General features: G+C 41.5%; 37 protein-coding genes, 2 long non-coding RNA genes and 1 gene segment (V, D, J or C); 20 read left to right on the top strand and 20 right to left on the bottom strand.

Annotated features, from left to right (window-relative positions):
• Positions 1-5,630: 5,630 nt before the first annotated feature.
• aftpha (aftiphilin a) lies at positions 5,631-19,516 on the bottom strand. 2 transcript variants are annotated; one of them, XM_067497004.1, is made up of 10 exons: positions 19,360-19,516; positions 15,868-17,511; positions 12,350-12,513; positions 12,020-12,149; positions 10,606-10,662; positions 10,390-10,512; positions 10,087-10,147; positions 8,674-8,757; positions 7,156-7,279; positions 5,631-7,077 (listed from the first exon to the last, which is right to left on the bottom strand). In XM_067497004.1, the coding sequence occupies exons 2-10, from the start codon at positions 17,473-17,475 to the stop codon at positions 6,936-6,938; spliced, it is 2,493 nt and encodes an 830-aa protein (XP_067353105.1). In that variant the 5' UTR covers positions 17,476-17,511; positions 19,360-19,516; the 3' UTR covers positions 5,631-6,935. The 2 variants fall into 2 exon arrangements, with proteins under 2 accessions (XP_067353105.1, XP_067353106.1); XM_067497005.1 differs by lacking the exon at positions 8,674-8,757.
• Positions 19,517-20,752: 1,236 nt separating this feature from the next.
• Positions 20,753-34,839, bottom strand: LOC137123357 (NLR family CARD domain-containing protein 3-like). The gene is made up of 10 exons (XM_067496953.1): positions 34,237-34,839; positions 30,742-31,024; positions 29,663-29,777; positions 27,449-27,524; positions 27,138-27,366; positions 23,428-25,213; positions 22,993-23,166; positions 22,600-22,773; positions 21,996-22,039; positions 20,753-21,831 (listed from the first exon to the last, which is right to left on the bottom strand). The coding sequence occupies exons 2-10, from the start codon at positions 31,013-31,015 to the stop codon at positions 21,335-21,337; spliced, it is 3,369 nt and encodes a 1,122-aa protein (XP_067353054.1). The 5' UTR covers positions 31,016-31,024; positions 34,237-34,839; the 3' UTR covers positions 20,753-21,334.
• Positions 34,840-35,822: 983 nt separating this feature from the next.
• LOC137123359 (NLR family CARD domain-containing protein 3-like) lies at positions 35,823-50,906 on the bottom strand. The gene is made up of 9 exons (XM_067496960.1): positions 50,190-50,906; positions 49,497-49,659; positions 49,052-49,334; positions 47,882-47,956; positions 45,793-47,632; positions 45,237-45,410; positions 44,246-44,419; positions 38,922-38,968; positions 35,823-38,781 (listed from the first exon to the last, which is right to left on the bottom strand). Exons 3-9 carry the CDS (start codon positions 49,323-49,325, stop codon positions 38,243-38,245), a joined length of 3,123 nt encoding a protein of 1,040 aa, XP_067353061.1. The 5' UTR covers positions 49,326-49,334; positions 49,497-49,659; positions 50,190-50,906; the 3' UTR covers positions 35,823-38,242.
• A 636-nt stretch (positions 50,907-51,542) lies between these two features.
• LOC137123393 (immunoglobulin lambda-1 light chain-like) lies at positions 51,543-56,685 on the top strand. The gene is made up of 4 exons (XM_067497048.1): positions 51,543-51,713; positions 51,794-52,117; positions 55,487-55,519; positions 56,162-56,685. Exons 1-4 carry the CDS (start codon positions 51,674-51,676, stop codon positions 56,485-56,487), a joined length of 723 nt encoding a protein of 240 aa, XP_067353149.1. The 5' UTR covers positions 51,543-51,673; the 3' UTR covers positions 56,488-56,685.
• A 914-nt stretch (positions 56,686-57,599) lies between these two features.
• LOC137123392 (immunoglobulin lambda-1 light chain-like) lies at positions 57,600-63,306 on the bottom strand. 2 transcript variants are annotated; one of them, XM_067497046.1, is made up of 4 exons: positions 63,163-63,306; positions 62,761-63,082; positions 58,769-58,803; positions 57,600-58,105 (listed from the first exon to the last, which is right to left on the bottom strand). In XM_067497046.1, exons 1-4 carry the CDS (start codon positions 63,200-63,202, stop codon positions 57,777-57,779), a joined length of 726 nt encoding a protein of 241 aa, XP_067353147.1. In that variant the 5' UTR covers positions 63,203-63,306; the 3' UTR covers positions 57,600-57,776. The 2 variants fall into 2 exon arrangements, 1 of the variants encoding a protein (XP_067353147.1); XR_010913838.1 differs by lacking the exons at positions 62,761-63,082; positions 63,163-63,306 and adding an exon at positions 59,140-59,638 and having other exon boundaries at positions 57,991-58,105; positions 58,769-59,026.
• A 1,024-nt stretch (positions 63,307-64,330) lies between these two features.
• On the bottom strand, positions 64,331-70,822 carry LOC137124551 (Ig kappa chain V-III region VH-like). The segment is given in 3 exon segments: positions 64,331-64,623; positions 69,358-69,648; positions 69,729-70,822. Coding segments are annotated over 3 exon segments (624 nt in total).
• Positions 70,823-71,421: 599 nt separating this feature from the next.
• Positions 71,422-81,191, top strand: LOC137123362 (NLR family CARD domain-containing protein 3-like). The gene is made up of 7 exons (XM_067496970.1): positions 71,422-71,534; positions 72,952-73,234; positions 76,919-78,764; positions 79,073-79,246; positions 79,583-79,756; positions 80,204-80,250; positions 80,489-81,191. Exons 2-7 carry the CDS (start codon positions 72,958-72,960, stop codon positions 81,013-81,015), a joined length of 3,045 nt encoding a protein of 1,014 aa, XP_067353071.1. The 5' UTR covers positions 71,422-71,534; positions 72,952-72,957; the 3' UTR covers positions 81,016-81,191.
• Positions 81,192-81,285: 94 nt separating this feature from the next.
• Positions 81,286-87,885, bottom strand: LOC137123403 (uncharacterized). Its single transcript, XR_010913840.1, has 4 exons — positions 87,178-87,885; positions 86,590-86,673; positions 83,945-84,117; positions 81,286-82,220 (listed from the first exon to the last, which is right to left on the bottom strand). It is a non-coding gene; the product is annotated as an uncharacterized lncRNA (long non-coding RNA).
• Positions 81,767-83,955, top strand: LOC137123404 (uncharacterized). Of its 2 annotated transcripts, XR_010913842.1 has the most exons (4): positions 81,767-81,873; positions 82,041-82,214; positions 82,288-82,365; positions 83,830-83,955. It is a non-coding gene; the product is annotated as an uncharacterized lncRNA (long non-coding RNA). The 2 variants fall into 2 exon arrangements; XR_010913841.1 differs by lacking the exon at positions 82,288-82,365 and having other exon boundaries at positions 83,830-83,948.
• Positions 83,984-109,621, top strand: LOC137123360 (sodium/calcium exchanger 1-like). Of its 9 annotated transcripts, none has more exons than XM_067496961.1 (11): positions 83,984-84,111; positions 94,785-96,609; positions 100,585-100,691; positions 104,354-104,374; positions 104,564-104,581; positions 104,681-104,695; positions 105,554-105,622; positions 105,972-106,102; positions 107,080-107,179; positions 107,366-107,644; positions 107,897-109,621. In XM_067496961.1, exons 1-11 carry the CDS (start codon positions 83,997-83,999, stop codon positions 108,271-108,273), a joined length of 3,057 nt encoding a protein of 1,018 aa, XP_067353062.1. In that variant the 5' UTR covers positions 83,984-83,996; the 3' UTR covers positions 108,274-109,621. The 9 variants fall into 9 exon arrangements, with proteins under 9 accessions (XP_067353062.1, XP_067353064.1, XP_067353063.1 ...); XM_067496968.1 differs by lacking the exon at positions 83,984-84,111 and adding an exon at positions 91,837-91,992; XM_067496966.1 differs by lacking the exon at positions 83,984-84,111 and adding an exon at positions 92,132-92,234.
• An 806-nt stretch (positions 109,622-110,427) lies between these two features.
• Positions 110,428-120,440, bottom strand: LOC137123364 (NLR family CARD domain-containing protein 3-like). Of its 6 annotated transcripts, none has more exons than XM_067496974.1 (9): positions 120,301-120,440; positions 119,802-119,948; positions 118,789-119,024; positions 116,821-118,606; positions 116,190-116,363; positions 114,157-114,330; positions 112,423-112,596; positions 111,602-111,775; positions 110,428-110,993 (listed from the first exon to the last, which is right to left on the bottom strand). In XM_067496974.1, the coding sequence occupies exons 2-9, from the start codon at positions 119,930-119,932 to the stop codon at positions 110,972-110,974; spliced, it is 2,871 nt and encodes a 956-aa protein (XP_067353075.1). In that variant the 5' UTR covers positions 119,933-119,948; positions 120,301-120,440; the 3' UTR covers positions 110,428-110,971. The 6 variants fall into 6 exon arrangements, with proteins under 6 accessions (XP_067353075.1, XP_067353077.1, XP_067353076.1 ...); XM_067496976.1 differs by having other exon boundaries at positions 116,821-118,603; XM_067496975.1 differs by having other exon boundaries at positions 119,802-119,943; positions 120,301-120,389.
• A 10,934-nt stretch (positions 120,441-131,374) lies between these two features.
• Positions 131,375-144,784, bottom strand: LOC137123368 (phosphofurin acidic cluster sorting protein 2-like). 7 transcript variants are annotated; one of them, XM_067496998.1, is made up of 24 exons: positions 144,363-144,774; positions 142,173-142,260; positions 141,739-141,828; positions 141,442-141,567; positions 140,555-140,717; positions 140,332-140,423; positions 139,905-139,964; positions 139,774-139,833; positions 139,470-139,621; positions 138,840-138,930; positions 138,221-138,298; positions 138,040-138,128; positions 137,436-137,568; positions 137,216-137,320; positions 137,037-137,137; positions 136,798-136,952; positions 136,601-136,717; positions 133,957-134,065; positions 133,687-133,729; positions 133,204-133,249; positions 132,988-133,081; positions 132,718-132,905; positions 132,251-132,361; positions 131,375-131,948 (listed from the first exon to the last, which is right to left on the bottom strand). In XM_067496998.1, the coding sequence occupies exons 1-24, from the start codon at positions 144,536-144,538 to the stop codon at positions 131,836-131,838; spliced, it is 2,580 nt and encodes an 859-aa protein (XP_067353099.1). In that variant the 5' UTR covers positions 144,539-144,774; the 3' UTR covers positions 131,375-131,835. The 7 variants fall into 7 exon arrangements, 6 of the variants coding, with proteins under 6 accessions (XP_067353099.1, XP_067353100.1, XP_067353101.1 ...); XM_067496999.1 differs by having other exon boundaries at positions 139,774-139,830; XM_067497000.1 differs by having other exon boundaries at positions 133,957-134,059; positions 144,363-144,773.
• Positions 144,785-152,717: 7,933 nt separating this feature from the next.
• On the bottom strand, positions 152,718-167,166 carry LOC137123355 (NACHT, LRR and PYD domains-containing protein 12-like). The gene is made up of 13 exons (XM_067496949.1): positions 167,013-167,166; positions 165,012-165,287; positions 164,015-164,305; positions 160,467-162,306; positions 159,839-160,012; positions 159,583-159,756; positions 158,720-158,893; positions 158,376-158,549; positions 157,512-157,685; positions 156,986-157,159; positions 156,243-156,416; positions 155,894-155,940; positions 152,718-155,036 (listed from the first exon to the last, which is right to left on the bottom strand). Exons 2-13 carry the CDS (start codon positions 165,280-165,282, stop codon positions 154,504-154,506), a joined length of 4,200 nt encoding a protein of 1,399 aa, XP_067353050.1. The 5' UTR covers positions 165,283-165,287; positions 167,013-167,166; the 3' UTR covers positions 152,718-154,503.
• A 4,878-nt stretch (positions 167,167-172,044) lies between these two features.
• Positions 172,045-180,944, bottom strand: LOC137123379 (uncharacterized). Of its 2 annotated transcripts, none has more exons than XM_067497023.1 (14): positions 180,787-180,944; positions 180,159-180,441; positions 179,846-179,929; positions 179,239-179,298; positions 177,243-177,345; positions 177,021-177,170; positions 176,797-176,946; positions 176,570-176,722; positions 176,343-176,495; positions 176,117-176,269; positions 175,891-176,043; positions 175,644-175,817; positions 173,404-173,450; positions 172,045-173,278 (listed from the first exon to the last, which is right to left on the bottom strand). In XM_067497023.1, the coding sequence occupies exons 2-14, from the start codon at positions 180,430-180,432 to the stop codon at positions 173,124-173,126; spliced, it is 1,809 nt and encodes a 602-aa protein (XP_067353124.1). In that variant the 5' UTR covers positions 180,433-180,441; positions 180,787-180,944; the 3' UTR covers positions 172,045-173,123. The 2 variants fall into 2 exon arrangements, with proteins under 2 accessions (XP_067353124.1, XP_067353125.1); XM_067497024.1 differs by having other exon boundaries at positions 180,159-180,465; positions 180,787-180,943.
• A 3,028-nt stretch (positions 180,945-183,972) lies between these two features.
• On the bottom strand, positions 183,973-202,486 carry LOC137123358 (NLR family CARD domain-containing protein 3-like). 6 transcript variants are annotated; one of them, XM_067496954.1, is made up of 8 exons: positions 202,037-202,476; positions 199,701-199,983; positions 194,105-194,188; positions 189,780-191,625; positions 189,238-189,411; positions 188,504-188,677; positions 188,073-188,119; positions 183,973-187,653 (listed from the first exon to the last, which is right to left on the bottom strand). In XM_067496954.1, exons 2-8 carry the CDS (start codon positions 199,975-199,977, stop codon positions 187,037-187,039), a joined length of 3,219 nt encoding a protein of 1,072 aa, XP_067353055.1. In that variant the 5' UTR covers positions 199,978-199,983; positions 202,037-202,476; the 3' UTR covers positions 183,973-187,036. The 6 variants fall into 6 exon arrangements, 5 of the variants coding, with proteins under 5 accessions (XP_067353055.1, XP_067353056.1, XP_067353058.1 ...); XM_067496955.1 differs by lacking the exon at positions 202,037-202,476 and adding an exon at positions 200,564-200,585; XR_010913834.1 differs by having other exon boundaries at positions 187,521-187,653; positions 187,964-188,119; positions 202,037-202,486.
• Positions 202,487-202,962: 476 nt separating this feature from the next.
• On the top strand, positions 202,963-208,206 carry psen2 (presenilin 2). 2 transcript variants are annotated; one of them, XM_067497040.1, is made up of 11 exons: positions 202,963-203,095; positions 203,766-203,918; positions 204,034-204,233; positions 204,309-204,450; positions 204,538-204,605; positions 204,885-205,105; positions 205,665-205,763; positions 206,024-206,089; positions 206,197-206,283; positions 206,401-206,516; positions 206,761-208,206. In XM_067497040.1, the coding sequence occupies exons 2-11, from the start codon at positions 203,787-203,789 to the stop codon at positions 206,914-206,916; spliced, it is 1,287 nt and encodes a 428-aa protein (XP_067353141.1). In that variant the 5' UTR covers positions 202,963-203,095; positions 203,766-203,786; the 3' UTR covers positions 206,917-208,206. The 2 variants fall into 2 exon arrangements, with proteins under 2 accessions (XP_067353141.1, XP_067353142.1); XM_067497041.1 differs by having other exon boundaries at positions 202,977-203,095; positions 203,769-203,918.
• A 642-nt stretch (positions 208,207-208,848) lies between these two features.
• On the bottom strand, positions 208,849-212,602 carry dpy30 (dpy-30 histone methyltransferase complex regulatory subunit). The gene is made up of 5 exons (XM_067497056.1): positions 212,525-212,602; positions 211,211-211,251; positions 210,418-210,465; positions 210,185-210,327; positions 208,849-209,028 (listed from the first exon to the last, which is right to left on the bottom strand). Exons 1-5 carry the CDS (start codon positions 212,532-212,534, stop codon positions 208,956-208,958), a joined length of 315 nt encoding a protein of 104 aa, XP_067353157.1. The 5' UTR covers positions 212,535-212,602; the 3' UTR covers positions 208,849-208,955.
• Positions 212,603-212,675: 73 nt separating this feature from the next.
• On the bottom strand, positions 212,676-217,842 carry srd5a2a (steroid-5-alpha-reductase, alpha polypeptide 2a). Its single transcript, XM_067497045.1, has 5 exons — positions 217,476-217,842; positions 216,275-216,438; positions 214,544-214,645; positions 214,184-214,334; positions 212,676-213,510 (listed from the first exon to the last, which is right to left on the bottom strand). The coding sequence occupies exons 1-5, from the start codon at positions 217,751-217,753 to the stop codon at positions 213,444-213,446; spliced, it is 762 nt and encodes a 253-aa protein (XP_067353146.1). The 5' UTR covers positions 217,754-217,842; the 3' UTR covers positions 212,676-213,443.
• Positions 217,843-224,802: 6,960 nt separating this feature from the next.
• On the top strand, positions 224,803-231,804 carry LOC137123397 (ribonuclease inhibitor-like). 5 transcript variants are annotated; one of them, XM_067497053.1, is made up of 7 exons: positions 224,813-225,372; positions 225,542-225,680; positions 226,023-226,142; positions 226,863-227,036; positions 228,239-228,407; positions 229,015-229,065; positions 229,363-231,804. In XM_067497053.1, exons 3-6 carry the CDS (start codon positions 226,075-226,077, stop codon positions 229,063-229,065), a joined length of 462 nt encoding a protein of 153 aa, XP_067353154.1. In that variant the 5' UTR covers positions 224,813-225,372; positions 225,542-225,680; positions 226,023-226,074; the 3' UTR covers positions 229,363-231,804. The 5 variants fall into 5 exon arrangements, 4 of the variants coding, with proteins under 4 accessions (XP_067353153.1, XP_067353154.1, XP_067353155.1 ...); XM_067497052.1 differs by lacking the exon at positions 229,363-231,804 and having other exon boundaries at positions 224,803-225,372; positions 229,015-229,091; XR_010913839.1 differs by lacking the exon at positions 229,015-229,065 and having other exon boundaries at positions 224,821-225,372; positions 228,239-228,501.
• A 397-nt stretch (positions 231,805-232,201) lies between these two features.
• On the top strand, positions 232,202-252,726 carry LOC137123367 (CSC1-like protein 2). Of its 10 annotated transcripts, none has more exons than XM_067496994.1 (24): positions 232,202-232,340; positions 238,356-238,574; positions 239,412-239,491; positions 239,839-239,883; positions 240,993-241,083; positions 241,768-241,805; positions 241,894-242,036; positions 243,057-243,108; positions 243,358-243,466; positions 243,563-243,633; positions 243,766-243,846; positions 244,181-244,304; positions 244,718-244,851; positions 245,011-245,148; positions 245,231-245,384; positions 245,476-245,582; positions 245,762-245,848; positions 245,929-245,994; positions 246,149-246,311; positions 246,560-246,665; positions 247,154-247,321; positions 247,431-247,546; positions 247,639-247,722; positions 248,020-252,726. In XM_067496994.1, exons 2-24 carry the CDS (start codon positions 238,383-238,385, stop codon positions 248,218-248,220), a joined length of 2,550 nt encoding a protein of 849 aa, XP_067353095.1. In that variant the 5' UTR covers positions 232,202-232,340; positions 238,356-238,382; the 3' UTR covers positions 248,221-252,726. The 10 variants fall into 10 exon arrangements, with proteins under 10 accessions (XP_067353095.1, XP_067353094.1, XP_067353091.1 ...); XM_067496993.1 differs by having other exon boundaries at positions 232,258-232,397; XM_067496990.1 differs by lacking the exon at positions 232,202-232,340 and adding an exon at positions 232,662-233,669 and having other exon boundaries at positions 248,029-252,726.
• A 441-nt stretch (positions 252,727-253,167) lies between these two features.
• rrbp1b (ribosome binding protein 1b) lies at positions 253,168-261,993 on the bottom strand. 2 transcript variants are annotated; one of them, XM_067497009.1, is made up of 22 exons: positions 261,900-261,991; positions 260,069-260,691; positions 259,631-259,773; positions 258,998-259,120; positions 258,534-258,686; positions 258,164-258,282; positions 257,863-258,016; positions 257,631-257,668; positions 257,434-257,529; positions 257,192-257,237; positions 257,059-257,099; positions 256,514-256,580; positions 256,027-256,098; positions 255,853-255,945; positions 255,575-255,646; positions 254,718-254,804; positions 254,537-254,629; positions 254,257-254,328; positions 254,086-254,178; positions 253,870-253,953; positions 253,708-253,776; positions 253,168-253,471 (listed from the first exon to the last, which is right to left on the bottom strand). In XM_067497009.1, the coding sequence occupies exons 2-22, from the start codon at positions 260,664-260,666 to the stop codon at positions 253,433-253,435; spliced, it is 2,352 nt and encodes a 783-aa protein (XP_067353110.1). In that variant the 5' UTR covers positions 260,667-260,691; positions 261,900-261,991; the 3' UTR covers positions 253,168-253,432. The 2 variants fall into 2 exon arrangements, with proteins under 2 accessions (XP_067353110.1, XP_067353111.1); XM_067497010.1 differs by lacking the exons at positions 253,168-253,471; positions 253,708-253,776; positions 253,870-253,953 and having other exon boundaries at positions 254,083-254,178; positions 254,479-254,629; positions 261,900-261,993.
• A 1,182-nt stretch (positions 261,994-263,175) lies between these two features.
• Positions 263,176-264,040, top strand: pet117 (protein PET117 homolog, mitochondrial). Its single transcript, XM_067497057.1, has 2 exons — positions 263,176-263,365; positions 263,888-264,040. The coding sequence occupies exons 1-2, from the start codon at positions 263,270-263,272 to the stop codon at positions 264,038-264,040; spliced, it is 249 nt and encodes an 82-aa protein (XP_067353158.1). The 5' UTR covers positions 263,176-263,269.
• Positions 264,041-264,153: 113 nt separating this feature from the next.
• Positions 264,154-272,389, top strand: kat14 (lysine acetyltransferase 14). The gene is made up of 10 exons (XM_067497006.1): positions 264,154-264,412; positions 264,718-264,839; positions 268,779-268,900; positions 269,180-269,352; positions 269,429-269,863; positions 269,956-270,551; positions 270,784-270,917; positions 271,012-271,187; positions 271,276-271,466; positions 271,738-272,389. Exons 1-10 carry the CDS (start codon positions 264,154-264,156, stop codon positions 271,909-271,911), a joined length of 2,382 nt encoding a protein of 793 aa, XP_067353107.1. The 3' UTR covers positions 271,912-272,389.
• A 166-nt stretch (positions 272,390-272,555) lies between these two features.
• dzank1 (double zinc ribbon and ankyrin repeat domains 1) lies at positions 272,556-282,997 on the bottom strand. Of its 3 annotated transcripts, none has more exons than XM_067497011.1 (21): positions 282,911-282,997; positions 282,130-282,254; positions 281,227-281,374; positions 280,696-280,783; positions 280,492-280,555; positions 277,826-277,941; positions 277,668-277,738; positions 276,920-277,037; positions 276,487-276,600; positions 276,205-276,288; positions 275,965-276,087; positions 275,016-275,177; positions 274,688-274,922; positions 274,490-274,593; positions 274,220-274,303; positions 273,990-274,110; positions 273,638-273,699; positions 273,424-273,501; positions 273,220-273,347; positions 273,062-273,136; positions 272,556-272,886 (listed from the first exon to the last, which is right to left on the bottom strand). In XM_067497011.1, the coding sequence occupies exons 2-21, from the start codon at positions 282,236-282,238 to the stop codon at positions 272,724-272,726; spliced, it is 2,247 nt and encodes a 748-aa protein (XP_067353112.1). In that variant the 5' UTR covers positions 282,239-282,254; positions 282,911-282,997; the 3' UTR covers positions 272,556-272,723. The 3 variants fall into 3 exon arrangements, with proteins under 3 accessions (XP_067353112.1, XP_067353113.1, XP_067353115.1); XM_067497012.1 differs by having other exon boundaries at positions 277,826-277,905; XM_067497014.1 differs by lacking the exon at positions 276,205-276,288.
• Positions 282,998-283,376: 379 nt separating this feature from the next.
• polr3f (polymerase (RNA) III (DNA directed) polypeptide F) lies at positions 283,377-286,936 on the top strand. 2 transcript variants are annotated; one of them, XM_067497043.1, is made up of 10 exons: positions 283,377-283,563; positions 283,815-283,886; positions 284,195-284,312; positions 284,403-284,470; positions 284,544-284,611; positions 284,684-284,796; positions 284,888-285,031; positions 286,249-286,356; positions 286,473-286,664; positions 286,750-286,936. In XM_067497043.1, the coding sequence occupies exons 1-10, from the start codon at positions 283,502-283,504 to the stop codon at positions 286,825-286,827; spliced, it is 1,023 nt and encodes a 340-aa protein (XP_067353144.1). In that variant the 5' UTR covers positions 283,377-283,501; the 3' UTR covers positions 286,828-286,936. The 2 variants fall into 2 exon arrangements, with proteins under 2 accessions (XP_067353144.1, XP_067353145.1); XM_067497044.1 differs by lacking the exon at positions 283,815-283,886 and having other exon boundaries at positions 283,379-283,563.
• A 1,521-nt stretch (positions 286,937-288,457) lies between these two features.
• On the top strand, positions 288,458-326,452 carry LOC137123352 (spectrin beta chain, non-erythrocytic 1). Of its 3 annotated transcripts, none has more exons than XM_067496941.1 (36): positions 288,458-288,615; positions 296,117-296,337; positions 304,542-304,693; positions 304,823-304,996; positions 306,089-306,180; positions 306,401-306,481; positions 306,583-306,698; positions 307,047-307,159; positions 307,239-307,426; positions 307,798-307,915; positions 308,216-308,374; positions 308,964-309,266; positions 309,373-309,526; positions 309,693-310,563; positions 310,645-310,782; positions 310,903-311,659; positions 311,986-312,188; positions 312,486-312,576; positions 312,729-312,875; positions 316,593-316,856; positions 317,589-317,813; positions 318,174-318,263; positions 318,518-318,796; positions 318,890-319,020; positions 319,212-319,416; positions 319,493-319,867; positions 319,953-320,197; positions 320,279-320,417; positions 320,704-320,788; positions 321,680-321,876; positions 322,195-322,301; positions 322,378-322,426; positions 323,182-323,393; positions 323,478-323,651; positions 323,883-323,925; positions 324,039-326,452. In XM_067496941.1, the coding sequence occupies exons 2-36, from the start codon at positions 296,181-296,183 to the stop codon at positions 324,255-324,257; spliced, it is 7,053 nt and encodes a 2,350-aa protein (XP_067353042.1). In that variant the 5' UTR covers positions 288,458-288,615; positions 296,117-296,180; the 3' UTR covers positions 324,258-326,452. The 3 variants fall into 3 exon arrangements, with proteins under 3 accessions (XP_067353042.1, XP_067353041.1, XP_067353043.1); XM_067496940.1 differs by having other exon boundaries at positions 288,458-288,619; XM_067496942.1 differs by lacking the exons at positions 288,458-288,615; positions 296,117-296,337 and adding an exon at positions 299,321-300,013.
• A 1,197-nt stretch (positions 326,453-327,649) lies between these two features.
• Positions 327,650-353,394, top strand: LOC137123353 (echinoderm microtubule-associated protein-like 6). 10 transcript variants are annotated; one of them, XR_010913830.1, is made up of 43 exons: positions 327,650-329,776; positions 331,526-331,685; positions 332,520-332,618; positions 333,008-333,076; positions 333,454-333,639; positions 334,554-334,689; positions 334,797-334,998; positions 335,086-335,223; positions 335,605-335,861; positions 337,377-337,586; positions 338,410-338,577; positions 339,017-339,123; positions 339,202-339,302; positions 339,566-339,752; positions 339,825-339,930; positions 340,148-340,241; positions 340,387-340,487; positions 340,997-341,199; positions 341,391-341,502; positions 341,619-341,746; positions 342,017-342,158; positions 342,257-342,409; positions 342,489-342,620; positions 343,140-343,228; positions 343,319-343,486; positions 343,596-343,797; positions 343,910-344,036; positions 344,161-344,239; positions 344,327-344,456; positions 344,542-344,640; positions 345,174-345,194; positions 345,313-345,327; positions 347,534-347,707; positions 348,019-348,227; positions 348,324-348,481; positions 348,701-348,815; positions 349,085-349,273; positions 349,424-349,596; positions 349,680-349,842; positions 350,070-350,173; positions 352,048-352,201; positions 352,314-352,474; positions 352,696-353,394. XR_010913830.1 is itself a non-coding variant. In XM_067496946.1 (43 exons), the coding sequence occupies exons 1-43, from the start codon at positions 329,574-329,576 to the stop codon at positions 352,718-352,720; spliced, it is 5,853 nt and encodes a 1,950-aa protein (XP_067353047.1). In that variant the 5' UTR covers positions 327,650-329,573; the 3' UTR covers positions 352,721-353,394. The 10 variants fall into 10 exon arrangements, 6 of the variants coding, with proteins under 6 accessions (XP_067353047.1, XP_067353044.1, XP_067353045.1 ...); XM_067496946.1 differs by having other exon boundaries at positions 342,293-342,409; positions 352,314-352,414; XM_067496943.1 differs by having other exon boundaries at positions 352,314-352,414.
• A 1,192-nt stretch (positions 353,395-354,586) lies between these two features.
• Positions 354,587-363,918, top strand: mtif2 (mitochondrial translational initiation factor 2). The gene is made up of 14 exons (XM_067497020.1): positions 354,587-354,740; positions 355,335-355,495; positions 355,661-355,772; positions 355,865-356,036; positions 356,151-356,311; positions 356,791-356,967; positions 357,050-357,189; positions 358,541-358,665; positions 358,798-359,002; positions 359,587-359,839; positions 359,923-360,063; positions 360,439-360,603; positions 361,202-361,342; positions 361,986-363,918. The coding sequence occupies exons 2-14, from the start codon at positions 355,337-355,339 to the stop codon at positions 362,153-362,155; spliced, it is 2,121 nt and encodes a 706-aa protein (XP_067353121.1). The 5' UTR covers positions 354,587-354,740; positions 355,335-355,336; the 3' UTR covers positions 362,156-363,918.
• Positions 362,318-367,166, bottom strand: sde2 (SDE2 telomere maintenance homolog (S. pombe)). Of its 2 annotated transcripts, none has more exons than XM_067497030.1 (8): positions 367,024-367,166; positions 366,291-366,408; positions 366,089-366,200; positions 365,518-365,687; positions 365,172-365,310; positions 364,753-364,884; positions 363,994-364,525; positions 362,318-363,043 (listed from the first exon to the last, which is right to left on the bottom strand). In XM_067497030.1, the coding sequence occupies exons 1-8, from the start codon at positions 367,123-367,125 to the stop codon at positions 362,819-362,821; spliced, it is 1,530 nt and encodes a 509-aa protein (XP_067353131.1). In that variant the 5' UTR covers positions 367,126-367,166; the 3' UTR covers positions 362,318-362,818. The 2 variants fall into 2 exon arrangements, with proteins under 2 accessions (XP_067353131.1, XP_067353132.1); XM_067497031.1 differs by having other exon boundaries at positions 362,318-363,040.
• An 809-nt stretch (positions 367,167-367,975) lies between these two features.
• On the top strand, positions 367,976-368,786 carry mrps28 (mitochondrial ribosomal protein S28). The gene has a single exon (XM_067497051.1). The coding sequence runs from the start codon at positions 368,007-368,009 to the stop codon at positions 368,544-368,546; it is 540 nt and encodes a 179-aa protein (XP_067353152.1). The 5' UTR covers positions 367,976-368,006; the 3' UTR covers positions 368,547-368,786.
• Positions 368,787-369,828: 1,042 nt separating this feature from the next.
• LOC137123374 (calpain-1 catalytic subunit-like) lies at positions 369,829-400,987 on the bottom strand. Of its 5 annotated transcripts, XM_067497017.1 has the most exons (23): positions 381,469-381,639; positions 379,840-379,869; positions 379,025-379,265; positions 378,704-378,773; positions 376,835-376,953; positions 376,271-376,404; positions 375,829-375,997; positions 375,564-375,647; positions 375,165-375,250; positions 374,978-375,052; positions 374,742-374,902; positions 374,282-374,451; positions 374,041-374,052; positions 373,745-373,956; positions 373,616-373,655; positions 373,334-373,399; positions 373,127-373,184; positions 372,326-372,390; positions 371,949-372,017; positions 371,750-371,828; positions 371,560-371,673; positions 371,399-371,457; positions 369,829-371,301 (listed from the first exon to the last, which is right to left on the bottom strand). In XM_067497017.1, exons 3-23 carry the CDS (start codon positions 379,262-379,264, stop codon positions 371,275-371,277), a joined length of 2,109 nt encoding a protein of 702 aa, XP_067353118.1. In that variant the 5' UTR covers position 379,265; positions 379,840-379,869; positions 381,469-381,639; the 3' UTR covers positions 369,829-371,274. The 5 variants fall into 5 exon arrangements, with proteins under 5 accessions (XP_067353118.1, XP_067353116.1, XP_067353117.1 ...); XM_067497015.1 differs by having other exon boundaries at positions 373,745-374,052; positions 381,469-381,640; XM_067497018.1 differs by lacking the exons at positions 369,829-371,301; positions 371,399-371,457; positions 371,560-371,673; ... (18 more) ...; positions 379,840-379,869; positions 381,469-381,639 and adding exons at positions 382,849-383,010; positions 383,202-383,260; positions 384,134-384,250; ... (16 more) ...; positions 398,016-398,085; positions 400,609-400,938.
• Positions 400,988-402,476: 1,489 nt separating this feature from the next.
• LOC137123378 (calpain-2 catalytic subunit-like) lies at positions 402,477-416,404 on the top strand. The gene is made up of 21 exons (XM_067497022.1): positions 402,477-403,150; positions 404,212-404,281; positions 404,493-404,611; positions 406,280-406,413; positions 409,067-409,235; positions 409,723-409,806; positions 409,908-409,993; positions 410,795-410,869; positions 411,023-411,183; positions 411,400-411,569; positions 411,762-411,773; positions 412,090-412,301; positions 412,532-412,568; positions 413,793-413,858; positions 413,943-414,000; positions 414,416-414,480; positions 414,831-414,899; positions 415,151-415,229; positions 415,357-415,473; positions 415,625-415,683; positions 416,188-416,404. The coding sequence occupies exons 1-21, from the start codon at positions 402,911-402,913 to the stop codon at positions 416,209-416,211; spliced, it is 2,106 nt and encodes a 701-aa protein (XP_067353123.1). The 5' UTR covers positions 402,477-402,910; the 3' UTR covers positions 416,212-416,404.
• Positions 416,405-416,824: 420 nt separating this feature from the next.
• LOC137123401 (calpain-2 catalytic subunit-like) lies at positions 416,825-426,498 on the top strand. Its single transcript, XM_067497059.1, has 14 exons — positions 416,825-416,966; positions 417,522-417,754; positions 418,436-418,505; positions 418,600-418,718; positions 418,821-418,954; positions 419,219-419,381; positions 419,828-419,917; positions 420,009-420,070; positions 420,403-420,477; positions 420,623-420,783; positions 421,109-421,269; positions 421,420-421,431; positions 424,209-425,951; positions 426,369-426,498. Exons 2-13 carry the CDS (start codon positions 417,548-417,550, stop codon positions 424,428-424,430), a joined length of 1,476 nt encoding a protein of 491 aa, XP_067353160.1. The 5' UTR covers positions 416,825-416,966; positions 417,522-417,547; the 3' UTR covers positions 424,431-425,951; positions 426,369-426,498.
• LOC137123376 (calpain-2 catalytic subunit-like) lies at positions 426,384-443,545 on the top strand. Its single transcript, XM_067497021.1, has 21 exons — positions 426,384-426,763; positions 428,420-428,489; positions 428,940-429,061; positions 429,555-429,688; positions 430,797-430,965; positions 431,700-431,783; positions 432,010-432,095; positions 432,640-432,714; positions 432,796-432,956; positions 433,070-433,239; positions 433,474-433,485; positions 433,626-433,837; positions 435,123-435,159; positions 435,685-435,750; positions 435,827-435,884; positions 435,972-436,036; positions 436,310-436,378; positions 442,282-442,360; positions 442,476-442,592; positions 442,675-442,733; positions 443,303-443,545. The coding sequence occupies exons 1-21, from the start codon at positions 426,527-426,529 to the stop codon at positions 443,324-443,326; spliced, it is 2,106 nt and encodes a 701-aa protein (XP_067353122.1). The 5' UTR covers positions 426,384-426,526; the 3' UTR covers positions 443,327-443,545.
• Positions 443,546-448,879: 5,334 nt separating this feature from the next.
• On the top strand, positions 448,880-463,343 carry LOC137123384 (calpain-2 catalytic subunit-like). 3 transcript variants are annotated; one of them, XM_067497034.1, is made up of 13 exons: positions 448,880-449,062; positions 449,357-449,611; positions 451,202-451,271; positions 451,410-451,528; positions 451,628-451,761; positions 452,113-452,275; positions 452,952-453,041; positions 453,134-453,219; positions 453,523-453,597; positions 454,323-454,483; positions 460,419-460,579; positions 460,841-460,919; positions 462,071-462,208. In XM_067497034.1, the coding sequence occupies exons 2-13, from the start codon at positions 449,402-449,404 to the stop codon at positions 462,073-462,075; spliced, it is 1,353 nt and encodes a 450-aa protein (XP_067353135.1). In that variant the 5' UTR covers positions 448,880-449,062; positions 449,357-449,401; the 3' UTR covers positions 462,076-462,208. The 3 variants fall into 3 exon arrangements, with proteins under 3 accessions (XP_067353135.1, XP_067353133.1, XP_067353134.1); XM_067497032.1 differs by having other exon boundaries at positions 448,882-449,062; positions 460,841-460,852; positions 462,071-463,343; XM_067497033.1 differs by lacking the exon at positions 460,841-460,919 and having other exon boundaries at positions 448,882-449,062; positions 462,071-463,343.
• Positions 463,344-471,070: 7,727 nt separating this feature from the next.
• Positions 471,071-488,813, bottom strand: aars2 (alanyl-tRNA synthetase 2, mitochondrial (putative)). 4 transcript variants are annotated; one of them, XR_010913835.1, is made up of 24 exons: positions 488,595-488,813; positions 486,324-486,512; positions 486,097-486,242; positions 484,373-484,564; positions 484,095-484,239; positions 483,840-483,985; positions 483,643-483,751; positions 483,385-483,423; positions 483,066-483,180; positions 482,615-482,742; positions 482,194-482,332; positions 481,945-482,114; positions 481,758-481,871; positions 481,504-481,644; positions 480,093-480,230; positions 479,917-480,020; positions 479,188-479,296; positions 478,809-478,934; positions 478,609-478,719; positions 477,917-478,000; positions 477,722-477,835; positions 477,408-477,535; positions 473,733-473,844; positions 471,072-473,021 (listed from the first exon to the last, which is right to left on the bottom strand). XR_010913835.1 is itself a non-coding variant. In XM_067496972.1 (23 exons), the coding sequence occupies exons 1-23, from the start codon at positions 488,811-488,813 to the stop codon at positions 473,820-473,822; spliced, it is 2,931 nt and encodes a 976-aa protein (XP_067353073.1). In that variant the 3' UTR covers positions 471,071-473,819. The 4 variants fall into 4 exon arrangements, 2 of the variants coding, with proteins under 2 accessions (XP_067353073.1, XP_067353072.1); XR_010913836.1 differs by having other exon boundaries at positions 471,072-472,934; XM_067496972.1 differs by having other exon boundaries at positions 471,071-473,844.
• alg13 (ALG13 UDP-N-acetylglucosaminyltransferase subunit) lies at positions 488,691-508,259 on the top strand. Of its 6 annotated transcripts, none has more exons than XM_067496983.1 (26): positions 490,338-490,570; positions 490,831-490,975; positions 493,017-493,100; positions 494,087-494,137; positions 494,216-494,262; positions 494,385-494,457; positions 494,542-494,623; positions 494,724-494,889; positions 496,053-496,116; positions 496,286-496,403; positions 497,580-497,644; positions 497,766-497,866; positions 497,987-498,072; positions 498,177-498,444; positions 498,781-498,888; positions 501,387-501,534; positions 502,437-502,608; positions 502,733-502,768; positions 503,371-503,426; positions 503,812-503,877; positions 504,149-504,275; positions 504,954-505,073; positions 505,160-505,200; positions 506,157-506,271; positions 506,817-506,918; positions 507,280-508,259. In XM_067496983.1, the coding sequence occupies exons 3-26, from the start codon at positions 493,071-493,073 to the stop codon at positions 507,651-507,653; spliced, it is 2,616 nt and encodes an 871-aa protein (XP_067353084.1). In that variant the 5' UTR covers positions 490,338-490,570; positions 490,831-490,975; positions 493,017-493,070; the 3' UTR covers positions 507,654-508,259. The 6 variants fall into 6 exon arrangements, with proteins under 6 accessions (XP_067353086.1, XP_067353082.1, XP_067353081.1 ...); XM_067496984.1 differs by lacking the exon at positions 490,338-490,570 and adding an exon at positions 490,609-490,707; XM_067496985.1 differs by lacking the exons at positions 490,338-490,570; positions 490,831-490,975 and adding an exon at positions 488,691-488,830.
• On the bottom strand, positions 507,877-509,733 carry zgc:110222 (uncharacterized protein LOC550336 homolog). Its single transcript, XM_067497049.1, has 3 exons — positions 509,535-509,733; positions 508,822-509,082; positions 507,877-508,747 (listed from the first exon to the last, which is right to left on the bottom strand). Exons 1-3 carry the CDS (start codon positions 509,716-509,718, stop codon positions 508,539-508,541), a joined length of 654 nt encoding a protein of 217 aa, XP_067353150.1. The 5' UTR covers positions 509,719-509,733; the 3' UTR covers positions 507,877-508,538.
• A 218-nt stretch (positions 509,734-509,951) lies between these two features.
• LOC137123386 (actin-binding protein WASF3-like) lies at positions 509,952-519,154 on the bottom strand. 3 transcript variants are annotated; one of them, XM_067497036.1, is made up of 12 exons: positions 518,970-519,109; positions 518,708-518,867; positions 515,765-515,904; positions 515,547-515,681; positions 514,901-515,054; positions 514,645-514,762; positions 514,525-514,569; positions 514,323-514,447; positions 513,892-514,167; positions 513,578-513,708; positions 513,275-513,493; positions 509,952-512,947 (listed from the first exon to the last, which is right to left on the bottom strand). In XM_067497036.1, exons 3-12 carry the CDS (start codon positions 515,895-515,897, stop codon positions 512,784-512,786), a joined length of 1,500 nt encoding a protein of 499 aa, XP_067353137.1. In that variant the 5' UTR covers positions 515,898-515,904; positions 518,708-518,867; positions 518,970-519,109; the 3' UTR covers positions 509,952-512,783. The 3 variants fall into 3 exon arrangements, with proteins under 3 accessions (XP_067353137.1, XP_067353138.1, XP_067353136.1); XM_067497037.1 differs by lacking the exon at positions 515,765-515,904 and having other exon boundaries at positions 509,953-512,947; XM_067497035.1 differs by lacking the exons at positions 515,765-515,904; positions 518,708-518,867 and having other exon boundaries at positions 509,953-512,947; positions 518,970-519,154.
• A 13,103-nt stretch (positions 519,155-532,257) lies between these two features.
• LOC137123356 (NACHT, LRR and PYD domains-containing protein 3-like) lies at positions 532,258-560,460 on the top strand. 2 transcript variants are annotated; one of them, XM_067496951.1, is made up of 9 exons: positions 532,258-532,349; positions 532,982-533,279; positions 541,817-543,662; positions 546,511-546,684; positions 547,962-548,135; positions 548,243-548,416; positions 556,942-557,115; positions 558,099-558,145; positions 559,352-560,460. In XM_067496951.1, the coding sequence occupies exons 2-9, from the start codon at positions 532,991-532,993 to the stop codon at positions 559,879-559,881; spliced, it is 3,408 nt and encodes a 1,135-aa protein (XP_067353052.1). In that variant the 5' UTR covers positions 532,258-532,349; positions 532,982-532,990; the 3' UTR covers positions 559,882-560,460. The 2 variants fall into 2 exon arrangements, with proteins under 2 accessions (XP_067353052.1, XP_067353053.1); XM_067496952.1 differs by lacking the exon at positions 556,942-557,115.
• The last annotated feature ends 720 nt before the right edge of the window (positions 560,461-561,180 follow it).

Raw genomic sequence — 561,180 nt, 5'->3', positions numbered from 1 at the left:
AAAAATAATCTGTGGAAATCATAGTTTACTTAACATATTACAGTGTGTGTGAAGGGCCATTACTTTTAATAGTTCTTGTTTGTCCATAAAGGGGACGTGTAAAATGAGAGAAATGGCCCCAAAGATGTGCAAGAAGGCAGCAAAGTGAGCTCATAAACTTGTAGTAAGATGACTATAAATTAACCTAATGGACCTAAACAAACACGAGGAACCAAAAAGCCAACTTAAAGACTGCAAAGGGACAGAAATGATCACACAGGGACCCAAAACATTTCTCTTTCAGTCTGTAGGTGGGTTTGTCTCATCATCTGTCCATGATGGATCAGGTGACATGAAAATAAAACTCACCTGCAGACCCCCACGGTCTGCAGCGTGAGCCCAACCACCACAATCTTTTCCGACTTCCACATGGAGACCTACAGTACACCTGCCACACTTAAACACAGGTGGAGGTGGGTGGGGAAGCTTTTTCTCAGTAAATGTCTTTATTATTACTGCTGCTTTTATAGTTTAAGTACTTACACAAGTGCGAACTAAAACTGCACCAAATATTTTGAAGTGATGATGTTAGAAAGGCTCCAGTTTGAATGGGACAATATGAATAGACAAATTAAAATCTGTACAAATTTGAGTATTTTATAATTATTTTATAGTCCTTTGTAATCAATGTTTCAACTGCACATTGAAGTCCACCTGCATCACAGTACGTTGTGAAAAGGCGCCACCTACTGGTAGGGAGCGGTCAGTAATCTTCACGGGAACTAGAGGGTTAACGGGCCAGTCTGCGTTCTTAACTTGTAAGTATTGGTAGCTGATGGTTTTATCTTTGGTTCCACAATGTTTAGAGGTTCTTGTTTTACTACAATCACAGTGTGATATAGTTGGTAAACTGAGCATTTTATCAGGAAGTGCTTCGTCATTGTCGAGCAGCTGCAATGTTTGACAGAGCCACAGGGCGTCACTGTTTCCCGGAAGTGGTTATTTAGGTGAAGTTTGTTTGAAAGAAAATGTATTAGGACATATTTGAAATGTGGTCTTATTTGCTTACTATATTTTAATATCATTTGGTCATAGTAGTCTTCATAACAATAGCTGATGTATTGGTAATATCATTATGTTAAACTACCAGTGATTTCAGTTAGTACTTTATATTCATGGTTTTACTTTCTATTTGCATCTGTAGAACCTCACTTGTATACAAACACCACACATCCTCCTCTTCATCATCAACCTCCAATAAAGTGCATTCAAGTCTACACTTTCTGTCCTGACCGACACCCAGCAGCGAGCGTCAATATTAAGCCGCTTATAAAGTTTAGTCCTCACCTACTTCGACATGTACTTAATGTGCCGTTTTATTGCCTCTGATGTGGTTATATATCCAGTTACACCCTCCCACCAGCAGAGGTCTGTGCTGGTCCTGGGTGTAGGGAGTGAACCCTGAACCAAGAGTCTCCAGGTGGTGCCTGTACCTTCTGTAAGACAGTCCACTTCAGCATTTACCAGGGTTGTCTTCAGTATTTAATGTTTGAGATCAAAGCAGGAAATCCAATTTCAGAAATTAACTGTTGGTATCTTAAATTTTCCTTCAAGTCAAAATGCAGTTTCACATATCTGAAATATAACTGGGTGGTCTTAAACCAGGGTCCATAAATGCTTTTATCAGAAACACAGAACTTCTTTCTAGTTATTTTAAGGAATTTTCATTGGTATTGTTTCACTTCAGGGTGACTAAAACTGATGATCTACAGATCTTAGTTTAATATCTGGGCTGGAATTTGTGAGACTGATCGCAGGAGTTTCTAGACTGTTAGTTCTCCATAATCTCCTCCCATCTGAAAACCAAGAGGCCAGACACACTGTGGGACATCCAGTTCTAGACAGACAGGAAGTGAACATTCCAGCAGTAGAGAAGGAGCAGAAGGAGGCGGTGGTGAAAGGTGGATAAGATGCTCCAACTACATCACAGTGAAGAAGAGAACAGTGCTAGGAAGAACTAAGATCCTGCTCAGAACCCTCATACTCCCAGGTCTCTGCTTGAGCAAGGATTCCTGACCCAGGTCCTCAAGGACCTGTGTTCTTTCATTCTTCACCTGTGATTACCTGGTGGAGCTGGAAGATACCATTTTAGGTGAGGGTAGGGTGGGGTGGGGCAGTGGGTTGGCGTCTTCCAGCTACTTACTGATCGATGTAATCAGCAGGGGGCAGTGAGAGGAGGACGAACCAGCTGCAGGACCCAAAGACAAATGTTAAATCAGAGGAATGTGGTTATTTATTGCTAAATGCATATTAAAATATTATACTAAATACTTGATTAAATAATGTACAAAAATGTTCTACATTTATTTGTGAAGAGGCTTTTTCGTGTTTGACTTCTGCTTTCTGTGGCGAGGACCACGGGAAGTGCAGTGACTCCGGTTCCGCTCCTCCGCCTCGTCTTTCTGAGCGTGCGGAGCGCGGACCGCAGCGGGAGAACCGGCTGGCTGCTGCCCTGTGGCGGCGTCCTCCTCTTCACCGGCAGAGGAGACCGTGCGCCGCGCTACAGGAGGTAAGTGTGGAGGCTGTGGCCGCGCACAGGCGGACGTGGAGAACAGCTGCTGCTGTGACAGCGTCAAACTGGGTTCAGTGGGTCAGAACACTGCTGCGAGTCCGGTTGGTTATTAATTAATTCATAATAATAATATTATTAAGAATTAAAGCTGCACATTTTCTTAATTCACAGCGCTTAAGTCTTTCCACGTTTTATGTCACAACTTTATTCCAAAATGCATCAAATTCCTTTTTCTCCTCAAACTCGTAAACAAATACTTCAAACTGACACCACTCGGTTTGGTTTCTTTCTGAAAGTGCAGTGAAAGATAAAACAGATGCTTTGTGTTGTCAGAGTCATGGAGGTCACATGTTCAAACCCCCATCACAACAAACATCCACGTGCTTGAAACACACACACACACACACACACACACACACACACACACACACACACACACACACACACACACTCAGCTGGAAACCCTGTAGTTTCTGCTCCTTCTCTTTGCTGCAAATAATCAGAAACTGAACATATGATCACATCATTTACTGATCCTGGAACGACTGAACAAAGTCCAGTTTAATATCCCGATCTTCAGAGAGTTTGGAGGCGCACGGCTGATTTATAAAACACATACGTTTTTCTTTGCTTTTTCTCTTTTGTATTATGAAAAATGTGTTTTAAAATGAGCAAACTAGACACAAATTTGCTTTACCTGTAATAACATTTTATGAATATTGACTTATTTCAAAAATTAGAATTTAAAATAAAAACAAATTCAGAGCCAGATTAAAACCTAATAATATGATAAAACATATACACACAACTGAAACTAATCCACTTGATGAACGTTACAATGTTACAACTTCAGGAAAGGGACTTATCACCATAATCATGGGATGAGAAGCTCATTTCACTTCCCGCAGCCTTGTCCTCTAAGATTTACCCTTAAAATCAGGGGGGTTTCAAACTGTGAACTCCAGATGACCTCAGTCACACGCTGTCGTCTCTCACATCCTTTTGCCTGTTCTCCGATTGATGCAGATACATTTCTATTCAGCTGGGTTCCAGGAGTCTGATACCCCACAGAACTTTTCATGTGAACCTGGAAACAATCCGAAACCTTTGAGGATCCAGAACGTCTTGTTCTGAAGTAAAATGGAGGAGCTGTGTCTTTGTCGGATTCAAATTCCTCCGTGTTTGTAAAATTGATATTTACACACTACAGTCTTTGAAGACTGAACGGGTACGTCTCCTATCCACAGATCCATGTTGGGTAACAGGGTGAAGCGGAAACTGGATGAGGATGAAGACTGTCTTGGAGGAAGACAGGAGCATGTTGAAGTCATCTCAAGCCTAGGCCGTCCTTACCATGTCTCTGATGAAGCTGCATGGTCCCCGGACTGGCCCCCGGACTGTCCCCCGACTCGCCCTGCAGCACCGGTTCCTCATCAGTAACGTCATCCACGCCACCTTCAGGCAGGAAGGGGTCAACGCTCTCTTCTTCTGTGCAAACTACCTACAGCCACCTCCCTCCTCCTTCAGCATCTTCTCATCACCGCTGTCTGTGCTGGACTCCTGTCTGACTCCTGACTCCTGGCTGGAGCAGGACCTGCCCACGTTCTTCACCCGAGGCCACTGGAAGAGATGGAAGAACTGCTCCCTTTGTCCTCCGACACACCATCACCTCCTCCCGCTCTTCTCCTTTTTGATGTGTTAATGACAGAGCGGTGCCCTCCTCCTCATCCCCTCTTCTTGGCATCCTCCCCTCCATCCTGTCTGACAAATCTTTCTCTGGAGGACATCTTTTGTACAGACATTAACATGTCCATGTATGACCTTCATCCCTTCTTGTCTAACACGACTAAGCTGCAGTGATGGATGACCCAATCTTCTCGAGGTCTGGGTACAGGGCAGTGAGGGCTCAGGTCCAGTCTTTTTTCAGCCCTGGCTGATCTGGACCACATCACAGAGGTTCTCGTGGGCAACCGAGAGAACATCACACCTGAGTGTCCTGAGTGTGTGTGGACCTGTTGTGGAGCAGCTTCCTCCACCGCTCCCTCACGATGGTGCAATTTCACTAAAACAATGATCGGGTCTTTAGTGAGAGACATTCAGGTTTGAGTCCTAACATTTCTAAAACCAATCCAGGGCCTTTTAGAATGTGGGGTCTAAATTTACACGTTGTGGCACAGTATTTTCTATTTGATACAAAATATACAAAAATACAATTTATTCAATTTCTGTAAGAAACCGATAAACATGTAAGGCACTTTGCTAAAGAATATTTTGTAATAAAATGAGAATTTTTATGAATTTTTAAAATGATGTGTAAAACATGGGTCAGTTAAATCACGTCCGGGTGGTAATTTTAAAAGTAAGAATTTATTTTGAGTAATTCAGTTGTAACAACTTGTTGCTGAGCTTAATTCTGTATCTGAAGTAATTTTGCAGTGTACATTTTATTAAGAATGAGGGGTTTTAAAAAAATACTGTGTTCTTTGTAGGTTTTAAAATAAAATTGCAAGAACGAGATCCAGTGATTTTGATTTCTTCTTATTGTTAATGTCATGAAAAGACAGAAAGCAACTACGTGTTTGTCAGATCTGGTAAGAAGAAACATCAAGAACATCACCAGACTTGCAGTTTGGCAGTTGTTTCTCTGGAGAATTGGTTTAATAATTAGTGTGAAATCAATCTTTAATATTTACAACAAATATAAGTAGTAAAATTCAAGTTAACATTTAAGGAAAATGATTTTATCCTGTGCAAGAAATTCAGATGCCACAGCAAAAAAAACAAAACAAAAAAAAAAACCCAAACTCAGAATATAGTGAAATGTAGAAAAGGCTCATTTATACATAAGGTAGTCAGGTATGTGTTCAGACTGTAGTGAAAAAAAATGCATTCCTGAGATTCAAAAGTAAATTTAAATTGTGTAATGTTTTTTTAAATGTGTGAATTTCATCGAGTTTGTTTTGTGAACCAAATTGTCTAATCTGTCGCAATTTATTTTGCCAAGTCAAAGGAAACAATGAATTAACTTGAACTTAACATGTTTGTACCAGATGTCTTAACAGAAACAAGCAGAAATAAATCCTCTTAAATTATTTTAATTCCTCATGTACACTAAAAGTAAAATTTACACACTTAGTCTGAAAAGAACCCGGGCATGCACAATAACCTTTTGAGAGGCTCTTCAAGTGATTCAGTTTTTTTTCCATAGGAATTTTCCCATACATTTTACAGTCCATAGTTTAACTGTACACAGTCTAAAGCCACAGTGAACTATGATTACATCCATTTCATCTTTACAATGTGCAAAATCCTCCTGGGAGAAAGGGCTGACAGTAGTATGAGCAAAAAAAAAAAAACAGAATAAGAGCCATGACAACAAGAAAAGCACTGAATGTCAGGAACACTGAACAAAACTCAACATATAGAAGCAGAAATTGGTCCCTTGAATTCCCTTCTGATGTGAGTCGGTCGTCAGCTGAGAAACGTTCAGAGTTCCAGTGGTTTTAACCAAAACATCAAGTTTTAACCCCCCCAACAAAAAAAATAAACACATCACAAATTAACAGAATTGACGAACATGGAGGGAAAGTGTTTAACCAGCAGCAGGAACATCTGTCAATGTCTAAAAATATCAAATGAACGAAAATAAAATGACTGGAAGTTTCCCCAAACTAAAGAGTAAAGCTAAGTGTGGACCACAGCAACAGTAAGGGGAGGGGGCATCGTTTCTGGTAAAACGCTACGTTACATTAGAAAAAGAATGAACACTGCATGTTAAAAAAACCTACTGTGACTGAGGATTAAAACTAAGGCCTTAAACACAAACATTCAGCTGGATTTTGCAGGCAGTGTGGTTTCAAGTCGATAAATATGTTTTTTTTCTATATATAAATGTATTAATTTATACTCGTCATTTTATGTGTACATATATTTATATTCCACTTCAGTTTGATTCAAAGAGCTTCAGTGTTTCCTTCACAGACATGAACCCACCACACGTAAAATCATCCTGCAAAAATCTAAATTTAAAAAAGAAAGAAGGGAAAAGAAACATTAAATCCCTGAATATGTACACAATTCTTCTAGATATGAACAGCACTCACTCACTCACTCACACACATACACACACTTCTACAAGTCCCTCTATAAATTAATGATGTGACCTATTAATTGTTAATGTGCAGGTTGCCAGCTCTTTCCCCGATGACGCTTTGCTTTTATTGTGGAAAATAAGGGATACAAAAGCGCAACTTTAAAAAAATAAAATAAAAAAATAGCGAAAAAACGAGAAAGAAAAACAGACCACAAGTTGATTTAAAAAAACCAAAACAAATGGACCTTGCCGGTGGGCGGGACCAAATGAAAACATGGGCGGGGTGTGGTTTCAGTACGTGGCAGCCTGGGAGCCGAGCGGCATCAGCGTGGTGGGAAACATCAGAACCTTCGCCTGCATAAAGGAAAGGTCGGGCAGACCTGCGATCACTTTGGCTGCCTCCTCGCTCAGATTCTCATCTTTCTTCGGCTTTCTGTAAAAAATAAAAACATTTATTGCGGATGACATTTAATCACACTGCAGTTTCTATAAGATTCTTCATTTCCCTCACCTAGTGGAGGTGCTGGTCTTCTCCATGGTGGACATCAGGCGGGCGAAGGCGTCGGCCACACGGCTGCCGGAGCTGCCAGGGTCAAGCTTGGCCGTCGTCAGCTCGTACAGCTCAGGGTCCACACCTGAAACAAAGACAGGTCAGGCCAACTATGCACAGGGAAGCCGTCACCTAGTTTCTGACAGTTTAACAGAAAACTCAGAAGAACTCTGACAACATGATCAACAAATAATCAAATATATCATAGTTTATCATAGACTAAAGTACTGGAGAAGCCTGGTTCTGAGAGCTGGTTCGGTTTGATTTTATTTGAGTTTTTTATAAGCAGGAAACATTCAAGTTATGGTAGATAGCTGATTTTTTGGATGACAGGGTTACCAGCTGCCACGTCAAAGGTTTATACATTCCTCTCCAAAAGTATGGGAACAGTGAGGCCATTTTGCTGCAGACTGAAAACATTTGCATTTGACATCAAAAGATGAATGAGACAAGATCAACATTTCAGCTTTTACTTGCAGGTATTTACATCTGGATCACATACACAGTTTAGAAGAGGGCGCGTTCTCTTTGAACCTACCCTTTTTTCGTGCGAGCAAAAGTTTTGGAACAGATGGATTCTAAATAGAATAAAGTGAATAAGACTTAAGATTTAGCTGATAATCCTTTACTTGCAATAACTGCATGAAGCCTGTGACCCACTGACGTCACCAAACGTTCTTTTATGATGCTTTTCCAGGCTTTAACTGTCATCTTCAGATGTAGTTTGTTTTAGGGGGTTACTCCCTTCAGTCTCTCTTAAGCAGGTAAAATGCTGTTTGGGTTGAAGTCCTTTGTTGTTTTGGCTTATTATGGTGCTGCATGATGAAGGATCAGTTTGTTTGTACTGGCTGTGACCAATCTTTGTGCAATGGCTCTGATTGATTTTCCATCTTCTCTCAGCTTCATAATTGCTTGTTTCTCACCCACAGACAGCTCTCTGGTTTTCATGTTGGTTACACGTCTTAACTATAGGCTGAACAGGCAAAACCCAAATCTGAAACCGAACGGAGACATTCAGTGCCATTTATTGTTTGAATAATAAATGTCATGGGAAACACCTGGGCAACAAAACACACTTGTCAGTTAAAATGGGTGCTATCTTCTAAACTGTGTATCTGATCCAGATGTAAATACCTGGAAATAAAAGTTGAAATGTGAATCATTGTCTCATATTCATCTTTTGAGGTCAAACCCAAGTTTTCAGTCTGCAGCAAAAATAAAAGAATTTAAACATAGATTACATCAGTTTGTACATTTGATAAATTGTTAACAAATTACTAGTTTCTAATTATTAAAATCTGTATCTGGACAAAGGAAACTGCTTCATATTTGCACAGACAGGCTCATTCTCACAGTGATGAACAGTATGATCCCACAGAAAAGTGTTGAGAGTGAGAAGCAGAGATAGATATTAGTTTAAAGATGAAGAAGAATCAGAATACGAAGAGGTGGTGGATGGAGTGGTGAGCAGCTGCTGACCTGGGATGGAGGGGGAGCTGGTGGAGCTTGAATCCTCCACAGGACCAAAGAAATCCAGGTTTAATAGAGACGAGCCTCCGCTGGCTGCAGAGCCGGGCGGGCGAGGTTAACGACCACGGACAGAAAGAGAGAGAGCAGATATGTGCAGCGGTGAGTCGAGTCAATGGGAAATGTTAGACTGGTTAGTTTCGACCACGCACACAGAATAAAATATAAAGGAAAAATCCACCAACATCTTACAGACAATAACTTGATTAATCTGATACATTTAAACTGGTTTCAAACAGCCAAACTGTTAGTTCTTTTATTAAAAGGATGTTTATATTAGTCCTGAAACTCAACTGCACTAAGACATCCCACAAAGGACTATGGCTGGGTATCAAACTTAATACTTTTTAGGTACCAACTGAACCGCTTTTGTTAAAATTGATTTTCTAAAACATATCATAATGAGAAATGTTACGGAGTCAAGCATCCATAGTGCAGTTTTTACAAATACCGACAGAGTTATTAAACTTTATTGATTTGAATCAAATGTGTTACAATTATTTTACTGCTGATTAAGCTGAAAGACATCAGTGTTGCTGATTCTCATGTGTCCATCACATGTTGAAAAGAAGCAACTTTTAGTTTGTCCGAGCTAAAAGTACTTGATTAGAAAAAAAAACTTTTCTGTGAATTAACAGTCAAGTATAAATGATTTGATGACTTAAACTGAAATTGTGTTTAAAAGTAGAAAAGCAAAAATTACAAATGATCTGGATTTTCCTTCTCAGTAATTCTCTCAGGGTGAGTGTTTAGTGGATTTTTCCTTTAATAAAGATTTTTAGGAAAACTGTTAATAAACAAACGCTCCCATGCACAGTCAGTGAGGAAACCACCAGATATGTTGACAGTGACAAGAAGCTTAACCTCGCACAGACCTCAGATCAGTTTACTACACCCAAATCTGCAGGTAAAGGGACGTCATCACAAATTAACAGTGTGCAAGTCGTGTGATTTTTGCAGTCTGTTCTGTAATAACTCAAAGGTGCATTTTCAAAATAAACTATTTTAAATTATTTGTGATAAATTTGATGACATTAATCTGGGACGATATCAACAGTGATACAGCTGTAGTGTTGGAGAAGTAAAAACCACCCTGTTCTCACTGAAAGGTGTTGGAGCAGCAGAAGTATTGAGTATTGAATGAGATGAAATCAGTTCCACACTGACCGACCTTTAGAAAACAACCACGTGTATGCATGCACACAGTTTTAGCCCTTTTCATCTGGTCCCTGGAGTTTTTCCTACTCCTAGCATGAGAGACTGGTGGGTTTTACAATAAAGCATCTACAGAGTTTCAGGAAACACTACAAGGGTTATTTGGGAGTAAAAGAAGAGAAAAAGTGGCGGTGGGGTGGGGTCACCTACCGTCCAGAGGATTGGTGAGGCCACTGCTGCTCCAGTCGAACTGGATGGGTGGGAGCGCTTCCTGTCAGTGACACATCAGTTTTAAACACACGTACAAAAACGCATTTGTTCTGATGTTCTCAGCAGTTTCCTCTAAAACAATTACTGAAGTAACTTAACATTCAAATACTCTTTGGAGCTGAGAGACAGACAGTAGATTCACAAAGTGTGGAGAGGATTGAGGTGGGACTTGTTGATAACAAAAATACAGGATACATTAGTTCAGGACGCCTTAGGTCCAGTGTTTTAGCTGAAGACTCTAACCTGGACTGTGTCTGTTGGACAGGAGTTGCTCTCTGGAACCACTGGAGGCGTCTGGGCTATAGAAGCGATCATCTCAGCTGCAGATACAGGCTTTACAGGCTCTTTGGTCGGTTCCAGCATCCCCTGCGCGCGCACACACACACACACACACACTTTAAGACCTGCACATGAGCAGCAGTAACAGAAAAAAGTAAAGTTTGCTGGCAGACGACTCACCAGACCAGCGGCGTACATGGGCACGATGACCGGCTGCTTCTTCTGTCCTGTGAACAGCTGCGCAGATTTAAACAGGTTAGAAAAGTCAGAGCTATGAAATACACATTTCAAAAATAATGAGGAATTTGTGAATTTTCTTAACACAGTGCATCCAGAAAGTATTCACAGCGCTTTGTTATGTTATGGCCTTATTCCAAAATGGATCAAGTTCATTATTTTCCTCAAAATTCTACAAACAATACCCCAATAATGACAACATTAAAGAGGTCTGTTTGAAATCTCTGCAAATTAAAAAAAAAAGAGAAACACATATACACGCCTGTTGCCATGACACTTCGAATTGAGCTCTTGTGCATCCTGTTTCCACCGATCATCCTTGAGATGTTTCTACCACTTGATTAGTGTCCATCAGTGGGAAATTCAGTGGATTGGAGATAAAGACATACACCTGTCTAGATAAGGTCCCGCAGTTACCAGTGCATGTCAGAGGACAAACCAAGTCTTGAAGTCCAAGGAATTGTCTGTAGACCTCAGAGACAGGATTGTATTGAGGCACAGATCATTTCTGTAGCACTGAAGGTCCCAGTGAGCACATTGGCCTCCATCATCCATAAATGGAATTTGTTTGGAACCACCAGGACTCTTCCTAGAGCAGGCCAGCTGGCCAAACTGAGCGAGAGAGAAGGGCCTTAGTCAAGGAGGTGACAACCATCTCTGCAGCACACCAATCATCAACACCAATCATCAGGCTGTGGGGATGTTTTTCAGCAGCAGGAACTGGGAGACTAGTCAGAATCGAGTAAAAGATGAATGCAGCAATGTACAGAGACGTCCTTGATGAAAACCTGTTCCAGAGGACTCTGGACCTCAGACTGGGATGATGGTTCATCTTTCAACAGGACAATGACCCTAAGCACACAGCCAAGATAACAAAGTAGTGGCTACAGGACTATTCTGTGAATGTCCTAGAGTGGCCCAGCCAGAGCCCAGACTTGAACCCGACTGATAATCTCTGGAGAGATGTGAAAATGGCTGTGCACAGACGCTCCCCATCCAAGCTGATGGAGCTTGAGAGGTACTGCAAAGAAGAATGTTAGAAACTGCCCAGAAATCGGTGTGTTAGCTTGTAGCATCATACTCAAAAAGACTTGAGGCTGTAATTGGTGCTAAAGGTGCTTCAACAAAGTATTAAGCAAAGGCTGTTTATTTTTATTAAATACATTTGCAGAGATTTTAAACTTCTTTCATCATGTCATTATGGGGTATTGTTTGAATTTTGAGGAAAATAATGAATTTGATCCATTCTGGAATAAGACTTTGTGAACACTTTCTGGATGCACTGTAAATAACAAGTAGACTCAGATGAACTTAATGTGGGTTGGTAGGAACTGTTAATGAAGACAGTAAAACTCACAATGTTGCGGGTGTCGATGCCCAGGCAGCAAAGCAGTGCTTTATTGCAGTAAGAGCCTCCCCACTGGTACCTGAGGCCCAGAGCCTCGTGGATGTCCTGAAACCGTTTCCACACATCCTCACGCCTAGATCTGCACAGACCAATGAAACACAGCAGAGTCAGAAAACCAGAAAGTGACGGGATCAACAAATAACAGAAAGAAAAATTCACTGAGCTTCGGGAAAACACAACCACAGACTTGTCTCTAAGCAACAGATAAAGTTACAGTTCTCATTATGAAACAAACTATCCCAGTTACTGAGTTTAAAGAAAGGAGGTTTTCACTCTCACCTGCTGCATGTCAAGCTTGTCTCCCCCTCAGTTCTGGGCTGTAGTTCCTCCTCTGGGGGCTCCAACAGGATCTGCAGAGAAACCACCTCTTCCTCCACTAGGGGGGCAGTGGTCTGAGGGAAGCTTGTCAGGAACAGCTTCTCCATACGACTCAACAGTGCCACCTGCAGAAAACACAGCATCTGGTCGCTCATCATAGCTGGTTACTGCAGTGCAAGGAAACATTCAGACTGGAAGCTGCGGGTGGATGCAGCTTTTGGAGAAATCACCAGTTTAAAAGACGATTAATCAGCTGTGACAGTAGGGCTGTGTCAAAACAGTAGTGGGGACACACCTGAAGACTACACCAATCACAAGTGTGTGAAAAAGCAAAGAAAGATCCCCGATTATGCTACTGGTTGGGGTCATTAAGGCTACACTAACATCCCAGACCTCAACGGTCTGATCTGATGTTTTTGTGTTGATGGATGGATGGATTTCACGTATGTAGTTCAGGTGTAACCTGTGTTCTCAGCTGTGATGTAAACAAAGATCAAGTTTGTTGTTAGACTGAATTTTAAATGAGAACAGGTGTCTACCGTTCAAATGTTTCATTTCCTCTTTCTCAGAAATTCTAACCCAGTTTCCAGCTGGCCACTAGACTGGTTATACTGGCCTCGGGTCACTGGTTAGGGTGGTCCCAGTGTGACTGCAGTAGCTGAGAATGATAAATCACTCAGACGCAGAGTTAATCAAAGAGGAATGTGCTTCAGGTCAAATACCTGAGCAGGTAACATTCCTGAGGGCAGAGCCTGGTGCATCACTGATCCTCCACACATATCTGCACTGAAAGCAGATGTCAGTGAAAATCTGAGGACAGCATTTCTGTTTTCTGATCCCTTTTAGGGAAATCAGGCGTATTAGGGCCCAAACATGCAAATAATAGTGTTTAAATTGTTCACTAGCCCCGCTCATGTCATGCTGTTCTCTCTGACACTGTGGACGATTGGAAGGAGGTGGAGAAGGAAGTTCATGGGTTTGGGTTCCGTCCAACCAGTGAGCGAATGTTTAACAAGGAAGAGAGCAGTAGCGTAACACCGCGCCCACTTGGGGCCCTTGTGCTGGCTAGGATAACGGAACTGTGTGGTGTGTGGAGTTTTTGAGACACTTTCCGCAGCAACCATGAATCTACTTAAAGGGGTTGTGATTGTAGCATCCAAATGATTCTCCCCCTACTCTTCCCTTCCTCTATTGTCCAGCTAACAAGCCTATTCATGTCAGGTGAGAAACAAAAAAGTCCACTTGACACAGCTCAGCTTCCAGGTTCTGTCTGTAGAGTTTATCATCTGTTCTTCACCTTCTCACTTACAGGTCGGTTAATGTTTAATCGAAAACAGGGAATATTTAACAGCTGACACTCAGCTACATATGAACAAACACAGCATGCATCTGATTTAAAAGTCAGGCTCTGAAAACAACTTCCTCTTTTAGACAGCAGCAGGTGTGACGCATACATTTTCAATATTAGAATATTGTGTAACTTAACTGTGGATGAGAAGCAGAAAACCAGATTCATTAAGTCATTTTCTCAGACCTGAGATTTATATTAACTATACAGGCATGAAAATGTTACACAAATATGAAATTGCAGCAAACAAAAAAATCGGATGTGTTCTAAATCTGATCAGTATAGCTATAGTTAGCCAAGTCTACTACGACTGGATCCAAATATTTGGCTATTAAATTGTTTTCGCATTTGAATATTCTTTTTTTTTCCCCTTTAGCGCTCGCACACCACATATGACCTGCATTCTGTACTGTCCCTGAACTCACCTCAAACAGAGTGTCAGCTAGACACACAGAAACGGTGGAAAATGGTTTAGAACTCGATGTTCATAAATATTATAAAAGACAGACTCTACACTAGGGGGACCTGAGGAAAATTGAAACTGACCCGAACAGACCAATTAGACCCAATCCAAAATGTGATGAGCCAGACCAGAAACATTTGGAGGCAGTTTACAATCTATAAGCTTGTTAGATCAAAATGACTATTTATTATGTAAATCAGCCTCATTCTGTAACACACCTTAGATTGTGAAAGGTTGAAAGGTAATGTCTCCTAAAATAAGCTGGTCCTCAGATCCTTCGTTTGAAAATTCACTGTTGTCTATTTGTTCTGTATTTGGATCCAGTGGTAGTAGACTTAGCTAACTACAGATATACTGATCAGATTTCAAACACATCCGATTTTTTTGTTTGCAGCTCACCCCAACCGGTCGAGGCAGATGGTCGCCCACCCTGAGCCTGGTTCTGCTGGAGGTTTCTTCCGTTAAAGGGAGTTTTTCCTCTCCACTATTGCCTATGGCTTGCTCCAGGGGGACTTGTTGGGTTCTCTTTATATATCTTTATAATCTTGACTTTATTCTGTAAAGTGCCCTGAGATGACTTTGTTGTGAATTGCCGTTATATAAATAAAGTTGAATTGAATTGAATTAATCTCTCCTGGACTGAAGCACATCTGATGCTATACATGCTCAGGTCCATTCACATTAGAACTGACATTACTCAACTGAGCAAAATTTTCATCTAACCCAACTCAAATCTCAGGTCCTTAAGTGGGTCTCAAATATTCTCTATATAAGCTTTGAAGCCAAAAAAGCGTATTTGTAGCAGCTCAGGATTTTATTATAAATGCGACCATGACATTTTACAGCTTTAACTCCGTAAAGCAGACAGATCTTCACTATATCTTGGAACTTCCTGTAGTTTAATGACTCGCTCGCCAACATTTATGCTAATTCTGATATAATGAATGAAACCCAGTACAGCAGCATCAACAAGTGACTTTATGAAGTTCAGAATGTTCCTGTTTTTGATGAAAAGTATTATCAGCTGTACCTAACAAAAGTTACAGTGTAACTGTAATAAGCTAAAATCAGTTGCACATTTATTTATACCTCCTGTTGCTTTTTTACAGCAACCTAATGCAACATTTAAATGTTTAAAACACAAGTCAAATATCTAAGGAGTAACCAGTTCATCTTCATGCTGAGAGTTTAGGTTCCAATCTCAAATTTCAGCCTCCACCCTTCAAACAGGAACTGCAGTGGCGCTTGGTCGGTTTTTATTGGAACTACTGTTTCCTTAAGACACCACCACCCAGCCAAAAAAATGCCTCTACTTATCTACAAAGCTCTTTACAACCCACCTTCCACCCTTTAAAGAGGCTTGTAAATTCATCTATCCAGCCTTGATCTGTCCTGTAGTTTATTTACAGTTAAATTATGCTGTTCATTGCTTTATTGTAGCTGTTTGGTTTGAAAGTGTTAAATAAATAAACATATAATTACTTTTTGTATTATTTTTAACAACAAATAGATTCACAATTTTCAGAAACCGCCAAAATAAACCAGTGCTTTTATTCTAAACTCTTGTTATGCTCTTTGTTATAAAGTTCTAAATCAACTCGGAATGTAATGCAACTTTGTGGATGTTTAGCTTTGACCAGTTTAAGGCCTGTTTCACACAGTTCTTACCGACTGACTTGCTGTCTGGCCTGTTTCCTCGTTAACTGCAAGAGCTTCACTTTGGTGCCACTCTTCCACCTCCTCCTCCTCTTCTACTTCTCTGTCGTCTGCGGGAAGTGCAACACTCTGCTCCATGCTGAACGCTGCCCAGGACTCCCCCTCCACCTGCTGCTGCTCTCCAAAGGCATTCCACCCCGCATCCACTTCCCCGTCTTCAACAGCTGAGCTAAAATTCCCAAAACTTTCGCTGACTGGGAAGTCTGCAAACTTTCCCTCCTCCCCAATGTTGTGGAACTTGGGGGAGTTGAAGTCACCAAACTCATCTTCCTTCTCTGTGTTTAATGCTTCCTGTGCAGGAACAAAGCTCTGCAAACTACTCTGCTCCTGCTGGACCTCCTGCTGAACCTCCTGCTGAACCTCCGGCTGCTCAAAATCAGCAAAGCCCTGACCTCCGAATGATGCTGCGTCTCCAAAGTCCCCAAAGTCCCCAAAGTCCTCATCGTCCTCTGCCAGCTGGCTGTGATCGGCTGGCGTGGCTGTCTCCCCCTGGAGGGGTGGAGAGGGCACAGAGCCTGTGGTGCTCATTTCTCCGTACTCCTCCAGAGCGTCTGTGGACAACGGCCTGCCAAACGACGTCTCTGTCTCAGTCTCATTTCCAGAGCCCTTTTCATCCAACAGTCCCGCGTCACTATCTGCGATGCCGTCAGGTGAGAGGTCATTTTCACTGCACCCCACCGGGTCTTTGGAATCTTCCTTGTGGGCTACTCTGACCCCGTTCAGGGTGACGGGTCTGTTAGTGCAAACTGCCTCTAAGATGGAGGGCTCCTGTGCAAAGGGTATGTCCCTTTGTTGAGAGTTTGTGCAAAGGCCCCAGTCTGTGTTGCACGAGCTGCCCAGGAACTCATCAGTAACAGATACTAAATCAGTACTGGAAGTGCTCAATCCAGTTCTTTTTGTGTCCCTGACATTGTCCTCTGAAGTGGTTCCCTGCTCTGTATTACAGTGCTCATCAAGGCAGGAAGCTTCCGCTAGACAGCTTCCCTCTATGGGATTGTCCAAGTCCTCATCTGCCATCTGGCTGAGGTTTCCTTCAGCATTGGAAAAAGCAGCAAAGTCTGCAAAATCGTCCTCTGTGGGCGTTTCTTTTATATAAGAGTGGACAGAATTCTGGGAGGTAGGGCTTCCCTGAATGTCAAACCCGTTTGTTAGCACCTCTATGGTTCCACCATTGCAATCCGTGGGCTCACTGCCAGATATGCTGCTCACCAAGATATCCAGGGAGCTAGTCAAAACCTTTTTTATGTCAGTTCTTTCTGAGGGACCACCACCCAGGTGTCCATTAGCCTTGGACAACTCGTTATTAGGGCTGTGGGTGCCATTAGAGGAGCTGTGACTGAAGCCCGTCACTGCTCTGTTGTTGATGAGCTCAGGCGGAGAGGTGGCGGTCAGAGCTTGGGTCTGGTTGAAGGTAGTCGGGGTCTCGAACTCCATGAAGCTGATGCTGTTTGGAACACCGGAGAAGGTGCCAAAGTCCCCAAACTCATCATCTTCTTCCTCTGCACCATCCTCCATTGGTGGCGGGGAGGAGGAGTATATGCGGATAACATCTGGCTCCATGGTTCTCCTGCAATAGACAAATTCCGCTGGCTACACCTGAGACAGAGAAAAGACATCATCAGAAACAATGCGTCACAGAAGAGGCATGAATAAAAATACAGGTGATTGAGACACAGTCATTAACAGAAGTCGTAAACTAGATCAGCTGGGTGTTTGGACTGAGGCGAAGTGGAAACTGAATTAATGAAGCCCTCACCGAGGACAGACTGGTGTTGAACTGACAGTAATAAAGTTGTAATGAGAAACTTGCGCTGTAATATATCAAATTAACACTGAGCTGTAATAAACCACTCACACAGTCTGCATTGCTTGAGACAAAATGTTCCACAATGTGATGTACACACAAAAACACAACCTGAAGGCAACACATAGAACAGAAAACACAAGCTAAAAATTAGCAGTTAACATTTTTGTAGTTTTTTAAAAAAAATAATTTTTATCATCCCTGATCTGTCAAAACATGTGAATGTGTGTGAATGCTGTAAACATCTTCCTCTGTTTAGGTGGTGGATGAGCTGCAAATGCCTAGTAGTTGTGTTCCGCTTCAGGTCAGGTGAGAAACAAAACCACACTGGAGGCTAAATCTTCCTACCAGCTTTCCTCAGACTGAATATGCTGTTTGGGTGAACAGACTCTACAGCGCTTAGGTCCTCTGGGCAATGGTCTTGGGTCTACACTGAAGCTTTAAGGGCATTGTACATACAGAGTAATGGGTCCTAAACTGTGGAACAACCTACCTCTTCATTTTAGAGCTGCCACATCATCAAAAAAAATGCAGTTTTTCACCCTGGTGGAAATATATTCAATTTCCTCTTTACTGTTAACGGTTTCCAAGATTATGCACTTGCGACTTGACTAACTTGAGTAAAGTGACTATAACTGGGTTCCTTGGGTTCAGTTACAGTATGTAAAAGCAGTGCTTAGCTGATTCCAAACACCAGCCAGGAGCAGTGGGTGGCGTCTCTATTTGCTCTGTCGGCCTTATCTCAGAGAGAATACCTGAGGCCAGGTAGTTTCCACCCAGGCAGTGCTGACCCTGAAAGTCCAGAAAGACGAGCTAATGGCACAGGAACGTTTCTGGCTTTAGTTCGTCCGTATTGTGTTGCCCTGTAATGACTCCATTAAAGCAGTTAATGTGTCTGCTGGAGAGAAAGCTGCTGCTTTGAACCAGCGCTTTCACATAAAGGAGTTAAATTATTAACAACTGTGTTTCCAATCAACAACAGCTGTCACGTTCATGACAATGACAGCCTCTTCAGAAACCGGAACATTCATTTAATAATCGATACGGTGACACTCGGGGCTCTACTTATTAACTAATTTTCTTCACCTGTCTGACGCTGGTCGAAAAGAAAGCTAACAAGCTAATGTAGCTAATTCGCTGAGCATCTGTAGCCAGCATTAGCTCAGTAGTAATCTGACAGCTAACTAAACAGAGTCAGAAAATTGAACCAATGGTGCTGAAGTGATATACAACTACCAAACAGGCAAATACTAACTACAAAGCACCAAAAGTTAACTTATTAAAGGTCGAGACACTTTGCTCAGACGCGAGACAACGATAGCATGCTAACTTAGCTTGTTTAGCCCGTGTGAAAAATCCTAAAGCCAAGCCAAGGGTTAGCCAGTGTTAGCCGTTAGCGTCTCTTCGGCTCGTCTGTTGTTGTTGTTGTTGTTGTTGTTAAATAACAACACGCTCATTTCAGATATATCCCACGTCACATGGGAGTGAAAGGTGAACTGCCTCAGCTAACTGCGCAGCTAGGAAAACACCAGCAACTAGTATCTGCCCTGAACCGTCAGCTAGCTTTAGCGTTAGCTTCTCACCTCCGGCTCGGTTTGACAGCAGCTGTCTGAGTTACCGAAACAAACCGTTGAACTCACCGTCAGATGTTGTCCGAGGATGTCCATGACTCGAGTTAACGACAGTGCAGTCCACGGGGTGTCAGGTGGATTCCACCGGACAGTGCGGGACGGCAGAAAGTGAAGGTTGAGTCAGCCCCGGGTGCTTCTGCTGCTACTACCCTGCCCCGATATCACCCAGCATGCACCGCTGTGGCAGGTCGCCTAGTTCTCCACAAACTTTCCATGAACAGGTAGCGACGGAGAGTAGCGAAGTACATTTACTCAAGTACTTATTTGAGTGAAGTACTTGTTGACTCTTTCTGTTTACTTTTATCCTCCGCTACATCTCAGAGAAGAAACATTCCACACATTCCCCTCAGGAGGCTTTCTGTGCAATTTGGTGCCTAAAATTTGAGCAATTTTACAATACTTACATTTTATAATACTTGTAATACAACTGCACTATTACACAGTCAGCCATCTTTATTCTTTTTAAGCCCATTTTGTGTTCATGTTTTTGTATCTACCAACAGGTTTAGATTATAACGTTAACTCGTCTACTAGCCAATAAATATATTTTAGCCTAAAATGATAAGGTCAGTTTTATACATTAAACTTCTATTAGAAAAACTGTAACCAACAATGAATTTGTTGCTACATACTCAAGGGTCACTGTTCAGAAACAATCAGTGAGTCACACCTGAACTGGGTTTCTTCCTCCCATTTGTAATATTAGCAAACATGTACAAAGCGCTATATACAGTATTTGGCCATTTACATATCATCAATATTGTGTTAATTTCAGAGAGAATAATTATTCATAATTTCTTTAAATGTCTCGCATTGAGGACACAACTATGCACTTACTGTATTGTCTGTGTACTGATTGAGTCTCAAAAACATGGATCATTTTATTGCAAATATCAGCTAGTTACTCATGTCAATCTATGACCACATGAACCTCAAGGTCAGAAAAGCAAATAACTGCAGAATAAGCCCCCAGCAGAAAGTCCTTACACTGCAACTTGCCTCTGGTGTTTGCTGCAGAGCTTTTAACAATGGAAGAGACGATTACTAATAGTCGACAAAGCGTAATCAGCTGATGATGTTTTACTATACAGTGGTGTTTGAACCTTTAGAATTTCTCTGTTTCTGTATGAAAATAATCCGATTAAACATGTTTAGATTTTCATGGAAGACCAAAAACTAAACGGAGAGAAACCGATTAAATTATACCAGGCCAAAAAAACAAATAAATAAAATAAAATAAAGATCCTGGTCCTCCTGGATACGTGTCAAAGTGTCTATGGCCAAGACATTGAACCCCAAAGTCGCTGTGTGTAAAAGCATCTGCTAAATGACTAACCGTAATTGTAAATAAGCCCTCAGAATCAGGAAAATTAACACGATACACTCTCACTTTAACTACAAGCTAAACACTTTATTTGTCAGATGTAGGAGTGAACAGCAAAGCATTAAATTGTATCAAATGGCAAAAATTGAGAAATACAGAAATAATCAAAAAGATATTTACATTCTTCTAGGGGCCTTGTGGCTCAGTGGTAGAGTAGAGAATCCCACCCCTACAAGGTGTGACCTCGCACCCAAGCGTGAATATAATGGAAGGGTTGCAGCGTAAAAACTCGGGTCAAATGAGTTGCGCTGGGGCGACCCCTGAAGGGACAAGCCGAAAGCTGTTGATCTTTGACCTATTCTGGCTAATGATCAACTCACAACCTGATGAGGGTTAATATTTTCAATTCTAATCTGTCTGCTGTCATCTCAGGTCCTAGAGAAACAGCTCGGTTAGTCGATGAGTATCTCAGGTTGTCCTGTAGTTGAATTTATTGTAATTCCTCTTGGGTGGGTTTTGGTCAAGGCTGATTCTAATTTGGACCTTTAATTTAGGAGGGATGTCTTTAGACCTAGTTTGTTTTCTGTTGTAGGATATGTGGAAACAGTGTGTGTCTTGGTCAGTAGGCAGTATTTCTCCTCACAGGAGGAAACTTTTCAGCTACAGTGAACACAGAGACACAGAGGAACCAGACGACCCAAACCCAAATCCAGCATACAGAAGTCCAGTGAATGTTGTGTTGAAGCTGTGGAGGTGGATCAGTTTGTCAGATGAGACTCTGTAGAAGGACAGAATGCCAGCAGGACAGTCCACATACACTGCTACTCTGTTATAGACAGAGGAGGATGAGAAGCAAGGGATGAATGATTCTGTGGTATTGTGACAGACGTAGTAACCATCATAAGAGCAGGTCAGACTCCAGGTCTGATGATGAAGATAATGTGTTACAGATACAAAAACATCTCCTTTCCACTCGAACTCCCAGTAACAGCGACCAGTCAGACCATTGGTACAAGTCAGTTCACACCAGTCATCAAATATGACTGGATGATCCAGATCTGCATGGGCCCCTGCCACTGCTGTCACCATTCTGTTGTTGTTGGACAGTCTAAGGAATTCATTTTCTGAGTTTGAGTCCAGAGTGAGTTTACAGGCCCCTGAAAGGACAACACACAACAAAACACACCTGATGGTTTTTGGTTCCACATTAACTAACTGAATGGTGTAAAAAATTAAAAGATTAATATTTTTTAATGGTTCAAAAACACAGGGTTTTGATTTAAACCCCTTCAATCATGAATCCAAGTGGATACACACTTACACTTCCTTAGCTCAGGTTTCAGTGTCTTCGCTTCATTATTCATCCTTGAAGAAAGGCAAAGTTAGATTAAACCTTCAGAAGCTTCCTTATAAATGATTTTTATAAAAATTCCCTCAGATCAACCCTGATGACAAATGAGCCATGCTTATAAAACCCATTATTAGACAGACTTTAATTTTATGTTAAATATTCACAATTAAACACTAAATATAAAACAAAAGGTCAGACATAAATAATCATTCCCAAGTGGAATATATGATCAATTTCTATGGTCTGGAATGAAGCTGAATTAAAATTGTTTTTTTAACTAAACCTCCACCTGCCATTCAAGGTCATGTATTGTGAACAAAAGCTTCAGAACAGCTACAAAATTCATCCTGACGTGGGACAGTTTTTTTAGCTGCCTGAGGTCAGAAAAGAAGTTGGAATGTCTCTATACTTTTGCATAATTAAACATAAATTAACACTATAATTCAGCATTACTATGAAAAGTAACACTATTACATAACATGTTGCCAAAGTAACGTTCATCCCCAACAGTGTCAGTTACTGTCACTGCTGTTATCAGTTGTTCTCTGTGTGAGCTTTTGTCAACTGTTGATACCTGACAATGTCCAATCTGAAGTGTGACTGCTCCAGTCCAGCAGACAGCAGCTTCACCTCAGACTCTACTTGATGATTGTCGCTCAGGTCCACCCCCTTTAAATGGGAGGGGTTGGATTGCAGAGCTGGAGCCAAAGAAGCACAGCCTTCCTCTGCGATTAGACAGTTTGACAGTCTGCAAACAAACACATACACTTTGAATATGGGTAATTTCTACACATTACAAGACATTTTATTTAGAACTACATTACTACGTTATAAATTTACAAACAGAAAAGTGGATGGAGAAGTGTTTAATTAAACATAATAGAAATATTCACTTATTTATGTGAAAACAGTAGGAAAAGCTGTGACACAGGTTTTAAAATCCATAGCAACATCTCTTGATCATAACCTGAGTGTCTCTGGTCTGCAGTCTGGACTCTCTAGTTCAGCAGACGGTAGCTTCATTTCTGAATCCTGTAGGTTGTTATTGCTCAGGTGCAGTTCTTTCAGAGTAGAGGGCTGGGAGCTGACATCCGAATGCAAAGCTTCACAGCTTTTCCCTGGCAGATTACAGCCACTAATCCTGAAGTAAAGTTGATGATTAAGAAAGACATTTACACCTGAGGTATGCATAGAATTAAACTGATGTATTCACTAAAAGCCCTTTATTAATAAATTACACAATGACATTTGTAAACATGCTTTGCTCTTTAGCAAGGGCTAGATTTTAAGAGATCTTTCTCTATGGAAATATTAATGTGGAGCTCTGCAAGACAACAGATATTTTTTTCTGTTAATCCAACCATTTTACAAAATCAGTATCTGCACTTATCTGTACACCTACAGAGCTTTGTTGGAGGTTTTAACCACTGGCAGCAGACTCAGAAGAGCCTCCTCTGAAGCAAAGTATCTCTTCACTCCAAACACATTCATATCTTTTTTTGATGACATTAAGATGAAGACCAGAGCTGACTGCTGAGCAGGAGTCAGTTCATCTGTGGAGAGATTTCTCAGGTACTGTTGAACCTCATCCAACAGGGAACAGTCATTTAGTTCATTCAGACAGTGGAACAGATTGATGCTTCTCTCTGGAGACAGCTTCCCGTTGATCTTCTTTTTGATGTAGTCAACTATTTCCCGATTGGTCTTTGAGCTATTCACTTTGTGTGACACCAGCCCTTGTAGGAGAGTCTGATTGGTCTGCCAAAAAAGGCCCATAAAGAAGCGGAGGAACAAGTCCAGGTGTCCATTTGGACTCTGTAAGGCCTTATCCACAGCAGTCTCATAGAAATATGTTGCTTCAGATGTGTTTTTGAACAGTTTAGACAAAATGGATGGGTTTTTTTCAGATAGGAGATTGACACCAGAGTTCATGTATGTCAAATGGACATGAAGAGCAGCCAGAAACTCCTGAACACTCTCATGGATGAAGGAGAACATTTTGTCTTGGTACAGTCCTCTCTCCTCTATAAAGATCTGTGTCAACACTCCTGAGTACACTGAGCTTGTCCTAAAATCAATGCCACACTCTGTCAGGTCTGATTCATAGAAGATGACATTTCTTTTCTGCAGCTGCTCAAAAGCCAGTTTTCCTAGAGACTCAATCATCTTCCTGCTCTCTAGACTCCAGTGTGAATCTGTCTCAGGTCCTCCATCATACTTGATGTTCTTTAGTTTGGACTGAACCACTAGGAAGTGAATGTACATCTCAGTCAGGGTCTTGGGCAGCTCTCCTCCCTCTCTGGTTTTCAACAATTTCTCCAAAACTGTACCAGTGATCCAGCAGAAGACTGGAATATTGCACATGATGTAGAGGCTTCGTGATGTCTCGATGTGGGAGATGATTCTGCTGGCTTTTTTCTTTCTGAATCTTTTCCTGAAGTACTCCTCCTTATTTGTGTCACTGAACCCTCTGACCTCTGTCACCATGTCAATACACTCAGGAGGGATCTGATTGGCTGCTGCAGGTTGTGTGGTTATCCAGAGGCGAGCAGAGGGAAACAGGTTCCCCCTGATGAGGTTTGTCAGCAGCACATCCACTGAGGTGGACTCTGTAACATCAGTCAGGATCTCATTGTTGTGAAAGTCCAGAGGAAGTTGACACTCATCCAGACCATCAAAGATGAACACAACCTGAAAATCTTCAAACCTGCTGATTTCTTTGGTTTCAGTAAAGAAGTGATGGATAAGTCCCAAAAAGCTGAACCGTTTCTTTTTCAGCATATTAAGCTCCCTGAAAGTGAATGGAAATATGAACTGTATGTCCTGGTTGGTTTTGTCTTCAGCCCAGTCCAGAGTGAACTTCTGTGTCAAGACTGTTTTCCCAACCCCAGCTACTCCTTTTGTCATTACTGTTCTGATTTTTTGCTTTCTTCCAAGTGAGGCTTTAATGATGTCTTCACATCTGATTGTCATTTTTGTTGTGTCTGGTTTCCTGGATGCTGCTTCCATCTGCCTGACATCATGTTCACCACTGACCTCTACAGTCCCTCCGACTGTGATATAAAGTTCTGTGTAGAACTGATTTAGAGTGGTTGGTTTTCTTGTTTTAGAAATCCCCCAACACACATACTGAAACTTCTTTTTTATTTTAGATTTGAGTTGATGTCGACAAACTGGAGCAACTATTTCTAAATGAAGAGAAAACAAATCAAATGGTTATGATAAATCTGTACATTTCCATTTTATGATGACACTTAGCTATATTTATCTATGAAACCAGACGAGACAAAACAATCAGTCACGTCAAGCGTGTGTAACAGGTTTGGATAAGGGTTTTAAAATCTTAGTATTGGTCAGTGGCACTGTGTTATTTATTGGATGTGTTTGACTTTTCTTTTCTTTGTTTGCGTGTCTTTTTTTATAGCTTGTATTTATTTTTATGGTTTTATTCATGCTTTTATTGTGTATTTATACAACTGCAGTAATTGACTTTGGATTGCAAACACCTGTGAAGAAAGGGGATCCACCCCTTCTGATTGAATTACACCTGGAAGACACTATTTTTAAGTGCCGAAGTACTGGGGAGTAGGAGGACAAGATGTAAAGTTGTAGAGTTGAAAGACAACGGGGAGATAAGTCCAGAGAAAAAGCAAACTAGAGGGCAGATGTAATGAGATCATGAAGTGGGGAGCATAGGGAACATAATATGGTCAAAACAGCTGTGATGTGCATGTGGGAGACCATGTATCTGATGATGGATTGATGGTGACGGGTTGGGAAACGAGCAACTGATGCAGCGGACCAGGGGGTCTCATTTGCATGACAGTGGGCAGTTTAGGTTTAGCTGGTATTGTAAAGAACACTCCCCCCCCCCCAACACTTTACAGTCACTGGTCTCTTTCAGATTACAACGTCTGCACAAGACGTCGTCCACCTGAGAGTCACCCTATGTTCCTGCCTCTTCTGGAAGAAAGTGTTCACTACAGCCATTTCCATCCTCTTTGCAAAGTCTACCACCATCTGTCCTTCTGTGTTCCTGTCCTGAAGACCAAACCTGCCCATCACATTCTCATCACCTCTGTTCCCTTCACCTACATGTCCATTGAAATCTGCACCAATCACCACTCTCTCACCTCTGGAGATGCTCTGCATCACTTCATTTAACTCACTCCAGAATTTTTCCTTCTCTTCTAACTCACATCCTACCTGTGGGGCATAACCACTAACAACATTGAACATCACGTCTTCAATTTCCAGCTTCAGACTTATCAACCTGTCTGATACTCTTTTCACCTCTAGAACATTCCTCACAAACTCCTCTTTCAGTATAACTCCTACTCCATTTCTCTTCCTATCTGACATGGTAGAACAACTTGAACCCTGGTCCTAAGCTTCTAGCCTTGCTACCTTTCCACCTGGTCTCCTGGACACACAGTATGTCCAACTTCCTTCTCTGCATCATGTCAATCAACTCTCTATCCTTCCCTGTCATAGTCCCAACATTCTACTGTTAGTCCTACATTCTTAGCTTTCCTCTTCGCTCTCTGCCTACGAACACACCTTCCTCCTCTCCTTCTTTGAGCAACAGTAACCCAATGTCCACCGCCTCCCTGTAGGTCAACAGTACCATTGGCAGTTGTTGTTAACCCGGGCACCGACAGATCCATTATGGAAATCCGATTCTTTGTGGAAGTCATGATTTGCATGTTTAATTTGTCATGGGTTTTACATCGGATGCCCTTCCTGACACAACCCTCTGCACTTAACCAGACTTGGGACTGGCTTAAGAGGACACATATGTCTCCTCCTCTTCTTCTTCTTTCCTTTTGGCTGTTCTCTTTCAGGGGTTGCCACAGCAAATTATGTGCCTCCATCAAACCCTGTCCTCTGCATCCTCTTCTCTCACACCAACTAACTTCATGTCCTCTCTCACTACATCCATAATTCTCCTCTTTGGTCTTCCTTAAGAAGACACATATGTATATACATATATATATACATACATATATATATACATATATATACATATATATATATATATATATATATATATATATATATATATATATATATAGTGAAAACTTCAGAAATGTATTCAGAATATCCTCTTACTGCTCTGAAGATGGTAAGCCAGCTCCTCCTGCTTCATTTTCCTCAGGAAGCACAGTGTGATCTTCAGAAATGCATCTCTGCTGGTCTTCCTCTGCTCCTCTTCCTCAGCATCAATGACCCCATTATCATCACTACGCATTTTTGAGGATTCTGGATAATCTGCTTTCAGAACGCTTTGGATCCTTCTCAACTCGGTCTTCATAAAAAGGTCAATGGTCTCCTCAAGATACTGGAAAATCATAAGACCTAAAATATTAATTTATGTGTTTAATTATATTGGAGTCAATTAAAACTAGTCGAAACTTACGTACCATAAATATAGAGTCCATGTCTGTTGGATGCTGCTGGATAGGCTGATCACTTTGAACCTTTGGTTGTTGCTGAACTCTGGTGAGAAAACTGAAGGTGTAATGTCAAATCACACATTGACACATATTACTTTTCATGGACTGGTCAATGGTATTAAAGATGCCATCACCATGCATACATTTCTTTAATGGAAAAAATAAACGTGATCACAACATTTACAAATTTGGCAATTCAAAAAAATGCACCAGTGTAAGCAGCAATGACTTGAGTCTATCACAACCTTCCATCTGTAGAGTGATCACTGCTTTTCACAGCCTTGTATTGTGACATTTGTTCCACTGAATGTTTGCACCGTGCAGGCTCAGAAAAGGACATTAACGAACATTCTGGATTTGCCCAGTTTAGTGGGCATCATTGATAGGACACATCGGCATCATCACACCATCAGACAATGAAGATATTTATGCCAACAGAGGTTCTACAGCATCAATATTAAAATTGTTTTCAGTGCAGACTACATGTTTTTGAATGTGTTTGCAAAATTGCCATGTCATGCCAACATCCTGAGACTGTTCTATTACTGTATGCGCAAGACAGTTACCACTTGTTCGAGCACAGAAGTTATCAATGCAAACCATGGCTTGTCACTTACCTCCCTTCAGACCAGGACCCACACGTAAATTACAACAGTTAGCCTACTCGTGAAGGGTAACAAATTTGTTGTGGTAATTTGACCATTTGCTTTGAATAACCTACACTGTTCAAGATTACTTGCATTATCGTCAGTTGCGTTGACTTACATTTAATTCAAATATCTGCACGAACGTCCACAAGAACACGTGGATGGTAGTTTAGCCAACTTAAAAAATGGTGCGGCTGCATCACTGCAAAGTGATGACAGCCTGTAGGGTCCTTCACAACATACACAAAGTCAGTGTAATGACATGACATGTAGCTGTGTTGAACCAAAACACAGCACTGCAGGTGTAACCAACATCAGAGAGATGTATAAAGACACAAATGCATTCAGCTTCTCTTTGTCATTCGTTTTATTTTTTAAAAGTTCAATTTTTAGTTTGTAGTACTCCTCCTTTAAACAGAGGATTTTTTTTTGTGCTGTCTCAGGACGTCCATCTTGGTCTCCAGTTTTCTGTCCAGCAGGGAGGGCGTGACACCAGCAAAGCGTGACAGACCTGTCCTACCTGTCTGTGTGTTCTATTAGATCACTGATGCTCATTTCTGACAGTCCAAGGATGTTAAACACAGTCTCTTCTACTTGATACATGTGTTTAGCAGGTGCTCCCCCTCCTAACAAACAGTCCAGCATGTGGGCACATATAATTTTAGATTTAAGTGAACTTTGCCACTAGTTGTAAGCAGTTTAGCACTCACCTGAAGAATGCGTGAAGAATCCTGTTTATGTTCTGCAATCTCCTCACAGACTGCAACACACCACTGCTTTTCACACTCCTCACTGGTTCGCACAACCAGAGGGAATGAGGCGGTAATGTGCTGTGCTACGTTCTCCAACGCTGAATCTTCCGTTCTTTCATGCTCATTGAATAATTTAACTAATAGTTGAATTGTCCCTGTGTCCAAACAATGCCGCAATTTAAATAGACTGGTCAGTGATCACATTCATTGATGAAAGGTGTGCAGTTTTCTCCTTATTGTCAAACAGATTCAGTGTTTTAAAATGAATTAACACAGGCGAACGACAGAAATCAGTGTGTGTAAGCCTGTGTTTTATGCATAATGTATGGCTCATTGTACACTCACTGCCATTTATTAGGTACAACTGTACAATCTAATGAAACCCTGAAGTGCATTTTAGTGACAGGTGGTTCTAATGTTTACAAGATAGGACAGGAGATATACTCAACTAGTAAGTACTGTTTGAAATGTGTTTGTTGGTTTCAGAGGTAGCTGAGTTTCTGTCATTTTTCTTGAGTCTACTGATTTAGTCTGTTTCTTTTTAATAGTTAAAAACTGTAGGTAGAAAGTTTTGCTCTTCAGTGGTGATGCTGCCACCCACTCGCTACGTTTTAAGCTACAAGCCTGTTAACAGTGTGATATGCTCAGAAAGTGGAAAACTGTGTTCTTTAAAACGGCCGACATGTGAGAAATGTTCCTCAAAAACAACACTGTAAAAACGTATACAGAACATGATGCAGTGTTAGAGGAGGTTTCCTACAGCTGGAACCATGTTGACTTACTGATCCTCTGAAGGAAGTTGTCTAATCTCTAAAGATGGTTCGTTGGACTGGAGACTCGTACCAGACACACAGGTCCGGGGTTCAGGTACGGGAGAGTCTGGTCTCTGCCGCAGTTCTGAGAAAAAATAGTATGAGCATTTCAGAGGAAGTAGCTTGTGATGTTGCTGAGCTGTACTTTACTATACTGGTGTTTCTATTATTTTGTCCACCTCATTTGGGGATTTTCTCTGTTTCCTGTGAAATAACTTTCACACTGATTAGTAACAGAGCAGTAAGCAACACAACCCTGGTTTTCTGTGAAATACCGCACAAACCTGTAGAACCCTATGCTGCTGTAGACCAACAACCATGACTCCTCTCACACATTCACACCAAGGTTTGAGTGAAAGAGAAAGAGAAAACAAAAAGAAAGGTATGAAGACGTGGCATTTTTCCTAAAGGTATAAATATGATGTGCATCAACATCAAGAACAATAAAAATTCAAAGAAGGAGAAAACAGCAGAGCACTGACCTGATTATCAGTTAACATCTGTGGAGCCTTTGCAGGCTCGAGCAGTGAAGCCCGACATTTAAAAGATTAAAGTTAATAATCAAAGTAAAAGCCAAAAAGCCTGAAATTATTCAATTTCGCTGTCAATTTTAAGGAGTTCTCTATTTTATTTCTCTGATTTATACACTATCCCTCCGACCAACAAATGGGATAATATAAGTTTGAATTACTACACGAACAAACACCCTTTAGAGTATGAGAGCAAAAAGTCACTACACCAAAATGTTTTCATACTCTCCTCTAATCGTGACAACTAACCATTACTGTTACAAACTCAAGACCAGCTTTGTGCCCTATAGAAAGTTGAGTTGCTTATTAACACTGTGAGAACTCTCCAAGGACAGCGTAACACAAAACCCAGGAGTCATGAACAGAAAACCTGGGTAACTGAAGTCAGGACAGTGAAGCCCAACAGGTGCAGAGCTGATTTAATGGCTGCGTGATTATACAGCTCCAGTAAACCTAGAAGCAAAAAGCAGCTTGTTTGTCCTCTCAGATCGACTAACTGCTCTTCTTCCTGTTACTTACCTTCTGATCCTGACCGGTCGTCACACAGACTCCGCACCAAATTATCCCTGTTCATTATCTTTAAAATCTTCACAGCCACCTCCACAGCACCAGGGAGTGTGTACATGTCCACCATCATATCGACGGTGTCCCTCCTTTTAGCATCCTTCAGCTTCTCCTCTGGGATGACTGCAAAGCCTTCCATGGTGTCATCCTGCTGCAGGTGCCATTTAAAGTCGAGGAAATCATCTTTCCTCAAATCTCTGAGCATGCTCATAACATCCTCTGAAGACATAGTGACTCCCTGTAAAAATCAGAGAAAACTGTCAGCCTGAAAGCACTAATGGATTAGAAAGAGCCAGAAAGTCTGAGGACTCAAGTTCTTCTTCTTTTCCTTTCAGTTGTTCCGTTTCAGGGGTCGCCACAGCGAATCATCAACCAACAGTAGCCCAATTTTTTTATTTTTTATTTTATTCACCACAATAAAATAACAACAAAAAACTGTTCAAATCAAACAATACAAAACCTAACAGCATAACAACAGTGTGAGATACGACAAAAAGACAAGGCGTGTTACTTATGTACAGTGTATGTTTGCTTGTGATGGTGCATCGGCATTAGAGGATTGAGGACGGGTAGTGAGGATGAGCAGAAAGGGTTGAATCATAAGAGAAACAGTTGGGATGGCGATGGGAAAGTAGTATACATACTAAGGATACAGACATGTTCTAATCATATATAGTATAATAATTATTTATGATAACATGAGAAAACTGATATTACATTCACATAAATACCACCACTAATAAGAATAAGAATTACTATAATCCTAATCAATTACAACTGCTAATAATAATAATGATGGATATTAATAGGAGTGATGGTATTTATTCAGGAAAAAAAAGGATAAAAAGAAAAATGATCATGACTAATCTAATTTTTTGTTCTACAAATAGGTTCCAAGCTTCATTGAAGTTTGCTGTATTGTTTTTGTATGTAGATGATGTTTTCTCTGTGGTTATGTTTTGTGTGACAAGATTTGTCCAGTAACTGATATGTCGTGATCTTTTAGATTTCCAGTTTTAGGAAATTATTTTCTTGGTGATTGTTAAAGAGATGAGTACTGGGTTTTTATATTTAACTTGAAGATGATCAATTCTGAGATGATTCCAAGTAAACAGAGGGATGGAGATGAGTGTCTCTGTCACCGCTACCCAGAAAGAATTCACAGGGTTACAGACCCAAGTGGTGTGGAAGTAATAGTCTGTGCTACCTGAGGTGCATTGTGAGCAGGTATCTGTGTTGGTTTTAAACAGTTTGCCCATTTTCACATTTTCTTTGAGCGATGTGAGTTCTGTGAATGGTCTTGTATTTTATAAGTTGTACATTTGTGTTGCTAGTCACGGAGAAGGTGTTGTTACAGATTTCCATCCAAAAGTCAGAGTAGGATATTTTTTGCATTTTTCTTTTGGGACTGTTATTATATAGTCTTTGTTTGATATAATGTTATAGAGTTTAGACAACAGTTTCTTTGACCTTGTGATTTTTATTATGACGTCAGTTGGTGTAGTAATTATAGTAGTTATATTTATTCTTGGTTTAATTATGAGTTTTAATTTAACTCTTTTTCCCCAACTCCATACTTTTCCATTAATGTCTCAAATGATAGAAAGTGGTTATTCTCAAATAGGTGGTGAGGGTGAATGATTCCTTTGTGCTGCCATGCTGGAAAGTAAATTGAAAGTCTGGGTTGTGCCATATTGGGGTATGTTTACAGGGTGCTAGTGTTGATCTTGTGAGCTTTCAACCAGGCTGTCACAATTGAAGAGATGGTTATTGTCTTAAAATTATTCGGTTTTTTGACTGATTGTGGCATAAAACCAAGATCTGAAACTGACATGGGTTTACATTGATTCTGTTCTAGGTCTATCCATGAGTTGTTGTAATTATCCTTTTGAATCCATTTGACTAGGTATTGCAGTTGTGTTGCTAGGAAGTAGTGTTGGAAATTAGGTGCTTCAAGGCTGTTGACAGTGAGATTCTAGGTTTCTTGTTTTTCCAGTAAAAGTGAGATGTTAGTGAGTCAAGTGATTGGAACTGGTTATCTGTGGGAGCTGTAGGAAGCTTTGAGAACAAATAGTTGATTTGTAGTAAGATTTTCATTTTACTGTAGCGATTGGTCCAATGAATGAAAGTTGAAGGTTCGCCAGCATCTGAGATTGTCTTTTTTCTTTTTTAAAATGTAGTTAAGTTAAAATGTATTATCACTGTAACATTAGCTGGAGCTTGGACAGGGGAGTCTGTTCGTGTCAAAGTCTGACATGTCGACTGATGGAGACAATGAAGGCTTTAGCAGCAGACACATGGTCTGATGGATGTGGGACAGATATTTGAAGGGTTCATGCTGTGGTGCCTTATTTAAAGTGACGTGAGTCAGTGTTTGGTCTGACAGCGGCATGTGGGCTGCCACACAGTGACTTGGGTTCAGAGGAATAGAATGAGACTGTTTGCAAGCACAGCCACAATGTCAAATTTCTCTCCAAAGAACTGGTTCTAATGTTTGGGCCTTCACATTCACTTCTGCAAGTTGTTTTGTTTTGTCTTTGTAAAAGTATTAAATAAAGTTTAATCTCACACATGTGGATCAATTCTAAACCTTTCAGTGCATTCAGAAAGTATTCACACCGCCACTGTACTTTTCAGCTTTCCCCTAAAATGGACCAGTCTCCAAATCTTTGCTTCCGAATAACACCCCTGCATGCTGCCACCCCCCTGCTTACTGTAGGGACGTATCGGGCAGGTGATGAGTGGTGCCTGGTTTCCTCCAGACATGTTTAAAACTAAATAAACACCAAAGGGTCTTTGTTTTATTAGACCAGATAATATAGTTCCTCACATACTGATAGTCCTTCTGGTAGTTTTTTGTAAACTCCAAGCGGGCTTTTGTGTGTTTCGTAGGGGAGGCTTCTGTCTAGATACTCTGCCATAAAGCCCAAATCCGTGGAGGGCGGCAGTGGGAGGCCACTGTCTGTGATCTGTGCTTTGCAATAATCTTGTTTTTGAGCTTCTTTTGACCTCTTGGCTTTCTCTCTGATAAAACCGTGAGGTCTTCTATAGAAAGGTATGTGTCTCTCCAAATTTGTCCATCAGTTTATTTACCACAGCTGGACTCCAGTCAAGGTGTTGAAACAACTGAACAACTATTAAGAGAAATGCGAGGTACCTGAGCTACATTTTAAGTGTTTTCGCAAGGGTCTGAATGTACAAGTGATATTTAAAGTTTTCCTTTTTCATTCAATTGGAAGTATTCAGTTTTCATTTTGTAATTATGGGGTACTGACAGTAGATTAATGAAGAAAAAATTAATTTAAACAATGGTAGTATCATGCTGCAACATAACAAAACTGAAAAAAGTGAAGGGGGTCTGAAAACTTTCCTATGCATTGTAGAATAAAATCCTTTTGAGTAGCAGTCAGTTTGATGATTAAAATAAGGTATGAAGTTTCAAACACTCACACAGAAGCAGGAGCTGCCTTCTCCCTCTCTGAAGTCTTGCTGAGTGTTGATTCTCCTTCAGAATGCGACAGTTGAAGCTGCGGCGTCTTTATGAGCTGCTGTGCAGGACAACGAGCTGAGAAAAACCACATGTGGAGAATGGAAACCTCCCCTGCATTCAAACAGGAAATTTTAGGTTTGAGCTCAGGTTTCCACATCCTGTTACTTTAATTCAGCTCACAGACTCTAAACCCATCAAGTCCACTGCACTGAATCAGGGGAACTCATCTCGAAAAGAGCAGAAAAAAAACGAAAGCTGGACAAATAAAGCTAAAACTGACTGGACAGAGACTATGAGATAAAAATTAGATTTTTAAAAACTGGTTGAACTGATTATTTACTCAAGCGAGACACAACCACCTGGTGGTGTTATTGTTGTTGTGGAGAGGAGTCTGGGGGTACATACAACTGAAACATGAACTGATTTTGACATTTTTTCTGCAGTCAGGAACCCAGTCAATCAAAAAGTCTGGATCAGGACTAGAAAATATTGATTGACAGACAATTTTTCCTTGTCTTCTCTTCCCTGTTGCAGTTGTGCCACTCCTTTATGTTAAATAGACAGTATTTAAGATACGCAATGGGAGAATGGCAAAGCTGTTTGTTCCTGAGTAGAGACCCTCAACTAGAATGATGTCCTCAAACACCTTGGCACTAATGAAAAGAAGAGAACTCAGCACACAAGGGCAGGTTATTTCTTATAACCTGTCCATGATCACTGTTATTAACATGGGTTCAGTGCTGGTGAAGTTAAAACGTATTATCTCTGTAGCATTAGCTGGAACATGGACAGCACAGTCTGCATCAACATCCAACATGCCGGCTGAGAGGAACAGCCTGATGGAGATGATCAAAGTCTCAGCTCAGGCAGACATGTGGTCTGATAGGTAACAAAATGTGGGACAAATATTTAGAGCGATCATGCTGTGGTGGCCTAATTAAAGTGAGGTGAACCAGTGTTTGTTCTGACAGAGGGATGTGGGCTGCCACACAGAGAGTGAGACTGTTTGCAGATACAGCAACACTGTTTGCTAAGATACAATGTTTCAAGTCAGTGTGTTACCTTTAATAATTTATAACATTTCTCTAATCTGTGAAAGAATCTTAACTTTTTTTTGTCTTTAAAGCTTTTAGTTTGATTTCATAGCGTGAGCTGAAGCCCTGATGGACATGAGTGCATGTGGATTAATGAGAGCGAGCTTTGTTGTTACAAACATGTAAATCATGGAAATAATTTAAAGCTGAGATCATTTTACTAAAATCAATGATTATCATATCAACAATGTCAGAAGCCATTACAGTATGTTTCCTGTTGTGTTTCCACCCATGACATATACTTATATTTTGTGAACCCAGATTTTTTATTGCTAAATTACAGCTAAAATACCCTTAAACAGAATTTCACTACTTCAACCATAAATGGTAATAGACATAAATGGTTGAAGCTGCTTTATAGTCTGATGCTTTTTTCCTTTTTTATTTCTAACATCCTCATGTTGGACCATCACATGATGACAGTAACAGTCTAACTAACAGCTCTGTCATTTCAACAATAAAACACTGATACAGCCACTGAGAAAATGTCCAGCTGGATATAAGATGAGGACACACAGAATTAAAGAGCCACAAAAATGCAGTGAGGGACGTCCAGAGACGGCTGTCAGTAAAGATCAAAGAGGGGAAGGAGGCTTACAGGAGGAAGCTTGAACAGAGGCTCCAACAGAAGGACACCAGAGCAGTTTGAATTGACATGAAAAGCATCACTGGATATAACCAGCAGCCAGAGGACAGAGGGGAGTGTGGATAGAGCTAATGATTTTAACACCATTTTCAATAGATTTGATGTGACTCATATCCACCTCCCAGGGGGCTTCAGCACAGGTGCCCACGATTTCACCCCTGCAGGACTCGAACACCACTCCTGTCTCTGCAGCAATGACCATCTTAGTAGAGCAGGTGAGGAGAGAGCTATGCAGGCTTCACCCCACAAAGGCTGCAGGACCTGATGGAGTCAGCCCCAGGGTACTGAAAGCCTGTGCCCCACAGCTATGTGGCTTCCTTCAGCAAACCTGAGCCTGCAGCTGGAGAGGGGTCCTTTAGGATGGAAAACATTAGGCCTGGTGCCAGTACTGAAAGCAACCCACCCCTGTGTCCCCAGTGACTACAGACTTGTAGCCCTAACCTCCCACATCATGAAAGTGTTGGTCCTGGACTTCCTCCCAACCCTTGCAAAACCATGTCTTGACCCTATGTTTATTTTTTACATTTATTTATGTTTCTGGCTTTGCTCTGCTTTACATCTCCCCCTTGACTCCCCGACATCACTTCCTCTTTTATTGTCAACATTCCCCTTTCGGGAATGTTTTGAGCCCCCTGCTGTATACCGAGTTTGTCAAGTTTGCAGACGATACAGAAGTGATGAGAATATGGGTGAGAAGTGGACCAACTGGAGTCATGGTGCAGAGCTAACAACCACTGCTTGAGTATAAAGAAAACAAAGAAAATGATCGTCGACTTGAGGAAAGTTCACAGCCTAAACTACACAGAGACACACAAACACTATCAGCTTGAAAAAAAGGGGCTAGCAGTGGCTGTTGTCGTGGGGTTTTATTTTCTTGCAAGAGAACAGTGCACCAAGAGAGTTTCAAGCCTCCATCCAGTGCACTTCTAAAGTCTTAACATGTCAAACAGGATCTTACATCGTCCTGTTGCTGGGCAGATGCTCTTTACCCCCCAGGCTGTTACCTCCAGATTTCTCATTTTATGGTAACTTTTACAACATATGTTAAGCACATATGGTGTAATGAATATGGTGTAACCTGGAGACATCTCCGCGTGAGCAGTCAACCATATTGCTGATGTCACTTCTACAGACACTTCTTAGAACGAAAACATGTATCAAACCAAGTGTCACAACATCCCATAAAACATCCTGCACAAGCACAATGAGCACATTCCATCAGTACAACTAGACTAAACTGCTGCCAGTATCACAAGAGGCTCTCTGCTCGTGAACTGTTTGCCTCCCCGCACTCAGGAAATGGGCTGTGCGACAACCAGGCTTCAGTAAAAACAGGTTAACAAACTCTTCTCGTGTGCAGCAACATCAACTACACACTACAGACTCTTACAAAATATAACTACAGATTTTCATGTACAATAATATTTGAATATTTATACATTTATTATTTCTCATGCACTTGTTTCTTTGCATTTTTTTCTATTCCCGGTTAATATTATTTTTAACATTTATTTCCTTTTTTGGTGCAGTTAGATTGTACTGTTCCGTTTATTGCTGCTGTTAAAGGGCCTCAGTATTTATGACTTGTTCCCTCTCATGTACTTCATATTTTAGAACAATATACTTTATTGAACTTAAAAAGTCCAACTGCTGAGACTAAGGGAGCAGGACTTATGACCTATAATCCAACTGTGGCCTGAGAGGACATGTTGTCCATATTTATCTGTGGACAATGTGTGAGTCAGATAAATTTTTCATTTATCAATACAAGCTCTTTATCAGAGTTTCTGATTGAATTATTTTATTTATTTGTCATCAGGAAGATTAGGAGCGGAAATTACTTCCAAACACAGTCTAAACAGGAGTGAATAAGGGTCGTGATTCAGTTCAGAAGAAATTAGAGTTTTGGATTTTTAATACATTAGCAAATCTGTTTTGATGGTAAGTAGCCCCTCTACTCTGGTTTACAGACTAGCTACTGTACCAAAAACTGTTGGGAATGTGATGAGGACTATGACAGACTGGTGCCAGAACACACAGCATCACAGCTTGCTGCATGAGGCTGTGCAGCTGCAGACCAGTCAAAGTGAACATGTTGGTTTCCGTGTTGCGGTAGATTGTGGTGCAGAAACTTTACTTTTCTAACCGTACCATGACATGAAAAGATTGCAGCACATAAACATGAACTCTAATTGAAGTGTCTGTCTCCACACAAGACAGTTACAGTTAACACAGAAACACAAAAGAACCAGCCAAACAAAAACCAAACCCAGCATACAGAGGTTCAGTGAATGTGGTGTTGAAGGTGTGGAGGTGGATCAGTTTTTCAGAGGAGACTCTGTAGAAGGACAGAATGCCAGCAGGACAGTCCACATACACAGCTACTGTGTCAGGGACTGAGAAAGAAGAAGAGGGTTGGGGGGAGGGGAGGACTTTATTTCTGTTATTGTGCCTGACAGAGTAACCATCTTCGGAGCAGAGAAGACTCCAAGACTGATTATTCCATCCAAACCAGCAGTCAGCAGTCTTTCCCTTTCTTCTGATTCCTCTGTATGTCACAGATATATAAAGCTTTCCACCCCACACAACCTCCCAGTAGCAGCGACCAGTCAGAGCATTTCTACACATCAGTTGGCAGGCATCAAATCTGCCAGGATGATCAGGATATGGCTGCTCCTCCCTCCCTGCTCTCACTCTATTGTTGTTATAGGACAGTGTGAGTTTCCTGTTTACTGTGTTTGTGTCGACGCTGAGTTTACAGAAATCTGATGGAAAAAAACAGTCAGCATTAGTCAGCATTTGGATTTTCTCTGAAGTGATTCATTAAAGCAGATAGAACCTTTTGTTATAAATACTTTAACATGTGCTGCCTTGTTTTAATGAATGAAAATGAACAAATACTTACACTTATTCACACCAGGTTTTAGCCTCTGTTCTCCACAATGTTCCACCCTGAAAGAAGAAATAAATTTGGGATGATTGAATGGAATTTCTGTCATTTTTAATCAATACACACAAAAAATGTGATAGCCTTTAGCTACTGTATCAAGCTCCTCTCCTGTGGAACCAGCTCCCAGTTCAGATTCGGGAAACAGACACCCTCTCTACTTTTAAGTAGAACCTTCCTCTTTAATAAAGCATATAGTTAGTTATAGTTATGCTGCCATAGGCTTAGACTGCTGGGGGACCCACCCGCCGATGCACTGAGCTCCTTTCGTCCTCTTGAACCTCTCTCTTCTCCTCTCACTCCACAATTGTCAGCACTGTATGTCATTAACTCTGTGTGTTCTCTCCCGTAGTTGTCTTTGTCCTTCTGTGTCTCCCTCTCTCTGTCCCTTTCTGCAGGTGTCCCCCGGCTTTGAAGCTGTGTGTTTTCCAGTGTGCAGCTACTTGTCCTACCAACCTGCCTGATGTCTTGTTGTTGCTTTTTGTTGCTCTGTTCTTTTCTCTCTTCACTTTCCACTCACCCCAACCGGTCAAGGCAGATGGTCGTCCACCCTGAGCCTGGTTCTGCTGGAGGTTCCCTCTGTTAAAGGGAGTTTTTCCTCTCCACTTTTGCCTATGGCTTGTTCAAGGGGGAATTGTTGGGTTTTCTCTATACATCTTTATAATCTTGACTAAATTTTGTAAAGTGCCCTGAGATGATTTTGTTGTGAATTGGCGCTATATAAATAAAGTTGAATTGAATTGAATTGAACTTTGAGACAGGATGCTCCTAATTTTTGCAATGTTCCGTAGGTGGAAGAAGCCTGTTCTAGAGATTTGTTTTATACGTGACTTAAAGGACAAATCCTGATCAAAATAACTCCAAGGTTCCTTGCAGTAGTACTGGAGGCCAGACTTATGCCATCTAGAGTAACATTATGGTTGGACATCATGTCTCTGAGATTTTTGGGCCCAAATACTATCACTTCAGTTTTGTCTGAGTTTAGAAGTAAAAAATTGTGGGACATCCAGGCCTTTATGTCTTGTAGGCTTAAAGCTTGATTAACTGATTATTTTCATCTGGTTCCATAGACAAATATAGCTGAGTATCATCAGCATAGCAGTGGAAATTTATGGAGTGTTTTCTAATAATGTTGCCTAAAGGAGACGTTTATAAAGTATAAAGTATTGGTGCTAACACAGAGCTTTGTGGAACTCCATAGCTAACCTTTGTGTGCATGGAGGATTCATCATTAACATGAACAAATTGAAAGATTTAAACCAACCTAGTATAGTTCCTCTAATCCCAATTTCATGTTCTAGTCTCTGTAATAAAATGTATCAATGGTATCGAATGCAGCACTAAGATCTAACAGAACAAGTATACTCAAAACTCTAAAGCGTTTTGAGTGCCAATAGGTAGAAAAGCGCTATATAAGTACAGACCATTTATCATAAATCCTGACTGAAAGTTTTCATACAAATTATTCCTATGAAGGTGATCACATAATTGTTTTGCAACTACTTTTTCAAGGATTTTAGAAATAAAGCGGACATTAGATATTGGTCTGTAATTGGCTAAAACACCTGGGTCAAGAAGGGTTTTTTGTAAGTAGTGGTTTAATTACAGCTACCTTATAAGCCTGTGATACATAGCTTGTTTCCAAAGATAGATTGATGATATCTAATACGAACATATTTATTGAGAGTAAAGCTTCCTTGAGCATTTTAGTTGGAATAGGGTCTAACAGAAGGGATTGTTGCACATTTCAGCACTAAGTTGGACAAAATCCGCTCCTCACTGTCTGTCTCCAACCCTCTACCCTCAGACCTGCCCACTTCAAGGCCAGAAGGCTGTCAAAGTTTTTAGTCACTACAGTGAAAGAAGTTGAGGTTATCATACAGAGGATGAGACCCTGAATGTGCACATTGGACCCTCTCCCCACTCCCTTGGTAACAGTAATGTCTCAGACATGAGCCTCCTCATCACCAGCATCATTAATTACTCCCTCCAGAGAGGCAAAGTCCCAACATCATTGAAAACTGCAATAGTTACACAACATCTAAAAACCCTTCCTGGATTCCAGAAGTTGTGGCAAACTATCGTCAAATCTCCAACCTTCCATTCCTGTCAAAGATCTTGGAAAAAGCTGTCTTAGCCCAGCTTCAGAATCACCTCAAAAGATACAGTCTGTTTGAAAAATTTCAATCTGGCTTCCACTCCTCCCACAGCACAGAGACATCCCTGGTCTGGGTCACCAATGACCTCCTAAGGGCTGCTGACCAGGGCTTCCCATCACTTCTTATTTTTCTGGATCTCACTGCTGCATTTGATACAGTTGACCACAAAGTTCTCCTTCATCGTCTACAGCATATTGCTGGATTTTCTGGCACTGCTCTGTGGCGGTATCTCACAAATAAAGCTGAGTATGTGGCCCAGGGAGAGGCCAAATCTCAGCCACCTTCGGACATCTGTTGGGTGCCACAGGGGTCGGTTCTTGGGCCAACCCTTTTCAACGTCTATATGCTCCCACTAAGCCACGTCATTGGCAAGCATGGAGTCTCCTTCCACTGCTATGCTGATGATACTCAGCTCTACGTGGCTCTCTGGCAGCCTTCAAAAGCTCCAATACATTCAAAGCAGTGGTGCCAGGATCCTTATGAGGGTGCGGAAACATGAGCACATTTCTCCTGTTCTACGGACACTTCGCTGGCTCCCCATCCACCTTCACATTGGATACAAACTCTGTCTTCTTACCCACCAGTGGATCCATGGAAATGCCCCACGTTATCTTAAAGAACGCCTCACACCGGAATCTACAACAAGACACCTTCGTTTCACCAACACTTATCTCCACTACCATTCCAGAACCAAACTCCACACAATGGGGGATCGAGCTTTCTCTGGGTGAGAACCTGAGGTCACTACAGACTCTGGTGTGGACTGTTTCAGAAAATATTTAAAGACTTTTCTGTTCTGAAAAGTGATCATTACCGTTTTTAGGTTATGTTATTTATGTTTTATTCTTGCTTTTAATCTGCTTGTGTAGCACTTTCAGATTTGCTCACAAACGTAAAGTGCTTTATAAATAAAAAAATTATTATTATTATTATTATTATTATTATTATTATTATTATTATTATTATTATTATTATTATTATTATTATTATTATTATTATTATTATCATTAAGTGAGGTAATAAACGAAGTTAGCTCACAGAGATTTATGGGTGAAAAGCAGTCTAACAGGGATTGGGGCTTAATTGATGATTCCAGCACTGCTGTACATGAAGATCTATCTGTAATATTTGGGGGGAGGATCTGGTGAATTCTTTCTCTAATAGCTACAATTTTATTCATAAAGAAAGTCATGAAGTCATTGCTGCTCAGAGTTAAGGGAAAACTAGGCTCAACAGAACTATGGCTCTTAGTCAGCCTGGCTACAGTGCTGAACAGAAACCGGGGGTTGTTCTTGTTTTCTTCTATTAATGATGAAGAATATGCTGTTCTGGTATCACAAAGAGCTTTTTTGTACATTTTTGATGAAATGAAGAATGATGAAAATGATGAAAGAATAATTTCTTTCATTTTGTTGACAGCTTTTTCACTTAAGCATCTGCTATAGTGGAATTTTCCCCTAACTGCTGTATAGTCTATTATTGTAAATTTAAATGTTATTAGAAAATGAGCAAACAGAAGGGAAATTTAAAATATTAATACATTTTCCGTTTCAATTCCATACGTTAGGACGAGGTCTAAGATGTGTGACTAAAACAGTGAGTGGGTTCATTTACATTGTGGGAAAAACCAATTGAATCTAATATTGAATGAAACACATTGTTGAAGCAGTTAATGTCAACATGAATGTTAAAGTCACCCACTATAATGAGTTTATCTGTACTAAGCACTAAATCAGATAGAAAATCTGAAAATTAAATCAAAAACTCTGAATAAGGGACTGGAGGACGGTACACGATAACAAATAATAGTGGTTTTTGAGTTTTCCAGTTTGGGTGTGAAAAGCTAAGATTAAGTCTCTCAAATGAGTTATAACTATGTTTAGGTCTAGGAATTATTGATAAGATAGAATGGAAGATTGCTGCAACTCCTCCTCCAGCTGTACTTCTAGGAACATGATCAATAATATGACTTGGGGGGGTTGACTCATTTAGACTGACATAAGACAAAAGACAAAATAAATAAGACAAAATAAATCTAATTGATGATCACTTATTAAGTCATTTACTAACAGAGATTTAGAAGAGAGAGATCTGATATTTAATAATCCACATTTAATAATTTTGGGGTTTTGTTCTGTAAAAGGAGTAGTCTTAACTTTTATTAGGTTATTATGATTAACTCCTCTTGTTGTCGTTTGTAATTTAGTTGGTTGGGAAACATACACAGTCTTTATAGGTATGTGGGAGTTGTGGGGGGGTGACGGTTGTAAGGACACTGCAGAGAGGCGTGTAGGACTGGATCTCTGCATCCTAGGCTCAACTCTGGATTGTCATACTTTTGATTGTCTAATAAAACCAGCCATATTTCTGGATAAGAAAGCTGCACCATCTAAAGTAGGATGGATGCCATCTCTCCTAATCAGCCTAGGTTTTCCCCAAAAACGTTTCCAATTGTCTATGTAGCCCACATCGTTTGCTGGACACCACCTAGACAGCCAGCGGTTGAATGACGACATGCGGGTTTACATGTCGTCACTGGTCCAGAGAAAACTATAGAGTCCGACATTGTTTTGGCAAAGTTACACACTGATTCAACCTCCTATTTGCGTAATCTGGTGTCATTAACTCTCGTGTGAATAATAATCTTACTGTATTTATGTATTTACAATGTATTAAGCCAGGAGTTTCAAATATGATTCAATGTTGTATCGACATGTGGGAAAATAACTCAACGCAAGTTGGTCTAAACACCCTATATATCAAGATCTTTTATAAAAACAACTATCACAGATCTGGTTACCACAGATGGAAAGATGGGGAAACAAGAATCAGCAGAAACAGCACAGCATTGATAAGTCCAGACATTGCACAAAAAGGTCGACTCTATGGCCACAAGAGAATCCAGAACTTCATTAGCATTTTCCTGTCTGTGGATTATACAGATCCTCTAGCTGGACATGATCAGTAGCTCCTGAGGGAAGAAAAGGTGCTGGCCCACAATTTTGGCAAAGAAACCCCAAAGCTGACCTGAAAAAAATGGTACACCTGGTACCAGACTGTAAACCAAAAGGCCTCACATTCTCAATGTCAACAACAACAAAAAAAAGTCTTGTTTGGTCAAACCGGAGAATGGCCAGCTTGTAATGTGGATCCTTCCATATAGCATACAGCAGCTTTACTCCTGAGTCTCCTGGATGATTGTAGCTCAGCTCAAGCTCTATCAGGTGAGAAGGGTTGGAGTTTAGAGCTGAGGCCAGAAAAGCACAGCCTTCCTCTGTGATCAGACAACCAGACAACCTAGAGAGAGAGACAGGGCATCTTTTTCAACAAGGTTGGCAGTATTTTAAGTGGATTGACGATTCTCCACCCGCTAAGCCAGGACAAACATATACTTTTATTAATTAAGCAGACACTTTTATCTAAAGAAACTTACAAGTGAGGTACAAAGCAGCAAAATATCTTAGCCAAAGAAGAAGAAATTACAGCAAAGTGCTATGTGAAGAAATGTTTCCATTTCATGAGATGCAAGTGGAAGATACGACAGAGGAAACGTTTTTTTGTAAGTTTGTTTAGTGTAAGTGCATTTGCGTAAGTGTTCTCTTTGAATATTGGGAGTGAGGCTGCTAAGAAAAAGAGCATTCACATGCAGAAAAAGAGCCAAGAGTTATTATGCAGTTAAAATCTGTGCGCCAGGCTTGTGAATTAAGTCTGAGGTGGAGGATAAAGCAGGTGCATTTAAACGCATGTAAACGCAGCCCATGTTTGCTGACAAAGCACAGTGGGTGAAAAGGTAACAATATGAAGAGGTGCATTCATTTCTTTGCACAACAAGCTAAAAATTGCCAATATGCAGTATTAAGTTGATCTTGGAAACATCTAGGCAGACAACGACCTCTTCTGCAGTGGCCTTCAAAAATTAGCACAGTGGAGACAAATGACAAAAAGTCACTGTCTATAGCAATAATGGGTCCTAAAGTTTGTTTTGCTCCCCGAGAAAAAAAGGATTTTTTATTATTCAAGGTAGAAAGCCGACATTTGTTTGTTTGGAAAAATGCATTTGATATGAGAGTCATTTAAAAGGTTCTGTAAAACAGGAGCTGGTTTCTTACTGTACCTCAGAGTCTCCACTCTACAATTTGGACTCTTCAATCCAGCAGAGAGCAGCTTCACTCCTGAATCCTGCAGGTCGTTGTTGCTCAGGTCCAGTTCTCTCAGACTACAAGACTGTGAACTGAGAACTGAAGACAAAGCTTCACAGCTTTTCTCGGACAGATTACAGCCACTCATCCTGAAGTGATGAAGACAAATATTCCAATAGTTATTAAAATTACAAATTATTTGCAAGGTAAAATTACTTTTACAGCTGCCTTCTCTTGATTGACGAATTTGTATTTGTTCGTTTTGATCGTGTGCATCTAACAAAAGCAAACATTTTTTTGTTTGTTCTATTAAGAGAAATAATAATCAATAGCTATATTTATCACACTTTTCTTGCATCATAATTTAGGACCAGGCTGTTAATTTTGTATGTTAACATTTAAATAAACAGAATTATTTGCACATTGAAAAATGAATGTCATATTTATAGGTTCAATATCAAAATGTTATGATTAAAATACAGTTGTTACATATGTGGTACAGTAAATTTCCTCCTTTGGCTGTGCACCTACAGAGCTTTGTTGGAGGCCTTGACCACTGGCAGCAGCCTCAGAAGAGCCTCCTCTGAAGCAGAAAATTTCTTCAGGTAAAACACATCCAGATCTTTTTCTGATGTCAGTAAGACGAAGACCAGAGCTGACCACTGAGCAGGAGACAGTTCTTCTGTGGAGAGACTTCCTGAACTCAGGTACTGTTGGATCTCCTCCACTAGAGAACGATCATTCAGTTCATTCAGACAGTGGAACAGGTTGATGCTTCTCTCTGGGGACAAATTCTTACTGATTTTTTTCTTGATGTACTGGACTGTTTCCTGATTGGTCTCTGAGTTATTGTTTGTCTTTTTCAGCAGGTTCTTTAGTTTTTCCTGATTAGTCTGCAGCGAAAGACCCAGGAGGAAGCGAAGGAACATGTCCAGGTGTCCATTTGGACTTTGTAAGGCTTTGTCAATGGACATTTGATGGATCTTTGTTGAAGATGGTTTGCTTAATAGCAAATTCTGTAGTGACCGTCTGGACAAATGCATCACATTTTTGTTTCTGTTGATAAATGACATTCTCACATAAACAGCAGCCAGAAACTCCTGAACACTCAGATGCACAAAGCTGAACATCTTGTCTTTCTTCCTCCCACGTTCTTCTTTAAAGATCTCTGTGAACACTCCTGAACACACTGAAGCTCCACTGACATCAAGGCCACTCTCTTCCAGATCTTTCTCATAGAAGATCAAGTTTCCTTTTTCCAGCTGCTGAAAAGCCAGTTTTGCTAATGATTTAATGTACTGATTGCACTTCTCTGGGCCGTACTTCTCTTTTGTCCGATCAATCTGAAACACCAGGAACTCTGTGTACATCTCAGTCAGGGTCTTGGGCAGCTCTCCTCCCTCTCTGGTTTTCAACACATCCTCCAGAACTGTAGCAGTGATCCAGCAGAAGACTGGGATGTGGCACATGATGTGGAGGCTTTGTGAGGTCTTGATGTGGGAGATGATTCTGCTGGCCTGCTCCTCATCTCTGAACCTCTTCCTGAAGTACTCCTCCTTCTGTGGGTCAATGAACCCTCTGACCTCTGTTATGCTGTCAACAAACTTTCGAGGGACCTGATTGGCTGCTGCAGGTCGTGTGGTTATCCAGAGGCGAGCAGAGCGTAGCAGTTTGCCATTGATGAGTTTCCTCAGCAGCACATCTACTGTGGTGGACTCTGTTACATCTACAGAACCAATGTCATCAGCATTAAGGTCCAGATGAAGGCGACTCTCATCCAGTCCATCAAACACAAACAGAAGCTTGAATTTGCTCTTGTCATAGTTAGTGTTTCCTGATGACTGTAAAGTTAGAAAGATGTAGTTAAGAGCTTCCTCTTTGATATCTGCAGTTTCTGGGATACATTCATGAACAAGCTTTGCCAAACTAAACTTTTCTCCAGTCAGTGGATTCAGCTGACGGAAGGTGAAGGGGAAAATGAGGTCCACATCTTCATTTGTCATTTTTTCAGCCCAGTCCAACACAAACTTGTGCACAAGGTACGTTTTTCCAATTCCTGCAATTCCATTGGTCAATACTGTTTTTATGGGTCTGTATTCTCCAGAGGGGTGTTTGAACATGTCACTGGGTTTTACTAGTTTCTCTGGTTCTACTTGGTTTGGGGTCTTCTCAATCTGTCTGATCTCGTGCTGTGTGTTGATATGTACATCACCCCCTGCTGTGATGTACAGCTCAGTGTAGATATCAACCAGACATTGTTTATCTTCTGCCCATCCTTCATGAGCACACATGAACTTGTCCTGGAAGTTTGACTGAAGCAGCTGTTGGTAATATTTGATGGGCTGTGGCTCTGGTACTGGAACCATCACATCTGATATAATGAAGAAGAAGGATACAAGATATGAGATGTATGTCTAAAGGACAGTCTAAAGTATACAGTTTGTCCTAAACATGTTCTAAAGCAAATAGCTTGGAGATGTTTGTTGCATTTAGGTAATGAGGAGTTAACAAGGTTTTTATGAACAAGATGAGTCTAAAGTTATTAACAGCTGGACGGTTTTTAAAGAAAACATGTAAAAAGTTGTTTTTTTATTCAGAGCAGAGGATGCAACAGTTTTACCTTCGGTCTGAGCTTGAGTCTGAGAGGAGGAAGGTTCTGTTTTTTCTGTAGTCTCCCCAAGATCAGGGACATCCACTGAGACACAGAGAGAGTTTTTTTATATTCTGCATTTATCACTGTTAATTCATTTATTAATTAGAATAGAATAGTGAGGGGCTTACAGGTACTTCTATTAAAGCTAACTAAAACCTGCTGCAGGATAATTCACTCACTATTTTAACTATGAATAACTTTCTCCAGACTGTCTTTAAACAAAAAAATATTTTTCATATTTGAATAGACAGATTTAGATTCAAAACTTTATTGTCATTTATGCGACAAGTACACATATGAACAAGATTTCAATACATTTCTCGAACTCTCAAACTCATGATTGAGATTCTTGTTAGATTGTCTATACTGAGTATCAGGATTCTCATGACCTAAGGAACTGACAGACGTTTTGACATTTTAATCTGCTCAAACTTCTATTTATCATCCACCTAATCAAACAAGCTCCAACATCCAGGCATCAATCCTTACTCCGCCATCTCTTCTTCGCCTGCAGCCAGTCAAAACATGCATTTCTGATGGACAAGAGACTGAGTGATACGATTCAAGCTCTGAGACTAAGAGAGCTATCAGTATTTAATTAGATTATATTTACTATTATGTGGCTTAATTTTGAACAGATTATGAACTATACAAACTTATCAGTCATTATTTACATCTAACTTCAGTAAGACTACAATCACTTGATTAAAATCCACCTTTTGTGAGGGGTTAAGTTGTTTAAATCGTTTCTACTCTCCACCAGGGCTACAATTGGTTTACGTAACTGGGAGATCATATGTGTCCGCCACAGCTCAGTGAAATTTGTCTTAAATACACTCAACCTTTGGAAGACACAGACTCAGTGACACTGTTGAAGTTTTAAATGAGTCTTAGCTGAACAGAGAGAGGGCTGTTTTGGGTTCTTGTGTAATTCATTGAAGTCACATGATATTAATTAGAGTAACCAGCAAATGCTGTAACATACAGGAAAGAATCTCAACACTGTATTAAGAGAAGCTTCAAAAATTCTGAGCTATTCCTTTAAACCTTCTTAAGGTGTTTGTCATTGTCATTAACTACAGGACTTTTATGGGAGTTGTCTGTGACTTTAAACTGTACAGTGAAATCATGACTCACCTTGTGGTCGGAAGCTGCTGTCAGACAAACTCTGCACCAGGTCGTTCCTGTTGATCCTCTCTAAAACCTTCCTGGTCACCTCCACAGCCACAGGAAGTCTGTATGTCTGCACCATCAGATCCACCGTGTCCCACCTGGTTGTTGTCTGCAGTTGGCCCTTTTTAATGGTTGGGAAGCCCTGGAGTATGTCTGACTGCTGCAGGAACCACTTGAATTTATTGAATTCCTCATCTCCTAAGTCCTCCAGAGTGTTTAACAGGTCCTCTGATGTCATCACAGCTCCCTGATATAGTCAAAACATAAGAAGAAGTGAATTCTGATGATTCTGTATGGGTTTTTTTCAAAATTAGAATTTGTCCCATATTTTGGTTTCTGTGTATTTCTTCACTAAAAGTTAAAATGAGCGTAAATTTACAATGATTTGTGTTTGTCAGTTGGTGCCAACCTGTTTGACCCGATGGATGCTGGTGATACCGACCAGGTCAACAACTCCCTGGAACCCTCAGCAGTTCATTGCGTGACTGAACAACAGGTAGAAATGTGTTAAATGCTCAAGCAGAAACAGGAGCTGTCATCTCCGCTCTGATGTCTTGGTGCAGACTGATGAGCTGAGAGAAACAAAAAGTGATGAAAAAATTTACACCTTCACAAAGAGGAAACTCATGTTGACATTTCCCTGTGCAACAGCAGATATTCAGTTCAGTTTAACAGTGATCTGGTTTCTACGTCTGTTACTGAAACACTGAAATTATTCAAATTTTAGTCTTTATTCTTTTATTATGGTCTAATATAAAAACCACCAGAGTGCTATTTTATTGTTCATGTTTTAACACTTGACACTTGACTTAGATTTTTGCTGCCTTGTATCTCACTTGTAAGTCACTTTGGATAAAAGCGTCTGCTAAATGACTAAATGTAAATGTAAAAATCCACTGTGAATTTCATGTTTTCCTTATTTTATTTCTGACATGGATTAGTTTTAAGTTATTTCTCTGTCTTTAAAGCTCCGGAGTCAGTAAATGATAAAATACGTTTAATTGTTTTATGGAAGGATTTGTACTTGGATCACAGAACAGAAAGACACACAGGAAGATTCAGCAGTTAAATAGAACGTTTACTAAAATTGACACACACTTACACAGAAGTCAGCAGGATGTGGGTCAGACGGTCAAGTCCAGGTAACGATCACAGTCCAAACAGGAGAAATCAACAGTAAGGCAAAGACATAGGAAGTCCAAAGTCCATAATGTGCAGGGCAGTCCTGGGGAAACTCAAACAGATCAGTTAGAGTTAAGGGTTTAGGACGAGGTAGTAGAGAGAAGGAGGGGACAGACATAAACCTGGAGAAAGAGGCAATAACCCAGAAAAAGCACTGTAACAAAATTTGTACACTGACAGTTCTGTGAAGCAAGAGCAGAAGTGTAAGAACAGGAACTTGGGTCAACAAGTTGGTCCATCTTCTGCTGAGATTAACAACCTCTTGCTAGGATTTGCTGCTTCCTGCTGGGGGACTGTGGTACTCTGCTTCTCTTTGCTTCCTGTAATGTGCTGTAGTCTCCACACAGAAGTGCTGCAGAACCACATGCGGATTTTGTTAGAAACTGCAACGCTCACATTTAGACCTGTGAAACGAAGCTGAAAGAAGTGGTAAAAATAAGAGGAACGATGAACAGACATTTGCACAGTGTCGTACACACATTCACAGGCAGGAAGACTGTGTGTGGATATAGTGATAAATAATCCAAGACTTTCATTTTGAGAGAAGTGTTTGCTCGGAACAGCCTTAAAGTCTCTGCCCTCCTCAGTCCAGGTGTGTTACAGATTCAGTAATCACTCATCACTGGCTACAGAACCACTCTTAGTTCCGTTTAGTTCCTCTGCGCATGTTTCAACTCACCTGACAGCTAAAAGTTTGAAAACCACATAAAAGAAGATGAGTTACAAATATTCACACACAATTTATAGAATTAAACTGAGTTTTTGAGGTGGTTCCATTACAGATTAAAGCTCATCTATGCTTTTAATAAGTTTGCGAGTAAACAAATTACTGCCATTGAGTCATAATCAGTTTTTCCTCTGAAGGTTTCTCAGGAAGTCATAGAAAGGTCTATGAGTTTGAGTCTGTACATGACTGAACTGTTTTAACCCTGCTTCCAGCAGCAGGAGACATTTTGTTGCTGGATAAGAAGAGCAGAGTTTGAAATATAAGTGCTCATGTTTTACACAACATCAAAAGAAAAGATGCACAGAGGTCAGAATTTCTTCACATGGTTTGAGTTTGAGTACAGTAAGTAAAGAGGCAGTAAACTGAGATTTCCTGCTCAGTCAGTGAAGCATCACCTCTCTCCTCCTCCGACTTCCTTCCCAGGATGCACCTGCAGGCCTCGTCTGCTTATTTAGAGCTGCATGTAAATGAAGAGGTCGAGTTTCAGCTCTCTGCAGAATCAGACCCCTCCCCACTGCAGATTCCCCCCAGAGCTCCTCCTCCCATCGGTCCCTCTCACTTTCAGGGTTGGATTAAATTGCTCCTCCAGCTCCTCCTCTCCTCCAAAGCCTCTGGTCTGTCAGCACTAAGGTCACTTTCCAGGATCCGAGTCCATTCTCAGTCAGTCCACTGAAAACATGCTGGGGACCCTCTGCACTCTCATCACTGCTCTAACATGTAAGGAGGCTGACTGACCTCAGCTTGGATTCATCACTCTGCCTCTTTCTCTTCACTCCATGTCCTCTTGTTGTTTACAGGTGTGACTGCTGTGACGCTGGTCACTCAGAGGCCTCCTGTTGTCACGGTGAGAACGGGACAGACAGTCTCCATGGACTGTAACCTGGGGACTAAATATGATAAAGCAGTCTGGTACAAACAGGTTCCTGGAGGAGTTCCTCAGTTTGTACTCAGATTCTTTCACAATCTTCAGTCTCCAATCTATGGTTCAGGTTTCTCTGCTCCTAAGTTCACATCTACTCATCAGTCACAGTCCGATTATCGTTTGATTATCAACAATGTGGAGGAAGGAGACTCAGCAGTTTATTACTGTCATACATGGGATAACTCTGCTGCTGAGGAGGCACCACAGTGATTTACACTGTGACAAAAACCTAGTCACTCAACACTTCTGCTTTTTGAGCCTCTGACACACTGATTGATTACAAAGCCATCAGAGGTTCTGTGTTTAACACCACTGTGCAGTTTATGATTTTTCTTTCAAAGTATTGAAACCTATTATCTCCTAAAACATACAGTTAGGATTACAGAACAATACTAAGTTTAACACCCCCACACACTGTAAAAGCCCTTCAATGGTGGAGTACAAACTACCTACATTAAGTATTTAAAAATAAACAATTTTTTTTACTTGTTTCTTTCTTTATTCATTTAGAGTTGCCAGTAATTACTATTTATACTTTGTTACAGATATTCATTATTTCCCTGTGTTGAAGTTGTGTTTTTAAACTTGCCACGAAGATGAAAACATAAAACTCCATAAAAGAGCTTAAATCAATTGGTTTTTAATAAACAGTAAAAAAAAAAAAAAAAAACAGTTCGAACATCTTGTTGGGTTGGTAGAGTTGGTTTTGTGACTCCAGATTTAACAGAGTCTTCAAGGAATTATATTTCACAGTTGCAGGCAATATTTTGTTCTACTTTAGTCCAAGTTGTAGCAGCACCACTGTAGTAAAGCTGCAGGTTGGACAGAAACTGCAGAGACCACACCGGTACAAACTAGCAGCTCTGTGTGTAAATTCATACAATTTTTTCATATTAAAATATAACTGACTGGTTTAGGGTTTACTGTGGTTTGCAGAAGGTAAATACATGAGTACGTTTGTAACATTGTACTAATTCTGTGCAATTTGTAAAGTTTATGAAGCTAATTAGCATGTTAGCATGCCAACACATTAGCATAGCTTTGGTGTTGTTATTTAATGGCTAAAGCTAAAACTAGCTTGGTGTGATACTGTCTGTGAGCATTTAGTTGACAGACGTGACTGAGGACAGGGACATTTGTACTCACTAGACAGAGAGAAGCAGACAGCTACAGTCCAACGAGCCTGTTTGTAGAAAATCATTTTTATTTCAGTTGCAGTTTTTCACTGTTCATTCTCACACTTTTGCTGCTTTATTTAGTTTGACAGTGACTTCACAGATCCTGACCTGTTTCCACACTGCATGTTAAAGTGCTGCTCCATGCTCCGTCTGATATTTAAGACAGAGACGCTTCCTGTCGTCTCTGAGTGCAGAGAGGACACAAGAAAAAAGTTCTCTGGTCACTCAGGCAGTTTTCACCAGTAATGTTTTCTGGATACAACAGCAACAAAACTGTCAGGTCATTTCAGTTTTTAACATCGAGAAACTAAAGGTTCTGGTAAAATAATTACAATATCTTCACAAATTTGATTTATTTCACTAATTCCATTCAAGAAGTGAAACTTGTATAATGAATACATTCATTCAACATAGACTGATATATTTCAAGTGTTATTTCTTTTAATTGTGATGATTATAACTGACAACTAATGAAAACCAGAAATTCAGTATCTCAGAAAATGAGAATATTACTTAAGATCAATACAAAGAAAGGATTTTTCCACACTCTAATCAGCTAATTAACTCAAAACACCTGCAAAGGCCTTTAAATGGTCTCTCAGTCTAGTTCTGTAGGCTACACAATCAAGGTGCAGACTGCTGATTTGACAGTTGTCCAAAAGACGACCATTGACACTTTGCACAAGGAGGGCAAGACACAGAAGGTCATTGCAAAAGAGGCTGGCTGTTCCCAGAGCTCTGTGTCCAAGCAAACAATAATCGAGAGGCGAAGGGCAGGAAAAGATGTAGTAGAAAAAAGTGTACAAGCAATAGGAAAAACTGCTCCCTGGAGAGAATTGTGAAACGAAACCTGTTCAACACTGTGGGGGAGATTCACAAAGAGTGGACTGCTGCTGGAGTCGGTGCTTCAAGAACCACTACACACAGACGTATGCAAGACCTGGGTTTCAGCTGTCGCCTTCCTTGTGTCAAGCCACCATTAAACAACAGACAGTGTCAGAAGCGTCTCACCTGGGCTAAAGACAAAAAGGACAAGACTGCTGCTAAGTGGTCCAAAGTTATGTTCTCTGATGAAAGTAAACTTTGCATTTCCTTTGGAAATCAGGGTCCCAGAGTCTGGAGGAAGAGATGAGAGACACAAAATCGACGTTGCTTGAGGTCCAGTGTAAAGTTTGCACAGTCAGTGATGGTTTGGTGCCATGTCATCTGCTGGTGATGCTCCACTGTGTTTTCTGAGGTCCAAGGTTAACGCAGCTGTTCAGTTCATGCTTCCTGCTGCTGACCAGCTTTATGGAGATGCAGATTTCATTTTCCAACAGGACTTGGCACCTGCACATAGTGCCAAATCTACCAGTACCTGGTTTAAGGACCATGGCATCCGTGTTCTTAATATAATACTTACTTCAGCATGTGTTAAAATTAATAAGTTACAAAGTTACTATGTACGATGAGAACTATTTATTTTTGCATTACTCTTGTGTAACAAATTTTTATCTTTTAAATGAACTCATGAGATCAAGAGCTGGATGGGAGCAAACCAAACTCAGAGGAGCAGCAGTGGGTCAGAATAACAAGAGAACTTAATCAAATAATTCAGGTGAGGGCTTAGTATCCATATGAAAAAATCTTTCAATAACTAATTGCTCTTCATTGAAGCAGCAAGTTAGGTTTTTCTTTGGTTTTTCATTCTGTAGCTGATCACTTTTTAAGATTCGATTACTGTAGGAACAATAAGCTCCTGTCGGAATTCATCACCTAACCTCTCTCGAATTTTATATTTATGCTCCCTCAAAAGTGTAACCACAAATTTACAATAAGTGTTTTATAGGAAACACCAGTGAGTAACATTCATGGGAATCATCAAAAACTCAATGAGTAGCATCATCAGTGGAACCTCAGTGCTGACTGGACAGTGTGGTGAGTCGATGCTACAATTGACTCAGAGTGATGTAAATCCTCAATTTCACATCTGACAATTAATTACAGTCTAAGTGTCTCTGTGAGACAGTCAAACACTATAGAGTCTTTTAAAAACCTTTGTGTATGCTGCCACTTACAGCTAGAGACAGGTTGTCTCCTTCACTGTATGATTTATTTTTTCTGATGGATGTGCTTGTTCATTACGTACTTTTATATTTTATCTATTATTTTAAATGTTATTGTCTGTTATAAGTTTTATTAGTGATGGACAGTGTTTGCTTCTGACTTTGAGACTCTTGTACATAAATGCTGCTATAGAAATAAATCTTATTATTTTTAAGGAGACTGAGGACGCGAAGGACATGTTGACAGTCAAAGTTGGTCTGAACAGGATGTTTCAGTTCCACTTTCTCGTTAGTGAGAGTTGGGAGGTTTTTGTACGGACATGTGTCCAAACTGAATCACTGTGGTGTTCGGACCAGGCACCAAGCTGATTGTGACAAGTAAGTACTTTTTACTGCTGGTACTACAGGACACTTGTTCTTTTTCTCATGACTCATTTACTTCTGTAAACTTCATCAACACATTTTAGTTCTGATTAATTATTTGTTTGACACCTCCTCTGATACGGGAGCTAAAGTAATTGGACACATGTACAGTGGGTTAGTCTGAAAATTATTCTGAACAACTCTGTTTTTAATATTTTTGAGTAGATAACATATCTAACAAAGTGCCAATAATTAACAGATTTACCACTTTTTTTTATTGACCTTTCAAAGTAATAAAAAAAAATCATTTTTTATTCAGTGGATCATTCATGACTAAAAGTGAAGTGATATGTGCTGTAAGTCAACACAATAACTGATGATATTTCTCACGTTTAGTTACTTTTGTTGGACAGATGTTACTGGAGTTTGATCATTCTGAATATTTCATCAGTAACTGTTAAATAAAAAATGTTACAAATGTTGATTTGTATGGACTTTGGAAATTATTGTTCAGTATATTTATTTTCTATAAAATCTTTGTTCACCTCTGATCATAATTCATATTGTCCTGATCCACTGCTGTGTCTTGTTGTTCTCTGGGACTTTTCTGTGTTTCTCTTAAACTGCATTTACCAAAGGTCCTGTGTGTGTTTTCAGGCTCCAGCTCCCGTCCTCCTGTCCTCAAGGTTTTCCCTCCGTCCAGAGCTGAGCTCCAGTCCAACACAGCCACTTTGGTCTGTCTGTCCAGTCAGTCTGGGCCTTATGCAGATGTGAGCTGGTCTGTTGGTGGGAGTCCAGTGAGCAGCGGGATATTGACCAGCATTGCTCTTCAGCAAGCAGACCAGACTTTCCAAATCAGCAGCTACCTGTCTGTGAAGACGTCAGACTGGAACATGGACAAGGTTTACACATGTAAAGTTTCTTTGGGCTCCCAGAGCTCAGAGAAAAGCATCAACAAGTCTGACTGTCCCACTGAAGAATAGCAGAGGAGCAGAACGACCATTTAGCATTTGCTTCTTTACTCTTTGTGCTGTTTGCTCATTTCAAGCTTGGCATGTTAGAAAAGATGAGTCTGCATGCTTCTAATCAATGCTGAGACACTTTGGTGCACATGTTGGATCAGCTTTGTACTGACAACATTTACAAAAAGCCCTTCAATAAAAAAGCATCGTGTTCAAAAAGACTTTGTGCAGATTTTTTTCGAAGGTCAATTTATGTTGTAACTGCAGCATTTGTCCACCCAGCAGACTCTGTTGTGGCTGTAATGTCTTGATGTAACTGTACACAGGTTTCTACAGTGCTAACACTTTCTCCATCTGAGCTTTTATAATGGTTAAAGGAAAGTTTGTCAGGAAATTCTGATGAATTGTTGAGTGTTTCTTCACATGGTTTGAGTTTGGTGCAGCAGTAAAGAGGTTGTGAGAATCAGCTAAAATGAGCAGTAAATGAAACCGATGTCTTGCTCAGTCAGTGAAGCATCATTCACTCCGACTTCCTTCCCAGGATGCACCTGCAGGCCTCGTCTGCTTATTTAGAGCTACATGTAAATGAAGAGGTCCAGTTTCAGCTCTCTGCAAAATCAATGCAAGTCAACCGTGACTGGAAATACCCAACTGATTTTACTATTATTGAATGTAATCATGGTTTAATTTTGAACATGCAGTTTTCAGTTTTCCAAACCTTTATTTGTGTTGACAGGCAGGAATCCTAGTCTCAAGGTGGCACTGAATTCAGCATTAAGTGATGAAGTTTTGTTTTTGTACATGTGTGAGCTCTCAGCAGGTATTTTAGAGATGGAGACATTGTGAACATAGAAACAGAATGAAAGTTGTTCAGTGCATGTGAAAAATGTGATTTCAACTTTCATCAGTATTTTCCAAAAGGATGTGAAAATCTTTGTGCCTGACAAAACATCCACACCAGTACATTTGCATTTTCCCTAATAGAAGAACCAGCTGGGTGGTTTACACCAACTTATCAGAAACTCTGTTCAAGTTTTAATCAATGTTAAAAGTTCATGCATCATGGATGAAAAACTGTATTTATCCGGCCTTCAATTATATCTTTTCTCACTTCCACAAAACTTAAACAGCTCTTTTTTTTTTTAATCAACGCTTTTATTAAAACAACCAAAGCAAATCTGAGCAAAGCAAATAACAGTCGTTCCACTGAGCGTAAGAATATTCAGTGGGACACAGATTACAGTAGGTTTAAACATCAAAATGATTTAAAAAGGCACAACACAAGCAGCAAAGATGAAGATCACCCTCTTTTAGATGTGACAGTCAGACATGAACAAGCTTTTCTCTGAGCTCTGGGAGCCAAAAGACACTTTACATGTGTAGACCTTTTCCATGTTCCAGTCTGATGTCTTCACGGACAGGTAGCTGCTGATTTGGAAAGTCTGGTCTGGTTGCTGAGCAGCGGTGCTGGTCGAGATCCCGCTGCTCACTGGACTCCCACCAACAGACCAGCTCACATCTGCAAAACCCTTAGAATCACTGGGTAAACTGGACAGACAGACCAGAGTGGTTGTGTTGTGCTGGAGCTCAGTTCTGGACGGAGGGAAGACTGTGAGGACAGGAGGTGGGAGACTGTGACCTGCCACACACACAAACACACACAAAAAGATGAATGTACAAAGTATTACACAGTACAGCAAGACCAAATCCTCCTTTATGTATCGTGTTGTTGATTTCACCAATAACAAAAATAATCAGAAAGTCACTGTGTCAGAAAGTGCAGCAATTTTCTCATTTGTAAACACTATGCAACATAGAAACAACCATTCAAAACCAATAAACTGAGTTAATGTTGTGGTGGTGCAGGATATAATCAGATGAAGCAAATTACTAAACACATTTAGTAAAATGCATCAGTTAAGAATCTGTTCATCACAAGCCAAGAAACAAACTTTAAACAACTGAATTTAAAGTAAGTTTGATATGAAACACAGGTGGCAGATTATCTAACAAAGCTAGAATGTTCATTAAATATGTCACATAAATCACAACAATCTTAAATCTGGATTAAAACTTTCTTGGGCTTCAAAATCCTGTATCATTCAGTAAAAACCATTTGAACCCCTGAGATCATCAGGTCTTTATGTCTAAGACACAAAGATCTGCTTTGTCTGCTCACAAAGCTGAGCAAAATATCAGTTCTTCACTGAACAACATTTTTACAACAAGAATAAACTTAGGACATGACAATTGTGAGAAATAGAACAAGTGTCCTCTAGTACCAACAGTAAAAAGTACTTACTTGTCACAATCAGCTTGGTGCCTTTTCCGAACACCACAGTGATTCAGTTTGGACACACGTCTGTACAAAAACCTCCCGACTCTCACTAATGAGGAAGTGGAACTGAAACATCTTGTTGAGACCAACTATGACTGTCAACATGTCCTTCTCTCCCTCAATCTTCATGATGATGATGAAGATATTTGATGATGAAGATAAATTTCTATAGCACCTTTCATGTAGAAGTGTCTCAAAGTCACAAGCAAACACTGTCCATCACTAATAAAACATTTAAAATGATAAAAAATATATATATATTTCAGAATATAAAATGTACATAATGAACAAGCAAATTATATCAGAACAAAGCATAGGACTGTAAAGCCAAAGACCTGAGTTTGCTTCCTGATTCCCATTTCTGGTTTAGTTAAGACAAGAAAACTACTGATGTTACTGTTCCAGAAAGATTGTGGATGTGTTTAAAAGCAATAAAACAGGCTGTGTGTAAAACGACCATTACATCAGGCCTTGATCTTCCTCTGACCCTAATCAGTTCCTGTACCTGCCTAATCATAACCTAAAATGCATTAATGATGCTGTCATCACACAAACTGCACATTGTGCTGCAGGATCACATATTGCAGCAGAAAACCAAACCAGATATTTTACTGCAAGATCAGATATTTTGCTGGACAAAAATACGTTGTCTGGTAACACTTCATTGATATGTTCAGTATCAACATACAGTATTTGCAAATCGACATTTACGTTACATGTCACCATATTCTCACTATGTTCACAGGAAACTTAATGTGGTTTAAATGACCTTTCTCAGGAGAATGTAATCATGTTTGGAAACAGGGTTGGCTGAACATATACATCTTGGTCTTATCAAGGTTTTAAAGGAGAACAGAAGGGGACAACAAGTAAATGCTTATATCAGTATATTATTAAATTTACTAGTGAGGTTCTTTTTTTTTTTTGGCAACTACATGACTTCACTGTAAGTTAAGACAGTTAACAGGTCAAAAAGCAGAAGTGTTTTTGACTATAATATGATGTACCTCCATGATATTGTTCACACTTAATATTTAATAAGCCAGATTTTTTTTTTAAATGACACATTTAAGATGAAATACAAAACAAACAAAAAAAAAAACAATGACAAAGAGCAATTGGTTGAATGGAGCCAAATAGGCTTTTTTAGGGAACCACTTCTCTCCTAAGTGAACCTAATTTGCAGCACTTAAAATGGAATAAAATGTGTCTGTATGACTTCATAGTCTCTTAACCAAATGTTAAGAAACTATGATGAGCTTAAGCTGTTTTCACTGTATGATCTGATGCTTTTCAGTTTTAATTTTCATCACAGTGACAGTAACATTCTCTCTAACATTTCTGTCATTTCAAGAATAAAACACTGATACAACCACTGAGGAAATGTCCAGAGAGCTGGACATAAGGTGAGGACACACAGAATTAGAGAGCCACAGAAATAAATGAAGTGTAAAGCTCTGTGCTTCTCTTTGAGCCTTGGTTTGTTCATTGCACCTGATTTAATCCAAGTAAACAGAGTGTTTGGTCACTAGTGCATGTGGCTGCTTCCTTCAGAAGGAGGAGGACAAAACATGTATTCAGTCCATCAATCATATGAATGTGTGAATCAGCAGGGACCAGCTCTGTCCCAGTTCTTGGCACAGTAACAATTCAACTCTGTTTCCACTGCTTTATGATATCTAAACCTCTGCGTCTGTGCACATGGCCCAGAGAAGAGCAGGAAACGTTTGGAGGCTGCTCATTTTACTCTTTTACTTTGACATGACAGAGTGAATTGGACACCGCAATCAATGATCCCCATTTGAAGACACATTTTACCATGAATTCAGCAGCTTCATGTCTGAAAATAGACCACTAGTCTGAGGGTTTCACTTGTGTGGGCTCCTGTGCAGTGCATGTGGATCTTGGCGCAGGCAGGTCAAACTCAGACCAACACTAGCATCATATGAGAAGTTTCTGTTGACAGGATACTTTAAAAAAAAAAGGACAAGTATGGCTACTATGTCAAACAGCTATTTGAAAAAGGACCATGGAAGAAGGAACTGAGACTATGTCTGAGCCTGGTTTAGTGAATAGATTCATGTTTCACTAGGATTTGTTTTCATTAAAAAATAAAATGTAAAATATTGGGATTGTTACGTATAAAGGACTTGTAGTTTTACTAAAAAGTCTAAAGATTTGCTCTTAGATGTAGTAGAGTAAAGGTGTCTTGATAATCTAAACTAGCATAGCAGATTAGCATCATGCTATTCATGCTATAATAGCCCACAGACTGCCAGTGCCTCCAAACATTTCAAAGAAAACCAGCAAACCTTCTCCTGCTTTCTCCTGCTTTCTCCAGCTTATCACCAGCATCCAGTGACAATCCATCAAACAAGAAACCTGGTCTCCTCTGTGACCTCTTGTTATCCAACACCTGGTCCAAACACAGAGCTAGTCTTCATGCTATGCTAGCTAAGGTGCTACTTGAGCCACCAAAACATTTATCATGTGGACACCAAGCCAATCTAACTTTGTTACCACATTTTAACACTGAGAAACTTAGCTGTCTTTGCTCCCGTCTCACCGTCCCTCTTCTCAACAGTCTTTGACTAGGGCAGCCTGCAGTTGGCCATTTCATTACTTGTCCTTAGGATCTGCCCTTTTATATCTAATTCAGTCAACAGCAGAAAAATTTATTTTCTGACAAAACCCCTACGGTCGACCTGCACTGGGTCAAGTTCAGCATTAAACCAAGGAACTGTCAGCTTCACTAAATACACAACCCACTGTGATTTAAGAGTCAAGATTCAAACAGCTTTATTGATCCCATTGCGTTCCCTTGCTACAGCTGCTCTCCAGATGAAAAGTAAAAAAGAAAGGAAAAAACTTCCAAATAATAAACAAGTACAAGTACAAACTACTGATCAATAAGTAAGAAAAACCCAGCTAGAGCAGTAAACGTAAATGAAATAAAAATAATAAATGAAATGAAAATACTACTATTTGTCCATTTTGATTATTTTGTCTCCCTCCTTTTTATGGAAGGGGGATGAGTTGAACACAGCTGACCACAGCTTGACTCTAATCCTTTCTGATTCCATGTACTACAACTGTCTCTAAATAAATGGGACCTCTCTGTCAGTAGTGTGTGACAGCATCATCTGCAGTCTAGCTTCTGTTAGAAGGGTTATAGGGGGTTCAAATGGTGTAAGAACGTTTCTATAGACAGCAGCCAGGAGCCTCTGTGAGCTTCAGCTACACTTCAATCAATGCACTAAAATACTAATAATTAATAAATAATTTGCTTAACTCGATGTATTTTGTTTGTCACTTCCATTTGGCCTTTTCTTAGAAGAATTAATAGTGGATCTTACTGAAAATCAATTTTTCTAAATAGTGCATATATGTGATTTTATTGAGAAACAAACGAAGAATGTCTGGATCTGGATTCACGCACAGCAAACTGTGTTTAAGAGGCTCGTTACTGTAGCTTTTAATGTCCACTTTGTTTAAGACTTTCAGGAGTTGGTTTGATTTTACTGTTGTCTTATATACTGGCGACTGTGGCGCAGGGAGGTAGAGCGGTTGTCCACCAATCTCACAGTTGTTGGTTCAATCCCCGGCTCCTCCAGTCACATGTCAAACTGTCCTTGAGCAAGACACTGAACCCCAACTTAGTTGCTCCCGGTGAGTGTTGGCCAGCTGCATAGCAGCTCCCCCATTGGTGTATGAATGTGTGTGTGATTGTGAGTGTGAATGGGTAAATAAGAAGCAGTGTAAAGTGCTTTGAGTGCCAATAGGTAGAAAAGCGCTATATAAGTGCAGAACATTTACCATTTATATTCACTTTATATGCAGAGTACAAAAATATCTACTTGTTAATAATCGTAGAACAGAAGACAATTAAAGAGAGTTCAAAAAGCAGAAGTGTTTAGTGAGGAGATTTTTGTCACAGTCTAAATCACTGTGATACCCACTCATTAACAGTGTGGTCCCATGTACTACAGTAATAAACTGCTGAGTCTCCTTCCTCCACATTGTTGATGGTCAAACGATAATCTGACTGTGACTGATGAGAAGATGTGAACTTAGGAGCAGAGAAACCTGAACCATAGTTTGGAGTGTTCCAGTTATGCCAAGCACTCAGAACATACTGAGGAACTCCTCCAGAAAGCTGTTTGTACCAGCGAGCAGCATTAGCAACAGTTCCCAGGTTACAGTCCATGGAGACTGTCTGTCCCGTTCTCACCGTGACAACAGGAGGCCTCTGAGTGACCAGCGTCACAGCAGTCACACCTGTAAACAACAAGAGGACATGGAGTGAAGAGAAAGAGGCAGAGTGATGAATCCAAGCTGAGGTCAGTCAGCCTCCTTACATGTTAGAGCAGTGATGAGAGTGCAGAGGGTCCCCAGCATGTTGTCAGTGTGCGCTGAGAATGGACTCGGATCCTGGAAAATGACCTTAGTGCTGACAGACCAGAGGCTTTGGAGGACGAGGAGAGGAGGAGCTGGAGGAGCAATTTAATCCAACCCTGAAAGTGAGAGCTCTGGGGGAATCTGCAGGGGGGAGGGGTCTGATTCTTCAGAGAGCTGAAACTCGACCTCTTCATTTACATGCAGCTCTAAATAAGCAGACGAGGCCTGCAGGTGCATCCTGGGAAGGAAGTCGGAGGAGGAGAGAGGTGATGCTTCACTGACTGAGCAGGAAATCACTGTTTCCTTTACTGCTCATTTTATCTGATTCTCATAAACTCTTTACTGCTGCACCAAATGAAGTAATTTCCTTAATATCTAAACCATTTCTATAACTCTTAATTTGTTCATGTTAATAATCAATCTTCTATGACACGAGTTATGGAGTTCCACAAAGCTCTGTGTTAGAACCATTACTTTTCACTTTACACATGCAACATTTTCAGAAAACACACCACAAACCTGCTATGCAGATAGATAGAACTTTTTTCATCCCAACAGGAAATTCACAAACATCCATATTAATAGGATAGATGGTAATCAGATGACACCCAGTTATATTTATGCATGAAACCAGATGAAACAAATCAATTGGTCCAACTTCAATCCTGTCTAAATGACATAAAGGCCTGGATGTCCTGTAATTTCCTGCTTCTAAGTTCATTTAGGTCTAAGTTACCAGAGATATGAAGTCTAACCATATAGTTAGTAAGTAACCAAATGAACAAAATAAAAGCTCAGATGGAGAAAGTCTGAGTACTGTAGAAACCTGTGTACAGTTCTATCAAGACATTACAGCCACAACAGAGTCTGCTGGGTGGACAAATGCTGGAGATACAACATGAATTGACCTTTCAAAAAAATCTGCACAAAGTCTTTTTGAACACGATGCTTTTTTATTGAAGAGCTTTTTGTAAATGTTGTCAGTAGCAAAGCTGATCCAACATGTGCACCAGAGTGTCTCAGCATTGATTAGAAGCATGCAGACTCATCTTTTCCAACATGCCAAGCCTGAAATGAGCAAACAGCACAGTAAAGAAGCAAATGCTAAATGGTCGTTCTGCTCCTCTGCTATTCTTCAGTGGGACAGTCAGACTTGTTTATGCTGATTTGGAAAGTCTTGTCTGCTTGCTGAATAGCGGTGCTGATCGAGGTCCCGCTGCTCACTGAACTCCCACCAACAGACCAGCTCACATCTGCATAAGGCCCAGTCTGACTGGACAGCCAGACCAGAGTGGCTGTGTTGGACTTGGAGGGACAGGAGGACTCAGGAGCAGGAGCCTGAAAATTGTTGTCAAGGATTACTATAAACTGACCTTCAACCTTCACAGAAACATATAGCTGATTATCATCAGCATAACAATGAAAATCACCCCATACCTCCCAATAATCTGACCAATAGGAGATATATAAGGGGACTAAGCCTATGGATCCATTACAATGTCTTTTTGCAAGCCATGCCATTCAATCAGTGCCAGGTGGTCCACCTGCAAGTCCCCCGTGCGGTTACCTCCACAGAGTCTCCCTATAAGTTCTCCATGGCCTCTCTAAATGTATGTATGAGCTCCTGTTGGTGCATCAACAAACGCTACACTATGTCTGTAACCTAGTTTGCGCAGAGCATGTCGATAAGGCTGCCACTCATCACTGATGATGATGGACCCTCTTTTGGTATGATGAGCTATGAGTGGAATTAATTCTCATCACTGTTCACTGTTTAACCAAACAGAGAACAGGTATGGCAGTTGGGTTTTCTTGCTATTTAACCACCAGCATACCAAACACTTCCCCCTTTTCCATCTGCCATTAATCTTTCCTCGTCCATACTGTAAATTTTCCGGTGTAAAAAACTCATGAAGTCTATAATAGGTATTTAATGCATTAATATAAATTATTAAAGGACATCATCTACCTGTAGTCTACATGTGGCTATACTTTTTGTGCAAAGGCAATATAAATAGATATTTGCCTGAGTGATTTACCAATATGTTATCGTCTTTTTTTTTTTTTTATTAGAAAATAAGGTAGAAAAGGTAGGAAATCTATGTTCTTGATAAATATTTAAATGGGTTAACAGTAACTTAAAAGTAAAGTTATGCACTTATAAATGAAAGCTTGACTGTCACACACTTTTCTAAGTGTATATGTAATAGTATCAGGACCCAAAAAGAGGAGACGGCGAGGGGACGTTTGAAATGTGAAAAAAGGGGGTTTATTAACAAAAAGGGTAAACAACTCAAAATCACTCCTAAGTAGGGCAGGAATAACACATGAAGTAATAACTAAAGTAAAACATGAACTCAAACACACTGGGGGGAAAGATAAACTAAATAACTAACTCAGTAACTAAGGGCAGGCAGACACAAACAAACTGAACATAAAGCACTGACAGACTGAAGGAGACAAATGAACACTCAAACAGAGCTGGGTATAAGTACAAGGGGGCACAGGTGAAAACAATTAAGGTGACTGAGAAACAAGAAGCTAAAGAAACTAACTGGGAAGTGGTGCTGAGGGTTAACAAAATAAAAGGCAGGAGCAGGAAGTAAAACTGAAGTCAAAAAACAGGGACTGGCACATTACCTTTCTTACTGATAGGTAAAAACCAAGAGCATTGCACTTTACAGAATGTGTTATAGATATTCCGCCCTATTTAAAATGAGTGAGGTGACCAAAACATTGGAGCCACCTCTTCTTATACTACAACACGACTCCACCACCCACTATGACCTCAATAACAAACAGAAAGTAGAATTATCACCTTTCTAAGAGTTTCAACTAAAAAACAGAGAAATTCTAACATTGTAAAAGTAGAATTTATGGCAGAGCTGCTGTACTGGATTATATTCAATTATAGAGGTCTACCTAAAAGATTTTATATAGTTTGTGGTTATGTTAAGGTAACATAATATTATGTGCTTACATCTCCAACAGCTGTTGGAGGAAGTGTCGCACACAGCTTGGTAAAGCAAAGAAAAAAGATCTTCATTGATGAAGTCAGGGCTGGGCGGCTGTAGCTCAGTTGGTGAGGCACTTGACCATGGACCACAGGGTCAGTGGTTTGATCCCCATTCCCAGCTACATGTCAAAGCTTCCTGAACCCCAAGTTGCTCCCGGTGGGTCAGGTGAGCACCTAGCATGGCAGCCACCGCCATCGGTGTGTGTGTGAATGGGTGAATGGGAATCAACATTGTAAAGTGCTTTGTATAAAAGCCCTATATAAGCGACTATTTATTATTCTTTATTAAGTCATACTGTAACTGTTTGATGGTCTTGTGTCACAGGATTGTAAGTCTACAATCCTTCCTGCCCGCTGCGGTCTGCCAACGAACGACGTCTGGTGGTCCCAGCACCGCACAGAACACACCAAGCAAAACTCTTCACCGCAATGATCCCACGATTGTGGAACGAGCTACCAAACTCTGCATGCTCAGCAGACTCAATCCCAATATTCAAAAAACTGCTGATTACAGAACTCTTTCAAATCTTCCTATGCACTTAAATCTATTAATAAAAAACCAAAACTTTTCTGCTTTTCTCGCACTTGCATCTCATTTTTCTGATAGGACTTTGCTTTGATGTTTTCTCCTTGACTTAGATTTTTGCTGCCTTGTACCTCACTTGTAAGTCGCTTTGGATAAAAGCGTCTGCTAAATGACTAAATGTAAATGTAAATATACATTATTGTTATTCTCTCTCGCTGTATTAGACAAGAAGGAAAGCGATGCTGGGAAAGCTGAAGCAGTTTTAAATACGTCAGAGTTATCAGACTCATCTGAGTCTTACGAGCTAGTCTCATCTTCTTCCTCAGCATCATGTTCCATGTCTTTATCCTCTTCATTTTCTGAGGTTTCCTTATCATGCTCTGATAATGAGGAAGTTAATGAGCACATCAGTGACAAGAAAAGAAAGAAGAAAGGAAAGAAGGAGAGATCCTTTGTAAAGAGAGGTAAGTAGTCTGCATATTTATTCTTAGGACCTCTAAATGCACAAAACATTGGCAACAAGACATTGTTCTTCACCACACATAGGGTTTTCTGTTTCTCCACATATTTGTCTATTAAGCCATTTGCCTTTTCTACTTTTCTTCCATCAGATTTTTTATTATGTACCCAATTTTTTGTCAAACCAATTGGATTCGATATCTATTTGATTTTTGTTCATTTGTGCCTCATTATTTTCCTCACTTGCATGGTAACGTCTCATATTTATGACACTCCACCTCCATCTAAATGCAAACAATCAAATCTGAGCCATATGTGAGCTCTTTTGTGCATAGACTAAAGTTGAAAAGATACAACTTCACAAGTAACATTTAGTAGTCAAGTGTCCTGCACCGTAAACTTTGTCTTGAAGTTGATTATGACAGTAAATCCACAGCAGGTCGTGAAAATATAAGAAAAGTAAGAAAGTAAGAAATATAAGAAAATCTTATGAGTTCAGGAGACTGAAGAACTTGAAATCTTCCTACAAGGCTGTTGGTGTAGACAGAAATACAATGGCTTCCAGTGCTGCGATTGCAGAGCCATTGTGTCCCAAACAAACTTCTCCTCCACGGCTACTCCAGAGGGCAGAAGCTGAAGACTTTTGTCAGGACATGTCATGATGTGTTCAGATGCATTAAGCAGTGACCCTGTACTTTTGTCAGAGGTTGATAACTTTCGAATGAATGGCTTCTCCCCATAATTAAAAGAGTTAGAAACTTGTAATGGTGGGTTGTTGGAGGGTGACATACTGGTATAAACTGGTAAAAGGCCACTTATATAACGTTTTTACAAGGACTAAACAAAGATCCTGAGAAATAACCAAAAACACTGGAAAAACTAAACATTTATGAAATCCTCAACTAAAACCAGGCACACTAGAAAAACAAGTTATACCCTCAACCGACAAAACATACACACACAACATACACAAACATACATCCCTGGCTCCGGGTCAGCCGAGGTCTGGCCTGGTTATGATCCTGATCCAGTTCCTGTTCTTGCCCCAGGGCCAGGTGACTTCCGGTCTGGCTCTGGTCCTGTTCCTGATCCGGTCCCTGCCTCTGGGCCAGCTGACGTCCGGTCTGGTCCTGATCCTGTTCCTGATCCTGCTCCTGACCCTGGGTCGGCTGACATCTCACCTGTTGCTGGGCCCGAGATGGTTGCCACCTCTCTCCTGGAGCTGGCCATCGCATCCCCTCTGGTCCAACTGACCGGCACAGCAATGGTTCCTGTTCGTGGGTCAGCCGACGCGCCTTCAGGTCCAGCTCCTGGTCCTCCATTACTGGGTTCCAACCATCAACGCCAGCCTCCTGCCCGGCCCCCGGAGGACTTCAGCCGTCGTCGCCGGCCTCCTGTCCAGCCCCTGGAGGACTTCAGCCGCCGTCGTCGACCTCCTACCCGGCCTCCTGCTCAACTAAATATGGACCAGCTGTCCCAGGCAGGGACAGCTCTCCCAGCTCTCCCCTTGGTTCACTGTCAGTTTCTAAGATTTGATTTGGTGTATGTTTTGTCGGTTGAGGGTATAACTTGTTTTTCTAGTGTGCCTGGTTTTATTTGAGGATTTCATAAATGTTTAGTTTTTCCAGTGTTTTCAGTTATTTCTCGGGATCTTTGTTTAGTCCTTGTTTAGTTCATTTTATATCCACTCCCCTGGTTTATGTTTAGGTTTCTGTGTTTTTGTTTAACAGTTTATGATTGTTAGTGTCACTATCTCTAGTTTTTTGTTATCTCCAAAGACAAGACAGATGTATGCGTTTCAAAATTATGTCCAATCCTGAATTTCGCACAGGTGAACTCCAATCAGGTTGTAGAAACCTCTCAAGAATCATTAGTGGAAACAGGATGAACCAGTGCTCAATTCTGAGTGTCATGGCAGAGACTGTGAATACTTTTGTATATGTGATTTTTTTTTTTTTTTAAATAAACTTTGTCATTGTGTCTGTCAACATTGTCATTATGGGGAATTGTTTGTAGAACTTTGAGGAAAATAATGAATTTAATCCATTTTAAAATAAGGCTGTAACGTTACAAAATATGTATTTTGTGAAGAGGTTTTTGTCACAGTCTAAATCACTGTGATAAGTACTCATTAACAGAAGTGTCCAATGTATGACAGTAATGCTGAGTCTCCTTCCTCCACATTGTTGATGATCAAACGATAATCTGACTGTGACTGATGAGTAGATGTGAACCTAGGAGCAGAGAAACCTGGACCATATAGTACAGAGCTCCAAGTGAGACGAAACCTTAGAACATGCTGAGGAACTCCACCAGGAACCTGTTTATACCACCAAGCACCAATGTCAGTAACAGTCCCCAGGTTACAGTCCATGGAGACTGTCTGTCCCGTTCTCACCGTGACAACAGGAGGCCTCTGAGTGACCAGCGTCACAGCAGTCACACCTGTAAACAACAAGAGGACATGGAGTGAAGAGAAAGAGGCAGAGTGATGAATCCAAGCTGAGGTCAGTCAGCCTCCTTACATGTTAGAGCAGTGATGAGAGTGCAGAGGGTCCCCAGCATGTTGTCAGTGTGCGCTGAGAATGGACTCGGATCCTGGAAAGTGACCTTAGTGCTGACAGACCAGAGGCTTTGGAGGACGAGGAGAGGAGGAGCTGGAGGAGCAATTTAATCCAACCCTGAAAGTGAGAGAGACTGACAGCCTGAGGGGAATCTGCAGGGGGGAGGGGTCTGATTCTGCAGAGAGCTGAAACTGGACCTCTTCATTTACATGCAGCTCTAAATAAGCAGACGAGGACTGCAGGTGCATCCTGCTTGTTTACCAAGATGAAGTCAGTGTAAATGATCTGAGAAATCTAAAATTGTCCTTATTGTTTAAAATATTCTGTCAGTCTGGTTTAAGAAAGCTAAAAAATCACTGCTGTACCTGTAAAAGTACATTTACTATAAATGAAATTAAAGTAGAGCTCTGCCCATCTTCAAGATTTCCCTGCATGCAACATTAGTCTTTCTGAGTGTTATTGAACATGTTTTTATGATTCTGTTATTATAGGACATGTAGCTGATTAACAATAACTGCCCCCTCTACTGGGTCCTGATGGTAGAAGTGAGTGACACATGGGTCAGCATTAAAGGAAAAGTTCGGGATTTTTCAGCCGGTCTGTGAATGTTTCCACCCAGAACGTGACTGCACTGTAAGAAATGAGGAAGAGATGTTCACAGCTGTCTATCGAAAACACGCACATCTAAAAATGTTTGACAATTATCTTGTTACATTTAATTTATTAACTAGTGTTGTGTGTGGTGTCTTCAGACAGGTTATCATGTGCAGTTTGGTTATCATTATGATTTTCCTGTCTGACTGGTGGTCTCTTATTTTGAAGACAAGTGAAACACAGAAACTGTGGAGATGCAGAAAAAGTTAGGAGACAGCAGGTTGGTCTAACTGGATTTCAAACAAGTTCACTGGAAAAACCTTACATTCCACATTAAAGGAACAAATACCAAGATACCAAGACAAAAGCTATTATTATCCTACATTCATTATTTGGTAAATTAACTGCTACTTTCCGTCTTTTCAGGCTAAATTTTATTATGAAAATCCTGTCAGCAGCACCCAGACCACAGGCCGCTGAGCTTCAGAATCTCAGGTGAACTGTGCTTTTTGCCAAAGTTTTGGGGGTTTTGCAAATTTGGGGGTTCAACACTGAGTTTCATGGAGTTTCCTGATATTTATAACTTTCAAAATAAAAACTGGGGATTAGCAGCAAACCGATATACGCAGGTTGTGGAAGTAGCACGGATGACGCACTGCAGCCAGTTCTACCTGCTCATCAGTCTGGAGGAGGTGGTAAGGAGCTCTATCTAGTGACTGATGGTAGAACTACATCCACTACATGCCTCTCACTGGGATTTCACTGCAAACTGACCAGAGATGGTCAACTTGTGTGTATTTAATATTTGGTGCAAACTTAGCTTCAGCAGGCTTCATCGGTTCAGAGCCTGTCCACTGTGATTGTCCTGCCTAAGAGGACAGATAATCAATCAATCACCGTGATTGTTACATAAGGCAGCTGATAAGTTTTCTGTTTGACTCAATCCTTCCTATGTGTCCACATGCATTGGACCACACATGCTTTCACATCTTGAAGGTGAAGCAACACAAACTACTGCTCAAATTTGAACTGTTCCTGTTCTGCTTCTGCACGAGGAAGTGTGGAATTTTTTAAAGTTGTTTCTCTCATCCTCTCTTCATCCTCTGTCTCAGTCTGCAGGAGAATCAGCCTACACCAAGACGTCAGAGACGAGACGACATTTGCTGCTTCTCTGTGAGTCTTTAACATATTTGCACCTGTTGTTCAGTCACAGGATGAGCTGCTGTGTCAGTGCTCACTTGGTTAAAGTTGACCAACCTCTTGACATTTCGTGGTGCACAGTTGTAGGTCCTGTATAAGACCTGTTAGACCTGTTAGAGGTCTTCAAACACTACAAAAAGTCCTGTAGCATGAAAACGTTTCAGCGGAGTCCATCGCGTCAGAGGGACAGTGGCTCAGTCCAAACATCTAGACTTAAGTAAAACTGAGTAGACAGTAAATATTCCTGCAGGTTCACATTTCATGACTTAAACAGTAGCTTTGTGAGTATTTAGTTGAGACTTGGTACCTTATCATCCAAGACATCAGACGTGAACCCCTCTTCTACGAAATGAAAACAGCTGCACACATAGTCAAATTACAGTAAGTGCTGAATTTCTAAAACCCTGCAGCCATCAGCTGTGCAATGATAGATTTCCCCCAACACTGCAGCAGAGATACTGTTCTCCTCAGTTACACAACTCTTGTTTCCCCTTTTTACTCATTACACACACATCAACTTCTGATTTTACAAAAACATTTAACCAGTGAGGGAAAGAACATTGAGTATCTTACATTTAGGTAACTGTTACTAGTTACTAAAAATATATAAATTAAAAACATTTTTTTACAATGTCCTTCTGTTTCCTGAATTCTTCTTAAATGTTTAAATGCTCACATACACTTCTACAAACTGTGTGCAACAACTGATGAACAAAGCATGTTTACAGACTATGTTACTGCATATGACAATTCCAGTTTACCACGCTGCTTTTCAGTCTGAATGCACCACTTGTTAGAACTCACATCGTGACCTGTTGCAGTTGGTTGCAATCTTTTTAAATTTATGTTATACAGTCACATGTGCATTAACCATAAAAATGTTCTTCTTTTTAAATCAAACCTATACTAAACAGTAACAATACTGGAGGTCTGATCTAAGCATAAAATAAGTTTCAAAAAACTGGTTCTGTGGTATGATGAGACCAAACTGATGTTTCAGGGCATCGGATTAAAAGCTATGACTGGTAAAGACAGTTTCTACATGTATGGTCTCATCTGCATACTACAAAGGAGAGACAGTTGGCAATTTTTCTATATTCATCCTCTGAGGTGTTAATTTTAAAGTATTCTTTTGTGTTCATAGTTCACCTTCCAGATACTGGTGTATTTACTGTACAGTGCTTTAAACACACTCACTGCACTCAGCTGATCCCCATTTTGCACCAGCATATATTTAAGTAAGTTACTCTAAAGGAGGTGAACACTTTGACAATTTGTTAATTATGTTACAGTAGATTACCGTGATTCAGTGTTGTGAAAAAATAAAAGGTAAACCTCCAAAGATACTATGATCTCTGTAACTGCTGACATTATGCTGTGACTCCATCAGGGAACCATGTTAACAGCAGAGGAGCTGTTAAACACTCTGGAGGACTTAGGCGATGAAGAATTCAATAAATTCAAGTGGTTCCTGCAGCAGCCAGACATCCTCCAGGGATTCCCAACCATTAAAAAGGGCCGACTGCAGACGACAACCAGGTGGGACACGGTGGATCTGATGGTGCAGACATACAGACTTCCTGTGGCTGTGGAGGTGACCAGGAAGATTTTAGAGAGGATCAACAGGAACGACCTGGTGCAGAGTTTGTGTGACAGCAGCTCACGACCACAAGGTGAGTTATGGGTCTAACTTAAGTCTGAAAGCTGCTTTCCAGTGAAACTGGAAACAGGACCTTCCTCCTCTCAGATTAAGTCTTTAGAACAACAGAAAACATTTTAAGTACTTGTACTTTGTTACTTACTCTACACCACTATATCTCATCTTCTGTTATGTTGTGAGTTCAACTTTTTTGTGTCAAAAAGAAAAATTCAGCAGCAAGGATCAATTGAGGTATTTGCTTCTGGATTGCTGTTTTCTTGCTGCACAAAAGCAAGTCTTTAGATCTACAACAAATCAGCTTACAGCTAATATAAGTGCTCTAGAGGCAATTTTCATGACTCAGCTAAAATGTTCACATTTGCTGATGACACTGCTGTCTTTGTGGTTACAAGTAAATTAAATAAATTGTGCAAAAGAAGGAGTACTTCTATGTGAACTCGTGTAATTATCATAATATTGAGCTAAATGCTGGAAAATACAGGCATAATAGATTTCAGAAAGGAAACAGCCTCATGAAATAACAAGTTTAAGATGAGCAAAATATTTCTTTTCAAAATTTGTTGATATTATAATTTCTGCAAACCTTAAATGGGAAATTAGTTTAGACACTAAACACTATAAATCAGAAACATTTGCATTACAGAAAACAGTTCCACTATAGCAGATGCTTAAGTAAAAAAGCTGTCAAAAAATTTAAAGAAATTATTCTTTCATCATTTGCTTCACCATTTGTCAATACAATGAAAAGTAGCCACCTTAATGTTACTCCTGCACAAGTACATTATCTATCTTATTCACAAACACGCAAGTTAAAACAGGCAACACGAAAGTTAGAAAGGAAGTGCCGTTTCAGAAATTTAGAAGAATCTGATTTAGCCTGGAAAAATAGTTTAAAAATTTACAAAAAAAGCTCTGTGATGCCAGAACAACATATTATTCATCAATAATAGAAGAAAACAAGAACAACCCCCAGTTTCTGTTCAGCACTGTAGCCAGGCTGACTAAGAGCCATAGTTCTGCTGAGCCTAGTTTTCCCTTAACTCTGAGCAGCAATGACTTCATGACCTTCTTTAAGAATAAAATTGTAGCTATTAGAGAACGAATTCACCAGATCCTCCCCCCAAAAATTACAGATAGATCTTCATGTTCAACAGTGCTAGAGTCATCGATAAGGCCCCACTCCCTGTTAGACTGCTTTTTACCCATAGATCTCTCTGAGCTAACTTCAATTATTACCTCATCTAAACCAACAACCTGTCTGCTAGACCCTATTCCAACTAATCTGCTCAAGGAAGCTTTACCCTTAATAGATACATTCATATTAGATATCATCAATCTATCTTTAGAAACAGCCTATGTACCACAGGCTTATAAGGTAGCTGTAATTAAACCACTACTTAAAAAACCCTGTCTTGATCCAGGTGTTTTAGCCAATTACAGACCAATATCTAATCTCCCCTTTATTTCTAAAATAATTGAAAAAGTAGTTGCAAAACAATTATGTGATCACCTTCATAGGAATAATTTGTATGAAGACTTTCAGTCAGGATTTAGAGTTCATCATAGTACAGAAACAGCACTGGTAAAAGTCACCAACGATCTTCTCATGGTCTCAGATACTGGACTCATCTCTATACTTGTTCTGTTAGACATTAGTGCTGCATTTGATACCATTGATCATAACATTTTATTACAGAGACTGGAACATGAAATTGGAATTACAGGAACTGCACTAGGTTGGTTTAAATCCTATCTATCTGATAGATTTCAATTTGTTCATGTTAATGATGAATCCTCCATGCACACAAAGGTTAGCTATGGAGTTCCACAAGGCTCTGTGTTAGGACCAATACTTTTTACTTTATATACGTCTCCTTTAGGCAACATTATTAGAAAACACTCCATAAATTTCCACTGCTATGCTGATGATACCCAGCTATATTTATCTATGGAACCAGATGAAAATAATCAGTTAATCAAGCTTCAAGCCGACAAGACAAAAAGGCCTGGATGTCCCACAATTTTTTACTTCTAAACTCAGACAAAACTGAAGTCATAGTATTTGGGCCCAAAGTCTCTGAAATAATATGTCCAACCATATTGTTACTCTAGATGGCATAAGTCTGGCCTCCAGTACTACTGCAAGGAACCTTGGAGTTATTTTTGACCAGGATCTGTCCTTTAACTCACATATAAAACAAATCTCTAGAACAGCCTTCTTCCACCTACGGAACATTGCCAAAATTAGGAGCATACTGTCTCAAAGTGATGGCGAAAAACTGGTGCATGCATTTGTTCCTTTTAGGTTGGACTACTGTAATTCCCGACTTTCAGGATGCCCCAGTAACTAAAGAGCCTGCAATTAATCCAAAATGCTGCAGCAAGAGTGCTGACTGGAACTAGCAAGAGAGATCATATTTCACCTTCACTAGCTTCTCTCCATTGGCTTCACATTAAATCTAGAATAGAATTTAAAACCCTGCTTCTTACATATAAAGCTCTGAATGGTCAGGCTCCATCATATATAGAAGATCTCATAGCACCATATCATCCCAGTAGACCACTTCAATCTCAGAATGCAGACCTACTTGTGGTTCCCAGAATTTCCAAAGGTAGAATGGGAGGTAGAGTAAATGGTCTGCACTTATATAGCGCTTTACACTGCTTCTCATTCACACTCACAATCACACACACATTCATACACCAATGGAGGAGCTGCTATGCGGCTGGCCAACACTCACCAGGAGCAACTAAGTTGGGGTTCAGTGTCTTGCTCAAGGACACTTCGACATGTGACTAGAGGAGCCGCGGACTGAACTAAAATCTTTGAGATTGGTGGACAACTGCTCTACCTTCCTGTGCCACAGTCGCAGAGTTGCAGAGCCTTTAGTTATTAACCCTAACCCTAAGTGCAGGATTAAAACCTTCCTCTTTAATAAAGCATATAGTTAGTAATAGTTACGCTGCTATAGGCTTAGACTGCTGGGGGACCCACCCCCCGATGCACTGAGCTCCTTTCCTCCTCTTGACCCTCTCTCTTCTCCTCTCACCCCGCAATTGTCACCACTGTATGTCATTAACTCTGTGTGTTCTCTCCCGTAGTTGTCTTTGTCCTTCTCTGTCCCCCTCTCTGTCCCTTTCTGCAGGTGTCCCCGGCTTTGAAGCTGTGTGATTTCCAGCGTGCAGCTACTGGTCCTACCAACCTGCCCGATGTTTTGTCGTTGCTTTTTGTTTTGTTGAATCACTGATCAGTCCTGGTCAGTTTGTCGTCACCAGTTCGTCACACTTCCTGAAGATAATCCAGTATTAAATGAGAATGAATGAGCATTTTAATTTACCTAAACTAATCGTGCATTTCATTGATTGCATATTAAGTAAATGTATTTTTATCTTATGTTTTAGTCTTATAAAACCTGAGGATTTTGGAATGTTCTTATGTATCTGTATCTCTGTCCTGTTGTACTGTAAGCACATGATGACAAATCCTAACAACTGATGTACTGACTATAAAGTTACATTTACATTTAGTTTTGCCATTTGCTTCATAGCACACAGGTCTGAACGTCGCCTCTGTATATGACACATAGTCTCTTAACATACACAAGCAACAAAACCCTAGCATCTAAACAAGCAAGAAAAAAGGCATCTGTGTATGTAACCCTCCTATTTTGTCTTTTTCACTTCTTGTTGGACATAGATTTCATTGTTCCAGTACCAGAGCCACAGCCCATCAAATATTACCAACAGCTCCTTCAATCAAACTTCCAGGACAAGTTCATGTATGCTCATGAAGGATGGGCAGAGGATAAACAATGTCTGGTTGATATCTACACTGAGCTGTACATCACAGCAGGGATTGACGTACATATCAACACACAGCACGAGATCAGACAGATTGAGAAGACACCAAACCCAGCAGAACCAGAGAAACTAGTAAAACCCAGTGACATGTTCAAACACCCCTCTGGAGAATACAGACCCATAAAAACAGTATTGACCAATGGAATTGCAGGAATTGGAAAAACGTACCTTGTGCACAAGTTTGTGTTGGACTGGGCTGAAAAAATGACAAATGAAGATGTGGACCTCATTTTCCCCTTCACCTTCCGTCAGCTGAATCCACTGACTGGAGAAAAGTTTAGTTTGGCAAAGCTTGTTCATGAATGTATCCCAGAAACTGCAGATATCAAAGAGGAAGCTCTTAACTACATCTTTCTAACTTTACAGTCATCAGGAAACACCAACTATGACAAGAGCAAATTCAAGCTTCTGTTTGTGTTTGATGGACTGGATGAGAGTCGCCTTCATCTGGACCTTAATTCTGATGACATTGGTTCTATAGATGTAACAGAGTCCACCAAAGTAGATGTGCTGCTGAGGAAACTCATCAATGGCAAACTGCTACGCTCTGCTCGCCTCTGGATAACCTCACGACCTGCAGCAGCCAATCAGGTCCCTCGAAAATTTGTTGACAGCATAACAGAGGTCAGAGGGTTCATTGACCCACAGAAGGAGGAGTACTTCAGGAAGAGGTTCAGAAATGAGGAGCAGGCCAGCAGAATCATCTCCCACATCAAGACATCACGAAGTCTCCACATCATGTGCCACATCCCAGTCTTCTGCTGGATCACTGCTACAGTTCTGGAGGATGTGTTGAAAACCAGAGAGGGAGGAGAGCTGCCCAAGACCCTGACTGAGATGTACACAGAGTTCCTGGTGTTTCAGATTGATCGGACAAAAGAGAAGTACGGCCCAGAGAAGTGCAATCAGTACATTAAATCATTAGCAAAACTGGCTTTTCAGCAGCTGGAAAAAGGAAACTTGATCTTCTATGAGAAAGATCTGGAAGAGAGTGGCCTTGATGTCAGTGGAGCTTCAGTGTGTTCAGGAGTGTTCACAGAGATCTTTAAAGAAGAACGTGGGAGGAAGAAAGACAAGATGTTCAGCTTTGTGCATCTGAGTGTTCAGGAGTTTCTGGCTGCTGTTTATGTGAGAATGTCACTTATCAACAGAAACAAAAATGTGATTTCTTTCCCCCGACTGTCGTTATCAAACCTTTGGCTACTTTTGAGCAGAACATCATCTATGAAGATTCACAGGATGTCCATTGACAAGGCCTTACAAAGTCCAAATGGACACCTGGACTTGTTCCTTCGCTTCCTCCTGGGTCTTTCGCTGCAGACCAATCAGGAAAAACTAAGGGACTTGCTGAAAAAGACAGACAATAACTCACAGACCAATCAGGAAACAGTCCAGTACATCAAGAAAAAAATCAGTGAGAATTTGTCCCCAGAGAGAAGCATCAACCTCTTCCACTGTCTGAATGAATTGAATGATCGTTCTCTAGTGGAGGAGATCCAACAGTACATGAGACCAGGAAGTCTCTCCACAGATAAACTGTCTCCTGCTCAGTGGTCAGCTCTGGTCTTCATCTTACTGTCATCAGAAAAAGATCTGGACGTGTTTGACCTAAAGAAATACTCTGCTTCAGAGGAGGCTCTTCTGAGGCTGCTGCCAGTGGTCAAGGCCTCCAACAAAGCTCTGTATGTGCACAGATAAGTTATAAATGCATCACATGTATGGAGTTGATGTCATAATCAGTTGATATGAAAACTGTAATAAATTATGATTATACAAAAAAATAAAATGATTTTCTTATAGTGTGGTCCTTACTAATGACCAAAACATATTTGTCTAAATTACTGTGATCCAATAAATAAAACTCTAATCTTTTAAGACTATACAACTTATGATGAAATCAAAACCAACCTATAGAAATATTATGGAGGCAAAGCTATCAAAAAAATAAAAATTGTATCTGTATTTGTCTTTATTACTGATTTTTCTACAGGCTGAGTGACTGTAATCTGTCAGAGAGAAGCTGTGAAGCTCTGTCCTATGTTCTTAACTCTCAGTCCTCAAGTCTGACAGAACTGGACCTGAGTAACAACGACCTGCAGAATTCAGGAGTAAAGCTGCTGTCTGCTGGATTAGAGAGTCCAAACTGTAGACTGGAGATACTCAGGTCAGGATATGACTTGTCTTTAACAGTTAACCTTTTTAGGTCTTTAATAGCTTTTGTAGAGGAAGGCCTACTCGTGTCTGGTGGTCCAACAATTATCTATTCCAGAGGTAGTTGTACGGTTATACACTCAATATTTATTGAATTCTATGTTCCACTATTGAGCTGATAAAATAGTCCCACAGAACACGGTAAGTAACCCAGTATCTCCATTTTTTTCCCCACTACCCCCTTTCCGCACACTTTTTCAGACATAGTCTCCCCAATGATTGAAAGATATTTTTCATCACAATTAAAGAATAGATGAAAACAATAAATCATAATTTTGTGTTTGTCTAGCTTGTCAGGTTGTCTGATCACAGAGGAAGGCTGTGCTTCTTTGGCCTCAGCTCTGAGATCCAACCCCTTCCATCTGAGAGAGCTGGACCTGAGCTACAATCATCTAGGAGACTCAGGAGAAAAGTTGCTGTCTGCTGGACTGAAGGATCCACACTGGAGGCTGGAAAATCTCAGGTGGGAAAGGAAAGCGGATCTCCTAGCTGATCTTTTTCATCATTTCATGTCGCATCAGTGTCATTTATAACACTGATGCGACTGATTTATCACACGTAACAATGATGATGATGATAAATTACTGACTTTAAACATACTTTAAAAAGAAGACATGTCACAGTTAAAAGCACTGAGGCGTAAAAAACATTGCAAATGAAAAACAAATGAAAAGGTCCTTCACTCTAACAATGATTGAAAATGAAGCCTTAAAATGTGTATTTAATTGATTTAAAGGTGAGAATTCAGGAATACTGATTGTTCTAACATCAGGTTTTGTCTCATCTTATTTTGAATTTCCTCCTGATCACTGAAGTATTCTTCAGGCAGTAAGTGTAAAAAGCTCATATATGTGAGAACTGTGCCTTACTGTGGCTGAGGAAGCTTTTAAAGGTTTTTTTTTCCATCCAGGTTGGAACATGGGGGTGAGAAGAGACTGAGACCTGGTCTGAGGAAGTGTAAGTGTGTTCGCTACAAAAGCCGTCACGTTTCATCAACAGTCTTCCATCTGTTATTGTTGTTGGAGGGAGCACTTGTTAAAGTTATTTAAAAGGACATTTTATTTTGAGTTTCATATATTTATTTCAGGGCTTTAATATGCAGAAAACTAACTTCTGCTGCACATGTTTTTACCTCCTGTCTGAAATGCTCTGTCCTTCCCCTGGTGATAAAATCTGTCCATATTCTCTCCATCAGATGCCTGTGAACTCACACTGGACACAAACACAATGAACAGAAAACTTAAACTATCAGACAACAGCAGGAAGGTGACAGCAGTGACAGAGGAGCAGCCGTATCCTGATCATCCTGACCGATGTCACTTCTGGCTTCAGCTGTTGTGTGAAAATGCTCTGACTGGTCGCTGTTACTGGGAGGTGGAGTGGAGAGGAGAGGTCCATTTATCAGTGATCTACAGAGGAATCATAAGAGGAGACAGGTCTGACTGCAGGTTTGGAGTCAACAATCAGTCCTGGAGTCTGAGGTGCTCTGACATTGATGGTTACTGGGTCTGTCACAATAATAAAAGAACAGCCCTTCCCACCTCTGTCTCCAACAGGGTAGCAGTGTATGTGGACTGTCCTGCTGGCACTCTGTCCTTCTATAGAGTCTCTTCTGACAAACTCATCCACCTCCACACCTTCACCATAACATTCACTGAACCTCTTTATCCTGGGTTCTGGTTGTTGTCATATGGTTCATCAGTGTCTCTGTGTCCGGTGTAGAAGGGAGGTCTTTGACCTGTACCTGAAGAGCAGGCCGTTATATCTTTTATATCATGGACAGCTGGTGAAGGTTATGAGCTTTTCAAAAGCAGCTTTCTATTCGAAAACTGAAAACAATAAGTGTAAGTATTCTAAGTGATTAACCATTAAACCTCCCTCTTTGAACTCAAAGTTTTGGTCACGTTGATTAAATATTGGGCTCTGGGTGCTTTGGAAACGCAGCTACAGTGTCCATGCTCCACCTAACAGATACAGCTGGGTCCCCCTTCACAAGAACAGAGGAAATACCAGATTCTCAAGAAAGTTATAGTGAATTTGTGGCTGTGGGGGAATAATTACTATTAGTATGCAGGAGACGTCCAAAAGAATGAGATGAAAACATACACAGATTATGAAGATTATAATTCAGTATTTATTCCTAGTTTTACTGGACCACCAGTCCATGAAAGTCTAACATTCCGATAACACTTTTACACGAGTTCTAACTTTGATTTAGGTGGAAAACTACAACAGTTTACTCAAATGAAATGAAAGAGAAGTTTAACAAATACGATTAACACAAACACGGCAAATATGTGTTTTGGTTTTTGTCTTTAGTATATTTTCTGTAACAGGAATTGGGAAACTTCACAGGACAAATGCTGACGTAAGAAAATCAACAGAGAGCAGTGGTGTCAATCACATTTTGTGGGTTTAATGACACAACACAGTGTCTGTTTTTGCCAAACCATCACACCTCTGAAGAAATATTATACTTTTCACTCCTGCCCATAAAGACGAAACACGTTAAACTCTGTCTCAGTCTGCAGACAAATCACCAGGACTTCAGGGAGTGGAAATGATGGATTCTGTTTCTATGTGAGTGTTTAATACATTTTTCGCTTTTGTTAATTAACAGAATGAACTGCTGATTGTTTCTGGGATGCTCGAGCTGGATAAAGTTAACAGGTCAAACTGTTGCATTCAAATGTCTGGACATAATTGATTTAATTTGGTTTTTACAAAACACAACTCTTCTCATCAAGGTGAAAAATCTGCCTACAGCAGGTCGTCCTCAAAAACTGAATGACTGCATAAGCAGGACAGTAGTTAGAGAGGCCACAGAGACTCTTCTGAATCGTCTGAAGGAGTCATAAGCTTCAGCAGCCGAGATGGGAGAGACTGGACAGACAACTACAGTCACCTTGGTTCTTCATCAGGTGAAACTTTTTGGGACAGCAGCGAAGAGAGAAAAAAAAAAGCTTATATTAACTTTTGGATATGGTTTGTCAGATGGCAGTGAGAGACTCTCAGGTCTGGAAGAAGGTTTTATAGGACAGTCAGACACATCAACAGGACGGCAGGTGACAGGTAACGATAGAAAGATGTTGTCATTTGTGCAGTTTTAAGCTTAAAATACAATTCAGGGAAAAATTGCTACTTTTAAAAAACCTTTTATAAAATGAGGATGGACATCAGAGAAGGTAGCGAGACACTGTTACCATTAACACACTAATACACAACCTGTATGTAAACATTAGTGTCTTTCAGCATCACCTAAGGGTTAAGATGCTGATATTAAACCTCAGTATCCTGAGTGTGATTAAAGTCCTTTGTTGGCTCTCTCTCCTCCTGTCATCTTATTGCTGTAGCCCGAACGCAAAAATGGCCAAATGTACTATGAAATCAGCTCATGAAATACACGTCCTGTCACAGCTGTTTAGAGGAAGTGGTTTGTTTCATAAGTTGGGCCTCATGCTCCAACACTCTATTTCCGAACTTAGTCATATACACAAACACACCTATTGAAAGTTTGTGAACCCTAGATTTCTTTTCTCTTTGCATCAACATGGTTTTAATGTAATTTTTCTAAGGAATTGACAGACAAACGAGACAATGGAAAATACACTTGTTCATTCATAAGGAAAATTATCCCATTGTATCCCATTTGGGTGAAGCTCTGGAATTCACTAGACTTGTTTCAAGCAAAAGTCTGACAAAGAGGTGTGGGTCCAGGAGGACCTTTTTTCAAATAAGATAAATTTGAGTCTTCATTATTAAAGGTCAATCTAGACAACACAAGTATGTAGAACCACCTTTAACCACCTCCTGTAGCCTACTTTTCCACAGACTGGAGAAGAAATATGTCCAGGATGCCTGAGACTTCAGTGGCTCCAACAAAGGAGATTTCAGTTTGGACTCAGACACCTATCAGGCAGCTCGTGTAAACCAAGAACGATATGTTGAATAATCCATGAGGTCACAAGAAACCTTAGGGTAACATTTAGGAAAATATACAGCCTCTGTTAAGTGGCTGATGATTCATGAGTCCAGTGAACAACAATGGTGAACATGGCAGAGCTGCAGGAGGAAGCTGCCTCTAGGTTTGTTCACCACCTGGATGAATCAGAAGACTGTCGCTAGAAAGATCTTTGGATAGATTTGATCAAAGTAAAGTGTTACACTTTTTGATGACTCTGCATTGTCCTTTGGACCTACTTTGATGCCTTGGAAAGAAGACAGCTTGACATTGCAAGCAAATTCTACACCAGATGTAAGAAAACCACCCAACAAGTTGAAGATGCTTTGCATCGAGAAATAGGCTAAAATCCCTAAACAGGTTCCTTGAAATGTTACTTGGAGTCACTCCTGCAGGTGGGGGGGGGGGGGTCAAAATAGTTACTTCTTCCCATAGACAAACAATTGGTAACTTTCCACAATGAGAGAAAGAATGAAATTTGTGTCTTTTTTTGTTTAATTGGGTTCCCTAGAAAACATTTCAAAGGCTTCACAAATTAATGACAAGTGCTAACAATATGCTGTGATTGTATCAAGGAGCTGTGATGACACCAGAGGAGCTGTTAAACACTCTGGAGGACTTAGGAGATGAGTAATTCAATACATTCAAATGGTTCCTGCAGCAGTCAGACATCCTCCTGGGCTTCCTTACCATCAAAAAGGGCCAACTGCAGACGACTACCAGGTGGGACACGGTGGATCTGATGGTGCAGACATACAGACTTCCTGTGGCTGTGGAGGTGACCAGGAAGGTTTTAGAGAGGATCAACAGGAACGACCTGGTGCAGAGTTTGTCTGACAGCAGCTCACGACCACAAGGTGAATCTGTCACAGAAACACATACACATTTTAACATTAAAAAACAAAGTATAGTTGCAGTACATTTGCAGTCACACACAGCTTTAATGACTCCACTGGACAAAAACCGAACACTTATTTCTGTATAATCATAATTTATTACAGTTTTCATATCAACTGATTATGACATCAACTCCATACATGTGATGCATTTATAACTTATCTGTGCACCTACAGAGCTTTGTTGGAGGCCTTGACCACTGGCAGCAGCCTCATAAGAGCCTCCTCTGTAGCAGAGTATTTCTTCAGGTCAAACACGTCCAGATCTTTTTCTGATGACAGTAAGATGAAGACCAGAGGTGACCACTGAGCAGGAGACAGTTTATCTGTGGAGACACGTCCTGATCTCACGATCATTCAGTTCATTCAGACAGTGGAACGGGTTGATGCTTCTCTCTGGGGACAAATTCTCAGATTTTTTTCTTGATGTACTGGATAGTTTCCTGATTGGTCTGTGAGTTATTGTCTGTCTTTTTCAGCAGGTCCCTTAGTTTTTCCTGATTGGTCTGCAGCAAAAGACCCAGGAGGAAGCGAAGGAACAAGTCCAGGTGTTCATTTGGACTTTGTAAGGCCTTGTCAATGGACATCCTGTGAATCTTGTGTGTTCAGGAGTGTTCACAGAGATCTTTAAAGATGAACGTGGCAGGAAGACAGACAAGATGTTCAGCTTTGTCCATCTGAGCATTCAGGAGTTTATGGCTGCTGTTTGTGAGAATGTCACTTATCAACAACAACAAAAATGTGATTTCTTTCCACCAACTGTCGTTTTTGAACCTTTGGCTGCTTTTGAGCAGAAGATCATCTATGAAGATTCACAGGATGTCTATTAACAAGGCCTTACAAAGTCCAAATGGACACTTGGCCTGGTTCCTGCGCTTCCTTCTTGGTCTTTCACTGCAGACCAATCAGGAAAAACTACAAAGCCTTCTCAGACCAACAGTCCAATACATTAAGGAAAATAAATTGTGAGAATTCATCCCCAGAGAGAAGCATCAACCTTTTCCATTGTCTGAATGAACTCCAACAGTACCTGAGTACAGGAAGTCTCTCCACAGAAAAACTGTCTCTCGCTCAGTGGTCAGACTCCAGATAAAGATCTGGACGTTTTTTTATCTGAAGAAATGTTCTGCTTCAGAGGAGGCTCTTCTTAGGCTGCTGCCAGTGGTCAAGGCCTCCAACAAAGCTCTGTAGGTGACAACTGCAAATCTACAAATACCTCATGAATTAAGTTTTCAACTATAACATTCATGATATTTGTAACTATCATCCATTTTTGGACCAACCACTGAACAAATAGTAACTGTTATGCCCCTGGTCTAGGGGAACCTAGACATAACCTGATGTGCGCCAAGACTGCTTCCATTCCCAATTAAAACCAGACCAAGTGTTGTAAAAAGTAGCTATTTTATTCGCTTCACATGTGTCAAGGCCCAAAACAACAACCAAAAACTCTAACACCATCCGTGTCTTACCTAAACAACCAAAAGACAGGGTGCCTGGTGGGGTTGAGCCACTCGTGGTTGGCACGGATTGGTCCATTCAAACTCATTGTCGCCACCTGATTGGACAGGATGGAGCATCCTTCTCCATTTATACCAAGATGACAGCAGCCCCAGCTGCTCCACCTCTGCCACTCCCAACCAACCCAGCATTCTGTGAGCTCCGCACTTTTTTTTTATGCCTAAGTGGCCGGACATGTTGTGATCATGTGCTAGACTAAGAACTTGGAGACGAAAAGGCTGAGGAGTCATTTGTGGAACCAAAGCTCGGAGACCAGCGGCGCATTAGAACACCATCATCTAGCAAGAAAGACAAACTTTTCACATGTGAGATAACGTTGGATCCGATTGCTGCGCTCTAATTAACTGATCTCTGTCTACTGAGAGAGACAGCATCTTATCATCAGGCTGTAAATCAATACAAACAGATTCATTAGAGTTTTTACACGCTGATGACAAACTTGTAGGATCAGAAGTGCTCATGAACGAGTCACTAAGATCCACCAAGTTTCCAAACGTTCGTGCTTGCGCACGGGTTACAGCGCAAACGGGAAACACAGGGGGCGAGTTTAGCGCAGCGGGATCAGACTCACACACATCAGTGCTCGGAATTTCAGTAACTTCCAGAGATGGAAAAACTTTTCCACCCGCCAAATCATTTCCGAGTATAAGATCTATTCGTGCAATCGGTAACTGATCTGCACAGCAATTTTACACGTGCCCTTCACGAAATCGGAAGACAGCTGAACAAAATGCAAAGGCGCACGCATTACTGACATTTTCACTCCCCACGCCAAAATATCTGACCCGCAGTAAGACTGAGATGAGAAGGGCAACACATCCCCACGAATCAGGGACTGTTTTGCACCGGACTCTTTTCTTGTTAGGATGCGACAGACAGCTATGAGGTGTCTCTGCTCATGACAATAATAACACTCACGTGTTTCAGAAGCATCTATGCGGGAACGATGAACGCTTGTCGGAGATTTTCTTTTTCTTTCCGAAGAGACCAAATCACGACGAACTGGGGAAGTGAAAACATTTTTATGGGTTAACGCAAACTCGTCTGCTAAGACAGCAGCGCAGAAAGAGAAGTGACCTTTTGTTCATTTAGATAAACCACAATTTTGTCAGGTAGCCGATTTTTAAACTCTTCTAACAAAATGAGTTCACGCAGATCATCCAAGGTTGTAACCTCACTAACCTGACACCATTTGTCAAACAGAACACAAACTCTACGTATGTCTGTGTGGAAGTTTTTTCACATTTTGTAAATCTCTGTCTGTAGGACTGTAACCAGTTAATATGCACGTAGAACAGTAGCTTTTACTTTGTCATAGTCTAAACTGTCTTCAATAGACAAAGTAGTACATACTTCCTGGGCTTTGCCCACAGATTTACACTGAAGCAGCAGAGGCCACACAGTCTTTGGCCACTTTAACGTAGCCGCTATACGTTCAAATGCATTGAGATATGAATCAACCTCTGATTCTCTAAACGGTGGAACCAGTGCGATCTGCCTACTCACGTCAAATCCGTCTTCACGGCCAGATGAGGGGGACAGAGGTGCAGGACTGGCAGGTACAGCGGCTCCCCGCTCTGTCTCCAGAGCCTTCAGCTTTAACAGCATCAACCTCCACCTCCACCTCCCGGTTTCTCACCTCCACCTCCCTTATCCGCAGGGTTCATTTTAATTCCTCCACGGTCATAGCAGGATGAAGTGGCAGGTCTTGGAGCGGGGCAGGAGCACCAGCTAAGTCACCCAGCACAACTTCCCCAAAGGGCATCGGCTTAACAAAAATCCCCTTTCCATGAGCTTTGCTATGAGGAGCTGTTTCAGTTCCTCTTTTTTAGCATTTAAAGGCACACGCACATAAAGAAAAATCAGCTATTAGAGCCAAATCAGCTTTCCGACATCTGTCCAACTTGTCTCTAGTCGGGTTAGTTGTGAACTCCTCCAATTTAAACTCCATGCTGCCACAACCACAAAAGAAAAAAATTCCAAACAGACAAAAAAACTACCGAGCCAAAAATGAAACGAAGTGACTTAAATTAGGACGGATGAGCCCCCAAATCATGTTATGCCCCTGGTCTATGGGAACCTAGACACATGATGTGCGCCAGTGAATTATATTTACAATTTTTACAGAAATATCCAAATTACAAAAACAAAGTGCGGCGTTCACAGAATGCTGGATTGGTTGGGAGCAGCAGAGGTCGGGCCGCTGGGCTGCTGTCATCTTGGTATAAATGGAGAAGGACGCTCCATCCTATCCAATCAGGTGGCGACAATGAGTTTGAATGAACCAATCCGTGCTGACCACCTGTGGCTCAACCCCACGCCCTCAGACACACCCACATAAAAACACACCCAAACAAAAACACAGGAGGAGGAGAAAAAGACAACATAACAATAACACACGTAATGACTCGGGTCATAACATAACTCATCCACCAAAAGAACATAATGTCACGTTGTGTATAAGGACGGACCCAAGTGAAGAGACAGCGAGAAGGAGTAAACTAATAAAAGTAAACTAATGTTTATGAATTGCAAAAACTAAGGACTAACATAAATTCACTCCTGAGAAGAAGACACAAAAAACACTGCAGGTAACAGAAATATTGAACCAAAATGTGAAACATTCAGGCCAGACCATGGGTGGAGACAGACCTGGTGATTGGTGATAAAGCCCTCGGGAGGCCGGTGTATATGGCAGAAGCCCTCCAGGGGCCTGGCAGGGCAGCTGGAACCGACCAATGGAGGATCGGTTGCTAGAACTGAGGGGATATCGGCTGACCCAGGAACAGGGACTGAACAGGGGTTGGCCGCTTCTGGAAGAGGTTTGGCAACTAGCTCGGGACCAGGAAAACTGTTGGCCAGCTTGATAACGACAGGCCAAATGTCAGCCGACCCAGATCCAGGAACAGGAACAGAGTCAGAACCGGACCTGGCATCGACCAGTGCGGAAGCGGGAGCAAAACCAGGCCAGGCGTCGACCGACCTGGAGACATGAACAGGAACAAGAGCAGGCTGAGCATTGGCCGACCCGGACACAGGAACAGGAGGAGAACTGGTGGCGACGACCAACCTGGAGGCCAGGATCATGACGTCAGAAAGGTGTCCAATTACAGTCATATCAACACACAAAGGAGTTTTTAAAACGTGAAAACCACTAATTACATGTGTGAAATTCATCGATCACACACAGTGAATTGACAAATGCAGAGCTGAGTCAGTAACACACTCCACCACAAGGTGGCGACAACAACAACACACTGACACCCACAGTCAGTTTATCCCGTGAATAAACAGAGATGAAAAAGTGAAGCATAAAGATTAAACTTCAAAACAGCATTCTAACACAAATATACATACAACAACATTAGGACTACTGCAGTAATACTACATTTTGAGCATGGTAATAATAAATGTTCTGCACTTTTATACCTATTGGCAATCAAAGCACTTTACACTGCTTCTTATTCACCCATTCACACTCACAATAACACACACACCGATGGGGGAGCTGCTATGCAGCTGGCCAACACTCACCAGGAGCAACTAAGTTTGGGGCTCAGTGTTTCAAGGACACTTTGACATGTGACTGGAGGAGCCGGGGATTGAACCACTGTGAGATTGGTGGACAACTGCTCTACCTTCCTGCGCCACAGTCGCATGGAACATGGAACATGGAACATGGAACATGAGGAAAGATAAATTTCCCCATCTCAGAAGCTGCTGCTGTCAGAGAGTTTATCTGTGCTCACTGATTATCACTGTGAACATTCCTGCAAGGGTGTGTGTGAGTGTGTGCTTGTTTGTGTGAGAGAGAGTGTGTGTGTGTGTGTGTTTGTGTGAGTGAGACAGTGTGTGTGTGTGTTTCTAGCCTGCAGGTTCCTTCCCCCACCTGCACCTGGATTAAAAATTTCTTAACAAACAGACCACAGTCTGTCAGATTCGGCTCCTACCTTTCCACCACGCTCACACTGAGCACTGGTTCTCCTCTGGGTTGTGTGCTGAGCCCCCTGCTGTATGCTGTGTGTACCTATGTCTGCACTCCTTCCTACGCAACAGTGGTTGGGCTCATCTCTGGTGGAGATGAGACGGCATACAGGGCTGAGGTGGAGAACCTGTCCGTGTTTTGTTCACGGGACAATCTGACACTGAATGTCCATAAAAGCAAAGAACTAATTATGGACTTCAGGAGACAAAGACCAGGCCCCACTCTTTATCAACAGGGAACGTGTTGATACGTGACCCACATTTTGGATGACCTCCTCTGGTCTCCCCACATCAAGGCCTCAGTGAAGAAAGCTCAGCAGCAGGTCCTCAGGAAAATAACTGGACAAGAAGCTGCAGCTGGCTTTTTATCACACCTCTGTGGAGAACACACTGGGTCTACAGCTGAGGACAAGAAAACTGTGCAGAGGGTGTTAAAAATCATGGGCTGCCCTCTGCCCTCCCTGATGGATATATCCAGCTCTCGGTGCCTTAGTAAAATCAAGGCCAACAGGAGATCCTTCACATCCTGTGCACCACTTGTTTGACCTGTTGGCATCTGCACGACATTTAAGGTCAATGAATATATAGAATTCATACACCGTAATTACTACTGTGATCACTGTGTGGACGACTCTAAGGTGCAATTTGATTTCTTCTTTTTTTCTTTTTAAACCTGTTTATTGATTATTGTATTATATTTTAGTGCATAGTTGTTTTGAGAAGAGCACCCACAGTTTTGTTGTACTTTTTATGTGCGATGAGAATAAAACCTATTATACTATAATATTATATTATAATTATATATTATAATCTACTCTACTATACTCTATTCTACTATATTCTATTCTATTCTGTTCTATTCCTGTTCAGGAAATGAGCCCATGTGACTGATGTTTTAAAAAGAAAGTGAAAAGTGAAACTGTCCTTTAATCTAATGGCTCCACACCCTGGTCCTCAGGGTCCCCCTGTCCTGATTGTTTTCCCTGTGTCCCTACCCAACTAGTTCCAAGCCCACTGATAATAACATGGATCAGGTGTGTTAGATGAGTGTGGGGTGAGGAAAGACAACGCACACTGGTTTTGTAAAACAGATACACAGGTCCCTTCTCTTCAGAGGCAGATAGAAATAATGGCAGCTTCAGTAAATGTCTTCACCTGCTGCAACCACTCCTTCCACATGATAACACTAACTGATCAACTCACAGAGGTTTTGTCCTTCTGTCGGACAAACAACCAAATGGTGTTCGCAGCTTTTGAGACCCCTAAAAGACAATGGGTAACGAATAGCTCATATAAAATATGAGCAAATGAACTAGATAAAGTGTGATATAAACAGTGTGTTATACAGTGAGAAAAGAGTAGAGAGTCCGAACACGCTGACATCTTGGTTCTTACACAGAAGTTCCTGTATTCTTCTGTGGTCACTGTAATGTCAACATTACAAAGACGCTGAACATGAGCAGAGACAAGTCATTGTGTTCTGAGAAGGAATTAGATGCTTAATTGTCGATTCACGAAGTCACCAGGACGTGCACAAGTGGTTAAAGTTTGTCTGTGGGTTGTGTAAACCTGCTCACAAACACGCCACAGAAGGTTTTTAAAGGAGGACGGCCTCAGCTCCGCAGAGTTTGTGATTTGGTTTCTCATTTCTAAATCCAGTCATGGGGGCGGCTGTAGCTGGTAAAGATCCACGGACATCCACGGACTACAGGGTCAGTTGCTGTCATCAGAAAGTCCTTTACACTGCTTCTTATTCACCAATTCACACTCACACTCATAAACCAGTGGGGGAGCTGCTATGCAGCTGGTCAACACTCACCGGGAGCAACTAAGTTGGGGTTCAGTGTCTTGCTCAAGGACACTTTGCCATGTGACCGGAGGAGGTATCGAACCAGCAACCGGAGGGGGTGATTGGTGGACGACCACTCTACCTCCTGCGCCACAGCTGGCCACGTGAGATGTGAGTTCCCTGGTTACTTTGCTGGTTCTGTGGATGTAACCTCAGCCTGGAAAATCTGCTCTGAAGGTTGCACAGATGTCATGTGTGTGCTTTTTTCATCCAGCATTCCTGCCTGTTGTGGCCCGTCAGCGTCACCAGGCTGCCGTTAGCCGTTATCTCCCCACGTGTCGGCGGGGACGAGGAGCTGCTGGACAGCCCCGGGCCCCGCACGGCCTTGTATGGCCATGGCCTGCTGGGAGAGGGACGATAAGCAGCACATAAGCAGCTTTGCGTCCATGTTTAGAACAATGTCTGTTTCTGTTAAATTTAGAGCAGTTATCGGACACAGCTCTCCTTCCTCAACGCACTCTCTTCTGCTGCTGCCGCCGTGTCAGGAGGTGAGTACGGGCTCTGAGAAGACGTCCACAATTTAAAGACATTTTCAATAAGATGACAGGGTCCAGCTGCGGAGGAGACGAAGCTCTGTGATGCTGCTGTTACTGAACTCAGGGAGCTGCTGGTGCAGGACTGTAGTAATACTGTTGTGTTCATGTGCTACTACTGTAGTAATGTGGATATAATTTTTGTCAGTTAAAGTCCAAGTTTGAGTCGTGACATCAGATGGAGAAGTGTTACAAGGGTGAGGACGTTCACCTGTAGGTGAAACCACAAGTGAAGACTTCGTTATGTTTTGACTGTGTGATCATGTGATACTGGTTTTACTACACTTGTAGGAAGGTTGGACTTTTTATTGGTGGACATGCTGTAGTAACGTGGTGATGAGGTCGTGTGTTAATGCTGCAGTGTGAGCTGTGTAAAGTTGTACTTTACTAGTAGTAATGTTGTGATAATGTAGATTATCTGCAGTGATGTGAAGCTCAGAGTTTTTGTAACGAGTAAAACTGTAGTAATTTTACAGGTTAATGGTACTGTGGGGGTAGTAGTAGTAGTAATAGTAGTAGTAACACTACTGTTATGAGCTGCTGCATTAGTTCATTAACCCTGAGGGGGCACTGCAGTGTGTCCGATCCTCAGACCAGATCTGTGTGACTCTGTCCTCAGACTGAATTGAGGTGAAGCAGGTTTCACCTAAAACCACGAGGAACCGACTCAGGTTACAGGTTATTTCACATGAAGCCACGTCAACAGTTGTTCAGTTCACATTCCTAAAACTGTCCTACAGTGTCCATGTCGCAGAAGTGGAGAACTCTTTATGCTTTTCAAATGTGTAATGAGGACACGTCCACAGCTGTTTTGTGTTTGGACATGAACAGGACTTTTATTGTTGTAACTTTGTCATCACTCATTTTAAAAGTCAGTCTGACAGAAAAGCTATTGCTGTGTGACGTGAAAGAATCAAACTGTGTCAGTGGGACGTTTCCATGGTGATGATGATGACCAGACATTGTTGCTCTTCATCCTTCTGTCAAACATTTATATTTCATAAAATAGAAGGTGTGTGTGAACACTGGGATCCACCAGCTCCCCCTCAGTCTGACCCAGGACCAATGACACACAGAGAGGTGGCTGATGGGTAATTTAGTGGAAGTGAACCTGCACACAGTTTGTTTTACTTCACAGTCTTAATAAGGAAGTGAACGTCACAACAAGTGGACAACAACCACGTGCAAAAAGAAAGGAAGCATGTAGATGTATTTCTAATGTCTCCATGAGTTACCCAGGGCCTTTACTTTGTGATGTCATTGTTTGCTGACACTCACCAGACTGACATGAGCAGTTTATAGAACTCGGTTTGTTGAATCTGCCTCCTGACAAAGAAGCTGAAAATTTTGCAGCATGAGGCCGATTGTGTCTTTTACACAATGAGCTGTGAAGCAGGTTTGTTTCTTTGTTCTGTGGAGGAGGGAAAGTGTTAACACAGAGATCCAGAGGGAGGGGGGAGACGTGAAGAAGGTGGCAGAGCAGCGTGGAGCTTCTGCTTCTCGTCTCCACATCATCTGACAGTTCACTGTTGGTTTGCTCAGAGTTTCAGGATGAAAAATCTGCTCGTGTTTTTCTGGGGAGTTTCTGATTAAAAAAAGACGCAGTTTCCTTCTCGTTTTTGTGACGGTAGGTTTCTAACTTTCTACTGATGCTTCGAGATCTGGTGGTGTTTGGGGCTTTGGATACTGTATGATAATGTATTTTAATGTAGTACTGCTTAGTGGTAAGTTTTGGATAACAACACTGTGTCAGAGTAAATGAAATTTTAAATCAATACAATGACAAATTCACAGCAGATAATATTAACAGATAATAAATGTATAGAGTAAATAGAATTGATAACCTCAAATAAAACAACAGTAATGCAAATTACTGTGAATTAATGTCAAAGAGATGAAAAACATGTTTCTTAGGAACAAACAATGACTGCATGGTAAAAACATTAACACACAAGATTAACAGAAACTCAAACCTAATGTGAACAGATTAACACCAGAAAGAATTCAACTTCAGAAAAGTGTCTGTAATGAAGCTACATCAGACTAATTATCAATGACATTAAATTTGTGAAAAGGTTAAAAAGCCTAATTAAGAACATGTTTTGTTACAAATGTGTCCTGGAGAAGGATTCACAGTACGAGAAAAAGACAGAACGTTTGCTTCATGGAGAATTGTTCCTCACTGGTTCCTGCCATTTAACGATTTTAGAAATGTTCATATCATTACAATTTTCTCCAAACTGTCACATGAGTCATTTACAGAGTACGAAGCAATAGTCAGAGTCCCGGAGAAGGAGAGATTTACAGTAGAGTTCCCACTCTCAGCAGATGACTGCTGCTGAGAGTGGGATGTAATAAAATAAGTGAATTATAAAACCTTATAGGTTTAGGTGAGGTACAGCCTCCCAGACTCACACCCAATGTCTTTATTGATTCAAACACCATTAAATAAAGTTTTAACTAATCTCTTTAGGTTTAGGACGTGGGTGATAATCAGACCATGTTTTATGTCGTTGAGCCCCTGTACAGATGTTGCAAAGAGAGAAACTGTGATACCAGTGTTATGCTACAGTTAGAAACAGCATCAGCAGCATCTAAAGGTTAACAGGTCTACGGAGTCTTTTAAGAAAACTTCTGTAACAAAGCCTTGTAGAATTGTGGATATTCAGGATTCCTCTCTTGTTTTTGTGGTCCAAACATGATCAGACTGAAACCAAAGTACTGAAGTCTCCCTCTGTGTCTTACAGGGTTAAGACGCTCAACCATCACCATGGGCCAATCTGGGATCTCATCACTGTTCACCAATCAGCTGTTTCTCTTGTTGACCATCTTCTCAGCTGAACTTCCATATTCAGCAGCAGGAAAACCCTCTCTTACCCTCAAATCCAACATCACACTCAGCAACCACACCAAATGTGGTGGAAGCACTGACTGCTTAGATGGTGTAATCCTGCCGGTGTGGAAACCAGACAACCCGGCCTTCACCGACCGTCTCGCCAGAGCCACTATTTACTTTGTGGGGCTTGCCTACATGTTCCTGGGTGTCTCTATCATCGCTGACCGCTTCATGGCATCCATTGAGGTCATCACCTCCCAAGAGAGACAGATCACCATCAAGAAACCGAACGGTGAGAAGATCACCACAACCGTGCGCATCTGGAACGAGACTGTGTCTAACCTGACCCTTATGGCTCTGGGTTCCTCCGCCCCAGAAATCCTCCTGTCAGTCGTCGAGGTTTGTGGTCACAACTTTAACGCTGGTGAACTCGGGCCCAACACCATAGTGGGAAGTGCAGCCTTCAACATGTTTGTCATCATTGGTTTTTGTGTGTCTGTCATCCCTGAAGGAGAAACCAGAAAAGTGAAGCACCTGCGTGTGTTCTTCGTCACCGCTGCCTGGAGTGTCTTTGCCTACACCTGGCTTTACCTGATCCTCGCTGTCATCTCTCCAGGTGTGGTTGAGATTTGGGAGGGGCTACTCACTCTATTCTTCTTCCCCATTTGTGTTGTGTTTGCATATGTGGCCGACCGCAGACTTCTTTTCTACAAATACATGTACAAACGATACCGAGCAGGGAAGCAGAAAGGAATGATCATCGAAACGGAAGGAGAACCGGATCTTCCCTCAAAGGTCAATGTTGAAATGGATGGCAAGATGCTCAATTCCCATGGAGAAGAGTTGATGGACGGAGAGATGGGTTTTGACATGAAGGAACTGGACCAGGAGGAGGGTCGCAGAGAGGTTGCCAGGATACTGAAGGAACTGAAACAGAAACATCCAGAGAAGGAGATGGAGCAGCTGATGGAGCTGGCTAATTATCAAGTTTTAACCCAGCAACAGAAGAGCCGGGCTTTCTACCGCTGTCAGGCAACCAGGATCATGACAGGAGCAGGCAACATCTTGAAGAAGCACGCTGCTGACCAAGCCAAGAGAGCCACCCACCATGACATCTGCTCTGAGGCTTCAGTCAATGACTCTTCCTCCAAGGTTTTCTTCGACCCTGGTACCTACCAGTGTCTAGAGAACTGCAGCAGCGTAGCGCTGAATGTGGTGCGTCGTGGTGGAGACCTAACGAACACAGTGTCTGTGGATTACCGGACTGAAGACGGCACTGCAAACGCCGGCTCAGACTACCAGTTCACTGAAGGAACCATTGTGTTCAAACCAGGAGAGACTGAGAAGGAGATCCGCATTGACATCATCGATGATGATATCTTTGAGGAGGATGAGCATTTTTTGGTTCACCTGAGCAATGTAAAGGCCATTTCAGACGGTGCTGGCACAGAACAGTGTGAAGAAAACCACGTTGATGCCCTCGCAGGGTTGGGTCTGCCGTGCACGGCCACCGTCACCATCTTCGATGACGACCACGCAGGGATCTTTATGTTCGAGGAGCCGGTGGTGACCGTGAGCGAGAGCATTGGTGTGATGGAGGTGAAGGTGATCCGAACGTCTGGAGCTCGAGGCGTTGTCATGGTGCCATACAAAACCATTGCGGGGACGGCTAAAGGAGGTGGGGAGGACTTTGAGGACACACATGGGGTCCTGGAGTTTGAGAATGATGAGATCTTGTAAGTAGAAATCACAAAAACTAAATTAGTAAAGTGCAAAGTAAAGTGTTGACTGGATGTTTTCCATCTGAACACACACTTTCTGTCTGAAATGAGGCCGCATTGGACAAATTATCAAGCCAGATTTGTAGTTTGATGATCCTGGTGGTTACTGGCAATACAAAGTGTTCTCTCTGTCCATGTTTGAACATTTTCCACTGTCTCCTGCAGCTTCCGGTGTAGATGTTCACCATGCTTCACAGGACATTGGTCATAAACCAACATACCAGTTACATGTGATCTATGATTCTTGTATCAGTTTATATGGATTTTACATCCGTACATTTTAGTGCATGATAGGGTTCGAACGAGAGTAAAACATTTTTAGACTCTTTATTTTTTTACAAACCTCTTTTATTCTTTAAAGGGCGACTCAAGTTATTTAAAACTTGCTTCCTATGGTTCTAGTTTGGGGGAAAACATTTTTTCAGTTAAACCTAAAATGGTTCGATCTAAGAAAAAGTAAAACAAACCGACCTGATGTTTGACACACTTGTTGGCCTTAAAGAGTCTTATTTAAAGAAAATTCTTCCTTTTCCTGATCCACCTCGGTCATGTGACTGCTACCCTCCGGTTTACATGCCTCTCATTGTTCTTTACAGACTCTTTCCATTCCTGCGGGCACAGGAATGTAATGACAACACATTTCTTTCCACAGCATAAACATGGCCACTGGCTATGAAGGAAGGAGATGGCGTCTTGAAATGGAAAAGACGCCACAATCATTCTTTGTTTCTGTTTATTAATGAGGACACTGCCCTACATTCACACTGCGAGAGCCTTATATAGACCGATGCACCCGTCAGCTGGACTCGAGTTAGTGGACAATTTTACTGATTGATATCAGCTTATTAACAGTAACATCCCCTACTGTAAATTTAAGAACAGAGACCAGAATCCCAGCACAGCCAGCTGAGGCCTGCAGGCAGAGACACCATCTGCTGCTCCAACACTCAAACCATTTGGGTTAAACTGAGAACTGATCAGTCCATCACAGACACAAAGACAGAATACAATCACAGTCCAGTTCATTTGGAACACTGAGTCTGTCTAGCAGTCATCCAGTCAGTTTGTGTCAGCGACAAGCTTATCGTATACTCAGTAGTGCGCTGAGAAGCTGGATCAACAACCACAATAAACAAAATCCTGGTTTCTTTATTACCACAGATCTTCCTACCAAATTCAATGCAAGTGGACTTATGGATCTTGGATTTTGTGATTATTTGCATGATCTTTCTATCTTTGTCTTTCACTTGCACATGATGTCTGGAGTGTGTGAGACAACGTTTAGTATTTAGCTCAAAGGACCACGGTGTGTGAAAGTACAGCCACACAGAGCTGCCAGGATGTCTGGGGACTGTTAGCCTTGATTTTTATATTCTCTGAAATCCCTGAAACAAGTCTTCCCTGACCAGGCATGTTTCCAGGAGGTCTTTAAAGGAAGAATTCATCCATTTCCTACAGTTTATGTAGCTCACTTACCTGTTAGAACATCTCCATCTGCTGATTAGATTTGGATCTCTGCATTTTTTAACTGTTTGTTGTTACGTTTTATCAAATCCATGCTTAATAACTGCAGTCCGTTTCACTCTGGTGTTAGTCGTCCCTCTCTTGCATTCATATGCTTCCAAATGCTGCAGCTCGTCTCTTGACAAATACAAGAAAATTCGAACGTACAGACTTTGTTCTGGCTTCTCTTCACTGGCTTCTAGTCTATTTTCTAATTGGTTTCTAATTTAGGTTGTTGATTTTTGTTATTAAGGCTTTGAATGGACTGGTACCATCCTGCACTAATGAACTACTCCACTGGCACAAACCAGCAGATCCTTCATGTCATGAAGTCAGTTTATATTAGAGGCCCAGGTACAAACTGGGGGGATTGTGGTTTTGTTGTGTCAGCCCCTAAATTCTGGGTTTGGCAGCTTTTAATTAATGCTTAATACTTTTAAATTATAGTTTCACGTCTTTTCTTTGTTATATTTAGTTTGGTTTTAACCCATCTAATGATCCTACTTTACTCCTATTTATTGGGAAATGTACTTTTGTGTAGTACTTTAGTCAACAGGATGTTTTTCTAAGTGCTTTATAAATAAATGTGATTTGATTAAGTCCAGAGAGACTAGATTAGTGGAGCACTCCTTTGATTTGTTTTTAGTCTGCATGTCTTTATAGTTTCCAGTATATCTGACAGTGAAGTGGCTGTTGGATGTCTCTGCTGTGTGGATTTCAGAAGTCTCTGTCGTGCTGTTAGTCCAGACTGGTGCAGCTCCTGGTGTGTTGGGCAGATAAACATCATGCAGTTCTCTTCCTTATTAGGGCAGCCAGTGTTCGGCAGCAGCGGGATCCTGCTCATTGTCGCAGCATCAACCCATAAAACAGAGAGATGACTGCAGCCTGTTCTGTCCGAGCCAACGACAGGGGAGGTCGCTGCTGGCTCACGGCCACATCTCCAACCTCAGCACTTTCTTTATCTCAACTTGTGTCTGTTCCCCCTGCGCACAAAACTAATCGTACTCTTGTAAAAATGCAGAGATAAAACCAGACGTGGTGTCGGCCTGTACCTACTGCTCATCACAGATTTTATATCAGATCAAAGTCCTCTGTGCACCAGCGTCTCTGCAGCTGTTGGTTTTCTGGCTCTTTTCCTTGTTCAGTGTTTGCAGCAGCAGAAGAACAGTCCATGAGCTGTTGAGCAGCAAACAGACACAAAACAGCTGGTAAACATAGTGACGCATTATTTGGATTATTAATAACTTGTTTATTTTGTAGAACTCAGATACGAGCAGGTTTTCTGCATTTAAACCGAAAACATGTTTCTTCTGTGAATCACAGCTGAAACCCCCAAACCATTAATCTGCTGATATTAAATAAACATGTAAATGGAAGAAGGCAAAGTTCTGTTTCCACGCTGGGGGCACACACACATATGCACACACAGTGAGCCCTGCTGCAGCCTGCAGCTCAGTGATGACTCCTACACTTCAGAGCAGATATGGACATTAGGGGCTATGATTGCATCGGCTGTAGTGTCTGAGATCTAGTCCATGTCCATAAGTGGTCCTGGATCTGTTTCATATCTGAATCATGGCTCTACGACGGCTGTCAGAGCGCTCAGATCAGAATCACGTGGTATTTTAATGTCCCACTTCTCTGCGTTTCTTTTATATGTGCAGTCAGTGAAGTGACAATGTGTTATTCTACAGTAAAATACTGATTTATGTAAAAATCATTCAGCTCTTAAAGATAAAATATCATCATACTTTATTCATCGCAACTGTGAATTCACAAGGTCAGTGTGGATTGAATGACAACATATGGTTACTGGGTGACAATTGTACATACAAGTGAGACATCCATGAAGGTCTTTGGTTGTTTGAAGGAGTTTTGGAGGTGACAGTAACTGTTTGGGCAAGACGCAGACTGCACCAACACAAAAATGGCTTCAGTACTGACCTGTGTTCATTAGCAACTGAAATACATTGAGGCTTGTGAACGCAGCTGATCTGATTAGTGTTTTGTGTCTCAGGTCTGGTCAGAACGTCTCAAGGCGCTTGTCTTGTTGCTTGTGGAAAGACACCTGTCTCCACGTGTATATCACAAAACCGAGTGATGTCTGAGACTGGTGGAGTTTTTGCTGCTCCGTGTGGTCCTGCAGTATACTGCACATCTTTACACTCAAACGAAAAGCTAATGTGCTTTGAACATAGAATAGTAACACAATGAACAAGAATAAATCATCTCACATGTGTCAAACATGTGTCTCTTTGCTGTCTCTTAATCACAGACAGTTCATTTTTGAAGTCTAACAATGAGTTTTTCACATGCAGTTTGTCTTTGATATCACGTCCTTCTGATCACCTTGTTTTCTTTCCTCCATCACACCTCATGGGCTCACTCCTCCTTCTGCGAACTCTCTTTTCTCTGTTTCTGTTTCAGTAAAACTATTCAGATCAATATAATCGATGACGAGGAATATGAGAAAAACAAGAACTTCTTCCTAGAGATCGGGGAGCCTCAGCTTCTAGAGATGAGTGAAAAGAAAGGTGGGAGTATCCCATCGCTGTGCTGTAACCATGACTCCATCACTAACGACCTTTGACCTCTGTGAATCTAAACTCACCCCAAGACCTCATTAATTCAAATGGTTGATTTGTCCTCTGATAGTTAAAGGCAAAAATATCCCCAGAAGATTCAGAAACGAAACAGACAATCACTGAACTGAGTTTTTACAGTGAATACTGAAATATCTTAATAAGATTAAGTGCAGTGCTGCACTTGACTCTTATGTTTTTGTTGATTATTCTATTAATTATTTTTTTTAATTAATCAGTGAATCTATATATTATTTTCCCATTAAGCTCTTTTTTCAATTAATATAACAAATAATTTACTAAAAATAAATAAACTAAAAATACATTTTTAATTTAATTATTTATATTTCAATATTTTCTTCAATCATCTTCTCTTCAGACAAACAAATATAACAAAGTTGGCTCTGCAGGACTTTATTCCCCAAACAATAACTAGTCCAGTCTTTACTGCTGATCTGTGTTTTATAGACCAGCTCCATTCAATTAAAGGAATGTGATTCAATTTACATTTAGCAATTCAACAGCAAAATAAGTAAATAACATATAAATATATAAATAACAACTGTCAGAGCTCCCAGATTACCATGTTGTTTGTCTCATTTTACGGACATTTTATTTAAACGCATGTACGCACGATTTATCCTGATGCATCTTCTCACCCACAGGTTGGACAGACCAATCCTCTTTCTAAATTTGTTGTTGAGAAAAACTGGTAAAAGTAAAATGATCCTACATTCTTTGAGCATCACACATTAAAAGTTGAGTGACACATAAAGCCAGAAACAAGCAATGTAAAAAAAACACATGAACCCAGGTTGAAGTCAAACTTTCAAGTGACAGAAAGTAAAGCAGTCCAGCTACTAATGAGCCTCCAGCTCCGTGCAGGATGGCTTTGATCTGCAAATCCAGGGCATTATTTAAACCCTCTGATTGACATTCTGTATTCAAAATTTGTTGATGAAGGTGACGAATAAGGAGCAAACAAATGGCGACTCTCTGGTGTAAATTTATGGTGCATTTTAAGGCCGGTACCAGGACGAGCACTGATGTTGTCCGGTCGATTTTGACTTTACTTGAGCTGTCTATTCCATCTCTGCTGTAGACACTTGGCTGAGCTCCGTCCGTGCTCAGACTCAGAGAGAAGAAGCTGCTCCACAAGTTTATTTTCTTTTTCCCTAATCACAGTGGGGTCTTGAAGAATTAATGTACAATGATGTCAAGGAACAAAGTTTTATTTCTTTGAGCTCTAGTTAACCTTTAACAACTAAATCCGTGCACTGTGAGCTAATTTTCTTTATTGTCCCAAAATTGTCCCGGATCCTGAATCTTTGTTTCCCAGGTGCAATTTTTACTCTCCCTGGGACAACAGGACAGTGCTAATTTGGAGCGCTGCTTATGAGGCATTGAAACGACGTTTGTACATCGACACGTCACCCCACCCCTAATTTCTGAGCACATCATCATCTGAAATCTCTTTCCAGAAAACCTCCATAGCTCCACTTAGAATCCAGAGAATAGAGGCTGCAGAACTTCATTCAGATTTTTTATGTTTGTAGTTTTTCTTCAGTATCACAGTAAAACTATGAGGGCTGCACTGCAAACAGGAGCTGATCGCAGAGAATTCAGCTCTAAATGTGACCACAGGGATAAAACCTGCATTAATTCAGAAATCAAGGGAACAATAAACTTCCTCCTCAGATCCCCCAGAGCATTATCAGAATTGTAGATAACTTAAACTCAGAGCAAGATTGTCAACAATATTATGACTTAAAAACCGGTGAATGAAGTCTGAACTTTTTCATGTCTTACTACGGCAGAGAAAGGTTTTTGGAACTGCAACATGGAAATAATTATCATGGAATCAGGTTTCACTTTCCCCACCAAAACCTTTGGTGGGAAAACTTTGCATTTCTTCCACAAATACCTCAGAAATGAAAACCAAAATATGTGCAATTAGAAAATGTAATAGTAAAAGTTTTTCTTTTGCTAATTCAGGTGTAATAACCCTTTAATTCGTATTTATATTGCTTAATCTAAATCGTAGCTGAGGTGAGACTCTGGTATTCATTTCATTATGACTTTAACCTAAGATGGACAGATCAGGTGAGGTCATCCTCTCATTACTATAGGTACCTTAACCCGTATGAGTGTATTTCAATGTGTGTGAACTAAAGCATGACCCCTGAGCTCTGACCCCTCCCCCCCTTGTTTTTGTCTGCACTCTTTCTGCAGGAAGACCATAGCAGTTAGAATAATTGACCATGAGGAGTACGATAAGCAGGCCAGCTTCTACATAGAGCTGCAAGAGCCAAGTTGGAACAGGAGGAGATGGACAGGTGTCTCATGACCTTTAACCTCTGCCTCATCTACCTCACTGGGCTCTGCTGGTTTTTATGTTTCGTTTACTTTCTTGCTGCTGTTTCTACGTTGCCTCCTCTTTTAAAGCTCCATCAGCTGAACGTTTTATTGGTTATTGGTGCAGGATTGGTGCACTGATTTTAGGATCAATGGTGACTGGTTAAGACTGGATTAGACTGGTTAAGATTGACAGTGTAAGTAAGAAGAGAGGTTAGTTAAGATGCTTTACACCAGACACCAGATTAAGGACGGTCCTGGACATGCTGAGACAAGTGTGGACTGATCGGGTGAGATACCAGTACCACTTGGTTGGCAAGTTGAACAGATTAGCCCTGGTTAGGACAGGATAGGACAGTTTTGGTCAAGCTGGGAGCGGTTTGGATGGAATGGAGCAGGATACAACTGGGCAGGCCAACAGGTACCAGTTAGGGACCAGTTGCAAAAGCCTGTGGAAATTTTCAGTTATCCAGTTTATACTATTTGGTTACTTGCTCAAGGTTCCTGAAAAGGTTCCTGAAAACCTTAGAACTTGAGGTTTCTACAGTTCCGTATCACTGGTCTGGTGTTCCAGCTTTACCTCTGTGGAGTTGTTCATACCTTCAAATTCTGAGTTTCATGAAATCAGTCATCAGTACCTATGATCTGTAGAGGCCTTCCAGAGGTAAAAGTCTTCAAGATCTCGAACAAATCCACCAAGTGGCATTTTTGGGACAGGTATCTGAGGCCTGTCTCAGTCAGCACAAGTTATTAGCATGAAAGGAGTGGTTCAGACATGTTGGCATGGTAAGGACAGATGCACTTTAGGAATGTGTAGAACTGGTTTAACTAGTTCTGGCTTGTTTTGGACAAGTTGAGACTGGTTGAAACAGGTTACAGGAGGTAAAAGCAGAGTTAGAAATTAGGCTTGGGACAGTTTGGAACATGGTATGGATGATTAGTGCAGGACTGGACATATTTGAGGAAATGTGGTTAGGACTAGTTAGGACAGGTGCACTGTCCTGTTTAACCCTGTCCTATTAAACCTGTGTCTGTCTGTGTTTGTCTCGCAGAGTTTTGGTTTGAGTTTGCATGAAACACTAAACATCATCCTAAGAAATATCATACTTTAGATTAAGCAGAAGATGGTGACGATTAGTTTAAATCAAAACATGCAGGTTATTAGAAGTTAATTTTTCAGCTGCTGAGAGCTTCTGTTTCTTTATCTGCTTTTATTTTATTTTACTCTCATTTCTTTCTCGTCTGTTTCTGCTCTTCAGCTGTGTTGCTTCAGGAAGCCGGTAAGCCGGTTAAATCTTCTCATTTTCTGTCCTGCTGGGTGTTTGTCATCATGTCTCACGCATTTAATATGTCTTGTCTCAGCCGTGAAGCATAAGTATGATCGTGCATTATGACATCTTTCTGTAATATGTAACTGACAATCCGCACAATGAATCTAACATCTTGTTTTATATTTTCCTGCCTTTTAGGTGGATTTGTCAAAACAGGTAGGTGAAACTCCAACACAGTGTCTTCCTATTTAATGATGTGATATACAAACGTTCAGTGTTGAGTTAATTCATGCTTTTTCTGCGACTTCCTAATAGACAAACAGCTGTATGGTAAGACGCCTCGCAGTCGTGTAAATGTTTGCTTTAAAGTGTCCTGACATTTAAAGCAACCACACATACGATAACGGAGATGCAGCACTTGAATGTCACTGTAAATCTTTCCAGCTGGTTTTTATTTAGCACAGTGTGGGAAAAGATAGAAGATCTCTCTTCAGTGGAAACCACCTGCACCAAAATTGTACCTGTAAAGTTATTTATCAAGTAAAAAATGTATAATTTCTAATTAAATATGAAGTAAAATTTTAGTGATATACCATAACTCACTGTTTAACAGTCAAACAAGAATAACTTAGTGGTTAACAGGCTGTGACTAATTTCACTCTGCTACTGCATGTACAAAATTCACTTTCACTCTTTTTAGTATGTATGTAACTGTAGCATTTCAACTATTACCATTACTGTAGTATTTTAGTATTGTATTGTATTACTTATACTCACAGCCTGTAATAAGTTGAATTAGTGACTGCTTGCATTAACAGGACACACCCACCACTGCTGATTTCATCGACTCTGTACTGTGATTATCCGCTTTTCTTCACTAACTGACCTTTGATCTTCTCCACTGCTGAGGCTGATAGGAAATCATCTTTTGTGCAGTCGTGTCTCACTGAGCATGCGTTGTCTGACAACATGAGACTTATTTTATAGTTTCAGACATTATTGTTGACCTGACCAACAGGACGTTTCTCCACAGCTTCACCTTCACCTTTACAGAAATTGTCTTCACTGAGTGGATTATTAGTGTTGTCAGGCTGAGGACAGTTTCAGGACTTTCTCTGCATCTAGTGCAGTTTTTGTTTACGGTAACAGAAGTCGTCTGGTTTCAGCAAAATCTCTTCACCTGTTTAGGTGGAGACATCTACAGGAAGGTCCAGGGACGAGACCACCCTGCCCCCTCCACTGTCATCAACATCAAAGGTGACACCCAAGTGTCCATCAACCATTGGTCTGTCCACCATGAGTCTACCTAGTTGATCAGTTCAGTTGTCTATGTTAGCAGGTCTAACCACCCATTAGACTCTTTCATCCTTCCATCTACTCTTCCAGCTGGTCATCCATTTGCCTTTCAGTTCTTAAGTTTTTGTCCATGCATCCAGACTTTCTCAAGTTATTCCATTACTGAGTTTGTTCCACCATCATTCGGCTCATCTGTCTGTTCAACAATCAGTCAATAATTTTTCTACCCGACCATCCATCCATTTGTCTATCCGTATGTTAGCTTAACCAGGCAGGAGTTGTACCATTAAACACTCTCTCTCTGTGTCAGAGGATGATGGTGATGAGGAGGCTTTGACCAAGAAAGAGGAGGAAGAGAGGCGGATTGCAGAGATGGGCAGACCGATGCTGGGTGAACACGTCAAACTGGAGGTCATCATCGAGGAGTCGTATGAGTTCAAGGTGGAATGAGTTTCTGTTTGTCACCAGGATAATAATATCAAAAACAGTCAAATCTGAAGAAGTCAGAAATTATATTTTACCATTATGCAAGTAATAATCAACATCCTCAGATAGAAGGTATCAAAGAACGAATCAGTCCTGTAGAGGAATTTTAGAAATGCTTTTTGTCTTGGTTTGGTCTGCTTCCCCTTTCAAAATGTCTACATTTGGGCTGATTTTAAGTTATCAATGCAAAAGTTCAACATTAGAGAAAATGCTGCTTCTTTGTTTAGACTAACACCATCTCAGCTAATGGTTAGCTTAGCATTTAGATTTGAAAATAAATGGCAAAAAGAAAACCACTTGTTAGCACTATGCAAAGCTCATGGTAAGATTCTGTTTTATGAAGCTGTCTAAAACTAGTGTAACAACAACTATCTTTCATTTTACACCGATTATGTGCTGCATTTCTGGGCTCTTAGCAGTGGCCCTACATGACATCACCTAAAGTGGCCAAATATTCTTTGATACACCTCTTTACAGATCCTGGTTGTTATGCTGAGCTAAGTTGCAGGATGAACAATGTTTTATTAATCTGTCCTTTGAAGTATCTGCATGCAATAAACAAGGCAGCTGTGCTTCAGGAGGTAGACTGATCATCCACACAGTGAGATTCTTGGTTCCTCCAATCCACATGTTAAACTTTCCATTGGAAATTCACTAAACCTGAGTTACTCAGTGTGTGTGTGCTCCTCAATTTGGGTCAAAAACATCTTGACAATAACTAAATGCACATGTAAAAGCAAAGTAGAGATTTCGCAAACCTTTTTCCCACTTGCAACTCTGATCCTGGCAGTTCCCTAAAAACTGCTTATGAGAAAAAGGAATACTTTTTCTCTAAAGGTTGTCTAATTGCTTGTCAGCTCTTCAGGTGTCTGATTTTAAAAAGAGCAAACACTGATTGATTGAGTGGTTTTCTGTTCCCCGATATCTTTCAGAGCACTGTGGATAAACTCATCAAGAAGACCAACCTGGCCCTGCTGGTTGGGACAAACAGCTGGAGAGAGCAGTTTGTGGAAGCCATCACAGTCAACTCTGGTACAATCATGAGCCGTCCTGAAACAAGCTCAAGTCTTTTTTACTTTGAAAGAGTTTCTGAATTCTGAACTTTTGAGGGTAGTGTAAGAAGTGGCAAAGGGTCCGAAATGGTCCGAAGGGTTCAGAGATAAACCTATTGAAGCCTCAATACTAAATCAATTACTCCTTCCTCACTCTCCTCTTCAGGTAATGATGATGATGATGATGATGAATGTGGTGAGGAAAAGCTGCCCTCCTGCTTTGACTACGTCATGCATTTCCTCACTGTCTTCTGGAAGCTTCTATTTGCCTTTGTTCCCCCCACTGACTACTGGAATGGCTGGGCCTGCTTCGTCATCTGCATCTGCGTCATTGGCCTCTTAACAGCAGTGATTGGTGACCTTGCATCACACTTTGGTTGCACCATTGGCCTCAAAGACTCCGTCACTGCTGTGGTGTTTGTGGCTCTGGGCACTTCTGTTCCAGGTCTGAAACAAACCTGGATAAAAATACATTAATTGCCTAGATTATTGCTTTAGCCACAGTTATAGTCAGATTCTGAATAGTTGCCTAAATCCATCACAGCCAACTTATGTTATAATCTGTAGGAACTCCTATGAAATTAGTGGTTAGCTTCAGGTGGATCAGTTCATCTGTTCTGTTTTAACACTAAATAATACAGCAGGTAAACTGAAACAGTTAACATTTTGAAGAATCTTCACCTTTTCTCTCCATCAGACACATTTGCAAGTAAAGTGGCAGCCATCCAGGACCAATACGCTGACGCCTCCATTGGCAACGTGACAGGGAGTAATGCTGTCAACGTCTTCCTGGGTATTGGGGTGGCCTGGTCCATCGCTGCCATCTACCACTACTCTAAAGGTCAGGAGTTTAGGGTCGACCCCGGCACACTAGCCTTCTCCGTCACACTCTTCACCATCTTTGCCTTCATCTGTATCGCCGTCCTCATTTACCGTCGCCGACCTGAGATTGGCGGGGAGCTCGGTGGACCCCGAATCCCTAAGATCCTGACCACCAGTTTGTTCTTCAGCTTGTGGTTATTGTACATTGTCTTCTCTTCACTGGAAGCCTACTGTCATGTAAAGGGATTCTAAGAGTTTTTCTGAATTCTGATGGGTTTCAAGAGGTTCAACAGGTTCATGATGAACAGTTCTTATACGTTCCTGTATAAGTGGACAGGTCCCTATAGAGATGTAACAGATTCCTGTTGATGGATTCCAAAAAGGTTCTAAAGAACATGACTTTGTGGCAGGTTTCTGAAGTTTTGAAAGAACTAATAGTTGCAGTAGGATTATTTGCTGACTTCACAGGCTGATAAATATGTATTTGGATAGTTTTTATGGGATTTAATGGTGTTACACAGGCCTAAAAGATTATACGGGTTTTATATATAATAGGCAATAGGTTCTTGTCAATTGTCTAAGGCTTTCGATGAGTTTGAGAAGGTTCGGCTAGTTTCCTGAATGTTCTGACTGGTTCCTTTTATTTGTTATTTGTAAGAGTTTGGAGACTTCTCTAGTGGTTGTAACAGCTGCCTGACAATGTAAGGATTTCTGCACACTCTGACAGGTTCCTGTGCATCTTTTTGGTTGATCATTCTGATGGACATGTAATTTTCTGTTTTTCTGGTTGAACATTTTGATGAGCATCTAATACCTGTACAGATTCACTATATCTGTGATGGATCTCTATGGTCCCAAAGATTCCAGAAGGACACGTTTTTGACAGTCTTGGTGGATTTGAGATTCTTGTTTTTGACATACTCTGGTGTCCATATTGGACTGTTTTCTGACTGCTCAGTGCTGGTGACCTCCAGGACTATTTTCATTACCACATACCTCCTTCTTATTTAAAAACACATATCTGTATCATAAACCCTTCTCCTTGTATAACCTAAACTGTTTTATTTTGTTGTGCATGAACCACAACCACTCCGATGAAGGCAGCTGATGCTGTAGTTTTCTGAGAAGCTGCAGGACTTTTGATGGTAAAGCTTTGATGGTACTGTTGCACCTACATGAATCTCTGTACTAAGTTTGAGATATAATTATTATTTAAAACTAAAGAGCGTTGGATAATCCTGGGTTTAGTGTTAACAATGTCAAAGGCCTTTGCTGTACAGGGACCATGAACTCTTGAGACTCTACACTCTGTCAAGCTGAACCTGAGCTGCTGTATCAGTAAAGTCAAATATTTCATTATGTGTACGTTTGTGTGAGTGTGTGTGTGTGTGTGTGTCTGTGTGTGTGTGCATACATAACCTCAAAGAACACTGAGAAGCAGAGAGCAATCACTTCTGTAATGTGACTGGTTACATGAGAACTGCCAAATGGAAGCTGTAATGAAAGGAACACAGGAGCAGTTCCTTTTCATTGGATTTCAGAATGTGATGGAATGTGATGGCTTTCCTTCACACATTAAAGTACAATGAGTGATGTGTCATCCTGTTTCAAATTTTTTTAAATTTTACTTCTCTGCTATTGGTCTACAGTAACCACTGACTACACCTAATAACACATTTCTTTTTCGCTATGATGAACTGAAAAAAATGTAATTGAACATGGAGGATATTAAGATGCCTAATATACAGCTATGACTTAATGTCAAGTTACAATTCTTTTGCTCAATATGCATATCTTTAACCCTTTAAATCCTATGGTGCTTGTAGAGGGCCCAGCAGTACAGTCACTATAAATAACTTTATGAAAAGTTCATAAAATGCTGTCCATTACTTTTTTCCCTAATATTTCTAAAAGTCTAGGGCTTAATGGTATCAAAACACACTCTAAATGTATGTTGTACCATCAATGTTTGTTTGGCAATAATTTGAATGTCTGTAGAGATGAGCAACACCTCCCAACACCCAAGGGCTTATCAGGTCTGACTTAGTCTTTCATTTTCCTTTTTCCTGTTCTGTCCACTCTGGACAGTCTGAACTAACTGACAAGAAAGAGGGCTTCCTAATTTCTATTTTACAAATAAGACATGAGATTTGAGACTACAATTATGTGATAGTCACCATGTCCCTATTGTGTGTCGGGTTTTTGTGCTGATAGACAAACAAGCAGTAGCACCCAGTCCCCAGCAGTTGGCTGTAAAGCTCCTCACAGCCACTGAATGCAGACAGTATGACTGCTGTTTGTCTGTTTCTGTCAATCCTGATTGACAGATTTGTGGACCAGCACTTGTCCTCTTAGTGCCAAATGACAAACAGTTGATAAACATTATAAGCTTGATTAAGTCCTTTGTTTTACTTTCACACTAGCACTGATATTTCAGAATTAATACATTTCCCGTCACATTGTTAAACACTATGAGACTGTTTCTTTTAATTGAAACAAATGTGGTAAATCAATTTACAGAAACTCCTCTTAGTAGAACATAACTCAAACACATTATATGACAGCCAATGATCATTCAGTTGAATCTGCACATGTTGCGATCTTTTTGAAGTAGATTAGTTTCAGCTATTCAGCAATTGTTTTTTTGATGATATAAAAAAATACAGAGCGACTGCAGAGTCACTTTTGCTTAAGAAGATCTGAAGGAATCAAAAAAAACAAAGTGAAATCCAGGTGGAGGTGGAGGGTGGAGGAGTCTTAGTGTAGAAGGACAGAGCAGCAGCAGAGCAGCAGCAGAGTAGACCAGATCCACTGCTGATCCTCTGTCAGATCCAGAGGATCACACAGGGATGATGGTGGACATGACATTGTGTCTGACAGTGGAGCTGTTCTCAGAGCAGATATATGCTTTACATACATGTACAGTCCTGATCCTTTAGAAATCACCACTTCATTTTAGACTTGGCTTCCACCTGTAGAGAGAATGAGAGAGAAGAGAGGAGATCAGTGAGTGTTTGCAGAGACTCACTTCATCAGCATCAGAAGAAAGAGCAGCAGGGACTTCAGTCCTGTTCAGAGCACAAGTGGAGCAGCTGTGTAGCGTAGTCAGCTTCCTTTCAGCTCTCATGTTAACGTATTGGAGTGAACACACAGAGCTGGAAGCTCACAGACCTGCAGACACTTTTAGCATCAAATCTGTTTCCTCTGCACATTTCACTCCAGTTCACAGTGGAAATAAAGTGCTGAGAGTCCTGAAGGCTTCATTACTACACAAACACTTTAGTGATGGATTTGCTGTTGTTCCATTTAAACACACAGTCAATGTGTGTTCATGAACATGTTCTCTGCTTTTTAAATATCAGCTGACAAATCAACATGGAGGCTGTCACTGAAAACATATGGAGCAAACTAATGACAGAAAGACAGAGACACATTTGAGGACTGGACTTCAGCTGGGGTTCTGGTCTGTACAAAGGAACTTGGAGCTTTACAGGAAAAACTGGATGTTTGCTTTGATACTAACTGGGTTTAGTACAATACTGCTGAAAGCAGCATGGACTGACTCCAACCCTCTACTGACCTCAGAGTCTCCAGTCTACACTGTGGACTCTCCACAAGATCAGACAGAAGCTTCACTCCTGACTCCTTAAGCTTGTTCCAACTCAGGTCCAGATATCTCAGATGGGAGGGGTTGGACTTCAGAGCTGAGACCAGAGAATCACAGCTGATCTCTGACAAACTGCATTCATTCAATCTGAATAAAGAATCAAAGATGTGGATCAAATCATTAGTAATCAATCAGATATGTCCTAATCAATGGTGTTAGAGTGACTTGTCCTTGTGTTATTGTGGATCATCAGAATGTCAGACTTCTACAGACATCATCCAAATGTCAGCACAACATTCATACACCTATTCATGTCAGCACTGATTCAGAACATACTGCTCACCTCACTCACCTCTGGAATTATCAGACAAACATCAAATCACATATGACAGACTAAAATCTTCCTACAATACTTTGACTCATCAGTGACATGAATCAAACTTTAAAGAACCAGAAAAAAGAAAGTAATTTTTGGGGACATATTAGAGAATCTTCTTATGTTTAAGATGACATGAAATGAGACTTTAATAGTCCCCAAGGGGGAAAGTCATTGATATCAAATTATTAAACATTTTAAATACAAAAATATTCAGAGAATATAAACTACAAATAGTAAAATAATAATTTGCATCTTTTTGTGAAGGTCGACTAAATGAACCAAACTGACTTTTATCACAATCTGAAATGTCAGGACAGAGACCTGGCTGGTCCCCCTGAAGAAAGACCACATCACACAGTCACAAGTTGTTCATGAAACACAGAAAATCTCCAACAGTAACAATCAGTGAACTGACCTCAGAGTCTCCAGTCTACAGTGTGAATTCCCCAGAAAACCACACAGCAGCTTCACTGCTGAATCCTGCAGGTTGTTGTTACTCAGCTCCAGGTGTCTCAGATGGGAGGGGTTGGACTTCAGAGCTGAGACCAGAGAATCACAGCTGATCTCTGACAAACTGCAGTGACCCAATCTGAAAAAAGAATAAAACATGTAACTCTGTGAAAACAAACGTCCCGTTTTAAACAATCAAAAAGAGCTAAGATCAAATAATTTTTGTTGCTTAAGTGCTGTGGAACAAGGTTACACATGGAAGGCCAAGTAAACTTTTTCCACTATGAGTCCTACTACTAGTCTTTTGTTGAATTTATCAGTAGTTGGAGTTTGTTCATTTGTGGGTTAAAGAGTAGAGTGTGGAGTCTCAGAAACCCAATCATGATATCACACATAGTGAAGCCTAGCTTCATCTTTTTGTCAACAATGAAGCTACAGACACCTTGTTTGAATAAACTTTATGAATGTTTTAAGGAAGCACTCCAAGAGACAGACGGTCTTTTTGTCTCCTGTGTGTTTAATGTTTATGATAACCTACAGCGAGTTGATATGCTACATCTCAAGCTGTCTGTGATCTCTGTGTGTTGGCGAAAAAATGGGCTACAACACTGTTTGCGGAGCCAAAGATTGTCTTTTAATGGTGAGAGGTATCACTCAGATAATTCTGAATTTTCTGAAATTAGCTCTTGTTAAATAACTAATAAGATGTCACCAGGCTGTTGATGTGTAAACAAAATCAAACACCATAAAGTCAATCTTTTATCTTCTTATGCTATTCATGGACTTAAAGTACAGTACATATTTGAAATACTTATACTGGTAGTACAAGAAGTTGGCCACCGGCAATATGATGGCACTTGTGGTAAAAGGTTGCCTTGTAACCTGCAAGACAAATACCTTCTAAAAGTACAGGGAAATTTTCTCACATGAAAAAATATCCATAAAGTGGTTCAAGGTCAGTTGTAGAATAAAACCTTTACCAGTTCTTAGAGAAGCTTAAACTCTCTGCCAAGACCTCTGGTTAACATGCATTTCATTCTGGGATACCCAACTAAAGCAAGTAGCCTAAGTCATCTAACATCCATCATCATCAACAACAACAACAACAGCATCGTTGAAAGAACAGGTGGACCAAAAACACTTCTGTTTATTTGATCGGTACTTGGCTTGATGCAAACTTTGAACTGGACCTGTATTTGAGCTTTGAATGATGACATTTAATAAGTTCCATTTCACTACACCAGTGGCTGGAGTAAAAATGGTTGCACCAGTTGGTTTTGGCCTAAATGTTGCCTGGATACAACCTGTCAATCACTTCCTAGCTGCCCAATACACATTAAGACCAACCCTCATAAAGACAGGGTCAGCTTAGGAAGGAAAAAGAGAGAAATGTAAAAAACCTTGATTGTAAATGTTAAATGTTATTCTACCTCCTGTGCCACAGTGTACTAAAAACAAAGGGGGGAGAAATGTGAAAGCAGTTCTGCAAAGTTATCTGGAATTCTTCTTTTCCATTGAATTACACAGTTTTAAATTAACATTTATGTTAAATAATATATCTAAAGATGTTTATTTTACACTTGCCATTTTAATGTGACGGTGAACTGACCTCAGAAACATGAACCTGTCTGTAGTTTAGTGTCAAAACAACTTTAACATCATATTAATGTCAGCACACAACTAAAACATGGTTTCTGACCTCAGAGTCTCCAGTCTACAGTGTGGACTCTCCAGAAAACCACACAGCAGCTTCACTCCTGAATCCTGCAGCTTGTTTCCTCTCAGGTCCAGTTGTCTCAGATGGGAGGGGTTGGACTTCAGGGCTGAGACCAGAGAATCACAGCTTTTCTCTGAGAAACCGCAGTACATCAATCTGAATAAAGAATCAAAGATGTGGATCAAATCATTAGTAACAATCAGATATGTCCTAATCAATGGTGTTAGAGGGACTTTGTCCTTGTGTTATTGTGGGTCATCAGAATGTCAGACTTCTACAGACATCATCCAAATGTCAGCACAACATTCATAAACCTATTCATGTCAGCAATGACTTATTTAGTTTTCTCCTTGAATACGAGGCCACTAAGTGCCAGGCAAGCTGTGACTCAAATAGCAAATAATTAATCCTCCATATGCCTTTATTTGGCACTCACAACATCATAGCTTTTATATTTTTGTTTACATTTTATAGTTTTGTTTTTATTTTATAATTGTTAAAGTAAAAAAGCAGCAGTCTGCTACCACATTTTTAACCATGACAGCAGTGCAACTAAGACTGTCACTGTTAATAGACTAGTTCAGTTACTGCATTGGTAATTTAGGTATAGGTCTTTCTTTTCCTTTCGGCTGTTCCCTTTCAGGGGTCACCACAGTGAATCATGTGCCTCCATCTAACCCTGTCCTCTGCATCCTCTTCTCTCACACCAACTAACTTCATGTCCTCCCTCACTACATCCATAAATCTCCTCTTTGGTCTTCCTCTAGACCTCCTGCCTGGCAGCTCCAACCTCAGCATCCTTTTACCGATATATTCACAGTTTCTCCTCTGAACATGTCCAAACCCCCTCAATCTGGCCTCTGTGACTTTATCTCCAACACATCTAACATGAGCTGTCCCTCTGATGTCCTCATTCCTGATCCTGTCCATCCTCGTCACTCCCAAAGAGAACTTCAACATCTTAAGCTCTGCTACCTCCAGCTCTCCCTCCTGTCTTTCCTTCAGTGCCACTGTCTCTAAGCCGAACAACATCTCTGGTCTCACCACCGTCTTGAACACCTTTCCTTTCATTCTTGCTTATACTCTTTTATCACACAACACACCTGACACTTTTTAATAATATTATAGGTATATATCATATATTATATATAAGTTATGATAAGTATTATAAGTAAAATAAGTAAACTAAACTCTGCTTCTCAAGTCCCAACACTAACAGGCACTAAAATTTGTTTAACTGTAGCAATCTCTCTAAAGTCTGCAGTTAGCAGGTATCATACAGTCATATCATCCACAGGCTATCAGCCTAATTAGTAACAAGCTAACAAGCCTACTGCCAGCATAACAGGCCGCAGTTCAGTTGGCCTATGCACTCAAAGTGTTGAGGGACAATTAGTCTGCACAACAACTTTTCTTAGCATTATCTCAGTTGTGTTTGTAATGGATGTAATGTTTTAGTGTAAGTACTTGGGCTGCAACCAGCACTATCTCAGCCACATTTATAATACCTGTCATTAACATGCTAAAAGGGGGAAGCCAGCAGAAAACAGCTATGGTAAACCCTGAGGGGAAAACATGTCAACTGTTTCCTACTGCAATTTTTATAACGATTTCATACAGTGTTCAAATGGTTAAGAGTTCCTAATTTCTATGGGTGAGTTATTTTGGTAAAATATAAAACACAAGTAAACAGAAGAAGGTGAAATTTTTTGTTCAAATCAGAGCTTTGGCTGCAACATAGGGGTATTTTCTAGAGTCAGTACGTGCACTTGATTCGTATCAAAAATAGTAGTACACAATATGATTTGAAATTTGAGAGCAGCATTACACATGCAAATTGACATCAATGTCTGAAAAGAAATGTGTCAATTAATTTCTGCCAATTAATTTCTGCAGTTTTCTTACAAACCTGAGTCTCTTTTCATTGTAGAATAAAGTGAAGGAATTTGAACTTATGTGCTAAAAAACTGGTTTGAAAGTTGTGTATTTAAGATCTATATGAGAAAACCACTGACCTTAGAGTCTGTAGTCTACAGTGGGGACTCTGGAGTCCAGCAGACATCAGTTTCACTCCTGATTCCTGCAGGTTGTTGTAGCTCAGGTCCAGTTCGCTCAGATGGGAGGGGTTGGACTTCAGAGCTGAAGCAACAACTACATAGTAGTTCTCTGACAGTCCACAGTCGGAAAGTCTGTGATGAAAAAAAATAAAGTAAAATATAATAAAAACTGGACTGTTCATCACAAATGTTCTCAGTTATCAGTTAGTTAGACATTAATTTCAAGCTTGTTGTATGAAACTTGACCACCTCTTGTTCACACGTCAAAGTGTCCTTGAGCAATATAATAGTAGATGAATAAAGCACAAGCATCACAAGCATTCTCCTCAGCATTCTCCAACAGAAAGCTACCTGGAGAAACTTGGCTTCCCTAATTACTTACACTTTCACATGACATGCTCTCTTGAAAAAGCTGACTGTAACCTTAAGTTACTTAAGTCCATGTAAATGCACTAAATGTGTTACAGTTCAGTTTTACAGTATATTCTATATGTATGTGTAAGGCATAAATCTTTAATACAGAGGCTTCATCTTTATGTTAATTTAATAATTTAATCTAAATTTAATATCAGATAAAATTTAATCTTACTGAGCCTTTCTGCAGTTCCTCACAACTGGGATCAGCCTCAGTCGTCCCTCCCTTGATGTGTTGTACTTGTTCACATCCAACTCATCCAGAACCTCCTCTGACATCTGCAGCATGTAAGCCAGAGCTGAGCAGTGGATCTCAGAGAGTTTCTTTGATCTGTTGTCTGACTTCAGGAACTGTTGGATCTCCTGATGTACTGAGTGGTCCTTCATCTCCATCAGACAGTGGAAGATGTTGATGCTTCTGTCAGGAGAGATTTTATCACTGTTCATCTTCTTCAGGTTGTAGATGGCTCTCTGAATAATTTCTGGACTGTTCTCTGTCTGACCCAGCAGACCTCCTAATAGTCTCTGGTTGGAGTCCAGAGAGAGGCCATGAAGGAAGCGAACAAACAGGTCCAGGTGACCATTTTTACTTTCAAGGGACTTTTCCACAACTCTGCTAAGGAGGTTGAGGGATGAGAAAGTGAAGTTTTTCCCCAGGAAACCCTCCAGTACCTGTCTCTCCCTGTTGGTGTAACAGTGGAAGAAGTAAACTGCAGCCAGAAACTCCTGGATGCTCAGATGAACAAAGCAGTAGACTGTTTTCTGGAAGATCACACTCTCTCTTTTGAAGATCTCTGTACAAACTCCTGAGTACACCAAGGCCTCTGTGACATCAAGACCACACTGCTCCAGGTCTTCTTGGTAGAACATGATGTTTCCTTTCTCCAGATGTTCAAACGCCAGCCTCCCCAGCTTCACAAGAACTTCCCTGTCAGCCTTCGTCAGCTCCTGTGGACTGGTCTCTTGTTCCTCATCATACTTGTTCTTCTTCCTCTTAGTCTGAACCATCAGGAAGTGTGAGTACATGTCAGTCAGGGTCTTGGGCAGCTCTCCTCTCTGCTCTGTAGTCAACATGTGCTCCAGAACTGTAGCAGTGATCCAGCAGAAGACTGGGATTTGACACATGATGTGGAGGCTCCTGGATGTCTTGATGTGGGAGATGATTCTGCTGGACAGCTCTTCATCACTGAACCTCCTCCTGAAGTACTCCTCCTTCTGGGCGTCAGTGAAGCCTCGCACTTCTGTTACCCTGTCGACACACGTAGGAGGGATGTGATTGGCTGCTGCAGGTCTGGAAGTTATCCAGACCAGAGCCGAGGGAAGTAGATTCCCCTTGATGAGGTTTTTCAACAGCACATCGACTGATGACGTCTGTGTGACATCAGACACAACCTCACTGTTGTTGAAATCCAGTGAACGTCTGCTTTCATCCAGGCCGTCAAAGATGAACAAAAGTTTACAGACAGCCAGCTGCTCTGCTGTGACCTTCTGTAATGTTGGATGGAAAACATGGAGCAGCGTGAGAAGACTGTACTGCTCATCTTTGATCAAGTTCAGCTCCCTGAACGAAAGCACAACCAGCACACTGACATCTTGGTTTTCCAAGTCCTCTGCCCAGTCCAGACTGAACTTCTGCACCGAGAAGGTTTTTCCAACCCCAGCGACACCGTTGGTCAGAACCACTCTGATGTATCTCTGTTGGTCAGGTAAGACTTTAAAGATGTCGTGGACCTTGATTGGAGTGTCATGGAGGGTCTTCTTCCTGGAAGCTGTCTCAAGCTGCCTCACCTCATGTTGGGTATTAACCTCTTCACTCTGTCCCTCTGTGATGTAGAGCTCAGTGTAGATCCTGTTGAGGAGGGTTCCACTTCCTGTTTCATCACTTCCCTCAGTCACACGTTCACATCTCCTCCTCAGACTGATCTTATGTTCATCTAAAACCTCCTGCAGACCAACATCTGCTGAAAGACAAGAAACTATGTGAGACTGAAGAAAGAGATGTTTAAGAGTATATTATGATTATAATTACTGACAAAAAAAATATAATCTTAAATGCTAATGCTGTATGTTATAACAAAAGAAATTTCTGTATTTAAATAAGTCCTGTTTTTAGAAACATCACCAGACAGATGTTCAGTCTTACTTTGGACAGAGCTGCTCTGACTGACTGTCTGCAGTCCAGCTTTGGTTCGGGATCGTTTTCCACACTGGGGACAGGAGGAGTCTCCTGATGAACCAGACTGGTCCCAGTATGATCTGATGCACTGTCTGCAGAACCCGTGTCCACAGCTGGTAGAGACTGGATCCTTTAGGACGTCCTGACACAAAGCACAGCAGGACAGCTGCTCCTCTATAGAAGCATGAGTCCTCTTCTTCTCTCTGTGAAAACATTTGTTTAGAAGTAAAATAATTTGCTGGTTGTGGATGAAAAAGCTCCACATGTGTCCAACACTGTGTAGAAGCTCAGATGGTCACAGAAACAGTAAAAGTGCAGCTACTTTTCTGTTTGAGTTCAGCATCAGTCTGGAATCCAAAGGATGTTTCTCCTGCTTCAGAAACACTAATGAACTGCTTTTCCTGTCTGACTGTCTTATAAACCTTTAGTGATCTGACTGTAGTTTGTTATTAATACAAACTCACTTCCTGCAGCTCCTTCACAGTAAAAGCCTTCAATTAAAGAGAGTTGATTGTGTCCTTTACTGTTTTACAGTCACTGTGAGCAGCTCCAGTCCAAATGTTTCCTGTTCTGTTTTTTGTCTCTGTCTCTGTCAAAATGTCTGTCTATTTTTTGTCCACATAGACCTTTTTCATTGTATCTGTTATTGGCCTTTGGGGACTATGTGGGTGGAGAGAATCTAAACTCAAAGGTTCAGTGTTTGCAGGTAAAATTCTTCACAGTGACTGCAACATCATGACAAAAATATTTTTTTTTGTATTGTAAATTCTGACAGGACATGACCACGTTTCATTTTGAAACATGTGGTCAACTTAAATATTGTCCAAAGTATTTGAATAACCATCACTCCACCGGAGATTTCGCACATGCACAGTTGATCAGCTGCAGTACAAGTAAAAGCAAACTGAAAATGGCTTCTACACACTTATATACTGTACAGTAAGTTTAGTTGAGTTGTGTTGAGTTAGTAGTTCTCTTACTTTGTGTCTGAGGGTCCAGGTTCCTTACTGAGGTGCAAAGGCCAATCTTTGGACCGGTCACTCTTCAGAGACAGACAACTGGATCCTGCAGACTTTGCTCTGTCCTTATCTTCTTTCACACAAACACTCATTGTTTAAACTTCTAAGCTGAGTGATAAACCAGGATAAACAAGAATCAGGACAAACATGTTCATGAGTCACACAAAACTGAAAGAACAGATAGTTATAACACAGATTAGCTCAGAGTAATAAAGCCAGGCATGATATGTCTACTGTCAGTTGTAGGTTTAATGTTGTTATTCAATGATTTTATTCAATTATATTTAAAAAATTTTTCACACATATATAAAACTGAGGGAACAGGAAGTAACACAGTTTTATTGTCCTCCTTTTCTCTCAGTGTCTTTGGACACAAGTAGACAGTGTGTGTCATTCCCTCTATATTCAAAAGGGAAAAACCTGACTCAGAGACTTTGACACTAAAATTATAATCACTCACCCCGTTTCTGTCTGCATTTGTCCTCCTGCTGTTACTTTGTCCACTCTAAATGGAGTCTGGAGTAATTGCGCACTGTTTGTTTTTCTTTCAGTTTCACTGGCTCCTCCCCCTTTAAATTTACATGAAATTGTGTGTCTGTCTCACAAGGAGGTGTGGTGTATCTTATTGTAGAGCTGCACTGTGTTGTGGCAAAAGAAGAATCAGCAGATGTTGTCTTTTCTGCCACCTGGTTATAATATTCACAAAGAAAAATAATCAGCAACTGTTTGTATGTGTGGCAACAGGCCTTTGTATCTAGGTAATGTCCTACATTTCGACCACAAAGCTACAAAATAAATTGCAGATGCTGCTTGACTAATATTCTAAATTTAGAAAAGAGATTAGAAATATGTAAAAAATGAAGTTTGGTTGATAGTTGAACCTTTCTATTCTAAGTACTTAATTTTAAATCCGATTTATCTCATATAGCATAATAATTACAACAAAACTACCATAAAACTAACAATAATTATACAAGTCAGAAAATAATCAGGAGCCTGTCTCTCTCTTCAAATTTCTGAATACATTTAATAACACAGACAAACAAGCCCATAGCAGATTAGAGTGTTCAGGGACTTTTCCCCAAAATCATGGAGAAACGCACGAACTCCACTCCTACATTTGATATCAATAAAACACCTGTGACACTGGGGTCAAACTTCAACAAACCTCTCACTGAATAAAAAAAAACCGCCATACGGAAAACCGCCGTTAAATATTGTTCACATCACGAAACCAACTTTTACTTTCATTTTGCATTGACACACCCAGCGCTGCTTACCAAGAACACTTTGGCCCCGCGGGGCCGGGCACGCGCTTACGTTGCTATCCCAACAACGTCCCCGTGCGTGCACTCGCTGCACATGCACAGCTCTGTTTGAGGTCAACACCATCTGGAGAGATGTTTGCATTTTTTTTATTTCTGTACTAATTAGAGTCTGAGCTCTGTTTAAGTTGGAGACTTTCGTGTCTGCATAACGTTTCCCTCTAAATACAGAGACTGACATTAAACACATCACACACACACACGCATTTCAATAATGTTTGTGAACTGGACTTTTTCTCTCTAAATGTACAGTTTAAAACCTGAAATGAAGCCGCTGTGATAAAGTAATATTTATGACAATTCAGTCAGCAACAGTTTACATTGTAAACGGTTTTGAAATCAGAGGCACATTTCAGTGTCTGAGGAACCAGACAGCGGAGTTTGATCGTAAGTTATTTAACTTGCTTAACACACATGACTATTAATTCTACTTCATTCTTGAGATTAATTAGATAATTTAACTATTTAATGCCCTGATTAGAAGAGAGAAAAATTATTTTTTTCTCTTTTCTTGTCTGTAGGATCAGGTCCCTTTATGTAGCCTTGTATGTTAATACAACAGAATATTCCTGCCAGTTATGAAAGACAATGTTTAACCGTGCTATTTTTAGAAATGTTTTTTTAAAATGAATTATAATAAAAGTAAGTTTAATGCTCTCCTAATTTATGAGGACAGAAAACTTTAATTTACCGGTCCAAGCCCGGTAGAAATAGAGTAGGGTTGCGTCAGGAAGAGCATCCGGCGTAAAAACTGGGCCAAATCAACATGCGGACAATGATCCGCTGTGGCGACACTGAACTCACGGGATAAGCTGAAAGGACAAAGACAAAAAAAACAAAAAACAAAGTCTAATATATCAGATTCAAACTTAAACAACCCATGAATTCAATTTATTTTCACTTATGTGTGGAACAGCACAAAACCATACATGCATCCAATTCCAGTCGCACGAGGCTACGAAGGAGCAGACAGGAGAAATGTGCACTTCAGTTGTGTTCATACAAAAGTCCTTCCTGCAGGGGTGTGTGTGTAACGATCAGAAAAGGCCGTTTGATTTCTCTGATTTGGGTTTTTGTTCTTTCTTCGTTCACTCACTATGTCACTCTACCGCTGCTCTCGCTCTATAGGGGAGGAGGGGACAATTAAATGGTGAATTTAAGGACAACAGTGGACAAATCATACAGCGTTTAGTAATATCGTAACATCACTAGCTATAAAATATTGTAACGGCCCAGCAAGTGGGTTTGTGTTAGTAGGGAATTATGGGTAAATGTGTTCTGAATAGTTCTGTGCTTTAATTGCTTAAATGTTAAATGTTGTTAAATGATTATGTTACAGTTAGTGTTATTAGGTGGGTTCGCATGTTTAGGTTTGTCATGTAAAGTGTATGTGTTAGCCGGCACCGTGAGTGAAGGTGATGGGTGTATGAATGGCCCTCACGGTGATCGGCTACTTGTGTTCAAAACTAAAGCTCAGCTATCCCTGTTGTGAGAGGTAGCTGTAAAAAGGCAAGAGTTGTGTTGTTATTGCTTATGTCAAACAGCTCGAGGCACTTGGGGTCGTGCGGTGTATGGGGCGCAAGTGTTCTCCCTTCCACCTGCCGTTTTGAACTGTTCGTTGATGTTAGCTTGCTAGCACCCAAGCTAGCCGATTAGGTTAGCTAAGTCAGTTAGGGTTAGCGTTAGCTTTAGCTTCACCGCCTCCCACAGTTAGCTCCCATAAACCGTGGGTTGCTACATTGGTGTCAGCAAGTGGGATTTATCGTCTAGTAGACGCCATAATGGAGCGAAGCATAGGCGAGTTAGAGTGTGCAGTCTTAGAGAGCAGCGTGCTGCTGGAGCACCTCAAGCTGGGGGCACGGCGAAAGGCTAGCGAGTCACGCCGACCCGACGGCACCAGTGTAGGAGGTCTACACACTGCAACCCTGACCACGGGAGACGCGGACCGTTACCCATAACGCCAGTAAAGCTACCCATGTTACAGTGGGCTGACTCCACTGGAACCCTACCTCGCCCAGGTCAAGTTGGCTGCCCTCCATGGGGGATGGAGCGGTGAGGAAACTGCTACTCAACTTGCAGGTGCTTGCTGACCTACTTCCAGAGGATCGTCGGGAGCTCCAAGCCATCACTGCCGCTCTCCAATGGCGCTTTGGGCAGAGAACCTCCGTCGAGCAGAGCAGAGAGCAGCTAGCCAGCTGCTACAGACATGACGGAGAGAGCTTGGGGGCTTTCGTGGCTGATGTACAGCTCTTCACCCAACGCGGCTACCCCACCTTTCCGGTTGCAGCCCGAGAGGAACTGAGCCTCCACTCCTTTCTGCGGGGGCTAGCACCAGAGCGACTTCGCCAACATGTCCGCCTGTCCACACCCCGCTCACTGGAAGAGGCCCTGAGAGAAGCCGAGTGTGCAGAGGAGGTGTTGGGGGCTGGTTCAGCACCGGGCCGATCCCCAGCCTGGCACAGGCCAGTCAGGGCGGCCAGCCGGGAGGCCGCCGGGGAGTGCCTAGAGGGAGAGGTAACCAGCCGGGCCTAGCCAGCTGTTACACGACGACGACCGAGGGACGATCGCTGCCACCGCTGTGGGGAGCCAGGGCATTTCGCCAGGGACTGCCTAGCTGCTAAGTCACTGACGGGAAACGGATACGGGATGAGGCAGTGAGGGACCCCTCATCCCGCTTCCAACCACTCCTCCAAATATACTGCCCCACAGTGTGGTGCTGGGCAGCTTTGCAGGGCGCTAGTGGATACCGGATCCACCATCTGCCTGTTACGACAGGGGGTACTGCCGGGGACCGCTGGTCCTCTCCCCGCAGACTGGACTCCCACCACCACTGAACTGCTTACGGTGACGGGAGAAAAGACAGTTATGCCAGGCAAGAAACTGTTCCTTGTGGTGGTGGGGGCGCAACAGATAAGCCATGAGTTTTGGCTTGCAGACATTAGAGACGACTGCATTGTGGGTCTGGATCTGCTGGCCCGCTGGGGAGCTTGTGTCGACGTGCCGGGGTCTGCTATCTGTCTCGGTGCAGAGACCACACCCCTCCGGTCAGGCCGGAGTGCTGCTGGAGAATCCCAGAGACGTCGTGGGAGCTGCACAGCCAGGGCCAGCGCACCCCAGCCGCCTCATCGAGACCATCGCTTTCCAGCCCAAGCCGGGCAGGAGAGGCAACGGAGACGCCGTGGGAGCCGCACAGCCAGGGCCAGCACACCCCAGCAGCCTCATCGAGACCATCGCTCTCCAGCCCAGGCCGGGCAAGATAGGCAACGGAGACGCCGCGGGAGCTGCACCACCAGGGCCAGCGCACCCCAGCAACCTCATCGAGACCATCGCTCTCCAGCCCAGGCCGGGCAAGAGAGGCAACGGAGACGCCGCGGGAGCCACATCACCAGGGCCAGCGCACCCCAGCCGCCTCATCGAGACCATCGCTCTCCAGCCCAGGCCGGGCAGGAGAGGCAACGGAGACGCCGTGGGAGCCGCACAGCCAGGGCCAGCGCACCCCAGCAGCCTCATCGAGACCATTGCTCTCCAGCCCAGGCCGGGAAAGATAGGCAATGGAGACGCCGCGGGAGCTGCACCACCAGGGCCAGCGCACCCCAGCAACCTCATCGAGACCATCGCTCTCCAGCCCAGGCCGGGCAAGAGAGGCAACGGAGCTTTAGCTTCACCGCCTCCCACAGTTAGCTCCCATAAACCGTGGGTTGCTACATTGGTGTCAGCAAGTGGGATTTATCGTCTAGTAGACGCCATAATGGAGCGAAGCATAGGCGAGTTAGAGTGTGCAGTCTTAGAGAGCAGCGTGCTGCTGGAGCACCTCAAGCTGGGGGCACGGCGAAAGGCTAGCGAGTCACGCCGACCCGACGGCACCAGTGTAGGAGGTCTACACACTGCAACCCTGACCACGGGAGACGCGGACCGTTACCCATAACGCCAGTAAAGCTACCCATGTTACAGTGGGCTGACTCCACTGGAACCCTACCTCGCCCAGGTCAAGTTGGCTGCCCTCCATGGGGGATGGAGCGGTGAGGAAACTGCTACTCACCTGGCCCTGGAAGGTCCTGCCTTGCAGGTGCTTGCTGACCTACTTCCAGAGGATCGTCGGGAGCTCCAAGCCATCACTGCCGCTCTCCAATGGCGCTTCGGGCAGAGAACCTCCGTCGAGCAGAGCAGAGAGCAGCTAGCCAGCCGCTACAGACATGACGGAGAGAGCTTGGGGGCTTTCGTGGCTGATGTACAGCTCTTCACCCAACGCGGCTACCCCACCTTTCCGGTTGCAGCCCGAGAGGAACTGAGCCTCCACTCCTTTCTGCGGGGGCTAGCACCAGAGCGACTTCGCCAACATGTCCGCCTGTCCACACCCCGCTCACTGGAAGAGGCCCTGAGAGAAGCCGAGTGTGCAGAGGAGGTGTTGGGGGCTGGTTCAGCACCGGGCCGATCCCCAGCCTGGCACAAGCCAGTCAGGGCGGCCAGCCGGGAGGCCGCCGGGGAGTGCCTAGAGGGAGAGGTAACCAGCCGGGCCTAGCCAGCTGTTACACGACGACGACCGAGGGACGATCGCTGCCACCGCTGTGGGGAGCCAGGGCATTTCGCCAGGGACTGCCTAGCTGCTGACTCACTGACGGGAAACGGATACGGGATGAGGCAGTGAGGGACCCCTCATCCCGCTTCCAACCACTCCTCCAAATATACTGCCCCACAGTGTGGTGCTGGGCAGCTTTGCAGGGCGCTAGTGGATACCGGATCCACCATCTGCCTGTTACGACAGGGGGTACTGCCGGGGACCGCTGGTCCTCTCCCCGCAGACTGGACTCCCACCACCACTGAACTGCTTACGGTGACGGGAGAAAAGACAGTTATGCCAGGCAAGAAACTGTTCCTTGTGGTGGTGGGGGCGCAACAGATAAGCCATGAGTTTTGGCTTGCAGACATTAGAGACGACTGCATTGTGGGTCTGGATCTGCTGGCCCGCTGGGGAGCTTGTGTCGACGTGCCGGGGTCTGCTATCTGTCTCGGTGCAGAGACCACACCCCTCCGGTCAGGCCGGAGTGCTGCTGGAGAATCCCAGAGACGTCGTGGGAGCTGCACAGCCAGGGCCAGCGCACCCCAGCCGCCTCATCGAGACTATCGCTTTCCAGCCCAAGCCGGGCAGGAGAGGCAACGGAGACGCCGTGGGAGCCGCACAGCCAGGGCCAGCACACCCCAGCAGCCTCATCGAGACCATCGCTCTCCAGCCCAGGCCGGGCAAGATAGGCAACGGAGACGCCGCGGGAGCTGCACCACCAGGGCCAGCGCACCCCAGCAACCTCATCGAGACCATCGCTCTCCAGCCCAGGCCGGGCAAGAGAGGCAACGGAGACGCCGCGGGAGCCACATCACCAGGGCCAGCGCACCCCAGCCGCCTCATCGAGACCATCGCTCTCCAGCCCAGGCCGGGCAGGAGAGGCAACGGAGACGCCGTGGGAGCCGCACAGCCAGGGCCAGCGCACCCCAGCAGCCTCATCGAGACCATTGCTCTCCAGCCCAGGCCGGGAAAGATAGGCAATGGAGACGCCGCGGGAGCTGCACCACCAGGGCCAGCGCACCCCAGCAACCTCATCGAGACCATCGCTCTCCAGCCCAGGCCGGGCAAGAGAGGCAACGGAGACGCCGCGGGAGCCACATCACCAGGGCCAGCGTACCCCAACAGCCACCCCCCCGTGCCTATGATCCTCCCTCTGATGAGACTGCTTTAGTGGACACCTTGACACAGCGCAGCGGCAGCAGCTGAACAGGCTGCTGCAGGACTTCGTAGACATTTTTGCTGCCAGGGACGAGGACTGCACTAGGACGGGCCTGGTGCAGCACCACATTGACACTGGCGATGCGCCTCCCATTCGCTTGCGGCCCCATAGACTGCCGTTGGTGAAACGCCAAGCCGCACAGGAACTGATCGAGAGCATGGTGGCCAATGACATCATCGAGCCCGGGGACAGCCCGTGGGCTGCACCAATGGTGATGGTGTGGGAAAAAATGGGAAAATGGCGCCCCTGTGTGGATTACAGGCGTTTAAACGCAATAACTAAGAAAGACTCTTACCCGCTGCCCCGCATCGACGATGCCCTGGACTATGTTGCTGGATCCTGTTGGTTCAGCTCTTTGGACTTGCGTAGCGGGTACTGGCAAGTAGAGCTGGCACCAGAGGCCCGCTCAAAGACTGCTTTCACCATCGGGCAAGGACTGTGGCAGTTTAAAGTAATGCCTTTTGGACTTTGCAATGCCCCTGCCACCTTTGAACGGTTGATGGAGCGTGTTCTTAAGGACATTCCACGGAGCCGCTGTGTTGTCTACCTGGACGACCTGCTGGTGCACGCCAAGGGCTTCGAGGACGCCATCAATAACCTTGCAGGCGTGTTCATGGCCATTCGTCAGGCTGGACTGCGGCTTAACCCAGCGAAATGCCACTTGCTGGCGAGAGAGACTCAGTTTCTGGGTCACGTGGTCAACGAGCATGGGGTGACCACGGACCGGGCCAAGGTGGCTGCAATTAAAGAGTGGCCCCAGCCAACCACCACCAGTGAGCTGAGGAGTTTCCTTGGCCTAGCCTCCTATTACCGGAGGTTTGTAAAAGACTTTGCCACCATTGCCAGTACCCTCCACCGAGTGACTGAGAAGGGCCGGCGGTTCGAGTGGTCTGAGGCCTGCTCAAGGGCTTTCCAACGTTTGAAGGTGGACCTCTCGGAGGCTCCTGTCTTGGCGTACCCCGACCCCCGGCAGCCGTTCATTGTGGATACAGATGCCAGTGGAGTGGGAATTGGAGCGGTACTCTCTCAAGGGGGGGAGACAGGAGAACGAGTGGTGGCCTACTACAGCTGCAGTCTGAGCCGCCCTGAACGCAACTATTGTGTGACTAGGCGAGAATGTTGGCGGTGGTCCTGGCTGTAAGACACTTTAGACCATATCTCCTTGGCACCAGGTTCACTTTGAGGACCGACCACGCCTCTCTCACCTGGCTGCTCAACTTCAAGCAGCCCGAGGGCCAGGTGGCAAGGTGGCTGGAGATCCTCCAGGAGTATGACTTTGATATCCAGCACCGGCCAGGGCGACAGCATGGCAATGCTGATGCCCTCTCACGATGCCCCTGTCTTCTGGACGAGTGCCGCTACTGTCGCCGCCATGAGGAACGAGAGCTGGGGCCATCAGCAGCTGCAGTCACCACCGGGGAGGGAGAGCCGTTCAGCAGAGAACAGCTGCAGCAGCATCAGGAGATGGATCCGGTGCTGGCTGAGGTTCGGAGCTGGCTAGAGACTCAACAACGACCGGAATGGCCGGCCATTTCAGCCAGAGGGCCAGAGATCAAACTGCTTCACTCACAGTGGGGCAGCCTGGAGCTCTGTGACGGTATCCTCTACCGGCGGTGGCGGGCACCAGGTGGGGGGGCTGACCGCCTGCAACTCTTGGTCCCCAGTGCTCTTCGGGCGGAGGTACTCCGGTGGGCCCATGGATCTCCAAGACGGTGCGCCGTTTGCGACAGCGTTTCTACTGGCCAGGCTGAGCTGATGACTGTACAGCTCAAAAAGGACCCACCCAACGCTCCCGAGGGCGCCTATGGAGAGGGTCGGCGTGGATATCCTGGGCCCTTTTCCCACTACCGAGGCTGGCAATCGCTACATCCTGGTCGCAATGGACTACTTCACCAAGTGGCCTGAAGCATATGCAGTTCCGGACCAGACTGCCACTACAGCTGCCCAGCGACTGGTGGAGGACATGTTCTCCCGGTTTGGGGTACCGGAGGAACTGCACAGCGACCAGGGACGGAACTTTGAGAGCCGGCTGTTTGCTGAGGTGTGCCAGCGGCTCGGGGTGAGAAAGACTCGGACCACACCACTCCACCCTCAGAGCGATGGACTGGTGGAGCGGTTTAATCGCACCCTCGCAACTCAGCTTGCCATTCTAACCAGCCAGCATCAGAAGGACTGGGACCAGCACCTACCCCTGGTCCTGTGGGCTTACCGGACTGCTGTCCAGGAGTCCAGCCAATGTACCCCAGCCACACTGATGTTTGGGAGGGAGCTCCGGACACCAGTTGACTTGGTTTTTGGGCCACCCCCGGAGCCTGAAATTACGGGGGGCCCAGAGTTGGATTACCTCAGGCGGCTCAAGGAGCCCCTTAGTGTGGTCCATCAGCTGGCTCGGGAATCCCAAGGGGATGCTGGGGCTCGACAAAAGCGGGCATATGATGGACGGTGCCATGGACAACCTTTTGCAGTTGGGGACAATGTCTGGGTGTACTGCCCTGTGAGGAAGCGGGGGCTCTCGCCAAAACTCACCAGCCACTGGCAGGGGCCCGGAGAGATCCTGGACCGGATCTCTGAGGTGGTGTATCGGGTTCGCATGCCGAGAAAGGGGCGGAGGGTGGTGCTGCACAGGGATCGGCTGGCGCCATATCATCCTCTGGCTCCGAATCCGGTGACAGAAACCGGAGGACAGTCTTTTGTCGGCCACTCCCAGTGCCAGCATGAACAATGGTGGACTTGGGGCTGAGCCTGGTACGGTGAGTGGGCCGCTGCAAAGACCGGCGCGTTCTCGACATCTGCCGGGACAGTTGAGAGACTTTGTTGTGGGACTGGGGGTTGTGGGGACACTGAACCCTCTTGGGGGGGGCAGTGTAACGGCCCAGCAAGTGTTAAATGATTACGTTACAGTTAGTGTTATTAGGTGGGTTCACATGTTTAGGTTTGTCATGTAAAGTGTATGTGTTAGCTGGCACCGTGAGTGAAGGTGATGGGTGTATGAATGGCCCTCACGGTGATCGGCTACTTGTGGGTGTGTTCAAAAATAAAGCTCAGCTATCTCTATTGTGAGAGGTAGCTGTAAAAAGGCAAGAGTTGTGTTGTGATTGCTTATGTCAAACAGCTCGAGGCACTTGGGGTCGTGCGGTGTATGGGGCGCAAGTGTTCTCCCTTCCGCCTGCCATTTTGAACTGTTCGTTGACATTAGCTTGCTAGCACCCAAGCTAGCCAATTAGGTTAGCTAAGTCAGTTAGGGTTAGCCTTAGCTTTAGCTTCACCGCCTCCCACAGTTAGCTCCCATAAACCGTGGGTTGCTACAATATTTTTTGCCTGTAGTGTAGGCATGACACCATGCTTGTACCACTGTAGGGGAAACAGGGGAAAGGGTTACTTAAAAAAACCCTAAGGTTTTAGGTCCTCTATTGTGTTTTCCCTGTGATATTGAAAATATATTTTAATAAACAATATTTTTCAAGGTTTTCCAGTCAAAATCCTCTAGGAAGCAGTACAAAAAATGAACGATAGAGGAGCGGTAAAGAAAGAGAAAGGTCTAGATGAAGAAGCACAAGAAAAACACATAAGCAAAAAAGAGCAATCGTAAATAAGGTATAACACTAAGATGTAGCCTCCATAGATGGGTTTTGTGGAGGGTCCACACACTGTGTGAAATGTGAAATGAACTGCTCTCTTAAAGTAAAGAAAACTCACAGTAGTTTTAAGGGGGTCGGGGGGCTCAATGGGTAGATCATTGGGTTGGATTGCAGAAGACCATATGACTCCACCAGGTGTGGCCCTGCCCAACCATCAAGAGCCAGCTTGGTGCCAGTCTCAAGCCCGGATAAAAAAGTGGAGGGTTGTGGCAGGAAGTGCATCCAGTGTAAAAACTAATTCTGCTGTGGGGACCCCTGTGAAGGGACGAGCCGAGAGCCATTGAGCGTGTTGTCAGTTTTCTCGCAATCATAGCATTACTATGGGGAAAATCTGACACCAAATTAATTATATGTGGTCCACATGTGGATTTGGCTCTAGGTTTTATGCTGGATGCTCTTCGTGATTTCCCCCAGGTACTCCCCGTTTTCTCCCACAGTCCAAAGACATGCATGTTAGGTCCATCTGTGTATGTCTCTCTGTGTTGGCACTGAGACAGACTGGAGACCTGTGCAGGGTTGACTCAACCTCTCACCCAATGACCACTGGGATAGACTCCAGCCCCCTATGACTGTGACCACTATATATGGAGTTTGTCCAATAGCAGCTGCTAAGTGTAATTTGATTTAAATGCTATATTACACACTGACAAATTTACCAGTAAACACATCCCATGAACAGTTTCATTATAATTTCTGCCTATTTCCATGAGAGTACGTACTTAAAGTCTTACCTCTCTTTTCTATCTCTGGCGTTTTATGATATAAAGCAATAAAACTGAAACTGTGAACATAGACACTTGGTTTCCAGATCTGTTTATTGTTTCCAGTTTTCCACAGATTTTACAAAAGTGCTAAATGTAGGTTTAAAGGGTTAAACTGCAGCAATGTGCAGCTGTGAGAGGAAGTAATGCAAACACAAGATCATCTAGTTCCTGGTCAAATGTTGAGTTTAGACTCAAATACATTTGACAGGAGGTCTGAGGTACAAGTACACTCAAACCAGTTTTCCAGTCCACATCAACTTTGAACTTTGATGTTCTGAAAGAGCTGATGTTTGAGCTGCTCCTTATACACAGGGACACACTGTCTGTCTCTGTGTAGATGCTTTGTGTCTCTTTGCAGTTATGTTATGAATCTCATTGGTCCTTGCATGGATGTCACATCTGTTACATCTACAAACAGAGGCCATCACGTTGTATCCATTTGTAGATGTATAGTGTGTGGTGAGTTGAAAGGACAATATCAGGTTGGAGCTTCAGGGTTTGTTGTATCCAAAGATACCAACAGGAAAGTGTTTGACGTGTGTCGGCCACTGAGCAGCGAGCTGGAAAAACTTGACATCGTTCCACTCAACGCCGTCTATACACACTGAGACACAGAGAGGCATCATGTTACCTTCTCACATCACTCAGCTCATCAGCTATTAAAGTAGCTTCACATCAATGAGAAGAATTCAGCTCAGAAATAAATGTTCACAGTCAACTTCACATGTTTACACACTACTTCTTTTTAAGTCTTTCAGTATTTATTAGTAATAAAAACTGATTGAACACTTAAGTAGTGTTGAGCAGTAATGCAGTGCTGCACTAGTGATTACCTGACGTTTGTCACACACAAATAAACAGTAAACCACCTTTAGCTACAGAGTGTGTGTGTTTGTGTGTGTTTACCTCTGAGCGTGTGCTGGTGTTTAGACGTACAGATCAACCTGCTGATTCCTTCAATCAGCTGACTCCTAGACTCCGCCTCCTTTTCCTTTGTCTTCTTACTGAGGAACATGACTGACACACATATCATCATCAGCAGCACTAGAGATAGGGTTTGTTGAAGCATTTATTCTAAACTTGCTATGCTGAGGAGACACAACTCCTCCTGTCCTTTTCATCAGATGACTCCACTGTCTCATCGTCTCTGCCTGCCACTTTGCAGAGAGACATCCTTCACTCAGTCTTTAAGAGTCCTGCTCTGTTCTTATCTGAACAACATCAGCATCAACTAAAGATCTTCAGTGATTGTCCCTACACAGACTACTTGAAATCTCCGGGTTTTGATTTTTGAATTCATTGGCAATAAACTGAGATTTACCGACCACATGTCCTCCGTCTCTCACATTGGTCCTCTATAACACTGTCCTCACCTTTCTTGTTCTTCTCCTTGGTCACCACTGTCATGCTCATCAGTTCTCCTCCACTGAGTCTCGACACCTGCAGACAGCGGAAGTTACTCTTCAGGGTGTTCTTCATCCCCACGTCCTTCCTCCGCTCTCCTCCTCCTGCCTGACTGCTCCAATAGTCCACCTGCAGACCCATCACCTCTCCTGGACAACTGAACAGAGACAAGGGGGAGACAAAGACAAAGGCTAAGATTTTGTCCTCCATCTTGAAAAACATCTGTAGACAGGAAATACCTGATGGAGGGGGAGGGTGGAGGTGTGGAGGTGATGCTGGTTGGTCCCCCCGATTGGGTAGGAGGGGATCCCAGTGTGATGTCATCGGAGTCCACTGTGGACAGAGAAGCCCGACATCCAGCCAATAACAGAATAATTGGATAATTTGAAACAAAATCAGAACTAAGACTGAATGCAAAGGTTGAGAAGGGACTGAGACAGGAGAATCTGGTCTACCTGAGGTCGTCATGAAGTTCTGCTCCACAATGCCAACCTTGACCAGCTGAGACACAAAAAACACAGAAGGTAAGTTTGAACTAGATCTTCTGAGCCAAGTGAAACAAAAACTCTAAAAATACAGTTTAAAATGTGATGTGGTATTTTATAAATCTCAATTCTTCCTGAACCTTTAGAAACATAAAAACCCCCAACCACAGAGTTTGTCCGGGGGTAAAACTTCTGTCTGTGAACTCAAGTTTGAGCCTGCCTCCTCTGGTGAAAACACAGGTAGAGGAACTACAGTAGATTCCTCAAACAGATCCAGTTCTCTGGGAAAAGGTTCTGTGGTGAAAACATGGTTGACATGGTGCATTTCATATGTCAACTTTTTTTTTAAACTTTTTGTTTATTAAATGTATGTTTTAGCTTCTAATTAACAACATTTCCCATGAGCCCGAGAGGTTTGTTGCAGTAATAATAATGACTGAAAGTACTTCTTACCCCGATAAAAGGAACAAACTTCTGACAGGAGTCGTCTTCATGGCTACAGAAGAAAAATCAAACAACTAGTGAAACAGACAGCACAGAGACACAACAACCAGCAGCATCAGAACCAGATCCATGTGGTGGTTAAAGAATTCTCCAGGAAGGGTCAAAATATGTGAGAAGCAGGACAAAGGTCAAATGAAGAGGACACATCAGATTGAGGTTTAAGATGCATCAGTATAATTTAGAAACAAAAGACAAAAGAGGTTACAACACGACACATACCTCTTGTATTTGCAGGTGAGCATGGCCTCTGAGATGGGAAACAGGTGAGAAACAGCAGCTCCAGACAAATATTGAGACACTCGACCTGCTACACCGACAGCATCTGATGCTCAGAAACAAAAAAACATTTTATTGATGAAAAGATGTATTTGAAATAGAAACTGCAGAATCCCTTCATCAATGTGTAAAATACTACTTTGTTTTGGAGGAAGTGAATGTAAATAGGTAGCAACATTCAGTGGTTAACAGGAAAAAATGTACAATGTTAATAATTATATAAATACATTTGTATGTGTCAATTCAACTACAAGGGGACACAAGACAGTGTCTTCTTGTGCCAGTCCCAAGTCTGGATAAATGCAGAGGGTTGTGTCAGGAAGGGCATCCGACGTAAAACACATGCCAAATTAAACATGCGAATCATGACTTTCAAATCAAAAATGACTCCCATACCGGACAGTCGTTAACAACGACCGCCACTGGTGCTGTTGACCTACAGGGTACCGGTGAAAATTGGACTACTGTTGGTCTTAGAAGGAGAGGAGGAAGGTGTGTTCGTAGGCAGAGAGAGAAGAGGAAAGCTAAGAATGTAGGACTGACAGTAGGGACTTTGAATGTTGGGACTATGACAGGGAAGGATAGAGAGTTGATTGACATGATGCAGAGAAGGAAGGTGGACATACTGTGTGTCCAGGAGACCAGGTGGAAAAGTAGCAAGGCTAGAAGCTTAAGAGCAGGGTTTAAGTTGTTCTACCGTGGGTCAGATAGGATGAGAAATGGAGTAGGAGTTATACTGAAAGAGGAGTTTGTGAGGAATGTTCTAGAGGTGAAAAGAGTATCAGACAGGTTGATAAGTCCGAAGCTGGAAACTGAAGGCATCAGGTGATGTTCAACGTTGTAAGTGGTTATGCCCCACAGGTAGGATGTGAGTTAGAAGAGAAGGCGAAATTCTGGAGGGAGTTAGAGGAAGTGATGCAGATGCACTCAGGTGGGCTACATCTTGTGTAGGCCTTGTAATCTGAAAGCGATCAGTGACTGCAAAGTATTGGTAGGGGAGAGTGTAGCCAGACAACACAGGATGGTGGTGTGTAAAATGATGCTGGTGGTATAAAGATAGATAAAGAGTACAAAGGCAGAGCAAAGGACAAAGTGGTGGAAGTTGAAAAAGGAAGAATTCAGGGTTTTCAGGGAGGAACTGAGACGGACAGCGGTTTGGAAGTGCTTCCAGATGACTGGACCACTACAGCTAATGTGATCAGGGAGACAGGTAGGAGGGTACTCGGTGTGTCATCTGGAAAGAGGAAAGTGGACAAGGAGACTTGGTGGTGGAACGAGGAAGTTCAGGAGTGTATACAGAGAAAGAGGTTAGCTAAGAAGAAGTGGGACACTGAGAGGACTGAAGAGAGTAGACAGGAGTACAGGGAGATGCAGCGTAAGGTGAAGGTAGAGGTGGCAAAGGCCAAACAAAGAGCATATGAGGACTTGTATGCTAGGTTGGACACTAAAGAGGGAGAGGTGGATTTGTACAGGTTGGCCAGACAAAGAGATAGAGATGGAAAGGATGTGCAGCAGGTTAGTGTGATTAAAGATAAGGATGGAAATGTATTGACAGGTGCCAAGAGTGTGATGGTTAGATGAAAGGAGAACTTTGAAGAGTTGATGAACGAGGAAAATGAAAGGGAACAAAGAGTAGAAGAGGTGACTGGTGTGGAGCAGGAAGTAGCAAAGAATACATGTGTGTGAATGAGAAGGACCCAGGGGTAACGGTGAGGTTACAGGGAGCAGAGGTGAAGAAGATGCAGGACTTTAAGTACTTAGGGTCAACGATTGAAAGCAACGGAGAGTGTGGAAAAGAGGTGAAGAGGTGAGTGCAGGCAGGTTGGAACTGGTGGAGAAAAGTGTCAGGTGTGTTGTGTGATAAAAGAGTATCAGCGAGAATAAAAGGAAAGATGTTCAAGACGGTGGTGAGACCAGAGATGTTGTTCGGCTTAGAGACAGTGGCACTGAAGAAAAGACAGGAGGCAGAGCTGGAGGTAGCAGAGCTTAAGATGTTGAGGTTCTCTTTGGGAGTGACAAGGACGGACAGGATCAGAATTGAGGACATCAGAGGGACAGCTCATGTTAGATGTGTTGCAGATAAAGTCAGAGAGGCCAGATTGAGGTGGTTTGAACATGTTCAGAGGAGAAACTGTGAATATATCGGTAGAAGGATGCTGAGGTTGGAGCTGCCAGGCAGGAGGTCTAGAGGAAGACCAAAGAGGAGATTTATGGATGTAGTGAGAGACGACATGAAGTTAGTTTGTGTGAGTGAAGAGGATGCAGAGGACAGGGTTAGATGGAGGCACATGATTCGGTGTGGTGACCCCTGAAAGGGAACAGCCGAAAGGAAAAGAAGAAGATTTGTATGTGTCAAATTTTTTTTGTTAGTTTTCGGTCATATTTTCTGGCATATGAATAATTACCATCACATTTACTTTGTGTTTCATAAATAAACCAAATCAGATTAATCAGGAACCAGTTTAGCAGGAGAAGTGTTTGCCTATAAACAGACTGTGAGGGACTGTGATATATTTGATCTGATGGTGGCTCAAAAGGTCAGAGGTCATCAACATTTCTGTGATGTCATGTCCTCTAAGAGACATACTGATAACATGAGGAGGAGGCTCCAGACGGCCAAACAGCTCCCTCCAGCTGACATCCATGAACAGGCTGCTGAATTTAGCATCCAGGGAGGCCAGGATCTTGGCCAGCGGGTGGACTCCTGGTGTGGTGAGGAAGACACTGAGCATCATGGGAAAGTTTATACATCACAAGATCATGTATGTTTAAGTCCTTTCTTACCAACGGGGAGGATCAGGAAGCGGAGGTAGTTCAGCCAATCAGAAGTCTTGCTGGCCAGCTGCTCTACAAAGCAGCAGAGGACATTGCTGAGGTAAGTCTGATCTCCCCCCACCACCACCTTCACCGTAGGTGGTGTCTGCGAGTTACAGTTACAGCTGGAAGACACGTCCATGTTGTAGTTTAGACACAATAGAAGGTTCTGATAAATTAGATGTTGGTCAGTTTTAGCTGGTCCTTACAATCTTTGGATGCGGCTGATGATGGCACTGAACGCCGCCTGGACATCAGCTGTGGAGACTGTGCAGACGATCGCCTGATCGAAAAGAACGTCTGACAGATACTGGAGAGACAGGAGGACAGAATCTGTTTAGTGTAATCAGTTTAGTCTACAGGAGACATGATGGATAGAGAGACAGACCTGTCCCTGCCAGTCAGTGGTGTTGATCAGAATGATGGATTCAGGAAGCTGGTCCTCAGAAAACAGAATGTGGTTCAGCTGATCCAGGACAGACTTCCTAGCAACCTGATAAAAGACACAAACACACATCAGTACAGCTGTCCTTGTGTGGACTTTGAATACATGGCCTAGTCCAAAGTGAAACTTTGCTCGCCACACTGTCTCTGTCTGTCTGTCTCACCTGTAAAGGAGGTATCCTGGAGTCCGATGATGTCTCACTGTCCACACTGCTGGTTCTGTCTGTCCCTTTGGAGTTTTGTCTGTCCTTCATAGAGATGTTTCTTTGATGGCGAGACACCTGACTTCCTGTCTTACTGTAAACGGAGCAAATAAATGATACATTTTTGTGTTTGTTGTCTCTGTGTTGTGAAGCTGTTGGTTCAAATGTTTATAATGAAAAATGAAGCACATGTTTGTTCATTTGTGCAGGTGTGGACAGGTAAGTGGTTCCAGACTGAATCCAGAATCTGCTGATTATCCATTGGCATGGCTGGTTTACTGCTGGATACTCCATTTAGAGATAAATGTACGCACATACTTACCAGTTCAGGTTTTTCTATCATTATGTCTACTCTACTAATAAGAGAACCAGCTCCTCTCTGAAACTGTTTGGACACAGGAGGATTTATCACAGGATTGTGTATTAGACTGAGTTACTTTTAGTCACGTATTCCTAATAAAGTGACAGCTGAGTGTTTGTACTGTAAACACAACCTAGTGTCCAAACACAGTTTGATTACATAAGTGTTTAGGCCATGGAGAGTGTGTCTCTGTGTATAAAGTACCTTGGTGACAAGTGTATATGTGACTCAGTTTTACTGAGTTTTGCAGCCGGGGCTGCTTCTGTTCCCATGGCAACATTCTCCTCTTCATCCTGTGGAGAGAAGGAGAAGATGATGCAGTAGAAAATGCTGCAGAGTGTGTGTGTGTCAGTGTTTGTGAAGCCAGTCTGTGGTCCAGACTCACAGTGGGGATGGTCTCCTCCCCTCTGGACTCATCAGGTCCTCGAGGGCCCTGGTCTTCAGCAGGCAGCATCTCTGCAGCCTGGTTAAACAATAGACAAAGAGAAGTTAGAGAGTGTGAGCTGCAGAGGGCAGCAGAGTTCAGCTGCTGTCTGTGAACCAGCGTTTGGAGCATGAACACTATTTGTCCTTTGCTGTTTTCTTTGCTCTCACAATGTTGTTGCATCATGTCCTCACAGAATCGTTCACAAACATATCAGGAAGTAAATCCACAGTCTGTAGAACTTAGTCTACATCAGATGGGTGGGTTCTTTGCTCTTCTTGTATTAGACTCGGTGATCGTCAGTCAACGATCAGTGAGCAATGAGCTAAGGAGAGAATCATATGTTGCTAAATGATGAACTTCAGTCCAAACCTGTTTCAACTGAAGAAATGAAGATTCTGACTTGACTTTACCTGATTCTACATATAAAACACAGTTGGGGTCTCCTCTGATCTACAGTCATGCTGGCTTCATTAGGCCTCAAACATCTGTTACCCCACTTCACTTTAATGATCCTCAGGTAAAACTCTGATGGTTGTGTTTGCTCGTTTCTCTGAGCAGCGGCATCGGTTTTACTCACAGCTGCAGGTTGATCTCTCTGACTCCTCTGACTGTGCAGACTCCGGACCTCAGTCTGAGAGCTGGACTGAGAAACGCCCTCGAAGAACGGCCTAAAACCACAGAGTGGAATCAACAGGTACAGTGTGAGCAGAGTGGCAAAGTGCAGCCTGTTAAATGAACCCAAAGCCTGAGGAACCTGCATTTTAATTCAGGTTTTGACTGATAGGACTGATTGACATAAATATGTTGATGAAGAAATTCATTTGACTCTTTTTGCTATGTTAAAATAAAATCATGACTGCAAATGTTTCTCCTGAGTGCTGGTTTCATGTGGTCCTACAAGAAAACATGTGATCCAGGTCATCTTTAAAATACTCTGGAACCTGATCTCAGTCAGCATAGAGCTGATTGTTGACAGGAGGACCCGGCTCCAGATAATGTGGCCGGTCCAACTGTCCCGTTAAGCAGAGCCAGGCTCAGTTCTCTAGGAGCAAGATCTTGTGTTGGAAAAGTATCAGACGGATTCATGAACATCTGAATCAGCATCTGATGATGTTTACAGACATAATCCAACCAGTCCTAGAGGATGTTGTTTGTACGATGTACAGGCTGAACCTGTGGATGTCAGACATGTTTCAGCTGATCTGACCTCAGTTTGGGTTTGGGCGTGCTTAGGATGCTGTCATTGTCATCCAGCTCAGGGCCACTGTCGCTCGGATTGTAAACCTCCAGACTGTCATAGAGAAGGTCCAGGTCCTCTTCAGCCTCCTGACTCTGACCAACGGGGTCAGAGTCCAGAACCTGCAGGACAAGAGCTGATTAGACAAAGTGTTTACACAGCAGGTTTTACTTTCCACCTCAGGCTGCAAATCAGTGAGTAGAGACTTTAAAATTAAACCTCTGAATAAATAAGACGCTTTTGTCCTGAAGGTGACCCAGTGTTGACTACAAACCTCGTCAGAGACTTTGAATCTTTTTAACAGAGCCACAAACTTCTGTTTGAAGTTCGGCTGCTGAAAGACAAAGAAACAGTCAGAACAAGTTCATACAGTCTCTAGTCAAACTGTGTGTTAGCAGAACTCACCTGAGTTCTGTGGGTCTTCTTCATCTTTCCCTGAACATCATCATCGTCTTCGTACATGTCCTGGAAAACAAAAAGAGGGAAAGTGTCAAAAAAAAAGGGGAGACAGAAGGAGAACGAGGACCTGTAAGAAAAATAAATTAATTGTTCTCTTCATATTTAATCCCAAAGCTCTGGGACAGGTGTGTTCTCTGTTGGACAGGTGTGTCCTCTGTGTCAGTGAGTCTCAATCCTAATCCTCATGGACCTCCCGTTCTGCTACTTTCTAGCTCTACCCACTTCTGTTCACCTGGATCAGGTGAGTTCAGTCAGTCAGAAGCTGAAAGACATCAATCCAAGTTGTCTTCAAAACTCCCCCCTGATTTAAGATGGTGTCCAGTACTGAGGACCCGTGCTATGTGAGACAGGTCTGTTGTCAGCTGTCAGTCACCTGAGGCCGGACTGCGTCATCACTTCCTTCCTGTTCAGAAGAGAAGCTATCATCATCATCCTCCCAGTAGTTCTCCATGTCTGGGGACTGATCTGTCCAAACACAACAACAGCCTCATCAGCAGCATGTCTTTTCCTTTTCTGGCTGAGTGTTTTTTTACCCACAGGCCCGTGTGGGCCTGATGCTGTCTGACAGACAGAAGTCAGCGTCTTTGTTCTCCTACCTGAGGCCTTTGTCTTGTTGTCATGGTGACTGCTCGTGTCCTCCTGCTCGATTGGCTGGCTAGAAAGAGAGAGGACGCTGAGTTCAGCTGCATGTACCAAAGCATCCTTGAGGTTGCTATGGAGACAGAGGATCTGGGCTCCATCTGTTGGATGCTGCATCACCTGGGACAGGATACACACACACACACACACACAGTGTGGGCGGTTGTTTGTGTTTTAGTGTCTCTGAAGCCTGATAAAGTTTTGCTGTCACTTCTGTTACAGACCTGAAACACATTTTTATTGTTTACAGTCGAATGGAAGTCATGTTTAATGCAACGCACCATCGACTGCTTCCTTATTTATGAGCTTCAAAAAGTGAAAAAGACGATTTTATTTTTGTTACACATGGATTTTATGTTTCTAGTGTTTTTATTCAAAGAGATTCACACGTTGAATCATCAGTGAATGATCATGTCTGTGGTTAGTGGATTACCTGTCCAAACACACCTACCCAGCTAATTAAGGCATTTGTCTTTCAGTTGAGACATGAAGAACAACAGAACACAACAGGTTCACAACTAGCTAGACACCGTGGATCTTTAACCGATGAAATACTTTAAATCTGAAGATTCCAGACCTGTGTTTACATTAACTACCACAGAGATGTTTGGAGCTAAATCCTAACATCATCAATACACCTGAGGCTTATGGGAATATGTCCCATCTAAAACCGAGGAGGACACATTAAAATGGGCTGATGATGGAGCGGGTGGATCAATACATAGGAGTTATTACAATTTATCCTAAGAGGAGTCTGAGTGTCTGTGTTAGAGTACAAATATTAGGAACTGTCCTCTGAGGACTGTGAATGTCATAGAAACACATCCAACATCTGTTGTCGTACCTCAGCCATGTTGATGACACCCACTGCAAGGGTTTTGTAGCCCCTTATGGTTCGGTTCTTGTATCTTTTCCTCCTCTGCAACATCACATGCAGACGGTTAGCATCTCGCTTCAGGAAGTGAGGATACTGAAGGACAGAGAGACACATACAGAAGCTCAAGGCATTGTCAACACAAAAATAAAATGTGTGAGGTGCAGAGTCATCAGGACTCATTCTGTGGGCAGCAGGAACCTCCAGCTTAGATACCTTATAAGAATAGTTCATATGATAAAGAAATAAAAATGAATCTGTGTGAACCTGCAGTGAGAAAGTGAGCTCCAGGTCTGTCTCCATCAGGCCATCAGGAGGCAGAAGGTACTCATTGGATCTCAAAGTTCGTTTAGAGCCCTGAGACATGGACATGGAAACAGAGAAAGGATCAGATCATCATTAGTGTTAAACTCACCAGAGGTCAATGAATTAAGGTCAATGTCTCTGAATAACCTGAAAGCTTATCCCCATCATCAGACCAACATTTATTCTTTGGGTTTCTGAGCAAATAGCTTCAGAACTTAAGGAACCCATCTGCCTCGGCTCTTTGCTGGGTTTACTGTTAACATCAGGGGGGTAACAAGCTAAACATTAGCATGTAGCTCAAAGCACAAAGCTGTGACACGTCAAGAGAAAAACCATAAAAAGGTGGAACGTCCACTGCACAGAGCTGATAGAGCTTTTCAGCAGCCTGGTCTCACCTGGATCTTCACAGCGATGACAATGGAGCTCAGCTCTTTGTCCAGCTGCTTGAAAACCATCAGCTTCTTCAGAGTCAGACTGCACAACCTGGAGACGACACATCAGACAGGAAATACAGTCAGTGTCTGCTCCTGGGTCTTCATGAACCTAAATTCTGCTGAAATATTGGTTCTCCAGAAAAAGAACTGACAGTCAGGATGATGCGTTAGTGTTTTTTATTTGAATCAATTTTATTCAGTATCTGCAGACTGTCTTCCAGCAGAGCAACACACTGAGGACATGAGACAGCGAAGACATTTGCAGGTTGTGTCTCTTTCAATCCATGTTTCTCATTTCTTTGCAGTGTTCAAGGTCAAAGCAATAAGGATTCATCCTCTGGGGACAATGACCAAATGTAATTAAAGACACTGAAAAGTGATTTGTAAACATGCTTATGTTCATGAGACCTAAAGGAATTAATTATATTCCCATTAAAAGTTAAACTCCTACACCCGTCAGAGGAGCTGTTCTGTGAGTCTGTTGACCTGGTCCTCCTGAGATCTCATTAGACCAGGATTCTACAGGGTCCTGCACACAGGAGCTTCCTCTCAACGTCTGCCAACAGGACCTCAAACTGCCAATGCCGCTAATACCTGCTGTACTCAGACTCAGGGCTCAGTAAACTGTGTAATTACTCACTGAACAAGCTCTGAGATCCTTCACCACTAACACAAAACCTCTAAAACCTGTTCCCAGCAGGGACAAATATGACATCATCCCTGAGCAAAAGTACACATGGACTGGTAAAATAGAATACTAAGTTGTTCAACACAAACGACTCTGTCTTTGTTTTAGGAATTGAAATATTTTTATGAGATGGTTTTAAGGATTCACACATTGTTTGGATCAGCACATTACTTCTGCTGATCAGAAAAACACAAACAATTACAGCAAACTTCTCCTTAGAAAAAAGATAACAAGCAATTTTCTTCATTTAGTCTGAATGGTTCTGAAACAGATCCAGATCCACTACAAGACTTTAACATCATCTACAGATACACCTTCTTTTTACATTTAATATCAGACCATTTTGATATCATCTGATACAAATCATTGTCTTTAGAACCTCCAGTCCCGCTGATGTGATCTTTGCATGTTCTTATCTCCAAAGTGGATCTGACCTTTTAAGAGGATTATCTCCACCTGGCTAAGTTCATTAACTCCCACACAAACGCTCTGAATCTGATACAGACGGTGGAAATCAGAGAAAAAAAAACTGATCATCATCATGAGCCATCGGCTGTAATCGACGACAACCTGCTTTGTCCCTGATCTTCAGTCCAGAACCATGGACCTGTTGATCCAGGGTCAGTGAAATCAGGTCAAAGTTCTTCTTAAGTCTCCCTAAGCATTGTGGGAAATTTAGTTACTGCTCTCTGAGCTAAATGAAAAAAAGCTGCTTTAAAGGTGACAGGAGCACAGCAGCTTCTGGAGTCGTCTCAGTCCACATGGAGGGACAGAGTCCACAGACATAAATCAGCCAACACGTCTCCTTAATATTCAGGAAGAATTCTCTAAAGATTTAAAATCTGTTCATCTCTATAAAGTGAACTTGATTTCAGGTCTTTAAACTGTTTTTCATATGAAGAAAAAGGATCAGACGGATCTGCGACAGAAACCAGCTGATTAATATTATTCTGGTTGCAGATGTTTTCAATGATGACCAGCTGCACTGCACTGAGCTCAGCTCGGTCCAGGTCAGACATGGATCATCACACAGGTCCAGTGGTCCTGGTGGTGGACAGGACTCAGAAGGATCACTTGGATCAGTCTGCAGCTCCACAGCCCCACACACAAATTCTGCTGTGTTTTCTGGGACCCATCCAATAAAGTGTCAGTGTTGTGGCCATTGTGATGAAGAAGGGTCTATGGAAGAACTGATGGATCAGACTGACTCTGTTACAGGTATTAATAAACAGAAGATACTGTACAGTATGAGCTGAACAGTACTTCACTGTACTGAGCCTATTACTTCAGTGGCCTACAGTAAATGTACTTAGTTACTTTCCACTTTATTTAAATGGTTAATACAAGCATCACGTGACCAGAGTACAGTTACAGTAACGCGCGTTACCGCTACTAACAAATGAACCATCTGTGTTATCATGGGGGGGCTTCCTCCACCTCCAGCCGAACATTGATCCACTTACCTGGGCACGCAGCTCGGTGAGGACCGGTCGATCTCCCAGGTCGCAAACAGGTTCATGGGCACCGGGACCCAGCCATCCGCCTCCGCGGCACCATCGGATCCAGACCCCGGATCCACCGCCGGACTCGGTGGGAAAGCAGCGACTCGGAGTCTGCCTGTGTTCGCAGGCGCCGCCATGGTCCCGTCTGCGGCAGGTCGTTGTGAAGCCACCTGCTGATCCTCCAGTCCCGCTGAGGGGGGCGGAGCCGGATGGATGTGATTGGAGAGGAACCATGGTCCAAATCAGGAAGGGACACGACGGGGGACATGTAATTTAAACCAGAAATACTCCAGCTCCATACTCACGTACATTTCACAGACACTTCTGTACAGCATGATGGGCAGGATCATTGGATGAATGGAGTAAAAGGGACAAATAAAGTTTGTGTTTTCCATGTATCCGTCTCTGCCTCCCCCCTGCGGTCAAACACTTGAACTAAAGGAGGTTTTCCAGAGTCTCGCTGTAACATTTAAAGGACGAATTTAACCATTTTCTCAAATTAGTCACATTTACTAAAACCAACAATGAACTGTCTCTAGACTTTCGTAGACACTGTAACCATTTATTAGTTTGTTTGTGCTCTACTTTGGTGGGTGAAGTACTCAAAAACTGTACAACAATGTACTCAGTGACAGTTCTAATTAAGTAAAAGTAAGCACACACAGGCACTAAAACTTCAGGTTAGGGTTAAGTTAAAAGATACAGTATATGAAACCTAAATGCTACATAATCATTTAGACACAAAATGTCCTGCACTGGACCTGGAACCTCAGGCTCCTATGGGAATGTTCTGTGTCTACCATCCATTGTACCATCATTTTTAATGAGCTCTGACTGTTATAACTAGTAATGTAGACTTAAGCATTTCAGAGCACAACTTCCTTTGCGCATTGTTGTCTGGTCTGAGCTGTGATGTATTGGAGACATTTAAGGGCATTTGCTTTAACAGTAGCTGTATCATGTTGCCACCAGCATAGAGAGCCTAAAGAGACCCCAGTGGACACTTAATAAAAGTAAAAGGTACATCCCAAGAGGAAGAAGCAGGAACTGAAACTTATTCCAGCTGTAATCAGTTCATCTTCAGTTTCAGAGAACCACCCTCACATGTTCTAAACCATCTTCTGCAGCTGCAATAGTGAGAAAAAACACTTTATATAATATGAATGGCATCCATTCAAATTATATGACTTAAAGCCCTGAAAGTTTAGCGAAAGGTTCAGGGCAGCAGAACAGTGGAATGTGATAAATGTTCTAAAAATATGAACTTGGAGTGACATGTGAATCCTCCCACCCAGATTCAAAGCTCCACCTAAGCTGCTTGGTGTGTTTCGATTATAAAACCATCAGATCGAGGAGCAAAGAAAACTGATCATCAGCTGCTTCACTCTGCTCCCTGTAAACTGTTGTCATGGCCAGCAGTGGTGAGTCAAGATGTTATTTTAGTTTCCCTTTTAGTTATTTATCAACTTTTTCCTTTTAAAATCACTAAACATTTTAATAGTTTTAATTAAAAACTAAATAAATCGAAATGTTTGAGGTCGGTGCTAAAGGTTAAATACTGGGCAGACTGGTAAGGATGGCAGCCACACATACCAGCAGACAGAGGAGAATTCCAGAAGGTTTATTTAGTAAACCTCACAAACTGACATGAATACATCACAAGAAATAAGTGATTCATAACAAAAGATAGAAAAAGTGGCATCAGAATAAGTTAACAAACATGACAAGGTGAAACAGAAAAATTACATGTGAACCAGGCTGAGTGAAACGAGAGGTACGTAGTGTCGGGCAGATAAATGACCAGGTTGAGAGAGACAGAGACCTAGATAAATAACTAAAAACCTGGGAGCAGTGGTGGAGAAACGGAAACTTTCTGAAGCACTGAATCAACATAAAGCAAAATACGTTACAAATGGTTCAGTCTTTTGAAGCAAAGCTGAACAGAGTTAAAATGGCGACATCTGCTGGTGAAATCACTGGTTTTACACGTGAAGATGTTTTAACGCTGTTGTTGTCCAGCTCAGTAAAATGACATCACTTTAAACAGAATGAGAAGCTCACGTTTTTTGAAGCAAAGTGATGCATTTGCATATTAAATTTAGGTTCAAATTCATAGATTCGTTTCCATTTTAAACTGAATTTCTGTTTTTAAAGTGATGTTCATGTCCAAAAGATTTTTTTAATGTTTAAGCTTGACCAAAATGAATTCACATAAAACAACAATTACATTTTTTTTAATAATTAATGTTAGACAATTTCCATATAAGATCAATTACGTTGTTGAATCTTGAATCACTATCAGATGGTAACCCCCTAAACATGTACTGTAGCTAAGACATGGCTGCAGTTCACATGTGCTGTTTGTGACATTTTCCCCTTTAACTAGGCTGTTGTAGGGAAAACATGACACATTAAGCATAATTCATGCAGCCATTTGCTCCCTGATGGATCGATAGCCACAGTAAGTGCAGTAAAAGATAAAGACACTGACGCGTTCTACACATGCTCAATCCAAAACATGACAACTGTGGGCAGTTTCTCAGGCAGCTCAGTGATAAAATGTGTTTAACTGAACATGAAAAAGTGAAAAAATTTAAATGTTACATAAGTTCAATATATGAAACAAGCTGGTAGTTTACTTCTCTGACACACTGGCAGCTGCTGCAGACAGTCTGTGCAGACACAAGTGTAATTGGTCTAACTGGTGAGATGACAAAATGTATGTCGTGGACACAGTCACAAAAAATTGTTATTGCAATTTTTTCATTTTAAGCACAGAGTACAGCAGTCCTGAAATGTGGTCTGATCTTCACTGAAGTCTTAAAGACAAACAAACACAATATTTCACAAATAGTCATGATTTTTCATGTCTTAACATCAGGTGTTTGCAAACCTGGAGTCCAGTCAACAAGAATGGAGATGTGGTTTGGAAAAAGGTTGGAGCTAGTGTCAGTGTGCTGTTCACAAGTAGCGTCAGCTGATGTGTGAAAAAGGAATTTCAGAAGACATTGGATCAAGACTTTTTGAATTGTTGTAGCTGCATCTCAAAGACTTCAGATATTCATTAGTCAACACTTAGACATTTTGTCTATGAATGGAGGAGGTTTGTTTCTGTGGCTACTCTCCATAGAAGGTTCACTTCAAATGCACAAACAGAATGATTAGTGAGGTAAAAAAAGAACCTTAGAGTAACAGCTAAAGATGTTTTCCGCTGTACCGTCTGACTGCTAACAGATACAGCATTTAAACTGGGTGGGCGCCCAGAGGTGAAAGCTGTATAAACAGAACATAAATGACAATATAGTAATACAGAGCAGTAGAAGAACTAATATTACTAACATTTTTGCTTACTTGTGAGAGGTCATCTCCTGCAACTTCCAGGGAGGCTTTTATCATTTCAGCTGCATTGCAGAAAATTGATGCAATAACTAAGATGAAAGAGGAAAAGCCTGTAAACAGTTAACCATACAGCTGAGAGGTAAGTGATGGCCATGGACGGACTGTAACCCCTACTTCAAAAAAAAGTCCTTTTCTAAATGGAAAATGTCCCATTATCTCTTTATTTCCATTTGAATTATGGGTATGTTCCTTCATAGTTTTGCACATTATTTTTTCAATCATCTGAGTTCCCTTTGTATTTTAATAATATTCCATATTTCTAAAATATATTGTTATAATTTTATATCGATTGCTTGGCACTTTTGTTTATAGCAATTTGTATGTTTAATGGGGTTTATTCAACAAAGACACAAAAGATCATGACTGCATTCCATCAGCTTCAATTAATTGTGTTTGTTTATATATTTGATGATCAAATCACCTTTCATGAGAAATTATGCAGGAAAACTGGTTGCAAACACATAGAGCCATTACATTTCCTTGCGACTGTACGTTGTCAGAAAACCTATCATTTTAATAGATATTTTATAAAAGTAACTGCAGTTTAACCAAGAAAGATCTAGACGAGACCTAAACCAATGACCGAGAAAGTAACAGAACACTAGAAACGTAGACATTCATGAAACCATCAACTAAACCAAAGTACACTAGAAAACAAGTCATACCCTCACCCGACAAAACCCACACACAGGAAAAGACTGACAGAGTGAAAAACAAAACCAAACCTCAAACCAAACAGAAAACAGAGTCCACAAGAACTGGGTCATGAGTCCAAGAACCTTGAAATGGGTAAACTAGGAGACAGCATGTTGCATGGATGGCAGCAGCAAACAAAGACAACCATCCAACAGAGAACCAAGGGGAGAACTGGGTTTTAAAAGGCAGGGGAGCAGGTGAAAACAATTGTGACTGTTGATGAGTGGTGAAGCTGTAGAAATTAAGGAAGTGGAGAAAAACGGGTATAAAATAAAAGTCCAGGGCAGGAAGTGAGTATGAGGAACATGAACATGACACCTCCACAATAAATTAAATAATTCAATTAATTTCTGATGAAGCATATTTAATTTCAAAGTAAAGACCCTTTCTGCAGCTACTGGTCCTACCAACCTGCCTGATGGTTTGTTGTTGCTTTTTGTTGCTCTGTTCTTTTCTCTCTTCACTTTCCACTCACCCCAACCGGTCAAGGCAGATGGCCGTCCACCTTGAGCCTGGTTCTGCTGGAGGTTTCTTCCGTTAAAGGGAGTTTTTCCTCTTCACTGTTGTCAAGGGCTTGTTCAAGGGGGAATTGTTGGGTTCTCTCTATACATTTTTATAATCTTGACTTTATTCTGTAAATAGGTGGGTTTATCTTGCTCCTCAGTAGCAAGGTAATGCATCTCAAGGGGTCCATCCTCTTTGATCCAATTAATATTGTGTCAACATTTTAAGAATTAGTATTATTAATATTATTGTTATTGTGTGTCTAACTAAATTTGGTTCACTCCTCTAAAAACATAAACATTTTTCAGTAGCTTCAGTTAAATTGTTTTCATATTTTTTATTACAAAATTATTCCTTGTAAAATATTTAGTTGTGTTCTGCCGACTTCCTTTTGTTGAAATAGAAACATACACAGGCCTCTGTTACATAAGAATATCTATTTTGTTTTTGTTGTCAACTAATGTTACAAGTTGTTTCTCCAAAATCAACACTAAATGCAACTTTTATTTACCCCTTTATGACAAGCGAGGACCAAATTTCTGTTATGACCTGCTGCAAACTTTCTTTTATATTTATTTGCTAAATGCCTCATTTTCACTGAGGGGGGGTAAATTTGAGTACAACTGTAAACTAATGCATTCAGGCTCAGGCAAATCACGTTTATTCTGATCTTCATGGTGAAAACTAATATAATGAAACAGGAGGAAACTGTCTGTAAAACATCACAACACCTGAACCAATCAGCTGTTAGATCAGGTGAGACCCTTGTGTTCACCATCATGAGGTTTTGGAGTTGGTGGTGATCAACTTCAGCACCTGGACCAAAAAACTACAGCTGCCTTGATGATGAGGCAGAAGGAGAGTGGAAGAGACCCAGTTTATGCACAGTGTAAACTATGACTTTATCCCATTTACATGAATACATTTTGCCCAGAAAGCCTCCTCTAGTCATCTTTCTATCTCACTGATGTTTCCTAGAATCTCACTTTGACATCCTGGGATATTTGAAGGATACATTCAACCATTTTCTTAAAGTAGTCACATTTTACTAAAACCAACAATGAATTGTGTCCACTCACATGCTGTAGCCCTCTTGCTGCTCGCTGCTCCAAAAACTACTGAAACACATCAGTCAGACACATCACTTCACTGGGTGACGTCTAACAACTTTTCCTAGCAGATGACTCCAGCTTCCTTCAGAACACAGTAGTATTAAATACTGAAACAACAAGCCTGGCCATTGTCCTGGGCCCCAGTTTCCATTAAAAAACATATTTCCCCAAATGTTTCCCCATACAACAATCCACAGTTGTATCAGCATGGGAAAAAATGTTATGGGTCCTTATCAGTCCATTCTGTAATAGGGAACCCGAGTTGGCTGAATGTGGGGCAACACTGGGGTTGAGTGGTTAGTGTGACTCACAGCTAGAAGGTCCCCGAATGGAATCCACCTGCCTTTCTGTGTGGACTTTGCATGTTCTCCCTGTGCTAACCAACAGTCCTCCATGGCCCTGAAAAGGATAAGTGGTTACAGATAATGGAGGGATGAAATCAAGCATCAACAAAAACCAGCACCAGCACGTCCAACATCCAATAATTTTCAGCTACAAAAAGATGAAGAAAAGATGATGATCCCATCTGTCACATCATTTGTTAACTTTCTTTGTGTCTATAATTATACTGATAAAACACAAAGTTATCATGGATCTCCTCTGGGAACTCGCTGTGCTCCATGATTTCCATGCAGTGACAGTTTGACAAACACAATCATTTATTAGTGTAATGGACAGTCAGTCGCAAAATGTCTTTAGAGTTTCTTCAGTGGATATCCTGACTCTGTTGCACCATGTTTCAACATCAGTGAAGGGTCTCAGTGATCCAGGTCTGAAATTCAGCTGGACTAATTTCTGTTTTAGAGTGTCCTTTCTTCCAGCCCTTTTCTGCTCCTCGGTCGGGTTCAGGCATCACCATCCTCCTCCTCCTCCTCGGGTAGAGTAGTGAGGTCCTGGATCACAACCCTAGGCAGAACCATCGACTGGGCTTTCGATATGTGAGGATCTCCCAAGGAGCTTTTCTTCCTGGATGTATTCAAGGTCGTAAAATTATGAAATGCTTCCGTCTCCACCACAAGAATGTGTCTGTGGACTTTAGCCTTTATTCCTGTCTTGCAGAAGAGAACTAACAAGATCATGAGGCAGATTTTCTGCAGCTCCCTGCTGTTCCCCTCAGGTTTTCTGAGAGGTGGTGCGCAATAAAGTTTTTGTTGTAAAATTCTTTAAAAGTGAATTGTTTTTACATCAGATAATTATCCGAAAAATTTGTATGATCCAAAAACAAAGAAAGAAGAAGAGTTTGAGTTTATCGTCTCCTCTGCTGAAGCATTTTGTTTCAGTCCCGAGTGTCATCATCACTTCTTGCTGTTGTTCCCTCTGCTGAACATCATCCGTCTACAAGCTGGTTCCATCTGAATCGACTGAGTCTGCAGAGTCGTCCTCTCACTTTTCTGCTGCAGGCTGAGCTTTTATGAAGCACATCTGTAAGAATTTTACATCTCTCTCTTTTTCTCTGTGAGTTCAGTGAGAGAGAAATTCTTTGAAAGGAAGCTTGTTCCTGTTCAACTCTTCCTTTCAAACCAGCTTTGAGCTTTTAGTGAGCAGCATGACCTTGTTTCTGCATCCACATGCACACTAACACACACTATTTGTACTGTAATATAATGTGATCTGCAAAGAACTTTGATCATGTGAAACAAAGTGAAGTCACAAACACCTTCCAAAATGACATTATCCATAGTGAATGTTCAAAATAAAAAAGTTTAGAAATGAGATTTTTAAAAATACGGTGAATACAAAATATAATATTCCACTTAATGATTTGACTTCTGCACAGAAACATTTCACAGTGTTACCACAGGCACAGAGAAGCTGTAAGTGGTCTGATGTGAGCGGGCGATAGCTCACCAGTGCTCACTATGATCTTTATGACCCAACTTTTATCTGGGTTAAGCTTTTTATGGGAAGAGCAAATTAAACATTCATGAGAAAATGAAGGGAAACAGTAATAAGTCAGAAGTGCTGTTCTGCAGAACGTGTTGAATAAAAAAATGTACACGACCTACTTGTGGCTGCAGTGTTACTGCTGGTTTCCTAGTGCTGCTGCTAGTGCTCATTAAAATATCATTCAAATTTTATAAGCTGCATCATCTGGGGAGCAGGAATGTGAACAGAGAGGAAGGAGTTTTTGCTCAAATGACTTAAGAAGAGGAAATGTAATAGATTCGAGCATCAAAAGATTTCCCTGATTGGAGCAGTGAGTTAAACATCAGCAGGCTATTTTTATCAGGCAACACTTGCAGCTGTTGAGGAGAAATGTGGCTCATTACATCTACAGGCTGAGAGGTTTACAGCTGCCTCAAGCCAATTTTTCTTAATGCAAGACGTCCACATTCCTGCACTTAGCTTCAAAGCCAGCGAGAAGCAGAGAAAATGCTCATTAGCATAGATTAGCAGAAGGGCTCCACTCTCACACAGGACATGTTTTTTACTGAACTGTCATAAAAGTACTGCTGGTTTCATCTAACTGATGGCATTTTGTTATTAACACTTTTGTGTCCTCACAACTATATTCAGACACCACAGCCTATTTACACAAAGACACTCCTGGGTGTGTGTGTGTGTGGCAAAACAGTGGTGAGGTAAAAATGATGCAACAGCAAAGTTGTGTCTCTGAAGTATTGTATCATTTATTTTATTAGTCACACTGGGACTCTCTCATGGTGTATTTAAAATTTATTTATTATTAAAATATATACAGAGTGTGGTTTAGATTCCCACCATGGCGACACAAGCACAAGAGCTTTTATATTTTGAAGTTTCTACACCGACATCGTCCTAAAAGCCTTAAAATGGGTTTTACAAAGAATTCTTATATTAGATTCACTGATTACTGAGCTGATTTATAGTACAGTGAATGGTTTTAGAATTTGGTTGCACTGCACTGATGCAGCCTCATATCAGAGCATTAAACTCAAAGAATGCAGATGTTAGTCATGTTAGAGTCACATGGGAAACCACCCAAAAATTAAATTATATTATATCATCAATTATATCATACCAACATGATTCTACATCTTAATGGGGAAAATAAGGAGAAAAATGTAAAATCGGTGGTAGATGGTGGATAGAAATGGAGATATAATGACGTTTAACACCATAAAGAAATCCTAATGAAATAAAACAATTTGTACATATATCTTAAAAACAAACATTACTATATGTGATTGTTTGTATGATGTTAATCCTACGGCAGGTTCCCACTGCCAGAAGCCACAAACCACAGAGAACAAAAACAGACCTAAAAATACCGTCCTAAATACAGATAATGAAATCCAAATACATATCCATGCTACTTTCTCAAAAAAGGGTAAATAAAACATTATGCAAGAACCACCCACTCTGATTTCTATCAGCCAAAACATTACATCATCTACAGTAACAATACAAAACTGACACTCATTGTGTACAAAGTAGTGCAGTACACTTTTTCATACAAAACATGACCTCATGCGATAAGCCAAAAGAATAACAAAAAAAAAATACTGTATATAAAACTTTCTATTACATTAACTGAGAAGTTGGATTTTTGAGAACAAACAGCTCAAAGGATGAACCGAAAGGTTTGTGATAAACTGATTAGTTGAGTTCACACACGGAACCCTCTGGTCATGTTACTGTTACAACAGTCAGGGAGACTGTTCATGTAACACAACATGTTGGTGTGTGTGTGTTTGTATTTGTAACAATATCATTAATGTTCATCTTTTTTTTGTGTAGCCTGTGTCACAAAACATTTACAGATGCTCAAGGACAACAGTACTGTCCCAGACTTATTTCCAATGTGGTCTTTTGATGAAGAATTTCAGGTGTCTAAGAATCACCCAACTACCATCAAATCCATACAACACACTATGCAGCAAGCACAAGGTAGCAACGCTAAATGATTTCCTCAAACCTAAAACATCCAAAACCAAAACAACAGAAAAGAACATATTTTGATCTTTGGCTTAGATTTTTGCTGCCTTGTACCTCACTTGTAAGTCACTTTGGATAAAAGCGTCTGCTAAATGACTAAATGTAAATTTTTGGAAAGAGCTTTGAGAACTTTGTTTTATGCCAATAAAATGAAACCTTTGTCTCTACATAAATCATCTTTGTGTAGATGTATTAACAACTTTTGCTGGATGACCTACTTACTACTAACGAAGAGTGGAGAGATTAGGACTCTCAGGCAACTTGAAGATTGATTATATTTGATCATTGTCTGAGACAATGACACACATGAGAACTGTAAGTCACATTGAATTTAAAGAATGTGTTTGTTTATTCCTGTTGGTTTAAACTATGTTAGTTCCTTCCACCACGGCAGCGGCACTAACTGCAACCGACTGGGTAATTGGGTAAAATCAGCATGGACATAGAGCATGCAGCACAGTTTGGAAGGGAACCTACACCTCACACAGAAATACTGAGGAACTAGACCACAGCCCAAAGCCGGGATATAGAGGTTGAGTGAATGCGGTGCTGAAGGTGTGGAGGTGGATCAGTTTATCAGAGGAGACTTTGTAAAAGGAAACAGTCCCAGCAGGATAGTCCACGTACACTGCTACTCTGTTGGAGACAGAGGAGGACGGCAGACGGAGCTCTGTTTTTCTGTTATTGTGACAGATTGAGTAAGACTTCGGAGAGCAGTATAGACTCCAGGACTGATTGTTCCCTCCTAACCTGCAGTCAGCACCATTTCCTTTCCTTCCTAGTACTCTGTATGCCACGGCTATGTCGACCTCTCCTTCCCACTCAACCTCCCAGAAACAGCAGCCAGTAAGGCCATTACTACACAGCAGCTGTTGCCAGGAGTCAAATCTCTCTGGATGATGAGAATATGACTGCTTCTTATCGACCGATGTCACCTTTCTGTTGCTATTGGACAGTTTGAGGAGTCTGTGTACTGTGTTGGTGTCCAGTGTGAGTGCAACAGCATCTGGTTGAGAGAACAAGACAAAATAAAGCAGCAGTTTATTGTCTAACTTGTGATGTCAAAACAGCTTACAAGTGAGCTACAACACAGCAACAAATCTAGGAAACCAAGGAAAAACATTAAAGCAAAGTGCTATGAGAAAAAATGGTTCTGTTTCATGAGATGCAAGTGAAAGATAGGACAGATAGGAAAAGGTTTTTGGGGGAGGTGGAGGGGGGTATAGGAGTGAATTGAAAGGGGAGAACAGCTTCCTGGTGTCAGCAGTGTTGCTAAGTACTATTTTTGCCCTGGTGAGACTGTAAGAAAAAGACACAAGCGGACTTTGATATTCAGCGAGAGCAGACACAGTCTTGGACTTGCAAACAGTTCTTGCCAGCAGTCCTGAGTGTGTGCATTGTTCATGGATCAGGGTAGTGAGCCAGAGATAAGGAGATGAGGGGCGAACAGGTTTGGAAGACAAGGGACAGAGACTATCCACACTATCCAAGTCGACAGGGTAGAGGGGACGTGTGCTGGGAGTAAGGTTGCAGTGACCAGTTAGGAAAACTGTTCAGGACTGAGGGACCTGGGGAGGGAGTATGTATGTGAAAGTGAAAGACAGTGAGCTGAACGAAGAAGTGATCTGATAAATGCAGAGCAGTTACTGAGATGTCGTCGGTGGTGCAGTTTTAGATGAGAATGAGTTGATTGCTTTGTGGTTTAGGTGAGTGGGGACAAATTTTAGGCTAAACGTGTAAATTTGCTTAATATTGTTGACTAAATAAAAATGTCATCTTAGTGAATCTTATAGTCACACAAGCATTTGATTTAAACTACTAGTACTGTCTTGTTTTTATCAATCAAAGGGAACGCACACTTACACTTCCTCAGACCAGGTTTCATCCTCTGCTCTCCGCCATATTCCAACCTGAAGGAAGAAACAATGCAATGCAGTCATCTAGTATCCTTTCCAGTTCTATTGCATAGTCACACAAATGCACCCATCATTTTCTTACAGAATGAAAACAATTATACAAAGTGAAAGGATGTATGGAAACATCTTAAAGCCTTCTACATTGGCATGACAAAAATTCAGGATATCAGCTTCATTAGATCTTTTGATGAACCTGCTGTAGCCACATTTCTACAAGGCTGCATTACAGCTGAATGACGGCTGCTGTCAAAGTTTTCTTAAATAGTCTAACAAAGAAGAAGTGTAGCTGATCATACCTGAGAGTGTCCAGTCTCCACTCTGGATCCTCCAGTCCAGCAGACAGCATCTTCACTCCTGAGTCTCCTGGATGATTGTAGCTCAGATCCAGTTCTCTCATTTGGGAGGTGCTGGATCTCAGAGCTGAGGCCAGGGAAGCACAGCCTTGCTCTGTTATTAGACAGCCTGACAGCCTGGAGACGGAGACAAAATGCTTTAGAATCTTGGAAATTCTAATTCTATTCTATTTCACTGAGTCAAAAAAACTATGGTGGAGCATTGCATTCACCTAAGAAAAGAAATTAGAGACATTATCTCATAGTTATGAGAATCAGATCTCGTAAAGTCACACTGCGGGCTGCAAAATGTTGACATTTTAGAAAATGGAATCGACCAAATTATCCATCTCCATTTCCATTTCATGTTTTCTTTTGGAAGTATAAAAAACTGTCACTGAACTACTGTGATACTGAAGACACCTTAAAAAAAAGTCAGGTTCTGAAATGTTCTCAAATTTATAAGTTCCCTAAGTCATAATTAAAAGGAATGCAATGTTGGAAAAAAGAATAAGAAAGAAACAAAATCTCAAAGAAAGATATTCTCAGGTATCTAATACTGTACAGAGTGATGGTACCACAACATGTGTGAGAAAAAATAAGCAGTAAAAATCACCCATTTATCCTGCAAAATGTTGACAACTATTTAAGTTTAATACTTTTTCTATCTAAAAGTTATCTGTTCACAATATTAGTTTCATCCTTACCCTAATTTTTCCAGACTACAGTGTGGATTCTTTAATCCAGCAGAGAGATGCTTCACTCCTGAATCATCCAGGTCATTGTTACTCAGGTCTAGCTCTCTCAGACCAGAGGACTTAGACCCGACAAATGAGGACAGAGCCTTACAGCTTTTCCGAAACAGATTACAGCCACCCAGTCTTTGCAAAGAAGTACAGAAACAGCATATAGTCACATACGTTGTGATACGTTATAGTTTACACACTGATGCAGACACAATAAGATACATAACCTCATAATTTAAGGAAACAGCACCATAAGCCTTAGTTTAAAATCTTATTGTTATAAATGCTTGTGCTGACTGGCTTTGCTTGTTTCATGGTCTTGTAATAAATATTCTATGTAAGATGTGTTTACACTATTCCTAAATATTGTTGCACAATGTGACTAAATGTTTGCAGTCTGCAGCCTAGCAACTGCTGCTAGGATCCACATTTCTGTTAAAATCACTCGGAAATGCTAACATGTCATTAGTTTTTGTGATTTTCTGACCTGAGAGTTTCCAGTTTACAGTGTGGATTCTCCAGTCCTGTGGAGAGCAGTTTCACTCCTGAGTCCTGCAGATCATTGTTTCTCAGGTCCAGTTCTTTCAGACTGGAGGACTGGGAGATTAGAACTGAAGACAGAGCTTCGCAGTTTTTCTCCGATAGATAACAACCACTCAGTCTGAAAATATATTAACAAAAACAAATGTTAACAGTATTTACATCAGTGGTAAACACAGTATCAAAACTTTATGGCTGCTTTCTCTGAGTCAATGACTTAATCAGTCACCTAATTGACTAAGGCAACCTTATGTAAAGTACTTCTACAGAACATGTGCAATTACAGATACTAATTTCCGAGATACTTTTATCCAGATTTACTTACAAGTAGCACAGGTAGAACACACTAGAGGCAAATTGGGGTTCAGCGTTTTTCTTAAAGAGATGAAGGAGAAATATGCTAGAACATGACATTCTTAAACTGGGCTTTATCTGGCAGAGAAGTTGAGGCTTAGTTAGGGAGACGGTGGCTCAGGAGGTGGAGGAGTTGTCCATCAATCCCAGGGTTGTTGGTTCGATCTCCAGCTCCTCCTTTCACATGAGCATGACACTGAATTCCAGCTTAATTGCTCCCGGTGAGCGTTGGCCAGCTGCATAGCAGTTCCCCCATTGGTGTGTAAGAGTGTGTGTGAACAGGTGAATGAGAAGCAGTGAAGCAGCAACATGCTTTGGGCACCATTAAGGTAGAAGAGCACTATATAAGTACAGACCATGTACCATTTACTTTAATGTAGTTTAGTGTTGCTAACAAAGCATGAAGCTTCACAGTATGATAAAGAAACTTATCTGAGGCCTGGTTGTTTGTCTATACCTGAGACTCTCCAACTTCCACTGTGGATCCTCCAGTCCAGCGGACAGCAGCTTCATTCCTTCATCTCCTGGATAATTGTAGCTCAGATCCAGCTCTCTCAGATGGGAGGGGTTGGATCTTATAGCTGAGACCAGAGAGGCACAGCCTTCTTTGGTCAGGAGACAGTCAGACAAACTGTGCAGACATGCGTTTACACACACACACACACACACACACACACACACACACACACAAAGACACATACACACAGTAAACGCTATATATTAAAATCCCATAGATTTTAGATACAAATCTAAACTTTATGAAAAGCAGCACATAAATGAAAAAAATATGAGAATCCTGACCTGAGAGATTCAAGTGTACACTGGGGACTCTCTAGTCCAGCACACAGCATTTTAACTCCTGAGTCCTGCAGGTCATTGTTACTCAGGTTCAGCTCTCTCAGAATAGAGGACTGTGTGCTTACAACTAAAGACAGACTTTCAATGCTTCTCTCTGTTAGATTACAGCCAGTCAATCTAGAAAATGATTCAAAAAATTATATGAGTTACATGTAAAAACCTCATTCACTGTTTGATTCAGTAAATATGCTCTCAGCATTTTATTAGGAACAGAGTCTTAATACTGAGCTGTTTTAAATCATAATATGAACGTAGTCGTAAAAATAACCTATATGGTTAAGCCACGCCAACAAACCTATGTAATTATGTGTACAGTGCAGAAAGATCATTTAGAGTGTATACAGGAATTGTATCGTGGCAACTGGACTTCTCGAAATATGTCACTGCTCATCCAAGTGCTGTAGCTTCTTCAGCTTGAGGAAAGTGAGTTGGGGAACCCAAATACATCTTCCAGGGTATCCGAAAAGATTGTCTGAAGGGTTTGTCATGGCAACTGAACCTCTTCCTTGTTAATGCTAAACCTTTTCAGGACTGAATAAGCTACTGAGTAGTGAAATGGTTATGAAGTTCAGTTGCCATGGTTTTATTTCCACAGATCCTGAAGGGTGGTTTCCTTTCTCACCTGATCTGGATAGACTCATAGAGTGGAATACAGAAACAGTGTAATGCGAAATTGGTTCTGGTACAACATTTACATTTGCATTAACTCATTTACCAGATACTTTTATTGAAATGTTACAGACCACAACAGATTGATCTCCAGCTCCAAGAGCTGGAAATTTCAGATCATACTTTGTAATCCTGACCTGAGTGACATCAGTGTACAGTGTGGACTCTTCAGTCCAGCTGACAGCAGCTTCACTCCTGAATACTGTAGGTTAGTGTTACTCAGGTCCAACTCTTTCAGAACAGATGGCTGGGACATAAGAACTGAGGACAGAGCTTCACAGCTTCTCTCTGACAGCTTACAGGCATTAAGTCTTAAAAAATATGGCAAATGTCAAATTATTACAGAATAATTAAGCAAATATGGTTTCTGTATAATAAATAATGAATACATACCTGAGTTTCAGCAGTCTGCACTGTGGACTCTTCAGTCCACTGGAGAGCAGTTCATAGCCGGAGTCTTTTAGGCGGATGTTAGTCAGTTCCAGCTCTGTCAGATTTGAGGCCTGACTGCTAAGAATCGAAGACAGCGCTTCGAAACTTCTCTTAGACAAAATACAGTCACTCAGCCTGAAGAATAAAAAGCACATTTAACTTTTTTGTTAATAATCACATTTCTGAGATCACAACAATATTCACAAACATGCATTTGCTATTAACAGGGTCCAACATTAACACCTGCCAAGGACTAAATGCAAGTAGATTTCCCATTAAGCCAGTAAATGAAAAAATTAATGGCAGATAAATGTTTGCAGCATATTATTTATTTAGAACAATGCTATCCTGAGAGACTGCTACATTTTAATTTATGGGTGCCAAAAAGTTCAACTTCAGACCTTTGTTTTTTTTTAACATTAGTGTTTAAGAATTCTGCATGTTTGTATTAATCTATAGAAGTACAATAATACTGATGAAACTGTTTCAGTTTCTAATCAATAATTGAAGAAATCTTGTATAATCTCTTAAATATTGTTAATAAATTAGAAGATTTCTGAAACAAATGTCCAGGTAACTGTGCACATACAGAGCTTTGTTGGAGGCCTTGACCACTGGCAGCAGCCTCAGAAGAGCCTCCTCTGAAGCAGAGTATTTCTTCAAGTCAAACACGTCCAGATCTTTTTCTGATGACAGTAAGATGAAGACCAGAGCTGACCACTGAGTAGGAGACAGTTTAATTGGGGAGAGACTTCCTGAACTCAGGTACTGTTGGATCTCCTCCACTAGAGAACGATCATTCAGTTCATTCAGACAGTGGAACAGGTTGATGCTTCTCTCTGGAGATAGATTCTCACTGATCTTCTTCTTGATGTACTGGATAGTTTTCTCATTGGTCTCTGAGTTACTCATTGGTCTGAGAAGGCCTTTTATTTTTTCCTGATTAGTCTGCAGTGAAAGACCAAGAAGGAACCGAAGGAACAGGTCCAGGTGTCCATTTGGACTTTGTAAGGCCTTGTTGATTGACATCCTGTGAATTTGTTTTAAAGATGTTTTGCATAAAAGCATTTGCAGGTTTTGTAGTGAGAATCGTGGAAAAGAAATCACATTTTTGTTGTTGTCGATAAGTGACATCCTCACATAAACAGCAGCCAGAAACTCCTGAACACTCAGATGCACAAAGCTGAACATCTTGTCTTTCTTTCTCCCATGTTCTTCTTTAAAGATCTCTGTGAACACTCCTGAACACACTGAAGCTCCACCAACATCAAGGCCACTCTCTTTCAGATCTTTCTCATAGAAGATCAAGTTTCCTTTTTCCAGCTGCTGAAAAGCCAGTTTTGCTAATGATTCCATGTACTGATTGCACTTCTCTGGGCCGTACTTCTCTTTTGTCCGATCAATCTGAAACACCAGAAACTCTATGTACATCTCAGTCAGGGTCTTGGGCAGCTCTCCTCCCTCTCTGGTTTTCAACACCTCCTCCAGAAATCTAGCAGTGATCCAACAGAAGACTGGGATGTGGCACATGATGTCGAGGCTTTGTGATGTCTTGATGTGGGAGATGATTCTGCTGGCCTGCTCCTCATCTCTGAACCTCTTCCTGAAGTACTCCTCCTTCTGTGGGTCTGTGAACCCTCTGACCTCTGTTATGCAGTCGACAAACTTTCGAGGGACCTGATTGGCTGCTGCAGGTCGTGTGGTTATCCAGAGGCGAGCAGAGGGAAGCAGTTTGCCATTGATGAGTTTCCTCAGCAGCACATCTACTGTGGTGGACTCTGTTACAGCAAAAGAACCAATGTCATCAGCATTAAGGTCCAGATGAAGGCGACTCTCATCCAGTCCATCAAATACAAACAGAAGCTTGAATTTGCTCTGGTAATAGTTGGTGTTTCCCGATGACTGTAAAGTTGTAAAGATGTAGTTAAGAGCTTCCTCTTTGATATCTGCAGTTTCTGGGATACATTCAAGAACAAGCTTTGCCAAACTAAACTTTTCTCCAGTCAGTGGATTCAGCTGACGGAAGGTGAAGGGGAAAATGAGGTCCACATCTTCATTGGTCCTTTTTTCAGCCCAGTCCAACAGAAAATGGCGCACAAAGAATGTTTTTCCAATTCCTGCAATTCCACTTGTCAGCACTGTTCTTATGGTTTTGGACATTTCAGACTCAGCCACGAAGATACTTGAGGGATTCACAAATTTTTCTGTTCCTGTTGCCTTTTCAGCTGTTTCAATGTGTATAATTTCATGCTGTGCCTTCATGTGTATATCAGTCCCAGAAGGGATGTACATCTCTGTGTGGATATCAACGAGACGGTGTTCATTTTTTTTATCAGTCCACTCTTCTTGTAATTTCTTCTGAAGGTTTGATTGAAGAATGTTTTGATAATATGTGATTGGTTGTGGCTCTGATACTTGAATTGTCACATCTGTGCAAAATGGTAGAAATTGTTTATTAGGTTGTGTGTGCAGTTATATCTCTGCATACCTTCCTAAAACAGCAGTGCATTAGTAATTTTTTCTAATACAATTATCTGTGTGTAATATTGTAGCATTTATTGTATCATGGCCAGTGCTCGGTCTGACTGAGGTAGTTTAGGGTCTTATTATCTACCTACATCCTCATTATATGTTGGATGTTGTGTTTTGTCAGATCCTGGTCTTTCTGTCTGCTCTCTGTCTTTATATTAGAGGGCTCACGGCCTGTGTTATTAGAATAGCTATAATAATATCGCAAGAAGAACTGTATCATAAGTAGTATTGGCAGTATGGCATTACAAGTAATATCGTTTTTTCAACTGATATAACTTAATAACAACTAATGTTGAATTATTGTATTGTTACCTGAACATAATCTTATGATGTGTGCACACAGCCAGGTTCATATCAACTACTAACTAAAAAACTACACAAAGGATGTAGGATGGCAAGACATGAAGACTTTATCCCCCTGGAATTATTGTCACTGTTTTGAGTTTTTCTCAGTTAAAGATTCAAAGAACATTATCCTATATTGAAAAAGGGCAGCACAGCCCTGGAGGGTAACAAGAAAAGTGTTGTGTACTTGTAACATATTTGAAACTTTTTGTGTCTCGAGGAGCACTGATGAGGGGTTAATTGTACTTAATCAGTGCTTGATTGTGGTTAATGAATACCCCAAACTGATATATAAGCACTGAATGCATTTTTTTGTCAAGTTTGTCAGAAAGTGAAAATCTGTTATGAAAGTAGCATCTGCAACATTGTATAGTTAATGAGTTAGTGCAGTTTCAATAAATGGCCTGAGAAACCAAATTGGCTTGTTTCTCATTGTTTTCTGTTTTATTTTTGTTTTGTTTTTTTTTTGTTATCAACTTCACTTGTGTTTTAGTTAAGTTCTTTGTCTTTTTTATTTATATTTTAAAACTGTAATCTTATTTCACGCTTGGCCTTAGTCACCTGCTTAGGATGTCATCACGCCACTTATCGGAACAATATCTATGGTCCAGCAGGTACCTGTTCCACATTCTAATGGGCTCAGTAGGTCAGGTGATATTATGCACCACAATGAGGTTTCATTATGCAAAAAACTAAATGCTTTTCTTACACACACAAAGACACAACAATGGCTAAAGTAGCAAAGCTGACTCTCACCATAGCAAAAAGACACAGACTCCCGTCTTTGTGTTTTGTGACCCAACCATCAGACCATAACACCTCCCTAACAACACTTTGTAAACTATAAATTACATCAACTAATGCTCTGGTAGCATATTGTATTTACTAAGAACGCTAGATGTTTTAGGCATAATAAATATTCCAGTAGGTAGAAGGTGATTCGCTAAACCATCACAGTGCGCTGATAAAAGAATGATTCATTATAATTGAATGACATGATAATGCTAGAATCAGCTGCCTTAGTTTCCTGATTAGTTTCACTCTAACACTTGCCACAAACTGGAGCATGTTCATGTAAGTTCATGTTCTATGTGCCTTTATTCTTCCTGCCTTTTTTTTCTGGTTTTTCCTGTTATCTAACAGCACTTATTAACATATTTCAACTGAAAATATTACAAGTAGCTCAACTAGATTGGAGTAACAATATCCTGTACAAAAAAATAAAAAGTACACAACACCCAGTATCAGCATTAGCTTTACCTGTATTCTGACCGCTGACAGCGGGAAGGTGAAGCTCCACGCCTCCAGAAATGCCTCCAGAAACTGGAGGAGGAGAAGACTGGGGAGAAGAAGCTGGAGGAAGAGAAGGTGAAGGAGGACATTCTGAAGGAGGAGATGGTGAAGGAGGAGATTCTGAAGGAGGAGATGGTGAAGGAGGAGAAACTGGACGAAGGGAAGGTGAAGGGGGAGATAGTAAAGGACCCTTAATCGGAAAAAGGGAAGATAACCTCTTCTTTGACTTCTCTCCTGCATCACTGGCATCAACTGAGACTAAGAGAAAAACCATATTACAGTTTTACTTAATACAGTTTTCGATCATTATTGTGTATGTGCATTTTAGTAAGAAACATCACATTTGTGAACACACACTCTGATTGTGTGACTGTGTTGAGGCAGGTTGAGGACATCATTACATACTTCCTAAACCTGCCTTTCTTCTGTAGTGTGGCTTAGTCTCTCTCAACTGCTGTTCAGGTCCAGATGGAATTTTCTGTCTGATTCCTTTTCATGTATCATGTTACTACTGGCATCTGTCGAGTAGTGAATCATTCAGCTGCTTTTCTGACATTACTAGTAAGAAGAAATGGGTGTGACCCTGCTTCCCTGTCAGTCCTGTCAGCACACAAAGGTGTTGTTGATCTCGAGTCAGAGAGAAGCAAACTACTGACAAGACATTAACTAAAAGAAAAACTCCTTCACTGTGCAAAATAGTGTTTTCAAATGCTAAAATTCATACATAATATTCATGTTTGGTCTAAAGACTCATCTACTGTGAATAATCTAAGCAAACTGTCCAACCTCACCAATGTAAAGCTATGTAAACTATGTAAAGATTAAGTTTTTGCTCTTCAGATCTGTTTTCCTCACAGATCAACTGTCTACTGCAGGACAAGATACAACAACCATAAGTCAACTTATTTCATTCTGGTTAATGCTTTTCTCAGACTGATGTGGTATAATGTTTTACATGACTGACCTTTTGGTCTAGAACCTGCGACTGACAACCGTTGAACCAGATCATTTCTGGGGATAGTCTTTAAAACATTTATGGTCAGTTCAAGTGCTCCAGGAAGTTCATACGTCTGCACCAACAGATCCACTATGTCCCACTTGTTTGCCTTATCTAGCCGGCCTCTTTTAAGAGATTGGCCTTCAGGGCACTCAACCTGGAGCAGGGACCACCGGAAGCGCTCAAATTCCTCTTCTCCCAAGTCATCCAGAGTGTCTAAAATGTCCAATGTGGTCATTGTCTCTAGATACAACCAGAAAATGTTAAATGTTAGAGCTGACTTAAGAGGCACCCTATGAACAAAAGCTTAAAACAGTGAAAAAAATGTTGAAAGACGTTAAAACTGTTGTGTTTTTCAGTTGTGATTTCAGTAGTGATGTCAGAACACTCAGACTTCCCTCTGTACTGTCAACTTATTTTGTTCATGTGGAGTGATTCATCGCCATTGTTTTTGTTGGCTGGGGCACAAGCCTGCACTACTACAGATGATCTGTAAACCACCAGGTCCTCTAATATTAATGCCCACAGACATACTGCACAGAGCACTGGTTCACTGTTCTATCTGAACAAAGATGCTTATTAAACTGGCTGACAGCTTCTGCTTGTCCCTTCAGGGCTCACCACAGCGGAATGTGTTCCGCACCTTGATTTGGCATGAGTTTGCCCTACCTGCCCTACCTGCCAAAACGCTCATGACCCGGGCTCATGACCGCCACCAAGGTGACCCTTGGTGGCTGGGCGGGGCCAAACCTGGTGGGGTGGGATTCCATCCTGCAGCCTGCATCCCAACTCGATTCTCTACCAGTTGAGCCACCCTGCCCCGGCCAACTTTGTTTAAAATTAATGTAGACATTAGAACCACCTTTTCTTATAATGCACTCCGACATGACTCCACTACTCACTTTGACTTCAATAATAAACACATAGTAGAATTATAATTTTCTGACAGTTTTGACCTAAAAACTGAGAAATTATAACCTTGTAAAAGTAGAACGCATGGCAGAGCTGCTGTAATGGATTACATTGAATAGCACAGGTGGTCATAATGTTATGCCTGATCAGTGTATGTACATAAGCTTTTACAAAAGTGAAAGGTCTCATCAGTGTTCACATTGTCACATCATGTTTGAAACTGTCCCTTAACTGCAACTAAATCCAATCATGCACTGCCTTCGTGTCACCTACAGAGCGGTCAACTCAACAGCACCTGCCTACATGAGCTCCTTCATGCAAAACTACAATCCCTCCCACCCATTGTGGTCGGCCAACGAACGGCGTCGGTTGGTCCCATCACCACACAAAAGCAAATGGTAAAACGAGCTACCAAACTCTGCACAGTCAGCAGCCTCACTGCAATATTCACAAAAATGCTAAAAACACAACTCTTCCACACCTTCATGTTTTCTTAAATCTTTTTTTTATCTGTTTTTTCTTCCACCTGCATCTCATGAAGAAAAACATTTTTCTCATATCACTTTGCTTTGATGTTTTCTCCTGGACGAAGATTTTTGTTGCCTTGTACCTCACCTGTAAGTCACTGGATAAAAGTGCCAAAGTGCCAAATGACTAAATGTAGATGTATGAAAGTAGGAAACTCTTCAAAAACATTGTTGTAAACTGACTATCTTTGTTAGAAAAATAACCAAGCACCAGGATCCGTGTACTGACCTAAAATAAAGTTTTGAGGTACTTGTACTAATAGTGAAATTGCCTTTTTCATTTTCTTTCATCTATTCCACCTCAGCTTTGGGATAAATAATGTACTAATGTATGCAGAATATGTATTTGAGTTTTAAGTTGAAATTTTAGCCAAAAATGACTGAATTTAAAAACAACTCAAACTTTAAAATGATGCCTTCAAACATCCCAAAATTCAAATTAACATTGGTGTAATTATTACCATTTACAAAAATAAGAAAATCTCTCAACTGTCAACTATAGAGTCAAAAAGAACAAATTTCCACTTACCAAAGTGATCTTTATGAACGTGCGTTTATCAGTTTAGACTGACTTTCTACTCCAATCAAATGCCACCCACTTACTCTTCTTCTGCTCCCTCACTCCTGTGTTTGCTGATGGCTGATTAAACATGTTGATAACATACTTATCAACCTCATTATCCAAGTATGCAGTCTTACACAATTGCCCGTTGCAAACTGTCTCTTCCAGAGAAATATGAGTCATGTAACTGTGGATGTATTCAGCAAACACAGCAGCTCAACCCAAAGATGTAATAAAAGCTCAGCATTGAGCTGAGCAGAAACTATAAAGTGATGCAAACAGCAAGGTCATGAAAACACACAGCTAAAGGTTTAACTCGACTACAGCCATGACTTGTGATAAACATGGAAAATCACATGTAATTGCTGATTCTGTCCCATCTGCTTCTCTTTGCACAGTTTCAACGCAAAATGTGTGAAATAAGAACAGTTAAGCATCATCCAGATTCAGGAAGCAGACACCTTCTCTACTTTTAAGTCTAGGCTCAAAACCTTCCTCTTTGATAAAGCTTATAGTTAGTTATAGTTATGCTGCTATAGGCTTAGACTGCTGGGGGACCCACCCCCCAATGCACTGAGCTCCTTTCCTCCTCTTGTCCCTCTCTCCCCTGCTATCACCCCACAATTGTCACAACTCTATGACATTAACTCTCTGTGTTTTCTCCCGTAGTTGCCTTTGTCCTTCTCTGTCTCTCTCTCTCTGTCCCTTTTTTTGCTGGTGTCCCCTGCTGGTTCTGCTGGAGGTTTCTTCTGTTAAAGGGAGTTTTTGGTCTCCACCATTACCTAGGGCTTGTGCAAGGGGGAATTGTTGGGTTTCCTCTACATACTTGTATAGTCTGGACTTTATAATGTAAAGTGCCTTAAGGTGACTTTGTTGTGAATTGGGGCCTAATACGTAAAGTTGAGTTGAACTGACGTCTTAGTAGAAATGCTGTGAGAAACTGACATTTTCAGAGCTGCAGAGGAGTAAAGTAGTTGGTGGTGTAGTTAGATGAACTAGCTTGCTCTTAGTTCAACAATGTTCATATTTGCACAGTGATCCAGCAGCACTGGGATCTACACAGAGGGATATCATCAGCTCATTTGTGTCAACAGTACTAATCAAAACAGTCAAAGTCTGACCTGAGGGAGCCAGCTCTGAACTCCAGGACTGTTTTGAACACACAGAATGGAAAACTGTATTTTTGACCATCAGACAGACCTGGAGATGAGCAACATAAACTACTGCTACAAGGATGGAGTCCCTGTTAGCAATGAGAAACCAAGGATAAACAGTGAGGTTAAACGATCTGCAAAGCCCAACTGCAAACTAAGGAGAGAGCAGGACTTCAAAAGCTGCTTTAACCCACAGCGGATCTGCCAAGTTACGGCTCTGGCTGTATGTTTTAATTGTTAGTTTTTTAGTTGTGTTTGTGAGTGAGCGCTCTTTGCTTGTGTGGATCTGTGTGTCTGTGAGTTGGAGGAGCCCTGTCTGATTGGCTGGAATGCCAGCAGCTGATTGGTCCCTCAGGTTTGTCTGGTTCCCTCCACCTGGACTGGCTTCTCTGGGAGCAGCACCTGTCCTCTGTCCTTATTATTGGATTTTTGACCTACCATAGTTTGGCCATTTATTGCATATTTTGTAAGTAGTTCTGTAAATATTACCTGGGATTGGTAGTGAAGCTGTAGGCATGAACTGACATTTTCTTTCCACAGTTTTTGCTTGTTCTTTTGTGTTTTTGCGTTTCATCCTGTGAATTCTCAGAACGTTTGTTGTGGAATAGATTCCTTTGTTTGTTGTTTTGGCCTTGGTTCGCCCTGAGTTACAGTGCTTCATTTATATATTATCATCCCTGTCTTGTGATGCCTCTCATGAGGTGCAAACCTGATTTGTTTGGTTTCTGTATAATTCTTTAAGGTCTTGACCTTATAATTTAAAGTGCTTCGAGATGACTTTGTTGTGATTTGGTTCTATATAAATAAACTGCATTTATTAAAATTAAATTATTATTATTTATTCTTATTATTATCAAATAAGCTGTTCTACTTTACATAAAGCTGTAGTGTGGTAAGTGTGTTACAGGCTTGTTAAAATATTGTGTCACCATCTAATGTTGTTGGGAAGCCCAACCTTTTATATTATTTCATGTTTTACAGAGCTGTCTGTGTGGAGTTTGCATGTTCTCCTTGTGCTTGTGTGGGTTTCTTCCGGTTTCCTCCCATAGTCCAAAAACATGCATGTCAGGTTCATTGGTGACTCTAAATTGCCTGTGGGTGTGAATGGTTGTCGGTTTTCTTTCATTCTCCGTACAGCCATCTCTTTTCAGAAACCTTCCACCCGTCAGTATTAGCACACTCCTTTTCTTCTTCTTTGGTCCTGAGGGCTGTTAACTTAAAGGTGTGTATAACATTCCTCATAACCTCAACGTTAGGTATGCAGTCTTTCATAACTAACCGTTACAAACTGTCACTTTCACGGAAATAGGAGATACAGTGGTGTCACATTACTGAGTGAAACTGGTGGGCACAGAGAAACTATTTAAATGATGCTAGACTGAGCAGACAAGCACACACAGTTTTAGTTTTCTCATTTAACTAGTTGATGTATGGATCTATAGGTTTAAGACGATTAAGTTACATGCATATTAAGACAAAGTAATACTGTAATTTCCTTTACTTAGACTTTTCGGTGAATTCTACGATTTAGACTTAAACAGAAGAGAATGTCTGCAAAAAGTGTAGGAACTGGTTTATGCATGACGGAGTGGCTTTGAGTGGGTGCGGGAGTGTCTTAGAAAATCTATTGATTTGAAAAGTATTGATTTAGTTCTTCTACAAAAGGCCTTGGAAGGAATTTGATGAAATGAACTGAGGTGAATGGGGGTCTGATGGCTCAATAGGTAGAGCATCAGGTTATGATGCAGAAGGTTGCAGGACTGAATCCCAACAAACCAGGTGCTGCCCCGCAGAGCCACCAAGGGTCTTGAATCTAGATAAAATGGGAGGGCTGCGGCAGGAAGTAATGACTGATGCCAAATCAAGGCGGGGAACACGTTCCGCTGTGCTGACCCCTAAAGGAACCGTGCAAAAGCCACTGAACTATGACAAGCCCATTTAACATTTACCAGAAAGACAGGATTTACATTTTAGATCTATGCAATATATTTATGACTAGAAAAAACTGTAATTTAAGATATCTGTAACTACATTTGAACTAGTCAGAAATGTAATTAAAATATCTGTAATGAAGATATCTACAATTCAATTCTAACTGTGAATTCCACATATCTTTAATTATATTATGACTAGTCAACATTTAAATAACATTTAAAAATGAAATGGCATTTTGACTAGTCATAATTCAAATTTAACATATCTTTAATTTGACACATCTTTTTTAATGCTTCAAACTAAGATATTGGTAGTCATAATTCAATTATAAATATCTTTAACTAGAGTTTTAACTAGCCAAAACTGTATTGACGAGACCTTAAATATATGTACTGCCTAGTCAAAATAAATATCTACAAACATTCCAGATATCTTATAAATGTATTTATTGACGCGGTTTTAACATAAAACGTGAAAAATTACGCTCAATAATTGCATTTTAGATATCGCAAATGGCATTTAAACATTGACTACCTTTAAAGATAAGAAAAAATAAATAAATTGAAGCCAGGTAAAATAACTCCATGTTAAAATACTTACTGTAAGTAAAATAGGCTACAAGTACCTCAACTTTACTCATGTTGACTCATGTACTTCAACAGCAGATGTGGTTTTACTTGTTTGTTCAAAGTCAGACAATGATGAAAGTGCTGTTCCTGATCTCTCACACACACACACGCGTACACACACATTACCCATTGCAATTAAACATAAACCTGCTCCAACTTTGTTATAAAATTAGGTGTGTCAGAGAGGCAGCTGTTACGTATGTGTCGCGTACATATTTAATAGTGCTGCCAACGTTTTTGCGATAATAAAGGAAAAAATTATTTTAATTCTACAAATTTTTTTGGACACTGTAAATGCAGGTTCTGTTGAATTCCAGCTTCTCTATCCTCGTTTGTTTCTTTACACCTTGTAACTAAACCTTTCTTTATTTTCTCAATTAGCCATATTACCAAGCTGCTGAGCTGCAGCACAGTTAAACTGATGTTGTTCCGGTGGGTGAGACACAGATGGAGACAGAGTAGGCAACTGTCCAATTACAAGACGTCAGAAACGTAAAAACCATATCCATTGGCTCGAGTTCCCTACTGCCAAGTAGGGCTGCCAATCAGAGCGAAGCATACTTGCTTTGCTATTTAAAATTTTATTTTTAACTTGCCGGCAAATGTGACAAACTGATCATTTTTATATACGTGTACAGCATAACAAATTTTCAGTGCATGAGTAATATGATGAGGGCAGAATGCACAATTAATGACACAATTGTAATCCCTTTCTGGAACCCATTTTGTAATCAAAAGTTAATGCCAATGATATGTTGGTATGTTTTATATGATCACAATTGTTGATGAATCCATGAGTAAACCAACACTGATGTTGCAGAAATACGGGGGAAACTGAGGCCTTACATTGAGAGGTATATTGTTGTTTTTGTAAAATGTTGTAATATATCAATACGAGGTGAACGACAGGTGACACAGACACAATATTCACCACCCAAGTTTGTAAAATAGCAAAGTACAGAGAAGTGTGCAAGACGCTCTACGTGTAAACAACAGTCCTCCAGTGATTGGTTCACTACTCACAATGTTCTTTTCTGCTAATGGATGTGGTACATCACTTTATAAAAGGACATTAATGGCATTAAAGTCGGGCTAGGAATGTACCATCATCAGTGAAGAAAACACTGAAGCAGGTTTTTGGTCTGAATAGTCAACATCTGGTGTGGAGTTCATTTGCACCTCATCCAGATATAGTTTTGTCCAACCACATATACAGAGTGTCCACCCTGAGCACTATGTTAATCTGTGTGTTATAGTTGATAAATCCAGACAGAGCCCAACTCTTTATTAATGAAGTGTGATTTATTCATCAAAAGTATTTGACAGAGTGTACAAGCTAGTAGTCAATATATTTGTAATGAATATGAGAGTCATTGCAGTTTGAAAATGAGTTTGTGTGTGTGAGAAATATCATAATCACAAGAGCACAAGTGTATATACTGGGTTTGTAACTATACACGATCTAAATACTAGAATTTCAAAATCAAACTGCTTGATTTAAAAAAAAATTATCATGATTTCATCAAATTCATCATGCAACAAAGTCAAAATTTGACAGTAAAGACAGTAAAGAAAATCCTAAGTGAAATCTGGCACAGTATAGAAGTTTGAGATAAAATAAAACCTAATTTAATTAACTATTTGCATTTGCTATAGTGTATTTGTATGTGTTTTTGGGTGTTTGGTTTTCATAATAAGAGACCAGCATGAAAGGTCAAACACTTCAACAACAGACTCACACAAACTTGATACTGACCTCACCAGATTAATCACTATTTACATATCACATGGACAAATGATGCAGATTTATATTTCACATTTAGCAGACGCTCTTATCCAAAGCGACTTACAAGTGAGGTACAAGGCAGTAAAAAAATCTAAGTTAAGGAGAAAAACATCAAAGCAAAGTCCTATCAGAAAAGTCACATTTCACAAGATGCAAGTGCGAGAAAGAGCAAAAAGGACGTTGTTTTTTTTTTTTTATAGATTTAAGTGCATAGGAAGATGTGTTGTTTTCAGTAGTTTTTTGAATGTTGGGAGTGAGTTTGCTGAGTGCGCAGAGTTTAGTAGCTCGTTCCACCATCGTGGGATCTTTACAGTTACTCTGATTGCACTGTGCGTGTTTAAATGTGGAGCCGAATGGCAAATTACTGTGTTCCTTTGAGAAGAATTTTACATTTTGTCTTCAGGTTTTAGTAAACAAAACCACGCCTATGGTTTTAACCTTTGACCCAGAGATATGACAAACGCTTTACTAATTCTGCAGGTATTTAACATGAATGTAGAGATGAATTGAATACTTATGTGTGAGAGGTGATGGGAAAGTTTTGGATTTTTGCTTTTTAAATTTGTACAAACTTTCAGAACTTTCTATGCAGCATGGAGGAGATGTGTCTGTCAAAAGGACCAGAAAGTGATGATGATGAATGATGGGTTGTTGTCTCTGTTGAGTTGTGGTAGAACATTTTGAAGTTGGAGCCTGTTTGGTTTTGGTCCACTGTCAGTTCTCTGGTGTCTGATGGAGAGAACAACACAGCAGCACTTCATCATCAAACTCATCTAACTGACAACTGAAGGCAGATACACAACTTTTTGCTTACACAGTTCAGAGTCCTGCTTTCAAAGTCAACACACACTTACATGTCGTCACACTAGATGGCAGCTTCTTCTCTCCACTCTGCTTCAGCCTGGAGGAAGAAACACAGAAAACACAGTTACATCACAGTATCTGATTTTGCATCTGTATTGTACCATTATTTGGTGGCAGTTAATCATTTCTCATGTACACTGAATTTCATGTTAAAGAGACAGGGCTGCTTGTGAGATTGTGAGGCACCAGTATATGTGGCAATTTTTCACCTCCACACTGATTTTTAGTCATAATGTAGAGCCCTGAAATGTGCAGTGTGACAAACAATGTGAAACTCTTTATTTCATTAAGAGAGAAGAGCTGCACTTCTCCTGCATTGAAACACAAATGGTGCCCTGTCCTCCTGATTCTCCAGAACAAAGTCTGAGAAAAGGTGTTATTTTAAAGTCAAAGAATGATAATTTACAGCCTGAAGCCTGCTCTCTTTGTACAGGGACCATCATGTTATCACCAACCAATTAAAACAAATTAATATGAATAGCTTTATTTATAAAGCACTTATCAAATAAAGTAGAAAGTGCTGTATATTCAAAAGGAAAATAAAGATAAATAAATAAATAAAATCTGGTTAAATATAACATCAAAGAAAAGCACAAAGTAAAATACATCATAAAATACAAGAGATATAGATAGAATATACTATTTATACTAAAACAAGAATCTCACATCTCAGGAAAGGCAATTTAATAAAAATGCGTTTTCAGATGAGACTTAAAAGATGACACTGAGTCAGAGACCCTGATTTCCTCAGGCAGGTCATTCCAGAGTTTTGGAGCCATGATAGAAAATGCTCTATCATCCTTGGTTTTTAACCGGGAAGTTGAAACAGACAACAATCCACTGTCTGATGATCTTAAGTTTCGTAATGGCACATATGGAATTAAATTATGAGAAAAATAGGACAGCGCTAAACCATGCAGTGATTTATGTGTAACCAAAAAAAACTTAAAATGTATCCTAAGATGAACAAGGAGCCAATGTAGAGATGCAAGACAAGAATTAATGTGGCTAAACTTCCCGGTTCTAGTCAGGAGCTGAGCTGCTGAGTTATGAACAATTTGTAGGTGTTAAAAGTCCTTTTGGTGAAGTGAGGAAAATAGGCTATTGCAAAAATCTAGACGAGAGGAAATAAAAGCATCATTAAAATTTAACATAGGTCTGATTTTTGCAATGTTCCTAAGATGATAAAAGCAGGACTGAACTAGTTTAGTGATGTGATGCTCAAAACTCAGGTTGCAAATAAACAGTTACAGTCAAATAAAACACAAAGGATGGGAGTATATTCCTGGAAATATTTTGAGGTCCATTTATGAGAATTTCTGATTTATTTGAATTCAATTGAAGAAAATTTAAGGACATCAAGTTTCTAATATCGGGCATACAATCTTGTAGAGAACTCAGCCTACTATGGTCTATGGGATTAATAGGACGATACAGCAAAGAGTCATCAGCATAACAGTGAAATTAAATGTTATGTCGGACAAGTATCGATCCTTGGGGAACACCATACTCAGAGGGGGAGGGGACATATAATTGTTAATGGAGACACAAGATTTCCTATTTGACAAATATGAAGCAAACCAGTTTAACGCCTTGCCCAATATACCCACCCAGTGCCTCAGGGTATCCAACAGATTATTATGATCTACTGTGTCAAATGCAACACTTCAACAAACGGCAATAGGAATACAAAGCTGTAATAAAGCAAGAATTCCTCTCCACTGTTGCCTATGGCTTGTTCAAGGGGGTACTCAAGGGGTTCTCTCTATACATCTTTATAGTCTCGACTTTATTCTGTGTGTCTTTAAGTGCCTTTGTTGCTAATTGGCGCTATATAAATAAAGTTGAATTGAATTGAAGTTGAATACAGCACAAGCCAGAGTCAGCATTAATTAGCTGTATCTGTGCTGTGGTTTTTGTGAAAACCTGATTGGAACTTTTCAAAACTGTCAGCAACTCCTGTGTGACCAATTTTCTAGAAATTTACAGACAAATGGCAATTTGGAAATGTAACAGTCCCACGTGGTCTCACCTGTAGGTCGCTGTGGATAAAAGCGTCTGCTAAATTACTAAATGTAAATGTCTAAATGAAGCATTTACACTTAAACATTTCTTGCAATATCTTTGAATAATTAATTCAAGTTTGTTGAAATATCCTGTAATCTACTGTTTGAAGCCCCCCTTTTAGAGACTCTACAGAAGTGTGTGTGCTCTTGGTGTCTGTTTTTACCTGAGATCGTCTGTTCCAAAGTGTGAATGGTCCAGTCCAGCAGACAGCAGTTTTGAGCCTGAGGCTCCTGGATGATTGAAGCTTAGTTTCGGGTCTCTCAGAAGGGAGTGTCTGGAGTCAAAGGCTGAGGTCAGCGAAGGGCCACTGAGTCTTTCAAATGGACTGTCTGACAAGCTGGAGACACACAAACACAATTTAGTCTCATATTCAGTGTAAATGTTCACTTGTTGAACAGCCAAATCCTGACCTTGGAGTTCCCAGTCCCAAGAATGGGTCGTCAGACAACAACTTTGTTTTTAAACTTTGGAAGTTCCGGTCTGCTGCTCTCAAGGTGGAAGTGGGGCTGAGGCCCGAGGCCACAGAGGGACGGCCGATATTTGCAAATCGACTGCCTGAAGACCTGGAGATACATACATATAGTAGAACTTTCGTTTTATTGTAAATGCTTATCTGCTTCACAGCTGAATCCTGACCTGAGAGTGTCCAGTCCCAAGAATGGGTCGTCACACAACAACTTTGTTCCTGTACCATGGAATTCCAGGTCCAATCCTTTCAGAAGGGAGGTGGGCCTGAGGCCTGAGCCCACAGAAGGCCCGCTGATATTTGCAAGGGGACTGCCTGAAGACCTAGAGACACATAAAAATAATATCATTTTCCTCTCATTGTAAATGTTCATCTGCTTCACAGCTGAATCCTGACCTAAGAGTGTCCAGTCCCAAGAATGGGTCGTCAGACAACAACTTTGTTCCTCTACGATGGAAGTCCAGGTCCAATCCTTTCAAAAGGGAGGTGGGGCTGAGACCTGAGGCCACAGAAGGCCGAGTGATATTTGAAAGGGGACTGCCTGAAGACCTAGAGATACATAAAAATAATATAATTTTTCATCTCATTGTAAAAGTTCATCTGCTAAACAGCTGAATCCTGACCTCTGAGTGTCACAGCCCGAGAGTGGTTCATCAGACAAGAACTTTGTTGCTGTACGATGGAAGTTCAGGTCCAGTCCTTTCAGGGGGGAGGTGGGGCTGAGGGCTGATGCCATAGAAGGCCGGTTGGTATTTGAAAGGGGACTGCCTGAGGACCTAGAGACACATAAAAATAATATAATTTTTCATCTCATTGTAAATGTTCATCAGATTAACAGCTGAATCCTGACCTCTGAGTGTCACGCCCCAAGAGTGGGTCATCAGACAACTTTGTTGCTGTACGATGGAAGTTCAGGTCCAGTCCTTTCAGGGGGGAGGTGGGGCTGAGGGCTGATGCCATAGAAGGCCGGTTGGTATTTGAAAGGGGACTGCCTGAGGACCTAGAGACACATAAAAATAATATAATTTTTCATCTCATTGTAAATGTTCATCAGCTTAACAGCTGAATCCTGACCTCTGAGTGTCACGCCCCAAGAGTGGATCATCAGACAACTTTGTTGCTGTACGATGGAAGTTCAGGTCCAGTCCTTTCAGGGGGGAGGTGGGGCTGAGGGCTGAAGCCACAGAAGGCCGGTTGGTATTTGTAAGTGGACTGCCTGAAGACCTAGAGACACACAACAATAATATCATTTTCTGTCATTATAAATGTTCATCTGCTAAACAGCTGAATCCTGACCTGAGAGTGTCCAGTCTCCGGTAGGAGTCATCAGACAACAGCTTTGTTGCTGCAGGATGCACGTTGAGGTCTGATGTTTTCAGGGGGGAGTTGGGGCTGAAGACTGAGGGCAGAATAACAATCATTAGTAATTAAATTAATGCTATTGGCACTGTTATGATGATATAGTCTCATTTATTAGTACATTGAAGCACATTGAAATCCTGGGTTGTAGCTAAAGGACATTTCTTAAAATACTTGCTGTCAATAAGCAAACTAGACAAACAGACCAAGGATGTAATATTGACAATGAAGCATCAATCCAAGACTAAATCTATATTTTGTAACTGCACTGTGAAAGACATGTAGCGACATGTGCAGGTGGTTGTCTGGGAAAATTCCACCCCTTATGGTGTCAGACAAGAAATTGGTGGATACTGTTGCTTACAATGGAGCCGAAATGGTTACCAGTTTTAGGATTCGGCACAAAAACATCAGAGGTAGATTAGGTAACATTTTTTACATTAAAAAACCCGACCACACACCACCAAGCGAAAGTTTTACAAAATGACACACTGTAGCCTAACACTCACTTTCAGGGGTCACCACAGCGAATCATGTGCCTCCATCTAACCATGTCCTCTGCATCCTCTTCACTCACACCAACTAACTTCATGTCCTCCCTCACTACATCTATAAATCTCCTCTTTGATCCTCATCTAGACCTCCTGCCTGGCAGCTCCAACCTCAGAATCCTCATACCAATATATTCAGAGTCTCTCCTCTGAACTTGTCCAAACCACCTCAATCTGTCCTCTCTGACTTTATCTCCTAAACATCTATCATGAGCTGTCCCTCTTATGTCCTCATTCCTGATCCTGTCCATCTTCGTCACTCCGAAAGAGAAACTCAACATCTTAAGCTCTGCTACCTCCAGCTCTGCCTCCTGTCTTTTCTTCAGTACCACTGTCTCTAAGCCAAACAACATCTCTCGTCTCACCACCGTCTTGAACAACTTTCCTTTTGGTTTCTTTTGAACACCACTCATACTAGAGCTTTCATCTGGGTCAGAATTTTGTCCAGGGCCTGGTTTGGAGTTTGGACTTTTCCTTTTTAAATTTATATCCATTGCTGCCACTGCTACCTGTTCTGTCCAATATTAATTCTATTGTCATGAATTAACAAGATCATTATTGTACTGCCTACGGCCCCCACTGACATGGAGCATTTCCATCACTCTGTCAGTCACATCCCATATACAGTCGCTCAACAAGAGAGGGAGTAGAACAGTCTTGGTTTGTCTTAAAAATCAGTACTTCCTTAACGTCACATCACATCACAAGTCCTGTGCTTTGTCATTACCGGTCATAGCGCCCCTTAAGGTAGATGTGTTTACTCGCTCTGCTCTTTAATGTGGGTTTTTTCTTTTTCTTTTTTGTTGGTATTTTGCTTTCTCTGCAGTGCACAAATGTCATGCACTGCTAACCAACATCAGAGTAGCATTACTACACACAACCTATTTAGGCAACCATTGGGATTTCACTGGTTTTATACAGGAAAATATTTTTCTGTTGGGAATTTTTTCCAGTGAAAGCTGAATTTTTTTTTTATATTATTAGATTTATTATCATAATTGAGCACATTTTCATGTTACAAGGAAATTTGTCTGTTGGGAGTAGTGGGCAACCACAGGCGGTGCCCAGAGAGCTAATGCTGAGTGTCTTTTCTTAGGGACACACTAGATGTGTGGAATGGCATGTGATCCAGGAAAATTTAGCCACCAGGCTGCCTACTTTTGGAGTTATGAGGTGAGGGACAGATGTGCACACTCACAGTTAAACTAACAAGCATGTCTTTGGACTGAGGAAGGAAACCGGAGTACCTGAAAGAAACCCATGCAAGCACAGGGAGAACTTGCAAACTCTGCACGGAAAGGTTAGCTGTTAGGTGGCAATGCTAACAATTTCCCCACCATGCTGCCCTGTTAGACTTTGTTTTTGAGGATTTTCAGACTTACCAGAGGGTGTGGGAGGTTGAGAAGGCTGAGAGGAAGAAGATCCAGTATTACTGCTACACTCTGAGAGAGAGTTGAGAGGAGAGAGCAGCTCATAAAACAGTACAACAGGAATTACAGGAACATTGAATTTGTTTAATTAGCTTTCTAATAGACCACAGTTCTAGGCCATTTCAACCTTTGAAATTTGCGATTTTCCAAGAACTTTGGAACATTTACCACAAACAATTGCCATTCTACAATAAACCTTAAACTGAGTCACGTGACAGAGAGATTGCAGAACCAGAGAAGAGAAGATAAGTGGCCAAGGAACAGGAATATCACAGGGATGTCTGGTGAGTGAGGGAAGACTTTGAGGAAGAGGAAAAAACTTACGCACAGCTAAAGTAGGAAATTTTTAAACTTTTCTTACAATTTGTACTGAATGACTTTTTGTATTGAAAATGTAACTGATAAATTGAACCGTGAAAATACTGCAACAGTTCAAAACATTTCACTGTTACATTTACTGCAGTAAATGCATTTAGTCAGGTTCCACCGTTTAGAGAAATAAACTCATGTCCTCTCACATTAAGTAAACATATCCTATGCAACATGTGTACAGACATACCAGAGGATGCAGGAGCTTTACCATCTCTCTGCTGGTTGGTGGACACCTGATTCTGAGAAGATGAAGATCCAGTATCACTGTCCTCTGAGAAAGAGAGAGAGAGAGGCTATGTGTGTTTGATTTATACTAAATATAAGTTTTGAAATAAGTATAACATTTTGTCAAATTTATTTCTTTTGATTTTGTCTGAGAGATGAGAACTGATGGTTTTGGTCTGTCCAGGGTCATATTTAACTTTATTAAACAGTCCTTTATCAAGACACTGAAGTGACAGCAGAAGAAGCAGTTCAGATAATAGACAAGTGGGACTGACCTTTTGCTCCTGAGCTGCTTTCACACAGACGCTCCACTAGATCAATCCGTGGGATTTTCTCTAAAATCTTCTTGGTCACCTCCGCAACTTCAGAAGTTCCATAGTTCTGTACCATCAGATCTACTATGCCCTGCATTTCTGCTTTCTCCAGCTTGCTCTTTTTAATTCCCTTGTGACCTTCAGGGATGTTTGCATCCTCCAGATGCCATTTAAATTTCTGAAAACTTTCTTCTTCCAACTCTTCCAGCACCTCCAAAAGCTCCTCTGATTTCATTGTGACTCCCTGAAATCAGAGGACACTGTCAACCTGAAGAAAATCTCTGTATTAGCACTACTGGACAGGACACTGACCAGAGGCTTATGTGGTCTGGGGATTCCTGGTCTTCTGAGACTCCTGGTCTTTTTAAAGTTAATAAAGTTATTTTCCTCTGTCCTGGTATCCTGTTTCTTTGAAAGAGCTGCTGTTATGCTCCTTTTAAACAATTGTATAAATGCTCAGCGTATTTTAAACCTGCGGCATTTTATTCCCCCACTGTTGTACTAACACGTTAGCTTTAGCTTAGGATTTCTAACAAGTTCTTTTTTAAAACAATAACTTGAGCATCTTTAAAAGCACTTTCCCACTTACTCAGCGTATTCCTGTGATGTCTCGTCAGATCAGCAGCTTGTTGGCGTCTCGTTCATTCAAGATCATTTATATTAAACATGTAAACTCACTCCACCTACAGTTATATAAACACTTCTCCAGAATCCGTTTTATGTGTCTGCCCCATTGTTTTTTCAGCCACCTAATGAGGTTTCACTGGTCTGACAGGTACAAACAAGCAGTTCCACAGAACCCACAGTTATTATCATCGTTGTTTCATGAATTTAGGGTGTGACGTGTAACAATTAACAGAGCTGTTAGATAACTGAAGACACAGCTGAAAACTGAATAATTCGGCAAATCTATAGTGATGAGGAATATTCTCTTTTAAATTAAAAATTAATGTTACATTTACTACTGTAAAACAGCTACTGTGAACTAAGGGGACACAAGTCATTTCATACTCAAGTTATTTTATGATGTTCATGTTAAGTATCTTAGTTTAGCTTGATAGCATGTCAACATAATCAACAGTCACTATAGCTGAGGCTGATCGGATTGTCTTTAGTTTGGCAGGTATCTAGTCAGAAACTACAGTGTTTAAATGTTGATGTGATGAATCACCGCTACTTCATTCTTAATAATAATTAAAAAGAGAGTACAGGCACTGGTTCAAACAGTTAATAAACAGGACAGATTTAACCCCACACAAGCTAAAGCTAAAGTGCTAAGCTAAAGATGTGCCATAAAGGCCTCATGGTTTCTTGCTTAATTTTAATTTACGTTTTCTTCAGGGATCATCAGGGATCTAGAGCAAGTGAGGCTTACAATTTGGATTCAGGGTTCAGAGTAGCAGCCAGTGAGATGATAAGAGACATCATAAAGAGACCCCCACAGCACTAGACCCAGCTGCAAGGGCCTGCCTTTGTGTGAAACCAAAGGCAGGCATTTGACACTTTTGATCACCTACTTTTGGTCAAATCTTTATTACGGATTGTCTTGTTGGATCAAGCCACCTCTTGGTTTGTCAACTATCTTTTAAATACAACACAGTGTGTTTAAGTGCTGGTTGTAACTCCTCCTTCGTAAGTGTCTTTAAAGGAATGCTGCTGGGCTCTGTCATTCATGTTAATAATGTGTGTGACAACCTCTTAAATGCCTTGTATCGTTTTTATGCTGATGACACAGTAGTCAATTGCTGCTCTTCTTCACTTACCCAGGAGTTTTTACAGACTGAACACAATATTGTTCAGTCTCCTCTGCAGACACTGAAATTGGTTTTGAATGCAAATACCAAATTGGTTCGCAAATTGAGGGTGAAGCTCGGGTGTTATTATCGTAACAAATCCTGCTTCTCTCGTAGAGCACGTAAATGTCTTGTATCTGCAAACTTATTACATTTGCTTGATTACAGAGTTAGGCTATACATGAGTGTCTCAACCAAAAGTCTTCAGTCTCTGAATACAATCTATCACACTTCCTTGAGATTTATTACAGGTTGTAATCACTTAACAGATTACTGTGAACTGTCTGCTAAAGCTGAGAGGCCTTCTTTCAGCATACAAAGACATACTCACTGGATGATGCTGATTTATAAGGCTCTTCTTGGCTTGGTTCTGTTATGTTTATGCTCTCTTCTACAAAGAACCATAAGCCCTTATGCTTTGTGTTTGTGTGACATCTATATACTCACTGTTCCTCGTGTTTGGACTTCTGCACTTTGTAATGACAAACTGTATGCAAAAGCTAAATTATTGTTTATTGTAACTTATTGTTTGTAATATGCACTTAAAACTATATACATTTTACTATGACGCGTTTTGCTGACCTCTTTGCCAGGTCGCCCTTGTAAATGACATCCTGATCTCAATGGGATTTATCTGGTTAAATAAAGGTTAAATTAAAAAAAAATAAATGAAATACCCTCCACAGCAAAGAGTCTGTGGAGGGCAGTGTCCTCTTCCGTGTTGTGGTCTACTGGGGCAGCAACATGACAAATTAATCAACACAATTGTATAATTTCTTCCACCCATTGTAGTTTTCTGGGCGAACACAGAAGCACATTCAGAATCAGATTACTGCCACGTGCACCAAGGACGACCGCTGCAGATCCTTTTTCCCAGTGGGACATAGACATGAGTAAAAACAGGACAAGCGTGTTTTCTATCCTGCTGCTACTTGCAGAATATTTTACTTTAATATGTGCAACACACTGCTGTCTAGTTATGGAGTTTCTGTCCGTAACATAACTGCACTTTGTCATGACTGTAAATTGCTGTAGATTCATCCTCACATCCCATCCCACAGCCAACTTTTGAAAAATAATTCCCTATGTCCTATTATTCTCTTTCATTCATTGTATATCACTGCTGTTTATTCTACAACTCAACCCTGTGTTGGTGTGAATCTGTAACCATGTTGTGCGGGTCAGTATGGAGGCCAGTTGTTCAGAACATTACTGTGAAGCTGCTCAGGGCTGTTTGTAGGATTAGGTCATGTAGGAGGTAACCACCAGATAGAGTGGCACCAAAAAAATGTTTGCATTTGTTAATTTCTGAGCTGTGTTTATGCAGGAGACTGCTTAACATCTATTGTGCACATTTTCCTTCTACAGACAGAGAAATTAAACACATGACCCAGCTGCACACTGCAACAATCGGGCTGAGGCAGTGTGACAATCACACACACACACTCTTCCCATCAACAGTTTGTTGACAAGCCACTACTTGTCCAGACTTTATCCACGTACCTTTGAGGTGAGTCACTAATGGAAATGAAAATGTGGTCTCACATAGCAGAAGCTCTTCCTCTGAGTTCAGTGTGTGTAGGACAGGACAACAGCACGTGAGCTGCCAATATTCCAAACAGGTTTTCTGTTTAGTGACATTAAGTTAAATGAAAATTCTACTTTATTAAAGCTTTTTTTGCATTTTAAAACAATGCTATTTAAATTAGATTTTGTAATATTCCCTTTAAATGTTTTATAATGCACTGGAAAATTGTTTGCAGCCACAAACACTCTTGTGCTTTTCCCTTTGTGTCAAACCCTCATTACTTAATGCAATTATTAAATCTTTGCTTATAACTTGAGCAGGAACACAATCACTTCCAAAAAATTCCAATTATATCTAAGGTTGTCAACAATTAAACAAGAGAAACCAAAACGAGAGAAACAAGAAAGTCAGAGTCACAAGTGAAGACAGATGACAAACTAAACACACAGACAGGTGAAAGGGTTTTCATTTTTATTCTAAATTGTACAGGATGTGTCACCTGCCGTCTCAGATCATAACAATCACCTCCCTCAGAAAAGAGAGAGGCTTCTCCAAACACATCAGAAAAAGCCTTCAGACTCAGAATGAGCTGCAAGCACTGTGGCAATTTTAACAGCAAACAGATTCTGTCATATTTTATCCTTTTAGTCCCATTCTAAAACATAAACATAACTAGGCAACAAACACAAGTACACAATTACTTGATGACAAGATGGAAGAGTCTAGCAGGCGACTAGTTATACAACTGATGAACTATCAGATTCAGCTTTATTTAGAGTAGTTGGGTTAGTTAGTTTTCTAACTTTAATATTATTGTAAGTACTCACATTGTTGAACGGTGTTTGTGCTGAGCACTACAGTGTAGAGGTCTCTAGCATGTGTTAGCTCTATTTTGTTTAGCGGCCAGAAGTCAAATGTCACTGCTCTCTGATGGGAGGAGCATCAGCGATGTGATTGGACGATAAGTATGTCTTGTTTCCCCACCCAGGGGAGGAAAGTGAAAAAAAAAATCTGTGTGTGTGAGAGGATTTGATTTGCATCCACAGGATGAGGTCTACAAATGTTTAACCTTCCTCGGGCATTCTTGTACATTTTTCTCAACTTTTTGGAGGGTATTTGATGATCATTTTGGCTGTGTGTCAACTTGTGGCATGACTTTTTGCAAGACATTTTATTTTTAGTAACATTTTTGAAATTCAATGTCATTTATTTTTACATGCCATTTATACTCTATTTATGCATTTTGCACCCTCTGAACACCTTTGTTGGCATAAAAGTACATGCATCATACATAACTATTTTCAACTTTTTTTCATAAACTTCCAACCTTCACAAAACTACCAAACATCAAACAGGATTATCCAGGCTTTGAATATGTAATCAATGTGTGTGTTTGAGAGATAAATTGATTCAAATAAATCTATCTTTAGAAACAGGCTATGTACCACAGGCCTATAAGGTAGCTGTAATTATACCACTACTTAAAAAACCCTGTCTTGACCAAGATGTTTAAGCCAATTACAGACCAATATCTAATCTTCCCTTTAATTCTAAAATAATTAAAAAGTAGTTGCAAAACAATTACATGATCACCTTCATAGGAATAATTTGTATGAAGACTTTCAGTCAGGATGTAGAGTTCATCATAGTACAGTAACAGCACTGGTAAAAGTCACCAACGATCTTCTCATGGCCTCAGATAATGGACTCATCTCTATACTTGTTCTGTTAGATCTTAGTGCCGCATTTGATACCATTGATCATAACATTTTATTACAGAGACTGGAACATGAAATTGGGATTAAAGGAACTGAACTAGGTTGGTTTAAATCTTATCTATCTGATAGATTTCAATTTGTTCATGTTAATGATGAATCCTCCATGCACACAAAGGTTAGCTATGGAGTTCCACAAGGCTCTGTGTTAGGACCAATACTTTTTACTTCATATATGTTTCCTTTAGGCAACATTATTAGAAAACACTCCATGAATTTCCACTGATATGCTGATGATACCCAGCTATATTTATCTATGGGACCAGATGAAAAAAATCAGTTAATCAAGCTTCAAGCCTACAAGACATGAAGACCTGGATGTTCTACAACTTTTTACTTCTAAACTCAGACAAAACTGAAGTCATAGTATTTGGGCCCAAAAATCTCAGAGATATGATGTCCAACCATATTGTTACTCTAGATGACATAACTCTGGCCTCCAGTACTACGGCAAGGAACCTTGAAGTTATTTTTGACCAGGATTTGTCATTTTCCTCACATATAAAACAAATCTCTAGACCAGCCTTCTTCCAACATCTTGTCTCAAAGTGATGCAATAAAACTAATCCACACATTTGTTACTTCTAGGTTAGACTACTGTAATTCCCTACTTTCAGGATGCCCCTAAAAAGCCTACAATTTATCTAAAATGCTGCAGCAAGAGTGCTGACTGGAAGCTGATAGCTGGAACAGTGTGTTTTCCATTTGTGACGGCCGTCAAATTGTTGTCTGTTCTACTTGTAGGAAGCTGGAGGTGGAGCCAAGTAAAGTGGTTGAGGACACCTGGACCCAGTGTCGTACTTCCTATAAAACCCTGGCCTCCCTCAGAGACAAGCGGGTTGCATGCTCAACTTTTGCTTGCGTTGTTGTCATGTTTTGTTATATTAAATAATCTATGTCACAAAATATCAGGGGGCTTCACAGCTTTTAAATATGTAAGGGACCGTTTTTCTCACTAAACCTGGGAAGCAATTAACAACAGCGTGAAGTAGCAGATTCAAAGAAATTGATGTTTCCCTTTAACCAACCACCAACAAGGAGGTGACAAACACACACTAGGTAAACATGGCAGTGTTTCTTGTTTCCAGACGATCATGTCACTGTGAAAATATCCTCATATTGGTTCAGAGAGCCGAAGATGAACAATGGGAAGAGCCTTCTGTGTGATCGTCTTAACTTCTGTTACTTCAGTTTGTCTTATGCGCCATTGATTTGCTAATCTGACAGCCAATCAGAGTGCTGTCTCTCACAAACAATGTCTGGTTCTGATTGGACATGCTGGATCAGTAAAAAGCTGCCAACAGGGGACGAACTAATGCCAGTGGTGCAGGACACAGCTAAACTACTACAGAAACAGACGCTCAGCACTGGCCCTCTTCCAGAACAGACATGATGTGTCATGTACAGAACAGAGCAACAAGGAAATGTTTAAAGTCATGTGGATACAGCTATCAAGTCAACATTTTATTATGTTTCCAGAATGAAATCAGTTTATGAAAAAAGTTTATTTCCCTTTTGAGTTAGTTGATGTCTGGGCTGTGGGGAAGCTGTGGTTCTGAGGGTGTGCAGGATGTTTATTTACATGCTGTGCTGTGACTAGCCGAGACTGAACAACAACGTCAGTGATTTGTTTGTAAAATCCATCTTCTCTGACTAACAGACATTACGTGTTAAAATAATCAGTGTCATAAAATCAAACTGCTGGTTTCTGCTGGTTTCAGCGTGCTCTCCATTGGTTCTCCATCACAACATATTTGCATCACGTTTATCTTTCTTTAGCTTTTCCTGTCCCATTGTGGGTGTCCTTTTGTCCAGGTCTCCCACAGTAGTGTAAGAAAGAAAAACTGAGGAGCCAGGTGACCTAAACCTAAAGCCAGCATACAGAGGTTCAGTAAATGTGGTGCTGAAGGTGTGGAGGTGGATCAGTTGGTCAGAGAATACTTTGTAGAAGGACAGAGTGCCAGCAGGACAGTCCACATACACTGCTACTCTGTTGGAGACAGAGAAGAGATACGCACGAGGACTTTTACTTTTGCTATTGTGACAAACAGAGAAACTGCCAGCGGAGCAGCTCAGACTCCAGGACTGGTCATTAAGTCCAAACAAGCAGTCCACAGAGTTTCCCCTCCTTCTGATTCCTCTGTGAGTCACTGCTACAGAAACTGATCCACTCCACTCCACTTCCCAGTAACAGCGACCGGTCAGACTGTTACTGCACACCAGCTGAGGACAGAAATCAAACCTGTCTGGATGATCAGGGTACAGCTGTTCCTCTCTGACACGTGTCACCCTTCTGTTGTTGTCAGACAGTTTGAGGTAACTGTTTACTGTGTTAATGTCCACTATGAGTCCACAGGCCCCTGAGACAGAATAAAAGAAACAGTTAATCTAATTTTAATCAAAGGTCAGTTAGATTCTAACCTCTAGATCTCGTATCATGTAAATGTAGAGGCAATGTTCTACAGATGACTAAACCATTCACTGAGAGCAGTGGGTGTCAACAAGGTTCAGATAAACATTTGGAATCTCTAATCATATGGCTTTCAATCTGATTGAAGAACGTTTGTCCATGTAAACACAGCTAATGATGCAGCAGGTGTTAAAATGGATGTTTAATGAAGAAATGTCTGCAGTTAATTTAGAATGAACTTCTTAAAGCCAATAAAGTACTTTTAGTGTTTAATAGGTGTTGATCCTGCAAAGGGAGGCAGCCATATCGTGCTATAGTAGGTCTCTGGATGTCACACAGTAAACGGCAGCACAGCAATTGTTGGCTCACATTTCTTCACACCAGGCTCCAACCTCTGCTCTCCACTGTGATCCATCCTGAAGAGAGAGACAAAGTCAGACTGAACCTTCAGAGGCTTCATCATCAACTGTCCTCATAAACCTTTACTCAGATCCATTACGAGGACAAGGCTTCTCATAAAAGACTTCTGTCTTTTATGAGAACCCTCAACAAAATGGCTCTCATGTAGCCCAGGTTAATATGGAGCATTAATTGTGTACATCATCAGAAAGTGATGTTACATTTATACATAAAGTTTATATTTTTGCTTTGCAAAAGATTATTGTAACTCACTTTATTGAACAGTAATATGCAGTATGATACTTTTGACAAATAACTTTACTGACGCTTCAGTATACAGACTTCAACACAGCAATCCTGTGAACTAATGGTCAGTGTCATCTGTTGTCATTGGTTCATACCTGAGAGTGTCCAACTTCCACTGTGGATCATTGAGTCCAGCAGACAGCAGCTTAATTCCTGAATCTCCTGGATGATTGTAGCTGAGATCCAGTTCTCTCAGATGAGAGTGATTGGAGTTCAGTGCTGAGGCCAGAGAAGCACAGCCTTCCTCTGTGATGAGACAACCTGAAAGTCTGGAGATGCACACACAGTTATATTTCTTTTTTTCTATGTGTTTTTTAGCTTGTAATCTGGAATCTGCAATAAAAAGCGTATACCCCACTCTCATTGAAAACAATTACAAATAGCCAACCCAGGTTGTTAAAAATGTTCCAACTATTAATGTGATCCTTCTGGTTTCACGCACCATTGTGGGCACGTTATCAAAATTAAACAGAAAGACTACATTAAAACTATTTCTTATCTGTACAATTTGAACACTGCTGTCCTTTCAGCATCTTCACATGTAGCTGTTTCTGATGAAAGAAATTGACCTAATGGATGCTTCAGTCTGCGTGGACTAAACTCTTCAGTTTTGCTAACATGCCACTCAAACCTTTGATGTTCTGAATGTCGTAGCCAACATTCAGGGGTTAGAATCGCAAATAAACAGAGCATGAAAGTCTGTGGAAATATTTGATTTAGACGTTGACGTCACACTATTCGCACAGACATTAAAATTACTTTTGACTATGCAGCTGGCTATGCTGCAACATTTACGTGATCACTTGTTAAATAGAAGCTGAATCCTTACTTGAGAGTTTCCAGTCTACAGTGTGGTCTCTGCAGTCCAGCAGACAGCAGCTTCAGTCCTGAATCCTGCAGGTCATTGTTACTCAGGTCCAGCTCTGTCAGACTGGACAACTGGGAGCTGAGAACTGAGGAAAGAGCTTCACAACTTCTTTCTGACAGATTACAGCTGCTCAGCCTGAACAAGAGTTAGTGACAATTTCTCTTATAAGTAATGTGAAAACAATGATTATACAGTTGCCAAGCTTTGGTCAATGAGTTATTAATTGCTCATTAATATCTGAAATGACTGAACATTTTAGGAGAGTAGTGATTTCATTGGTATTTTTCAAGGCTCATTTAGACAATTACTGTGTATATGAAATATGTACAACAACGTAAGCTCAGCTCAATGAGACATAATTTACCATGGCTGCATTTAACTGTGGAAATAAATGAATGCATGTGGAGGAAAGATTTTAATACAAAGGTATTTAGTTAGAATATCAGTTGACTGAGAACTACCTTACACAAATATTGTAGTTAGAATTTGCAGTTGTCACCTACAGAGCTTTGTTGGAGGCCTTGACCACTGGCAGCAGCCTCAGAAGAGCCTCCTCTGAAGCAGAAAATTTCTTCAGGTCAAACACGTCCAGATCTTTTTCTGATGTCAGTAAGACGAAGACCAGAGCTGACCACTGAGCAGGAGACAGTTCTTCTGTGGAGAGACTTCCTGTACTCAGGTACTGTTGGATCTCCTCCACTAGAGAACCATCATTCAGTTCATTCAGACAGTGGAACAGGTTGATGCTTCTCTCTGGGGACAAATTCTCACTGATTTTTTTCTTGATGTACTGGACTGTTTCCTGATTGGTCTGTGAGTTATTGTTTGTCTTTTTCAGCAGATTCTGTAGTTTTTCCTGATTGTTCTGCAGTGAAAGACCCAGGAGGAAGCGAAGGAACATGTCCAGTTGTCCATTTGGGCTCTGCAGTGCACGGTCTATAAAGATCCTGTGGATCTTCATAGATGATCTTCTGGTCAGAAGCAGCGAAAGGTTTTGAAATGACAGTCGGGGGAAAGAAATCACATTTTTGTTTCTGTTGATAAATGACATCCTCACATAAACAGCAGCCAGAAACTCCTGAACACTCAGATGCACAAAGCTGAACATCTTGTCTTTCTTTCTCCCACGTACTTCTTTAAAGATCTCTGTGAACACTCCTGAACACACTGAAGCTCCACTGACATCAAGGCCACTCTCTTCCAGATCTTTCTCATAGAAGATCAAGTTTCCTTTTTCCAGCTGCTGAAAAGCCAGTTTTGCTAATGATTCAATGTACTGATTACACTTCTCTGGGCCGTACTTCTCTTTTGTCCGATCAATCTGAAACACCAGGAACTCTGTGTACATCTCAGTCAGGGTCTTGGGGAGCTCTCCTCCCTCTCTGGTTTTCAATACATCCTCCAGAACTGTAGCAGTGATCCAGCAGAAGACTGGGATGTGGCACATGATGTGGAGGCTTCGTGATATCTTGATGTGGGAGATGATTCTGCTGGCCTGCTCCTCATCTCTGAACCTCTTCCTGAAGTACTCCTCCTTCTGTGGGTCAATGAACCCTCTGACCTCTGTCATGCTGTCGACAAATTTTCGAGGGACCTGATTGGCTGCTGCAGGTCGTGTGGTTATCCAGAGGCGAGCAGAGCGTAGCAGTTTGCCATTGATGAGTTTCCTCAGCAGCACATCTACTGTGGTGGACTCTGTTACATCTATAGAACCAATGTCATCAGCATCAAGGTCTAGATGAAGGCGGCTCTCATCCAGTCCATCAAACACAAACAGAAGCTTGAATTTGCTCTTGTCATAGTTAGTGTTTCCTGATGACTGTAAAGTTGTAAATATGTAGTTAAGAGCTTCCTCTTTGATATCTGCAGTTTCTGGGATACATTCATGAACAAGCTTTGCCAAACTAAACTTTTCTCCAGTCAGTGGATTCAGCTGACGAAAGGTGAAGGGAAAAATGAGGTCCACATCTTCATTGGTCTTCATTTCAGCCCAGTCCAACACAAACTTGTGCACAAGGTACGTTTTTCCAATTCCTGCAATTCCATTGGTCAGTACTGTTTTTATGGGTCTGTATTCCCCAGAGGGGTGTTTGAACATGTCACTGGGTTTTACTGGTTTCTCTGGTTCTGCTGGGTTTGGGGTCTTCTCAATCTGTGTGATCTCGTGCTGTGAGTTGAGATGTACTTCACCCCCTGCTGTGATGTATAGCTCAGTGTAGATATCAACCAGACGTTGTTTATCTTCTGCCCATCCTTCATGAGCACACATGAACTTGTCCTGGAAGTTTGATTGAAGCTGCTGTTGGTAATATTTGATGGACTGTGGCTCTGGAACTGGAACAATGAAATCTACGTCCAACAAGAAGTGAAAAAGACAAAATAGGTACATAGGTAATACATCTGAGTCAAATATTTAAAAAAAGTTTAACGTTTTTTTGTTTTGTTTTGTTTTTAGGTAAAAGCAAAGAACCCAAAGGTGTGAATGTATTAGGGCTAGAAATATGACCTAAAGAAACTCAGAAGATGGGGATGGAAATAATAAGAATTATTTTTTATTGAAACTAAAACTAAGTTATAGTTTGAGGAGAAGGTGGATGATGGGGAAGACAACCAATGGACAAAAGCACTTCCAGGTAAGTAATGTCAAACTTTCATGAGATGCATTCTGGGGCACTGGAAAAGAAAAGCAGGTAAGTGTAGGACCAATGCTAGAAAACAGTATAACCAGAAAAGTAAGCAGACTTACTGCTGAGATATGGAGAATGGGCTGGGAAACTATGACCTTTGTTGGAGAATTACAGTAGGAGGAAGTGGGAGCCAGGTAAGATGGAGTCAAGCACAGAAGATGATAATAATGAATCCCACAGGTTTCAATGCCCAAATACTGAGCCGACAGATGCCAATGCCAGATCCAATGTTCCCTCTAATTTTTCATGTGTCTGAGCAAACACACAAACTCCCTGAGCATTCTCCCTTAGACCACTGTGAGAAACATCAGATGTGTGCACTGTGCTCATGCCAGCATCGCATCCATCCAAGTTACATGGTTAATTAAAAGAATGAAATTACAGCATTTACAGTTCTGTTAGAATACTTTTAATCAAGTGCTTTAGTCCACTTACAATGAAAATTACAAAAATATTGTTCATGTCCTGTGTAGTATGTTAACGCTATCAGAAGTATAAATATTTAATTTCAACTATGGCAAAACATGAACTGCCAACCAAACCAAGCCACGATGGCTGGTTTGGTTGGCTGTAGCCCAGTTGGTAAGGCAGTTGACCATGGACCACAGTGGTTCGATCCCTGCTCCTGGCTACATGTCAAAGTGTGCTTGGGAAAGACACTGAACCCCATGTTGCTCCTGGTGGGTCAGGTGAGCACCTTGCAGCCACTGCCATCAGTGTGTGAATGGGAATCTACATTGTAAAGCACTTTGGATAAATGCCCTATATAAGAGACTATTTACTAAGAGACTATTTAACGATAAACTCCAATTTTGAAGACTATTCACATTTTTATTATAAAGCTCTGACTTGTATTATGAGTATGAGGCAGTGTGTGAAGCTCCTCCTGTCCACACATCTCCTTTCCGAATGCAGGCCAGATAGTAAGTGTTATTTAGAGCAAACCTGGTAAAGACAGTTGCTTCTTGCAGCAACTCAAAGTCTGAGAAGCTGAGTTGGGTAACGATTTTTGAGTGTTATCTGATTAAGGCCTTGATAGTCGATAGACAGTCATAGTCCTCCATAACGTTTAGTAAAAAAGAAAAAGGCTGTGCCTGCTGGTGAAGGGTCAAGTGAGCCCTTCTGCAAATGCAGAAAGTGAGTACAGTCTGCCCCTAGGGCATTGAGCCTAGAAGCAAGTCGATGGTGCAGTCAAAGTTCATTGGCAAAGAGGTGGCCTTGGATTTACTGAAAACCTTCAGATCCAGTGGGAGGAGGAGTTAGGTCGGGAAAATCCCAGGGCCTTCTTTAGGAGTTGAGCAGAGGGCCACAGATGCAGCACAAAGACAGGAAGTTGAACAGGACTCTCCCAAATTCAAGACTTTACTGGACCCCCAATAAATCTGAGGGTTAGGCTGGGTTCATGAGAGAATGGCTCAGATGCTCAGATGAGCATCTTGATTGGTAGAAAGAGATGATGACAAGAGTAAGTACGTTTCAAGAACAGTTGGAGGTGAGGGTGCTTAACTCCACAGCATACTCAGATCAAAATCTTTTTCCTTGAGTGATCTTTGTCAGGTGGTGGAAAGCCCCCCTGTCTGGTTTGGTGGGGGTCAAAAATCCTCCATAGCTCTTTATAAAAAGCTTTTTAAGGATGACACAAAAAGAGATTCACATTCCCACTCTGCTGTTTACCTTAGTCGCTTAACCAGAAAGCAAGGAGAGGATTCGTCCGTTAAGAGTTTTTCTTCTCCACTGTTGCCTAGGACTTGTTCAACGGGGAATTGTTGGGTTCTCTCTATACATCTTTATAGTCTTGACTTTATTCTGTAAAGTGCCTTGAGATGATTTTGTTGTGAATTGGCACTATATAAATAAAGGTGAATTGAAAAGTTGAATGAATGCTACACGGAATGTTCTGGAGGGCTGAACTTTGGCTCAGGAGTGAAGGAAGGAGTGGAAACAAAGGCGGAGAGGTGGAGACAGAATTAAATGGCTGATTTGTAGGGTTAAAGAGAAATTCTCTGCTCAGAAACTGGCGTGACTGGTCTCAGAGAGAACACCCTCTACTCGGATTTTCCACTCACCCGTGTCCGATAGATCCATTACGGTCGACTCGTACTGTGAGGGCTATATATATATAAATATAAAATATATATTACCTTCAGTCTGAGGAAGAGGAGCTTGAGTCTGACAGGAGGGAGATTCTCTGTTCTCAGTAGTCTGCCCACCATCAGGGACGTCCACTGACACAGACAGAGATAATGTATCATCAGGTGATTCAGAGCTCATTATGTGTCACATGTTCCTGCCATGTTTGTGTGTTTAATCATCAGTGGATCCTCTGGTTTCTGGGCCAACCTCATTATGAGTTCTCTCTGTTCCCAATGCAATGATCCTTGTACAGTTTTTGTATGTAGGGCAGCATTTTTTACAAACAGTTTCTATCGTCAGTTGATGAATTTGAATGGAAACAGATTGGGCTGCATTTAAGTTTGTGATTCTGAATGTGCTTCAACATGAGGTTTGGCTCAGGTCATCTAATAGCTGAGATGTTATTAAATAGTTCACAAACTGAAATAAAGAGCTTCTGAGAGAGAAAGTTTTGTGGAAAGAAGATTTGTAATATATTTTTCATGTTTCATTATATACTAAAAGTTTAAAAACACTTTCATGCCTTTGTATTTCTTATATCTCTAATATATCTAAAATTCCAAACCGGATAGAAAGACATCCTAAGGGATCAAAAGTTGTGATACACGGCAAAAATGACACCAAACGCCAACAGTCCGAGCTGTTGAAACATGACTTCATGTCAACTCACTGGAGAGTTTTAACGAGAGATGGTTCTTCATTTCCAGCCCAATTCTCACACTGGGTCGCAGTGTTGGCTGATTCTCCAGACTCCTCAGCCTGCAAACATGGCTTCAACCACAAGTCTCCACACACGGACTGTTTAACATTGACAATTTAAGTCTATTCTGGGATCGTCCTCAGTACTTCAAACAAGATGGTCTGCATCCAAACTTTCTTGGATCACGGATGTTGACTGAGAACATTGTCCATAGCATCTCAGTCTCTGGTGATTGACAGACCATTGGAAACACCTGTGGCTCTGATGTGCTCACCTCTCCTGCATTCTCTGCTCCAACACCCGACAACATCCACAGGTATAAACAGTCTGAGATCTCAATCTGACGTTACCAGGAGACAAAATGATGCTCTTATGGATTTTAATTTTTCTCACTCTTTTATTGTCTTAATGAATGTTATGATCTTAACCAGACTGCTCTTTGCCCCATAGAGACTATATCTGTTCCTCCACCACCTAAACTATTTAAACCAAAAATGAACACAAGGAGAGTTAATCATAATAACCTAATAAAAGTTAAGACGACTCCTCTTACAGAACCAAAACCCAAAACAATAAAATGTGGATTATTAAATATCAGATCTCTCTCTTCTAAATCTCTGTTAGTAAATGACTTAATACACGATCATCAATTCCATTTATTTTGTCTTACTGAAACTTGGCTGCAACAGGAAGAATGTGTCAGTTTAAATGAGTCAATCCCCCCAAGTCATATTAATTATCATGTTCCTAGAAGCACAGGTCGAGGTGGAGGAGTAGCAGCAATATTTCACTCTAGCTTAACAATAATTCCTAGACCTAAACATAGCTATAACTCATTTGAGAGCCTTACTCTTAGCCTTTCACACCCAAACTGGAAAACTCAAAAACCACTATTATTTGTTATCGTGTACCGTCCTCCAGTCCCTTATTCAGAGTTTTTGACTGAATCTTCTGATTTTCTATCTGATTTAGTGCTTAGTACAGATAAAGTCATTATAGTGGGTGACTTTAACATTCATGTAGATGCTGACAGTAACTGTCTGAGCACTGCGTTTAGTTCATTATTAGATTCAATTGGTTTTTCCCAAAAGGTAAATAAACCCACTCACTGTTTTAGTCACACGTTAGACCTTGTCCTTACGTATGGAATTGAAGCGGATAATTTAACAATATTTCCTCACAACTCTCTTCTGCCTGACCATTTTCTAATAACATTTGAATTTACAATATATGATTATACAGCAGTTAGAAAATGTCACTACCGCAGTTGCTTAAGTGAAAATGCTGAGAACCTTTATTTTACTCCTGCACAAGTTGATTATCTGATTCTGCAGCTTCACTGCCTATGAAACATGATGTTGTTGTCCCTCTAAAAAAGAAAGCAGTGAATCAGAGGAGATGGCTTCCATAGTATAGTTAACAAATGTTCAACTTAAAGCAGACATCATGAAAATGAGAAAGGAAGTAGTGTTCCTCTATTTTGAAGAATTTCATTTAGCCTGGAAAAACTGTTTAATAATGTATAAAAAAGCCTACAACAGCATATTATTCATCCATAATAGAGGACAATAGGAACAACCCCCGGTTTCTGTTCAGCACTGTAGCCAGGCTGACTGGCTGACAGCCATAGTTCTGTTGAGCCTAGTTTTCCCTTAACTCTAAGCAGCAATGACTTCAATCTATCTTTAGAAACAGACTATGTACCATAGGCCTATAAGGTAGCTGTAATGAAACCGCAACTTAAAAAACCCTGTCTTGTCCCAGGTGTTTTAGCCAATTACAGACTAATATCCAATTTCCCCTTTATTTCTAAAATCCTTGAAAAAGTTCAAAACAATTATGTGATCACCTTCATAGGAATAATTTGTATGAAGACTTTCAGTCAGGATTTAGAGTTCATCATAGTACAGAAACAGCACTGGTAAAAGTCACCAACGATCTTCTCATGGTCTCAGATAATGGACTTATGTTTGTACTCGTCCTACTAGACCTTAGTGCTGCATTTGAAAGCATTTTATTACAAAGACTGGAACATAGATTTGTGATTAAAGGAACCCCACTGCGTTTTTTAAAATTTTATCTTTCAGACAGATCCCAATTTGTTCATGTTAATGATGAAACATTAATTATGGAGTTCCACGGGGCTCTTTGTTAAGACAAATGCTTTTCACTCTGGAAATTTCACCTCTAAGCAGTATTATTAGGAAACATTCCATGAACTTCCACTGCTATGCAGATGATACCAGCTATATTTATCTGTGAAACCAGAAGAGACTGACCAATTAGTCAAACTTCAAACATTTCTATAGGGTATAAAGCCCTGGATGTCCTATAATTTCCTACTTCTAAACTCAGACAAAACTCAAATTATTGTTGAAATTATTATTCTTAAATTATTTGGGCCTAAGAAGATGAGAAATATGCTGTCTAACAATATAGTTACTCTAGATGGCATAAGTCTGGCCTCCAGTACTACTGCAAGGAACCTTGGAGTTATGTTTGACCAGGATTTGTCCTTTAACTCACATATAAAACAAATCTCTAGAACAGCCTTCTTCCACCTACGGAACATTGCCAAAATTAGGAGCATCCTGTCTCAAAGTGATGCCGAAGAACTGGTCCATGCATTTGTTACTTCTAGGTTGGACTACTGTAATTCCCTACTTTCAGGAACTAAAGAGCCTGCAATTAATCCAAAATGCTGCAGCAAGAGTGCTGACTGGAACTAGTAAGAGATCATATTTCACCTTCACTAGCTGCTCTCCATTGGCTTCCCATAAAACCTAGAATAAAATTCCAAACCCTCCTTCTTACATAGAAAGCTCTTAATTGTCAAGAACAATCATATCTAAAAGACCTTATAGTACCATATAATCCCAGTTATCCTGTCCTCCCAAAGAGTGGAACTTGTTCTATGCTAGACAGTTAGCTAACATGTGAGTGTAAAGTCCTCCAATAGGAGTAAATTTTCTTGAATGTTTAATGAAGGCTCATTTTCCTTTTTCTCTTGCTGAAGACAAATAACAATAGGAATTAAAATAACATAAGATACATCTTACAGGTACAATTCAAGGTTTCAAATATTGAAATAGATATGTGCTGAGTCACAACAGCAATGATCACAACAATTGACTATAGCTCTGAATTAACGATTTTGAAGCAAAATAATAATGCAGCAACCATATTATGTTTACAGCATCAAAAAGGGTAATAAAAAAAAATACTTACGGACAAATAATGTCCAAGGCTACAGCATTATAAAGAAGAGTAGCAGCAGGCGATCAGGCCTCTAGAGTGCTTCAGTAACTCTCAGGAGAATTCCAGGCTCTAAACATACTACTGCTAGCTGACCAAAAGAGGGCACTGCTGTTCAAAAAACTCCATGAACAAAGCTATTTAAAGGTTTTTAGCAGCTGTAAATGCACATGAACAGAGGGCAGAACGCCAATACACGACTTGGTTCCCAGAAATTCCAATGGTAGAATGGGAAGCAGAACCTTTAGCTATGAAGCTCCTTTCCTGTGGAACCAGCTTCTAATTCAGATTCAGGAAACAGACACCCTATCTACTTTTAAGTCCAGGCTTAAAACCTTCCTTTTTGATAAAGCATATAGTTAAAGCTGTTCAGTTAACCTGAACTAGCTCTTAATTATGATACTATAGGTTTATACTGTTGCTGGAGGTTTCTGCGGTTAAAGGGAGTTTTTCTTCTCCAGTGTTGCCTAGGGCTTGTTCAAAGGGGATTTGTTGGGTTGCCGCTACATACTTGTATAGTCTGGGCTTTATTCTGTAAAGTGCCTTGAGATGACTTTGTTGTGAATTGACACTATATAAATAAAGTTGGATTGAAATGAAATGAAAACAAATGAACAACAGTTGGTCAGCTGGCCTCGTGCAGAGTTGGGCTAAGGTTTGCAAATCAGAAGAATAGGAAGTCTTTGGGACTGACGATTCAAACTTTGAGGTGTTTGGATTTAAGTGAACAGAATATGTTGAATGCAGAGTGTAATTTCTTTACCTTGCCAGCAAATGCATCAATATCTCGTTCATATACTTGATTGTGGGATGAATAAATGACCTTTTTGAATCTTGAAAAGTTGATGGATACCTGGCTATCATCCGCAGTAAAGCATGGAGGGGGCTCTGGGGTGACCTGGGGATATTTTGATAAAGGAAGAGTGGGTGATATGCATCATGTGCAAGGCCTCCATAATCAGCATGGATAAAACTCCATACTGAAGAGGCATGACACTCTCACCAGGCAAAGACTAATTGGGGATAACTTGATTTTGTAGCCAGGCAATGACTTCAAGCATTCTTCCTGGTTGTGTGAGAATTATCTGGAGAAGAAAGTAGCTGCTGGAATAGTCTCAGGGATGGCTTGGCCAGTTCAGATAAATAGGCTAGATCTGAACCTGTTCAAGCTTTATGGTAGATGCTGGACTGAGGAGTTTGGGAACACTGTTTAACCAGCTCCGCAGATCTTTGGGAAGTGCTGTAAAAGGTCTGGGAGATAATTACACCTGAAAATCTGCAAAAACCGATGAGTTAAAAACACAATGGATTTGTCAGAAAGTTATTGTTTCAAAGGGAAGTTTTCTGATGAAAGTAATGTTTCATATGCAATTTTTATTTGACCAGTTTTCTGTGCCGAAATATGCTTAAAATGAATTGGTCATTTTTTGTGTTTTGTGATCTATTTACAAACAATTGTTTAAATAAAACCAACAAAAGATAATAAAAATACAAAAGTGCGTAGGTGTTGATAAACCTTTTCTTGCCAGTGTTTCCATGCTTTGTAATATTTTAATGCTGCATTCCCTTTTAATGGAAAGTCCAGCTTGATTTACTAAAAGTCAGTGTGGTTCTTTTAACTTTTTCTCGTATTTCTTTGACAGACTCACCTTGTGGTCGTGAGCTGCTGTCAGACAAACTCTGCACCAGGTCGTTCCTGTTGATCCTCTCTAAAACCTTCCTGGTCACCGTTACAGCGACAGGAAGTCTGTATGTCTGCACCATCAGATCCACTGTGTCCCACCTGGTTGTCGTCTGCAGTCGGCACCTCTTCATAGTTGGGAAGCCCTGGAGGATGTCTGGCTGCTGCAGGAACCACTTGAATTTATTAAATTCTTCATCTCCTAAGTCCTCCAGAGTGTTTAACAGCTCCTCTGCTGTTAACATGGTTCCCTGATGGAGTCACATCATAATGTCAGCAGGTCTGAGTTAAAACACTGCTGTGTGATTAAATTAAATCTGTCATTCATTTATATTAAAACAACACTTGAGTCTCACTCTTCAGATTTACATCTTGAAATATATTTATGTAAACCAGTTTTCCTCAGTTTGACTGAGAAGTCAAAACTTAGTCTGATTCTTTATCTGTCTCGGTCCTGAGCAGAGCTGTACAGGTTCATAGGGTGAACATGGATGGGACTGTTTATTACATTAGCAACGGACAGTCAAGTCAAGTTATATCTAGAATGATCCTGTCTGAGGTCAGATGCCACAAAGAGAGAAAGATTAATGTACTTATCATTTTTTATCAGATGATTTTAATCCGTTTTTAGAATTGCACATCTGTAATCTGTGCAGCATTTTTGAGCTCCAAGTTTTGCCTGTTTTCTCTGACTCCCAGTGCTTGAGCCAGCCATCCTGTCAAGACAGCTACAACTCAGCAGAACTGAAGTAGGAGAGCAGAGGAAGAAATTGTGGCCTTGTGTTGTTAGTTCTCTTTTCTGCCATCAGCGCTGTATCATATTGTGTTTACCAGTCATCAATGCAGCTCCCTGATGTTTAAAACTTCATTAACTAATTAAGGGTAATAGACTTAAATGATGGGTTGAAGCTCTTTTAGCTATGATCTGATGCTTTTTATTTCTAAACTACTTATGTTGTCACATAGTGACAGTAACAGTCTAACAACACTGTCATTTCCGGAATAAAACACTAATACAACCACTGAGGAAAAGTCCAGAGAGCTGGAAATAAGCTCAGGATGAATGTGACTCTAATGTAGCAATATTTTATTATTTCCACTGCATTTAATCATAAAGAGAAGAAAACAAAAACTCGCTTTGCTGAATTTAATTATATAAATGTGTGGCAGCAGGGACCAGCTCTGCCCCACTTCTCAGTACAGTAACACCCAGAACTCACAGCTCCGCTTAACATCCGCCCCTTTCTACGTGCATGGCGCCAAGAAGCAAAGGGAGGCAACACCAAGTTCAGTTAGGAAAGCGTTTGTTGTGCTGGTCGTTATATTAATTGATCGACTTCCATACCTCCTTCAATGATCCCATTTGAAGGCGCATTTACAATTAATTCAGTAGCTTTATGTCTGGAAATAGATCATTCGCTTATGTGAATGCAGATCTCTGTAGACAGGCCAAACTCAGCACAACGAGTCAAAAAGTAATATTACGAAGTACCCGCTCACTGTGAGTACTGCTAATATGTCTGCTAATAAGTCTTTTAATTAAGGCTAAGGATGGATGAACTAATAGCCGGCCTGCATCTGCTTTAATGAAGCGATTCCTGTTTGTTGTGGTTCATTTTTATAAAAAAACAACAACAACAACAACAACAAAATGGTAAATTATGAAATAAAATAGCGAGGTTGTAGCGTATAACACAACTTTGATTAGAAATATAGTGGAGTAAAAAGTAAAGATATTTGCTCTTAGATGTAGTGGAGTACATTACAAGTACATTTTTCATGTATCTGTACTTCACTTAAGTATAGTAACAAAGTACTTGTACTAGTCTTTGTTACTGCCTGGTTGTTGTAGTAACAGCAGGTCACACACACTCGTAGTTTATTGTCTCGTAGGTTGATCTCGTTTCAGTTTATAGGCCATGGCTGTGTGGCTGTACTTCACCCTCTCCACAGTGCCCTTCCTACTTTTTTATACCTGATCAAATTGAACTTAAAGCAAATTGTTGGTTAAACCGTGTCATTTCAGCAACTGTGCTCCTAAAATACCAGAAGGCCACTTTTTACTGATAAATCCATATGACACTGTTCACGGGGCTGAAATAGCACCTCAATGTAACGTTTTCTTGTGCATTTCCCTTTTTGTCCTTCTGTCTCTGTAAGTCTCGTGTCAGGTCTGTCTTCCGTCTCCATACTCTTATTAAACACTTTCTAGACCCTCAGCCCCCCTGCAAACAACCTGTACAGCACTTAGTAAAAACTCAACACGTCACTGTGTGAATGAACATTAGCTTCAACAACACTCACATGGAAGCGGGAGCTGTCGTCTCCTCTCTGACATCTTGGTGCAGACTAATGAGCTGCATGAAGAGCTGAGAGGAAAAAAAGCTTGATGGAAACCTCTGCACTTACATAAAGACGAAACAGTGAAGGAGCCCAATCGGGTTGCATCGGTGTGGCCACTAACTTCACTTCCCATTAGTTCACTTCCCACTAAGTTCACTTCCCATTATTGGAAACTGTAACATGAGCCTGTTAAGAAGAGATGTCACTTTTCTTTTCCTTGTATTTTATCTTTGATCATTAAAGATTCGAGGATCCAAGTGCAGTTGAAGAAACATTTTGTCGGCAGGCTGCTGGACCCTTGCAGAAGGCTGTGAAGTTCAGTGAATTGTCAGAAAAAAATGTCAACAGAATCTCACATTTGTCAAGCGTGGATGTGACATAACTTGTACCAACTTGCTGAAATCCATTATTTTTAATTCTTACTATTATTTTACTTATCAGTGCTCATATTATACTATTGACTCTGTTATATGTGCACATTGTTGCCATAATATTATAACACTGATTTTATACTATATATTTTATTATGAATATTTGCTATACTCCGTGTATATGTCGAAGTGTCTCTGGGTAAGACACTTTACCCCCAACAGCCCTTTCCCCTCCCCAGCTGTGCAGTGTCGGTCCAAGCCCGGTAGAAATAGAGTAGGGGACCGTCGACGTCTCACTATTTAATTCGTATTTACCGATTATTAATAGTATTTGAGTATTTGATTATTATAGAGTTATGACTTCACACAAGTCATAGCAAAGGAGAATCCGTCAAATCCGTGATTAACAGACGTAACATTTTAATATTCTTCATGAATATTATTTCCCACTAAGAAATAATATTGCACTTAAATGCAAACCTTCGTTCGCACACGCGCGAACTCCGTAACTGTCCCTTAGCTGCCGATGAGACACAGCACGTGATTCGGTGACGTGTGTGACGGTCAGCTGACAGCCGTTTTCCGGGTTTTCGGTCGGTGTTTACTTCCTCTGCGGCTCCTATTTCTCTTTTCACTGCTTTACGTTCAGGTAAAGACTTTGATTTAACCTTTTTAATTCACATTTCCAGCCTTTTCACGGAGAGTCTGCTTAGTTTTCTGAGAACACACAAACTAAAACTAGTCACGTCGACATAGGAAAACCGAATGAAGGATTAAGTTTCCCTGTCAACTGTTGAATTAATGTGTTCTTTGTGTCCCACTTTCAGTTTTTCTAAACTGACCGAATAAATCACGTTAAACTCCGACACTGAAACACTATATTTTAGGTGTGAACCAGCTGTAACTTCATCGGATTTTTAATATCAGGATGAGCTTCATTACGATTTGAGATTCATGGATTTATTTTTATTTTATTCCAGGAGCGGATGTAGTAGGTTAGGGGACCAAACCCTCAAACCCCCCCCCCGGTCCTGATGGTAAACTGTAGAAATATGCTGATTGCCGTTTTGTGTACATGTCTTTATATGTAGCTGAGGGGGGGTTCTGTCTTAGCCCTTTACTTAAAGGTTTACCACACCGATATGCTGCTCCTGAGCCACGTCCAGAGTTCTGATGATTAATTTAATATTTCTATTTTATGGTGAAATATTTAGCATAAAATGACAGAGCACCGGTTCCTGTGTAACCCAATGAACATATGGGCTCTGCAGAAAAAGCTGTGTTGAGGCGTCACTAACATCTCTACTGGTTATTGGCAGCAGGTGCTGAGTGGAGCGGCCATGAACGCATCAGACAGCGATGACGACTTCTACAACGAAAGGTCGGCGTTGGTCCCATCTGAGAATCCAGTGGTGCCATCCTACAGACCAGATTCTGAGCCTACCCCTGCCAACAACACACCAACCAAAAGGGTAAAAGTTTCTGTTCATTGCTTGTCATTAGCTCGTGGTAAATGTGTCCATGATTTGTCCATGATAACAGTATGAAACGCCGTTGTTGTTCTGCTGTACTCCTCTGTCGGTGCAGCCTGGGGGGAGCAGGAGAACAGCTCACGTGGATAGCGGCGGCTCGGATCAGGAGGCAGACGCAGACGAGGAGGAGCTGACTCTAAAGTACGGAGCCAAGCACGTCATTATGCTGTTTGTCCCGGTCACCCTGTGCATGGTGGTGGTGGTGGCCACCATCAAGTCCGTCAGCTTCTACACAGAGAAGACCGACCAGCAGCTGTAGGTCCAGCACTTCCGACCTGTCTCATGTTGGATTCCTCAGCCCACAGCTTACGTCCATGTTTGTTTCTGCAGGATCTATACGCCGTTCACTGAGAACACCTCGTCTGTTGGACGCCGGCTCCTCAACTCCGTCCTCAACACCATCATCATGATTAGCGTCATCGTGGTCATGACCATCTTCCTCGTCATCCTCTACAAGTACCGCTGCTACAAGGTCAGGACCGCCACTGTCAATTAATAAGAACTAATCAAAGAGACGGTCAAACATGTTGGTTGCTACTTATGTTCTGTTACATTTCAGTTCATCCATGGTTGGCTCATCCTGTCCTCACTCATGCTGCTCTTCTGGTTCAGCTTCATGTACCTGGGGTGAGTCCTCTATTTTTTAACATTTATTTAGTCACTTTATTTATCCTGCACCCCCCGCTAGAAATTGGGGAGGGTTGCGTCAGGAAGGGCATCCGGCGTAAAAAAAAACTGTGCCAAATCAACATGCGGACAATGATCCGCTGTGGCGACCCCGAACTCACGGGATAAGCCGAAAGGAGAGTAGTAGTAGATTTATCCTGCACCCACAGAATAGTTGGGTACTTAATGCTACTGTTTTAGCATACTGTTTTAGAGTTCAGGTGTCCCTCTGTGTCCCAGTGAAGTGTTCAAGACGTACAACCTCGCTGTGGACTACCCGACTGTGGCCATGATCATCTGGAACTTCGGGGCAGTGGGAATGATCTGTATTCACTGGAAGGGCCCCCTCCAGCTGCAGCAGGCCTACCTGATCCTCATCAGCGCCCTCATGGCCCTCGTCTTCATCAAATACCTGCCTGAGTGGTCAGCCTGGGTCATCCTGGGAGCCATTTCTGTGTACGGTGAGTCCACAGCTTAGAAACAAAAGAATCACTTGTAGAGTCGTGATTGACAAGTTCCATGGGATTGTTTCTGTCTGCTCAAAACACAAAAACTGCTGTGACCTGTTTTCAGCTCTAATATTTAACACTTCAAACCTTTTTAAGAAACATTAACTTTTTAACATTTGACATCCAGAGAAAGTTTTGCCTTTGTAGAACAAGGATGTACACACACTGGATATTTTTATTTTGTTATAAAACTCCACCCAGTTTCCCAAATCAGAAATTTAGCTTCATAAGGTTTTACAGTCTGTATAATATATTAGATACACTAACCTTTGACCCTCTGATCGATTAAAGCTAAGTTATAAAAATAAATTTGTGGTCAAAAAAAAATAAATAATTAAGAGAAGTCATTAACAATAACATGCTGTAAACTGATCCAGCCACTGATAATCACACATCAGCTGATGATATTTAAATTTAGTCATTTTCCAAAGTGTCTGGAAAAACAAACACTAAATGATATTTCTGGCCATTTTCTCATCATACCCTCCTCTGGTTGTTTGTGACGTTGCAGACCTGGTGGCCGTCCTGTGTCCTAAAGGTCCTCTACGGATGTTGGTGGAGACGGCTCAGGAACGTAACGAGCCGATCTTCCCCGCTCTCATCTACTCCTGTGAGTGCAGCACACGTTAATGTGGTCAAAGATTTCAGTTGGAGTGTCCAGTACCATGAAATTTGTATTTCATGTATTCCAAGTATTTCTATAGTTTTATATATTTGAAGTACCTGTACTTTAACCAGTCACTTCGGGAATCCATCTGCAACAATTAATTCAACCAATTCCCCATGAATTCTGTGTGACCTTGCAATTTAAAATATCAGAAAACCACTGAAACATATGATGTTGTATATTTTGTGCATTTGTGTGTTTAGCTGCCATGGTGTGGACGGTGGGCATGGCGAGTCCAGTTGATGCTCAGCACTCTGGTCATGAAACAGGTTAAATATCACATCAGAACAACAACAGAATCAGCTCAAATTAAGAAATATATTTAAATCAGAAATAAAGTTTAAAAAGTAAAAAAATAACAAAAATAATTCTGTAGATGAGGAGGCAGAGAATAGCAGCAGGAGGGTGGAGCCCGAGAGCCAGCGGCCCAGGTCATTTCCAGAGGAAGAGCCAGAAGAAGACAGTGAGTTCAGAAACATATTCACGAGTCACTGAAGGAACAAACACTTATCTGACACTGATATTTGCTGCTCCTCATGATACATTAAAAACCTTAGAAAAGCATTTTGTGTGTGTGTAGGGGGGGTGAAACTCGGCCTCGGTGATTTCATCTTCTACAGCGTTCTGGTTGGAAAAGCTGCAGCGACCGGCGGAGACTGGAACACAACGATCGCCTGCTTCGTCGCCATTCTGATTGTAAGTTGTGGTTTTTGGCAGAATGTCGTCAAAGTTCAGTCGTGTATCTCTGATGGTGAAGTGGTGAAGTTTCTGTGCGTCTTTAAAACTACACCAGTGTTTAAATTCTAAAGTAACAAGTATAATCTGCCTTGTGAATTTAAAAAACTCACTAAATCGACATGTCTGCAGTGATTTGCTGACTGAAATGTACATGCAATACGACTGTTGTAACCATCACCCACCTGTAACTCACCTGTCTCAGGGTCTGTGCCTGACTCTGCTGCTCCTGGCCATCTTCAAGAAAGCTCTGCCGGCGCTGCCCATCTCTATCACCTTCGGCCTCGTCTTCTACTTCTCCACAGACTTCCTGGTTCAGCCATTCATGGATAACCTGGCTGCTCATCAGTTCTACATCTGAAACCGAGCCCTGCCCACCTTCCTCCTCATTAACACCCAGCTTGTTAAAGTCCTAACTAGCCTTCCTCGTATAACATTCTCATTACTCTGCTGTCCGCTGCCTTCTGTTGATGTATCGCACAAAGACAACTCCCTGTGCTGGTTTTCTTGTTTGTGGAACATGATGCATTAACCAGGCCACAGGAGGAAGCTGGAGGGGAAGGTTCCCTGATTGGTCCTGCTCAGGTGTTTTTATAACCATTAACGGACTCCTCGTGTCAGGTGAAGTTTCTGAGGGGATGAACCATATTTTAACCACCGCGTCAAACGCTCCCCAAAACATTCCTGTTTTTAAGTCCTCATGGATTTTAGTTTGGGGAGATTTAATGTTTTGGGGCATTTCCTCCCTCTAAAAACGAACAAAAAATCCAGCACCATAATTTGAAGATTTAACAGAGTTTGTACAGTTAAACCAAGAAGCAACCACAGTTAAATGTTTTCATGTAAAAAAAAAAACCTAACTGTATTTTAAGGTGGGTTTTTCCATGTGAGGACATAATTGTTGCATTTGTACCTTCAACAAATTCAGTCCTTACAGAAATATTTACTTTTCCTATTTAACTATTTTAACTTTTCTTATTTTAAACAACCGGTGAAGTGCAGGTTTACTAAACAGAAGGAAACCACAGTTAAAGAAGGCTGAATCAAAATTGCCTTAAACTTAAAAAGGTTTAAACAAAATAATTCAGTTTTAACCCTGGCTTAAACAGCAAAAACCTCCTGGTATGTGGCTACACCTGAAACTGAATCGAAGAATGGAAAATGGGGGAAAAAGCATCACTAAAGCCTCCAACAGCAAAAATGTATCTGCAACTTTTTAATTAATTAATTATATGAAGTTATTTTCTTAGTGAAAATGCTCATTTGCAGGTTTCTTTTTCATGTTATGAATTTCGTACATTTGGTTTTGGCCAGTCCTTATTTGCAGCTCTGATTTAACAGTTTGTTACAATCACTGATACATTTTAATTTAATAAGCATTAAGTCTTTACTGGACTCTGTTCATCAGCTCAATGTCCTTTTACTTAGAATTTAGAAACCAGAAGTTCAGATGTATCCTGCAGTACGTCTCTGAGGTACTGTAGCTTTATTAGTAACACTAACCTGCTGTGGGGGGGGTGGGGGGGGTCTTTATACATGTAGTGAATTTTGTAACTGAAACATGTTTTTGAGAAGACTTTGTTTTATTTCAGGTTACTGTGCAATAAATGAAATCTAATGAGCTGAAGAAATAAAAAAAATGTTGAACTCAGTTGAACTTTGAATTTTTCGGCTTCTTTTGGCTCCGTGCTTTGCTAAAATCAGCCACCAGAGGATAAAACAAACATTAATATCCTGGGAGTTCTTATTCAAACGTTTTATCACAATATTCTTATTTTACATTCTCAAAAATAAATTTTGGGAAATTATTACTATTTTTTGAAAAATAATTATGCCTTAAGTAATCACGTTTCCTCTAAATTCCTGATTTTAGGTTCAAAATATAATCGGGAATATTTTTATCCTTTCATAGAAACAACAGTAATACTTGTCACCTTGTCATTATTTTGGTCTAATTTAATATTGTAGCCACAGTTTGTTGTTTTGGAGAGAGTTGTATGTTAGAACTAGTTTTTGGCAGTGTGTCCATTGACCATACACAGTCAAATACATAATTATAAAACGACATTAACAGGAATTCTGGCTAATTAAAGTAAGATTTGTAAATATATAAATAAATAAATGGCACACAGCCTTTTTAACCCTTTCCCCCTGTCCCAACTTTAATGTGAGCTAACATCATGACTCCAGCTCTGTACTGACCCTCTACACATCTCAGACATAAAGGCCCGAACTGTATCTTCAAAGTCAATTCTGTAAGAGCCTAACCATCCTTTAAGAATAAAACTAAACATTTCTTTCTTCACATCAACAGGTTTATTCTGGATTTAAAAAAAACACACACATAAGAGCTGAAACAAGTTTGTACTGTAAGGAACGACTTCAGAAGCAAACGTGACTTTAATTTCTCTCCTCAAACTGGGATTTGTTCTTTAGTAGGAATGCAGCCAGATATTCAATAGGGTTGGGAGGTCTGAAAAAGAAAAACCACATGATGAACAGAACTGGACCAGAAGAAGGAGACGTGGCAGGTACTTTAGCACCAACAGTAAATATTTTTACTTCTGAAAACACTTAAATTTAGACAATTTGAATGTAAACCTCAGTATGGTTACTGCACTACTCCTAATACAGACCGGTTCTAGGAGCCTGAAAGTACTGTAAAGCATTTACTGAATTAAAACGTATGGTTTAAATGATTTTCTGACATCATGAACCATTTTCAACCCCAAGTATTGCATGAAAGTCCCCCTTCTGGCCTGGATAAACCCCCATCACTAAGAAATTACAGTGGGAAAATTCTAAATTCTTTTGTCACCCACAAGGACAGTTGTTGTGTGTGTCCAGTCTGGTTGATGATTGGTCACTGAAACACTGCAGACATTGCAGAAACCAGAAACAATGCATTTATTACTCAATTCTCCTTTTGACAAGGGTAGGAGCTCAGAGTAACCTGGTTTCCTCAGGTAGATTTCTCCTGGAGAACAGGTTCTAATCACCTTCTTACATGTGCAGGATAAATGCCGACAGAGCAAAGGACAAAAGATTGAGCTGTTGTACTAATTAGCTGCTGCTCTGGTTCATCTATTATCTAATGTAACTCTACTGTGACTCTTTACTGCTGCATTTAACACTGAGTGCATTGTTTAAAACAATCATGACAGCTATGTTAACAAAGCATCACAGGAGTTCAGGAATACGGCTGCTTCAATACAACGTTCATAAAGTACAACACCTGCACCTATTACGTATTAGACCGTTATAAACTGACAACCAGAGCATTCGGTCAGAGAGCTGATGAACCTGCTCTATACTTTGTTCTGCCCTTCTCCAGTGGCTGACATGTTCATAGTAACTGGGTTACTGTATCAGGTAAACACATAATGTGTGTCCCCTAACCACACAGACTGTTAACGCCTGTAAAAAGCACGGGACAAAGCTGTAGCATTAAAATGCTTAAAATGTCAAAATTCTGATTAAAACCGATGAAACTATATTGTTTTTAGTTTCTGTCGACTAAGAAACATTTGTTATCAAAGTAAAAGGACTCTGGTCAAGTAACAAAACCACATAGATGTGGACTTCCAGACTGTATTAGCACCATGTTTTATAACACATGCATTCCTGACCTCTCCTTGGCGAGCACTGACAGGCCCTGCAGCAGGATGGGGACCACTGTTTGGTCCAGGTACGCTCTGGTCGGCAGCGCCTGCAGGTCCACCTTCTGCTTCGAGATCTTCTCTGCGCTCACCTTCTCATTTTCCGCCGTCCTCTAAAGAGCAGCAACAAAACATGCTCGGAGTTTGAATATGCCTCCTTATTATGCTCTGGGTGTGTGTGTGTGTGTGTGTGTGTGTGTTACCTGAAGGTTTTCTGTTAGGCCGTACTCAGCGTGAGGGTTTTCAGAAACCTGCAGAAAGATTAATATTCACTTATTTGGTACAAACATGAACAAGTAAATCAAAACAGAGCTGAAAAATATTTTTTAACCAAATTATCAATACTGCATTTTTCAGTATGACACAGCAGTTAGCATCAACACTGAATTTAAGATGACAGAATAATCTTAAATGCTGAATAATCTAATATATCTGTTTTAAACTGGTTCACCAGCTTAAGAAAATCATGTCCCAGAGCTCAGTGTGTTTACATCAAATGGCCCTACTTAAGAAATTCAGTTTAGTCTGATGTGGGGCAACTGTGGTGCAAGAAGTTAAAGCAGTTGTTGGTTCAATCCCCGGCTCCTCCGGTCACATGTCGAAGTGTCCTGGAACAAGACACTGAGCCCAAAGTTAGTTGCTCCTAGTGAGCACCTGTACAGCAGCTCCCCCATCAGTGAGTGAGTGTGTGTGTGAGATTGTGAGTGTGAATGGGTGAATAGGAAGCAGTGTAAAGCGCTTTGAGTACCAATAGGTAGAAAAGTGCAGACCATTTACCATTTGATGCAAAAAAAAACACTGCAAAAATATTCATTAGAGAAACTGCAACCATCAAACATTTGTTTTTTAGGCCTTGAATGAAAGCATAATTCTGTCAGAGGAGCTACTGATGCTTTGTCACAGTTAGCTAAAATGGTATCAGAAACATATGAATAATTCATTATATGTTGACTCAATACAGTATTATGGTAATGTAGTATTCTTTTTTTTACTCACAGGTGTGTGTCCCTCCATGGACTGATCTGCATCTGTGTGATCTGAAAAACAGGTAAACTCATAATTTTCTCTGCTGCTCTTCCTAAAAACAAACTCCTAATCTCCCTATTAAGAGATGTTAACCCAACACTGATGACAAGTTCAGAAAGGGCTTAGAAAATCTACTATATCCTGGTAACTAGAAATACTCCGCTTCATTCTGATGATTCTCATGTCAAAAAGAACAACAGCTCTTGGCTTGTCGCTTCAGGGATCCCCAGAGCGGAATGTGTTCCACACGTTAATCTACACAGGATGCCCTTCCTGACACAACCTTCCTATTTTCTGGGCTTGGGACCGGGCCACGGTGGCCAATGGTGGCTGGGCGTGGCCACACCTGGTGGGGTGGGATACGAACCACCGGCATTCTGCATCCCAACCAGATGAAAGGTTCAGATCTACTAAAGTTCCACGTCTGAGTCTAAATGGAGTTTTGGTTGAGACGTTTTTTAATCAACCGTTTTTTGTTTTATCAATATGAGTTTAAGAAAGGCAGAGGGAAATGTGCAGAAGTTTGTAAAACAATAAATCTATTGCATGTAGGATTTTATTTAGTTCACGAAGCAGCTAAAAGAAACTGAATTCAGAACAAACAAGCCTTGCTACGTATTTGACCGACAATAAGCCGTTTTCTCCAACAGATATTACCGAGGTGTTACTAATCTTTGTCTCATATTATATATAGCGATAATCAGTTAATCGTTAAATTCGCTTAGATTTTTTTTTAAATAGACTATAGTTTAACGAAACTCTAGTTAAGGTAGGACAGAGTTTTGTTTCCTTTTTTAATAAACGTCACCTAAGACAAATATTGGAGATCATTATTTGCTTATAGAGAAATAAAAAAAAACATGAAAAAGTGAATTGTACGCTGTGTTGAAAGTTTGTGGTTTAGTCGGTAACAGACAACGTTATTAAGCGAAAAGCTCGGAGAAAGTCTGCTCATTTCCAGTATTCGTTAATTTAGTCCCCCAGTGGTTCTACGGAAATATTGAATGGTTTTCGGGTTTTAATAATAAATAAAAACGTTTTAATTTATTACAAATTTCATAATGTGTCGGTCACGCCGGCCTGCTATATGAACGGCGGTAAATTAGCTTAGCATCACTTTAACGACCTATGTCCGGTGAATAAAAGTCACCAACGGGTAAAATCGACCGCTCTGGTTTTAATTTGATCATATATTCGTTACATTAAATCGTCAACACTCACCAAAGAAGCACAAATACAGAACAAACTGCAAAAAACGCGACTAGTAATCAACAATGAACTTACCGTCTGCCATGTTTGTTGTGAACGTTGACGTAGTTACCGTACGTACGTCTATTCTGTATTAACGTTACGCAATAATACATCACAACGTAATACGTTTCCGTTTTGTGCGGATTTACTTAAAATGAAAGAAAATAAAGTAAAAAAATAAAAGTACAATAAAAGTTTTTTATTTAGCTCATAATTGTTTTTCTCAAGTTTTGAAATATTTGTTTATTCCAACTTTCATCCACAAATGAAATGCAATGGTGAAATGCTGCTTAAAGCTTCAGTAATAATCAACTAATGAGAAACACTAAAAACAGAGCCCATTATATATATATATGATATGACATATAGATATGATATGATATGATATGATATGATATGATATGACATGATATATATATATTTATTTTTTTTTATTTTTTTTTTGTAACAGAGAATTTCTACTCTGTGCTAAATCTAAATCCTTCACTAAAACCAACGAAAGACTGCTGAAGCATATGAAAAACACACATTTCAACATATTGGTGAGAGAAAAGATGAAAACATGACTGAAAATGAAAACAGCCAAATAAAAACATTAATACATGTGTTTGTCTAACACATGTAATATTAAAATATCTGAATAATGACATAAACAACAGAGAATGACGGAGAGATAAAAACAAAAGACGAGCACATCACACGTCACAGTAAAAATTGTGCAGATGTTCTAGACACGTGATTTGTGTCAGTTTTTTAGGTCGTCACTGAACAAACTCCCTGTACAGATTAGTGTGTTACTTCAGTATAATCTTATCTTAATGTCTTTGTCATTAATGTCATTAATATCTTAATGGAATCAACTAAATATGATCACTTATACATAAAACTCAAACTCCATGAGTTTTTTTCTTCTATTAATTGTGGAAAAAAGTGAAACTCATATCTGCCTTCGTCACAGTAGGAAAGGAAGAACAGCCTTTCTGGACTGAGGGTAATTTTTAAACCTCTTCAGGTAGTCTCTGCAAGACAAACAGGAGAAACTGAAACAAGACAAACTGAAACCACTGGTCAGACAAAACAAACATCCTGAATTCAGCGTCTTAGAATAATTAATTTTGGCTCTGGGAATTTTTAATTTTTTTTTAAGTTTATAGCTAACACAAAATAATGTAAAGCTAAAATTCGCAGCTTTGAGCACTGATGTAATTCCACCCTGCTCCCCCCAGGTCTCCCTCCCCTGCTCTGCACAGTGCTTTAGGTGTTAGTCTTTATCAAATGGCACAACTTCCTGATCCAGCAGAAATCACTAAAATTCTTGGTCAGAAAGGTGAGGCATCAGCTCCTCTCCACAGTAAGATAAGTGAGGGAGCTGATTTCTACAGTTACATACTGTAACTTTATATAAAAATGAGAAAAATTAATCCATAATAAAAATAATAGTTAGCTGCAACACTAATGTTGTGGTGTCAGACGTGGTTTGTGAAAAGCTGTGAATGTGTTATTTTATCAATTGTATGGCTTTTGTTAAATTTTGGTAAAAAAACAACAATTCATGGTTCATTCATAAAGTGTTCGACAAAGTTCGACAGGAGCATGACACTGAAGGGCAGAGCTTTAAAGTGAGCACATCTATAATGACATAATATAAAAATATGACTTCCTGCTGTGCTGCTCACTGATCATATAATGTACCTGTGGTGCTGGTAGGCTCTGGGCCCAATGGAGCAGATGGTGAAGAAAGCGAAGGCAAAGGCTGGTAAAGACCACACTGCAACTGCGTATCCACACCACTCTACGATCTCCCCAAAGAAATTAGCACCAGACACAAACTCAAACATTCCCCCTGAAAGAAGAAGAGTTCGGCACAAAGAGATCAGCAGCAGATCAACCAAAAACTGTCAACTTATGATGAATCAGTGAAGAAGTTATTTGTTGCTCATGGAGGTGAGGATCAAGATCTATGGTGGATCAGGATCTGTTGTGGATAAAGATGTGTTGTGGGTTAGAGTCTGTTGTGGGTCAGAGTCAGTGGCAGGTCAGGGTCAGTGGTACCGTAGGGGATCCTGTAGACAATTTCTTCAGGTTTCCTTAGGTTGCGCAGGATGTAGTCACTGTGGGTGTTGATGCTCATTCCAACAACAAACAGCAGAAGACCTGCAGAACAGAAACAGGAGCCACTTTATTGGGAAGCACCATAGAATCTGGTCCAGGGATTCTCTTATCCTGATCCATTCAGTTTGTTACTGAGCTCATAGTCAAGGTGTTCCTAATATTTTAACCACCTCATGAACAATATATAGAAAACCGAGGAACTTGTTCGCTGCCCAACAGGAGAAAACCAGTGACAAGGTCCTTCACATTTTCCCCACTTCTGCTGCTTCCAATGGTTTTCTACTGTGTCACTTCTGTTTTAGTGCAGTACAAGTGTTTTCTTATCTGGCACAATTGCTAAGTCACCTCCTGCACGTCTCCACACAGAGGCTCAATCAATCAGAGCTTTGTTCATCCTCATAAGCTTGACAGTCTTAAGTGTGTTCACACAGAAGCAGTGAAACGTTTAGTGATCAGATGGAAACTGAGTGTGTTGCTGTTAATGTTCACAGTTCTCTACAAGTCACTTTGTTCAGACAAAAAGCTACAGAACTGGAAATTAAACCAAATGTGAAGACATACAGTCCAAGATGTCCGCTGCTTCTTCACCTGTGCAGAAACAAACGTCCTCTACAATCCAACAACTGTTCCATCATCCAAAACTTCACTCTGAGAGAGCTGAGAGTACAGTAATGTTACACTTCCACAGTCTGAAACTTCTTGGGAAATATTTGGGATCAAGCACACTGTTGAGGTACAAGGAGCTCATGCTCAAACCCAATACGACAGTTTTAATTATGATAGGTTTTTTGTTAATACGAGATGCCGTCTATCATTTTTTTCTTTAATGAATGCCATGCGCCACTGTAAAGTACAGAAGTAACAGGGAGTGACGTGTGTGGACTTGCGGTAGCCAGGTATCCGAAAAAAACCTTGTGTGCCAAACAGTGGTCTTGGCGGACAGTTTGAACCAAACTCAAAGCTGATAAAAATTCATCCTAGTTTTGTTATTACATTTTAATATTTTTTCATGCATGAAAAAACACATTTAGAATTTAGAATGTGTTACGTTTGTCCAAACTAAGTTTGTTTGTAGATATTATTATTTACTTTGGAAGGCAAAAGTGTCTTGTGTTTGTCTGAAGAAACATTTACACATTTTATTGCATATTACAAATGACCTTGGATTCACTGAAATCGATATAGAAATACATAGAAGCAAATAAAGGCTGTAAAAGAATATTAGCATAATTATTGTTCTGTAAATTGGATTGTTTTAAAAATATATGCCTACAAGTTTATCCTTTACAGTCACCATTTTGTTGATTTGTCTTTCCTGAAAAAGTCTGTTTTTGTAACAGTTGTGTTCATCCCATCAGTGCTGAGCTAAACTGCTGCTGCCCCAATTGTAAATAATCATCCTGTCCCCGTAGTCTGGACTACAAGTTCAAACTTGGCAAGTCTGAAGTCCTAATCCCTTTGGAAGAACATGGTGTACTCTGTATTGAGTAACACCTAGGTTCTACTTACAATCCTTTCTGGGAGAAGAAAAGGAAAAAACATAAAATCTTTCACACTGTTTCTTTGTTAATGAACCTGTGCTCTGCTCTCATTATTCAGGAACCTGCTGTGTCAACATCGAGAACAAAGTCTGAGTTTCCTGCTGAATAGGTGGAGGTGGTGACCGCTCACCTGCAGCCAGGCGAGCATCTTTCAGCCAGGTGTCCTCAAACTGGGCACAGTGCAGCAGGTGGTGTCCCTGCAGGAAGCCGTTGAGCGAGCAGAAGATGACAGCGCAGACCACAGTGTCTAGGGGGACAGGTTGACCTCGGGTCAGGAAGGCGTAGATAAAACTCCTGAAGGAAAGAAAGAGATCACATCTATTTTTAGCTCCAAATATGATGTTTGTGTGTTTACTGTCTCACCAAAATAGTCGCGCTGAACTCATTTAAAAAATGTGTCAGTAATTCAAAGCTCTGAACAGATACAGCTCAGTACATCAGATATTAGAATCCAGCACTCAGTGAACTGGAGTAGGTGCAGTAAAATGCTGAATGTGCAGCATGTAACGGAGTATGTAGAGTGTGTATACTCATTAATTAGATGATTATTAAGGTTTGGAAAGAAAAAATAAATATGTTTTTTTCTTTGATTTGAGCCTCAAATTGCTAGCAAACTTAAACAATTAAAGAAATTTAATGCGACAACTCAAAATACTTTAATCTGTAAATATTCTGTGTACTTAACTACTAACTATCTGGTAAACGTAATGCTGTACCAAGTACAGTATTCACCTTTGAGATGTTATGAAGCACAAGTATAAAGTAGACACACTTATCTACAAGTACCTCTAAGTTGTACTTAACTACAGTACTTGAGTACATGGTACTTTCAGCACAGTGAATGCATGTTTGTACACTTCCTGTTTGTAAAACGGCTGATGCTGTTACTTTCTGTTCTTCTTTTGGTCACAAATATCATTATCTTAATAATCAGGTTGAAAAGAACTGAGTACAAGTACGCGTGTGCTTAAGTACAACAATGACTGACTGGTACTTTACAGGAGTATTTCTACTTTTCCTCCTTACTTTTCATGTATGTGAAGCTTTAGGACACTTGCAGAAACAGAATACAGCATTAAGCACTCATGTATTACTGTGGATGAAGTATCTGTCAGTACTTAAAGTGGTCAAATCAGCTCCACCTTCACCTGCTGCTGATTTTACCTCCGAGTACTGGTACTAGAACAGTGCAAAGTAAGGTTTTAGAACATAGAACAGTCAGGGTAAAGGAAAGTACTGGTACTGGTAAAATTATTGGTACTTTAAAGAGTTTGCCTGCCAAACTCTACTTGCTCTGTGTGTGTGTGTGTGTGTGTGTGTGTGTGTAGGACCTGTTGAAGTAGTGCAGAGTGAAGGTAGACAGCAGCAGCATCTTCCCGCTGCTTCCTTTCCGCTTCTCGGTGAACAGCAGAAGTAGCAGCGGCAGCGCAAAGGCCGGGACCTCCTGCAGGAACCAGCCTAGTCTGGCCGAGCAGCAGCGCCTCCCCGCCGGCGTGTAGCGGCCGTACTGAGCGGCTGAGCGGCTCCGGGTCTGGTACCACAGGAAGGCCGCGCCGCCGACGATCAGAGCCCAGCTCAGGCAGGACACGGCGCCCTCTTGGCACTCCATCAGCCCGATGTGGCTCGGCTTCACTTTGTGACTGACGCCTGAAACGCACCGAGGAGGAGTTCGGGAGTTCAGTGTGTGTGTGTGTGTGTGTGTGTGTGTGGGCGTGGGGGGGGACCATTAAATAAAAATGTCCTCCCTCCCTCCCCATTCGTTACAGCACCGTGGCCCCACCCGCAAAAACAAACTGTCTTTTTCCATCTTGTACTACAGTAAAAGTATCCGTGAAACTGTTATGAGCTGAATATGCTGAAAGTAGCCAAACTAAAAGTACTCGGAAATGTAGATATTCTACAGGTGGATGAATTCATGTGTTCATCACTTTGGTTTCCTTAATGACACCATGGTGGTGCTGATGAACATGAGGCTACTCTGGGGTTCGAACCTAAGTTCACTTCACTTACCTGTAAATTCATATTCACTTTTTGTGTCTCAGGTGCTGCTCACTGCAGAGGACAGACAGACAACAGTAAGTGCTCCTCGTGGTCCCCACCCAGTGGCCAGCAGTTGTCAAGTCAAGTGCCTTTATTGTCATTTTTACTATACACAGTGGAAACGAGATAACGTTTCTCCAGAACCATGGTGCTAGAAAACAACACAAGCTATGTAAAGTGCATCGAGTGCAAACAGTGCAGACGACAGTGTAGACAGACAACACAAGATAACACAGGACAGGACACAAAACCTAAGACAGTGTCGACCAGTAAACCTATTGTATACTTCGATTATACAGTACAGTACAGTCAAATGTGCTAAAGGGGCAAAAAGCAGCATGTAAACAGTATAGTGCAGTTAAGCATAGCATGATAATAAAAAAGTGTGTGTTAAGTCCAGGTTGTAACTGTTGTAACTGCAGCTCACTGTCTTTAAAGTAAGATGTCCCACAAACAGCTGGCCCCACGAACATTTCATCAGTTTTAAAAGAGACATGACAACATAAACTAACTGTTGATTTCATTGAAGGACTTCAGTTGCTAAGAAACACGTTCACATATTGATTTCACATCTTAAAAACAGATGGAGCTTTTTTCTAGGTCTTTAAATGTTAAAGTCTCCTCCTTCACCGTGACGTCTGCAGTGAGACCTGGACCTTCAAATCCTGCACATCTTACTTCTTCATGCTCTGAATGGGATCAGCTCCACACATTGTGCTTGTACATGCAGTTCTCCAGGTTTGAAGGTGAGCTGAGAAATAGGCAAGCTGCAGCTGAAAACACTGAGTGTTCTTTCCTGTGTTTTTATCCTCACCGGATTCAAGGAGGACCAGTTGGTTTGTGCTTTGAGAAGCTGACTTACCTGTGTCCACCTACACCTTATCACTGTGATGCTGAAGCTGCTACTGCAACACACAGGAAACAGGTACACAATACTCAAGTAAAAGAGCAAATACTTCCCTAAAAAAGTACTCTGTTACAAGTAGAAGTAATACTTCAAATTCTTGACTGCAGTGGAAGTACTGATTACATGCTCTGTCGGAAGTTCAAAAGTAATAAAAACAAAGTATTTAAACACAATTAAAACTGATGCTGTTGATAACATAAATGTACATGTCTGGTTCAGATTTGTTCCACATGAGCTTTATCAATAGTTCTGGCAGAAATCTGAAATGTTCAGGTCTTGTTGATTCATGGACAGATTCAAAGAGAGAAGCATTTTAACAAACCTGGTTTCTGACTAGTTACTGTGAAAAATCCTCAACATATAGTTCACTACCTGGTGCTTTAGTTAGTAGCAATTAAAAAACAAATGTTGGAGGAAACTGTAAATAAAATACTGAATACTTAAAACTTTAAATAGAAAGTCAAAGCCAGGATTGGTCAAAGTGTATTAGAACATCATACATCATTCCAGCTTTTATCATTAGCTGAATCACGTCAGTCTACCCGAGAAAGTTAAATCCAGTGATTTATAACCAGAAGATGGTAAGTCAAATCAGGTAAATGAGATTTGTTTTAATGTTAAGTAATGCTATCAATAAAAGGGGCATTGAAACCTAGAAGTTACCTCTTGTGAGTTTATTACAGATTCCAGCAGGTTAGCGTTAGCAAATGCTAATGGATAATGCTAACTAATGTTAGCTAAGACCCAGGACGACCCCTGAGGACTAACGTCAAGTGCAGTGTCATGGAAATCACAGGTATACAGGGAGAAGAGAAAGGGAGATAGGACTGTCCCTTGGAGTGTACCTGTGCTGAAGGTAACAGTGTCAGACAAACAGTTCTGCAGACGGATGTACTGGGGTCAGTCAGTGAGGTAGTCCAAAATCCAGGCAACCATGGGGGTGTCAACGATCATGCGCTTTAATTTCTCCCCCAGCAGGACAGGCTGGATTGTGTTAAAAGCACTGGAGAAGTCAAAGAACATAATCCTTAGAGACCCCCCAGGCTTATCTAGGTGGGTATAGATGCTGAGGCTGAAAAGGAAACTGGAGGGGGTCCAGAGATGGTTTCACCATTCGCCATAAGAAGTCCAAGACCAGTCTCTCCAACACTTTTATGATATGAGCCACAGGTCTGTAGTCAATTGGGACACAGGGTTCAATTTCAGTACTGGCACTAGGCATAATGTTTTCCATCCCAAAGGACCCCTCTCCAGCTGCAGGCTTAGGTTGAAGATGTGTGGGGCACAGGCTTTCAGTACCCTGGGGCTGACTCCATCAGGTCCTGCAGCCTTTGTGGGGTGAAGCCTGCATAGCTCTCTCCTCACCTGCTCTACTAAGATGGTCATTGCTGCAGAGACAGGAGTGGTGTTCGAGTCCTGCAGGGGTGAAATCGTGGGCACCTGTGCTGAAGCCCCCTGGGAGGTGGATATGAGTCACATCAAATCTATTGAAAATGGTGTTAAAATCATTAGCTCTATCCACACTCCCCTCTGTCCTCTGGCTGCTGGTTATATCCAGTGATGCTTTTCATGTCAATTCAAACTGCTCTGGTGTCCTTCTGTTGGAGCCTCTGTTCAAGCTTCCTCCTGTAAGCCTCCTTCCCCTCTTTGATCTTTACTGACAGCCGTCTCTGGACGTCCCTCACTGCATCACCTGACCTGGATGCTGCCTTCTTTTCATTCAGAATTACTTTCATGTCCTTAGTGACGTATGGCTTGTTGTTTGGGAAGGAGCGGACAGTTTTTGTTGGTATACAGATGTCAGCACAGAAGTTAATCTGTAAAGCAGCCTGTCAGTCCATCAATCTCCTCACCATGTGTCTCACAGAGTGTCGGTCAATCCGTGGCCTCAAAACATCCCTGCAGGACATTTGTGGCCCCATCAGACCATGTTTTCACTGTTTGCCTCTGTCCGAGGAACAGACTCTTTCACAGTAACACGACCAGTATGACACCACCTGTTGTTGACGTACATGACCAGGTCGCCTCCTTTCCTCTCTCCTCCAATCCACCCGCGCTGTGCTGAAGCCGTTAATACTAATGCGTATGTCAGACATACTGTCCTGCAGCTATGTCTCCATTAAACACATTACTCTCCTCTCTCAAGAGATATTGTCCTTCCTCAACAGTGCAGTCAACTCCAGAGACCTCACGTTGCCCATAATCAGAGATGGGAGATGAATCTTCTCTCCCTCGCTCGCCTGTTTTTATTTCCACCCTTCCGTCTGCGACCTCTTTCTGTTTTCCTCCTTATTTTGTCTGGAATGTTTAAAGTCCAAATGAAACTTAAATCCGGTGCTGGTCTGCTGCAGGCTGATCTGCTCTTCCGAACTGTAAACAATGAGCGGCTCCAGCTCCATACAGCTATTGCGCGCACAGCTGGAAGTAGAAAAAGTTCAGCGATGATAAAAACAAAAATAAAAACTCCCTCCAGCCGCATAATCAGAGAGGGTAAGCTTTACACAACAAACTGGATACTTTACTTTATTAAAATACTACACTAAAATAAGAAAAACAGAATACATTAAAAGAAAATGAGAGCTACTGCAACAGGCTGCACAAATAAAGTCCAAAGTAAAAGTTGTCATGATTTTAATTTGATTTAGACTTGAGTGATTATTTTAATGGATTAATTCGGTTCAGCTGTTCAATCTAATATTGAAAACACTGTTCTTGAAGTCAGGATTCCCGAATTAACTTCCTCCCTCAGGACTTTTATTTTGCAGCCACTTCCTGTGTCCTAGTCCCTTCATATTGTTCCCGCTTTACTAATCACCAGTAATCAGTTCCACTTGCTCTCATTACTTTGCGTCAGTTCGCTCGCCAAGATGTCAGATTGTCTGTCTAGTGAGTAACATCTGACTCTCTCTGTTGCCGACTTTGTAAATTACGCTAAGGATTATGAGTACTGCTAAATGCCAGCAGGAAATCAAGGTTAATCACGGACCCTCGTAACCCTGCCATCACGAAGACAATGTTTTCATGCCCACGTTTGATTCACGCCATGTGTTTTCCTACCTGTGAAGCCCAGACTGGTGTTTGACTACGTGCCCATGAATTACACTGATTATTGAACAAAGCATCACGGACTTTTTCAGTGTTACTAAGTGTCACTGAAAGGGATTTTGGAATTATTGAATACTGTCTCACCAAAGGGATTAAGTTATTGGATATTGTGTCACTAAGAGGTTGTTGGAGTTCTTTTCACGTCAGGGATTGGAGATCCACCACGGCTACGTTTCCCGCACACACTACCAGGACCATACTCCACTCTTCCCCTTCTGATTCGGCTCGTCTCCCCACGCATTCTAGTAAGTAGTGCCTTTTGTTTTAGACACCATTTCCCACAAGTCAGTATTAAGTACTCACTGTGTTCTCCCTCAGACCGGAGATCAGCGCCACCTAGCGAAGCGGAGGGCTAAGCACATCAACATCCTGCTTTGCCAACAATAACACTCTTTAATAAACTTAATTAAAACTGAGAAGTTGCGTCAAGCACCTTATTGGGTCCAACCCTAAAAAACTAGCCATTTACACCTCCATCATGTTATAGTTCAGTCCACCTCACACTGAGCTCCTACAGCAGCTCATACTGTCTCATGTGTCCACATCTTTTAAGTCCTCCACACATGGCTGGGCCATATTGCCAACAAATAAGAAGTCGTATTTTTTTTTTTTTTTAAGTATTTTGGAATTCATTGTAAATAAATCCAAAAGAGAGTCGTGTAAAAGGTGTTCACCTATTAGCTGTTGTAAACATGAATAACACTGCTGGGATGCAGCAACACTGATCCCAAGTCATTACAGACTGGGCTCTAAACACAAGTGACACATGATGGTTAGTCACCCAACTTAAAGGAGGCTAGTTAGCATACAGCATGTAGCCAGCAGCTAGTGAACCCAGAGTTTCTGCATCTTCAGATCTGACTGAAATTAAACCACATTTTCATGATCAAATGTATAAAAATAGGAAGATATCTTAACTAGCGGGAACCATATTGTTGGTGTTTTAAACAGTAAATCCAAGGCTGGATTCCAGACTCACCCAGCAAAGGTGAGTGTCCTGGGGCCTCAGGAGTAGTCATGTCAGCTGGTGGAGCAGCACTTCTATTACTGTTTTGAGTGTGTTGTCTTGCCCACTAACAAGTGGGATCAGCTCCAGCTTGACCTTAAAATTGACTAGATTGATGTATTTCATTCAGTCTGTGAGCAGGATTGTTTAAGTCAGCTTCTGATCCAGCATCCAAACTGATTCAGCAGCATTTACCAGAGAACATTGGAACATTTTGGGTTTGTCAGTTAAAATTTGTGGGCTGTGAGATGAGATTCTGCTGCTGTGCTTTGTTAAAAAGGTAAACAATACAGACTTTTGAGCTGCTTTTAATTGAAGATATGTCAAAACTAAACAAAAGCGAATATTTCATAGGCATTAAGATAGTTTAGAATGTTTTATTGTTATGAACATGAAACTTAATTTAAGCAAAAGTTACTGTCTTGACATTAAATTAACTTAGTCTGGTAATGAAAAATTAGCATTTCATCAAATCAGTCTTTTTGCACATTTTAGTTTTTTTTAAGCCTTATTAAACAGCTCAAAATTACAATTTAGCTTCACGGAGCTTTACAATCTGTACAAAGAAGACACTGTCAGTCCCTACGTTGTTTCCCTGGTGTTTTTTGGGGGATTGGGGTGGGGGGCAGTTCTTAGATCTCAGATAGTAACCATGATTTTTCCTACAGCTCTGAGTTTCCACAATTTCAGACTTGTAAGAAAACGATAACAGTTGTGCCGTCCACAAATTTTAGCACCTTGACAGTTGGGTTACTGGAGCTGCAGTCATTTGTGTAGAGGAAGAAGAGGGGAGAGGACATGTTTCTGTGGAGCACCAGTGCTGGTTTGCTGGGTGCACAATGTGACTTTCTCTAGCAGGGGCCCTGTGAGGTCTGCTAGGTGGTTCAACACTAGTCGTTTAAAGGACTTTATGACCATTGGCCTGTGATAGAAAATTTCTATTTTAAACACGAAGATCTTCAACTCTGCATTTACAAATGTTGTCCATCTGAGTTTTGCTTCAATTTAACTTTTATCTTAACAGAGAATCACTGACAATGGCTGAGCCCATGGTTTCCAGCTAGGTACAAACAGCAACCAGTTTTACTCACTTTAGTGAGTTTTAGTCTGCATACTGCTATGGTGGTTGGAAGTGACCAATATATACTAATATTTAGAAAATAAATTTCAACCATTTAAAGATGGAATAACACACACACCTGTATCCCATCTCAGCTCCGTTGAATGTGCAGTCAAGTTGGGAGTAATTTCTGTGCAGAGAAAATCTCAGAGCTCCATCATTTCTGATTAGATTAGATCATCATATATGGGCTTATTCCCTCACAATAATTTAAAGGTCAATTCAGACCTCTTTGTCTCCTTGGACCCAGATCTGTTCTCCCCCACAGCTAGATCTCCTGGTTCCCAAACTGTGGTAAAGTCAGTAATATCTATCCACAGACATGTACTACAACTGATTTTTTTTTAAGGCATTAAAAAGTAATAATTATATTTTGGGTAGGAGACATTAACAGTAGGTGACAGAAAAATTTCCTTCGTAATGATCTGTAACTTCTTCCTTTCTCAGGTAAAAGTAATATTAGCAGTACATTTATGAAAATGTTTTCATTATGCTGCAAAATGACTGTAAAAAGTCACTGTAGTATTATGTATTATGAACATTATTGAAAATTTTCCCAGGTTTTGTATTTAAACCTGTTTAATATTTGATGCAGCTGCTTAATACAGCTGTTACCTAAATACTGTGGAGTACTAGTATATGAAATGAAAACCTTTTGTAGAGAACAGACATGAAATCAGTGACTTCTTATCAGACACAGAACACAAAATATGTGACAAAGAATCCATCAGCATGGGCCCAAAGTGTTGTAGTGTTTTTTTTTCAGTGAGTGTAGCTGAAGGAAGATGTGTGTGTGTGTGTGTGTGTCTGCTATAAGACTGTCAAAGAGCAACAACAGGCCACACACACCAGTCAACCTGAAACATGTCTGCGATATGGTTTAAAACCAGCTGCTAGTAAGTAGTTTGAACAGCTGGTGGCACTGCTGCATCAACACCGAGCTGAGACTCCAGCTGACCTCCTGACTTCCTGTTAATGGAGGGGGAGGAGCCACTGGAACTGAAAGTGTTGAGTTGGTTCAGACTGAGGGGAAGTGAAGACTGAGGCAGGGTGAGTGTTAAACCAACATTACTCTCATTTTACTGTCAAAGTCTCTGAGTCACTTTTGTCCCTGTGGACTATAGAGGACACATCACACATTGTCTACTTGTGTCCAAACAAAGACACTGAGAGAAAAGGAGTAGAATCAAACTGTGTGTGTTACTTCCTGTTTTCTCAGTTTTATTAAGCCAACAGTTTGAAGCGGAAAGAGGAGAGGAGAACAGAGCAGAGTCTGCAGGATCCAGATGTGTGTCTGTGAAGAGGGACCGGTCCAAAGATGATCATCCAGTCCTCAGTCCTGAAACCTCAGACAGAAAGTAAGAGAACTGCTCCAAAGTCATTTACACAATGACTCATGTTAATTACATCTGTCACAGCTGTTTTTCTCTTTGTGTTTATTCACTTTTTCTATTCAAATATATTTACTGACATTGAAACAAACTTTCCATGACACAAAGACAAATGATTTGTTCCATCTTCATGTCAGTGTCTCTGACAGTTGTCAGTCCCAGAGAAAATTTGGAATCTAAGAGAACTGCTCCAAACTGTGAAACCTCCTGATGATCTGCAGCAGCAGCAGTTTGTGTTTAGAGCAACAGAAATGACTTTGATCAGAGAATTTATCAGTGATCTGAAGAAAAACTTGTTGGTGTTTGCAGAGCTCAGTACCACAGACAGAGAGAAGAGTCTCCAGTGTCCAGCTGTCTGTCTATGAAAAGTGACCAGTCCAAAGGCCTAATTCTGAACTTCAGTCCTGAACCTGGACCCTCAGACACAAAGTAAGAGACATTTTCTACTGTAAACTGACCTGATGAAGATGATTCATCGAGGACAAAATGTTCTATTCAAAGATTTATATTTATGATACAGAACTATTAGTGCAGATACTGGTTTAGACTAAGATGGATCTTAGTCTGAGTCTTTTTTTTTTTACATATGTTGTTTAATATATTCTGTTGTTGTTTTCAATTAAATTCAATACAATTGTATTTATATAGAGCCAATTCACAACAAAGTAATCTCAAGGCCCTTTACATAACACACTGGAAAACACACAGCTCCAAAGCTGGGGACACCTGCAGAAAGGGACAGAGAGAGGGAGACAGAGAAGGAGACAGAGAGGGAGAAGCACAGCAACAGGAGAGAGAAGACACAAAGCTAATAGCATGCGGCTGTGACACATAAATGTATAGAGAGCAGAGGAGCTTATTACACTTGGGGAAGTCCCCCAACACCCAAACCCATAGCATCTCAACTCGGTTCGAGTTCAGGTTAACTGTGCACCTTTAACTATAAGCTTTATCAAAAAGTCAGTTCATGGGACAAAGACATTATATTAATGAGGGAATAAAACACTACTTTTCACAGTTTAATCAAGTCGAACCACCTCCAGAGATAAATAACAACTAAAATCTTACTGATTAAATAGGATTCAAGTGTTTACAATAAACATTTCAGATTTGATCATATTTCAAATTTGATATTGTTTCTCATCACAGACTTTCTGAGTGTGGACTCTCAGAGACTCACTGTGAAGTTGTGGCCTCAGCTGTAAAGTCCATCCCCTCCCATCTGAGAGAACTGCATTTGAGTAGAAATATCCTGCAGCATTCAGGAGTGAAGCTGCTCTCTGCTGGACTGGAGAGTCCACACTGTAGACTGGAGACTCTGAGGTCAGTGTTTTTCTCTTTTACATCTTAAATCAATGTCAATACCAATGTTTTCCTGTAAAATCCGACTGGTTAGCTCATTGTAAAAATCAGGAAAAAATGACCAACATATATGTTTTACAGTGAGGTGACATGTAGCAGCTGTAGTGAACAGAACAGTCACCTGGACACACAAACATTTACTCAGAGCAGGTTGACGTGAATGGATGGGTCAAGAAAACAGGAGGCTGTGACTGAGTCAGCAAGTAAATTCATTTAAAACCATGAAAGTGTAACAACACCTGGTCATGTTTATCTAGGACTTTAGGATAAAGATTAGTGTAAAACTTGCCGCCATTTTGGTGCTTGGTGCCATTAGAGGTGATACCTGCCTCCAAATGTGGCAATGAAAGGAGGAAACTGCATTAAAACTGAATTATGTTTGTTCTGAAACTTCACAGACTGTATGTGACACTATAAAGTGTATAAAGCAAATGAAAAGAAGTTTGAGAAGTTAAATCCATTTTCAGCAGTAAAGTCTTTTATATGAAACACAGTGTAAATCTCAGCAACAGCAGCACAGACACAGAGAGGAATGATGTTTCCAGATGTTTGAAGTATCTTTAGTGGTGTCTGATTTGTCTACATCAGCAGGTGACACTTGAACCTGTGCATGATGCTTCCTGTCAGACAATGATGTCACTTTGTGTAGAGACACAACCAGTAACCAGGAGCAGAAATGTGACACTGCAGACATGTTTGTACAGAAAGGTACTAGGTTCCATTTAGGATCAGAGAAGAGAACATCCATCTGATTTTGATCAGTCAACATCTGATCCAGGAGGAAGCAGAGCTCACTGACATTAGTTATTTCATCAATAATGGTCAGTTTGGTCTAAATATTTGACATTTGACATCAGATTAAACATAATTGTTCAGATTTACAGAAACAGAAAATGAATTAAAGAAACAAGATTCAGTCTTTGAATCCAACACGTCTGATTTTATACTAATTCCAGAGGTGAGTGAGGTGAGCTGCATGTTCTGAATTAGTGCTGACATGAATAGGTGTATGAATGTTGTGCTGACATTTGGATGATGTCTGTAGAAGTCTGACATTCTGATGATCCACAATAACACAAGGACAAAGTCACTCTAACACCATTGATTAGGACAAATCTGATTGTTACTAATGATTTGATCCACATTTTTGATTCTTTATTCAGATTGAGTGGCTGCAGTTTGTCAGAGATCAGCTGTGATTCTCTGGTGTCAGCTCTGAAGTCCAACCCCTCCCATCTGATAGAACTGGACCTGAGTGAAAATAATCTGCAGTATTCAAGATTGAAGTCTCTGTCTGCTCTTATAAATAATCCAGACTATCGATTAACAACTGTGAGTGTCAAAGCAAAGATCCAGTATTTCCTGTAACGCTCTAACCAGACAGGGGAACTAGAGGTGATAACAAACACCAAAACGTCACATAAAGGTTAGCAAGTGCAAAAGTGTCCAGACATAACAAGCCAACAAACCTTCTGATTGACTGTGATGGAAATGTAAACTGACAGAATTCGAAAACACAGTAAACAGTTTAGTTTGCTGTAGATTTAACACTATATCAGTTAAAATGTCACTTTGGCTTTTTTCTAACTTCATTTTTATATTATCAGCAGATTTTTAGGTCACTTAATAGTCACAATGACATTTTAATCTTTAGTCAATTTGGCAGTGAAATACCTACTTTGTGATTTTCCTGCCTTAAGAGAAGTAGCTCACTTTCACAACTTGAGCCTGTTTGTGTAGATACATCTGCAGAGCTGGAAGGTGACAAATCAAGAGCAGAGCAAATGGTCACAGCAGCAAGAGTAGAATCTGATATTAGGGTTGATTATTTGGCTGGAAACTGCATGTTATGAGACAGTTTGCTCTATTATTTTGTCCACCACATTAAGTATGTCAGTGAGGACTGGCTACATAACAACATCTCCTGTCTGCACCACAGTTCAACAGCAGCACAAAAAAACAGCCTCCACAACTGAATCAACTCCTCTGAGTGAGTGTTGTCCTCTTCCTCTTTTCTGCAGACAGGGACACTTGGCTGAGTTCCGTCCTTGCTTAGACTCAGAGAGAAGAAGCTGCTCCACAAGTTTATTTTCTTATTCATTAATCTCAGTGGTGTCTTGAAGAATTGTTGTCCCATGATGTCAGAAAACAGATGGTTATTTATGCTCTAGTTCATTTTTACAACAAAAAATTAACTAGTGAGCTGCACTGTGAGGTAACTTTCTTTATTTCCCAAAATAGACCTAGAAACACTGATCTCCTCTCTTCTCTCTCATTCTCTCTACAGGTGGAAGTGATGATCTCTGTGTGATCAGAGTAGGATGTTTGTCCTGATGATCCACATGTTGCTGCTGCAGCATGTTGTGTGCAGAGAGGCTCTGACTGGACCATGTTACTGGGAGGTAGAGTGGAGCAGCAGTAACTGACCAAGGAATCAGAAGAAGTGGAGATGACTCTCAGTGCTGCAGTCTGAACTTCTTTGTGGATCTGGATCTGCTCTGCTGCTCTGTCCTTCTACACTGAGACTCCTCCACCCTCCACCATAATCTGACTTTGTCATTTTTGATTCCTTCAGATCTTCTGAAGCCAAAGTGACTCTGCAGGTCAGTTGTGTTGATGACAACACAACAGCATTTGTAGTCATTTCAGCAGGACACAGGTTGCTTCAGTGACTGTGAACTAGTGGAAAGTCTTTGTTTCTTCCTGTGTTGCTTTGTGTTGCAGCTCCACACTGTGGAATTGAGGAGATTTCGTGGGCAAGACACTGAACCCTGGTTTGCTCCTCACTGTCAGTAATAAAATTTTAAAGGTCATCTAGATGCTGAAGGTTAACAAACTTCAGTTAGTTCAACACGAACTGTTCCTGTTGTATAGTCTGATGTCAGATCTACAGTGGATACTCAAAACCCACTTTACTGCTCTTGATACTTATACTACTATTGTTTAATGAAGACATGAGATTAAGATAAAACAATGTTTCTGCTTTCATTTGATGGAGTTTACACCTTGACATGTTAAACAACATGGAAAATAGCAACCATTGTACAAACATTGGACGTACTCAGTACAACAATTGTAATTGTCTTGAAACAGAAGAAACCACAGGTGAACTGAGCCACATCCACAGGTCTGCAAATAAAACCAGCTGATGACAGAAACATAGTGAGAGCTGTGAAAAATAAAACCAAAAACACAATCCACAATCTAAAGAAAACTGTACCACAAGGTGGAAACAACTCATCAGCAGGAAGAATCGGAAAGATAAATCAGTCCAGAGATGATCCACTGAAGTTCCGGAACAAGATTTTATGGACTGATGAGATCAAGATGAACCTCTACTAAAGTGTGGAGGAAGAAAGAATCTGCTCATGATCCAAACCATCCAAGCTCATCGGTGAAGAACAGTGGTGATGGTGTCATGGTTTGGGCTGCATGGCTGCTTTTGAAACAGTCTCACTGATTTTATTGATGATAGAACTAATGATGGCAGCAGCAGAAGGAATTTAGAAGTGAACAAAACTAAGGTGGAGGAGCTTCATCATGCAGAAAGACAATGATCCAAAAAACACTGTCAGCTCAACAAGGGACCTTATCAGTGAAAAGTGGAGGTTTTAGAGTCACTCATTAGACCTTAACTGGGAATTTACCTGCTGAAGATGAGACTGAAGGAGAACCCCCTGAAACAACAACAACTGAAGGAGGTGGCAGTAAAAGTGTGGAAAAGCATCTAAAGAAGAAACCAACAATTAGATTTCAGTGAGTCACAGGTTTGTTGCAGCTACTGCAAACAAGGGATTTACAACCAAATACTAAGTTTTATTGATTTTACATTACTTTGAGGGCGGCTGTAGCTCAGTTAGTAAGGCAGTTGTCCACGGACTACAGGGTCAGTGGTTCAATCCCTGGCTATATGTCAAAATGTCCCAGGCCAAGACACTGAACCCCCAACAGCCCATTCCCCTCCCCAGCTGTGCAGTGACAGTCAAAGCCCAGTAGAAATTGGGGAGGGTGGCATCAGGAAGGGCATCTGGCGTAAAAAACTGTACCAACTGTGGCGACCCTGAACTTACAGGATAAGCGGAAAGGACAAAAAATATATATTTTTATTTACTTTAAAAATGTCTGTTCCAACACTTTTACTTCACTTAAAATGTCAATGAAAATTTTATTTGATACAAAAAGTGCTCTGTTTTTTAACATACTGAGACATATTGATGTAAATACCATCAAATAAAAGCTTTCAAATCCATCTTTCAGAAATAAAAGTAATTTTTTGTCTATTTTTATTAGGGAAATAAATGAGTGTCTGTAATATTTTTTCTTATTAATAAACAATGTGAGAACAGGGGACACACCTGGATCACACCTCAGCTTCATGTGTTTAAGCTACTTCATCTTAAACTCAGGCTTTAGTCTGATCTCAGAGGTTCTAACCCAAAGCCCTGACTCTGAATTACAGTGATGTCCACAAATACAAAAGATTTCTGCTTTCAGATTTTTCTGTTTTAACACAGGGAATGAAGCAGCACTTTGTTCTGGTTCAGGTCTGAGTATTTGGCCTGATGAATTCTTGATTTTTCACACATTCAAGAGTCACTTCTAATTAACTAATTAATTAATTAATTCTAACTAATAACATTTTATATTGTTTATTCTATTTCATTATACTATAGGTCATATGAAACAATTATGATGTAATTAACGCATATTTAAATGTTTATACTATTACTGTTATCCTTACTACTACTGCCAGTAGTATTAAATAATGATTATTATTGTTATCAAAGAACCTTTCTGTGAATTAAAGAAGATGTTTAACAGGTGACTCTTGTCAAGATCGCGGTGGGTGTGTGTGTTATTATTATTTCATGTTTTTTAGATGTTTCTATATAATTTTATATAATCTGTAATCTATTCATTTTATTTCACATTATGTAAAGCAGTGGCGGAGGGGACTCTTATTGTGAAGGGCAGGGTTTGGCGCCGACTAGCGGCGGCTCGGTGGCGCAGCGGCTCCGCTCCGTTTCTATTCCCTGAGACACCGCCTCCATTTTAACACCGACCCCCGGTGGAAGAAGAGCGGCTCTCAGCGAAGTCAGCGGCTAAGCGACAGACTCGTCTCTGCGGCCTGTGATCGCTCCATTTCAGGCGGCGGACTGAGCTCCTCCGGGCTAATTAAGCGGTTTATTCTCGGATGGCGGCGCTGCGGCGGGACGCGGCCGAAGCGGCGCTGGATTTGTGAGGATTTAACGGCTCATTTGTGCGGTGATTATTTTTCATTGAATCGAGGAGAGAAGAGCAGGCTCGGCTTCGGACGGTCAGGTACCGGCTTTATTCTAGTTGAGTTTAATCACTCCGGGCTGACCGGCCGCTCGCAGGCCGCCGCTGCAACCGCCGGCGGCCTGCGAGCGGCTCCTCTTCGCTGTCTCCACCCGGACAGCATCCATCCAGCCTCCATCCAGCCTCCACACGGCTTCGGGATTTTAGTGGGGGGAGGGTGGGGTGTTGGGTTATATAATGTGTGCGCAGAGGACGCAGCGGGTTGTGCGTCAGTCTGCAGGTGCGGACTTCTGTCCTTGTGTCCTTCTCTTTCTGTCTCTATCTGTCTTTGTGTCCCCGATGCTCGCTGCGGCAGCTGATGCCGCTCCAGGCCGGAATGCAGGTGCAGCAGGGCCGCGGTGCCTCGTCCAGTAGGACGTGGAGATGATATAAAAGGTCCTGAGTCACAGTTTGTGGGACAGCGGGTCAGACCTGCAGCATCAGTTCTGTGGATGAATACACTGTCCACCGTGAGAAACTAAAACCACATCAGTTTAAATTACTTCAACTATTTGCATATAGACTCACCTGTCAGTCGGCCAATAAAACCAACATCACTGCTGAGAATTAGTCAGTTAATCGATTATTCCATCAATCAGCAATTCTTCGCCATAAATCTCCTGGTTCCAGCTAAATGTGAATATTCGGTAGCTTTCTCGGTTCTTGAGGACGAACGGAACATTTTCTAAGACAAAAGCTTTTTTACAGACCAGATGATTCAGTGATTAATCAGCACATTCACCTATAATCAAACAATGTTTATAAGAAGAACAACTTTTTTAGAAATCGCTGTTAATAACCAAAACTCCAGGAGAATCTTCGTTTTGACATGAGTCAAGCTTTTCGTTAAAAAGGACCCAAATCGTCACTAGATGAGTAAAAAACCATCAGGCTGATCTATAACAAACCAACGGCAGATTCTCAGTTATTTAACCAGGTCAAAGGTTCAGGGTGAAATATCAAAGCTTTTGTGCGTTGTTTTTATTTACTTATTTGCTGGTAAATGAAAAGCTTTTTGATGACGGAGTCATTTCAGAGGCTCAGTGCTGATAAGTTCATTTACTCAAGAACGCTACTAATTTGATGCACTTGTACTTCTCACCTCCTCTTTCCTGCAGCTCAGGAGTCACTGAACAAATCTGAAGCTTTGTGACACGAAACAGCTGAGTTTGGTCATTGACCAATCATCTGACTGACAGGAACTACGAACATGTCGTGGTTCCAGCTTCTTAAAATCTAATGGTCCCTGGTTGGAAAACCAAACTCTTTGTAAAGGTGACAACGTTTCTCGGTTCTTCCCAAAGCCACAGTCAGACGATTCCACTGTAGAATAATCAGAAGATGAAGCCAGATGGTGATAATCGTCTTGTTTAAAATAGTTCAGTCTCTTCTGCTTCAACTACTTTATCTTTTGAATAATTGAAGTACATTTTCTTTTTTAGCTTTTTATACTTTGACTTAGCTTTTTCCTTGAGTGTTTGTACTGTGTGCTGTTGGTACATTTTCTCCCTGTGAAGCAGAACACAAAACGGTTTACTTTAGTTTTTGGCAGCTGTTGCGTCAAATCCAGCTGTGGTCGTCTGTAGAAGAAGAATCAGTTTTATGTAAATAGGTCCGTTCCTTTTCCATGTGGTCTGGGGTGGTTCAGAGCTCTGTGACACATCTGGGTCAAACCTTACTCGTTAATTTTTTAAACCTGAGTGTAGTTCAGCTCTGCAGGCTGATTAAAACCTTAAGATTAGTTCTGTAACAGTTATCTCATGAGTCTTTTGGTGGATCAGCACAATATCATCATTAGTGATTTTATTTTTCAGGGTTGTTCTGTTTTCAGTGTGAGGGAGTTGTTCTAGGTGGTCTGTGTTTCACCGTGAGATTCTGTGAATTCATTGCTGATGTTGTTTATTATCCGTGGTTGAAACTCTGAAATCCAACACTGAAGAGTGGACCATAAAGCAGCGCTGCCTTCATTGACCTTAACATGAGACTGACTTACCTGTAACAGGTACAGTGCCTTAACCTGTCAGAAACAGATTATATCTGATTATCATCATCAGATGTGAATCTGCTGTAAAACATCTGGAAACTTATCAGCTTCTGTTAAACATCTGGTTTCTGAAGTCCAAACAGATTCTCTTCACTGGCCAATCAGATGTTCATATATAAATATATAAATAATATTTGGGCAAAAATCTGTGTGAATGTTAAAGTAACAGTTCAGGGTTTTGGAAGCTAGTAATAACACAATATTGTTCAGGATGTGATAACAGGTCTTGGTCATTGTTAACTCTGTATAGGCAACTCCTCACGTTTGAAATATTCTGGCTCATATGAAACTTCTACAGTTCTGCAAAGACAAATCCAGTCTGAGACTGTTTCAGAGAAGTGTGTGGTTTTTAGTTTTCCTGTTGTTCCTCACTGAGCATTAACCCCCTGGCAGCAGCCCCCTATTGTCCTCGCCCTGATCTCCTCATACTGTATGTCCTCTACATACACTCAGCTGTCAAACTGCATAAACACTTCAGCTGTAGGTTCTTTCAGAAAAGTTACAGCTTGAGACTTGTTGAAACCCATAATACTTTGTTTCTGAGCCTCAGTGGGTTTTACAGTCTGGAGATGATGTCCTCTGTCCTCAGAACATCAAGCCTACATATAGCTTTTAGATGATATTCCTACTCCGCAACAGGAACTACTTTCAGAGAAACCAAAAGAGGGACAATTGTCTTAAAGACAAAGGAAATTTGGATCTAAACAGCATGACATGTAATGAGTTCAGTCAGTGTTGACAGCTGCATTATGGGAAAATGTGGGCACCAGTGTTTTCAGAATCTTTCCACGTGTGCTGCTTAGATTCTTGTTCAGGCTGTTCTGTGAACCAGTAAATGGGTGAAATGCTCCTTTAACTGAGGCCATGAACAGGATATAACTGAAGCTCTTATCAGTTGGCCACATGTGTCCCGGACTCAACCATGTCTGGACCAGCTGATCTTCTGTTTTTATGTTTGTAAGGTGACAGCAGCAGCTTTTCTTCATGAACTCATGCAATCTGATCTGATCTTTATTTCCAGCTGCCTCCTCAGTGTTTCAGATAATTAAAGTGCTGTTGGGAGGGAGTTTTTTTTCTTTTTCATTTGTTTGTTTTTGTAGGTCAACCCAGCAGTCAGCATCTTTCTGCTTCCCTTTACAATAAGTCAATTACATTTTTCCTCTGGCTTTTAGGTTAAAACAGCTCTGTGACAAACAGGCTTTTAAGGAGAGAATTAAGGACAATAGATTACTTTATTTCCTAGTTTTAGGAATCATTCCTATTATGCTATTGTTGTTGTTGTTGTTTTTTTATGTGCATCCTTTGTTTTCTACAAGGATCACGTAGATAAATACATTCTGCGGAATGTTTCTTACAAATTTAATCCCCCCAAACCTTTGTGTCTCCATTTAAAATAAATAAATAAATACCAGAATAAAATGACCTTTCAGAAAGGAAAACATGACCCAGTCACTGAAAGGAAAACTGCGTAAGATCAGTTCCGGACGTCTGAGTCTTTCTGCTTCCAACTTCCTGTCTCAGACACTAGTCCACAGAAGGAGTGTTTTCTATTGTGTCACTGTGATTCTGGAATGTTAGCTCATCTGGGCTGCGCTCTCCATTAGGTTCATTCTCAGTCAGTCATCCTGTTCTCCACAGTCCCAACATTCACTGTCTTACTGCAGCCATTCTGCTACAGGTCCAGTCGGATCATTTTAGGGTTAATTTGAATTTAATAAAGTGTCCAAACCTAATGTTACTTTATTCCAACAGCTCCTTCTTGGTGCTCCACCATTCACCTTTAGGTCCATCCACTTTGGCTGCATTAGAATAAGTTTGTAAAACAGTGATAGACCAGGTTTGTCTGTTTGTCCTCTGCTGAAGCTCCACACACTTCAACCTTCACCTCCTCCATCAGAGTTTTTCCTTTAGTTTTTCTTTCTCTAAACTGAAGATGTTGTTACAGACTGTAAAACCCACTGAGGTGGATTAACGTTGGCCTAACATCTGGTTTACAGTTGGTCTGATGCTAAGCTTTATGGTGGTCTGACATCTTACTGCACACTGACATCAGCAGCCATGTGACCTGGTGTCCCACAGGGTTTAGATGAAACTGAAACCATTGGGTATTGAACAAACGGGATCAGCAGAAAGACAAACTGAATTACCCTTTAATGGCAGAGTCACTGGGTACAGGCTGAAGGACTCCTGCAGACAACAGATAAGCTGCAGTTACATCATGTCCACACTGAGGAGGTTTTACACTGATTCAGCAGGTTTCTGAGCCAGAGTCTGGACCCAGCTCATGTCTCTGTTCATCTTTACTCTGATTAAACTGTCAGAGAATCATCCGGTCGTTAACTGACCAAGTTAGGACATAAATAAAGTGTCACGCACTGAGCTGATATATGTGAGCTGTAGTCCTCTGTGCGGGGGGGGCTTCTGAAGACTTCTGAGTCTTGCTCTGTCAGGAGGTCTTCGGGTGTAGTTGTGTTCTGTTCTGATTGTTCGATGTGGTTTGTGTGTTATTGCCGTGTGTCTGCAGCTCTGAGACTGGAAGCTTAGGATGAGTCATTCTGCTGCTGCCGCACCATGGCAACAGGGGGGGAGGGTGTTTCTGTGAAGGATGCTGAACTGGTGGAATATTCCAGATCAGAGCAGAACCAATGAGAACAGTGGTGCTTAGCACCCCCTGCAGGCTGCAGAGCTGCTGCATCAGAGTGTTTTAGTTGTGGACACAAGAAGGCGTCTGGAGACGGACTGAGCTGAGGAGACAGTGTCTGTGATGGTGGATGTGGATCTCTTACATCAGACCCATAAGGTTGAAGTGATCAGTGTGACTTCACTTCCTTCGTCTCTCTGTCCCGTCACAGTAAAGCTCCAGAAATCCACTTAGAAAGAGAAACCAGTAGCTGCAGGGCGTCATTCAGAACCTTTGTGGTTTTAAGTTTTCCCCACTGTCCCACTGGTGCATTGACAGTGGTCTCCTGTCGTCTGCTGGTGCTTGAATCAAACACACCGTCGCTGTTGGTTTGCGGTAAACGGGCATCGAGGCATAAAAACTGGGTCAGGAGCTGCAAACAAGGTTTCTGTGGCAACGAGATCAGTGGGTCACTGAGGTGGAAGCTGGCGGCAGCTGAGGCATGCTGGGAAATGTAGTCAGAAACTTCAGAGGAAGAAAAACTGCAGCAGATACAGTGACAAGTGTGAATCCAGATCAGAGAACCATCAGATCTTAATGACCTGAGGACAAAATGTAATCACAAACGTCTGGGTATGAAATAAAAATCTCTAACTCTGAAAATGTTCAGATCATAAATCAAACCTGAGACACTGAGTGGGTTCACTTTAGATTTACCTTTATTTTACCTGTTCAGTGAGAACTTGTGATGCAGTTTTTAATAAACTAATATAAATCCACTGTAGAGGCAGGCTCACTTGTGTTTGCTGCTACAAAATTATCCGCTCTAGAGATTGTTGTAAGACAAACACTGAACATTTATTGACTTCCACGTTCCACAATTGAGCTATACCAAAGTAAGTCCACACAAAATATTTCTCAAAACAATTCAACAAGGGAAGAAGCCATGTACCTCCATAGCTACACATTCAACTTTCCACTACTACCTTGTAGTCCACGCCCGTCCTTTAGCTCCAATAACTGTAAACAAACATCATTTGCTTGACAATGTCTATATAACAATATTAATCTACTTTAATCTGTGGTCAGTAATCAGGACAGTAAACTTTTCACTCCACAAAAAAATAAGCACGCCATTTCTCTTTATTTTCCAATCTTGAAAGCTTGTTCCTATTTATCAGGTTTTAAATTTTTTATGCAGAAACAGAGAAAGTTTTGCTTTTTTTTTTTTTTTTTTTTTTTTTAAAGATGATCTCATGTTCCTGCTGTTAGTTAAACCTTATTTTTGCCTCCTCAGGTTCTCAGCCAGGATGTGGCACTGAGCATGCTCAGAGCGGTGATCGTTACCATGGCGATATTCGGCAGCAGTCAGGCGTGCAGCGGTCAAGACAACTGCTCGACCGAGAACGAGTCTAAAGACTACTGCTACTCTGCTCGGATCCGCAGCACGGTGCTGCAGGGGCTGCCATTTGGAGGCGTCCCCACTGTGCTTGCCCTTGACTTCATGTGCTTCCTGGTGAGTGTCTGCTTTTTCATGACCCAGGCAGGCGCTTCACCTGAAGGCATTTCATGATTGACTCTTCTGATGAGACCATCCTCCTGTAAAGTACGAGTCTTTAGCTCATTGGTAGCAGCAGCATTTCTCCTGATCTCTTAACACCTAAACTTGATATAGTCGTGTAGTTTGTAGAGTCAGAACAAACACGTCTGATATAATTTCACTTCATTAACTCTGGGTTTGGGATCACTGTCAAGCTGAACAATAGAACTGTTCCCAATCATGTGATTCCTAAAAACCTGTCTGTGATTTACAACATTTATCACCAAAACCACTGGCAGAACTGCAGCCCCAAACCTTCACTGAAGGCTGCAAACACTCAAAACTAGGATTCACAACACTCTTTTCCACTCTTCACTCTAATCTTTGTGAGCTTTTCCATATCTCAGCCTCTTCTCCCCAGTGCCCTTCTGATCATGTTTTCTTAGACTCTGAAAGCACTGACTTGGAATCCAGATGAAGGAGCCAGGTCCTTGCTGGACTACTTCTGGTCCCTCAGAGAACAAATATTTTAGCCCAGCAGATTCATTGTTTGTGATCTTAACACTGTGCACATATTTCTTATATTTTCTAGTTGTCTTCTGATAAAGACTAGTAAATAATATATACATACTCATCATAATGCTGCAAATTAAACATGTGAATCTTGATTTCCACACTGAGTCTGACTTCTATTCCAGATTGTTCAGGCCCCGGGTTAATGACTTACCACAGCAAAAACAAGTCTGATGGTGTCTTAAAACTTTTGCAAAGCCCTCTGAGCTCTAACAGGAATTCCTCCTCTTTCTTCTTTAGGTGCTGCTCTTTGTCTTCTCTATTCTGCGGAAAGTTGCGTGGGACTATGGCCGCCTGGCACTGGTCACCGACGCAGACAGGTAAACAAAAACCACAGGAACATTCAGACATGATTATTTAAACTTTTCTGTGACTCCTTCATGATTTTGGCTCCAGAGCAGTGGTTCCCAACATCTCACCTCTGTGTGTTTTGTTCAGGATTTGTCTTCCTGCTGACACCTGGACACGTCCCCAGAAACACCCACTCACTCATTGGTTCTCCAAAATATTTGGACACACATTCAGACCACAACAAATAAACTGAAAAACCAAACCTTAAGAACTGTGAGATGTTGGGAACTACTCAAACCCCCACTATTACCTCGTTTCTTCATCAATTTGACCTGTAGTGTCTCTTCCTGATCCCTATTTGTTTTTCTTCCTGAAGACTGAAGAAGCGTTTCAGCACAGCCAAGTTGGAAGAGCGGGAAGAGTATGTTGCTGCTTCCTCAGTGTTTGCTTTACTCACTAACGTCTTCCTCAGTTTCCATTAACAGGGTTCCGCTCTCTGATTGGTCCACTAACACAACAACTCCTGCAGATCTGCCTCTTTTTATGTGTGTGTGTGTGTGTGTGTGTGTGTGTGTGTGTGTGTGTGTGTATATGTGTGTGAGAGTGAGTGTGAGAGTGAGTGTGAGAGAGAGTGTGAGTGATGTATGGGGGGTTATTGGTGCCATTTTGTTATTATCATGAGTCCTTGTGTAACTACACATACTCGTTCTGACATGTTCCTGTCAGTATGAAGCAGCACAGTCTCTGAAACTGGATCAGAACCTTTGAAGATTTGAACATTATCACCTTCATGAAGGAGGATTTACTGCAGGATTTACTAATAAACTTGCATGAAAACAAATTATTAATATTTGTATGATCTACATACATTTTCACTATGAAATCTTCAAACTGTTAAGTCTTGTGTCCCAAAAAACCTGAGTGACAGGGGGCACCCCCCCATACACCATGACTACTGACCTGTGTGTGCTAACATGATGCTAACATGATGATAACACTGCTCCACATTTGTCTTCATGTGTCCTGTTAAATCAGCCGAAGGAGAGAGAAAGATAACTATGAGCCTGTGAAAAGGTAACAGGATGTGTGAGTCTGTGAATCAGTGTCTCGTGACCCTGTGATGTGACCATAGACTTAAACTTGCTGTGACTTAGACAGGAAAACCCATCCAGACTGTCACTACTGCTTTCTGCAAATGGTTTTACACCAAACACAGTGTCCGTGACTGGCGTCAACCAGGTTTAAACATGGACATTTTACTCGGAGGCTCAGGGTTCAGTTTGTGGACTCTGTTTGGTTCTTTTTTGCAGGGAGTTTTTCAGTGTTTGGTGTATTAGCTCCAGCGTTTAGCCAAAAACATTTGAGTTGGTGAAATTGTCCTATTTCCTGTTAGCTCCTGCTGTAGTTTTGTGTCTCATATGTCCTTATGACTCTGTCAGAGGAAAAAGAGGATCTGAACTGCTCTCAGGGTCAAAGGCCATAGTGACTACATGCTAAAAGTCTTCTGACTCCCTCCTCTCTGTGTCATAGCGTTGCCTCTGCGATGCACTCAGAGACCCCTGACCGGTACGAACGCCTCACCTCTGTCTCCAGTTCCGTAGACTTTGACCAGAGAGACAATGTAAGCTCTTCTTCTTTTTCTTCAGTATTTTGATGTTTTTAGGTTTTTCTGCTATGTCACAGTGAAACACGGATCACAGACGATTCTGCTGCTGTACGTTTGTTCACAGTTTGATTCCATGTGAAAAACACAGTGTAACTCATTGAATCCATGGCAAAAAGGTATTTCCTGTTTACATGCCCCTAACTCATCATGGAAAGAGTAGTTTCAACATTTACAACATGAATCATGATTTAGAATTTTTATGTCATTAATTTAATGTATTTAAAATAATTTAGACAAATGTTTCAGTATTTTGTTTATTTATTTATATTTTTTACTTGATTATATCATAGACTGTGCCGTTCTCTTGCGGAGCAAAGAAAAATACAGGATGAGAGCTTGAATTGTTTTATTAAATATTTCATTGAATAAGTCAGCGTTGACACAGGTGAGTAAAAAGTGTGTACAGTGTGTAGTGGTGTGTTGTTGTCCCACATGAGGACGTCCTGTAGTGATGGTGCAGCTCAGCAGGTTTATGTTTGCTTTAATCTTTCGACGATAATCCGGTTTACTGCTGAGCCTCTCAGAGGACATTAACCTGATACCAGTTATCAGCCAAAGCTCCACCCACTCCCCTAAAACCCACCTGCATAACAACAAAAAAGTTGTATTCAAGTAGTTTTAAAACTTTTTTTTTTTCAGGGCTTCTGCTCGTGGCTGACGGCCATCTTCAGAATAAAGTGAGTGATTCAAAAGTGATCTATGTGATGATTAAATGGATATGTGGTAGCTGTAGCAACCAGCAGTGACCTCCTCTTCCTCCTGCAGGGATGAAGAGATCAGGGAAAAGTGTGGAGAGGACGCTGTCCATTACCTTTCCTTCCAGCGGCACATCATCGGGCTGCTAGTTGTGGTCGGGGTCCTCTCTGTTGGCATCGTCCTGCCTGTCAACTTCTCTGGCGACCTGCTGGGTAAGAACGAGCACAGCGTGCTGACACTCCCGCTGCAGCTGCTCTGACACCCGCTGACACTGTATGTCTGATTGTTTTAGTCCGAATTATCAGTAAAGATGCTTTCCTCAGCCAAGGAGCTCCTGGACCTCCTTCCAAAGAAGGTAACAGCTGTAGCTGTGTTTGCTGTCTGATGGTAGACCGTGGTTCAGTCTGAGCAGACAGGAACAGTGGTGGAAGGAGGATAAATACTACAACACAGAAGTACTTGGAGTCAAATATGTGCATGAATGAAAGTACCACAGTCAGTCGAAACAGTCACAGCAGTAGAGATGGTTTTGGTTTGTGCGTAGCTGAAAAAACAATAAGTAAAAATAAACTTCACCTTGCAAAATAATAAGAAGGTAGAGAACAGAGAACTTTTCCTACAAAACGTAAACCTGAAATGAATTGTGAGTAAAGATATAAATGAGCATAAACCGAAAATGTTCTGGTGAGTTTAGTTCCACCACTGAGTGTCAGTGCTGCGTGTTGTGTTTTCAGTTGTGTAGCTCTGTCATTGGTAGTTGGATTTCCTCGCGGTGTGTTTGTGTATGCTTTACATCTGTGTCCTGATTGTCTGCATCCTCTGCTGGGGTTTTAGTGCTGCTTCTCAGTTTGTCTATCAGTCGGTTCCTTAGCAGGACCTTTAAAACAAGGTGAAGAGCAAACGGTGAAATGACCCAAACACTGGCTTTTAACAATATGAACGACGTTTATATTAATTTATGATACTCTATTAGGTCACTGTTCTACAAAACTTGAATTGTGGAAACTGTTCATGTGTGAATAAGCAGAATCAGAAGCAGACCTCTGTTATGTGAGATGATCATGGTGGTGAAGACAAGCATCTAAACATCCAACAAACAGTGATTTTTCAGCCCTGAGCCTTTAGTTCTGGTTTGAGGGTCATGTCAGTAATCTCAGAGTTCACCTGGGGAAGGAGCTGTAATGTGATTAAAAATGAAATTAAAATCTCTGACTTGTTTGTATTTTTTCCAGAAAATAACGCCTACAGCTTCGGACGCACCACGATAGCCAACCTGAAGTCAGGGTGAGTCTTTGATCGGTTCGTCCTCCAGTTCCTCATCAGACTGTGATCAGCTTTATTTTAGCCTCTAATTCAGGCTCTGTACAATAAACTTTCTGTGCCAAAGCTGCAGTATCAGTGCTTTTCTCTCATAGTGGTGATCATAGTGATGATCCACTTTATGAGGAAAACATCCACCCTCCAACACCTGCTGAGCTGTAGCCTGGACTGTTGTGTTATAAATAAGTAAATCGTCTATTTTTGTTGTTCCAGGACAAACCTTTTGTGGCTCCACACTTCATTTGCTTTCATGTATCTGCTGCTGACCGTCTACAGCATGAGGAGACACACATCCAAGATGCACTACAAGGAGGACGACCTGGTAGGAGAACAGGAAGCTGAGAAAGCTCAGGACTCTACTAACAGGCTGATGTGTGTGTCTGTGATATATAAATATAATTATTTTGTTCTCCTGCAGGTGAAACGCACTTTATTCATTAATGGCATCTCAAAGTATGCAGAGGAGAGTCAGATCAAACAGCACTTTGAGTGAGTTCACGACGTACATCTCCAACATCAAACTCTTCAAAATTAAACTCATCATCTTGTAGCGATTTAACACATTTCAGCATCAAACATGAAGACATTTTAACGTTTCCTCCTCTCTATGACTGTTTGCAGACAGGCCTATGAGAACTGCATTGTGCTGGAGGCTCGGATCTGCTACAACGTAGCCAAACTCATGGCTCTGAATGCTGAGAGGTGAGACAGAGTCTTGGCCCAGTGCATGTTGGGATACACTGCAGCTCTGTGACAACTGCAAATGGGCATAAATCATGTGTTTTCACAGAACTCTCCTGAGTAAAATGTGTATTTAGCAGGTGGAGCTCCAGTAGGAACATATTAAAACGCCAGTGGATATTGTTGGATTCACAGCTTATCTTGTCTCTCTGTGTCCCAACTCAGTGAAAAATGAACATTGTCACTTCCACTCCTGAGTTAATTACTATCTCTGACGTTTATCCACAGTAAAAGTTTTCTTCAGTAGCAGAGTGAAACAGAGATGGTTGTCTGAACATCAATGTGTGTATTACAGGAAGAAGACGGAGCGCAGTAAGAAGTTCTTCACCGACCTGATGGCAAAGGAACACGTTCCCACCATGATCAACCCCAAACCCTGCGGACACCTCTGCTGCTGCGCCATCACCGGCTGCGAGGAGGTGACGAGCTGCACGAATGCTCAGATTACAGCGAGACAAAGGCGCTCACACAACAAACCTAGTCTGGACACACCGAACATGATTGTTTTTTTACTTTACTCATCAGGAAAATGAGCCCTGTAAACATCTTTGGTGCCTTTACTTTGATAGTGAACAGTGCAGAGAGACAGGGAACCTGGTTAGAGGCAAAAGCTCTGTTTTAAACAAACACAAATCTGATCCAGTGATGTGAATCTGTCAGCTGGTCACTTTGTTCCAGACAAGTCAAACTTGAGTTTTCTCCTGAAGATGAATATGATTGACTTCGATAAATCAGCAGGCCAGAGGTTTTATTTTAATTCACAGTGAAAATAAAGGGTAACGCTCATTAGCCTCTTTAGCATGCTAAATGTTACGGCGTGTTGATCCTGCAGGAGGAGGCTGTCAGCTATTACACCAAGAGGGAGGCCAAGCTGAAGGAGGAGTACAGGAAGGAGAAGGAGAAGGTCCACACCAAACCGCTGGGCATGGCCTTCGTCACCTTCCAGAACGAGGCCATGACCGCCATGTGAGTACACACACACACACACACACACACACACACACACACACACACACACACACACACACACACACACACACACACTAAACCTAGTGTTAACATTCAAACAGAGAGTTCATTGTGTGTCTGTCTTTTACAGTGTCGATTTGTTTTTTTTCTCCACAGTATTTTGAAAGACTTTAACGCCTGTCAGGTTCAGGGTTGTCGGTGTCAACTGGAGCCACGTTCCTCCCAGTTCAGCGAGGTGCTTCACGTTTACAACTGGAGCGTTTCATACGCACCCGACCCGCAGAACGTCCGCTGGTACGTCCACAAGCTCCGCCCACTAAAACAGTCAATAACACCCTTTTCCATCAGCTGACGTTATCCCTGTTTCTTGTTGCAGGGAGCACCTGTCGCTGGGCGGGATCTCCTGGTGGATCCGCTGCTTCATCATCAACTGCATCCTCTTCATCCTTCTCTTCTTCCTCACCACTCCTGCCATCATCATCTCCACCATGGACAAGTTCAACGTCACCAAACCCGTGGAGTATCTCAACGTGAGAAAAACCAAACTGGCTTCAGTGGAGCTGCATGTTTGAGTTTTAATGAAATCCTTGTCCTGACTCTGCTGGTTGTTTGTTTCTGCAGAATCCCATCGTCACCCAGTTCTTTCCCACCCTGCTCCTCTGGGCTTTCTCTGCTCTGCTGCCCACCATTGTCTACTACTCCGCCTTCTTCGAGGCTCATTGGACCAGGTAACTCTGCTGCTTTTTCATCACCCAACCCTTGGTTACAGTAGTATTACAGAACAGGATCAGTACATTAACATTTACATTTAGTCATTTAGATGCATTTATCCAAAGCAACTTACAAGTGAAGGACAAGGCAGTAAAAATATAAATCAAGGAAAAAACATAATTCTGTGTGTCTGCAGGTCTGGAGAAAACAGAACGACGATGCACAAATGTTACACCTTCCTAATCTTCATGGTGCTGCTGCTGCCATCTCTTGGACTCAGCAGGTGATAAAACAGCTGGACTTTAAGAATCCTTAGTGACTTTTGAACTCTGTTGTCCTCATTAAAATGTCTATCTTTTACAGTCTGGATGTTTTCTTCCGTTGGCTCTTTGATCGAAAGTTTCTGGCTGATGCTAAAGTCAGATTTGAGTGAGTGGTTTTTAATTTGTTAGAGGACGATTGATCAGTGGTGTATTCATGTAGTCTTATTTTGGAAAGGCTTAGTTTCACTTCAGAAATCAATGAATGATCAATAATGGATCAGTCAGTCGAAGACTATAACAGTGTGTTGTCTCCCCTTCAGGTGTGTCTTCCTGCCAGATAATGGAGCGTTCTTCGTCAACTACGTCATCGCCTCTGCGTTCATCGGGAATGCCATGGACCTGCTGAGGATCCCCGGTCTGCTCATGTACATGATCAGGTTGTGTCTAGCTCGCTCAGCCGCTGACCGCCGCAACGTCAAGAGGGTGAGGACGACAGACACTGAGCAAGAGGACAGAGAGTGAATCAAAGGAGTTTGTAATAATACAAGATTTAGACAAGTGTCTGATAGGAGTCCATCAGTATGAGGACTCCAGTTCCTAATTGTCTTCATATAATCATATGGACTTAAATCCTTTTTTTATGGATGGGAATCTTTTTTTGTCTTTGAACTAGGCTTCATGATTGTCTCTTTGTGGTCCAATTTTGTGTATTCTATGTGTTGTTCCTCCAGCACCAGGCCTATGAGTTCCAGTTTGGAGCGGCATACGCCTGGATGATGAACGTCTTCACAGTGGTGATGGCCTACAGCATAACCTGTCCCATCATCGTCCCCTTCGGTCAGTCTCAACTACACAGGAGTCCATACTGCAGTGGAAGTACTGCATTATTTTTAACACAGCATCAATACTTAGCACTCACTATCCACTGAGTTATTGATACTAGTACCCAGTGCTGTTTTAAGAATTTGGGGCAAAGAAAAGTCTCAAGTAAATCAAACTTGAACTCCATCATCACAAAATGTGAAGTTGAAGGACATTCTCAAGTCTCAAGATAAAAATCAAGTTAGAGACAAGTTCAGCTCCAGTTCCATTTAAGTGTCAAAGTGTCCATCATTTGAGACAAATCCAGATCAAGTCCTATGTCAATAAGGACAGATGGAGTTAAAGTTTCATCTCAGCTGAAATGTTACTCCAATATTAGTCCAATTCAATTTAGGTCTGAGCCCAAGTCCGTCTCATATCAAATCAGTAAAGAATGCCTTCATCAGATATGTTCAGCTGTCTGTGTGTCTTCCTAATGAAGCAGCTCACCTGTCCCCCTGCAGGTCTGATGTACATGCTGCTGAAACACCTAGTGGACCGATACAACATGTACTACGCCTACTTGCCCTCCAAACTAGACAAGAAAATTCATTCTGGAGCCGTCACCCAGGTGGTGGCTGCACCCATTCTCTGCCTTTTCTGGCTGCTCTTCTTCTCCACCGTACGCACAGGTAGGTCCTACTGGACACACCCTGAGGCATTTGTTCTCAAAGTCAAGTCGTATCAAGTCTGAACAAAGCCACATTACCTAAACATTAACCAATCTTAATGACCTGCCAGGTTTTGAGACTCCGACCTCCATGTTTACTCTGGTGGTGCTGATCGTCACCATCGTGGTCTGTCTGTCTCACGTGTGTTTTGGACACTTCAAGTACCTCAGTGCTCACAACTACAAGGTACAGAAACATTTCAACCAAGCTACAAACAGTTTGTATGAAAGACAAATATCACTGTTCAGTACACTGACAAATGTCTTCATTTGTCTTAGATCGACACCAAGGAGAACGACAACGACGCCGTTGAGAATGGACGTCCAGCTCGTCCCTCATCCTCCCCTACCACTAAATCTCAGGTGAGTGTTTAAGAAACAAACTAGTTTAACAGGTTGTGAACAAAGAAGCACTGATTCACAAAGCAGCTTGCACAGTCTGCATCCATAGTTCCTGGTTGGTACTAGCTCCATGGTTTAATGACACCATCATTCTTATGGTGCCTTTGCTCACTGGTTCTGGACCTTTTGACAGGACTACACAGTCTTTATCAGCAGCTGAAAAGTTTTGAGCTGCGACTGACCAGACATTAGATGTTACAAATCTAACGGTTTGCCTCACCTTGGTGGTTAACCAGGTTGTTGTGGTTTTGTGTGTTCCAGCAGCAGCAGCAGCAGCAGCAGATGTATATCGCCCAAGTGCTCCAGGACCCAAACTCAGACGAGCCAGGCAGCGGGAGTGGCGAGGAGGACCGAGGGTCGTCCCAGGATGAGGAGATGTTGAATGGCGGGAACAGCATCAATGAGGCGGATTTCCAGTCAGGGGAGGACAGTCTGATCGCCAACGAGGTCCACCAGTAGCTGGGGGTGGAGCTCGAGGGAGGGAGCGGAGCTAGTTACGGTCCATTCCAACACAACAGTTAGAAAATAAGGTTGACTGGAGAACCACTACACATATACTCATACAAAAGGCTGACACGGTTAGCTCCACCCCCTCCCAGCTTGAAGACTTGACCCTGACCTTTGACGCCGGCGCCAGGTCGCAAACATTCACTCCTGCACATCTGTGGAAACCCGATGGATGTTAAACTGTTTCCACGGGAAGTCACTGTACATAACCACAAAGCCAAAAGTTTTTGTTTTGTTTTGTTTTGTTTTTTTGTTAGTTTTCTTGGGGTGGGGGGCAGGTTTCAAAATTTGTGCCTGAGCTGGATTTCATTCCTTTGCACTTGTGTCTTGACTCCTGGTCCGGCCGTGGGTCGCAGGGACTTGACCTATTGAGGCGTTAGTGCTGATACTGTTTTTTTCTTTGGCCTAGTTCCACCATCCTCCAGTGTTGACACGCTAAAAAACTCGCAATCCACCAGCTCTCGAAGTGGTAGAAGCCTCGCTTATGCAGACACATTGTAGTCTAATTTCCCTGGTTGGTTTTTTCCTCCTCTGCGTGGAACCTGTGGGTTGTGGATTTTGCTGGTACATTCAATTAATCACATGGAAGTTCGGGGAACTTTTACTGACCTATCAAGTTTTTGCTGCATGATGTTAAAATTGCTTTGTGGATAAATGACGTCGCGACCTCTGTACGATGTTGTTCATCGCAGGATAGTAGAGGCCAATGACCTCGGCAGATTTCCACCCTGATCTTATAACCTTCCTGCCCGACAAATGTTTTCAATTTTCCACTTCAGTTCGCTCGTCCACTACTGAACAACCCAACTTTACGAGAGGATTCTTTCTTTTTTTGGCTTTGATTTCACCTGAACTACCTTAAATCATGAATACCTGACAAAGGGAACTGGGATGTTTGTGTCTGTGTAGGTTTAGCAAAAAGAACTCTTTTCATTCATGTTTAAAACTTTGTAAAGATGCATTAAGCAGCAGCCGTAGAGTAGTTTGAGTTTGGGTAGACACAGAAGAGCAGTGCTTTTCGTCCGGATGATCTACCCTCAATGCCTGAAGCTGTCAGGACTCTCAAGAGAAAATGTTTGTGTGTTTTGAAGTGTGCACCATGTGTGTGAGTGAGTGTGTGTGTGTGTGTGTATGTCTGGTAGCCCATGGTACACCAACCTGCATCACAAAGAGTTCAATGACCAAGTAACCAAAAACACAGCAGCATCTGGTTATTAGGTACCAGTGCTGCTCAGACTGGTCATCAGCGTACTGTAGAACTAGCTCGATGAAATCTTTTCCTTTGGTGCAAAAATATCCATATTTCTAAAAAATACAAACCATGTCTGACCTTTTCATCCTTTACAAACATCAGATTTTTTTTAATGCAATACTGTGACAGTTCACACCTGAATAGCCACATTATATCTAAGTAAAATAATTAGTCAGCGTTTCAGTTCTGTTGGTCCAGGTTGTGTTAGTCTAGCTTAGCTCAAAGACTGGAAGCGAGGGGAAACTGTTTGCCTACTAAGTGTCAGATTTGAAACTGAGTTATGACGTAACAACACATCCAGATGTTCAACCAAAATTTAGCTGTTCGAGAACTTATTCATGTTTTTTTAAGTCAAAGGGTTCAGCTGCAGGACAGATTCATTCGTCACTTTGCTGGGATCCTCGTGGTGTGTTACGCTTCGGAACAGTTGCTTTTACTGTCATACTTTACATTCTGCGTGTTCACTTTAGAACTGTGGCAGATTTAGCTTTTTCTTGATTTCACAGATTTAGACAAAACTAGCTGTAGATCTCTAGCTAACATTAGCTTTGTGAGTTGTTTGGAGACGTTTTTGAGGACTTCATCTGCACTTGATGGCTTCAATCGTGACATCCTGACAGAAACTAAAACTAACAGGATCCAGGTCCAGATTTGATGCCAACCGACTGTGGCTGGAGCTACCAGCTTTCAGGTCAGTGTAGAGAAGTAAGATCACATCATTTGTTTACCTTTACAACCATCTTCACTTTTAACTGTGAAGAGAATTGGGTCTTATGAGTTGGACAAAAATGTTTAGTTAATGTGACCCCATCTTACTGAAGTGTGAACTTCCTGAAGAGCAGGACAGAGGCACTAACATTAGCTGTGATGGTCTCCATTCGACGTTTCAGTCCTGACATAATCTGTAACCTCGCAGAGAGTTAATGATGTGCTAAAACTTATTGTTACGACTGTAGGACATCAGCTAGTACCAGCAGCTGAGCAGAAAAACTGTTTAAATTATGTATTTTTGGGTTATGGTTCTTACAAAAGACTGTCCAGTTGCATCTTGGGAAATAGAAGTAAAATAGGCACTAAACGGTGAAGCTATTTCCACCTCAGCCACACAGGTTTGGACCATTTAAATTTCCTTAATTAACCCCTTGAAGCCATGTTAAGTTTACACTATGATATGTTGGTGATTAATCTCAGATGTGTCACCTAGAGGACAAAATAATTAATCTTCCTGTTATAAAATAAAGTAAAAAAGGTTTCTTGTGTTGCAGAACCTGCTACATGTAAAAGTAATTTAAAAGCGTGTACGATGTTAGAGTTGATGGAAGAAGCATTTACATTGGGATATTATGATGGACTCTATGATTGGACAAACCTTTTATACCTGAAACGATTGAGTTCACTGAGATCCACATGCAAAACCTGGGATCAGAATGTTTGGGGATTTAGAGTTAAAAGAAATTCTGATGTAAAATTTGTGATTCTAAACTTCTGGTCCTTGGAAATGACTTTTTTCGGACTGAATTGTCCGAAAAAACTGAAAAGTCTTACAAATTTTATCTCTCTGTGAACCGAACAGACCTTTGGACCACGCTGTATGTGAACAATAACCTTGAAGTTGCAGTCTTTCTGCATGAAGCTGTGGTTAAAAAGCAAGAGTGAGTTTGGGTGTGATGGAAGGAACAGAGGTCAGAAAACCAAACGTATAAATGTTTCAGTGCAGCGAGGTGACCACGAAATAGTCTCAGGTGTCATCAGAAAAAAATGTTTACATAAGTTTTTGTTGTTTGTTTTCATTTTCTCATGTTGTGCTTTGTGTGTGTGTGTGTGTGTGTGTGTGTGTGTGTGACGACACTGCTGCACTATGAAAGCTGTAGACACTAGGACGTCTGTTTGGAAGCCGTTGCTCGGTGACTACACGCCGGAGAACCTACAGCATTTTTGTGTCCAGATGATATTTTATTATTTGTGTTTCCTCTTCACCTCCAGCAGGCGTCTGCTGCGATTGTATGCACATGAAACTGAAGGAGAGCTCCCAGTGGATCTGAGGTGTGAATCTGAGACAGCGCAGCAGCTCTCAGCGCAGCAGTCCAGGAAACTACCACAGGTTTTGTTCTGTTCTGTTTCTTTATCTGTGCTACGTATGAACATCAGTTCATAAACTGAGAGACAGGAGCTAAAATGAGCTGAAGAAGTACTGCATAGAGATCCACTCTCAGACGTTTTTGGAATTGCTAATCAATGCAGTGTACTGCAGTAGATGTCCACATTAAATATAAACCTGAATTTCTGCATAAAATGGTCAACCCTACGGTGCACAACGCTAAGGACGTGCACTGGGTGGTCTCACCATACAGACTCAGGTTTTTAGACCCTTGCAGAGTTTGGTACGTGGGAGCAGAGAGCACAACCAGGCCTTTAAACACTTTGGTTTTGGGGTCTTTTTTCTGGTTTGATCTGGACTAAGGGCTGAGAGCTGCTGCGTTCACTGACATTTTGTTGTTGTAGGAATTGAAGACGCTAAGTAAGCCTAAAAGTGTCTGTGATATTTTTGTAAGCTGCTGACTAAAGTATTTGATACCGAACATGTATTAAAGAATCGTTGATAGATGTGAAGATGCTGTTGTAACATGTAACTAAAGGTTTTTAACAATCAGCCACTGCTTTTGTTTTTTCTTTTCTTAGATTTTTCTGTTGTTGCTGAAGTTGTAAAAACAGAATGTGAACTGAAAAATGTGCTGAAAGCTACTGACAATGTGTATAAAATGTGTGTAAATAGCCATTGAACTGCACACAACTCAGCGTCTTATCTCCTGACTCCAGGCTAATACTCCACTGGTCATCGAGGCTTAATTTATTGCTATGACACTTATTTATTTGGACTTTGGTTCCAGGTTGTACAGTTCAGGGTGAAACTCTGCATCCTCTTACATTGAAAAACAAAGGGAGCAAAACAAAGATTTGTTTTTTCATCAACATATAATATTCATTGTAAAATTAGCTACTACACTCTTTCCTTTCTCATCAGAAATAAGACAAACACTAAAGGGACACTTGTAGTAGCTGGATGTGCAGATGGAAAAGAAAAAGTCTTTGTTTTACTCTTTATGTCATTTTAATGTAAATGGACACAGGTTTCCTCTCAGCTGTATTTACAGTGAAACATGTCTTATTTATGTTCTTTGATCAATAAAATTGGCTTCATCTGTTTACTTGTCTCTGAGCAACAATGCAGTTCTGAGCTAATTGTACTTGAGTATTTACATTTTGATGTGATTTTTATACTTCAGCTCCACTATATTTATCTGACAGCTTTAGTCACTTTCCAGTTTAAAGTAAAACAAATTAGTCCCATTATCAGTCTAAACATTGATTGGGGCGACTGTGGCGCAGGAGGTAAAGCAGTTGTCCACCAATGGTCACATGTCAAAGTGTCCTTGAGCAAGACACTGAACATCAACTTAGTTGGCCAGCTGCCTAGCAGCTCCCCTATTGGTGTGTGAGTGTGTGTGTGATTGAGAGTGAGAAGCGCTTCTGAGTACCAGTAGGTATAAAAGCACTATATAAGTGCAGACCATTTACAATTTAACATCCCACTGTTAAGTTGACATCAACTCATCAGTAATGACAGTAAGAATCTTTTTCAAAATGAGTCACTCTGCAAAATAAGTATTTTAAGTGCATTTCAATGATACTGTTATATAAAATTGTAATGCAGAACAAAACAAGACGAGCACTACAGTTATTATGTAACTAAGTACTTGGTTGTGGTGTCAAATCCAAACTAATTTATACTTTATTTGTCCTGTAGAATTACACTAATGAGCTGTCCCATACACTTTATCATGTCACATTTCTGTTACTCTGCTAAAGGTGGAATTTCCAAATCTAACATCAATCAGTGACTGTAACAAGCGGTCACACCGGCGTCTCCTCCTTCACTGCAACAGTCTCCTCCTGCAGAAAAAACACAAGAATTCACATTCAACACAAACATCTTCGGCTTTTAAATGAACTTTTATCATTTTATTAATGCTGGGACTGAATCGTAAGAAATGAGCAACATTTCTCTTGGCTTTGACACCAGGTGCCGATTGCGTCCTCTCTCTCTGTGACGTCTCTGTTCAGTTAAAATCATTAAAATGTGAAATCGATTTTTGAAATAAACATAAAAACATGTTGAAGACAGAAACCTTGAGCGGAGCAGCAGACCTCCGCTCAGCCTCCACCTGCTGCTGCAGCTGTGACACTTCCTGTCGAGCCTGAAAAATACAAACAAAGCAAACGCTTTGATGTCTCATCCTGTTCTCTGAGCTCTCCTTTAGTGTGACAGATGTTCCAGATGTGACTCTGACCTGCTGCAACTCTCCTTCCAGGTGCTGTCGCTGGTGCTGCTCTGTCTGCAGCCTAATGGACATTAGCTGCAGCTGAGACTGTAGCTGATACACAGATAAAGTTCTTGGTCAAACCAACAACACTGATCTGAGTAAATGCAGAAATAACTGAACTGAAAAAGCTCAGAATCAATAATGGTAATAACTGTGTAGCCCTGTTTATCTCGTGTGTCAGACCTGGGCCAGCTCCTCGCTGCAGATCTGGGTGAAACTGGCCTCCTCCAGCTGTTTCTCCAGCTGAGCCTCCATCAGCATCAGCTGCTCCTTCAGCTGAGACACCACAGTAAATTCATCATAAACAACCAGTAACATTCAAACAATTGTTTGGTTTTACTCACTACAACAGACCTGCTGAGTGTTTTCTGTCTCTGTCCTCTTGGACTGAACTTCATCCTCCAGCAGCTTCAGCTGGTCCTGGATCTGCAGACAGTGAGAATCACACAGAATTACATGATACCAGTTAGTAAAGTCACAGAGGGATTTTAATGTATAGATATTTATATACACACACACAATAGAGAACTGGGAGGACAAGATAAGACATTCTTCAAAGTGTATAAATATATTCACATTTTGTGAATCCAGTGAATATATGTAATAAGCCTAAACTGAGATCAAGGCCTCTCACTGTTTGTTTCTGGTGCTCAGTCTCTGACAGTTTGTTCTTCCAAACCTTTTTTTCTTCTTCAGTCTGTTGCTGCAGAGACCGAAGCTCAGCTTCCTGGCAGAGACAACAAAACAACAGTTTACAATAAAAAACAATATAAAAAACTGACAAACACACAAAGTTCATTTATAGTTTGACTCACCGTCTCCAGTAGCAGCTTTGCATTGGGATCAAACTGTGCCTCCAGCTCCTTCAGTTTCTGCTCAGCGTCCTTCAGACTCAACTGCAGCTGATCAGACAACAATAAAACCTGTGAACATCAACTCATCAGCAGCATCAGACCTCATTAACATCTACCATGGGAATATCGGTGAAGATTCTCAGTCATCCAGGTAGGATTCAACCTTCGGGTAACACAGGTCTGTTTAACTTATTCAAACTTCTGCCATGATTTTTACAGTGGCAGCTGGTTCATGCTCAATTACATCCTGTATCCTCAAGGCAGAATTATGTGTATTCATTGATACATGTAAATGTCTACGCAGACATAAGCAGAAAAGGTGATTGTAGGTCACAGAGCCTCACAAATGCCCAGACGTGAACACTTCCCAAATCTCAACAACATGTTGTGCAGAGACGCACATAGTTGAGCTGATTTGTTAATGTCATGGGGTCGGGAAAAATAACATTGCAGAGAAAACAAAGAAACATAATGGAAAAAGAAGCAATTCGGTTCGAGAGTCCTGTGATTAACAAAAATATTTTAGTTCTAAAAAGAGCCCAAAATTCGCGGGAACATTAAAAAATTGTGGGACGATAAAAGCCAAATTCAGGCAAACAACATTCTGATGTGTTAAGTTGTAATCTTTAAGGAAAAATTTTATTTTGAGAAAGAAGTGTTTCCATAAAAAATGCACAGAAATATTCAGCTTGTGTAAAGAAAGTAATATGAGTTTTTAACTACTCTTACTGTGCCCACACTGCAAGGCTAAAAATAATGCTAACCGTTGCCAGATCTGTCGACCAGGCATGTGAGGAGGAACAGTTTGGTGATTTTACCTCAGAGTTGGACCTTTCTGCTTCACTCTTACTCTTCTGGACTTTCTCAGTAAAAAGCTGCAGCCAGTTTCTCTGAAGAAAAAACAAAACAAAATCATCCTATCAACACAATGCTGCTGTTTCCTGGACTGTCAGGCTTCACACCCAGATCACAGAATTATTCATGTGTCATGTAATTTTGTGCAAATATAAGGCTCATGGCCAGAATAATAAAGCCCTCAGTTTCATTAATGTAGCTGACACTACACAAACTGCTGAGTGAATCAAGCCTGACTGACCTGATCGGCCTCCACATAGACACCAGGAAACAGACCCTGCAATGCTGCCTGGAAGTCTGAACTCAGGGACACAAGCCTGGACTCAGCTTCAGTCTGAAAACACAAAAAGTTTTGCAGATGTAAAACTTCAGACTTTGACCCATCTGATGTTGTTTCCTGTGTTTTGTTACTGACCAGCGCTGCTTTAAGCTCGGCTTCTCTCTGCTTGCTCTGACGTTCTGCAGTAGATAACTCTTCCTGCAGCTCCTGAAGAAAACAACAGAAGAACAGACCCAACTTCAACGCACCTTTTTAAGAAAATTCCCATTTCTTATAATCCTGTAATGAATTCTCTGCTGGTGTTTTTCTATTGTGTCCTGTTCCCTCCTTTAACCAAAAATCCCACTTCCCCAGTACCCTGTGAAGTTTTCCCCACTTGCTCCTCATTTCCCAGTTACCTGACTATATCCCAAACTCTTTTCAGCAGTTACTGAGCCAAATGTGTTTATTCATTTTATCCCACTTTTCAGATTTTTCAGCTGCAAGGAAACAAATTAATTCAATGAACAGGTTTTTTTTTTCAGTCTATAAATGACTTGTCTCATCATCACTGTTACAGTTCTTTCTGAAGCAAAACTCACTCCAAGACCAAGTGGTGATGGGAGCACATGTTTGCACCCACCATGCTGTGGTTCTGAGCCTGCTGCAGCTCTTCCTCCAGGCGAAGCAGCTGAGAGTCTTTCTCAAGACTGAAACCAACAAAAACACATTGTCAGCATAGAGCTGGTTTTTACGTGCTGCCGTGATGCGTCAGCGTTTGACACATAAAACTGCACAGATAAAAAACTACAATAACACAGTTTCAAAATTCTGAACTACAAGTCCAACTCCTGCAGTAAAATGGTACTAAGGTAAACAGATTTAAGTTTTATCAGCACAATGTACTGAAAATACCAAAGTAAAAGTACCCATTTGACAATTAAATATCCTGTGCTGGTTTTAACAGCTTTTATATAGTTAGATATTTCAAACCAGGGATCTTCAAGCTTTGAGGCAACAGGACTAACCACTCCACCAACATGCTGTTAAAAATGCATTAACATTTTAATGTAACTTCTTGTTTACTTCCCCTGTTTGGTAATGGACAGACTTTTTGCACTAAATTAATTTGTAATCCAACGAAACACTCAAATACTGATCAGCTGTTTATATGTCAAGTGTTTTCACCTTTCAAATGCTTGATCAGACTCGGTTTCACTTCCTGATTCCTGCAAAAAAAACAGCAGCTGTTAAACATCTGTAGGAAACATAAAATACGACAAAAGCCTCTGTTTACTGGAATCAACAGTTTCAAATATACGTCATTTTGTGTCTGATGTGCAGCTTCAGCCTCAGACAGCTTCACTCTGAGGAGAGAAACAAACAAAAATCACATTTAATAAATTCAAGACTATGGTTCAGGAAGACGTCATAACTGAAGTCTCTCACTGCTACACTAAGCTGAGACTCTGATGTTTACAAAAAACAGGGCCATTTTCTTTTTTTTTTTTAATTTGTTGGGACAGAAATACAATGATAGAAAATGCTCGTTGTGTTTCTAACCTTAGTGTCTGTGATGATGTCAGCTGGTGTAGCTCCTCCCTCAGGTGTGTAAGCTCCGCCTTCAAAGATTCAGCCTGCTCGTCTCTATGCTGCACCCTGACGAAAGTAACGCAGGAAGTCACTTGGCGTCCAAAACACCTCCGCAACATCTGCACTTGCTTGCTATTTCAGTAATGTGACAGCAGAAAAGGTTTCACCTGATCCTGAGCTGCTCCACGTCAGATGAACGCTCCACCTGCAGACACAGGTGTTGACAGGTAAGTTAATACTTACCTGTCACAGTATTTCTTTGATACTGACAAGTGGGAAGTGTGTTCTGGGTGATTAAAAATTAACTTTATGTTCTGTCCAACACAAAATCCAATGATGTAGTTTCATGTGCGATAACTTCATTAACAAACATCAGGACAACAACTGTGAATTTCTGACCTTAACTCGAGCCAGTTCTTGTTCGCTGGTGGCCATCTTGGCCTCCAGGCTCTTCCTGCGCACCTCACTGGCTCGCAATGCATTGGTCCGCTCGGTCAACTCCTGACCCAGACGGACACAGTCCTGCTTGAGACGGGCCAGCTCCGCATTCTGCCTGTGGGGAAGATCAGATTGGGTTAGAGAGGACAGCTGAAGAACTGACCGATGAACATAGGATGGATGGACACTCAAAAGTCAAACACGATGTGATCGCAGCAGACAACTGGGCCAGAGTTAGAGGGCGATCTCTGGTGTATCTTACCTGCTCTCTGCCTGGCTGGTCGCCTGGTTCAGGGCATCTCGGAGGATTGAGTTCTCCTGCTGCAGTCGGACCAGTTGAGCATTGGGGCCTTTCTCCAGCTGTTCCTGCAGACGGCTAATCTGTTCCAGGTTAACAAACAGTTAGCAAAACATACTACAACCCACAATGTTTTCTGTCACATTTATGTATCAACCGGTCAGCCAGAACACTGGAGACTTAAGACCTAATTCTGCACAAGGTCCTCCTCCCTCTTCCCAAATCAAGACCTGACTGATCATGGCCCTGGTGGACTGATTGATTTGACTCAGATTGGCCATAAGCAGCTTCAGACTTGAATGCAAAACTAAAAGTTTGTGCCATCCTACTGCACCTTCTGGTTCAGCTGCTGTGTGTGTTTCTGGTTTTCCTTTTCACACGTCTCAATTTTGGTCCGTAGGGCTTTGGCCTCCTGAACTCGAGCACTCTGCTCTGCACTCAGACGAGCCTCCACACAGGAAGTCTTGGATTTTTCTGCACAAAGTTCCTGAAGAAACACAACAGCAATCAAGGTATTACATTAGTAGCCTTACACTGAATTTGATTGACAGCTCAGCAGGTGGTGTAAGTTAATCCGTTTCCAGTACTGATTCAGTTTTTCCCTATAAAATCCAGCACTGGAGCTTCTTGTGACTATGTTGAGACATTTCAGTTCTGTCAGTGTGGACCAAGCTATGCTCTAAAACCTTGGTGCCGGTGGTTGAAAGGCGTCCTTTCTGTCAATCACACCAAAAGGACAGAGAGCAAACAGAACCTATCAGAGTTCAGGTGGTTGGACCTGTGCACTGCATGGCTCACCTTGCTGAGCTCCTGGAGGCGTCGCTGGGCGGCGGCGGCAGCTTCCTGTTTAGAGATCAGCAGCTTCTCTTTGTCCTCCAACTGTTTCTTCAGAGTGGGCAGAGGGTCCCCTTTCTGACAGGCCTGAGTGTCATAGATCAGAGTCAAAGCTTTACCACTTTGAGGACATGTGGACTTGTGAAGGTGAAAGGTGAATACATCCACCCACTCAGCACGATGACAGTTCTAGTGATAAAAGCTGTAATTAAAAGATCAAACACCTGGATTATTATTGCTGAGCGATACGACTGTAGTTAAAACTTTTAAACTATAATTTATTAAGATTTAGTTTATTGGAAGCTCTTGTTTTAGTTATCACAGCTTCTCACAGGGGGACCAGTCACAGCATTAACAAGTAACTCCAGTTCTGATCACAGCAATAATTTAACTGTGAAATTTGCTGTTCGAAAAAAATCATAAAAACCCAACATGAATTAATTGTTTGGGAGAAAAAGTGTCAAAAAAGTGGAAACTTCCTGGAGTGACTGCTAACTGCTAAGGCAGCTGGTGAAAGGTGTTCAATTTGAGCTGTGTGTGTGTGTGTGTGTGTCATTGCTAGCTGCTAAAGTTAGCTGGTTGCTGGTATTAATTTACCAGTTGCCAGGACTCATGGTGGACCCCAGCTCTCTGGTTCAGGACCTCCACGAGCTTGTTGGTCTCGTCTTCTGTGAGCACCATGTTGGACACAGCAGACATAAGACTGCTGTAAGATATCAGCGGTGAGGTGACAGGAGACTCTGTGATGGATAGAAAACCACACAACCATCAATGTTCAGTTTTACATACATGGAGTTTGATTTAGTTTGTGGGACAGAAAACAGAGACACCAGAACAACTGGTGCCTATAGGAACTGGTTTTAAAGAGAATTTTAGAAAATTCTACTTCATGTTTTGGTAACGGGTGATATTACACGTTAGAGAAACCGTCATAACAGAAAAGCAGCTGCTCCTCTTTGTTAACTGTATCCTCTGTATGTGGAGACACTAAAGGACCACACCCCAGGCCCCCTCTCTGTCCCCCTCCCTCCTTACCTGTTTGCTCAGGTTTGTTCTTGGATTTCTTCTTCTTGTTCACGGCCTCTGTGGGCTCAGGTTTGGCAGCAGATGGTTCTTTGCTTACTTCAGGGACCATGTGAACATCACTAACCGGGGCAATGGCCAGGACCAGGACTTTCTTAGCAGCAGACTCCACCACAGTAGCTGGCTCCACCCAAGCTGGTTTCTTCTTCCTGTCCTTTGGAGAAGGGGCTGGAAGAGACTCAACAGGTTCTGGTTCTGATTCAGGTATTGCTTTGGGTTCCAAAGCAGGTTCTGGATCAGGATCTGGTTCTGCACTGGTCATCACCTCAGGTTTCTTGCTGCTATCACTACCCGGTTCAGAGAGGTTCCCGTCAGGTTGGTCCTCTCTCTTCTTGGCTTTGTTCTTTTTCTCCAAAGGCCTGTCCTTCTTCTTCCTTTCTGATCTCTGGTTCTGGTTCTGAATGATCTCACGACGCTGTTTGGCCAGCGCCTCCTCGTACGAAGTCTCTTTCATGGAGAGGGTGGAGACAAGGAGGATACCCAAAGCCGAGAGGACCATGAATCCTCCAAAGACCATGAAGCCAAGGGTCTGCGGGTCAGAGACATCCATGTCTGATTAGAGTACCACAGGAAGTCTGCAGGACAAAGAGGGGATGTCACAGAAATATGAGTCTCCTGTCCTGGCAACGGCATAACAAACTGTAAAGTTTTTATTGTTTAACGTGTGATTGTCTGCAGTGACTGTCTCTGGTTCATTGACGTCTGCTCTACCAACTGAGCTACAGCCTCTCCAGTACCTGCAGTACCTTATTACTCTGATTAAGGTTACACAAAAACACCACCATTACTTCACTTAATCAAGTCATTTTAGCTGCTAAAATTTGACCAATCTGACAGTTTAATGAGTCTATGGTCAGGCCTAACATTAAAGGGTTTAACTGTTCAGACTTTTAAAAGCATTAAGAGGGGGCAGAATTTAAAGGTGTAAAAACCTCCCCTCCCCCAGTGACTGCTCAGTTGTGTGGAGGAAACTCTCTTTTGTTTTTGACAATATGAACTTTCTAGGAGAAAATGTGTGAAAATGTCCTTTTCCCCCTGATCCAAAGGTTGGACGTTCATGTAGAGACACAGTGGACATCCTCTGGGGACAAGAGCAAACATATTGACTTTTGTCTGCGCCGGGTTCAGAGTTCACCGTTCTTCTGACCCCAGACTCAGTTTTCCTGACAGAAACCATGGAAAATCCCTCAGGAACATTCTGGAATATTTTCACTGTCTCATGTGCATTTGCTTTTTAACAGAAGGAACGAGCTGTGGAAGGAACGAGCCTCCTGACCAGGATCTGAAATCACTGGAGCAGAGGAGTGACGTGTCCCCCCCCCCACACACAAACACACACACTCAGCAGTGGCAGTTGTGTAACTCCGGTCAGTTTTTCAGATACAAACAATTACCACAACAAACAAACAGGAAACGGATTCTGGTTTCTACATTTCTGCACATTTTAAAAACCAAACCGGTAAAGACAAGTTTATTAACCGTCATAAAGGTTTATGTCCTCTGGCATCTAACGGCCTGAGAAAGTTCGTGTGTGGGACCCCCTTCATCGACACGTCAGAGATCAGATGTTTTTTCACATTTTCCAAATATAATATTTGACTTTCCTGCACAGAAGCGTCCTAATAAAACCTCCTGTCATTCCTGGCCATGTGAAATCTTTTCTCTAATCATTTCTAACGAATAAAATCCACAGCCTGACCCACATGTTGAACTTCTCATCCTCTCTCGTCATTAAGTGGCTAAATTGTAAAGCAGCAGCAGAGAAATTGCGAACTTTCCTCACCTCAGTGGAGTCTGTCTGCCTGCAGAGTCGTGGCACTTTCTCCTGTCGGGACCTCAAGACACGCCCCCCGCAGGCAGCGTGGCTCCTTATTGGTGGAGCGTAAAGTCAGTCAACTTTTAAAGAAAAGATCGTTCGAAGCTTTCCGAGCGGCCTCATGGGAGTAGTAGTTATGTTGTTTAAAACTACACATTTATTTATATCAGTTTTAACATGTCTGATCCTTTTTTATGTTCACGTGAATGAAATTATTAAATAGGGAGTGAATACAAGCTAATTTACACTATCCAATACTAATGCTTGGACCTAATGTAGGACTGAAACATTAGAGGTGACAGTGTTGTGTTTTAGTAGTTAAATATACCGTTATCCCTGTAGGCGGAGCTTAAAAATATTGTATTTATAAAAGCAACTACCTGTGACAAAAATGATTTTTATTTTTTTATTTTATTTTATTAATAAATTCTGAAATGGAATAACCATAAAAATAAATTAAATTGCATTTAAATTTTTAATATTTTTAAAAACATGTTTCTGAGTTAATGTATTTCTTTGAACATGAATGTACAAATTCCACATGAGTCTTATCAATAAAGTTTGTGAAGAAGCACTTCACAAACCTGATTTGTGAAAAAAAGAGAAAACGCTGAATAAAACCTAATGAAACAAACATTGGCATTAGCAGCAGCAGAAAAGTGGAGCTGATTCTAACACACTCTGACAGCTGCTCCATCCACAATAATAACAATTCTCAGCAGCACCGTATTTATTTTTCTCACCCCCCTTTTGTTTAATCTTACAGATGTTCTCAATGATGAACAGAATCAAAAGCTTGAATCTTGAAAAATAGTCAATGTATTTTGTTTAGATTACATTCTGTCTTTATAATCTGCATCTGCAAAGTTACTGAAGTTGTCAGATACATTGAGTAAAGGAGGATTCATAAGCAACCTCAACTCTTACCCCAGGAAGTGTCTGAGGAAAATATGTTTTCTCCGGTCCGTGCAGGACGAAGGGAAATGTGTGAGTTGATATACTGCACAAACAAACACTTACACAAACAGCTAAAATTAACAGTTAAAATTTTTCAAAACGTTTGAGGACGAAAGAGAGAAACTCAGATCTGCGTTTAAAGAAGCAAAGCATAATGTCACCGAATTAAATATTTAACAGGTTTAACAGAAAGAATACGCTGTCCAATCCAGAAGGTGGCGGTAATGCACCTTTACGCTGGTCTGCCAACCGACAATAAACCTAAAACAAAGACGACGACGAAGAAGACTCAAGACTCAACACTCAACCGTAGAAGAAGAAGTAACCCACTACACATAAGCCAGTTAGTAGCTGGCTAGCCTGATGCTAAACCTAGCGTGATGTCTACAACCTCTAAAGTGGTTCTGGGAGTTTCTGTGGTTCTAAGTTTCACCACCGTGGCTGGTGTTCACTTAAAACAGGCCTTAGACCGACAGGTAAACCGGGCCGAACCGAGCCGGTCTAACGTTCACAGCTAACAGCTAAGCTAACAGTTAGCGGTGGAGGCAGTCAGTCAGGGTAACGGGAAGGTCAGCGCAGGTTTTATCTGTTCTGTCATTAAAATCAATTTGTTTAAAGAAGTAAGTTCAGTATTGTAACTTTTAATGGACTGAAGACACTGCACAGGCTGAAATAAATAATGAGTCTGTATCGACATGTGTTTGAAAAAAAGTCTGTATTAAGTATAATTTTTTACATGAGATTTAAAAGGGAACAAATTATAACAATTAAAGTTCGAACTATACGAGATTCTGTTGTGGGCCTGTTTAAAGCTACAGGAATTGTGGCAGATGATGTGGTATTGAAATCTAATGCAGGGTCCAGAGCTGCTGTATTTGTCTAAGGAATTCCAGGCACAGCTGTTAGCATGTTATTTTAAGCACTTAGCTGTAAATACAACTTTACTGAAGTGCTAAAGGGTCTGGATAAAATCAGGTATTTAAAGCTGTATTTTCCAGCGTCTCCACGAGGGTGTAGTCCAGGATCTGGAGCGGCTGGAGAGGAAGAAAGAGAATCTGAGGCTGTTGGAGGAGCAGAGGGTTCTGACCAGACACCTGGAGGAGGAGAGACAACGCAGAGAGGCAGAGCTCCACCCACAGGACCACAACTGATACAGGTAAACTGCCTGATATACCTCATCATATACACAGAGCTGTGCAGTGTTACTGCGACATTTCTGACTGCGCTCTGTGTTACCTCTCCAGGTGTGTTGTTTACCTAAGTGATGGATAGCAGCAGTGAGCAGCTAGGTGGGGGTGAGGACGATGCAGCTTGTACATCAGCCTCTGAGGGTTTGGAGGAGGGGGAGGTGGAGGGGGAAACCCTGCTCATCGTGGAATCAGAGGATCAGGGCTCAGTAGACCTGTCTCATGACCAGAGTGGAGACTCTCTGACTAGTGATGTCGGAGAGGAAGCGGACGGAGGCTGGGCCTGCGAGGATATGTCCTTCTACTGTGACCGCTGCCATAAGTGGATCCCTGCAGGTGAGACAGCCAATCAGAACACTCCTTTTTGTCCATTTAGACAAACACACAACAGAACACAAAAACACAAACAGAAAAAGGAGAAAAGTTAAAAACAAACTAACTTTCCGAAAAAAACACAATACTTCAGTTTTATCAGGACAAGTAAAAGCAGAAATGTTTATATTAATACAGCTGGAACCAACAGGTGTTTGACAAAATTACCAAAAAGTTATTTGATTATCAAACTAGCTGCACACAGAATGTTAGGCTGTCGGAAACAATTATTATGGTCTGTTGTAAGATAATGAGATGTTTGTATCCAGCTCAGCTCCGTGGTGAACAACCCAGCTACCTGAAAGGAGACAACTTCTTCAAATTTATCTGCTCTGACTGCTCTGAGGATGGAAAGGAGAGCTTTGAGAGGATGAGACTCACCTGGCAGCAGGTACTTAACGTTTCTTACAGAGAACAATCAGGGTCCCTGTTTATTAAATTGCTAAAAATACAAATTTAAACTTTACTTTACATAGAAATAAAAAGTAGACTTCTCAGTGACTGACACACAGATGATCACATTGTCTTTATAATAATAAAATAGCTTAAGTAGAATAAATGACAATAGTCGTTTTAGTCTTAGAATAGATTTGAATTTTAATGTCATTTATCAGGCTGTAAACAAGGATAAATCTCACATAGTTTTGAATAATGATTGAATTTTTGACCTTTCTTCTCTGTTTTTTTGTGTTGTTTCCAGTACAAACAAAAACAATAAGCACGTCAATACCAAAACATTTGCAATTGGAACAATTTTCTGAGAGAATTGCAGGGGGTGCCAATATTTTTGGCTATGACTGTACGTGTAACAGGCTGCAAATGGATTGCTATGTCCGTTCTGAATGCTATTAGCTAAAACCTGCACCTTTTAGGAGCTTTTAGCTGAAATGTGTGAAACATTTTTATCCATTGCTTATTTCGTAAAGAACAATCTTTCTTCTTTTCCTTTCGGCTGCTCCCTTTCAGGGGTCGCCACAGCGAATCATGTGCCTCCATCTAACTCTGTCCTCTGCATCCTCTTCTCTCACACCAACTAACTTCATGTCCTCCCTCACTACATCCATAAATCTCCTCTTTGGTCTTCCTCTAGACCTCCTGCCTGGCAGCTCCAACCTCAGCATCCTTCTACCGATATATTCACGGTTTCTCCTCTGAACATGTCCAAACCATCTCAATCTGGCCTCTCTGACTTTATCTCCAAAACATCTAACATGAGCTGTCCCTCTGATGTACTCATTCCTGATCCTGTCCATCCTCGTCACTCCCAAAGAGAACCTCAACATCTTAAGCTCTGCAACCTCCAGCTCTGCCTCCTGTCTTTTCTTCAGTGCAACAGTCTCTAAGCCGAACAACATTGCTGGTCTCACCACCGTCTTGAACACCTTTCCTTTCATTCTCGCTGATACTCTTTTATCACACAACACACCTGACACTTTTCTCCACCCGTTCCAACCTGCCTGCACTCGCCTCTTCACCTCTTTTCCACACTCACCGTTGCTCTGAACCGTTGACCCTAAATACTTAAAGTCCTGCACCTTCTTCACCTCTGCTCCCTGTAACCTCACCGTTCCACCTGGGTCCCTCTCATTCACACACATGTATTCTGTCTTGCTGCGGCTAAGCTTCATTCCTCTGTTTTCCAGAGCAGACCTCCACTTCTCTAGATTTTCCTCCACCTGCTCCCTGCTCTCACTACAAATAACAATGTCATCTGCAAACATCATAGTCCAGGGAGATTCTTGTCTAACCTCATCTGTCAGTCTGTCCATCACCAGAGCAAACAAGAAGGGGCTCAAAGCCGATCCTTGATGCAGACCCACCTCCACCTTGAACTCCTCTGTCACACCTACAGCACACCTCACCACTGTCTTACAGCTCTCATACATGTCCTGCACCACTCTAACATACTTCTCTGCCACTCCAGACGTCCTCATACAATACCACAGCTCCTCTCTCGGCACCCTGTCATACGCTTTTTCTAAATCTACGAAGACACAATGCAACTCCCTATGACCCTCTCTGTACTTCTCCATCAGCGTCCTCAAAGCAAATACTGCATCTGTTGTACTCTTTCTAGGCATGAAACCATATTGCTGCTCACAAATGTTCACCTCTGCCCTTAGCCGAGCTTCCACTACTCTTTCCCACAACTTCATTGTGTGACTCATCAGCTTTATTCCTCTGTAGTTGCCACAGCTCTGCGCATCTCCCTTGTTCTTAAAAATTGGTACCAGTACACTTTTCCTCCAGTCCTCTGGCATCCTCTCACTCTCCAAGATCTTGTTAAACAAACTAGTCAAAAACTCTACTGCCACCTCTCCTAGACACTTCCATACCTCCACAGGTTTGTCATCAGGACCAACTGCCTTTCCACTCTTCATCCTCTTCAATGTCCTCCTCACTTCACTCTTACTAATCTTTGCTACTTCCTGCTTCACAACAGTCACCTCTTCTACTCTTCGTTCCCTTTCATTTTCCTCGTTCATCAACTCTTCAAAGTACTCCTTCCATCTTCCCATCACACTACTGGCACCTGTCAATACATTTCCATCCTTATCTTTAATCACCCTAACCTGCTGCACATCCTTTCCATCTCTATCTCTTTGTCTGGCCAACCTGTACAAATCCACCTCTCCCTCTTTAGTGTCCAACCTAGCATACAAGTCCTCATATGCTCTTTGTTTGGCCTTTGCCACCTCTATCTTCACCTTACGCTGTATCTCCCTGTACTCCTGTCTACTCTCTTCAGTCCTCTCAGTGTCCCACTTCTTCTTAGCTAACCTCTTTCTCTGTATACACTCCTGAACTGCCTCGTTCCACCACCAAGTCTCCTTGTCCGCTTTCCTCTTTCCAGATGACACACCGAGTACCCTCCTACCTGTCTCCCTGATCAAATTAGCTGTAGTAGTCCAGTCATCTGGAAGCACCTCCAAACCACCCAGAGTCTGTCTCAGCTCCTCCCTGAAAACTAAACGACATTCTTCCTTTTTCAACTTCCACCACTTCGTCCTCTGCTCTGCCTTAGTCCTCCTTATCTTCCTCACCACCAGCATCATTTTGCACACCACCATCCTGTGTTGTCTGGCTACACTCTCCCCTACCAATGCTTTACAGTCACTGACCTCTTTCAGATTACAACGTCTACATAAGATGTAGTCTACCTGAGTGCTTCTCCCTCCGCTCTTGTACGTCACCCTATGTTCCTGCCTCTTCTGAAAGAAAGTGTTTACTACAGCCATTTCCATTCTCTTTGCAAAGTCAACCACCATCTGACCTTCTGCGTTCCTGTCCTGAACACCAAACCTGCCCATAACAGTCTCATCACCTCTGTTCCCTTCACCTACATGCCCATTGAAATCTGCACCAATGACAACTCTCTCACCTCTGGGGATGCTCTGCATCACTTCATCTAACTCACTCCAGAATTTCTCCTTCTCTTCTAACTCACATCCTACCTGTGGGGCATAACCACTCACAACATTGAACATCACCCCTTCAACTTCCAGCTTCAGGCTCATCAACCTGTCTGATACTCTTTTCACCTCTAGAACATTCCTCACAAAATCCTCTTTCAATATAACTCCTACTCCATTTCTCTTCCTATCTGACCCATGGTAAAACAACTTGAACCCTGCTCCTAAGCTTCTAGCCTTGCTACCTTTCCACCTGGTCTCCTGGACACACAGTATGTCCACCTTCCTTCTCTGCATCATGTCGATCAACTCCCTAGCCTTCCCTGTCATAGTACCAACATTCAAAGTCCCTACTGTCAGTCCTACATTCTTAGCTTTCCTCTTCTCTCTCTGCCTACGAACACACCTTCCTCCTCTTCTTCTTCGTCTTCGACCAACAGTAGTCCAATTTCCACCGGTACCCTGTAGGTCAACAGCACCGGTGGCGGTCGTTGTTAACCCGGGCCCCGACCGATCCGGTATGGAAGCCTTTGTCACGATTCGCATGTTTGATTTGGCATGTGTTTTACGTCGGATGCCCTTCCTGCCACAACCCTCTGCATTTATCCAGACTTGGGACTGGCACAAGAAGACACTGGCTTGTGCCCCCTTGCGGTTGCATTTCGTAAAGAACAATAAAGACAGAAAACAAACAAACCATGTTGTCAGGAACACCCATCTTCTTCTAGGTTCAGCTTCAAACAGAGATTTGTTAACCTTGCAAAAAAAATATGGGCTCGCTGCATACTCAGAGTAGGGCGTACTTGAGTTTAATATTTCTCACTGAAAATGTTAAAAACAAGAGATACTCATTAGACATAAGAAAACTGAAGTGGTCATCTTAAATATGTCTATTTGTAATATCTGCTATGTGGCAGGTGGTGATGTTGGCCATGTACAATCTCTCTCTGGAGGGGACAGGTCGACAGGGTTACTTCAGGTGGAAAGAGGACATCTGTGCTTTTATTGGTCGACATTGGAACTTCCTGCTGGGAACCAGGTGACTGTTTTGTTTTAGGTCACTGTCTTTACTGAATTGACTGTCTTCATCTGTTATTTATTGATTGAAAGCAGAGGTGTTACCTTTGTGTATTTCATATTTAAAGTTTTTTGAGTTCATTTACTTCTCTGCTAGTTCTTCTAGTCGTTGGCTAAAATTCCCAATGTTCACCCACAATGCACCACTACTCCGTTCTCAGAATAAAAAAAAAATCTGTTAGGTTCAGGATTGGACAACATTCCTTTTGCCATGTTTGACCTGACATGTCTGTACCTGCAGGAAGAAAACATCGACATGGTGGAGCACGGTGGCCGGCTGTCTGTCGGTTGGCAGTCCCACTTTCTTCCGCTCAGGAGCTCAGGAATTTGGTGAACCGGGCTGGTGGAAGCTTGTCCAGAACAGACCACCCACCCTGAAACCAGAAGTGGACAAATCCACCTCTAGGACCAAAGGTAACTGCTTGAATTCATCCAGGAGGTCTCTCGAGGTCTCATGGCTAAATCACATTACGCTGATGTTTGCCCTCAGTCTGTAAACCTGCCATGGACCCAATCATCACCGTAGAGGGTCTGAGGAAACGAGGAGCCAGAAACCCTGTGGAAAATGCCATGCAGTTAAAGGAGAAGCGGTGTCGCACACAGGAGGCCAAAGATATTAGACGGGCGCAGAAGGAGGCAGTGGGAGGCTACACCGACCGCAGCGCCTCCTCAACACCCGTCAAACTGGGTGGAGGCCGCGGTGGCAGCACTGGACGCCGTCCTGATCTCATCCTGGAGAAAGGTGAGGTCATTGATTTCTCCTCTCTCAGCTCTTCAGACCGAACGCCGCTCACCAGCCCGTCGCCGTCACCCTCACTTGATTTTTCTGCACCTGGGACACCAGCCTCTCATTCAGCAACACCCAGCCTATTGTCAGAGGCGGATCTTATTCCCGACGCCATGCCTCCACAGGCGCTTTTCCACGGTGAGTTCACTTCCAAATCATGCAGGTGTTTTCCCTGGTTATGTTATTGTAACAAACACTGATGTTGTTGTGTGCGCTGCATCGACCTCCAGATGATGAGGAGATGGAGACTGAGGGGATGATCGATCCAGGAATGGAGTACACCCCTCTGCCCAGTGCCAGCCTTGTTGCTCGTAAGAAGCCCCGTCCAGCACCAACTCACATCAAACGTGAAGCTGAGAGCGAGGATGATGAAGGCCGTGAGCGTGAGGAGGACACTGAGGAGCCGGTGCCTCGAACTGAAGCCCCGTCCCTCTCTGGTGGAGGGTGTGTTGGTGCTGGAGGGCCTGAGCAGAGAAGGATAACTCACCCTGAGAAAGCAGATGCCACTGGTGGAGTTTCTCAGAGTACTCGCTATGCTTCCCTCAGTCTTTACGAGGAGAGGATGCTGCTGCGCCGGCTGGACGCCTGCCCGCTGGCCTTAGCTGTCACCCCCCAGGCCAAACGCCTCCACAGAAAGCTAGTGGTTCGCCAGGCGAAGAGGCAGAGAGGGCTCCCCCTGCTTGACATTGACCGGGCAGTCAGCGCCACACTCAGCTTGGTTGGGGGGATTTATGGGGCCCAGGAGGCAGGAACACTAATGGGAGATGGAGTCATGGGGAAATATTGCACCAACAGCCAGGAGCTGCGCATTCTTGACCGCTTCCAGGTAATGTCGACCTTGATCCTGGTTTCACTCTGTCAAACTGTGTAATCCCATAGTTTTATAATAGATCTTTTTGTACATTGTGTCCTTGTTTTAGAAGGACTGTTAACAGATAAACATCAAAGAAACTGCTCCCTACATAATGTTCAATACAGTAAAGGGCCTCTGATTTGTTTGGTGAAACATCCTGAAGGACACTGAAAATCACTAACCACTTAAATGCGTTTGTGTGCAGACCAGCCTTTGCAGTAGGAGGGGTGTTCGGCAGCACTCTGTGTCATTCTGGCATCGTCTCATGGGAGCAGAAGGAAGTTTGGACCAGAGCATCAAGAGTCCCTACACATCCCGCATCTTGAAACCGTACATCAGGTAAGACGGTTCCCACAACTGTAAGAAGTTCAGAAACCTTCATGCTATCTCATTTGTAGTAGAGTTGTAGCGCTTCTCTGTGGTTGGTCTTCAGGAGGGACTATGAGAGTCGTCCAGTGAAGCTGAGGTTGCTGGCAGAGATAAGAGCGTATTCTCACAGAAAAGATCTTAACTGGGTGCCTGAACCTGAGGCCTCTATCGACTACTGCTATGTCCGTCCAAACCACATCCCGTCTGTCAACGCCATGTGTCATGACAGCTTCTGGCCAGGTATCAAAATAACTTCTTTTTACATCAACAGCATCCTATCATCTGTCTCCTCATACTGTACCTCCCATCTGTCTCTCTCTTTGTCCAGGTGTGGACCTGTCTGAGTGTCTGCAGTACCCAGACTTCAGCGTTGTCGTCCTCTATAAGAAGGTGGTGATTGGCTTTGGTTTTATGGTGCCAGATGTGAAGTACAATGAGGCCTACATCTCCTTTCTACTGGTCCACCCTGAGTGGAGGAGAGCTGGTATCGGTACTTTCATGATCTACCACCTTATCCAGGTGAGACTTTGCAGGACGAGTTGTCTAACAGCAGTGTTAGAGCTAAGACAGAGAAATAATGACATGAAAGCTAGATTGGATTTAAACAACAACTTTAAGTGCCTATAGTTCCTGTCTGATTAAAAACTGTGGGTTTTTAATCAAATGGATGAGAAGGTGATTGTAAAGCACTGATGAGGTAGAAAAACACAAATTGGAGACCATTCATTATTTCTTTGTGACACTGTGGTCCGATGTCTTTTTCTATATTTGTGGTGTTTGTGCATTTCAGACGTGTATGGGGAAGGATGTGACACTGCACGTATCAGCTAGTAATCCAGCCATGCTGCTGTACCAGAAGTTTGGATTTAAAGCAGAGGAGTACATTCTGGACTTCTATGATAAATATTATCCTGTGGACAGCACAGAGTGCCGCCATGCCTTCTTCCTCCGACTAAGACGCTGAGGTGAACAGAAGAGCTGTTCAGCATTGAGCTTGAGGGCTGCAGCACACCTAGACAGTAACTGCTGAAGCAGGGAAAAGGCTACAGTCTGTCAGGATGGACAGTACTGACAACGTCTCACTTACAATATGCTTTGACATTTACCAGCAAGAAATCAGAAGTAAAATTAGAATTGTTCCTCAGATCAGTCAGACACATGAAACTCAACTGCATTATCAAGAGCAGCAGTTTATGAGCTGTATTATAAAGAACAATGAACCCTGTGATGAAGTTTTGTCTGTCAGTTGATTAAGTGTCTGGTTTTGTGACAATTGGACAAATGTGTTGAGAGTGACATCCAGTGGACATTAAATACTGGCTGTAACTTATTAGCAGATAGCTGATTTTGTAAAGACTTTGTCTAAGTCGCTTAACCTTAACTTTGTATTAGGCAAGGATCCCAACAGGAAATGGACCAAATAAAACCTGTTGTAACTATGAGCTGAATGTTGGAAATAACCAGCAGGCAGAGATGAGATCCTACATGACTACACCTGAGCCAGGCCCATGAGATGTAGGTGTAAAAAGTGACCTTCACTTAATGACACAGATACTAATTCTAATGTCAAAGATGAACTCAATTCATTGAGAATTAGTTACGTTAAAGTTGTTTTTTAAATCAAGTTTATTACCGAAGTTAGACACACTCAGGTTTTCCAAAGTTCATTTACAGACCAAAGCAGAGAGACAATGAGTTGATTTAATAAAACCTTTAATAACTGCTACCACCTGTTCCAACTGTTTTTACACTTTGATGCTACAAAGCTTTTGTTTGTCAGAAAATGTCCAGGTTCAGTTTGGGTTTTCCCAGTTTACCCAGTAAGTCCAGTCCAGTCTGAGCGGCCAGCAGAGACACCATGTCGTTACAGCCTGAGTTCACTGCCACGTCGTATGCCGTCTGACCATCGGCGTTTCTCCGCCTCATGCCAGCCTTACAGCTGAAACCACAGGAGCAGATACACATGTACCATTAAAATAAGTTTTAGTACTTTTTCTCATTTAACAGGAAACCTGTGGACACCTGTGACCATTTAGGGAGAATCACATGTACTCACAGCAACTGTCTCTGTGAGCTGGACAGGACAGCTTTGTGTTCATAAAGGTGTTTTATACCTGAGCAGCACCTGAGCGCACTGCAGACCTGTAGAACCCAGAGCTGCAGCTTCATGGAGAGCAGTGTTCTTCTTCCTAAGGAAGAGCAGTTTCATCATCAGCACATTAAAACATTACATCATGTTTTCTTTTTTGTCCTTTGCTGTTTGTCGCCTTACTTTCCTGACTGTTGGTCCACGTCAGCTCCTTGCTGCACTAAAACAGGAAGTACATCATGGTGACCGTTCAGCACTGCAACTGCCAGCGCATGTTGGCCATCACTGTCGCAACAGGAGGGGTTTGCCCCCTGATATTAAACAAAAAGAAGGATTAGAGTAAACCACCGGTTTATCTACAGGAGGTTTCAGATTGGCTGCTTGTACCTGATCCAAGAGCTGCTGGATGACACTTATCTGACCTCGACCTGGACCCAGCTCCTGCAGCAGCTGAACGTCCTTCACCTGGAACCAGGAGAACCAACAACAGGAAGGCAAATTTAACTTCAGCCTCTTGTTCTTCTCTTCTTAATCAGCCAGTTTTCATATCTAAACATCTCAGTCAGCTGCAAATACAAACTGTAGATAGTGGAGTTATTACCGGAGTTTTGGGGGTCAAGTTTAGTTTCAGGGGTTTCATCAGACGTGTGGATCGATCACCTTCTGTTAGACATACAAATAAAACTACTCATGAACACAAAACCAAGACTATGAAGCAAATATCAAGACCAACCTGTTGCAGGGCAGAAACGGAAGGTCACTTATTTAGTTCTTTCTTAAAAAGCTCAGATGTGGTGTTTTACAGTGTTAAAATATGGGATTGCCGGTATACGTTTTCAAAAATTGAACCTGCAGCTACATCAATGTCATGAAACAATCAAAGTTCAGCAGCAGCAAAAACTGCAGCTCCGCTCTGAAGCTGTTAAGTACAGATTATCTCAAAATGTTCTCACTGAAGCTGCTGCTGTCAGTAGATTTCTCTGTAACGCTGCTCAGAGTCTCAGTAGGCCCAATGACACCTGCTGGTCCAGGACTGTCACCTGCTGGATCTACAGCGGCACTTTCAGAACTCACCTGAAACACACCATGGGTCTGACTTAATAGTCACATCAGAAGAAACAACCTTAACATACTGAACTTCTTCTCTTCTCTTATCAAGCCAGGTCACGTGTTTCAGACTCACCTGTTTTTCTTCCTTTCCGGCCAACACAAAGCTGATAATCAGACCAACTTCATACTGATCTTCCTGAATCACAGCAGAAACCATCTAAAGGACAAAACACAACATGTCATGTGACACACATGAACTGAATCACAGCTTACGTGAACCTGTCCAGGAGAGTCTGAACAACAGCCTTGATCCAGTCACTCAACAAGTAATTTATTAGCTTAATCGTGTAACTGATCGCTCCCACAGGTGATGCCACTAGTGTTCAGGTGATGAGTGCAGTACCCTGCCCAGACGAGGTTCTCCCAGCAGAGTCCTGAAGGGGGTGTTGTTCTGAGCATAACTCCTCAGGTGAGCGCATACATGGTCCAGCTGCTTCCTCCAGTAACCTGTAGACAGCAGCATGTTATAGGTACCCCAGACAATGACAGCTGTAATAATAGTACTACCAAAGTAGTAGTAGCAGAAGTACTAGTATTTTACCTCTCCCAGGGCTGATGGCTGTCAGCAGGGGTTGTCGGTCTCTGACTGCGTGCTGTCTGCTTAGCTGGAGGACCCTCTGCTGCTCCCTCCTGTGGAGCTCGGTGGCTGATGGGAAGTAGAGTCCTACAGTCTGTGTGGACTGGTCAACAGTGGTTGGAGCTGTCTTCTTACAGGGGTTAGGGCCAGAAGAGAGCGTGGGCTTCCACGTAGCATTAGGGGAAGTGGAGACTAAAGCCTGCTCACAGACAGGAAGAAAACGGCCTCTTTAATATATTGCTTACTGTATTATGAAGCTTGTCATTGGTGTGATGTCACCTGTGCAGCTCACCTGTTTAGGGGCAGGACCCCTGACACCTTGTGAGGTGTTACTGCAGGATTTGGGTGGAGCTCGTGTATCCAGGTAGACACCACAGGCTGTGCAGTAGAAGGCGTAAGGGTGTCCGCTCGCTCCACATTGCCAACACATCATACAGTTTGCCACATGCCCGGGCTACAAACACAGAGTGATTGGTGGATGGATGTGTTGTCGCCATCAAATTCAAATTGAGCTAATATTTTCAGTTTCAACATCTGATATGTTGTTTATGTTCTATTGTGAATAGATTATGAGTTCATGAGATTTGCATTCATTGCATTGTTTTTATTTATGTTGTACACATCTTCCCAACTTTATTGGAATTTTTTGGTTTCCTGCTATTTTACGCTCTTCTTTTGTCTGTCGGGGCGACTGTGGCGCAGGAGTAGAGTGATCGTCCACCAATTCCCCCAGTTGCTGGTTCAATCCCCGGCTCCTCAGGTCACGTGTCAAAGTGTCCGTCGCAAGACACTGAACCCCAACTCAGTTTCTCCAGGTGTACGTTGGCCAACTGCATAGCAACTCGTGAGTGTGAGTGAGTGCGAATGGGTGAATGAGAAGCCATGTAAAGTGCTCTGAGTGCCAATAGCTAGAAAAAGTGTTATATAAGTGCAGACCATTTCCCATCTTTTTAAAGTGTGTTTATGTATCTGTGAACAGTAATAATCAGGCATTTAATTGAGGAAGCAGCTGTCTCCATGTTGTGTATAGTTACCATAGTTACATCAAAGCGATCACTAAAAAATTGGTGAATCTGTCATACATAGAAGATATTTTAATATTAACAATGAGGCTTGTGTTCAGTTAGTTAGTTTTTATTTAATACTGTGATGCAGAAAATGTCCTCTGACCCTGAACTGATCTGTGGACTTTCTGGTGATGTGGCGAGTATTTATTTACATCAAACATACTGTGTGCTCACCTTGGAGCCGCACCAGTCACAGTATCTGGCATCACTGTGGTTTATACGTTCACATCTGGAACAGGACAACATCCGGTTCCCTGCTGACAGGACAGGGGGGGCGTTGTTACCTGAATCCCCCACCTGCAGTGACAACATGTAAACACAAAAAATGTTAAATTTCAACACATTAAAAGTTTAATGCATTATTTGCATTTGTGTGGGTGGGGTTGGTGGGGTGGGGGTGGGGGTGGGGGTTACAGGCTGCAGGCGAGTCTCGCAGGTTACACAGCTGGAAACGTGAGCTGGATTCCCACTTCCACAGCCAACACACACCACATGATCCTGCACAACAAATACACACAGATAGACAACACGTCAACCCTGAAGAAAAGCAAATAATATTTATCTTCTGTTGAAATAAAATGTCCCCATCACTGAAAAGAGAGAGTAAAGTATTTGTTATCCAGTGTTATTACAGAACAATCTTTGTACTGTGTGTGTACTCTGTTTATTTGTGTGTTCCATGTGTATATTGTGTACCTGGAGAGCGCGTGTGGCCTGTGGCTGCAGCTGCTGTTGAATGAAGGCCTCGCAGATCAAACATGTCCGTATGTTGACAGGAACTATATTGTTACAGAAAACGCAGCGAATCGTCTGAAGACAAAGCACACACATATTAATCATAAACTTTTGAAATTTCTTTTCAAAACAAAGTTACAAAGGGTTTTTTACGCTGTTTGAGATCTGATTTGGAGCAATGTGGACATAGACTAACTAACTAACTAACTAAATAAATAAATGTAAATGTGTGTATATATATATACACACACACACACACACACATATACATATATACACAAACACAGACACACATGTATATATAATCTATCAATTTTAAAAGGATCATTTTGATTATTTAAACATTGCTCAGAGGTTCTGAACTCAGATGTGTGTGGAGGTGTATTTGCTGTACCTGTCCTCCCTCAGTAGGGGGAAGTCTGTGTTCAGGCAGCGGAGGAACTACATCTCCACACTGAGCGCAGAAACGAGCGAAGGGATCTGAGGGACGAAAACTCATACACCGAGCACACCTGGACAGACCGACAGGTACAGAGACAGAAGGGGATTGTTTGGATTTTAAATGTCTTTATCATAAATGAAGACTTCAGCCTCTTCTGTTAAAAACTTCTGAAATGTCTGTTACTCATTGAAATGCCAGCCTCGCTCTGAATAATCAGATGATTGCTTTACAGAAACCAAAAGCTGCTTCACCACCAAGCAGACACAGAATCATCTGATCATAGGTTTTGGCCCCGTCCCATTTGTCCGTCCTTACTTAGTTTTTGAGTTAATGGTAGAAATCTTTCTGCATAATGACACGTCAGGACTCCTGTAGATTATCAGTAGTTGACAACAGTTGTTGAGTAAACTGATGCAACCAGTTGTCTAATGAGCATTCTAGTGAAGAAAAGTTATAACTCTTATAACATTAAACTAAGGTAATCTGCTGGTTAACATTCACTTTTACAGACATGGTGACAAAACATTGTGAGGCACTCTGCCTCTGAAACCCCTAATTTGAAGAGCTATATATGTATAAAAACTTCCTCCAAGAAAGGTTTAAAATATTGAGGAATAATAATCTGGGAGAAAAGACAAGTGAGACTAAGAAGAACAACAAGAAGAAGGAATTATCTGCTAACGCGTTAGCATGTTCTTACCGCAGGAAGTCGGTCTCTCGCTGGATTCGGGATGACTCTGTGCTGCTCAGTTGCTTCAATGCACCGCTACCCTGAAAGAGGAAGCATAGCAAAAGTCAGCAGACACGTTTCACTACCACACAGCAGAGTTTGGTTCTACAGCACTTCAGTCTGTTTACCGCTGACTGTAAACATGGGAAAGATCCAGTCTGGGCTGCAGAGGTGGGTGAGCCCAGACGGCTGTTCAGGAAACGAGGACCTGATGGAGGAGAACAGTTTCCCATCATCTTCAGCTCTGAATACAAACATTAACAGCATGATTCTTGCTCTATTGTTCATCTCTTTGTTTTGATCTTACTTTGTTGGTATTTACATGTAGCACACACATACAAAAACTGCAGTATTTAGCAGTTAGTTTTCTAATGATTGGAACAGTGATATGTTTTTGACCTTTTACCTCTGTTCACCACCACATTGAATTTGAAACTAAAACCTCCAGATGTAAGTGAAGTCAGCTTTAATTCAACAGTGATGAACCAATGGCTGAAAAGCAGTTTCCTGGTCAGATGTTGCTCCATAACTAATCAAACACCTGGATCTGAGTGTTGTATTTGCCTTTGGAAGCTGCTTACTAAAACTCTCAACATGAGGTCCAAAGAGGTGTTTATGCAGATGAAGGAGGTTAATTATTAGGCTGAGAAAACAAATAAATAAAAGATAAGTGAAAGCAGTGGGAGAGACCAACACAACAATTTGGAACATTCTTATTAAATACAGACTAAGGTGGATGATTACAGAATTCTGTATTCTGTGAAGAAAAACCTGGAAGACGTGTCATTGTCAAAGTCAACAGTCAAGAAACGACTTCATGAATAAAATACAGAGGCTTCGCAACAAGGTGCAAACCACTGGAAACACTCAAGAACACAGAACAGGTAAAGAACCTGTCCAGTTCTGGTAAAAAAAATTTAGACTGTCACGGCTGTGAAGCCAGCACTTGTGATTCTGTGTGCCCTGGTGATTATCTCTCCTCTCCACTTTGATTTCCCTGTCTCCGTTTTTTGTCTCTGCTGTGCTTCCTAATCACCTCCTACTCAATTCACCTGTTGCCTCCTCTTTACATGCCCCGTTTACCTGCTCTTCTCTGCCAGACCACATTCCTGCTTCCCGTTTATCAAGCTGTTGCTTTCTCCTGAGAATTCTGATTGGTTTCCCTTTCTGAGTTATATGTTTTGTCATTGATCATTTGCTTGGTTTTTGCCTGGCCACTAAACCCTGAGAGCTTCTACTTGGACATCGCAGTAGAGGACTTTTAGTTGAACATTACCTCTATGGACTTCATGATTACTCGATCTTCTCTTTAGAAGAGAATTCCGCGCAAGAACAAAAATTGTTGAGAGGACCCATAACTTTACATTTCCATTTAGTCATTTAGCAGATGCTTTGATCCAAAGCGACTTACAAGGGAGGTATAAGGCAAGTATTTGCTCTTAATAATGAATAAACTAGTTATTGCCTTCCTACTCCTTCAATTGCTCTGCTCCTTTCTGGGTCCAATAAAACTGAGTGTTAATTCTGATAGTACAGATTCTGATAGATAGTGAGCAACAAAATGTAGCTCAGTTGGTGAGGCAGTTGACCATGGACCAGAGGGTCAGTGGTTTAATCCCCGCTGCCGGCTACATGTCGAAGTGTCCTTGGGCAACACACTGAACCCAAGTTGCTCCCGGTGGGTCAGGTGAGCACCTTGCATGCCAGCCACCGCCATCGGTGTGTGAGTGTGTTTGTGAATGGGTGAATGGGAATCCACATTGTAAAGCGCATGGATAAAAGCGCTATATAAGCGACTATTTACCATTTACCATTTCGTAGCAGGATAATGGGGGGAAAAAGGGTTTGGAGAAGGAAAGAAACTGTTAACGATCTTGATCTAATCATCATCATCTTCATCATTATCATCATCTGTCAGACACAGAGGAGGCACTGTTATGGCATGGTCATATTTGAAAACCATAGGAACCAAGTCACTGGTGTCTATTGTTCACCTGACTGCTGAATGCAGTCGCAGGATGAATTCTGAGGTGTGTAGCCCCAAGATTTCCCAAGGCAAAGAAATGAGATATTTTTCACTTGCCAAGTCTGATTTCCACCCAGTCTTTTCAGCTTTTCATTTCCTGAAGCCAAGACTGAGGGCAAAAAGGGCCACAAACAGCAGCAGCTGAAAGCAGCTACATTGAAGACCCTGCAAAACATCTGGAGGGAGGAAACTAAGGGTTTGATCATGTCCATCGGTTCCAGACTTCAGGCAGTCAATGATTCAAGTATTAAAGGCAATAATTCCTTCTTCAATTATGTTAGTTTGTTCCATTACTTAGGAGCCTGATGGTTCAATGGGCAGAGTATTGGCTTGTAATACAGAAAGCTGGGGGATCGAATCTGCCCAGCCACCAAAGGCCACCTTGGTGCTACTCTCGAACCCGGATAAAAATGGGAGGGTTGCGCTAGGAAGGGTATCCAGTGTAAAAACTCATTCCAAATTAACATGCTAAACATGTTCCGCTATCGTGAACCCCTGAAGGGACAAGCTGAAAACAATTGATATTTATTACATTACTTAACAGCCACCAAAAATGAAGGTGTGTGTATCAAATTGACCGTTATTCCTGATCGGTTAATGCCAAACTTTTGTCAAAATCCTTGAATTAAAGCTGAAAGTCTAGACTTTACTCACATCTGGAGTGTTTCATTTCAAATACAATGTGGTGAACAGAGGTCAAAGGCCACAAATATTATCCTTTGTGTTCAATAAAATAAATCAACTAAAATAACAAAAGACTGAACAGACCTGGAGGCCTGAGTGAAGAACCAGCAGAGTTCTCAGGCAAAGACAAGGTTCCTCCAGACTGATGCTGAAATAAAAATAGCTCAAAGTGATGGATGTGGAAGGCGACTACCAACATTTCAATGTTCTGTTGGGGCAGGTGGATCTATTGCTGATGGAAAATCTATTCAGGATTTTAAGCAGTAGACCAGGGGGGTATTTGCTTACCTGCTCGTGGTTCTGCAGGAAGATTTCCTGATTGTTTGAATCCAGAACAGAGAAAACCTTTGTCACAGTGGAGCTCTCTCTGCCATCACTACAGACACAGTTCAACTTCTTTTACTGAAGAGTTTTTATTAAAGTTATTAACAATATTATTCTAAATATTTGTTAATGCACATTTAGGGATTTAACAATGGCTGGAATCAAAGGACTTTGAGATCAAAGTATATTTAATGCATCCTTGTAACTTGCAGATTAATTTTCTTTGTGGTCTTGTCATCAGCTGATATTTTCTTTACTCGTTATTTTACATGAATTTTATGAGTTCCGACCAGTTTCAGACAGGAGGAAAGAACAAAAATTATACTTGTTACAGTCATTGTGTTGTGTTTTCCTATAAAATGAATCAACATGTTGTTCAAAGCTCAGTTTGCTGTTTTAAACTGTCCCAATATATTTGTCCACCAAGGTGACATGAATACCACATAACATGTAGTAATGTGTTGCTGTGCTGCTGAGCTTCAGGTGAGCATTTACCTGGACACAGCCACAGCTCTGATGGACACTCGACCAGCAGGCAGCAAGATCGGCTCGCTGTACTTTCTGCTGCTGCCTGTTGAACTCCGCTGCACTGTAGCTGGCTTTGACCCATCCAGAGTATAGAAGATCTGCACATCTGGAGTGTCTGCACACAGAGATACAACAATCAAACACACCTGATAACACAGGGTCAGTGCTGAGAAGTCTGCAAACTAGTCGTTGGTCAGGAAGCACTTTGGTTTAAGATTCAAAGTGTTTATTGTCATATGCACAGACAGAAAGCATGTTTCCCTGCACAGTGAAATTCTTACTTTGCCGTCCACACTAAATGTCATACAGTAAAGTAAAATAAAATAAAAAAATAGAAAATAAATAAAAATAAATAATAATAATAAAAAACAATAAATAATAAAAATACAAATGAAGGAAAAATAGAAAGAAAATAAAATTAAAAATTAAATAAAAATAAGAGCAAACAAATAAGAGCAATAAAGGCAATAAAGGTGAGTTAGTGCAGTTCTTAATAAGGCAACTAAGATGTTACTAAGATGTTTTTAATATGTGACATCATGCTTTTAGGGGAGTTAATTCTGGTACTTTTCATCAGTCTGAAACAGGGAATTTGAAACTAGTTTTTTGTAGTCCAGAGAGTTAGGTGAATCTGACTTGTACAAGCAAGCTTTACAGAGAAAAGTCAGTGACATTCAGAACAAGGAAATTATCCTGCAGGATGTCCACTGTGTTTGTAGATATCAGGAACTTTTGCAGATATTTACATTCTACTGGTTGTATTAACTTCCACTCCTGATGCTGAAGTTACTGGAATGAACAGATGAATGGGTAGTTGGATGTTGATGATGTTGAATTGATAAAGGACAGACAGGTGATGTGTGGTTTTACCTGACTGGATGGACACAGGTGTGTTGGTGTCAATGTGGTTCTTGGCTCTGTGTGTCTGCAGGTGGATGATGGGAATGATTAGTGGAGTTGAAACTGCTCCAGCTGTCATGACTACGACTGGCTGCCTGTCAATCAATCAATACGTCAAGTCAATCAGCAGTGTGGGAAAAGAACTTGGAACGTACAGTACCGACTTACAAAACTATTTGGACAGTATGCAAGTACATCGTTGCAACTACTGTAATAAAAAATCTGAGGACCTTGAAGTTTACTTAAGTATTTTCCATGGTATTTTAATTTTCCTGGCTTTCAACAATCTAGTAAAAACAGAATCTAATGAACAAATAAACTAATATCTTATATAACATTCCAAATGAAGCAGCAGTCCGTTTATAGGTTGCTTAAAATTTAGCTTATGACACAGGTATTACTGTATACATAATACAGTAACGTATATCATTTTGCATAAAGAGTACTTTTACTTTCAGTACTTTTAGAAGCCTATATTGCGGTGCTGATACTTTTGTTGAAGTAAAATTTGTAGCTTTTCTAAAGTATTTCCCCCTAACCTTTTGACCCCCCTAACCTGGATTTTGACTTTAGCTCCAGCGTTAGCATTAGCACCCCTGTCCTGAACACAGTGCCGTAAAAAACTGCATCTTTTTTACTTCGTTTGAAGTTCGCGTCGTTTTCGCTGAATTTCACCCAGACAAAGTTTAATCTAGAAATTTTACAAACTACTGTTTTATCCACTAACATTGAAATAAAGGTAGTTTCTTACCTCAAGAGTAAAACTGCTTGCAGTTGCCACAGAGGACAATTTTTCAAACAGCGTCACCATAGCAACGAGTCTTTTCCACGCATGCGCTCCTTTCAAATGTTAAGAACGACAGCGGCGGGCAGGGGAATAAAAACTGACTTATTCGTGTTATTAAGAGATATTAAATTTAAAATTAAAAACTGCTTAAAACGCAGAGATGGAGCAAATATGTTTTCTGCTGAATATTAAAGATATTACATTAATATAAATCTTAATTGTTGAAATAAGGCTCACAACTCAGAATTTCTTTTATTACTCTCAACACTTAACCGAAAACTTTTGTGGGACTTTATTACATAATAAAACAAACGCAAGCATACCGGTAATAAGTAAAACACTGATGTTTGAATTATGTATTTAATTAACTTTTTTAAAATCGGCTGTTTTAATTTGTTTTAAACAGGCGGTTTTCAGGACATACCCGTAGGCTTTAATCTTAGAGGACCCTTATAGGACTCCATACTTGCAGGTCTTCTGTCTATAATGTTGGCTAGCAAGCTAACTTACAGCTCGGAGATCAATATAAATAACGGAATTTTATAGCTAGATATAATGGCTGAAGTCAAAGTGAAAAAGGAGATTAACCTCTCGGAGCCCGCAGAGATTGAGAACAGGTGAGTCGGACAACGTTAGCGAGCTTCACCGCTTAGCCAACGGTGCTGTTTACTCAGATGGATGAGCAGAACTCCTTCTAAATTCTGCCAAGTATAGTATTCTCTCTATAATTTTAATACACGGCAAGCACATGACGCGAAAAAATGCATTTTCTGAACTGTCGGAAGAATTGTATTAATTCGGTCTTCAGCCAGCCTGACTTAATAGTTTTGTTTAATTAAAAATCTGAACTTATTCTGCTCTGTGACAGCCCGTTAAACTGTCCACTGTGTGGGTCTTTATTAAGAAAGATTCTGAGGGCCTCCCAGGATTTTATAATGAGGTACTGAACATGTTGCCGAATCTGTATTAATACAGCAAAAACATCTCACATTTTACTTACTATGAAATATTTCAGAGTGCGTAGTAGTTAATAAAGAAAACTTGTTGATTAGCTCAAAAGCCAAAGCCACTCTGTCTGATAAGACAAGTCACTGTGTTAACTTTGTTATCAGACAAGGACAGATCTGAAACTATGTGATAAATTGGTGTTTCTGTTTTTATAGTCTCAAGGTTATAAAGCTTTATTAAAAGGTTAAAAATGACACTAAAGAGACAACCAGTCCCCAAAATCATGTGTGTGTGTTTCAGGATTAAAGAGCTGTGTCAGCAGTTTTCTCACGGGATCACAGACCAGGTGATCCAGAATGACATGCCTCACCTGGAGCCTCAGCAGAGAGCTCTGGCAATCAACAAGCTGCTGTCACTGGTCAGTCCTCACATCAGACTGTAACCACAGCTGTTTCTGATCATAATTCTGATTGATTAGTTGTTAAAGTTGACATGCAACCTGTTATAGGGTCAGCTGGACCTAATGAGGAACAGTTCAGGTCTCCTATACAGACTGAAGGACTCTACAGGGGTCAGGTAAACAAACAGGGGATGCAGCAAAGTGCAATGATGCCGTCTGATTGTCTGACTAGTTTGTCCTGTGTTTCAGTAAAATGAAAGGTTCAGACAACCAGGAGAAACTGGTCTATCAGATCATCGAGGACGCAGGAAACAAAGGTAATGAACCAGGTGCTTCTTGTTTCTGTCAGTGGAGAAATATGTAATGTAAACAGTAGTTTGTTTCTGCAGGCATTTGGAGCAGAGATATCCGCTTTAAGAGCAACCTTCCTCTGACCGAGATCAACAAGATCCTGAAGAACCTGGAGAGTAAGAAATTGATCAAAGCTGTGAAATCTGTGGCTGTAAGTTTACTCAGCACTCGCTTGAGACTCTGTCAGGATGATCAGCTGATCCTCCACTTTCACTCTCAAACTTCTCATTTGTCATGTGCAGGCATCGAAGAAGAAGGTCTACATGCTTTACAATCTGCAGCCAGACCGCTCGGTGACCGGGGGAGCCTGGTACAGTGACCAGGACTTTGAATCCGAGTTTGTTGAAGTTCTCAATCAGCAGTGCTTTAAGTTTTTGCAAAGCAAGGTATGTAAACTTTTAATAATGACTAAATTCATTTTTTTTTTAATTTATATCAAGTTTATTTGCTAAAACCCTACATTTTTAAATGGTAAATGTTTTACCTTGACAGTAAAAGCTACAAAACTTCACACGTTTACTGCTGAAAGTTTATTTAAATATTAGAAAAATTTAAAGTCTGAGGCTATAAATTTCTGAAGCTTTTTAAAATCAACCTGTCAGTTCCACTCTGAGTGCAGAGTGTGCTCCAAACTTTCCTATTAAGATAAACTGGGGTAAGTCCAGTGGCAAAGAGTAACTAAGTACTGTGCTTAACTAGTTGTAAGGTATTTCCACTTTACTTGGGTACCTTTTCTTTTACTTCAAAGTGATGAAAACATCAATGAGCAATAAATATTATTCAGTAATATCATATTCACTCACACATTCTGCAGAAATAATACTTTTAAAATTTCAAATACGTTTTATGCTAATACTTCTGTATTTTTGGTTTAGCAACATTTAAATGAGGGACTTCTGTTTGTAATGGAATATTTCTGCACTGTGGTAATGTGACTTTTACCTAATATAAAAGTTTTGAGTACTTCTTCTGCCACTTCTGAGAGGAAAAAAATAACAAATAAAAAATGAAGTAGAAAAAAGCAGCTTAAACTGTTTTATTTATAGTTTGAATAAAGAGAAAAATTTACAAAGTCCGATTGGACTAATGTCCGAATGAAAAGGGCATCTGGATATGGAGCACGTGTTGTTTCTGTCCAGTTCTTAAATCTTCACATTTGTCTGGAAACACTTTACTGCAGGCATCAACACCCTAACTTTAGAAAGTTTTTCCATCTCAGATAAACTTGGATGATGTTTATTAAAACCTCTTGTGTGTTTTTGCCTGAGTGAGATCCAGTAGGTAGCAGTAGAACCAGACAGACCCTGAACTGGACACCTTGTTTATCAGATCCTCTGTGAGCAGCAACATAGTTGTTTATATTTTTTTTGTTTTTTAATTTTTTTTTATCAAAGCTGCACACACAGCTTCAGACAGCAGGGTCCGCATGTAAAACTGATGGATGTGGTTATTTTTACAAGCGAACAAACCATCGGTATCTGTACACTAAATGTTTTACTGCATCCATGAACCGGGTTTTCCTCCCCAAAGGATCTGTGTGAAAGGCGGGGCAACAGGTGTTGTGGTTGGTCACATGATCCTCATACTGTCTGTGTGTGTTCAGGCTGAAGTGGCGAGGGACAGTAAACAGAGTCCAATGGTTCAAAGGAACAGCTCCTTCGCCACCTCCCATGAAGTCTGGAAGTACATCTGTGAGCTGGGGATCAGCAAAGTGAGTACTCTGACCGAGCACATACCTCCATCGTCACCTGCACATCCCCACTTATCAAATTTTTACCAAGTATAAGCTGCTGCTGAGGCTCCAGTCTGACTGTCAGGTGTTTCCAGGTGGACCTGTCCATGGATGACATCGAGACTATCCTAAACACTCTGATCTACGACGGGAAAGTGGAGATGACAGTCATTGCCGCCAAGGAGGGAACGGTGGGCAGCGTGAATGGACAGATGAAGCTTTACCGCGGGGTCAACCCCATCCTCCAGCCCACTGGCCTCGTCAAAGCGCCCTGTGGACTCTGTCCAGTAAGACGCGTCACAGCACGTACTCTGCAGGACTGTATTTGAGGTTTACTGTGGCAAAGTCCTGACTCTTTATTTGTCCCTTCAGGTGTTTGATGACTGTCACGAAGGAGGAGAAATCTCTCCATCCAACTGCCTCTACATGACTGAATGGTTGGACTTCTGATGCCCCGTTGTCTCTTTTCTCTGTGATGAGGAAGTTTATGTTTCTCAGATCTGTGATCCTGTTTTCTTTTCTATTTATCCCAGAGTTTAATAAAACTAGAAATGTGAAAGCGCTGCTTTTTTTTTAAGCTTGGCATCCGATGTGGATCCAGATCTCATGGATTATGGCAGATGTGAGTCCAAGGTTCTGTAGTGATAAGAGACAGATTAACTGCTCCCACACCGACAATCAGGTTATGTTAGAATTATGTAAACAGTGACCAAAAAAAACAAGGTTTTCATGTAAACTTCCTGTAGGATGCTCCGGTGTCTGTGAGAAACACAATCTCAAATTCTCTGTAGTCTCTTAGGATGGAGGCAGAAATCTGCAGACCTACTGTATGAACTGACCCTGATTTTATAGCTAGCACTTTATGGACCAAACTGAGAGGCGGATGTGAAACCAATCACATATGAGGCTTATGTTTAACCAATTTAGAGGTCTCATTAGACCTCAGTGTTTTCTCTCAGGTGGGGGTGAAGTGCTCCATTATGCTATGATGGTGCTGACTGTCAGCAAACGTCACTTTATACAACAGCAGCTCCTTTTTGTTTTCATGTATATACATCGACCTCTCAGAGAGCACACGGTCAGGACCCCCCCCCAAGCCAACACTGTATTTTCCCATCAGCCTCAGCAGTCGTATGATATTCATAACAATACAATTGGAGCTGCAGCTGTTATTGCAGATCTATTAAGCTTGTTAATTATTAATTAGCGCAGAGCCACACCCGTTGCAACGTCACTCCTTGTTTACAGTCTCAGTTTCACACCAGGACTGTTTGCAGGGAGTTTTGATCACAGATCCACCCTGAGCCTGATTCTGCTGGACGTTTCTTCCGTTAAAGGGAGTTTTTCCTCTCCACTGTTGCCTAGGACTGGCTCAAAGGAGATTTGTTGGGTTCTCTCTATACATCTTTATAGTCTTGACTTTATTCTGTAAAGTGCCTTGAGATGACTTTGTTGTGAATTGGCGCTATATAAATTGAATAGATTTATAACATCAGAGCCTCGAAGGAGGCCACAATAGTTAATCCAGGCTTTTTAAAATACTTATAGCAAATAAGAAAATCAGCCACAATCTGGTTCAAAGACATTTGAACACCGTTTATGTAGTTACAACAGTAGAAAGATTCACAAAATGACACCAAATAACCACAGACCCACAAAGACATATATGTAACTGTATTCATTCATCAGTCTCCCGCTTTGCCCCATGGATCAGATAAATAACCTGAAGGTTTCTTTGAAATTTAATGATATAATAATAATGAACCGGGGTGCTATGTTTTCAAAAGTCCATCGGGTTCAGTTTTTTACTGTAATAAAATAAATTTACTGCTGGACTGTGGACGGTCCTGCTCCCTCACGATGGACTCTACTGGAAGACAAAGGGACAGATCAGTTTGTGCGCTAGAGCTCTGTGGGGTTCAGAAGTGTCCCTGAACGCAGCACAAAATCGAGGCAGAGAAGTGACATAAAAACCCAGTTCTGGGTTTTTCAGACCCGCAATGATGGAGGAAGAGGTTGAGGCTCTGAGTGGAGATGGGGAACGAGGAGGGGGGGAGGAAGGAGGGAGGGGGCAGTGCGGATTCTTTCCCGTCATTCCCTGCAGCAGCAGCAGCGGCGGCGGCGGCTCCTCCTCCTCCTCCTCCTCCTCCCGTCGCTCTCGGTCTGTGTCTCTGTTTTTTCCAGGTCCAAATCTTCTTCATCTCAGCTCAAGTTTGGAGCCTCGGTCCGATCTTCTGAGTAGGTAAGCGTCTTGTTTCTCTTTCTACCCGCTTCTGCTGAGATTGGAGGGACGCAGCCTGGTCCTTCGCAAACTTCGCCTCATGTCGGAGGGGATTCGGCTGAATCCCTCTTCGGACCCGCTGCCCCGGTTAAAAGTCTCCGGAGGCCCGGTCCTCGATCCTGGATCCAGGCCTAATCCGCTCCCTGTGGCCATTACGCCGTGCTCCTCGGTCCGCATGCCCCCTGCCTGTCCCCCGTTCACCGCCCCAGCAGCAGCAGCCATTAGTCAGGGCAGAGGATGGAGGATAATAACGGTGCGCCATGCATGGAGGCAAAGACAGGCGTGGCCGCGGGAGAAAGAGGAGGAGGAGGAGGTGTGTGTGTGTGTGTGTGTGTGTGTGTGTGTGTCCGTCCGTCCGTCTCCGGGACAATAAACACCAACATCTTCGCTTGTTTGCGGCTTCTTTTCAGAGGTAGAAGGAGCGGAATGTGGCCGCGCTCTAGCAGCTGGTGTCGGCTGTTAGAGGCTCCGCAAACCCTAGCGGAAAATCCTGTACCGTTGGTGGTGTGGGTGAGGAGCGGGGCCGGGCAGGCCTCTGTCCCCATATACCCAACAAATACTCCGTAAAATGCGTGTGTGGTTGGCCCAACGTTGCGGGAACGTTTCCCGAGGATTCCCTCCGGTTCCTGCTCGGTGTCTCCTGCATGGAGGAACCCTGCATTACAGTTCTGTTGTTGGACAGGCCAGGGACAGAGCTGAGAACCAAGAGCAACGTTAAAAATGATCACCGAGGTTTCCTGCGTTAAAGAACAAGAACGTAAAAGGAACAGTTAGATAGTGTTCAGGCAGCGATATTTGGTTGTGGAAATGATCTGGTAACGTTTTTCTAAAGTTCCATTAGAACCAATAGGTAAATAATAAATCCAATAAAACTTTATTTCATATGTTAATTAAAAAACCCAAACAGTGAAAATATTTGAATAATGAATTGAAATGGTTGACAAATGTTCAATTCACTGTTTTCCAAAGAACATATAAAAGAACATTGTTTGGAGTTTTCCAACTGTTCCCTACTTATGTGATCATGAACAGAACCTTACAGATATTGTAGGAAAACGTTCCTAGATGTTATTGTGTTTATTTATTTTATTTAATTTTTTGCTCACTTTTTTATCACGGTCCTGATAAACATGTTAAAGTCAACATTTGATGTTTTTCTCAGGTCAGATTCTTCTCAGATTCATTCTAAGGACGTTAGAAACAGCCACTTGTTGTGTGTCTTTGTGTCAGTCAGACATTCTTGAACACTTATGGGGATGTTGTAGAAAACTTGGTTGCAAAAACATTCTGTTGCTTTTAGGAACATTTCCAAATGGTCCTCTGTAGGTCCTCATCATGTGCAAAGCAAAGTTTATATTGACTTTTTGGTCACTGGTACAGAAATACTTTTAGGGAATGTTAACTGAAAGTTCCTGCAACGGTTGAAGCTCAGTTGACCTGCAGAGGTTAAAAACACCATGCCAGAGAGAACACATTAGTGTTAATGTAATGAGGGGAGGAAGGAGCAGAGTGTTCTTGGAAATAATCAATACAGACGGAACAGTCACGGAACATTTGTTAAAATGAAGCAGGTAATATGAATTATACAAACAGGAACATTAAAGAAATCCTCTCACTGACAGCTGTCTGTCCTTAGATCTGAAGTATCTTTGTTATGTCCTGCAGATAAACCAGCAGATCCAGCTGATCAACTGGTTCCAGTCAGGTACAAACTCTGAACATCAGCTGGGATCCCACAAATGTTTTCCTAACAAACAAAATCTTATCTGTAAATTAGAATTGTTTGAGGAACGTTCTGCACATGTTCTATGGAGGTTTCCTGTGTAACAGTAAAAGAACCTTTTGTGGAACATTTTTATAGAGATTATTTTCTCTATATTATAGAGATATTATGCTGCCGACTTTTGCTTTGAGCCAAAAAAAGATTCTTGTTAAACTTTAAAGTCACATCTTATGATTGATTGATGAATGATTAAAATCTGTAGATCTTACAAAGCTTTGTTTGTTACAAAATATCCAAAATGAATAAAAACTGGACTTTGCTGAGTCACTTGATCAAAATGCAGATATTTGTCCTGATGGTTAGAACCAGTTTTAGTTCAATTTTAGACTTGTTAGTGGACTTTGTCTGGTTAACTCTCTTGTCTCTGAGCAGCCAAACGTCACCTTTAAAAGTTGGACACTTAACAGTCAGTATTTCTGTGTTTTAGTCCTATTTACTCATCGGACTCAGATAAAATACACAGATTATAACCAACAGACAAACTATGAACTGTGAATCCAGACAGACTAGGGTATGTAGCTCACTCGGTATATTGATCAGTAATGTCATATTTACTGATAAATAAAGAATACTTCTGCTTTGGATACTTTACCCGTTTGTTGACCTAAACCTTTGTATTTTTAAGTACCATTCTGAATGCAGTACTTCTCTTTCTACTAGAGGATTTGTACACAGTGGTAGTAAATGATCAGAGTACAGTTATAGTACCAGCTAAAGTTGATGATCATTAGTAATTCATCTGTTGTTTACTGTAAAATACAAAAGAAAAACCATCATCATCATTACTAGAGCATCTAAAAATTGTAATATTGTTAATATTAAACCAGAACAGAAGTAAATTAGTTTTTGGTGCTATAACAACAGGAGTGATGTATTTACTCAGTTTGTAATGTGCTCAGATCAGTGATGGAGCTGCTCTGTGTTCAGGGTGGGGTCGGCTAAACAGGAAATGACTGTGTGTGTGTGTGTGTGTGTGTTTTATTATCGTGCAGACTCTCCTTCCGTTTAGTAACAAAATGTCTCTATGACATAAATAATGAAAGTTCAGGATGAGGACTTGTTTTGATTTGGTTATGGTTCTGTCTCCAGTAAGTGATAGTATGACAATCAGTATTGTGTGTGTGTGTGTGTCCATTATTCCATTATGTCTACTTTGCTCCACCTCATTCTTCTTCTGCAGCAAACACTGGCAAACTACAGTTTGAACATGAGACCGTTACTGTCATTGTGTTTCTTTTCTTCATATACAGTATGTAAATTTTTTTTTCCTTTTTGTCCATCATCAGCTACTCTGCGTCTCTGTGTTGGTCCTTACATTTAAAACCAGGTTTTCAGACAACTCCCTTGTCACAGCAGACAAAAACACTTAGAGACAAACTTGACGTCCTCAATTATTGAACTGTGAAGACACACATGAGACCTGTTGAAAGGATTCAGTGTTTCCTCCATGAATCCACTGAGACTTTTAAGGCTTGATACTGTAATTATTAGTTATTTTAAATAGTTTTTGTCCTCATTGTAAATTATCAGAAAGGCGCTCGTCTCAGTTTAGGCTGACTAGAGATTCAGTTTCCGGGAGGACAATAGGGAAAGCAGCTCAGATGAAACTGGGACTTGGACGTAACGGATTAACTGTGACGGTTTTGGACACACGCGTTATTGCTGAGGACACATTCCTGATGCGTTGTCCTGCGAGACAGCTGGTGCTGCTGGAGACAGGTGGCACACACCTGCTGCCGATTTCACTCATACTGTGGAGACCCGCCCCCCAAAAAACACATACTGACTTACACAGTATGACATGTGTTTCTGTTGGACCTACAGTCAAACAGTTTAAACCATCAGAATCATTCAGTTCTTTTTATTTTCACTGTTTCCAAACTCTACTGCAAACAAGGTAGTTAACTGTGTTTGTGAGGGGGTTCAGATTTGGTTTTATGGCCCACGTTAGGAACAGGTCTAGGCTGCAGTTGGGGGGTTGGTGCATGATGTCATAGAGGAGCACAGGGTTTGTGGTTCCTCAGCTGTGACTGTAAGGCTCAGAGGAATGTTTTAGGGAGTCAGCCATTAGTTCAGCACAAACACACACCCTAAATAAGCGAGGGGGCTGATTCAGTTTATTCAGTGATACAGTGAAGGCTGTTGTTGGATCAGCTCAGTAACCAGGCAGACAATTTAGTTCAGTATTTGTGCAGTATGTGGTTCTAGATGGATTCGGTTCTATAGACTGGCCGGCTGTAGGTGGAGCGAGCAGAACCAGGAGTCATGGATGTGATATGAGAGCAGGTTTTGTGGCTGAGCTGTTGTTTGGGGACTGTTGTTGTTGAGTTTGTGTGATCTGTTCTACCACCATCATCACTACACTCTGATTAGAACACAAATGTGAATATGACCGGTCTTTTGCTATGGACACTACTGTCCACAGCAGAAGACAGAGAGTGTTTTCTTGGGTTCCTGATGATCATTGGATCAGTCCATTGAGGAGGGGGCTGCAGTGAATGCTTCATATGTTCAGTTAAAGAGGAAATGACCATTACAGTGGAAAAAGTGGAAACCTCATGTATGAGTAAAGACGTCCACTCCAGTCTGTCCTTTATTCTATAACTGTAAAAGTTTTTTTGATATATATTTTAATGATGACAGGCACTTATAGGGGTCAGTTTTATGGTGATTTAATACATCTGCATTAGTAAAGAAACACATTAAATATTGTCTGACTGGTTTCAGTCAGCATCTTGTGAGAAGTGCCAACCTATTTTTAGACAGTTCAGAGTCCAAACTAATCCAGGTCAGAAAGTCCTCATCAATGCTGGATCATTGTCCAACTGTTTCAGCCTGTGTGTGTCTTTCTCTAATTTTCACCAAACTCAGATCAGTTTGTGGATTGGGTGGTGGGACTTGTATGGCTTTGTTGTCTGTCTGTTGTCTGTTGGCTGGGGTGGGTGCTTCTGAGCTGTGACTTTCTGTTGGGTGTAGATGGGTGGGGGTGTTGTGAAAACGTCATGTGTTGGGAATGTGAAGAGTTGTGAACTCAAACGGACACAAATCCAGAGGGATAGGGTGGGGGCTGCTTACACTTCCTGTCCCCCTCCCTCTTAGAAACTTTCTCTGTTTTATCCTCGACTGTGAGGACAAACTGGACTGGACTTTTTACCTTCAGTCAGTGTCTGTGCACAGGATTTCATTCTGCCCCCCCCATGACTGAGAGTTTTTCTGAGTTTATTCCTTGCATCGGGGTGATGGTTAGTAAAGAGGTGTCTTTGTTTTTCTGATCTCAGCCCCCTTGTCTTCCTGAGATGCTGCTGTCAACTCTCTTGACTGATCACTAATCTGTTTCCAGAATCCCAGCAGAGGATTCTGGGAAGTCAGGTCCATTAGTGGACAGTGTTTCCCTCAGGACGTCCTCCACATGTCTGAGTGCTGTAATGGCTCCAGTACCTTTGGTTTACTGCCTGCCTCCATTAGCTCCAGACAGCTGATCCAGCAGCACATCACAAGCTAGAACCAAAAATACCTTTTGTCATTTGGTTCATCTTGGTTAAATGGGTGGTTTTACACTGTTAATGAGGAGGAAACTTACTGAACTAAGGGGACGGACAAACACGTCATAGTGGGCATCTGAGTGCAGGGACACTTTAACCACAGCTCCCCAACTAATGAATGGTTATTAGTGAAACCTCGTTTGTGTTTGGAAGCAGTAAATGCAGCATCAGCTCTGATTAAACAGCTGATCATCAGCACACAATTCATGAAGTTAGTTTCCCGTGAAAATGTTGAAATGTTTTACACCATTAACACTAAACCCTTTCTAAGGGGCTAAACACCAACTCCTTGTGTAGTTTGTGAAGATTTAGACAGGAGGGGCAGACTTATAATCCCTGACCCACAACAGCTTTTCTTCCTCATGAACTTTGACTTTTTGACATCACAAACTGAAACCATGGTAACACTGGAGATTTTAATGCTTATGTCACAGCAGAGAAAGTGGTAAAGACAACATAAATGACAGGTTTGTAGATGTGGGACAGACTATTATTGTTGTCAATTGAAGCTGCTGCAGAGATTGATGCTGCTCCACCGGCAGTACATGGGACGGCCTCTCGTCTGTGCGTAGTGTTCATTTCTTTGCCTGCACTGTAAATACAATAGAATTCAATAATGTATTTAAGTTGAAAAGTTGGTTAAAAGAGAAATTACCTGTACATACAAAGATATGAAATGAAAATTCTTCTTTTCATATTTTTCTGAGGCAATGCAACCGATGCTTTGGTTGCTAGACATTAGTTAAGTTGACGAAAATGTATAATTATTGAGTAATGTAACAATTAGGTAAAGGCGTAGGAAAAAAAGCTAAGGCTTCGAACTACACTCTTTTTCACTTTTTTATTATTTTCTTTGCTGTTGTTGGTGTATGTATCCTTTTTCCTTCTGAACGCCTCAAAGTGAAATAAATAAATTATCTAACTAATTTCTAACAAATCAACCCAGGCTGCTCAGAGCAACATTTTGTGTAGGTGTGCACATAGTTATCAGGAGGTTCATCTGAAACCAGCTGTATACAGATTTTACTGCTGTAACACCTTACTGAACTAACTAACTGAACTGTGTACAAACATTCCAGATTTTTCCCCAGTGTCCATAATCAAATCTATGCCCCTGCTGCCAGGACGTCTAATTTACTAATGACAGAGTGAATGGTCCTTGGTTTTGTTATAAAGGAGTTATGAGAAGGGCTATGAAAACAAACGCACAGAATATAAGAGAAAATTGATGCACTGATGTAATTTTCATTATTTCACTATAACCTTCTTATTGTAGTCTCTGACCGATCTTGTTCCTTCTGATGATGAAACATTTGTACAAGATAACTGTGCCTTAAATATTATGTTGATGAAAAAAGTAGTTTTACTATTTTTGCCATTTCAAAATGAGAGGATGCAAAGTAGTAATAACTGAATGTCCTCCATGGAGATTGGTAAAGTTTTAAATATAGACTGCAGAAAAATTAATCCACAATCAGGGCCTGAGAGGTGTGTGTGTGTGTGTGTTGTGATGTTAAAGTGTGTGTTTGTGGTTTAGCTGGAACAAATAGCTGCAGCTTCACTTCAGTCAGTCCATCACTTGATTGTATCCACACACGTCAGAGCTCATTTAAACAGCCCCACCCAACAGGAAATGTGGTGGCAGTTAGAGCTCCATCTGGTGGCTTCACAACTGCACTTGGAAGCGTTTTGTTCTTTACCTGCTGCAGCATTCAAACACAAACTCGACACATCTCCAGCAGCTTCTGGTTCTTTGATTTCTGTCTCAGTACAAGTGAAGCCCTCATCGGCACTTTTTGTTTTTTATCCATCAAACAAAAAAAAAACTCCTGTTTGAAGCGTAGGATTGTGCGGTGGACCTCAGGTGTAAAACAAGCATTTTGGAAAACAGAAATTCCACTCTTTGTGTGTGTTGCTCCTCTGAGCCACCTTATATTTTAATAAACTACCTTTATTTGAATCTTTTATCCTAAAATCATAATTGAAAATCGAAACAAACCTGTTTTTTCTTTTCTAACCACATGGATTTAAACACAGCTCTGTGTTTAAGTTCAGTTCTTGAGCCTGTCCACATGAAAATAAACAAACTAATGAACTTGAAACGAGCATCACCTTTTTCCTCTGGTCCTGCAGGTCTTGGGCAGAAGCCGCAGATGTGGACGTGACTCAGCTGACGTCAGGTCAGAGGTGAAAGGTCATGATGACGACAGTGGCTGCCGAGTTCGAGCACATGGAGCTGCCGCAGCACTACAGCAGCAGCAATGACACGGTCAACAATCGATGGGACGACGACTGGGACAACGAGAACAGCTCGGCCCGCCTCTTCGAACGCTCCCGCATTAAGGCGCTTGCAGGTAGGAGCCAGACCACCTTAACAAGGTCCACCTTTATGGACAGGCATGAACTGGTGTGTCTTACAGCAAAACCTCAGACAGGTTCCTGTATGAGGTTTTAGTTGCTTTCAGCGTTGATCCGGTTCATACGATCCACAGGCTGTGTGTGTATCTAAAGGTCATTGTCTTCAGTCAACAAAGGTTTTAAAATGTTTGCTCAGAGGGAGGGCTGTGCTTTTCAGCCCCATCACTTATGAGAAACATCTGTTGGAGGAATGTTTCAAAGGCCTGAACGAACTACACTGAATGAACTCTTGTTAGGAAGCAGAAGTGCCTTTAACACACCTTTAGGAGGGTCTGGCTGTGGTAACAAGTTAAGACAACAAAGTGACCAATATCATAAATAAAGAGGAGGAGGAGGGTTTGACATCAATGAAACCCACTAAAACAGTTTTGTTTATACCAATGTGTTATAATAGAACCACACCACCAAGGGGCAGTGGCCACACAAGCCTGTTTTTTCTCAGCTCCTCCTCTTCTAACATGTGACTCCAGGCATGTTTACACAGAGATGGCGGCATCCAGTTAGACTTTCTCTAAAATGGTTCAGTTATTTATACCAAACTTTAAGAGGCAGGGAAGAAGCTAGTCCAGTAGCTTTTTATGTAGCTGCAGTTTCCCAGTATTAGAGAGGCTTAACATGATGTGTAGCACATCAGAAATACACTAAATGTCACTTTCAACACAATAGTATTATTGTCTGAACCAGGTATTGGTGTTTTTGCTGTTGTTGCACACAAACATGTCAAACATGCTCATTTCAAACACAGTAAGAAGTAGTAATCCTATGACGGTTATGTGATATTACACAGGCGCCTCCATTGTTGTGAAATGTTTCTCTTCTTGCATCAAGCCCGGCCTACAAATCAGAGCCCACTATGATTGGTAGGTTGGTTCAGCTCCAGCTTGCACAAAAAAGGAACTTTCCGCACACAATGCAGTAGAGTGCCATTGATATAAAACTCGCAGACCACACTAACATTAATCTTTTGTATGGTCCTGCGGGCCACGAAATATCGTCTTTCGGGCCGCGAGTTTGAGACCCCTGTTCTAAATGAAACTGAAAAACCAGTGTCACCTTCCTGGTGCTGACAGCAGGTCACCAGTTTATCATCTGTCCGGTTCTGATGGAAATATGAGATGTTTGAAGCGATGAAACTCCGCAGTGTTGGTGTGAAACTGGAGACAGATCTATTAGTGTATCTGAGATGAGCTGCTTTTCACTTGACTGTTTTCACTCCAGGGGATGAGGAGCAGGACTGGTACTACATGGTTCAGAAGATCAAAAATCGTTTTTTGTACAAACAAATTAAAAGTTTTTTCTCACATCCTTTTATTGTGAAAGAATTATTTTAAGGATATTTATTTATAAAGGGATATTGTTTTGTAAAGGAACATTTTATTTGGAAGGGTTAAGCTGATGATCTTAGAGGTATTGTATTGTGAAGGGATTATTTCAGTGGCATTTTATTGTGAAAAGCTGAGCTACAGTAAATTATATTTTTTTGTGAAAAGATGATGTCAGACATTTTAGGGTGAAGGGTTGAGCTGAATGCTGTGAGACTCAGTGTGCTCTGCTGTGTCACTGAGTGTTAATGAAATATTCTGGATGTTTTCTGAGCTCATCGTCAGCTGATGGTCGCAGGTTCGATCCCTACACAACAGACTTAATGTCTCCGATCAGCTGATCACACAAAGATCAGCTGAAAACAGCAGACAGAGGCTTGTTTCTGTTCATCAGAGTCAAAAGATGTCAAAAGTAACTAGGTACTTTAACTGAGTATTTCTTTACTTTTACTCCAAAAAATGTATCTGAAAGCTTTAGTTTGTGGAGGATCTCAGTTTCAGACCTGGACCCATTTGATCTAATAGCCTCCTGCTGAGGGAGGTTGGGAGGTCCAGGTATTGAAACTCTTTCACACCTTCAGCTTTGCTGAGGTAACATCAGTCAAGGTGTTCACACTTGGTGAGGGAGGTCACTATCCTTTAGATAGGGGGACATCATGTCAGCATGGAGACGCAAATGAGTGTGTTTGTGTGTCTGCAGGATGTTTGTGTCTTACTTCCTCTCCTTTAGGAATGTAAGCGAACAATGGAGGGAAACAGCCCCCCCTCCACCTTTCACACCCCTGATGACATCATTGTCAAGTTGTCACGCCATTGGCTGATTGATTAACCCCCCCCAACACACGCTCTCTACACTGTAAAAAATTCTCCCATTAGTCAAATTCAAACATTTAACGGGGCAGAAAGTGAAAAGTAGGAGTGGACAACCTGAATGCCCTGAGTTTTGTCTGCAGGCTCTATCCTGCACCAAAATACATGAGTGTAGTTTCTTCAAGAGACGTTGGTGAAGCATCCCAATCCATGTTTGTATAATACAGGTTTTTCTTCAGGTGAAATTACCAGAACTGAATAAAACACGTTGTCTTGTATATATTATACCAGTGATCATGCTATAATGAAATATTTAAGATTAGATTCAGTCTGCAAAATGACTTAATGTCAGATTAACTTGAGGAAATGCCATTGAAATTCAGATCACAATGGCATATACGCAGTGAATAATTACACAGCATTTACACATACACAGCTTCACTGTTCTAATCTAACATGAGTATCTCTGACTCACACTGTGCTGCAGCTCATTCCACTGATGATGTTCATCATACTGTTTCCACCCTGAGAGGCGAAACCCAGGGTGGGACATTTGTAAATACCTGCAGGATGTTACCTTAGGTGATGTAACATTTGTCATCTGTTCCATTTAAAACTCCCAAGTGTATGTTTTCACAGAATTTATAGGTTCGTCTGAAATTGGGAATTTGGAGAATTTTTAAAAGATTTTTTACAGTATACTTTGGGGGGGGGGGGGGTGTTTTCTGTGGGGAAATACACAGACACACACTCACGCTGCGCTGGTCGTCCTGCGACTGTCGCTCTGACCTCTGGACTCTGTTCTTCCACTGCCTGAACACGAGGAACGATTTTCTTGCGCTTGTCTTCCCACTAAAAATCAGCTGAAAGACGACTTTTGTTTTGTTTTCGGGGACTTTTTTTTCTTTTTTATTCAAACCCTTAACACTGGATATTTATTCTTTTTTGTGTCTCAGACCATCTAGATTTTAACTTTTTGGGATTTGCCTCATGTCTTGGTTCACTGTTTTACTACCTGAAATAAGACATTATTTTAAATTGACTACAAGTTGAGTTTTTTCTTATCTAGTCTAAGTAAGTTTTAAGAAGAAGTTTAAACTTCCTTTTGTCAGTTTTTACCCTTTAAAACACTAAATCAGCTCTAACTGATGCTTCCGGAAGATCTATCCAGTAAAATCAGCTGAAATGTCATTGGTATTCTGACAGTGTTAAGAGGAAGCAGGATTTACACTAAGATTTCTTCAGTTTTTCACTAAACTTGATCTGAAAATTGCTGCGACTGATCACCTGCTGGGAAATTATGACGCAGATCTAATCTGCAGATCTGACCTGTTTCCTCTGGTGCTGGATTCAGTTTTATCTAGAGGAGAACTTCTTTATTAATCAGCGTGAATATCTGGGCCAGGCATGGAGGGAGAGTGGGCGTCGGCCAACTCCCAGAGTTACAATCAGCTGGACGGTCGATTCAAACAGCTGCAAGGTAAGAAGACAATCAGCAGCAGTACAGAAGAGGTCAGAGGAGATTGGTGATTCTTCTGATGAAGGCGGGGTTACTGCAGCTTTTTCCCGCCGTCTCTTCCTGTCTGTACAAGCTTATTCCATATCTGGGTCAAAGGTTTTCAGGACAGAGCTTCACAGAAAGGAAAGATGGCTTTTATGTTGTATAAACTTTTTGTGAGGTGCAGCAGGATGTGAATAGTGGGGGAGACTTTGACCTTTGGAGGCTTGTGGTCGAGTCTGAAGACTTAAAGTGTAGAATCATGTCAGTATGGTCACATTTAAATCTTAGATCAAACAATGATTAAGGAAAGTCTCTGCTACCGAATTCATTTATGTTTCACATCCACCCTGTTTCATCTGGGGCAAAGGTCAAACAAAACAAAAAAACTCAATGAAAGAAGAGGAACAATGGTCAGAAATGCTCATGGCACAGAGACGAACCTGGAGACACAAATAGTGGATCTTATTACACTCGGTGTGTTTTTCAAGTCCCACTGGAGACAAAGAGTAAAAACAACATCATGGACACACACCCAAGAGTATTGGGAAAGCAAGACTAATTCTTTTTCCTGTTCACTCAAGACGTGGGGTTAAGATCAAAAGACGGTTAAAAAAAATACCTGATCAACTACATTAAAAGTGAGCAAAAGTGTTGTAACAGACATTTTTAAAGTAAAGTAAAATTAATAAAACTTAGTATTTGGTTGTAAATCCCTTGTTTGCAGTAGCTGCAACAAACCTGTGACTCACCGAAATCTAATTGTTGGTTTCCTCTTTAGTTCCTTTTCCACACTTTTACTGACACCTCCTTCAGTTGTTGTTGTTTCAGGGGGTTCTCCTTCAGTCTCCTCTTCAGCTGTTAAAATCCACGTTAAGGTCTAATGAGTGACTCTAAAACCTCCAATTTTCACTGATAAGGTCCCTTGTTGAGCTGACAATGTATTTTGGATCATTGTCTTTCTGCATGATGAAGCTCCTCCACCTTAGTTTTGTTCACTTCTAAATTCCTTCTGCTGCCATCATTAGTTCTATCATCAATAAAAGTCAGTGAGTCTGTTCCAAAAGCAGCCATGCAGCCCAAACCATGACACCATCATCACTGTTCTTCACTGATGACCTTGGATGGTTTGGATCATGAGCAGATTCTTTCTTCCTCCACACTTTGGTAGAGGTTCATCTTGGTCTCATCAGTCCATAAAACCTTGTTCCGGAACTTCAGTGGATCATCTCTGGACTGATTTAACTTTCTGATTCTTCTTGCTGATGAGTTGTTTCCATCTTGTGGTACAGTTTTCTTCAGATGGTGAATTGTGATCCCTTCAGTACTTCTCTGTGGAGGTTGTTTTTGGTTTTATTTTTCACAGCTCTCACTATGTTTCTGTCATCAGCTGGTTTTATTTGCAGACCTGTGGTTGTGGCTCAGTTCACCTGTGGTTTCCTTCTGTTTCAGGACAATTACAATTGTTGTAATGAGTACGTCCAATGTTTGTACGATGCCTCATATAGTTTTCCCTCTTTTCTGAGAATCAAAATGGCTGCTTTTCTCCTATAGATAGCCCTGGTTTTCATGTTGATTTATTAATAACATCAGATACATAGGTCTTCACAGGTAAAACCCAGAGTGGTCATTTAGAGTTTAGAGTTATTGTTTGAACAGTCAGTGTCACAAGACTCCCCTAAGTAACAAACACCTGTCAGTCCAATAGTTCCAATACTTTTGCTGACTTAAAATTTAGATTTTATGATTAAAATGATACAAAGTGTTTTGCACAATGTAACTTAAAAATCCCATCAAATAGAAGCTGAAAGTCTCAGTCGCCACAGCGAAGTCATGTGCCTCCAGCTAACCCTGTCTTCTGTATCCTCTTCTCTAACACTTGCTAACTTCATGTCCTCTCTCACTACATCCATAAATCTCCTCTTTGGTCTTCCTCTAGACCTCCTGCCTTGCAGATCCAACCTCAGCATCCTTCTACTGATATATTCACAGTTTCTCCTCTAACCATTTCCAAACCACCTCAATCTGGCCTCTCTGACTTATCTCCAAAACATCTAACATGAGCTGTTCCTCTGATGTCCGTCCTCGTCACTCCCAAAGAGAACCTCAACATCTTATGCTCTGCTACCTCCAGCTCTGCCTCCTGTCTTTTCTTCAGTGCCACTGTCTCTTTCCTTTCATTCTTGCTGATACTCTTTTATCACACAACACACCTGACACTTTTCTCCACCCGATCCAACCTGCTTGCACTCGCCTCTTCACCACACTCTCCATTGCTCTGAACCGTTGACCTTAAGTACTTAAATTCCTGCACCTTCTTCACCTCTGCTCCCTGTTAGCTTATTGTTCCACTTGGATCACGGTCTTACAGCTCTCATACGTGTCCTGCACCACTCTAACATACTTCTCTGCCGCTCCAGACGTCCTCATAAAATACCACAGCTCCTCTCTCTGCACCCTGTCATATGCTTTCTCTAAATCTACAAAGACACAATGCAACTCCCTCTGACCTTCTCTGTACTTCTCCATCAGCATCCTCAAAGCAAATACTGCATCTGTTGGACTCTTTCTAGGCATGAAACCATATTGCTGCTCACAAATGTTCACCTCTGCCCTTAGCCGAGCTTCCACTACTCTTTCCCACAACTTCATTGTTTGGCTCATCAGCTTTATTCCTCTGTAGTTGCCACAGCTCTGCACATCTCCCTTGTTGTTGGCACCAGTACACTTCTCATCCAGTCCTCGGGCATCCTGCCACCTCTCCTAGACACTTTCATACCTCCACTGGTATGTCATCAGGACCAACTGCCTTTCCACTCTTCCTCCTCTTCAACGTCCTCCTCACTTCACTCTTACTAATCTTTGCTACTTCCTGCTCCACACCAGTCACCTCTTCTACTCTTTGTTCCCTTTTATTTTTCTCATTCATCAACCCTTCAAAGTTCTCCTTCCATCTTCCCATCACACTCCTGGCACCTGTCAATACATTTCCATCCTTATCTTTAGTCACCCTAACCTGCTGCACATCCTTCCCATCTCTATCTCTTTGTCTGGCCAACCTGTACAAATCCACCTCTCCCTCTTTAGTGTCCAACCTACCATACAAGTCCTCATATGCTCTTTGTTTGGCCTTTGCCACCTCTACCTTCACCTTATGCTGCATCTCCTTGTACTCCTCTCTACTCTTCTCTGTCCTCTGTGTCCCACTTCTTCTTAGCTAACCTCTTTCCCTATATACTCCTGAACTTCTTCGCAGTGGCTTCCTCACCCGCAATAAACCTTCTTTGTATCATCAGGCTTTATCAGATTTTAAATGTGTCAAATGTTGGAACAGAGCTTTCAGAAAACCTCAGTTTGAAACAGGTAAACTTTCATAAAGCTGGAGAGGGATTTTAATCATTTTAGGGATTGAAAGCACTAAGCATGAAGGCCACCACCCAGACATGGAAATAACTGAAAGAGATGCCAGATAACGTTCTCAAGAGCTTTATAAGACTCCCACAGCTGTGAACCTGAACCTTAGTCAAATAAATAAAGGTCCACATCTCCACAGTTAAGTGTAGTCTGTGCAAGTCTGGAAGGAAGTCTGGACACAAAAAATTCACTTTTTACTACAAAACATAGGGTGTCTGTTGGAGTCTGCTAAGGAGCATGTGAACAAACCAGATGACTTTTGGAACAAGATTCTGTGGTCTGAGTCCAAAGCTGAAATATATGTTTAGAAAACCCTCTGCCTGTTAGGAGAGGAAAATTTTTCAATTCAGTTCAATTCAACTTTATTTATATAGCGCCAATTCACAACAAAGTCATCTCAGGGCACTTTACAGAATAAAGTCAAGATTATAAAGATGTATAGAGAGAACCCAACAATTCCCCCAGGAGCAAGCACTAGGCAACAGTGGAGGGGAAAAACTCCCCATACCGGAAAAACCTCCAGAAGAACCAGGCTCAGGATGGACGGCCATCTGCCTTGACCGGTTGGGCTGAGTGGAGAGAGAAAAGAACAGAGCAACAAAAAGCAACAACAAAACATTGGGCAGATTGGAAGGACCAGTAGCTGCAAGCTGGAAGACACACAGCTTCAAAGCCGGGGACACCATTTATTTGCTGATGTTTGGGGTGTTGTTCTGCATCAGGCTCTGCATAAAGTGGAAATAGGAATGAATGCCATCCATCAGAAGATTTAAAGCCAAGCCTTCTAACATCAGTCAGAAAGCTAAACATGAAGAGGCTGTGGATAGTACAAAGTTCAAAGCAGAGGTCAAAATTGTTTAAAAAGAATAAAGTGAACATTTTACAGAATTTTCTCTGAAAACCTTCTGACAGTTCTGAAGAAGCTGCATGGCAGAAAACCATCTATCTGCATTCTGATGATAAAGGAGCATTTGTATCAGCTGAAAGTGCAGTAAATATTATGTAGATGAAAAAAGCTTATGTTCTTTGCTTTTTCAAAATGAGAGAATGAGACATTTTGTAAAATAAGATGCCCTGTGTGTGTGTCTGTGTCTAGATGAGCGGGAGGCAGTGCAGAAGAAGACCTTCACTAAGTGGGTCAACTCTCACCTGTCCAGAGTGTCCTGCAGGATCACGGACCTGTACATGGACCTGAGGGATGGACGCATGCTGATCAAGCTGCTGGAGGTTCTGTCTGGAGAGAGACTGGTAAAAACACTTGCACACCCATGAGTAAAGTCGTCTTTGTGTCACCCACAGATGGAATGGACCAACCTAAACTTTATTATCTTAGTCTAAAACCTCTGCCCTGACTCTTTTTCTTCTTTTGCTCTCCAGCCCAAACCCACCAAAGGTCGGATGCGTATCCACTGTCTGGAGAACGTGGACAAAGCTCTGCAGTTCCTGAAGGAGCAGCGGGTTCATCTGGAGAACATGGGTTCCCATGATATTGTGGACGGAAACCACAGGCTGACGCTGGGGCTCATTTGGACTATCATTCTCCGTTTCCAGGTAACAACAACATGAACCTCTGGTTGGAAAGCGGTGATGTGTTTACTGCCTGAACTGAGATAATTGAAAGTTACACAAATCTGTCCACGTTATTTTATTGGGAACAAGAAACCTGCTAGTTGGCTCTATGATTCACGGTTTATCCTGTTTATGTGAGATAACAGCAACATAAAATCATTCATGCAAATTAACAGGTGCAGTAATGATTAATGTTCAGCTGCTAGTAAGTGCCTAAGTTTTAAGGCTTTTTTAAATATAATAATCCAGAAATATTTTTGAGACATTGAAATATTTATAAAACACTGTCTCATGTTTTGGGAACCTGACTCTGCTCCTGACATATTTTTGACAATGCATTACAAATCCTACAGCTGTATGTTACTTAGTAAGCTGCAACAGAAAAAGCAGAAGACCAACATATAATGCAGGAAAACTTCAGCAGGTGTAACAGGTGATCACAGAGCCTCCTTTATGACAACTCAGACCAACCTCTGATTGGTCCAGTGTCACTCATTTACTTGCTCAGGTTAAAGTCCAGGCTGTTTCATGTTTTAAAGACATCACCCCACCAGCAGGAAAACTCAGGTGACATCATACAGTAACGGATCGATCTTTGACCTCCAGGATTTCCCTTATCTGAAAACCAGACCAATCAGCTCCCACATCCTGCATTAATCACCCAATCAGAGCTGCTGTTTGGTCAGGTCAAATAAAACTACAAACTTAACTTTCTTTGCTCCTGACAACATAGCCCGCCACGATCCAACGTTCTCCACTAAAATATTTTTACTGCTGCCACTAGAAGTCAGGGGGTGTCCACTGAGTATATCAATAAATCAGATCATAAAAAAGGCTTCTTAGAACCTTAAACTACAAATCTTGCTTCATAATAATCAAAGTTTTAAATCTTCTTAAGTATATACGCTTTATTCCACGGTCACAGTGTAAACAGGAGCTGATAACCCATTTTACCGTGTGAATGTAAATAATTTAAGGATTAACCAACAGGCAGACACCTAAACTATCTCCAGGGTGGTTGTGAACATATGGGTGCAGACAGATGGTGGTGTGATTGCTATGTTGTGTTTTTAGATCCAGGACATCAGTGTGGAGACAGAGGACAACAAAGAGAAGAGATCAGCCAAAGATGCTCTGCTTCTCTGGTGTCAGATGAAGACAGCAGGGTAAGACCCTCAGTACCAAGCTGTCGCTCCTATTGTTTAAACCTGCCCCACAAACCAGGTTTGGAGACAACCAAACAACCAGAAAAGGCACTGTACCATGGAAGAGCCTAACCATTAATAGTTACAAAAGGGCCACCAGTTATGCAATAAATCATCCTCAAAATCAGTATCAGTATTATGATAAATAATACTGATACTAAAAAAATCCTCTTTTACTCAGGTATCCCAATGTGAACATCCACAACTTCACCACCAGCTGGAGAGACGGCATGGCCTTCAATGCCCTCATCCACAAACACAGGTAACACCTTCACCATCACAGAATAAGTTGACCTGTTCAAGTCTACATCTGTCATTGTTCAGCTCTGGCGCATGATGTTTAGATAAAATTTTTGGTTTCAGACCGGATCTGATTGACTTTGACAAACTGAAGAAGTCCAATGCTCACTACAACCTTCAGAATGCATTTAACCTGGCAGAGCAACACCTTGGCCTCACCAAGCTGCTGGACCCAGAGGGTACGAGACTAATTAAGTTTAACCAAACCTGACCTAAAAACACAAGATGAGTTTAGAAATGTTTCATTGTATGCTGATGACACTGCTCTTATGTTTAAAACATTTCTTCGCATTTCAGAGATGCGAGTCTAAAGAGACAGGAAATCAGTTCAGAGAAAGAGGTCTAAAATGTACGGCTTAACCATTTGGCTACATGTTGCTCTGCTGTACTCCCAAACAAATCACCTGAGAATTTTTATCGAGGAATAACAAATTGCTTATTAAATGGATGTGACTCTACTAAAACTCAACATGTAATTAATCTACAACATGAATGAACTGTTTAATGTCCAAATGTTTGTGTTTCAGATATCAGTGTGGACCATCCTGATGAGAAGTCTGTCATTACGTACGTGGTGACATATTACCACTATTTCTCCAAGATGAAGGCTCTGAAGGTGGAGGGCAAACGTATTGGAAAGGTCAGTCAGTGAGAATCAGGATACCATTGTTGATTATTTTGCAAAGTAAAACTTTGATGATCACGGTTTTTGTGTCCAGGTATTGGATAACGCCATAGAGACAGAAAAGATGATCGAGAAGTACGAGTCTCTGGCCTCAGACCTGCTGGAGTGGATTGAACAGACCATCATCATCCTCAACAACAGGAAGTTTGCCAACTCTTTAGTGGGAGTCCAGCAGCAGCTTCAGGCCTTCAACACCTACAGAACTGTGGAGAAACCTCCAAAGTTAGAACCTTTTCCGCCATGCTGTCCCCCCTTCACCCTCTACCTTTTATTCTGCTTCAAACAGTCGCTGATGATCAGCTTAGTTTTCAGGATCTAGTGGTTGTCAGGGTCTAGGTCATATTATCATGACTACAAAAGAACAACACATATTTCTGAGAAATACTAAAACCAGATATAATATCCAGGGATGTCCAATTTAAGTCTCATTTCCCTCTGAAGCAACAAAGTCCTCCAACCTACTGTATCTTCCTTCACATTCTCTGCATTATGTTTTTCATCACGGTGTCCTCCTCTCAATTATTTTTGCTCTGTAGTTTAAAGGTTTTTCACCTCCTGTGTTTTCCATTAATGTGTGTGTGTTGTTTCCTCAGGTTCACAGAGAAGGGAAACCTTGAAGTTCTCCTCTTCACCATCCAGAGTAAGATGAGAGCCAACAACCAGAAGGTTTACATGCCCCGAGAGGGAAAACTCATCTCCGATATCAACAAGGTCTGAGCTGCTCTCAAACAATTAAATCCTTCATGTGCAGCTCTATTAATTTCACCTGTCAGAAACACACTGTAACTACAGGATGATTTCTCTTCAGTTTATACACTACTTATCATTTTTATTTTATCACTGAATTTGTGATATCTCAGATTCCTACAGAAACTAAAGAAAAGTCAACTAACTTTAGACTGTAACCCAGAACCACATGTTGTTAATTAACAGTCCTGATGAGGCGGAGGTTCAGCTCTTTGAGGTTTTCCTTCAGCCACCCGGAACATTAAAGTATGTTTGTCCCATCAGGCCTGGGAGCGACTGGAAAAGGCAGAGCATGAGAGGGAGCTGGCTCTGAGGACCGAGCTGATTCGTCAGGAGAAACTGGAACAGTTGTCCAGAAGATTTGATCGTAAGGCTGCCATGAGAGAGACCTGGCTCAGTGAAAACCAGAGACTGGTATCACAGGTAAGTCAACAGTAAGTCAATGGTGACTAACAAGAGAGTGTGTGTGTGTGTATGTGTGTTTGTTAGCTAGCTGCCACTGTGAGTACACATCAAGGTGTTATTTTGCTGCATGTGATGTCAACATTTGTTTCCATCCAGAGTTTTCATCCAGAGTTGTTTTCCAAACATCCTGTTGGTGTGAGATTTTGGGAGAGTCGGACCACTGTGCAAAGTCTTTTCCAGCACATTCAAAAGATGCTCAGTGGAGTTTAGGTGTGGTTTCTGTGGTGGCCAACCCAATTTTGATAGTAACAGCATTCGCCAAAGGTTGTTTTATTTGCTTAATGCAGGACAATAATTTCACTCTTCTAATACAGTCTCTTCTTTTCCATGATCTCTGACATGGTTGATTAAGAAATAAGGAGGGGCTCTTTGCAACATATAGGGCCGAATAACCTGCTGCCAGCAGAGAGGTATCCAATAGAAGGCTCTTGCTTATTACTTGGTTAGATCCAGGTGGAAACTTCTTTTGACCACACAGTGAATGTGATTTCATGTCATAAAGTGACTCTCTAATGGTGTAAACATTTTTTCAATATTCTGTGTCCAGGACAACTTTGGTTTCGACCTTCAGGCAGTGGAGGCAGCCACCAAAAAGCATGAGGCCATAGAGACGGACATTGCTGCATATGAGGAACGTGTTCAGGCCGTGGTTGCTGTGGCAAAGGAGCTGGAGGTGGAGAACTACCACGACATCAAACGCGTTACGGCCCGGAAGGACAACGTGATCAGACTCTGGGAGTACCTGCTGGAGCTACTAAAAGCCCGCAGACTGAGGCTGGAGATGAACCTGGGCCTTCAGAGAGTTTTCCAGGAGATGCTATACATTATGGACTGGATGGATGAGATGAAGGTACACTGATGAACTAAGACCCCACACTCTAGATTTTAGGGTAATATGAGAAAATGATAGTCCTAAATGTAGATCCTCTGTGCCACTGTCTGGCTTTGGTTTCCAGATGTTGCTGCTGTCTCAGGATTATGGCAAACACCTGTTGGGTGTGGAGGACCTGTTGCAGAAACATACCCTGGTGGAGGCTGACATTGCCATTCAGGCAGACAGGGTGAAGGGAGTCATCACCAATGCCAATAAGTACGCTGCCAGTGACAGTGGTGAGCAGCGTGAAGTTCTCATTGCAGAGTTAAAAAGCTATGTTTTGTCAAAATTATTAGGGGAGGCTATGACCAGGAATGGTCATTTTTTGAAAGTGTTTTCATTCTGTGGCATTATGTGTGTTGAAAGAATGTGAGCTTAAAGAGAAAATGGTCTTTTGTCCAGGCTACAAACCCTGCGATCCTCAGGTCATCCAGGATCGGGTGTCCCACCTGGAGTTCTGTTACCAGGAGCTGACACAGCTGGCTGCAGAGCGCCGGGCCCGCTTAGAGGAGTCCCGTCGCCTCTGGAAGTTCTTCTGGGACATGGCAGAGGAGGAGGGCTGGATCCGTGAGAAGGAGCAGATCCTGTCCTCTTTGGAGTATGGAAAAGACTTGACAGGGGCGGTGCGCCTCCTCAGCCAGCAACGTGCCCTGGAGGATGAGATGACAGGTCGTGCTGGCCACCTCCAGCACACCATTGCAGAGGGCCAGGTGATGGTAGAGACTGGCCACTTTGGTGCCACTAAGATCCAAGAGCGTATTACTGACCTGCAGGCTCAGTGGGTAGCACTGGAGCAGCTGGCAGCGGCAAGGAAGAAGAGGCTGGAACAGGCCCTGGCTCTGCACCAGTTCCAGGCTGACGCAGATGATGTTGATGCCTGGACTCTGGATGCCCTGCGGATTGTTTCCAGTGGGGAGACGGGCCATGATGAGTTCTCCACCCAGGCTCTTGTCAGGAAACACAAGGACGCAGCGGCGGAGGTGGCAAGTTACCAGCCGGTCATTGATTCACTCCATGAGCAGGCTGCCTCCCTACCCAAAGAAGATGCAGAGTCAGTTGAGGTCCGTGGTCGACTGGCAGGTATCGATGAGCGCTACAAGGAGGTGGCTGAGCTGACAAAGCTGAGGAAGCAGGCGCTGCAGGATGCTTTGGCTCTCTACAAGATGTTCAGTGAGGCCAATGCCTGTGAGGTTTGGATTGATGAGAAGGAGCAGTGGCTGAACAGCATGGAGATCCCAGAGAAACTGGAAGACCTGGAGGTCATACAGCACAGGTAGGACCACAAGGTTTGCACATCTGTTTGTGATGACCTGATGACAGGCAACACTGTTTTAATTTGGACTGTCTTTGGCAGGTTTGAAAGTCTGGAACCAGAGATGAATAATCAGGCTTCTCGAGTTGCCGTTGTCAACCAGATCGCTCGCCAGCTGGTGCACAGTGGTCATCCAAGTGAGAAGGACATCAAAACCCAGCAGGACAAACTCAATAACAGGTACAAAGGACAGTTTGTGTTTTATGATATGATTTTTCAGGTGGTCTGTCCACTGTGGATCACTGTATCTGTAGGTTTGACTGGAACTGTAACATTAACGGTTCTGTCCTCTGTCACCAGGTGGAGCCAGTTCCGAGATCTCGTTGACCAGAAGAAGGAATCCCTGAACTCAGCTCTGGGTGTCCAGAATTACCACCTCGAGTGCAACGAGACCAAGTCCTGGATTAAAGAGAAGACCAAAGTCATAGAATCCACCCAGGAGCTGGGAAATGATCTGACTGGGGTCATGGCCCTACAGCGAAAACTGACTGGTATGGAGCGTGACCTGGCTGCCATTGAGGACAAGCTGGGAGACTTGCAAGCTGAGGCTCAGCGGCTGGCTGAAGAGCATCCGGATCAAGCCAAGGCCATAACAGGCCGTCTGGCTGAGATCACTGGCGTCTGGGAGGAAATGAAGAACACTCTTAAGAACCGTGAGGAGTCTCTGGGTGAGGCAAGGAAGCTGCAGCAATTCCTCCGTGAACTGGATGACTTCCAGTCCTGGCTGTCCCGCACTCAGACAGCCATCGCCTCAGAGGACATGCCCAACACACTGGCTGAGGCAGAGAAACTCATGGCTCAACATGAAGGCATCAAGAATGAGATTCAGAACTACGAAGAGGACTACCAGAAGATGCGAGACATGGGAGAGATGGTGACACAGGGACAAACAGACGCCCAGTACATGTTTTTACGACAGAGGCTGCAGGCTCTTGACATCGGCTGGAACGAACTGCACAAGATGTGGGAGAATCGGCAGAACCTGCTGTCCCAGTCCCACGCTTACCAGCTATTCCTCAGGGACACCAAGCAGTCTGAGGCCTTCCTCAACAACCAGGTAAATTAGCTTTAATTGCCTTTAATGTGTAGTGATACAGAAAATGCTGGGAAAGAGAGCAGAATGTCTCAAGCTGGAATCAACCAGTTGACAGCAACAGTAGTGTTTGTGTCCATGGTCCTCAGAATATGATTTCTTAGTAAGACAATCTGTGGCATTAGCATGTAATGTCAGATTTCATAATCAAATAAGTCAGATTCACATTGTCCAGATTTGAATCCTACTCCCCAGAGAAAAACCCTTAGACTTGAACCACACTGTGACCTTTTCTTTTGCACCTGCAAAGTAACTGGATCAGTGCTAAATCCTGGGTTCTGCCTCGACAGGAGTATGTCCTGGCTCACACTGAAATGCCCACCACCTTGGAGGGTGCAGAGGCTGCCATCAAGAAGCAGGAGGACTTCATGACCACCATGGATGCTAACGAAGACAAGATTAATGGTGTGGTGGAGGCTGGCAGGAGGCTGGCCAGCGACGGAAACATCAATGCTGAACGTATCCAGGAGAGAGTTTCCTCCATTGACAACAGGTAGTCATCAGCTTCAGACCTGAGAGACTTTTGAGAAGACTAAAATAGCTCTTAAAAATAGAATTTGTGGTAAAGTTTTTCTTCTCTGTGGCACCTGTTGAGAGGGTTTTCTTGTTCTTACATGATCTAAAGGATGGCTCTCCTTGTCACTAAACTGTTAAAGGACAAGACTAAAACTGATAAAATTTATTTTGTTCTATGACACAGATGAGAAATGATCCGAACTTGTTAAAATTTGACCTGATGATGAAAGTCTCTGTCTGTTGACCTCCTGCTCTTTCCTTGCTTTGTGTTTAGGCATAAGAAGAACAGGGAAGCAGCAGTGGAGCTGCTGATGAAACTGAAAGACAACAGAGACCTGCAGAGGTTCCTGCAGGACTGTCAGGAGGTTTGTTTCCCCTCATACACCCAACAGTTAAGACAAAACTTTGTATAAAAAGTCAGTTCAACATTTGTTCTGATGGAAATGTCTTGATCACATTCCTGCTCTTTCTTTAGATGTTAGTGAACCCTTGAAAACCTTGTTGTGTTTGTGTGCAGCTGTCTTTGTGGATAAATGAGAAGATGCTAACAGCCCAGGACATGACCTATGATGAGGCAAGGAACCTGCACAGCAAGTGGCTAAAGCACCAGGCCTTCATGGCTGAACTGCAGTCCAACAAAGAGTGGCTGGACAAGATCCAGAAGGTACGAGTGTTTTTCCTGTCTGCAGTTAAAGTAAAGTAATTGGAGCAATGCCTGTGTGAGATATGCGCTTTCAGTCTGACCCAACTACACTCAACTTGACTCGACCTACCTAGGCTTGGCTGCTAGTGTTACCAACTTTGGTACAGCCTCATTGCCTTCGACTTGTTCTTTACATTTCCACCTATAGTGTAAAAAAATACTAAAGACAGCTTCATCGCTCACCCGATTTGTTTCAGCATCACTCTAAACTTGCCTGATGTACTCCTGCTTTTTTTGCCTGTTACTATTAACATTTGCAACCGCAAGGGGGCAATGCAACCGCAAGGGGGCACAAGCCAGTGTCTTCTTGTGCCAGTCCCAAGTCTGGATAAATGCAGAGGGTTGTGGCAGGAAGGGCATCCGACGTAAAACACATGCCAAATCAAACATGCGAATCGTGACAAAGGCTTCCATACCGGATCGGTCGGGGCCCGGGTTAACAACGACCGCCACCGGTGCTGTTGACCTACAGGGTACCGGTGGAAATTGGACTACTGTTGGTCGAAGACGAAGAAGAAGAGGAGGAAGGTGTGTTCGTAGGCAGAGAGAGAAGAGGAAAGCTAAGAATGTAGGACTGACAGTAGGGACTTTGAATGTTGGTACTATGACAGGGAAGGCTAGGGAGTTGATCGACATGATGTAGAGAAGGAAGGTGGACATACTGTGTGTCCAGGAGACCAGGTGGAAAGGTAGCAAGGCTAGAAGCTTAGGAGCAGGGTTCAAGTTGTTTTACCATGGGTCAGATAGGAAGAGAAATGGAGTAGGAGTTATATTGAAAGAGGATTTTGTGAGGAATGTTCTAGAGGTGAAAAGAGTATCAGACAGGTTGATGAGCCTGAAGCTGGAAGTTGAAGGGGTGATGTTCAATGTTGTGAGTGGTTATGCCCCACAGGTAGGATGTGAGTTAGAAGAGAAGGAGAAATTCTGGAGTGAGTTAGATGAAGTGATGCAGAGCATCCCCAGAGGTGAGAGAGTTGTCATTGGTGCAGATTTCAATGGGCATGTAGGTGAAGGGAACAGAGGTGATGAGACTGTTATGGGCAGGTTTGGTGTTCAGGACAGGAACGCAGAAGGTCAGATGGTGGTTGACTTTGCAAAGAGAATGGAAATGGCTGTAGTAAACACTTTCTTTCAGAAGAGGCAGGAACATAGGGTGACGTACAAGAGCGGAGGGAGAAGCACTCAGGTAGACTACATCTTATGTAGACGTTGTAATCTGAAAGAGATCAGTGACTGTAAAGCATTGGTAGGGGAGAGTGTAGCCAGACAACACAGGATGGTGGTGTGCAAAATGATGCTGGTGGTGAGGAAGATAAGGAAGACTAAGGCAGAGCAGAGGACGAAGTGGTGGAAGTTGAAAAAGGAAGAATGTCGTTTAGTTTTCAGGGAGGAGCTGAGACAGACTCTGGGTGGTTTGGAGGTGCTTCCAGATGACTGGACTACTACAGCTAATTTGATCAGGGAGACAGGTAGGAGGGTACTCGGTGTGTCATCTGGAAAGAGGAAAGCGGACAAGGAGACTTGGTGGTGGAACGAGGCAGTTCAGGAGTGTATACAGAGAAAGAGGTTAGCTAAGAAGAAGTGGGACACTGAGAGGACTGAAGAGAGTAGACAGGAGTACAGGGAGATACAGCGTAAGGTGAAGATAGAGGTGGCAAAGGCCAAACAAAGAGCATATGAGGACTTGTATGCTAGGTTGGACACTAAAGAGGGAGAGGTGGATTTGTACAGGTTGGCCAGACAAAGAGATAGAGATGGAAAGGATGTGCAGCAGGTTAGGGTGATTAAAGATAAGGATGGAAATGTATTGACAGGTGCCAGTAGTGTGATGGGAAGATGGAAGGAGTACTTTGAAGAGTTGATGAACGAGGAAAATGAAAGGGAACGAAGAGTAGAAGAGGTGACTGTTGTGAAGCAGGAAGTAGCAAAGATTAGTAAGAGTGAAGTGAGGAGGACATTGAAGAGGATGAAGAGTGGAAAGGCAGTTGGTCCTGATGACATACCTGTGGAGGTATGGAAGTGTCTAGGAGAGGTGGCAGTAGAGTTTTTGACTAGTTTGTTTAACAAGATCTTGGAGAGTGAGAGGATGCCAGAGGACTGGAGGAAAAGTGTACTGGTACCAATTTTTAAGAACAAGGGAGATGCGCAGAGCTGTGGCAACTACAGAGGAATAAAGCTGATGAGTCACACAATGAAGTTGTGGGAAAGAGTAGTGGAAGCTCGGCTAAGGGCAGAGGTGAACATTTGTGAGCAGCAATATGGTTTCATGCCTAGAAAGAGTACAACAGATGCAGTATTTGCTTTGAGGACACTGATGGAGAAGTACAGAGAGGGTCATAGGGAGTTGCATTGTGTCTTCGTAGATTTAGAAAAAGCGTATGACAGGGTGCCGAGAGAGGAGCTGTGGTATTGTATGAGGACGTCTGGAGTGGCAGAGAAGTATGTTAGAGTGGTGCAGGACATGTATGAGAGCTGTAAGACAGTGGTGAGGTGTGCTGTAGGTGTGACAGAGGAGTTCAAGGTGGAGGTGGGTCTGCATCAAGGATCGGCTTTGAGCCCCTTCTTGTTTGCTCTGGTGATGGACAGACTGACAGATGAGGTTAGACAAGAATCTCCCTGGACTATGATGTTTGCAGATGACATTGTTATTTGTAGTGAGAGCAGGGAGCAGGTGGAGGAAAATCTAGAGAAGTGGAGGTCTGCTCTGGAAAACAGAGGAATGAAGCTTAGCCGCAGCAAGACAGAATACATGTGTGTGAATGAGAGGGACCCAGGTGGAACGGTGAGGTTACAGGGAGCAGAGGTGAAGAAGGTGCAGGACTTTAAGTATTTAGGGTCAACGGTTCAGAGCAACGGTGAGTGTGGAAAAGAGGTGAAGAGGCGAGTGCAGGCAGGTTGGAACGGGTGGAGAAAAGTGTCAGGTGTGTTGTGTGATAAAAGAGTATCAGCGAGAATGAAAGGAAAGGTGTTCAAGACGGTGGTGAGACCAGCAATGTTGTTCGGCTTAGAGACTGTTGCACTGAAGAAAAGACAGGAGGCAGAGCTGGAGGTTGCAGAGCTTAAGATGTTGAGGTTCTCTTTGGGAGTGACGAGGATGGACAGGATCAGGAATGAGTACATCAGAGGGACAGCTCATGTTAGATGTTTTGGAGATAAAGTCAGAGAGGCCAGATTGAGATGGTTTGGACATGTTCAGAGGAGAAACCGTGAATATATCGGTAGAAGGATGCTGAGGTTGGAGCTGCCAGGCAGGAGGTCTAAGACCAAAGAGGAGATTTATGGATGTAGTGAGGGAGGACATGAAGTTAGTTGGTGTGAGTGAAGAGGATGCAGAGGACAGAGTTAGATGGAGGCACATGATTCGCTGTGGCGACCCCTGAAAGGGAGCAGCCGAAAGGAAAAGAAGAAGAAGATTAACATTTGTTAATATTTTGATTAAAATAAATGTAAATGCCTCCACATCCAACATTTATACCAAGTAGTGAAGTTTTGATGTAATCCTATAAGATAAAGCAGAATGATTTATGATTTTCTTCTGTAATCTCAGCTTCACTGTTTGATAATTTAGCATAGAGCTGTGAGTGAACACAGTTACTTGACCAGACCTAAACCAGACCTTTACAGAGGCAACAAAACACTGAAACCTTGCTGCACTTTACCTGGTTTGGCCCTTTTCAGGATGGCATGCTTTTGGTTTCGGAGAAGCCGGAGACAGAGGCGGTGGTGAAGGAGAAGCTGTCAACGCTCCACACCATGTGGCAGGACCTGGAGTCCACCACCCAGACCAAAGCTCAGTGTCTGTTTGATGCCAACAAGGCCGAGCTGTTCACTCAGAGCTGTGCTGACCTGGACAAATGGTTGAGCGGCCTCGAGGGCCAGATCCAGTCTGATGACTACGGCAAAGACCTGACCTCCGTCAACATCCTGCTCAAGAAACAACAGGTACACAACAACATTATTGCAGTAGTACAAGAAGTTATGGTACTAGCAGTGGTTGATAAGAGCTTATTTGTATTGTGTTGAGTATTTCATGCTTTAATACTTTATTTTTATGCTGTAGTATATTTAACTGTGGCTAAACTAAATTATGATCAGGTTTATAGACCTTTTATAAATTATGTTGTACAACATGAAATACTGCATTTATACTAATGCATATGGTATTACAAGTTATAAATGTTTGGATAGGGGGCTTAAGTATTTTTACTGTGACTTAATATATTTCATAGTCCTTCAGTACTTTGACCTTCTAATTTTTAAATGAAGAACTTTTTATTTATCTTTAATACTTAGACCGTTACTACATCATAATATGTAAAGGATCTGTATACCTTCCCACTTGCCACTACTAGTAGTAATAAATATACTCACTTCATCAATGATGGGATTTCTTGCAGTTTTAGCACTCTGACGTGCCCGCTGCTGGTGATGTTGTAGTATTAGTTATATAAGCAGTATTAGATCAGTATCAGTGCATTGTCCCTATTAATGTTTGCTCTAGTAGTAATGTTAGTGCAAGCAGTATCAGCAGTACAATTAGCAGTTGAATGAGAATCAGTGTAATAATATCAGTGGAGGTGTTTTTAGTACAGCAGCTGTAGTAGCACTGTCAGATGTAGAAGTATCAGCAGTAGTCAGGGTCTGACTAATCTCCTCTGACTAAACCTCCTGCAGATGCTGGAGAACCAGGTGGAGGTGCGTCAGAGGGAGGTGGGGGAGCTGCAGAGCCAGGTAAAGGCTCTGGGTCAGGAGGTGAAGGACACGGAGGAGGTGGATGGCCGAAGACAGGTGGTGGAGAAAAAGTTTCAGGAGCTGCTGGAGCCACTGAGGCTCCGGCGGAACTTCCTGGTGGCGTCGAGAGAAGTTCACCAGTTCAACCGAGATGTCGAGGATGAGATCGTACGTAGAACTGGGTCAGATACTAGACCTGGACTATGGCTTTTATGTTTTTAACAATAAACTGTTCCTACAGTGACTCACTGCAGCCCTAACATTTTCATGGAGGAGCTGATCAGAGTCAGAGTTCAAATCTCTGTGTAGTTTCCAGTCAGTCACACTTGTATGGAAATATTAGCACGACTTTAAGTTTAAAGAAGAAAAACAAGAGAAATGAAAATAAATGATGTATTGTTTTGACATTGAAGCTGCTATCTGGACCAACAGGATCATCTGATCTGTTCTGGTCCCAACTCTTCAGACTGTCAGTGTTTCTGTCAGTGTCAGTGGTTCTCAGCGTGTTTTTGTTGTTCTGTGTTCCAGTTGTGGGTTCAAGAGAGGATGCCTGTGGCCACATCCATTGACCATGGTCACAACCTGCAGACCGTCCAGCTGCTCATCAAGAAGAACCAGGTGAGAGAACTGGGAATCTGAAAGAATCTTAGACAGCGGGTAAAACCAGAAGGTGTCAGGCATCAGTTATGGAGACAAAGACCAATGTAGTGAGAACTGATTCTGAATGCTGATGATGTTCCAGAAGGACTGTACTGTGTGTCAGGGGGCTTGTATGTATGCTTGTATGTAACATTTACTTAGTTCTTACTTACTTAGTCCACAAAGGGCAAAGTAAAATGTTAATGATACTGATGTAAGTTCCTTCTCGTCAGACGCTGCAGAAGGAGATCCAGGGTCATCAGCCCCGTATTGACGACATCTTGGAGCGCAGTCAGAGCCTCGTACAGGATGAGTCCCTGAATGCTGGTGTGATCCGTCAGCGTCTGGCCAACCTGCAGGAGCTGTGGAGGCAGCTGATGGAGGAGGCGGAGCGCCGACACGGTCGGCTGGAGGAGGCCCACAAAGCCCAGCAGTACTACTTTGATGCCGCCGAGGCAGAGGCCTGGATGAGTGAACAAGAGCTGTACATGATGTCTGAGGAGAAGGCCAAGGTAGGCTTTTGTCCCCTAAGAACTTCAGATTCTCAGTGCCCCCACTCCTAAAACCCAACATGAAGCTGGGTTAACACTTATTCTGCATTTCAGGATGAGCAGAGCGCTGTCACCATGCTGAAGAAACATCAGATTGTGGAGCAGGCGGTGGAGGACTACGCTGAGACCATCCACCAGCTGTCCAAGACCAGCAGAGGACTGGTCGCTGATGGACACCCTGAGAGGTACAGACATGTTTGTGTCACCATCTGGATGAGTTAGGTTGCTGTAAACTTTCAACTGCTGCTACTAACCTTAGTCCATAGTCATTTACAGCTCTTGTATTCTGATATTACTCTCACCAGTGTATACGAACCAGTTCATCCAGTCCAGTTTGTCACTGCCCCAGTAACAGGACTGTGTGTGTGTGTGTCAGTGAGCGTATCAGCATGCGTCAGTCTCAGGTGGACAAACTGTATGCCGGCCTAAAGGACCTATCTGAGGAGAGACGGGGGAAACTGGACGAGAGGCTGCGTCTCTTCCAGCTGAACCGAGAGGTCGACGACCTGGAGCAGTGGATTGCTGAGCGGGAGGTGGTGGCCGGGTCGCACGAGCTGGGCCAGGACTACGAACACGTCACCGTATGTCACTGCCAGAACTCAATACTGTTACTACACCTGTTTGAATTCTGCTAATACTATTCTTGTCCATGCTAAGATGTTACAGGAGCGTTTCCGTGAGTTCGCCCGTGACACTGGGAACATCGGTCAGGAGCGAGTGGATGCCGTCAACCGTCTGGCGGATGAGCTGATCAACGCCGGTCACAGTGATGCAGCGACAGTGGCGGAGTGGAAAGACGGGCTGAATGAGGCCTGGGCCGACCTGCTGGAGCTCATCGACACCAGGACGCAGATCCTTGCTGCCTCATTCGAGCTGCACAAGTTTTACCATGATGCCAAGGAGATACTTGGTCGCATCATGGACAAGCAGAAGAAGCTGCCGGAGGAGGACGGTAGAGACCAGAATACAGTAGAGACGCTGCAGAGGATGCACACCACCTTTGAACATGACATCCAGGCTCTGGGAACTCAGGTCTGTCAGACTCTTGATACTTTGTCCTGGGATGTGCAGATAAAAAAAAAAGTTCTTTTCTCTGACCTTTGACCCTGTGCGGCAGGTGAGGCAGCTGCAGGAGGATGCCGTTCGTCTGCAATCAGCCTACGCAGGAGACAAGGCCGATGATATCCAGAGGCGGGAGAGCGAGGTGCTGGAGGCCTGGAGGATTCTGCTTGAGGCGTGCGATGGACGCCGGCTTCGACTCCTCGACACTGGGGACAAGTTCAGGTTTTTCAGCATGGTCCGAGACCTGATGCTATGGATGGAGGACGTGATCCGGCTCATCGAGGCCCAGGAAAAACCCAGGTACGGACAGTCTGCAGCGTGATAAAGGCATAATGTCAGTGTGGAGCTGTAATAACTGAAGCTGTGTCTCTGCATTTTCAGAGACGTGTCCTCAGTGGAGCTGCTGATGAACAACCATCAGGGCATCAAGGCAGAGATTGACGCACGGAATGACAGTTTCACAGCCTGCATCGAGCTGGGGAAAGCCCTGCTGGCCAGAAAGCACTACGCTTCAGAGGAGGTGAGCATGAAGAAGCCTGTGCTGAATCTTCTCAGGTCGAGGCCCGTTGTGCAGAAATAAAGCCAAATAACTTGCGAAGACAATATCCTACTGTACAGAAACAAGGACAATAATAAGAGGACAATCATTCTGTGATACAAAGGTGTAATTAACAAAGAAAAGGATAAATTTCCATCTTTTTTTGTGTAGGTAAGAAGCAGCTGACAAGCACAGTATCAGAATACCAAACAGTCAGTTATAGAGACAAATATAATCAAACAGTGTTGAATGTGGCCTTTGTGTTTAGATTAAGGACAAGCTTCTGCAGCTGACAGACAAGAGGAAAGAGATGATTGACAAGTGGGAGGATCGATGGGAGTGGCTACGACTCAGTAAGACTCACTCACTTTGTGTTTTGCCGCATTTGATGTCAGTGCTGAAATGTTTTCAGATTTGAATCAATTTGAATCAATCTTTAGTTTGAAGCTGGTCTAAAGCTTTGACCTTTGTTTTGAGGAGAAATTAAAAAGTTGCTAATGATTTGTGTCTGTTACAGATGATATCACATCCCTTCATTTCTCCACAGTTTAGTGTGATCAGCTGCAGCATTTTTACATATCTCTGCTGTAGCTGTCATCAAAAGTTTCCACAGTAAAACAATCAGAGTCATGGGAATGAGGTGAGACTGCAGTGAACAAATGTCCCATTCCTATGTCTCAGGGTTCTCAGTGAGAGCCACTAAAGCTTTTTTAGAAATTCAGTGGGACTGCTTCTGAGATGGTTCTCATGGTCCAGTTCTGTTCTGACTGCAGCTCAGACGAAATGCTGGCTTTAATGAAATGATTGAGATGTTTAATCTCATTTCAGAAAAGCAGTAACTGTCCTTTATTCAGAGGTCAGTTTGATCAGATCTGAGCACTGATGAGTCAGAGCTGATTGAGGTTCCTCGGGCTCTCCCCGTCCTTTAATTGAGCTGACCAAGCTTCTTCATGGCTCCCGTGGCTCTGACCAATCAGGAAATGCCGCAGGCATTTTACTCATCAGGACGACTCTTTGTTCAGATTTAATTAGAAATGTCTCCAGAGATGAGAGTAAGCGGCAAAGCATCTGAAGGACAAGGTTGAAAGGAACCACAGACCAGAGATGTCAGACCTGGAAGAAACTGATAATGTTCATGATTTCAGATTTTACACATGTAAAAAAAAAACAGCTATCTATGTACAACAGCTTCACATTACTGATAAATGTTTAAATCAGGGACTCTAACTTTCCTCCACCCTTAGTCCTGGAGGTGCACCAGTTCTCCCGGGACGCAGGGGTGGCCGAGGCCTGGTTGTTAGGCCAGGAACCCTACCTGTCAAGCAGAGAGATGGGACAGAGCGTGGACGAGGTAGAGAAGCTCATCAAACGCCACGAGGCCTTCGAGAAGTCAGCTGCCACCTGGGAGGAGCGGTTCTCAGCTCTGGAGCGGCTGACGACGGTTAGTGGGGGGGAAAAGACTCTTTTTTTCTTCCCCCTCCCTATTTTAGTATGTTACTGTCAAAAGTAGATTGTGATCATGTAGACAGTAGACAGTGACCTCGCTTTTCAAAATAAAAGCTTCAGTTCATCCCTTTTTTCCTCCTTTTCTCCTCTATTCTCTCATCCTTCCTTGTTTCTTTCTTTCTGTCCTTTCTTTCATCCTTCTCTCATCCTGTTTGAGTAAACATTTGTTCAGCCTCATGTCAGATGTTTCTATATGACATGATGTAAATTAAAACAATATAAATATAATGTGTGTCTGTGTTTGTATCCACAGCTGGAACTGCTGGAGGTGAGGAGACAGCAGGAGGAGGAGGAGAGGAGGAGGAAGCCACCATCTCCAGAACCAGCTGTGGTTCAGCAGGAGGAGTCTCAGCAGCAGAGGTGAAAGCTCCAGAAGAGAAACGTTTAGTGGATGTTAGAGGAGTTGCAGCTCTGACTGTTTTGTCTGTCTCTACAGCGGCATCATCACCCAGAACGGACTCTCCTCAGACCAGGACTCTCCTCGGGTCAGTACTCTCTGTAACATGGTGCAGTAAATCCTGTTTCTTCAAACAGCTTCAGAGACAAGTTGATCTGTGGGATTATTGTGGAGGAAGAACTTGCTGTTCGTTTCCACTCTTTGTTTTAATTCTTCTAACCCTGACTGTTTCCCACAGACTGCATAACTCACAACAGTCATATCTGTGTGTGACTGTGTTTATTTTATTCACTTCGCTTGCAGGTTTAACTTCCCAACATAGTTCATATGGCTACGGTTCAGTGACCCTGAGAGCTCAACACACTGTAACACAAGAAAACACAAGCAAACACAACCTTCAGCACTTTGACAACACAAGTGAAGCATTTAGAAATAACTGCTACAAGTACAGGGTTTGTGTGTTTGTGTGTGCTTTCTGAAGTTGCAGAATGTTATGTAACCCTAACCCTACCCTTACTGTATGAACTAATAACTCATATACATTTGCATTTATATTTTAGTTTTCAGTGCACATCCAGGCAAGACAGAATCACAGAGTTCTGTCACCATCTGGATGGTAGAAATGTCTCCAAATTCAGCTACAATTATAACTACTGTTTAGGAGAAAAGGTAACATGACGTACCTGAGGGTATTCGATGTGGATATAAACAGAAAAGTTAATAGGCTGTGTCAGCAACATCACTTTTGTTTGTGATGCATCAATACACTCTGTAACAGCATTAGGAGGGGTTTTCTTTTCAACCTGATGTCCATTAACTGACTGTGTAACTGACTGTGTTTAGGATGGTGTCGACGGTGGAGATCTGGTGAACGGCTTGGCTGAACGCAGCTCCAAGGAGCCCAGCCCGGCCCCCTCCCCCACCTCTGACAGGAAGACCAAAACCAGCCAGTCGTCCACACTGCCCTCCAGGAACCAAGACTCATCCTCACTTCTAGAGGGGCTCCTGCACCGCAAACACGAGTGGGAGGGCCACAACAAGAAGGCATCCAACAGGTATTATTAAAGATCCTCTGCAGTGGGAGACGTCCCACTCCTCTCAGCAGTTCACCACCTCATCCTGCTGCTCTGGATTTGCAGGTCGTGGCACAATGTGTACTGTGTTATCAACAACCAGGAGATGGGTTTCTACAAGGACAGCAAGGCGGCAGGTCTGGGAGTCCCCTACCACAATGAGTTACCCATCAGCCTGAAGGAGGCGACGTGTGATGTGGCTTCAGATTACAAGAAGAAGAAACATGTCTTCAAACTCAGGTCAGGGTTTTTCTTAATCCAGGTTTAGTGCTCTTTAAATTTCAAAGAGCCTTGATCAAACTATGGTCAGCCTGGTACTGGGTTAGTTGTTTTCAACTTTTTTTGTTTAACAGCAGGTATGAGATTAAAAAATCAACATTGGATCATTTTTTTTCTTTTGTCTGAACAAACTCAACCCAGCCTTCAGTCTCTCGGTGCCTGACTTTTAAATGTCTCCGGTTCTGGTTTCAGATTGACTGACGGGAATGAGTATTTGTTCCAAGCCAAAGATGAAGTAAGTTTGATTCTCAAAAGAATCTGTCAGTTTTATCTGCACAAACACGTGATCATTATAATAGTGTTGCCTGTTACCAAACCTGTTGGATTCTGATTCTCTGACCTGTGTAGGAGGAGATGAGCACCTGGATCCAGGTCATCCTGAACGCCAGTACCGCAGACCGCTCCGACGTGCAGGGCAGTAACCCTGGCACGCCATCGACTGGGCGCGCCCAAACGCTGCCGGCTTCCGTCACACTCACTACTGAGTCGAGTCCAGGCAAGAGAGAAAAAGACAAAGAGAAGGACAAGGAAAAACGCTTCAGCCTATTCAGCAAGAAGAAGCAGTAGAAAGAGAACACAAAGCACTTTGGTGAAACTGGTTAAATCTGGACACATGCTCTGATGCAGAACATTTCATATTTAGCTTCTTGAAAATTGTACAATGACTCATGACCTGCCTTCAGCTGGAAACTGTGAGAACTGGAATCTGCTTCAGAGTGTCTGTCCACATTTTAGCCACTTTTAGCTCCACGGAGGTTTTTTCCCATAATAAAGCTGCTGAAACATCTCTGATACTCCATATTAAAGCAGCAACATTTGCCAAAACCTCAGTGAAAACTTCATAACTCTACCAGATATTAACCCCCAACATTTCCTGTTTAAACAGACCAGGGTTCAGTTTGAAAAGTCTTAGATTTTGGAAACAATCCTGATATTTTCCAGAAGAACTGAATTTGAATTGTGTCTGATTTTATGTGTTGGAACCAAGGTGTGGCTCTACAAAGCATGTTAGACACCCCGTATGTGCTTTTAGAGGATTTTAAAAAGTTACTCCTTTACAAACAAAGTAGTCACACATGGTGACATCCCTACTGAACAGCCAATAAATGGCAGGAAAAGTTAAAATGAGGAGCTGCAAATGATAAAAGTTTCACCAAAGTGTCTGTTCTCAATGCAACTTTGTTTTCTTCTTTCTTCTTTTAAAATTTTTAACCTTCTTTGTGTGGTCAATAGAGTGGCAGCAAGATGTCGCTCAGGTCAAACAAACACTGCCTGTGAGCGAGAGCATTTTAGACGTTTAGATATAACAGCGGTTCATTGTCGACATATGGATGAACTAACATGGAGAGCCTTTAGACCTTTTTTAATTTGTGATGGATTAAAATCAATAATGCCTCCATGTGACCCTCATTAGGACTTCTGGAGTGTTTGGGCTGGACTTTGAGTGTCTGTACTTTTCTGTACTATTTTATTTAAGCATGGGTCTTAACTAATTTTGGCTTCTTTTCTTAATCTTAATATTATTTTGCTGACAAATATATTGCTCAAAGTCCTAATAGGTAATAGCTAAGTTCCTCACACAACAGTAACGAACAAGTCGTTCACATGTTAGTATCAAAGGAAACTTAAGTATTTCCATTGTTAATGTGTTGCAACATTTAAAACAGAGGTTTTTATTTCATAAAAAAAATCATTTCTCAAGACAAAAGCTACATTTTAAAAAATGTCCGACGTACATTTGTTGTACGTATTTGCTGGTTTGTCTACTAAACCTGTCCCGTTTGTCAGTTTTAGTTTTTCGACGAAGAGCCATTACTATATCCCAACATCAAAACTTTTCGTCTATTTATTGGTCAGATTATTCACAAAGCCTTCACTGAAACTGTCCCCGCGTAGCTTGTTTGACGATTAGAAACCGCTGTTACGTCACATCTAAATCAAAAATGCTGCAATTTTCTTTCTTTTTGTATGACATCATTCAGGACCACACTCCTTATATTGTTTTAACAACATTGTTAAATTTATTTTTAGTTTTCTGAAATTTTTTATTTTTCTACTTTTTTGAAATGTCTTAGGGTGTCTTAAGAGACAACCTACCTTCTTCCCTGCCATTGAAAAATTGGACCAACAGTGCTTTTTATTTCTTTTCTTTTTTTTACTTTTTAGCCTTCTGCCACAGCACAAACTTTTTCTTTTTGTCTTACAGCCACTCACCTTTGAGGAGGTGTATAATGTAGAAAAGTCCACTTGCATGCTTTATGAGGCTGATAGACGTCACCTATAAAGTGAAACTAAAAATAATCTTTTTTAATGTTTTTCTTTGTTCTTTCTTTGGTTCGGATACTTCTATTTCAGATCATGAAGATCAGTATGTATAATAAACAATATGAAACCTTATGTTTAATGGTAGACGTACGTCATGTACTGCAGACAGTAGGTGAGGTACAGCCGTGGCGAAATGAAGGTTGCTTGCTTGTCGTTGGCTCTTTGCACCGCACTGCATTCAGATTTTCTGCTCTTTGATACTCGTGTTGCTCTCCGTCACTGTATATCTATTGTACTGAACATGTATGGAAGTTAACGCCATCTTACTGCACAATCAGAATTACAGCTATAGGAATGAAGAAGAAGTTGTTTAAGGCCAAATATTTAAACAGATGTTAGACCATAAAGGCTTTTCTCATGTATGAAACTGCACCTGTAGACTTTAAAGCTCTCTCTCTGTCAAATATGTGTGATGTCATTAAAGCTTTTAAACTTTACACACCAATTGATTGTCTTTAAATTATGTATTTCTAAAGAGAGATTACAATATGAGGCATTATAAGCCCCAAAACTGTGACTGTGTATAAAATGTTATTTCTAATCTTGTTGCACATTACTTTTGAAATTTGCAACAAACTGTTGTCATTGTTCGGCTAAATTAAGAATTTTAAGAAAATTACTACCAACTAAAATTATGGATCAAATACATGAATTTAGTGACCTAAATAATACATGAATTTAGTGACCTAAATAATATTCTGTCCTGTCAGGACTTTTGATCACAAACTGAAATGATAGGAGACAATAATGGATCTTTAGTGTCTCTTCTTCAATGTCATAAATACTGGTTTCATTGTTATGATAAAGTCGAAGTAGGAGTATCAGGTTGTATAATAACTTTTTTCTTTTTAAGTTTTTATTTTTAATATGATAAAGGCACGATATATTTTGTCGCCACTTGCTTTCTGTTCCAGCTTTTTTCTAGCATGGAAAACAAAAACAAGAATGTTTATATATATATATATATATGTGTGTGTGTGTGTGTGTGTGTTATATATATGTATGTATATATGTGTATATATATATATACACATATATATATATAATTTCAATTTATTCGTTTATTTTATTTTTAGATGATTTTGTCATTATCCCCATCTCGCCAGTTTCTGCAGCAATAGCCCCAGGACTACACCTCCCGTCACGCACTGCGGCCCCTATCGAAGCCGCATAAAACGCACCTGACCTGACTCGGGAAGCTTGCGGAGATTAGCGCCAAACAGGCCAGAATACTTTATCTTGACCTTCAAAACAAAATGAGGCGCTTAGTAATACGCAATACGTTTCAAAATCCGAGTGGATACCTACACATTTAGTGTTTAACTGCTTTTAAAAAATTGTTACGACTGCACAAAAGCCCGTAGAATGGTGTTGGAAATCATGTGATTGCATACAGCTGAAACCACATGTGATAATGTGCGTGTGATTTCTGCATGTTTTACTAAGTATATTAGGCATTGAAAATGTAATTTTTTACATATTTGTTGTACATTTTTGTTACATATAACAATGTGTTGCATGAAAAATTACTATTTTAAAGTAAAAGAAAAAAAATGTGTGTAGAAAAATAAAAGCGGGGGTCTGTTTTATTTTGACAGTTCAATAAGGAAGCAAATTAGTTGGGTTTTCCCGGTTTGACGGTGGAGGCTGATCGTTGGGATCCCGTTAATTTCCCGACTTTCCATCATAATTTTATTGTGTTTTCTAAAGGACTGTAGACCGCGGAGCCGCTGCGGGTTTCTGTCGGCCCGCAGGAGCATTAGCAGCCGCTGTTGGACGGTGTGGACACTGGTTTTGTCCGTGGTCTGGATGCGGTCTGACTGGGATAATTCAGCGCCGTAATCTCCGGATTTTAACGGGAATCAGCGAGCTGACAGAGGCAGAAATCAGCAGCGGGATTTTCTGAGATTCTGAGGAAATACTGTAAATGTATTTTGATTTATCAACGGAACCTGGAGAAGGAAAGGAAGGATTTCAGCGACATTGCGGAGTTTCTCCGGTCAAAGCCCGTTTTCATGCGACAGCGGCCGCTGATCCATGTGGTGTGAGGACATCAGGTTATTATTCGGTCCTCACCGTGACCTTTTACAGACGCGTGCTAGAACCTTCACACTTCCTTCTGGTGCTCAACTAACGGCCCCATCAGAATGTTTCCAAGAAGTTATTAAAAATAGAAAAAAATAACCATGGAACATTCCTAACCAAATTTTTTTAAAAATGTTAATATAAAACTACTTTAAACTATGCAGAAATATCACGTAGACATTCTTAAAGTAGAGTAACGAGGAAAATTGCGTTGTAAAAAAAGAAATTGGTTACTTACAAATTAGTAAATTTGTTAATGGGGACTCTGCTGTAATTAGATTTATTTTTTACTACCAATTTGTTTTAATCAATTAAATATTAAAGTATCCAAAACTTTAGGAAACTTTATATTGAATAAAATTAAAATTTCAGAAATGTCAAAAATATTTTCTTAAAATTATTAACATTTTTAGTAGGTAAATGTAAATGTTAGGGCAGTATAATAGCAACTTTATTTTAGTATAATCTGTTATCTTACGTTGTCAGTAATCAATGTATAAAAAAAAGCTTTTCTATCACTATTGAGATTTCTGTTTATATCAAAAGGTTTAGTATGCTGAAGGAAAATTTCTCTTAAAATTGTGCAAATTAATATTGAATTTAAAGTGTAATAATCTCACAACCTCACATAAAGTATCCTTTAAAATTTTTTAAGTTAGTTTGTTATTTTAATAGTTAGTGGAAGGGTTGAGATCGGTTGGCAAATGGCAAATCAGTTTATACTTTTGTCAGAAAACATTTTACAACAGCGGAGTTTTCTTTCTTTATTTATTCTTTATTGAAAAAATGATGAGACACATGTGTATTTAATATGTGGCTCAGGTGTATGAATTAATTAATGTCCCAGCTTTTATTGAAAAAAACTACAGCGCACCCACTGGTTCAGTTTCTGAGAGTCTGGTGGCTTAAAGTGTTGGCTGTGTTGTAATTCTAGAAAAAACGTGGTGAAATTGGTTTCATTTTCTTAGATGTTGATTTGTAGGATAATGATAACAAACTATGTGGGTATACTTCTTGCACATTCACTGACAATACCATTAAATTTATTTTCATATAAATAAGCCTGAATTGTAATGATTACACAATCAAGTTAAAGGTGAAACCTCCAGAATTATTGGACAGTTTTAGTCATAGTAAAACATGTAGGAAATGTAGAACCAGATTTACCAGTTTTAGAACCATCTGCTGCAGTTTGTAGCACAAAAGTCCTGCCTTAATATTCTTCTATTCTTAAATTTCTGCTGCTTTGTTAGGAAAGCCTACAGCTTGGAATTATGGGAAGTGCAGTTTCTCCGTTAAAAACCACAGTGATGCACTAGAGGAGCAGCCATCAGGTTTGGATAGACACATCTGGTTTTGTCTATTTGTATCACATGCTCAATCACTTTCAGACCAGAGGAACCTGCTCAGAACTGAACAGACCTCCTGGTCCAAATCTAGCCCCTGTTTTTGTTTCATTGTGGCTGTTTTTGAATGGACATGTCAGATAAGACAGCTCCACGTTGTCAGCTTAGACTAGAATGGATCCATGGGTACAGAGGCCACCAGTGTCGAAACAACCTGTACTACACCGCAGGAAAGGAGGTGGTTTACTTCGTCGCCGGGGTGGGTGTAGTTTACAACACTCGAGAACACACCCAGAAGTTCTACCTTGGACACAACGATGACATCATCAGGTGAGGGGTCTGGGTATGGTGGCTCTTTGGTGCTAAATGTAATGTGATGAATTTAGTTTGAGTTGTTTATCAATGTGCTGAATTGCTAAGGTTTGAGTATACAGAGGGTGAAAAACAGGACCAAAAATCTTAGCAGCCCCCCACCCAAGTACTGTGAAAAGTGGTGGGTCAAATGTCCGCTCGGCTCCTTGAGGTGGTGGTGCAGGATATGGTCAGGGGACAGGAACTAGTGGGGGGGGTTGTTAACACCAAGAAGAGAAACATATAATAATAGCGCGAAGACCTGTTGGTGAAGCAGTGACTGTCAGAACTGGGTGTTTGTGTAGAAATGTCCTCACGAATATGGTACCAAACTAAAATCTGTACACACACACAAACACACACATGCTGTGACAGATGTTGGGGATGTTGCTGCAGGCTCACCTGCAGGTCTCGCTCTGACCCAGATCAGCGGCTCAGTCTGGTGGCTTCAAATCAACCAGAAACATAAAACCGAGAAGTCATCTTTAAATAAAAGTGATTCTCTCCTTCAAGACTGATTTAAAAAAAGGAGATGTGAGGCAGGTGGTACAGGGGGATGGAAGGACACAGGGGCGTGTGGTGGGACAATAGGAGATTGTTAGGAGGAAGAGGAAAAACTCAGTCAAATCTAACAGGATGGCTCACATGGAGTCCAAGACTAAAGAGACAGTTATCCTGTAGGTCTTTTGTAGGACAAACATTTAAATGCTTCGTCAGCCCAGAACATCCTCACACTGGCTTTAAACAGAAGGGTTGAGGTCAGTTTTGACACAGGAATCAGAGGACATTAGGATCCCAGCGACGTCAGCTGTAATATGATGAACTTTGACAGTAATTGAATGAGAGAGAGTCCAAAATTGTTGTCACTTCACTCTGACCACAGAGACAGGATTTAATGGATTTTATAAATCTTCTGTTGGAGCTTCATTAGAACTAAGGACTTTCAAACTGTGGGTTCAGTTGCATTCAGAATTATTTAACTGCCACTGAAAATAAGGTTTCAGCTGTTTGCAATGGGTTAGGGTTAACCCTAACAAGAACAACTTAAAACACAAGTCAGGTGACTGTGACGGCCACTCTGAAATCTTCAAGGACTTCTTCCATATCCGAGCCTTGGTGGACTCTGAGGTCTGCTTGGTATCATTGCACTGTAGGAAGATCTAATGACCCCAAGCCTTAGCCTCACAGATGGGCTGATATTTTCTCCTAAGATGTCCTGATACTTGAATGAATCCGTCTTGTGTTTCACATGCTGCAGGTTTCCACTGCCAGAGGAAGCAAAGCAGCCCCATTTATGAGAAAGCAACCATCTTTTAACTTTTTTAACTTGGTCATATTTCTAACATACAATCAAACACGGCACTCAACAAACTCTGAGCCAGTTCATGTATTTGATGTGTTCTATCTCAAGAAAACCTGCTGTAACTAATGAAGCCCTTGATTAGTTTCATCAGGTGTACCTGAGACAATACCTAGTTTGAAATTGTGTGCTCTTATAAGGAATTCTATTCAGGGGGTTGAATAATTCTGTGTCTGCAGTTGTCATTAAAAGTTGCATTTTGTGTTGACTTTGGAGGAACTTGTAATACTAGTTGTTTATGATGTTTGTGAAGATCAGGTTCAATGATATAACTTTATAGAGCTTGGTCTACAGCAGATTAAAACTGCCTGAGTGAAGCAGTGTTTTTTAAATGTCTCTCCCACTTGCTCTCTGTTTCTTTATCTCAGCCTGGCAATCCATCCAGATAAGATCCAGGTGGCAACAGGTCAGGTGGGAAAAGACCCGTACATTTGTGTCTGGGACACTTACGCCATGCAAACCGTCTCCATGCTGAGAGACGTCCACACACACGGAGTGGCCTGTCTCGCCTTTGACTCTGATGGACAGGTGAGACAACACATGCTCATTTTATCACAAATATTTTTCAAACTTTTGTTTCATTTTTTCAGTCCAGATTCAGATTCTTCTGGAACCAGCAGCCAAAAAAACATTTGTTTGTTTGTGAAAACGTAAATAGAAACAGAGTGATTTGCAACATGACTGATTATAAAAGGAGCATTTCAGAGAGGCAGAGCCTCTCAAAGTAAAGATGGGCAGACTCATCTGCGATGAACTAAAAAAACAATCTAAAAATTGTGGAATTTTCAATTTCAGAAAAATATTCCTCAACTTAAAATTCTGAAGACTTTGAAGATTTCACCATCTACAGTATAAAATATCATTAAAAGATTCAGAGAATCAGGAGGAATTTCTGTGCACAAGGGACAAGGCCGAAAGTAAAAACTGGATGATCTTTGGGCCCTCAGGCAGCACTGCATTAAAAATAGACCTGATTCTCTCCTGGAGTATCTCCATGTCATGTCCATATTTAGTGTATGTAAATGTATGTTTGCAAGTGTAAAGTGTGGCTATTGATTGGTTTTATAGTCGATCTGTTTTTTTAATCCAAAGGAAATGAATGTGAAAAATGTTCTGTTATTGATTAAGTAAATTCGCTGCCTATGTCTTACATTATTGTAATTTAAACAGTATTTCTGGATAAAGTGTAAAACATTGGAGGCCCTAGGATGCTGCTTTGAGGAACCCCATAGTATTTGCCCACTTAGTTATGACTTATTAATGTATTCATGACTATTGAGATGCATATTAGATATGGATCGGTGTTTGAGCTTCTGAACAAAGTCAAACTAAACCTCACTTGTTTGTTTCTGGTTTTTGTAGCGGCTGGCATCTATCGGTCTGGACGCCAAAAACACAGTTTGTGTTTGGGATTGGAGGAGGGGACGAGTCCTAGCCACAGCGACCGGACACTCAGACAGGGTAAAGGAAAAGGGAGATAATGAGAAAAAGACCTAAGAAGACATAAGCCCCTGTAAGACTGAGAGGGAAAATTCTTCTAAGGAGATCACATCTAGCAGAGAAAGGGAAAACAAATGTGTTGAGATTTTACAGGGCACAAACAAAAGGCAAAGAAAAAGACAAGCAGAACAAGCAAACACAGGTGGTTAAGTAAGGGTCCAGCTGCAAAAAGAAAGAAAATCCCTCCAACATGAATGTAAATACTAAGTAATACTTTAATATAAATAATCATCTACAATCACAAAATTATTTCATAGAGCTCTTTATCACACACAGGCTAAAAATCTAATTCTGTCCTTTTTGGCACTGATGAGTTAGAGTAAATGGTCCTGGTGGTGTTTTCTCTGCAGATTTTTGATGTGGCCTGGGATCCGCTCCAGACAAACCGGCTGGTCAGCTGTGGAGTCAAACACATCAAGGTCAGACTGGGCTCTATTCAATACAGAGAACTTTACACTGAATGCCATTGTAATTACCTGATAAGTTACTGTTTGGTTCTAACAACATGTGTTGGAGTTTTCTGATTGTTGTAAATCATATTTCATGATTCTACCACAGTCGCCTCAGCTTGTGCCTCTCATGTACCACCGCATTTACCAGAATTTCGATTAAGAAAATCAATTCACAGCAGGTATTTGTGCATCAAACGTTATCTGAACAAAATCCAGAAAACCAGACAGACAGATCAGTGAGCTTAATCCAAACTAAACCCTTTGTTAATACACAGCTCATCTTCAAAGACCCAACAGAGCCAAGGCTGGAATCATGATCTGTTCATCCTGTTGTGTGTCTGTAGTTCTGGACTCTGTGTGGAAACGCTCTGACTCCGAAGCGAGGGATTTTTGGGAAGACAGGCGACCTGCAGACCATCCTGTGTGTTTCTGCAGCTAAAGACGAGCTGACGTACTCTGGAGCTCTGAACGGAGACGTTTATGTGTGGAAAGGAATCACTCTGATCAGGACCATACAGGCTGCACACGGGGTGAATAATCACACACAGAACCATTCATGGTAAACACTGCAGGGAATAGTGTCGGTGAGTTCAGGGGACACAAAGTGTACAGAATGTAATGACATGTCCAATGAAACATCACCATGTTTTAGCAACCTCTAGTATTTGTCATGGTGTTATTTAAATGTTATTAGTTTGGAAGTAACCATACAGCTCCTGATCTGTGAGAACTCCTTGATGTTGAAACTTTACAATTTTTCAGACTAAAGGAGAGGATAAATTCACCCAATCATTCTACAATGAATCATTCTTTACAAATAGAAGTCATTTGCGGAACATTTCTGTGTGCTTCCATATCGCATTGATAAAACATCCAATAATGTGCAGCTGTGTAGTAATTAAAAGTTTGCTTTAAGTAGACAAAGATTTGACATTTACAAAAGGACACATGGTAAAGGCAGTTGTCCACAGACCACACAGGGTCAGTGGTTCAATTCCCAGTCCCGGCTATATGTTAGAAGTGTCTCTGGGTCGTTGTGTCTCAGACACTGAACCCCCAACAGCCCATTCCATCCCCAGCTGTGCAGTACTGGTCCAAGCCCTGTAGGAATTGATAAGAGTTGCTTGCTGCCAAATCAACATGCAGACAATAATGTGCTGTGGCGACCCTGAACTCGCGGGATAAGCCGAAAGGGCAAAAAAAACAAAAAACAAAAAACATGGAATTGATTTTAAGGGCATGTCCAACAGGTGACCTCACTCTGGATTGGAGGCAGAAAATGGCTGAATCCATCATTTTCAGTTTAGGGGTTATACATAACAGAAGAAATAGGCAGAGGGTACTACTCCTCCCCAGTAAAGCTCCAAAAAGGTGATGATACTGAGGAAGAGAACGGGGAGCAATCATGGGCAACTTGAAATTTAAAATGCATCCTGTTATCCAGGCAGGGATCTTCAGCATACATGCCTGTGAGGAAGGATTTGCAACCGGAGGACGAGACGGCTGCATCAGACTGTGGGACATCGACTTCAAACCCATCACGAAGATCGACCTTAGAGAGGCGGAGCAGGGATACAAAGGTCTGAACTGTCGTTGAATCCACCAGCTGACAGACTAAACCAGTGGTTCAGTCTTCATTCATTTCTATTTATAAGTGGAAAAGTCTTGACCTACTTTTGTGTTTCAGGTCTGTCGATTCGCAGCGTTTGCTGGAAGGCTGATCGGATCCTGGCGGGAACTCAGGACAGTGAGATATTTGAGGTGATGGTCAGAGACCGGGACAAACCAGTTCTTCTGATGCAGGGTCACAGCGAGGGTGAGCTGTGGGCTCTCGCCCTGCACCCCAAACAGCCAGTTGCTGTCACCGGGAGCGACGACTGCTCCGTCAGGTCAGTCAACACCAACACCGACCGCTGGGCCACTCATTACCTGAATGTGTCACTCACTTGTCGGTGTCTAACCTGTCTGTCTCTCAGACTGTGGAGTCTTCCTGACCACACTCTGCTGGCTCGCTGCAACATGGAGGAATCTGTTCGAAGTGTTTCCTTTAACAACGATGGCTCTCAGCTTGCTCTGGGCATGAAAGACGGATCCTTCACTGTCCTGCGTGTCAGGTGACCCCTTTTCTTATAACACAGCCTCCATTCGTCATCTATTCTAGCGGTTGAATGACTGCATTGTTGTCCAAACCTTTGATACAAAAAAAAAAAGAAAAAAAAAAGACATCAGTGAAATGTTCCCTGTAAAGTCAGTTTATTTTTATTATTTATTGTTTCCACATCATAATTAAATAGAAATTCAATGTTAACACTTTTAAGGAACACCTAATATTGTATTAAAATATTTATCTTAAAGACAAAACGTTTTTCATCGACCACATTTTTGACCTTCGTTGAGGACCCTGCCAAACATCACTGATGATGGCCAAAACCTCAGAGTAACAGTGTTTATTTTTTCTGAGCAGGACTATGAGATAATGATCTTTTGTTCTTCAGAGACATGACGGAGGTTGTGCACATTAAGGACAGGAAGGAGGTGATCCATGAGCTTAAGTTTTCTCCTGACGGCTCCTTCCTGGCAGTGGGATCAAACGACGGGCTGGTTGACGTGTACGCTGTCGCCCAGCGCTACAAGAAGTTGGGAGAGTGCAGCTGCTCCATGTCCTTCATCACCCACCTGGACTGGTCGGTCGACAGCCGCTTCCTGCAGACCAACGATGGTAACGGAGAGCGGCTCTTCTACAGGATGCCAGGTATCTGCATCATTATTTTGTTTGTAATTGTTATGGGAGCACAAGGATACGCGTTTTTCTTTAAGGTTGGATTATATCACATCTGGGATCGGGTATTGTTTTTTGGATTGTGCCTTCAAGTGTAAAATACAGACCTGCGGCCATGTAAGGATCAGGAAGCTGAGGACACTGTCCCTGCTCTCGATAGCAGAGGCCTTGTTGGAATTAGTGCATTTGACTCATGTCTAACATAAGCATTTCTGGATCTTAGTCCTCTGGAGCTGTGGAGATCAGCTCGGTGAAGGAAACTGGGAAGGAGAGGTGGTGTTCAGAAATATCATTTATCAGGTAAACAAGGCCACCACATCCATCTGTAATCCTTGCAAACTTGCGACCATTGACCGAAAAAAATGAACATCTGCACTTATGCAAACTAATATTCCAACTTTCATGAGACGTCATTGCTGTGCTTCACAGAAATTTGGTTACTCTCCAGTACCAACTCTGTCTGAAATTCAAGGTTTTACTTTGCTGTGAGATTTGAAAAAAGTAAGGGCAGTGGGGTCTGAGTGTATGGAAATGCTTGGTTGTGTCTCTGCAGTGATTGAAAATTGAAAGAAATTGAATATTGTACTTGACTTGAAGATCATTTTACTAGCAGAGGGAGTTTGCACGTGTAGTGTTGGTTTTAGTTTACACACCAACACACCACACCACCTTACCAAAGTAAGCAGCAGCTGCTGGTGCAGACTTTGTTCATGCTCTGCAGCAACAGCATCCAGAGGACCCAGTAATCGTCACTGGAGACCTGAATGCTAGCATTTAATACATATGTGTAGGGACAGACGATTAAGAACAATACACTAGCAAGGATAAGACCACCAGCTGTTAACTCAGATGTCATCTTATAAATTTTATAAATCTTGTCCTGAAATGTAAATCTAAATTGAAAAGGAGTAAAGGGGAAAAAAGGATCAGTGGGAAAATCTGAAAATGTAGAAAAACCTGAAGCATCTTTGATTGTACTGTGTGGGAGGTGGTCTATTTAAATGTAACAGTAATAGGATTATATATAGAGAGAGTTGTGTGTGCAGTCAGTGATACTATCAAAGAGATAAAAATCTATCCAAATATGATGTCAGCCACTCGAAAAGTGGCTGAACACTTCGCAATTGAATTTAATATAAATCTTTTTTAGAGTTGATAAAGCAAAAACCCCAGTTGCTGAGTATTTGCAAATGAGCTTGCACCCGTGTGGCACTGAAATCCCAGAGACGTAGAAGACCTCACATATGACACCTCTTCCAAAGATGAAATGTTCTAAGAAAGAGTGATTATCGTCCTGAAGGTAGGACCTACTGCTCACCTGCAGTCTAAGGACTTGGGACTTGCCTGATCCACTGGACTAATCTTTGTTTACTTTCTCAATAAATCTCCCTGCCCAGGGACGTTCCTTTGTGTTGGATCAGTGTTGGATAAGTGTTATCATTTACTGCTTGTTACCGCTGACGTTTGACCTCTTCATGTGTCCTCCAGTGGGGAAGCTGGTTCCTAAAGAGGAGGCGAAGGGGATCCACTGGATGACGTGGACTGGTGTTGTCGGACCGGAGGTGAACGGCATCTGGACCAAATACTCCAACAGTACCAACGTAAACTCTGTGGATGCCAACTACAGCAGCGCTGTAATGGTGTCTGGAGATGACCACGGCCTTGTCAAACTCTTCAGATTCCCATGCCCGAAGAAAGGTCAGTCTGACAAACTGTCTGATCCATGTAGAATTTCAACCTCTTTTATTTCAACCTCTGAGCTGTGCAGATATGATCTACCAGCTTTTACATGATGTCACAGAGTGAATCAGAAACAAGAGTACAAACTATTAGTTGTGTCTTCTTTGAATTTTACGACGATTTCACATAATATGATGAATCACAAACGTATGAACCAGAGTATGGATGAAAATTAGTAAAACAAATTAATTCATAACTAGTATGCAAATCTGTTTTGGTCACCATAATATCCACCAGTCTCCACATACATGTAGTATGTCTGCATACATTTGACGACTGAAGAAACACTTTAGCCTGTCACACATGCACAAACATAATCCAAATGCAGACTGGGAGTGAGTTTTATGGTTGGTGTCCCAAGACTTTAAATTGCAGAAACACATCTGTTAAATCTGATAAATCTGCTGAATAAATTTGCTTCTAAGTTAACTCCACCCACAATTTTTGACGGGAGCTGGAGTAATTTAAATATCATTTATTGAGTAATTAAAATATCATCATCAGAACTCCTCCATAGTCCTTCTGCTAAAAGCAGATAAATATTTGTATATGGGGAAGTCAGATGAAAGTTTTAAAGCAATATTGTAGATTTACACCCTAAACTAAAGACATAGAAAGAAAGTTTAAAATCGAGGAAGTCGCCCTTTAAATCTCCCTGCCCAGGGACTGTCCTTTGTTTTGGATCAGTGTTGGAGAAGTGTTATCATTTACTGCTTGTTATAATGTAACATGTTGATTTATGTAATTTCTCTTCACACTCTGGCTCTTCTTCTTCAAAAAGGAGCCAAATTCAAGAAGTATATTGGTCACTCTGCACATGTGACTAATGTTCGCTGGTCCAATGACCTGCAGTGGGTCATCAGCACCGGCGGGGCTGACCACGCCGTTTTCCAGTGGAGGTTCCTGCCTGAAGGTGTCATGAACGGCATCCTTGAGCCACTTCTCCAAGGTATAGTCATGGTTTACTACCACAGCATTTATCCCAGATAAGGATGAAAGGCCCAGTATTAGTCCACATGCTGCTGTCAAAACCAGCCAGAGTGTGGATGCAAGTGCAAAATAACTCTGTCACAATGTGACCTCAGCCAGTACCAGCTGTCCTAAGAAAAGAATTTCTAGTCACAAATGTTACAGTGAAATTTGTGGCATTTAACCAATCCCCCTGGGGGGAGCAGTGGGCAGCCACAGTTCCAGGGAGCTCTTTGTCTCCCTCTCTGCTCCCTCTCTCTGTCCCTTTCTGCAGGTGTCCCCGGCTTTTGAGCTGTGTGTCTCCAGTGCAGCTACTGGTCCTACCAACCTGCCCAATGTTTTGTTGTTGCTTCTTGTTGCTTTCTTTTCTCTCTCCACCTTCCACTCATCCCAACTTTATGTCTGGGTGGTGTCTTTAGAAGGTTACGCTGACTCAAACAGCGGAGAGTCGGACTCAGATTTGTCGGACGTGGCAGAGCTCGACTCAGATATTGAACAGGAAGCTCAGACCAGCTACGAACGTCAGGTGACCAGAAAATAAACCATTTGCATGCTGTAATTAATCTATGATAAACCAGTCTGACTCACCTGTCATGATCTGCAGGTGTATAAGGAAGACCTTCCTCAGCTGAGGAAGAAGCTGATTGGTTCCCTGAAGCGACAGAAAGCTCCAGAGGAGGGGCTTCGTCTGCAGTTTGTTCACGGGTAAAAACAAAACATCAATAAAACTGTACACAACAGTACTCTTGCTGATAATATTTAAAATTAATTTTAAAATAAGACCAATAAAATGTAAAATAAATAAGTGTACTGTATATAAAAGTTTGTTTTTGTGAGAACAAGTGAACACACTCTATACACTACACTCCATTCTTTAACTTGGCTCACGGCAAAATATTGAGCTATTTTGTGTGCTGACCTACTGTTGTGACCTTTATTGTGGCATTTCTGTTCCCTGTTTCCTGCAGGTATCGTGGTTTTGATTGCCGTAACAACCTGTTCTATACTCAGGCAGGGGAGGTGGTGTACCACGTCGCCGCCGTCGGCATCGTCTACAACCGGCTGCAGCACAGTCAGAGGTTTTACCTCGGTCACGACGATGATATCCTCAGCCTCACCGTCCACCCACTAAAAGACTATGTGGCCTCAGCACAGGTATGCCGGACCAATCAGAGCGCAGCAGGCTACTGACTGGGAGGGATTCTGATTGGCTGTCTGTGTGTTCAGGTGGGCAGAGATCCGGCCATTCACATCTGGGAAATCCAGACTTTGAAATGTCTGTCGCTACTGAAGGGACACCACAGCAGAGGAGTGTGTGCCCTGGAGTTCACAGGTACACGGAGTGCACACCGCAGTATTTGGAAGCTTTTGTTATCACTCAGCCACCATTTACTATTCCTAAATCACTAAATCATCTGTAAACCTTCAGTTTAAAATAGTCTGTGAATTAACTATTTGTAACTACTAAATTACTTCTCTCTTTTTTGTCTCCTGTGTCTGTATGCTCTGTTTGCTTTCCACTGAATATTTGTATCCCTACTGTGTATCAGTGGACGGCAAGAGTTTGATCTCTGTGGGGATCGATGAATTCCATTCCATTGTCATGTGGGACTGGAAGAAAGGGGAGAGATTGGCCAAGGCTAGGTACACACACCTGTGTTACACAATGTTTTGTTGGTTAGGTTTTTAATATCATGTTTGAGGAAAATACTGCTGACATAGACCACAATATATTATCATTCCAGAAAAGTTTAATAAGAGTCAAATACTTCTGATGTCTGTCCTGCAGGGGTCATAAAGATAAAATCTTTGTGGTGAAGAGTAATCCTTTCAGGATGGACAAACTGGTGACTGTTGGCATGAAACACATCAAGTTCTGGCAACATTCAGGTACGTGTATAATGTTTTAACCTAAAACACTGAAACGCACCATAGCTCACTGTGAAAATAAAATAGCTTGCGTTAGTTAAATTTATTCACGTGTAGCGTTTTTGTCGTCTCTATGCTAAGCTTTGCTAATAACATTGTGGACATCTTTCTACATTTTCCTTTATTATGCTGTGCTTTTCTCTAATCTTTATATAAGTATATATAGGGGGGCTTGGTGGCTCAGTGGTAGGGCACTGGGTTAGGATGCAGAAGACTGCAGGTTTGAATCCCACCCCACCAGGTGTGGCCCCGCCCAGCCACCAAGGGCCACCTTGGTGCAGGTCCCAAGCCTGGATAAAATGGGGTTTGGCAGGAAGGGCATCTGGCATGAAAACTCATGCTGAATCAATGTGCAGAACACGTTTCACTGTGGCAACCCCTGAAGGGACAAGCTGAAACCTTTCTTGTCTCCCCCTTCAGCTGAAATAGTCAGTAACTGATAAACAGGATCATCCATCCTCGTTCTGCAGGTGGCGGCCTGACGTTTAAACGGGGGATTTTCGGAAACCTTGGAAGGCAGGAGACGATGATGTCAGCATGTTACGGTCGGTCTGAGGACCTGGTTTTCTCTGGAGCCACAAACGGAGACATTTACATTTGGAAAGACACGACACTCATCAAAACCATCAAAGCCCATGATGGCCCTGTGTTCGCCATGTGCTCCCTGGACAAGGTCATCAATCCATCGTTGATACGCAATCCACCTTTTTATCTATCTATTATGTGTACTGCTCTACACTTATGAAGACTAATGATTAAAACTCATCATTTTGAGTTTAAAATCAGAACTAATGTCAAGAAGATTAAAACTTAATTTCAAACATTTATTCTGTATTTTCTATTTCTCTGTCATTCACTGTCAAGGGTTTTGTGACGGGGGGGAAGGACGGGATTGTGGAGCTCTGGGACGACATGTTCGAGAGATGTTTGAAGACTTATGCTATCAAGAGAGCCACTCTGTCTCCGACATCTAAAGGTTACACTCACCTAGTCTCAGTTTTATCTTCTGTTTGCAGTGTCTGAAGGCTCCACGTTTCTCTGTTATAAATTTATTTAGGGTTTCTTTTTTTTTTTCTTTTTTTTTTAAATCAGGGCTGCTGCTGGAGGACAACCCGTCAATAAGAGCGATCACTCTGGGTCACAGTCGCATCCTTTTGGGAACAAAAAATGGAGAAATCCTGGAGATTGACAAGAGTGGACCGGTGACGCTGCTGGTTCAGGTCAGACTTGTTCCTCCTGACAAATATTAACCAGCAGACAGTGTTCGGCAGACTGACAGAATCTGACATTGTTAGTCCCATAAACACCATGACTAGAAACAAAAAACAGCCTGTTTTTTCTCTTCTCTTTATTTTAATCACAGTAAAACCAATAGATATGTGATGGCTTCACTGTCTGCAGGACATCAGGACTCTCTCCAGGTGCAGGTGTTTTGACTATGTTTTATGGTCCCTCTGTATTAAATATCATGCACTGTGTGTTGCGTTCAGGGTCATATGGAGGGGGAGGTTTGGGGTCTGGCTGCCCACCCTCTACTGCCTATCTGTGCCACAGTCAGCGACGACAAAACTCTGCGGATCTGGGAGCTGTCAGTCAATCACCGCATGGTCGCTGTCCGCAAACTTAAGAAAGGTCAGAGACAAAGATTTGTACCATGCTTTGTTGTTCTGACAAATGGGATGTCACCTGTTTGTCTGTTACCTGTATGCTATCTGTGTTTTACCTGTCAGGTGGCCGGTGCTGTGCTTTCTCTCCTGACGGTAAAGCTCTAGCAGTCGGCCTGAATGATGGCAGCTTCCTGGTGGTAAACGCAGACACTCTGGAGGACATGGTGACCTTCCACCACCGCAAAGATCTCATCTCTGACATCCGTTTCTCCCAAGGTACCTGAACTGACCACATAGTTGTGACAAGGGGTGAACGTGATTGGTCAATGATGAGTCACACTCTTGTGTGTTTCAGACGCAGGGAAGTACCTGGCTGTGGCGTCCCATGATTCATTCGTGGACATATATAATGTCCTGACCAGTAAAAGAGTCGGGATCTGTAAAGGAGCTGGAAGCTACATCACTCACATCGACTGGGACTCCAGAGGTGACCACGCTCATCTGTTCTGATGCTAAGCTAACACGCTAACTTTTTGCATTTTAGAGTCGCTAGCAGCTGCAGGAATCACAAATTTAACTCAAACCCAAATAATCAAAAGACTTACTGGATGGATGAGACTTAGATTTTTCTTCCTTCGAGGATCCTAAATGCGAACTTTGGTCATTTTCTAAATCAATGGTATTTTCACCAATCTGACACTACAACCAATTGTGGATTAGCTTCACAGCTTCATCTGTGCTGTAGAACGTTAGAGGGCAGGTATTTTACATAACATTTTACAGTGGTCATTCACATCAGTCCACTGTAAAAATCTAAGCCAATTTGAGGCAACATTTTTGAAAGATTTCTAGACCCAGTGACCATACTCTACTGACCATGGAGTAGTCTAATAGTTCAGAGTTCAGGACCGTGAATTGCACACTTCAAACTACATCATGCTGAAATCTGAAGGCCATGAGCACAAAGCTGGTAATCTCCAGTGCCCATGCCGTTTTTTATCTACAGGTAAACTGCTGCAGGTGAACACTGGAGCTAAAGAGCAGCTTTTCTTTGAGGCTCCACGAGGTCGCAAGCAGAACATCAGTGTGGCCGAGGTTTGTCTCATTTAGTGTCTTTCATTTTAAGAAAAATTTGTTGTTGTCATTTCTGCAAGAAAATATACAGTATTTGTTTCTGTTTCTCAGTTTGAGAAGCTGGACTGGGCGAGTTGGACATCCGTTCTGGGTCCAAACTGTGAGGGAATATGGCCGACACTCAGCTTTGTTAACACTGCGTCACTCACCAAAGATCGCAAACTACTCGCAACTGGAGATGACTTTGGCTTTCTCAAACTGTTCAGCTTCCCCTCCAGGGTGAAATTCTACTAATACTGATTTAAAAAGAAATTTCACCCCATTTGAGAGTGTCTGCTCATTCTTATCAATTTGCTTTTCTCTGTTCAACTAAACAATCCGACCTCAGGGCCAGTTTGCCAAGTTTAAGAAGTACGTGGGTCATAGCACCAACGTGACCAATGTCCGTTGGTCCAGTGATGACTCTGTGCTGCTGTCTGTGGGTGGGGGAGACACAGCACTGATGATCTGGAACAGAGAGCCACAATGCCACAAAGAAAATAAAGCAGTGGACAGCGAGGAGTCCGATGACGACACCGAGGAGGACGGAGGTGACAGTCCACCAAAAACACCAAAATAATAACAGTAGGAAATATTTATTAAAGTAAAGGGAGCAGCTGCAGAGTTCTTGGAATTTCTGTGTCTTGATGTTGTGTCCTTCAGGTTACGACAGTGACGTAGCCCGAGAGAAGGTGGTGGACTATGTTATCAAGATCTATTCTGCCAGCATCAGAAACATGTCAGGAACCAAACCATACTTGCAGCACAAGGAGCTCCCTGTGGAAGAGAGGTACCACAGTCACATCACACTGACTCAGCTTCATTTATTGTGACGAAATTTGGATCCTGGAAACCAACAAAAGATAACAATGTTTTTACCTCTGAGATTGATCAATGTTTGTTTTTCTACTCAGGCCACCTGTGAGTCGAGCTGCACCGCTTCCAGACAAACTGCTAAGGAATAACATGACTAAGAAGAAGAAAGTGGTGGAGGTCAGTTTAAGTCCCCACCGTCAGCAGGCCTCTGGCTGGTATCACTGATTCAACTTAGCTTCAAACAGCTGTTTGTGTTTTCTTTAGGAGCTGGTGCTGGAGCATGTCTTCGGCTACAGAGGCTTTGACTGTCGCAACAACTTGCATTACCTTAACGATGGTGCTGACATCATCTTCCACACTGCTGCCACCGTGGTCATTCAGAACCTGTCCGCTGGTCAGTGAAACTTTCACACTGTGCTAAAAACTTGAAATGGAATTGTTGTTTATGTCCTCACACTTCCTGCTTCCTGTCCTGATAGGAACTCAGAGTTTCTACCTGGAACACACTGACGACATCTTGTGTCTGACTGTCAATCAGCATCCAAAATACCAAAACATTATTGCTACGGGACAGATTGGTGAGTTTTTACACTTGGCTGAAGTGGAAAAGCTGGTGTGTCTGTGTAAGAAATGGATTTTCCCATTTTCGTTTTTCACATTTCCATCAGGTTTTGCCTCGTTTGAGCTTTAACTCAAGCTCAGTTTACCTTCTCGTTTTGTCCTGCTTTGGTTTAATTGAGAATCAGCTCCAGCAACTCACATGCTAATGGAAGGAAACACATTATTTAGCATTTTGCCATTTGTATTAAAATTGATACTATATTGGATGGAAATGTTGTAACCCGGTTTGACTGTCCTCTGATATTTTCTGTTTCAGAAAGTTGTCACTAGTTGTGGCTGAGACATCAATTGAGGAGTTTATGTTGAGCTGTGAGGACCTCAGACTGTGCTGATTGATAATAGAAACCCTTTATCTGCTTTAACAAACATAATGAAATGCTGTACAATTTCTCACTATGTTGTTCTCATGCATGACTGTGCTGCTTTTTGCCCATTGCACTTATTTTTTTTCCTGGCTTCCTCATTGTCACTGCCTCACTTTCATCACCAGGTGACACCACTGACCTGCCTGGTAAGTGTCTTCTCACCTTTCTGCCATCACTCATCACTGTAACATTCAAACACTCGTTGTTCATATTCCAGCGGACAAAAATTTTAACTTGTTGGTGTCATTTGCTCTCGGGCCATAGAGGGTGACGTGTCTGGTGAGTATGAGCAGTCAGGATTTTGAATGTAGCTTAATCCTGCCCTCCCACTATCACCCAGAGTTTATTTCTAAAATAAGGATTTAGATCAAAAAACCCTTTGCTTCCATTCAAGCTAATGTTTACTGACCACGTTAACAGTTTAACTTCATCATGTCTGTACAGACATGGGGCAATGGAATCTCCCAGTGCAGCAGCTCACAGTAATCTCCTTCTGACCTAATAAAATTAAGTCAGAAATTTATTTTAAAGCTGTATTGTAAGGGACAGATAAGTGCCGTTGGTCTAGTGGTGGTGGGTCCATTTTGACGTAGATGGCCTCCTTAACATCCTTTCATACTCCACCATTCACTCTGCATTCATCCCAGTGTTGGCAGCTATAAGTCTTAAGAGATTTTCAGTGAAGTTTTCCCAGTGTTTATCCGAAGGTGTTTGTTCTCTTGTAAAGCTGAGCTGTAGTCAGATCTCTGATCATCTCTTTCAAATTTGCCAGTTTCCATTATGGAGGACCAACTGATTCAGTGATCTTTCTGTCGATTTCTTAATAAGGTAAAATCAGAAAGCATTAGGGTGGATGGAAGACATTTTATAAAAAGGATTCACTTTTCACCATGTTAGTGACTATGAAGGTAGAGAAACTAAAGCAAGTCAGACTATGAAAAAAGCCTTGCTTAGACCCTCTAATCAGCATGATCTAAATGCTGTATGTGGTGACTGTACTGTTCGTGGTGAAATTGTGATTCAGAAGCTGCTCTTGTAAAAGTTCTTGTTCAAACTAGTCCTGGATCTATTGTTTTGACGTAGATTTCATCAGCATATCATTCTGTATCTGTGACAGAAAGCAATAATCCTGTTGTATTAATGCTCAATGGCCATGATCACAGAGGACGGTCAGAAAAACAGGACTAAAAGGGTTGCCATCAATTTTTAACAAGAATCAAACATGACCAGCATTTGACATCCTCAATGTGTCCGAGTTTCACCCAGTGTTAAATAGAGTGTCATCAGCGTAAAAATGTCTGATGTATTTTCTAAAATTCTACCCTAGTGAAAACATATAGTTCAAACACATTAGTGCCTGATATGGAGCCTTGGTGAAATGAAACTGATAGAAACCAAACATCATAATTTAAACTGACTGTTATGCCATGTTTATTTATTCGTTTTCACCGGGTACATTACATTAGTTTGTCTTCCTTACAATGCAATTTTGTGTTTAAATGTGATCTATATTTGACTTAATTTGTCCTAAAACTAACTTGACTTGGTTTCAATAGAAAACAATCCTGTGTGATCACACCCAAAGGTGTTAATATCATTTCCTGAAAACATGTGATTTCAGGATAGTTTAAAGAAGCAGTTCGGATTTTTTTAACTCTGAAAAGAAAACACCGTCCCTTACCAGCTCTGTATTGTTAACTCAGCATGTTACTGGTTCCTGGTTGCTACTTCTAGATGATATGGAAGTATTGAATAATTCTTAAATAAAATGTAGTTTATCTACTGGTCCTTTATGTCCTAAAAGTTGTTTCCCTGTTATATTCATCATCTTCACCCCTTGGTTCCGTTTTTACCAGTAATAATCATTTGGCTTCTCAAATCAGTGGTTGCCTTGATTTGATGGGTTTCCTTGGTCCTTTTGTGCTCGGTGTGTTGTTTCCTTCACAGTTTGTTTCACAAACCCTTAAATTACATAGTGCTTTCAGAGTTCTTGGTAGCCAAACATTTACATTTAGTCATTTTGCAGACGCTTTTATCCAAAGCGACTTACAATTGAGGTACAAGGCAGCAAAAATCTAAGTCAAGGTGAAAATAACAAAGCAAAGTCCTATCAGAAAAGTGTTCATAGTTCATGAGATGCAAGTGCGAGAAAGAGCAGAAAGGATTTTGTATTTTTTTTTGTAAGTGCATAGGAAGAGGCGGAAGAGTTCTGTTTTCAGCAGTTTTTTGAATATTGGGAGAGAGTCAGCTGCCTCATATATCATATATCCATAGTTCCTCAGTTTTGAATTCATGTGCTGTGGAACTATTTTTTTTGTCACCACCTTAGTCCCATGCTCCTTCCTACTGGGGATAACTGAACACCTATTTTAGTGCTTCAGACAACTGGGTCCACAGGTTCTTGCATCCTTATGTTCTGGGCTGTTGTTGCCTTGGATCATATGTTCAGTAGTTTGGATGTTACGATTCTGGTCCCTTCTCTCAGGCCTTGCCCCATCCATCCACGTGTGGGACGCCATCACCAAGCAGACACTGTCCATCCTCCGCTGTTCCCATGCAAAAGGTGTTGGTTATGTGAACTTCAGTGCTACAGGGAAGCTGCTGCTCTCCGTAGGAGTGGAGCCTGAACACACTATCACAGTGTGGAGGTGGCAGGAAGGTACATTTCTCATACTCTCACATTGCTTTTGATTATTTAAAAAAAATTAATTATGAAAAAACTCACAGCATCTACAATATATTATCAGCTTTTATTAATTACTCAAATAAAATACATTGGTGCAGAACTGACTTAATTGTCACTGACTTAATAGTCTGGTTCCTACCCCCTAACGCTGGTTAACGGGGGTAAGAACCAGCTTAGAAAGCCTCGATACAGCCTGCACAGACTAATGCAAAGTTACAGAATATTACTATGACAACCATTAGAGTGTAAAGAGTATTTAGGCTGACCTCCAACCTCTTTGCCAGGCACCAAGGTGACCAGTAAGGGTGGCCATGCTGAGCGTATCTTTGTAGTAGAGTTCAGACCAGACTCTGACACTCAGTTTGTGTCCGTGGGAATCAAGCACATCAAGTTTTGGACTCTGGTTGGATGTTCACTTATGTACAAGAAAGGTGTGATCGGCTCAGTGGAGGATGGACGCATGCAGACCATGCTTTCTGTGGCCTTTGGTGCTGTAAGATCAACAAAACTATAGACCTATGTTATCTTACAAAATAATAGAATCCACAGTTTTATGAATTTGTTGTAAGTAAGTGTTTGATTCATCCAGAACAATCTTACGTTTACTGGTGCTATAAACGGTGACGTTTACGTATGGAGGGAGCACTTCTTGGTACGAGTGGTGGCGAAGGCACACTGCGGACCGGTTTTCGCCATGTACACAACCCTAAGGGATGGACTCATTGTGACTGGGGGGAAGGAACGACCGTGAGTATCTAAAAAAATTATTTTTATTATTTTATATTAGCCATTCTAGCTAGACACTCACAACTGGGTTTTTAACTAAGACTCACACACATGTTCACGTCATTCCATACATCTGTAAGGGTAACTGAAGATCAGTCATAGACTGGAGGCATCTACTGAGAAGTACAGGAAGGTAATTATGAAGAAAAAAACCATAATGTTTGTTGGTGTGGTTGGCAGGACTAAAGAGGGTGGGGCTGTGAAGCTCTGGGACCAGGAGATGAAGCGTTGCAGAGCATTTCAGCTAGAGACTGGCCAGCCTGTGGAGAACGTTCGATCTGTCTGCAGAGGGAAAGTATGAACAAACCAGACTGCCAAATTTAATATGTAACCATGACAACCATGGTCAGTTCTAGCCTAGAACCTTTATTACCCCCTCCCTCTAAATTATATCAAACATGATGTAGTGAGAACAGCTGCTACAAGAGGCTGCTACAGGCTGATCTGTAGTTCTTGAACAAAATGCTAATGCTAATTTGTGATCAGTTATAAAGGGCTTGACTTGATTTATCTTAAAGCCTGTTGATGGAAAATAAGATCATACTTTCTGACTCCTCTCATCAGGGCAAGATCCTGGTGGGAACCAAAGATGGTGAGATCATAGAGGTTGGAGAAAAGAACGCTGCCTCCAACACTATGATCAACGGACACACTCGGGGAGGAATCTGGGGTTTGGCAACTCACCCTTTCAAAGATGTTTTCATCTCTGCCAGTGATGATGGGACCATACGGATATGGGACCTAGCTGATAAGGTACAGGTGAAGGTTGAGGGGCAGACTAAGCATTTACTAGTGTAGTACAGATTGGTCTTGGAGAGTACACAGTATTTTGTACATTTTTCACAAATGTTAACACCTTAATGTGATGCAACATGTACTCTGTGTTACATTCATTACTACTAGAAACTGTTGAACAAGGTGAGTTTGGGTCATCCTGCCAAGTGCACCTCCTATAGTCCCAACGGAGAGATGGTTTCCATCGGCATGGAAAACGGAGAGTTCATCGTCCTTCTGGTCAACTCCCTCACTGTGTGGGGCAAGAAGAGAGACCGCAGCATTGCCATCCAGGACATTAGGTAAGACATTAGCCTTTGACACTTCTGTGTTGTACCTCATACAACTACTGTACACATGTATTTGGCTTTTTCATGTGATTCAGGTTTAGTCCGGACAACCAGTTCTTAGCAGTGGGCTCAGTTGAAAGTGCTGTGGATTTCTACGACTTGTCTCTGGGGCCATCCCTCAACAGGATTGGCTACTGTAAAGATATCCCCGGCTTCGTTATCCAGATAGACTTCTCTGCTGACAGCAAACACATCCAGGTTAGAAACTTTAAAACCCTTCAGTCACCCTCCAATTGAAAGCCGAGGTAGGATTGTCTTGTTGGATAATTCAGATTTGATTGTTTGACTTCATGCAATTTGTCATTTACCTGAATGAGGTAAATGAAGCAGCTTTTTGTAATAGTTGGGCTCAAATAAGAATATTTCTTGGGAGTATCACAGTGAAAACTAATGTCTGTGTAAAATGTTCTCCATTTCTGTCCCAGGTCTCCACTAGCACCTACACTCGGCAGGTGCATGATGTTCCCTCAGGGAAGCTTGTGACTGAGCAGCCCATTGCTGAGAGGATCACCTGGGCTACCTGGACCAGGTGAGACTGGTAAAAAAGGCCAGATCCTGGAAGATTGTGGAGCATGCTGAATGTTGTATAAAACATTTGGCCTTATTTGGTTGGCCTTATTGGTTATGTTTTAGTGCTAAATGGCACCCAAGGATAAGAACAATACACCTTCCGATGTTAATTACCAAGTTATTGTTAATTAACGTTAACAATAGCCTTTTTATTTTATATACAGTGAAACTTGCTCTAGAATCCAGGGAACTAGGGGGAGCAGAGGAAATTCAATGTAGAACTAAAAGAACTAATGGTTCAGTCATGGGAACTAGTACTAGAGCTTCGAGAACATAGTGTAATACAGTTTTGCGGATTAATAATGAAATATGGGGACGTTACTGTGGCATTTAGAAAACATCTTGAGTAACAATGTTTAGAGCTTAGAGAAAACATACTATGTAGCTAAATGGGTTCTACTGAATAGCTCATACAGCTGTTGTGGGTTAGAGAATATGCACCATGATCACATTAGAAAAACAAACAATTTGGAGCTTAGAGAACCTAGTCTTACACTTAGTGGAGGGTATGACAATGTATTGTACAAGAGCCAAGGGAAGTAACTGTAGCAAAAATGCAGCCCAGTGATCATACAGGAAATCCTGGAGAACATATACAGTATGTGGAAGAACAGTGCCTTGCAAACATGTTCATACCCCTTAACATTTTCCAACCACATAAACATAAATATATTTCATTGGAATTGTATGTGATAGACCAACACAAACTAGCACATAATTGTGAATGAAAGGAAAATAATAGATGGTTTTTACAAATAAATATCTGAAAAGTGTGTTGTGCATTTGTATTCGGCCCCCTTTTTTCTGATACCTGCAAACCTACCAAGACATGGCCGTCCTAAACTAAACTGATAAGCTGGACAAGGAGAGCATTAATCAGAGAAGCAGCAAAGAGAACCATGGTGACTCATCATGGTGACTGATGAGTACTGTACTGCACAAATCTGGCCTTTATGAGAGTTTATAGGAGTGGCAAGAAGAAAGCCATAAGAAGTCCCCACAAGCCATGTGGGGGACACAGCAAATGTGGAAGAAGGTGCTCTGATCAGATGAGACCAACTTTTTGGCCTAAATATAAAACGCTGTGTGTGACGGAAACCTAACACTGCACATCACCCTGAACACACCATCCCCACTCTGTAATATGGTGATGGCAGCATCATGTTGTGGGGATGGTTTTCTTTAGCAGGTACAGGGAAGCTGCTCAGAGATGATGGGAAGATGGATGGAGCCAAATACAATCTTAGAAGAAAACCTGTTGGAGTCTGCAAATGACTTGAGACTGGGCAGGAGGTTCACCTTCCAGGCAGGTCAATGACCCTAAACATACAGTCTGAGCTACAATGGAATGGTTCAAATCAAAGCATATTGATGTGTTAGAATGACCCAGTAAAGGTCCAGCAAAGGTTTCACTTTCTAGTTGTTTAAAGCTTGTAGAGACACACCACAAAACACAAAAACTTGCAGCAAAAGGTGATTCTACAAAATATTGACTCAGGGGGGCTGAATACAAATGCACGCCACACTTTTCAGAAATGTATTATTGAAAAAACTACTAAATTATGTGCCACTTTGTGTTGGTCTGTCACAGAAAATCCCAATAATAATAATAATAATAATAATAATAAAATGGGCACCAAAGTAGAGAAGAAGAGGACTCAGGTGGTTTTTGGAGACCTTACAGACTTTCCACACACGGAAGAACCAAGCAAACCATGTGTTAGCCTTAGGCATCTACCTTTACAGTCCAGGGACCATAATGTGGATCCACAGCAACACAGAGTGATGCCATGTGATCGCCCAGATTCTGATTGTGGTGCTTTGTTTTTCTAGCATCCTGGGTGATGAGGTTCTTGGTGTTTGGCCTCGTAATGCTGAGAAGGCAGACGTTAACTGTGCCTGTGTTTCTCACGCCGGCTTTAACCTGGTGACCGGAGATGACTTTGGTCTCATCAAGCTCTTTGACTTCCCCTGCTCTGAAAAGTTTGTGAGTGGACATATTTATTCAGAACAGATCATTTGGTCTCTCTGTTAGGTCACATTCTCACTCTCTGTATATTTTCTGTTTTTTTTTTTTTTTGTTTTGTTTTTTTTTAAAGGCAAAACACAAGCGTTATTTTGGTCATTCTGCACATGTGACCAACATTCGCTTCTCCTGTGATGATAAATACGTCATCAGCGCTGGAGGCAGTGACTGCAGGTAAGATGTTCATTCAGTCACTGCAGAACAGTCATCAAGCTTTTACGGATGTCAGTGAAGGTGATCTTGCACAATTCAAAACCAGGCAGTATTAATAAAAGCATCTTTAGATGTGGAATGGTTAATCATTTTGAAAACTAACCGGTTGAATAAATAACATGGTGTAGGTGACGTATTTAACTCTGTGTGTGTGTGTGTGTGTGCGCGTGCGTGTGTGTGTGTGTATACAGCCATCATGCGACTGGATTCAAACATTATTGCTTCTGTCTTTTCCCCTTCAGTTTATTTGTGTGGAAATGTCAGTGAGGTTTCCAAAAACCACCTCCTCTTCTAATGTGATGCTGCACTCATCTGTCACTTCAGGACGTTTACTGCTCCAGAAGGATCCTTGGGATCCACCTGTGAGGTTTCTGCTGCAGGACGTTTTGTTCCGACTGACTTGTACTTTTACTGTGACGTAGTTCTTCATGTGCATTGATTTATTGTGAAGAGAAGAGTTCCTATTTTCAAGATGGTTTATTGTATGGAACGTTTTACAGAGATGTAGCTGTTTGATGTAGCCGTGTTTGTCAGTTGGTGCCTTTTTCACGAACTCTGACCAAACTAACTTTAACTTCTTAAACAGTGGTGCTATGACACGTGATCATTTAGGGCTTTTACACATTCTGTCTTATTGTAACTAACTGTAAGTAACTGTACGTCTGAAGATAAAGATTGGTTTTACTGCAATAAGGTAGAAAACACAGGAAGATGGATCTTTGTTTGATCCCAAATGTTAAAAAACAATGGTGTGAAAAAAGAAAACCGTTTGGATTAAAAAATCTACCTCAGCATACAACAACTAAATAAGACATAAGAGAAATAGATGTTTAAAAGAGTTTTAACTGAGCAGTAACTGTGGATGACTTTTTTTATGCGTTTCTGTTGCTGTGTTGTGTTATTTGTATTTGTTGTAGAAATAAAACTGGAAACTGAACAAAAACCAAGAGAACCGACTCTGAGATCTTTTAGGAAGCTCGCATTAACAGTGTTTATTTACCATAAGGTGGGGGAAGAACAACTGGTCAGATTCAGATTAATGTGGCACTGTGGTCCTGAAATATGGGCACGGGGAGTCACCAGGAATCCGATGTTTTCATTTTTTACCTCTTTTCAATTATTAAAATAAAAGAACAAACGGTTATTGGTTGAACCAAAACCAGTCAGTGGGTAAAATTAAAAATACACTTTGTACATTTCATTTTTAGCATCCTGAGGTTTACAGCAGGTGCAGGCAGGGGTCATTTTCCTATAAACTTTACTGTATAATACTACTATATAGTATCTTAAATCTTCAATTCAACTTTATTTATATAGCGCCAATTTACAACAAAATCATTTCAACCCAAGAATTTCCCCTGGAGCAAGTCCTAGGCAACAGTGGAGAGGAAAAACTCCCTTTAACGGAAGAAACCTCCAGCAGAACCAGGCTCAGGCTGGGTGGCCATCTGCTTTGACCGGTTGGGGTGAGTGGAAAGTAAATAGAGAAAAGAAAAGAGCAACAAAAGCAACAACAAAACATCGGGCAGGTTGGTAGGACCAGTAGCTGCATGCTGGAAGACACACAGCTTCAAAGCCAGGGACACCTGCAGAAAGGGACAGAGAGACGGAGACAGAGAAGGACGAAGACAACTACGGGAGAAAACACACAGAGTTAATGTCATTCAATGGTGACGATTGTGGTGTGAGAGGAGAGGAGAGAGGGACAAGAGGAGGAAAGGAGCTCAGTGCATTGGGGGGTGGGTCCCCCAGCAGTCTAAGCCTATGGCAGCATAACTATAACTAACTATAAGCTTTATCAAAGAAGAAGGTTTTGAGCCTAGACTTAAAACTATTATACTATATATTTTACTCTAAATGTGGTCAAATGAAACTAAGATGTGTTTGCACTGAGATATATGCAGATATGACAATGTTTTGTGCCAACTATTAATATATTGGTTTTTTAATAGTCATGTATTTATCCTTTTATTTAATAGGATTTAAACTATTTGCTGTCATTTTATTGTCACTGTGATATGAATTGTTCGTGATTTATGTAAAAGTGTCCTTTCTTTATAAACACATTCATAAATATGAATTTTATTCAGTTAAACAGTGAAATATTGAGTTAAAGTATTAGTACACAAACAATACTCTGTAGCGCGTACTTCCGGACCAGCACGGGGCGGTGGCGGCTATTGCTCCAGCCTTTAGCGAACTGTCATGGCGGCTCCCTGTCAGAGCTGCGCTTTACGGTGAAACAAACAAACGGGATGACTTGACGTGAGAACCACACTTGTCTGAGGTGAGTTAACAGATGGGGGCCCAACCACGCTTCGCCTCGAACCGGGTTAGTGAGTCTGGTCGGTTTTACACGGTCAGTTGTGGTCTCTAACGTTTGTCCTGACCCGTCCACCAGACATAAATGTCGTGTTTTGGGGCCGTGAGGTTAAAACAATCTTCACAAAACGAACGGATCGCTAGTGAAGTGTTGTGTTTTTCTTTCGAATTAGGCGTTGAAAGAATCCACCGTCTTCCTGTGACAGAATCATAAACGGGATTTTATTAAAATGTGCTTTAAATGTGCTTTTTGCTCCCTGTTTTTGTTTCTAATACACAGCACATTTTACACATTGGTCTGAAAGGTTCATTTAATTTCTGATTTGTACAAACAGTAAACACTAGAAAACTGGGCAGTATAACAAAAAGTACAACGTTTTCGGCTTTGGGAGATTTGTCCTGTAAACTTGGTTCTCGTAGAATCGACCAGCCTGCTGTGAGAAGTACACACAATTAATTATTTTTCAAATCTGCATTAAAATTATTACTTTTTTAAATCAAAGTGTAATAAAAGTATTTCCCCGTGATCTCTGAAAGTTCACCTGTCCTGACACTGCAGGTATGAATGTGATGTCATCAGTGATGCGGGGCGCCCGGCGGCTCGCCCATGCTGACCCAGCTCTGCTCAATACCTGCCTGTCTCCATCCTTTATCTGCCCCGCTCGAAGCCCCGCCCCCCTGCTCACCTGTCCGATCAACAGGAAGTACGCCTTCAAACAGGTGAGTCAAACAAAAACACATCTCAGAACCACTGTCCATGAAGACAGAATGATTCGTGGATGTTTTTTTACTAGAAACAATTCTTTTTTTACAGTTTTTTTATTCATTTAAGAAACTAAGTATTTTATGTGTTGTAATAATGAACATATACCGTGATGTACACAGTTTAAAGAACAGAAGAACCAGAAGGTCAAATCTAAAGTGGACAAACAGGAAGTGGAGATCCGACAGAGGATGACAGTGGCGGCTCTTGCCAAGGCCATGAACAAAGACTTTGGTAAGAAACAAAAAACAAAAAAAGACTCTAGTTTTTGTCATCAGATCATCAGGCACTGCTGAATAAAGTTTTTTTTTTTTGTTAAATTTAAGATCACGTGGTGGAGGCTCTTCTGAACACCTCAGTGGATCTGGAATCTCTGGAACCGGACTCAGTTCTTGAGGAGAAGTGGATTAAGAAGGTGGTGACTCAGTCTGGGATGAAGTTTAGATGGGCTAAACTGAGTGAGAGAAAAGAGAGACCTAACAGAGATGTCCACAGGAGGTAACAGAGACATTGTCCTGAAGATGATGTCTACCACCCGACAAATCCGATCACAGCTACTAATCGACAGATCACAGCAGTTTTGTAAGTTCTCTCTGACCTCTGACCCCTCAGACCCCCAGCAGACCCTTCCAACCTGTTGCCTCGGCCCCCGGTGGTCACCATCATGGGGCACGTGGATCACGGTAAGACCACCCTGCTGGATAGTCTGAGGAAGAGCCAGATTGTCTCCACTGAGGCCGGAGGCATCACGCAGCACATCGGAGCCTTTCTAGGTAACAACACACCTGTTCACTCCCACCTGCTAGTTAACAAAATGTTCAAGCAGAGATTTACATTAAAACGATACTAATATTTAGGGATGTGCTAATTACACTTTTACACGAATACTTACATCTGAGTACTTGCTGATAACTAGTACCAATGCAAGTATTATACTGAAGTACTACTTCCTGGTAAAATGTTAGTTTGAAACAGCTGCAAGAATTGTAGTTTTATTTAAATGTAGCTTAACAGTCGATTTCCTGAGTAGTTGTGATGGTAAAGTGATTTGAATTATCTATTAACCTAATGTTAATGTAAATATTTGATTTTTTTAGATTTGACGAGCTGACTTGTTTTTAACTAATTTAAAAAAATTCATATTGACTATTTGTTAATTATTTAATCTCTTTTATGACACAAGAACAAATGTTTGATGTTCATGTTGACAATAATGTTTCTAAACAACCCAATGGGGTTTATTTCCTTCCAGTCCAGTTGCCTTCAGGTGAGAAAATCACCTTTCTGGACACCCCAGGTCACGCTGCCTTCTCTTCCATGAGAGCCCGCGGAACAAATGCCACCGACATTGTGATCCTGGTGGTCGCGGCCGACGATGGCGTCATGAACCAGACGGTCGAGTCCATCCAGCATGCCAAGAGAGCAGGAGGCAAGAGCTGCACCTTTCAGTCACAGCAGAGACTCAGCGCTTCTGTCATTTCTACTGTATTACTCAATTTCTGCTGTTTCAGTTCCGATGATCGTGGCGGTGAATAAGTGTGATAAACCTCAGGCTGACCCTCAGAGAGTCAAACAGGAGCTGCTCGCCCACGATGTTGTTTGCGAGGAGTTTGGAGGAGATGTTCAAGCCATTCACATCTCTGCTCTGAAGGTACAGGAAGCAAGAACTGTTCCTTGATCATGAGTCATCAGTCTGTTCCCAGTGGAACACAAACTAAATAAAATTCACAGATTATTAATCAGTAAATTATGTTATTAACAGTTTGGTTTATTCTTAAACAAGACTAGGTAATGGACTAGATATGTAGATGGAAGAAATATTTCAAGAAGAAAGAAGAAAGGAATAAATTAACATTCTGAGAAAAAAAGACGTGCAAGAAAATGTAACGCTGAAGTTCTAAATTCTAATCTGGACTTCGGTTATTAACAAAAAACACTAAATTTTTCAAAGAAATAAATCGTTATTTTGAGAAAAGTTTTGAGTCTTTTGAGAAAGAAAATTGTAATGTTTCAATAAAAAAATACAAATAAATTCAAAAATATCTTTGAGAAAAAAAAATAATTTGAGTACAAGATAAATTTGTTTTAAAATTTTCAAAGCATTTTGAGAAAATAAATCACAACATTTGAAGCGGTACAGAAGGAAGTACCATGTTTAAAGAATAAGGACAATAAAATAATATTTATTGGAAAAAATAAATTAATGTATTAAAGAATTCATAATGTTTTGAAGTTATAACTTTTTAATAAAGAACAACATTTTCAAGAACAAAGTCAATCTATTTAAAAAAAATATTTAGACAAAAAATTTTAATCAATAAAACAAAGTCCAAATATTTTGGGAAAGATTTAATATTATGGGATATTATAGTAAAGGTCTTATTATTGTGAAAACATTTTGGAGAAAAATAAAAAAGAAAGGACAAAAGCCGTTGGGCTGAGCTCCTACAGCTGGAGCTACAGCTACAGATCAGTTACTTTCGTGTGTTCCATTTGGCTGTGTTGGTGCCACTTGTTTATGTAGCAGTAGGAGTGAGACCACCTTAAATATAAGCCAGCTCGGCTGATTGACAGATGATAGGTTGGGCGGTGAGCAAGAGAGTTACATTCAATGGAAATGTTTGATTGAACAGTCGTGAAGAGGAAAAATCAGCCGTCATGTCTGATGTGATTACATTGGCCTGTTTTACGTTAAACCTCACCAGAATATTTCTTATCACGAACCTTGTGTTTGGATTCGCACAGTCAATGAGCGTCATCTGGTTTGTTTACTGTGCATTAGTCGTTACTGTTTATCCTCGTTGATATTATGACGATAAACGACTAACCTGTAGCCGGGGCCAAGCCCACTGGCCTCGCGCTCACAGCGTTACTGCTGTCAGGGCTGTAAGACGTGGGAAACAGTGTCTGCAGGCGTGTACTAACAGCCTTTTAAAGACAGAGCTAGTTCTGTGTGATGTCATGTTGATGATGTCGTGGTGATGTCATGTTGTTGCTGTCAGGGTGACAACCTGCTGGCTCTGGCTGAGGCCACAGTAACACTGGCAGAGGTTTTGGAACTGACAGCAGAGCCAAACGGCCTGGTGGAGGGTGTTGTCATTGAGAGTCGGACCGACAAAGGCAAAGGGTGAGTCATCCTAGTTCTACAGGTTTTAGGCATTCTACTATAAGGCTGGTTCTACAAGTCTAGATGTGCTTGTACCTCTGGTTATGTAAAGTCTGATATAAGGACCCAGTTTGACCCGGTATGTCTCTTTAGTCCTGTGACGACAGCCATTGTCCAGCGGGGGACGGTCAAGCGAGGATGTGTTCTGGTGGCGGGAAAGACCTGGGGGAAAGTCCGGTTCCTGTTTGATGAGAATGGGAAAGTGTTGACGGAGGCCTCGCCAAGCTCTGCGGTGGAGGTGGTCGGCTGGAAGGAACTGCCCTCAGCCGGAGATGTGATCCTGGAGGTCGAGTCTGAGGTGAGGACAAAATTACCTGGACCTGGACTCGGGTCTGAAGCTGATGTCTGATAAGGACAGTTCAGTTGACAGTCCATCTGTGAAACTATCAACTAACAGCAGAAGTGGGCACAGAGTTTGACAGATCACAGTTGAAAGTAATGGTTTCCGTGAACCCAATATTGATTCACTGTTAATGTTAGTTTTATCTTTTTACTTGACATGATTTATTCTGGTTTAACTTGTATATAGTTTTTTAAATTTTGTTTGTATTTGAATTATTATTGTTATCTTTTTAAACACTAAAATATTAATGAATAATGAAAAGTTTTATTTTAATTTAACAAAATCAAAAAGGGAAAATTACCATCTAATTAACTTAAAAACAGTGATTATTATTTTACTACCATTAACACGTCTTAATAGTTTTTTCTGTTTTGTTGGAAACTAAATAAAAGTCCCGCTGACTTATTTGTGGTGAGCATTACAGTGATTACAGGTATTTAATGTACGTCTCTGTAGTGTAAATATTTCTAATAACTGGTCATAATGGGTTTACCTGCTGCTTCTCTAATGAACATGTTCCTCCTCCTTTGGCCGTGCAGCAGCGAGCGAGGGAGGTGGTGGAGTGGAGGACGTATGAGGAGGAGCAGCAGAAGCTGCAGGAGGAGCAGAGCCTCATCGAGCTCAAACAGAAACTCCACTTGGAGGAGTACAAGAGGGAGCGTGCGGAGCTGGCTCACCTGAGCTGGAGGCAGAGGAAGTCGGCTCTGTACCAGGCCAACAAGACCAAGTTCTCTGTAAGGCCGAGCGAGAGGACGGAGAGAGAGGGGCCGAGCCTGCCGCTCATCATCAAAGGTACGCTGTGCACTGATAGGCTGATCCTGGCGTGATGTCCTCAGGTGCTGCTCCATGACTGTCCTCTGACGTTTCACCCATAGGTGACGTGGATGGGTCGGTGGAGGCCATCCTGAACATCCTGGACACTTATGATGCTCAGCGGCAGTGTGAGATGGACGTCGTTCACTTTGGCATCGGAGACGTGTCTGAGAGCGACGTCAACATGGCCGAAACCTTCAGAGGTACTATTCTCATGGTAGAAAGGTGTTTGTGCTACCTGCTCGGTCACTGCTGACAAGTTGTTGATGTTTAACAGGTTTTCACGCTGGTGTGGTCGTCAGGTTGACTTGGATTTTTGCTGCTTTGTATGTTACTGTCAGTCGCTTTGTAAAACATCATCTGGTAAATGACTAAATGTAAAAGATATTATCCAGTCTATGTGAAAAAATAGTCAAAATCAGTTTAGTAAATCTGTACACGTAAAAGTAGAAATGTTTGGTGTCATTTTTTCTGAGAACTGGACGAGTGGCTGCAGCTGATTATTTCTAAACCTGGAGCTTCTGAGTTTCCAGGTCTGTTTCTGCTTTTAAAGACATGTTTCTGACTCTTCTGCTCAGGTTCGATCTATGGCTTCAACGTTGGCGCCAGCAGCTCGGTCCGGCAGCTGGCAACAAAGAGAGGCATCCCGCTCCATCTGCACAGCATCATCTACAAACTGATCGACAAGCTGAAAGATGAGCTGAGCAGCAAACTGCCAGCACAGGTCTCAGAGAATGTCGTCGGTGAGTAACAAAGTTAAATACTCACAGGTTAACATGATCTCTTTTCTTATATAGAGACATAGAGGTATCCCATCAGGTATTTTGTTTTTGGACTGTTGCACACACAACTGTGGAAGGATCGCATCAACAGTTCCAGAAAAAATAACTAGGTTATATTACAGCAGTACTATAAAAAGTAATCTGTGTTAGGTAACTAACAGACTGTCTAATGTCGTGTGACAGGGCGACTGTGGCACAGGAAGGTAGAGCGGTTGTCCACCAATCTCACAGTTGTTGGTTCAATCCCCGGCTCCTCCAGTCACATGTCGAAGTGTCCTTGAGCAAGACACTGAACCCCAACTTAGTTGCTCCCGGTGAGCGTTGGTCAGCTGCATAGCAGCTCCCCCATCGGTGTATGAATGTGTGTGTGTGACTGTGAGTGTGAATGGGTAAATAAGAAGCAGTGTAAAGCGCTTTGAAAAAGCGTTATATAAGTGCAGACCATTTACCATTTACACCTTCACATTCTCCACTGTGTAAGGATGTTCTGAAACTTTGTGGTAAAACCTAGTGAACTAGAATTAGGACAGGATTACTCTTTTTGTCTCTGCTGGTCCAGGTGAGGCCAAGGTCCTCGCCATGTTTGACGTAACTGTGGGAAAGAAGAAGGTTCCTGTGGCTGGCTGTCGGGTCCAGAAAGGTCAGCTGGACCGGAGACTGAAGTTCAGACTCATCAGAGGACGAGACACCATCTGGGAGGGTACGTGAGACCTGGACCAGACCAAAACCTGGTACCTTAGGGACACATTTTCTCACGTGTTTTACTCGAGTGTTGTCTGAAGTTTTAAACTTTGTTTTGCTTAGTAAATCTAAGCAGTTAATGGGAAGCACATCAGATCCTTTTTTAAACAAATATTTTAAAGGGCCAGGAGAAAAACATCTAACTTTTAAGGCAGAATGTTGTCTTAGGTGCTACTCAATGCAGGAGTTCATGTTTTATTATATATGTATTATACTTTATTCATGATTCGGTGTTCAAGCATTTTCAAAAATGTGAATTATGACCAGATTATGTGAATCTTTCTCCTTATTTAGGGGAAAAAGCATGCAGCCTCTTAGCTCCAGCAGCACCACACCTCTATGTGTCTGAGTAGCTTGTGGCCTAAATGTTTTGTTTTCATATCTTTCTTTGGAGTTGTAAATTACTGAACTAATGTACAGTGTCTTATTATTCCACTGGAATTTCTCTAATTTAATTTCAGTACTGTAAGCAGTGCCATATTTACAGTTTTAGCCTACAAGATGTTTTTGTTTTTTTTTAAATCTTAAACCAGAACAGGTGTTCTGACCACCTCGCCTTATTTAAAAGACGTTCTCCAACATTACAGTGGTGTTCCCTGCAGGTTCCTTGGCGACGCTGAAACAGCACAAAGACGACGTGCAGACCGTGAAGACAGGGATGGACTGCGGACTCTCTCTGGAAGGGGACTTCTCCTTCAGACCCGGCGATGTCATTGTCTGTTTTGAGGAGCTAAACTCTCCACAGGCCACTACTTGGGACCCCGGCTTCTAACCACAGCTTCCCATCATGCTCAGTTTGTTCTGAGGCTCAGGGTGGATGGTTTAATTTCTCACAGTAGCAGGACATTTGAGTGACTGTAAATGAGAATTTTTCTCTGGTGGCGACTGAATGTTCAGACAGGTGTAAAACGTGTCAGTCACAATGTGAAAAAGCTTTTTAGTTTCAGAGACATTTTATTTAAAGTTCAGGAACAATCCATTTAACATGAAGGAGACATCTTCTCATACAGAATACCAAATAAACACGTGACTGGTAAAAACACCTGATTTGTTGACTAAGTTCTGTTACAGTCTGCTGACTGATAATATTCAGATTTTGTCAGAACAAAACTCAAAATGTCTTGTTTTAAAATAAAGGTGTTTGAGTTACAAAATATCTACAAATTTCAGAAAAAAAAAAAGTTTAAGGTTTAAAAAAAGTCACCACTTACAATTAAGTAGCAAAGCAATGTAGTTCATGTAATCAGGATGCAGGGGTCAAAAAATGAGATTACTTGAAAGTGGCTTTAACACATTTACAATTAGCTGTTTAGCAGACGCTTTTATCCAAAGGGCCTTACAAGCAAGTAGCAGACAAAAGCAGCTCAAAGAAACAGGTCCGTCTGATCTGACCGAGACAGAAATTCTGACTGTTTCTTTGAAAGCCCTGACCTCCTTACTTCCTCCTGCTCTTGCCTGGTTTGGTGAGCAACGCTGGGTTAATCTGATCTGTGGTCAGTCCTTTGACAGAGAAGAGGCGGGCGGCGCGCTCTGACAGCGTTCCTCCACACTTCATCCCTCGAGATATCAGTTCCTCCTTCAGGACATCCAGACCCAGAGACTCCAGCTGGTGCACAGATGACACTGAAGAGAGATCGAGGGGCGGTCGACCCTGCTGCTGCTGCAACACACAAGTTAAAGGTTCATGTTCCACCAGAGACATTATCATTTACACACATTTCATTTATCCTTTATCCTGTGAGTTTATCCTGACAGGACTGAGATGCTGGGAAAGTCCTTGAATTCAAACAAAGCTGTAGAAGACAACTAGGGGGTACCTTTAATCTCTTCTGACTTTACAGTTTCAGTATGTAAACAAACAAAGCCTGTGCTAAGTTTTACTTTGGTTATCCTATTATCAGTGCATTCTGGAAGGAGGTGGAGAATGAAGTGGGTGGATTGAAGTTCACTCAGACCAACAAATTAAGGAGGAGAGTTTAAAAACTATGATGAGTCACAGCTGGATAGGCTCCAATAATGGGAAGCACATGGGGTTAGCGACACATTATGCCGCAACTGTGAATCCAGTTATGACAAGAACAGAGGAAATATCAGATTTCCATGATCATTTATTAAATTTCCGAGTATCAGGGAGCCAATTATTAATATGCAGGAGACTTCTGTATGTTCCAGGACATTAGATGCGTAAGTGTGGACATTTCTGTTATGATCTTGGTCTACTTCAGAAATGTTACACTCCTAGTAATGTGTATATATAACATCTACAAAACTAAAAACTGGAAATCGATTTTCTGTTATGAATTAAATGATTAATCAGCTGACTGATAATGACAATAATAAACTATCGATTTGTGATAACAGTAATTCATTATATCCATGACATTTTAATTTGTATGATTTTAGTTTCAGACTCAGATGTGCAAATTCTGTTTGGTATTAGAAACAAATTAACTTTTTGCCTTAAATTATTTTTTTCCCCTTAGTGTCATTATTGTTGTTACTGTGTAACTTTGAATTAAACAATTTTCCTCTCAATATTTGAGCTTATTCCTGTGTTAAAATCATCTGTCATCCTGACAAAAACTAACTGTAGAGATGGAAATTACCAACCTGCTGCTGAGAAGAACTGCTGGACTCTTCTGACGGTCTGGACATCTGGTCTGTGCAGGTCTCAGCGGGTCTGCCGATTGTACAGGGCTCTGTGGAGGGGTCAGCGGGACCCCCGTCTGCGCAGGGCTCTGTGCAGGGCTCAGCGGGACCCCCGTCTGCGCAGGGCTCTGTGCAGGGCTCAGCGGGACCCCCGTCTGCGCAGGGCTCTGTGCAGGGCTCAGCGGGACCCCCGTCTGCGCAGGGCTCTGTGCAGGGCTCAGCGGGACCCCCGTCTGCGCAGGGCTCAGCGGGACCCCCGTCTGCGCAGGGCTCAGCGGGACCCCCGTCTGCGCAGGGCTCAGCGGGACCCCCGTCTGCGCAGGGCTCAGCGGGACCCCCGTCTGCGCAGGGCTCAGCGGGACCCCCGTCTGCGCAGGGCTCAGCGGGACCCCCGTCTGCGCAGGGCTCAGCGGGACTCTGGTCTGTGCTGGGCTCTGAGGATTTAGGACTGTGGTGAGTAGGGGATGAGCTGTGGTCAGAGGCAAAAGAGGAGCTGGAAGAAATCATTAATATATTAGAAATAAGGGAGTTAACAGTTCCTCTCCATCATCACCTTAGTGCTGCTCAAATTGGGTTTTCTCTATAAATCTGCACAGTCTTGACTTTGTTACATAAAATGCCTTGTGATGACATCTTGACTGTTGTGAATTGGTGCTATATAAATAAAGTTGAATTGAATTGGAAACAGTGAGTCTGATGTCTGGTGGAGCTGATCTTTACCTGCTGCTCTGTTCGGGCTCTGCCTCCTCTCTCTGTGTTGTCATGTTGACTGTAGTTCCACATCGCAAGGAGGATGTTGATGGGCAATCTTCATCTTCATCATCCTCTGAGCTCAGGAGTTCCAACCCTGTCCTGTAACCATGACAACAGATTTAAAAACAAAACGTCTCCTTCCAAATTAGCTCATATTTCAAAATAAGTCATTTTCCTCCTGTTATTGTAGTTGATGTTTTAAGAAACATAACAAAAAATAGTTAAATGAAATGTTTAATTTTAACTTTAGACAAGTTTAGATACTTCAGTTTCTGGTTGCTTGATTATTTTGGCCAAAAGTGTCACAGTAAACCTGAAATTATACAATCATCCCCAAATAACATCAAGTGGCGACTAAAAATTTTCAAGAAAACTGACAAACTCACCAGAGACATGCTGAAGTTTTTGCTGCCGTCATTCTCTTTTGCTTCTTCTTTTCTGGCCCCTGGCTCTGATCTGAGTTCAGTCTCTTTGCTGCCAAGACATCGTCCACCTTCACCTGACCGCTGGAAGATGCCTGCAGACCTTAAGAGCATTCACTGTTATAGCCTCAGTGATACTGGATATTCTGGACAAACATGACTGTTTAGCAGCTTCATAAAAAGGTTTTTTAAAGAATAAAAGAGGACAAAAACTTTAAAAAGTGCAGCATTCAGGAGAGAACATGGTACAACACAAAGAGCAAGTTTTAGTTTAATGAATCAGACACATGACAACGGGACTGTTATTTACCTTTGAGCACCGAGTCCTCAAGTCTTTCTGACAGGTCATGGCACTGCTGCTGGAATTGTGGATCTGTAAACTGGTGTTTGGGTTCGGACAGTTTCCTCTGGAGACGCTCCAGACGTCGCTGCTCCTTCTCTGCTTCTCTCTCCGCCTGCTTTTTCAGCCACTCTGCCATCCTAAAAACACCACCCAAAAAGAATTGTTTTTAAGACTTTTTTTTTGTAGAACACCTCAAAAACACTTGGGAGATAAAATCAGATGCCTAAACATTTTTACAAATTCGTGTTTCCGTCAGCCGTAAAATCATTTAATGTTCATATCAGTAAACTCTGACCTTGTACTTTCGTGGAACCCAAGTTAGATCTACTTGTCAAAATTGTTGCATTGTAGAAAAAATGTACATATAAAATTTACAATCTACATAATGAGAATGAAAAGAAAACTAGATTTGGCCTTAAAACAAACAGGAAGATAAAAACATTTAGCACAGCACACCAGTTTGTTGTTTATGGAGTTGGTCTCAGCCTCAGCAGTTACTCTGATGTAACCAAAATTCTGTGACTTCCTGACTTCTTACTCTTTCTCGTGGTTGACGTCTCGGAGTCGTCGTCCACTCAAATCTCTGCAGGCTTCGCGATTTGTTGTCTTTTCAATCTGAGCACCCAGAGCTCGCAGCATTGAACCAAACCCTAAAACATACAAACATCTGTTTTAGTCTCAGAGGTCCTGTTGGCTTCAAGGCACGAAAACATCTGGATCACTGAAGTTCCGGAGCCGACCTCCTTTGCCTCCACAGAGCCGAGGCTCCAGGTGATAAATGGCTCCATGCTGAATAGGATCCTCCAGAGCACACAGTCGGCCATTTGTGATGACGTAGAAATCGTTAGGAGAAACTCCCTGAAACACAAACACGCAGGAGCTTTTGTGTTGTTAGGCCTCATTAAACATTATAAATTAATGAAATAATGGCATTGATGGGTGAATGAAGCCTTATAAAGCATTGAGGCTCCCTTTCTTTTTGTACCGAAAATGATCTAAAGCTCTGTTGCTTCACTGTGAGGAGACACAGTGATGCCTGTTGGCAGACTGGAATTACAGCAGCTTTTCGACTTACATACATATTCAGTTATTTTTTATGCCATATTAGTGAAAACCCACATCTTGGAGCCTGCTTTTTTTGGTCTTTCTTCCTCTCAAAATTAACACATTTTTACATTTGAAACTAATAGAACCATTTCCAAAAGGCAAATGTATTGTAAATGCTTCGGGTTCCCAAGGATTTAAAGCAACGCAGAAAAAAGTGGACCAACATTAAAAACATAATACTCTAATAATAAAGAGTTTAGAAAACATTCAAAACCAGTTTCTGATCAATTTGTGTTTTATTCTGTTTGTAAATCATAGCTAACTAGCTTTAGCACTGGAGCTAACAGAGACGCTCCCGGACTAAAAACAAGAGATTATTTCTGTTTTGGCGCCTGGATTTGATGTGAAGTATTATTTTAAACTCACCTGCTCCTGGACGCACCGATACAGAACATCTCTGACAGCAGAACCATCTGGAAACAAGACGTTAGACAACCTGAGATTCGGAGCACTCACGAACACCTCCATGTTAACTGCGTCTCAAGTCGGTATTGCGCATGCGCTAGGTTCTGTTTAAAAAACAAAACAAAAAAAACTTTATTAACTTTTCGGAACTTGAGTCAGATTACACAATGAACTACATGATAAAACATGAAAGTAATACTAAAACGCAACAAAAAACGAATAAAAAAAATTATATGTCACTAATCATGTGTGTGTTACCCACATCACCAATAGTTAGAAAATGAGAAAGGTCCTAATAAAATAAGCCTATTTCACGAGGCTGGAAACTAGGAAAAATCTCCACAAAATTTGTGTTGGGAAAAATGTGTTTCAGCACAATAAAATTCAACTTTAATAAATTTTTACATCATAATATTTTTTTCTGAAAATCTAGCAGACAATTTGGAAATCTCAGTTACTATATACTTGTTTTTTTCTTACTAGGTAGGTTTTCTATTAGACATATTTTTCCTCCTTGTTACTCAGATTTTATTACTGGGTTTTCCTCCTATCACCACCTCCCACCGATGTTCTACTCGGTTCTACCAGAACACTAAATTCCCTCCGGTTCCACCTAAAAACCTTTTTCTCACAAATTTAACATAAAGATACATAAAGGTTTTGTTTTACTCTGTATTTTTGGTACTTTTGCACGGTAAAGTTTTTAGTTTATAAATTGTATAAATATTCACAGTATTAATATTTCTCCTGATAAAAACCATGAAAACATAGTGTATGACACAACTAAAGATGACTTTTTACCACACGTTTACACACTGTCTAAATCTGTGAGAACGGTATTAGTCAGAGGAGCTGCCCCGTCTCCGTGGCGCCGCTAGGCGACGCTCTGCAGGCGTTCTGTTCGTTTATTCCGCTGGAAATCTCCTTCCGCTGTTGGGGTCAACATGGCGGCTCTGTGGAAGGTGGTTTCGAGCTCCAGGTGCGGGCTTTGCGTCACCACCTGCCGTCTCAACAAAAGCTCCTTCAGCTCTGAATCCAGCGGGGGCTCCAGCACCGAGCAGCCCACCGCGGGCAGGCCCAGATCTGGTTTCGCCGCCGCCTTCGAATCGCAGTCGGAGCTCAGGCGGGAGGCGGCGAGCACCGGGGCGAGCGGCCGTTTCCCGGCTAAGGATGAGAGCTTTGCCTCGCTGCTTCGCCGATCCCCGTTTATCCAGATGGGACCGGCCAAAGACAAGGTGGTGGTCGGGAGGATCTTTCACGTGGTTCAGGACGACCTGTACATCGACTTTGGCGGGAAGTTCCACTGCGTGTGCCAGCGGCCGGCAGACGGAGACAAGCTGCAGCGGGGTAGCAGGGTCCGTCTGCGTCTGCAAGACCTGGAGCTCACAGCCCGCTTCCTGGGAGCCAACACTGACACCACGCTTCTGGAGGCCCAGGCCGTGCTGCTGGCCCCGCTGGAAGAGCGAGACGGACGGGAAAACTAGAAACGGGACTAAGCCAACAGACTGAGACGCTGCAACAATAAAATAGGTCCGGACCTGGAGGACCGGACCCAAACTGTACCGGTAGTTTTTTCGTGACAAACTGTTTGGACTAATTATCTTAAAGCTTTACTCGGACCGGGCCCGGATCAGAAATGTGAGGTTTTCAATTTGGTCCTTAGATCTGATCCGTCAAGACCAGATGTTCAATTTAATCTGAGATAATAAAAGTTTTCTGAGCTGTTTTTGTTCTTTATTTCTCCAAAGGACAACCAGGCTTTACTTCAGTCTGCCTCTAATTTGTTTAAGTGTATGGAAACTCAGGTGCCTGAACAACATACTCACTTAAATCCTTAAAACAATGACCAGGTTTCTGTGTCAGGGTCCTTTAAACCTCTAAAACATTTTTTTTTATAACAGAATCAGACTTGTTATAAAATTATTTACTTCTTTATACATTTTTATTATATTAATTTAATGTAAAGAGGAAGCAAAGACTTGTTTTTAATCCCGTGGGCACAGAAACAAACAAAATGACAAATAATTAGCTGAGCATTGGTCTGTGTCCAATGACAAAAACAGCAGGTGTGAGAGTCACATGATGCAGGTGCAGATTCAGTCAATCAGTTTCTGGTCTTTTTTTCATATGAAGCTGATGTTTCCATCAGGAGCTGCTACATTAGTGTTCATTTGACTGAGCTGAACCTGAATGCCTCCTTCATCTGATGAGGCCCTCATTGTCATGAGAAATTGAACCTACAACTCGGACTCAGGCGTTATCCTCAGGTGGAGGAGTGATGAAGGCGTAGCAGGTAGCAGTGCAGTTGTAACGCCCCCTGCAGTAAGCTTAAGGCAGCCGGTGAATAAATAAAGCTACAGCAGAGTTTACATGTATTAGGTTTCATTATATGTGATACTGTATTAGTGATGTAAACTAAATCGTGTCTGCAATATGTGGTACTGTAGTTGATGCAGTGCATTGACTCCTACTCTAGTTCCCAGCACAGTGTATGGAAGACCACTGCTGCCTGAAACAAAGAGACCTGCTCCTCTATTATCACAAGGTACACTCACACTCATTGGTCAAACAAAATGTTTGTTTCACCTTCAACAAGACAAATGTCTGAACTGAAAGTCACCTTAATGTCAAAGCTGAAAAATGTATAGATGTTTTCTCTCTTTGGTAAACTAGGAAATAAAACCTTTTTACTGTGGCAAGTTACTGAGATTATTCTCAATTCAGGCTGTAAAATCTAAGGAGATGGGGTAAAATAAATACATTAAAAATGTATATTAATCATTATTTGAACAGTAATAACAGAAATCATTATTGCCAATGTATAAAACAGCACAAGCAACTCAACAATTAAAAAAACCAATGCTGGAATCAACTGAATGGACTTTCATTGCTTTAATAGTTTTTATTTATATTCATATTTGGAATTATGTTAATTACTGTTTATGTGTCTGTGTGATGGGTGTTTGTGTGAATTAACTATTTTTATGACGTGTTTAATTTCATCTCAAGTTTTTTTTTATTAGTGCCAAGTCACAAAAACTCTTAATTCTTAGTAAATTTAGATGGGTTATTTAGGCTTTTTTTTGACAACAATTTACAAAGAAGACTTTTACATAAAAGTGAAAACAAATTTCTACAAACTAATCTAAATTATTTGAAATTTAGAACAGAAAAGAAGTGATTGCATAACTCACCTAAATTCTCACTGGTGCAGCCAACTGGTTTCAGATGTCCCACAGTTACACAGAGATCAGCTGAGGTCAGTGACTGTTTTAAAGTGTTGTAGTTTAAATGCACCTGAATCTGGAAGGTCCATCTCTGTGTAACTGTGGGACATCTGAAACCAGTTGGCTGCACCAGTGAGAATTTAGGTAAGTTATGCAATCACTTTTTTCCATAAATTTTTTTTTAAAGTTACTTTTTTTAAAGTACTTTAAAGCTAAATTGACCATGATTAAATGTTGTAAATAAAAAGGTGAAAATGTCTAACGTCGGGGGGATTATTTTTTATCCAACTGTGTCTGCATAAATACAATTATGGTAAATCGACTTGTTGATTGATTTGTTTTAAAATAATACATTCTGTTTTGTTTTTCTCTTTAAGCTGCTGTGTCATTCATTATTAATAATTTAAGATTCTCTGTTCATCCCAATATTCAAAAACTGCTAAAAAGAGAACTCTTCTGCAACTTCCTCGCACTGAAATCGATATTTCTAAAGCTATATTTAGAAAAAATCTCATCTGTTCTATCTAGCACCTGCATCTCATGACTTTGGATAAAAGCATCTCTCAAATAACTAAATGTAAATATAATGTCATGTTGGAGTTTTTAGGACAGGTCTTTGTATGAAGTTTCATGAGTTTCAGTTTGTATTTAATCAATATGTGACCTTCATGTCTGAATATATGTTAAATATGTATATATTCACATGCATACATTCTCCACAGTATTCATAAGACTACATAATAAGTAATAATGTAAAGTTACTAAGTGATAAATGTTATTTTATTCTTCCTGTTTTCATTTGCATTTCAGTTCTGGCAGCACTGATCCTCCATACAAGTGAGGCAATGTTGGAAGACTAATGTCAGTACAGGGCAGCACATTAGGGAAGTAGTAATGCAGTACTGTGCAGCACAGTGTAGTACAGCTGCAGGGGGACGTGTTGACGCTCACGTTGGTCATCCTGTTGAAGGCACTTTGAGTTTCCTCAGCCACACATGGTCATACACAGCCACTGAGGAGATGAAGACAGATCATCATTAATACAAGTAAACCTGGAGTCCAGCAGTGAACAGCTGCTGCTCATTAGAATCAGGTGAAAGTGCTGGTACCTCGCCGATGTTCATTTCCACAGTTCCTATCGCGTCTTTGTCCAGCTCCTGAAAGGCTCCTGAGATAAACCCCCACAGTAGACATGACACAGTTTAAACCACATCCTGAAACTGGTTGAGAACAGTGCAGCACAGAACCATGTGGTAAAGACTGTACATACTAAACATGGACTCCAGTTTGACCAAGCAGCAGGTATAGTTGTCAAAGTCGATCATCTCATTGTCAGCGTATCGAGCAATCAGCATCTGATACAGCTTGTTGTTGAGTTTGAACCCTGAGGACAGATGACATTTCAGGTTAATGGAACACCTGGGGTTGCTGCAGAGACATTTAGCATTAAGATGCTTTACCGCCATTTTCCAACGCCAGGCGCATCTCGTAGGAGCTCATACTGCCAGATTTATCCAGGTCGAACTCCCTGAAGATTCCCTGCAACAGCACCAGAGAGAGGAGGTGTGTCTCATAAGTGTCTCTCTGTCTGTTTAACACTGCATACCCATGCTGCGCACTTTAAACACCTCAGTGTTTGATCAGGTCTTTAGGACTCACCAGCCACTTCCTGATTTTGTTCCAGAGAATCTGAAACTCCACCAAACCAAGCCGAGCGCTGCCGTCTTTCTGAGCTCAAGTCAAGGTCCAAAATTTTAGCAAGTGAAGCCAGAACAAAGAGCTGAATGAACTTTCCACATTATTAAACACTTTCCCTCTGTTTTGTTTTGCTTTACTGAAATGACTCAGTTCAGCTTAACCCAGAGTTGTTGTGTTAATGTTTTGTCCTCTTCATCACCAATAATACTGCTGAGAGTTTTCAAAATCTCATCGTCGGTTTTTATATTTCTAGCTGTCAGATCAGTTTTTGTTGGACAAACAAAAATAAAAGGCAGATGCACCTACAGAACCAGCAGAAAGCAGCAGAGTGAGGATACGTCCATCAGGCTGACCATCGCTCTGCAAGACTCCATACTGAAACCATCAGTCTGCACGTCTCTGTCTGTAAACAACGCCAGAAGAAAAACCACACTGTTAGTATGTTCACTTTAAACAAATTTTTTAAATGAACAAATTTTTTTCATAAGCCTGTTTCACACAAACTCTAGAGAATGTCAGAAGGATCAGGAGTTTCCCTTTCAGACATGTAACCAACTACTACTACTACTCTCCTTTCGGCTTATCCCGTGAGTTCGGGGTCGCCACAGCGGATTATTGTCCGCATGTTGATTTGGCACAGTTTTTACTCCGGATGCCCTTCCTGACGCAACCCTCCCCAATTTCTACCGGCACTGCACTGCTGGAGAGGGGGAATGGGCTGTTAGGGGTTCAGGGTCTTGCCCAGGGACACTTCGACAGATAGCCCGGGCCGGGGATCGAACCACTCACCCACTCACCCTGTGGTCCGTAAGCAACTGCCTTTACCAACTGAGCTATAGCCGCCCCATTCAGACATGTCAGACATGTAACCAACATCGGGAGAAAATCCGTGCGAGATGCATTCTCACTTGTGAAGAAATGCTCTGTGTAACTGAGCAAGGGGAGGTGCTTGGGCACTTCGAAACGGGGTGGGACATGATGCAGTATTGGAAAAATCTAGACTTTGCACTAAGAAGCTAGCTGGGTAAAGTCCGGGTAATGTCAAGTCCAACAGACTTGGATGTTTGTGTATGAAAGGGGCTTTAGTTTCTCAGCCTAAACTGAAATGGATCTTTACAAATACAATGAGGGCAACTCACGTTTGGACACAACTCGGTTGAGGATGGTCCTGAGCTCTCGCACTGAGATTTCCATGTCCTGATGGTGAATTAGTTATCAGCAACAGAAATCTAAACATTATATAATCACGGCATGCAGCACTTTACATCACAATAACCTGGCATGGTCAAATAATCAACACGATATCATCCATCACTGAAACATTAATTCTGCTGCATAAAACTCACATCTCCGGACAGCTGAGCAAACATGGACCTAAAGGAGTCATCAATATCACTCTCTGAGACTTCCTCCTACAGAAAAACGAAAGAATCACAGAAAGCTCCAGAGGTAAAAGGTCATCACAGCTGCAGTTGCTGTAGAGTAGCAACACTGACCCTGGTCCTCCATGACATTATTATCATCGCTGGTACTAATGTTATGCCTCATCTTATGTTTAGTGAAGGACTGAGGGAAAAACAACGTTTACTGTATTTGAAAATGTGATAGATGTAGTTAAAAGATTTTACCTCTTCATCCAAATTGGCCACCACATCATCGCCCATCTCCCTGCAGAGTTTCAAACACATTTAACTGAGCCAAATGAGATTTTACTTCACAACTGATTCTTCCTGACTGAACAAATCCAACACACTCACTGAGTCTCTGACTGTTTCTCGGTGAAAACCCTTAGGACAAAGTCAGCCTCTTTCGAGGGCTCAAAGGTGGACGGGACGATCAGGTACTCGCCCGGCGGGAGGCGCAGCCTGGCGCTCACCTCTCGCAGGTTGATGAATGTCTCGGAGCGAGCGCAGGACGATTGACGCAGGAAGAAATCCTTCTTCATGTGGATGCTGGCACTGCCTCGGTACTGACAAACATACAGAAAGAGGTGTCTTAATAAGCTGAATGTCATGATGTGAGAGTTTAAATTACAGAGTGTGGACTGACCCACCTCCTCAGGGATCTGGAAACAAGAAGAAAGAGATAAATACAAGCATCAGATAAAGAAAAACATCATTCAACATGGTTTTAAAATGCTTCCAGCCTGCTTAAATGAGCTAACAACATCACTTTAGGGTTCCTCAGGCAAAACGGAACAGGCTGAAGAACCTATTACTGAACTTGTTCTGTTTGGTCTAGATGTGTTTTTTTTCTGTGTATTATCGTAAAACCACGCTATGATGAACTATGACCTCATAGATGGCAAAGCCAATGGTGTGCATGTCCTGTCCTTGGCGCCGGAAGCGGCGGCGATCTTTCTGCATTAGAGCCACCAGGAAGCTGCAGGCGGCCTCATCATCATCTGGGTCATCGTCCTCCTCCAGCAGGCAGATCTTATACTGAGGGTTGATCCAGAAAGTGTCTGCAGAAAGGCAGCAACAGCCAGTAGCATCATGGGATATATACTTTTTATAGTTAAACATAGAGACCCCAGCTACAGTCAGGTAGAAGCTGATTGGGATCAGAGCACAGGGTTTAATAAAATTTATTATAGTAAAATTCATTACAGTCAACACATTAACAAAATGTCATGAGAACTGATGTTTTTATTTGTGTCAAAGCGGTGGAAAGACCTTGATATTTTTACAGGTCCTGCTCAGATGGCCAAAAACAAATGGAGGTAATCTAAATGTTTATTCCCCCCCTCCTCACTCGGGTGGTTCCTGCAGCCCCCAGCAGTGCTTCCTCTCCTCCATCCACCTTCAAACATCACAGTGGTCCAGAAACTGGTGGAGTCCTGACTGAGGGCGTCTGGGGTCAGATTGCAGATCTCCAACCTGGAGAACTGACGCAGAAAGTCCTGGAAAGACATCCTGACACATGCAAACACAATTTACTGACTGCATCTTTTCATTTTACTTCAGGTCAATCTCACACTCCAAACCTACCAGAACTCTCCGTCCTCCATCTTGCAGAGCAACTCATCTTTCTCTGCAGAGTCGATAGAGTTCCACTCTGAGGAGCTGACACCACAACACAAACTAAATTATTCATGTGTGCATTTGCTCCTGTGATGTTTAACAAACACAGACGTCCTGTCAGGCCAGAAAAGACATTTAAATCTGAAACACTTACTTGTCGCTCCAGGCTCCAGTCCACTCCACCTGTCCCCAGGGGTTCCTGATGCGTATTAGGCGCTCCTGTCGCCCGCGGTACTCCACCTGCAGAGAGCGGGGAAATTTTGTCAGTTCTGAAACTAAGTCATAACCAGTTCACATTTGATGTGGTTCACAGCTATAGACCAGTGATGGGGGGCCTTATAATAGTCTGAGTAAATTACTAAATTTAACTAAATTTAGTTTTAGCAATAACTTCTATATAGAGATAGTAGCATATGTTGTTTTTATTAATTATGTGGCCAGAGGCTGTGTGTATTACACGTACTGACATGCAGTGGACTAAGTACTGAACCCACAAGAATGTTTTGATTGATGCAAAGTCAGAGTTTAACACATCAGTGAAAGCTGAACTGACCTCTCTGAGCGCCGTCACTGAGTAGGCGTGACCTTTAACCAGCTTCTTGAATGTCACAGCTTCCATGTCAAAGGCACTGGTGATCTGAGGATGAAACAAAAAAAAGTGAATGTAAAAAAAAAACACGGTAACAGGACGCTAACAAGTTTTTAAGTCCTCTGAATCAGCCATTGATGCCTACAAAATGAAATCAGGCTAAACTAAAGAAACAGCATCTTTTTAGATTTTTTTTTCCAGCTCTGATAATAAAATGTGATTGACTGACATCGATGGAGCAGCCCAGCAGTGATCCTCTCTCCAGAGCTTTGCCAATGATACGATGAAGATCTTTAGGAGCCTTCTTCAGTTCGTACATCTCCGACACACCGCCTGTAAAATCCTCGAAACCTTCTGTGGTGCTGCCGCCAGACAAAGCCTCATACGAGCCGTTCAACCTGAAAACACAATGAGCACACAGTTAACACTGAGATTTTAACTAATAGAGAAAATCTTGCAAAACATTCAAAGCATTAGAGAATCAAAAAGGCTTCAAATGTTTTTTTTCTTTCAGTTTTTAAAAATATTTTTAAAGGACAGTTTAATCTAACTTGTTAAAGACAAAACAGCCAAACAACAAGCAGCGAGTAAAGATCATCTGGTGAACAATCAGGAGGAACATAACCTGCTCATAATTCAAACAAACTGTCACTGTATTGGGATCATCTTACTTGGCGTAGGCCTTCTCCAGCAGAGCGCTCCAGAACTCGCTGCCTTCGGCCGAGTGGACGAACATCAGCTCTCCGTCTTTAACTGGCAGCCGGTCGTCAATCACCACGTCCACCCACTCCCCAAACTGCCAGAACTACAGAGACATAGGAGAGTCTCAAAATAATCTTATTACCAAAGTTTGACTTCCTCACACATTTCTGCCTGTGTCTCTGACATCTTTGCTTCAACTCAACATCTTTAGGACAGAAGTTCTAGTCCTCTCAGCCAGACCTTTAATACAATATCAGCATCCATTTAGGACACACACACACACACACACACACACACACACACACACACACACACACACACACACACACCTACACACACCTACACACACACACACACACACACACACAAAGTGCAACTTGGGGTTCAGTGTCTTGCCCAAGGACACATTGACACATAGCCAAGAGGGCCAGGGAAACAAACCAATGACCCTGTGATCTGTGTACGACTGCCCTACCAACTAAGCTACAGCTGCCCACAGCCGACTTCCAGCTGTCAGATGTGAACATTCTCACCTGGAAGTGGAAGATGCCGGCGTATTGGTGGGTGAAGCTCTGACCGTGAGGAACGACACGATGCAGCAGTCGTTCGTTCAGAGTCAGAGAGCCGATGGCAGCCAGCAGCCAGCAGTCTCCTGGAAAACAAGCAGAGTTCATACAGAGACTTTTTGACCTGCAGTTTCACTCAAACTGTAATCACGTCTTTTCCAGTAAAACACTTCACGCTGAAACTTCTGGGCTTTAAATGCTGACACTGTAATAGGCACATCATCTATTTAAAAAAAGTCAGACAGACAGGTTGGACTTCTATTCTCCAACAATTCAGTTGTTTTCACCTCTGGATCCTCCACATGCAGAGAGCTTAAAGTACTCATTCATGCACTTTAGCGGAACACTAACAAACAGAGTCTCTTTTCACATTTAAGCTTCATTATTTAGTTTATTTTTAATTTCTTTCATTTTGGTTAATGTGTCATTTAGAGGTTTTAGCGTTTCTATTTAATTTAACATTTGACTGTTTAGTTTGCATGTGTGAAGCGGCTGCAGCACTAAAACGTCCCTGTTCTTGCCAAAATAAGGTTTTAATGTGACCATTATCTCAGCTTTCAAAACTGTTTTCTTGTATTCTTGATCTAAGTGTCCTCTCAGCTAAGTGTCGACACTGATGGCCAGAGCTCATGGTCTGAAGGGAAACAGGAAATGCATTGCATTGTTAATGTGCAGTCTAAACATTAACGATTCCATTATCCTGAGCAGACAGCCTGATGGTCTGGGGGGACGTGCTAATGCTAAGCTACACGCTAACAACAACATTAGAGAGCGTTAAGCTTCCTGCTGAAGGACGTTCCAGACATCAGAATTCTGTTCACTAATCCATAACTGATTAATGCAAGGTCAGAAGTGATGGCTGAGTGCTGCCTTCAGGTGCTCCTCCGAATACTCAACCTCTGAAATCTGTTTAGTTCATCTTATATTTATGATGATATGAATCCATTTGTATTATATATTACATACATTTCGATTATCACATTACAGTTAGTACAGAGGTGGAGTCCCAGCTTTGAATCCCCCTGTCCCACAGTCCAAACACCTCTGTGAATGTTTGTCTTTGTCTCTGTGGGTCAGCCTGTTGACATGACTGGGGACCTGTACTATGATCAATAACTTTACTAAAATCTAATTAATCCACAGCAGAGACTGAGCAGAAAATAAAAACATAACATAACATGATCCTGAATCAGCCTCACTAATCAAACAGCAGGATGCCGTCCTCATCAGCAAACACTCTTGTTTCCTGGAGGAGGTTTATTTGCACTGCTGCTCTCTGGGTTTTTGTTGCTGTGGGTTTCACTTGTCAGGCTACTTACAAGCATAGGGCTGAAAACATCACAATCTCTCACTGGTTTCCATAATGAAGTGATGATGTGTTTTAATCTTTAAAGTTCTTACACCAGCTGAAATAGTCCGATAGTTACTGATGTAAGAGGGGGGGACAAAAGAACAAATGGGATTTACAGTCAGCACGTATCCTATCAACAGTTGTCAGGGAAGTTAAACCACGTGTTTGTTTTCAGCCCCTGTGGAGACTTTACCACAACAACCATAAGGACTATAAATGTCTAAATCACAATCCATCTTTAAGGTTAGGGAGACAAATATGGGATATTTTCTTCCCATAAAGGCCCATTGATAAAGGCCCATAACAACTCCATGAGGCCTGAGCTGACGTTTTCTAATCTCCGTTTTTTCTGAACAACAGTCGAAAACAGAAAAATGTTGAGCTTTCTGTCACATAAGAAGAGCACATAAGTGTTCACCTGGGTTCACTCAGGTGAACACTCAATGTGATCACATGACCTGCTGACAGGAAGCTGACACACTCACCCAGCGCTCCCTGACAGATGTCAGTCCTGGTGGCCCCACCCAGGATGAACTGAGGGTCAGGGTTCAGTTCCTGAAAGAGCCAATCATAGACAGCCGTCATTCTGACATCACATAACGTCCCAACACACTTTGTTACATCAGATGACATTTGACTAGTTTACTGAGCTGGTCTCGTGGCTTCTGGTCTCGTGGCCATGATGGAGGCGTTAGTGTCGAGGTGTCACTTAACATCTGATCTACTGGCTTCACCTAAATCCACTGTTTAATTGGGTCTGAGGTCTGATGGTAAATCTGTCACTGTAAATGAGTTCTGATTCTCACCGTAGGTCTCTTCCACTCCACCCCTCTGGTTTTAGCGGTGAAAGGCCCAAGTTCCTTGAAGCCGAGTGAGGTCGGTTCCGCAGGGAACATTGGGTCCTGAAACAGGGTGCTGTTCTGCAGGCATTCCTCCTTCAGTGCCTGGAAGTCTTGGTTCAGGTGTCGTACGGCCTGCTGGACCGAGCCCAGACCTCCCGCCCTCTGCCTGTCCTTCTGGATCCTCCCAGACACACCTACAAACATCCTGATCCAGGACACATCGGAAAACCTGATCAGCCGTGTAAGAATTCTGGTTCTGTTCTGTCCTATCAGCTGGTCCAGGACTTCTGTGATAAGGTGTAAACTGTAAGATCGTTGGTTCCTCTGATTGTAGCTGACTTTTTGAACAAATATCTGCTGAACCAGTGATGTTCTGTTAACCTCAGTGGTTCATTGGTCCTGACACTTGCTAACATGTGCAAGGTCTAGTACACTGCTGTTAGCATCTTGCTCCACTACAGGACTGAAGACAAACTGGGTTCTAAGATCACATTTCCCTGATTTAATCACTGAAAAACCGTGTTGTGATTGCAGAACGAGTCTAAGGGCGGATCACGTAGTTAAAATGGACTTTAATGAGTATCGGGATTTACTAACGTGCATATGTTTCTACTGTCTACACCTCAGGGGCATCTTGCACCATGCTGTACCGGACACTCAGATGCACGAGAGCTCAACTGGTGCCAATTTAACACTGTGTTTCTACTGTTTACGTCCTGGTTCGAAACCTTTATGGGACTAAATGGGTCAGATCAGAGAAATCATGAAAATGTCTGTACCTGATGTCTGTCCACTGGTCTCACAGGAAGCTGAGAGGAAACAGAAAACTACTTAGTGATTGTTTACGTGTAGCAGAGAGAAAACTACTGCAGAGCTGAGACATTTAGGAGACATTTAGGACTGCTCTATGACGGTAAGTGATGTATAAACATGCAACATCGATAATTTTACTGAAGGAACTTCCTCCAAATATCCAACTAAACACAGAACTTGTTCATTTGTTAACACAAACGAAAGGATCAAGTCTGTAGGTGAATCTTATCTTTTCAAACTCTTATAAGTGTACATGAAGTAAATATGTCATTGGAAATGTACCAGACATTGTTTTTATTGTAATCAGAACCTGGAACCGACTCTGACACCAAAGCCACCTCCTGATCCAATCGAGCTGAGTCATGACTCTGAAAGCTTGCTGTGTTTCCTGGAGCTCCACCAAAATACCAGAGTGGGGTCAGATTGGTGCTGACTGGTGTGATTCCAGCTACAGGTCGTCCAAAAGCTGCTTTAGCAGTTACACATCAAATCAATATTAATCATTACAAAATTATTATAACCACATTCTGATTAGTTTCAGTTATTTCAGTTCCATTTTCGTTTGATGATTACATGTAGGCTAAGGAAAGGCTGTGACAGACCTGTGATGGACCTTTACTACCTAATGGTTTCAAGCAATCGGCTGGATCGGATTGTGGGTTCACACGACCATGCAGAGAGGACACAAGAAGAAGCTCAGACATGCTTCAGACAAACTGGCTGCAGATTATTACATTTTCTCACGGAAAGACTTCACAGATCATTAACAGGAAGAAACACAATAAAGCTGAATAAATTATTAATTACTGAATTAATGTTTTGGTGTCTACAGTCAAGTTTACACTTAAACACATGGAGGATCAAGTTTCCAGTAAGGAAATATTATCTGCTGTGGCTTACTGAAGAACCTCCACATGCCCAGGAAGAACATCTTTGATTCATTCTTCAGGGTTTTATTAGATTATTTAATATTAGATTCATGTTGTCTTTTATCTTTTATCTATCTTTAGTTAGCTCAGTTATTTCTTATTTAATCCTCTTCATTAGTTAGCAAAGTTTCTTTCAGCGGCTTTTTGGGAATGAACCTCTCTGTACCAAAGAGCATTTCAAATTTTACAGAATAAACTGGATGCAAATAAAACCTGCTCCCTCCTCTCACTAAATGCACCTGAAATAAATTGAAACGTGAATAAACATGATAATTTCTTATAATGAGCCCAAACAAAACTCTGATCATGCAGATGGCAGTTTTATATGTAGTATGTGCAGCATTTTAATGAGAATTGGAAAGATTGAGATCTTTGGACTGATTGTTGTGGTGTTTGTCGCATTAAATAAATCAATTTTCAGTAAAAGACCAAATTATCAGATTAGATGATCTCAGTGTGACGGTGGAAAGAAGCTATTTGATTGGTTAATATACACGATGACGTAAACAACCGAGTTTCTGCAGAACCAACGTGAAACCGGTGAAAACAGGTGATCGGGACATTTTTAGAAGATAAGACGTTTCACAAACGCACATTCACCAACGCACAGACCATCACTGACCATTTCAGAGCAGGATCCCAGTAAAAACTGAAACAATCACTCACCACGTAGCTCTCAGACCTGAATCTAGGCCTCTGAACGTTGTGCAGCACTTATTCTGGGTACAGTAGATCTAGACGCCGCTGTAGACACTGGACTGGACGTCGGACGGGGTTGTGGATGCTTTGATGCGGTACCGAGCCCCGCCTAGCGGGAGGGGTGGGGCTACAGTTACATCCCCACCAACATGAACATGAGCCACTTAAAGAGACCAAAGACCACATCCGGTCTGTCTCCCCCAATCACATTTTCATGAAATTTCCGCAGTAAGTAAACATAGAATCTGACATTTCAATCCTTTTTTCCCATTCTGCTGGAAGCTTTATAGAAATAAATCCCTTCTCTGCTGAAAGAGGGAAAACAGATTATATAGCAAATCTAAACCAAATTCTTTGGTCACACATCAGGGTTTAGATCAGTTTTTTGAAGAGAGAAACAGCTGGTAGCTGTCAGGCTGTTTCTGACGTCACATCTTGCTCCCTTAGATCAAGACACCAAGAATCACTCAGATTATGTTATCTATTACCTCACTCAATGCTAGGGGGCTACGCAATATTGTTAAAAGGAAAGCTCTATTTCTCTTTGCAAAATCATGTAAAACTGATTTGTTAATGTCACTTTTTGGAGGTCTCAGTGGGGTAACTCTGCATGGTTGTACCACGGCTCTGAGCACTCAGCATGTGTGACCACCATACAAATTTGATTCAGTGGGAATATTTTTCAAACAGACTGTGATATGGGTGGACATTTCATCTGTTGAGTAATTAAGCACAGTGAGGTGAATGGGTGAATGAGAAGCAGTGTAAAGTGCTTTGAGTGCCAATAGGTAGAAAAATGGCTAAGTGCAGACCATTTACCATTTGAAACTACATTAATGACCACATTGAAGAATATTATGCTTTATTTTGGATACACTTTGAGTGCTAAGAAACTGCAAACTGTACAAGTCAGAAGTATATCGCTAACTTGCTAATTTTACTGGCTAGTTCACTAGCAAAACAAATCCAGTTTATAGTCTTCTCTATGGAACTCCAAAGGTACATTTTTTAATCTATTACTAAGAAAATACAGAGGCCATAAAAACTATTAACTTCTCTACTATGTTAAAAATCTTTGTTTAACGATTCCCCCCAGCACTGTTCTGTTGTTGTTTTTTTGTACATCTACTGTAAATCAAAATGTCTGTAAACCTTTTTAATGACAATAAAGTAAAAATATAAATAAAGAATCGCACCCAGCTGTGTTTTTTGCTTTTGAGGGCTATGTTGTGAGGAACCTCCCACTGCTAACAGAGCTCAGGTAACAGCTCTCCTCTGCTTCTAGTCTTGGTGCTAAGCAACACTAAAGATGGTTTATCTGAGCAGTAAAAACACTGAAGCAGAAAAGAGTTTGTGAACAATTTTATTGCCTTTACATAAACCCTCAGTTATGTAGTGTATAGAATAAAACAGAAGCCTTAGATATTAAACATCAGCAGTGTTTCTGCTGTTTAACTGAAGCTCAAAACCACCAGGAACCACGGCTCAGATCATGGAGAAGTTTAACCACTGGAGACAAACAGACGGACAAAACAGGTCAATATCTGAACCGAACACATTCAAATTCTGTCAACAATGGTGCCTCTACTTTGGTTTTGGAAGCAAATGTTTCATTTTTGTTTTGAAAACCCAAACCAATCAACGCTTTATTCTGCCAACCCAGCAGAATAAAGGCTTGTACTGGTTTTTAACAAGCTCACCTGGTAAGAGTCCAGCTCAATGTGCCCGGTGTTTTGAGGATCCAGCTTCTTAAAGATCCCTGAGGAGGAAGATTGATGAATTTTAGTTCAGTCATCATTAGCAGGAGGACAAACACGACAAAGACTTCATTTCTGATCTGACTCATAACTAAAGGACACTGTACCCAACCTTAATTATATTTAGTTTTATATGCAGTTTTGTTTAAAGCTTTGCAGATATTTAAACTTTGAGTCTGGAACTCCTGAAGACATTAATCATTTGTACATTATCATTTGTTGACAGAAATAAACACTGATCAGTTAGTAAGACTTTAAGAGATTTGAGGCCTCTGTAATAGAAATAAATAAATATGTAATAGGCTAGAAACAGAATGACAACATCTCCACTGATTCGTTAAGGAAAGTTTTTTCCAAAAGGTGGTAGACAATGGAGACTTCAAGTAGCTCCAAACACTGTGGAACTGCAGCATTTCCAACATATTTTTCTAAGTTAAAATGTAAAATCTGCTGGTATTATGACATTTTATAGTTGTGAACAGCAAGAAACTGTGGAGGATCATCCAGCTAATTAGAATGATCATTAAGCTAGTTAATAAGGTAACAGAACAAACTGAAACTGAATATTTTTTCATCAGCAGCAATGTTTTGGTGAAATTATTTTAATGAATTTTAACAGCCATGTGATGATATCGTAACTCTTCTATCTGTGGGGCTCTGGCTAAGCTAAGTTTCCTTGAAAGGGGCACCTTTGATTAATTTTATTAAAGGGCAGGTCATCAGGCACCAGTGTCCCCCATTGTCTTTGTTTGATATTACTCACCTTCTAATGCAGGTCTCAGACATAGAAACTAGAGAAACCAAAGTATAACACAGAGACAAGCTTTCCGCCATTAGTCGTCCTTCTGTGTTCATTAGCAAAAAGTTAGACTCACTGAACATCATCTCCAGTCTCAACAGACAGGCCACAAAGTCATCGAATTGGACAGTCAAGTCCGGGTCGGCGTATCGAGCAACGAGCAGCTGGTGGATGTCGTTGTTGAGAGTGAAACCTGTAGTTGGACAAGAGGAGGCTGTGGTCATGCTAACAAGGACTTGTAAGATTTGGGGTTTTCAGTCTGAACAGTGTTATAACCTGGCTCAGAGACAACAGTGACATTTTCTAAGACATTTATTTAGTAACAAAAAGCGCAGACAAAAAAATCAAAAATAACAGGATTATGATATTTTCAGATACATAATGTTAATGTGAAGATGTTCTGAAACATACAGGGCTGAAGCTAATGATACTGCTGATAACATTAGCTGATTAGTCCAAAAATCAAGACTGAAATATGTGCATATTTATACTTATAGCTCATATAAAGTCCTCATATTTATCACATTACTTCAATCTCCTTCTGTATTATAGTGACTCAATGTGCATTAATGGTTTTACAAAGTGTCTCTTTTTAATAATTATAATAAAATTACTGTAACTTAGGTTACAACTTTAGGACATATTATATTATATTATACTAAAAAAATAAGCTGGTCTTATTATAATAAGTCACATATTCATACTAATTGGTACATATTCATTGGTCTCTGATGTAACTGCCTGCAGCTCTGTGACTAAAAGATCCAGAGAGCTTTATTAAAATATTGCATTTTAAAGTTTTAGCACAAATTTGACAAAGTATTTTGTGACTGACATCATCTGACTAACCAGTGTGTACAGTCATGAGCTATACAGTTAAGTGGCAAAATCATACAAAATTGTTTCAATTAAAATTTATTTAGTGTTTAATTATAACAAAGCCATCTAAAGGAACTTCATTGATCAGTCAAGGAAAGAAGCAGCATAAATTAATGTCTGCAGTAACAATAAACCATTAAACAATGTTTGTGTCCTGTTTCTTTTATCTAGTCTTATGAGGTCTAATAATGGTAAATGGTCTGCACTTATATAGCGCTTTTCTACCTATTGGCACTCAAAGCGCTTTACACTGCTTCTTATTCACCCATTCACACTCACAATCACACACACACTCATACACCGATGGGGGAGCTGCTATGCAGCTGGCCAACACTCACCGGGAGCAACTAAGTTGGGGTTCAGTGTCTTGCTCAAGGACACTTCGACATGTGACCGGAGGAGCCGGGGATTGAACCAACAACTGTGAGATTGGTGGACAACCGCTCTACCATCCTGTGCCACAGTCGCCAATATATATATATTAATATATATAATATAATATGAACATGTTTCAGGCCATTATTGTTGCAGATCCTAAACCCAGAACCAATGCATGAGTTTTATATGAGAATGATACCTCTATACAAATACTACAAGGAACGTCCAGCTGGACTTGCTGCTTCGTCATGAGACCAAACGTCTCTAATCCCAGGACATTAGGACCCATGTTTTACTAGAGAGATCAGCTCAGAGCTGAAACTACACTGCTGTCTGATTGGCTAGTTTATCTAGCTGGCTAAAATTGCTACTGCTAACACAGCCGAACACACTAATTTTCCTGCAGGATAACATACCATCATCATCATCACCTTCATCAGGTCACTGTGCATAAAGTATGGAGGTGCATAGTCCAGACAGCAGTAAAGACACAAAGAAACAAACACACGGTTAAGTGTTAGTAGAGAGAGAAACACAGAATCAGCAAGAAAAGATGTTAATGAGCAGGAAAACAGGATCCTCAGCAGCAAGAAGCTCATTTAAAGCTGTAAATATCTACAAAGCCTTTATTGGGGTGGCCACACACAAAATAAAGGTGCACAGTGTGAAAACTATTTAAATTAAATTTAAATTAAAGTTAAAATTAAAACTTTTTGGAAATAAAAAATATATATTAATAGGTTAATAGAGTGTTTGTTTTAAGTGTTTCTTCAGTATCAGAAATGTCAAATATGAAACTTTTCTACCATATTACTACCAATGTTTTCAGCCTTGGAACACAAGGCTGAACACAAGGAACTGTTTCTGTGGAAGCATCACTGGGCAGAAGTGGTGAAAACCAAGCAGAGCAGAGACAGACAGGACAGCGTCTACAGCTGCTGGTTTAAAGAGATTAAAGACACAACATACAGTGAGGTCAGAGGTCGTTCACTGACAGAAGAGACGACTTAGACTAAAAATGATGTAAACTGAGAACTTGTACAGTTGGTGTCAGTGAACCATTAGATGAGGAAGAAGAAGAACTCAAAGCTGACCTGCTTCTTTTAAGGCGACTCTCATCTCTGGACTGCTAATGGTGCCTGAGTTATCAAGGTCGTTATTTTTATAGAGCACCTGCAGACACGTGACAACACAAACATCAGTGGATATTTTGGAAACTCGTCAGGTAAATTCTGACGTTTAGATTGAAGGTCAAGGTTAAGTCTCACCAGGTATCTCTGGACCTTCTTCCACAGTGTGGCGAACTCCCCGAGGCCGAGCTTCCCGTTGCCGGTGTCCTGCTGCAGAGTTAAAGATCACTGTGGGGTTTGTTGCGTGTGGAAGAGCCTTCAGACTGACTAAAGTTACTCAGGGAGCAGCCGATGTTAACGTCACTTTTAGTTTCTGCTACATTTGTTAAAAGGAGCTTTTTTGTACGAGAAACACAGACACAGTCAAAATGAGGATATGAATTCACTATCCAATTAAAATGCGTGAGCCAAACTTCAGCTGAGACTTTAAACAACCTCACTCTGTTACTTTCATTAATAATAAAAACATTTAAAAATGTTTAAAGATCTTGTCTTGGCAGCCATTGATGAGAAACCCTATGCCCAGCAGGTTGCTCATCAGACAGAAAGAGGGGAGGGGGATGCTATAAACATTAATAAACACTTACTAACACAAGATTTTTGTTCGCAGTTTTCTCAATTCTGCTGATTCGTGCAATTGCATCTCATGAAATGTAAATACTTTTCTGATAGGATATTTTGATGTTTTCACTTGTAGGCTGCTTTGGACAAAAGCTTCTGCTAAATGACTAAATCAAATGAAATAATGAGCTGGAGATTCTTAGTTGTGAGGCAGTGGCGTTACGATTCCACCACTTTGCTGCCCGATATCTGTTCAAATTACTGGAGCAAAACATTTGTTTGTTCTTTGCAATCGTTTATCCCTGCTGCAGTTCAGCTTTTGTATGCTCTATAGACGCGCTTACATATGTTTATCCTTCTAACTTTTACTGCTGTATGTACCTGTGTGTGTGTCGTGATCAGTCTAGTGAGAATAATAAAGTTGTTTGATTTGAAGTAAACGGAGTCAAGCAGTTTTATTTGAATGAACATCTGGTTTTGGTGGAATGTTTATTTTTTGTTTTAAAAGTGATTTCAGTTTCTCTTTTCCTGTGATGTTGTTGCTGTGTTGTTCAGATTGTAATTAGTTTGACTTGATTAGAACAGTCAAAATCCACTGTCATGTTTGAAAAGCTCCTCACGTTCATTAATTTGATTTCTATAAACACATAGATACAAAACTAACATTAGTCTCATTCATCCTGCTAAAGATTAGTAAAAGGAAGGGTCAGGTAGAAAAGGTTAAAGGATACATCCATCAGGTTGACCATCGTCCTGGCAGTCTCAAGGCTGAAGCCATCACTTTTGATGTCAGTTCCTGATAAAAACCAAAAATAAAAAAAATTAACACCTGCTGCTGGTCAAGTTCAGATTAAATGTGTTATCTTCATGTTGACTCACGTTTGGCGATGATTCTGTTCATTATGGTCTTCAGCTCCTCCGCAGAGATCTCCATGTCCTGGAACGACAAGCATATCACATCTGCAGGTCAGCACACACCTGGCTCACCTGGTCATGTGACTCATTTAAAGTGCCAGGTTTCCCACCTTCACTTATCCAGCCATTTTCTGTCAATTATCTAATCCCCCAGCCTGGACCTATGGCTCCACCAGCTTCATACCAGAAAGCTTATCTGAATCCCAAAGTGCTGTTTTCTGTTGTTTAACTTATCAAGGTGAAATGGTCATAAAATCGAAGCTGTAATATCCTCTCTAAATTAGTTAGGACAGTGCCTGTCTACTAAATGTTAACTGGATTTGCACCTCACACATTTATAAGTCAGAAAAATGTCAGCGACAGCTTAAACGTAACATTTACAACAAGGAGCAGACCTGCATCATACCTTGTGTATTTGTTATTGTGCTTTCTCAGGTGTTAGTAAGGTCATCTGTGTAATGACTTCACGTTATTTTTACCATATGATCCTTTGCCCTAAATTGTTGTGTGTTATGTCTTTTATAATCACTGGTCTTAGAACTTCAGGCTTTATGCCTAATTCAGTTGCTTCATATCTTGTCTGTACAATTCTCGTATGTTGTTGTCTTTGTTAAGTGGCTGCTCAGCACCAGGCTGAAGAAAATTAGTACAGAATTAGCCTCCTGGCCCATTCACAGTGATGTTGATGGGGGGGGTGTTTAGCAGAGTGACTGAGATGGAAAGAGAAACTTACACGTCCAGCAAGTTTCATGAAGAGGTCTCTGAATCCTGAATCCACCTCTGAATCAGACACTGTCTCCTAAACACAAAAACACTAACCATTAATGAACAACACACGTCGTTACACATTAACGCAGGTTCCCAGCTGTTGACTGTATATTGTGTTTTTTTTTATTGTTTATGTTTACATATTAGTACTGCCATTCAAGATAATTTTTATCACTGATTAACATATTGATTGATTTTTTAATGAATGAACAACTGAACAACTTTCTTCAGTAACTTACTCTCAACTTATATCCACTGAAATTTCAATTTCATCTTTTTTAAAAGTTGATTTATTTATATTTAAGAACAAACGTGGATTAGTTACAGCTTTTTCTGTATCTACTGGACCGATGAAGCTCAAACACACAACAGATAATCACTCAGTCTGAATCAAAGTGATTTAACTTCTGTCCAACAAGGTTTTGACAATCATCAGTTTACTCACTCATCAGTTTTGACCCTAAAAATAAAAATAAAAAATCACTGTATGTAAATTTAAAAAAGCACATTAAGGAATTTAGACCCATGGGTTATTTTGAGTGTCTTTATGCTGGGAGCAATAAACATCACCTTGAACATGGAGACTCACTAATCCATCATGACGGACTTTATCAGCTCACTAGAAGAACAAAGGGTTATGTCACTAAATCAAATCACTTATTGGATGTTTAGTGGTAGTGATGTTAAAGTCATGTGACTGTGGTGGAGTCTATTTATATCCTAACGATAGGATTTTTACTTCTGGCGATTGTGTTTAAGATTCTCTTGAAAGGAAGATGCTACATCTAGGGTAACCTACAATAACAACCCTAATGCAGCTTTCTTTTTGTGTTGGTAACAGTCTAGTTTTGCAGTAATGTTCAGTAAAAAACAAAAAAAAAGAACAATCTGTATTGTGTTGTTTTGTGTTTTTGCTCTGCCATTTTTCCAGGAGTGGACACTCCTGCTGTACCACAAATACTTTTACGACCTGCTGGTAAAGAATACAAGGTGTGCTCCGGTGATTAATGCCTTATGGTTTGACACAACAGGTGAGATCCACCCTGAAGGCAACAACAACTACCATGTTATTCCTCTGCTAAGAACGCTGCTATTTCTTCAACTGTTACCATATCTCACTATAGAGCTGGGTGTAGTGATGCAGGGTTCACTATGAGAAACCTAAAGCCACATATGGAAACAGAAGGAACTGTACTATGTCTTTGTCTGACCGGGCAACCAGCAGAGACTCCAACAAGTTCTGATGTGTTCATCGGTGGCTGCTGTAGTGGTCCTTAGAGTCTCACACAACGGTGATGGTTGGTGTCAGTATTAAAGTGAAAAGCTTTTGGTTTGTCCCTTCAGGTGTTGCCACAGCGAAATGTCTTCTGCATATTTACGGGGCGACTGTGGTGCAGGAAGGTAGAGCAGTTGTCCACAAATCTCGCAATTCCTTGGTTCAATCCCCGGCTCCTCCGGTCACATTTGAAGTGTCCTTGAGCAAGACACTGAACCCCAACTTAGTTGCTCCCGGTGAGTATTGGCCACCTGCATAGCAGCTCCCCCATCGCAGTTGGTGGGATGGGTTTCGAACAGGCTGCCTTCTACATCCCAACCCAATGCTCTACCACTGATCGGTCTCAGAAATAACATGTCATTAAAACGTCATGTCTTCACCGCCAGGCAAATGTGGCCATAATCCTGAGGAGGAATTTCCTAAATGCTGAATCACTAGATGTCAGATGACAGTGGTCCTTGACTGTTTTAAACATGATTACTAATGTGCAACCATTGCAACCAATTATTTACTGTTTCAAATTGAAATTAAACTGTAGGTAAGTAACGTTTAAAGTAACTGATTATTTACACAGGACTGATAACTTGACTCAGGTTTTACTTACATCATCAAGATCAGCATGGACCGGGTCTTCACAGAGTCTGAGGACACATAGAATCAGATAGATATTAGGAAACACTGGACTGATTCTTCTCATGCACAGTACAGTACTTCACTAATGCAAACATTGTGTTTCCATATGCAAAATTTTTGCAAATAGACTTTCTGTTTCCACTTCCCCACAAACACTAAAGCTAACCAGGATGTGGTCAGGTTTCTGCCCAGACTGTCCAAACACCAGCACCATGTTTTAATTAATCAGTATGTTTGAGGGTCTTACTGAGTCTCCTGCTGCTTCTCAGAGAAGACCCGGATGCAAAAGTCACCATTGATGTGCGGTTCGAAGGTGGAGGGCACGATAAGATATTCTCCAGGCGGCAGTTTGAAGCGATTGCTGACTTCACGCAGGTTGATAAAGGTTTCTGACTTTGCTGTCTGAGCGTGGGTCAGGAAAAAGTCCCTCTGCAGATGCACCTCCCTCTGCCCGTGGAACTAGAGGGGCAGCAATCAACACAAGTCAAATTAAGACAAACTGGTGGCACAGGTAGTAGGCACCATCTTCTTATCAATCATAGTGAACTAGCTCCACTTTCCGATTCTGTTGATCATCAGTTTTTAAAATGTGCCACCTTAACTTTACTCTCCCTACACTCATTGCTAGAAAATCAGCTTGCAGATGCTTAAAATGATTAGTTGTCCTCATGTTGTGTCTAAGTTACATTATCCAGCCGTGCTGCAGAAAGATTGGTTTACCACTGTTGGTTGTGTTTAACTTGAGAATATTTTGGACCATTTGAAAGCCCCTGCACTACACACCATACCCCTGACATGGACAGATAGACAGGACATGCAATAAAAGAACCAAAAGCCAAATGAAGTTTAATCTAGGCTGAAACATTTCACTACTTCGGTTAGGTTGGTTCAAACATTTGGTTGAAAACCTTGTGGTGGACACCCTCTCACCATAAACTGGGTTCTGTTGGAGGTTTCTTCTGTTAAATAATGTTTTTCTACAACCTTTGATATCTGGACATCTATTGAAAAATGTCCAGCAGTATCTTCCCGACAAGTTAGGGCTCATTCTTTAAAGAGGTGAGTTGGTGAGTAGAGGACTAAGAAAAACAAAGATGTTTTCCAGCTTTTGACCTTTGACCTGCTGTTGCTGCATCGGCCTGAGAGCTCACCTGAGATGGAAGCTGAAAAAAATAAACAAACAAAGAAAGGCAATAGTAACTTTGTGGATGGATCTGTATTGGTTTGTGAGGCAGCTTCAGCATTTTAGATTGGTGCTTCTTTATCTGATCTTAAACAGGAATAAAACTCTTCTCTTCACCTCGTAGATGGCAAAGCCGACAGTGTTCATGTCCTCTCCTTGTTTCCGCAGCTTTCTGCGGTTCTTCTGGATCAGACCGACCACAAATGTGCAGCCTGGCTTTCCATCAGGGTGCTCATCATCTTCCTCATCCAGTTTGATCACAAACTGAGGGTTCATTGGGAATGTGTCTGCACAGGAGAAACAGAAACATTTTACTTCACAACACCCTCCTCACAGCAGGAAGCTCTTTAAACATCTCTAGTTCTGTTCCAAATGTCCTACAGCTTCTAATGAAGCTTAATAGGAAATGAAAAATCCCAAACATAATCACTTTAGATCAAAGCTTGGGGACCTTTAATTGATTTGTTTCTTAACATTTTCTCATTGAATCAAGACCACAATACTATAAGTAGCTTCAGTACTAACTGGGATTATTTCTGCAGCCTCCAGCAGTGGATCCTCTCCTCCAGGTACCATCAAACTTTGTGATGCTCCAAGGTTTTCCTGAATCATCTTCAATGGCGTCAGGGGTCAAAGTGCACACCTCAATGCGAGAGTAGTTACGGCAGAAATCACTGAAGGACATCCTGTAGACACAGGACAGAGAAGAGCTCTCACTTAGAAGACACTCCCACTTCATTAAAACCATGCTTCTCAAATATAAAGCTTTAAACGGTCAGGCTCCTTCATATATAGAAGACATAATGGTATATCATCCCAGTAGACAACTTCGATCTCAGAATCCAAGCCTACTTGTGGTTCACATAATTTTAAACGGTAGAATGGGAGGCAGAGCCTTTAGCTATCAAGCTCCTCTGCTTTGGAACCAGCTCCCAGTTCTGATTCAGGAAGCAGACCCCTTTCTACTTTTAAGTCTAAGCTTAAAACCTTCCTCTTTGATAAAGCTTATTGTTAGTTAGTCATGCTGCTACAGGCTTAGGCTACTGCGGGGGGACCCACCCCTCAATGTCAGCTCCTTTCCTCTCCTCTCACTCCATAATTCGCTCCACTCTATGACATTAACTTTGTGTCTTCTTTCTCCCTCAGTTGTCTTTCTCCTTCTCTGTCTCCCTCTCTCTGTCCCTTTCTGCAAGTTCTCCTGGCTTTGGAGCTGTGTGTGTGCAGCTACTTGTCCTACCAACCTGCCAGATGTTTTGTTGTTGCTTTTTGTTGCTCTTTTTTGTCATCTCTCCACTTTCCACAGATGGCCACACACCCTGAGCATGTTTCTGCTGGAGATTTAATAGGGACTTTTCTGTTTGAAAATATTGATAGGGATATGTCTCTACTATACAAAACTACACACCTACACTATGTGACACTAAAGACATATATGTGGTGGTCAAGAGGGACAGCAACTAGTAACTACATAGAGATAAAATATCTCTGACCCCAGAGGCCAGAACCGATGCAACCTCTCAGATGTTACCTATTCAAGAACCTCAAGCAAGTCCAGTTGTCCAGATGTCTAACAGTTGTGTTTTGGCTCCACTTACCAGAACTCTCCGTCCTCTGCGTTGACATTTGGGCAGTCGCCCTGAACGTAGCTCCACTCAGACGAACTGGATGAGCATAATAAGAAAAACATAAAACAACATTAAAATAAAAAATACAAAGTTTGATCTAATTACATTGAGCAGTCAATGAGTGTCATGAGTGTAGCTGTCAGTTTGGTTACCCATCGCTCCAGGGTCCAGTCCACTCCACCTGACCCCAGGGGTTCCTCATCCTCACCAGCTTCTCCATCCGACCCCGATAGTTTACCTAAAATAACGATATCAATTTCCTTCTCTTCTGCCTCAAATTACCTTCATTTCATTTAATGTTATGGTTGGGATGTTACCTCCACAGCTCCAGTCAGTGAGTAGGCATGGCCCTTCACCAGCTTCTGACGAGTGATGGCCTCTGAGTCTGCAGCACTGGTGATCTACAACAAAACAACAAAGCAGATGGGTTCTAAAAACTAAATAAAATTCTCTACAAGCGAACTATTTCTCAAAAAAAAAAAAAAGACTTTAATTACATGTATACAAAACAAGACTGGGCCAGCTAATAAAAATCAACTTTACATCTACGTTTACTGCCCATGGTTCAAATTGTTGATAAGCCTGTGTCCCAGTTGTTTTCAGTGTAAAAATAAACTTTACATAACTATATCAAATTTTATTTAATACAAGTGCTGCTAGCAGTCCCAGTTGGAATTTAAGTTTAAAATGTCTTGTTGTGGGAATCTTTCAGGTTTTATTATGTTCATCGGAAGTAAGTTGCATTTGTCACAACAACAGCAAAATTGTTTTATCTGTTTTTGTTCAGTTTAGATGTTTTTGTTCAGTGTCCAAAGTAACCCTCTAACCCTTAGGTAATAAGAGGGAAATTATTCTAAATCACTTAAGTTTCAAGTTTAAAGACAATAAATGGTATTTATACAAAAATTAAACATGTCAACTTGACTTTACAAAACTAATCAGTTACTGAATATGTGGACGATAACTCCTTGTGTTTTTTTCTTTATACTCACGTCGATGGAGCAGCCCAGCAGCGCTCCAGCTTCCAGGGCCTTCTTGAGGATGTAGAACAGGTTGGGTGGGGGGTTTTGGAGCTCGTAGTTCTCGGCGATTCCTCCAGTGAAATCCTCAAAGCCCTCAGTGGTGGAACCTCCAGACAAAGCTTCATAGCAGCCGTTCACTCTGCAAAGCAAATGTAGAACAGCTGGCTAAAGATTTAAATACACCAAGGACAAAAAAAACCTGGCTCCTGCATGTTGCATATGGCTGATCAGCAAGAACAACAGTGGCATTTCAGCTGCTAAACAGACATTACAGATAACAGAAGTATCATAGCAGGTCACGCACTAATGCTAATAAGCATTGACAGGCTTCGATGGCTTCTAGCTAGCAGCTAGCTTAAACACAGTTAAATTACCTAAATTACCTCAATGGAAAGAGCTCCAACACTGCAAAATGCAACTAATGATGCACAGAATAACATTACAGATGAAAGCAGATGATGCTGATCAGGTGGCACCATGGACGTTCCTGGGGAAATGGCTGTGGATATCAAAAGCAGCTTTTTCTAGGTTTGGTTTACAACCAGAGGACACCTTTATTTCTCAGTTTGTGTCTAAAATAATGCAATAAAACTCAGACATGTGATGGGATGAACTCCTATGTTTTTACCTTTCAGCTTGCGTCTCAGTCTGTGTCAAATGTTAGAAAAAAGTTGTTTTGGGAGGTTTAATTTAAACTTTTAAGTTTACAGCAAAAGTTTTACATTTATACCATAACAGTACAAGTCTGGTCCAGTAATTTTAAAAAGTCAAAATTATGACAGAGAAAATTTTTAGTAATTCTAGTAAATTCTAGGATCATGGTTACTATAGAGACTTGCTAAATGTTTAATCTCTTTATCTTTATGTTTGTGCTTTTTCAAAAAAGTATCATCCCAGGCGCCGGCATTAATTTATTGCTTCAGCACCACTATTAGGGAAAAGCCTAAACGATACCGATCCCCAACCATAAAAACATGTAGTGTGTTCCATTCATGGTACCCATGTTTTGATGCTACACAATCCAGCATTATTTTCAATTTTACTTCAATCGGGACCGTTTCATATGACACTAACAATAATTTCTCTTTATGACCAAAATGTGTTATATTGGGATATTGACTTACATGATTGCATAAAAGCTATTAACGTGGACATTTCACATGAGGCTACAGAGACAACCAGCACGGTGGAAGATCACGCTCACAGCTTAGGAGTTTGACAGGCAATTGTCAGTAAAAACTGATGACTTAAACTATAGTGTTATAATTATTGATTTTGACCAATTATTAAAAAAAACTCTCATAATAACTCTTCTTCCATGTGGCCCAGCCCTACTTTTATTAATTGATCATCACGAAGCAGCTCTGTCCAAACAGTAGATATAGTTTAAATATTCAGTAACCAATAACCAATAATAGTTATTCAACTGTGAATAAATCCTGACAGGATTACATCCTTCCAGAATGCTCTTACTTGGCATAGGCCTTCTCCAGCAGAGAGCTCCAGAACTCCCTCTTCTCGGCCGAGTGGACGAACATCAGTTTTCCGTCTTTAACCGGCAGCCGATCATCAATCACCACGTCCACCCACTCCCCATACTGCCAGAACTACAGAGACACAGGACACTCAAAGTCAAAGAGACAGACAGAGCAGACACGAGGTAGAGATTCTCTCTGCACTCTTTCTTAAAGCTTGAGTCCACCTTAAAGAGAATGTTTCTGGCACACTTTGGTTTTCTGTAGGCATCGTTCTTCCCAGAGCTGTCTTTGCAACTTAGAGCAAAACTAGCAACCTGATACCATTCAGTACTGACTTTCCGTCAGACCCCCAGACCTATTAAAGGTGCTGCGATTTCCTGGGGGGCAGGGTCCAAACTCTTTAGAATTGCTGTAATGTTTAATCAATCAACAACTCTTCTTTTGAGGTCTTCAAATACCTCCTTTGTTGGAGCCATGACACACTTCTACAAGCCTGTAGAGGCTGAACCTCCCAGATTAACTGCTGAATGTCATCACACTGATTTTAAAATCCTGATCCCAGAGGTTGGAGGTTAATTTCCTACCGTAAATAAATAAATAATTTTAATGGTTTGTCTTATTTGTTTAGTTGGGTTTTATCCAATTATTTGAAAATCTTTCTTTGGCCACAGTATCTAACCCATGAACACATTCATTAGCTCCAACCCAGTTCAGGTGAAGAGTTCAATATTTTCACTACAGGTCAAACTCAAACAAACACCACATCTGTGTTACCTGGAAGTGGAAGATTCCGGCGTAGTCACTACCAAAGCCCTGGTTGGTGGGAACGACTCTGGCCATCACATATTCATTCATGGTCAGGGAGGCAATGGCAGCCAACAGCCAGCAGTCACCTGCAGAGACAATATGATGTGAACTATATCAGCAATGGTCCCTGTTAGTCTGACATAGTCTGACATAATGACATAAGACTCTTTCAGGTCTATTTAGTCCACTGGTCTTTGTTCAAGTCCCCAAATAAATAACTGAAGTGTGGCTGCTGCACAGAATAAAGGTGACTGAGACTCCCCCCTCCCTTAGTTTTTACACTAAATGTGCAAATAAAAGCTTTATCAGATCATCTGGATGTGGGTGTTTATTCACTTCCTTTAAGACTGTGATATTTTTCAACTTTGAAAGATGAAGTTTTGAGCTTCAGGCTCAGACACAAGTCTCTGCTGGAGTCTGGGCCAAAATAAGCTGTCGGCACTAATACTTCAAACTGCTGTGATCGTCTGATGAGTTCGGCTCCATGCTAGAACAGGTGAAACACATGATTCCTGCAGAGAGCAAATCAGATTCTAAAGATCAGTCATGGGAGGTCTAACTCTGGACTAAATTCGTGCATCAAGCTATGTGTACGTGTGTAGAGAAAAAGATGTTCAGTGTTACACAACCACAGGCTCAGAATCTGTAGCTGTGGTTAAAGAAGGCACGACATGCTGCTGACTCACCAACCACAAAAATTACTGCCGTGTGTGTGTGTCTGTGAGAGGGTGTGTCCTCATTGGCTCATAACAGCTCATACTGTGACTACACCCACCTCTCTCTCTCTCTCTCTCTCTCTCTCTCTCTCTCTCTCTCTCTCTCTCTCTCTCTCTCTCTCTCTGATCTTTGAGTCTATGTGTCTCGCCCTTTAACAATAGCTGGCAGGCCTCTTCCTGTCCTACCACTTCCTGCTCACACGCAACGTCTACAGCAGGAGCATCGGCCACACTGTGCATCAGACTGGTGGAGATAATTCTGACAGAGGGAGGAGCTGATTCCTACAACAGGACCATGATCACGGATCCTAATCTCCTCCTAGATTCAGATGAGATATTCACCAGAAAACCTGTGTGTTACCAATGCTGTGTCTGTAGTCATTTTGTTATAGTGACACTGAATGTTGTCACATGTTAAAACGTCCCGCACAAGCTCCAAAATAAAAAGGCTTCTGTTCTTTGATCCTCAGATAAGTGCAGAGGAGCAAAACTTTGTTGGTCTCTACGTGAAGGACACAAGTCTTCAGGGACCTGTCTACACATGTGCAGCAGTTACCGTGAGACATTCAAAGTCAGAACACACTCACCCAGAGCTCCCTGGCAGATGTCGGTCCTGGTGGCCCCCCCCATGATGAACTCAGGGTTGGAGACAAGTTCCTGTGGGACGACACAGATCAGACTAAGACACTGACAAATTTACACATCGTAAGTGTGACATGTTGCTGCTGTGGGTTTAAAAGCAGCGGTTCAGGCATTGATTCTGGATGTCACCATCCTTACCTGAGTCACCTGACTCCACCTGATCTGCCACCTGTTTCCTTCACCAGCATCAGTGGACATGTCTCACTGCATTTCCTCCCTTTTCTGCACATTGTTGTGTGGGTGCTTTGTGTTTTGTGGAGAGAACCCTCCTGTTCCTGCTCAAAAGTTTTTGTACTCACTGCATTTTCCTCTGCGACTGTGTGTGCTCAGCCTGAAGTACAGGTTGTTTTTCTCAAAGCAGGGACTCTTTAAAAGTCCCTGAGGCTGTGAACTGTGCAACTTTTCATTAAAAATATCTGATTATTAACTAAGCGCCAACTTTTAAAACAGCTTGTTGACATCCCCTGATCCCCGGAGCCTCCATTATCTCATGTCAGCTGTCAGATACACGTAGATCCATCAGGTCCTAAAAATTCACAGCAGGTGTGGATCAGATCCACTGTCCAGATATAGTCCAGGCCTGTGCAGAGGAACCAAACTGTATCCATGGGTCGAAAGTAACTAAGTTAACTTACTCAAATCATGTTCTTCAGAACAATTTTAAAGTACTTTACTGAAGAATTTCTATGTTACTTTATACTGTCCCTTCACTGCATGTATCTGACAGCTTTAGTAACTCGGCAGATGTACCAGAGTACTTGCAAACTGTGGTATTATCACTTTTACCTTAGTAAAAATTATCGTAATTCCTGAGTTTTTAGTTTAGGTTTTCTTAACCTATTGTATTTCTGTAGCAGCACTGTTCAGTCTAAGGCACTTTAAGACACATTGTTTTAGTCAGATGTTTCTGTGACGCATGAATGTACTTACACCACCCCCACATATCTGACAGTGTGTGTTAGAGAGAACATGCAGAACCTGTGGGGACCAGCTTCACTGGGAGGACCAGAAACAACATAATGAGACAGTGTTTTCAGTTGTGTATAATGCGAGGAACTTAATAAATTAGAGTCCTCACGCCTACAGGATCTGACTTCTGTAATGTTTGTGCCTGTGAGAAGTAGTGTGTAGTGACTCATATCGTTGGAATTTAACGTCTCTGTGACTGAGGAAGAGTACTTAATAGGAGTTGTAGTACTCACAGAAGCATTAAAGTCTCTTTCTACAGTAAAAGTACCACACTGTAAAAATACTCATACATGTATTTGACATATACTGCCAAAAATGATGCATAGTATGTTGGATTAACATACTATACTAAGGTATTACTACATTAGCAGTATTTTACTGTATTGTGTTAAGTTCTAACTAGGTTATATACAGTACTAGCATGTATTGCAGGAAAATAACAGGAACATCAAAAGGAAATACTCTAGTAAGTTACAAATACAGTAAACCTCTGCATCTCTGTCTCACATCATGGATGTGACTTTTGTCTACACCAGAAATTAAGTAACACGGAAATGTAATGGGTAACTATTTGTCCTCCGACAGTTAATTTTCAGCTCCACTGTCTAATATTTACTGTAATAATACTACTGAAGTATTTAATGTTGGCACCTGTGTGACGTTCAGTTTGCTCTGACAATGTAGTGTTCCTCATCAATAAAGTATAATGCAGTATGTGCTACATTGTATGTATATTACACATGTATAAAAACTATGACTCATCATGAGAAAAGTATGAGGCTTATTCCTCTAAAGGAAACAGACCCTAAACAGCGGATTCTGACTCTCTGCCGATATACCTCTGATATACCGCTTACTCTAGTACTGAGCTGTACTGTACAGATGCAAATATTCCTTTTCAGATACTAATGTTACTCAATTACTCCCGTGAGGCACACAGTTACAGTGCATTAACTTGCATATATTTTCTGTTTAGTTACTTAGGTAACTTTGCAGACACTGGATCTGATGAAGTACTACAGTATGGCGTGTTACAGTGGACAGAGTAGCTGTCAGTACTTTAACTATACAAGTTTCACAGTTACTAGTCAGAAATCAGTTTTATGAAGTGCTTCTCTCCTTAAATCTGTACATGAATGAAACTGAACAAGACCTGAACGGTTCAGATTTAAGCAGAACCTTCTTAACGAGCCACATGTGGAACAAATCTGGACCAGACTGTTGTTAACAGCATCAGGTTCAGTAGTGGTTACGTACTTTTTATCAGTACGTTTCTTACTGTAGTACAGTGTGTACGCAGCAGTTGAACTGCACTGAAGTATTAAGAGTTGTAAAGTACTGTTTCCTGCTTCAGCTCGAGGTGTCTGCTGATCATTTCCGTGTTCCAGGTATAAACACACTCGACCTGAGTCTTGTGCCATCATTTACATTTACATTTAGTCATTTAGTATCAAGGCAGAGCAGATCAGGTATCGCCTCCGGTAATCTGTCAACAAACTAACCGCCAGCCCCACCCACCCACCCCTCTACAACCAGAACCAAAGACTAGTACCAGGCCCGGAGTCTTACCGAGGGTCTCTTCCACACGACTCCCCGGATCTTTGGGGAGTTCCGGCCCAGCTCCTTGAAGCCCAGGGACTCAGGCTCAGCGGGGAACATCGGGTCGCAGAAGAGCTGTCCGGAGGAGCGGCACTGAGCCCGTAGAGTCTCGAAGTCCTGGTTCAGGTAGAGATGCGCATTGGCGTTGGTGCCGAAGCCCGCGGCCAGGGCCCGTTTCTTGGCCAGAGTGTTCGCCACGCCGGACATGGTGCAGGAGAAGATCCGCAGACAGACTCAAGATTGTGGGGAAGATTCCACTGAGCTGGTTCTCTATCAGACCTCCGCCCTTGTCAGAGGAGGGGCCAGGTCTTTGCTGGAGCAGGAAATGAGAGCGCGCACAGGCGGCCAAAAGTGTGCGGACGGTGCTACACGCATCTTTTACCTTTTACTGGGACTCATTTTCACACTTCCTTAGGGTGTTATGGTTTAATACAGGAGCCAAAGTTCTGAAAGGAAAAGTTCAATATTTACTTCTGAATTGTGGTAAAAAGTAAAAGTAGCTTAAAACAGAAATACTCCAGTAAAGTGAGTAAAAGTACTTTAACTTCGTCATAAGCGCAGATATGTGTTAACATTGTATTTAATCATGATTCTGACGGTTTGACTACTGACCTCTGCACGTTTGTATGAACATCATCCCTCTGTTCTGTACTGTTTCTACTATGTGCTACGTCATTACTTATTGTTTACGTTTTATGACAGTTTATAAAAGTATAAAAAAACACATTATCACAGGAACATTATGTAAATATTCTTTCCCTTTGACCCTTAAAGTCACGTTTTTTGCCACTTTCTTAGTGCAGGTAGTGATTCTATCTCTTTTAGTCCATAAAACATCTCCACAATCACTGTGAATGTGTCTTTGGTGGCAAACATGGAAATTGTACAAAACTTAGCTTAAAAGAGATTTAACCTTAAACCTCATGTTACTAGTGTAGGGGCCCTGGTGGATCAGTGATACAGCATTGGGTTTGGATGCAGAAGGCTGCAGGTTTAAATCCCACCCCACCTGCTGCGGCCCAGAGCCTGGATAAAAATGGGAGGGTTGCGGCAGGAAGGGCATCCACCTTAAAAGCTCATGCCAAAGCAATGTGCGGAACATGTTTCGCTGTGGCAACACCCGAGGTGACAAGCCATTGATCTCATGTTATTATGTAGTAAAAATGACCACATACTTTTGGCTTCATAGACCATCTCAGATGTAAGCTCAGTTTTAGGCGTAGATCCCTGAAACTGGTTTTACCTGATCTTAAACCAACAGCAGCACAAACAGTGAGCGAAGGTTCATCACTCACCTGTGAAGGTAATAATTAACCAGTCCATCAAAAACTTGTTTGCTGAAAAGGATTTTCGACATTTTATAAACACAAAACAACAAAACGTTCAATATTTTAATTATGAGGAGCTGAGGAAGAAAACAAAGTGCAGCCCATTATTGAAACTGATTTTCACAGTAAGCAGGTGATAATGCAGAGCCTCCGGACTCACTTGGTCCACACCTGTGAGGACTGGTCCCTGTCTGTGGCCTGTGTGCACCCTGAGTGGTGTCTAAACGCTCGGCAGGTGAACAGTGTGGAGCCTCATACGGACACCAGGGGGAGACAGATGGACAGAAATAAAAGGGACATCTTTCCTTCTTCAAAGTGTCAATGGCAGGACAATAAACCCTGAGTCCAAAAAGTGTCTTTCCTTCTTCAAAGTGTCAATGGCAGGACAATAAACCCTGAGTCCTCCCTGACCCAGAAAAGGCAGCTTCCCCTTCGTCATGCACTGACGAAGGGGAAGCTGCCTTTTCTGACCCAATGTCCCCACGGGGTCAGTGAAGTTGTTTCAGTTGAAACTTTTACTGGTTTTTATCAACATGGTTCAGATGCCAGATGTTCTCTGGTCCAGTTGAGTGGACAAACAGTTCCCAGCTGCTGGTCCTTGTGTTTTTCATGTAGCAGAGAGTGTAAAGCCAAACTCAGGTGTATTTCAGGTGTTGGTGTGGAATGTCAACACCTTGCTGTGTTTATCTCAGTGTTTGCTCTATGAATAATTTCGATATTACACTGCTGCTTTACCTGGACCGAGGCTCCACCCTCTGACAACTGACCACCTTTATACCTGAAACACACCTCACAGCTCCACAGAACCTCAGCAGACCTGCAGACTTTCAGCAGCTAAAGCTTGGCTGAATCGTTTTTGATTAGTGGCAGGATCTAAGCAGACTTTCAGTAGACTCCGATCAGACTTCAGCAGGTCTCAGCAGAACATCCAGCAGACTTGCGCGATGGCAAACACAGCAGCCGAGCTGGCCAGGAGGAAGGCCCGGGAACAGCACGACATTGGCAGCCAATCCAATGCTGTACCCTTCAGCAAGCAAGACTTTGAGCAGCTTCGGAACAAGTGTTTGCAGACCGGCTCGCTGTTCTGTGACCCGACTTTTCCTGCAGGCTGGGACTCTCTGGGGTACAACCAGCTGGGACGCTACTCCTCCAAAACCATTGGAGTGGAGTGGAAACGCCCAAAGGTGAGCAGTTCTTTTTCCACTCATCATTTTCTAATTATTAATTTCATCTATAAATATTAAAAACTGAAGTAAGCTTGAGTGACGTGATGACCTCTTCTGTTTTCAGACCCACAGTCCAAAAGCCAAACACATTCAGAGACAGAGAAAAGCAGAAAACTGAAGGAACTGAACGATGTTTTCAGTTCCTTTATCTCAAGATTATCAAACGCATTCATTTCCATTCATGCTTGTGTGCAGTTGGTTTGTTATTTTATTGCTTTTATCTCCACTGATCTGACACAAGTTTATTTAAAGGGACAGAGTTTTGCTTATGGCAGAAGCATGCAAACTACTGCATTATTAGAGCTTATCTGATGAAATTAACTATCTGCTGACAGATATTCAGTTCAGACAGGAGGATCTGCTGATCCACGGTAAGAAAAACCCAGTCCAGTGTTTCCACAGGGACATTTCTGTAGAATGACCACTCCTGAAGCCATGACGCATCAAGAAGTTTCACAGGCACAAAATCCAAAACTTTACAATCAACCATTTTTTTCTGTATCAATTCAAATCAGGTTTTTTATTTACCCAGAGACACAAATGCCCTTAAAGGGACTTTTTAATCTGTATAACAGTGATGCCCTTGTCCCTTAGACCTGAGAAAGCTTCTTCTTCAGTGGTGTAACCTGGGATTGGTTAAATGTAGAGAACGTACTTGTTGTAAGTAAAGTGAAAATTAAGCAAATTAATTTACAGCGTGAAATGCACTGATCCAGAAAAATATCCCCATGTCGGTAAAACATCATGGAAACACATCCCAGCTGACTCAGTGTCACCTCATTAATATCCTCAATTTATCCTTACAAACTACTTTTTTATTAGTTCCTTTGTGTGCTTATTAATTAAAATAAACACAGGTCACCTGTAATCTGCAGATAGTTTGCTGTTCAGTCGGTGGCAAGTGTGATGGTTTCATCTGATAGTGTGTTACTATCAGGGCAGAAGAATGAGACAACGGAAGAAAGAACTCAAAAGCAGATACAAAGATCCTTTAATCGTCTGCTGTCTTGTCCAATTAGGAGCTGTGTTCTGACCCTCAGTTCATTGTGGATGGAGCAAACAGAACTGACATCTGTCAGGGAGCTTTGGGTGAGAACACACACAGTTTCTGTCATAATGCTGACACCCTGAACCTAAACCTGAGTCTACACTAAACTTTTAAACCAATCCTGAACCTTCAAACAACCCTGTCAAAAGGGGGCGATTGGACACAATGTCTCAGAAATGTCAGAAATGTCCTCACTACAGTGATCTAAACTGACCTCTGACAGATGTGATTATCTGTCCTGCTTTGTGTCAGGTGACTGCTGGCTGCTGGCTGCAATTGCCTCACTGACTCTGGACCCTCAGATTCTGAACAGAGTGGTACCTCCTGGACAAAGCTTCACGTCTCAGTACGCGGGAATCTTCCACTTCCAGGTCTCTGATCAAAGTAAAGCTAAAATAATTATTTATTTTCAGAACTCAGCATCAAGTTACTAGATTACCTCCTGTCAAAGCTAAAGAAAGCCTCTTGTTAATCACAGATCTCTAGTGTCCTCTATAGTGCCTTACTGAGTGTGTCCGCATTCACTATAAAAATGTATTTATTTACTGTCTATTATTTAGACTTTGCGTCAAGATGTTAAGTGTCTAAACCTGTTCATGTCACACTGAAAGGACCCACTTAAGTTCCCTGTTTAATTCAAGATCCAAGATTCAAGATTCGACAACTTTATTGATCATATAGGAAATCTGTGTTTCCTTGTTACAGTTGCTCTCAGTGTGAAAGTAGAAAGAAAGGAAAAGAACATCGACCAAACCAAGGCAATGAACAAATACATACTACTGATCAATAAGTAAGAAAAAAACACAACTAGAGGAGTAAAAATATATGAGATAAAAATAATAAATAAATGAATAGTAATTGTCCATTTGGGGATGAGTTGAACAGTTTAATGGCCACTGGGAGAAAGGATCTCCTGTGTTGTTCTGTGGACGACTTGACTGGGATCAGTCTTGGCCTGAAAGTGCTCCTCTGTACAACCAGCACACAGTGGAGTGGGTGGGAAGGATTGTCCAAGATTGTCCTCAGCCACTGGGGCTTCTATAGGGGTAGGAGGTGGATCAGGCAGAAGAGCTGTAGGCCTCTTTAACATTTGAGAACATCAGGTCCAGTGTCTTCTCTAACATGGTGTGACAATCCACATATTGTGTGAAGGGGTCGGTTGGTGAGGGTTGCATGATTAAAGTCAGCGGAGATCATAAAGAGGGCGTCAGGATCTCGGATCTGTAGTCTTGCTGTGTTCGAGTGTATGACGTCACATGCGCCGTCTGCGGAGGCAGAGCAAGGAATATAGACGGCGATCCCTATGGCGTGTGAGAACTCCACCCGTAGTTGATGTACATGACCAGTCAGGATCCTTCGATCCGCCCGCACTGTGCTGATACCGTCAACACTGATGCATGTCGGACATACTGTCCTGCAGACATGTCTCTGTGAAACACACTACTCTCTTCCTCCTTATTTGGACCGGGATGTTTAAAGTCTGAACGAAACTTAAATCCACGGTGCTGCAGCCTGATCAGCTGTTCCCGACTGTAAACAAATGAGCGGCTCCAGTTCCATACAGCTGGCGCTTGAGGCAGAATAAGTAAAAAAAAAGATACAAAGATAAAAACTCCCTCCAACCGCTTGATCAGAGGAGGGGAAGCTTTACACAGAAAACTGGATACTTTACTATACTAAAATACTACACTAAAATATGAAAAAATGAATAAAGTAAACAAAAAAGAGAGCAACTGCAACAGGCTACGGCCTGCCCTTAGCCTGCGCAGATCAGCTGTTAAATGTGCACATCCCGGGGTCTCCGGGTCTAACCCGCAAACAAAGATGGCGGCCAGTCACAAAAACTTTACATTGGTGACATCACAAAAGTAGAACTCGATTATCGAGGTTATTGAAAAGATTTATAAATATCACAAAATTCATTATAGAGAGAGGCTGTCTGGAGTATTTCTGTGCAGAGTTTGCATGTTTGCATTTTTCTTAGTCCAAAGACCTGTGGATCTCCAGAGGAAGTGACTTCATGTTTCCTGGTCCTGCAGGTGTGGCAGTACGGGCAATGGGTGGATGTGGTGGTGGACGACCTGCTGCCCACCAAAGACGGAAAGCTGCTCTTTGTCCACTCAGCAGAGGGTGGAGAGTTCTGGAGCGCACTGCTGGAGAAGGCCTACGCCAAGTAAGAGAACATGTTGATCTGATTCAAATTTGTCGTTCAGAAATATCATGAACATCATGATAAAACTCATTCATTCATCTAATAAAAAGTAATGATCTGGGACTATCTACACTGAGACGTTCATGGTAAAAACTTATTTTCTATAAAAATCAAGAAAATTCATCCCTAACCCTCCAAAAAGTTTTTCATAAAAGACCCACTTGCTAGTTTTTGTTCTGGGATTTTTAACTTTACAACACTGTCTTGAACTCTATGCTTCTTACTACATCTGCTAACAAGCAGTTTTCAGTAGGTAGAGAATAAGAAGTGCAGGAAATTTACAGTTTAACTCAAATTTCCTGTTAACGCACACTCTTCTACTCCTTTGTGACTTTGGAGGCAGCTTATACACTATCTTAAACTAATCTAAAGCCATTCACACACAAAGGTTGTGGTAACATGGTCCAATAAACTTTAGAAGAAAAGTGACTGAAGGAGCTGGGAATCGAACTAACAACTGTGGGATTGGTGGATCGCCACTTTACCTCCTGTTCCACAGTCGCCCCATCAAATGGTTTAAATCTAAGAACACAGCATCAACTCTGACCCCTTTATTGAGCTTTTTATTTGCTCTGTGATGTGTAAAGTTGCTGCTTTAGTAGAATAATGTGATTTAAATCCAAACTGCAAAGGGTGTAAACCCAATTTAGTGTAGTTAAGATAAGTTGTCAATGTGTATTTATTGGCTTCAGGTCTCCAGATTTAAATGTGTCTGGTTGTGTGTTGGAGGGAATTAACAGGTGGGTGGAGTGTCCTCAGTAAACACTGGGTGTTGACCAGCCTGGAAATCAAACAGAGCAGGAGATAGCAGCTGCTGAGTCAGTGCTTTATCTGAAATAGGTAAAATGGTAACACCTGGGGCTTGTTTTATGCCACTATCTCAGGACTTAGAAAGCCTTTCCAGCCTTTCAGAAATCATGGAGCTGACTTGATTTCACTTGGTGGCAATCACTATGGTAACTTCTGCTGCAGACCAGGTGACCTTCATCTGTTTTGATCAGATCAACAACCCAAACACTGACCAATCAGATCTCTGAAGGGACAAAAGTCCATCATGTGCTGAACAATGAAGCTTCCTGTTCTGCCACTGCAGCTCAGATTAGAAAACAGAGATCACTGCTCTGTTATTAGGAAAATAACCCAACACAGCAGTGAGACCAGCTGTCAGACATTTTTATTATGGACATAACATACTGAGAATTGTTTAGTGCACATGTGCCTGCACATGATGCATCTGATATAACCATTTACCTGGAACTCTTTTCTCAATGCGAATGGCTCATATTCTTAAAGATGAAAGGGATTATCTTTTTATCTGACATCACATCCCATCACAATCCATGTTCATATATTCGAAAATGTTTGCACAAAAAAGATCCACATTTTGAGACTGTGATAAAAATAAAGAAAACTGGCTGTGGCTGTTACAGGTGACCAGTGGAGCCAAAAAATAATAAATGCAAATTAGTTGTTTAGAGACTAGAAACGAATAAGGTTAAAACAATAAGTGCAGAAATCAATTTACTAATGTATTTATTATTTTTCAAGATACCTTAGTAATGACTGATTTACATACAGTTGTATTAGATGTAGTGATAAAGAACCTCACCAGTGACATACTGACCTAATTCACCTTAAATATCCTATTTAACTGAACAGTCAACAAAGTCACACATAAAATGGACCTTCATTTCTCAACAAGAAGCAACAGAGAACGGGCGGCTTAACTTCCGGTGTAAGTCATTACACAGAAACAATGTAAGAATATAAAAACTGGAGTTTTTGTAGCAAAACTGAATATTCTTGTTCAGTGCAAAAAAAGAAAAATCTGAGATGCAATCTGTGTACAGGAGAGAGAGAGATATAGATAAGTGATATAAGTGGTGTTATTCTTTACACTAAGTCATTAAACTGGGTCTAATTACATTTATCAGGCATGAAGGTTTATCGTTGTAACTATACAAATACATTAGTTTTATTCATCAACAAAGAAGTTGAAAACAATAATGCATTGTTAATGTGTCACTGCATCACACTGTGGAGAGTGGAAATAAAGTCAGCTGTTCTCAAAGTACCTCTGGTTTTTGTAAAAAAGATCTATAATCTACATCAATCTATTACCCCAGTGCATGGTGGGATGGTTTCTGACACTCCTGCAAACACATGATCCACTCTTCTGATCGACTCTTCTGGCCTTTTTAAAAGGCACAAAGTCAAGATAATTTAATTCAGGATTAATAAATTAGCCCCGAAACTGTTTTCAAAGTTTTTAAAGAGCTAGAAAGGCCCCAGATGATGACCATCATCCTGATACCATTGGCTGAAGCCAAATAAACTTCAATAGGGAAAAGGTTTCCATAAAAGGAGAAAAGGGCTGGGGGCTGGGGGCATGGAGACTTGATACTCTGTCAATGCACTTCTCTCTTGCAAGCTAATAAAACCCTAAAAGATGTCCTGGATGTTGAAGCTTCCTTACTGATTACACTGGGGGTGTCTAAGACCAGATATTGTCTATTGTTGCCATGACAATTAATCCAGAGTAAAAATTCATGTTGTTCCAGTTGTCAGCAGTTGTCTTAGCTCCTGTAAAAGAAATGTTTGTCTCATCCTTCAGGGTCAACAGCTCGTACGAGGCTCTGACCGGAGGATCCAGCATCGAGGGCTTTGAGGACTTCACCGGAGGAATCTCTGAGAGCTACGAACTAAAGAAGTCTCCTCCATTCCTCTTCAATATAATGAGGAAAGCCCTGCAGCTCGGCTCGCTGCTTGGCTGCTCCATCGACGTAAACGTTTAAAAGTCTCTAACGAGATGATATGATCCCTGTGTGTGATCAGGTAGAAAGCAGTAGAGACAGCTGACACCTTAACCAGGAGCATTGTGTCACGTTTTTAGCTCGTTTCTCCTCATTTATTTTAGTTCAAACTGCTCCTATATCTCCTTATCTAACTTAGCTAATTTATTTTGTTAGCTTATTTAGCTCTGACAAATGAACTATTTAACTTAACTCTACTAAACTCAGCTCACTTGACTTATTCAGTTTATAAGTTCATAAATTTGTCCAGTAAACTTCCTTGGCTTATTAGGTCACCGATTTCCCTAACTCGATACCGATAACCGATAATCCTAGCTCATTAGCTCAGTTAGCAGATTTAGCTCATTTACTGTAACTATTAGGTTAAATCAGTTAGCCTCTGGACGACAGTCTGAACAGGTTTTATAAGGCAAAACAAACTAAATTTAGTCATTAATCTGCTGGGTTTCCCTGATAGATCGGCAGCTCGGCAGAGACGGAGGCCGTCACCAGGCAGAAGCTGGTCAAAGGTCACGCCTACTCGATAACTGCAGTAGAGCAAGTGAGGCATTCTGGGAAATAAGCAGGAGGACAATCTGGAATTAATCCAGTTTTTAGGTAGTTTGGAGTTCTGACATTGAAATGTGGGGTTTTGTAATGCAGGTCCACTACCTGGGTTCTCCAGTGGACCTGGTGAGGATCAGGAACCCCTGGGGTCAGGTGGAGTGGACTGGAGCCTGGAGTGACAAGTGAGTGCAGCTCATTAGATCCCTCATTCACAAAGGTCTTCTTTAACCACAGACTTTGTTCAGACCTTTTGATATATGTAACATTAACCTGGTATGTTTAGTAGTCCTCATTCCTGATCAGTGTTCATCAGAAATTAATGGGTCGATTTACCCAAATTAAAATTAGTCTAATTTTCCTAAAATGGAGATAGTTCGTCTTGTAATTATCCAGGTTTTAAAATCTCTGTTGTTAAAATGTTTGCTGCCACCTGCTTGAAGTGGAGCAAAAAGTGATATGCCACTGTTCATTACATCAGCTTTTGTATGGTAATAAGTGGATTTATTCTGCAAATTCACCACTTCCACAAGGTTCAGTCTGATGCAAACAATCATGAAGTGACTTGGGATTGATTTTACTCCTTCATTATTAAATCCTGAACACTTTGGGCTTGCATTTAAGTATTGCTGCCTTACCGAGCTCCTGGCAGGGAAGCGACTGTTGTTGAAAAGTCAGAGGAGGTTGTAGATGCTGACAGTGCTCCACTCGTCTCTGGGTGCAGAGACAGTAGATGAGGACTCTGATTCGTTTTTTTCGCTGAGTAGTAAAGTACTGCTTTTTGCAAAGTCTGTAAACAGTTTTATCTTTGCTGGTAATTTTGCAGTCTTCAGTGAAAAATATGTTCACAATATCAGTTGATTAGCACGGCTTTGTAATCAAACAAGTTTGATCCAGTCTGTGGTTTAGAGGAATCCTTAAGAATTTTATTCAATATTCAGTGTGTATAGTGTGTCTGTGATCATTGTACTTTTACTGTTTGTCAGTTCGAGGGAATGGGACACAATTGATCCAGCAGAGAAGAAGAAGCTGGACTACTCTGCAGATGATGGAGAGTTCTGGTGGGTGACAGTCATGTCTCGTGGTCTCCATGTTACATACACAGTGTATTGGAGGATTGTGTGAAGTGCTGAGCCACAGGCTGTGGATTTAGCTTCTGCTGGTGCAACGTTCCACTGCAGACCTTGTCTTCCCGTCCTCTCTTCTGACTACAGGATGTCCTACACTGATTTTGTGAGTCAGTATTCCCGCATGGATATCTGCAACCTGACACCTGACACTCTGAGCAGTGACGAGTTCGGATGCTGGAACTGTGCTGAGTTCGAAGGCGACTGGAAGGTCGGCTCTACGGCCGGAGGCTGCAGGAACTACCCAGGTGGGACATTTTCTCACCTTTCGGCTTCTCTTTAATCATCTTTATGTTTCTGTTGATTCACTATTGAAAATTCAACCAAACCCATGAATGTTCAGCTTATTTAGGACTTTCCTATTAAAATCAACAGTTGGATCAGGTCTCAGGCCGTAATATTTTGAACAAATGTTAAAAATCTAAAATAAAAAGCCATGGAACCGATCTGTCTTCTCTCTGCAGCAACATTCTGCTCCAACCCTCAGTTCTTCATCAGGCTGGAGCACTTGGATGACGACCCCCATGATGGCGAGGATGGCTGCACTGTCCTGATTGGTCTAATGCAAAAAGACACTCGCAGGGAGAGACGCTTTGGACGTGACCTCAACACCATCGGATTCGCCATCTATCAGGTAAAACAGGAACAAAGAGACATGGTTCAGAGTCTATCATTGCAGTGGGACAATACAATAGTTTGATTGTTTGATTTTCCATCTTCAACATTAGTTTCTAAAGCAGTAATTTCTACAACATGCAGCAATTGTACAGTTTGCCTTCTTATGGAGCTTCTTAACTCACTGGTCCCTTTTTGTGTTTTTCCTCAGGTTCCTGATGAGGTGAGTACACAAGTTCAAATTCACAAGACATACTCATACAGTATTTCTTCAAACCTGAATGTTATCACATTTCTAAGGTCACAATAAATAAAGGGCCCAACCAAGTCTTCTTTTCATTTGTGACCACCGATGTATGTTGATCAACAAATCCGTCACTTTTAGACAGATTTTCTTTTCTTTCAGTTGGCACTGGTTTCATTTTTTAAATAATTACCTTGACAGATCCTTCAGTCTGTAATGGGATCTTTGTTGAAGTTGAGATTTTTTTCAGTCTTTTCAATTCTGTCTGACCCTCTTCCTCCTCTTCTGTGGTCAGTTAAAAGGTTGCACTAATGTCCACCTGGGACCAGATGTCCTGTTGAGGAGGAAAGCTGTGGCTAGCAGTCACACCTTCATCAACCTGAGGGAGGTGAGCGACCGCTTCAAGTTGCCGCCCGGAGAGTACGTTATCGTCCCCTCCACCTTCGAACCGCACCGCCAGGGAAGCTTCATCCTGAGGGTGTTCACCGAGAAGGAAGTCCACACCAGGTAGGGAGGGTCTGTCTTCTTATTAAGGGTATCTCTGTGGTGGATGTCCAGACCCTGTACATGACCATTGAGATGCACAGAGGGAATATTCCAATACTTAGTGTAGACGTTTCCAAGCTGCCAAGAGGATTTTATTTGGGAGTGGGGAACAAACTGGCTGGTTTGCTGTAAACATCTAAACTGTTCAGGTTCAGACAGAGGATAAAACTCCTTTTTTCTCATCATTTTAGTCCGATGGAGGAGGACATCAACGCTGACATCCCTGAGGTTTGTACATACCACATGTCTTTTTCTTTTAGTTTTATAAATGCGTGTGCAGTGCCTGCACCTCAGAGGTGTCACATCCATCCTGTGTTAACAAGATATGTCGTGGAAAAGGTTTTCTGCTCGAAATGTAATCTGGTCCCAAATGAAGCCCCAAATACCAACACACACAATAAGCTGATAAAACACAGTTGTGATCTTTCATGTCTTTAATAAACACATCCATCAAACGCACAAAATGATGGTGGACATGACAACACCAGGCTGGAGTCTATTCAATAAAACCAGCTCTCACAAAGCCTGTTATCCACAGTTGATTTGCATGTAGCCTGAAAGACAGTAATCTCAGTTTATCACGTTTATCAGTCTACAGTGAGACATGTTGTCGATAAGTGGAGGTGGTTTGGTGTCGTGGATACTTTCCATGGAGGCCCAGTAAAGCTCACTACATAGACACAACACATATGCAAAACACTAAACAGACATGGTGTCCACGACAGAACAGTGCACAGAAAGCCACTGCTCTGCCTGAAGTTCACCAAAGACCACCCTGACCCTCCTCAACATGGACAAATGTGGACATATGAAAAGGTAGAATAGTTTTTACAGCACTTTGTTGCACAGCACTCCTTGTGTTATTCTTTATACTGTTTAGTACATGTAAATTAATTGGGGGAGTGGTTATGATGTGGTGGTTGTGTTTGCATATGTTTATAGTTTTAAATGTTTCATTTTAATAATTTAATCAACAAACTAAAATCATGAATTGACCATCACTTGAACTCCCATCACTCCTATTTGCGACTTTGGTGAAGATCAGATCATATTTCATTATCAGTTTATGCTGAAAAATGCACAGAGATTTTAGGCATCTATTAAATGAAACCTATTTCTTCATTTTGATGAATTAATATAACAACATTATGTTATTTATACTTATTTATACTTATACTGCGTCTTGGACAGAGTGGCAGGAACAAGGCAAAGTTCAGTGTGAGTTGACAAAGTAGTGAAGTGTATCATATCGTACAGTAAGGTGCATAACCTGTATTTTATATATTGTATCATGTGTTGTGTATTGACATGTTGTATGTTGTCAAATCATGTAATGTTGCGTCATATCGTATAATGTATTCTGTTGCATTTTGTGTCGTACTGAACCAACAACACAGAAATGATCACTTTTGCCTTAATGTCTCATGTTTTGACAAATGTCTTTCTCTGCAGCCCAATGCTGTGCAAAACAACATGGACCCTCACTTCAAACATCTCTTTGTCCAGATCGCTGGAAACGTAAGGAAATGTTTCCCTCTTAGATTACATTTTTTTTCTACCTGACAAGAGCCAACATGTTTTATTTTTGTTTTGTTTCAACAGGACTCTGAGATTTCTGCCTTCGAGCTCCAACAGATTCTGGACAAAGTTGTTGCCCAGAGTAAGACAAGTTGAGCCTTCACATTATTACATGTTCAGAAACTGATAGTGAAGTGTTTCATCAAAGTGCAGTTTCTGAAGAAACTTTAGTTCAATTGCATGTGCTGACAGTAACACTTTATTTAATGTATCCAAGATTTTTCCTTCTCTCTAAACATTTTTAAATTAATATTAATATCAAATCTGAATCTTTTTTAACTGAGCTTTTGTTTTCCTGATCTAGTTTGTAGTTTCTAAACTTTCAATGGACTTCCCTCTCTGACTTAGTTCTGATCAATTTCTGCTCATGCAATCTTACTGTAACAGAAGTCACATGTTCCTTAGCTGCTAATTAATTCCAGGGTTTATAAGTTATTTGCATATTATCAGTATTGCAGTATTTGTGTGACTGCAGCAGGTGTGTTTCTCTGTTTGAGGATCTGACGTGAAAAGTGACGGCTTTAGTCTGCAGACCTGCCGCAACATCATCAGCCTGTTGGATGTATCTTTCAGACTACAGCAGCCGATCATCAGATGAAGAATCAGAAAAAGGATTTTAAGAAGTTTTGTCTAAAAGATAAAGATGAACTGAACCCTGCTGCTGCTGCTCCAAATATTTTCCCACAGACTTCCGACTGTATTTATCTGAGCTGTCAGTGTTTGTTCCTGTTGACCACCTTAAAAATAACACGTGAAACATTTAACAAGCGATACGACGCTTCAGTTTTCTTTAGAGGATTTCAGTTTGAAATTTAAATATAAAAATGTAAAATGAGGAATAAAAGTTTCAACTAAATGTTGGTGATCAAAATGGTTCGTACTGATGGAAATGAAACTTTAACTGGTGTTCAGATAGACGGCAGTGGGAAACTGGGTCTGATGGAGTTTCACTCTCTGTGGACAAGGATGCAGAGATATCTGGTGAGAACATCATGTAGTTACAGAGGATTCAGTGTCTTGTTCATGGACACAGAGGTCAGGCTCCACTGTTACCATGGCAACAGCTGACCTGTTAATGTTCTGTGTGACGTTCTTGGTCTGATTTAAGGAGGTCGTTGGCTAATCTAATATGTTAACACTGGATCTTAACAAGCACTTAATTATCAGAGTCTAAATTATGACAGGGCCAATATGAACATATAAAAATAACTTTTCTTCTTCTTGTGTTGTAGGAGGTATTTCAGAGTCACGACACAGACAAGTCCGGTACGATAAGCAGTCATGAGATGAGAGGCGCTCTAGCTGAAGCTGGTGAGATTTGTTTAGTGCTAAGAACAGATTCTGATGCACCATCTACCCGGAGGGTCCACAGGTTCTTTAACAAGTCCACTGGAAGGTTCCAGTGGTCTTCGCTTTACTTGATACATTGTGTTTGCAGGTTTCCAGGTGAACAGTGCTGTGGTCCAGGAAATCGTCGGTCAGTACGCAGACCCCAGATATGCCATCGACTTTGACAGCTTTGTTGGATGTTTGATCCGTCTGGAGCTGCTCTTCAGTGAGTATCCAGAACTAAATCTTAAGACCTAAATCAGGGCTTTCCACGTGAACAGAACTTAACTAATTAGTACACAGTATTTTTTCTTCCCAAATATTTCTTTATAATCATTCTTCTTTTAATAAAGTGGGTTTTTAACTTTTTTGAACAGAAATGTTCCAAGCTCTTGACCAGAAGAACCAGGGGATGATCACACTTGACCTGCAGCAGGTACAGTTCTGGTCCTGTAATGGTCTAACTGGTGCAGAACCAGTAACTCTCAGCAGAACCCACAAACCATCAACCTATCAAATTAAATTAGTATTTTTTTACAGTTACAAACTGAGTTATTCCAAAGTCAAAGATGTTTTTATTGATATTTGATATGAAATGTTCCCTTTTCTACATCTCCAATTACAGATTTAAAGTTAAGCTCTTTGTTTAGTCTCTTCTCATGGACATTTGCCTTAAACCATCAGAAGAAAACACATTAAACTGACTTCAGATTTGATTATCAGTGATAATCTCTTTGAGCAGCTGCTCAGTAACATGTTTTAGCTGACAACTCATTTTAACTACTGTGCATTTATTTTGTCATTTCATAGATTAGTTAATTATTCAATTTTCAGATTATCATTTAAATTATTGAGCTTTGTGATGCCTGAACTTAAGCTGCTGCTGAAAGACAGCCATCATCTTCATCATCATCACTGACTTCTTCTTCTCTTCCTGCAGTGGCTCTGCCTGGCCATGAATTAAGTGTGTGAGCAGTTTGTTGGATCATCAAGAGCAGAAATTGAGAAATTCAGCTTTAACTCAGCTCTGGGCAAATCAGAGCTCTTTAATAAATGATTTACAGTCGCTTCACACCGGGTTGTAAAGTTCCCATGTCCTGTTCAGCATGTTCTGGACCATATCTCCTCTAATCTGACCCACAAACAGAAATAAAGTGAAAAAGAAAAACTGTCTTTGGGTCTCACTTCTTTAATTTTTGTACATTCTTGTAACGTTTATTTAATTTGAATAAACTGCCCTTCTTGTTACTGACCCTCATACATCACTTTATAAAGGCGCCAACATGCAGTGGGGGAAGGTGGTGACTGGGGGAAGGAATGGGAAGGAAAACAAAAGGAATTCTCAGAGCAGCTCGTTAAATAAAAGAAGAACTGGTCGGGGTGATTTTCAGCGTGTTTATGCATGTTTGTAGAATTCAGCAAACAGGACTCCCCCTCAGGCAACACACACCCACACAAACACAAAACACCATATTTGTACAATCTGTGTTTGATTGGACAGACATAGCTACCTGTCTTCACCACTGTCTGTTTGGCGTTAGGAACTCATGTCTATGTTTTTCAATTTATTAATGAAGCACAAACTTCATGACAAAATCATCTGAGAAGACTACATTAAAATCAAAACCAATTCATCGAGAAAAAAATCCCTCTGAGCAGCACTAAGGCGACGCTGGGGAGGAACTGAAGAAACCTCCGCGTTTCTTTGATCAAACGAAGGTACGAAAATCTTAAATTAGCAGGTTTCTGATCTGATGGTACATGGTCCAAAGGTCAGAGGTCACTGCATAGGACAGAGTTTAGGGTTAGTTCACACAGTCATTAGTGTAAGTACATGTGTACAGTAATTACAGTTTAAATTCTACTGTCAATGTTTTTTTATCTCTTATTTACTTTGTCATTTTGTAAATGTTTAATGTCCACTTATTTAGACATTTTATTTATTTAAACTTCTTTATTTAAACTTTCACTAGATGTTGCTGGGCAGTTTTTGGTTCTATGGTCTACAGTGCACTTAGAACGTTTTCCAAACCATTTTCTTCAACAAAACCATTTTGTTTTTCAAAGCCTGATACTACAGTTTGACACTCAGTGCCCCATAATGATAAAGTGAAATAAAACTTTGTTTTTTTTTCTTTTAAGTGCAATATCACCTGTACATAATATAATATACAATATTCAGACCCTTTGCTCAGTACTTGCTCCAAAGTCCGGTGGAACAGGTTTTGTGGATGATGTGACGGTCTCAGGTGTTCTTAGTTGTGTGTCTCTCAGTCAGGGGCGGTTAGGATGCTCTCAGGATGGCGAACACAGCAACTGATCTGACCGGGACCAGCACCAAGACCATCCTCTTCAACCAGCAGGACTTTAAACAGCTTCGCAGTGACTGTTTGAAGACAGGCTTCCTGTTCTGTGACCCGACCTTCCCGGCGAGCTCTGCCTCTCTGGGAGATGAGCTGGGTCTCAACTCGTCCAAAACCAAAGGACTGGAGTGGAAACGACCCACAGTAAGTGGAAACACGCTCTGATTTAGCAGCACCTTCAGCTTCTTCGTCAACCTGCAGCTTCTTTAAACACATTTACCATTAATCATGCTTAGGAAATTATCCTCTTCCTATTGTGACACTTAGAGTTCTGTCTCAGTCTTTAGCTTTTTTCCACTAATACAAACTAGGTGCTGATTCTGGCCTGGTACAACCTTTTATCGGCTGGTTTGCTTTTCCACTCACACAAGCTCTTTTTTTAACCATGGCAGGCACAAGGTTTTATAGGGTCTTGTTGATCACAGTAGTCCCACTTCCAAGTCTCTTACATGGTGCTGGGTTCTAGATGACCAAAGACCTGGTACCTGGAGTTCATGATTCAAAGGCTCTGAACTTGCCCCTGAGCTGCAGTGGTGAAAGAGAGAGTACTAGGAGAGGTCCAGACTTTCTCACCCAGGACTTCTGCGTAGATTCTCAGTTTTTCACCATGGTCACTGTTAACCAGTCTCCACAGAGGTGTGTCTGCCACTGAAGGAAAGTTCAAACAGATGAAGATTTTCAATGAGAGGTGGACCATCCTGAAGAACTTCAAACAAGTCCAGTTGTTTCTGAAGCCTGTTTGTGACTCACAAAAAATAATTCACGTTTTGTCTCTTACACTGTATCTGATGATGTCATTGATAACCTGCTGTCTCATCCAATCAGGAGCTGTGTTCTGATCCTCAGTTTATTGTGGATGGAGCCACAAGAACCGACATCTGCCAGGGGTTTTTGGGTGAGCGCATGAGCGCACACACACACCAACACACACACACACAAACACCATACCTGTCCAGGTGCGATCATGTGACCTGCTGTCTGTGTGTCAGGTGACTGCAGCGTGATGGCTGCCATGGCCTGTCTGACTTTGAGCCCTCATGTTCTGAACAGAGTGGTACCTCCTCATCAGAGCTTCACTTCTCAGTACGCTGGCATTTTCCACTTCCAGGTCAGCATCATCAACATCATCATTGCTGCAGACTCATCCTGCTCTCATCCTCCACTTACTACCTTTCGTCGACAGCTGACCTCATGTTTCCTCTTTCTGCAGCTGTGGCAGTTTGGGCAGTGGGTGGACGTTGTGGTGGACGACTGTCTGCCCTCCAGACGTGGGAAGCTGCTGTTCAACCACTCGGTTGAGAAAAGAGAGTTCTGGAGCGCTCTGCTGGAGAAGGCCTACGCCAAGTAAGAGACACACAGAGAGTAAAATAAAATGTATAAAGAAATTGTTTTCTTCTTTTAACAGACTCTGCAGGGTGTCGAGTTAAACTAATGTGATTTAAATTATTTCAGATAAGTAGACACATTCATATCAGTCAAACATGTTTCTCTTCTGCAAACAGATGCCTCAGTTAGTTTAGTTACAAATCATCCATGGTTCTAGGCGATTTACTTTCAACCAACACTATGATCCTAACAGCTTCATTGCTCCTGTGTCTTGTCCTGCAGGGTGAACGGCTCATACGAGGCTGTGAGGGGAGTTCCCAGAATTGAGGCCTTTGAAGATTTCACTGGAGGAACGTCTGAGAGCTACGACCTGAAGGAGGCGCCACCGTTACTCTTCCACGTCATGAGGAAAGCTCTGCAGCTTGGCTCGCTGCTCGGCTGCAAAGTACTAATTGTAACCCACTGTGGGGGGATTCAGCTGAGGGCAGCTAAGCTGATAACAAAGGCCACAACAATATGACCTTAGTAATTTAGGTGTAATGAGTTATTTATTTGGTTTGTTAGTTCGTTTGGCTTCTTTTGAGTTATGAGTTTGGTCCATAAACAGATTTCACAGTTCATATACACATTTATCATGATGTTTAATTACTTAGTTTGTTCCTTATTAGCAGATTTGTTCATTTGATTATTCTCTTTTTTTAGATTAAAATGATTTGTTGGCTAGTTTAGCTGCAGTACAACAGGCTGAACAGGTTCTATAAAGGAAAAAAACGTCAGTTCTCTGTTTAATTACATGACACAACGTGACAAATTGAGAGGATTTAATTACACAGACGTTGTAAAATGTCTGTGATCATTGACATTCGTGTAATTTGTGTCTTTCCATGTCAGATTTCTGTCTTGTCTGATGAGGAAGTGGAGAAGGACACTGATCAGAAGTTAGTTAAAAGCCACGCTTACTCCATCACTGCAGCAGAGCAGGTAAGGCATAATGGGAAATCAGAGCAGAAACAGAAGTGGCTCTGTGTGCTATCGATAGTCTCAGAGTAACATGTCAGATTCTGCTCTGCAGGTCCATTACTCTGGTTCTCTGGTGGAACTGTTGAGGATCAGGAACCCCTGGGGGTACCTGGAGTGACAAGTGAGTTGTACTTCTGTTAACCAAGCATTACATCAGTCTGTGTCTCTGATTTAGACTGAAGTCATGAGCATCAGTGCAGACTCTGTTCCAGGGTTGGCATAGAGTGGCAATAAAAAGTAGACATACCTTAGAAAAGTAACCACCTGCAACTCTTTCCAGAAGTTCCTGTTAATAAAGATAATTATTAATTCAAATTATTTAGAAATGGTTGAGAAAATACTGAAACCTACAACTCTGGTAATTTATTTAAAACACCAGAAAAATCAGTTTGTGTGAGCACAGCACCACTCCCCCCCTGTGCCTTTACTGTTTTACCATTTATCAGGTCAAAGGAATGGGACCAAGTTCTGCCTGAGGAGAAGAAGAAGCTGAATTACTCTGCTGAGGATGGAGAGTTCTGGTGAGTGTCTGGTTCTGGGAGACTTAGACTGTGCGTCAGGGAAATGTGGGAGGTTCTGAGACAAAGGAAGCTCCTTTAGATACAGACCTGTGTTGTTGCTGATGTCAACATTTTGCTGTTGGTCTAATCAGACTGTCTTCTGCAGGATGTCCTACAATGACTTTCTGTTTCAGTATACCAACCTCAACATTAGCAACCTAACCCCCGACATGTTGAGTAGTGACCAGGCCGGACATTGGACCTACGCTGAGTTTGAAGGCGAGTGGAAGGTTGGCTCCACTGCTGGAGGCTGCAGTAAATACCCAGGTATGATTTTTATTCATGTTCTCGCCTTCACTCAGACACAACCTGGTTCTCAAGTCTCTTTCTAAAAAGTTTCCAATTTCCTCATTTTTGGTCCTAGAAACCTGCAGTCCCTCTGATCCACAGAGTCTGGCAATTTTAGCATTTTTAATTCATATCCACTGTGTCTAATGTTCAGTTTTACATTTTCTGCAACTGTAATTTAACTTGACTTAACTTGTAACTTGAATTTCTGTTCTCAGGATTTGACCCCGTTTGTCTGACAGTGATTTACTGAAAGCAAAGGTGGGACATACTTTGTCTATACTGACCTGTTTTCCCTCTGCAGAAACATTCTCCTCCAACCCTCAGTTCTTCATCAGGCTGGAAGACATGGACGACAACACTCTGGATGGTGAGAATGGCTGCAGTGTCTTGATTGGGCTCATGCAGAAAGTTGTTCGCAGTGAAAGCCAAGACCTCCACAAAATTGGATTCACAATCTACAAGGTGAAACACATGACAAAAGATGATGAGATCAGAGGAAACAAAAAGATGTGGTTAAAGTTTTTAGTCTGGGACTGTTATCTTTCATCTTCAGTTACTAGATACATTTCCAAACAGCGTTACATTTAGTGTTTCTGTGTTTTCTTCTTGCAGGTTCCTGATGAGGTGAGTAGACGTTCCAACATATTCATAAAGTCATGTTAAATGAAAAATTTTAAAGAGGAAACAAAGTAAACGGCTCGTCCCAGAAATTCCTGCTTCACTTTGTAGACTTGTTCACTTCTTTGTACTTCGCCTTAAAAGGTCCAGTGAGTAATTACAGGCCTTACAAAGTTTTAAAAATAAATTGCTTTATTGGACCGAAAAGGCACAGGACAAACCAAGGAGTTGGAAGGGAAACTGTTTAGTGCAAGTAAGCTGTAGTAGTGGAACAGGTAGACAGACAGGGCTGCAGAAGGTGCACAACTGTGGCGACTGGAGGATCATTAGCTGGTGTGGGGTAACTAAATAGGATTTAGAGAGTGAGCTATGGCAAAAATCTCAGTATATTTTACTAGGATCTTGAGGTTCTTATGATGGGTAGGTGATAAGTGGGTAAGTTGGCTCCTCTCCTCCGGGTGCACTAACACAGGTGAGGGGATCAGGAGAAAAGAAGGCAAAGCAGGGCAGAACAGAAACTCTTCGGAGAGAAGCCGGGCAAAAATGCTCGGACATACGCTAAGGCAACAGGTAACTCTGGAATCAGGAGTAACAGAGAGGGGGGGAAAAAAACACAGGCTTTTTGACATGGAAACAGGAAGACATTTTGGCAGGAAGAGCCAGGTAACCAGGGCTTATAAAGGGGAGGTAACAGGTGTAAAGAATAGAGGCTGATTAGGTAGCACAGCAGGGAGGGAGAGACAGCGAGAGCAGGGTGGAGAGGAGAGATAGTGACACAGAGCAGAGTCACATGACAAAGCCTGGCTTTGCTGAAATGGAATGTAGTATTCAGAATGATGTTTTTTCTGGGCTGAAGGGCTAAAATAATTCACTGTAGGCAGATCTCTAAATGCAATAAAAGCATTTGGACACCACCCTGTTTCTAAAGTAGTTTAAACAGACACATTGAACAGTGGCTGCAAACAGGAGCTTCATTTTAGTGCTTAAACTGTGGTCACTCCACAGAAACACATTGAAACACTACAGGCTGCTAAAGCTGCAGCTCAATCTTCTGTCTTAATTCCACTTGATCTATCTGCAGCCTTTGACACTGTGAAATATCAGATCCTCTTGTCCGCACTCTCTGTATTGGGCATCTCTGGTACAGCTCTAGCCTGGCTAGGGTCTTACTTATCTGGACAAACCTTGATTGGTATCCTGTGACTCTGCTCTGTGTCACTATCTCTCCTCTCCACCCTGCTCTCTGTTTCTCTCTACCAGTGTGCTGCAGGGCTCAGTTCTTGGTCCTCATCTTTTTATCTATACCACATCCCTGGTTTCTATCATCTACTCACACTGTTTTTCCTATCACTGCTATGCTGATGACACACAATTCTTCCTGTCGTTTCCACCGGATGACTCCACTGTCTCGTCACGCATTTCTGCCTGTTCCCATGTCTGCTTGGATGAGAGAAAGACATCTTCTACTCAACCTCTCAACGACTGAAGTTCTTGTCTTCCTAGCCAGACATTTAACACAACATCAGCATCAACATTGGATCTGCAGGGATTGTCATCATTGATCACACACTGAAATTTACTGACCACATCTCTTCTGTCTCTCAAGCAGCAGGCTTTCCCTCTACAACATCAGAAAGATCAGACTCCACCTTTCGGAACATGCAAACCAAGTCATTGTGCAGGCACTGTTCATATCATTTCTTGATTACTGCTATGCCCTGTTGATGGGGCACAATCAAACCCCTCTAGATGATCCCAAATGAACAAAAAAGACACATGTCCCACCACTGTTTAGATCTCTACATTGGCTTCATCAGGTTCAAAGCTCTGACTCTCACCTATAGAGTGTTCAACACAACAGCACCTTCCTATTTTAACTCCCTCATACAGTTCTACATTACCTTATGTGTACTGCACTCTGCCTATAATCAAAACTCTTCAATGGTCTCATAATAATGGAACAAGCTACTAAAGTCTCTATGCACTCTATGGACTTAAACCTAAAATAAAACATTTACTATCTCTCCTGTCCTGCACTTGTGTCTGATGAAAGTGAAACATTTTTCTTCTCATAACACTGTCCATTAAAGCTTTCTGCTTGACTTTTTTGTTCTCAGGTTGTCCCTTCATGTGTCCCACACTCGTGAATATGAAATCCAAATATTAAATATTTAACCTGGACTTTTACACTTTTACAGTTTTGACTGGTTGGTGGAGCAACCAACAGACAACACTCCAGTTGGTTATGGCCTTTTGTTGTCCCATCCCAAATTGTGGAAATGTGTTGCTGGAATCAGATTCACAATGAGCAAATATTTAAAAAAAAACAAATTTCTCAGTGTCAACATTTGATGTGTATTTGCATTGTTTATAGTAAAAAGTTTTAAATGATTTGCCAGGTTTGTACAAAAGGAAGTTTTTGCAAACAAAGGTTCAACATTTTGAGTGTAGCGTCTGGTTGCAGACAGAGTAACAACTTTGGCAAAAAGTAGTAGGTATTAGCCAGAAGTTGTGAATTTCCGGTGCCAGCTGCAGCGCAGTTGGTAGAGCAGTGATCCATAAACCACAGGGTCAGTTGTAAAACTCCAAATTTGAAGATGCCCTTCTTACAAGACAAGACACTTGTATTTTAAAAATGAAACAAACTGTGATTGAGATGAAGAAAAAGTCTAAAAAACGTATGAAAAAGTCGACCATCTTGTCAGCACTCTATGATCTTTGTCTGCAACCAGGCGTCTCCGTAACATTCAGATCCTCCAACCCTCCTCTTCTTCTGTGGTCAGTATAAAGGTCGCAGTATCACCCGCCTGGGGCTGGATGTCCTGTCTAAGAAAAAGTTGGCTATGGCTCGCAGTAAATTCCTGAAACAGCGGGAGGTGTGCGAGTGGTTTCTACTGCCGCCCGGGGAGTTCGTCATCATCCCCTCCACCTACGATCCAAACCAAAAGGGAAGCTTCATCCTGAGGGTGTTATCTGAGATAGAAGCCCACACTGGGTCAGGTTGATACAGGCACAACTAGTACAGCAGGTAGGGATGATCAGAGTTATGGCAAAAATCATAATCATTGTCAGTTAACTTGATTAAATGTTAATTTCGAAAAATGCATTTTATTTGAACTTTAGATATTCATCTGAAAAAAAATGCATGAGCAGGTCAGTGCAGGAGTTTCCTTGGATGTAACTTTTTGCACCTGTAGCAGAGCATTATACTGTATGCTGTGGGTTGAATAAAAGTGTTTGTGGGTCCGCTCAACTTTGAGAGCTTTATGGTCTTAGTCACAGTGTATATATGATTTTAAATCATATACTGCATTTTCATCACTGCTTTCTTTACTATTCAAAGTATCATTACTGATTGGTTGTTTTAAAGTTAATACCAGTAGTTAATAAAATAATCGGACACACAGAAAAGTTCGGAATTTTTAGTCTGTGTAAAAATATCTCACCAAAATATTTTCACAAAATATTTTCACTGTGCTGCAAAAAACAGCACAGATGTGTCTTCAAGTCTAGTGGAGCGATCTGATAGGTGCTGTACTTCTTCGACAATGTCATGGTTGGCGGGCCTGGTCAGCTTGTTTGGGTTCCAAACTGCAGGTTAGGTGATGATGATGCAGGTTATAAATGATTATGAACTTGATGATTTGCAAGTCTTGTAGAGTCAGACAGTTACTCACCATCTTTCCTCTAATCTGAACTTTAATCAATAGGTTTAACATGAAAATTTAATGATTATCAGACTCTCCGGAGGTTCCTAATAAAGTGGACACTAAGAAGATCAGTCTAACCACTCTCATCTTCAAGTCCTGCATTCAAAATGTAAAACCTAAAGTACCCAATGTGGAGTAACTCTTTATTCCTTATGAGTGAATCTGATATTTCCAGATTATAATGATTGATTTTTGATTATTGGTGATTAATGTTGCAGCTGTAACCATGGAGCTGAATGTAGACACATTATCTACATGCTAGAACTGGATTTGATTCTTCCAGTTCTGAGGAGGACGTGAAGCTGTCAGTGGAGTAAAATGTGAAGTCTGTGTACCAGTCCAGCTCCCTCACAGTGGTGCAGTTGTCTGCACATATAAAGTGTTTGTTTGTGCCTCAGGAATGAGAGAGGAAACATGGATCTGGGTTTAGGGTGGGTCCACTTTTAGGTTTAGGGTGGGCCCAGTTTCTGGATTCCTCAAAGTCCTTCAGCTCCCAAACATGTTGGAGCAGAAACCATGTCCTACTTCACTGAATGAAATCTGCTGTAATATTAAATATGAAATATCGTTAGTGTACAAACTACATGGTCACGTGGTACACGGTTTGGTGCTGAGGAATGTGGGGTGGGAGGTGAGGAGGAGACTGTCTCAGGGCGGAGGACTGACGAAGGGTCAGAGAACTAAACTTTTTGTCAGAGTTTACTTTCCAGGCAAGCAGCAGGAAAACATCCACAGGAAGTCAGGACACCAGCCTTTACAATAAAAGCATCTGTGTCAACAGCTGCCCCGAAGTTCAAGCACTACCACTTCTGTTGGGTAGGCAGAATAACAGAAACTTCTCTGAGAAAGTGTACCCAAGTACTTTACTGTAGTAAAACTACAAATACTAGAAAATTCTCTATTATAAGTAAAAGTACATTTAAAATCTTACGTTAGGTAACGGGCAGAAGTATCACAAGTACAAGTAATCATAAAAACAAATGATACCTGCTACAGTTTCCTGTCATTAGAAAATAGCACTATAATGTCTTAATGTCTCTATGAAGCATCAAGTGCAGCTGTGCATTAAAAAGATGAATATTAGTCTGAAATGAAATACATTCACATTTCAATGATTCAATTGATTTTACTCTGTATAAAACTACACAAATACTTAAACACTTTCTCAAACTAAGCACCAAAGTACAAGTACACAGCGTCAATAAACAGGAACATTTGGCTTTTACTTTGAAGATACTGACCGGAAGTCTCTGCTGTCATTGTGTCTGTCTTGACTGTGCCCCTGAAAACCCTGCGGAGTGGACGCTCCCTTCCTGGCATCAAACATCTGCATCCTGAAAACTTTCCCAAACTTTCCTGGACCCGTCGCTCCAGGATCAGGACTTGGAACCATGTCGGGCATCGCAGCCACCCTACAGCACCGCCGGGAGAAGAACCAGGGCGTCGGCTCCAACAGCCACGCGGTGAAGTACCTGAACCAGGACTACGAGGTTCTGCGGCAGCGCTGCTTCGAGTCTGGCCAGCTGTTCCAGGACGAAACGTTCCCGTCGCTGCCCTCCTCTCTGGGCTTCAAAGAGCTGGGTCCGGCCTCCTACAAGACCCGGGGGGTGACCTGGAAGAGACCCACGGTCAGTGAAGTGTTAAACAGCCATTTTATTAACGGAGTTCTGTGTAGGTTCTGTGTAGAGACCATCTCATCATTGTAACCATAATCCATTAAAAAACTTTACAAAGTTTTTTTTTCTGCTCATTAAAGTTTATTAAATGCAGTATACAAAGTCAATTTCTGGGAGGTTTTCACTCTGAACTGGTCTCCTCTGGCTCTGGTCAAAACCTCCCTGACTCACTCATGGAAAAATCTGCAGCAGCAGCTCTTGTGATGTGTTGATCACAGTGTTTCTAAGATCATTGTTTTTTTTCATAGGCGTTGGTTGGAGGGGTGGCTGTTATTGAACAGATGATGATGTTGGGACAGACCTGAGCCTGGGATCTGGGTCTGGTTCTGTATGTAACAGGAGCATGATCCTCCTACTTGTTTTATGATCAGAGACACTTTAGACCCTCACAGTGGGAGCTGTGGTTAAACTAGATGACACGCAGTAGACCAAGGGTTATAGAATAAGTGTGGGGACAAAATACAGGTTTTTCAGTGGTTGTGGGGGTGGCAGACTGGGAGTAGGGGCGTGGGAGGAGTTCTGCATGTAGTCCAACTCTGGTGTAGTTACAGTCAATATTTTGGGCACTAAGTTGGGTCCAGGTGGGGTTGGACGCTGGCATGGAGCTGTCAAGCACAACAAGGTTTCAGTTCTATTTACCCATGTCACATGTGTGTTAGTCATGAAGCAGGAAGTTGGGGATGGTTGTTTGGAGGTTGCCTAGGAAACGCTTTTAGGTGTTGATCACAGTTTTGGATCTATTTTTAAGTGTGTTGCTCACGTCCGGTTCCTCCTTTGATGAAACATCAGTGTTGTGGTGTAAAACCTAATGAAGTTTGTTATGTGTTTTTTTACTCATATCAAAAAAAAAAACCTCCAGAAATGTACAAAAGTACGCTCAGAATCCCGTCCATGTGGACCAAAGAAAACCCACTCACAGCAGAACGCTATACACTGTGCAACTCCCTGCTGGATCTAAACCAGGTTCAGGTGGAGGTTTTACCCCTGGGTGACTGTGGTGCAGGAGGTACAGCGGTCATCCACCCATCCCAGTATTGTTGGTTTGATTCCTGTCTCTTTAGGTCACATGTTGAAGTGTCTTTGAGCAAGACACTGAACCCCAACTAAATAGTGTTGACCAGCTACGTAGCAGCTCCCCCATCAGTGTGGGAGCGTGAATGGGTGAATGACAAGCAGTGCTTTAACTAGAAAACCACTATATAAGTACAGACCATTTACCCTGAGACAGGCTGCTCAGTGCAAACACAGAACCCCACAGTGGCAGCAATGAAGGAAGTTGTGGGCATTGAACCTGCTACCTTCTCTAATCTACAGATGCCACCCCACCCCCAGTCCTTAACAGAGCATTGTTTTTTTAGTTTAAACCATGTCTGACAGGTCAGCTGACAGGTGTGGATCCTCCTCCTACCTTTAGCTATGAGTTGGTACTTTTTGTTCCTCTTTTTTTTTCTCTCCATTTTCACTCACCCCAACCAGTCAAGAAAGATGGGCGCCCGGGGGATTTGTTGGGTTGTTCTCTATACATCTTTATAGTCTTGACTTTGTTGTGAATTGTATATAAATAAAGTTACATTGAATTGAATTGAGTATAAAGTGTTTCCTGTGCAGGAGTTGACCTCTGACCCTGAGTTCATCGTGTCTGGTGCCACAAGGACGGACATCTGTCAGGGAGCTTTGGGTGAGAAGCAGCAACATGTCACACATTAAACATCTGTTCTGTGTGTGATTCAGTCATTTGACACTGGTTCATCATTTACTGTTACGTCTGTGACACAGTTTCTCGAACTGATCTACACTTTGCTCTCAGTTCTTCAACATTCTTCATTCATACACTAGAACCAACAGTGGATCTTCTCAGCTCACACTTAGTGTCTGTCTGTGTCCAACCTGTATTAGACCTCTGGTGGTGTCTAGCTGACTTCATTCCAAACCATGTGGTTCAAAAATATGTTATCCCAAATTCTTCAGGAAGTTCTCCAGAAAGTTCCTATAGAGATCCAGAGAACTTCGGGCCATGTTCTGACACCTGTCCACCACAGGTGGTTTGTTTGGACAAACAAACACCCCCTTCTATTGAACTTCCTGTAAATATTTAACCAAATCCCACCTCGGTCTGTCAATCATCCAGGTGACTGTTGGCTGCTCGCCGCCATCGCCTCCCTGACCCTGAACGAGGAGGTTCTGACCCGAGTTGTCCCACATGGACAGAGCTTCAAGAGAGGAGAGTATGCTGGCATCTTCCACTTCCAGGTACACAGGTGCACTAATACACAGTTCAGGTACATTGCTACATGAGTATACCAATACCTGGTACTAGTACATGGTACATAGCATACAATTCGCTAGACTTGTACTAACTACAAATACTGTACTGAGTTAACTAAGAAGTACACTAGTCCTGTTAGTACTAAGACTAACAGGTCAGATTAGGATTGTTTTGGTGTATGCAGAGCTGAGAGCTCTGAATGACGTGCGTTAATGTGATTGGTTGCTTCTCACCTGAGCTGAGCCAGGTGAAGTCTGAACCTTGCTGGTCACATGATGAACATCATCCGATGAAGATGTGGAGCGTGTATCAAGTTTTGAAAGCAGTAAATAGTAAATTTTTGGAGGATAAAGGGTATCAGGTTAAACTCTAGATTCTGAATCCAGCTTGAATTTAAAATGTTTTACCTGAACCAGCCTGCACTTCCTGACTAAACCTACCAACTGTCTGTCCCTGTCTGCATCTCTATCTATGTAGTTCTGGCAGTTTGGTGAGTGGGTGGACGTGGTGATCGATGACCGGCTGCCGGTCAAAGATGGAGAACTAATGTTTGTCCACTCGGCCGAAGGGAGGGAGTTCTGGAGTGCTCTGCTGGAGAAGGCCTACGCAAAGTAAGACCTTGAGATTAGATCTGAAGGTCCTTTCAGACCTATAGACCGGGTCTGACCTGTGATTGAGGTAGTTTCTAAACCTGTAGTTTGTTTGTTCCAGGCTGAATCATTGGACCAGTCTGTACACTTACTCTGTTTCCTCTTGGTTTGGTCTCCTTTCATGTATAGACATATTAAAACCAACGAAAACAGCATTAGTTGTAAAATTATCTTGTCCAGTCAGAGGTTAAATGGACCTGGGAACAGAAAAGTGAACCCAGGAAGTAGATCCTGTTCTGTACACATGAATGTTTCTATTAAACCGTGATGATTATCTGGGCATTAAACAAGGTACAGTAAGTAAGAAAAAGTAGCAGCACAATTTCCTGGTTTTCTACATATATCAGTCATGAAATGTGTCCTGATCTTTACCAAAGTTGCAAATAACAAACACATTGCTTCTAAACATAACATTTATTTAACAAATAGGAAAAAAAAAAACGAATATTAACTCACTGTTTAGCTAAAACCAGCTGTTTGCTACCAGACCAGGAGCACATTAAGAAAAGGGTCTTACTTTGGTTGTTTGGGTCCACACTCAGGGGTGTTTAGTTCACTGGCTTTAGTGTCTTTACATTAAATGTGTTTACACTGAATTTGTCTTATTATCAGATGGAAAATAAGCTGATGTGTCCACATCAGGTTCTTGTCCACCTCTGGTCAGAGTTTTGATCTTGTTCCTACCATCCAGAGGAAAACCACTTTATGCTAGCTGTAGCATGACCTTCTCCACAGCAACTGCCCCTGTTTAGCTACAGAGGGATCAGTGGGTCTGATAGAGGTCCCACCTCGTCCACACAGGACTGGACTGTGTGTGTGTGTGTGTGTGTGGTCTCAACACCATGTGTCATAAAAAACAACAGAGCAAACTCTCGTTTGTGTGGAAGTAAACGGTGGATGATGTGGTCAAAAATCCCCTATAATTTTGTTTAATTTATTTATTGTCTATGTGATCTCGGACAATAGGTTTCTGGATGAGAACTGTAACTGGGGACATATGTGTAACCCAGGTAAAGACAAACTTCAACAAACAGAATCCAGTCTGTACTGACAGGTGCTGTCTCTGAAGGTTGAACGGCTGCTACGAGGCTCTGTCTGGAGGATCGACTACGGAAGGCTTTGAGGACTTCACCGGAGGAATTGCTGAGGTCCACGAGTTGAACCGACCTAGTCCACATCTGTTCCACATCATCCAGAAAGCTCTGGATCGAGGCTCCCTTATGGGCTGCTCCATAGATGTAAGACATGCAGAGCTTAGCCATTATCAGAGTTTTCTGTTATCCACTGTTCACATTAAGCATCATGAAGTCTCTGTCCATCTGGAAGGACATTATCGTGTCAGTTAAAATTCAACCTTTAAATACAGATTCAAAATTCAAACCTTATTTTTCTGAGTGAAATACATTGCCTTTTAACAGCCGGTGCTCCAAAGACAGAAAGAAAGAACCAAAGCATCACAAAACAAAAAACCTCTAGATCCATCAGTAAGGAGACATCCCACTACGGGTCTCTCTGTCCATAGACTTTCAGTTTACTGGGATTCTGTGAACTGGTTTTATCTCTAAGAGATATAGTTTATTTTACAAGTAATTGAGCTAATGAGGAATGGAAACAATAGGGTGGAGTAAAATTTCAAATCCTTTACGGTCCTTCATTTTGTGTTTTCATGATATGTCCTCCCCGGTGATGGAAACACCTGGTTGAGAATCATTTCAGTAGGGGTTTATATCCACTTGTCCTTTCCAAAAACTGTAATCTGTAATCAAAGTAATCTAATTATTATAACCCACTACAATTGTGTATCACCAATACTACATTCACATTTGCATTTACATTTAGTCATTTAGCAGACGCTTTTATCCAAAGCGACTTACAAGTGAGGTACAAGGCAGCAAAAATCTACACATGGTGTATTAGTACTGCAGGTGAAGTACTGTGATGGTACAGCACTGATTCACTGGTTCTGTTTCAGATCACGAGCTCAGCTGAGTCGGAGGCAGTCACTTCTCAGAAGCTGGTGAAAGGCCACGCCTACTCTGTGACAGGTGTAGCTGAGGTGAGTGCACCCCCAAACCCCCATCCACAAGTAGGAGCTTCTGTACAGGACAGTAAAATCTGGACTCTCTTCGTCCCCTCTGTTGGATTTCAATTAAATAGGAGCTGTTGTATCTGACCCTTTGACAGAAAAGCTCAGAAATACCTGTCCTCTGCTCACCTAAACAGCATGAAGTGATGCAATCAGGTGTAATGCTGTGGTATTAACTGTGTGTGTTTGGCTCCAGGTGGACTACCGTGGTAACAAGGAGAAGTTAATCCGGATCAGAAACCCCTGGGGTCAGGTGGAGTGGACTGGAGCCTGGAGTGACAAGTAGGTGACATCATCACCATCAGGTAGAGCAGGAAATATAATGCATACAGATGTTTGGGTAAATCAGTATTACATGATGTTTAAATCCAGTTTAAATTCAGTCTGGATATTACCACTGTTCTTTGAGGACTGTCTGACTTATCTGAGCAGGTGTTACAATATGTGGAGACTGATGATGACTAACCAGAATGTTGTAGGCTATAACTCTGCTGCCACCTAGTGGCCTTTGGTGATTCCTAACACAGATCATACAGGAGAAGAAAATACTCAAAAGATGGTATTGATGTTCCTTTCGTGACAAGCCTGCAGAAATCCAAGAAACACAGTATCACAATTATCAAACGAGTAAATCAGCTGATTGTTTAGACCGAGAGTCACAGTTTTAAATGAGGACATATTTATATTCATGAGTTAAACAGTGAAACTGCTACTTATATGTCTAACACACGTCCTAAGGAACCAGCATTTAGACCCTTGTTTAATGCTATTTCATGCCTTAATTTTGTGACTCTTAATGTGAGTGAGTTGTTTCATGCTCCAACAGTTCCATGCAGTGGAGATACGTCAATGATGAAGACAGACAGCGTCTGAGTCATCGCTCAGAAGATGGAGAGTTCTGGTAAAACGTTTTCTCTTTCTCTAAACTAAACTTCATCTTCAGCTCCTCTGGTTTAACTAAAACCTCCTCTCCATCTTCCAGGATGTCTTTCCATGACTTTCTGCGTCAATACTCACGCCTGGAGATCTGCAACCTGACGCCAGATGCTCTTACCGATGACTCCCTCTCTAAGTGGGCTCTGTCCAAGTTTGAAGGCAGCTGGAGGAGAGGTTCCACCGCTGGAGGCTGCAGGAATTATCCTAGTGAGTGATCCTATCAAACAATGATTACTTTTTGTGACCAGCAACATCCTGCAGTTGTCCTCAGAACCTACGACCAGCATTGACCTATCTTGTGGTTTGTGTGTAAATCACAGACACCTTCTGGACCAATCCTCAGTTTATGATCAAGCTAGACGAGGAGGATGATGACCCAGACGATGGAGAGGCCGGCTGCAGCTTTGTTGTCGGTATGATTCAGAAGAACCGCAGACGCCTGAGGAAAATGGGGGAGGACATGCACACGATTGGTTTCGCCATTTACGAGGTGAGGATGAGATTTGTATTCATGCACTAATACGTATGCTGGAGGAGAAACCAGTCTGGCATCTCCTCACAGAAATGATATGATGTGATGATGAGGGGTCAGTCAATGATTCCCCAAACCTTTTAAACTGAAAAATAATGTAATGTGTTGTGAGCCGTGTAGAGTTGTAAAGTCTTGTGAAATTCAGCCCAGATTATAAGCTCAGGTTCTGACACGGAATTGTCTCTGTTTCAGGTTCCTGAAGAGGTATGAAGGTTGACTTCACTGATTTACTGACCAGTCCATGATCAGCTCCAGGACATAAGGCTGCTCAGTGTTTCTCAGCATTTCACACGATTTCCTGTTTGTCAGTCTAATGTGAACCTAACCCCTCGTGTCTCTATCAGCAACGAGGTCAGAGGAACATCCACCTCAACAAGAACTTCTTCCTGCGTAATGCCTCAGCTGCTCGCTCTGAAACCTTCATCAACCTAAGAGAGGTCTGCAGCCGCTTCTGTCTGCCGCCTGGAGAGTACCTGATCGTCCCGTCCACCTTTGAACCACAAAAGGATGGAGACTTCTGTGTTCGAGTCTTCTCAGAGAAGCAGGCCGACTTCCAGTAAGTTTAATACAAACTCAGCTTCAGTCCTGACAGAATCTTATGTATAAACTGAGATTTTGTCCTAAAAGAAACTGTTGTTGCAAACAGTAGACGTTGGTAAATCCAGCACCACACATTCCAGTTCCTGGACTTCCTGTGCTGTTTGGTAGCAGCCTAGAGAGGTTTCCAGATTTTTCCAGTCCAGACAATTGGGGAGGTTCAGGTCTAGGTTTTTAACCACCTGCAGGTTTGATTAGGTTACAGATGTGACTATTGGAGGGTGGAGTAACTAAAGATGGAACACAAAGTAATCAGAATCCGCGCCTTCATTAAATCCAAAGTAAGATCCAGTGAGAATATTTTGACAACTAAATTGCAGAATCATATGAAACTGCAATAGCCCTCTGTCAGCAGACGAGGGTGTCCAAAGCACCACTCTTCAGACACAGTCCCGACCGCCTTCCCCAGGTGGTTTAACAGGTGTGACACATTAAAATTGCATGTAATGGTAAGTGTGACAACGACCCTAAAGCTGTGAATGACTCCATGTCAAATTCAATTCAACTTTATTTATAGCAGTTTTAACTATAAGCTTTATCAAAAAGGAAGGTTTTAAGCCTGATCTTAAAAGTAGAGAGGGTGTCTGCCCCCCTAATCGGGATTGAAAGCAGGTTCCAAAGAAGAGGAGCTTGATAGGTAAAGGCTCTGCCTCCCATTCTACTTTTGCAAACTCTGTGAACCACAAGTAGGTCTGTATTCTTGGATTGAAGTGGTCTAATCGGGCGATACAGTACTATGAGATCTTTTAAATATCATGGAGCTTGACCATTAAGAGCTTTGTACGTAAGGAGGAGGGTTTTGAATTCAATTCTAGATTTTATGGGAAGCCAATGGAGAGAAGAATGAAGGAGAAAAATGATTTCTCTTGCCAATTCCAGTCAGCACTCTTACTGCAGCATTTTGGATTATGAAGGCTTTAGAGAGTTATTAGGACACCCCAAAAGTAGGGAATTACAGTAGTCCAACCTAGAAGTAACAAATGCATGGACTACTTTTTCGGCATCACTTTGAGAGAGGATGCTCCTAATTTTAGAAATGCCTGCAGATTTACGATGAACTGTCTACAAGAAGCTTAGGTCCAACTAATACCAAACAGCACTGCTGTTGAACATAAAAACTGACAGAAAGAAAGACCTGCAGCTGAAAACCAGGTGGTAAAGCATCTAGTTGACATCAGAGGAGCTGCAGCAAATTCATCTGTTTTCTGTCTTTTAATGATGAATTTTCATGTTTGTTTCTGCAGAGAAATGGACAATCCCATCGAGTCCAGAGTGAAGAAGGTGAGAAATAGATTTACCTGGTGTTCGGGTTATAAATGTTCCTCCTTGGACAATATCACAGACTGAACCTTGTTAAAACTACACTGTGGCAGTCAGAACATATTCTTAACTAAAGGTTCACCTCCTCTTTCTAAGCTTTCTTCTGTTTCCCACAGTCTTTTTCATTTTGAGGAAGGTGATTTCCAACGATCACGTTTCCTTTTTCTAGTGCTCCAGTTATCAATTCAGATTTAAATCCTAGTTTTGTTTATTTTAAATAAACTTTCACAAGTCTGAGCTGAGCTCCGACTCTCCGAATTCAATTATCACATACTTTTGGTTGATTAAGTGAATTTTAAACTCCAGTGTGATAAAATAATCTGGGGTATTTTGATAAATGAAAAATATAGCGCTATTAAAAACATACTACTAAAGAGCCCTGATCTGTTGTCAGTGATGGTGTTGATGCAGTGAGAGCACCATGTCATGACTTACACTGACATGATCAGGTGTGTGTCAGTAAACCAAAGTTTCCTCTTGTGTTAGATGGAGATCACTGAGAGTGATGTGGACGATCGTTTCAGGAGTCTGTTTGGTCAGCTGGCAGGGACGGTGAGCTGCCTACACTAACAGGAACCTGATTGTTTTTAACATCTGCTCAATTTTTAACCGAATTCTGTCTGTGTAGGACTGTGAGATCTGTGCCTTTGAGCTGCAGAAGATCCTTAACAAAGTGGTGACGAAACGTAAGAACCTGAAGATTAAAAATGCTGCATACGAGGACCTGAGGTCATAATGTGACTTCCCCTCTTTAAACTGTTTGTCTGTAACAGGGTCCGACATCAAGACCAGCGGCTTCAGCATCTCCACCTGCCGCAACATGGTCAACATGCTGGACGTATCCTTCAATAACACACAGCTGTCAATCAAACAGAAATACACTTTCACACAGCACTAGTTTTTATAAACGTGGCTGAGTTCAGGTCAAAACTGATTCTGGCAGATGGAGTCACAGAAACTAGTCCAGCAGAGAGCAGGTTATTTGTGCCATCAGTAGAAAATCAGTAGAGAAGTAACATTGGGGAATAAACAGAGTCAGATGAAGAATCTAAAAAGGACCTTAAACAATATAATGTTTGGACACTTCAGTTTTCCTGAACTCCAGCTGCAGAAAGACGGCAGTGGGAAATTGGGTCTGGTGGAGTTTAAAGTCCTGTGGACCAAGATTGACAATTACCTGGTGAGTTTCTGATGGACTTTACAAAACACACAAAACATTTGCAGGAGAAGAGTTTGTCCAAACTCTCAGGGGCAGGAGAAAAATACTGTTCGTGTCATTTTAGCTCTTTTAGTTTTTAAAGCAGCAGGTAACAAGTCTGAACCAAAATTTACAGTTCAGTGTCACCTCAGACCATGTTCTACAGTTAACTTTGCATTGTTTCATGTGTTTGATGAGCTTGAGGCTTTTATCTAAAGTGAGTCGAGGAAAAAACATTAAAGTGCTGTGAGAAGTGTTTCTGTTTCATGAGATAAAAGTGCAAGAAAGAACAGCCAGGACATTTATTTTTTTAACTGCTTAGGTGCAGGGGAAGTTGATGAACAGTTTTTTGAATATTGGGAGTGAGACTGCTGAGTGTGCAGAGTTTGGTAGCATGTTTCACCATTGTGAGACCACTGAGCCTCCTTGCAATTCAGTCAGAAAATTGTTCCTATTGCAAATTTTTTGGTATTCACGTGCTTATTGTTTTTGTTCGTACTGGAACAACACAAAAATCAGAGAAGAAAAGTTAAATGATAAAAAATTCACACAGAACTCAAAAATAGACTGGACAAAATTTTTTGGCACCTTGTCAATATCGTAAGAAATAATTGCTTTGGAAGCATGTGATGCTCCTATAGTTTGTATTTAAACACATCTGTTGCAGGTGTAGGCAATATTGTAATCATACTTACAACCAGTGAAAATGGAGAAAGGTTGACCCTGGTAAGGCAGTCGTCGGGGTCGATCCCCGCTCCTGGCTACATGTTGAAGTGTCCTTGGGCAAGACACTGAACCCCAAGTTGCTCCCGGTGGGTCAGGTGAGCACCTTGCATGGCAGACACCGCCACTGGTGTGTGCGTGTGTGAATGGGAATCAAGATTTTAAAGCGCTTTGGATAAAAGCACTATATAAGTGGCCATTTACCTTTGTGTTGTGTGTCACACTGATCATGGAGAAAAGAAAGAAGTGGAAAGGGGTTAAATTCAATTAAATTTTATTTATATAGCGCCAATTTACAACAAAGTCATCTTAAGGCACTTTACATAATAAAGTCCAGACTACACAAATATGTATAGGCAACCCAACAAATCCCCCTGAAGCAAGCCATAGGCAGCAGTGGACAGGAAAAACACCCTTTAATGGAAGAAACCTCCAGCAGAACCAGGCTCAGGGTGAGAGGCCATCTGCCTTGACCGGTTGGGGTGAGTGGAAAGTGAAGAGAGAAAAGAAAGAAAAGAGCAACATTACATTATACAGGTTGGTAGGATGAGTAGCTGCACACTGGAAAACACAGCTCCAAAGCCAAGGACACCTGCAGGAAGGGACAGAGAGAGGGAGACTGAGGGGGAGAAGCACAACTACGGGAGAGAGAAGACACAAAATTAATAACATGCAGTGATGACAAATAAATGTATAGAGAGAAAAAGGAGAGGAGCTTATTGCACTTGCGGGAGTCCCCCAACACTCTAAACCTATAGCATCTTAAGTAGGAGCTAGTACAGGTTGACTGAGCAGTTTTAACTATAAGCTTTATCAAAGACGCTTTTTTTTTTATCAGTCGCTTTTATACAAAGCAACTTACAAGTGAGGTACAAGGCAGCACAAATTTAAGGAGAAAATGTCAAAGCAAAGTCCTATCAGAAAAGTGTTTACAGTGTACGAGATGCAAGTGCGAGAAAGAGCAGAAAGGATTTTTTTAATTTATTTTTTTAATAGATTTAAGTGAATAGGAAGATGCGGAAGAGTTCTGTTTTCAGCAGAGCGCGCAGAGTTAAATTCCAGTCAGCACTCTTGCTGCAGCATTGTGGATTGACTGAAGGCTTTTTAGAGAGTTATTAGGACACCCCCAAAGTATTGAATTACAGTAGTCCAACCTAGAAGTAAGAAATGCATGGACTAGTTTTTCGGCATTACTTTGAGACAGGATGCTCCTAATTTTGGCAATGTTCCGTAGGTGGAAGAAGGCTGTTCTAGAGATTTATTTTATATGTGAGGTAAAGGACAAATCCTGGTCAAAAAAACCTCCAAGGTTCCTCACCGCAGAACTGGAGGCCAAAGTTATGCCATCAATAACGTAACTATACTGTTAGACAGCATATTTCTCATCTTTTTAGACCCAAACAGAATAATTTCAGTTTTCTCTGAATTTAGTAGTTGGAAATTGTAGGACATCCAGACCTTTGTCTTTTAGGCATGCTTCAAGTTTGACTAATTGGTTAGTATCTTCTGGTTTCAAAGATAAATAGAGCTGGATATCCTCTGCATAGCAGTGGAAGTTTATGGAATGTTTCATAATAATTTTGCCTAAAGGTGACATAAACAGATTGAAAAGTATTGGTCCTAACACAGAGCCCTTTGGAACTCTATAACTGACTTTGGTGCATAAAGATCAAAAATTCATCATTAACATGAACAAGTTGAAATCTTCCTGACAGATAAGATTTAAACCAATGCAGTGCGGTTCCTTTAATCCCAAATCCACGTTCCAGTCTTTGTAAGAAAATGTTGTGGTCAATGGTGTCAAATGCGGCACTAAGGTCTAGTAGGACAAGTACAGACAAGTCCATTATCTGAAGAATAGTTGAACTTAGCTCAGTGAGATCTATGGGTGAAAAGCAGTCTAAGAGGGATTGGGGCCTTATTGAGGATTCTAGAGCTGTTGTACTGAAGATCCATCTGTAATATTGTAGGGAGGATCTGGTGAATGTTTTCCCTAATGGCTACAATTTTATTCATAAAGAAAGTCATGAAGTCATTGCTGCTCAGAGTTAAGGGAAAACTAGGCTCAACAGAACTATGGCTCTTAGTCAGCCTGGCTACAGTGCCGAAGAGAAACCGGGGCTTGTTTTATCTTCCCTCTAGTAGTGCTGGATAATATGTTGTTCTGGCATCATGGAGCTTTTTTGTAAATATTTAAACTGTTTTTCCAGGCTAACCGGGATTCTTCTAAATTAGTGGAATACCACTTTCTTTCTAATTTTCTTGTTGCCTGCTTTAAGCTGCGCATTTGTGAATTGTACCAAGGAGGTCGGCTCCTCTGATTCTCTGATTCACTGCTTTCTTTTTCAGAGGGGCAACTGTATCTAGTATCATATGAAGTGAGTCTGCAGAATAGTTGACTAGATAATCAACTTTTACAGGAGTAAGATGGCAACTTACCATAGTATTGACACATGGTGGTGAAAAAGAGGAAAAAATAATTTCTTTAAATTTGTTCACAGCATTTTTAGATAAACATCTGCTTTAGTTAAATTTTTTACTAACTGCTGTATAGTCCATTACTGTAAATTAAAATGTTATCAGAAAATGGTCAGACAGAAGAGAATTATGAGTAAATACTATTAAATTATCAGTTTCAATGCCATACGTAAGGACAAGGTCTAGAGTGTGACTAAAACAGTGAGTGGGTTTATTAACATTTTGGGAAAAAACAATTTAATCTAATAATGAATTAAATGCAGTGATGAGGCAGTTACTGTCAGCATGTACATGAATGTTAAAGTCACCCACTATAATGACTTTATCTGTACTAAGCACTACATCAGATAAAAAATCAGAAAATTCAATCAAAATTTCTGAATAAGGGACTGGAGGACGGTACTCGATAACAAATAGTGGTTTTTGAGTTTTCCAGTTGGGGTGTGAAAGGCTACTCAACTACTCAACTCAAATGAATTCTAACTAATTTTAGGTCTAGGGTTTATTAGTAAGCTAGAATGGAAGATTGCTGCTACTCCTCCACCTCTGCCTGTGCTTCTAGGAACATGATAATTAATATGACTTGGGGGGGTTGACTCATTTAAACTGACATATTCTTCCAGCTGTAACCAGGTTTCAGTAAGACAAAATAAATCAATTTGATGATCATTTATCAAGTCATTTACTAACAGAGATTTAGCAAATAGAGATCTGATATTTAATAAAACACATTTAAGTTCTTTGGTTCAGTATGAGGAGTAGTCTTAATTTGTATTAGGTTTTTATGATTAACTCCCTTTGTGTTCATTTTTGGTTTGAAAAGTTTAGGCGGCGGTGGAACTGACATAGTCTCTATAGGGCAAAGAGCAGTGTGGTTAAGTTAATAACATTCATTAAAATAATAAAATTCCCTGGGTGAAAAGTTAGAATCCATAAGAGCTACATTTTGTCTGTTGCTATTATCAGATTCTTTAAATTTCTCAGACTGTTCATACTGTGGTTGTTGTCGGGGGTTGAAGCGGAGGATGCAGGAGAGGTGAGCACATCAGAGCCACAGGTGTTTCCAAGGGTCAGTCAGTAACCAGAGACCAGAGAGGTGAAGAGCAGCATGTGGATTCCTCTCTGGAGGCACGGTGTTGGTGGTGGTGGCACGTCTGGTCTGGCGAGGCACAGGCAACATGCCCCAACCGTGCTGCCCGTGGGAAGTGGAGTGGCCACCTGTAGGGGCTGAGCCATCTGGTATCTCACGGGACAGGGAACTGCCACCAGGGGGGTCGGCCTTTTCAGCTCCTCAAGAACAGTGAACAGATTATCCACCTGGACCGGGGAAAGTGGTCCAATGGACTGGTTGACCAGATGAGCTGCAGCAGGTGTCGTCCGATGTCTCCTTTTAGCCGGGATCCAGGCCTCCTGTGTCAGCGGTGAGGAGCAGGCCCATGATCAGGACAGGCCATTGGTCATCTGACAGGGCCAGAGAACCACAGGTTAGCACCATGTTTCCAGCAGAAGCCACAGAGCCAGACCACAGCAGCGAGACATCGGGGTCCTGGGTCACTAAACAAACAGCCGGGTCAATAGAGACTGTTTGTTCCAGGTAGCTTGAGGTATTAAGAGCTGCGAGGTGCTTCGCCTGTGATGTGGCAACGTTGGAAAACCCCAAGATAATTTTTTGCTTAGTTCGTTTTCCAAAAGTTTGATGGTCTCTTGCAACTGCGTGAAAAGGTGTACACAGTTTGCACAGACCACCATTTTGAAATTAACGGAAGTCAAGTTTCAGTTTCTGTGGATTTGAGAGAAACAGCACAATATCATCCAAAGGTTTACAGCCCATGGCACTGTAGCTAACCTACCCTGCACGTGGACGGAAGAGCAAAATGAATGAAAAATTACAACGGATTGTTGGAATGGTTTATATAGAACCCTGAATAACTTACAAACAAATTCAAGCTGATCTGCAAACACAGGTCAGTGTCAGATCACACTATCCAAGGCCATCTGATGAAAAGGGATGCTATTGTAGGAGACCCAGGAGGACACCACTGCTGACACAAAGGCATAAAAAGCAAGACTGGAGTTTGCCAAAACTTATGTGACAAAACCACAATCTTTCTGGGAATACGTACTCTGGACAGATCAGACAAACATCATGGCACTGTTAACAGAAAAAGAAATGAGGCCTTCAAAGAAAAGGACTCAATCCCTACAGTCAAGCATGATGGAGGTTCAAAGATGAATTGCTGCTTCTGACACTGGATGCCTTGACTGTGTGAACGGTATCATGAAACCTGATGATTACCAAAGAATTTAAATTGACACTTTAGTCCATCAGGAGCCTTAAATATGATGTTAACTGGCTGCAGCTGAAAGTGCCCCCTTATTGAAATCAAACTAATTTGTGTAAAGGTTTGGTGATCATTGAGTGATGACTGAGCTGAAACCAACAACAGAGCAAATCTTTCCACCTACAGTTCTTAACATTTTAAAAACAGACTATATGTTCAGAATCAAGATAAACTACAGAAACTTGTCTTTACATTTTAAACTGGTCTGACTTGTTAGGTGTATTTTCTGTCCTGGTTTTATGTAGTCATTAAATATCAGCAGTAAAAGACCTGCTGTAGGTAGACTCACCCGGTCACCGGATGATAGTCTGTCCTCTGTTCTGTTTGTGTGCTGTGTGATAGAGTGTTTACCGGCAGAAGGACGTGGACAATTCAGGGACGATGAGCTCCACAGAGATGAGGACAGCTGTGGAGGAAGCTGGTAACATACATTGCTGTCAATAAACTAACTGATATCCAACTGGTGGCATACAGGGTCATCAAGACTCAGTCCTCAGTAAACCATCTGAACAGGATCTGGTTTCTGTGTGTTCTAGGTTTCAGTCTAAACAATCCACTCCATCAGATCCTGGTGGCTCGATACAGCGAACCAGATCTCACTATCGATTTTGACAACTTTGTGAGTTGTTTGGTTCGCCTGGAGACTATGTTCGGTAAGTTCTCACAGAGACAGACCATGGTCCTGCAGCTCAGGATCCACCCCCATTGCCCCTTATCAAGTCTTTTTCTCCACAGATGCTTTCAACACTCTGGACAAGGACAAGTCCGGAACCATTGAGCTGAATTTATCAGAGGTAAGACTGCTTCAGTCACACTGGGACGTCAAACTGGTCCAGGTCTGGTCTCTGCTCAGACCAAGCTAGAACCATGTCAAAGACTCATAGTCCATTAGAAACAGTCACAAACTCTCGAAACTTTTACTGAAGTAAAAGCAGTACGGCTACTCTGCTGTATTAAAAAGTAACTAAGCAAAAAACAAAAGAAAATGTAAAAATACTTCAAGTAATCAAATTAGATCATTGTCTCTGGTGTTTTCCTGTGTAAGCAGTATTTTGTCTGAAGTTAGTAATGGAGATGCAGTATTTGTTAGAAATGTTAAAAGGAAAAACATGCTACATTCAGATCTGTAAAGTATTTGGTATTTCCTGTGAGAAATGTACTACTTTGCAACACACACTGATGTTTGATTGTCTAACATAAAATGGACTTTAAAATTAGTACTTGTGTCCACTACAACAGATTACATGTTTCAACTTATTCTCCCATAAGACACTTTGCTTCAGAACGTTCCCAGTGTTACTTTTTGTCACTTAGCTGCTTCCTGACACGATTCTAATGTTCGACTCATGTGCCTTTGCTGCAGTGGCTCAATGTGTCCCTGATCTGAAGAACCGGGCCCAACAGGATCCGGATTGTCAGAAAGCTTTGCCGCCATCATGAGTCTACGCTACAAACATGTATCATCAGTATCTGAAGCTACTGCAGCTGCACTTTGTTCTAACTTTGTTCCAAATGTTTCCTTACGTTGTTCTGTCGGCGCAGTTTACACATGTTTATTCAGCTCATTATCAAAGCTGTACCTGAGAAATAAAAATAAGGAATGTTTCTTCAGAGTTTTTCTTTCTATTGAAACAAGGAAATGTTAAAGATTTAGTTAAAATAATTTCGCACGAATGTCACTGCTGGTCCTGTTTACCTTGGCAACCACCCCCTGCACCCCCACGTCACTGCTTCCTGTCCGTTCTCATACTGAAACCATTCTCCTCCTAGCTCTGTACTTTCTTCTCTAAGACTTCATACCCTTGTGACTGAGCCTCTCAGAACCTATACTTTCTGTTTGATTTTCTCTCAAAACCAGAAGTCTGCAGGTTGTTGTTTTCTGATACAGATACCTGTGTTTTCCATATATCCTTTTCCACATGTAGTTGAAATGACCCATTGTGAGCTGAAGCTGAGTTTCATTCATGTTCATTTATTTCATCAAAAATAGGGAAAAGGTTTTTCAGAGTCTGAATTCAGGTTCTTGAACATCAGCAGAGATGATGCTGCTTCCTACAGTGTAACACTCATTAAAATTTATTCTGCAGCTCACACACTTTTTTTCCTCTATTCACCCACAGGCACAGTCTGTGCTGATGCGATGTTCTTATTGATTAATATGACTTAGCGTGTAACTTCAATTTATTAGGATTAGAAAGAGCCTGTTAGATCCGTTAGTCCAGGTCCAACAGTCTGAACATGAAGCAGAAGAAGCTTTACAGTACATGATGGGACCATTAGAGCATTTTCATGTCAGTTAAAAATGTCATCATTTAGTTAGAAGTTTAAAGCTGTGCATCTGCACAGGTCCATATTTCATCACCTACCCAGATGTTTGGGGGTCCAGGTAAAACCCAAAAACTGGTTCCTGTAGGTTCCTTCGAGCTTGCTTGACACGTTGTAAAGTGCCCTGAGATGACTTTGTTGTGAATTGGCGCTATATAAATAAAGTTGAATTGAAATTGAATTGAATTTTCTTATTCAGTGTCAGTGGCCTGCTTGGTACAACAAACAAAGGAGTTCTTCTTCTTCTGCTACCTTTTCTTCTTGTCACCATCACAGTTTGTAGTTCTGTGGTTGTCTGTAAGCGTGTCTGAATCTGTTTGAGGTAGAATCTAAGGATTGGCCTTATCGCTCCTGCAGTATTTGATCAGCAACATCCTTCCTTTCCAGAGCTCAGACTCCATCATTCACAGTAAAGATCTGACTAAAGGTCATGTCTACTCCATCACATCAACAAAGAAGGTGAGGAATTCTGGAGGCAGGACAATGTATGTTAATATGTAAATTAGCAGAAACAACAAGGCTCTGAACCCCTAGGGTCATCTGGATTGGAAACTGGTGCCACAAGTGAGTGAAGCTCATCAGATCAACTTGCCACAGTGCAGATCTCATTTTGGTGAAGCTGTTGCCTCATTATTCTGTTATGTTTTCAAGTTTCTACATCATGGAGAGTGTGATCCTCATCAGAAAATAAAACACCCTTATTAATCACAATTTCTCACAAATGAAGTCAGTTTACTCTGATTACTCAGCACATTTTCTCATTCACCTCACTGTAAACTGGTTTGGTTTGATTTATCCAGGCTTAGACAACTCAGCTGAAACTTCCAACTTCAGTAGAGGTCATGGGAATTCATTGTGTGACAGATGGAGACACCAGTACACCACAATCACAGTACTGTTTTTGTCCGCTCTGTATTTTTCTTCAGAGGGTACCTGTTGAAAATGATGGCTTTGTCCACCAACTGCAGGGTTCAAACCCTGATTTCTTTCTCATGTCAAAGTCTTATTGGGAAAGGCACTGTAATTAGATTTGGATAAAAGCATCTGCCAAATGACTAATTCTAATTTTAATTAATATTTACTTTCTGCTAAATGTACCATATCTGGTGTGATTAATTAAAGTGAAATTATTCCTGATAATCTCTTAGAAATATTTTCTCTAAATTTCTCCTGCTAAAAAGCGAATATTTCAACCTTTACCAGTGCAGTTTAACAGTGCAGGAGTCAACAGGGCAGCAGCAGAAGTTCAGTCTCCTATTGGTTGAATATTTCTTTCAAACCTGAAGCAGTGCAACAGTTCAGGGATCGTCTGATCTTTCTCTGCTGAGTGATTCTGTTTTTTTTTGGTTGTCAGCTCGGACGAATGTAACCAGGTTGAGATCCATGAGCGTCTGCTACTAATGTGGAGGGTGTCTGTGTTTCTCTCGGTATAATCAGACGTGTATGTCTCTCTGACTTTGGACTTCCTGTAACTTTGCTGTTTGTCTCTCTGTGTTGTCTGTCTTTCAGGTTCCTGATGAGGTGAGTCAGTGGATGGAAACATTTAACACAAAGTGACAACGGAGTCTCAATATTTCATGTGTGAAAGTCACAAAGCTTCGCTAAATTTAAGGGAGTGCAGAAGAAAATTAGCTTCTAACAAGGAAAGACCCGGTGGCCCACAGCCTGATCTTCACAGACCTGAGGGAGGTGTGTGAGTGCTTCAAGCTGCCGCCCGAAACTACTTCATCATCCTTTTCACCGCAACCCAAATCACCAAGGAAGCTTTATCTTGAGGGTTTTCACAGAAAAAGAAGCCCACAGCAGGTCAGCCTGCTACTGGGACACTGAGATTACTGAGCTGCGATGATGAGATGAGATCTTTGTTCTCTTTGCTTCAGGCCGAAGGAGGAGGTAATTGCTGACATCCAGCAGGTTTGTGGTGTTGTTTACACTTTTTCTGTCTTTTACAACGTGTCATAAATGTGATGAATTTGCTAAGATCATATATCCAGATTCTGTGAATGGGAAAACATCGTATCTGGGTCCCCTGATGAACTGCATATTTTCTAATGCTCAAGTTGAAAGTTCAAGTCTCAGTATTTGGGGCCTGCATACAATCCTACTCTCTTCTTTTCCATCAGGTTATGTCCTGGTATATTGACTGTAGCTGCTGTATATTTGTAGATTCCTCTCACTCTAAGCTAATGATGAAAATATTTATTTTTCTATGAACACATCTTTGGAATTGTAAGAAAGTGTATTTCATCCCCTCTCCATCTCAGATCATATAATATAATATAATAATATAATTATAATAATATAAAAACCAAGGTAACAAGTGCTCCCATTTTAGATCAAATTAGACAGTTTTCTACCTGAGCTGGTGACAAAAATACAGAATGTCCCATATACCAGACGTCTAAGTTTGGGTTGGCCTTCGTGGTCTACAAATGCCTACAAAGAGGCAGTGGCACCTGAAATGAGACACACGATAGACCTCTCAGCATCCTCTTTTTCTTCTGTGGTCCTGCTCCTTTTCTTCTTTATGTGTTTCTTTCTCAGCAGGCCTCGAATATTTCTGCCTCTGACCTCCAACACTTTTTATCTTTTACTGTAGTTTCTATGCATGGTAAAGTGTCTGGCATTCACTGATGAGGCTGATACCACTTTAGTTTCCTCAGTAATTTAAGAGTAACATCTTACTGCACGTCAGTTGGTAGAGTGGCTGCCTACTGACCACATGTTGAAGTGTCGCTGGGCAAGACACTGAACACCCAACAGCCATCCCCATCCCCAGCTGTGCAGAGCCGATTTTTCAGTCAAGTTATTGTCCAGTAACTGTGTTTACTGAATCTGGTCTCTGAAGAATCACAGAACAGAAGTGTTTTTCAAAATGCAGCTTATTTTTCCTTATTTATCCAGAGATTTGGTCTGAAGTCCCACAAAGGCAACTGAGCCTAGGAATCGACAAGAAAAATTCCTTTTCTTCCCTTTGTGTTGTAGGAGATCTTTCAGTCATGATTCAGATTGTTCTGGTTCCATAACCACTTATAAGATGGGAGAGGCTCTGGCTGAAGCTGGTAAGATCCTGTTAAGGGTTTTAGGAGGATTTCAAGGCTTGTGAGTCAGGATTGTGTTCCAGGAGTCTTTGAAGAGGTTTTAGGTTCTAGGGCTCCTGGAAGAGATTCCCATTCTGGGGGGTTCAGGTCTTAGAAAGTTCTGCAGAGCTTTTGGTTCCTTTAAAGAGTTCAACAGAAGTTGAGGAGGGTCCACAACAAGGATCCAGCGTCTGACAGTAAGAACAGGTTCATGATGAGGATGTGTGATTCTGAACAGGTTCTGCATGTATTTCTTCATTCTGGATTTGAAAAGGTTTATTGAGCTGTGGCTGTTAAAGGAGTTCTGGTTCAGCCAGGGTTCCTGTAAGACCCTTAAAGAGTGTCAGGGTTTGTAAAATGATTCCAGGATCTTTCAGGAGAGAGGACATTTTTGGCCCAATCCTGATCCCTCCTCTAGAGGTCGTTGCTACACCTGCTGTTTCCAGGTAAGCAGCATGGTGATCACCGGCATCAATGCTCAGTATATCGAGTCCAGCCACACCGTCAGTGCGGAAAGCTTCATTAAGACAGCTGCTCTTCAGAGTCCCAGCTACATCCACTGACATGGACCAAAAAAACAAGAAATGCACAAGTTTCTATGACAATAACATAAAATGAAATCAAAGAAATAAAAATTAGTTTTTGCTTTTGGTTTTTGATCTGACAGAATTTTAAGCTCTTATTAAAATCCTAATAAAAGTACAGGTGAAAGTTCTGTTAGATCATAAACAATCAGTCATATATTTTCATAGTCATTTTTTTTTGTTTTTACTTTTGTCAGTTACAAGTATTTTTTTTTTTTACTAATCAATAGGAATTTTGTCTAATTGTGTCTGAACACCCGCAGCTGCAGCTCCACTGTGCTGATTTTTCTTTTCAGATAATACAAAAAATATTCTGGTTACTAATAAAGAGATAATAAGCTTGAAATATACAACAATGATCTAACAGCAGTTTTTCCATTGGTTTTGTCTAAAAAAGACATTTAGCATGATTTTCTTTCATTAAAACAGATTTTAGATTATTTTATTCTCAGATGATTGTGACTTTATTTTCTTCTTCTTATGTCCAGAATTCAAAAAAGTTCAGCAGCATCAGTATATGATAAAAACATAAGATTACCAGGGAAAGATAGAACTACACTTGCAGCAGGTACAGTAGATCCCCAGTATTGGATTGGTTCTGGACCACTAACGAGGTCCTAGGAGGAGGTTTATCCTCAGTGAGAAGAATCAGAACTGACTTTACTGAAAGCACTGAAATTGATATTTCTGTAAAATGATATTTAGGATTTAGGTGTAATTTACAAAAAGAAGCTGTGTGTGGAGCTGGAGAAAAACTGCTGCTGTGTTCAAACTGCAGAACATGTTCCTCAGCTCATTAACAGCCACATCACAGCTGCTACCCAGACAAGTTCATACTTGTTTGTGGAATCCTAATAACAGGAAGTCTGCGTACAGACGACAATGGTGCAATGTTCACACTCACACACACACACAAACACAGACCCTAGCAGCTCCATATATTTACAGGTTGTGCGTGATTGGAGCGTTTCTGTTACCTGTTCTATTACATCACAGTCTGTTGAAGTGCGTAAGTTAGTTCCTGAAAGAATCATCTGGGTTGAGAAAGTAGGTCTCTGCTCTGCTGTAACAATTAGAAAATACACCAGAGAAAAATATTTCTGTTGTGTTGACTTTTTACTTCATCAGGTGAAGGTAAGGAAATCTGAAATTTAGCAGGGGGGTGGGGTTTGTTCTAAAACTTTATTGTCGACCGCATGTCTGCTGTGCTATAGTCAGACTGAAAACTGGTCCAAAAGTCAAAGGTCACTGTATAGTTAGTATATGTGACTGTAGACCTTAGTGGACAGGGTTTGGAGGTTTTTGCCGGTTTAATGTTACCAAATAAATCTTTTACTTTTAATTGTTCTTTGTGTCTTCTGCTCAAAAAAGATACAAAATGCCTCAGTTAATGTTATGACCTCATGTGTATTGGATTTGTGTCTCTAGGTTCAGCTTTTTGCACACTGCACACTGGTACCACAGACTCTCAGAATGGCGAACACAGCAGCTAATCTAACTGGGACACAGCCCAAAGCTGTCCTCTTCAACCAACAGGACTTTATACAGCTTCGCAGTGATTGTTTGAAGAGCGGCTCACTGTTCTGTGACCCGACCTTCCCAGGAAGCTCGACCTCTCTAGGAGACAGGGAGTTGGGACCCAACTCAGCCAAAACCAAAGGTGTGGTGTGGAAACGGCCTACGGTGAGTGGACGCAGCCTCTGATTCAGCAGCATCTTCAACTCCTCTTTGACACACTCAGACAGAGACACTGTTCCAACAAGACATTAACCTGCCATTTAGCTTTATCACATCTTTACATTTTGATTTACTGCAATTTACATTTACGTTGTTTTTGGACGGTGTCCAAGCTGTCCATCCTGTCCATCAGTTTGTCGACACAGCTTCCATTAAAAACATATACATTAACAAAGTACAGAAACTCTTTTATAAAATGTAACAGTTACCAATCTGTATCTTTGATCAACTGTAAAAGACGTCCAAAATGTCTTGTCTAAATGACAGAGGAGGTCAGTTTCTAACTCGTGACCACTCCTTCATTATATTGAATATCTTCACATATTAAGTATCACTGTCTTTGTTTTGGTGTAGCAGAGGTTCTGAGAAGCTCCCTGTGAGGCCCTGGAGTATAGTGCACTAAGGCACTTACAGAAAAGATGTAACTTTCCAAATAAAGCCATTAGATTGGAACAGGACGTTAGAGTTACACTTTGAATCATCTGGATTCAGCTGATTTTATTCTGTTTAAGGAAAGTAAACAGGAAGGAGCAGGAAGGTAGAGCGGTTGTCCACCAATCTCACAGTTGTTGGTTCAATCCCCGGCTCCTCCGGTCACATGTCGAAGTGTCCTTGAGCAAGACACTGAACCCCAACTTAGTTGCTCCCGGTGAGTGTTGGCCAGCTGCATAGCAGCTCCCCCATCGGTGTATGAATGTGTGTGTGATTGTGAGTGTGAATGGGTAAATAAGAAGCAGTGTAAAGTGCTTTGAGTATCAATAGGTAGAAAAGCGTTATATAAGTGCAGACCATTTAGACCATTTAAAGATAAAAAAAAGTAAAGATAAAAGTTCCTCCTGTTATTAAAAAAAGAGTCTGGCTCAAATCCTGTCAATCATTAAAATGTCAACTCTGAACACACCTGAGCCCTGCTGCTACACTTTGATCGGCTTTATCTTTGTTTACTTTGATCTGCTGCAGATTTGAACGTTTTGAACTCTTTTCAGTTCAAAGCTTTAATAAGCTCAAAAAAAAATACACAGCATAGTAATTTGATAAAGTTTATATATGCATCTTTTACTATAAATGATTCAATGTGAATCTCCAATAGTATAAATCCCAGTATCACAGTAAAGATTATGATCACAGCGTCATGATAACACCCTGCAGCTTATTCTTTAATATTTAGTTGTAGAATAGAATAAGATTTACATTAGATATTTTTTATAATTTTGGGATTATATAAACTTTTTAAATTATGAAAAGACATCTGGGCAAGACGCTGACCACCCAACAGCCCATTCACATCCCCAGCTGTGCATTGTCGGTCCAAGCCCGGTAGAAATTGGGGAGGGTTGCGGCAGGAAGTGCATCCTGTGTAAAAACTGTGCCAGATCAGCATGCGGACAATAATCCGCTGTGGCGACCCTGAATTTATGGGATAAGATGTCCGAAAGGACAAAAAAAAATATTTGTTCGCAGATAATCTGCATTTATCCAGAGTAAAAGAACATTTGTTATGTGATGAAGTCATCACCTGCTGTCTTGTCCAATCAGGAGCTGTGTACTGATCCTCAGTTTATTGTCAATGGAGCCACAAGAACCGATGTCTGTCAGGGGGCTCTAGGTGAGAGCACTCACTCACACACACACACACACACACACACACACACACACACACACACACACACACACACACACACACACACACACACACAAACCTACCTGTGTGGATCCAGGTGTAATCATGTGACCTTGGTATCAGGTGACTGCTGGTTGATGGCTGCCATGGCCTCTCTGACTCTGGACCCTCAGATTCTGAACAGAGTGGTACCTACTGGTCAGAGCTTCACTTCTCAGTATGTCGGCATCTTTCACTTCCAGGTGAGCATCATCATCCTCACTGCTGCAGACTCATCCTTCTCCCATCCTCCACTTACTACCTTTCTTCCAAACCTGACCTCATGTTTCCTGTTCCTGCAGCTGTGGCGTTTTGGGCAGTGGGTAGACGTGGTGGTGGACGATCGGCTGCCGACCAGAGATGGTAAGCTGCTGTTCAACCACTCAGCCCAGAAAAAAGAGTTCTGGAGCGCTCTGCTGGAAAAAGCCTATGCCAAGTAAGAGACACAGACAGAATTCTAGAAATAGTGGAAAAACACAGTGATGAAAACAAAAAGCTAAACAAAAGAGAAAACCAGAGAAAAAGTTTAAAATAGACCTGATTTTGTCAACTGTTATGTACGTGGCACCAAAACGGACAAAGGGGAGAAGGAGGGAGGGGTGGGACAACATGACGAAAGGGTAGTCTGTGTATGTGGCAGGTAAAGGCTCACTTTGGTTGGTGGGTATTACATTGCTATGGTAGAGGGCTCAAGAAAAGCGTTTAAAAGAAATGACCGCAAATACACTGAATAAAACAAGATTTGAAGTTCTTACTGCATCCACCTCTCCTGTGTCTCATCCTGCAGGGTAAATGGCTCTTATGAGGCTCTAATCGGAGGCTCTAGTATCGAAGGGTTTGAGGATTTCACTGGAGGAATCTCTGAGAGCTATGACCTAAAGGAGGCGCCGCCGTTCCTCTTCAACATTATGAGGAAAGCTCTGCAGCTCGGTTCGCTGCTCAGCTGTGATGTAAATGTTTAAAGCTTGACTCAAAAGCTGAGAGGGATTCACTGAAAAACTCTAGGTGCATTCTGTTTTCCCAGACAACACGTCCACAGGTTTGCAGATGTGGACACGTGTTGTCTTGAGACCAAGGTTAATATAGTTAATTAAAATCAGATTCTAAACTGACGCAAAATTAAGAATAAAACCACTCTAAACTGCCATACCTGTCTCTATAGACCGTGGACTTATAAAGAGAATTAGATATCAAATGGAAACCTGGAACCCATTTAAAATGACCTGGATAACCCCAACACTTCTGTGTTTGGAGCCAAGAGAGAATGTGCATTGGCAGCCTCCTCCATTTGTGTCTCCATGTACACATGAATGAGAATAGACTGAAATTACATACTGACGATGGGAAGTTTATCAGTTGGTAATGTATTAGTGCTGTGTTCCGATTTGTAATTCTGACAAAACTTCAAAATTTCCCTGCTTTTTGAAAGATCAAGAAATAAAAAGACAATAAAATCTGGAGAAACATTTAATAATGAGTTTATTTAGCTAAAGCGACACTCCGGGCAGGTTCTGTAAAGACAAACAAAAATATTCTCTGATTAGATTGTGCTAAGAAATGTCCGTCAAAGTTTTCTTCAGTATTTTGTCAGTGATTTGTCTGTCGTGATCTGTCTATCCATGTCAGATTTCCATCTCTTCTGACAAGGAAGTGGAGAAGGTCACTGATCAGAAACTGGTCAAAGGTCATGCTTACTCCATCACTGCAGTAGAGCAGGTGAGGCATCATGGGAAATCAGAGCAGAAACAGAAGCAGCTCCATGTAGCTATCGATGGTCTCAGAGTAACATGTCAGATTCTGCTCTGCAGGTCCATTACTGTGGTTCTCTGGTGGAACTGCTGAGAATCAGGAACCCCTGGGGGTACCGGGAGTGGACTGGAGCCTGGAGTGATAAGTGAGTGGAGCTCATGTGATCCTTTTGTTCACTGAAGTGAACTGAAGTCATGAGCATCAGTCCAGACTCTGTTCCAGGGTTAGCATGGAGTGGTAATAAAAAGTAGAAATACATTAGAAAAGTAACCAGCGCCATCTCTTTCCTCAGGTTTCTGTTACTCAAGATAATTATTATTTCTAATTATTTAGAAATAATTGAATAAATACTAAAAACTACAACTCTGGTAATTTATTTAAAACACCAGAAAAATCAGTTTGTGTGAGCACAGCACCACTCTGACTTCACTGTTTTATCATTTATCAGGTCAAAGGAATGGGACCAAGTTCTGCCAGAGGAAAAGCAGAAGCTGAACTACTCTGCTGAGGATGGAGAGTTCTGGTGAGTTTCTGGTTCTGGAATTCATGTCACACTGTTGGGGACATGTGGAAGGTTCTGAGCCACAGGCAAATTGCAAGAAAAGTTAAGAGGCAAAGGCAGGGCATAAATTATATTTACATTGAATTTTACATTGAGCAGATCACTCAAGTGGGTCAGTCAGATTGCCCATGCTTACAGGTTGTGTTTAGCCTTTTAACCACTCAGCTCAGCAGCCCAGTCCACACAAAATATTAAAGGAACAACTGAATGTAAATCAACCTCACAGAACATACATGCAGTTAAACACATAGAGGTCAGGAAATTAACTAGCAACTCTTCGAAATACACATATTTCCTGCTACCCATGTCTTCCCTGCTTAGAAGCAAAGGGAGTGTCTATGTTAAGATAAGTGAGACCAGAGGCAGATAGTTTCATGGTTGTTGCCATGTTAACATATCAGTGGACGGGTTTTCGCTGAATTCAAGGAAAGGATACAGCATACCTGTGAGGAAAGCAAAAGGTGACAGGACAGCGTGCCTGCTGAGGAAGCTCCAGTGTCAAGCCAACGTGGACACTAGGTCTGCGTTAGGTGAGAAAGCAGGAAACAAAGGGTGCATTTGATCACCCTGAACAGGCACATTGCTTTTGTAGGAAATTTATCACAACAGGAAGCTGGTGTAGATTCAGAGCTGTGTTGTTGCTGTTAACAACACTTTTCTGTCAGTGTAATCACTTTCTTCTTCAGGATGTCCTACAAGGAGTTCCTGCTCCAGTATTCCAGCCTTAAGATCTGCAACCTGACGCCCGACACACTGTGCAGTGACCAGGTTGGATGCTGGAACTGGGCTGTCTTCGAAGGAGAGTGGAAGGTTGGCTCTACGGCCGGAGGCTGCAGTAACTATCCCAGTATGACATTTTATCATTGTTTTCACATTCAGTCAGACACAACCGGGTGTCTCAAGTCTATTCATGTTTTTCAGGTAAAAGAGTCATGTGAAGTTTGTTGTTCTTGACATATTGGATTGGATATCATTACAGCATCATACAACTGCATAGCAACAATGTAAAAAGCTGTAAAAGTGCTTAAAAAAGTGTAAAAGTGCTGTCCCATAAAAACATCATTCTATAATTATAGAACAGCAGAACGAGATCGCATCACTCAGTGCAGGAACAATTGTTAGAACAGTAATGGTAGGTCATGTTCCACAGCATATAAAAAAAAAGTGTGGAGAATCGTTTGAATGATGCAACAATGCAAGGTCAACTTCAAAGATATTGCAGTGGTGTAATGTCGTATATGTGGAGGCAGACGGGGGGAGACTGTCCCTTCAGCACCCTCACCTCCTGAGGATAGAGGCTGTGAGTCAGTCTTGTGGTTCTGGCACATATGGACCTGTACCTTCTACCTGAATGCAGCAGATGGAAAAGGTCATGTGCAAGGTGGTACTGGTACTGGTCACAAAGGATGTTGTGCTTTCATCGCAGACAGCAGGTGGTATAGATAGTGCCCATCTCTGGAAGACTAGTCCCAATGATTTTCTGTTATTTTAATAATAACAGCTTATTTATTTATAACACACTTATCAAACAAAGTACAAAGTGCTGTACATTGGAAAGGAAAATAAAGATAAGTAAATTAATAATATCAGGTTAAATATAAAATCAAAGAAAGCATAAAGTAAAATACATCAAATGATATAGATAGAATATACTATTTATACTAAAACAAGAATCTCACAAATGCATTTTCAGACGAGACTTAAAAGATGACACTGAGTCAGAGAGCCTGATTTCCTCAGGCAAGTCATTCCAGAGTTTTGGAGCCATGATGGGAAATGCTCTATCCCGCCTGGTTTTTAACTGGAAAGTTGGAACAGACAACAATCCACTGTCTGATGATCTTAAGTTTTGTAATTGTAAATATGGAATTAAAAGAAGAAGGCCATTCTAGAGATTTGTTTTATATGTGAGGTAATGGACAAATCCTAATAAAAAAGAACTCCAAGTTTCCTTGCATTAGTATTGGAGGCCAGACTTATCCCATCTTGAGTAACAATATGGTTGGACATCATATTTCTGAGATTATTGGGCCAAAATACTATGACTTCAGTTTTGTCTGAGTTTAGAAGTAAAAAATTGTGGGACATCCAGGCTTTTATGTCTTGTAGAAATGCTTGAAGCTTGATTAACTGATTTTTCCATCTGGTTCCATAGATAGATATAGCTGGGTATCATCAGCATAGCAATTGAAATGTATGGAGTGTTGTCTAATAAAGTTGCATAAAGGAGACATATATAAAGTAAAAAGTATTGGTCCTAACACAGAGCCTTGTGGAACTCCATAGCTAACTAACTTGTGTGCATGGAGGATTCATCATTAACATGTAACAAATTGAAATCTATCAGACTGATAAGATTTAAACCAACCTAGTGCAGTTCCTTTAATCCCAATTTCATCTTCCAGTCTCTGTAATAAATGGTTGTGATCAATGGAGTCAAAGGCAGCACTAACATCTAACAAAACAAGTATAGAGGCTAGTCCATTATGTGATGCCATGAGAAGATCATTGGTTATTTTTACCAGTGCTGTTTCTGTACTATGATGAACTCTAAATCCTGACTAAATCCTGAATACAAATTATTCCTGTACAGATGGTCACATAGTTGCTTTGCAACTACTTTTGCAAGGATTTTAGAAATAAAGGGGAGATTGGAAATTGGTCTGTAATTGGCTAAAACATCTGGGTCAAGACTGTTTGTTTTTTTAAGTAGAGGATTAGTTACAGCTACCTTATAGGCCTGTGGTACATAGCCTGGTATTAAAGATAGATTGATGATGTCTAATAAGAATTTATCAATTAAGGGTAAATCTTCCCTGAGCAGTCTAGTTGGAATAGGATCTAGAAGACAGGTTGTTAGTTTAGATGAGGTAATTGAAGTTAGCTCAGAGAGATCTATGGGTAAAAGGCAGTCTAAGAATGATTACAGCCTTATTGATGATTCTAGCACTGTTGTACATGAGGGTCTATCTTTAATATTTGGGCGGAGGATCTGGTGAATTCTTTCTCTAATAGCTACAACATCCAGTTTCTAATATCAGAGATCCAATCTTGTAGAGAACTCAGCCAACTATGGTCCGTAGTAGTAATAGGGTGTAATAGAGTAATAGAGTGTCATTGGCATAACAGTAAAAATAAATATTATGTCTGCATATAACATCACCCAGTGGAAGCGAGTAGATTGAGAAAAGAATTGGCCAAGTATCGATCCTTGGGGAACACCATACTCAGAGAGGGGATGACATAATTTTCAATGGAGACACAAGATTTCCTATTAGACAAATATGAAGCAAACCAGTTTAATGCTGTGCCTGATATACCCACCCAGTGCCTCAGTCTTTCCAACAGAATATTATAATCTACTGTGTCAAATGCAGCACTAAATCCAACAGCACTAGGATAGAGCACAAGCCAGAGTCAGCATTAATTAGAAGGTCAATTGTAACACGTAAAAGAGCTGTATCTGTGCTGTGTTTTTTGTGAAAACCTGATTGGAACCTTTTGAAACAGTTATTTGTCTCCAAAACTGTCAGTAACCACTGTGTGACCCATTGTTCTAGAATTTTAGAGACAAATGGACAGTAGCTGTCCAGGATAGAAGGATCGAGACCAGGTTTCTTGAAAATGGGCTGTGTGCAGGGAACTTTGAAATGATCAGGGACACAACCAGTACTCAGTGATTTGTTCAATATGATATGCAAGTATAGTGCTATACAGTCTAACATTTCCAGTAAAAACTTTGTTGGAGTAATGTCAAGTGGACTAGTTGATGTTTTCATATGAGATAATGTATATAGTAAATTAAACATTTCAAGGGGAGATAAATAATTCAGGGAGCTCTGATAAGGACAGACCACAGAAATAACCCCACATCCAGAAGGATTTTGAGTGAGACCACACACAATTTTCTCCATTCTGTAAACAAAGTGTGATAAAACTTATTGCATCAGCAATACAATTGGCAGAGGCATAAGGGGGTAGAGGGTTAACCAGCCTTTCAACAGTACGAAATAGAAATCTGGGATTTTGACGATTGGCATAGATCTGAGAAGTAAAAGGTTCTGGCATCTTTCATCATCCTATTGAAAATCCATAAGTTCTTTGTTTAAAATAAAATGTACTGCAAGACCAGATTCCTTCCATTTATGCTCAGCCCTTCTACATACTCGTTTACAATTTCATATGTTCTCAATAATCCATGGTTGCTTCCAGGTCAATGGATCAGGTCTGTTTCTTAAAGTACCTATACGTTCTAAGGTTGACATGCAAAGTGGACTAAAAGAATCAACCATTTAATTCATGATGGTAGAGTCAATGAATGCCATGTCCGCAGAATTAAAAAGTGTACAAATATCAGGGAGGGATTTGTAGGACCCAGAAAGGAGCAACGAAGGAGTAGGAAGGCAAGAACACTTTATTTAAAGGTAAAAGTAACAGGTGGGACAATCAGGGATGGTGATTAAGAGTATGGATGCAATGTGAAGGTGACCAGGGGAAGGATAACAGACATGGCGAGTTGCAGTAAAGGCACGGAATAGTGGGTAACAGAGTGTGTACTAGTGAAGGGGAGGAGTAGTTGCGCTGCAGTATATCCAGGGTGAGCGGTGTAATGCCAACAGGAACCCAGGGAGACAGACAACTAAACACAACTGGAAGAAAACACAACAGCAGTAAAACAGAGTAAAAACTGAAGAGGACAAAGTAACAAACGAACAAAGTATCAACTAAAACGCAGAAACTCAGTCATGCACAAAATCCTCTTCTAACAAATAATCCATAAGGTTTTGCAGTTGATATCAAAAAGATACAAAAAGTCACTTACTGCTGGGTGAAAAAACAGGTGTCCTCAGGAAACAGTCATCGGGTAAAAATGCAAAACAAAGTAATCAACAGGATAACACAAAGTCTATAAGTCAGAACAAAAACCAGAAAACACAGCAAGAGAAAATACCTTGAGATATAATCACACTTCAGAATACTTAGGTCAAAATAGCAACTTGTTGCTTGGGAAAAACAGGGATAAGTGGGATACCTCAGCTATGTAAATTAGCATCAAGATTATCTGAAAAAGAAACTAGCAGGGCGAACAAGTTGAGAGGTGGAGGAGAAAAATGACCTGGTTAGCAGGTTAAAACTGGAAGTGAACAGCAGGAGGAACTGTTTAGTATGGGCAAGTTTGTTTCCCAGAGGTAATCTGGAATGAACATGCCTGGTAGCAGGTGGGAGTGGACCTAGATCAGTAGGAAAAACAAAATCACAACTGCAAAGGTGAGAGACAGCGGAATAATTAGTAGGGGGAATCGATCTATACGATAGACAGGAAGCTGAGGAGACAGGATTTTAAGTGGCGAGGTAGTCAATTGTAGCCTAACTAACCCAAGAATCCCAAGAATAAATGAGACTGTGGCTCCTGGGACACAGTGAGTAGCTGCATTGAAAATTCTAATGTTCCTGACAATGGAGTCCCAATATTAAAGTGGTTAGAGAGAAGAGGCTGAGGAGAGTGGCCACCAAAGCCTAGGCTACCTCCAGAATTGTCGCAGGCCACCGAGAGGGAATCCCGATCCCGGGCCAAGATGTCCAGAACTTCAGGTTCTGGAGATGGGTCGTTCCACATCGGAGCAGTTTCCCCAGGCCTAGGAGGGGAATCCGAACTGTCTCTGAGCTTAAGGCACCTCCAGAGCGCCTAAGCACAGCCTTTCTGTGGATCCTGCGACATGCGGACGAGGCAGAACCCCGCGACAAGGGCCGGAAATTCGATTTCACTGTGAGAGGTTGAGTGATCTGAATGCTAGCCATGTTGTCAGGTGGGCAGGCTGAACTGTCGGCGGACACAATGGTGGGGTTTCCAGATCTGGCAGAGCCAAAGGAGCATTGTTTGGGTGGCTTGAGGCATCGCTGGATAAGACAAGCGGTAGGAGAGGCCCACGCCGGTGAGTGAAGCGAGTCAATCTCACGCACATGGACCACCAGTTCGGACAAGGTGTTAAGCAGGAAGAAGGCCGCGAACAAGTCTAGGGATCCCACATAGTCATGTCATGAAGGGCTGCACTGATAGAGGTGATCTGTTTGGACTGGCTAGTGGCTACATCAAAGCAAGGAATCTTTTTTTTGCAATTCATCAGAAAGCTGGCAGATGTTCCCGTAAGGTCAGCAATCGTGTTGTTTGCTATCTGGAGTAGCAGGTTGTTGTCAGCAGCAGCAGATTTTCAGCATCTCATAGGGGAGGCTGGGACCCGTGATGTGGACACCGACATGTTGTAGATGGTATTGAACTTGTCTGCTAGCTCAGCTGCACATTCTTTTAGCAACTGTCCCAGCACTCCATCTGGTCTGGCTGCTTTCTTTGGGTTGATGTTATAAAAACCAAGTCTCACTTCATGTGTGCTCAGAACTGGGGAAGTGTCCCGGGCAGGACGTATTTCTAACGTCTTTACCACGGGCCTAGCAGTTTTGATTATTGGTGTGTAACATGGATGTAACAGAAGAGAGAGGTGATTTGACAGGAAAAATGATAAACGGTCTGCACTTATATAGCTCTTTTCTACCTGTTTGGATAAAGCATACTCATAGCGCTTTACAGTGCTTTTCATTCAGCCATTCACACTCTCACACTCTCACACAATGATGGGGGTGCAACTATGCAGCTTACTGTGTGAAGTGTCTTAAGATAATTTAATTGTGAATTGGTGCTACCTATACGTAAATAAGGTTGAATTGATAATTGAATTTCTCACTGAAAGCAAAGACATGGTACAAACTGACCTGTTTTCTCTCTGTAGAGACGTTCTGCCTCAACCCTCAGTTTTTCATTAGGCTGGAAGACGTGGACGATGACCCTCACGATGGAGTGGATGGCTGCACCATCCTGATCAGTCTGATGCAGAAAGACACTCGCAAGAAGAGAGAAGAACTCAGTAACATTGGATTTGTGATCCACAAGGTAAAACTCAAGATGAAACATGACCAACGGAAAGACGTCCAGAGTCATTAGCTGTAGAGTAAAAACATGTGACTGATGTTTTCAGTCAGGGATCAGCCTCTTCCAATTTCATCAGTTTCTATATCAGTCATTTCCAAACAAGTGCAGACTTTCTGTCTGTTAACTACATTACAACTAACATTTATTTCTGTCTGACCTCATATTTCATATCATATTTCATATTTCCTTCCTGCTGTTACCCATATGTTTTTCTTCTCGCAGGTTCCTGATGAGGTGGGTTCATACACAATCAGAAAACTGACCTGTTGCCAATGCACCTCATTCTTTGAGAGATGTACAGGTGTTTTCCTTTAGCTTCACACAACTGTCCTGTGTTTAGTTATATCAGTTTTATGGAAACAAAATCAGTATTAAGTAACTAAGTAAAGCTTTAAAAAAAAATTAATTTCTCAGCATCAATATTTGATATGTTGTCTTTGTATTATGTACAATCTAAAGTAGGTTTTAAAAAATCTTGTCTGTACTGATCTGCTTCTTGTCCACCTACTTTATCATAATCCCTTCCTGGATCCAAACTCTCCATTTCTGAGCTCTTCATCATTCACCTTTTCTCTCACCATTCTGACCATCGCTTGGACTGTTTCTCCATTCCTGGAACTCTTTTTCCGTCTTACCTGTTTTCCTGTGTCACTCTAGCTCCTTGACTTATTCTCTTGGCAGCCATCTAGTTATCACTTATTGTATGTACACATCACTCGCTTCACTTATTTTCCTGGGTCACCTGACCCTGTGTTACCTGAGGTATCCATTTGTTTATTTTTTCACTCTCACTTTGTAGTTGTAGATATTGGTTTCTATGTAGTAGTAGTATTTCTTGTGTACATAGCCACTTATTGAATTAATATTCATACCTTGTTTTTCTAGTTTTTGACAGAATAATAACTGATTTAGTTAATCTACTTTATTCCGTCTTTCTGACAGCTCTCCTGACTCTACTATTTATTACTGTACTGTTTGATGAGACTCAATCCAGTATCCTGCCTCAACCGTTTACATTTATTGATTTAGCAGATGCTTTTATCCAAAGCGATTACAAGTGAAGTACAAGGCAGCAAAAACTAAGTCAAGGAAAGAACATCAAAGCAAAGTCCTATCAGAAAGGTGTTCACATTTCACGAGATGCAAGTGCGAGAAAGAGCAGAAAGGAAGTTTTTTTTTTTGGTTTTGTTTTTGTTTTTAATAGATTTAAGTGCATAGGAAGATGCGGAAGAGTTTTATTTTCAGCGTTTTTTGGAATATTGAGAGAGAGTCAGCTGAGCGTGCAGAGTTTGGTAGCTTGTCCCACCATCGTGGGATGATTGCGCTCAAACACTTAAACCTAAACCCTAAATCCCTCACAAATAGCTTTATTAAATGCAGAATAATACCAACACACAGTCACAGACTGGGTCACATTCTGGGGTATGAACACTCTTCTTCTTCTGTGGTCAGTATAAAGGTCGCACTAACATCCGACTGGGTCCTGATATCCTGTTGAAGAGAAATCCTGTGGCTCGCATTAAGATCTTCAGGAACCTGAGGGAGGTGTGCGAACGCTTCAAGCTGCCTCCCGGAGACTACGTCCTCATCCCCTCCACCTTTGAACCAAACCACGGGGGAACCTTTATCCTGCGGGTGTTCACCGAGAAAGAAGCCCATACCAGCCTGATACCGTGACACTAGAATTAGTGAGGTGTGTACATGGTCTGACTTGTGCTGGACCAGTAACTCCCATGAATACAGAGTGATGGGATTTTAAATTCAGCTCTAAAGCTTCTCTGTGAGCAGGTTCTGACAGCTCATCTTTAAATCAGAACCGGTGTATTATTGGGTGTATTCATGATGTTTTTATGTGTTTTAATATGTCTCTGTGTATGTTTTTGTTATAGTTGTGATGTGCTGTGCGACACTGTGTCTGACTACTGATTGCACTAAGGCACTTATTACCTGGATCCGGTGTATTCAGTCAATCAGAAGCTGAAAGATACCTTCGTAGACGAGGGTGGAATGGGGTGAAATCTTCCATGCTTCTGATTGACTGAGCCCGCCTAATCTAGCTAATCAGCAGTGGGTGGTTATTTGAGGTTATTTGGAAATCAAAAAAGGGGTTCTTAAGGGTTGAGAATCCCTGTTTTAATCAGTTTATTCATGAGTCCAAGTAAACTACCTCTAGGCATTTCAGACATCCTGCATTAGCAGGAATGGCACGGACATGAGGCTAAAGTTGCCTCTTATCACCAAAATTTAATTCAGTTCCAAGTCCAAGTAAATATTTGTGCCAATTTTAAAAAAATCAGCTGCATTCCACAAATGCTACATTGAAGAGAATGCGATGTACATATTAACCACCTGATGCTTTTGTCCCTGGGTGATACTGACGTGAAGACATAAAAATTGGAAAAATAGTAGTGTTACTGCATATTACTTGGCATATAGGTTTAGTCTGTATTTTAGAAAAAGAAAATAGGTTTTTTATTGTCATTGAGCACATTTACATGTGCTACAATAAAATACTTTTTAAAATAATTTTTATTGTGCAGCAGAGACTACAACCTACAACACAGCTTCATTATCACCTTGATTGTTCAACTCTTTTTCTTTATGCAGTGGCCTGCCTCGCTGTGAACAGACTGTAATAAAACAGATTCAATTGAACTGTGTTCTTTTTTGATTTCTTTACAACGCATTTAAACCAAAATGAAATGAATAAATTATGTTGAAGTTTACAATTTAACAGCAGAATGTGTTTCATTTAGAGAGATGGATGGTGACAGTGTGGACCGTGTCTGTATATCTGATTTAGTGCTTAGTACAGATAAAGTCATTATAGTGGGTGACTTTAACGTTCATGTAGATGCTGACAGTAACTGCCTCAACACTGCATTTATTTCATTATTAGATTCAATTGGTTTATCCCAAAATGTAAATAAACTCACTGTTTTAGTCACACGTTAGACCTTGTCCTTATGTATGGAATTGAAGCGGATAATTTAACAATATTTCCTCACAACCGTCTTCTGTCTGACCATTTTCTATTAACATTTAAATTTACAATAACGGATAATACAGCAGTTAGAAAATTCCGTTAAAGAAGATGCTTAAGTGAAAACGTAAACAAATTTAAAGAAATTATTCTTTCATCATTTGCTTCACCATATGTCCATACAATGGAAAGTAGCCACCTTAATGTTACTCCTGCACAAGTTGATAATCTTGTTGAAAATTCTGCAGCCTCACTATGTATAATACTCGATAGTGTTGGTCCTCTGAAAAGGAAGGCAGTAAAGCAGAAGAGGCGATCTCCATGGTATAGTTCGCAAACATGCAACTTAAAACAGGCAACACGAAAGTTAGAAAGGAAGTGGTGTTTCAGAAATTTATGAGAAGAATCTTATTTAGACTGGAAAGAGTTTAGAAATGTACAAAAAAGCTCTGTGATGCCACAACAACATATTATTCATTATTAATAGAAGAAAACAATAACAACCCCCGGTTTCTGTTCAGCACTGTAGCCAGGCTGACTAAGAGCCATAGTTCTGTTGAGCCTAGTTTTCCCTTAACTCTGAGCAGCAATGACTTCATGACTTTTTTATGAATAAAATTTTAAGCTATTAAAGAATTAGATCCTCCCCCCAAACATTACAGCTAGATCTTCATGTACAACAGTGCTAGAATCATCAGTAAGGCCCCAACCCTCTTTTTTCTGCTTTTAACTTCCTAAAGAGCCTGCAATTAATCCAAAATGCTGCACGAAGAGGGCTGACTGGAATTAGCAAGAGAGATCATTTTTCACCTTCATTAGCTTCTCTCCATTGGCTTCCCATTAAATCTAGAATAGAATTTAAAACCATGATTATTACATATAAAGCTCTGAACAGTCACAAGGGCATCCTGAAAGTAGGGAATTACAGTAGTCCAACCTAGAAGTAACAAATGCATGGACTCGTTTTTCATGCTAACTAGGGTACATACATGGTCTGTGCTGAGGCTGGTTCTGTTCTAACGCTCTGTTTTGCAGTGGCTGTTTTCTCAGTCTTGACTGCCTCAGCGGTTGGGATGCATGTGAAAAGTTATTGTAGGACAGCATGGTTTCCCTTTGGGTCCACTTTGAGGCAGACAAAGTCCTGTGACTTGTTGATGTGGTGGACAGTGTCCCAACCACAGGATCTAATGTCGCCAGATGTTTTTGCAATGTTGTAAGTAACTGAGTTGATGCTGCTACCTTGTGTATTTTCAGGAGTTTATGTATGAATGGGGTGGCTTCTCCTGGATACAGGCAGTAGTAAGGGTCAGTTAGTGACTTTGTCCTTCTCTTGTTGTTGTAGGAGGTCGATAATCTTTTTCTTGGTAGAATCTCACCTCAAGTCTAATAGGAAGCAGTGTCACTCAGTAGACCTTTCATTTTAGTGTTTTTTAATCAAGAGCACTGCTGGGAGGACTATAAATAATTTCACATTATAATTAAGGTAAACACGATATACATCTCAATATTTGGACATCTCTAAAGCGCTTCATAAATGTTTCATTTAACTCTTTGATGTATTCAACAACACTAGTATAATTATTCTAGCAGTACCTGCAATATATCATTTAGATATATTACTGGTCTTTATTGGGACAGTGCAATAAGGGGGAGGTTAAAAATAAACAAAGCAGCATTTTTTTCCAAACCGACAACTGTTAGGAGCTGTAGAATAAAAATAAAAATAAAATAATAAAATGAAACTAATGACAGCTTAGGCTACATACCTACATAATTTTCGTGTTTATCTTAGTTTAACAGTTTCAATCCACATACATATATCAAACACATTTCTCTATTCACCTGCTTTAGGCTACATCCTCAGTGTTTCTGTAGTGTTCTTACTTTCTGAAGCTCATCTTGCTCATCCTGTCTTCTTTCACTCTGAAATAAAACGAGCTTTACTTTAAAAGAAATATTCAACAGTGCATTAGGAAGGACTCAAATCTGCAGTTGTAAAGTTCCTGTAAAGCTATTCAAACTCTAAAGCTACTGAATTGAGGATCATCACACAGAATGGTTCACTAAGAACACTATGCAAAAGTTTGTTCTTAAGTTCTTTATTGAATCTACACTGCTTTATCCCCGTGCTCTTTGCTTTGAGTTTGCTAGCATTAGTGTAAAGGTTGATTGCATTAATTTCAGCAGATGGTGGACTGATGGTCCGGAAGTGGGGATGTAATCTTCCAAAAACAAGTGCTCCTAAAATATGTAGATGAGACTGTGATTAAGAAGTGGGCTTGGTCTTCTCTGTGTTCTTGGACTAATTGTGGAAGGTCGGACACTTCTGGAGAGGATCAGTCTTGTAGAAATTGGTCTCCATTAGTAGGGTTTAGAAAGAGCTCTGTAACTGTACCAAGACTCATGGATTACACTTATCATTTCTTGCTCAGGTTGTTTTATGTCAGTTGAAACATCAACAGCTTTTATCATTTTAAACATTTCAGCTGTTTTCAGTTTATACTCGTTCCTTTCACAAATGCAACCGCAAGGGGGCACAAGCCAGTGTCTTCTTGTGCCAGTCCCAAGTCTGGATAAAATCAGAGGGTTGTGGCAGGAAGGGCATCCGACGTAAAACACATGCCAAATCAAACATGCGAATCGTGACAAAGACTTCCATACCGGATCGGTCGGGGCCCGGGTTAACAACGACCGCCACCGGTGCTGTTGACCTACAGGGTACCGGTGGAAATTGGACTACTGTTGGTCGAAGACGAAGAAGAAGAGGAGGAAGGTGTGTTCGTAGGTAGAGAGAGAAGAGGAAAGCTAAGAATGTAGGACTGACAGTAGGGACTTTGAATGTTGGTACTTTGACAGGGAAGGCTAGGGAGTTGATCGACATGATGCAGAGAAGGAAGGTGGACATACTGTGTGTCCAGGAGACCAGGTGGAAAGGTAGCAAGGCTAGAAGCTTAGGAGCAGGGTTCAAGTTGTTTTACCATGGGTCAGATAGGAAGAGAAATGGAGTAGGAGTTATATTGAAAGAGGATTTTGTGAGGAATGTTTTAGAGGTGAAAAGAGTATCAGACAGGTTGATGAGTCTGAAGCTGGAAGTTGAAGGGGTGATGTTCAATGTTGTGAGTGGTTATGCCCCACAGGTGGGATGTGAGTTAGAAGAGAAGGAGAAATTCTGGAGTGAGTTAGATGAAGTGATGCAGAGCATCCCCAGAGGTGAGAGAGTTGTCATTGGTGCAGATTTTAATGGGCATGTAGGTGAAGGGAACAGAGGTGATGTGATTGTTATGGGCAAGTTTGGTGTTCAGGACAGGAACGCAGAAGGTCAGATGGTGGTTGACTTTGCAAAGAGGATGGAAATGGCTGTAGTAAACACTTCCTTTCAGAAGAGGCAGGAACATAGGGTGACGTACAAGAGCGGAGGGAGAACCACTCAGGTAGACTACATCTTGTGTAGACGTTGTAATCTGAAAGAGATCAGTGACTGTAAAGCATTGGTAGGGGAGAGTGTAGCCAGACAATACAGGATGGTGGTGTGTAAAATGATGCTGGTGGTGAGGAAGATAAGGAGGACTAAGGCAGAGCAGAGGACGAAGTGGTGGAAGTTGAAAAAGGAAGAATGTCGTTTAGTTTTCAGGGAGGAGCTGAGACAGACTCTGGGTGGTTTGGAGGTGCTTCCAGATGACTGGACTACTACAGCTAATTTGATCAGGGAGACAGGTAGGAGGGTACTCGGTGTGTCATCTGGAAAGAGGAAAGCGGACAAGGAGACTTGGTGGTGGAACGAGGAAGTTCAGGAGTGTATACAGAGAAAGAGGTTAGCTAAGAAGAAGTGGGACACTGAGAGGACTGAAGAGAGTAGACAGGAGTACAGGGAGATACAGCGTAAGGTGAAGATAGAGGTGGCAAAGGCCAAACAAAGAGCATATGAGGACTTGTATGCTAGGTTGGATACTAAAGAGGGAGAGGTGGATTTGTACAGGTTGGCCAGACAAAGAGATAGAGATGGAAAGGATGTGCAGCAGGTTAGGGTGATTAAAGATAAGGATGGAAATGTATTGACAGGTGCCAGGAGTTTGATGGGAAGATGGAAGGAGAACTTTGAAGAGTTGATGAACGAGGAAAATGAAAGGGAACGAAGAGTAGAAGAGGTGACTGGTGTGGAGCAGGAAGTAGCAAAGATTAGTAAGAGTGAAGTGAGGAGGACATTGAAGAGGATGAAGATCGGAAAGGCAGTTGGTCCTGATGACATACCTGTGGAGGTATGGAAGTGTCTAGGAGAGGTGGCAGTAGAGTTTTTGACTAGTTTGTTTAACAAGATCTTGGAGAGTGAGAGGATGCCAGAGGACTGGAGGAAAAGTGTACTGGTACCAATTTTTAAGAACAAGGGAGATGTGCAGAGCTGTGGCAACTACAGAGGAATAAAGCTGATGAGTCACACAATGAAGTTATGGGAAAGAGTAGTGGAAGCTCGGCTAAGGGCAGAGGTGAACATTTGTGAGCAGCAATATGGTTTCATGCCTAGAAAGAGTACAACAGATGCAGTATTTGCTTTGAGGACACTGATGGAGAAGTACAGAGAGGGTCATAGGGAGTTGCATTGTGTCTTCGTAGATTTAGAAAAAGCGTATGACAGGGTGCCGAGAGAGGAGCTGTGGTATTGTATGAGGACGTCTGGAGTGGCAGAGAAGTATGTTAGAGTGGTGCAGGACATGTATGAGAGCTGTAAGACAGTGGTGAGGTGTGCTGTAGGTGTGACAGAGGAGTTCAAGGTGGAGGTGGGTCTGCATCAAGGATCGGCTTTGAGCCCCTTCTTGTTTGCTCTGGTGATGGACAGACTGACAGATGAGGTTAGACAAGAATCTCCCTGGACTATGATGTTTGCAGATGACATTGTTATTTGTAGTGAGAGCAGGGAGCAGGTGGAGGAAAATCTAGAGAGGTGGAGGTCTGCTCTGGAAAACAGAGGAATGAAGCTAAGCCGCAGCAAGACAGAATACATGTGTGTCAATGAGAGGGACCCAGGTGGAATGGTGAGGTTACAGGGAGCAGAGGTGAAGAAGGTGCAGGACTTTAAGTACTTAGGGTCAACGGTTCAGAGCAACGGTGAGTGTGGAAAAGAGGTGAAGAGGCGAGTGCAGGCAGGTTGGAACGGGTGGAGAAAAGTGTCAGGTGTGTTGTGTGATAAAAGAGTATCAGCGAGAATGAAAGGAAAGGTGTTCAAGACGGTGGTGAGACCAGCAATGTTGTTCGGCTTAGAGACTGTTGCACTGAAGAAAAGACAGGAGGCAGAGCTGGAGGTAGCAGAGCTTAAGATGTTGAGGTTCTCTTAGGGAGTGACGAGGATGGACAGGATCAGGAATGAGTACATCAGAGGGACAGCTCATGTTAGATGTTTTGGAGATAAAGTCAGAGAGGCCAGATTGAGGTGGTTTGGACATGTTCAGAGGAGAAACTGTGAATATATCGGTAGAAGGATGCTGAGGTTGGAGCTGCCAGGCAGGAGGTCTAGAGGAAGACCAAAGAGGAGATTTATGGATGTAGTGAGGGAGGACATGAAGTTATTTGGTGTGAGTGAAGAGGATGCGGAGGATAGAGTTAGATGGAGGCACATGATTCGCTGTGGCGACCCCTGAAAGGGAGCAGCCGAAAGGAAAAGAAGAAGCTGCCTGAGGGCCTGAAAATCAGTAATTTGGATTTGGTTTTTGGTCTTGATTTCTCTGGATTCTCTTAATGTTTTATGTATATAATGCACAATAGGTGACAAAAACTTTTCCTAAAAGGTGTTGAGCACATTTGCTTTCACCTCATCCGTACTTCTGACACACTACTCCCTTTGATGTTCTTTTTATTCCTAATAATGATACTGACCTGTTTCCAATTAACTCTATTGGTTGTGAGTTGTTGCACCAGGTGTTTTTTTGTCCTACAATGTTTCTCTCAGTTGCTGTATTCATGATGAAACATGAAAACAAAAATGTAGCTTAATATTAAGCATGACTGATGCAGAAAAACAACATAAAATCACAGACTGAGCCTCCTTCAGTCCTGAGTTGGGCTTTAGACATGATAATCAGATTCTCCAAATCTCTTTCTTCTACTTCTTCTGTGGTCAGTTTAAAGGTGGCCATTATGTCTGCTTAGGCTTAAACTTCCTTTTGAAGACTAAGGCAGCTGCTGAGACTCAGAGCTACAAAGCAAGGGGAGTGAGTGAGCGTTTCAAACTCCCACCTGGAGACTACTTCATCATCCCCTTTACCTCCAAACCAAACCAAGAAGGAAGCTTCATCCTGAGGATGTTAACCGAGAAAGAGGCCCACACCAGGTCAGTCTGATCTCTAGTCAGGTGAAGTCAGGTGGTTGATCAAAAATATTAACCATCAAATTACAACAGAATTTACAGCTGTTGTTAAGGCTTGTGACAGTGAGATTTCTCCAATATAAGGGGGAGGCAATGTTTCGACAAAATCAATTATGAAATTCTGTGGATTTATAAAACGTGTCAATGTGTTTCAAGCAGGACTTGAAATTAACGATGTCCTGGGGACAGAATACGGGATCTAGGAAAATTTTGAGACAACAAAGAAAATGAGTTCACAGTGTGCAGATTTAGTTGTTAAAGATTAACTAGAGCACAAAATAGAAATATACGTGTGTTCTAAAATCACTGGATATCAATTCTTCAAGACACACTTCAAGAATAAGAAAATAAACTTGTGGAGCAGCTTCTTCTCTCTGAGTCTAAGTGAGGATGAAGCTCAGACAAGTGTCTCTGTCTGCAGCTGAGAGGGAGCAGACAGCTCTGGTAAAGTCAAAGTTACTCCTTAACTCGACCGGACAACATCAGTGCTCGTTTGGGTACCAGTGTTAAAACACTTTGCAAATTAATGATCAATAAGAGGAGATGATCCAAACACTTAAACGATCAGAAATGTGAAGAAAAGTGATTAACATGCAGTGACCAGTTAATTAATCAGTCCTAATATCAGATTCTACTCTAGCTGCTATAACCATTTGTTCTGCTCTTGATTAGTCACCTTCCAGCTCTACAGACCTATGTACAGAAACAGGTTACAAGTTGGAAGTTGGTTACTTCTATTAATGTAAAACACAATGTCAGCATTTCACTGCTGCACCCTAAAACAGAGCTGAACAGGCTAAAGGTTAAGATGTAATTGTGGCTATGAAGTGAACTAGAAATCTGATAATATGAATATGAATTGAAAACAACAAAACTGATATTTTAGCTGTCATAATATTTAAAATAAAGTAATATAAAAAGTCTACTGTATCGTGTATACAGTACATTTCCATCACAGTATGTCAATCAGAAGGTTTAAATCATGCTCTGTCATATTTGCTGTAAAGAGAAGAAATTAACTGAAAAATAAAAGACAGCTTAATGAAAAGTCACTTTTTATTTTTCCACTCTCTCTTTATTATTTACTTTATAATCATTTGATACAAAGTATTTTCTGAAAAAAAAAGGAGTGCTAAAATATAAATGGTGACAATTTTATGGTTTGGTATCAACATAAGAATCTAACTGGCATCACACATCTCATACACATGCTGGAAAATCACACTATGATCAGTCCACAGGCTGGTCGAGAAGTATGGCATTAAGAGTAAGCAATTCTGGGAATAGCTGCACTTTGATCCATCTATTGGGTAAAAAACATGTCCACCACCCTGGATCTCCAGCCTCCAGAATTGTCACCCTCCCTTCAGAGGAAGAACTCCTCTCCATAATATACAAAAGAAATTTAGTTTTTCTTCTGGTCCCAAACCTGCAAAAACCTCTTCTCCGTGACCAAAAATGCCTACAACTAATAAGAGTTTCATACAAAGAGTTCCCTTTTCAGGCAAAATGAAAACAATGGGTGTATCAGTACAAATAAGTTTATCTATGTATGCTCAAGCACTCACCATACAAACACAGCTTCATCATCATCACTCTTTATCACATCCTGTAGTGGTCCAGCCTCTCTGTGAACTGAGCTTTTCCAGGAGCATGCTGGAAGAGGTTCTATGAAGCAGCTCCAACAGAACACTCTCTTCTTTAAACCAAATCAATATGTGATTCCAAGGTTTATGCAGGGCCGGACCATGTCTGTCAGTCAGTTAATCACCATCTTTCCCCTGATATATAATCTATAATCAGTACTATGGATGATTTTACAGGTGCAAATAAATACTCAAATATTTAATGATCAATGTGTTTGTATTTTAATCATCAGTTACTAAAACCAGAATAATTGTTAGCGGAGCTGATCTCAGTAAACTGCAGTATAAAGTTTCATCAGGATAAGTGTTGGTTACATACAGGTGGACTAAGGAGGGTAAATATGTCCTTTCTAAGGACATTATTACTGACTGATGGACTGTGGAAAGAACAGTTGCATCAGACTTTACAGAGGTTTTTTAACATCTGCTACTTTAATCAGATTCAAACCAGAAACCGTTGTATCTTATTTTAAGAGTTAGAATGATGACAGGCAAAAGACTGATTAGGGTGGTGCGGAGACAAAGCTTTAGTGAGGAGATACATGTAGTAGGGTGGTGAGACAGGCCACACAAGAGTTCTCAGTTAATGACCACCAACCATAAATCTCATGCCCACCCTTTCCACTAATTACCTTCAGCTCACCAAAAGAGCATCATCATCAACACCCCCCAGCCTGGCACCCAGCTTCAGCCCTGAGACCATCAGGGAGGCTGTTTCTGGAGATATTTAAACATTGGGAGACGCTGTTTTTCAAAGCGACTTACAACTGAGGGGCACAGTTGGATTTCAGCATCTGTTTCAAAGTTCTGTTTTCAGCAGTTTTTTGAATATTGAGTGAGTTTGCTAAGCGTGCAGAGTTTGGTAGCTCGTTCCACCACTGTGGGATCACTTAGCTGAAGAGTTTTGCTGGGTGTCTTCTGTGCGGTGCTGGGACCACCAGATTGTTCGTTGGCAGAGCACAGCGGACGGGAGGGATTGTAGATCTGAATTAGAGAGTTGGGGTAAGCAGGAGCTGTTGAGTTGACCACCATGTAGGCAACAGACAGAGCTTTGAACCTGATGCGAGCAGCTACAGGAAGCCAGTGTAGAGATCTGAAGAGTGGTGTGACATGAGTCCTTTTTGGCTGATTATTTTAATCCGTTGTTAAACCACATTGTAAGCAATGGAACATAACGTTAGCTGAGCACTCTCTCAAGCCCGGCAGAAACTGTAGCAATTCGGCCAATTTAGCTCCAGTGTGGTTGAACTGCAGCATTAGCAACCGTGATTTGATAAGCAGGTTGCACTGTGAGGAGCTCCACAGTCCAATGTTCTTCATGGCTGCTGCTGTCTGTTATAAGCAGGAATGAGCTTGTTTTAATGTTGTTCTTGTAGTTGACATGTCGTGGCTAAACCCGTAAATGCTGTGTAGTTAAATCTAAAAGAAAAGAAAACACTAACAAACTCCTTTTGTCAACACTGAGCATGCAGCCATGCTGTTTGAATAAACTTTATAGAAACTGACATTGCACAAACCAACTGGCTGCTCAGTGCCAACAAACTGTATGAGCTCCTCATCACAGCAGATTGACTGCCACCTACAGTCTGAGAAGTAAGGTTGGACATTCTGTCTGACTAAAATATGTAGTGTGAGTGAAGACTTGATGCAATTGATAAATCACAGCATCTGCCTGGATTTGATACTATTTTAAATAGTTATGCCCAATAAGTCTCATCTTCCTATGTGTAACATACTCATTTTAAATAACAGACTAATGCTGCCACAGTGTGTGTTGGAAATATGACAGCTTACTGCTGCAGCTTCTAATTGGAGCACTTGTAGACCTGGAGTGTGTATCAATATTTTAAATCCTTCTTAAATACAATACTGTGATTACATTTTGTTCTATATCTGACCTGCACATAGAGCTGTACTGAACTACTTTATACAAAGAACTTTTTTGTTCGGCTCGGTCTCAATAAAGAATTTTTAGTGAGATAAAATAAAAATCTGTCAGTGTGATCATATAATACTTGATTTTTTCATCACATGCAGTAGAATAAGAACTTATGAGAATTTATGATAGACCCTTTAAAATCGAGTGCATTCTTTTAGCTAATGAAGTGGGGGGACAGTTGAGTAACTCACAACATGTCAGTTCACATCTTCAAAGCTGTGAAGTCCAGATCATCTTCCTGGAGGTGCAGGTGAGGTTTCTGATGGGTGTCGAACTCTTTACAGGATACAGCTGCCTGTAAAGCTGTAACAGAGAATTATGTTTTATGAAGAAACATTTGAAAAATGTAGAGTTACACTGTGGCAGAAACTAAAAACTAGAAACAATGGACCTTTTGTAGAAAAACCTGAAAAGTACAAACAAGTTTTAGGGTGCAAAGAGTGCAACTTCATCAGGCGTAAGTGTGGAGGTTGTTACTGATGCTTCTTAACTGAACCACGATTGTTTTTCCCACCCAACGAAGGTAAGAAAGATTAAGATAAAATAAATAATGTATGACATTAGCTGTGATGTAATATAAATGGCTGTTATGATGTTTTCATTTTCAGTGTGTTTTGTTAGCTCTAATTTGAAACTAAGCACCTTAGCCTGGTAGTTAACATAACCTTAAACATCTTTTTCTGAGAATTTGTGTAGGCGATAAAAGTGTTGGTAGTCTTTACTAGGAGTCATTACATTGAGCATAATTACATTTAACAAGCATGTCACATGAAAATATTCTGACATGTTGTTGAAATACAGCAACCTGACTAAATGTCCTGCTTTATGAATGTTTATTCTTGTTATTATACAAATGCAGTCATGTTATTGAAGTTGAAAACACTACTGCAACCCATTGTTAGGGTTACCCGTTCACTAAGTATTTCAGTTTTGTGGGGGGGAAAAAATCAATTAGACAAGAAGCAGGAGATCCACAAATATTCAATACATAACATCTGTTGTTTCAATTTGACCTGGACAGAAAATTGACAACATGTCTCTGTCTTTTTTGGAGCTTATCAAGCAAATGATGGACTGTTTAGCAAAGTGTCTGTCCCAAAGTGTCTTTTCCACATATAGCATGAGGACCTCTCTCTGTAATGAACTACGCTAGGATGAAACACACACTAGGAAAGATCATGGACATGCTGTGTAGGCCAACACACACAGCTGACGTTACAGAAACAAGCTAATTTACCACCATCCAACCTGCTCTGTTCATTAAACTGCTTGGAAATGTCTCACAGTATCTCCAGGACATTCTGACTGCCCCACTGCTTCAGAGAACAACACAAGCTAACGTTATTCACATTAGCATATTGGCAGCTAATGTGGCTAAATTCAACAGACAAAAATAACATCCAAATATCTTCAACACTTCAGAGTTTGAAATTTGTCACAGACAGTCACAATCAGTGGATCTTTGAGCTTCAGTCCTCACCTAGTTATAGCAGGGAACTGCTCTTCAGTCCCATGGAAACTTTTCCAGCAGAAACTTGCAGAAATTCACTGTGATGTAATGTAGAGAAAATGTGATCTGATGCTGTTGGAATCATACTGAGACATAAATAATCAGCTAAACGTTAATACAGAGTAGGGATTTAAAACTAAAACTCTAAACAGGAAAGACCAGTAAGACCAAAACAAACCCTGGAAATAGAAGGACATGCTGCATAAAAACCCCTGTGAACTTGAATTTAATGGGAGCTCATTTGCTCGATTCAGTAAACCAGCACAAGATGATGCCAACACAGAAGTCAAAACACTAAACTATTTAAGTGTAGAGGCCGAGCTGAGCCAGGTCGATGAGTTAAACATAGACCAGAGTCTGCACAGTTGAGCTGTGGAGGCTTGGTACCGGGGAGCTGCACGCTGTACCCGTAAAGACAAGAAGGTACAGGGAAGATGTACCTGAATTCAAAGTCCTTTAAAGTTTTGTTGCTTGAATAAATGACGCAGATCATTTGAACCTGAAGTGTTTTTATTTAAATGTGGATAAATACATTAAATGTTCCAGTCACTTTGAACCTTAGTGCTTTTTCATCACCTTTCATGTGCCATTGACAACATTCATGTGGTGTATTATTTATAATAATCTGTTATATGAAAAAGTCACAGTAGTTTTGTCAGTTTCAAGGTATTTCAGAGAAAATTTGGGGTTTCTTTTTTTTATAAAATCCCAACAATTTTGTTTACATTTATGACTGAATGTAAGTTTATTTCATTATTAAATTTGTTGCAAATAGGCATTTTGTCTCTGTCAGATAATATCTCAACAACGAGGTCTTTGGCTGAAGCACTAATAGAATTCCTGGTATACTAAATAAATGACTGACGCTGAATAAAATCTATTTGTTGAAATTTTTTATATATATTTATTTGTATATTTTTCATATTTAATTTTAACTACATTATTTTCAATATTCCACATTAATATGTCTAACATATTAAATGGTGGGCCCTGTTATCATGGTAAATTATAGTGTCTGAGATCCATAGATTAAGCTTTTACAGACATTAAACACAGACTGAACAAACTCTGTTTATCCTCTCAGGGTTTGTCAGAGTTCAGGTTTAACCTCAGTTTGTAAAACCTGCTTCCTGAAATAACCCAAGCAAGACACCAAACAAACAGATAACAAACCACAATGCACCAGACTCATCACAACAAAAACAGTGGAAAGTGAAGTAATGAAGTATTATGTGAAAAATCACATATGTGACATAAAAGTCACATATCTGTACTTTACTGGAGTAGATTTATTTATGACTATATTGACCTTTTCTCCAATACATCTAAGATTAAATATCTGTACTTTTTACTTCATTTCATTTACATAGACTTGGTTTACTTGGATTAAATCTGGTGCAAAGAACAAACTAAATCTCCAAGAGAAGCACAGAGCTTTACACTTTTCATTTATGTGGCCCTTTAATTCTGTGTATCCTCACCTTATATCCAGCTCTCTGGACATTTTCTCAGTGGTTGTATCAGTGTTTTATTCTTGAATTGATAGAGATGTTAGAGAGACTGTTACTGTCACTATGTGATGGTTAAACATAATGAATTTATAAAAGGAAAAAACATTTGAGCTCCTCCTTTACCAGGAGGTACCAATATTTCAGGATTCTGCCAGTAGATGGCAGAGGTGTGCTGTTCCAATGGCCGAAATGCTACAATTGCTAGAAACCTTAAACCCAGTGTGTTCGAGGTTAACATCCAAGCTGCAATTCAATTTAGTTTCATTTTTAAAAACACCAAATCATCTCAAGGCACTTCTCATTGTAATGTCAAGACCCTAGAAAATTACATAGAAACCCAACAAATCCTCCTTGAGGTGATGGTGGATAGGAAAAATACCCTTTAACAGAAGCAACCGGGTTTTATATCGAACTAAATAAAATCAATGAATGAAAACAAAGGAAAGAAAAGCTGGCTGCATGTGCTCACTGTTTTTGTGTAGGTTTCCTTCAAAGACATGCAGGTTAAGTTAATGGGTGACTCGAAATTGCCAGCAAGGGTAAATGTGAGTGTGAATGGTTGTCTCTAGCCCTGAGACAGAGTGGTGACCTGTCCAGGGTGGACTCCGCCTCTTGCCAAAGGACAGCTGGGATATGCTCCAGCCCCCCATGTCCATCCATGGATGAATTGAAATTAATCCATTTATGCATTACTTTTTATTTCTTCTAAAACAAAGAAATTATCAGATTTGTAAAATATCAGTTTAGACATTTGCACCTGCACCTGCAGTCCAATCACAAAAGGGTTTGGATAACAGTCATCACATCATCGCTGTATTTTCTGCCGTGCAAACTCCCCTGCCCACCTCAGAGCACCAGTGATGTCACTGCTACTTCCTGTTCCCCTTGCAACCAGTGCTGAGCCCCCAGCACTCCCACCGAGGTGATGACACACTGCCACTGCCCAATCAGATGCTGGTAGAGATGGTGAGTTCTGAATCGGAAAAATAGTTCAAATAGAGCCAATCAGAAAATCCAAACAAACCCTACCCATCTGCGAAGCTGTTAACGTTGTCACCAACAACTATGGAAAAGATGGTGACAGCTGTCACCATGGTAACTGTACAAGTAGACTGGAGACATTTGATGCAGATATCACCAGCAGGTGGGTTCTGGTTACCTTGGGAACCTGGCAGGCACACAGAACCTTCCCAGAATGCCCGTGGTGAGCAAGCAGCATCACGTAACTGTGAGGGGAGATGGAGCTTAGCTGGTTCACCGTCTTCATCAGTACCTAGAAACATCAGAGAGCTGCTCAACTGATTCTTATTCACCTGAAAAATCATTAACAGGTGCATCTCCAGGTGCAACATACCGACAGGGAGTCGGTCTCCACAGAGTCTACCAGCAGCCTCTTCCTGCCATTCTTCTCCAGGACAGCCTGTGCTGTCACTGCAGCCTGAGCAAAGCATGATGGTAGAGAAGTTGTTTTTATTTTGCTGTGACATCTTTCCAGGTCAGAGCGTAACTGTTTTGATTTGAATGTGTTCAGTCATATCTCCCTCAAATTATGCTGTTATTAACATGACTATTATCATCCAATAAATCTGAAACTAACCTAAAAACTGCAAAAAGACATAAAATGGCATAAAAAGGGCATCAAAAGGGCATCAAAAGGGCATAACCCAAAGTTGTTGAAGTTAATCTTAAAATTTTCCATATAGAAGGGAACAAACCTTAAAAAAAAAAAAAAAAAAAAAAGCACGAAAAGCACTATGGAACTAATGAGAACAATCTAGACTGAATCCCACTGTATCATCATGAAACAAGGGAATTTAAAATTTAAGACATAACCTTGGTTATTATTTCTTTTGGAGTGAAAACTGAACCATGAAGTGTGTTGCTGCCAGTCTGCACGAATGATGCAACAATTAAGTTTTAGTTAGCAGGTGCTCTACATCTTAAGCTGCATCACAACTCATTATAAACTCATGTAATTAAGTTTGTATGAAGTTAATATTTTTTTGAGTTGAGCTGATTGTGGTACAGGTACAGGTGTGTGTGGACCTCTCTAGTCTCTAGTTTCCTGATGCTGGTGTTACTGCTCCTCTGCAGGGTTTTGAGTTGACTCTGCAGCTCTCTGCGCTGCCACTGAGGGATGGGGGTGGTGTCCACAGCCTGTCAGACACAGGCAAGGTTTAAACAAGATAGTAGCTACACAGCACATCTTCTCACAAACTGCAGTACATCATGGGTAGTGTACCTACATCAGAGAGAACGCCCACCTCCTTGGCAAGGTGCTGAGCAGAGACAATGCTTGTGGGAGGCGGGCCTGACAGTCTGGCTGACAGAGACTCCACATCCTGAGAAAGAACCTGACCCGCTTCTCGAGCCTGAAGAAGAGCACGAGTGAAGACAGTGGTCAGAGATGGGCATCTCACTCACTCGCTCACACACACACACACACACACACACACACACACAAACACCCACCTTAGAAAACTGAAATCACTATAGATGCATCAGAAAATGGTTCATGTCTCTACATGGACTCCTGTGAAACATCTCCCTGCAGAGGTTCATTCATCTGGGTTTACAGAAAAGTAGGGCTATAGTTTTTACAGATTCTCTAATGTTGAGACTGACCCGAGTGGCATCCAGCCCTGTCACTGCCACGATCCGACTGATCCCCTTTGCCATCTGTCTCTCAGAGATGATCACAAGGTCCTGAATGAATCTGGTCTGCAGCAGGTGGCTGGAAGAAGAAAAAAAAAAACAAACAGTTTTGACACATTGTCTTTGTCCCACAGTGTGGGATAGTCTTTTTAACCCCTGCGCTCAGACTGACAGGTTAAAAGACCCATATTAAAAACGATTCAGCATAATCATCGAATCAGAACTAAAGACCTGTCAATGTCCGTCTGTGACGAACAAGCTACATCAGTGAGACGAGATTGTCCTCACTAAGTCCGCTAAAAATCGGGGCCGTTTTTTTATGACCAACTGAGCTTTACTAATCCATGGATCCATCTGTCTGGCAGCAGATTTGCCCAATACCCAATGAATAAAGATCAGACCCTATGTTTCTGAATATGCAACCCGACTCATTGTGCAGACACAGGTCCAATCTCGTCTTAACTACAGCAATGCCCTGCTGACAGGGCACATTAGCAGCACGTCTCATTTTTGATCAGGCCACACACAAAAACTTCTCACAGCACATTGCTTTACTTTTTTCTTCTTGACTTAGAGTTCTTGCTGCTTTGTACCTCACTTTAAGTCACTTTGGATAAAAGCGTCTGCCAAGTGACTAAATGTAAAAAGGTAAATGCCCCCCTCTCTGACAGACAGGTAAACAGGTGTGTTTCATCTCACGTTCCACAGCAGAGCTCAACAGACGTCAGCCTGTCTGTCTGATTATCCAGCAACTCTGAGACCGGTACCCCTACAGACACCACCCGAACAGGGTCAGGGTAGACCTGAAGAGACAGACAGACAGTCAGTAAAGCTGCAGACAGACAGAGATAGTGAGACAGGCCTGTGTTATCCACCTCGTCTATGGTCCTGAGTCCTTTGATAGTCATAGCTGTCTGCAAAGGAAGCTCCTGGCTGTGGACGCTCTGATTGAATGAGATGATGTTGTTAACACAATTCTCCACTTGCTGCAGCTGAGAGACGCTCAGAGAGCCCTGAGGACACAAAACACCACAGCTTAAATCCATTTTAGACACAGAAGACTGGACCCAGAACCTAAGGCTTCCAGTCAGATGCTCAATGATTCCTCTGCCTCCTCAGACCTGTTCACTTTCTTCTCACTGGGGGTTTAGTTTAGTCTGTGGTTCATGGTCCAGCTGTTCTGTCTGACACTTCTAACACTGTGGTTTTAACCAGACTCTTTTGAAAAACAGATTGTTAACCTTAGTGGTAGTCACCTAGTTAAAATGGGTTAAATAAAATACGTCAGTAATTTCAGCAGGACAAAACTGGCTGGGATGAATGTGTTTTCCAAAAGTGCCATGATTAAAAAAGCAACACAGCTACTCACCGTGGGCAACTCTGACCCATTTTGGGTCATTACTATTATTGACATGAAAGCCATGTTGAAATAGCCCCCTTACAGAGTAAGAAAAGCATAATGAACAGAGCAGTGTTTTAAAACTGAAATGTTACAGTTTTGATGATGTTTGTTGATGTTTTGATGATGCACTGTGTGTTGATGAGCCTAATCTATAATGAGGCTATTTTAAGACAAAAAAAATTATTTTTTTCTTACTAATAATAAAATGTTTTGTTCAATTGTGCAATTCAATAATTTAAATGTGACCAGAAGTGTTCTTATCTAGACTTTATCAGTTAACCTTTTTGCAAATATAAATATAAAGTAAGCCAAACTTGGCAATACCCTTTACCTCAATTGCATTCAATGAAACTGGAAAGCACTTGATGACAATAAAATTTTCATCTTCTTAGCACAGCAGAACACTTTTCCTTTTGTTTCACAGTTTTCAAAACAGTTAACAGGTCTATTAACTGTAAAAACAAGAGGAAAACACACATTCCCACCAAATAGAAATCCCTATTGAGTGTCTGAATTATTCCATTCTAGATGCTCACTGTAGCTCCTGCATGTCCATGACAGTTGGACGCAGGAAGACCTACACACAGAATGAATCAAGAAAACTTTCTTAGGGATGTTTCTTAGTTGCAGAGTGCAGCAGGATGTGTTATCTCTAGTAAAATCGCAATTGGGATTTTGATAGTCTATTGTGTAATAACTTATTAAAAGGGTTTTGTAAGTTTCACCAGACGTGTTGATGGAGGGAAAAAAAAAAAAAAATCAGTGTCTGAGCAAATGAGAAAACTGTCATGAATAAAGTGGTTAATGGCAATTAGTCAGTGAGTTAACAGTTCAGCCAGTCATTCATTGAGTCTGTAAGTCACACAGTCAGTCAGATGTTTGACCTTAATGCTGAAGTCGAAGCGGAGGCGGTCAGCTGAGACATGAGACCCTCTCTGTTGGACTGAGGGACCTAGAACTTCCCTCAGAGCAAAGTTCAGGATGTGAGTCGCTGTGTGTTTGACCATACAGGACAGTCTGTGGACCTGAGGGACAGACAAATGGACAAGTTAGACCAAGTTGACCACATCCCTTTATCCAGAGCATCTGTTTCTGTCTCAGAGTTTAAACTGAACCTGCTTTTTTGCTTGTCATTTACCTGGTCTAGACATAGCTGAACCTGGTCTCCAGTCTTTAGGGTGTCGGCTACAAAAACCTGGTGGACCACGTATCCCCCTGCCTGTACCACAGCTTCCACAGAATACAGCACATCCTGAGAGAGAGGACACACTTTGAGTCAGATATCTCACAGCAGGTACCATGATGCATTTTCTGTGTCAGCTGACCTGCAGTCCATCCCGGGTAAAGTAGCCCTGGTCATGTGACTGCCCCCCTTGCTCATGGTAGAAGCAAGTCTGGTCCAGGATGACCCCACAGCGTTGACCCTCAACGACTTCTGACACCAGAGTCTGGCCATCATACAGAGCCAGGACTGTTGCATGGTATGCTGGGAACACTGAGGGACAGAGGTTAGAGGTCATCTGTGTGAACACAGAGGGTCCAACTGTATTACCCATGCAGGTAGGAATCTATACCATATTGGTCCCTTTCGAGTGTGTACTGGTATTTGAGGCTGTCGTCAGTGTGAGGAACCCCAAGCCGCTGCAGCTCCGCTAAGCTGACAACATCCATCATTAGCAGAGACTCAGGACCTCTCTGCTGGTCAGAGCACACCTGAAAGGTAGACAGCTGTGTGATGACATCATCTGTTACCTGTGCAATCTCAGGACTCAAACAAAAAAACAACAGATATCGTTCAAAAGCCTTCTTTCTGCTTCACAATAAAAGTCTACAAAAGCCCCCTACCTACCAAGTCTTATGACCTGTTCACAATAAAAACGCTCACAATCATTATTTTACACATCTCCTGTTGTTTAAACACAAATAAAACAAAACCTCCTCCTTCTGTTACAAGACCAACACATGGCAAGCACCAGACTTGTTAAATCACTTAACCTTCTGGTTATTGGCCTTCAGTTTGTCCAGTTCCTGCTGATCCACATGAACCCCTTGTTCCTCCAACATCAGGTCCACCAGGTCCAAAGGGAAACCCAGGTCCCTATGCAGAGACCAGGCCACTGACGCTGATACACATACCAACACACAGTGTCACTGTGAGAAATACTGAGGATTCCGACTGGAACGTCTTAATTTAGTTTAAATCTATTAAAGTGTTTTGTCTTAAAGTTTCTGACATGTGTTAAGATGTAAAACATGGCAATAGTAATTAAAAAATATAAAACGTAATAAAGAAATAAAAATAAAAATGGTTTAAAGTGTTCCAGAGAGATGTGATCACAAACTAAACCATCTTTGGGGAAAACTATGAGGTTTGACTGAAAGAATCAACAGTAAGTGGCAAGCGTGTTTTGTGCCCTGGTGGTTGATGGGATTTGTAGTGACTGACCAGGAAAGACTCCATGTTTGTCTTCCATCTTGTTGAGTGTGCGGTGGATGAGCCTGGTGCCCTGCTGCAGAGATGACAAGAACTGAGCTTCGTTTTCGTTAATGATGTCCACAATCTGCAGGAGAAAACAACTTCCTGTCACTCAACAGCCGCTGATGTCAACTTCCTACTACATGATCAACCCAACACTAATCACCTTCATTTATGTTATTTAACAAAAAAATATTGCCATTTCAAACCTGGTAATAATTTATCCCCTATAATAAGGTGATCTGAAGACACTGATCGACTTTGGTTTTATTTCTGAAACACCACATACCCTGTCTGCCTCCCTGTAGAGCTCCGGATACACATCACCCTGTGGGAAGGGGGAGGGGGGGAACAGTTTGTTTGGCAGAAACTTTGAAATAATGTTCTATATGAAACTACAAAGCACTAAATGTGCAAAATTCAAGAGGTTTTACTGTTAAATCACATCAAACCACATAAAGCAACAAGTCAAAAATCATATCCTCATTCAATGCAACAGCTGTTTCCAGGTGACCTGGTCAGAGGGATAATGAAAAATGCATTTTACCAGGATGTCGACAACCGCAGGAACCAGGTTGGCCAGAGTTCCCTGAGGAGCCTTAAGTACCTCAACACAAAACCGAACAGCTCGCCGCAAAATCCTCCTCAACACCAACCTTTCACACAAAAGACACAAACAGGAGCTAATTTGACAGCTGATTGGTGAATAAATGTGATCTGGCAGCTGATTGGTGGATGACTTACTCAGCTCCTGACATCCCTGGATAAACTCCGTCAGCAATGCAAACTGATAAAGTGCGGATATGGTCAGCCACCACCCTGTATGCCGTGTCCACCATCCCATGGTCGTCCGCACCTGTCCTGCCACTGTACGGCCCCACCTTCGACCTCTGAGGACATACACATCACCATGACACCAAATGTTGTATATCTGACTCTACCTATATCATGTGTTTAATGTATATAGTGTATTTTTTGTAGTGTGTGGACTGTGAGTACCTGGTGGACAGCACGCAGGAGGGGGGTGAAAAGGTCTGTGTCATAGTTTGATCTCTTTCCCTGCAGAACGCTTACCAGTCTCTCCAGTCCCAACCCAGTATCCACACTAAACTGGGGTAGCAGCCGCAGACTTCGGTCCACCTCCCTAAAAACAAAGCATACTGGGAGCTGACCAGTACAACCAGTAGAGCTACTTCATGGCACTAGTTTCTTCTGGCTTAAACATTGAACTGAAATTGTTTAACGTAGACTATACTGGTGTAGGTGTGAGCTTGTACCTGTTGTACTGCATGAAGACCAGATTCCAGATCTCCACCACGTCAGGACTGTTGGCATTGACAAGTTTTGAGGCATCTCGCCCCCCCACATGGTCATAGTGGATCTCAGTGCAGGGGCCACAAGGGCCCATGTCCCCCATCTCCCAGAAGTTCTCCTTGAGACCAAACGGCAGGAGGCGACCTGGGGAGACCCTGAGGGAGAAATTGAGGATCAGGACTAAATTCATTGATTTAGTTAGATACTAATGCTGCAATTTGTTAACAAGGCTGTAACTAGAAGGGCTTTCCCATAGACCCAGGTCTTCACACTGCTCTGGTTCATCAACAAAAATGCCCAAACACTAAATTATTATGGCGCCTGTGAGTAGTTTGTACTCACAGGCATGTAATTTTTACATGCATGGATGACATTAAAGCATAATTGAGTCCTTAAAGTCCCTTCTACTGTATCTTAATCTACTAATTAATCCCTTAACTTTCAACCTTAAGTCTTCCTTATACTTTTCAGAGATGTGGGTGGGGGGGATAGCCTATCCCAGCTGTCAGCTGACTTTAGACAGGTTTCCAGTCTATCTTAGGGCCAACACAATGAGACATACACACACAGACAGCCATTCACACTCACATTCAAAACTACAGAGAATTTAGAGTCACCAATTAACCTAACATGTATGTGTTTGGACTGTGAGGATTAATAAATTATTATTTTAAAAAAATTATAAAAATTATAAATTAAACAATCTCTCTGCAACCAAGATTTACATTGCTTTTATTATTAACCCCTATTGTATCATTAACAGTAATATAACTTTTTTAAAATGAGAACTGCCTTAAACAAATTAGTTTTTATATTATCAGTTCTCAGTACCAACATAGAACAGTTGTTCTTTTTACTTACTGTTTGAAACTATGCACTATCAAACTGAAGGTCTTGTGGCATACCCCAGAGTTCTGTTCTGGGTCCAGTTCTGTTTCCCTTGTACATGCTTCATCTTTGGCAGTTAATAAGTTAGTACAAAGATAAATCCTTCCAGTTGTATGCAGATACTATTCAATTAGAGTACTAATTTTAGCACCAAAACAATGAAAAACTATAGACTTTTAAAGTGTCTCACTTCCAATCAAAAATCTGATGGAACCAGATGACAGAAGCCTCTCTCTGACAACCTCTGCCACTCCCAACTAACCCAGCATTGTGTTACTGTTTCTTAGCGAGCTGTGTGAAAATAAAACTATTGTTTTATGTAGAGATTTAGCAGTTTGTCTGATAAGTGTGTAATTATTGCACTGTAAATATTGACCACCAGGTAGGACCTAAGGTTTTATTATAATCATTTCTCTCCTGTTTTAGGTTAGGAGTTATACAACCTGTCTTTCATTAAGTGGTTTAGTTTGGAGAGGTAATGTTGGGTTTTTGTTAGAGCCTTTTGTTTGTTGTTGTCACTGCTCATCAAATAAATTTCTACCATTTGCATTTTGAACACTAGTTGATTTTTGCCTGGGATTGAGACGATTGGGAAGGTACATTATGTTATATCTAGGTTCCCCTAGACCTGGGGCATAAGAAATAAACTTATTTATCAAGCATCCACTCATTGTTTCAGCTCTGCCCATTTTTACCCTTAAATTGTTTCATTTGTACACAAACTACAGCCCAGAGACAACCATGGTAAAGAAGAAACACTTAAAGTACCTCAGATTTACCAAAGTACTTGGAGACGTACCCAATGTCTAACCAGATGTCTCTCGTCTCTTTGTCAGCCAGTAGACCCGATTCAGCATCTCCAGCAAAGTACGACACATACAACCTGTCTGCAGGTATTCCATAATGCTCAGTGAGGAGGGTCCAGGCCATTGAGCATGCCTCCTCCTGAGGTGCACACAAATATCAATTAAAAGACACATTAACAGACCCCCTCTTTGGAAGCACAATACCCCTTCCCCTCCTGACCTTGAAGTAATCCCCAAAAGACCAGTTTCCCAGCATCTCGAAGAAGGTGTGGTGATAGACGTCTCGGCCCACGTCCTCAAGGTCGTTGTGTTTACCACCAGCTCGGACACACTTTTGACTGTTGACCACTCTGTAGTAAGAGGCCATGACACTGCGAGGGTCAGCCCTCCCCAAGAAGATGGGCTTAAACTAGAACACACAAACAGGAAGCAGGATTCAAGATTCAAACAACTTTATTGACACCAGGGGGAAACTGTGTTGCCTTGTTACAGCTGCTCTCCACGTGAAAAGTAGAAAAAGAAAGAAATAAACTTGAACATGTTAATGGGCACTGGGAGATGGGATCTCCTGTGGCTTCTTCTATGCTATGGTTTGCTGGGGAAGCAATATCAAGGTAGCCGACAGTAACGAACATACTAATAAGGAGGGCTGGTTCTGTTCCGGGGGAAAGCTGGACCCTCTGCATGTTGAGAAAAGAATGTTTTCCAAACTCCTTTCAATCCTGGACAATCCCTTCCACCCACCCCACTGTGTGCTGGCTGCACGGAGGAGCACTTTCAGCCAGAGACTGATAACAGTCAAGTGCTCCACAGAACAACACAGGAGATCCTTTCTCCCAGTAGCCATTAAACTGTTCAACTCATGCCCCTTCTGTAAAAAAGAGGGGGACTAAATAGGCAAATTGTCAAAATTGAAAAATAGTACAGTTTTTATTTCATTTACTCCTCTAGCTGGGGTTTTTCCTACCTATTCATCAGTAGATTGTACTCTTACTTGTCTATTGTCTGTGTTTAGTGAAAGATTTTTTCTCTCTTTCTAATTTTCACGCGGAGAGCAGCTGTAACAAGGCAACACAATTTCCCTATGGGTTCAATAAAGTTGTTTGAATCTTGAAGATGGAGCTGGCTACCACAGACTCACAAAACATCCACAGCATGGTGCTGCAGATGTTGAAGGACCTTAGTCTCCTTAGAAAATACAGTCTTCTCTATGTTGTCCTGTATATTGATGCTGCATTAATGGACAAGTCCAGTTTACTGTCCAGGTGGACACCCAGGTATCTGCACTCTACTAAACTACATCCACACTCTCTCTCCATACAAAGAACGTGTCAGGTTCCTTTCTGTGCTTTCTTGCACTTGCATCTCGTGAAATGTGACTTTTCTAATAGGACTTTGTTTTGATGTTTTTCTCCATGACTTAGATTTTTGCTGCCTTGTACCTCACTTGTAAGTCACTTTGGATAAAAGCATCTGCTAAATGACTAAATGTAAATGTAGAACAACTAACATATTTAGGATTGCTTTACCATTCAATTTATCTAAACATAACGCTACACCTCCCCTTATTAATTCTGAATAACATCTCATAACCTCTTTCATTGTTTGGTCACTCAGCCATGCTCCTGGCACAGCCATCACACTAGTATATAGTGTTTTTAATTTGACTTAAAACATGTGTCACATTGCTGAAATTCATATTCAGGTTACTGCTTTTAAAAAGAATAATGGCTAAAACTTTATCTTATTTAATTTAAACTTTACTTTTTCCTTTAAATTCATCATCATATTATAAATCACAACTTATGGTATTGAAAAAGATTCTCTCTGGATCAAATTAATGTTGACTGATGTGCTCAACATTTACATTCCTTGGTTTGTTTACACATTGGCCTGTCCCACAGGACTTGTCGCATGCATAGTGATGACATTTGTGCGTCACACTACACTCCTCCTCATCAGTAGACAGTAGGCATTTAAACTGCTGGATTTGGAAACTTAATTAAATAATTCACAAGATTTTCATGTATAAATTATGCCTCTACATTTGCCCATTACAGTTGTATAAACTATCTAAAGTTGGTAGATTTTTAGGTCGTAACATACAGCTGTTTTGAGATACATCTAACTGAGGTGGAAAACACACAAAGAGATTAAAAGCATCCACTTCATGTGACTAAAGTTGATGGCTCAAGCCTCTTATTGTCTTGTTTTAACCTTTTGTACGGAATATAACTGTAAATGTTTGTGTTTCCGAGGAAAATAAAAACCAGTGTAATGGTTATATTATTGTAATATTTCGTGTATATTTGTATATTATTTAAAATAAAAACACCAACAGCTCGGTAACCGTATGGACCGCATCAACTCTAAAGGACCTGTAGTCTGCAGCATTCACATGACTCTTATTTTGAAATGTTAGCTAAAGACAACTAGCTTGGTCCCACAGACCGGGTCGAACCAGGACGGACCCGACTGGCTTTAAACTGACCTGGTTCATGCCTGCGTTGACGAACAGCAGACTGGGGTCTCCTCTGGGCCGGACGGGGGAGGACGGGACCAGCAGGTGTCCGTGCTTCTCTCGGAAGAAGTCTAGGAAGGTGCTCCGAACACGGACAGCGGGCAGCTCCGGAGCAGAGCCGACGAAGGAGTGAGCTGAGCGTGCATATGCGAAGCCCGGCGCCCCGCTCCTGAGGATCAGCCTAATCATGTGGATGAGAAAGTCGGGTAAGACTCTGACAGAACCGAGCGAAATCAGTACCCTATCGACCCTATCGGGGTCTGTGCGGAGTTACTGTGCGTGTGGGCACTGTGACCTCTTCTTCCTCCTTTTTAATTGAGTGTTGTAGAATGAGGTTTACTGCCACCTGCTGGTCGAACCGAGAAGTTCTCCTGTCTACAGGTCAAGCTATTCATAACAGAACTTATTGATTATATCATCAATAACGTAATTCAACATCAAACTGAAGTTATAAAAGATTAAACTACAAACTGTTTCAACTATTAATTTACATGGCCAGAATAACTATTCAAATTGCCAAATCCAACACTAAAGTAAAGTAAAAATACTACTTGCAATGTCAAAAGGCGGTCAGAGCTGCAACCTCCCAGCTACATGCGCCTTATTCCTCAGGCTCCAGCACTGGGACAGGACAAGTTTTTTTCCCGCTGGTCCAGCTGTGCTTTCTCTAAACATATGCTGATGGTGTTGGAGCCACTTGGCAGGGTGGTGGGGGTTGTTATTGTTGGCCACAGGAGGGTCAATAGTGGGATTATCCAAGGTTCTCAGAGTCCAGTCATTTACTTCTGTCCTCACTCCTGACAAACCTATTTGGAGTGAGTCACTGTTCCATCTCCCCCTGGATTGTGATGGTAGCAGTCAGTTCAGCTGCAGCCTGGAGACTTCACAGCATCAGTGGTCTGCAGTGTGACCTTATACTTTACTGTTTTTGCTAAGATATGATAAAAAAAATATTAGATTTTCAAAAAGGATCAGATTTGCAGATCCTTCTTACAACTACATAAAGAGAAGCAAGTTAAAATAGGACAAAAATTCCACTGGTCTTGGACAGGTAGCAGAGGAAGTCGGAGCCAGGTGTGTGAATCATTGTGATGACACTCAGGTGTTGGTCTGGGAGGCCCGGCCTTATTTAAAGGGTAGAGAAGTTTCTGAGGAGGTACTGATGAAGTACATAATAAGGGCCTAGTAGCTCAGTTGTAGAGCATTGGGTTGGGATGCCCAGCCACCAAGGGCCACCTTGGTCCTGGTCTGGGGCCTGGATAAAATGGGATGGTTGGGGCAGGATGGGATTCTGGCATAGAAACTAATGCCAAATCAACTTGTGGAACATGTTCCACTATGGTGACAAGTGAAGGATTAAGCCAAAAGGCGTTACACTTTGACTGATGAAGTACATAATCAGAGTATTTGTTCAGCCATTGGTGTTATGTATGTGGGCTTCAAGTAAAGTTCAGTGTAACTTGGACTTATCCTTTGTAGCTGTACTTAGTTACTTCCCTTTGCTGAACAACATGAATTCATGCGTTACCTCTACATGGCATTAGTTACTTGTTACTTGAGTATCTGATTTGTGGACTTTAAATAAGTTAGTGAACTGATTAAAGTTTGGTTCTAAGCGTTAGCAGTACTTTGTCTCTGATCGTGACATGTCCGAGTCCCGGTGGGTCCGTGAAGGCCCCAGCAACTGTGAGGGGCCCCACCCGCTCATAAGACCTGATTAAACTCACCTGGCAGCGCAGGCGGTAGTGGCTCGTGCTGTTGGAGCCGAACTGTGCCCGGTTGTAGCAACTTTCACGCGGATGTTGTGGCACTTTACCGGCGGCGGGATGCAGAAAGGCCTTAAGAAATACTTCGTCAACATGGACGAGTACCTGTCCAGTTTGGGGCTCTATAGGAAGATGGTGGCCCGGGACGCGTCCAGTCTGTTCCGAGCCGTGTCAGAACAGGTGAGCCGGGTCAGGGAGTGGGGACAGGTCGGGAGGTGCAGGTTTGGAGATGGAGACAGGAGCTGTGTTGGGCTTCACCAGAGTGCACGAGAAACCCCATAGGAACGTGAAGTACACACTAATATGTAAACATCATGGTGGGTTAACTTTTTATTTTTCAGCCCCGTCGTTCACGAATTTGGTGTAAAACATAGCAACATTTACCATCAGAGTGAACCCGAATCAGTTTCTTGTTGACACGGTTCAGTTTGTGTGTCCAGCTCCTCACTTGATGAGAGGCCGTGCAGCAGTTCATGTTGGCACCAGACCACCGAGTCCTGTCCAGGAGCTTTAGACACAAGGTGAACGGCACAGAAATCCGGTTTCTTCAGCAGCTAAACGGTGCAACTGGTTTTACCACTTTAGGTACTGACAAATGCTTCATCCTCTGTATTAGTATATTAAAGTGACTAAAGCTTGAAATGCATGGAGTGGACTAAGAAGTCAAAGTACCACGGAAATACTCATGTAAACTACGAGCACGTTAAGGGAATAGTTTTTAAAAGAAACTTAAGAATCTCTTTGCCTCTTACTGAGCCTCTTTAAGGTTTTCTACCAGAACACAACTATACTGTAAGTCAGTTTACCGCCCTATTTCTGTCTACAATACACAAAGGAGCTAAAGTGTGCTACATCCATTCTTCTTTATCAGCCTTATTACAGCAATTTGTGGTCTACAGCTTTTTATTTGTGGTCACACAGTGAAACAGTACAAAGTAATTGTTCTGTGGGACTTTGAATTGTAGGAGCATTTCAATTCAACTTTATTTATATGGTGTAAATTCACAACAAATTCATGTAAAGGCACTTAACATAATGTAGTCAAGACTATCAAGATGTGTTGAGGAAAAACCCAACAATTCCCCCTTGAGCAAGCCTTAGTCAACAGTGAAGAGGAAAAAACCTCCACCAGAACAAGGCTCAGGGTGGGCGGCCATATGCCTTGACTGGTTGGGGTGAGTGGAAAGTGGTGAGAGAAAAGAAAAGGGCAAAAAAAACAAAACATCAGGCAAGTTGGTAGGACCAGTAGCTGCACACTGGAAAACACACAGCTCCAATGCCGGGGATAGAGCGGTAGAGTGACAATTACACAAGGTTTCACATTGTATGCTAAATCACATGTCTAAACTAGATCACATGCATGAAAAAGGGAAGTTAATACAAAGCATAAAACATAACCATTATCCTAATCTTTGTTACACTAACATTTGTTTCTTAAATAGCTGAAAGAAACACAGACCAAATATATTTCCAACTTCCCCTCATCAGCTGTTGTTAATTGATGTTATAGCCTTCAGGATGTCAGAGGGAATCTGTGGAAGACATTTAACCCATTACTTGTCTCTCAAAAGAATGTAGATAAAAACCAACACAATCCATGTTGGCAGGAACAAATCCACAATGTCTGAAATGTTAACTGAAGAATCACTGAAGTGAATCATATGAACAAATGTAATCCAAACACAGACTGGGAGTTAATTTCATAAAACAACTTGTCTGAAAACTTGGAACTGTAAACATACAGACAACTTTCCTTCAAAGTTAAATCCATTCACAACTAGTGAAGGAACCCAGTGATCAGAAAATCAACAAAAAAGCAAAAAACCACTGGGGAGAGAGTGACATTTTTCAGAAGCCTGTAAATTTAAAAGATGCAGACTCCAGTTAGTCAGAGCGAGCACTGACCAGTTTGAAACCTTGTTCTTTTAAAACTGCACTAATTGTTACATTCCACCAAAGATTAAGTAAGGCAGTAACTTTGTGCAGGAGTCTGAAGTTAACAGGATTCAACTGAGCATGTGCAAGATCTCCTGTGGAATTATGGGGATTCAGACTATTTGGGGGAATCATCTCTTAGAAATGTGGCGCCAACATTTTAGCCTGAAGAAACAGGATACCAGTGAAGCAGCGTGGCTGTCTCGTGTGGTTATGTAGTTTGTTAGTTTTTATTTTTTATCTTTTGACTGAAACAAGTTGTTGCACTGTGTCATTGTCATCACCTGTGTTGATGATTCAGGTGGTGTAAATGGTCAGCACTTGAATAGCGCTTTTCTACTTATTGGCACTCAAAGCGATGATGTCACATGTAACTGACCTGATGCTAGTTCTTGTGGATCAGCTGAACTGAATGGCCTCATTATCTGTATGTTTAAAATAGAGGTCAGCTGGTTTAAACTGTTTCACCAACAGATCATTGAACTTTTCAGCTTCCCAGATAGAAAATATTTTCTGCTTCATTAAATTTTTGACTGTAAACTAGACAAAGCAATTACTTTGTTAATTAATATAATAATTAATTAACATGTTAATGAATGTTTTATCTAATAAATTGTGTATGTAGTGAATAAAAGGCAGTGGTGTACTTTAAAGTGTGACATACCCTAATCCTCTGAACTGGTTTTTGTAGCTGTATTACTCTCAGAACTACCATCAGAAGATCCGTCAGGACTGTGCCAACTTCATGAGAGCCAACAGATGCAACTTTGAGCCGGTGAGTTCCCCACTGTAAACTAACAAGGTCTGTGATCTTTGTTATTAGCTGGAATTGAAAGGTGTACTGTTAGATCCATTACCTGAACATGAACACTTCAGGGACCAGTGAGTTCACCACAGAGACTGGTTCTGTTCCTGTTAGCTAAACAAGTTCTAAACATTTAAACCAAAAATAACTTGTTTGGGAAGCTAGGATTTGGACTCTCGGTGAGAACCAGATCCTACACAGATCTGAATAGGAACCATGGTGACAGCGTAATAAATATTTACAGGCACCAGTGTCAAGAAGCTGCTCACCGTCAGGAGAGGCTTCCTGAGCAAAAGGTCTCTGCAAAGGACTAAGGAGATCTTAGACATGCAGCTAACGTTTTGTTTCCAAAAACATGGGCATCTAGAGCCATACTAATACACCCATACGTTACAAGTAAAGCAGTTGTATAGATGAATTAAAAAAAAGATCCCACTGCTCAACTAAAGAACAACACACTTCAGGCTTCCAGAAACCCTACAATCGCGCAACGTTTCTTCGATTTAATGGCACAAATGATTGTTTTGTACTTATTACTGAGACTTTAAAAATTTTTAACTTCTGCACAGTCATTGCATCCTTGAACACCTGGTGGTTCCTGAACACACTGGTTTGTGAACAAGAACAGAACCTTTTGTCATGTGTTTTGACATTTAACCTGACTTTTACCTGTCACCTGCTGCTTTGGGTAAAACAATCACTGCTGCCATAAACTGAAGAACCAAACTGAGACCATTTGACAAAGGGTCAGTCTCTTCAAGTGGCCTTGACTGTGGCCTTGACTGTGACCCATCCACAGTAGTTTGGCAGTCTGTGTTTTTAGCAGGATTTGAGAAGCTAAAACATTTCATTCACATTGACCAGTTGGCAGTTCTTTACCAGCTGTCAGCTAGTTAGCAACTGTTACTGTCTGGTAGCTCACAATACCCAGCCAATAAACGGCTCTTCTTTTCCAGTTTGTCGAAGGCTCGTTTGAGAAATACCTGGAGCGTCTAGAGGACCCAAAGGTGAGTGGCTGTGACCTTTCACCTTTCAGTCAGCTGAACTGTTATCTGTGAAAAGTTGTTATCTGTGTATTTGTTTAGGAGACAGTGGGTCAGGTGGAGATCAAGGCTCTCTCTCAGCTCTACAGGTGAGACATGTTTACCATGGTTACTGACATTAATTTTAAAGGTGAGGGTTTTTTTGTTTGTTTTTTTGACGTCACAGGGAGTATTGGTGGATGTGACATCTGAAGCGTGTGTTTTGTTTTAGGCGCTGCTTCCTGATCTATCGTTACCCAGGGAAACCAGCTACCTTGATCTCTGAAGAAGATTTTGTAGACAAGGTAAAGGAGAAAAATGGCAGCAGGTCACATGACATCAAGTGCATGTGATTGGCTGCTGCTGACTCGGTGTCCTTTGTTGCCTAGGTGACACTGTGTTGCTCGATCAATGGTCACTATGACATAGTTTACCCGAGGAGTTACCCTGCCACCGCCGCCCTCTGTCAGTGTGAGTACTGATCTGTGATCGATACTGCTAATCGATATCATTGTGTTATTACTGATATTGTTGACTTTTGTGTGTCAATACTAAATTTGTGTGTGTGTAGCATTGCTTTATGAGCTGCTCTACACTCATGTGTTTGGGTATGAGGAGGCTGAGTTGTGCCAGGCTATGGAAGCCTTCAGGGTTGGTAGCCGTCGCTATAGAAACAGTCCATCAGTGTGTAGTGACGTGGACATCGGCTACGATACTCCTGAGGACAGAGGACAAAGGTAAATACATTAAACCGTGCATACCATTAGGTCAAGTAGGCAACTGCCTGGGACCCCCAACCTGAAAGGGGGCCTAAAAACTTTGTATACAATATTTTGATACGGTACACATAAATGCTTTTTACTGATTTATTTTAACATTCATACTCTTCCCTAGAATAACATGTGCCACGGGTTGTGAATAATCTTATTTTTATTTTATTTTTGGGGGGGGGGGGGGGGGTTGTAAAAGCCACTATCTTTTGATGTGACCTGAGGTAAGTGAGCTCTGACCTCCTGCTGCACAGATATCACAAGTACTTTTCCAGGCTTCAGTTAAAATAACAACTATTGCATAGGTTCACCATTAGTTTCTCACCCACGCATCAAAACTAGATTTTGTGAGCTTTTATTAACTGGGACAATGCAGACGAAAACCCAGTTTGTCTCTTAAAACCTTTGGCTTCTTAATAATTTTAACACTACTTTAGCTGTGGTTAAATGGGATATAGCTCTGTAAATTTGGTTTCAACTTTGCATCTTTTATTCATACATTTGTTGAACACTAGCATCCTAGCTGTATTAGTAGAATTATTCCTATAAATGTATCATAGACTAGCCTTCTGCATAATACTATAGTGAAGTTCAGGAGTCTATGGAGGATTATTTATCTATGTCATGGCAAAAATGACAATTTCTGGTCTTGGACACCTCAAGTGTAATCAGTAAAGAAGCTTCAACATCCAGGACATCTTTTAGGGTTTTATTATCTTGCAAGAGAGAAGAACATCGACAGAGTTTCAGTTCTCTATTCTATGCAGTTCTAAACTTCATAAATTACACATTAGTTTTATAACTTTCTGTTGCTGGGCAGAACATTCTTCACCCTCAGGCTACTGCCCCCAGCCCTTTTCTCCTTTTATGGAAACCTTTTCCCTTTTCAGCATTTTGATAAGCACCTGTGAGCATGAAGTGACTATAGTGTGGGATATTCTGCTGTTAGAAAATAACTGACACAAAGTGCAAGAGTACAAGTTGCCATTATAACTAAGTAAAATGCAATAACTTAATCATACTTTATTTTCCATCACAATCTACTACAAAGAAGAACTTGTTTGTTTTTTTGTTATCGTCTGGGGCAACCAAATCCACCCCTGCTGACAAGAGTTTGTTTTATACTGCAGGGATGAGGTGGAGTCGTGTGGAGCTGCTGAGGAGAAACCCCGAGGCGTGAATGATGATCTAAAGGTGGGAGGGGGCTGGAGAAAGATGGGGTTGGGGTGATTAAAAGTACCTTTACTGAAAAAGATAATCCTGGACGTGCTTGCTGTGAGTGACATGTTGATGTTGCTTGCTTGTCCCCCTGAATGCAAATGTGTGATAGACAATAATCAGTGGAAGTCTTTTCATTGTTTAGCCTGCTGCTGACACCCACCCACCCTCCAGACTCTGTCTTCCCTACAAAGTCATGAAGTCTCTGGACGGAGAAGTTTACAGAAACCTGGAGTTTGATGTGTGGCAGGACACCTGCAAAGGTAACTCACATAAAACGCAATACTGAAGTTTGTTTGTAGGATTTTTACCAAACTCTGTTTTAAGCTAATTTGTGTTTTTGTCATGCAACAGAAGAACTTAGTTTAATTCTTATAGAATACAGCATAATGGGGAGGGCCCTATAACATCAAATGTCACTAAATAGGTCTAGAATCTAATGAGTAATCCTGCATCGGGTCCACATGCTATCATCGCTCCTGGAACCTCCTCAAACCTGACGGTGTAGGGAGACCCACACCTTAATAAATAGACCTTTTTATGTTGTTGTAAACTCGCATCAGATTGAGTTTGGTGGATTGCTCTGTAAGGACATACACAGTAGGAGGGACTTCCTGGTCTAACACAGTTTAAATCCGAGAGATTATCTTGTTCAAACAAACTAGACAAACCTGCTCTGGAGCTGTGAATCTGTTGCTGGGACAAGTAGATAAACCTGGGTTTGAGGAACCTGCAGATTTGGGATCAGGTCAAATGATCAGGAATACAGATACTAGCTGATCATTAACCCATCTACAAAGAATGATGCCCTGGTCTTTGCAGGTTTTATCATCTTAAATTGTGTTTTTGTAATATGTCAGAGTCTTGTGTTTGTCTTTGTGATTTGATGCAAAACTGGTTACGCAAAGACGAGAAAAAAGACATATTTAATGCTTGTGAAACCAACTTGTTAAACTTTCTAACTGATGTTCCAGGTGTAAATTTAGGCTGCAGCTCTCGAGTGAAATGTAACACTGCCTAAGGCCTACTGGTGAAATTCCTTATGGGTTGTAAACTGACATTACTAGATTACCCATAAGTATGTAATCTGATTACCATCATGGCCGCTTAGTAATATAGAACAGCACCGCATAGAAGACACCCAGCAAAACTGTTCAGCGCAATGATCCCACGATGGTGGAACGAGCTACCAAACGCTGAACGCTCAGCTGACTCTCTCCCAATATTCAAAAAACTGCTGAAAACTGAACTCTTCCGCATCTTCCTATGCACTTAAATCTCTTAAAAAAAAAAAAAAAAAAAAAAACCTTTCTGCTCTCTTGCACTTGTATCTCATGAACTGTGAACACTTGCCTTGTACCTCACTTGTAAGTCGCTTTGGATAAAAGCGTCAGCTAAATGTAAATATGAAGTAATCTTTTGCTGTGTGTGGCTGACAGAGATGCAGAAGACGGACTATATGGTGTTTGCAGGGAGGCAGTACTTCCTTGGAGACAAGTGTCAGGTAACAAAACACATCAATACTTTAACACCTTCATTTAGATTTGATTCAGTATGGCTGCTGTAATCAAAGACGGTTAAAATCAATGTTTTTTTCAGGCCCAGGTGTGTGTACTTGCTTTCAGGTACGTCTGGAACCAAAGGGCAAGTACTACAATGCCTTCATCCAAGAAGTAGGAACACACTCTGCAGCAGTGACAGTCTTCATTGAGGAGCTTGGAGAGAAGTAAAACACACAACCTGAACTTTAGACACAAGTGTGAAACTGATCAGATACTGAGAAGGAAAGTTGGTCTGTGAGTTGGCACTTTTTAACTACAGTTTACTGCTAATGTTGCACTCTCAGACACCTGGTTCCCCTCACTGATTTAAAACCAGTGAATCCAGTTCCTGCCTGGAACGTGGCAGCTCCCAGTAGAAAAGGAGAACTGGGTATGTTTACAGTTTTCTGTCTGCTGCTCTCTAAAGTGTATTTTTTTAAATTTTTTTTTTTAAGCACTCCGCTGACCGATGTGCTGCCTGTCTCTCTCTCCCAGACTCAGATTCTCGTGGTCAGCGCCACCCTCGCCATCGTTACTTCAGGAAGTCTCGTGGCAGCAGTGGAGTGAAGGGGGCAGAGCTGCTGATGGCACCGACCTCTTCATACGGAAGCCCTGCTCCGTCCTCTCTGCCCCCACGTTTCCAGCCAGCAGGGCACCCTCGCCCACCACCTCCTCCATCACCTGGAGCCATGGCCTATGACCCATACACTCCCCCACACCACCATCCCTCTGCAGCCAGACCACCTCGCTATGGGACCTCCAGGTGAGACTTCATCAGTCTGTTACTGCTCAGTCTTTGTAGAGAACAACAAACAGTTTTACTACACTTTCAACAGGGCCAGTTTTCATTCAAATGCTTTTCTTGGATTGGTGGCCAACTGTCCAAATCCTGTAATTACTGTTTATTGTAATAGAAAACAGAATGCCAGGTCTGACCCACAGTGGCCTTGACAAAACTGACCTTTTTAATAAAAAAAATGACTAAATTAAAGTTAAACACAAAATAATTACTTTTATTTTCCAAAATACTGATCTCTCTCTTTTTCTTTTTTTTTGTTTTGTTTGTTTCCCCCTTCTTGTATGTGTGGATTTGTGTCAGAAGCTCTACTCGTTTTCTGAACCGTCACCTGATTGGTCCACAGCTGACCTATTACCATCCTGGGAGGCGATATTACCACGACTATGAGAACTATGCTTTCAGGTCACGGTAAACAGCAAATATTATTGTTTAAAAAAACGACATGTCTCTCAGTCAACATGCATCCATCAACAAAGTTTCCACTTACTTGGAATAAATCTGTCACCTAAGTTCAGGTTCATCACTGGTGAATGGTGTGTGTGTGTGTGTGTTGGTTTCTTCAAAACAGAGTTACATTGTTTTAACAGGATTACTGTTTCATTTGATATGTGATATGAATTAGGCTGGTAGTTCAAAATGACTTGCTACCACCCCTGAAGCTAGATTTACACTGCAGCAACTCCAACCTCAGCATCCTTCTACCGATATATTGTATCTCCAAAACATCTAACATGATCTGTCTCTCTGATCTCCTCATTCCTGATCCTGTCCATCCTTGTAACTCCCAAATAGAACCTCAACATCTTAAGCTCTGCTACCTCCAGCTTTCTCCTGTCTTATCTTCAGTGCCATGGCCTCTAAGCCGAACACAATCGCTGGTGCCACCACCGTCTTGAACACCTTTCCTTTCATTCTCGCTGATACTCTTCTATCACACAGCACACCTGACACTTTTCTCCACCCGTTCCAACCTGCTTGCACATGCTTCTACACCTCTTTTCCACACTCTCCGTTGCTCTAAACCTTTGACCCTAAGCACTTAAAGTCCGGCACCATCTTCACCTGTGCTCCCTGTAACCTACAGTTCCACCTGGTTCCCTCTCATTCACCCACATGTATTCTGTCTTACTGCGGCTAAGCTTCAGTCCTCTGTTTTCCAGAGCAGACCTCCACCTCTCTAGATTTTCCTCCAACTGCTCCTTACTCTTGCTACAAATCACAATGTCATCAAACTATGGACTATGATGCAAACATCATAATCCATCACCAGAGCAAACAAGAAGGGGCTCAGAGCCGATCCTTGATGCAGACCCACCTCCACCTTGACCTCCTGTCAAACCTACAGCACACCTCACCGTGGTCTTACAGCTCTCATACATGTCCTGCTCCACTCTAACATACTTCTTTGCCACTCCAGACTTCCTCATACAATACCACAGCTCCTCTCTCCGCACCCTGTCTTACGCTTTCTCTGAATCTACGAAGACACAATGCAACTCCCTATGACCTTCTCTTTATTTCTCCATCAGCATCCTCAAAGCAAATACTGCATCTGTTGTACTCTTTCTAGGCATTAAACCAGATTGCTGCTCACAAATGTTCACCTCTGCCCTTAGCCTAGCTTCCACTACTCTTCATCAACTCTTCAAAGTTCTCCTTCCATCTTCCCATCACACACCTGGCACCTGTCAATACATTTCCGTCCTTATCTTTAATCACACTAACCTGCTTCACATCCTTCCCATCTCTCTCTTTGTCTGGCCAACATGTACAAATTCACCTCTTCCTCTTTAGTGTCCAACCTAACATACAAGTCCTCATATACTCTTTGCTTGGCCTTTGCCACCTCTACCTTCACCTTACGCTGCATCCCCTCGAATTCCTGTCTACTCTTCTGTGTCCCACTTCTTCTTAGCTAACCTCCTTCCCTGTATACACTCCTGAACCTCCTTGTTCCACCAAGTCTTCCTGTACACTTTCCTTTTTCCCGAGACAGGTTAGCTTTAGTGTTCAAGTCATCTGGAAGCACCTCCTGTCTAAGTTCCTCCCTGAAAACTACACAACATTCAACCTTTTAAACTTCTGCCACTTCGTCCTCTGCTCTGCCTTAGTCCTCTTCATCTTTCTCACCACCAGCGTCGATTTTACACACCAATATCCTGTGTTGTCTGGCTACACACGCCCCTACCAATACTATGCAGTCGCTGAGCTTTCAGATTACAATGACTGCATTAGATGTAGTCCACCTGAGTGCTTCTATCTCAGCTCTTATGTCACCCTATGTTCCTGCCTCTTCTAGAAGAAAGTGTTCACTACAGACATTTCCATCCTCTTTGCAAAGTCTATCACCATCTGTCCTTCTGCATTCCTGTCCTAATGACCAAACCTGTCCAACACATTCTCATCACCTCTCTTCCCTTCACCAACATGTCCATTGAAATCTGCACCAATCGCCACTCTCTAACCTCTGGGGATGCTCTGCATAAAATCTAACTCACTGCAGAATTTCTACTTCTCTTCGAATGCACATCCTACCTGTGGGGCTTAACCACTAACATTGAACATCACGCCTTCGATTTCCAGCTTCAGACTCATCAACCTGTCTGATATTCTTTTCATTCCCTACTGTCAGTCGTACACTCTTGCCTTTCCTCTTATTGTTCCGCCTACAAACACGCCTTACTCCTTTGAAATTACTGCAGTTTAGAAAAGATAGATGTCAGGATTCTTTCTGTACGACCACTGAACCGACTGATGTAGATGGCTCAAGCAACTATTTCCCAACCCTGATGTTCCAGCTGCTGAAAAAGCCTTTCAGAACAGCTGTGTGGTGATTGTTGTTGTAGAATGCTGAGGGTGTAAGAGTACAGTTTTGCCTGTGACTATCTTCACTTCTGTGTGTTCAGTCGTAGCCGTCGTCAGCTGGCAGCGGCTCTAAACAAAGAGTGTCAGTTCAGTTTCACTGAGGCAGTGGAGGAGCCACCCGATCTGGACACAGCCATCGCGTACTACCAACTGGATGATGGCAATGACACTGTCTTCCCTCCACTGGCGGTAAGAAAACAAGAACCACATGATGAAATACAAAAGCACAAACCATAAAGAGTGAGGTTTGAATGTCCCCATACTACTTTCCAGACTTAGTAACAGGAACCAAGTACCGATACAAGTACTAAACTTTTATGCTCCTAGTTGGATTTGCTAGGCTGTAAAATCCTTGATAATCCACCGCACATTTAAGCTGACAAGAGATACTGGTAGACACTGCTCATCCAGATAGTAGTGAGGACCCACCTGAAGACATTCAAAGACTAGACAGTTCATATTTAAACACCCTTTCATCAACTGTCACAGACTTCTAGTCTCACAATCTGGAAGCAGCACACACCTGAGGACGGGACATACCCACAAAGCCCCAAGAACAGGAAAACTTGTATGTTTTGCCAAAAGAAATACTGCGGCAACCAGGGTTTTATACAGTGCATCTACAAAGTATTTACAGCGCATAACTTTATCCAGTTTTCAATTAAAATTTATTTATATAGCGTCAATTCACAAGAAAGTAATCTCAAGGAACTTTACAAAACAAAGTCCAGAATATACAAATATGTAGAGGCAAGCCAACAATTATTTTTTTTTTTATATTTTTATGTATTTTTTTTTTTTTTTTTTTTAAATACAATAATCACAAGTGATTGTTGCTGCTGTTTGGTCCTTACAAGAGGAATTACTATAATTTTCATTGATCTCTGAAGTAAATGTTTGGCCTGGAGTGCTTTGACAGGTAGAGATCATCCATCTCTACCTGACAATTTAACTGTTCAGTGAGACTCTGTGATGGTTTGCATGACATCAGACACAACAGCTGAAAAGAGTGATTCAGACCAAAACAAGAAATCTGCAGGTTTTTCATGACAGAACTACAATGTACCCACTGAGTCTGCCTTTTTACACAGGGCCCTGCAGTGGCTCCACCCCCCAATATGGGAGCCCCACCCCCTCCACCTGGACCCACCTACAGAGTTCGGAGAGCATCAGGGCCCATTCCCTCAGCCCCCCCACCTGGAAATACTCCAGTCTGCTCATCAGAGGAGGACCAGGAGGACACAAGCACCATGGAAGACCAGAGTGAGGAGCACTTTAGCCTTTACATGATAATTTGAGGTTAAAGTAAAATAAATAGAATTTGAATATTGGAAATACATTTTGTGTGTAAAGGGGAAGTGACGTTTTTCTTTTGTTTTTCTGTCAGCTGAGTACACAGAGGAGTACATCTACAGCCCTCAGGGTGAGTAATCAAACGGGCTGTGTGCAGGTACAGAGACACAAATGATGACTCCTATAGCTCTGTTGTTAAGGCAGTCATCACGGTCCAAGCTACATGTCGAAATGTCCTTGGGCAGACCCTTAACCCCAATTTGGTCCCAGTGGGTCAGATAAGCACTTTGCATGACAGCCACCGCCGTGTGTGACAATTGGTAAATGAGAATCAACATTGTAAACACTTAGATAAAAGCGCTATAGAAGTGGCAATTTACCTCAACGTACCAGTACAGTTGTACAAGGGTGGGGAACAAATTCTGTATGCTCTGTCACATCAATGAAGGTGAGGCAATATAGCCCCATTAAAAATAGTTCATGACCACAACAATAAGCAACCATGACATCTGTGGAGTGATGTGTACTGGTGCTTTCTGCACTGAAAGGCAAAAATAAAACCAGGTCTGACCTTAGGATTACTCAGAGGAAGGACAAAACTGTGAACTGTTTAAGAACAACAAGGACTTCATCTTGCGTAGCTCAACACGTTTGTATCTTTGGTCTCAAAGATTTAACTGTTCACATCAGCTTCTGATAACAGTAAGTGACTTTAAGATTAAACTGTTTCAGATCAGAGCTACCAGACTTCAGGAGTTTACTCTGCTGCTGAGCCCAACACCAACCAGGTAACACACCTCTGAGCTGCCAGGTCTCACAGTCCCTGCAGATATCCTGGTTGAAGTATTTTTATAAAATGAGTTTTTAGTTTTTAGACAGTTATTACCTGAGGAAAGCAGGTAACTCTCTGCAGATGCAGTTATTTTATATTTTGAGTGCTATCTAAAATGATTTGATATTTAGAAGATGGAACAATCCTGAGAACATTGTGGACAACCAGTGGTGTATTGTCAATATACAGCATACGTTTGGTTTGTAAAGGGTAATGACAGATTTTCTATTTACAACTAATACTGTTGTACAGTACTGGTCAAAGATGAGTTTGGTTTGAAGATGTGATGGTTAGGTCATGTGAGCAGTAATGTCAGACTTTTTGTTGTCTTACTGTGAAAGGAAGAGCAGGAAGAAGGTACTGCTGACTCTCCGAGACCAGACATAAACTATAACTACACACAGCAGGTAAAAGCACACATTTGTCTGATTTCTGTATGTGAGTGCCCTGAATGGTCTTCTCTGCCCATTGATCCTGATCCCTCAACTATAAAGCTACAAAAAGCTCTGTTCTTTCATGGTAAAAGTTGCCTTTACACTAAAGAATTATTACAATTAATTGATTAATCAGGTTTTATGCATGCATCTTCTGCATGCATCACCAGGAATCTCATAAAGACTCGTTGCCTTCAGTGATTCTTTAGAGTCACTGATGTTACTGGTTTGTCGTTTGTTTCAGGTGGTGAAGCCATTAGCTGTGATTTGTTCTTCACCCTCGTCTTCCTCCTCCTCACCCTCCTCTCCATCATCACGTGTACCTGCAGCAACTCACCTACCAGCAACTGCGCACACACAAACACGCCCAGGTACACAGAAACACATACACCAAACGGCTACTCTTAATCAGTGAATATTAAAGTTTGATAATGTATTGAGGAATGTGCTGATGCTGCAGACACAAGTTCAACATAACTGGTTTACTGTATAACAGCTAATACAGCAGAGAATCTAAACATTCTAATAAATACTGAAGCTGGGAACAGCCATGAATGCTTGCTAGTGATTTACTGATTGCCGTTTATATTTTTTACAAAATTTTATTTATTTGTTTTCTTGATACAAGATAATTTAGCAAAATCCAAACAAGTGTCGCTGCTTCTGGATATCAAAACTCATGCCTTATCCTTGAAAGTTTGTGTAATTGTAATTTTGGTTCAACAGTGAATATAGACTGATGTTCCACAAGACTATGTTACTGTTTTACCTTTTTAGTGGTTAAGTTTTTATATACAATCCCCTGACCACCCCCCCCTTACTGTGGTGCTTAATTAGCAGCAGGTGACCAGTCAACAATTACCCTCTTATCATGAGTTAATCATGTGTGCACAAAAAAGAGGCCTCCATGGCCATTCTCGGCTTCTGTAAATGGTCAAATTCAAACCTGTCATTAATATTAAATGGACTATTATTAAATTGCCACAGTGCATTACAGCTCTTGTTGCAGTTTTCTCAAGGTCTCAATAAATGTCATGTTGTGTGTTCAGTTGCTTTGGCGATCCCCACCACCTCTCCCTGGTTGGTTAATGAGTTGGGCGAAACTCTGTGCACCTTGGTAGCTCCGCCTCCTTACTCCTATGACCCAAACGGCAACGATTTACCCCGAGGTCAGAGATCAAGCAGTTGTAATCTTCTGTCAGACTCCCAGCACTGCTCAGATTAATTACTGATGTTACTGTGTGTTTGCGTGCAGACTGCAGAGTCCTCCAATATTACTTCAATTTAGGAGTCCAGGTAAGAGTCTCCTGCTGGATCAGACCAGTGACAGAAGTTTTGCATGATGTCTAAATTTTGACATGACTTGTAGTCAGCTGAGTCAATACTGTCACCTTTTTAGAAGACGACAAACATTAAACTAAAAAAACTATGAAGGTTTAAATGTGCCAAATAGAAATGTGTTTATAACATTGACAGCTATTTTGTGACAAGGATGATTGTTTTTGATCTACATGTTAGAGCCACTTATTTCAGTCTGAGAAATAAGGGACGTTTGAGGACAGATGAAGAGGACACACTAGCGTCCTTCACAGAAGTCTTTAACCTGACCAATACACAAATTGGTAATAAGATAAGCAAGTGCAAGTTTTTCTGAATTCTTTTCAGATACACAATCTGGTTCAAGTGGTGGATCAGTGTGAACTGTAGATATAAGACCCACGAACAACTTTCCAAATGTTTTTCTATTTATAATCTGCTATAATCCGATGATAATCGGGATTCCTTAATCTTCAATTTAAAAAGCGAACACTCTGTTACAATAAATTTCAGTGCCAATATTGAGTGTATTGAAGAAATAAACAGGTTGCTGTTGTTTGGAACAGTAAAATGCAGAGTGTAGCTTTGAATAAATGAGCACATCTTGATATTCAAAGAGCAACAGTTTTTGGCTTGTCTATAATCTCTATAATCTATTTGGACTTTTCCCCCTAATCAGTGCTTTTAGGTTAAGTTCTTGTAGAATATCTTGTAGTTTTGTTTTGTTTTTTTCTTGTGTTTAGGGCTAAAAACAAGATCACAGGAAAATAAAGCGGTATTCAAAGTCAGTGATCTACAAACTTGCTCAGTGAGACTTGTAGTATGTTCCTAATAAAGTGGAGTCTCTGTAAAGTAACAGATTGTGACTGAAAAGCAGAAAGTTTCATTAAATATCAGCTGTGATTGAATTTGATGTCCCCCTCCCCCCTTCTCAGTGGTATCATCAGAGCTGTTGGCAGCAGCAGCAGGCATACCCCCCAACTTCACCAGAGGCTCCCTACACCTACCAACACTACTCCCCCTACCTGAGCACGGAGCACCCTCTGCATGGTAAGACGGCCTCTGATCAGCTGCTGGAGGTCAGGACAGACTGCTGAGAAAGAATGGGAGAATATAACAAACCCCCCCCCCCCCCCCCCCCATTTCAAAGAAGCTGGGATGATGTGTAAAGCTAAAATAAAAAGTGCTAACAGCAAACAACTTCACAACTATTGAAGATTTAGATTTGAACATTCATGTATAATGACACAGTATCATTTTCATATTGAGTGTATTCAAGAAATCAACAGGTTGCTGTTCGGAACAGTAAAATACAGAGTGTAGCTTTGAATAAATGAGCACATTTTAATATTCAAAAAGCAACAGTTTTTGGCTTGTCCCTTCAGGGGTCGCCACTGTGGAACTGGTTCCACACGTTGATTTGGCATGTTTTTTATGCCGGATGCCCTGCCTGCTGCAACCCTTCCAGCACCATTGTCTCACTTTAAGCATCTGATATGTTTATGTTCTATTGTGATTAAAATATGGGTTGAGATTTGCAAATCACTGCCTTTTCTTTGCTGCAAACTGATCCAGTCCTGGTTTTTGGCCCACAGCCCAGTCCTACCCTGAAACAGGTCGGAACTCCCATCAGCCCTCTTCCTCCTACTCGGAATCCATAAGGGCGGGAGACTCACAGATAGACGGACACAGCAACGGTCAGTGCTGATGATGCACACAACTGTTTCAAATGTTAAGGTTTATTGATGTAAACTAAGAAATCCAGAAATGGCAGCTCACCTGCTCATGTCAGCTAAGAGATTGAACTGAATTTCTGCAAGGAGCCCTGGTTGGTTGCCTCTATACAACAGCTTTAGCTGCAACATGTAAAACAGCCAGATGAAAACTACCTCATTGCACTTTATCAGATACTGACAGCAGCTTTGTGTTAAATCAAAGCTGCTCGACCTGCAAACAGCAGGGTCATTTACTAATGGTTTGGTAATGCTGTACTATGCTTAGCTCAGAACTCTGTCCAATGAACTAATTGTTTGTATTTGTCTTCTGCCCCCTTCACAGGCCCCTCAACAGAAGGTTCCTCCACAATTGGCCTCACCCCCACAGCTGCCCCTCCCTCATCTCTTCTGTATCAGGATCAGGGGCCCCTCCCCCCTCCAGCGCTGCTGCACCTGCCATATGAAGCCCCACCACCAACTGCCTATCTGGCTTCTGTCCCTCCCCCACCTCTTCCTCATGCTCCTCATCCTCATCCTGCTCACCTTTCTCATCACTCCACCTACCACTGCCTCCCCGCCTCCACCCACTGGGGGGCGCTCCAGACGGGTGCCCCACGAATGTACTGCCCGACCCCAAACCCCACCCACGTAGTCGGTTACATCACAGCCCCACCCCCTCACCACGCAGCCACACACTATATGCCTCCCACCATCTAACATGCATGTTGGCTCACAACAAACAACATCTTTAGTTTTCAATAGCCAATGTTAAAAATCTCCAAATAACAAACGTTTCCTGATGGCCTAAGGAAAAACTAAAGGCCTGAACTTAAAAATTTAAATTTGTTAAATGTTGGGGGGAACTTACATTTTACGTTGTTGCTTTTGGTTTTTGTTTCAGCATTTTGGCATTGCATTGAAAACAATGGAAGAGAGTGGATTTTTTTTTTTTTTAAACAGGTGAAAAGTCTTTATTTACAAATGGAAAATACCTCAGACATGCCTCAAAACAATTTCCTGTTTCAGATGTTTAAAAATTGTAACTTTAACTAATTTACAGTTCATTACTGTGAGAAGTTGCCATAGGTGTGGAGCAGTGGCTCTAGAGTCAACTGAGAAACACCAGTGATTTGTGTTTAAAAAGTTTGTCAATAACTTCTTGGTATCAGCCAATGAAAGATGAGGGCGGGGCTTCAGACAGTGTGGTCAGTCCCTATCACTCGATGAGGGGATGTATTTATGTTTAACTATATTTTATATATAGATGTTTAAACTGGTGACGGTGTTTTTGTTTCCGGTGAATAAAGTTGTTCTTCACCAGCAGACACGTGACTCTGTTCTGTTTTGTACATGTTCAATTCTTCACTGAAAAGGTTCAGCTACTTATCAGAATATGTTCTGACTCCAAGGTTTGAAGGTATGAACTAGAAATAAACGGGAGTAATCTAGCCAATCAACAGAGCCTTACCTTAGGCTCTGCTCTGTTGGTTTGTTGCTGGAGCACAGATGTCATTTATGCTTTTTGGAGTTTTCATGTTTTTAATTAAAGGCTTTAAAACGTTGTGAAACCGTATCTGGTCAACTATAAATTATCTTGTGTTGTCAGGGGAACAGTTCAACAGGAATATCCACAGTCCAGAGGTCACGATCTCCACGAGTGCACAACGGCTCCTTTAGCCAGCGAGGGTTGGACAGATGAGTCAGGTGTTTCTCCTGCAGCCCAACCAGAACAGCCGAACGCTCCAGGTGTCGTAGCTCCTCTGAATCTGGGTTGGCAGGGCACGGCCTGGTCCCACCCACATCCACCAATCCTCAGAGAGATTAATTTACACAGGTGATGCCTTCATGGAATCCTTCAGAAATATCTGAAGAAAATAAAACCTACCTGCCACCACGCCACGGCCAAACCGCTCCCCTGATTGCAGGAGCGCTTGGATCTGAGCGTCGTTCATGCCCAGCAGGCCGCTCAGCATCGTACGCCACTCCTTCCCCTCCCAGTCGCGGTGGGCTATGTGGACTGCCAGGGTCTGGTTCTCCAGTGGGGCTAGCAGGGGCCTCCACCGGCTCTCCAGTGTCTTCACCCCATCGAGGACCAGACCGGCGTACGGTTGCCGGAACGACAGGCACCACATCTGTACCGACATGTCTGCAAAACAAGCGCACCCACACATGACATTAAACAGGTAAGTTTCTCCAGTCAAAGGGAAATTTCACCTATCTATCTTAACCATCATTTATTTTCTACATTTTAATGTTTGAGGACATTCGTGCAAGAAACTGTTGGACCGCTCAGAACTTTCTGCTATAAAGAGCTCGAGCAGTTCTCTACTAAACTACACACTGCCAGGGTTAGTGGTATTATAGTTACCACAACACACAATATTCTGGTGTACTAATACACAGCTGGAGAAATCGTTTATCACGTACAGGAAATCACTCGCTTTGACTCTCAGGTCCAACAACCAAGTATTAGCACAACTGCTTCTGTGAACATAAGCAGCACTGGTGTGTGTGTGTTTTCTGTCAGCTGAAGATTTCAGATCGTTAATGAGGAAACTGTGTCTATAAACATGAAAACTGTGTTGATTGATAACTCACGGTTTAACAACGCAGATTCATAGATCAGTCCGGTCCAGACCCTGCGCGTGGTTTCTTTTTCCTGCTTTGTAAACGGCTTCGATTCTTCTTCATGTGAATCTGTGTGCGGACCACAACCCTCGCCTTGTTCTGCCCCCCGCAGGACTGGAGATGTTGGTAAAAGGATATTTACACACAAAAACATTGGATGAGGAGGATCAGATCATTTTCTACCGTAAAAGCAGCAGTATTAATTTTACTAATTTCCCCCCTTTTTTAATCTAATACATGTTTTACAACCCAGTCGTATGTTTTACACATTTATTTTAATAAAACCAAAAAAATTCAGAGCGGCTATACTCGAACACAAGTACAACCAGATTAGTGCTTGAGCAAATGTACTTTCACCTCTGGGATTCACAATGTGATTCCCCACTGTGGGAAGAAAAGCGATTCTGCAGAGACTTGAAATCATTTCTAACGTGCACATACAATCTTCTGGGATCAAAAACAAAGATTTTATTTTATTTTTTAGGTTTATGCCTGTGTTAGTGTCTGGATATGTAAATGCCAAAAAATTAGGGACATGTCAGTGAATTCCAATTGTTACTGCAGCTATCACGAAAGAAGGTTATTAAAATAGTCTAAGTAGTTACTGTTACTATGTAAATATCTCTGGAATCATTTTACAAAAATAGATTTAGTTTTAATTATACCTTTTGAATAAAACATAACTTTAAAGTAACCACGTCACTACAGTCACTCTGTAAATAAACATGATGACCAACTGGTTTTGTCAAAACTTTTCTCTTATTGACAGTTAACAGTTTTCATTTTCATTAATTACTTTTTTCTATAAACATGCAGCAAATCACAGAAAACACAGCACAAAGCAATAAATCAATAAATCTCTACAACCAATCAATCATAGATTGTAAAGGACAGAAAATTCACACACACCCCTTATATCATTAGCCGCAGAGATATGATTACGTCATCTGTCAAGCTGCAAAATGAGACCACAATTTATGCATTACAGGACACCCAATGGCCCACTGCAGCGCTAAATTAAAGAAAAAAGGGAAAAAATATTTATTCAAAAAACTAACATGATTTTTTTTTACTTTTTAAAAACTAATAAGCTTGCTTCTGGTTACCATAGCAACTAATGATTTGGACACTGAATCCAGCAGCAGCAAAAATGGGGATAAACTACAGTTTGTCAGTATATAAAGAAAATATGTACAAGTCAGTGAAAATGCACGTTAAATAAACAAAATTTTGTATCAATCCAGATATATCTAGATCTGATAGATATATCTATATAGATGCAAATAAAATCTTAAATTATACAAAGATTTGAACAACATCATAAAAATAACTAAAATGGTAAATACATAAATTCAACTCATGAAAACAAAAAATATCATAGGAAAAGAATTATAATGAAAATTAAATGATGAAAAACTATGTGAAATAAAGCCTTTATCAGTAAACAAATAATTCAGATTTTGTATCTTTAACTAGACACTGTTTAGGTTTTCGGTTAAACAACTTAAAAATATGTATGAAATGAAGGTTTAGTCGAAAAAAGGCTGATCTGGATTTTAAGTCTCAGTTCATCCATGAAGGAGAAAAAAACAAATTTTGTCTTATTGGTTTACAGTAATGCCCTGTTATTGTCTTTACAATAACAGCTTTTTATGGTTTTTACAGAATTACTTTAAGAATGACCCCTCATTCAAGTCTTACTAATAGTGCCTTGTTAAAATCTTGTTGATGGTTTTTAGTCTTTGTAGTTTACAGTAACACCTTGTTTACTTGTTATTGATTTACATTAAGACCTCACTGATATCTTGTTAGTTTATGATAAAGCTTCATTAACGCCTACTTGTAGGTTTACTAAAACCCCATGTTAAGCGTTTTTGAAAAAAACCTACATCTCTGTTTGACCTTGTTTCAACTTAAAGTACCAATAAGTAAAAATTATGTCTTTGGTAACAACTATCACTTTTATTACTCTAATAGGTACAGTAATTGCAAATCAAGATAAAATTGGCATATACTAAATTACATGAACAGCGTGTGAAAATGTCCCTTGCTGTATAAACATTTTGGACATATGTAATACAAGTTTATTATGTACATTTCCACTAGGTAACATCATGCACAAATTTAGATCTGGGGTGTGCATTCTTCTTTAGGCTAATGGTAATTGTATAAATTTCCAATTTGTGTGAAATGTTACTAAAAATGTTCTTTATTCTTTTTTGTTGGCGGTTCTTTAATCTATGAATTTCCTATAAAATTTGTCATCTGTTGAGATATGTAGTACATTTTCTCTTCTAAGGCTTGTTATGTTAATACAAGTCTCATGGAACACACACATCTGCAACCAACATTCTTAAAATTTTAGCTCTATCCCTATAAATGTATACACAAACCTTTACTGCAGCTATGTAAACACATAATATTTAGCTCTATGCTCTCCCTTAATTAAAGTTACAATACAAATTATTATTGCTCTTCTTGAGTTTCAGTTACACTGTAGACATTAATTTGTGGTTGTTGTGATCTTATACTTATCCTACAGTAACTGTAAATGAAATCAATCTGTGACCCCGTGAAATATCAGCTGTTTCTTCCTGAATCTAACACAATGCCTTTTTCAGCAGCTATTTGATCCATATCCTGGAGTTTTATCAGCTTCAGGTATTGATCTGATCTGCTTGAAAGATTAACTGGGACATGGCAGGATCCTCTAGAGTGAAGATGTATCACTCCATTGGATTTTCTAGACCAACATGTAGTTCCTCACAGCATCAAAGTTTGTTGGTGAAACCGTTAAATGCACCGTCAAACAGAGTTTAGTAAATCCATCAGCCTCAGTGTCTGAACCCAGAGTCCCTTTGTAGAACCTGACTTTGGGGGAGAACAGCAGCAGGTTGGCACAGAACACAGCAGAGTTCAGTAAATAACGCAGATTTTTTTTTTCTTTTTTAAATAACTCAGATCATCAGCATCATTATTAATCCTCAAGACCTTATCAGGACATTTCCAGGTAAAACTATTTACTAATCAGAAAAAAGTAATAATCAACTTATACTTAAAACTAGTATAGAATTAACTTAAAGAATATTAATTGTATTTATTCAGACTTTAAAAGCAGGTTTTGTCCCTGTAAAACTCCAGTGATTGGTCTTCTTTTTTTTCCTGTTACTTTGAGCTTCTGGTTTTTCGGGCATTTCTTTGTGTTGACGTTGTGGCTCCTCAGTCAGACCACTCCTGGTCCTCAGGTTCGGAGTCCTCCTCCGATTCGCTATACTCGACAGCGATGCGTCGTGACAGAATAGTGGCAACGTCATTTCCTGTGGGCTCTCGTTTCTTGGCCTCCTCCTGCTCACGCTGCTCCTGAACCTTCCTCAGCTGGATACCTGTGGACCATAAGAAACCAGAACTTGTAACTCTGGTTTTACTAGTCCAGGACCAGGTTTGTAAATGTAGCACCCGCTGTGCACCTTAAATGGGACAGGACCCGCTCCATGTAACTAGGGGTGGCAGAAAACAGCTGGCCAATCAGAGCAGATTTATCACTTTTCTAAATTATAGAAAAGCATTTTCCTTTCAATAACAATAAGAGACTAAACTATGTCTAGTTAGCCACTGAGCTAAATAACTAGACAAATACCACACATCTACAGCTCCTTTCAGAAATGTATTGTACACGCTTCCAGTTAGTGGGATAGCCATTAGCAGCTAACCTCGGCGTATGGCAGCCAGCAGGTCGCTGCGGGCGTCATTCATCAGCACATTTGATCCTCCAGAAGGTTTTCTGCTGTCTGTTGTTGGGGGCAATGGAGGAGCTGCAACTAGTAAGGGTGGAGCCTGGCCTACGGGCCGTGAAGGGGAAGGGACGTAGTTAGCTGGGGGAGGTGGGGGAGGAGAGGGGCTGTAGGGGCGAGACAAGGCAGCGGCACCACCTACAGATAAAAAAAGACGTTAAATGTCCCAAACATCTCAAAATCTCAAATAAATAACGAGAGAAATGTGAAAACTGCTGTTACCAGGAGCAATTGCAGGGTGCAGCGGTGCTGCCATGGCAGCCGGTTGGGTGGAGCTGTTGGGAAACACAATCTGTCCCGCTGCTGGCATAAGAGGTGGGGGAGGCGGGGGGGTCGGTGGGATCTGATGTTCACTGAGAAGATATGGAGATCAAAGGTCAGAGCCTCATTGATCTCTGGAGACTCTAGGAAACAGTACTGAACTGTTACAGTATTTGTATTTAAGTACAGTACTTGAATAAATGCACTTAATTATGTTCCATCACCACAGCTTAGAGAATTTATCTTCACAGCTATAGAAAGACAAACGTGTATACTTGGCCTCCTTGGCGTTGCTTTGTGCTCCATTCTGATTGGCTGGGACAGTAAGTGGAGGTAGGTGGTGGTGATGATGCGGCTGATTACGTCCCAGTGAGTGTTGCCGGGCGTTTGCCGTTGTGATAGCAGAGGATATCCCAGCGGGTCGGAGGCCACGGTCCAGTGACTGAGTCTGACCACTTCCACCGGCCCCCACCTGATCCTTCCCATCATGTCCCTGGCCATCACGGTGGTGTGGGCTGGTGGAGAAGGATGGGTCATCTGAAGTCCCTGACCTGGGGTTGGGGTGGAAGGTGGGGTTATTTTCTTTTTAAATGTTCTCCATATAAGGGTCTGTTGTAAGAAAAGCCTCATGTTCTTTGGTGAATTTATCCATATCACTCATTCCTCTGCATTACATGACTGAATATCAGCTGATTCTGGCCTTTACCTGTCAGGCAACATTGAGCCTTCAGAGGTGTGGTAAGGTGACGGTGTCACTCGAGCATCTGGACGGAGCTCCTTGTCGTAGGCCATCAGGTTCCACTCCTGTCTCCTATTTCGAGCTTTACGAACCTTCACAGAAAGAAAAACTCGGTGCGAAGAATCAAACAATGGGTTCCTGAACTGAAGATTTAAGAAATCCACTTTACCTTCTTCACCTCCCGCCCTGAAGACTCCTCTACATGCTTCAGTTCCTGGATGGAAACAATAATAAAATTATTATTTATTATTTCTATTTACCAGACAGATAGCCGGACAGATAGATGAACCTTCTGCCGTCTCTTCTCTTTGCGTTTGTTCTCTGTGGCCTGCAGCATCTTTTCCTTCCAAAGGTTGAAGAAGTAAGACGGGTCAGTGTAGAACTTCAGACCGTCCTTCTTATCATCTCTACACAGATACACACAAACACAAACTCAGTCAGGAAAGGTTAAACTAGCTAGGACTAATCCCACCCCTGTCCCTGGCCCTGGTTTGTCTCAACTCTAACATCAGCTTAAAAACAACTATGTTGCTTGTTAGACTGACCTGTAGGTGGTCAGGATGTTAAGGGGCGGGGGTTTGTCGCAGTGTTGGTACATATCCAGCACCGGGTTAAGGATGGAGCTTCGGGACACCACCTGCTGGTCCTGGATGGTGCTGCTCCTGAAGGCCTTCCTCATGTTGATATCCTGCAGCGATACTACACCACAAACAGTACTATTACTACACAGTAGAACTATAGTATAGCCCATGGGCTACACGTTAATCCTCTTATTGAGAGGTTTTGCATTGTATACACAGGTAAGTTTGCATATGGGTTTGACATGTAGTATACACTAAGTGGTCACTTCATTAGCTACACCTGTACAATCGGAATTCTACTTTTACAAGGTTCTAAATTCTTAGTTTTTAGGTTGAAACTGTCAGAAAGGTTTATTATTTAGCTCATAGTGGGTATTGGAGTTGGAATGGAGTGCATTATAAGAAGAAGTGTTTGTGTTGAAGTGATTGTGTGAAGTAATGTTGTGAACCCCTTGTTCAACAGAGCCATGTCACGCTGTACAGAGAGCTGAACCTGAAGGTAAACAGGGGCTGCATGGACAGAGACTAACATTTAAACACTAACGTGGGGCGGTGTTGGGTGTTCAGATGAGATTCCAATGAAGATTTACTTGCAGAGTTTATCACCCACCTTCTTCCACAGTGGAGTCGAGCTGTGTGACTTTGACAGCCAGCACGTCCACCCTCTCCTGCAGATTGTTCATCCGAAGGTAGAAACTGTTGGCCTCAGTGAACAGCTCACCAAATATGTCCTCGGCATGACGACCTGCAGGTCACAGAACAACCAGGTGTTATCATCAGGACCCATTAAGCAACTGGTGTAAAGCATGATAACGTCAGCACTCTCACTGAGTCCTCCGAGCTGCTTGATGACAGCAGCCAAGGTGCTATTGGTGACACACTCCAGCTCGCTTGCAACCCCATCAGGCAGTGTGCCGCGACACAAAAACCTGGGCTCAATGATGCGCTTCACCAACGGCATGGCTAACCTGCACACAAAGACAGGTTGGACCTGTGTTGAGTCCAAACACAGAACACAGTTCAGGCACACTCTGAAGAAGACCTCAAGATGGAGTGGTTTTCATCATCAGTACTTCATCCACCTAAAGCCTGTTTCCACTGCAGGGACTTATGCCAAGGACCAGGAACCTTCTGAGGAATGTATTTCCACCAGAGGAACCAGGGTCTAAACTTAGTTCTGGTGCCATAGTTGTAACCCCCTGTAATGGTCGTAGGTTCAGGGAGAGTCTTGAAGTTTAAGTATGTTAAGTGTATATTACTTTTAGAGTAATCCAGTAATGTAACATGTTACCTGATTAGTTCAGTTATATTACTAGTTACTTTATGTTGGAATTACTGTAGCTCAGTTGGTAAAGGCAGTCGTCTACGGACCACAGGGTCAGTGGTTCGATCCCCAGTGCCAGGGTTGTAGAAGTGTCTCTGGGCAAGACACTGAACCCCCAACAGCCCTTTTCCATCCCCAGCTGTGCAGTGCTGGTCCAAGCCCGGTAGAAATTGGCCAGAGCTGTGTCAGGAAGGGCATCTGGCATAAAACCGCCAAATCAAGATGTGGATAATGATCAGCTGTGGCAACCCTGAACTCACGGGATGAGCCAAAAGGACATAAATAAAACTTTATGTTGGAATGGATAACCAAATTCAGAAACCATATTGTGATTTCTTTTTAAAACACGATTAAAGGTAATGAATCTGTACTGATTCTGAACTCATTCTCTTCAAAAGCCTTGTCCATTTTCAGCTGAGCTGCTGATAGTCGGCTAGTTAGCATCGTTCTAGACTGAAGGCTTTTAGGGGAAAATCTGTAGCCTACTTTGTACAAGATATATTTTTACTAAGCATCTGGAGCACAGTTGGGGGGCGGCTAGAGCTCAGTTGGTAGGGCAGTTGTCCAAGGACCACAGGGTCAGTGGTTCAATCCCCGGTCCTGGCTATATGTCAGTGTCTCTGGGCAAGACACTGAACCCCCAACAACCCTTTCCCATTACCACCTGTGCAGCACTGGTCCCAAGCCTGGTAGAAATTTGGGAGGATTGCATCAGGAAGGGCACCCGAGGTAAAAACATTCATTCTGATGTAATTTTCCAGGTTGTAGCTGCAGGTTGTGAACATTTATTGCCAGCCAAAGTGCTCTTTCTTCCTAACCTGCAAAAGGTTTGAGTTTTAATCTTCATCATCATCACCCATGTAACATGGCTTCCATCTATGTACTGCAGGTCTCTGACAACAGTGCACTCAGGAGATCAACCATTAGAAGCTGGATCTGAAAATCAAACAGTCCAAACATATGTGTGAATTTTTTCATATTAAACTAATTTATTTTCTACCAACCCCTCATACTTTTTTCTGCATTGATTTAAATGGAGTCTTAAATGTACTCCTAGTGGTCTACAGACAGTCTTACAAAGTCTGGAAGAAACTCTGACCTCTCTACAAAGGCAGGTCAGACTTTAAACAGCAGATTATTGAGCACTGCTTCTGTGCTGTCACAGTTAAAACCTGTCTGAGGAGTTTCCGTTTGTTCTCATAGAGATGCATAGACACAAAATGTGAGGGCACATCTGGAAATCAGAGTGTGTGCTGCTGGGTGTCGCCATGGTAATATGATCTTTTTACATCATGCCTTGTTGCCCACAGAATAGCCCGTGGTTACTGTTGCTAGGATACAGAGAGGGGATGGGGCCCTACATCACATTATGTCCTGTTACTACAAACAGGATGTATAATTTCCCTGAAAGTAATCAGATTACTCTGATCAGCAATATTTCCCATCTTTAGCTCATATTATTGCTGAAAGTCAGTCTTGGTAATACTACTACACTAGTATGTATACAACCGATGTTCGTTCTCTCTGTATTTATTGTACGTGTTGGACTAGTGTTTAGTTCCTGTTTCTCCGGTTGTTTTAACAACCGCTGACGAAAGTAATACTACAGAAATCAGCTGAGAACAACAGGCACTGACTTTAACACACACCAGGTTTCCGGATCTGTAAATTGTAAATGGTCTGCACTTATAGTGCTTTTCTACCTGTTTGTATTCAAAGTGTTTTACAATGCTTCTTATTTACCCATTCGCACTCACAATAACTCACACACCAATGAGGGAGCTTCTATGCAGCTGGCCCACACTAAATTACAACTAACAACTAAATTGGGGTTCAGTGCCTTGCTCAAGGACACGTCAACATGTGACCAGAGCAGACGGGGATCAAACCAACAACTGTGAGGTTGGTTGACGGCCATTCTACCTTCCTGCCCCACAGCCACCCTGTTCTGTTTGCTGCCTGGACTCAGTTTCATGGCTGTGAGAAGCTGAATTCTCATTTTTAGCTCAGCTATTTGACCCAGGGGAGGCCATGGCTCTCTACCTGTAGTGTGATGTGTAGTTTGTCTCAGATTTTCATAAAGGAGAGAAGGTCTGGTCCAGGTTCTGGTCCCTCATCAGACTGTCATCAGACATTTGATAAAGTTGTTTTTCACTGTTGTTAAATCAGTTTCAAGTGTTGGTTTCAAGGTGTCATTAAGCAGCACCGTTTTAGTCGGCCTCACCCATCCCCAAAATATTTTTAACACCACCAACAGTTAGCAGCCAGAGAACTTGATTGGAAGAGAGACATCACCTGGCAGGTGTTCTGAGGCCACAGCCTTTTATGTGAGGCACCTTGTTTAACACTGTACATTCCCAGACCCTCGCTTGAACCCTAACCAGGTATGAACCGGACTTAGTGTCCTTATCACCACAGAAAGCCATTCTGGCAGCATTACGTCATACCGTCAGTTGTGCACAGTGTGATGGGGCGCCTGTGTGAGTACGCCTTCGGGCCTCTTCGTTCACAACTAAACAATCGATCAACCTCCGTCAGCTGATCTATCTATCAGCGCCCATCGGCCTGGAACCGTTGGTGATCACTGGGACCGGTGATCGTGTTTTTCTGTGTAAATGAAGCCACAGAGAAGCGGTCACGGAACGCGTATGCTTCCGTAACGCGTCAGCTCCAAACCAATAAAAGCTGAAATGGATCGATGACACTTACCGTGGGCTGGGATCGGTTCCGCTGAGGGGTTCGGTTCGTTATCCTCAGTCTCCTCACAGAACAAGGGACTCCGGTCCGGTCCTCGCGGCGGGAAGGGATGCTGAGAGGTGAGAGCCGAGCCGAGCCGACTCCCCATTCGGCTACTGTCGGCTCTTCGTTACTCTTCGGTTCTTATCAGTTGCACGACCAGAAGCTCTTCGGCTCTCCTCGGCTCCTGTCGGGGAAGTTCGGCTGTTTCCCCCAACACATTCAAATGTATGTGTCTCTCTCTCTCTCTCTCTCTCTCTCTCTCTCTCTCTCTCTCTCTCTCTCTCTCTCTCTCTCTCTCTCTCTCTCTCTCTCTCTCTCTCTCTCTCTCTCTCTCTCTCTCTCTCTCTCTCTCTCTCTCTCTTTCCCTCTCTCACACACACACACACTGGCCACTTTATTAGGTCCAGGTGTCAGTCAGAAAGCTGCTGATTTACCTTTTTGTTCCTTACTGAGCTCACAGTAGTGGAGTCTTACTGTGTTGGTCTAATGTTTTGGCCACTCTATTAAAAATGTATTAATTAATTTATTGTTTAAAAGTTAAGATTTTTGCACCTTGATATCCAGTCAGTCACAGTGAATGTGAGCAAAATCTCTTCTTGTTAAATCTTTTACACACTAAGCAGTTTGGTCAAGATAAAGCTCCATCATATTTAAAAGACCTCATAGCACCATATCATCCCAGTAGACCACTTCGATCTCAGAATGCAGGCCTACTTGTGGTTCCCAGAATTTCCAAAGGTAGAATAGGAGCCAGAGCCTTTAGCTATTAAGCTCCTCTCTTGTGGAACCAGCTCCCAGTTCAGATTCAGGAAACAGACAATCAGACAGGGCAGCTATAACTTACACACACCGATCCACACAAACAAAAAGCACTTGCTCTTATTCAAAAACATTCACACAAAACACAACTTCAAAAAGGAACAACAATTACATCACATACAGCCAGGGTCGTAACACAGACACCCTCTCTACTTTTAAGTCTAGGCTTAAAACCTTCTTCTTTAATAAAGCTTAAAGTTAGTTATATTCATGCTGCTATAGGCTTAGACTGCTGGGGGACCACACCCCCTGATACACAGAGCTCCTTTCCTCCTCTTGTCCCTCTCTCCTCTCCTCTCACCCCACAATTGTCACCATGGTATGTCATTAACTCTGCGTGTTTTCTCCTGTAGTTGTCTTTCTCCTTCTCTGTCTCCCTCTCTCTGTCCCTTTCTGCAGGTGTCCCCGGCTTTGAGGCTGTGTGTTTTCCAGTGTGCAGCTACTGGTCCTACCGACCTGCCCGATGTTTTGTTGTTGCTTCTTATTCTTATTGTTTTTTTCTTTTCCCTCTCCACTTTCCACTCACCCCAACCGGTCAAGGCAGATGGCCGCCCACCCTGAGCCTGATTCTGCTGGAGGTTTTTCCTCTCCACACTTCAGTTCAATTCAATTCAGCACCAGTTCACAACAAAGTCATATCAGGGCACTTTACAGAATAAAGTCAAGACTATAAAGATGTATAGAGAGAACCCAACAATTCCCCCTTGAGCAAGCCCTAGGCAACAGTAGAGAGGAAAAACTCCTTTAAAGGAAGAGAGAAAAGAAAAAGGGAAGCAAAAGCAACAACAAAACATCGGGCAGGTTGGTAGGATGGGTAGCTGCACACTGGAAAACACACAGCTTCAAAGCCCGGGGACACCTGCAAAGAGGGACAGCAAGAGGGAGACAGAGAAGGACAGAGACAACTACGGGAGAAAACACACAGAGTTAATCTCATACAGTAGTTAAAATTTAGAAGTGAGAGGAAGGAGAGATTGATTTACTGTTACCTAGGAGTTGTTAAAGGGGCGATTTGTTACCCTCTCAGGAAACAGGTAAATGTTTCTCTCTTCTTCCACCATCAGCAGCTGTTTTCTGTCACTTTCTGTTACTTTGATACATATGTCAGCATAAAAACTGTGACACTGTGAGTTGACTTCACATTGTTGAAACAGTGGAAAAAGGCTTTCCATTGATTGATGTTAGTTTTGCATTTGAGCTGAAATTTCCTAAAGCTTGAGATTTAATCCCTCCTCCTCCAGTTCAGATGAGATAAAACGGATAACGTAATTCTCAGCCACTGTTTTCTGACTTTCTGTCACTTTGACACAAGCATCAGCATAAAAACTGACACTGAGCTAACTCAGTGCTGCTCCACTTCCTGTGGTTTTGGAGTGACACCTTCTCTTCTCTTCAGCCTTTAACTTGAGCTTTTTCTTATCAGAGAAAAGGTTGAGTTGTTTTTTTGATTTTTTTCTTTATTGTCCTTATCCCGTATATTGACTCCTCAGGATCAGCCTCTCTGCTTTTCAGGCTTCTATGTAAAGATGCCGAAAAAACCGTCTGTGTTGCTGGAGAAGATGTTTGGGCTTTTCCTTCTCTCCTCCAGATTTGTCTCCTGCATCACCCTGACATAAATTACTCCTGCTTTTATCTTTTCCCAAGGCCATAATCCAGAACCCAGGGTGCTCCTTGAAAAACAGTAACCTGTCCATCGTGTGCATGACCCAACCAGGTTTTGGGTCATATAGTCTCATCTGGGTCGAGTTCCTGATGTTTCCTGCAGACAGCGCTCAATGAAATGTGTCTGTGTGACTGTTAAAATGATTCTCTGATCTCAGCAGGGAGTTTCAATGGAACCACTGGACATCTTGAAAACTCTAGATGAACTCAGTACACTTGAATTTGAGTGCTTCAATGGTTCCTGCTGCAGGAAGGCATCCCAGAGAGGCAGCTGGAGGATGCAGACAGGAAGCACACTGTTATACTGATGATGCAAAAGTATAGTTTTCATGGAGCTCTGCAGGTTACCAAGAATCTGTTAGAGAAGATCCAGAGTTTGTCAAACACCAGCTTGTGATCAAAAGGTCAGTAAGAGGAAACTTATAAAATACCCAGTGGAAGCTGGCAGTGGATTTGGTGGAAATAGATGAATAAGAATTGGTTTGAAATGTAGATTTCAACAACAGGATGGAAGCAAAAATTACTTCATGCGTGATATTTAGTGAATTTAGAATGATTACATAATTATTCAGTACCTCACAAACACTGATCCAATCACAAATGCCTATATAATCCAGGTACAGTTTAGGCCGAACAGAGGACTGAACGCGAGAAAATGATCAGAAACATTCTATATCATCACAGGTCACTATCTTACTGTGAAACCCTTTACCCAGAATCCCATTCTGCTTATCTCACTGTACTCATATTTTCAACGCTCTCCAAACTGACACTAAACCAACTGAACTGTTTCTGCTCACGGTTAGTATCCGTCTGTCTGAACCCTGGATTGGTTTGTCCATCAACTATTAAAAACCCATCAGGCCGACACATTGCTCCACTCAGTGACGAGGTTTCTTTTTTAATAAATTAAGTTTCCACAGACACAATTCAATCAGAGATCCTATTCATGTGCAGCAGACTCGAAGCTCTGTACACGTAATGTTCCTAGTGTTTTGGAACAAAATGTTGAATCTGGCTGATGTTGGTTTTTTTGTTGTTAAGTGTTTTTGGACAACAACTAAAGAAAAGCAGCCTGTAACCTTTGATATTGAATAATTACAGTTCTCTAATATTCTTTTTAGTGGAGAAACTAATTCAGCATAATAAGGACCGGCTTCAGTATTAACAAACATGTTAACACAATAAACCATAGTGACAAAGTGAAAACATCATTAAAACAGTTTGCAAATGAATTAATTATTATCAGCAGCAGGGACAGAGACAAAGAGGTTCTGGAAAAAAACCTGCTCTAGAGTGACAAGACCTGAGCCTGAGGTGAAGGTTCACCTTTCAGTGAGACCATGATCCAAATAAGCAAAGACAACACTCTCCTCAAGTGTGTTTATTACTAAGTGGTCCAAAGTTGTAAAGCCTTTGTGAACATCTGTGGAGGGACCTGAAGTTCTCAGATGTTTCCCATCTGATCTGATGGAGCTGAGAGGAGCAGCTGAAAAGATCAGCTGTAGAAAGTGAACTAAGAAGATTTATGTCAGAAGCTTCTACAGTATATTAGATTAAGAGTCTGAAAACCTGGGTAAATCAGAGATTCAGTTTTTTTGATTTTCTTTATCAATTTGGAAAATTTGAAAATATTTCCTCTGTCAATACTGTTTATTGTGTCCACTTCTTTTCCTTGTAAAATAAGTTGTCCGTGTCTGTACATCCTCAATCAGCAAAGATTATTGTGCTTTATAGAACCTAAATAATTACATAATTATTTTTCTGAAACGCAAGGTAATAATTGTATTTGGCAATAAAAATAAATAAATATGAGTGACAAAAACCACGGTAAATCCATGATTCAACAAGGGTCAGTGGGTCAGTGTCCCTTTTTATAAAGTCGTAGCTAAGTTGGAACATTATTGTATTGTACCTCTGCAATGTCTTTTTAAATTCTCTTTAAAAATCAAGTGTATACTTAGGTCATTTGTTGGTTGAAAGAGTCACGCTATTCATTAAGTGCTATTCAGGGCCCATCAGCTCACATCGATGCGTCAGTAGGTAACCTTGTACCTCCTAGTGGGTTCAGTAAGTTTTTATCAAGGCATAAAACAGTATAATGGTCTGAACGCACATCTACGGCCTTCTTAGGTTTAAGCACTAGATCAATGAAGTTTTAGGCACAAAAACATCAGGGATAGCTGGAGGAAAATCATGTGAAATACTTAAATACAAACACATATTGTCACTTTTAGTTGGGAGGTGAGCAGCTAAAGGTCCTGTGCTTTCACACCCAGCCACACTCCTTGGCCACATCCCTAAGCAGACTCTGTAAATGTAAAGTACATCACCAAAAGTCACTTTGCATTGGTATCACTTATTTCGGCTTTAGGTGGCACCTCTACATCACTTGTCTGGAAGGGTGAAGGCCACCTCCTAAACCCTAAATATGGGCTGATAAGTATTTGATAATGCACAACTGAATATTCTGATTACAGAAAAGTCTCTCTTTGTCCCTGACCTCCATCAAGGCTGAGTGGATGTAACCTCTTGAAGAGAAGCTGCGAAATACTGTCTTCAGTCCTCAGCTTCCAGTCTTCTAGATTGAGAAAATTGAACCTAAGTAACAATGACTTGTTTAATTCAGGAGTAAAACTGCTGCCTGCTGAACTGGAGAGACCATACTGCAAACTGGAAACACGCAGGTACGGATTTGTCAAACTGTTTATTGCTTCAGAAATGTCACATTGAAATCTTCAAATTATCATGTCAAATCTCTCTCTTGAAAACAAGATGTACAGAAATGAGTTAAAAAATCTTTTTATATTCACACTGTGCTTCTTTGTTCAGTCTCAATGTGAAAAATGCTTTGAAGCTCTTTGCTAGGGCCAAAAATATAATCAACATATTTTATATAGATTTACAGTCACAATCAATAATTAGGATAATGCAACCACAAGGGGGCAGCAGCCAGTGTCTTCTTGTGCCAGTTCCAAGTCTGGATAAATGCAAAGGGTTGTGTCAGGAAGGACATCTGATATAAAACACATGCCAACCAAACATGCAAATCATGACTTCCACACTAAATCTGACTTCCATACCAGATCGGTCGGGGACAGGGTTAACAACGACCGGCACTAGTGTTGTTTCACTACAGGGTGCAGGTGGAAATAGAGCTACTGTTGGTCGAAGAAGCAGAGGAGGAAGGCGTGTTCATAGGTAGTGAGATAAGAGGAAAACCAAGAGTGTAGGAATGACAGTAGGGACTTTGAATGTTGGGAATATGACAGGGAAGGCTAGAGAGTTGGATGAAATGATGCAGAGAAGAAAGGTGTATATACTGTGTGTCAAGGAGACCAGGTAGAAAGTTTGCCCCCCTAAAGCTTAGGAGCAGGGTTCAAGTTGTTTTACCATGGGTCAGATAGGAAGAGAAATGGAGTAGGATTTATCCTGAAAGAGGAGTTTGTGAGGAATGATCTAGAGGTGAAAGAGTATCAGACAGGTTGATAAGTCTGAAGCTGGAAATTGAAGGGGTGATGTTCAATGTTGTGAGTGGTTATGCCCCACAGGTAGCATGTGAGTTAGAAGAGAAGGAGAAATTCTGCAGTGAGTTAGATGAAGTTATGCAGAGCATCCCCAGAGGTGAGAGAATGGTGATTGCTGCAGGGTTCAATGGACATGTTGGTGAAGGGAACAGAGGTCATGAGAATGTGTTGGACAGGTTTGGTCTTCAGGACAGTACTGCAGAAGGACAGATGGTGATAGACTTTGCAAAAAGGATAGAAATGTCTGTAGTAAACACTTTCTTCTAGAAAAGGCAGGGACATAGGGTGACATATAAGAGCGGAGGTAGAAGCACTCAGGTGGTCTACATCTAATGCTGTTGTAAGCTGAAAGAGACCATTGACTGTAAAGTATTGGTAGGGCAGAGTGTAGCCAAACAACACAGGATATTAGTGTGTAAACTGACTCTGATGGTCTGGAAGATGAAGAAGACAGGCAGAGCAGAGGACGAAGTGGTGAAAGTTAAAAAAGGAAGAATGTTGTGTAGTTTCCCGTGAGGAGCTAAGACAGACTCTGGGTGTTCAGGAAGTGCTTCCAGATGACTCAACCACTACAGCTAACGTGATCAGGGAAACAGGTAGGAGAGTACTCAGTGTGTCATCGGGGAAGTGGACAAGGAGACTTGGTGCTAGAACGAGGAAGTTCAGGAGTGTATACAGGGAAGGACGATAGCTGAGAAGAAGTAGGACACTGAGAGGACAGAATAGAGTAGACATGAGTACAGGAAGATGCAGCATAAGGTGAAGGTAGAGGTGGCAAAGCCAAACAGGTGACAGGAGTGTGATGGGAAGATGGAAGGAGAACTTTAGAGAGTTGATGAAGGAGGAAAATGAAAGGGAACAAAGAGTAGAAGAGGTGACAGGTGAGGAGCTGGAAGTAGCAAAGATTAGTAAGAGAGAAGTGAGGAGGACGTTGACGTAGATGAAGAGTGGAAAGGCAGTTGGTCCTAATGATATACCTGTGGAGGTATGGAAGTGTCTAGGAGAGGTGGCAGTAGAGTTTCTGGATAATTTGTTTAACAAGATCTTGGTGAGTGAGAGGATGCCCGAGGACTGGAGGAGAAGTGTACTGGAGCCAATTTTCAAAACAAGACAGAAACATCCATTGTCTCTTCCTCTGTTTCTACAGAGTAGCAGTGTATGTGTACTGTCCTGCTGGAACTTTGTCCTTCTATAGTGTCTCCTCTGACAAACTCATCCACCTCCATACCACATTCACTGAACCTCTGTATCCTAGGTTTGGGTTCAGATGGTATAATTATATAATATAATATAAAAAACAGGTTTTTCAATTCAATTTTCAATTCAACTTTATTTATATAGCGCCAATTCAAAACAAAGTCATCTCAGGGCACTTTACAGAATAAAGTCAAGATTATAAAGATATATAAAGAGAACCCAACAATTCCCCCTGGAGCAAGCCATAGGCAACAGTGGAGAGGAAAAACTCCCTTTAACGGAAGAAACCTCCAGCAGAACCAGGCTCAGGGTGGACGGCCATCTGCCTCGACCGGTTGGGGTGAGTGGAAAGGGGAGAGAGAAAAGAACAGAGCAACAAAAAGCAACAACAAAACATCGGGCAGATTGGTAGGACCAGTAGCTGCACGCTGGTAGACACACTGCTTCAAAGCCGGGGGACACCTGCAGAAAGGGACAGAGAGAGGGGGACAGAGGAGGACAAAGACAACTACAGGAGATAACAAACACAGAGTTAATGACATACAGTGGTGACATTTGCGGGGTGAGAGGAGAGGAGAGATGGTCAAGAGGAGGAAAGGAGCTCAGTGCATTGGGGGGTGGGTCCCCCAGCAGTCTAAGCCTATGGCAGCATAACTATAACTAACTATACGCTTTATTAAAAAGGAAGGTTTGAAGCCTAGACTTAAAAGTAGAGAGGATGTCTGCTTCCCGAATCTGAACTGGGAGCTGGTTCCACAAGAGAGGAGCTTGATAGCTAAAGGCTCTACCTCCCATTCTACTTTTGGAAATTCTGGGAACCACAAGTAGGCCATTCTGAGAGCGAAGTGGTCTACTGGGATGATATGGTGCTATGAGAGCTTCTATATATGATGGAGCCTGACCATTCAGAGCTTTATATGTAAGAAGCAGGGTTTTAAATTCTATTCTAAATTTAATGGGAAGCCAATGGAGAGAAGCTAGTGAAGGTGATATATGATCTCTCTTGCTAGTTCCAGTCAGCACTCTTGCTGCAGCATTTTGGATTAATTGCATGCTCTTTAGGGAGTTACTGGGGCATCCTGAAAGTAGGGAATTACAGTAGTCCAACCTAGAAGTAACAAATGCATGGACCAGTTTTTTGGCATCACTTTGAGACAGTATGCTCCTAATTTTGGCAATGTTCCGTAGGTGGAAGAAGGCTGTTCTAGAGATTTGTTTTATATGTGAGTTAAAGGACAGATCCTGATCAAAAATAACTCCAAGGTTCCTTGCAGTAGTACTGGAGGCCAGACTTATGCCATCTAGGGTAACGATATGGTTGGACATCATATCTCTGAGATTTTTGGGCCCAAATACTATGACTTCAGTTTTGTCTGAGTTTAAAAGTAAAAAATTGTGGGACATCCAGGCCTTTATGTCTTGTAGGCATGCTTGAAGCTTTATTAACTGATTATTTTCATCTGGTTCCATAGATAAATATAGCTGGGTATCATCAGCATAACAGTGGAAATTTATGGAGTGTTTTCTAATAATGTTGCCTAAAGGAGACATATATAAAGTAAAAAGTATTGGTCCTAACACAGAGCCTTGTGGAACTCCATAGCTAACCTTTGTGTGCATGGAGGATTCATCATTAACTTGAACAAATTGAAATCTATCAGACAGATAAGATTTAAACCAACCTAGTCCAGTTCCTGTAATTCCAATTCCATGTTCCAGTCTCTGTAATAAAATGTTATGATCAATGGTATCAAATGCAGCACTAAGATCTAACAGAACAAGTATAGAGATGAGTCCATTATCTGAGGCCATGAGAAGATTGTTGGTGATTTTACCAGTGCTGTTTCTGTACTATGATGAACTCTAAATCCTGAATGAAAGTCTTCATACAAATTATTCCTATGAAGGTGATCACATAATTGTTTTGCGACTACTTTTTCAATTATTTTAGAAATAAAGGGGAGATTAGATATTGGTCTGTAATTGGCTAAACACCTGGGTCAAGACAGGGTTTTTTAAGTAATGGTTTAATTACAGGTAGCTGTATAGGCCTGAGGTACATAGCCTGTTTCTAAAGATAGATTGATGATATCTAATATGAATGTATCTATTAAGGGTAAAGCTTCCTTGAGCAGCTTAGTTGGAATAGGGTCTAGCAGACAGGTTGTTGGTTTAGATGAGGTAATAATTGAAGTTAGCTCAGAGAGATCTATGGGTAAAAAGCAGTCTAACAGGGAGTGGGGCCTTATCCATGATTCTAGCACTGCTGTACATGAAGATCTATCTGTAATTTTTGGGGGGAGGATCTGGTGAATTCTTTCTCTAATAGCTACAATTTTATTCATAAAGAAGGTCATGAAGTCATTGCTGCTCAAAGTTAAGGGAATAGTAGGCTCAACAGAACTATGGCTCTTAGTCAGCCTGGCTACAGTGCTGAACAGAAACCGGGGGTTGTTCTTGTTTTCTTCTATTAATGATGAATAATATGCTGTTCTGGCATCACTGAGAGCTTTTTTGTACGTTTTTAAACTATTTTTCCAGGCTAAATGAGATTCTTCTAACTTTCTGGAACGCCACTTCCTTTCCAACTTTCTTGTTTCCTGTTTTAAGTTGCGTGTTTGTAAACTATACCATGGAGATCGCCTCTGCTGGTTTACTGCCTTCTTTTTTAGAGGGGCAACACTATCGAGTAACTGTTATATAGTCCGTTATTGTAAATTCAAATGTTATAAAAAAATTGTCAGACAGAAGAGAGTTGTGAGGAAATATGGTTAAATTATCCGCTTCAATTACATATGTAAGGGAAAGGTCTAACGTGTGACTAAAACAGTGAGTGGGTTTATTTACATTTTGGGAAAAAACAATTGAATCTAATAATGAATTAAACGCAGTGCTCAGGCAGTTACTGTCAGCATCTACATGAATGAACAGGTAATTTGACTTTTTACACAAACACAACTGGGTTAAGGTCAGACAGCAAACGTTCAGGGTGAAGATGGGTTAAAGAATACAATACATGTATATACTTTCTTACTGTAAAAAACTGGTGTAATGGAGTAGAACATCCATTTAAGTGGGCTGGAATTGAATGTGTCTTCTGGGGTAAAGTCCTGTCTTGTTGTACCATTCAACCACCAAAAGCCTGCCCTACTCTAAGTCTGGCTTGTTTTACCATGTCATTGCTTTAGGAGTCAAATATTGAGGTTCCTGGGTTTCTACGTGTACTTGCCTGACAGCCCTGAATGAGGGTACCTTTATTATCAACATGTAACGTAAAAGGACTGGACAAAGTGGCTGTTTTTGAAACCCTGGAAGTTAGAACAGGTTGGTTCATTTAATGATTTTGTTTTGTTATCTGTTTTGTTATCCAACAGTTTAAGCAACAATCCCTGAACCAGCTGACAGGGTCGACACAACCCAAGTGTATGGGTTGAAGAGCTCTAAAGAATTTAATAATAATAATAATAATTTCTTTATTTATACAGCACTTATCAAACTAAGTACAAAGTGCTGAGCAATAAAAGGGAAAAAATATATAAATAAAATCCAGTTAAATATAATATCAAAGAAAAGCACAAAGTAAAATACATCAAGTGATAGAGATAGAATATACAAAGTACTATTTATACTAAAACAAGAATCTCACATCCCAGGGACCATTTGTCTCCAGCCCGCAGCTGAGGTAGGGATATTTTGGACGATAGATGAATTCATTATGATCCTTTGCTCATTTAATCAACAATTATTCTGTGTGGTTGTGTTCATAATCAAGTTTACCTCAGATTAAATGTGTCTGTACTTGTCCTATTAGACCTTAGTGCTGCATTTGACACCCTTGAGCACAACATTTTATTACAAAGACTGGAACATGGATTTGGGATTAAATGAACACTGCATTGGTTTAAGTCTTATCTGTCAGAAAAATTTCCAATCGTTCACGTTAATGATGAATATTCCATATGCACAAAAATTGGTTATGGAGTTCCACGGGACTCTGTGTTAGGATCAATACTTCTCACTCTGTGAATGTCACCTCTACACAACATCATCAGGAAACATTCCATAAATGTCCACTGCTATGCAGATGATACCAGCTATATATATCGAGGTTTTTTTTTTTTTTTTGCTGGAAGCCCTTCCTGCCATGACCCTCACGTTTTATCCAGGCTCGGGACTGGCATCAATTCTTGTTGGCTGGGTGAGGCTGCACCTGGTTAGGTGGGATTTGAAACCCTGGCCTTCTGCAGCACAACCCAATGCTCTACCGCTAAGCCACCAGGCCCCTTCCATACTTCTAAATTCAGACAAAAGTGAAATTATTGTATTCGGGTTTAAAATTATGAGAAATATTAGGTCTTATAATATAGTTACTTTAAATGGTAACTATAACTTTGCTCTACTGCTGTGAGGAACCTTGGAGTTATCTTTTGACCAGGATTTGTCCCACTCCACCTTCCTTGCCCCAGTCTCCCACAAGACCTCTTGGTACCATATTGTCCGGTTAGACCACTTTGATCCCAAAATTCTGGCCTACTTGTGGATCACAGAATTTCCAAAAGTAGAATGGGAGGCAGACCCTTTACCTATCAAGCTCCTCTCCTGTGGAACCGGCTCCCAATCCAGATTCAGGGAGCAGACACCCTCACTACTTTTAAGGCTATTCTTAAATCCTTCCTTTTTTAATAAAGCTTATAGTTGAAGCTCCTCAGTCAACCTGAACTAGCTTAGTTATGATGTTATAGGCTTAGGCAAATGGGGGATCCCCCTCCCCTAATGCAATTAGCTCCTCCCCTCTTATGTGTAAGGGGGGATGTATATGCCACCACTGCATGCTATTAACTTTGTCTTCTTTCTCCCTCTCTCTGTCCCTTTCTGCGGGTGTCCCTGGCTTTGGAGCTGTGTTTTCGAATGTGTGCAGATACTGGTCCTACTAACCTGCCCAGCCAGTCTAGCAGATGGCCGCCATCCTGTGCCTGGTGGTCTTTCTGTTAAAGGGAGTTTTTCCTCTCCACCGTTGCCAAGGGCTTTTTCAACGGGGAATTGTTGTTTCCTCAATTTACTTGTATAGTAATTCTGTAAAGTGCCTTGAGGTGACTTTGTTGTGAATTGGTGCTATAGAAATAAAGTTGAATTGAACTCAATGACAGCAGAGATACTTGACTTGATCAATGAAAGAGACTCTGTTTACTTGCTTTGCTGCAAGATGTTGTTGGGCAGGGGATAAGATGTCAGGAGCGGTGTGTGAGACAGCAGGCTGGATTTCATGAAGTTTAACTTTTTAGTGTTAGCTGTATACCGTACACACTGCATATGGTTGAAATGAAAGTAAAAAAGCCACAGTTGCTACAGATTCACCACATGTGAAAATGTAATTTTACAGTTACTGTAGAAAAATGGCAGCCTCCATTAACAAGGGAAATCTTCACCTTGTTACTTCAAATGCACATTTTACTCCTTAACATTACACCAATTTAACAAGGTAAAACTGGACCTGGTTTATGGATTATACTGGTAGATATTCATAAATTCTCATTTATTTGACTTATCCTTTATTGAATGACTTTCGGTTCACTTGTCATACCTTCAGGCTTTCTACAGGTTATTTCTCTAATTCAAACTTTCTTAGAACAGTCATGAATGGTTTCTATTTCCTGTTGGTTGTACGCAAACCTCTAGATAAAAACTGAAAGTATAAGGAAAGTTCATTGTTGCTCGACCTTTTGACTTTTTCTTTTATTTTTATTTTTTTTTTAGCAGAAGCAGCCAAGTAAGTGATGCACCTCTTTTTTCTTTAATGTTCAGGTTTCTCTTTTTCTCAGGTGATTTTCAACTTTGAGAAAAAAGGTAAATGTGTTAAATCTTTTATCTTGTAATCTCACCTGATTCTGATTCTCTTTATTTGACACAATCCCAATAGAGACTAAAGAATTGATTGGAATTGTTTCTGGTTGACACATCAACCTCTTTGGGGTTTCATTAGAGGACCTTTAAAATTATGAAAAGCAGCTTCATGATGATGCTCACAGCTGCTGACAGCCAGTAGTCTTTGTGAAACCTTGTTCACTCTGACAGGAAGTGTTTTTTTTGTGAAAAAATAACTGAAACAAAGTGAGTGTCGACTGACTGATCCTACATTAGCTCATAGGTAAGTTAACTTATTTCAGTTTGTAAAGGTAATATTACAGAGAGACCATGTTGGTTTATTATTGTAAAATTTTGTGCTACAATATTTGTGAATAGATTTAGTTTTTTACTAAGTGATGGTGGTGTTACAGTGCAGTGAGCACTGTGCATAGAAATAACAGGAAACAGTGGGGTGTGCAAAAGTTGTGATGTGCGTATTAAGGACCCAAAAGAAGAGGGTTTATGATAAAGGATTTATTAACAAACAAAAGATCACTACCAAAGAGGACAGGGAAATGCACACTGAGGGGACAGACTTGGGAGAAGTGTGAATAGGAAACTAAATCGTAAGAAAATATGAAAATAAATAATTTGCAATAATTAACTGATAAGGGGTGAACACACACAAAAACATCTAAGACTAACCAGAGACTAAAGAAGGCTCACATGCAGGGATCAAGCAAATGGGGAAAAAAATAACAACTAAACCAAAGTCTAAACAAAGACTGACAGACAGGAAAAAACAACATGCATATGAAACTGTTTGAACACTGATCGTGTTAATGATTCCATCGGTGCAGCGCAGCAGACTTCGTGATGGTTATTTTTTGGCTAACATAAGGGACTGTTAACACTATTCTCTGATCTAATCAGGGAGTCTCAATGAAAGGGGACGGAGTAAATAAAGAGGACATCTTGAAAACTCTTGAAGAACTAACAAGAGATGACTTCAACCGCTTCAAGTGGTTTCTACAGGAGGAAGGCGTCCCAGATACGGTGAAGGATGCAGACATTCTGCAGACTGTGACTCTGATTTTTAAGTACTTTCCTATTGAACCTCTGCAGGTGACCAAGAACCTGTTAGAGAAGATTCCCAGGTACGATCTGATCCAGGATTTGTTAGATTCCAGCTCAGGATCAGCTCGGGTTTCACCTGCTCTTCAGACTGAAGGTGACAGATTAGTCTGTAACAGACTAAATGAACTTTAGTTTAAAAGACAATTCAATGGTCTGTGTCCATGGTAATATCGGTCTTATAAATGTTATCACCTTAGTCCTTGTTCCTTGTTCACTCTAACAATAAGTTCTCCTGCACAAAGTATGATTTTTTTTAAACCTACTTCCATATTCTATAGTCAATTTTGATGTGAATACATGGTACATTGGTACCTTTAAATCACTTCTAAAATAATTACTTTTTTCCATTGTTTATTCACATCAATTCTGATGTGTAAAGACTTAAAGGGAAAGTTTAGAAAGGCACTGCAGTTTTTAAATATCTGTTCAGTTATTGAGTGTTAGCCTCCATGTGCAAGCAAAACAGAGGGTGACTTTTCTCCAACCGTTTTAACCTGCTTGCACACACCTCTTCATCTCTTTTTCTCACTCTCCGTTGCTCTGAACCATTGACCGTAAGTACTTAAATTCCTGCACCTTCTTCACCTATGCTTCCTGTAACCCCACTGTTCCACCTGGGTCCCCCTCATTCACACACATGTACAGGGTTGTTCAAAATAATAGCAGTACAATGTGACTAAGCAGAATAATCCAGGTTTTTAGTATATTTTTTATTGCTACATGGCAAACAAGTTACCAGTAGGTGCAGTAGATTCTCAGAAAACAAACAAGACCCGGCATTCATGATATGCACGCTCATAAGGCTGTGCAATTGGGCAATTAGTTGAAAGTGTTGTGTTCAGTAGTGTCTGCCGTTGACTGTACAAACTTAAAACTATTTTGTACAAACATTTTTGTTTCTAGGATTTAGCATCCTGTGAATCACTAAACTAATATTTAGTTGTATGACCACAGTTTTTTAAAGCTGCTTCACATCTTTGTGGCATGGAGTCAACCAACTTGTGGCACCTCTTAGCTGTTATTCCACTCCATGATTCTTTAACAACATTCCACAATTCATTTACATTTCTTGGTTTTGCTACAGAAACAGCATTTTTGATATCACCCCACAAGTTCGATTGGATTAAGGTCCAGGGATTGGGCTGGCCACTCCATAACATTAATTTTGTTGGTTTGGAACCAAGACTTTGCTCATTTACTAGTGTGTTTGGGGTCATTGTCTTTTTGAAACAACCATTTCAAGGGCATGTCCTCTTCAGCATAAGGCAACATGACCTCTTCAAGTATTTTGACATATCCAAACTGATCCATGATCCTGGTATGCGATAAATAGGCCCAACACCATAGTAAAAGAAACATGCCCATATCATGATGCTGGCACCACCATGCTTCATTTACATTTTACATTTATATTTAGTCATTTAGCAGATGCTTTTATCCAAAGCGACTTACAAGTGAGGTACAAGGCAAGCAAAACTCAAGGAGAAACCATCAAAGCAAAGTCCTTTCAGAAAAGTGTTCACAGTTTATGAGATGCAAGTGTGAGAAAGAGTAGAATGGATTTATTTATTTATTTTTAGGAGATTTAAGTGCATCTGAAGATGTGGAAGAGTTCTGTTTTCCGCAGTTTTTTGAATATTGGGAGTGAGTTTGCTGAGCGTGCAGAGTTTGGTAGCATGTTCCTCCATTGTGGGATCATTGCACTAAAAAGTTTTGCTTGGTGTTTTCTGTGCGGTGCTGGGACCACCAGACGTCGTTTGTTGGCAGACCGCAGCGGACGGGAAGGGTTGTAGACTTGAATGAGTAAGTTGAGGTAAGGGGGAGCTGTCGAGTTAACCACCCTCTGAACAAGAGACAGGGCTTTGAACCTGATGTGAGCAGCTACAGGAAGCCAGTGTAGAGATCTAAAGACATGTGTGACATGGGTCTTTTTTGGCTGATTAAAAATGAGGCGAGCTGCTGCATTTTGGATCATCTGCAAGAGTTTGATTGTGGATACCGGTTACCCCATCAACCAAGCGTTGCAGTAATCAAGACGATATGTGACCAACGCCTGTACAATGAGTTGGGTTGTATATTCTGTGATGTAGGGTCTGATCTTCCTGATGTTGTAGAGAGCAAATCTGCAAGCCGTAGAGACTGAGGAGATGTGGACCTTGAAGCTCAGTTGGTCGTCGATGATGAGCCCCAGATTTTTGGCTGATTTAGTGGGGACAATCACTGTAGCTCCAACCTGAGATATGACCAGCGCCTGTACAATGACTTGGGTTGTATATTCTGTGATGTAGAGTCTGATCTTCCTGATGTTGTAGAGAGCGAATCTGCATGCCCTAGAGACTGAGGAGATGTGGTCCTTAAAGCTCAGTTGGTCGTCGATGACCACGACCAGATTTTTGGCCGATTTAGTGGGGACAATCACTGTAGCTCCAACCTGAGATATGACCAGCGCCTGTACAATGACTTGGGTTGTATATTCTGTGATGTAGAGTCTGATCTTCCTGATGTTGTAGAGAGCGAATCTGCATGCCCCAGAGACTGAGGAGATGTGGTCCTTAAAGCTCAGTTGGTCGTCGATGACCACGACCAGATTTTTGGCCGATTTACTGGGGACAATCACTGTAGATCCAATGTTGATGCTGATTTTGTGTTGTGTCGAAGGTCTGGCTGGGAAGACAAGGACTTCGGTCTTGGAGAGGTTGAGTTGAAGATGTCTGTCACTTATCCAGGCCGAGATGTCTGAGAGACAGGCAGAGATGCGTGATGAGACAGTGGAGTTTTCCGGTGGAAAGGATAGGAAGAGCTGTGTGTCATCAGCGTAGCAGTGATAGGAAAGACCATGTGAGTGAATGATGGCACCTAGGGATGAAGTATAGATAGAAAAAAGAAGAGGACCAAGAGTGAGCCCTGTGGCACACCAGTAGAGAGGCTATGAGAGTGATAAAGATGCCCCCGCCAGGATACCTTGAAGGTTCGTCCCGATAGGTGAGAACAAAGCCAGTCTAGGGCTGATCCAGAGATGCCTAAGTCAGAAAGTGTGGACAAGAGGATCTGATGGTTCAGTGTCAAAGGCTGACGATAGCTCAAGTAGAATTAGGATATACAACTGACCTGTGGCTTTTGCAGCTCGAAGATATTCCACAACAGTCAGGAGTGCCATTTCTGTGGAGCGACCCCTCTTGAAGCCAGACTGGTTGACATCGAGGAGGTTGTTCTTGGAAAGGAATTCTGAGAGTTGGTTGAAGACTGCTCGTTCCATTGTCTTGGCGAGAAAAGGAAGGGGGATGAAAGGTCGGTAGTTCTCCACTACAGAGGGATCAAGAGAAGGCTTCTTGAGCAGTGGGGAAATCTGGGCCTGCTTGAAAAATGTTGGAAAAGTCCCTGTTTTGAGAGATGTGTTGTTGACTTGTGTAATAGCTGGCATTATAGCAGGAGCAGCTGCCTGAAGAAGATTGGAAAGGATTTGATCCAGAGAGCAGGTGGTCGGATGGTTAGAGAGGAGGAGGGTGGATACATCATCCTCAGTCAGAATTGCAAATGATGAGAGCAATGCAGTGTTGGAAGAATTTAGGCGGATGTCATCATCTGGAGGAAAGAACTGTGAGCTGATGGCTGCCACCTTGTTGGTAAAGAATTCGGCAAAGTCGTTAGCAGTGAGAGAGGTAGATGGCAGAGGTGAAGGTCGTTAGATGAGTGATTTGAAAGTGGAGAACAGCTTTCTGGTGTCCGAGGTGTTGCTGAGCTTCTCCTGGTAGTAATCGATCTTTGACCTGGTGACACTGTGAGAAAAAGGTCCAAGCAGATCCTGATACTCAGCAAGGGAAGATGGAGTCTTGGATTTGCGCCACTTCCACTCAGCACTCCTGAGTGTGGTGCATTGTTCACGGATCCAGTCAGTGAGCCACCGATTAGAAGCTGAGTGACGAGTGGGTCTCGAAGACAGGGAACGGAGACAATCCAGACACAATGAAAGTGTATTGCAGAGACTGTCTGTGGCTGCATCTGCATCAAGTATGGAGAGGTCCTGTGTTGGGGGCAGAGTTGCGGCCACCAGCGAGGAGAATCGATCCGGGTTGACAGACTCGAGGTTATGCCAGAATGTTACAAGCGTGGTGGGAGCTTGCGAAGGTCTAGGGATGAAGACTGTGAGGTGAATGAAGAAATGATCCGATACATGCACAGGAGTGAACAAGATGTTGTCTGTGGTGCAATTCTGGGTGAGGATGAGGTCGAGGTTGTTGCCAGCTTTGTGGGTCGTAGGAGTGGAGACCAGACTCAGGTCAAACATGTTTAGGAGAGCATCAGCTGCCTGTCAGCCGCCTGTGGTTTGTCCAGGTGGATGTTCAGGTCTCCTTTGACAATGAGAGGAGTGCCATCTTCCAGGAAGTGGGACAGCAACATGTCCAGTTCATCGCAGAAGTTCCCCAGCTGGCCCGTGGTCGATATATCACAATCATCTGGACTGCAATCGGTGCTGTGATCCTAACGGCATGATATTCCAGAGATGACAGATTGCTAAGTGGTGCTATCGAGGAAAATTTCCAGGTATCATTAATAAGAAGACCAGTCCCACCCCCCCCCGGCCTGATGAGCGAAGAGTGTGAGAGAATGAAAAATTGGCGGAGAGTGCAGTTATGGTAGTCATGTTCTGTGGCATAATCCATGTCTCTGTAAGTGCAAGGAGGTGAACAGCTGACTGTGTAGTAAAAGCTGGAATGAAGTCGACCTTGTTCACTGCAGACTGGCAGTTCCACAGGGCAAGAGAAAAAGAGGCTGGTAACAAAGTGGTCTGGGTGAGATTGTGTAGGTGAGAAACGTCGTCCTCTAATAGGACACCATGTCCTGCGTCTGTGGAGGAGAACAGGGATCTGCTGAAACCACATGGTATAATAAAGAAAAAGACTTTCTGGAGTAGAAAGGGTTAATGTGAAGCAAAGTAGGGAAACAGAGGAAGTAAAAGAAGTTAGAAATACACTATCTAATGTCCTCGTTCGGTGGACTCGCGCAGGTAGACTCGCGCAGGTAGACTCGCGCAGGTAGACTCGCTTGTCTTTACACCTTCGGTCTTCACACAAGGAGGGCTGATGCTCTAGCCCAACAGGTGCCTTATATATGGTCTTAATTAGCTACAGTCAAAACCGCCCCCTCGTTGAAACCAACCTAACTTGTATGCCTTTGTTAGGTCAAAGGTATGAATGCTCTGTGACTTTCTACCTACAGTTCTTAACTCTATTAAACACAAACAGATTGACAGACAGAAACTCAGCTACCTCTGAAACCAACAAACAAATTTCAAACAGTACTTACTTGTTGAGTATATCTCCTGTCCTAGTTTGGTGCTTCACTGTCTTCACTGTGTACTGTGGCTTGAATTCAGAGTTTGGGGACCGTCTCACAAACTTTCTGTGGCCCTTGGACCCAAAAAGAACAATTTTACTCTCATCAGTCCACAAAATGTTCCTCCATTTCTCTTTAGGCCAGTTGATGTGTTCTTTGACAAATTGTAACCTCTTCTGCACATGCCTTTTTTTTTACACAGAGGGACTTTACGGGGGATTCTTGAAAATAGATTAGCTTCACACAGACGTCTTCTAACTGTCACAGTACTTACAGGTAACTCCAGACTGTCTTTGATCATCCTGGAGCTGATCATTGGCTGAGCATTTGCCATTCTGGTTATTCTTCGATCCATTTTGATGGTTGTCTTCCGTTTTCTTCCACATCTCTCTGGTTTTGCTCTCCATTTTAAGCCATTGGAAATTTCAATTTTCAATTCAATTCAATTCAATTCAACTTTATTTATATAGCGCCAATTTACAACAAAGTCATCTCAAGGCACTTTACAGAATAAAGTCCAGACTACACAAGCATGTAGAAGCAACCCAACAAATCCCGCTTGAGCAAGCCCTAGGCAACAGTGGAGAGGAAAAACTCCCTTTAATGGGAGAAACCTCCAGCAGAACCAGGCTCAGGGTGGGTGGCCATCTGCCTTGACCGGTTGGGGTGAGTGGAAAGTGGAGAAAGAAAAGAAAAGAGCAACGAAAAGCAACAACAAAACAACAACAAAAAGCAACAACAAAACAACAAAAAAGCAACAACAAAGCATCGCACAGGTTGTAGGACATAGAATTAATGGTATGCAGTGGTGACAAGTAAATGTATAGAGAAAAGCTAGTTCAGGTTGAGTGAGCGGTTTTAACTATAAGCTTTATCAAAAAGGAAAGTTTTAAGCCTAGTCTTAAAAGTAGAGAGGGTGTCTGCTCCCCGAATTTGTAAAAATCATTTTAGCTGAACAGCCTATAATTTTTTGCACCTCTTTATAGGTTTTCCCCTCTCCAATCAACTTTTGAATCAAAGTACCCTGTTCTTCTGAACAATGTCTTGAACGACCCATTTTTCTTAGGCTTTCAAATGCATGTTCAACAAGTGCTGGCTTAATCCTTAAATAGGGGCCACCTGATTCACACCTGTTTTTTCACAAAATTGATGACCTCAGTGATTGAATGCCACACTGCTATTTTTTTTAACACATCCCTTTCAACTAATTGCCCAATTACACAGCCTTACGAGCGTGCATATCATGAATGCTGGGTCTTGTTTGTTTTCTGAGAATCTACTGCACCTACTGGTAACTTGTTTGCCACGTAGCAATAACAAATATACTAAGAACCTGGATTATTCTGGTCAGTCACATTGTACTGCTATTATTTTGAACAACCCCGTAATCTGTCTTGCTGCGACTAAGCTTCATTCCTCTGCTTTCCAGAGCAGACCTCCACCTCTCTAGATTTTCTTCCAACTATTCCCCGCGCTCACTACAAATCACAATGTTATCTGCAAACATCATAGTCCATGGAGATTCCTATCTAACCCCATCCATCAGCCTGTCCATCACCAGAGCAAACAAGAAGGGGCTCAGAGCCAATTCTTGATTCAGATCCACCTCCACCTTGAACTCCTCGGTCACATCTACAGCACACCTCACCACGGTCTTACAGCTCTCATATATGTCCTGCATCACTCTAATATACTTCTCTGCCACTCTTCATCGTCTTCAACGCCCTCCTCACTTCACTCTTCATAGTCCATGGAGATTACTATCTAACCCCATCCGTCAGCCTGTCCATCACCAGAGCAAACAAGAAGGGGCTCAGAGCCAATTCTTGATTCAGATCCACCTCCACCTTGAACTCCTCGGTCACATCTACAGCACACCTCACCACGGTCTTACAGCTCTCATATATGTCCTGCATCACTCTAATATACTTCTCTGCCACTCTTCATCGTCTTCAACGCCCTCCTCACTTCACTCTTACTAATCTTTGCTGCTTGCTGCTTTCAAATCAGTCACCTCTTCTACTCTTCGTTCTCTTTCATTTTCCTCGATCATCACGTCTTCGAAGTACTCCTTCCATCTTCCCATCACACTCATAGCCTACCTGTGGGGCATAACCACTAACAACACTGAATATCATGGCCTCAATTTCCACCTTCAGACTCACCAACCTTACTGGAAGTCTCTTCACCTCTAGAACATCCCTCACAGCTCCTCTTTCAGGATAACTCCTACTCCATTTCTCTTCCTATCTGACCCATGGTAAAACAACTTGAACCCTGCTCCTAACCATTGAGCCTTGGTACTTTTCCACCTGGTCTCCTGGACACACAGTACATCCATATTCCTTCTCTGCATCATGTCAACCAACTCTCTAGCCTTCCCTGTCAGACTCCCAACAGTCCCTACTGTCAGTCCTACATTCTTGGCTTTCCTCTTCTCTTTCTACCTGTTTCTACCTCCTCTCCTTCTTTAACAAACAGTAGCTCAGTTTCAACCAGCACCCCATAGGTCAACAGCACTGGTAGACATCGTTGTTGCGACTGATCTGATAACGAAGTCAGATTTGGTAAGGAAGTCATGATTCACATGTAGAATTTTGCATGTGTTTTATGTTGGATGCCCTTCCTGACAACCCTCTGCATTTTTCCAGACTTGGACTGGCACAAGAAGACACTGGCCTTTGCCCCCCTGTTTCAATAAAACAAAAACCTCCACATTGGCGGCTTGTGTTTTATTAAATGTGGCATTTTCTTCTTTGTTCTAGGATATCTGGTGGGGTGCAGCAATTTGCTTATCACTGCCATCAGTTTTCAGGTGTCTAATTACATTGATAAGTGCAGTGGAATAGTGGGACTGTTGGTCTATCAGAACATATTAAGAGATCAAATTATACATTTCATGGCGTTTTTGTATCACAATATTAAATTTTAATATATTTTCCCATCGCTTATTAGTGAATATAAAACAAGTGTGTGCAGTATATGTGTTGAAGTTAAATAATTCCCTGTGATAAAGAACAGAAAGTCACTGTGATTTTTCTTTATGACCACCATTCTCTCAGCTGTTTACAGTTTTTTTTCTTTTTGTTTTGACTGCACTAAACAAAGACAATTAATTTACTACCACAAACTTTTTTTACACTTCTTATAGTGAAAATGATAGTTTATGATAGTTTTATCATAAGGAAAATAATATTTTTATTGATAAATTTGTGTTATTCTTGAAAACCTAAATGTAATATAACAAAGCATCTTTGGACATAAACAGACGTTTTGTTTTTTCTATGTTTGACACAGTTGTTATGGTTCCAGTACCAGATCCACAACCCATTGCTTATTACCAACAGAAGCTCCAAACGCATCTTCAGGATACATTCATGTGTGCACAAGAAGGGCAGGCAGGAGATAAACAGCATGTGGATGACATTTATACAGAGTTGTATGTCACAGCCGGGGGGGACATACATATCAACACACAGCATGAAGTCAGACAGATTGAGATGGCAGGGAAACCAATAGATGCTGAGAAACCTATCAAACCCAGTGACATGTTCAAACACCCCTCTGGAAAATACAGACCCATTAGAACAGTATTGACCAATGGAATTGCAGGAATCGGAAAGACATTCTTTGTGCACAGGTTTGTGTTGGACTGGGCTAAAAATGGAACTAATCAAGATGTGGATCTCATTTTCCCTTTCACCTTCCGTCAGCTGAATCCTCTGAAGGGAGAAAAATTTAGTTTGGCAGAGCTCGTTCATGAATGTATTCAAGAAACTGCTGATATCAAAGAGGACGCTCTTAACTACATCTTTAAAACTGTACAGTCATCAGGAAACACTAACTATGACAAGAGCAAATTCAAGCTTCTGTTTGTGTTTGATGGACTGGATGAGAGTCGCCTTCATCTGGACCTTAAGTCTGATGACATTGGTTCTATTCCTGTAACAGAGTCCACTACAGTAGATATCTTGCTGAGGAAACTTATTAATGGCAAACTGCTACGCTCTGCTCGCCTCTGGATAACGACACGACCTGCAGCGGCCAGTCAGATCCCTCGAAAGTTTGTAGACAGCAGGACAGAGGTCAGAGGGTTCACGGACCCACAGAAGGAGGAGTACTTCAGGAAGAGGTTCAGAAATGAGGAGCAGGCCAGCAGAATCATCTCCCACATCAAGACATCACGAAGTCTCCACATCATGTGCCACATCCCTGTCTTCTGCTGGATCACTGCTACAGTTCTGGAGGATGTGTTGAAAACCAGAGAGGGAGGAGAGCTGCCCAAGACCCTGACTGAGATGTACACAGAGTTTCTGGTGTTTCAGATTGATCGGACAAAAGAGAAGTATGGCCCAGAGAAGTGCATTCAGTACATTAAATCGTTAGCAAAACTGGCTTTTCAGCAGCTGGAAAAAGGAAACTTGATCTTCTATGAGAAAGATCTGAAAGAGAGTGGCCTTGATGTTGGTGGAGCCTCAGTGTGTTCAGGAGTGTTCACAGAGATCTTTAAAGAAGAACGTGGGAGGAAGAAAGACAAGATGTTTAGCTTTGTGCATCTGAGCGTTCAGGAGTTTCTGGCTGCTGTTTATGTGAGGATGTCACTTATCAACAGAAAGAAAAACGTCATGCCTTTACCCCGACTGTCAGTACAAAACTTGCGACTGATTTTCAGTAGAACATCTTCAATTAAGATCCACAGGATTGCCATCAACATGGCATTACAAAGCACAAATGGTCACTTGGATTTGTTCCTCCGCTTCCTCCTGGGTCTTTCACTGCAGACTAATCAGGATGAACTAAATGAACTCATGAAAAACACAAAATGTAGCTCAGAGGCCAACAAGAGCACAATTCAGTACATCAAAAAGAAGCTCAGTGGGAATCTTACTCCAGAAACAAGCATTAACCTTATCCACTGTCTGAATGAACTGAATGATTATTCTCTAGTGGAGGAGATCCAACAGTACCTGAGTTCAGGAAGTCTCTCCACAGAAAAACTGTCTACTGCTCAGTGGTCAGCTCTGGTCTTAATCTTACTGTCATCAGAAAAAGATCTGGACGTGTTTGACCTGAAGAAATACTCTGCTTCAGAGGAGGCTCTTCTGAGGCTGCTGCCAGTGGTCAAAGCTTCCCACAAAGCTCTGTAGGTACACATAAATAAATAAATGCAGGAAAAAGCAATATGTGTGCTGAATATGATCTGATCTATAACAAAAGGAGTTATGTCTTAATTGAACATATATATTAAAGATACAAAGAGATGATGGAAAAACTAATGGCATCACTGGGCAATCTGCCTTTTGGAGTGGTCCAGTAAGAGCCCAAACCTCAATTTAACAGAGATGCTTCGTCTGGTGCTTCACACCAGACGTTCCAAAAATATGCCTGAGCTCATTTTGGATCATTGCTCTGAAGGAACAATGGCCATAGGCCATCCCAACCTCAGCTCTACCATCACCTGTAACTTCAAGTAACTTTAATATTATGGCAAACTGTGGGTGGCAATGTCTGCAATTACTTGTTATTTGTCTGGCACATATTCAGGTGTCAGTTTACATCTCACCTTTAGAATTTGCAGTGTCTGGTAACACAAAGGAAGGTGTCAGGATCTTGTCTATTTATTTGTGCAGATCAGCAGTTAATGATACAAGTCCAGTGTGAATTGTCTGGTTCAAAGAGATGTCTGGAAAACTTCTCGACGTACCCTTTTTCAGTGTCAGTGAGTGTCTGAGAACAGTAGGAAACTGGCTTTAGTTGTCCATTGTGGTTCTGCAGCAGTACAGCATTAAGGCCATAGCTTCTGGTGTCTACACTAACAGCAGATGGCTTTTTCACATAGAAGAACCACTGTCTATGTTACTAGCTGCTTTATTCTGTGAAAAGAAACTGTGGAGGCTTTCAGCACCATGTTGTCATATTTTAGTAGGTCATTCACAGGTGCAGTGATATTCAGATCAGTTGGGCATCAATTGGCCTACGTAATGAACAATTCATAGGACCTCTGAAAAGCTGTGTTTACCAAAAGAGGCACTTTTGAATTGAGTTTTAATAACACTAGTGGAGGCAGTGCACCTCAGGTTCCAGAGGTGGTGAGAACCCACTTTGGATGGCTGCTTCAGGGTTACACCTCACTGAGCAAACCTGCCTCATCTATCAACAAGTTGAAAAATCATGGCAGATGGATTTGCTTTTCTGGCAGAGCAAAAAAGGTAAACACAGCATCACCACAAGATGCAAAGTCCCAGCATGTGAAGATCAGTAGCATCCATCATGATGCTACTCCTCTTTTCCGTGTCCAAAAAATTCAGTTGTGTGCACCCAAAGAGGCTGTGACCCCTCACCTCAGAAGCATGCCCTTTAAAAGCAAGTTCTAGACCTCATTTAGCCTGGTGAGAAAGTTAGACAGTCCATCTCGAGGTGATAAACAACTGTCTATAGAGGAGAATGCAAAAGCTTTAGTGGACCAACTGCAGACTCTCTCCGTCCAGGGTGGCTTTGCTTTGTGTCACCTGGCACCATTCATTATGTCTCTGCAATAGGCATAGGAAGTCTGGCTCTTTTTAAAGATTCGTCTCCCTTAAAAGAGCCGGCTCTTACAGCTACGTAATGGCTCCCAAATGGTTATTAATTTAGTATCACTTGGAGCCTTATATTTCAGCCTAATATAGCAATTATTAATGTGTTATGGTAACAATCATGCAGTGTTTAACTAAAAGCCATATTTTTAAGCATTCTTTCGTTGCAAAAATAGTTACTGGAGTCGGCTCTTCTCGTTTACTACAAAGATTTGGCTCTTAGAGCCAGCTTTTGTTTGCATATGACACTTCATTACTCTGCAGAGTTAACATCCGACAGAACTGAGTAGTGGATTTCACATGGCCTTGGCCAGAACGAATCAGCCCTAGGACTTTAATGACACTGCCAAACTGACACCCTGTTTTATAAGGTCTGCAGTCTTGGTACAGTAAAGTCCACCATGCACTCCATGTATAACATATTAGCGAGTCACTACAACCTCTTTTGTTTCCAAATACTCTACACTACAAAAGCACAAGGTCTTGCTCCAACACCCGTGGGATAAAAAAAGAGATTGGAATGATTAAGCATTATCAGAAAATCTAATTCATGCTTTGGAATGAGTGGGAGGCCTCAGATGCAAAGTATCATCCTGCCAGCAAAAGAGGCACATGATTTAGCTATCAAGGTCCTCTCCTGTGGAACCAGCTCCCAGTTCAGATTTGGGAAGCAGACACGCTCTCTAGTTTTAAGTCTAGGCTTAGAACCTTCCTCTTTGATAAAGTTTATACTTAGTTAGAGTTATGCTGCTATAGGCTTAGACTGCTGGGGGACCTACCCCCCCCGATGCACTGAGCTCCTTTACTCCTCTTGACCCTCTCTCCTCTCCTCTCACCCCACAATTGTCAATACTGTATGACGTTAACTCTGTGTGTTTTCTACCGTCGTTGTCTTTGTCCCTCTCTGTCTTTCTCTCTGTCCCTGGCTTTTGAGCTGTGTGTTTTCCAGTGTGCAGCTAATGCTCCTACCAACCTGCCCGAGGTTTTGTTGTTGTTTTTTGGCCGCTCACCCTGAGTCTAGTTCTGCTGGAGGTTTCTTCAGTTATAGGGAGTTTTTCCTCTTCACTGTTGCCTAGGACTTGCTCGACGGGGAATTTTTGGATTCTCTCTATACATACTTTATAGTCTTGATTTTCTTCTGTAAAGTGCCTTGAGATGACTTTGTTGTGAATTAGTGCTATATAAATAAAGTTGAATTGAAAATTGAATTGAATTCTTTCTCACATATTCTTCTTACTACATTGTTGCTTTTTCTTTTTTTTTTATTATATGACAAGGATAGAATTGACCCAAAAATAGTTTGGTAAATCTAAAAGGTGCTCATCAGAGCAAATAACTTCATGAATAAAGGAACTATTCTGCATACATATGTCAAAAGATAAAAACAATTTCAGTAATAAACTGACTCTCTTTCAGATTAAGTGGCTGTAACCTCTCAGAGAGAAGCTGTGAAGCTCTGTCCTCAGTTCTCAGCTCACAGTCCTCCAATCTGAGAGAAATGGACCTGAGTAACAACAACCTGCAGGAATCAGGAATGAAGCGGCTGTCTACTGGATTAGAGTGTTCACACTGCAAACTGGAAACACTGAGGTTAGATTTGTCAACATGTACTGTAAATGATAAACCAGATGTATCACATTGGTATTTTTTTTCAAACTTTAAATACCTAAATATTTTCCGGAATATCCACTAAGTTACTTAAATATAATTGCCGTGCATACAGAAAGTATCCAGATCCCCTTCATTTTTCTCAATTTTGTTATGTTGCAGGTGTTTAATTCATTTTCTCATTAACCTACACTCGAACCATATAATGACAAAGTGAAAACTGAATTTTAGGAATGATTGTAAATTGATTAACTGAATTATACAGAGCCTTTACTCCTTTACCTTGTTAAAGCACTTTTGGCAGCAGTTACAGTCTTGAGTCTTTTTGGGTATGTCGCTCCAAACTTTGCACACCTGGATTGGGGCATTTTCTGCCATTCTTCTTTGCAAATCCACTCAACCCCAGTCAGGTTGGATGTCGACCGTCAGTGGCTAGCCATTTTCAGGTCTGTCCAAAGATGTTTAATAGGATTCAAGTCAGGACCCTGTCTGGGCCACTCTAGGACATTCTCAGACTTGTCCCTAAGCCGCTCCTGTGTTGTCTTGGCTGTGTGTTTAGGATTGTTGTCATATTGGAAGGTCAAATTTCAGGTCCTAAGTGGTGTGGAACAGGTTTTAATTGAGTCCCTGTTGCTGAAAAACACCCCCACAGCATGATGGCACCATCTTCACTGTAGGGATGGTATGGGGTAGGTGATAAGCTGTGCCTGGTTTCCTCCAGACTGGACTGAGGAGAGGATTCTGTCTAGCCACTCTGCCATAAAGCCCAGATCAGTGGAGGGCTTGAGGAATGGTTGTACTTTTGGAACTTTGTCCCATCTCTACACAGGATCTCTGGAACTCAGTCAGAGTGACCATCCAAATTTTTTTGTTGCCTTGTCCAGACCTGTGGCTTGCAATAATCCTGTCTCTGAGCTCTTCAAGCAGTTCCTTTGAACTAATGGCTTTTCGTCTGATACAGATTTTGTTCTGTCTTCATTGTCAGCTGTCACTCACGGTGTAGGAGCATCTCGACAATGATCAGGAGAAATGGGAGGCACCTGAGAAAAAATACAAAGGTTGTTGCAAAGGCCAATATTATACTTTTTTAAATAGTTTTTCCTTTTTTAAAAAAAATGTAAAAACATTTCTAATATTCTATTTTCACTTTGTCATTATAAGCTACTGCTGCAACATAACAAAGTTGTAAAAAGGGAGGTCACAAAGCTTTTCCAAACGCACTGAATGTTTTCACATACCACACAGTGTCTGTTTTTTAGATTATGTGGCTGTAACCTATCAGGAAGAAGCTGTGAAGCTCTGTACTCCGTTCTCAGCTCAAAGTCCTTGTGCCTTAGAGAACTGGACCTGAGTAACAATGAGCTGCAGGATTCAGTAGTGAAGCTACTGTCTGCTGGACTAGGCAGTTCAAACTGCAAACTGAAATCTCTCAGGTAAAAACTCCTCATTGTACAGTTTCAATTATTTTCAGTCTCTGTTTTCAACAACCAAAATATTTTGCATTAAATATAATTATCATTTTGCGTTGCATTTGTTTCAGTTTAACTAACTGTAACCTCTCCGAGATAAGCTGTGAAGCTCTGTCCTCGGTTCTCATCTCCCAGTCCTCTATTTTGAGAAAACTGGACTTGAGTAACAATAACCTGCAGGATTATGGAGTAAAGCTGCTGTCTCCTGGACTGGAAAAACCACACTGCAAACTGGAATCTCTCAGGTCAGTATTTCATGTGTCTTTTGAAAATATGATCTATTGTATTAGTTGTGTCAAGAAACTGTATCCCTGTAACCATCCAGATTATTAATAATGGTGTCATGCAAACACTGAAATTATGTGCACCAAAGCATGAGGTGTGTGCAGCATGGTTATTTTAGAGACTTGTGGAGAGATCTAAAAGAGAGATTTAAAAAAATACAAAACCTGCTCAAGGGGGCGTGCATTTGGAAATGAGATGTAGAGCTCTGTTTGATGGTGACATTATTTGGATAAAATAGATCTTGATAAGCCCCTGTCTAGGGGGTAGGAGTGCAACATACAAGAACAAATAATGCTGTTTCCTCCCTGGTACCCAAACTAAAACAAAATAATCTATTCCCTAAAGAAAGTCCTAATTAGCCCCTAAAAACCAAACAAATAAAAAACAAAAAGACATTCACTAATCATAGCTCCGTAATGTAAAAAACAAGGTCAAACAGTGGAAAGAAATTGCCAGTTAGTCCCTACAGCTTCAATACAATTTACAAAATATACAATTAACACACAAAACTACAAGGGCCAACAATCCAATAATCCAACTAACAACAGTCTGAAATTCATATCAATGTTCACATGGGTTTAGAGGCCGAGGACAATGTACAGGTGCTGCTGCCAGAGAAGCCGCTCTAGCTGGTCAGAACCACACATTTCAAATTTCAGGAAGTGCGTGATGGAACAATCAGCTCCCAGTACTTCCCCCCATCCAGCCAATCAGACAAGGAACAACTTAAATGACATACATTCAGGGCCGTAACACCCCACCTTTCTAAAAAGGAGATATTCCCCCTAAATTGTCTGATAACTAGGAACAAGTAGACACACATGACAAGACATCAGCAAAAACATTTTCTTTTCCTTTTTTGTAATGTATTTCCAGATTAAAATATGAACGTGCAATTAGTCTCTGGTTTGAGTTCTGCATCTGGACCAAGAAAACGAGGGAACTGTAATCAGTATATACATCAATGGGTAGTGAGCTTGAGCCAACACAAAGTGTTGGAGTGCAAGAAGCAATGAGAGGGTTTCCTTTTCAGTGTCTATGTATTTTAACTGGTGTTTATTGAATTTCCTAGAGAAATAAAAAATGGGATGGTTGATAACCTTCTCATTATCTTGCAGCAATACTGCACTAGCACCACTGGCTTTTGCATCCACTTCCACTTTACAGGGGCAGGCAAAATCACGTGCCACTAAAACAGGTGTGCTGCAGAGGGGAGCTTTGACAGACTGAAAAGCACTTGGACAAGCAGAAGACTAGACAAAGGGTTTGGTGAATCCTCTTTAATAGCCAGCCATGCCCAGAAACCGGGAGAGCTAACATCTGGTTTTAGGCACATGCCAATCTAAGATGGCTTGGATTTTTACAGTGAGTGTATGCACCTGTACTTGGCCCACCTCTTTCCCTAAGTAGGTCACCATGGCTCTAACAAAGTCACATTTGGGCAGATTTAAGGTGAGACAAGCTTCCTTTAATTTAATGTAATATAATGTGACCCGTATTTTTATAGCTCAACAACAATCAGGGATTGACCTAAGGACTTTACTAGAACATAAAATGCTAAAATATTAAAAAGAGAACAGTAAAATAGAATAATAAAAATAACAAGTCTTAGATTACTTATTTAGTATCAAATGCCTGATTGAACAAGGTTTAAGTTAATTTAACTTAACACATAACTTAAGTTATTTAAAAGTATGACGCTCAGATATAACATGAATATCGGAAGGTAAAGTATTCCACAGCTTATGGGCAATAACAGCAATAACTGTCACCCCAACGCTTTGACCTAGATCTGGGCAGTACTGAAGTGGATATGAAGCCAATAAAGAGAACATGACAAAGGGGTTATGTGGTCATGCTTACGTATATTAGTTCACTGTCAAAAAAACACCTAGGTTTCTGACCACCAAGATCAATATTACAGGGGTTTCCTTTGTCACTACATTGTAAAAACAAAACAAAACAAAACAAAACTTCAGACTTGCCAGAGTTTTGTGATGAGGCATATAACTGAATGTCATCTGTATACCAATGAAAAGAGAGATTGTGTTTGGTAATAATAGGCCCCAATAGTAGCATTACAAACCAAACAAGATAGGAGCCAAATTTGAGCCCTGGGGGACCTGGCAAGACAAGCTACCAATAGCAGATGATGCCTAAGACTTTAACCAATTAAGTGCTGTGCCACAGATCCCCACCAACTTATCAAGATGAGAGATAAGGATCTGTCTGATCAGTGTCAAATGCAAAATGAGTATAACAGTTTTTGAACAATTTGTGGCATCCAATGCCAGCAAAATGTCATTGAGCACCCTCACCAAAGCAGTTTCATTAATTGCACAAAATCTAAAAACAGACTTCTTCTTCTTTTCCTTTCGGCTGCTCCCTTTCAGGGGTCGCCACAGCGAATCATGTGCCTCCATCTAACTCTATCCTCTGCATCCTCTTCACTCACACCAACTAACTTCATGTCCTCCCTCACTACATCCATAAATCTCCTCTTTGGTCTTCCTCTAGACCTCCTGCCTGGCAGCTCCAACCTCAGCATCCTTCTACCGATATATTCACAGTTTCTCCTCTGAACATGTCCAAACCACCTCAATCTGGCCTCTCTGACTTTATCTCCAAAACATCTAACATGAGCTGTCCCTCTGATGTACTCATTCCTGATCCTGTCCATCCTCGTCACTCCCAAAGAGAACCTCAACATCTTAAGCTCTGCTACCTCCAGCTCTGCCTCCTGTCTTTTCTTCAGTGCAACTGTCTCTAAGCCGAACAACATTGCTGGTCTCACCACCGTCTTGAACACCTTTCCTTTCATTCTCGCTGATACTCTTTTATCACACAACACACCTGACACTTTTCTCCACCCGTTCCAACCTGCCTGCACTCGCCTCTTCACCTCTTTTCCACACTCACCATTGCTCTGAACCGTTGACCCTAAGTACTTAAAGTCCTGCACCTTCTTCACCTCTGCTCCCTGTAACCTCACCATTCCACCTGGGTCCCTCTCATTGACACACATGTATTCTGTCTTGCTGCGGCTAAGCTTCATTCCTCTGTTTTCCAGAGCAGACCTCCACCTCTCTAGATTTTCCTCCACCTGCTCCCTGCTCTCACTAGAAATAACAATGTCATCTGCAAACATCATAGTCCAGGGAGATTCTTGTCTAACCTCATCTGTCAGTCTGTCCATCACCAGAGCAAACAAGAAGGGGCTCAAAGCCGATCCTTGATGCAGACCCACCTCCACCTTGAACTCCTCTGTCACACCTACAGCACACCTCACCACTGTCTTACAGCTCTCATACATGTCCTGCACCACTCTAACATACTTCTCTGCCACTCCAGACGTCCTCATACAATACCACAGCTCCTCTCTCGGCACCCTGTCATACGCTTTTTCTAAATCTACGAAGACACAATGCAACTCCCTGTGACCCTCTCTGTACTTCTCCATCAGTGTCCTCAAAGCAAATACTGCATCTGTTGTACTCTTTCTAGGCATGAAACCATATTGCTGCTCACAAATGTTCACCTCTGCCCTTAGCCGAGCTTCCACTACTCTTTCCCACAACTTCATTGTGTGACTCATCAGCTTTATTCCTCTGTAGTTTCCACAGCTCTGCACATCTCTCTTGTTCTTAAAAATTGGTACCAGTACACTTTTCCTCCAGTCCTCTGGCATCCTCTCACTCTCCAAGATCTTGTTAAACAAACTAGTCAGAAACTCTACTACCACCTCTCCTAGACACTTCCATACCTCCACAGGTATGTCATCAGGACCAACTGCCTTTCCGCTCTTCATCCTCTTCAATGTCCTCCTCACTTCACTCTTACTAATCTTTGCTACTTCCTGCTCCACACCAGTAACCTCTTCTACTCTTCGTTCCCTTTCATTTTCCTCGTTCATCAACTCTTCAAAGTACTCCTTCCATCTTCCCATCACACTCCTGGCACCTGTCAATACATTTCCATCCTTATCTTTAATCACCCTAACCTGCTGCACATCCTTTCCATGTCTATCTCTTTGTCTGGCCAACCTGTACAAATCCACCTCTCCCTCTTTAGTGTCCAACCTAGCATACAAGTCCTCATATGCTCTTTGTTTGGCCTTTGCCACCTCTATCTTCACCTTACACTGTATCTCCCTGTACTCCTGTCTACTCTCTTCAGTCCTCTCAGTGTCCCACTTCTTCTTAGCTAACCTCTTTCTCTGTATACACTCCTGAACTTCCTCGTTCCACCACCAAGTCTCCTTGTCCGCTTTCCTCTTTCCAGATGACACACCGAGTACCCTCCTACCTGTCTCCCTGATCAAATTAGCTGTAGTAGTCCAGTCATCTGGGAGCACCTCCAAACCACCCAGAGTCTGTCTCAGCTCCTCCCTGAAAACTAAACGACATTCTTCCTTTTTCAACTTCCACCACTTCGTCCTCTGCTCTGCCTTAGTCCTCCTTATCTTCCTCACCACCAGCATCATTTTACACACCACCATCCTGTGTTGTCTGGCTACACTCTCCCCTACCAATGCTTTACAGTCACTGATCTCTTTCAGATTACAACATCTACACAAGATGTAGTCTACCTGAGTGCTTCTCCCTCCGCTCTTGTACGTCACCCTATGTTCCTGCCTCTTCTGAAAGAAAGTGTTTACTACAGCCATTTCCATCCTCTTTGCAAAGTCAACCACCATCTGACCTTCTGCGTTCCTGTCCTGAACACCAAACCTGCCCATAACAGTCTCATCACCTCTGTTCCCTTCACCTACATGCCCATTGAAATCTGCACCAATGACAACTCTCTCACCTCTGGGGATGCTCTGCATCACTTCATCTAACTCACTCCAGAATTTCTCCTTCTCTTCTAACTCACATCCTACCTGTGGGGCATAACCACTCACAACATTGAACATCACCCCTTCAACTTCCAGCTTCAGACTCATCAACCTGTCTGATACTCTTTTCACCTCTAAAACATTCCTCACAAAATCCTCTTTCAATATAACTCCTACTCCATTTCTCTTCCTATCTGACCCATGGTAAAACAACTTGAACCCTGCTCCTAAGCTTCTAGCCTTGCTACCTTTCCACCTGGTCTCCTGGACACACAGTATGTCCACCTTCCTTCTCTGCATCATGTCGATCAACTCCCTAGCCTTCCCTGTCATAGTACCAACATTCAAAGTCCCTACTGTCAGTCCTACATTCTTAGCTTTCCTCTTCTCTCTCTGCCTACGAACACACCTTCCTCCTCTTCTTCTTCGTCTTCGACCAACAGTAGTCCAATTTCCACCGGTACCCTGTAAGTCAACAGCACCGGTGGCGGTCGTTGTTAACCCGGGCCCCGACCGATCCGGTATGGAAGTCTTTGTCACGATTCGCATGTTTGATTTGGCATGTGTATTACGTCGGATGCCCTTCCTGCCACAACCCTCTGCATTTATCCAGACTTGGGACTGGCACAAGAAAACACTGGCTTGTGCCCCCTTGCGGTTGCATTAAAATCTAAAAACAGACTGAAATTTCTCATTACCATTAAAATATAAAAAACTTTGTAACTGATTAAAACTATTTTTGCTAAAAAAGGTAAATGTGAAACTGGTCCAAAATTAGATCAAAGCATGTTAAAAGCTAACCCTTGATCAAGGCACTCATTAAAAAATACAAGTAAATATAGGACCAACACTAGACTCCTTTCAGTAACCTGCTAGGAATAACATTTAAAGGGCTATTAGAAGGTTCAGAGATTTTACAACAGTTTAAATATTAAAAGAAACAGGAATAAAATGATCAAAGGACACTGATGAAGACATATTACAATCAATAAACCTTCTCACCCCGGTATCTTTTCCAACACAATGATTCAGCAATTCATTGCAACAATCCACAGAATCATTAACAGCAGTGAAGAAGGGCAGGATGAACAACAGTTGAGTGTTTTGAATAAAACTTCGGGAAATGTAATGTAATTATTAGTAACTCTTAATATAAACTCAGGGTTAGCTAGTTTCACAGCATCCTGATATTCCCTTAAGCATTCTCTCAGATTGTCGACGGAGACATGAACATTGTCGTTATTCTATTAACGTTCTGCCTGCTGAACATGCCTCTTTAGGAATGTTAAATAACACTGGGAAATAATGAGAGATAAAGGAATCGACCTTGCCCTTCATAACAGAGAGAGTCCCTTTAAAATGACTAAATCAATGGTTTGTCCATGTATATGAGTAGAAACAGACATGGATTGAATAACCTTGCAGAAATTGTTTTTTTAACATGTTCATGTGCTCAGAAACTGTCGGGGGTGACAAAGTGGACATTTCAGAAGCATGTGGGGTTATAGGAACTTGCAAATATCCTTTAACAAACTCAACGGAACCAACTCGGTCACACAGTCCTACATTTGGGGCAAAGGATACTAGTCTGCTTTTATTACTGCAGCTACTTTTTGAAAATCAGTACAGAAGATGGGAGTTTTGTCCGGCTTCTCACCAAGCTTCTTGCTGATGGTCTTGTAGCCCATTCCAGCCTTGTGGAGGTCTACAATTGTGTCCCTGACTTCCTTCGACAGCTCTTTGGTCTTGCCCCCAGTGGTGAGGTTTGAATGAAAGGTAGAGATTCTGTGGACAGGTGTCTTTAATACACATAATGAGTGTTTATCAGGAGCACCTTCTTAAATTGTCAGAACTAATCAGTGTCCCACATGTCCCACATTTGTATCATGTCTTTTTTGGAATTTTTGTTGGATATTCGGTCTCTATACTTTCAAATACAACTATGATAAAAATGATAGAGCCTTTATTTATTTGGAAGTGGGCAAGCTTACCAGCGGAGCGGAAGGAATAAACTGGGTTGGGTTTCCACAACCTCTTAGACATGGCAGGTGTATGCCCCTGTCTAGGGTGTAGGAGTACGACATACAAGAACAAATAAGGCTGTGCCTTCCACAGGTCCCAAACCAAAGTCCAGATTCCAAAATTGCAATGAAGTAGGATGAACTGAAGCCAAAACAACAAACATTTTATCAGAGGACGGGAGAAGGCATGATAGTAGACTTTGTGGAGTAGCGCAACCTGAAGTGCCTCCAGCTTATCATGTCCAAAACTAAGTAAAGGGCTACAGCTACAGTTACCTGGGAGTTACAAGCTGGACTGCTCCAGCCACTTGGAGGCAGTGTACAGGAAGGGTCAAAGCAGACTGTACTTTCTGAGATGGTTAAAATCTTTCAGTACTTGCAGACCTCTACTTTTATCAGGTTGTGGTGGCCAGTGCGCTGTTCTTTGGTGTGGTGTCCTGGCAGGAGGGGGCTTGCTCTGTGGACAGAAACAGACTAATCAAAAACTGATAAAGGGAGAAAGCTCCACCATTGAGGCTGAGTTGAACTACATTCAGCAGGTAGCTGAGGTGAGGATGCTCAGGAAATGTACCTGCATTAGAGTAATGATTCTCACCCACTGCATGGCCTGGAGGTGTTTGCCAGAGCAATGTCAGCCACAGACTTACACCACCACAATGCAAGACTGAATGCAGCAGGAAGTCCTTCCCACAAGTGGCCCTTAGCCTTTTTAATACACAGTAAAAACTGCATATTGCATATGTTAAATTAGATTTTTTTGCAAATAGTTACCTTTTGGTTTTTTTTTTTTTTGTTTTGTTTTTTTGCTATTTTGTAGCTATTTTATTATTCTTATCTTTTTGTTTGTTCTATTGTGCTGCTGTAACTTAGTTGTTTCCTGCAAAGGATCAATATTTGTTATTCTTCGTTATTCTTCTATTATATTCTTCTATTTACCAAAGAAAGTGCTAACTAACACTAAGAAATAAACAAACAAAAGGACATTTAATAACCCTAACTCCCTATAATGTGAAACAAGAGAAAACTGAGAGAAAATGGCAGAATGATAGAATGGAGTTAGAGTGTGATTCTTTGTGATTACCTAGTTTACCTACCATAGACAGACCTCTGCTGATGTGCTTGTCCAGTAGCTTCTTTTCTCCACACTGATGTGTTAATTTAATTCAAAGCTCAACTCTAGGTCAGATGCCAACAGTCTGTGATAATTTAATCTACCACCTCTTAGTTTCCCCATCATAACATTAGTTTTAACTATGTTATAGTCTATAGTCTTTCCTCAATCTTGGCTGCTGAGATCATGTGTGAAGCTACAACAGCTGGCTCAACAACTTGGCATGAAATCTAGTTGGCACAATAAGAATACACCATTTATATCTCCAACATTATATATACACATTACACACATTACATGAAAGTTCAACTTACATGAGACGTCTCAAAGCACACTACTCCTCTTTGTTCATCTTTGAGCTGACCACTTCCAGGAGCTAGCGACTATCCCTGTTAGCTGATTGTCTGCTAAATGATTAATTGTAATTCTAATTCCTCCTTTCTACACCAACCTTGCCCTTTGTATTAAATCTCTGCAAAGGGCTTAATTGTGAGATGTTTTGGTATTTGTCTGCAGACTATCAGGTTGTCTGATCACAGAGAACGGCTGTGCTTCTCTGGCCTCAGCCCTGAGCTCCAACCCCTCCCATTTAAGTGAATTGGACCTGAGCTACAATCATCCAGGAGACTCTGGAGTGAAGCTGTTTTCTGCTAGACTGGAGGATCCACAGTGTAGACTAGACACTCTCAGGTATGGGCAGCCAACAACACTGTTTGTCAATCTTGTGATTGTTGTGCTGATCACTAGGTTAACATAACATAATCGAATAGAATAGAATATATTAGAATATATATGGTACAGTAGCTGCTTCACAAATCGAATAAATAACAAATCAAGAACATTGGCTATTAACCCAGGCAAATTAAACAATTTGAATAGAAACAGGAATTTGCCTTTTTGGAACTAAAGAGTAAAAGTTTAAACTCCAAGTGTAACCACAGCGACATCCCATATATTATTATGCTCTCCCGCACCGCCTAATAAAACAAAAAACTATGATCCACTGACTAATGCCAAAAACCCTGGGACTGCTTCTTTATTTATTGTTAATAGACAGAAATGGTTGGTTGAAGATGTTTGGGCTGTCAATTCTAAAGTGAAAATAAAGCATTCATAAAACTTTTTTAACATCATAACTAACTATTTGCTTTTTGGTCTGTCATTTGACAGCTCATAATTTTTGATTAAACTGTTGATTTCTTCCAGTTAGCTCAGAGTCACTCTGTGCTTCCAGCAGCACTTACTGTGCTGGTTACTTCATGGCAGGTTAATTGTGAAGGATAATTTTAAATATCTTGTAGTACGAGTGGATCGTGAACAGGATACATGGTTCTGAAGTGGTGATAATACTTCTACAATTGGCTGGTGCTCTTATATGTTATGGTTTAAGAACTACAGTATCCAAACTTAATGTTAGACAATTTCATACTTTTCAGAGCTTTTTATTAATAAAAGGGTCATTTAAAACCATTTAAAAGCTTTGAAGGACCCACAGCCAATATTCTATCAGATGAAAATATTTTGTAAGTTTGGTGAATCATTTCAGACACATTTCTACAATATGACTGGTTTAATCACAGCCACACAACATGAAGGTGGATCTGAGTGATGACTGATGATGATGATGATTATGAACTTCTGAATGTTCGTTGTGACTTTGTTTCTTCCTCCAGGGTCGATCCTAGTGGAGAGCGGTTCCTGAAACCTGGTCTGAGGAAGTGTAAGTATTCACCATCTGTTGGGTCCACAGGGACATGTAGGATCCGTCTGGCAGGATGTCAGGTGGCAGTGGAGATCTGCAGTGCCTCCTGTGAGAGGCCTCCCTTCTCTGAACCAGATTTATTTTGCTCTTTACACAGCATATGCTCTGCACAGCCCTTCAAGTAGTTGTTGTTACTAAACTAAAAGAAATAAGAAACTTATCAAAGAGAAATCATTGCTCCTCCGTGATTGGTCAGTTTCTTTTACAAGTGAGTGTCTTGGCACTGCTGCAGCTACTGTTCCATGAATCTGTGTCAACTCTTTAGAGTAAGATAAGTGTTGGAGCTTATTTCTATTCCAAATGTCACATTTAGGATACACATTTCCCAATAAGACACTTTTTAAATTAATGAGGCACGAGTGGTTTGACTGAAGCAATCAGAGCAAGCAGAAATAGTGTTAGTCCCTCTGCATCCCTGAAAAAGCGTGCCAAAACAGACACTTGAGAGCTACCATGCAGACACCGCATCATACACTCTTAAACACTATCTGGTCTCTGAAGTCAGGATTAAATGCTTCTGGTTCAGAACCGACCATCCAACTTTTTAGAGGTAAATGTGAGAAAATGCTTGTGCTGTGGATCTTTGGCTGTAGTGAAGGTCTGGCTGTATATGTAACTTACTGAAACTTCTGTGTGTTCCTACAGTAGGTGGTGTGTTTAATGGTGTTTAAATAGGCAACTTTTGGGATTCAGACCTGGGACACTGGGGCAATGTGTTCGGTGCTTTAAACATTTGGCTGTCAGGCCACTCCATGTCTTTCTACTTTTCCTAGAGAGCATGAGTTTACCATACTTCCTGTCCAGTCAGAGGGAGCTTGAGAAAATCTATGAGGAAGACTGGGACAAGCTGCCCAAGCCCAAACCCATGAACTTCACTGCCAAAAGAACTGAAATCAGACCCTGAATAGTTCTGTAGTAATGACAACAACAACAACAACAACAACAACAACAACAACAACAATAATAATAATAATAATAATAATGACTTGTGTTTTTAATTATTTTGTAAATTGGAAAAAGATGGGCAGGTTGATAGGTAGGCAAAAGAACAATATGTTTTCCTCTTGTAAAAAAGATTTGGATTGAGTATGTGAAGTATCTGAAGTGTCTTGTTTCAGGTGTGATCAATGACAAACTGCCGCTGTGTCTCCTTGTCTCCTTCAGATTTTTGCGAACTCATAGTCGACACAAACACAGTGAACAACGAGCTCAGATTGTCTGACAACAACAGGACAGTGACACGTGTGGAGGGCGAGCAGCTGTATCCTGATCATCCAGACAGATTCGATGTCATTCCTCAGCTGCTGTGCAGTAATGGTCTGACTGGTCGTTGTTACTGGGAGGTCGAGTGGAGTGGAGGGGTTGAAATATCAGTGAGTTACAGAGGAATCAGCAGGAGAGGAGCTGTTGAAGACTGTAGGTTTGGAATGAACAATCAGTCGTGGAGTCTGATCTGCTCTGATGTCAGTTACACTGTGTGTCACAATAATCGACAAACATCAATCTCCTCCACCTGTTCTGTCTCTAACAGAGTAGCAGTGTATGTAGACTGTCCTGATGGCTCTCTGTCCTTCTACAGAGTCTCCTCTGACAAACTGATCCAGCTCCACACCTTCAACACCACATTCACTGAACCTCTCTATGCTGGTTTTAGAGTCTGGTCTGGTTCCTTGTTGTCTCTGTGTCCTCTCTAGTGGGACACATTAATTCCAGAGTGTGTGTGATGCTTTTTGTTGATTTCATCATTTACATCAAAGTGGACCCTTATCAGATAGGAAAAATGACCACAATAGGGACTTTTTCTTTCTTTATTATTCTCAGTAGACTAATTTCTGTGTCCAGACACTGCCCGTGAGAGTTGTATCAGCTCTGCTAAACAGCTCATTTCTGAAGGGGAAATAAATTAACATCTGGGGAAAAAATCTGAAGATCGTGATGATCTGGGAGTGAATGACTCTTACAAAGGTTTTAAATGGATTGGGGCACAGATGAAAACAATTGGATTGATGAGGTGTGTGAAGTGGCCAAAATGACGATAGGCAGGAAGTGGAACTGAGGGACTACAGAACTTGTGGCTTGTGAAACAGGTATAGGTGGGAAACAAGCAGGAAGAGTATGTATGAAGATTAGCTGAGAAGTGTGTGTGGTTGTCTGTGTGTGTGTTTGTGTGTGTGTGTGTGTGTGTGTGTGTGTGTGTGTGTGTGTGTGTGTGTGTGTGTGTGTGTGTGTGTGTGTGTATGTGTGTGTGTGTGTGTGTGTGTGTGTGTGTGTGATTTTATGCCTGGACCCAATTTCACAACCACAAGACCACATCCAGGCCAGAACTCTAACATGAGCTAATGACACGGAAACCAGAAATAATCATGACTAATTAACATTGAGTCTAAATAGAGATGTGAGTGGATTTCAGGTGACAAAGTCAATAAGTGTCACTCTGATGAATGATGGAAACACGTTGCCTTGTTGCCTTCTCTGCACAGGAGAGCACAGTATTGTTACATAGATCTAATCATGTTCAAATAAAACCAGGCTACTTTAAAATAACCACAAATCTCTTCAAACATCATGTGATTGTTAGAACTCCTTATTCTGTGTGTTTTATTGTCTGCAGTTTTACAGCAGTTCACATTGTGTTCTTGAGATACGATACTGTGCTAATGGCAACATGATGTAACAACAATCAAAGGTAGAATTAACATAGAGATGAATTGGATTGATGAGATCATGAACAGCATCAACAAATAATAATAATTAAATATTATTATGGCCACAATCTTTTTAAGATAAAATAAAATATATCAAAAATGTGTCACAGACCCACTCACTACAAGAAGAGGCTCAAACCCAAAAGTTTCTGTTGCTATGCACATGACACCCAGCTCTGTATATCTATGTAACCAGATAAGACAAATTAATTTATCAAACTTCAAGCACGTCTAAAAGATATAAAGGGCTGGTTGTCCTATAATCTCCTACTTGTAATACTTGTTATT

The sequence above is a fragment of the Channa argus genome, chromosome 3 (assembly GCF_033026475.1).
Source record: "Channa argus isolate prfri chromosome 3, Channa argus male v1.0, whole genome shotgun sequence".
NCBI lineage: Eukaryota > Metazoa > Chordata > Actinopteri > Anabantiformes > Channidae > Channa > Channa argus.
The sequence above is the reverse complement of the archived record's forward strand: the minus strand, read 5'-3'. Positions and strand labels throughout refer to the sequence as shown.

Bases quoted from the DNA above. Each gene is read 5' to 3' on its own strand.
- aftpha (XM_067497004.1), bottom strand. From the start codon at position 17,475: ATGGAGCCAGATGTTATCCGCATATACTCCTCCTCCCCGCCACCAATG. The intron at 12,514-15,867 runs GTAAGAACTGTG...TGTTTTCTGCAG, and splicing joins GCCAGACAGCAAGTCAGTCG to GTGGCACTGTTGAGTCGTAT. The intron at 8,758-10,086 runs GTAGGTGACCCC...CCGGCTCTGCAG, and splicing joins CCTCACCAATCCTCTGGACG to CCAGCGGAGGCTCGTCTCTA.
- LOC137123357 (XM_067496953.1), bottom strand. From the start codon at position 31,015: ATGTCTTCAGAGGATGTTATGAGCATGCTCAGAGATTTGAGGAAAGAT. The intron at 27,525-29,662 runs GTAAGTCAACAT...TTTTCTCACCAG, and splicing joins CAACTTCCTTCAGAGGATCA to AGTTCAGCAACAACCAAAGG. The intron at 23,167-23,427 runs GTAGGTGTACAG...ACTTTACTTCAG, and splicing joins AAAACCTCCAACAAAGCTCT to GATTAGTGGCTGTAATCTGC.
- LOC137123359 (XM_067496960.1), bottom strand. From the start codon at position 49,325: ATGACATCAGAGGACCTGTTAAACACTCTGGAGGACTTAGGAGATGAG. The intron at 44,420-45,236 runs GTACAGTAAGAA...CTCTCTCTCTAG, and splicing joins TGTAGAGTGGAGACTCTGAG to GTTGTCTGGTTGTCTGATCA. The intron at 38,969-44,245 runs GTTTGACCAAAC...TTCTTCTTTCAG, and splicing joins TACAAGCTGGCCATTCTCCG to GGTGGAACATTGTGGAGAAC.
- LOC137123393 (XM_067497048.1), top strand. From the start codon at position 51,674: ATGCTGGGGACCCTCTGCACTCTCATCACTGCTCTAACAT. The intron at 52,118-55,486 runs CACCACAGTGAT...GAATCACTGTGG, and splicing joins TAACTCTGCTGCTGAGGAGG to TGTTCGGACCAGGCACCAAG. The intron at 55,520-56,161 runs GTAAGTACTTTT...GTGTGTTTTCAG, and splicing joins CACCAAGCTGATTGTGACAA to GCTCCAGCTCCCGTCCTCCT.
- LOC137123392 (XM_067497046.1), bottom strand. From the start codon at position 63,202: ATGCTGGGGACCCTCTGCACTCTCATCACTGCTCTAACAT. The intron at 63,083-63,162 runs GTAAGGAGGCTG...TGTTGTTTACAG, and splicing joins TCTCATCACTGCTCTAACAT to GTGTGACTGCTGTGACGCTG. The intron at 58,106-58,768 runs GTAAGTACTTTT...TGTGTGTGGCAG, and splicing joins CACCAAGCTGATTGTGACAA to GTCACAGTCTCCCACCTCCT.
- LOC137123362 (XM_067496970.1), top strand. From the start codon at position 72,958: ATGTTAACAGCAGAGGAGCTGTTAAACACTCTGGAGGACTTAGGCGAT. The intron at 78,765-79,072 runs GTATGTGCACAG...ATTTTTCTACAG, and splicing joins AAGGCCTCCAACAAAGCTCT to GCTGAGTGACTGTAATCTGT. The intron at 79,247-79,582 runs GTCAGGATATGA...GTGTTTGTCTAG, and splicing joins TGTAGACTGGAGATACTCAG to CTTGTCAGGTTGTCTGATCA.
- LOC137123360 (XM_067496961.1), top strand. From the start codon at position 83,997: ATGGTGCAGACATACAGACTTCCTGTGGCTGTGGAGGTGACCAGGAAG. The intron at 84,112-94,784 runs GTGAATCTGTCA...TGTGTCTTACAG, and splicing joins CAGCAGCTCACGACCACAAG to GGTTAAGACGCTCAACCATC. The intron at 96,610-100,584 runs GTAAGTAGAAAT...TTTCTGTTTCAG, and splicing joins TTTGAGAATGATGAGATCTT to TAAAACTATTCAGATCAATA.
- LOC137123364 (XM_067496974.1), bottom strand. From the start codon at position 119,932: ATGAGTGTTTGTGTGAAAGAAGATAAGGACAGAGCAAAGTCTGCAGGA. The intron at 116,364-116,820 runs GTAAGATTAAAT...TTTTCATCACAG, and splicing joins AGGAACTGCAGAAAGGCTCA to ACTTTCCGACTGTGGACTGT. The intron at 111,776-112,422 runs GTCAGTTCACTG...TTCTTTATTCAG, and splicing joins TGTAGACTGGAGACTCTGAG to ATTGAATGAATGCAGTTTGT.
- LOC137123368 (XM_067496998.1), bottom strand. From the start codon at position 144,538: ATGGCGGCGCCTGCGAACACAGGCAGACTCCGAGTCGCTGCTTTCCCA. The intron at 140,424-140,554 runs GTAGGAGAACAA...GTGTTTGGACAG, and splicing joins CAACAAGACAAAGGCCTCAG to ATCAGTCCCCAGACATGGAG. The intron at 133,082-133,203 runs GTAGACCAGATT...CTCTGTCCACAG, and splicing joins GAACTTCATGACGACCTCAG to TGGACTCCGATGACATCACA.
- LOC137123355 (XM_067496949.1), bottom strand. From the start codon at position 165,282: ATGACCACATTGGACATTTTAGACACTCTGGATGACTTGGGAGAAGAG. The intron at 159,757-159,838 runs GTATGTATTCAT...ATATTTTTTAAG, and splicing joins TGCAGACTGCTGAAACTCAG to ACTTAATGCCTGTAAGCTGT. The intron at 157,160-157,511 runs GTCAGAAAATCA...TTCTTTGCAAAG, and splicing joins TGTAAACTGGAAACTCTCAG to ACTGGGTGGCTGTAATCTGT.
- LOC137123379 (XM_067497023.1), bottom strand. From the start codon at position 180,432: ATGAAATCAGAGGAGCTTTTGGAGGTGCTGGAAGAGTTGGAAGAAGAA. The intron at 179,299-179,845 runs GTATGTCTGTAC...ACTCTCTCTCAG, and splicing joins TAAAGCTCCTGCATCCTCTG to AGTGTAGCAGTAATACTGGA. The intron at 173,279-173,403 runs GTAAGTGTGTGT...TCTCTCCATCAG, and splicing joins GCCATCTAGTGTGACGACAT to ACACCAGAGAACTGACAGTG.
- LOC137123358 (XM_067496954.1), bottom strand. From the start codon at position 199,977: ATGTTAACAGCAGAGGAGCTGTTAAACACTCTGGAGGACTTAGGAGAT. The intron at 189,412-189,779 runs GTAGGTGACAAC...ACTCTTGTTCAG, and splicing joins AAGGCCTCCAACAAAGCTCT to GCTGAGCAGCTGTAATCTGT. The intron at 188,678-189,237 runs GTAAGGATTCAG...GTGCATCTCCAG, and splicing joins TGTAGACTGGAAACTCTCAA to ACTTTCAGGTTGTCTCATCA.
- psen2 (XM_067497040.1), top strand. From the start codon at position 203,787: ATGAACGCATCAGACAGCGATGACGACTTCTACAACGAAAGGTCGGCG. The intron at 204,451-204,537 runs GTCAGGACCGCC...GTTACATTTCAG, and splicing joins ACAAGTACCGCTGCTACAAG to TTCATCCATGGTTGGCTCAT. The intron at 206,090-206,196 runs GTTAAATATCAC...ATAATTCTGTAG, and splicing joins GCACTCTGGTCATGAAACAG to ATGAGGAGGCAGAGAATAGC.
- dpy30 (XM_067497056.1), bottom strand. The intron at 210,466-211,210 runs GTGAGTAAAAAA...ATCTTTCTGCAG, and splicing joins CCATGGAGGGACACACACCT to GTTTCTGAAAACCCTCACGC. The intron at 209,029-210,184 runs GTCAGGAATGCA...TTTCTTTTTCAG, and splicing joins TCAGTGCTCGCCAAGGAGAG to ACCTCCCAACCCTATTGAAT.
- srd5a2a (XM_067497045.1), bottom strand. From the start codon at position 217,753: ATGGAGTGCCAAGAGGGCGCCGTGTCCTGCCTGAGCTGGGCTCTGATC. The intron at 214,335-214,543 runs GTACCACTGACC...TTCTTCTTTCAG, and splicing joins TGTCTACAGGATCCCCTACG to GGGGAATGTTTGAGTTTGTG. The intron at 213,511-214,183 runs GTACATTATATG...TTTGTCTTGCAG, and splicing joins AGAGCCTACCAGCACCACAG to AGACTACCTGAAGAGGTTTA.
- LOC137123397 (XM_067497053.1), top strand. From the start codon at position 226,075: ATGAAAAGTGACCAGTCCAAAGGCCTAATTCTGAACTTCAGTCCTGAA. The intron at 226,143-226,862 runs GTAAGAGACATT...TTCTCATCACAG, and splicing joins CCTGGACCCTCAGACACAAA to ACTTTCTGAGTGTGGACTCT. The intron at 227,037-228,238 runs GTCAGTGTTTTT...TTCTTTATTCAG, and splicing joins TGTAGACTGGAGACTCTGAG to ATTGAGTGGCTGCAGTTTGT.
- LOC137123367 (XM_067496986.1), top strand. From the start codon at position 233,634: ATGGTCCCTGGTTGGAAAACCAAACTCTTTGTAAAG. The intron at 246,666-247,153 runs GTCAGTCTCAAC...GTCCCCCTGCAG, and splicing joins TCCCATCATCGTCCCCTTCG to GTCTGATGTACATGCTGCTG. The intron at 247,322-247,430 runs GTAGGTCCTACT...ATGACCTGCCAG, and splicing joins CTTCTCCACCGTACGCACAG to GTTTTGAGACTCCGACCTCC.
- rrbp1b (XM_067497009.1), bottom strand. From the start codon at position 260,666: ATGGATGTCTCTGACCCGCAGACCCTTGGCTTCATGGTCTTTGGAGGA. The intron at 259,121-259,630 runs GTAAATTAATAC...TATGACACTCAG, and splicing joins ACCATGAGTCCTGGCAACTG to GCCTGTCAGAAAGGGGACCC. The intron at 257,238-257,433 runs GTTAGAAACACA...TTCTCTCCTCAG, and splicing joins ACATCATCACAGACACTAAG to AGTGAAGCTGTCTGAGGCTG.
- pet117 (XM_067497057.1), top strand. From the start codon at position 263,270: ATGTCTACAACCTCTAAAGTGGTTCTGGGAGTTTCTGTGGTTCTAAGT. The intron at 263,366-263,887 runs GTAAACCGGGCC...TGTATTTTCCAG, and splicing joins AACAGGCCTTAGACCGACAG to CGTCTCCACGAGGGTGTAGT.
- kat14 (XM_067497006.1), top strand. From the start codon at position 264,154: ATGGATAGCAGCAGTGAGCAGCTAGGTGGGGGTGAGGACGATGCAGCT. The intron at 268,901-269,179 runs GTGACTGTTTTG...CTGTACCTGCAG, and splicing joins AACTTCCTGCTGGGAACCAG to GAAGAAAACATCGACATGGT. The intron at 271,467-271,737 runs GTGAGACTTTGC...TGTGCATTTCAG, and splicing joins TGATCTACCACCTTATCCAG to ACGTGTATGGGGAAGGATGT.
- dzank1 (XM_067497011.1), bottom strand. From the start codon at position 282,238: ATGACAGCTGGAGCAGTTTCAACTCCACTAATCATTCCCATCATCCAC. The intron at 281,375-282,129 runs GTAAAACCACAC...CTCTGTGTGCAG, and splicing joins ACCTGTGTCCATCCAGTCAG to ACACTCCAGATGTGCAGATC. The intron at 273,502-273,637 runs GTAATAACTCCA...TCCTGGTTCCAG, and splicing joins ACTTGACCCCCAAAACTCCG to GTGAAGGACGTTCAGCTGCT.
- polr3f (XM_067497043.1), top strand. From the start codon at position 283,502: ATGGCTGAAGTCAAAGTGAAAAAGGAGATTAACCTCTCGGAGCCCGCA. The intron at 284,313-284,402 runs GTCAGTCCTCAC...AACCTGTTATAG, and splicing joins TCAACAAGCTGCTGTCACTG to GGTCAGCTGGACCTAATGAG. The intron at 285,032-286,248 runs GTATGTAAACTT...GTGTGTGTTCAG, and splicing joins TTAAGTTTTTGCAAAGCAAG to GCTGAAGTGGCGAGGGACAG.
- LOC137123352 (XM_067496941.1), top strand. From the start codon at position 296,181: ATGATGACGACAGTGGCTGCCGAGTTCGAGCACATGGAGCTGCCGCAG. The intron at 306,699-307,046 runs GTACGAGACTAA...TTTGTGTTTCAG, and splicing joins CAAGCTGCTGGACCCAGAGG to ATATCAGTGTGGACCATCCT. The intron at 309,527-309,692 runs GTGAGCAGCGTG...TCTTTTGTCCAG, and splicing joins GTACGCTGCCAGTGACAGTG to GCTACAAACCCTGCGATCCT.
- LOC137123353 (XM_067496943.1), top strand. From the start codon at position 329,574: ATGGACATGTCAGATAAGACAGCTCCACGTTGTCAGCTTAGACTAGAA. The intron at 335,224-335,604 runs GTGACCCCTTTT...TTTGTTCTTCAG, and splicing joins TTCACTGTCCTGCGTGTCAG to AGACATGACGGAGGTTGTGC. The intron at 339,124-339,201 runs GTGACCAGAAAA...CATGATCTGCAG, and splicing joins AGACCAGCTACGAACGTCAG to GTGTATAAGGAAGACCTTCC.
- mtif2 (XM_067497020.1), top strand. From the start codon at position 355,337: ATGAATGTGATGTCATCAGTGATGCGGGGCGCCCGGCGGCTCGCCCAT. The intron at 356,968-357,049 runs GCAAGAGCTGCA...CTGCTGTTTCAG, and splicing joins GCATGCCAAGAGAGCAGGAG to TTCCGATGATCGTGGCGGTG. The intron at 357,190-358,540 runs GTACAGGAAGCA...TGTTGCTGTCAG, and splicing joins TTCACATCTCTGCTCTGAAG to GGTGACAACCTGCTGGCTCT.
- sde2 (XM_067497030.1), bottom strand. From the start codon at position 367,125: ATGGAGGTGTTCGTGAGTGCTCCGAATCTCAGGTTGTCTAACGTCTTG. The intron at 364,526-364,752 runs GTAAAGATCAGC...GATTTCTTCCAG, and splicing joins GAGCCCGAACAGAGCAGCAG to CTCCTCTTTTGCCTCTGACC. The intron at 363,044-363,993 runs GTTGGTAATTTC...TGTGTGTTGCAG, and splicing joins GCAGTTCTTCTCAGCAGCAG to CAGCAGCAGGGTCGACCGCC.
- mrps28 (XM_067497051.1), top strand. From the start codon at position 368,007: ATGGCGGCTCTGTGGAAGGTGGTTTCGAGCTCCAGGTGCGGGCTTTGC.
- LOC137123374 (XM_067497015.1), bottom strand. From the start codon at position 379,264: ATGTTTGTAGGTGTGTCTGGGAGGATCCAGAAGGACAGGCAGAGGGCG. The intron at 372,018-372,325 runs GTATCCTCACTC...ACTTGAGCTCAG, and splicing joins CGATGGTCAGCCTGATGGAC to AAAGACGGCAGCGCTCGGCT. The intron at 371,674-371,749 runs GTAAAGCATCTT...ATCTGTCCTCAG, and splicing joins CCTGGCGTTGGAAAATGGCG to GGTTCAAACTCAACAACAAG.
- LOC137123378 (XM_067497022.1), top strand. From the start codon at position 402,911: ATGGCAAACACAGCAGCCGAGCTGGCCAGGAGGAAGGCCCGGGAACAG. The intron at 404,612-406,279 runs GTCTCTGATCAA...CTGGTCCTGCAG, and splicing joins CGGGAATCTTCCACTTCCAG to GTGTGGCAGTACGGGCAATG. The intron at 415,684-416,187 runs GTACAGTTCTGG...CTCTTCCTGCAG, and splicing joins TCACACTTGACCTGCAGCAG to TGGCTCTGCCTGGCCATGAA.
- LOC137123401 (XM_067497059.1), top strand. From the start codon at position 417,548: ATGGCGAACACAGCAACTGATCTGACCGGGACCAGCACCAAGACCATC. The intron at 419,382-419,827 runs GTACTAATTGTA...TTTCCATGTCAG, and splicing joins GCTCGCTGCTCGGCTGCAAA to ATTTCTGTCTTGTCTGATGA. The intron at 420,784-421,108 runs GTATGATTTTTA...TTCCCTCTGCAG, and splicing joins AGGCTGCAGTAAATACCCAG to AAACATTCTCCTCCAACCCT.
- LOC137123376 (XM_067497021.1), top strand. From the start codon at position 426,527: ATGTCGGGCATCGCAGCCACCCTACAGCACCGCCGGGAGAAGAACCAG. The intron at 432,957-433,069 runs GTGAGTGATCCT...TGTAAATCACAG, and splicing joins AGGCTGCAGGAATTATCCTA to ACACCTTCTGGACCAATCCT. The intron at 436,379-442,281 runs GTGAGTTTCTGA...GCTGTGTGATAG, and splicing joins CCAAGATTGACAATTACCTG to AGTGTTTACCGGCAGAAGGA.
- LOC137123384 (XM_067497032.1), top strand. From the start codon at position 449,402: ATGGCGAACACAGCAGCTAATCTAACTGGGACACAGCCCAAAGCTGTC. The intron at 451,762-452,112 runs GTAAGAGACACA...CTCATCCTGCAG, and splicing joins CTGGAAAAAGCCTATGCCAA to GGTAAATGGCTCTTATGAGG. The intron at 454,484-460,418 runs GTATGACATTTT...TTCTCTCTGTAG, and splicing joins AGGCTGCAGTAACTATCCCA to AGACGTTCTGCCTCAACCCT.
- aars2 (XM_067496971.1), bottom strand. From the start codon at position 488,813: ATGATTAGGCTGATCCTCAGGAGCGGGGCGCCGGGCTTCGCATATGCA. The intron at 483,181-483,384 runs GTATGTGGTGTT...TTTCTCCTGCAG, and splicing joins TCTACAGGGAGGCAGACAGG to ATTGTGGACATCATTAACGA. The intron at 481,645-481,757 runs GTAAATGACAAG...TCTGTCCCTCAG, and splicing joins TTCAGCTATGTCTAGACCAG to GTCCACAGACTGTCCTGTAT.
- alg13 (XM_067496980.1), top strand. From the start codon at position 490,424: ATGTTGTGGCACTTTACCGGCGGCGGGATGCAGAAAGGCCTTAAGAAA. The intron at 493,101-494,086 runs GTGAGTTCCCCA...CTTCTTTTCCAG, and splicing joins ACAGATGCAACTTTGAGCCG to TTTGTCGAAGGCTCGTTTGA. The intron at 506,272-506,816 runs GTAAGACGGCCT...TTTGGCCCACAG, and splicing joins CACGGAGCACCCTCTGCATG to CCCAGTCCTACCCTGAAACA.
- zgc:110222 (XM_067497049.1), bottom strand. From the start codon at position 509,718: ATGTTTTTGTGTGTAAATATCCTTTTACCAACATCTCCAGTCCTGCGG. The intron at 509,083-509,534 runs GTGAGTTATCAA...CTTGTTTTGCAG, and splicing joins TGAATCTGCGTTGTTAAACC to ACATGTCGGTACAGATGTGG. The intron at 508,748-508,821 runs GTAGGTTTTATT...AATCTCTCTGAG, and splicing joins TGGCCGTGGCGTGGTGGCAG to GATTGGTGGATGTGGGTGGG.
- LOC137123386 (XM_067497035.1), bottom strand. From the start codon at position 519,105: ATGGGGAGTCGGCTCGGCTCGGCTCTCACCTCTCAGCATCCCTTCCCG. The intron at 515,055-515,546 runs GTGGGTGATAAA...TTTGTGGTGTAG, and splicing joins CGACTCCACTGTGGAAGAAG to TATCGCTGCAGGATATCAAC. The intron at 514,763-514,900 runs GTCAGTCTAACA...GTATCTGTGTAG, and splicing joins AACATCCTGACCACCTACAG to AGATGATAAGAAGGACGGTC.
- LOC137123356 (XM_067496951.1), top strand. From the start codon at position 532,991: ATGAAAGGGGACGGAGTAAATAAAGAGGACATCTTGAAAACTCTTGAA. The intron at 546,685-547,961 runs GTTAGATTTGTC...TCTGTTTTTTAG, and splicing joins TGCAAACTGGAAACACTGAG to ATTATGTGGCTGTAACCTAT. The intron at 548,136-548,242 runs GTAAAAACTCCT...CATTTGTTTCAG, and splicing joins TGCAAACTGAAATCTCTCAG to TTTAACTAACTGTAACCTCT.